At 38.3% G+C, this 576,716-nt stretch overlaps 2 long non-coding RNA genes and 1 other non-coding gene across 13 annotated transcripts; 2 read left to right on the top strand and 1 right to left on the bottom strand.

The window, feature by feature from the left end:
- Positions 1 to 12,159: 12,159 nt before the first annotated feature.
- On the top strand, positions 12,160 to 219,055 carry LOC129639603 (uncharacterized). 11 transcript variants are annotated; one of them, XR_008708492.1, is made up of 7 exons: positions 12,166 to 12,288; positions 25,113 to 25,227; positions 41,436 to 41,629; positions 42,061 to 42,156; positions 53,441 to 53,530; positions 198,577 to 198,935; positions 218,472 to 219,055. It is a non-coding gene; the product is annotated as an uncharacterized LOC129639603 (long non-coding RNA). The 11 variants fall into 11 exon arrangements; XR_008708494.1 differs by lacking the exons at positions 198,577 to 198,935; positions 218,472 to 219,055 and adding exons at positions 80,832 to 80,904; positions 83,668 to 84,982; XR_008708490.1 differs by lacking the exon at positions 218,472 to 219,055 and having other exon boundaries at positions 41,989 to 42,156; positions 198,577 to 200,453.
- Positions 219,056 to 271,927: 52,872 nt separating this feature from the next.
- On the top strand, positions 271,928 to 551,526 carry LOC129638947 (uncharacterized). Its single transcript, XR_008708102.1, has 5 exons — positions 271,928 to 272,103; positions 336,764 to 336,946; positions 416,254 to 416,344; positions 541,564 to 541,740; positions 550,915 to 551,526. It is a non-coding gene; the product is annotated as an uncharacterized LOC129638947 (long non-coding RNA).
- TRNAC-ACA (transfer RNA cysteine (anticodon ACA)) lies at positions 336,309 to 336,381 on the bottom strand. The gene has a single exon. It is a non-coding gene; the product is annotated as a tRNA-Cys (tRNA).
- Positions 551,527 to 576,716: the final 25,190 nt, after the last annotated feature.

Genomic DNA, 576,716 nt, shown 5'->3' with positions numbered 1-576,716 from the left:
TGCAGTGCAAGATAGATGCCATGTGAGCAATATAAATGAGGTGTCAGGGAGGAAAGCCTGACTTCTTCAGTAAGGGGTAATCAGGAAAATATTCTATTTGATCTAGACCCCAGAGTTCAGTTGGCAAAGTGGAAAGAAGAGCCTAGGAGGAGAGAATGCAGTAATTAAAATCATAGAAACAAGAAAGCACAAGGTATTGGCATAAGTAGTAAGTAGGAATTTTTGATTACAGTTTATAGTTCATATTGGGGATTAATGAAAATAAGACAAAAAGGTAATCAAAGAAAGCAAAAATAAACAAATGGGACCTGATTAAACTTAAAAGCTTCTGCACAACAAAGGAAACTATATGCAAGGTGAAAAGACAGCCTTCAGAATGGGAGAAAATAATAGCAAATGAAGCAACTGACAAACAACTAGTATCAAAAATATACGAGCAACTCCTGCAGCTCAATTCCAGAAAAATAAACGACCCAATCAAAAAATGGGCCAAAGAACTAAACAGACATTTCTCCAAAGAAGACATACAGATGGCTAACAAACACATGGAAAGATGCTCAACATCACTCATTATCAGAGAAATGCAAATCAAAACCACAATGAGGTACCATTTCACACCAGTCAGAATGGCTGTGATCCAAAAGTCTACAAGCAATAAATGCTGGAGAGGGTGTGGAGAAAAGGGAACCCTCTTATACTGTTGGTGGGAATGCAAACTAGTACAGCCGCTATGGAGAACAGTGTGGAGATTCCTTAAAAAACTGGAAATAGAACTGCCTTATGACCCAGCAATCCCACTGCTGGGCATATACACTGAGGAAACCAGAATTGAAAGAGACACGTGTACCCCAATGTTCATCGCAGCACTGTTTATAATAGCCAGGGCAAGGAAGCAACCTAGATGTCCATCAGCAGATGAATGGATAGGAAAGCAGTGGTACATATACACAATGGAGTATTACTCAGCCATTAAAAAGAATACATTTGAATCAGTTCTAATGAGGTGGATGAAACTGGAGCCTATTATACAGAGTGAAGTAAGCCGGAAAGAAAAACACCAATACAGTATACTAACGCATATATATGGAATTTAGAAATGGTAATGATAACCCTGTATGCGAGAGAGCAAAAGAGACACAGATGTATAGAACAGTCTTTTGGACTCTGTGGGAGAGGGAGAGGGTGGGATGATTTGGGAGAATGGTATTGAAATATGTATAATATCATATAAGAAACAAATCGCCAGTCCAGGTTCGATGCAGGATACAGGATGCTTGGGGCTGGTGCATTGGGATGACCCAGAGGGATGGTATGGGGAGGGAGGTGGGAGGGCGGTTTGGGATGGGGAACACGTGTATACCTGTGGCGGATTCATGTTGATGTATGGCAAAACCTATACAATATTGTAAAGTAATTAGCCTCCAATTAAAACAAATAAATTTAAATTAAAAAAAGAAAAAAAAAAGGTAATCAAGGCTCTTCTATAGGGAACTTAAAAGCCAAGTAAAGTAGTCTACATTTTAATTTGTACTTGGTAAAGAGATATTAAAGTTTGAATGAGGTTATAGTACGATTAAACAAGTGGACATTTTCTAGATGATCCAGGGAGAAGATTCTGGAGGCAGTTTCACTAGATGTCTGAAACAATCTGGCCAAGAGAGGATTGGAACCTAAACTATGGCAATGACATTGAGAATGCCAAGGAAGAAAATTAAAAAAAAAATTAGACATAAATAGCAAACTTACAGGGTGAGGCAACTGACTGGATGTTGGGAGAGAAAAGTCATGAACAATCCACAGTCACTGAGCTTTTAAGTCTAGGTGACATAGTACTTTCAATGGAAATAAGAAATCATTAGTTTGATGGAAGATACAGTGAATTTAATTTGTTTAGTTTGAGGTTTCTGCAGAATCCAGGTAGAGCTGTCCAGTAGATTAGGCAGATATATAATTTTAGAGCTTGGAGGAATGATTGGATTTAGAAATAAGCATGATACTCATCATTATAAAAGTTATAAGTAAGCCAAGGGATTGGGGGAAACTCTTCAAGAAAGAGAAAATACAGAAAGATGATCCAAATCTTGGAAAAGGGAAACAGCCAGGGAGAAAGTGAAGGAGCAGTAATTGAGTTGAGTAGAATCAAGAGAATGAACAGAAGGCAATGAAGGACCATGTGGTTGGTTGAAACTGCCAAATGCAGAAGAGAAGGAAGTTTTCTAGTTGTTTTGAGATGAAAGATTGATGTGCTACAAACTAGTCCATGATAGCTAGAAGTGGAAATCTTTTATTTTTTTGACTATTGTGAAATACTTCCTCCTAGGAGTGTGTGATTTGTACTTAGAAATAACTCCATTATGATTGTAAAATAATACATGCTTTTTTATAAAAATTTGAGTAACCTCTGACTATAAGTGATTTAAATAAAAATTCCCCATAATGTTAACATTGGCATACATGCATTTGCCAGCATCTTTCATGAATCAACCGTGAGAACACAATTCTCTCAAGTATCTGCTTTTATCGATGTGCTAAAATCGTTTGATGAGTTTTTTATTTTTGTAGATGGTATTTTTAATGACTGAAGAGTACTCATTCTAGAGATGTATCAAAATGTATTACCTCATTCATAGACATTTGTTTCCAGATCATGTCCTTATCAAATAATAATTTTTAACAATTTTTTTTTCATTTTGGTTTATATCTTCAGGGATGAGTTTACTAGGGTATAAGTTAGGCATATCATTTTCAAGTCATTTGAAACATTTACCAAATGACTTTCCCTAAAAGTTATTGCAGTTTGCTCTTTCCTTTGTAGATAGGATATTCCATAGTTAATGAGCAAAGTGACTCCTGCATTAAAGGTTGTCTTTAGTTCTCCATCTCCCTGGGCTACCATTTTCCCACAAAACATTTTAACAAGCATAATTAAGAAATATTACCAATCAGTGCATATGGCAGTAGTATGTAACTTAATGTAGAATGATTTAGGTGCTCCTACACCACTCTTAAGTTTTTCAATCATAAATTGTAGACAACTAATCTAATTAAAAAAAATCCATACATCTTCCTGTCAAATGTTAAGGTCATTAACTAGTTTGCACCTGAAAAGGTCTGTAAAGCCTTTCAATGTGGATTATAGAAGCTATTTAAATTCACTTAACAAGAGCCAATGAAATCTACTCAGTCATATCTATCTTTTATTCATTTTTCTTTGCTCATCTCTAGATTTTCCATTCTCTAGAATCAGCTTCTCATGCTTGATGCCTATAAACATTTAATAATATATTATTTGATTAAAATATTAATTTTAACATTAAAAATAATGCCATCTTCTCTATAAAAAGGAGAAGTAATAATAAATATCCACATTCCTTTTAAAATATATTAAAAAACTCTGGAAGGATACAGAAGTGCTAAGAGTAGTTATCTGGGATATGGGTGAAGTAGTTTTGGGTAGATGATGGATGGACTGGGAAGGAATTTTGAGCCATGTCAATATCTTGCTTATTCAAGAAACTAAATTAAAAAAACAAGATCTTGATTTTATGAGTTTTAAAAAAGCAAAGAAACATGTTAAAAGAATATCTAGTACAGTATTATTTTTGTTGTTGTTCTATCGCTCAGTCATGCCTGACTCTTTGTGACCCCATGCCAGGCTCCCCTGTCCTTCACCATGTCCCACAGTTTGCTCAAACTTGTGTCCATTGAGTCAGTGATGCCATCCAACCATCTTGTCCTTTGTTGTCCCCTTCTCCTCCTGAACTCAATCTTTCCCAGCATCAGGATCTTTTCCAATGAGTCAGCTCTTTGCATTAGGTGGCCAAAGTATTGGAACTTCAGCTTCAGCATCAGTCCTTCCAATGAATATTCAGAGTTGATTTCCTTTAGGATTGACTGGTTTGATCTCCCTGCTGTCCAGGGGACTCTCAAGAGTCTTCTCCAGAACCACAGTTTGAATGCATCAGTTCTTTGGCACTCAACTTTCTTTATGGTGCAACTCTCACATCCATACATGATTACTGGAAAAACCATAGCTTTGACTGTATAGATCTTTGTTGGCAAAGTAATGTCACTGTTTTTTTTAATACACTGTCTATGTTTTCCATAGTTGTTCTTCCAAGGAGAAAGCATCTTTTAATTTTGTGGCTGTAGTCACCATCTACAGTGATTTTGGAGCCCAAGAAAAAATCTGTCACTGCTTACACTTTTTCCCCATCTATTAGCCATGAAGTGATGGACCAGATACCATGATCTTAGTTTTTAGAATGTTGAGCTTTAAGCCAGATTTTTCACTCTTCCTCTTTCACCCTCATCAAGATGTTCTTTAGATCCTCTTTGTTTTTGGCCATTAAAGTTGTATCATCTGCATATCTGAGGTTATTGATATTTCTCCCGGCATCCTTGATTTCAGCTTGTGCTTTATCCAGCCCAGCATTTCACATGATGTACTCTGCATGTAAGTTAAATAAGCAGGATGACAATATATAGCTTTGACATACTCCTTTCCCAATTTGGAACCAGTCCGTTGTTCCATATCTGGTTCTAACTGTTGCCTCTTGATCTGCATACAGGTTTCTCAGGAAGCAGGTCAGGTGGTCTGGTATTCCCATCTCTTTAATAATTTTCCACAGTTTGTTGTGATCCACACAGTCAGAGGCTTTAGTGTAGTCAATGAAGGAGAAGTAGATGGTTTTTTTTGAACTCTCTTGCTTTTTCTACGGATGTCTTTCTAAAATCCAGTTTGTACGTCTAGAAGTTCTCAGTTCACATACTGTTGGAGATTAGCTTGAAGGATTTTGAGCATTACCTTGCTAGCATGTGAAATGAGTGCCATTGTATGAATTACATGAGCAAAAAATTGAGAAAATCTAAATATTCATTAAATAGAGGAGGAAAAATAAAATTATAGAATTATTGTACATGTGTTTTCAGTTGCTTCAGTCTTGTCTGCCTCTTGGAGTCCCCATGTTGCCTGCCAGGCTCCTCAGTTCATGGGATTCTCCAGGCAAGAGTACTGGAGTGGGTTGCCTTGCCCTCCTCCAGGGGTTCTTTCCAACTCAGGGATCAAACCCAGGTCTCCTGTATTACAGGTAGATTCTTTACTGCTGAGCCACCAGGGTAATGACTTGAATGGATGATATGACTATCAGATTTCTAGCTTGGGTGGGTTCTGTTACCATTAACTAAGAAAGGGAGTAGAGGAGTTGTGGTTGTGATTTCAATTTTTTTTTTCAGTTCAGTGGACATATGTAGGAGGTGTTTGTGTAACATCTAAGTAGATATGTCTAGTAGACATTTGAATATATGATCCTGGGACTCAGAAGGAATTTCAAGATTGAATTTATAGATTTGTTAACACCAACATAAAAGAGATAGTTACAGTTATACACATAGGGTGATACTGAGGGAGGGAAGAGGGATTGAAGACATGTTTTATTGCTGAAGACATTACTTCCATGGAGCAAAGAAAACCATCAATATTATTTTGTAAAATTGTACATGATTTATAAAGTCACTGGTGTTTTTAATGTTCTTACTTATTTCTAGTTTATTTATTAGGTGTTTTGTGCGTTTTCATTATTCTGGGTTTAATATAAAGACAGTGATTTGTGATTAGTTAGTTCTGGCTGAGGGTTATACTATACTTTCTTGGGGTCCAGAGATCAAGATTTTGAAAGATTTAGCACTTGCAAAGTTAAATGTAAAACCGTAGTATCTTTGGGTTTGGGGCCAGTTATTCTGAAGGCAGGCTTCAAGGCAAGGGGAAAGACGTGGAGTAAAAAAGGGAATAGGCATTTTATTGTGCACTGTTGATGTTTCAGAAATTATGTTAGATATTTTATATATATTCCCCTATTTACCTATAACAATAGATCTATAGTACTAGTATTTTATCCATAGTTTACAGATGATATAACAGACTCAAAGAGGTTAAATGACTTACTCAAAGTCACTTTTGAAGAAATTTATAACAAAAGCTAGTGTTTTCTCAGCCCTGGTGTACATAAGAGTCATCTGTGGAACTTTAAAAGCAATACTCCAGGGCTCCCCAGGAGATTTTGATTTAGTATCTTCTTCATGTGGCCTTGGGCTGTGCAATTTTGCAGTGCTCCATGGGTGATTCTGTTGTGCGGTTCGGGTGGTGGTTAAGAGGTCTAGATTCAATCAGACTGTGGTATGAGTCTTGGCTCCAGTTACTGGCACTGGGATCTTGGGCTAATTAATCTCACTAAACCTCAGTATTTATTCATCTGTTAAATGAGGATTATAATAGACCTACCTTGTGCCAATGTTGCAGAAATTCAAAACACTGTGCTGAATGGTCTTCCATTTCCCCTCCAAATTCCTGTTCTTCCTAGCTTTATGTCCTGAGAGGCTGGCTTGCAGTGACTTCATCAATGGGCTGCGTTGCCTTCCAGTTTCTGGGTTGGTTCAGCCCGCAGGAGGTCAGAGGTCAGGAGGAGAGTATGGGTATTTATTCCCCCAGTTTCTTCTCTGATGATTTGTCATGAGTTGCCCTTTGCTGTGTTCTTCCACCTAAAGTCACAGCTCCTGTCAGATAGTCCTCTCCTAGAGCTACTGATATAGCTCTGTAATTTTCTGGATCCCAGAAAATGCCCTCTCCTCAGTGTCTCTTCAGCAAAGGTGGTAAAGGATTTGTGGCTACTGCTATCCCCAAAGCACTTCATCATCCTTTAACCTTGATCATCCTTTTGCAAATAGTCTCTTCATTAAACTCTTAATTATCCCATTTGAGTGTGCCATCTGTTTCCTACTTAGACCCTGACAGATACTACATACAAAGTGCTTAGCATAGTTCCCAGCACATATTAGATTCTAAATAAAAGTTTATCATTAAAGAAAAAGTTCTGTGTAATACATTCTTCAACTGTAGGTATGCATTTTGTTATTTCATTTGGAGTTTATGCTTCATTTGGTCCTTAAAGTTTAATTTCAGTAAAATCTGTTTAAACAGAATTCAAGTAACAAAGGCCTTCAATTAAGCAGGTATTCATTCTCTTTCTTTCTTTTTTTTTTTTTTTCCCCTACTGCATTTTGCTTTGCAGGAAAGGAGATAAGTGATTGGAAGAAAAACTTACATTTATGATTTTGTAAAAAGAGAACTTCATGGAGAATGTTCTAGGATGAGTGTACATTCAGCCAATATGAAATATTCCTGGGATTGCATCCTGGGTCTAGCTCTACTAAGTCTGATAATTTCTCCTAATTCATAGGGTTGCAGTGAGAATCCAATGAGACAAACTCTGTAAACTACATCTGATGAAATAAAGTATTGTATGTAACCCCTGAAACAAGAAACAAGTGATTCCTTTCTTTCACTCTCTTAGCCTTATACTAGGCTTTGATAGATTGATGGCCCCAAGTACCTGCTAGGTAACCAGTCATTATTCACATGTTCCAGTGGTTTCTCAACCTGATTTCTCCAGTGAGGAAAATGGGAAGCACATTTAAAAAATATTTTCAACAACACGCAAAACCCAAACTGGGTTTTTGTTTATTAGTTTCTGAAAACAATTCCAATAAGAGGATTTCCATGTTTTCTCAGAATTCTGTCTAAAACAGCTTTGCTTTGTTACTACTTAAGCTAATTGTTAAACTCCAAGCTCATATATATTTTTGCTTAGAATAGCAAAAATTTCAGATATGCCAGCCCTGTGTACCATTGTACCAAACTCTTTTATTAAACAACAAGAATTAGAAGGTTGCTGTATGCATACATGCTCAGTGGCCTCAGTTGTATCTGACTCTGTTATCTATGGACTGTAGTCGGACAGGCTCCTCTGTTCATGGGATTCTCCAGGCAAGAATACTGGAGTGGGTTGCCACATCCTCTTGCAGGTGATTTTCCCAACCCAGGGATCGAACCCATGTCTGCTATGTTTCCTACACTGCAGGCTAATTCTTTATCACTGAGCCACCAAGGAAGCCCAAAAGATTGCTGAGGTCTGATGAAATGGAGATAGGGCCGTAGACAGCAGATAGCACCATGTCCTTTGAATTTTTGTTTCCATTTTACCTATCAGTTATAAGACATTAATTAAAGGCCATTTTAAAGAGGTGGAGCTCTGTCCCTCTTTAGGGAATACATGTTAAAATAGAAAAAAAAAAAAACTATGTTTAAGGCCATTATTTTATATAAATACAACTGGGTTTCCCTGGTGGCTCAGACGGTAAGGAGCCCACCTCAATGTGGGAGACCTGGGTTTGATCTCTGAGTCGGGAAGATGCCCTGGAGAAGGGAATGGCTACCCACTCCAGTACTCTTGCCTGGAAAATCCCATGGACGGAGGAGCCTGGTGGGCTGCAGTCCATGGGGTCGATAAGAGTCAGACACAACTGAGCGACTTCACTTTACTTTTCACTTTCATGCATTGGAGAAGGAAATGGCAACCCACTCCAGTGTTCTTGCCTGGAGAATCCCAGGGATGGGGGAGCCTGGTGGGCTACCGTCTTTGGGGTCGCACAGAGTCGGACACAACTGAAGCGACTTAGCATAGCATAGCATAGCATGTAAATTTTAGGATTATTTTTTCTAATTCTGTGAAAAATGTCATGGATAATTTCATAGGGATTGCGTTAAATCTGTAGATTGCTTTGGGTAGTATGGCTATTTTAACAGTATTAATTCTTCCAATCTAGGAGCATGGGATATCTATTTTTTAAATTATAGAAGCTTCACTACACTATGTTTTATAACAGTAGAACATCAACCTTTATTGATGACTCCAGCCTGAAGAATAGGTCAAATTTGTAGGATGTGTAAATGAGCAAATTTGATAGTGATAGACAGTTTTTCTTCCTCTCTATAATATTGCACCAGAGTAATTGTTAGTCCTGTAAAATCTGATTTATGATTTTACATACAAACCACATGAATTAAGGAGGGTTATTTACTTTACAAGTCAAAAAGAGGATTATTTTACCAAATGATTCAAGAACTAAAAGAAATTCCTCTTAAGTCTATTTTTCCAAATACATTTATGTTTTTGTTAAGTGATTCACTGCTGGAAATCAAGCTGAAAGCCAAAGTGTTGGGAACCACTATCATTTGAAAGTCCTTTAGAAAAGAGATTGTGCAGAACAATGGGAAGTAGAATTGAATTGGCAAAAGTTTCATTTATTTATGTACTATTTGTAGCACAGGTCTAACCATAGACCCGTTCTTCTCTCCTAAGCACAGGGTTAGAGTCCAAGGCTCTCCCTTCTTCTCTAAACCTGAGTCAGGTTGGTGATTCTGAAGGACCAATCCCTTCATGGCTTATATTCCTGTTTGCATGAATATTCTATCTCCCTTTTGGGCAATTCGCATTGCACACTTTCATATTAAGAATTCCACTATGTTCTGCAAAACAGAAATCTCTTTAACCTTGCTGAGCCCACAGTTCCCAAACTTATTTTACCACATCATCTATTTTTTTTCCAGTATAATACTTTACTCATTGATGGTAGTTCTGCATCAAGGTAGTTGTGATTTTGGTTTGCTGTGAGAGCAGGTGATCTCAGAGTTTTACTCTGCATCTTGCATAGTCCCCCCACCCCACTGTTGCTGCTGCTGCTAAGTCGCTTCAGTCGTGTCTGACTCTGTGTGACCCCATGGACCACAGCCTACCAGGCTCCTCCGTCCATGGGATTTTCCAGGCAAGAGTACTGGAGTGGGGTGCCATTGTCTTCTCCGCCCACCCCACTGTAACACCTTAAAACACCTAGAAGAATTTGAAAGTTGCCCAAAGAGCTCTTGGTATGCTCTTTTCCAACGTTGTCACTGAAGTCTATAAAGGAAGTCTATATATTTTATAAATTTTATAGCCCCTGAGGACTTCAATATTTAAACTAGTCTTCCAAAGCTCCAAAGGCTCTTGATAAGACCACTTCCTCCTTCCAGAACTGGATTTAAGGGAGGCTCTAGTTTCCGTTTATTGTAGGGAAGCCCACCCTTCTCAAGGTGGCAATATTACCCACAGCAAGACTAAGGGTGCTTTATATTGTTTCTTGTGCTTAATGTAATAGCCTCCTTCAACACTGTCAGCCTACTGTAAATTGCCCAGGAAGACTATCCCCTAGAAAAAAGCTATAATTAGATCGAATTACCCACCTTCCCATAAGAGACTTGCTATAGAGTGAATATTTTTGTGTCCCGCCCCCACCCCTCCCACCCCCTGCCTCCAAATTCTTATGTTAAAACCTGATTCCCAGTGTGATAGTATGTGGAGTTGGGGGCTTTTAGAGGTGATTAGATCATAAGGTTGAAACCCTCATGAAAGGAATTAGTGTCCTTATGAAAGAGACCCAAAGAGGTCCCTCACCCTATTTGCCATGTGAGGTCAGAGTGAGAAGATGGCCATCTGTGAACTGGGAAATGGATCCTCACCAAATGCCACAACTGCAACTGCCTTGATCTTAGACTTCCCAGCCTACAGAACTATGAGAACTTAATGTTTTTTACACTACCCAGCCCATGATATCAGAGAAGGCAATGGCACCCCACTCCAGTACTCTTGCCTGGAGAATCCCATGGACGGAGGAGCCTGGTAGGCTGCAGTCCATGGGGTCGCTATGAGTTGGACACGACTGAGTGACTTCACTTTCACTTTTCACTTTCACTTTTCACTTTCATGCATTGGAGAAGAAAATGGCAACCCACTCCAGTGTTCTTGCCTGGAGAATCCCAGGGACAGAGGAGCCTGGTGGGCTGCCGTCTCTGGGGTCGCACAGAGTTGGACACGACTGAAGCGACTTGGCAGCAGCAGCAGCAGCCCATGATATTCTCTCATAGGGACCCAAAAGGACTAAAACAAGACTCAATCCCAGGACTAATCATTTCATACCTTATGTATTTATTTAGCTCACTTACTCTCAGATAGCCAAACCCCAGGGAATACCACATTTCCCAGATTCCCTTAAACTGACCCAATATCCCATTCCTCCCTAATTCCCTCAGCCATCCTAAGGAATTACTTGCATCTCATGGTCTGCTGTGAGCAATATCCCTAATGTTTGTATCTGCATCTATGAACAGCCTTTTTATTTTTGTCCTAAAGGAAACCTGGCTTTCCTTTAAGGTATAACTTGTCCTGAACCCCTTGCCAGTGGTAGCTGATTTTTATTTTCTCATATACCCCATTCCTCAGGTTTCTCCTCCTTCCTTTTCCAAAAACCTAACTTCTATTGAATCTCCAGCCATCAGATGAACTATTATTACCAAGCCTTTCGAGTTGGGCTCTAACAAGGGTCCTCCTGCCCAATGTCATTTAAGCCAGTAGAATAAGACTGAATTCATTTCAGAAACAAAGGAAAGGCTTATTAGCTGATAGAAGAATGGAGGGACTTCCCTGGCTGTCCAGTGGTTAGCACTTTGCCTTCCAATGCAGGGGTTGAGGGTTTGATCCCTGGATGGGGAGCTAGGATCCCACAGGCCTAATGGTCAAGAAACAAAAATATAGAACAGAGACAATATTGTAACAAATCCAATAAAGATTTTTAAAAAATGCATGCTCAGTCACCAAGTCATGTCTGACTCTGTGACCCCATGGACTGTAGCCCGCTAGATTCCTCTGTCCATGGGATTTTCCAGGCAAGAATACTAGGGTGAGTTGCCACTGGGCCACCTGGGAAGCCTGTTTTGAAAAATCATCCACATCCAAAAAAAAAAAAAAAACCCTAAAAAAATTTTCCTGTTATACAGAGTAAGTCAGAAAGGTGAGGGTGGGAACTGAGAGAGTAGGATTGAAACATATGCATGTACATTACCATTTGTAAAACAGATAGCTAATAGAAATCTGCTGTGTAGCACAGGTAGCTCAACCCAGTGCTCTGTGACAACCTAGAGGGGTAGGATGGGGGTGGGGTGGGAGGGAGGCACAAGAGGGAGGGCTATATGTATACTTTTGGCTGATTCATGTTGTTGTATAGCAGAAACCAAAACAACATTGTAAAGCGATTATCCTCCAATTAAAAATAAATTTAAAAGAAAGAATGGAGAGGTAAGAGTGCTGTGGGTGGGTCCGCTCTATAGGTTTTTTTGCGGGAGGGGGTGGAGTCTTTGTGGGGCAGGGCAGGTGTGCTGTATTTGGCTGCAGATCACAGCATGTGCACAGCATCTCTGCATTTGGCCTGCCGCTGCCGGGATCTTGAATTGAGGTAGGGCGCAGGGATTCTGTGGTAGGAAATCGGGTCTGAAGTGCCTGGTCTGAGTCCTCTGCTTGGGGCACCCTTGTGAGCGAGTGAAACTAGACTCAGCACAAAGGAAAAGGAAGAAAAGGAAAAGAGGTCAGATTTTATATTATTCGCCAAATTCTATCGTTATTTCTCAGGAATTGTTAGTGGGCTTTGCCAATGACAAATCCCTCCTGTCTTTTGTTCTGCTCCTCATTCTTGAGGGGTGCTGGGCATCTCAGGTCCTCTCCTGGGGTTCCTTCTTGATGATTTCAGGTACTGTCAGAACCCTGAGTAGAGGAACGGCCCTTCTTCCAGCTGCCTTGAGGTCTGTTTGGTGCCCTCCAGGCCTCGGCCCTAACTGTCCATATCCCCGAGCAGCCACTACCATTTGTCCACTACCATTTGTCTGAGCAGGCTCTGGGAGTTGGTGATGGACAGGGAAGCCTGGCGTGCTGCAGTCCATGGGGTCACAAAGAGTCAGACGCGACTGAACTGACTGACTGAACCTTATGGAGACAAAGGACACCAGAAAATGTAAGGTTCATGGCCCAAATATTAGCAAGAGAATGATGGTCACATGTCAAGTTTTCTTAAAAATGAAAATTTTCTTAAAAAGTTATCTCAGTGTTTGCCCTGTATATAAGCAAAAGTGTACTGCAGTGCTGAGGCTCACTGCTGCCGCCTGAATAGCCCTGGTCACACTTCTGTTGTTTTCCGGAAAAGAAGCTTTAGGTCAGAGAGAGGGTCACATGAGAGTCAATAGGGCTGTTGTCTCAGGTTGTCTCTCTGGAGATGGGGGCTCTGTGGGGCCTGTTCAATTGAGAGTGATGTGCCCACAGAGTGATCCCGGCAACTTCAGGGCAGAGTGGGTGGTTAGGGTCACCCAGCAGGGGTCTGTTCCCTTAAGGAGTGTGCTGAGCTTGTGATCCACTGGGTTTCCAGGTTTTTATGTGCACCTGGTCTAGCTGGAAGGGGTTTAGGACCAGGTCAGTGAGTGTGGGCTGCACGTGTTTACCATCTTCTGCCTTGGCATTTGTGATTTCTCCTAGTTTCTCCATTTCAAGGGGGTTAAGGTGTCCTTTCTCTTGGGCTTGGGGAATGGGTCTACCGTACATGAGTCCAGATGAACTTTAATTTAACTGTTAGGGCTAAACGCATGCAGAGCAGGACAGTAGGAAGCAGCTTAATTCAGTTTTGAGTTTTCTAACACAGTTAAGTGGAGAAGGTGATGGCACCCCACTCCAGTACTCTTGCCTGGAAAATCCCATGGACGGAGGAGCCTGGTGGGCTGCAGTCCATGGGGTCGCGAAGAGTCGGACACGACTGAGTGACTTCACTTTCACTTTTCACTTTCACGCATTGGAGAAGGAAATGTCAACCCACTCCAGTGTTCTTGCCTGGAGAATCCCAGGGACTGGGGAGCCTGGTGGGCTGCCGTCTGTGGGGTCGCACAGAGTCGGACACGACTGAAGCGACTTAGCAGCAGCAGCAACACGGTTAAGGACCTTTTAAAAGTCTGATTGGATCTCTCTACAGTCCCCAATGATTGGGGTCTCCAGGCTTAGTGCGAGATCCATTTTACGCCCAGGACACTTGTTATTCCCTTTATTGCTTAAGACACAAATGCTGGGCAATTATTGCTTTGTAGGGATCCTGGGAGTGCAAGCCTGGGGATTATTTCTTTTATTAATGTCTTAGCCACTGTGGCTAATGTTTCAGTTCTAGTAGAGAATGTTTCTATCTACCCAGAAAATGTGTCTGCTCACACCAAGATGCCGGGAGCCGGCATATTGCATATTGAGTGCATATTGCATATTGAGTGCATATTGCATATTGAGTGCAGCACTTTCCACAGCATCATCTTTCAGGATCTGGAATAGCTCAACTGGAATTCTATCACTGCCGGGAGCCAGCATGAGGAACTCCGCCCATGACAAAGGTCATGAGGAAGGAGGCTCGGCATACGCAAAGGCGGGATCCAGCCTCAGGAGTCCCCCTGGAAATTCTCGAGCATCTACCCCCCAAGCCAGAGTCTGCCTACTTTCTGCTTTGTGCTTTCACCTACACCTCTGACTTTACAGGGGGCTGTCCCCCACTACCTCTCTCTGAAAAAAGAGTTAGCTTACAGCTCCAGTTAATAATTCCTGGGTGTGACAGTGTTTCAACCTAAAAACTCCTTTGGAAATCCTCTAGCCTGCCTGAATAGGTTTTTCCGGCCACATGTGATTGTTCAGAGCCTCCCAACTGTGAGAGGCAGGAGATGTTCTAAACTGCCTAAACACAGATTCCTTTGAGTAGTTAAAAGATTGATTAGAAATTGTATTGGTGAAGGGTTTTTCACTTGTTGGGCCAATGTTTGCTGCTAAGTCTCCATACTCCTTACCTACTGTGTCCTTGGCAGTGTATTGATTGATATAATGGGTGTATAGAAATGTAAAATGCAGCTTTGTCCAATGCTTTTTTGGAGGCTGGTGCCTGACTTTGGAATAATCACCTTTAGAGAAAAATAAGTTTCTTAAAATGTTAACAGGCCTCCTGGCCAGAAGATGATGCCAATCACCTGAACTTTTGCATATGATAAGTTTGAAAGCCTTGCTTCGATTAGGACCAGGAACTGCTGTCCTTGCATGACTCCACCCCTTCCCCCATTATCCTCTATGCATAACTTAAGGTATAAAAACTACTTTGGAAAATAAAGTGCGGGCCTTGTTCACTGAAACTTGGTCTCCCCATGTCACTCTCTCTCCCAAATTCTGGCTGAGTCTCCATCTGGAGCGCGGAACCCACCATGCTTGCTAATTATGCCTGGGCTTCTAAGATCCGACCGGGGAGGCCTCAGTGTCTCCTCTCCTTCTGGAGAATGGAAGGATGCCTGCGGCCTACGTAAGTGGTGCAAACTTCTTGTCTTGAAGTTTTATTGGTCTCCCGTGTAAACCAAGCTACTCAGCCTCTTTTCTCCACTGAATTTTCCTACTGAGCTATCCTCATTCTATTACTCTTTGTATCCTTAATTAACGTGTAATTAAGCCGTTGTTTCCTGACCCTCGCCTATGCCGTCTCTCCTTCGAATACTCTGGATCAGCTGGGGCTGGACCCCGGCACCAAGACATAGCTGAAATTGCCTGGTACTCACATACACACTGGGTGTGACAGTGAAATCAGTCTGTCAGTCTTCTCCTGGATATGTCCGCCTGGTTCAAATGGATCTTATCTGGGGGCCTCTTGAGGTTCTGGTGTTGGAGTTGCTCATTGTGAAGTTGGAGCATGTCTCAACTGTCTGACTGATAAAGCGAAATAATATATAGGGCTTCCCTTCTGTAGCGAGTTCCATGATCTTCCCTGAGGGCACAACACTTGCAGTTTGGGGAAAGAAGTATTGCCCACGTTCATTAACTAGCTACTCGTGACCTTAGATCTCTATTAAAGCCCCATTTTGCGGCTTTGTCTAATTTTTCCTTTGTGTAGACATGGGAATGATCGGATGGATCTGGCCTTGAAGTTATGAGGGGTAGTTGCCAAGTTACTGGTCCTAGGACTGCCCTTCCGGCTGTTGTATGCGCCTTGTTTCCCTTTATTACCTCTTTATCCCCCTTTTGCTGACCCCTGTTGTGAATGACTACCACCCTTTGGGGAAGTTATATTGCTTCTAAGAGCTTCAATATCCTTAAGCCATGTTTCACTTGTGTATTTTCCACAGCAACCTTACCTCTTTCCTTCCAAATAGCCCTGTAGTGCATATGTAGCATGTGCATACTGGAAATCTGTGAAAACATTTAAGAACTTCCCTGTCCTGAGCTCTAATTTTTGGGTGAGGGCTCTCAGTTTCTCCTTTTGGGCAGAAGTCCCGGGGAGAAGGCTTCTTGCTTCTCTGATTTGGGTCTGCAAGGTTGCTGTGTGTCCTGCCAGCCTTTCCCTCTCTCTCACAAAACTGCTCTTTTTTGTGAACCATTCCTCCTGTTCAGGATTTGGGAGAGGCTCACTTCCTAGTTTGGGGTGATTGGAATAGATTGTGTCTATGATTTCTGTATAATCCTGCTCCAGGGGTCCCATTTCTGTGGGTAGCAGGGTGGAAAGATTTAGCTTGTGAGACGTTTGTATGGTAGCCTCTGGGTTGTCTAAAAGCATAGCTTGAACTTCAGTCAGCTCTCCATGTGATAGCTGTTCTGTTACCTTAGAACTTGCTATAGCCTGAACCTGGTATGGAGGCCATATAGTGATTGGCTGACCAAAGGTTAACTTTTCAACCTCCTGTAGCAGGGTTGTAGGAAAAGAGGACACCCTTTAGAGGTTTGATCTAATTGTTCAAGGAAATAAGCAATCACCCAAGTAAAGGGTGATGGTTTTTGAGCTAATATCCCAAGGGCAATTTGCTTTTTCTCATGAATATAAAGATCGGAGGGTTTAGCTAAAACTGGGAGGACTAAGAAGGAAGCCTGAAGTCTTGCTTTTTCAGCTCTTGAAAAACCCCTTCAATATTCTGAATTCCATTCAAAAAGGTCATCATTCTTTGCTTTCAACTTTTCACATAGAGGCCAGGCTACTATACCCTAGTTAGGGATCCAGATGTGGCAAAACCCGGCCACCCCTGAGAAAACCCCTAAGTTGCCTTCTAGTTTTAGGAGGGGCAAGCCTGTAAATGGCTTCTTTCCTTTCCTGGGGTAGGCTTCTCTGACTGTCTGTGAGAATAAAGCCTAGGTAGGTCATCTTTTAGGTGGGTCATCTTGTTGCTAAGCTGCTAAGTCACTTCAGTCATGTCCGACTCTGTGCGACCCCATAGACGGCAGCCCACCAGGCTCCTCCGTCCCTGGGAGTCTCCAGGCAAGAACACTGGAGTGGGTTGCCATTTCCTTCTCCAATGCATGAAAGCGAAAAGTGAAAGTGAAGTCGCTCAGTCGTGTCTGACTCTTAGCGACCCCATGGACTGCAACCTACCAGGCTCCCCCGTCCATGGGATTTTCCAGGCAAGAGTACTGGAGTGGGGTGCCATTGCCTTCTCCGCGTCATCTTAGTTTGTGATATTCGAGACTGTCTTGGATACCTTATATCTTTTATTGGCTAGGTGGTTCAGAGTGGTTACAATATTTTTGTCAGAGGCGTCCTTAGTGTGGCTGGTGATCAGAGTGTCATCTACATACTGGAGGAGGGTTCCCACTCAGTATTCCCCACTGGGTTTCTTTGGGGAAAAATGGAAGTATTACAGAATGAGTGTCATGGTTTAGTAAGGATCTGGTCAGTGAGGCCCTGTATCACAGGGGCAATGCTCAACAGTCTACTGACTGAGAGGGTACTGTTCTGTTGGGCCATGTACATGCGTGTTTTAGATGGACTGTCACAGGACTGGCTCTTACAGCTTGTCCCACCCATCTCTGGGCCCAGACTTAAGGATTTACTCCAGGAAGGTCAATTTGCTCTGTCCAGGGAGGTTTGAACTCCTCCATTAACATTGTCATCTTACGCCCTTTGTCTAAAGGGACGCGTCTCCACTTTGTCTCCCATTAGGTGGAGAGTGGCGCCCAGTTAATGTAAGATCGCTCTTCCTAGCAGGGGTACAGGGCATGTGGGGACACACAAGAAGGAATGGGTGAGCTTGTGTTCATCTAGTGTACATTTTAATGACTCTATGAATACCCATTCTTGGGCTTTCCTGATCCCCTCATAACTGTGCTACTCTTTTGACTGAGTTTGCCTGATCTGGTGTTCAGAACTAAGTGGCATGGATGTCTACTAAGAAATCCGCAGGCTTTCCTCCTTGTGTCCAATGTCAGTTGGGGCTCCCCAAGGGTCAGTTGTAATGTCAGTTTAGGAGTTTTCTGGTCCCATCATTCTTCATGTATTTGGACCACCTGCCTTTGAGGGTAGTCAACAGTATCTGTCATTTCTGGTCCCCCTTTCAGGGGCAGTGAGGGCATTCTCTCTTCCAGTATCCCTCTTGTTTTACATATGGTACACTGACTAGACCCTAGTTTCCTTGGCTTGCTATCCCTTGGTTGGGGCCAGGGGTCACTCACCAGAGTTCAGTGTCTCCATGGGCAGTTAGTTCAGATTTCTGTGCCCACTGTCATTGGAGGGCAACAGCTAGTAGGCAGGCTTGTCTCCTGGCCTTTTTATCCTCTGGCTCTTCCTCCTCTATACTTTAGTTATTAAAAGCAGGTAGGCAACCTCAACCAACGAAGAAGTAGGGGTATTTTGTTCTATTTCCAATTTCTAAAGTTTATGCCTAATGTTAGGGGCACTTTGAGAAACAAATTATGACCTCAGGATTTCATTCCCTTTCAAAGACTCAAGGTCAGTGGTAGTATAGATTTGGAGGCCTTCCCTGAGGTTTTCTAGGGATGCCAGAGGATTTTAAGTTGTTCCCTGATTGATGTTTTTCATCTTTATTCCAATTGACAGGTTTCTTTCCTGCTGCCTTCATTCCTTTTAGGATCATACCTTTATAATGGGTCAGCCTCTGTCTTCTCTATGATCTCAGTGGTTCCTGTTGGGCTTGTTATCTGGGACTATTTGATTCCCCAGTCTGAAATGAACATGAACTACCTTGTTTCTGTTCTCTTTGTCTGCATTCCTGTTAGGCTTTTGAAAACAGTGTGGCCTCTGGATGTCAGCCAGTGGGGTCATGGGTCTGAAAGATTCCCCAGATCAGATTTAGGAACTATTCTGAATCTTCCTTTCCTCAACCCCTTACTATGACTTTTCCATGTATACACATCAGAAGTGGTAAATGGGATGTGTACCTGGATAAGCCCTCCTCTACTGAGGACCCAGCTCAAAGGGAACACTTTTCTTCATGGGTTGTTGAACCCTGGTTAGTGATTAGTCCCATTTAGCATAGTTGCTAGACTGAGTTCTGGGGGAGGGGGCTGGTATAGAGGGAGCCCTTTGGGCCTGTGACCCAGATCAGAACATGAATGAAGAGGGTAGGGAGGGAGCAATAGGAGGAGGGTTGGGGAGGAGATCAAGAAGGCCCTCAAATGAACGATCACGAACTGATATTACCTCAGTGGGGGAGTGCCCACATTCCATTTGAAGACCTTTATTCTGCTATAAGGTCGTAAAAACTGGACATAGGGAATTTTATCCCATTTCTTTTGTCTCTGGCACAGCAGGTCCAGTTGTAGAAATGGAGTTGTAATTCTGAGACCCAATGCTGGGCCAACTTTCCCCATCTCTCAGCAGGTATTGGGGCCAGCCTGTATCATATATGAAGATTAAATATTTTGGGGTCATGGGGTGATACCTGAAAACTTCCAGTTCTACAGAATGCACAGTAATGGGCTGTCCTTGAGTATGGTGGACATTTGGTTTCCTGTAACTTACATGTTTTGTTTTGGATTTCTTTCAAACTACCAAGGGTGGTGGGATTGGAGTCATTTGTTGCAATGCAAATGTTACAAAATATGACCCAGATAAGATTTTCGGTTCAGGAAATTTAGAACAAGCACCAAATTGTTAATAGATTTTTTAAAAGACCAAAATAGGAAGCATGCAAATGGCATGGATTCTGGCCTGGTAGGCTGTAGTCCACGGGGTCGCTAAGAGTCGGACACGACTGAGCGACTTCACTTTCACTTTTCACTTTCATGCATTAGAGAAGGAAATGGCAACCCACTCCAGTGTTCTTGCCTGGAGAATCCCAGGGACGGGGGAGCCTGGTAGGCTGCCGTCTATGGGGTCGCACAGAGTCGGACACGACTGAAGCGACTTAGCAGCAGCAGCAGCAACCCTTGAATTTTCAATGCCAGTACTTGAGATAATTACTCCCGTCTCAGTTATATGAGTTTAGACAGGACTGCCAAGGGCTTCCCAGATGATGCTAGTGGTAAAGAAGCCACCTGCCAATGCAGGAGACATAAGAGACATGGGTTCTATCCCTGGGTTGGGAAGATCCCCTGGAGAAGGGCATGGCAAACCACTCCAGTATTCTTGCCTGGAGAATCTCATGGACAGAGGAGCCTGGTGGGCTAGTCCATGGGGTCAAAAACAGTTGGACATGACTGAAGTTACTTAGCATGCATGCATGCCATCAGGCCAGAAAAACTTAGCCATGTTACTCCTGACCTTCTTGGTCCATTAGGGAGGGTCACAGCTGTCTGAGGTGGGTATCTTCTCTTTGATCAAAGAATGGAAAGGTGGGAGCTTGAACCCTCGAGTATATTTCTCTCCCTGAGAGGCCATTGTTGGAGCTGCATTATAAGGTTCTTGTCAGCAGGGGAAGGGGACAGAGTTCTTGTGGGCCAGGAATAGCTATGCTGCTCATGGCATCCCAGATCAAAGTGCTAGGTACAGCATTTCTGCACCCTGTATGTCATTGCCATCTTGAAGTGTCATGCACAGTGCTTTTGCACATGGTCCACCAAGCTGAAGTGGTGAGCACAGCCATTTTGCACTAGGAACTCTGATCTGAAGTGCCTGGTGCAAGGCCTCTGCATGTGCCACCACATAATCAAGTGAAACTAGACGAAGCACAAATGAGAAAAGAAGGTGAGAGAGAAACAAAGTAGTTCAGTATTTTGCAACACTGAGATTTGCCACACACACATAAAAAATCACAGTTCTTCTGGCTGAATTAACTTTAAATTGAGATCTATAAATCTCATTTCCCTAACACACTTCTCAGGGAAACTTGTGCTCCCATTTTCCCAGAAAGTATTTTCACTAGTTCCCTTTATAAACCATCCATAGCTCCTTTACTACTCAACCTGACCTGCTAATCTTATTTCACTGAGAAAATAAAAGCAATCAGAATGAAGCTATTTCATCTTCCTACCTGAAATACCAGCCCATCTCTGATGTCCTTTTACAATAGGTAAACTGTCCCTGGTCTCATCTAAGGCTAGTCCTTTCCATATGTACTGGATCTCATCCCCTCTCAGTCTCTCTTCTCAACTATTTCACTCCAGCAGTTATCTTCCCTTTATCTTGCAAAATCAAATTTATCCCTCTCAAGGATCATTATCATCAACTACAAGCATGTAATTTTCTTCATCTTAAAAATTCTTTCATTGACCTGACATCTCTCTCTAGCTTTCCACCCTATCTTTTGCTTTCTTTTATAATAAAAATGCTATTTGGCAAATCTAACACAGTTATGTAAAGTTTAAAAATAAAATAAAATTAAAAAAAAAATGCTAAAAATAGACATTTGCACTCACACTCTCTATCTCCTGTTTTTTTTTTAAAATCAAACTTCAGTCAATCAGACTCTCATTCCCGTTCTTTAACTAAGATGGCTTTTGTTAACATCATGAATGACCATTATCTTTTTTAAGATGGTGGTCAAATATATTTCCTCATCTTAACTTGCCTCTCAATGTCATTGATACAGTTAATTCTTCTGCATCAAGTTGGGTCCTTAGAGGAGCAGATGTCAAGATGTGATTAAGGTACAAGGGAATTATTGAGAGCAGTACTTATGAATGATAAAAGGGAGAGAGCAGGAGAAGGTAGGGAAAGCGTCTGTGATAAAGGTCAGATACCTGTGAAAAGAGAGAAGGAAAAATGCATAAAGTAGGAAGAGGCTCAGAAGAGTCATTGAGCCACAGTTATACACCTGAAGAGTCCCACAACCTACAGTAGAACCCCATGCTGTGCTCAGTCATTGGTGAGCAAGTGTATAAAGGAAGCATGGCCTCACCACAAATAGCATGGGAGATACAGAAAGATGAAAGCTGGGGTTGCTGGCCAACCATCCCCCTACAAGGTAGATCTAAGTGTAGCATTAATATGGCCACATACACTTCTTTCCTTTTGAAATAACGTTCTTTGCTTGGTTCTTGGCATGCCACACTCTCTTGATTTTCAGCCTTCCTAGGACTTCTTGTTGAATCCTCCTTGTTTTTCTAAACTCTAATGACTAGATTATTTGCAGGGCTAAACCCTCTATTCTCTTCTTTATCCATGCATAGAACCTAGGGGAATTCATCCAGTGTGATGGATACTACATAGATTTATACCATAACCTACAACTCCATTGTTTGGCGTTTACAACATACAGTGTTTACAACTTATAATGTTTGGATATCTAAAAAATGCCTTAAGTAAATGAAAACACTAATTTGAAGAGATACATGCACCCCAATGTTCATAGCAATATTATTTACAATAACCAAGATATGGAAACAACCTTGCTGCTGCTGCTGCTAAGTCCCTTCAGTTGTGTCTGACTCTGTGCGACCCCATAGACGGCAGCCCACCAGGCTCCCCTGTCCCTGGGATTCTCCAGGCAAGAACACTGGAGTGGGTTGCTATTTCCTTCTCCAATGCATGAAAGTGAAAAGTGAAAGTGAAGTCGCTCAGTTGTGTCTGACTGGTAGCGACCCCATGGACTGCGGCCTACCAGGCTCCTCTGTCCATGGGATTTTCCAGGCAAGAGTACTGGAGTGGCTTGCCATTGCCTTCTCCGGGAAACAAACTTAGTCTCCACCAATAGATGAATGGATAAAGAAAATGTGGCATGCATGTACAATGGAATATTACTCAGCCATAAAAAGAATGAAATTTTGCCATTTGTAACAGCATAGATGGAGCTGTCTGGTATTATGCTTAGTGAAGGAAGTCAAGCAGAGAAGGACAAATACTGTATGTTTTCACATCTATGTGGAATTTAAAAAACAAAAAATGGTATGAATATACCTAAAGAGAAAGAGACCTACAGATACAGAGAGGAAAGTGGTGGTTGCCTGAGAGGAGAGAGGTGGAAGACAGGCAAAACAGGTAAGAGGGATTAAGAGGTACAAACTACTAGGTATAAAACAAGTAAGCTACAAGGATGTAATGTACAGCACAGGGAAGATAGCCAATATTTTATAATAGCTTTATATAGTATATAATCTATAAAAATACCACATTATTATGTTATGCACGTGAAACTAATATTATGTCAACTACATTTTAAATAAAAGCATGAATGAATAATTACCTCAAACTTAACATATCCAAGCAAGAACTGTTGATTTTCTAATGCCTCATATCTCACAAAACTTCTCCTTCCACAGTGCTACTTAACTCTGTAAAAGGCAACACAACTATTCATTAGTTGCTCAAGTCACAAGATTTGCAATCATATAAAAGTCTTCTCTGTCTCACATTGCAGTATTTAATTTATCATCAAAATTCTGTCAGCTTTCAGTTCGAAATTTGTTCTAGTATGATCATTTCTTCTTCCTCTACTGCTTAGTTCTAATATAATGCTTCAGGCTCTACCTTTTTACTCTCCTGATGGAATTCTATTGTTTTGTCCTGGTGTTTCTGGATTTCTGCCTCTTTGAATTCCTCTTCCCAAGTCTCTGATACTGATGCTTCAGTTGACATATCTTCTTGGCTCTCAATTCAAGCATCACCCCTGAACACTACTACTTTTTTAACCTTTTATGGCTCTGCATTGTACAGCTGGCAACTCACTGTATTCATTCAACCGATATTTATAGTGTCCCCATGTAAAGGAATAGTTCTAGGTAATAAGGATATAGCATCAACAAAATGGAAAATATCATAGCTTGCTATAGAACTGATATTCTAATAGAGGAAGACAGGCAATAAATGAATAAATATATAATTCATCATGTGGGAGTAAGAAATAGAAAAGTAAAAACAAGTATGAGGGTATCAGAAACACTGGGTAATGTGTACTGTTTTTATAAATGGTGCTGAGGGAAAAGTACCCTGTGAAGGTAACATTTGAGCAAAGTTGGAGGGAGAGAACCATGCAACTAGGGAAAGAGTATTCCAGGCAGAAAGAAGTGTACTACAAAAGCCCTAAAGTAGGAATGTTCCTGGTATGTTCAGTGAGGCTGGATTGGTTACATATTGTTGTGTAATGCTACCCCAATACCTAGTGACTTAAGACAGAAGTTATTCATTATATCACAGTGAGCACAGGTTTAACAAAATCTGGTTGTGATTTAACTGTGTATCTCTGGCTTGCAAGGCTGCAATCAAGGTGTCACCTCAGATGAATTTACCTCAAGGCTTGACTTGGGGAGGATCCACTTCCTAGCTTACACACATGGCTGCTGGAATGATTCAGTTCTTGCAGTGTGTTGGGTTGAAGTCCTCAGTTCTTTGTTGGCTATTGGCTTCCTCAGAGGCCCACCTTGGTCTCTTAACACATGGCCTTCTCCATAAGGAAGCTCACCATGTGGCAGTTGTCTTCTCTCTGATTTAGCAACAGAGGGAGCAAGATAGGGTGAATATGGGATCCAGTTTTTATAACCCAATCTCTGAAGTCACTTGCCATTACTTTTGTAATATCCTGTTTCTAGAGGTGGATCACTAAGTCCAGTCGACACTGAAGGGTAGAGGATTGCACAAGGCGGTGAACACCAGGAGACAAGGATTGTCGCATGCATGCTCAGTCATGTCCAACTCTTTGTAACCCCATGGACTGTAGCCCGCCAGGCTCCTCTGTCCATGGGATTTCCTAGGCAAGAATTATATTGGAGTGGGTTGCCACTTCCTCCTCCAGGGGATCTGCCTATCCCAAGGATAATTGGGGGCCATTAAAATAAGACTACTTACTACAGAGGTCATTGTGGCTGAAACAGAATGGTCAGTGGATATAGTGATAGGAAATGAAGTCAGAGAAGTTGAGGAAGGATCAGATCATGTGCATTCTCATGGGCCCTTGTATGTGTCTGAATTTAAAAGACTCATTCAGCTGCTTTTGGGAGAATGGGCTATATGAGATCAAGGTCTAAAGCAGGGAGTGCAGTTAGGTTGTTGTTATTCAGTTGCTAAGTTCTTTCCGACTCTTTGTGACCCTATGGACTGCAGCACACCAGGCTTTCCTGTCCTTCACCAACTCCTGGAGCTTGCCTAACTCATGTCCATTGAGTCAGTGATGCCATCTAAGCATCTCATCCTCGGTTGTCCCCTTCTCCTGCCTTCAATCTTTCCCAGTATCCGGGCCTTTTCCAATGAGCTGGCTCTTCCATTAGGTGGCCAAAGTATTGGAGCTTCAGAACTGAGCCGTGAGACACCTCATCTGGAAGTTGGGAAGAGGAAGTGAGGCCAGCAAAAGATACCAAGAATAAGCTGCCAATGAGGTAGAAGGTAAACTAAGAAAAGTTTCCTGAGAGAATATCATGTATTTACAGTACCATTTAATTCTTTTGGCTTCAGGCAGGAGTGTGTCTTGAGGATGTAAAGATAAAGGTGAAAAGATGGAACAGTTAAACTGATTTCCACCCAGCCTCCTTAGCAGAGCTTGAAAATGGTGTAACTCATCATGAGAAATGCTGGGCTGGAGGAAGCACAAGCTGGAATCAAGATTGCCAGGAGAAATATTAATAACATCAGATATGCAGATGACACCACCCTTATGGCAGAAAGTGAAGAACTAAAGAGCCTCTTGATGAAAGTGAGAGAGGAGAGTGAAAAAGTTGGCTTAAAGTTCTACATTCAGAAAACTAAGATCATGGCATCTGGTCCCATCACTTCATGGCAAATAGATGGGGAAACAATGGAAACAGTGTCAGACTTTATTTTTGGGGGCTCCAAATCACTGCAGATGGTGATTGCAGACATGAAATTAAAAGATGCTTACTCCTTGGAAGGAAAGTTATGACCAACCTAGATAGCACATTCAAAAGCAGAGACATTACTTTGCCAACAAAGATCCGTCTAGTCAAGGCTATGGTTTTTCCAGTAGTCATGTATGGATGTGAGAGTTGGACTATAAAGAAAGCTGAGAGCTTAAGAATTGTTGCTTTTGAACTGTGGTGTTGGAGAAGACTCTTGAGAGTTCCTTGGACTGCAAGGAGATCCAATCAGTCCTTCCTAAAGGAGATCAGTCCTGGGTGTTCATTGGAAGGACTGATGTTGAAGCTGAAACTCCAATACTTTGGCCACCTGATGTGAAGAGCTGACTCATTTGAAAAGACCCTGATGCTGGGAAAGATTGAGGGCAGGAGGAGAAGGGGATGGCAGAGGATGAGATCATTGGATGGCATCACCGACTCAGTGTACATGGGTTTGGGTGGACTCCGGGAGTTGGTGATGGACAGGGAGGCCTGGCATGCTGCAGTTCATGGGGTCGCAAAGAGTTGGACACGACTGAGTGACTGAACTGATACTGACTGAACTGATAGCCTGGATATTGGGATGAGAGAGACAGAGAATGTGTGTGCATATTCAGAGACATATATTCAGAATTTTAACACTCTATGGTTTGGTAGAGGGCCCACCATTATTGTTGCATGATTATATTCTTGTTGACCCAATTCACGTATCAGTGTCCTTTACCAAGGTCCTGGGGGCATTTGAGTTTGAGAGACACATAGTTGTAACCATTGAAGATATTTTATATTTGTGGATGTATTCCATTCAGTTCAGTTTAACAAAAACCAGAGACATATATGTTCCACTTCAATAAAAATATCAGCCAAGTCAGTTTCCTCAAAGTGATGAAATAATTTTTTTTTCTCTAGCAAAAGATCAATAAATTAATTATAACTGATATTTGTATAGCATTTCCCCCACATTATTTCATTTAAATTCTACTCTAATGATGTGATGTATTTATCATCATCATCTTGTAGATGAGGCAAATGAAGTTCTTATGGATGAGGTTAAATAAGCTTAAGCAGCTTATTTAATGTCATAGAGTAATGAGGGAGAGCTGGATCTTGAACCCAGTTTGTGATCAATTTTCCATCCTAGGTATAAGCAGTGATGGTGCTTGGAAGAAGGGTCAACCTCAGCAGGAGCTGTGACAACAGACTCTGAGAAGGGCTTTGGGAAGGTGCAGGCAAATCAACTACTATGTGTACTGCATAGATAAAACTGTTTGAATGTGAGGTTAAATAAAATAGTTCCTATGTACTAGACTGAAAGAAGCTATGCTTTATGCAGTTAGATAAATTCCTTCATTCCCACTGGTTTCTCTTGGAGGAGAATCAAATTCACTAACACCTGTGGCAACACCACACCTGTGTATTCAGTGGATCCTCTCCTTGGTGACATCCACTTTAGATACTCAGGGTTCAGTTTAGTTCAGTCACTCAGTCATGTCCGACTCTTTGTGACCCCACAGACTGCAGCATGGCAGGCTTCCTTGTCCATCGCCAACTCCTGGAGCTTGCTCAAATACATGTCCATCAAGTCGGTGATGCCATCCAACCATCTCATCCTCTTTTGTCCTCTTCTCCTCCTGCCCTCAATCTTTCTCAGCATCAGGATCTTTTCTAGTGAGTCAGTTCTTCACATCAGATGGCCAAAGTATTGGAGCTTCAGCTTTAGCATCAGTCCTAATGAATATTCAGGGTTGATTTCCTTTAGGATTGACTGGTTTGATCTCCTTGCAGTCCAAGGGACTCTCAAGAGTCCAGTTCAAAAGCATCAATTCTTTGGTCCTCAGCTTTATTTATGGCACAACTCTTACATTCATCCATGACTACTGGAAAAACCATAGCTTGACTAGACAGACTTTTGTCGCAAAGTAATGTCTCTACTTTTTAATATGCTGTCTAGGTTGGTCACTCAGAGAAGGCAATGGCACCCCACTCCAGTACTCTTGCCTGGAAAATCCCATGGACAGAGGAGCCTGGTAGGCTGCAGTCCATGGGGTCGCTATGAGTTGGATATGACTGAGCGACGTCACTTTCACTTTTCACTTTCATGCATTGGAGAAGGAAATGGCAACCCACTCCAGTGTTCTTGCCTGGAGAATCCCAGGGACGGGGGAGCCTGGTGGGCTGCTGTCCATTGGGTCACATAGAGTCGGACACGACTGAAGCGACTTAGCAGCAGCAGCTAGGTTGGTCATAACTTTTCTTCCAAGGAGCAAGCATCTTTTAATTTTATGGCTGCAGTCACCATCTCCAGTGATTTTAGAGCCCAAGAAAATAAAATCTGTCACTGTTTCCATTGTTTCCCCATTTATTTGCCATGAAGTGGTGGGACTGGATGCTTTGATTTTAGTTTTCTCAATGTTGAGTTTTAAGGCAGCTTTTTCACTCTCTTCTTTCACTTTTAAGAGGCCTTCAGTTCCTCTTTGCTGTCTGCCATAAGAGTGGTGTCATCTGCATATCTGAGGTTACTGATAGTTCTCCCAGCTATCTTGATTCCAGCTTGTGCTTCATCCAGCCCAACATTTCACATGATGTACTCTGCATAGAAATTAAATAAGCAGGTTGACAATACATAGCCTTGACATACTCCTTTCCCAATTTGGAACCAGTCTGTTGTTCCATGTCCGGTTCTACCTGTTGCTTCTTGACCTGCATACAGATTTCTCAGGAGGCAGGTAAGGTGGTCTGGTATTCCCATCTCTTGAAGAATTTTTCATAGTTTGTTGTGATCCACACAGTCAAAGGCTTTGGCGTAGTCAATAAAGCAGAAGTAGATGTTTTTTCTGAAACACTCTCTTGCTTTTTCGATGTTCCAATGGATGTTGGAATTATGATCTCTGGTTCCTCTGGCTAGTTCTCAGTTCACATACTGTTGAAGCCTCACTTGGAGAATTTTGAACATTACTTTGCTAGCATGTGAGATGAGTGCAATTTTGGAGTAGTTTGAATATTCTATATAATTGCCTTTCTTTGGGATTGGAATGAAAACTGACCTTTCCAGTCCTGTGGCCACTGCTGAGTTTTGAAAATTTGCTGGCATATTGAGTGCAGCACTTTCATGGCATCATCTTTTAGGACTTGAAATAGCTCAACTGGAATTCCATCACCTCCACTCGCTTTGTTAGTAGTGATGCTTCCTAAGGTCCAGTTGACTTTGTGTTCCAGGATGTCTGGCTCTAGGTGAGTGATCACATCATCATGGTTATCTGGGTCATGAAGATCTTTTTTGTATAGTTCTTCTGTGTATTCTTGCCATCTCTTCTTAACATCTTCTGCTTCTGTTAGGTTCATACCATTTCTGTCCTTTATTGTGCCCATCTTTGCATGAAATGTTCCCTTGGTATCTCTGTTTTGAAGAGATCTCTAGGCTTTCTCATTCTATTGTTTTCCTCTATTTCTTTGCATTGACCGCTGAGGAAGGCTTTCTTATCTCTCCTTGCTATTCTTTGGAACTCTGCCTTCAGATGGGTATATCTTTCCTTTTCTCCTTTGCCTTTTGCTTCTCTTCTTTTCTCAGCTATTTGTAAGGCCTCCTCAGACAACCATTTTGCCTTTTTGCATTTCTTTTTCTTGGGGATGGTCTTGATCACTGCCTCCTGTACAATGTCATGAACTTTGTCTATAGTTCTTCAGGCACTTTGTCTAGCAGATCTAATTCCCAGAATGTTTTGTTACTTCTACTGTATAATCAGAAGGGATTTGATTTAGGTCATACCTGAATGGCCTAGTAGTTTTCCCTACTTTCTTCAATTAAGTCTGAATTTTGCAATAAGGTGTTTATGATCTGAGCCACAGTCAACTCCCTGTCTTGTTTTTGCTAACTGTCTAGAGCTCCTCCATCTTTGGCCACAAAGAGTACAATCAATCTGATATTGGTATTGACCATCTGGTGATGTCCATGTGTAGTCTTGTCTTGTGTTGCTGGAAGAGGGTGTTTGCTATGACCAGTGCATTCTCTTGGCAAAACTCTGTTAGCCTTTGCCTTGCTTCATTTTGTACTCCAAGGCTAGCTTGCCTGTTATTCCCGGTATCTCTTGACTTCCTACTTTTGCATTCCAGTCCCTTAGAAGGAAAAGGACATCATTTTTGGGTGTTAGTTCTAGAAGGTCTTGTAGGTCATTATAGAACTGTTCAACTTTACGTTCTTCGGCATTAGTGGTTGGGGCATAGACTCAGGGCTGAAGCCCCCTGGAATATTCACAGGAAGACGTTATATATCGAGAGTCATATCCAGTTATCTCAGACTCATGTACGGAGAAGGCAATGGCACCCCACTCTAGTACTCTTGCCTGGAAAATCCCATGGACGGAGGAGCCTGGAAGGCTGCAGTCCATGGGGTCGCTGAGGGTCAGACACGACTGAGCAACTTCACTTTCACTTTTCACTTTCATGCATTGGAGAAGGAAATGGCAACCCACTCCAGTGTTCTTGCCTGGAGAATCCCAGGGATGGGGGAGCCTGGTGCGCTGCCATCTATGGGGTCACACAGAGTCAGACATGACTGAAGTGACTTAGCAGCAGCAGCAGACTCATGTAGCCAAATGCCATATATGTTTTATTCCCTGAAGCTGTGTCCCCCGACTTTGCTTTCTAGGAAATAAATTAAGAAGCCATAGTGACTACATTGGCATCCATGTCAACATCTTTCTTTTTGTCAGGCTTCAAGAAGAAGCTATTCTTGTTAAAGGGGATTTAAGTTGCAATGTGGCAAGGATGCTATTGCCGCTCACACTCCCTTTCTGTAATATTTCAAACTTTAGTGCCTTAGCTGGTTACAGAAATAAATCTTTAATGTTATTATTGCATTCATATTATTTCCTGTAGAGGTATCTGAAGCTTACCCTCTGCCCGATGATACAACATTTATTGGAATTCTCAAACCTATACTTATGTTTCTTTCTTTGACACGAACCGAAATTGAACAGTATCACATGTTGACAGTGTGGAGCTCAAATCCATCTTCTGTTTTGAACTAATATTCTATCTTGTTTACAGACTAATGTGTAGCTTGTTACCTGTCATCCCCAGACTTGTAGATTGAGTCATAAATTAATGGAAGAGTTACTAAGTATAGGCTAATGGTAAAGGATATATATATATATCCTTTACCATTATATATATATATATATATATATATATAATGGTTATATATATAATATATATATATATCAGATGTTTTAGTAGATTATTTGTTTCAAATGAAATTTTCTCTGAAACAATATTTTAAAAATATAAAAATGGAGCTTTGCTGGTTACAGCTCTCATTGGTGTGCATCCCAGAGACAGGTACCCTGAATCTCCCCCAGATTCTATGGTTGTCTTGGATTAACTCATTAGAACCTGCAAGACTTCTAGTGGTTTGAAAATCACAAGAGTATAGGATTAGCAGGAAGGCACACAGTGCTCCAGGGTAGGGCTCAGAAATTTATGCTTAAGAATGCAGCTGGGGGGAGGGATTAGCGGGAATGCTCTGAAATGGAAACATTTAAGTATTGAAGCAAAGTGTGGACCTGACTAGGAGTCAGATTCATATGGGCAATTAAACTTCCTACAGAGAAGGAATGTTAAAGTAAGTGGAACCTTCCAGATAAGGCAAACAGAGAGGGCAGACAAGCTAGAAAGGAGAAAAAAGCAAGTCCTTGGAAGGTTGGAAAGCAGAAGATTCCACAGAAGCTAGGAACATGTAGAACAAACAGGAGTGGGGTGGGAAGGAGGCAGATAGAGGGAGAGAGCCTGAGAGCTTAGATCTCAGGTTGAAAAATTACATAAATAAATAAGAGGTAGACTGCATGAAAGAAATATCCTGCTGGGAAAGCTGTTAAATGACTGAGAGTGTAAAAAAGCTGACCTATTATTTATGAAATTCGAATACACTATGGTGCCTATTAAAATGTCAAGTTCCACAAAGATCTGGGGAAAATATGCCTTTAGAGGAAAACTGTTTTCTGTGAGGGATCAGACAGGATAGGGTTAAATAAATAAAATATGCTGAGGAGAGTCTAATGTGGAGAGGAACCATCTGGCAAAATCTCCACTATGCCCACACTGCCGTCTTTCTCGGTGCCCTTCCCTAGGGGCCTTGGAACAGCTGTGTTGAGATACCAGACCCAGAGTTTTCACATTCATATCAAAAGTGAAACCCTAAATGTCTGCACTGCTGCTGATTAGAGAGAGCATTTGAGTGGTTCAATATTGAAAAGATTTGCGGCACATTGGACTCCTTTGCTTTGAAACACCCAACTTGTTATGAGTGTGTTTCCCAACGCTACTTGGCTCTGCTTTTATTTTCAAATCTCCTTGCTTTACTGTTGTATTGTTTCTATTGATGATGAATACAGAATTTCAAGGAATGCTTGAAATGCGTTTAGACATTCTATTGAGCCCATATTTCAGTGCTGCATAGTGTGTTGGAAACAGAAAAGGCTTTAGGGTCAGTAAGGCGTGTGTGCAAATCTGTCACATAGAGGGGCAAACTGCTTAACCTCTCCAGCCCATTTCATCAGCTGTAAAATGGGAATAGTTGCTTATCTTACATGGTGGCTGTGAACAATAACTTATGCATAGAAGGTAAACCACTCACTATGGTACCTGACCCATAGCCTTTACCCTGTAAATGTTAGGTCCTATTATTATTGTTATTATTATTCACTTCTCCCAGTGGAAACATAAGCTTCCTAGCTTGATGCACAGATTTGTGTGTATAAAACACATGCATGCCTGATTAGTGACAGCCATCTGATTATGGTGACGGAATTAAATTTATCCCTGAGTGATCTAAAATGCAAATACTCTATATGTTTCACCAACACCTAGAATTGTTCTTAGAACATTTTTCTCATCTTTTGTACTTTGCAAACTTCTAGAGACCTCAGGAATTATATTGATTTACCACCAGGCTTCCATGGGGCTCAGTGGCAAAGAATTTGCCTGCAATGCAGGAGATGGGGCCAACATGGGTTCAATTCCTGGGTCAGGAAGATCCACTAAGGAGGCAATGGCAATCCACTCCAGTATTCTTGCCTGGAAAATTCCATGGAGAGAGGGGCCTTTCAGGCTACAGTCCATGGGGTTGCAAAGAGTTGGACATGACTGAGTGACTCAGCACACCAGAAGGCCATTATGGGAAAGGGAAGGCAAGTGTGAAGTTCAGGGAACATGGGTCAGGGACCCTCATTCCTACCTCTGTTTCAATTGGGGAAACTTCATTTTTACCAAAAAGAAAAAAAAAAAAAAACCACACCAAAAAACCTGATACACACCAAGGCAAGAAAGTATTTCAAGGAGTAGGGAGTGATTGACCATTTTAAATCTTAGGAGCATGCAAATTAAGCATCGAAGGAAAATGTGGAGCTTTAAAAAGGTAGCAAAAAGAGTCAGATGTAACAACAATAACAGAGAAGGTAGGAATCCTTTGCAGAGGTGATTTTAAAGCTATGGTCCAAAGTGTTGGGGCAGCAGCCTCAGGGTCTGACCAACGGGATGTCATGAAACCATCTATCAGGAGCAATAGTTGTTTAGTCGCTAAGTTGTGTCTGAATCTTTTGCAACCCCATTGACTGTAGCCTGCCAGGCTCCTTTGTCCATAGGATTTCCCAGGCAAGATTACTGGAGTAGGTTGCCATTTCCTTCTCCAGGGTATCTCCCTGACCCAGGGCCATAGGTAGGCTCAAAAAATCAGGGATGGAAGAATAGCCTTCGTTGCTCCTGGAACCCTATTCTCCATGAGAACCAAGGCCTCTTACTTTATCTCAATTACCCATAGAAGGAAATTCAACCCTATGGAGTTTCTACAAGGTGTTAATTAAGGGAAAAAATCGAGTATAATGTGATGCCAGAGCAACAGGAGGATTAGGCAGAGTGGTGTAAGATTGGTAGCTGGTAAATTAGGTAGGTCAGTGATCAAGCAAGTTCTTGGACAGCAGCTAAATCATGCTATTGCAAGCCAGGGCTGGAAAGTAGCTAGGGCCAACAAGGTTATCAAGGCAGTGATAAAGAAGTGAAATTATCAAAGTGAGACAAAAAGGACCAAATTCTTGGACAAAGGGGATAGATGCCCAAAGAGCAGCCCAGTGGAGAATAGGGACAGAGATCAAAGTATTAGGTTGGACCCCACCATCCCTTAGAACCTCTGTAATTCTGACACGTTCTCATTCTGTCTAGAGAATGCACTATGAAGCATTGCCTTTGAAAACTTTTTCTTAGATGTGACCATGCCTTCAGGGATCATGCAGTGCATTGGAAAGAACAGGACAGGGTCTAAGCAACAAATTAAGAGATTTATAGCATTTTCCTTCCAGGCATCCAACGCTCCTTTCCCCAGATCTGCTGTCACATGCAAGGAATCTTACATACTTTGCCATAATGTCTGCTGTGCTAAACCAAGAGGATCTGATCTGACATTTTCAGTTTCAAATGACAACATTTCTAGGCTCAGTGAAAGGTCAGTGACCTTTTTAGAATATTTTAATTACACACAGTATGTTTGCTGGTATTTCTCAAGGGTGGTCTACTGACCAACTGTGCTGAACTCACTTGGAGGGCCATATTTAAACGTGGATTAACAGACTCTAGCTGATTCAGAATATTTGAGGGCAAGACCTGGGAATATGCAGTTTAACATACCTACTGGGTAATAACATGTGAAGTCATCCACTCAGCTTCTTCATTGGGGCGTCTTGAGATGTGATAAATATAAGTGGCTTAAATTGATGCCTTCCCTGGAGTGGATAGTATATATATGTGACATCCTAAAAATAGTTTATTTATAGATGCTTTTATACTTTTAAACAATTTTTGTATATTTCTGACTCCCAATTTTTACTTTTGTTTAAATATGTTCTGTATGCAGAGGTCAGTATGGTGGGATTATTTTTTAGGACTTTCTGCAATGAGAGATAAAATGAAGGAAATGCAGTCCAAATTTCTTTTCTTCCATAATCATGTTATCTGAAGTTTGGGGAAATATCTGGAAAACAGCATTAGAGTTAGGGAAAAAGACATTTAAATCACTGTTGTTGCTATTTAGTCATTAAGTTGTGTCCAAGTCATTGTTAACCCATGGACTGTCACCTGTCAGGCTCCCATGTCTGTGGGATTTTCCAGGCAAGAATGCTGAAGTGGGTTGCCATTTCCTTCTCTAGGAGATCGTCTCCACCCAGGGATTGAACCCAGGTCTCCTGCTTGGCAGGTGGATTCTTTACCATTGAGCCACCAGAGAAGTCAATTTAAATCATACCCAAGTACTAAATAATAAAAACATTGCCCTCTGGATGGCTAGGACTGATCCTACAGTGGTTGGGAAGAACAAAAACTGCCATTATCATGAAGGTGATTTAGGGATAGAAGTCTGACCTTTCTTCATTCTGTGAAAGTTACATTAAAGACCTGGTAAACTATGACACGGCTGAAGTGAAACATTATTATTATGTTCTGTAGGTTTTTTTCTCTAAAGAAATTTCTTGATCTTTTCATTTGCTTCTTCATGAAGTCTAATAGGCTAACAAAAAAGCACAGACATTACAAAATGCTAAACCCAGGTGGAGATAATGAAATGTTTCTAGAAAAACAAGCATTGTCCCCTACCCTGATGCTGACAAAAACCCATTTTACTTTGGTTCTATCCTTAGAGGGCTTCCCTGGTGGCTCCGATGGTAAAGAACCCATCTGCAATGCGAGACACCTGGTTTGATCCCAGGGTTGGGAAGTTCCCCTGGAGAAGGGAATGGCTACCTATTCCAGTATTCTTGCCTGGAGAACCCCATGGACAGAGGAGAAATATGAACAAGCCTCCCACTCCCCAGAAGCTGCTAGGGTGGGGTTTGGACCAACTGTCGGGGGTTAGGCTATTGTTTTAAAAAGGTATGCTGACAGAGTAACCAGTAAAGAATTATTTACTGAATGCCTTTAGTGTGCCCAATATTGTGGTTAATGCTATATTAAGATCACCTCAGTTTATTCCTTTCTGCATCTTTTAATTGAAAATCAAGTAATAAAGCAGACACTAGCTTTGCTTGTAAATCACCTAATCATACATTGGATAGGTTCAATGATTCAGTCAAATTGGACATTTAGCATTTATTAAAATGATCTCTGCTACTTTCTACTCACTGCGTTTGGTTAGTTGAAATCAACCAGTCAGCATTCTGAACTTGGTCAGCCTGATTTGTTCATGTAGACACAGCCTTTGTTATTCAATAAAGTAATGCTTAGCAAAATATTCTAAGCCACCCAACTTCAATTGAATTGCTTGAGTCACTCTCAACAAGTCAAACTGGAAACAGGAAAAAAAAATCTCTCCTTGGCTCATTCAACTCAAGGATTGAACACCCAGACAATATCAACCCTCATAAAATATAAGGCTAGATAAAGCACAGTGCAAGAGGATCATTTTGAGGACTGATCAAGTGTCGGAAGGTACTCTTTATTGCTATTGAGATTTCAAGGCAGGACAGAAGCTAATAGTCTCTTTGGTGGTTATCTTAGGGTAGGTTTGACTTCAGGGTCATAGATAAATAAAGATGATTATCATCCATATACCAAGACACCATACAGTCCCTCAACTCTGCAAATTCCCATATGCCCATCCAACAAGGTTTTATTACAGGTCAATAAATAAGAGGGAAGCAGAGTGATTGTAGCTGGTGCTCTGAGACGGAAGGAAAGGAACACAGCTGCATTTAATTGTGTCCTGACTTGTGTTTGGCTTCAGGTTTGCATTCAGTTAATCATAATTTGTTTCTTAAGCAAGTTTTAGGTTTCCCTTCATAACTGACTCTTAAATCTACCTCCTCAAATGGCTTTTCAGTGCTTAACGAGCTTACTACAGTGGTCTCCTGTGAGATAATAGCAATAAAATTAAAAGGAGGGAGTCATGAATCACAAGCTTTGTTCACAGGCCATGGTTTCCCCCAGCGTTAGCCTTAAGATGCTAATTAATGAGCACCTCATCAATCAGCTAGGTAGATATACTCGGCTGCTTGCTCAGCCCAGAGAAGGACCTAGCCTGACCTAGCCTAGTGCAACTGTTGTCCTCTGCCACTTTGGGTTAATGATCTAACTACTATGCTGGCCTCTTTATTTATTCTGGTGGAATAAGGAGGACAAATGACAAAATATGAATATAGGATGGTGAAAATGAGGTATAGAAAAGAACAAAAAGACTGTCCACTGCCAGGTTCAAGATTATGGTTGGTGGATAAGGTAGGAATGCTTGGAGAGTTTGGCAACTTGTGTGAATATGGCGGTTAGTCTACATGGCCTATTACCTTGGAACCCTTAGTCCTTAAGAATATGATCTTAAAAGAAAAATAGATGAAGGAGTGTGGCTTAATGTATTCAGCATTGTAGTTTCAACTCAGATCTTACTCACTGCTGCTGGAAATCCCAGAGGGTCGAGGTCCAGTTAGCAGTGGCCTTCTAGTGGGAATAATAAAGTGAGGAAGTAATTACTAATGCTTGTTTTGTAGACCTAGAACTGTGTTATACACAGGAGGGATCTGGGGAATAAAATAATAATAAGAAAGGTGAGATTCTTGTTCACACTTAGCTTCAGTATAATGGAGGGCAGTGGTGCCTTGTATTCATAGAGAACAATGCACAAATCATTGATTTTGAGAAACTTAAGGGACCTCAAAAAGCTTTTAACTCAACCTACATTCTGATATTTGAATATCCCTAAATCATATCAGTCAAGAGTTTGCTTATATCTGTTTGAATACTCATAGCAGTAGGCATCTAATGAATTCTGGAGGTCATCTACTTGGTATTCAGACAGCTGACTTTTAGAAGGTAGTTGCTTATGTTGGGCTCAAATCTGCTTTCCTGAAGTAGTCACCAAGTTATTTTCCTTGACATCACTCATCACAAGTATACTTCTTCTTCCACATGATGCTGAAAATTAATAGCTATGCATCACGGAAACTTCTCTGATTATTTTTTTTTTTTAAAAACATACCTTGTTCCTTTAACAGTTCTAGGATAATGGATAATCAAACACAAAACTTTGTGACACAGTCATTAATATAGAAGTCTGGAGGAAGAATAGTTGAATTGGGCTGGGTTGTCAAGAAAAATGAGGAGGTGGTTCTTGAATTACTTATTTACTTGTCTATTTTCAGTCTCTCCCACTAGAATGTAAACTTTATGATGACACAGATTCTGTATTATTTATCATTGTGTTCCCAGTACCTAAAATTGTGCTTTGTTAGTAATGGTAGCTCAGTAAAAATGGGATGATTTACAGAAAATAACTCAAGGAATGTCTCTTTGGCATATCTTAACAGAAGATAGCTGTTTCCCTGGTGGCTCAGACAGTAAAGCATCCGCCTGTAATGCAGGAGACCTGGGTTTGATCCCTGGGTTTGGAAGATCCCCTGGAGAAGGGAATGGCAACCCACTTCAGTATTCTTGCCTGAAGAATGCCATGGACAGAGGAATCTGGTGGGCTACAGTCCATGGGGTCACAGGGTCAGACATGACTGAGCAACTAACAGTTTCACTTTTCACCAAAGGATAACTTTGAAACCACTATGTAAAATGATACTTAGTGGGATGGACTTGCTGTATATAGTGAGTAACTGACTTTAGTACAAGAGCTGAAGTAGCCAAAGTCCCCTGGAAAGTGAACACTGACCTATATAGCCTGTAAACTAATGGCTGCAAACTTTGCCAAAAGGTCTTATCTGTTGGGAATTTCCAAGGGAGAATGACCAAGGCATTTATTACAGTTTTGATATTAATTTCAATTTTGTGTAGGTTCTTGTTGATTTGGAAATTACAAAGAGGCAAGAGCTAAAGATAGGGAGATCAGAGTTTGTTGCTCTAGCCACCCTACCAAGCTATGCTCTCCACCAAGCTCCCACTTCTTTGTAAAGGTAGTGTCGTGGTGTTCACCCAAAGATCACTTGAAACACACCTCTAATTGAATAAGTTGGGTTTAATACTCCTTGCAATGAGGGGGAAAACAAACCACTGGGAACCAAAGGGTGTCTCTGTGAGAGAGCATTACAAAGGACATATTCTAGGGTTTGGGCTTTAGTTGGGTGATTTGGAGCAGGGTCCAAAGAAGCAAGGAATCTCTTTGGTGGGTGCTGTCAGGAAGTGGGGACGGTACTGACAGTGGATACCTCAATAAATCTTATTTACAGAGAGGGAAGACTAGAGTGAGGGTAAAGCTGTAACTGAGAAGCAATGGCCACTTACATTAGCCAGGAGAGAAAGATATTAGGTATTTTGTGATTTGGGAAATGCTCTTTTTTTGTTTTTAGATGAAAATTAGGAAGTTTTTTTCTCGTTATTGTGGTCACAGAGTGACCTTGTCTTATGTGGCATTCTGTGAGCTTGTTTATACTCAACAGGAGAACAACATGTCCTGAGTCCTGAGCACCAGGCTGGATTCTAACAAGACTGACGCCTAAGTGTCAGATTTGTTCCTGGATATCAGGCTTGTTGTTACTTAGCAAAAAAGCATGATGGGCATAGGAGGTGGCTTCTACAATGGTGATTATTCCTCTTCTCCCAATTAACCATTCACCAGGCACTGACTCTGTACTCAACTAAGGGAGAGTCTTGCCCAGAGTATTGTGCCAATGTATAAGTTTGATCTTATTGATTAATTTTTGCGTTTCATGAGGGTGATACCCACAGGTGCTACTACAATATTTTTCCACAGTCTATCTGTGATCCTCAAGATGATTTTGAAGTGCATTCACAGAATGGCTCATTGTGGTCACTGCCCATTCACTGTTCCAATTTTCACTCTTCTCATTTTTGAATGAAAAGGATACAAATACTTTCCACTCTGCATGCTGGGGTTCCTCCCACTGAGCACAAACTAATTGCTGCATTTACCTATACAGCCTCTGATACTGCAGTTATAAAGACCATTAGTGCTTGCTAGGAATTCATTCTGCATAATATATTAGGCTATGTTCTACCTTTAGGTTCATTTGGGAACATCCTCTGCTTTGTTGCAGATAATTAATATCATTTGACCACCTGCAAAACATTCTAAACTGGCCAGTAGAAAGACAGAAAGAACAATTAATTTTTACTGGCGGTAGGTCTTCTGGGTAAGATTTGCTAGGTCTTGTACAATGCTGGAGTTTGGACAGTGATTAATTAAGAGAATATGAAATAGATCCGGTGGAACAGCCTCCTCCTGCTTCCCTAATGTTCCATGGGTTTAGCAGCTTTGGACAATTTCACTGTGTGCCCTTCCCATCGTGAATATGCTTTCCCAAACTAGGACTCTGTCTATGTTAACCATAGGGAATCTTTTGGTTCTTAGGCACAAAGTCTGAGATGTTTACATAAAGGCCTCACAAGCACAACTGAGCCTTAGGGAAATGTGTGACAGTGGAGGGAAGATGGATGAGGTGACAAGGTTGCTGGAAGTTGCAGACTGGGTCTAGGAAAGAAGAGATGATTTACATGCGAGTGCCCAGATTGATTCCATTGCAGCCCCAAACTGTTTCTCAGCCTTTTCCTTTCACCAGACCATGGTAATGAACCATGGGAAATATTGACTGGTTGGCTTGGCCATTTTTGATCCATCTAGCATACAATCAAAACAGGTTCAGAAAAAGATGATAAAATAGTACAGGTCTTTGATGCCTTCCCACTTGTCCTTTGGGTTCTATTTTCGTGTTTTGTGTATTTCTTCCCCATTGCTGAGTGCCCCCAGTGGCCCCTAAGGTGCTTCAGGACCACTCCCACACACATGCACACTGTTGCTGTTCTCAGAACCTAGATATTCTGTCTTCAGATTTTCCTTTTCCATTTCCCATTTACAAAGGGACCTCTTTTAAATCAATTGAAAACAACACAAATTAATCTATGTCTATACTGACAAGGAGTTACTGTGTTTGCCTTTCACGGCTATTTGCATTTTAGTGCATGTGACCCACTGTGCTTTATCCCAAAGGAATAACTCTAATGGAGAAGTTTCAGGAATCCTCTTAGGTTAGAGCTGGGAGTTATCTTTTGTTTGAGGGGCATCCTGATATTCCATATACCAAAGCATGTAGACTGTCATTGACTCCAGCTATAAGTGAAGCCAACTCATAGCATGTAAAGAAAACCTTTAAGGAGATTAGTATCATGGGCTTCCCTTAAAAGTCAACCAGCACAGGAACAATCAGGGAGAGTGATGGTTAATTTATGTGTCAACTTGACTGGGCCATGGAATACCCAGACATTTGGCCAAACATTATTCTGGGTGTCTCTGTGAGGATGTGATTAACGTTTGAATAAGTAGGCCAAGTAAAGCAGATTACCCTCCCTGATGTGGGTTGTTGCTGCTGCTGCTGCTGCTGCTTAGTCGCTTCAATCGTGTCCGACTCTGTGCGACCCCATAGACAGCAGCCCACCAGGCTCCCCTGTCCCTGGGATTCTCCAGGCAAGAACACTGGAGTGGGTTGCCATTTCCGTCTCCAATGCATGAAAGTAAAAAGTGAAAGTAAAATCGTTCAGTTGTGTCTGACTCTTAGCGACCCCATGGACTGCAGCCTACCAGGCTTCTCTGTCCATGGGATTTTCCAGGCAAGAATACTGGATTGGGGTGCCATTGCCTTCTCCTCTGATGTGGGTTAGCCTCATCCAATCAATTGCAGATCTGAATACAAAAAAAAAAAGGCCGGGTAAGAGGGCCTCTAAGCTGACTACTTGATGTGGAACATTGGTCTTTTCCAGCCTTTGAACTCACACTGAAACATTGGCCTTCCTTCGGTCTTGAGCCTGACAACTTTTACACTGGAACTTTTGTCACTCACTGTCCTGGTTCTCAAGCCGTTGGACTCAGACTGGAACTACACAATGGCTCTCCTAGATCTCCAGCTTATTGACTGCAGATCTTAGGATTTCTCAGCCTCCATGACTGCATGAGTGTGTGTATAAATTTTTAAATATTTGTTTTGTTTCTCTTGAGAATCCTATTGGTTCATAGTTTCTGTTTGGTTTTGTTTCTCTTGAGAATCCTGTCTAATACAGATAGTTAACTCTTTTCTTAAAAATGATTGTGTGTAATTAGAAGAATTAAGTAAAAAATTTGTTTTCAGGTTTTCCTCCCTGCCATCATTATTTCAACTTCGGGCTGAATGGACTAATCAATTTAGACAAATACTGATTTGGTCAAATTGCTGACTGGTTATAGTGCAAAAAACCAAGTAGTTCAGGCAAGCTGTGCATGTGCCTGTGTGTTTAGTCATGTCTGACTATTTTTTTTTTCCTACCCCATGGACTGTAGCCCGCCAGGCTCCTCTGTCCATGGGATTCTCCAGGCAAGAATACTGGAGTGAGTTGCCACTTCCTCTTCCAGGGGATCTTCCCAACCCAGAGATCGAACCCTCATCCCCTGTGTCTCCTGCATTGGCAGGCAGATTCTTTACCACTGAGCCATCTGGGAAGCCCTCAGGTAAGTTAGTCATTTTAATCGAACACTATTCACCTTAGTTCTTGTTAACTAGCTCAAACTTTCCTCAGTTCAAAACCATCCAAAGAAGTAATTTGAATTAATCTATCCCAGGTAGGAGCTATATAAGCTAGTTAAGAGAATTAAGGAAACTTTACCAGTGGGATCAAAGAGGCAGTCTTTTTGCTGCTGCTGCTGCTGCTGCTGCTAAGTTGCTTCAGTCGTGTCTGACTCTGTGTGACCCCATAGACGGCAGCCCACCAGGCTCCCCCGTCCCTGGGATTCTCCAGGCAAGAACACTGGAGTGGGTTGCCATTTCCTTCTCCAATGCATGAAAGTGAAAAGTGAAAGTGAGTTGCTCAGTCATGTCTGACTCTTCGCGACCCCATGGACTGCAGCCCACCAGGCTCCTCCGTCCATGGGATTTTCCAGGCAAGAGTACTGGAGTGGGGTGCCATTGCCTTCTCTGCAGTCTTTCTGACATGAGTGCAAATCAAGCAAAGCAGTCACAGTGGTTTGTCCATTTACACCCATTTTATCCAACCCTGGTTAAGTTTAGTCCACTTTTCATTTTGATTCATTTTGAATTATTTGATCATTTTGACTGAATTAACCAATCATATTTCATAGTTTCATAAAGAAACGTACTTAGAATGGGCTGCATTTTTCAGCTCTACTTAATTAGGGACCATGAACATAAAAAGGGGTCTATGAACCTCTAAGATGGTCAAGGGAAACTATTACATGATTGAACTAAATTGCTATTACAAAACTATTTAGTAACAACTATTACTAAACTATTCCATGATGAATTAAATGAAAGAACTGCATCACACTAAACTTGTTAGTTTCTTGAAGCTAACTAGATCTGTTTCATTCAGCTGTCCACACTAGAAAAGACCGTGCAGAATAGAATCAGCTCAGAAAAATGGTATTACACAGTCAGGCTGGTTTGTTGGTCATCCCTTACTGCCAGTATAAAACCAAATATTCAAAGCAACGTATCAGAAAAAGTAATAAAAGAGAAAAATGGTTACAACTTCCTACCTGATCTCAAAAGATTTTATTCATAAGAAGAGAATCCCATATCCTGAAGAAACATTAATTCAATTCATGTTCTACTCCTTTGAGGATTACAGTATAAATTCTTTCCCCATTGCCTGGCTTCTGCCCTGAATAAATTTCAAAGATTTTTTTCTTCCTCAAAGAAAAGCAAATTAAGATTTTTGCTTCTTCCTCAAAAGCTAACCATGTCACTGTAGATCTGAATTGTATCAGAATATGACTTGAATACTGTAGGTAGGCTGTAAAAAACCAAACCAAAACAAAAAAACCCAACTTTTCCCCCCAGGGTTTTGGGGTTAGTTAAGTAAAAGCTATTTGAAGCATAATATAGACAAGAAACAATTCAGAGGCAGAGTGTGCATATTCAGTTTGGCAGTTTTCTACTTTGAGAATTCCTGTGGTCACTGATTAAACCCAAGCTGATGTCTCTGCCATCCTGCTTTTTGTCCACCTGTATCTAAAAGAAAGAATGGTATACTACACTCTAGTGCCCTATTTTCCAACTGTGGGTCGCATAATGAGTTGTGAAATAAATTTAGTAGGAAAAGATGCAATTGTTTTCTTTCACTTTTCTTTCTTTTTTCAGTGAAATAGAGTAGAAAATATTAGAGTGTGTTTCCCACAGTAATGGTATTATTTTATGAAATTTTTATATCTATTATGGGATCATAATCTCTCTCTGTGTGTATATGTATGGATATCTACAATACCTATCATATACATGTTGTGTTTACGTGTGTGTGTGTGTCTGTTTGTACTGGGTCATATGTAAAATATATTGGGTTGGCCAAAAAGATTGTTTGGATCTTATGGAAAATCTCAAATGAACTTTTTGGCCAACCCAATATTTCTTACTGAGGCCTGTGGTTAAAAAAGTTTGAAAGACATGGCTCTAATGAAAGAAGCATTAATTTTACAGTCACACAAATCTGGATTCCTGAAGTGTACCCAGGGATGGAGGCAGAAGGAAGATTTGTAGGAGTGATACATGCAGGGAGAGAAATTATAATTCTAAATTGTATAGAATTAAATAATTCTGCAGAGAAGGCAATGGCACCCCACTCCAGTACTCTTGCCTGGAAAGTCCCATGGACGGAGGAGCCTGGTAGGCTGCAGTCCATGGGGTCGCTAAGAGTTGGACACGACTGAGAGACTTCACTTTCACTTTTCACTTTCATGCATTGGAGAAGGAAATGGCAGCCCACTCCAGTGTTCTTGCCTGGAGAATCCCAGGGATGGGGGAGCCTGGTGGGCTGCTGTCTATGGGGTCGCACAGAGTCAGACACGACTAAAGTGACTTAGCAGCAGCAAATAATTCTGAATTACTAGAATTGCTAGCTCATTTTTATTATGGTTTTAAAATTCTTTCCTGATGATGTACTTCCTTATTGCCCACACCCAGGATATAGTGCCTAATACATGATAGGTGCACAAAAAATAGTTTTTAGTAAACAACCCAAGATTTCTTTAGGGTTTTAAGCAATCAGGCCATAATTTGGGCTCATACTGACTTGTGGCCAACATAGACTTCCATTCTCTTTGTATGTGAGTCTCTGGAAAGTCTCCTCTCAGTTTGCCTTTGTTCACTTGATTTTTAAAATACATAGTTGACCCTTGAACAATGAGCAAGTTAGGGGCACTGACCCTCTGAGCAGCCATAAATCTGCATATAACTTATAAATGGCCTTCCCACACATGGTTCCTCTATATCTGTGATTCTTCCATATCCACAGTTCTGCATCCATGGATTCAGCTAACCATAGATTGTGTGGTACTGTAGTACTTATTGAGAAAAATCCATGTATAAATGGACCCGTACAGTTTAAACCCATATTGTTCATGGGTCAAATGTACATAATCTCCTTGAGTTTAACTCTTTTGATTTGGGATACTTGTTGTATCCTATTGAATCATTTGAATCTTGATTCTGTTTTACCTTTCTTTCCCAGTTTTATGAACCTAGGGCAGAAAGTAAAACAACAACATAAAATAAAAATGAGCATTCATCAATTGAAACATGTAAAATATCATGTATGGAATGAGATGCCAGTCCAGGTTCGATGCACGATACTGGATGCTTGGGGCTGGTGCACTGGGACGACCCAGAGGGATGGAATGGGGAGGGAGGAGGGAGGAGGGTTCAGGATGGGGAACACATGTATACCTGTGGCGGATTCATTTTGATATTTGGCAAATCTAATACAGTTATGTAAAGTTTAAAAATAAAATAAAATTAAAAGATTAAAAAAAAAAAAAATAAAAATGCATTGTAAATATAAACTTAAACACAAAAAAAAAAAAAAAAAATGAGCATTCATCAATTAAATTCCAACCAGAACCACAAGAAGCCCTTCATATCTTTATCCAAACTCAACTCAGGACTATAGAGCCAAACAAAATCAAAGAATGTTCTGCAAAAATCACATGCTTTATAAACCGAGTTTTCAGATATTTTGCATTTGGTTCATTAATTTTGTATTAATAATTCTGTTGGTTGCCTATATGGTATATTCTCAAAGATCTGAGGTGGCATTTTTTGCCCTATCAAGTTATCCCCAAAATGTGCACTTTCAGGTAAAAAGGATATGCCTGACTGTGTCGTTGTTGTTCAGTCACCAAGTCATGTCTGAGTCTGAAACCCCATGGACTGTAGCCTGCCAGGCTCCTCTGTCCATGGGATTCTCCAGGCAAGAATACTGGAGTAGGTAACCATTCCTTTCTCCAGGGGATCTTCATGACCCAGGGACTGAATCCAGGTCTCCTGCATTGCAGGCAGATTCTTTACCATCTGAGCCAACAGGGAAGCCCATGCGTGACTTAGCACAGAGTTAACTTTGCTACTAAGCAATCAACCCTAAGCACTATTGATGGAGGCCAAAAGGGCAAAAACATGGTTTGTGCATCACAGAGTGAATCCCAGAGTGAATCTAAACTTCTCACTTTCTGTTCTCTTCAGTCTTTCAGTTTAAAAAGCTCCATAGACCATTGTTCCTTCTTTTTTCTTTCACATCTGATCTGAGGAAAGAGTTTTCTCTTTCTTTGGAGTCAATCAGAACTAGGTTTAAATTCTGCTTCTTGATCATTTTCCTCAAGAGTAAAATATGTATTTTGTACTCAAAGTGTTAGTCGCTCAGTCATGTCCAACTCTTTGCGACCCCATGGACTGTAGCCTCTGTCCATGGGATTTTCCAGGCAAGAATACTGGAGTGGATTGCCATTCCCTTCTCCAGGGGATCTTCCCAACCCAGGAATTAAATCTAGGTCTCCCACAGTTTTTTCATCTTCTCTCACAATATCTTTCAAATGTGTTTCTTTCCTTTGCTACTGCTGCCATTTATTACCTCATACTCAAAATACTGAAGTAAGTCCCTAGATTAATGGGATTTTAACCTTTCTACTGTGACAACATACCAGAATATGACAGGCTCTTATCAGCTTATCAGTGAAGTGCTTCCCTGTTACAGCGATCATCATGTGGATGTTTATGGAAGAAAGAAAGTTATCAGATTCTAAAGGAGAAGGAGCAAATGAACAAACAAGCAAGCCCCCAGAAGTTCTAATTTACTCCCATAGACAGTTGTCTACATCTCACCTTGAGAATCATTGTCAACTTCCCTGACCAAAAAAATCCCCCAAGACTTGGTTCTGTCTACATATAACAGCAGGTGTACATATAATATTAGCTAATGATAACTAACACTCATATAGAACTTTACAGTATTAAAACTCTTTTATAAATATGGTCTTAATTCCCCAATAACATACCATATGGTGGGTTTTTTTTTTTTATCCCCACTTTACAGATGAGAAAATGGGCTCAGAAGAGTTATATAAGCTGACCTAGAGAGTATGTGGCAAAGTAGAATTCAAACGTAGGTCAGTCTGGCCACAGAATATTAATACATAGCCCGGGTCCTGGTAGATGTTGGCACTCTCTGGTTCCCAACATTTGCCTCCATGTCTGGTTTTTGGCTACTGTGCTCTCTAGTTTGATTAATACGGTTAGTTAACACATTTACTTCTTAGATCACATTGGTTGATCTGGGGCCCTCGTCTGGCATGGCTCTGGTTTCTGTTCAGGTCCCTGTATCATGCCGCTCCTACACACAGCCTGTGTCAGACTGTTCCTTCAGACTAAGGGTGGCCTTGCTCCTGTCCTCCTCCCAAGTCCTCAATCCTTCAAAGCCTCACTTGATGTGTGGCAGAACCAATACAATATTTTAAAGTAATTAGCCTCCAATTAAAATAAATAAATTTAAATTAAAAAAAAAGATTTATCCTGATGCTTTTCACATAAAAGTCAATAAAAAAAATGAACTGATATCACCTATCAGTGAATGCCTTCTGTCTCAAAGTGGATTGTTTTTAAGTATATTTCACCCTGGCTGAGATCCCACCTGATATTGATGTATGGAAGAAACCAACACACTATTGTAAAGCAATTATCCTCCAATTAAAAAAAAATTAGTAATTGTATATACTTTACTCTTTTTGTAATAGGGATCTGAAGAGATTACAGTGAAGGTAGATATGACAAATTCATAAAATTTCCAAAAAGTAAACATAGCAGACCAAGAGTCAAATAATGGAACTAATATTTGCATAGCTTTTTCCAGTTTATAAACATGTGTGATCTCACCAACCTCCCAACAAGCCGTCAGCAGACAGCACCAGCTTCAGAATTGTGCCATAAAACTTGGGCTAAGAAGAGCTACAGTTATGGAGAATCATGTGACTCCACTCAAATCTCCTACTCTTGTTGGGTTTCACCTGCATGTTTTATCAGTTACTAAAGAGCAACATTGTCTCCCACTACATTTCAGTAAGACTCCAGGAGAGCTAGAATGCGGGGCTTCAAATTGGCCCTGACATCTAATAGTTTTGTGACTTTGGGTGAGCTACACTCTTGATGTTTCAGAATTCTCACCTACTTCAGGTAGCTACTGTGAGGATTAAATGGGTTAACACATGCAAAGTGTTTGGAAAAATCTGTGGCACATAGTAAGTGTTATTTGCTTTTATAAAAATAAAAGCAAAAATCAGAGATCAGATCAGATCAGTCGCTCAGTCGTGTCCGACTCTTTGTGACCCCATGAATCACAGCACGCCAGGCTTCCCTGTCCATCACCAACTCCCGGAGTTCACTGAGACTCACGTCCATCGAGTCAGTGATGCCATCCAGCCATCTCATCCTCTGTTGTCCCCTTCTCCTCCTGCCCCCAATCCCTCCCAGCATCAGGGTCTTTTCCAATGAATCAACTCTTTGCATGAGGTGGCCAAAGTATTGGAGTTTCAGCTTTAGCATCATTCCAAAGCAAAAATAATCTCCCACAAAAACAAAACAAAACAAAAACAAAGCCTCACTTGGGTTTTAGTCTCCATGAAGTGTTTTCTGAACAAATCAACTCAGTTTCTTTCCCTTTCCTGACTCTGTTAAGCATTTGTTTGTACTGAGTAAGTAAGCATTTTTATCATGAATGTCTTTTCTAGTAATTGTTTCATGTGAGTTCATTGTCTATTCACTAGAGTGTAGATTTTTTGTTGATGAGCACTGTGTCTTTGTTTTTAAGATGATTTCATTTTATTTTTGGCTGCACTCGGTCTTAGTTGCTGCAGGCGTGCTTTCTCTAGTTGCCACGAAGGGGGCTACTCTCTAGTTGTGGGGCACAGGCTTCTCATTAGGATGGCTTCTTTGGTTGCAGAGCACAGGCTTAGTAGTTGTGGTGCACGGGCTTAGTTGCCTTGCAGCATGTGGGGTGTTCCCAGACCAGGGATTGAACCCGTGTCCCCTCCATTGGCAGGCGGACTCTCAACCAGTGGGCCACCAGGGGAGTCCAGCACTGTGACTTATACATTACTATACTTCTCATAATGTCTGGTACATTGGTAGATGCTCATACATACTTATGGACTGAGTGATTCCAAAGGGGACAACATTGATTAAAATAAAATGTAAATGACCATTTCTTGAATATATGGTCTGAAATGCTCCTCAATCATGAGAACCCCCATGGGAATCTTAAGGATTTTAGAATCTGTCCAGATATTCTTCTCCTTTTTTTTTTTTTTTTTTTTTTGGCTGCACTCATTGCATGCCATGTTGACAGACTTTAAGATGACATCTTGCTGCTGGAGCAGAGCCCAACGAGGGCTGACGATACAATAAATGTCATTTTCCCATTTTTCTACGACCTTTTTAGAAACTTCTATTGAGACATCTTGGAGCCTTTCTAATCTCCTGCTGCTGCTGCTGCTAAGTCACTTCAGTCGTGTCTGACTCTGTGCGACCCCATAGACAGCAGCCCACCAGGCTCCCCCATCCCTGGGATTCTCCAGGCAAGAACACTGGAGTGGGTTGCCATTTCCTTCTCCAATGCATGAAAGTGAAAAATGAAAGGGAAGTCACTCAGTCGTGTCCGACTCTTAGTGACCCCATGGACTGCAGCCTACCAGGCTCCTCCATCCATGGGATTTTCCAGGCAAGTATACTGGAGTGGGGTGCCATTGCCTTCTCCGTCTAATCTCCTAGATATCTGCAAACCATTTGCACCCATTCTCAATTCTATGCTGCTTCTTACAGTCTCGGTGCTTATCATAGTGGGAGACACATAGCAAGCACTTAATAAAAGTTTGCTGAATTCTGTTTTAATGTTTACATCTTTTGCTGTGTGAGGTAGTATAGGAGAATGGCTAAGAGCATACTCTAGTGTATAAGTTGGGTTCAAGTATCAGTTTTAGCACTCATTAATCGTATGACCTTAGGAAAGTCACTTTACCATTCTGTATCTCAGTGTCCTCACCTATAAAATGGGAATAGCAATACTAACTATATCCCAGGGTTTTTGTGTATATTAACTATAATAAACCTATATAATAAAATCCATATAGTAAATACAGTACCTAGAACATAGCAAGATTTTCTTGATATTAGCATTTTTCTTTTCTCTACAGCCTATATCTGTCTAATTTCACTGATTGTTTCTTCTGAAAAATGTGATCAGTGTTTATATATAGTATTTTATAATTGTGTTTCATGTAGGCTGTCTCTCACTGAGATATTTCCTCAGTGTGCTGAATCCTTAATATCTGTAATTACTATAGAATTAACTGCTGAAATGCACCCACAGATAGTAGTATGAATGTGCAGCTGAAAGTTGGGCCATTAAGAAAACAGTACGGAAAAAGTAATAAAGTTGAATTGATTTGCATTATTCATGCATCATTCTTAATGTTCTTAAACAGTTCCATTTATTGGGTTTAGTAAACTCAGAGCAAGGTTGATACATTGCCTGGATATTTTAGCGATTTTCCAACTTAAAACTAACTGTTCTCTAAATCTTCTTCTGCAGCTGCTAGTTGAAGCCACTCTAATATATTCATTGATGGGTATCAGACTAAATCATTTTTCCTGTCTGCAGCACCCAAAAAGAGTCCTGTAGTAAAAAAAGAGATTTTCTTATTTTTTGAGTGAGGCATTTGAGTGTTAGATACTATATATGTATTCACACTGCATCCTCCCTCCCAATTTTGAAGAGCTAATATGGTACTTTTCCATTTCTTCATTCAATACAAATCTAAGTGATTCTGTATGCTGGACAGCCAAAAAAAAAAAAGTGTACTTTAGCTATTGTTTGCACCTTCACAGTTGTTCTGAGAAAGCCTAGTGTGACAATGCAGATGACAGATCATACTACAGACTGTAACTTCTGGCTTCATGAAAAAAATTGGCCTGTAATTGGGCTCTATAATTTTATTTTACCACTGAGTATTAAAATTCCTGTTAGAATGGGCTAGGGGATGAGACTAGTTAATGCAAGTAAATGTGGGGCAGCATAAAATAATTGCTCAGCTCATGTACTTTGGAGCCAATATGACTAGAAAAACCCCTGCTCTTGCCATTACCTCTGCAGCCTCTGGCAAGTTATTTACCATCTTTGGGCAGTGTCTACATCTACATCTGTGAATGAGTAAATTTAAAGCATATGCAAGAGTACCTGGCACATAGTAAGTGTTCAGTAGATGCGTCTATTATTTCTCATGGTAAAATGGAGCTTTGTTGATGACAGAGAGTGTATATTGAGAACTTTCTGAGGAAGCTTCGGGCAAGCTCTTACTTCTCGGCAGGTGCTGAATTAGAATTTACCTAGAGGCACAGTCTGGTTGCACTATACCTATGCAATTGGAGAATCCAGTTTCTTAACTGAATGTGGTGGTTAAGATGACTCTGAAGAGGATTAGTTCCCTCTGTCTAGAGTTTCCATACGCTGACATTGGAAACACACTCTGAAAATCTCACCATAACTGTAAACACGAATGATAGCATAGTACAGTGGAAAGGGCATGGATCTGACTTTCATTCTAGAAATACCATATATTAGATAATCTGGTAACTCTTGCCCCACTCCTAGATGCAATGCTGGACATGCTGGCTCAAATTAACTTACTCACCAAATATTATTGAACACATTTCCCGTGTTCCAGGCAGTGTTCTAAGTGCTGCAGAAGTAAAACAAACAGATGCACATTCCTGACCTTGTGGAGTTTACATTTTGGCGAATAGAAGAAACATAGTTCTTAAGGCATAGTTGAGTCTTCAAGACAGAAAGATATTTCCAGGGGTTAAACACAAAGAGGAAACTATAAACTAGAGTGATACTCCTGAGTTAGCACTGATTTCCCTGGGGATGTTGGAAATTTGGATATTGGTAACCAAGGTCTGTGTTTTAACACCCATGCACAGTGTCAGAATTGAGACTGAGACCTCCATGTAAAACTAGGTCTCTTAAAGTGTTTTATGTCCATCAGCAGATGAATGGATAAGAAAGCTGTGGTACATATACACAATGGAGTACTACTCGGCCATTAAAAAGAACACATTTGAATCAGTTCTAATGAGGTGGATGAAACTGGAGCCTATTATACAGAGTGAAGTAAGCCAGAAAGAAAAACACCAATACAGTATACTAACGCATATATATGGAATTTAGAAAAATGGTAACAATAACCCTGTGTACGAGACAGCAAAAGAGACACTGATGTATAGAACAGTCTTATGGACTCTGTGGGAGAGGGAGAGGGTGGGAAGATTTGGGAGAATGGCATTGAAACATGTGTAATATCATGTATGAAACGAGTCGCCAGTCCAGGTTCAATGCACGATACTGGATGCTTGGGGCTGGTGCACTGGGACGACCCAGAGGGATGGTGTGGGGAGGGAGGAGGGAGGAGGGTTCAGGATGGGGAGCACATGTATACCTGTGGCAGATTCGTTTTGATGTTTGGCAAAACTAATACAGTGTTTGAGGTTTAAAAATAAAATTAAAAAAATAAATAAAGTGAATTAAAAAAAAAAGTGTTTTATGTGCAGTGAAAGTCTGTACTAGGAAAATTTTTCTCCTTAGGAGAAGATGGCAAGGGAGGTTGTCTCAGGCAAAGAAACAATGTTTTGGCAGAGGAAAATATCTTTTCTGAGAATTCGTAATCATGGGCTTGCCCTCAGGTGGCCTTGGAATTTGAATGTAGACCCTTTGCACAGTCCAGAAATGTACAAGTGAAAAGCAATTATACAAAGGGGCTGGCATTTGCTGGGAGATGCTCCATGTGAGAAATTCTACCACCACACCCAAATTCCAGCCAGAGGAGTAAGGACAGGGATAAGGCTGTCATGTCCTCTGTGATGCTAGAGCTGCCTGCCATAGGCATTTTGAATCCTGAGGCGGAAGCCTAAAGTTGAGAGTTATGGAACAATAAGGTAGATTTGTAATCAGAGTTCTTGACAATCCTGGAGCCACCATTCTGGCCCTTAATTTCCTACATTGAGAGAGAAATACGCTTCCATTTTGCTTATATTTTTTGTTATTTGCAGTTAATTCTAATACTATTTGATACAAATAGTGTGAATAAAACACATTTTCAATCAAACACCAACTTAGAGGTTATTTTTATTTAGAGTGGATCCATCACTCAGAGGCAAATCCATACTGACATTCTCATAAGAGTAATGATAATACTAGGATGTCAGTATATTAATGAATGATGAACAAAATGAGTGTTATAGATCAATATACTTGTTTTGGCATGACCAGAAATTCTCTGCCTTCAGGACAATTTACATGGGAAGCAAAATCATAATCAGAGTACCAATGTGTTAAATCACAATGAGAAATTTCACAGGAACTGAAATCTATGAAGTCTTTATGGCCAACATATTGTCTCCTTCTAGGCAGATGAATATGGAAAGTCAAATCACAACTGTGGGACCTTTAGCAAGGCATCTAAACATGAAACCTGATGAGCTTTGAATCAGGTCAAGGTGAGTTACATGAAATGCGTATTTAATCACATATAACTAAGATAGACTAAAGTATCTCAAGTAAAGAGAGATCTTGCAATGGGAATAATACACTTGTTTCAACTTTCTATATTCATTATCATAATAGAGATGGAGAGTCTTGCTAATGCAATTAGAATGCAAAACTCTTTGGCTAAGGTATTTTGTCCCCTGGACAGTGTTTGAATGGGCAGTGTCAAAGGTCAATATTTGTTCATCGATTATCATATTTCCCTTTCTGTCTGATCAGCTCCACTTCTTACAAATTATGCCTGTAGCCATATTAATAAACTTAATCAGGTTAAGGTCTAACCCTACTGGCCTATAAAAATTCAGTTTCTTGAAAATGATTTTGCTAATTATTTTTCTAATTTATTATGTGTTTTCTTATGAATTCTGAAGACAATCTTTATTGCCCTCATTTCCATGTTCTTGTGTGTATATGTGAGGGATGAAGTCCTCATTGTAGGCTCTTATATGAAGTATGTACTGCTGATCACCAGTGATTATTCAATTAAGATGCATTTTGGCTTAGCTTCATAAACTATGGAAAATACAGGTTGCACATACATTGTTCTTCCAATAGTGGGGAATGGATTTTCACTGAATCATCCACACATTTGTTGACAGATGTCTAGTGGCTCAGTTGCTAGGTGTGCATGGTACTTCAGCAGCCCAGACTAGTGGGGAAAGAGAAGCAGCTTGCGATATGGCAATGTCAAGGCCTAAGATGAATTACCCACCTGTAGACCTGCACTCTGGGACGGGACCCAAAAGTCAAGGTTATCTCAGGCAATGCAATTTGGCTCCATTGGTGGTCAGCATAATGATGATCTCTTTGGTGGAACTTGGCAATAGTACAGAAGTTAATGACACTTCGAGTCAGGAGACAAGGCTCTAGTTTGAGGCATCTTTCAGGGTTGAAGCAGGTCTTCAGGCTGTAGCTGAAAGTACTGAGATAAAATTCAGTACCTAAGTGAAAAAAGGTTGGCAATTGTTCAATGAGGAATCAGGATCCCACTTACATAAGCCTGAAGTTCACGTGGTGTCTGGGAAGTATTACTTAGCACCTACCTGCCCACCCTCAGGAGCAGGGATAGACTAGATGAATTGAAGGTTACACTTTAAACTTACATGCCATGATCTTCCTGAGAGTTTAGAGAATAGAATTAAGGAAGGGCTTTGAGAGTCCCAACATTATTCAGCTATTTCTGATAAGATGAACTCCCTGGTATGATTGGAATTATACGGAGAACATTGCTACTTTCTGAGAGTATCTTAAAGAAGTTTTTTTTTAGATGAAACTAATTTATAATGGGATTCAAAAAGCATAGATGAGCTTCAGATGACAGTGAGAAAAACAATTTTTTATATAATATGGTAACTTCTGATTAGAGATGTTCGGCTTCTATGGTGAGAGGAAATAGAGGTTTGAGTGGCCTAAAAGGTCGCGTATGTCTGGAGTTGGTTTAGGGAACTATTATCTCCATGGCTACAAGAGTATTCAGCAGCAGAATGCTAATAGTAAAGAGATAGTCTGAGATTTCTTTGCTCTTCAAATGTATTTCTTGAACTGAATCTAAATTGATCAAAAGCATTTTTTAACAAAATCCTTCTTCAGGTGTTGACTTTGATTACTATTTCTCTTTATTTAAAAATCATGAGTTCAACTGTCAGTTCTGTTTTTATGTCTACTAAATCAATATTTCTAACCTCCCTCTACTGGTTTTAAATCCCCCAAATATCTCTACTGTTCACTGAACATCTCTACTTGGATATCATATGGTACCCTCAAATTTCACAGATATAAAAGTGAACTACCTTCCTCCCTTTCCTTGCTGTATTTCCCATTTCTGAATATTATGTCAATGAATCACAGGCTCAGATTATCAGGGTCTTTTGTTTTGGACCATGTTGTGTGGCATGTGGGACCTTAGTTTTCCAACCAGGTATCAAATCTGCGCCTCCTGAAGTGGGAATTTGGAGTCTTAACCACTGAACTACCAGGGAAGTCCCAGACCACCAGAGTTTCTAATAGTTTTCCTTAAGTTACATAGCTGACAAATGGCAAAACTAGACCCAGAATCCAGATCTTCTGATTTCAAATCCTGAATGTTGTAGTGGATTGGACTAGATTTCAGATGATCAAATCCGTGAGTCTGACAATCAAGGCCCTTTACACTTCAGTCCTTAAGCTACCTTTCCAATATTACCTCCCACCACTTCCTATTCTCCTTTTAGTTTAACAATTTTTAAATGGGGTGTTCCATTTCCATGCCTTTGTTTGCACTATTCACATGGGATGTCTTCCCTCATACCTACAACCAATCTGGTTTGATCTTCATAGACCAGCACAAAAATAATCCTCTACCAACCATTTTCTAACTTACCTTGATTAGAAGTGCCCACTCCGTCCAGTGAATGTTCATAGCAACTTATCTATACATCACTCATGGCACTTATTACTTTTCACCTTGTATTGTTTATTCATCATTTACTGAGCACCCATCATGTGCCATCTTTAATTAAAATGTGGGCACACCTCAGTGAGCAGGCTGACTAATACCACTGGTTTTATGGGATTCATTGTCTAGTCAGGGAAGAAAGATGAGTTAAAAAAAAACTCAGGGAAGAAAGATAAGTTAAAAAACAATTGCCATAGACTATAGGGTCATGGAGTCATAAACAGCAGGTGGATGGATGCTAGAGGAGGTTGTCTTACCAGGACTAGGAATGGTAGGGACGATCAGGAAAGGCCTCTTGGATGACATGACACTGTAGCTTCTTTAGGACAGGGTCCTTGCTTGATTAGTGTTTTCCTGCAGAACCTCCAGTCGTGTGCTGTGTACTGAGGAGGCTCTCTATGGCATTGTAGTTTCTTTTGGGGGGGCTACTTCCTTATTTTAACATAGTCAGTTATACTTTCCAGTAGTTATGTATGGATGTGAGAGTTGGAACATAAAGAAGGCTGAGCATCAAAGAATTGATACTTTCAAACTGTGGAGCTAGAGAAGACTCTTGAAAGTCTCTTGGACAGCAAGGAGATCAAACCAGTCAATCCTAAAGGAAATAAACCCTAAATAGTCATGGGAAGGACTTGGGCTGAAGCTTCAATATTTGGTCACCTGATGTGAAGAGTCAACTCATTGGAAAAGACCCTGATGCTGGGAAAGATTTGAGGGCAGGAGAAGAAGGGGACAACAGAGGATGAGATGGTTGGATGGCATTACTGATTTAATGGACATGAGTTTGAGCAAACTCTGGGAGATAGTTAAGGACAGGGAAGCCTGATGTGCTGCAGCTCATGGCATCACAAAAAGTTGGACATGACTTAACGAGTGAATAACAAAGTTATACTTCATTCTTTCCCTGCTATTGGAAGTGCAGTTATGATTAAAACTTGACAATCCATGTCTAATGATAGATTGAAAACTCTGAGTTAAGGTCTTTCCTAAACAGGTTTTCCCCTTTCACATGTGTCCTACACTTAAATGGCAATGCATATGACCACATCAGTTCAGTTCAGTTGCTCAGTCATGTCTGATTCTTTGTGACCCCATTGACTGCAGAACTCCAGGCTTCCCTGTCCATCACCATCCCTTGTAGCTTGCTCAAACTCATGTCCATCAGGTCGGTGAAGCCATCCAACCATCTTATCCTCTGTCATTCCCTTCTCCTCCTACCCTCAATCTTTCCCAGCATCAGGATCTTTTCCACTGACTAAGTTCTTCGCATCAGGTGGTCAAAGTATTGGAGCTTCAGCTTCAGCATCAGTCCTTCCAATGAAGACTCAGGACTTATTTCCTTTAGGATGGACTGCTTGGATCTCCATGCAGTCCAAGGGACTCTCAAGAGTCTTCTCCAACACCACAGTTCAAAAGCATCAATTCTTCGGCACTCAGCTTTCTTTATACTCCAACTCTCACATCCTTACATGACTACTGGAAAAATCATAGCTTTGACTAGACAGACCTTTGTTGGCAAAATAATGTTTCTGCTTTTAATATGTTGTCTAGGTTGGTCATAACTTTTCTTCCAAGGAACAAGAATCTTTTAATTTCATGGCTTCAGTCACCATATGCAGTGATTTTGGAGCCCAAGAAAATAAAACCTTTCACTGTTTCCATTGTTTCCCCATCTATTTGCCATGAAGCGATGGGACTAGATGTCATGATCTTAGCTTTTTAAATGTTGAGCTTTAAGGCAGCTTTATCACTCTCCTCTTTTACTTTCATCAAGAGGCTCTTTAGTTCCTCTTCACTTTCTGCCAAAAGGGTGGTGTCATCTGCATATCTGAGGTTATTGATATTTCTCCTGGCAATCTTGATTCCATCTTGTGCTTCATCCAACCTGGCATTGTGCATGATTTACTCTGCATATAATTTAAATAAACGGGGTTACAGTATACAGCCTTGTTGTACTCCTTTCCCAATTTGAATGTCTGTATATAATCAGCTCATAGATATGAGCTGATTTCACACAAGATAAAAAAACTCCATGAGGGAAGTTATTATTGCTGTTTTGTTCAGATTTGTGTCTCCAGGGTCTAGCAGAGTGCATGGCACTTAGTAGCCAATCAGTACATATTTGCTTAATGAACGAATAAATTTCCTAAATAGCCAAAATTTAATATAATTTCCTACCATTTACATTGAAGAATTTGTTTTATTTCTCTGCACTGGAATAAAAAGTGATGAGTGATGGGGAAATATTTTATAAGGAGAAATGTTTCTTCATAAGGGAGAAACATTGTTTTACCATAAAAGACAAAAGACTTACAGATATATATGTGTATTTATAGGCTCCTAACAGGTCTCCCTGCTTCTACTCCTGCTGCTCTGAAGTTTATTCTCAGCACAGCAGCCAGAGTGACCCTTTTAAAAATGTTAACTAAATCACGTTGCTTTCTTCTTAAAGCTCTTGATACACTGAGAGTGAAACCAACTTCCTTACCATGACCTATATATAGAACCTTCCATAAGCCTACCCCTTCTTACCTCTCTTCCTTTTGCTCATTCTGCTACAGCCACACTGGCTTTGTTCCTGACCCTTGAAACTGCCATGCTATTTTCCTTCTGAGAACCTTGGGATGCTCTTTCTTCTACATGGAATTCTCTTGCCCTGGATATTTTGCACAATCTGCTCCCTCCTCAAAAAGCCCTTGGGCTTCCCTGGTGGCACAGTGGTGAAGAATCCACCGGCCAGTGCAGGAGACATGGGTTCAATCCCTGGGTCAAGAAATCCCCTAGAAAAGGAAATGGCAACCCACTCCAGGATTCTTGCCTGGAGAATTCCATAGACAGAGGAGCCTGGTGGGCTATAGTCCATGGAGTCACAAAGAGTGGGACATGACTGAGCCACTTAACAACCAACCTACAACCAAAGAGCCCTCTCCTGCCACCCCATCTAAAGTAAACCTCATCATCTCTGCCACTATATCCTGTTACCTGGTTCCATTTTTAATAGCAATTATCATTATCTGAAATATTTGTTTACTTTGGAGGAGTCAGTCTCCTCTACTGAAATATGAGCTCCATCAGGGTAGAGATTTTTATTTGTTTTTCTCATTGTATTTTCAGCATTTAGAGTCTGTACACACTCATTAAGTATATATTGAATTAATGGCTATTTTATTATTATTTACATCAAAAGACTATAAGATTTTAGTGGCAGGAACCACTCCTATGTTCCTTTACTATTTTATTCCCAGTGCCTTGAAGGGTACTTAGGACATAGTGAATGATACTCAATAGGCATGTGTTGAATTGAACATAGTTATGTCCATAGATCGGAGAAGGCAATGGCACCCCACTCCAGTACTCTTGCCTGGAGAATCCCATGGATGGAGGAGCCTGGTAGGCTGCAGTCCATGGGGTCGCTGAGAGCCAGACACGACTGAGCGACTTCACTTTCACTTTTCACTTTCATGCATTGGAGAAGGAAATGGAAACCCACTCCAGTGTTCTTGCCTGGAGAATCCCAGGGACAGGGGAGCCTGGTGGGCTGCCGTCTCTGGGGTCGCATAGAGTTGGACACGATTGAAGCGACTTAGCAGCAGCAGCAGCAGCATGCCCATAGATGATAAGGATTAAATGAACTCCTGATTTCTTTTTAATGTTGCTGAGTCCTTTCTGAAATGATGAACTCTCCAGAGAACCCCCAGAATTTTAAACACATTTTTTTTTACAAATCTTTAATCTCTAACTAATGTGCAAAATATGATTAATTCCTTTTTCTACCCCAGCTTTGCCATGCTGTTCAATTTCTCCAACCTAAAACTAGTCATTTACCAAGCCATTTACCTTTATATGCCCATTGACACTCTCCTAATAACTGACCTCATTGCTTTTTGTTTGGACTTTACATAACATTTCTCCCTGACTCCTGACTTTCTCATCTCCTAGCAGGAGATTCAACATATAGGATGCCAGGTTAAGCTTCTGAGAGTTCAGATTTGATTACTCCTTTTCTTCATTCAAAAAACTCTCCAAGGCTGTGTTATTATAAATACCATCTCTACCTTTCATGCCTTTCCTAAAGGAGACACAAGACAAATGCTCAAGTAAATGGTCTTTCATATTAGGTACTCTAAGATGAGCTGAGTCTCAAGTCAAAATAAATCACAAATGTTTGCTGAATACAAAGCTCCCTGAGGACAGGGAATGTCTGTCTAGTTCCCTATTAACACCCAATTCCTAGCAAAGTTTTTGGCATAGTAGATACAAAATTAAAATGTGATAAATACTGAATGACCTAGAGAAGAAGAAGATAATATTCCGTCTCATATGCTTCTTGAAGACAGGAATTTCTTTAAAAATTTGTCCTTGTGTCCCTCATAGCCCTACATAGTAGATACTTAAGAATTATTTGTTAAATTTAATGGAAAACTTAGTGTCCCATAAACAATGTCATTACTTGATACTGATTATCTTTGAATTCAGTTTGTACTGGACCAGTATCATTAACCAGATGTAGATCTGAGGCAAAACTATGTATTGTTATTTTACTGACAGATTCAGGGAGAATGGAGTCAAAAAAGGCCAAACTGAGGGCTTCCTGGAGACAATTAAAATATCCTCATAAAGAAGATTTCCTGGAAACTACTCAAAGTCCAAATAAAATTCTCAGGAAGATGATCAGTTCAAAGAAACATTAGTTTTTCCTGTTGCTAACAAGTGAATCATTTCAATCAGTTATTTGTGGAGGGAGTTGGAACAACTTCATCTGGTGGCTTCTGAACCCTGTAACTTGGTTCACTGTTGTGATACAATGAAGTAAGAAAGAGAGCCTCATTGTGGAAGGGGTCAAAACTTACATGTTATTGTTGTTCAGTTGCTAAGTCATGTCCGACTCTTTGCGACACCGTGAACTGCACCACACCAGGCTTCCCTGTCCTTCACTATCTCCCGAAGTTTGCTCAAACTCATGTCCATTGAGTCAGTGATGCTATCTAACCATCTCATCCTCTGTTGTCCCCTTCTCCTGCCTTCATTCTTTTTTTTACAATAATATAACAATATTGTATTAGTTTTGCCAAATATTGAAATGAATCTGCCACAGGTATACATGTGTTCCCCATCCTGAACCCTCCTCCCTCCTCCCTCCCCATACCATCCCTCTGGGTCGTCCCAGTGCACCAGCCCCAAGCATCCAGTATCGTGCATTGAACCTGGACTGGCGACTTGTTTCATACATGATATTATACATGTTTCAGTGCCATTCTCCCAAATCTTCCCACCCTTTCCCTCTCCACAGAGTCCATAAGACTGATCTATACATCAGTGTCTCTTTTGCTGTCTCGTACACAGGGTTATTGTTACCATTATCAGAGAAATGCAAATCAAAACCACTATGAGGTACCATTTCACCCCAGTCAGAATGGCTGCGATCCAAAAGTCTACAAGCAATAAATGCTGGAGAGGGTGTGGAGAAAAGGGAACCCTCTTACACTGTTGGTGGGAATGCAAACTAGTACAGCCACTATGGAGAACAGTGTGGAGATTCCTTAAAAAACTGGAAATAGAACTGCCTTATGATCCAGCAATCCCACTGCTGGGCATACACACTGAGGAAACCAGAAGGGAAAGAGACACGTGTACCCCAATGTTCATCGCAGCACTGTTTATAATAGCCAGGACATGGAAGCAACCTAGATGTCCAACAGCAGATGAATGGATAAGAGAGCTGTGGTACATATACACAATGGAGTATTACTCAGCCATTAAAAAGAATACATTTGAATCAGTTCTAATGAGGTGGACGAAACTGGAGCCTATTATACAGAGTGAAGTAAGCCAGAAAGAAAAACTCTTGCCTTCATTCTTTACCAGCATCAGGGTCTTTTCCAATGAGTCAGCTCATCACATCAAGTGGTATTGGAGCTTCAGCATCAGTCCTTTCCATGAATATTCAGGGTTGATTTCCTCTAGGATTGACTGGTTTGGTCTCCTTGCTATCCAAGGGACTCGCAAGAGTCTTCTCCAGCACCACAGTTCCAAAGCATCAATTCTTTGGCTCTCAGCCTTCTTTATGGTCAGCTCTCCCATCTGTACATGACTACTGGAAAAATTGGTGTTATTTGATGTTCTTCTTCTGTTGTCTCTTGTGTTTTGTACTTTTGCATTTATTCTTCTGTGGTACCCCATGCAAGGTGGCAGACCCTCCAAGGTCAGGGCCTTTCCTTATATGTTCTTTCCAAATCCCAACTCACATAGGTCCAGGTCCTTAGAATTTGATGCAGAAAAGACGTAAGTCAAAGGTGTTAAGTGGTTGTTTTGGATTCAAGTATGACACACTTGCATTTTAATGGGTTTCTAAAAGCAAAGATTTTACCCAATAGAAAACCGTCATCAGAGGAGTTTTAAGTGCTAAGGCAGGTTAGGACACACCAGGACACTGCAGAGTGCCCCCTCTGACCCTGAGGACCAAATGCGGTTATATGAGCCAAGAGTCTCAGGAGAAGAACTGACATGTTCACTGCTTGTTGGGTTATTTGGGGATATCTTTAAAGCACTTGGAACTCATCAAAGACAAGTACTATTACTTGGAGCTAGAGGAGGTAGCTTGAAAGCAATAAAGTAGAAATACCACTTTATCCAGCAGGTGGTAAACATATGGAACCTATTACCTTTGGAAATGAGGCAGGCTGAAAATAGAAAAAGGGTCAAGAAGGGCTGAGAAAAAGATTTGATTTTTAGATCCACAGGGAAAGGTATAGATGTAGTGGGTCTAGTTCTCAGCTTTGTTAGGGGGTGTCATAGTTAACATCTTAGAAAATTCCTATTTGACTGGGTGATAGAACCAAGAATGGCATTTCTTATATTCTCATCTTAATTCTCTTGGAAGCTTCAGTCCTTTGCTTTGTCTCCCCTTTACAATCTACCCTATTTTTTTTTTTCTCTTTGCGCCTTCCCCTTCCAAATCCAGAGGCATTTCAAATAGTATCTCTTTCTCAAAATTCTGAACACCTAGAGCTGCACTGTCTAATATGGTAGCCAATAGATACACATAGCTACTTAAATTTAAATTTTAATCAACTTAAATGGGACTAATATTTTAGTTCCTCACTTGCACTAGAAAAATTTCAAGTGCTCAATGTTCCCATGTGTCTAGTGGCTAAGCTATTATAGTTCAGATCACAGATACTGCCATTATTACAGAAACTTCCATCAGATAATATTGAACTGCATTTCCATTGTCCTCTCTCCCAAAGGCCCAGACATTAATAAGTTTGACAACAGAAACATTTTTTCATATGTACTATACCAGGTACTGCACTCAGCTCTTTACATATATAATCTAATTTAATACCTTCAACATTCTTATGAACTGGATACCATTATCATCTTCATTTTATAGATGATGAACCCAAGTCTCAGAGAGGTTAAATAACTTGTCCAAAGCAACACAGCTAGTAACTGGTAGATCTGGGTCTGGAAACCAAGCCTGACTTCAAAGACCATGCTTTTAACCACTCTACTAGACTGTCTCCCATCACTTTCCCATTATTCCTTCATCTTGTAACCATCCTTCAAATGACAAGGAGGAAATAACATTGCTTGTGCAAAGACCCTGACATCCATCATGTTGTGAGCTCCACACATTCAACTTGAATATCCCCTTTCTCTTACCTACTACTCAGCTGTCTCTTCTTACTCACTTCTCCATTTCTCCTCTCCAATCCTGAAAGATGCATATTGTAAGAAATGATGGGCATTACTGATTTGTTCTTTCAAAGCAAACCACACAAACATTGCTCTAGGTCCAACTGCTTTTCCTTCAGAATCCTCTATGAGCAAAATCCTCTGAGAGAAGACAGGTAAAATAGAAGTCTTCCTGATAACAAGTAGTTTCATTGTTTGAGAAAAGAAAATGTGGCTATTTTGTAAGAATAAAAGAACTCTAACCTCCTTCATCCCAACTCTATGATCTACTCAGTATCCTGCATAAAACTAGAGCAAAAATGTCTATTTCACATCATCTGTCTGTCTGTATTCATCCGTATGTCTCTATTTTCAGTACATCCTCAAACATTCAATTACTGCAAAATAGCTATTTCACTCACAGATTTATCTCAAGTGTTTCCTAAACTGGTATGCTATGGGATAGTATTATGCAAGACGTTAAAATGTATTCTATAGAGATAAAGTCTTCAGTGATCAAATGTGCTTGGGAACTCCTGGATTAAAAATTCTAAGCAGATTTCTTTAAGATGGGACTTCTCAAAGTCTTGATGTAAACTGAGTTAAGCCACTTTCTTGCTCAAAATCATTTAATCCCTACCATAGTTCACAAAGCTGTACATAAGCTGGCCCTGCCTTCCTTTGAGCATCATCTGGTACCCTTCTTGCCCTTAACACTCTGCTACAGCCACATCAGCTTCTTTGCTGTTTCTTGAACACATCAAACTTTCTTGTTGTTGTTAAGTCGCTAAGTCATGTCTGGCTCTTTTGCAACCCCATGGACTGTAGCTCACCAGGCTACCACTGAGTCACCATGGACTGTAGCCTGCCAGGCTCCTCTGTCCAGGGGATTCTCCAGGCAAGAATACTGGAGTGGGTTGTCATTTTCTTCTCCAGGGGATCTCCCCAACTGAGGAATTGAACCTGGGTCTCCTGCATTGCAGGCAGATTTTTTACCGAATGAGCCATGAGGGAAGCCCACTGAGCAAGCAGGGAAGCCCAAACATTTTCTAGTCTCAGGGAATTTCCAGTATTCACCCATCTCTGTTGCTAACTCTTCCCCTCCTATCCCAATGGAAGAGCCATAAGTTTCAGATCAAATATCACCTCCTTGGAGAGTCCTTCCCTCGTGGTTCTAAGGTAGTTCCAATACATCTTCTTGCCATGTTCAACCTCACCCCAATGTCTTATTAAAAAATATGTATTATTAAAGAATCTGCCTGCAAATGCAGGAGAAGCAGATTTGGTCCATGAGTCAGGAAGATCCCCTGGAGAAGGGAACGGCGACCCACTTCAGTATTCTTGCTTGAAAAATCCCATGGAGAGAGGAGCCTGGTGGATTACAGTCCATGGGGTTGCAAGAGAGTGGGACCCTACTTAGTGACTAAACAACAACAGCAGCAAGGTGATCTCATTTATTTATTCACTGAGTTGAATATTTTCTGTCTCCCCAGCTGAAATGTTAGCTTCCTGAGGGCAGGGACCATATCTGCTTATTCACCATTCTATATGCAGATCCTGCAAGAGTACCTGAATAAACAGTGGTGCTCAATAAACAGTTGTGAATAATGATGGAAATTGTAAATGTTGGAAATTACTTAAATTGATTGAAATCATAAATAATATTCACTTATATAAAAAACATTATAAAAATTTCCCCAAACTAGTTTGAGAGTTCAACTTCCTCCTCCCAAACACACTGTAGAAAATCAACTCTGATTTCATGTTCTACAGTACACATGTTGAAAAATGAAGATCTAAAATTTTTTGAGGATTTACTCTTTCAGTTTTGGGAGTTAACATTTTCCCATAAAATTGATAGGAACTTGAACAATTTTTGCCAAAAAGCCGACACAGTGCATATCCACAAATAAAAGCCAGCAATTTATTTCCTATCTTCCCACTTTTCCACCCCCCACCCAATCAAGTGCTCAAAGTTTTTCCACAGAAAGTTGGCAGAGAGATAAAAAGAAAAACAATAAAAGAGACAGCAATAAATAGCTTTTTCTGGGGGCGATCTGGTAACAGACCCTATTAGGGACAAAGAAATAAAAACAGAAGGGTCATTCTACTCTCTCGAAATGTCAGTGAAATGAAACAGCAGTGCAGAGCATCCCTACCTGGAGACACATAAGAGGGGACTGTAACTAACAGGAATAGCAAGCCAGCACACCAACAGTTTTAATTTCATCTTGTGAACAGAAGGTGGCTAGACAGATGCGTGGTCCAATGTGATAATTACCAGTGTCTGCTTGGAATATAAACTTTCTTGTCTTCTGCTTCATTTTCTTTCTCACTGAATGGGTTTAAAGAGCCATTTTTGAGATTTTAGTTAGGCTTTCTGCCTTTCTGCCAAGGACACTCATTAAATATTTAATGAAATTCTGGAAGTTGACTTTTTATTAGGATATGCAAGCAAACTATGCAGTCATAGGTCAGAGAGACACCATACTAATCCAATGAGAGGGGTCTCTGACCAAATGCAATTACTAAACTAATGGTAATCTGATTTGTTGTAAAAGGAGGACCTCCGAATCTAGAAATTTTAATCCTGTGATGTTGACATCAATCCTTAGTGGAAATCTCTAATAGATTCATAAAGAAATCAATTGCAAATGCTGAGAAAAGGCAGTGGTGATCATGGGGACTCTCAGCATGCCTTCACTGAAGGTTAAGTTATGCTTAGTTAATCCCATTTCATTTGTTGAACAGTAAGAACAGGAATATCACAGTGATGGTATGTGGGCTCTAGCACTAGACTTCAGATTTAAAATCATAGCTTTACCACTTATTAGATGTGGGTTCTCAGGCATTTGACATTATCTCTCAGTTCTCCAGTTTTCTGATCTATAAAATCAAAATAGAAGTAGCACTTATTTAATAGCATTGTTGAGAGGGCAGGATGTGTTTATACATGTAAAACTTTTGAAACAGTGTCTAAGGACATTAGAGCAGTATCTAATAATTGATCAATAAGTATTAGCTACTATTATTTGGGTGCTTGGAATGTGAGTTGTATGGAAATAGTATTAGTAGTTTCCATACATGGTTGAATAACTCTAATGCAAGCATCCTAATGAATTTATGTCAATCAGAAAGGAAATTTCTAGTGGTATTCCGTTCATCGTTTTTATCAATGAAATGACTGAATGTATAGATGGCATGCCAATTAACTATGTAAATATTAACATTTTTATAGTTTTAAATAGAGGGATGGGGTGAAAATAATAATAGCTCATTTAATATGTACAAATTTCAAGTCTTAACTCTTGGGTTTACAATCAACCATATAAATGTAGAGTGCTGAAGATGTGGTCCAACAGGAGTTTTAATGTGTAAATCCTAGAGGGTTATTTGACTATATGCTCAAGATGAATCAACACTGATCAGCCAGGCTAATAGAGCCTTAGTCTACATTGATAAATATGTACTACACAAAGTAGGAGTGGTTTGTTGGCCCAGTGAATCCTTTGGTAACATTTCGTTTTGATGTTCTACCTTACGAAGCATTTTGACCACTGGACAACATTTTTTGAGGGTAGGAACTATGTTTCAGTCAGTGGTATAACTCCAAGATGCAGCATAGTACTTAGAATGTAGTAGGTGTTGACAAAATATTTGATGAATAAAAATAAATAATGAAATTTAGTGGATCCATAAAATTTGACCAAGGCGATGAAGAGGCCATAAAGCTATGTGATATAAGGAACTGTTGAAAACACTGAAGCTACTATGCCTGGGAGTTCAAGATGAGGTATCTTCAGATATTGTTATGTTGAATAGATATTAGAGTTATCCTCTGTAGTCTGAAGTTACTTTTAGAACAGGTTCCAACTAAATCTGATAACATTTATGTGGCATTTATGGTTTATTGAGCTCTTTATCATATATTATTTCACATGATTTTTAATTTTATACCAGTCTGATGAGATAGTTATTGCAATAATTTTATCCCAATTTAATAGAAAGTAGTAATAGCTACTGGAGAAGGCAATGGCACCCCACTCCAGTACTCTTGCCTGGCAGCAGCAGCAGTAATAGCTACTTTCAGAGAAGGCGATGGCACCTCACTCCAGTACTCTTGCCTGGAAAATCCCATGGACAGAGGAGCCTGGTAGGCTGCAGTCCATGGGGTCACAAAGAGTCGGACATGACTGAGCGACTTCCCTTTCACTTTTCACTTTCATGCATTGGAGAAGGAAATGGCAACCCACTCCAGTGTTCTTGCATGGAGAATCCCAGGGACCGGGGAGCCTGGTAGGCTGCCATCTATGGGGTCACACAGAGTCAGACACGACTGAAGTGACTTAGTAGCAGCAGTAATAGCTAACACTTACACTGTGCTTACTGTATGTGAACCTCTTTGTACATATTAACTTATTTACATTTCACTACGTAAGTTTGTTTTCTTATTACCAGATATACCTTGCAAGTGACTGACCTGAGACATACAGGGGATAAGTAACATGTCCAACATCACACATCTAGCAACTAGTTGAGCCGAGTTTTAATCCCCCTCAGTCTGGGCTCCAGTGCATATTCTTAACTGTTAACACTGCACCAAATTTCGCATTAGCACCTTCTACAGAAAAGGCAACTGAGCTGCAGATAGATCAAGTAAGATTTGCTTAAGATCACCCAACTAGAAAGTAGAGGTCAGGAGCTAAAATTCTGACTTAAGATCTAGTGATCTTTTCACTATCCCTGGATGATTCTCATGTTGAATGAAATTTGGACTTTTGTAGAGACCTTCGGCTTTCCTTGTGGCTCAGCAGGTAAAGAATCTGCCTGCAGTGTGGGAGACCTGGGTTCCATCCCTGGGTTGGGAAGATTCCCTGGAGAAGGGAAAGGCTACTCACTCCAGTATTCTGGCCTGGAGAATTCCATGAACTGTATAGTCCATGGGGTTGCAAAGGGTTAGACATGACTGAGCGACTTTCACTTTATGGGCTTTCACATTATGGGAGTACAAGGTGATCTTTTTTGTTTTTTAAAGTGAGAGCCATTCAACAATGTGATCAGGTGCAGAGGCTGGAGACCTACTTGTGAGACAAGCTGTGGTGGGGATGCCTACATGGAGTGTGAAAGGCATTTCAGTGATCTTTAAGGTTTATTCCAACTCTAGATTTCATCAGTCTATGAACACAGTATTTTAGGAAGAGCAGATGAAGTCAGCCAAGGGGGAGAACAAGATGATGAGGGAAGGTCACCATCACAAGAAAGTTTTTCTCATAGTGGGGTACTCACGATATCTGTGTCAGAATAAGGCATTTGTCCCATTGCAGATTTCTAGGCTTCTCCTCAGATTTACTGAATCTATTTCTATTGAGTTCCTTAAGAAGCACTTCATCTTTACACTGTAGAACAAAAACAATCTAGTAGCTCTGCTATATGACCTATTCCACCAGAATTTCACAGTCCCCTTTTTCTAACCAAATTCAACTACTGCAAGGAAATCAGGATGCAGGTCCAAGTCATTGGTCCCTGCATGACATTACAGAGAAAGTCTTCCCCTGTTCCCTTTCCTCTTTACCATTCATTGCTTAAGACATTTGTTCATGTTCCTTTTGTGAACTTGGCTGCAGTGGTTTGGAGCTGCATCCCAGTCCAAACCACAGTCCAAATTCCACCCACCAGAGTTCTTTCTCCAGAGTCTTCTTCTCAGGCATGAGCCTGGGAATCATTGCTGCCTAATCAGCTTGTCATTTCTTAGTGCCGTGTATTCTTGTCTCTGACAAACATTCATTCTGAGGGGCATCCTGTAAAGCTCATGATGCCATCTTCATTGAACTCCTGTTTATAAGAAGAAAATGAGGGGCTATAGAAAACTTATTTTTAAATTGAATTTAAGTAGTTTTGCCACATTTTAAATGTCAGACGGAACTGTTCCACAGTATAAATCTGCCAAGTCTATGCAGGCGGCTGTTTTCAATAGGACTGTTCGTGCCCTATTGTACTAATCTTTTTTTAAACGCACACCTTGCTGGAAAAGGCCAAGAACACCCACACAGGAAGTGGGCACTGTTACTTTTTTCTTGCTCCAACTGGATAAATAGACTCTTATTCCGTGTGATGTGTTGTACTGTAAAGCGTTTCCCAATCGTTCTCTTTCCTTGATGGACAATGAGCCTCCCTGGGACACAGCAGGCACCAGCTCTGGTACTCTCCCACATGGCCATCCACTCCTCCAGCCATCTGCCTATCTGTCTGCTGCTTCTTGATCACCCCCCCCCCCTTTTCTCACATAGACTGTCTCCTCAATCCAAGAATGATCAAGAGTTACAGCAGTGGATGACTGTGGGAATGGTCTGAGGTACTAGAACTCCATGTTTTCAACCATGAATGCTAAAAATCTTCCTATTAGGTAGATTTTTTCACATTAACAAGGTACCATCTGGTTACCTTTGATAATTCGTAAAGTGCTTAGAATAGCATCTGCCCTTTAGTAAGGCAATATGCCTATTGGTTTAGAACTTAGAATCCAGAGTCAAATAATCTAGATTCTGCCTCCTCCATTTACAAGCTATGTAATTCCTCCAAAGTTCCTTAACTTCTGGGAGACTCAGTTTCCTCATCTGTAAAATGGAGCTAATAATACCTGTATCACAGTGTTGTTGTAAGACTGAAAAGACATGTTTGTCAAGTGCCTGGAAGAGTGTTTACCATATAGAAAATACTTACTGTATATTATTTTTAGTAACTATGTGTTCAGAGAAATGTTAGCTACAAGTGGCATTATTATTTATTATCTTTCAAACCCTAGGCCATCATTCTTCCAATTATGCTTACTGACTCTGCATCTATAAGACAAGCAACAAATATCTGGGGTATTTTAGTAGTAGTGTTAGTTGCTCAGTTGTGTCTGACTCATTGCAACCCCATGGACTGTAGCCTACCAGGCTCCTGTGTCCATGGGATTCTCCAGGCAAAAATACTGGAGTTGGTTGCCATTCCCTTCTCCATGGGATCTTCTCGACCCAGGTATTGAACCTGGGTCTCCTATATTGCAGGCAGATTTTTTACCATATGAGCTACAGGGAAGTCTGTTTTTGGTGGCACTTTTCCTCTGTATAAAAGATTATCTGGGAGAACAGAGAGAAGGCTTGACACAATCCTAGCCCTAAAAGAGCTTTCAGTGTACTTGGCTAGATAAGATATTTGCACCCATGATAAAACTAATACTGTTAAAATACTAGATAGGTGATACAGATGCAGTAAGATCTTGGAGCTCAGAGAAAGGGGATAACCCTTTGAGCTTGGCTGGTGGTTGAACTTTGACTTAAAAACTGAAAAAGCATAATCATGATGACGACATATCCTATTTATTGGAGCCCTACTGTGGGCTAGGTGCCTTTCATGCATTATCTTATTTAACCCATATGATATTCCTACAAGGTAGGCAACATTATCATCCTCACTTTTCAGGTTAGGGAACAGAGATTTAGAGAAATTAAGATACTTTGCCTAAAGGCACATGACTGTTAAACGGCACAGCCAGGATCTGAACCTTTGGCCTGTCACACTCCAGAACTCACTCTCCTTTCAATATACCTGACTTCCTCCTGTCATTAAAGACAAGTTGTTTCAGCCAGGCAGGCGGGGGAGATGATGCAAGCAAAAGTACATAGGAACTGATATTCAGGGACTATGAAGGGACACTTGACTGGTATGGGAAGTTTATGTGTAGCAAGAAACAGAGAAAATCCCAGAAAGCTACACTGGGGCCTGACTGTGAAGGGCCATGTAAATCATATAAGGAGCTCAGTCTCTGTCTTCCAGACATAAAGGAAAGGAAATGGGGATCAGTTTGCCATTAAGACCCTTCCTATGAGTGATCTCTGACTACACTTTTTTGATCAGGACTTTGGTTTGTTTCTTCCCTTTTATTAGAGAATGATATTAATAATGCCATTTGTTTAAAGTTTTCAGGTAGATTTTGTTTATTTATGGATCCTCTTGGAAACTGTGTACATGTACGTGTGGGAGGCAAAAGAAATTGAGACTTAACTTACCAAGGTATTTTTGTAATTCCCCAAGTATCCTTGTATCCAGTCTGGGAGCTGGTGGTCTCTGTCTCTCACTATGTGTTGGTGAGATGAAGAAAATATCACCATAGAAAACATTTTGATTTCTTCTGATTAGCCAAGAACCACAGGATCTTCTCTAGCATAGTGTTTAAAAACAGGAAAATGCCACATATATAACATAAGCAGCTCCTAACTTGCAAATGAGTTAACTCCCACAAGTTCATTTATCAAGAAAATTTTCATAACTTGGAATACACTGTACCTTGGAAACAATGCTATATAAAAGTGGTGCTTGATTTTTCTCTACAATGGAGATGTTTCTTTTGGATAATCTTATGTTCAATAGGAACTAGATAGCTGGTAGTAATTATACTTTCAAAGGTTTAAAAGGGGAAGCAGTCCGAAGATGTTGGCCTGGAAAATTGGTAAAGTTGTACACATTTCCATGCAGTACACTATTGTCCATTTATTTTTCAAACAAATTAAGACTTCAGAGAAACTCCTGATTTCCTAAGAATATGTCCAAATATTTAGAGGTATGTAGGTTAAAAACAGCTTCATCACATTAGTGTTGAGATAGATGTCTTTTTAAGGAATTTCTTTCTAGCTTATAAACATTCTAGAAGGACTTGCACTTTCCATAAAGTAGAGCAGGAGGGCACCGATAGTATAACTTGAAGGATGCTATTATTTCATTATTGTTGTTCATTTATTGTGTCCGACTCTTTGCAAACCCATCAACTGCAACATGCCAGAATTCCCTGTCCTTCACTATCTCCTGGAGTTTGCTCAAACTCATGTCCATTGAGTCAGTGATGCCATCCAACCATCTCTCTCTGTCACCCTCTTCTCCTCCTGCCCTCAATCTTTTGTAGCAACAGGGTCTTTTCCAGTGAGTCAGCTCTTCACATCAGGTGGCCAAAGTATTGGAGCTTCAGCATCAGTCCTTCTAATGAATATTCAGGGTTGATTTTCTTTAGAATTGACTGGTTTAATCTCTTGGCTGTCCAAGGGATCTCAGGAGTCTTCTGCAGCACCAGAGTTTGAAAGCATCAATTCTCTGGCATGCAGCCTTCTTTGTGGTCCAATTCTCACATCCATACATGACTACTGGGAAAGCCATAGCTTTGACTATATGGACCTTTGTTGGCAAAGTGATGTCTCTGCTCTATAATATGCTGTCTTGGTTTGTTATAGCTTTTCTTCCAAGGAGTAAGTGTCTTTTAATTTCATGGCTACAGTCACCATCTGCAGTGATTCTGGAGACCAAGAAAATAAATCCTGTCTTTGCTTCCACTTTTCCCCCATGTATTTGCCATGAAGTGATGGGATCAGATGCCATGATCTTAGTGTTTTGAATGTTGAGTTTTAAGCCACATTTTTCACTTTCCTCTTCACCTTCATCAAGAAGCTCTTTCATTCTTCTTCACTTTCTGCCATAAAGGTGGTGTCATCTGCATATCTGAGGTTATTGATGTTTCTCCTGACAATCTTGATTCCAGCTTGTGTTTCATCCAGTCTGGCATTTTGCATGATGTACTCTGCATATAAGTTAAATAAGCACGGTGACAATGTACAGCCTTGATGTACTCCTTTCCCAATTTGGAACCAATCTGTTGTTCCATGTTTGGTTCTAACTGCTGCTTCTTGACCTGCATACAGATTTCTCAGGAGACAGGTAAGGTGGTCTGGTATTCCCATCTCTTTAAGAATATTCCACGGTTTGTTGTGATACACACTGTCAAAGGCTTTCTTGTAGTCAATGAAGCAGATGTTTTTTCTGGAATTCCCTTGCTTTTTCCATGATCCAGTGGATGTTGGGAATTTGATCTCTGGTTCCCCTGCCTTTTGTATATTTCATTATATATTTCATTATATCCAAAATAATAATTTCACTGTTCTGCAAGAGAGCCAGAAATTCTACTATAACTATTTACTTTGTGCTCTGGCATTTTTTTTTTTCCTTCAGTAACTAAAGTGGGAATCCTTCTATATAGGGCAATTCATCAAGGTATTCCCAATAATCAACAACTCAGCATGTTTTATCAGGTAGAGTGTTCTGAGGGCACTGGCCAGGAAACAGGTACATTTGATGGTAGATATAGGGACTTGAGGGCTTCTCTGGTGGCTCAGATGGCAAAGAATCTGCCTGCAATGCGGGAGACATGAGTGCAATCCCTGGGTCAGGAAGATCCCCTGGAGGAGGGCATGGCAACCCACTCTAGTGTTCTTGCCTGAAAAATCCCCATGGACAGAGGAGCCTGGCGGGCTACAGTCCATGGGGTCACAAAGAGTTGGTCATGACTGGTGACTAGGCACACCACATAGGGATTTGAAAGCAATATTTTCAAGTTTGATATAAAGCCTAGATTAGAACAGGCTTGGGTGAGGTTTCAACAAGAAGTATGTGCCTAAAGGCACAAATTTCCTTATAACGGCACAGAATTTGCTCAAGATGAAGGAGGATAGTTTTTATAGTATGGAATAGGTGGCAGCAGGATAGAGGGTGGGTAGGAGGGACCAGAACTCCTGGTTGTGTTAGATTAAGTGGAACAAGCAAAAAGTTTCAGCTTGGAGGAACAAACTCTCTTAAGAAATATCAGGTTGACTGTGCTGATAGGCAAACTTAGTTAACCAAAGGCAGCAGTATCAGACAGCTCAGAGGTCAATACTTGTTAGGCTGGCTAGGACAGGAAGTGTAAAAGAGATCCATGTAGGCCCAGAGTCCAGAAAATTGGAAATGTTGGAAATAATAAGCAAGAAGCACTGAAGTAAGCACTTGTCTTAGGGGAGAACCCATACCACTTTGTTCTTTTTGCCAGTGAGTGTAACCTTGTTTTCATAAGTGTTAATTACATATAATAAATGTTTAAAAGCTTGTGGGTATACCTGCTTCTATGTGAGGCAGGGAAAAAGTGTCATCAACCTTGTCTATTCCAAATTCCACACATAACCTGCTGCTATTTGTCTATATTCATGTCTTAAAGGAACTGACTTGGGTCTCAGGCAAGAAAATCCCCTTATTCCAGGCAAGATTCATTAGGGAAGTTTCCCTGGAGCTGAGTCAAGAGGTGTCTTTTGAAGAATGAAACAGACATGGTGACAAGTCAAGGATGGAACAATCTAGTTTTATAGCACTTAAAAAACCCCTATCTGGCAAAGGTTAGAAGTAAGGGTACAAATGAAACTAATGAAAACCGTAGAAGTGCAAGTAAAATCTTAATATAGGCTGTATGATTAGATTTCGTGTCTGATTTTCAGTACAAGGATTTCTTCTGAAATGGTGCAGGATACTCTAGTACTCGAAGGCAACAAGCCAGACGAAGGAACTATTGGGAGAGCTGATGCCAAGTTTCCTGCCTTTGGATGATATTAAAGACTGTACTAGATAGCTTCTAAGATGCCCCCTCCCCATTCCCCAACTCTTGGTACTCACTTCCTGTGTAATCTTCTCCCTCTTAGTATAAGCTGAAATTATTTACTGTCTTCTAACAAACAGGACACACCAGAGGTAAAGGGATGTCACTTCCTAGACTGGATTATTAAAAAAATGGTAATTCTGTCTTGGGAGCTTCCTCTCTCTCTCTCTCTCTCTCTGTTTACTCACCCTGAGGGAAGACCACTGCCATGTCGTGAGTTGACCTATAGGAGAGGCCCAGGATGGAACTGAGGTAGACATCCAGTGAAGACTTAAGCTCTCTGACCTGAACCCTTGAGCCCTGTGACTTGAGCCCTTGAGACTGTGAGGAACTGAGTCCTGGCAGCAACCATATGAGTGAGCTCTGAAGTAGATCCTCCCTCATTTGAGCCTTCAGATGAGGTTGCAACCCTGACTGGCAGTTTGATTGTGACCTCATAAAATACCTCGAACCAGAGGCACCTAGCTAAGCTAGGTACAAACTCCTGACCTACAGAAACTGAGAGATAATAAGTGTTTATTATTTTAAGCTCCTGAGTTTTGGGGTAATTATTAATACAGTAAAATATAACTAATAAAGAGAACCTCTCATATTTTTGCTGTTCTATGTGTGAGTGAGTGAAGTCGCTCAGTCATGTCCGACTCTTTGTGACCCCATGAACTGTAGCCTATCAGGCTCCTCCGTCCATGGGATTTTCCAGGCAAGAGTGCTGGAGTGGGTTGCCATTTCCTTCTCCAGGGGATCTTCCCGACCCAGGTATCGAACCCAGGTCTCCCACATTGCAGGCAGTAAAATTCATTGTTTGATGTTCTGGTTATTCTCTGCTTTGCTATTAAGGAATTTGCCACTTTTTAGAGGATATTAACATTCACCAGTCCTCTAGAGTCTCTGGAGCCTTGCAAGGCTCTTCCAGTCATCTCCAGGAGGTATCCTGACAAGTAACAAGGAAATCTTGTTTGAGTACAGTAGTATAGTGAGGTCTATCCCAATCCTGGCTCTGTCATTTATTAGCAAAGTAACCTTGGATGAGTTACTCTGTGTTGCTATGTCTCAGTTGCCTCATCTGTTAAATAGGAATAATAATTATAGCTACTTCACTATGTTGATACAAGACTTTAAAAGAGTACCTGGCATAAAGTAAGTGTCACATAAACATTGGCTATGTAAAATACTCTTGTCTGTTTTCACTCTTCCACTCCCATGAACCCATTAGACTTGGAACTGATTGAGAACAAGATGATACCTCATTCTTCCTATACCCCAATACCTAGCACAGGCCCTGACACAAAGTAGGAGCTCACAAAAATAGAGCTGAAAGGAACTAAAGGTGAAATGGTATCTCTTACTACACAATGCTAAAGGTATAAGAATGTTGGTTAGAACACATCATTTTTCTTTTCTCTAACTCTGATTTGAGCCGATTTGGTTTTAAGATACTGCTTACTGAGCATAAGGTCTACCCAGTGAATTATAAAGACCTGGCTGTGTTTGTTCTTGAGCAGTTTGTTCCAGTTTGGAGCCCAGTCAGAAATCCCAGGGTGCCTGCTTAGGTGCTCAGCTCAGCTTCTGGCCCCAACAGCCAGGGCTGATGGTTCTATAACTGTATATACCTCACATTTGGTGAGCCTATACTCCAGCCTAATGGTTTCTCACATTACCTTTTTAATTCTCAAAACAACCCCATAACAATTATTTTCATTTTACTAATGAATGAACTAAGGTTCAGAAAAGTTAGCTGATATACTCAAGGTCACTTCCCTCATAGCTCAGTTGGTAAAGAATCTGCCTGCAATGCAGGATACCTGGGTTCGATTCCTGGGTCAGGAAGATCCCCTGGAGAAGCAAATGGCAACCCACTCCAGTATTCTTGCCTGGAAAATTCCATGGACAGAGGAGCCTGGCAGGCTACAGTCCATGGGGTTGCAAGAGTTGGGCACAACTTAGCGACTAAACCACCATACTCAAGGTCAGAGAGCTGAACCTAAGTATTCTGACTTCAAAGCTTATTCCATGAGTCAGAAAACTTGGCCTATGTATACCTTAATGCCTCTTTATAAGATCTATTGACCTCATAAATCGTGCCTACCTAGGATGGAATCCAGTAATGCATAGTATAAATGATAGATCCAGTACCTTTAGAGACTGTTCTAGAAGTTTAATTGATTCTGGAGGTGGGTCAGGAGCCAAGGACCCTAAGCAAGCAGAGACATGGCCCTATAAAAGTAATAAACTGATTCAGTGGATTAACGATGGCTCCTAAGAATCTAGGGCTGGGCAATCACTGGTTCTACTCACACTAGTTCAGAAGTCAGGCCAGAGCAATGATATGGAATCTCAACGCTGCCTTTTACTAGCTGTGTGACTTTGGACAAGTTACATAACATCTCTGATCTTCACATTTACCATTTATAAAATGATGATAATATTAACTACCTTGTATAGTTGTTATCAGGATTTCATAAGATAAACAATGCATGGAAAATGCTCATCACAATGCTTGACATTAAGCAATGACTTGGTAAATGATAGCAATAATAAGTATAACAAGTATCTAATAATAATAAGCTATTAATATTATAATAAGTACACAGACCCTTGAAGTACTACTATGAGATTTCTTAGCCTCAGTTTTAAAAAAAATGGATTTAGATATTTTAGAGGAAGCAGGAGATGGGATATGTGGTTTGGAGTCAGTTTCCTTGCATCTGCTCCTTTGCACTTAGTAGCTGTTGTGACCTTGAGCAACTTAACTACTTTGAATCTCATTATTCATCTGTCAAAATGGTCTATCAGTCAGTGTTCTCCAGAGAAACAGAACCGGTAGGATATATATATATTTCAAGGAATCGGTTCACTTGATTGTGGGGGCTGGCACGCCGGAAATCTGTAGAACAGGCTGGCAGGCTAGAAATTCAGGCAGGAGTTGATGCTGCAGTTTTGAGGCAGAATTTTTTCTTCTCTGGAAAAGCTCAGTTTTGCTTTTAAGGCCTTCCAACTGGTTGGATGAGGCACAGACCTCCTTAAACTGTTTGTGTTAACCACATCTAGAAAACACCTTTGCAGTAACACATAGATTAGCATCTGATTGACTACCTGGGTACTGTAACCTAGTCAGGTTAACACATAAAACTAAGCATCACAAGTGAGTAATGAGAGACGCTGTCTCATAGGTTTGTTGAAAGGTTTCAATGAAATAATTCATGTTGAGAAATCTGCACAATGCTTTGCGGCATAACCAGCACTCAAAACAGTATTACAGCAGTACAGCTTCTTTACACAGAGCTGTTGAAGGCAAGGACACTCAGCTGTGCTGCTGGGAGTGAGGGTAGAGTCTTGAGTTTCTGTGGGCCAATCTAATGTCTCATGGGGTAGTGTCTTGGGTTATGAGGGCAAGTTCACTTATAAATTCCTGGCTGTAAAAGCATATACAGACACTATCAATCTTCAGGCACAGAACAGGTGCCAGTCCTGAAGTGTCTAGAACTGGCCTGAGTCACATTGGCCTCAGCTAATCCAGCCTCAGCTAATGATCCAGCTAGTTGGCTGGGCTGGGAGAGAGCAGCAATGGAGGATGGGGTCTCCAAATCTGTGCAGCAGTAACATTGGCAAAGGCAGGCTCAGGGATTCTGGTGTGCTAACCTGGTTCCAAATAGGAAAAGGAGTATGTCAAGGCTGTATATTGTCACCCTGCTTATTTAACTTATATGCAGAGTACATCATGAGAAACATTGGACTGGAAGAAACACAAGCTGGAATCAAGATTGCCGGGAGAAATATCAATAACCTCAGATATGCAGATGACACCACCCTTATGGCAGAAAGTGAAGAGGAACTCAAAAGCCTCTTGATGAAAGTGAAAGTGGAGAGGGAAAAATTTGGCTTAAAACTCAACATTCAGAGAACAAAGATCATGGCATCCGGCCCCATCACTTCATGGGAAATAGATGGCAAAACAGTGGAAACAGTGTCAGACTTTATTTTTTTGGGCTCCAAAATCACTGCAGATGGTGACTGCAGCCATGAAATTAAAAGACGCTTACTCCTTGGAAGGAAAGTTATGCCCAACCTAGATAGCATATTCAAAAGCAGAGACATTACTTTGCCAACAAAGGTCCGTCTAGTCAAGGCTATGGTTTTTCCCGTGGTCATGTATGGATGTGAGAGTTGGACTGTGAAGAAGGCTGAGCGCCAAAGAATTGATGCTTTTGAACTGTGGTGTTGGAGAAGATTCTTGAGAGTCCATTGGACTGCAAAGAGATCCAACCAGTCCATTCTGAAGGAGATCAGCCCTGGGATTTCTTTGGAGGGAATGATGCTGAAGCTGCAACTCTAGTACTTTGGCCACCTCATGCAAAGAGTTGACTCATTGGAAAAGACTCTGATGCTGGGAGGGATTGGGGGCAGGAGGAGAAGGAGACGACAGAGGATGAGATGGCTGGATGGCATCACTGATTCGATGGATGTGAGTCTGAGTGAACTCCGGGAGTTGGTGATGGACAGGGAGGCCTGGTGTGCTGTGATTCATGGGGTCGTAAAGAGTAGGACATGACTGAGCGACTGAACTGAACTGAACTGAACCATCAGAGATGATGACCTCTGACAACCTTCCTGAAGCTATCTCCTTGGTCTGAGCCACCGTTCCCTCTCACCTGGACTAGACCAATAATCTTACTGGCCTCCTGGCTGTCCCCCATGCCCTACTCAATCTACTTTCCATATTATGTCCAGAATCGTGGTGTTAAAATATATCTCCTCCTATCAATTCTCAGCTCAAAAGCTGATGACTTCCCATCTCATTTTAGCAAAATCCAAAGTCCTGACAATGGACTGTGATTGGGCCTCTAGTTCCTTATCTCATCCTTTTGCTGCTCTCCCTTAGTTCACACCATTTTGGCCACAACAACCAGCTTGCTGTTCCTCAAACATTGGGTGGGCCAAAAAGTTCATTCAGGTTTTTCCAGGTTGGTTTTCATTTCAGTCACTCAGTCATGTCTGACTCTTTGTGACCCCATGGACTACAGCACCCCAGGCTTCCCTGTCCATCACCAACTCCCAGAGCTTCACCAATTCCCAGAGGCTGGTTTTGGCCAACCCCAATACATTAAGCACACATTCATGTAAAAAGGGGGGCAGTTATTGGAGCAAAAAATCAGACAGAACTTGATGATTGTAAAGAATAAACAAACAAAAACAGTTTTATTTTGGAGGAGTATCTGCAGCCAGGATCTCATACCAATTATGAGTTTCTTATATTCTCTCTGACTAGAGTACTAATTGACTCCAGAGGTTGGAAAAGCATTGCAGCCGAAGCATGGGACTAAATGATCCCAGGAGAGAAGATTGGAGGGCTCTGTGTACAAGGAGTTGGATAAGTGGTTATGTTGGTTAATTCACATCTTACCCTATTAGTCTGAGAACTGAGGCATCTTCCACAAGGTATCCATTTCCTATTTCAGATTATGACCTGTACTCTGGGTCCTTAGAATGCAGAAGGGATCTAGTGTATGAGAAGATCTGTACCTGAGAAAAGTTTATTTTCAGAGTCATTCTGTCCTTCTCTTTCCCTCTCCCCCTCCCCTATTCCATTAGATTTTTACATGTACATTACAACCAGTAGAACCTTAAGTACCAGAGGTTTTTTTTTTTTTTTTTGCAGGCTTTTATAATTATGGCAATGGTGACTTAAACAGTGAGAAAAATAGTCTATCCATTTTGGTAATACAGATATGGTGAGTTTGTGCTGACATTGCGGGTAGTCAGCAACTTTATGGCTTCCTGGAAATGTAGCCTCATTTGGTGATGGGAAATTCCGTTTTTCAAATAAAGGACAGCGTGCTATGAAAGTAGTTTCTGTCACCACCCATCAAAGCATGGCTCTCCAACCTAACCATGTCATTCAGAGGTGTGATATATTTGGGTGTGGGTCCTAACCTCTAAAAACACTATTATAAAAGGATACTTGTATGCTTTGAGGGGAAATGGGCTTCCCATGGCCTCCTCTGTTATTTATGGGCTTTCAGTAGAAGAGGCGAGGATGTTGTCATGATGTTTTATGAGACTGGTTAGCTTTATAGTGTGAAACTTGAGCTATGCTTTGGGGACCAAAATAATACCTTCGCTTCCTCCTGCCAACCCACACCAGAGAAAAAAGGAAGAAAGAAAGAAAGAAAAAAAAAGGAAAAAAATTACAACCCGAAACCAAACAAATTCGTGCCTGTGGTTTGGCCAGAAAGAGGATTTTTTTCAACAGAAATGATGATCCCAGTCAGAAGGCAGATGGGAAACTGGCAGCAAAGATCCAGATAGCAAAGCAATCATACAATTGAGACCAAGTAAAATAAGGACCCAAATATGAAGGAGACAAAAATATGTCTTTCCAAAGAGCTAGAATATGTCTACTAACCACTGACCACATTATTTTGGTCTTTGGAGTTTAATGCTAAGTGGCTTTAGTCATGTCTGACTTTTTGCAACCTCATGGACTGTAGCCTGCCAGGCTCCTCTGTCCATGGGATTTTCCAGGCAAGAATACTGGAGTAGGTTGCCATTTCCTACTCCAGGGGGTCTTCCTGACCCAAGGATTGAACCTGTGTCTCTTTATGACTGCTGAACTGGCAGGCGGGCTCTTTGCCAGTAGCACCACCCTGTAAGGGGCTATACAAAAGGCATGCGGCTCTGTCTTCATTGCTACCACCAGGTGCTAAGGTTGAACAAACCTTGTCCAGATGGAAAGACTCAGGATTTTATCTTACTTTGGGGATTTAGAATTGGGATAACAGCCTTTATACCATTTTCTTTGGCATTCATGGAACTCAGTTATCCTGAAAGTCAAGGGTTTCCTGACTGGTCCTCTCAGACTAAGAGCAGCATTGTAACAGACTGTTTTCTCTGGTTCCCTTGACTTGTGATTGGGTAGCTTACTGGCCCAGCACTGGCTGGGATGAAATCTGTAGTTCTTTGGGGCTGAATTTAATACTAAGCAAGTAAGTCTTGGAGTTCCTTCTCAGATTCCTCACATATAATTAGAGCCCTGAGAAGTCCAGAACTCATACTACAAATGGTTCTACTCAGTTCAATGAACAATTAGGGTTATAATTCCAAAAGCTTGTTCAGTTCAGTTCCATTATTTTATTTTATTTTTTTTTCCTTGCATATAAAATCACTTTTCAGGGTTGATATTTTTATTGTAAAAACAGAGAACTTGAGAAATTTTGAGTCCCCAGGGGCCATAGATGTCCTGTTCTACAATAGAGTTCTTTCTATTGCATTGCGAGGTCACCTCTGCTTGAACATCCTTTGTCATAAGTTTCTAACTATTTTTTTTCTCTTTTTTTAATTTTATTATTATTTTATTATTTTTTTTTAAATTTTATTTTATTTTTAAACTCTACATAATTGTATTAGTTTTGCCAAATATTTTACAGATATGAAAACTAAGGTTCAGAGAGAAAAAATGATTTATCTAAGATCAACTAACTGGATGTCTTCTGATTTCCAAGTGAAGTGTTCAGTATAGTATATCTCAGAAAATGATGTTCTAAGGTCTATACTTGGAAGTTACATTTGGAGACAATTGTATAGGGTAGAAGAATCTGCTGAGTTCTTCTGGTTGAGAATGAAAGGATTGCTATAGCTCAACCACCAGAATACTTTGCCTGGTGATTTGGCCTCTTGGGTATTTGCCCAACCAAATTTAGAGAGTCATGTACTCTAGAAAATTCTGGAAGCTTCCCTGTGAATGTTGCTGTTTATAGTTGGTAAATTATGAATCAGTGTTTAAATTCTGGTACTGACCCCATGCTGTATGGTGGATTAAGGTGAAGAAATGGAATGTTTCTCGAATGGTTTCTAGTGGTTGAGGTAAGACTGAATTAAGAACTAGGAAGGTTGATTTGCTTGAACAGAAGCAAATACATTCCTTATACTGATAGCAGACTATAAACATAAATGAATAGGATTTAATAAACCAGTTTTTACGTAGATCTCCTCTATCACATGGTACTGTGCTCCTCAGAAGTATTCCAACCAAATGTAGTTGCTCAATGTGGCTCTGTTGTCCTGACTGCTAACCTTTAGTTGGAATTTGGATTAGACCAGTGTTTTCAAAATGGGTCTTCCCTGGTGTCTCATTGGTAAAGAATCTGACTGCCAATGCAGGAGACTTGGGTTTGATCCATGGGTCAGGAAGATCCCTTGGAGGAGGAAATGTCAACCCAATCCAGGATTCTTGCCTGGGAAATCCCATGGACAGAGAAGCCTGGAGGGCTACAGTCCATGGGGTTGCAAAGTAAACATGTGTTTTCAAATCTTTTTAATCATTGGAATCACTGGATGGGGGTGGGAGGGTGTCTTTATTTAATTATAGCTAGAATTAAAATGCTTTTAGCATACTCATCCTTATGCCTTACCTCCAGGGATTCAGTCAGTAGGTGATTGGCATGACCTGGAAATCTGTATGTTAACTAGCTTTCCATGTGATTCTGATAATCTAGATCTGGAAACTGTTGGAGCAAGCTGTTTCTCTTTGTCCAGCTCTGCCTGTAAACCATTCCTCTGTGAAAAACCCGTGGAACAACAGACATGCTCTGCTTCAGAAAACCAAGGCCTGCAGATGCATAAAGGAGGGATAATTGACATAGGCAGAAGAATTCTTGGTTTAAGGAGAAGGACTCATGGTGGCAAACCATTAAATAAGAGGCTTTCCTACTGTTTTTAATTATTTATTTACAGAATTACATATAACTTGTTGCAGATAAACTAGAGGAGGAGGCAGAGAGCTTATGTTAGTGGATCATAGCACATTGAAGATCTAGGAGAGATGAATTTAAAACATTCCTGAAGTGATAGCAAATCCAAGGAGCAAATAGTGTTTGCTTGGTAAAAATTTGATTTTCTCACGCTCATCCCCTGGATATTTTCACAGGCATGTTGATTTGGCTAAGTGAGATTTCACCTCTGCTAAGCTGAACCCAGCCACCAGTTGAAACATGTCTGGGAGGCAAAACCACTGAGTTTGTATTCCTCTCCATAATTCAGTTCAGTTCAGCCGCTCAGTTGTGTCCGACTCTTTGCAACCCCATGAATCACAGCATGCCAGGCGTCCCTGTCCATCACCAACTCCTGGAGTTCACTCAGACTCACATCCATCGAGTCAGTGATGCCACCCAACCATCTCATCCTCTGTTGTCCCCTTCTCCTCCTGCCCCCAATCCCTCCCAGCATCAGGGTCTTTTCAAATGAGTCAACTCTTCACATGAGGTGGCCAAAGTACTGGAGTTTCAGCCTCAGCATCAGTCCTTCCAATGAACACCCAGGACTGATCTCCTTTAGGATGGACTGGTTGGATCTCCTTACAGTCCAAGGGACTCTCAAGAGTCTTTTCCAAAACCACATAATTAGCCACTCCTTTAACCATTTCTTCTCAGCCTTCCTGTAACTTGTGACAAAATAGGCATTCAAGTGCTCCTGAAATTCCCTCACCAATTGTGTGGAGTTCTAAAGTAATAAATCACCAGGGAGGGTCGGCTTTTAATTTGAGGTGTTGTGAACTGCTCTGAGAGAGTGCCGCTAGAAGAAGTACTGTTATACCAAGCTAAGGCCCTTGAGATAAAAGTCAGCAGGAGCCAGAAGGTCCTCCTCTTCACATGCAGGTTTGAACTGCTTCAATATGCCTGCTTACCTTGTTGATTCCATAGGTTTCACAAACACAGGTCCTGGGCCCTCAGGATTGGTAACCTGCTGGGGCACGCAATTCCTCTCTGCCTTCCTGGCCATGCCAGATCCATTGTAACCGTCCCTTCTCAGTGAAAAGCCTAGTTCTTTCAGTCCTGTCCTTAGTGAGTTAAAAAACTGGTGAGAGAAAAACACCAGTCTTGAGTGTTAATCAAGATAACCATAAGGCTTAATATGATACCCTGATGCGTTTACAAAATAAGAATTAGAGGTGATGGGTCTTTATGGTGGCACTTCAAATTCTATGGTAGTGGGCCAGGAAGATATATTTTGGAATGAAGTTTGCATTTTAAAATTAATATTTAATAATAAACTTTTAATTTTAGAATAGTTTTAGGTATACAGAAAAGTTACAAGAGTATTTACAGAGCTTCCCTCCACTCCATATCATATTGTTAGCTGGTATATTTAAAGCATTCAAAATGAAATTAAGGATTTGTGTAGTTAGATTATAGCTACAATCTTTGCAACTGTTTTCTAGTACATGTTTGCTATTTCTTTTTAATCTCTTTTTCTGCTTTTCCTGGTTTTAATTGAATATTTTTGTATGGTTTCATTTCATCTCCTTTCTTACCATATCACTTATACTTCTTTTTTTAAACATTTAAAATTATATTAATGATTTATTAGTAATTATCAGCCATGGCCACAAGGAGATCGTTTTCATATCCTCACTGTGAGAACCTGGTGACTTCCTGGAGTGAAATCCCACATACATGTGAGGAGCCTTCCTAAGACTGCAGCCCCCAGGAGTTTCTCATTTTCAAGGTAGTTTGCATTTAGCCTTCAGAAATTTGTCAAAATGATCATTTAAATGTCCCTGTAAGCTTGTGGATTTCGGTGGTTTTTGTTCCAGGTAGGTAAACTCAAGGACTATGTCACTCTGAATGTTACTGTCTGTCTAGATCATGGGTCCAAGAAAGGTTAATGACTTTTTTTTTTGTCCAGCTTTTTATTGTTTCAAGGACAGGAGTGACAATTTCCAAGCTCTTTGCATGATCTAACACTAGAACCCAAAGATTGCCTTTTTATGCCCCCAAATCATAGCCTCAACCTACCAGTGCACTCCATTACTTCTGTTCACTTTGAATAGGACTGATTCTGATGATTGTATCTCTGTGTATAGAATCGATTTATGCCCAAAATAAAAGAATGAAAGATAAGCAGTGTCTGGTAGAGCATTAATTGGCTCATTAACTGTAAGTACATAATTTTATTTTCATTATCCAGGATCAGGTTAAGAATAGGTAGAATCCTAGACTCAACCTTTTAGTGATGAATATTTGCTTTTTTTTTTTTTTTGCAATTAATGTAAGTAAATAGCTACCAAAAGGAGGCGGTAGTGAAACATAGGTTTCTTTAGGATGATTGCTGAAATATATGTGAGTGGACATAATAGTAGTCACCAAACTTCACTGGTAGATGTGGGTGGGTCTGGGGAAGGTAGGTTTACAGGACAAGATGTTCCCCTTTATGCTATGGGATTCCATCCTATATGGTGTCATCAGTGTTTTTGAAAATCTGATAAAAGACAAGGACCATTTTTTTCCCAGAAAATGTACATTCTTGTATCCTTTTGTATGCCAATCCACATTGTCTAGATAGAATCTTCCTTTAGATTTTAATTATTTGAAGAACTCATAATGGCCTTTGTCATCTTTAACCCACTTAGTTGCCCTGTAGAGCAATCTCTCACATTTCTCCTGCCTCCGCTGATGAGGGATCTTAGCCTTCTTGCTCAGAGAACTTCTGTCTAGGTCAGAGATTGGCAGAATTTGGCTAGCCAATTCTTTTCTTTTTAATGGTAAAGTTTTATTGGAATACTGACACACTTTTTAAAAGAATTAATTAATTTATTTTAATTGGAAGATAATTACTTTACACTACTGTGGTGGTTTTTGCTGTATATTGACATGAATCAGCCCAGAATACTGCCACACTTGTTTAGTATCTATGGCTGTTTTTTTTTAAATTTTTTTTTCTTATGGCTGCAGAGTTGCGTAGGCATGGAAAAACAAGAATATTTACTATCTGATCCTTTACAGGAAAAGTTTGCTGAGCCTGTTCTAGATGAAAAAGTCCAGAGAAGTACAGCTGATAAAAGTTAACACATAAAAAGTTACCCTGCCCAAAGATGTTTACATTTTAACAGGGATCAAAAATACTTTTCAATAGCATGGATTGAATCTTGGGGAAGGAATTCTCTTTCTGTGAGCAAATTCCTAGAATCAGGCCACTTACATGTGTGGTCAGCCATGCTAGTAAACAGAAAAGACTTTATCTGGCCAATTCCTATAATTCAAGAATTCCCAACCCGTACGAAATAGGTTCACACAAAACTTCATGGGAAGTTTTATCTTTTAGTATTATCTTGGGCTACCCTTCTTTGCCCCCTCAGCAACTGCTCTCAAAAAGCACTCCAGATTTCTGGAAAAAGAGAAGCTCTGAGGCTCTTCTCCTTAGGGTCTCAATATGGTGCCTGCCTAGTACAAATACTAGTCTTCTAGCGTTCTTTGCTTAGAAGAGCAGAGTAAGCAGCTGTAAACAGCTTTTTCTGCAAACATGAATGTTCAGTGGGCCAGCAGAGGAACAAACACAGAGTTCACACAATGGCATTTCTCTGCAGTTTAAAATTTACACAAGCTACTCACTAGTGTGAAAAGCTAAAGAAGCCAGTTGTGCTAATATCCACATGAAGGGTCCATCAGGGAAGAGTCTCTGACTGAGAAAGCTTTGAATGCAGGGTCCAGTTGGCCAGCCAGTGGTGCTAAGCACTCAGGCTTACTTGTCCTGTTTGTCTTTTTCAAGGTTCCAGGCCAGTCTCATTCAGGATTGGTTCTTACCTGAGGTGAAAGATATAAAGACAATTTATGGTTGTTCTTTTGTTGTTTGTGCTACTTTCCCCCCTAGATTCTATTTTATCCCTTGTGCCTCACCTTACTTCACTCCAGCCTTTACTTATTCCCTGTGAACTTACTCTGTGCTGTTTGCCTGGCCATTTTCCCAAATATTTTTATCCTCTTTGTGTGGAGATAACATGCTGTGGTAGAAGGACTTTGGATTTAGAGAGAACTAATTTATTAGCTAGTATCACCAAGGCAAGCCTTGGTGAGTCTCAGTTTCTTCATCTGTAATAGGAGACTACAATCCTGGTTATTAAGAAGATTCCTTGAGGTAATTTGTTAAAACTCTTAGCACAGCACCTGATACATTGTAGACACTCAGTAACACCAGTCCTCTTCGCTAGTGTCACATTCTTCTCAACAGGAGATTCTTTCTGTGCCTTACCTGGCCTCTGATTCATTTTTGTCCAGGCCCTTGTGATTTGTAGATGCTCTGCCTCCCTGGGCTCACAGTCTTGCTCTCCTTTGTTTCTTTGTCTGATGGAGCAGACCAACTCACTTTTATTGGATGGCTCACCATAATTCCCAGGGACCTGGAAAGCCAGTACCCAATAATACCTCCTCCAGTCATTTAGAAGTCTGGTAGAATCATTATGTGGTGATTTGCACGTAAATGGTGCTGTGTTTTATTTAGCCATGACAGAAAAAACTGTGTAAACAATAGTGTCTGCATGAATATGCATGTTGCTTAATGACACAATTATTTAATTTGCTCCTTTGCCAAGACTCACCTCACAGATGGTTCTAGGAAGGCCCTAGGAATTACACTCAAATCACCAAATACTCATTCTTTTTTTGCCAACTCATTCAGTCTTTCAAGATTTGTTAGACCTGAAAGACTTAGGGGCATATATAAGCAAATAGAGCTACCTCATATTGATTCATCTTTTAAATAAACAGTTGAAGAGCTAAACTATTCCAAATACCATGGCCTGGAATTCAGAAACATCCATATCATAGCCGCGTGTTGTTACATGTCTTATGTGATTTCCTCTCCCTACAATGGTTGTCCTTCTCTCTACCCCTACGTCCCACCTATACTATTGACCTAGGCTCCAGTTTTCACGTCCCTTTCTCACTTTGTCCCATGTTAGATAGAATTGTTGATCATAAGTCTTTACTCCCTTATAGTGGTAACATATAGTCACATCTTTGCAAGGACTTAGAACTCTGATCCTGACACGTCACCTGGGGATGATTAGTATTTCTTTTGATGGCCAAAGGAAAGTGGAAAGACCCTTTGCTTTCTCAACCATCCACGAAAAATCTTTTTCATTGCTCTCTATCTTTCCTGAAATATTCATTAGTAATTAACAAATCTTCTAACTGGAGACAGTGAAAGACTTAAAATGCATGCATGCTACATGAAGGGGAAAACACATAAAACAGTGTTGATTATCATTTCAAGTGACAAAAGTCAATCAGATGGACTTTGAACTAGGAATTTAAGCATATTTTATGTGTCAGGCTCTGAACTAGATATTCTCCAGTTGCTGTATTCCTTCTTTGAATCCTTGTAAGGACTCTGTAAGATAAATTTTATTATTTCCCACCCCCTCACCTTACATATGAAGCAACTGAAACCCAGAGAGGTTCAACTTATGTGCTCAAAGTTGCAGCTATTTAGTAGTACATCTATGACTGACTGCCAAGCTAAGCAAAGAGGCAAGTCCTTGAGAAGAGATTTAGTGTGGAAATGGAAGACACCCTGAAAATATACTTCCTGTGTTGCCACAGTGTCAGGTCTTTCTATACCTCCTCTCTCTCAACTTTCAGATTTTATGAGAATGTATATCTTATTTTGTTCCCCTATTGCTTAGCCCCAGGATAGAGGGAATTCAGATGGTGGTCAGATTTTCCAAGCAGTTGTTGAGAAAATGCCATTCTAGTATGCAGACCTGCCTTCTATCTCTCTTTTACCTTTACCGTATGTCTCTGTAGTTCTGTGAGGAGTGGAACAACCCCCAAGTGGGAAGCCATTTAGAACTACATCAACATAGACTCATCAGGTTTGGCTACTTTTCCAGGAACCTGAGATGGTACTTGGCATTCTTCTGTATCAGGTATTTCCAAAGAAAGGTCACTCCTCAGGCTGAGTGTAATGGTTTAGCTTTCAAACTGCTCAGAGGAGAAAGTGAAGTCACTCAGTCATGTGTGACTCTTTGTGACCCCATGGACTGTAGCCTACCAGGCTCCTCTGTCCATGGGATTTTCCAGGCAGGAGTACTGGAATGGGTTGCCATTTCCTTCTCCAAGGGATCTTCCTGACCCAGGGATTAAACCCAGGTCTCCTGCATTGCAGGCAGATGCTTTACCATCTGAGCCACCAGGGAAGCCCATGCAGCTCAGTCCACCTCAGACTTCTGCAACAGTCCACCATCTCCTACCCTTTGTAGACTTTGAACAGTGAGTAGAGACTGTTTTAGTGAAAAATTTAATCTAAGCCCTAGCCCCTAAATAGCAATTTGGGGGGAATTTAAGTTTTGAAAGTACTCTCAAGATAAAAATTTTGAGGGCTTCATTGTCCTCCACAATTTAGGATCTGTGGCATCAGGCCCAAGCCAAAACATTTTTCCTTCCCCCAAACTAGAAACTTCAACCAAACTGTGAACTTGCTAAGTAAAATAAAACATGCTCTTCTTTTAAAGACTAAGTTTTACCTCAAAATTATTTTATATTATAAGTAATTTTTAAAAATCTAAGTGCTTATCAGGACACACTTTATCAACCATTTTTTAAAGTACGAGTTTGGTTCTACTCTAGTGTTCTCTCAACTAACTCTGGGCTGAATGCGGGTTGTATATGCCTAAGAGATCTGCTTCAGCAGAGTCAGATTCCCTTCTTCATCAGTATCACCACCACCATTTAACAAGTGGAAAGGTAACTTATGTTTGTTGAAAATCTATGACATATTGAGAGCTGTGTTACTTTGTAAACATCATTTCTAATGCTATATACATGATGTATATGATGTCTAACTCTCAAGATAAGCTTCTTGAAGTGGAAACTATTGTTCTCATCTAACAAGGAAATTGAAGCTCATAGAAATTAAATATTTTCACCATGATAACCTAATTACTAAGTGACAGAACTGGGAATTTTTAAAAAACAACTTTGCATATTATAAAATGTATGATATACCCATTTTAAGTCTACAATTCAATAATTATTAGTATAAGTGTGCAGAATTGTGCATATATTACCATAATCCAATTTTAGAATATTTTTATTACTCTAAAAAGATCCCTCATACCCATTTGAAGTCATTCCCCAATCCCACCCACTACTCAGCAACTACTGATCTGCTTTCTGTCTCTCTAGAGAAAAGAAAATAATAAAGATTAGATCAAATTTAAATGAAATTTATAATAAAAACAATAGAAAAATCAACAAGCCTCAAAGTTGGTTCTTTAAAAAGATAAACAAAATTGAAAAAACTTTAGCTAGATTTACTAAGAAAAAGTAGAATACTTACATTATTAATATCAGGAAGGAATGTGGGGTCATTTCTACTCCTCTTGTAGAAATAAAATGATTATAAGACAATAGTAGGAATAATTGTATGTCAACAAATTTGATAACCTCAATGAAATGGAAAATTTTCTTATGACACACAAACTATCAAAACTGACATAAGTAGAAATCTGAATAGCATGATAACAAGTAAAGAGATTGAGTTAGTAATAAAAAACCTCCCAACAATAATAACAACAAAGCCCAGGACCAGATGGCTTTACTGCTGAATTCCACCGAACATTTAAAGAATTAACATCAATCATTCACAGACTTTCCAAAAACACAGAAAAAGGAACATTTTTAAACTAATTCTATGAGGCCAATATTATTCTGATACCAAATCCAGACAAAGATATTATGAGAAAAGAAAACTATAGAGCAATCTCTCTCCTGGATATGAATGCACAAATTTTCAACAAAATACTAGAAAACCAAATCTTAAGAATTACCTACCATGACCAAATAAAATTTATGCTAAATCTCTATTCTAAGAGTGCAAGGCGGGTTCAACATATAAAGTTCAATCAATATAATGCACTATATTGACAGAATGAAGGAAAAACACAACATGAGTATCTCATTAGATGCAGAAAAATCACTTGACAAAATCCAGTATCTCTTGATAATAAACCCAATAAACTAGAAATAGAAGGGAACTTCCTTAAAATGATAAAAAGCATCTATGAAATATCCACAATTAACATCATACATAGTGGAAAAAGATGGAAAGCCTTCCTGTTAATATCTGATTGTACCACGTGTATTCAACATTGTACTAGAAGTTCTAGCCAGGGCAGTTAGGCAAGAGAAAGAAATAAAAGGCATCCAGATCAGAAATGAAGTAAAACTATGTCTATTTGCAGTTGTTATGAACTTTTATATAGAAAATCTTAATGAAACCACAAAAAAAACCTTTTAGTACCCCAATGTTCATTGCAGCACTGTTTATAATAGCCAGGACATGGAAGCAACCTAGATGTCCATCAGCAGATGAATGGCTAAGAAAGCTGTGGTACATATACACAATGGAGTATTATTCAGCCATTAAAAAGAATACATTTGAATCAGTTCTAATGAGGTGGATGAAACTGGAGCCTATTATACAGAGTGAAGTAAGCCAGAAAGAAAAACACCAATACAGTATACTAACGCATATATATGGAATTTAGAAAGATGGTAACAATAACCCTGTGTATGAGACAGCAAAAGAGACACTGATGTATAGAACAGTCTTATGGACTCTGTGAGAGAGGGAGAGGGTGGGAAGATTTGGGAGAATGGCATTGAAACATGTAAAATATCATGTATGAAACGAGTTGCCAGTCCAGGTTCGATGCACGATACTGGATGCTTGGGGCTGGTGCACTGGGACGACCCAGAGGGATGGAATGGGGAGGGAGGAGGGAGGAGGGTTCAGGATGGGGAACACATGTATACCTGTGGCAGATTCATTTTGATATTTGGCAAAACTAATACAGTTATGTAAAGTTTAAAAATAAAATAAAATTAAAAAAAATAAGTTCAGCATGGTTGCATCTAAAAGAATAAAATACTTAGGAATAACTTCAATGAGGTATGTGCAAGACTGAAATATTGAAAACTACAAAACAACCATTCATGGATAGGAAGATGGCAACACTCTTCAAATTTATCCATAGGTTCAGTGCAATCCCTGTGAAATTTCCTATTGCCTCTTTTGTATGTAAATTGAGAAGTTTATCCTAAAATCCATACAAATCTTGGGATACAAAACTGTAAAAGCAATCATAAGAGAAAAAAACAAAGTGAGAGGATTCACATTTCTCAACTTCAATAATTAATATAGTAATCACAACTCTGTGGTCCTGGCATAAGATAAATATAATGGAATAGAATTGAGAAGTCAGAAATAAACTCATACATGGATAGTCAACTGATCTTTGACAAGACCTTCAAACCATACAGGGGAATAAGAATAGGCTTTTCAGTAAATGGTCCTGGGAAAACTGGGTGGTGTTGGTGGTTTAGTCACTAAGTCATGTCCGACTCTTGCAACCCCATGGACTGTAGCCTGCCAGGCTCCTCTGTCCACGAGATTCTCCAAGCAAGAATATTGGAGTGGGTTGCCGTTTCCTTCTCCAGGGAAAACTGGATATCCATATACAAAAGAATGAATTTAGAATCCTGTATTATACCATATAAAAATGAACTCAAACTGGGTCAAAAATCTAACCAATACAATATTGTAAAGTAATTAACCTCCAATTAAAATAAATAAATTTATATTAAACAAAACTCTTGGGAAGAAATATAGGTATAAATCTCCATGAGTTTTTATTAGTCAATGTTTTCTTAAACATGGCACCAAAAGCACAAGCAGCTAAAGAGAAATACATAAATATGACTTCACCAAAATTTAAAAAAGAATTGTACATCAAAGGACAGTATCAAGATAATAAAAAGGCAACTGGCAGAATGAAAATCATGTATCTGATAAGGATCTAGTATCCACAATATACAAAGAACTCAACAAAAAGACAAATCCAGTTTTAATGGAGAAAGCAATTGAATAGCTGCATCTCCAAAAAAGGTATGCTGCTGCTAAGTCGCTTCAGTCATGTCTGACTCTGTGCAACCCCATAGACGGAAGCCCACCAGGCTCCCCCGTCCCTGGGATTCTCCAGGCAAGAACACTGGAGTGGGTTGCCATTTCCTTCTCCAATGCATGAAAGTAAAAAGTGAAAGTGAAGTTGCTCAGTTGTGTCTGACTCTTCACGACCCCATGGACTACAGCCTACCAGGATCCATGGGATTTTCCAGGCAAGAGTACTGGAGTGGGGTGCCATTGCCTTCTCCTTCAAAGAAGGTATAGAAGTTGTCAACAAGCCCATAAAAAGACACTTAATATCATTAGTCGTCAGGGTAATGTAAAAAAAAAAAAAAAAAGCCTCAGTGAGATATGTCAGAGAGAGTCACACTAACATGACCAGATTTTTTTTTTTAAGGAAAATAACAGGTTTTGGTGAGGATGTGGAGAGATTGGAACCCTCACACATTGCTAGTGGAAATGTAAATTAGTGAGGGCATTATGGAAAACAGTGTAGTAGTTCCTGAAAATGTTAAATATAGAATTGCCATGTGGCTCAGAAATTCTGCTCCTAGGCATATACCTAGACAATTGAAAACTTGTTCAAACAAAAACCTGTATATGAATGGTCATAGCAGAATTATTCATAATAGCCCAAAGTATAAATGATCCAATTGTTTATACATGTAATCCATTTGATGGACTATTTATTCACCCATAAAAGAATGAAGTCCTAACACATGCCACAACATTAATGAACCTTTGTAAACATGCTGAATAAAAGAAGTCAGACACAAAAATCACATATGTGCTATGGTCTGAATATGTATAAATGAAGATCATGGCATCTGGTCCCATCACTTCATGGGAAATAGATGGGGAAACAGTGGAAACAGTGTCAGACTTTATTTTTTGGGGCTCCAAAATCACTGCAGATGGTGACTGCAGCCATGAAATTAAAAGATGCTTACTCCTTGGAAGAAAGGTTATGACCAACTTAGATAGCATATTGAAAAGCAGAGACACTACTTTGCCAACAAAGGTCCGTCTAGTCAAAGCTATGGTTTTTCCAGTGGTCATGTATGCTTGTGAGAGTTGGACTGTGAAGAAAGCTGAGAGCTGAAGAATTGATGCTTTTGAACTGTGGTGTTGGAGAAGACTCTTGAGAGTCCCTTGGACTGCAAGGAGATCCAACCAGTCCATTCTGAAGGAGAACAGCCCTGGGATTTCTTTGGAAGGACTGATGCTAAAGCTGAAACTCCAGTACTTTGGCCACCTCATGTAAAGAGTTGACACATTGTAAAAGACTGTGATGCTGGGAGGGATTGGGGGCAGGAGGAAAAGGGGACGACAGAGGATGAGATGGCTGGATGGGATCACCGACTCGATGGATGTGAGTTTGAATGAACTCCAGGAGTTGGTGATGGACAGGGAGGCCTGGTGTGCTGCGACTCATGGGGTCGCAAAGAGTCGGACACGACTGAGTGACTGAACTGAACTGAACTGAAAATTCATATGCTGAAATCCTAACCTCCAAAATGATGCCATTAGGACGTGGGGCCTTTGGGAGATGCTTACATCATGAGGGTGGAACTCTGCTGAATGGGATTAATGCTTTATAAGAGGTTCCAGAGGGACACCTGGTCCCTTTCCTCATGTGAGGACACAGCCAAAGTTGCTGCCTATGAGCCAGGAAGAGGGATGTCACCAGAATGTGACCATGGTCGTACCTTGATCTTGGATTTGCTAGTCCCCAGACCTTTTAGGGGTACATGTTTGTTGTTTATAAGCTACCCAGTCTGTGGTACTTTGGTATAGCAGCTTGAATGGACTAAGGCAGCATAATTCCATTTATATATAATATTCAGAATGGGTAAATCCATAGAGATGGAAAGCAAGTTAGTGGTTACCAGGGTTTGAGGGGGTGGGAAATTGAAAGCGAGAGCTTAATGGGTACAAAGTTTCTTTATAGGGTAATGAAAATGGTCTGAAATTGGATCTTGGTGGTGGTTGCACAATATTTTGAATATACTAAAAACACTGTGTTGTACACTTTAAAGTGATGAATTTTATGTGAATTTTATCTCAAGATTAAAAATGTTTAGAAAACCCTTTAGTTTTGGAAACTCCAACCTATTACCTCAAGAACAAATTCAAGCCTGTAGCAGGGAGGGGTTCCATGAGCAGAGGGTGAAGATCAGATGATGATGGCCTTGCCAGCTATGATGGGGGCCACCTGGAGGGACTTTTTAGTTTACATTACAAATGCTAGTGGGCCATAAAGAGAGTGAGATGCAGGAGTGTTGGAATGGTCACATCGTGGCCATCTCTGATTAATTGGTTGTGAAGCCCTGTAGGTTGCCCTGGCTGTAGATACCGTAGTTGTCACCCACCGTGTGTGGGCTGCTATAACTAAGTATTGTAGACTGGGTGGCTTATAAACAACAGAAATTTATTTTTCACAGTTCTGGAGGCTGGAAATCCAAAATCAGGGTGCCAGCATCGAGTTTGGTGAGAACCTTCTTCTAGGTTAGAGACTTCTGACTTACTGTTTCGGACAGCAGAGGGAAGAAACAAGCTTTACTGAGACTCTTAAAAGGACATTAATCCCATTCATGAAGGCTCCACTTTCATGAGTTCATCTAATTCCGATCACCTCCCCAAATGTGAAAGTGAAAGTTACTTGCTCAATAGTGTTGGACTCTTTGTGACACGTGGACTGCAGCCCGCCAGGCTCCTCTGTCCATGGGATTCTCCAGGCAAGAATACTGGAGTGGGTAGCCATGCTCTCCTCCAGGGGGTCTTCCCAACCCAGGGATTGAACCCAGGTCTTCTGCATCAAAGGCAGGCTCTTTACCGTCTGAGCCACCAGGGAAGCCCCACCTCTCAAAGGCCCCACCTTCTAATGCCATCACATTGTGAGCTAGGGTTTTAATATATAAATTTTGGGGTACACATCCAGTCCGTAACACTCACATATAAATTACTCCAATCTAAAGGAAATACTTGTTGTTTAGTTGCTCAGATGTGTCTGACTCTTCTGCAACCCCATGGACTATAGCCCTCCAGGCTCCTCTGTCCATGGGATTTCCCAGGTAAGAATACTAGAGTGGGTTGCCATTTCCTTCTCCAGGGAATTTTCCTGACCCAGGGATCGAACCTGTGTTTCCTGCATTGCAGGCAGATTCTTTACCCCTGGGAAGCCAAAGGAAATACTTATACCTAAATATTTTATGAGCTAAGATATGTCTATGGGCAGTTAGATTTATTCAATCTAGTCACCAAATATTTCTCAGATACCTCATGTATTTGTTGAGCATTAACTGTGTGTTTGACCACTGTACACAAACATTATATTCTTAATATATATTAACTTAATCCATTTAACCCATTAAGTAAATTTTAACATTCCCATTTTACAGATGGGGAGACTACAATGGAGAGAGGTTAAATAACTTGCCTAAGACTACACAGTGACTATGTGGCAGATCTGGGATATGAACTTGGATCTGTATGACCCCATACCTCTCACTCTTTAACACTGTACTATAATGGAAGGTTGGAGAAGGCAATGGCACCCCACTCCAGTACTCTTGCCTGGAAAATCCCATGGACGGAGGAGCCTGATAGGCTGCAGTCCATGGGGTCGCGAAGAGTCAGACACGACTGAGTGACTTCACTTTCACTTTTCACTTTCATGCATTGGAGGAGGAAATGGCAACCCATTCCAGTGTTCTTGCCTGGAGAATCTCAGGGACGGGGAAGCCTGGTGGGCTGCCGTCTCTGGGGTCGTACAGAGTCGGACATGACTGAAATGACTTAGCAGCAGCATAATGTAAGGTCGCTCATACTAGGGGAGTGCAGGGTGTGAACATTGGAGAGAAACAAGTCTAGCATGAATTCTGACTGTCATTACAGACAAATTGGTTAAATTTCTCACAATTCAGGTAATTGTTTAGATTTAATGAAAACAGGGACAGAGCTAACCAATTTTCTCTCTTTCACTGTTACAAAAATAAAATCTTTTATCTTTTATCATTTTCACAAATTCACCGTGCAATAAATTGGGCCTGTTGAAATCTCATAATATTGTTGGGATGGTGTTAGGCAATTACAGTATGTGTTCCAGTTTGTTTATTTGTTAGCTGTGAAAACCTGTTGATCATGTATTAAATTGAGGTGGATCTATAGCTTCTGACTTTAAAAAAGGGACATATTGTAAATGTGGTTGTTGACAGGATGACAGAATTTTAAGCTTTCACAATTAAAAAATGTCTACACATTCTGTGTAACATCCAATAATTAAATGTCTGGCAAGTGTCATTAAACAAAATTAACATACTAAAGGTGTTGGTTTGTAAATAATCAGGACAGGAAGACTGGATGATTGTATACACAACTGTGTTTACTTGAACAACTGCTAGTGGCTTAATGATGATGCAACCATCATTTCATTTACTCTCTTTTCAAAATTCTAAAATATATCTAACTTACTATTCTATAATAAAGCATTGTATGTATTTGCTGTTCTGCAAATAAATATGAATGCAGAGAGATAAGTTAGGATTAGATTATTTAACTGTCTGTGTATTTAACCTTATAAACTTTAATCCATGTCACCTCTTTCAAGATCCATACCAGAACATGCCTTCTCTTAGATAACTTCCCTTGCTACACTGCCATGCTTGGAACATACTTTTCACACCTATCATGCTATTTATAGAGTAGTACATTGCTTAAACTTAATACTGTTTTTAAACAATTTTTCTTGCTGTTTCAGGAATATTCATTTTCTCTCTCACTACTCACAAGATCCCCATCTCATTGACTTTTTTATAATCACAGAATGTTTAATGATAATTCCTTTAAAAAATTTTTCTTTTTACTTATTATTATTATTTTTTTTACTAATGATAATTCTTTACACATAGTAGGTGGTCAGTAAATATTCCTGGAATTGCAGTCTGCATTTCCAAGTTGCTAAGCTCATTTACTGTTAAACTATTAAAGGCCGTGGGGTCTGGAAATTTTGAGCACCACTTCCAGTGCTGCCTGAGAAGTCTGGGAATTGTTTTTGTTACCAGGAAAGAAATAAAAGTTCTTTATTTTTCCCCAAGTGATTAAGCAAGTACTTTAAGCACAGCCTTTCCAGCCTAAAAAGAGTCAGATCTCCTTTCCCCAACTACCAGGGTGTTTCTCACATCTTTGTTGTGGAAGGCCTTAATTCTTCTTTGTAGCTTTTTTTAGACTTATGCAAAAAGTAATATATCTCAGGAGAGAAATCTCAGAAAGTAGTACCTAGTTTATCTGGCATCTTTCACCCTGAGACCACTCCAGGTAGAGTTAGGTCCTCATTATCTGCACAGAGGGAAGAGGGGTTCTACTTCTGGCACAACAGTTAGAAGTTCTTTTGACCTGCTCCTCAGAGAAACTGGTGGATATTACTTTTTAAAAATGTAAGGATTCTGGAAATCATTCTAAGGACATACTGCAAATGAAGAAATGTGTTCTAAAATTGTGGTCATGGTGGCACAACTCTGAATATACTGAAAATCGTTGAGGAGTACACATTTAGATGTGAATTGAATTGCTTGTGAATTATATGTCAACAAAGTCTTAAAAAATAAGAAAATAGGAAGTGAAAGTCACTCAGTTGTGTTTGACTCTTTGCAACCCCATGGACTATACAGTCCATGGAATTCTCAAGGCCAGAATACTGGAGGGGGTAGCCTTTCCCTTCTCCAGGGGATCTTCCCAACCCAGGGATCGAACCCAGGTCTCCTACATTGCAGGTGTATACTTTACCAGCTGAGCCACCAGGGAAGCCCAAACATCATATTTGGGCTTATGAATAAATGTACAGTGTTCATATTTGGCCATGAAGAAAGAAGGAAACCAAACTTCATATTCTGTCTCCCAGAGTGCACCCAGAATAGTTTGCATGAAACAAAGGAGAATGTAAAAGTTATCTATTTCTTTAGAATAAATTTCCCCAAACTTAGCTGCTTAAAACAGCAAAGATTTCTTAACTCTCAGATTCTGAGGGCAGGAAACCTGGGCACAGCCTAGCTGGATACTTCTCAATCGAGGTCTCATGAGAGTCTAGCCAAGTCATTGGTGAAAGCAGTAGTAGTCAAGGCAAGTCTTAGCTTGGAGAATTTGCTTTGCTTAGCTGGAGAACTTGCTTCTAATCACACTCATGTAACTGTGTACTGGACTGAGAAGATCACCTTCCGTCTCATTCATGTCATGGTTGACAGGCTTTGGTTCCTTGTTACATGGATCTGAGTGTTATTGAAACATAGCAACTGATGGTGATGAGAGAGGGAGATGGGGAGAGAAGGAGGGGAAGGGGAAGGGAGGGAGAAGGAGAGACATGAGGGACAGAGAACTTCCTAGAGAGTGTCTAAGATGGAAGCCATGGTCCTTTTGTAGCCTTCCCTTGTGGCTCAGCTGGTAAAGAATCTGCTTGCAATGTGGGAGACCTGGGTTCAATTCCTGGGTTGGGAAGATCCCCTGGAGAAAGGAAAGGCAACCTACTCCAGTATTCTGGCCTAGAGAATTCCATGGACTGTATAGTCTATGGGGTGGCTAAGAGTTGGACACGACTGAGCGACTTTCACTTCACTTTGAAAGTAGACTCTCATGACTTCAGCTATATTCTACTAGTTACAAAGAGACAATCATTTCCCCCCACACTCAAGGGCAGGGAATCCCACAAGGGTGTGAATACCAGGAGTTAGGGATTATTGGGGGCCATCTCAGAGGCTGCCAGCCACAGAGAGTATTTCCCAGACTACATATTCTATCTTCTCTTTTCTGACTGTTTGTGGAGGATAATACATTTGCAGAAAAAGCCAAGAGTAAATATGTGACTAGGCTTGTACAGGAAACTATGGTAGCATTGAGGAGGTACTTTAATTCAGTGCTAGGAGAGACCTTCATGTGTAGTCAAAGAATTGGTCTTAGAATATGTGATATCTGTTGTTTGTTTTGAGGTGAAGAGATGCTCTGGCAAAGAGTCAGACACGACTGAGCGACTGAACTGAACTGAACTGATGCTCTGGCTAGAAGATATGGTATAGGAGGGAGAAAGGCATAGAGATACTACATCTTTAAGAACTGCAGGCAGTTGAGTAAAATTGGAAAAGAGGGTATGCACACACACGTTTGTGTGTGTGTGTGTGTGTGTGTGTGTGTGTGTGTTCAGGAAGATAATGTGTGAAAGGGCTAGATTGTGAAGGTCTATGTATAGAGTTGGAATTTTTTAATTGAAGATACTTGAGAGTCATGGTATAAAAAGGGAAGTCACTAGTTCTTATGAGAGCAGAGCAGAGTTAAAATCTGTTGATCATGCATTAAATTAAAGGGAAATTATACTTCTGACATTGAAAAAGAAAGAAATATAGACAATAATTTCTAATAACCATTCTTTAAACACAGCCCATATAGTCCTACATTTGTATCAATGCTTGCTTACTCTTTCTATGGCTTTCCTTGCTTCCCACCACCACTTTCTTCTTCTAAATACCTTGTTTTCAGAGACCAATTTAAGGAATACTTGCCTACAGGAGGGGGCTTCCTTGGTGGCTCAGAAAGTAAAGAATCTGCCTTCAGTGCAGGAGACTTGGGTTCAATCCCTGGTTTTGGAAGATCCTCTGGGGAAGGGAATGGCTACCCACTCCAGTATTCTTGCCTGGACAATTCCATTAACAGAGGAGCCTGGTGGGCTACAGTCCATGAGGTCACAAAGAATCAGACACGACTGAGAGACTCACACTTTGACTTTTCACCTCTAGGAGTTCTTCAGTCATTTTAGCCCATAAGATTACCTTTCCCTGAACTTCACTGCACTTGAACACTATACTTCTTTTATCCTTTAAATAGATAACCTGATGCATTTAGTTACTTCATGTACATTCATTGATTTTATGAATACTTATTGGGATATTTATTATGTGCATAGCCTTGTATAAAAAGCTGCAATGAAATCCAAATGTATATAATATGAAACAAGGTCCTTGTCCTCAAATAAGTCACAGTCTGGGAATGAAATACACACACTGGATTACCAGAAGTGCATACGAAAAATGCGAATTCCAGGGCCCACTCAAGACTCACTGAATAAAGGTCTCTGAGAATAAGGTCCCCAAGTCTAGATTTTAATGCCTATTGTGATTCTAAGAACAGTAAATTTGGGAACTAGTGGTCTGGTGAAAGAGACAGGAATGTGCATAAATATTTCCAAAACAAGGTAGAATACACTAAGTGCACACCACGTGAAACCTGTGCAAAACCCTTTTGGGAGTTGAGATCACTAGTAGCTGGAGCAGTGGAGGAATATTTCATGGACAAGGTAATATTTTAATTGTCAGTTATGAGGGATAGTCACTGATATATTCATTCTTTTGTTCTTTTATTGTTATTCCCTTGTCTTTGACATATAAGTCTTGACTTTAATTGAAAATACTCCCCCTTTAACAGGATAGCAAACACAAATTTTAAAATATGTGTTTCCGTGAGAAGCTTTTCCAAATTGGTCTTACAATCTTGATTCTCCATTTGCTAGTCTCTTCTGCTACAGCTTTTTAAATCCAGACTTGAAAAACCTAAACTGCATTTACTTCTTCATCCACTTATATATGCTGTTCACATTCACATTGTGCTTGTGGGAGGATGAGAGCTATATAAATCCAAGGTATTATTATTATTACGTTCTCTCACTGCTGTTCCCTTTTGGCCCTTTATTCTAGGCATTCAAGTTAGTTTGAATTCTGCTTAATCTTATCTTCAATTTAATTCTATTTTAATAAGACTGTCTATAAATAATAATAACAGTGAAATTTTTTTTGTAAGAAACAAGTCAGATATGTTTACTGCAGACCTCAGTAGACAAAGACCAGTGTTCCCCAAGGAGGGTCCTAAAGATACTCAAATTCAACATCTCTATTTAGGTACAGGTCTGCTGAGTGAATTTTGTGAAGTTCATAGGGTTGATTAGTGCTAGTAATTTTTTCCTGTACAGATGTTCATGCAGAGCTCTTTTATGGAAGCACAGAGGTACTGCTAATGAAGAGCTTAAAGAAAAACTGAATGTTAGCACACACAACACCATACAATTCCTTTCAAGAGATTGTATTGCCTTTGGCATCTCTTAGCAGGCATGCATCACCATCTCCTAATACTAAATCCTGTATCAATCAATATCCTTTCAAAAAAGCAGAAGCCTTTTGGGGTATTTTATGTATATAGAAAGGTACATGGAAAGAGTGATTCAGGGCATTAAAAGCTTTCATAATCCTTGGAAGGACCATGGTAAAGAATGTCATAGACTGCTTCAAGAACCATGGCTATGTGGGGATCCCAGGAAAGCCCCCACCAGTGCGATCAGCTGCCTGCTCACAATAGACATTACCTCAACTGCCTGCATTCTATTAGAAGCAGAAGCCTGCTGTATTGAGAAAGGTGGACAGAGCAAGCTTACTTTTTGTCTCTGCCTTTTTCACTATCCTCTGCTGTCACAGACATAGACAATTTTTTATTCTTATACCCTTAGGATAGTATACATTTTAAAATATGTGAACACGTGCTACAAAATGTAAAACATTTTTTCACTTAGTAAATTATGAGCATATTCCTGTCACTAAATATGATGCACTGTGATTTTAATGTCTGTATGGCGTTCTTTTGTATGGATATATCATAATTTATTAACCACTATATTATTTTCAACAACAAGGAGATAGTGTGAGAGCTCAGGCTGTAGAGGTACAATGCATCTGAATCCTGGATTTGATGCTCACTGGCTTTGTGATCTTGGCTAGTCACTTAACTTCTCTAACCCACATATTCTTCAGTTGTAAAACAGAACTGAAAACATTAACAACCACATGAGTTGTCAAGGAAATTAAAAGAGATCATATATACAAAGTGCTTTACACACTGCCTGCCATATTAAAAACTCTCAATAAATCTTGTGTATTTATTACTCTTATTATAAAATAAGAATTAAGAATATCTCATTTTCATAAATTCTAATGGTTCTTGTGCTGGGTCAAAGGCATATGCATTTTTTATTTTTTGTAGGGAGCAAATAATCCTATAACAGTTTTTTAACAGTATTACAAGATTTTGCCTCTTGCTTTTCTATTTGTTCCATATCTTCTTTAGGTATAGCAACTATTCCTATGTTTTCCATCCTTTATATAGAGCAACTTTAATTTGTTCTTGTTTTCCCATTTCCATTTACCTTGCATTATAGAGAAACTCTGCTTATCATGGTAGTTATCCACCCTACTGAATGCCACCTACTGAACTGCTGAAATGTACATGCATTTTTATTTGTATGCTTTCCTCACTCAGCTCTGCTCTGGGCATCTCAGGGGCCATCTTATCTTGACTTCTGCTGTATCTCCAGTTCTCAGAACACAGCCATCTTCTAAAACTTTTCAATGCACCAAGCTAAAATAATATATCATGATTTTACTCTCATATTTTCAGCTCAAATTTATGAGTTTTACTTAATTTCTTTTAATTCCATGCTTCTTTTTATCCTGTATGAAAATCTTGGGTCCTTATTTTGTTGTTGTTGTTATTCAGTCACTAAGTCGTGTCCAAATCTTTGCGAGCCCATGAACTGCAGCATGCTGGGCTTCTCTGTCCTTCACAATCTCCCTGAGCTTGTTCCATCGAATCAGTGATGCATGCCATCCAACCACCTCATCGTCTGTTGCCCCCTTCTGCTCTTGCCTTCAATCTTTCCCAGCATCAAGGTCTTTTCCAGTGAGCCATCTCTTCACATCAGGTTGCCAAAGTGTTGGAGCTTCAGCTTCAGCATCAGTCCTTCCAATGAGTATTTAGGGTTGATTTCCTTTAGGATTGACTTGTTTGATCTCCTTGCTGTCCAAGGGACTCTCAAGAGTCTTCTCCAATACCATGGTTCAAAAGGTCAATTCTTTGGTGCTAAGCCTTCTTTATGGTTCAACTCTCACATCCATATTGATTACTGGAAAATCCATAGCTTTGAATATATGTACCTTTGTCAGCAAGATGATGTCTCTGCTTTTTAATACACGCTCTAGGTTTGTCATAGCTATTCTTCCAAGGAGCAAGCATCTTTTAAATTCGTGGTTGTGATCACCATCCACATTGATTTTGAAGCCCAAGAAAATGAAATTTGATACTGTTTTCACATTTTCCCCATCGATTTGCCATGAAGTGATAGGATCAGATGCCATGATCTTCGTTTTTTGAATATTGAGCTTTAAGCCAGCATTTTCACTCTCCTCTTTCACCTTCATCAAGAGGCTCTTTAGTTCTTCTTCACTTTCTGCCGTTAGAGTGGTATCATCTGCCTATCTGAGGTTGTTGATATTTCTTTCAGCAATCTTGATTCCAGCTTGTGCTTTATCCAACTTAGCATCTTACATGATGTACTCTGCATATAAGTTAAATAGGCAGGGTGACAATATACAGCCTTGATGTACTCCTTTCCTGATTTGGAAAGTCTGTTGTTCCTTGTCCGGTTCTAACTGTTGCTTCTTGTCCTGCCTAAAGGTTTTTTCAGAAGACAGGCAATGTGGTCTGTTATTTCCATCTCATTAAGAATATTCCACAGTTTGTTGTGATCCACACAGTTAAAGGTTTTAGCATAGTCAGTGAAGCAGAAGTAGATATTTTTTGGAATTCTCTTGCTTTTTCTATAATCTATAAAAGTGGATGTTGGGAATTTGATCTCTGGTTCTGCTGCCTTTTCTAAAACCAGCTTGTACATCTGGAAGCTCTTGGTTCACATACTGTTGAAGCCTAGCTTGAAGAATTTTGAGCATAATCTTGCTGGCATGTGAAATGAGTGCAATTGAACAGTAAGTTGAACATTCTTTGGCATTGCCTTTCTTTAGGATTAGAATGAAAACTGACCTTTTCCAGTCCTGTGGCCATGGCTGAGTTTTCCAAATTTGCTGGCACAATGAGTGTAGCACTTTAGCAGCATCATCTTTTAAGATTTGAAAAGCTCAGCTGGAATTCCACCACCTTAATTAGGTCCTTATTACACTAATATAATTGCTTCTTTGGTGTGTATACCTTCAAAACAATATATTACTAATAAAGTGATTGCTGAAACTGATTGATATTGTTACTGACAAAGTAATGACTAAGAGCAATGTGAGAATCCTCTACAGACTAAAAAAATATTTGTCCTTAGAGCATATCCCATTAGGAACGTACAATGAAACTACAGATCTTGCTTAACTTATAATAGGGGTTACATTTTGATAAGCCCATTGCAAGTTGAAAATATCATAAACTGAATATGCATTTAGCCTACTTTAATGTTCTCAGAACACTTGAATTAGCCTATAGTTGGGCAAAATCATTTAACACAAAACCTATTTTATAATAAGGTGTTGAACTATCTCATATAATTTATTGAATACTGTGCTGAAAGTGAAAACCAGAATGGTTATGTGGGTACAGAATTATTCTAAATGTATCAGTTGTTTAACCTCGTGATCACATGGCTGACTGGGAGCTGCAGCTTACCCAGCATCATGAGAGAGTATCATATTGCATATTGCTAGCCTGGAAAAAGATCCAAATTCCAACTTTGAAGTACAGTTTCTACTGAATACATTTTGCTTTTGCACAACTGAAAAGTTGAAAAATTATAAGTTGAACCATTGTAAGTTGGGGACCATCTGCATTGTGTTTTAAAGTCCCTTGAAATAATGATTTTTGTAGTTATGCCAACAATTTGATAAATAATTAAGTTTGTTTCACTTTCTTAACAATTGCTTTTCACATTTAATTTTGTTTCATAGTTACATAAAATATTTACATTGTTCCAAAGTAAAAACAAAATAAGGTACAGTAAAAAAATGTCTAGGTTCTCTCCTTTTCCCTTTCTTGCTAGCCAGGAAAGTATCTCTATCTAGTTTTTTTTTTTTTTCTTTGCATAGTTCTATGGAAGTAATATGAAATAATGTTTAAGAGTAGATAATTTACATGCTACATGCTAAGTTGCTTCAGTCATGTCTGGCTCTGTGTGACCCTATGGACTGTAGCCTGCCAGACTCCTCTGTCCATGGGATTCTCCAGACGTGAATGCTAGAGTGGGTTGCCATTTCCTTCTCTAAGGGATCTTCCCGACCCAGGGATCGAACCTGGCTCCCCTGCATTGTAGACAGATTCTTTAACATCTGAGCCACCAGGGAAGTCCATAGATACTTTATTAAATGCCAAAGCAAAATCTTATAATACCATTAAAAATCTGTTATAGGATTATTGGTTTCCTTATGATTTTTTAACCAATTTCCTTTTAAAATCTAATTGATCTGTCATTTAATCAATCAGCAATAAGAGTCCAGTTTAAATTTCTTTGCATTTTATTCTACACAAATCAGATACTATTTTAAATTAACTTCTGTTTTGTATAGTAAATCTTTTTCAAAAGTATACTGTTCTTCCACCACTTGCTTCACTTTTCCCCCTTTCTTTTTGTTCTGGAGCAGAATTTCTTTGATCTTGTATTGGTTTTAAGTCCACTTCTTTCATTTTTGAATTGAGAAGAATTTATCTCATCTTAGCATATGTCAGTCATGTGGGTAAATTCCCTTTGCACTCTCTGTTTAGCTGTGTGCTGTTATGATCTTATCCTACCTTAACCTGAATGGCTAACATGTATAAGTTTAAATTAGCACTGTGGTACAATCAGCAGAAATCCATGATAAGGGAACTGAAATTATGGATAATCTCATTAGGCAGACCTGTTTGATCATTTCACTTGGAATTTGTGATGGGGCGTTTTAGTGCCTTTGTTCAAGTCCTGTCCTTACTTTAAAGGCAGTCTGTAAACTCTTTGCCGACAAATCTTTAAGTGAAGCTAAATATCAATGTTTGAGTAATCACCCAAGCTCTCTGAGACTGACTTTTACTCTTTTTCCATAATTACCATTAGAACACTTTCATGAAGCATCTGATTGCTCACAATTCTATACTAGATGGTTGAAAATGAAATGACTTCTGCCATATATTTAAATGGCTAAACACTAAATTTTACTGAATTAATAAAACCATTTAACTCCTTAGGCCTCAAAGTGATAATACAAGACTCTGATTGACCAAGTTATACTTATATTTATGATTTCTGCTTTAATAGTTATTTTCTCTGAAAAGCCCTTCATGAACATATGCCATTCAAATCAAATTATTGCCCCGTTATCAAACATATGGAGTAGGAAATGGCAACCCATTCCAGTATTCTTACCTGGAAAATTCCATGGACAGAAGAGCCTGGTGGGCTACAGTCTATAGGGTTGAAAAGAGTCAGACACAACTGAGCATGCCATCACACATCCATACACTTAAATACTCTAGGACTCCTTAACTGCAGTCAGAGTTGGTGGTTATCTATTTGATGATAATTTCTTTAATGTCTGTGTTGTTCACTAGACTATAAATGCCACCAGAACTAGAATTATGTTTTATCTATTTTATTTTCTATTTTAGGGCTCAGTGCCTAATGCAGCCCTGACACTCAATATATACTATTTGAAAAAAAAATGGATGAATATAAGATACAATATTAAATTACATTCCACAGACAAGTTGGAGATAAAAGTAAAGGGACAAATGTGAGGTGGAAGGTTTGGATTTGAGCTAGAAAGAAAGGGAGTTTGAAATCGTCATAGACCACCAGAATAAGAGTCAGAGGCATTCAGGTCTTGTCCCTGCTACTTAGCAGCTATGTGGCTTTATTAGAAACACCTTCCCTCTCTGATTCTACTTTGTACTTTTATAGAATGAATGGAGAAAATTAAGTAATATAACATTTTCTTATAATTCTAGTCACCCTTGATTTTCTTAACTTCAGTTTCCTCATCTCTAAAGTAATAATAGTACGTATCTCATAGAGTTATTATGAATTGTAAATGAGATAATGGTTTTTTGTTTGTTTTACTTCTTCTTTACTAAGCAGTTTTCAAAACTCATTGGATCCTCTTTGCCTTACTGTAGTAGTTTTATCTTTGGAAAGTTCCAACACATCATCAGACTTCCCCAGAAACTTTTAGAGCAGTGTCAGATAGAAGGCACCCTTTCGTGGCATTCCCCAGTTCTTTAGTAAGCTCTGATAGTATGTAGGAGAATCACACAGGGAAAAACTAATGTCCTTATTAAATAGTCCCCTTCTCTTAGTTTGACTACGAAATGGTATCCAGTACTGGTCTAATTTTAAATGGTGCTTTCTGATGTGTTTTTTCCCATTATCCCTTTAGTACAGATGCACTTGTTTCTTTTCATAGCCCAAATGTATTTCATTGGCTACTAAGTTATTTTTCCATGTTAACTAAAAATTCCCCCTTTTCCCATTAAGGCAATACATTTTCCCATTTTACTGTTGCAGGTGCTGGATATATTAGAATATTTAGCTGATGAAATTATGTCTTCTGCAGGCAGGAGAACAAGAAAACTCAGTGGGACAGAGTGGCTGTTTCTTTGCCTTTCTTGCTGAACCTCCATATTGGAAAGAAAACCATCTAAGAGAGCTGTATTTTCCCAGTTCTGTGCAGCCTGGTAGAACAACATGGAGGGTGTTTCCCTGGGCTCAAAGCCACCAGATGGGAGGGAAGCAGCTACAGTGAGGATAGACTACAAGGATAGACTACAAGGAGGTTAGACTACAAGCCCCACCCATTTCACAGATCAAACCTAAAGATCATGTGCTCATTCAACATGATGTAAGAAAGCCTTACTTGGTCCAAGAACTATCCTAAGGCAATATGTTAGTATTGAAATTCTAAAGCAGAAGAAAAACAAGCACTGGAGGCTCAGTGGTAAAGAATGCCCCTTGCAGTGCAGGAGCCACAGATGATGTGGGTTTGATCCCTAGGTAAGGAAGATCACCTGGAGAAGGAAATGGCAACCCACTCCAGTATTCTTGCCTTGGAAATCCCATGAACAGAGAAGCCTGGTAGGCTACCGTCCATAGGATTGCAAAGAATTGGACATGACTGAAGTGACTTAGCAGGCATGCAATCTGAGGAAACTTGACATCTCCAAGAAACTATGCAATTGGAATCTGGGGCTTAGCTGTGGGCATTGTATAGCAAGAACCAGCAGAGGCCAAGAGAAGGGAAAGTAAGTGCAAATTGGTGTCGGCAGAGACATCTTCATTATGAATTCAGGTGGAGTGGATATGGTTAGAAGCAACGACACATGGTATGCAAGGAAAGGCTGTGTATAGCTTTGTTCAAATCAACCATTTTGTTTCAATATGATTTTAAACATTCTTAAGAAAATAAATGGAATTCTGGCTCCTTTTAAGACAAGTAAAACTATAATAGATTGTTGAAAACTGCAAAGTCTCTGGTAGGAAGGGCAGTGAACTCTTCAAAAGAAAATACTTCACTGGTTAACAAAAGAAGGGCCCTGGGGAGGGGCTGAAAAAAAGTGGATGAGCTGGCATTTTATACAATTGTGGTTTGTCTAGTTACCTGTTTTTGTGGATTGGAATAACAACAAAGAAGAACCATGAAGAAAGAAATGTGATATGTGAGTCTGTTTTGGATCTTTGAAGATGCACTGAGGAACGATTTGAGGGGTTAAGGCCACTCAATGTGCATATATCAAGCACTTATGTGCCAAGACGGTGCTGGATGCCTTGTATACAATAATCTCATTTGAAGCTCTTAACAGTCCTATGCGGATAGCCTGCCTCTTGGACCTCTGCTATCAGATTCATTGTATTGCCATTCAGCTGAGGATTGCAGGCTCAGTAGCTGGGGGGAATCATTCATTCTTAGTGGGCTTGGCATTGCACATCAGACCTAGAGAAGATAGCACATTTGCAATGTATGTTCAGGCTGAGGAACAGTGAGAGGGGAGGCTGTAAATGTAAAATGGCACACACTTTGGAGTGCCAAGCATATGGGTTTCAGTTATTTTTTTTTCCTGATGCTAAATAATGGACTGTATATATTTACCTGGGAGTCAGTAAGCATAGTTGGCTTGTTAGGGCTCTTGTCATAGTTACTTTATTTTTTTCAGGGAAGAGAAAGCTTTATTTCCCCATATTTGATTCTGTACTTTTGGGAAAAGATTGGGAAATGGAGGATGAGCCTATGAAGCTCTTGGTGAAAGCATTTATAACTTGTTTTGCCAACACTCATTCATTTATGTTTTCACTCAACAAATATTAGCTGAGCACCTATCACATGCCAGGCATTATGTTAGTTGCTGGGTTTATGACAAACTTCAAGGCATAGTTCCTGACCTAAAGGATCTCAAAGGTTAATAACAATACAATAAGGTAAGTACTTATATGAGATAAGCAAAAGCAAGTCTAAGAGAGAGAAGAGGGGCTTAATTCGGTCTCAGGGTTTATTGGCATCTCAACCTTAAAGATAACAATCCCAATAATGAGGAAATATGGGCTCAATTTAGTTTTCTGTCATACCCTATTTCCTTTCTCAGCACTCCAGCTCCCCCAGCAATATGATTTGGAAGTCTAAGGTATTTCAAGAGCAAAGGCATTTGCTGGCACTAAGGTGCCAGAGGATCAGTTGGTCAGTAGCAGTGGAGGGAAGACCTTTAAGAAGGCTAAGTGCTGCATGTGCAAAGATAGTGTCAAAGAATTCTGCTCAGATATCTCATCTTCAGAGATGAATGCACTAGAGCCTCCAAAAAGTATTTAAGTCCTAGAGGTAACTTCTTATGGATGACGGATGTGGTGACAGATTGCATCCTGCTGAGAAAATCGGCATTGGCTTGTTGCCAGAGAGAACTTTTAAGATTTGTGGTATCATTTTGGCATACTGCAAAGGACATGAAGTTTGGACCTCAAGTGACTTCTCTATATCGTATGTCTTGTGCTCGTAATGGTGGCAAATCATAATTCAAATATTTTAGTCAAGGAAAGGAAGGAAGTCCACATGTATTGATTGCCAACTGTGAACTAGGCACTGTGCTGTTTTCACATGTAAACACAATCATCCTGGGAGGTGGGGGTCAATGGTCAGATTTTTACATATAAGGGTATGAGACTCAGGTTAAGTACCTCACTCAGGGTCACACAGCTATTCGGTGGCAGAGCCAAGATTCAAATTCAGCTCCAGATTCCAATTGGCAATGATAAACTCATATTCAAAGACAAGCAAATGTGTTTGAAGGGTGGACATATTTACATGCAGAAAATATTTGACTTCATTCTTCTGCTTTCCTTGGCTCTGAAGAAGGAGTTGTGTTCTGGGTAACAGCTTGTGGGTGCTTAGGGTTAATCACAGTATTACACAGCCATAAATTCCCTTTGCAGAGAGCTGTCTCGGTGGATTTGCCACTCTTGTCAATCCCTACTAGGCTCTAGCTAATCAGGTCATGAACACAGTAGCTGAGACCAGAGTCAAACAGAAACTTGTCAAACTGTTTTGACTGTCTTAACATGACTGAAGCACGTTCACAGTGAAAACATTTTGAGACTATTCACAACTGTTGGAGCACCACTTCAGTGTGGTTTCCAGCCCTCCTACTCCCATTCCCACACCTACACTTCCAACGTGTGTGGGGGCTGTTGTAGAGAGGCCGTGTTACTGGAGTGGAAAGGGTTTGAAAGAAAAGGCTGTGCATAAAAGTGACTAACTGACAGCCAATTAGGAGGTTTCTGCTGGGAGTCTGCCCTAGATTGACAGCAGAGCTGAAAATCTAGAGTAAGTTGACCCATCTGAAACATTCCCCAAATGGCCCTTGATATAAACATTTGGCAAAAAAAAAAAAAAAAAAAAAAAGCCCAAACCATGATACGTAGAAAGGTTGATCAGTTGGTTTTTGTTTTAAGTAGAAGAGAAAGGGCAGTGAAAAGGGATTTCATGATTTCTTGCCTCTGTTTTCATCATTCTCTTCCTAGCCATAGTATTTATTTGCTCTTGGGTAGCGGGAGACTACTGCTCCATGTTGCCTCCACATACATGCACAGACTTATTTAGAGCTTCTTCATATGGTGACAGGTTAATACCCACTTTAAATAAATGCTCATTTTCTGAAATTAGTTGCATCCCACAATGACTTGTGACTAAGACAGATTTTCTTCTCTATCTTATGAATCGTAATCCCATGACATTCATTCTGATCATCACGCTACCCTAGGAGCAGAGCAAGATGTTTGGAGGAAGCTAAGTGACTCTTTCAGAATAGAGAATGCATCAGTTTTAATAATAGAGATACCACTGGTGACTATGATGATGATGCCCTTAGCTCTAGCACCAATATAGTTCAGGCTGGCATTGCTTTTGAGAAGTTCCTTTAGAGAAGGAACCCCATAGCAGAGTTTCTCCATTATTTTCATTTCATGGCATAAATAATGATACTATTTTCTCATGGAGTGAAAGGAAAGGACTTCTCACAGCCAGAGTTGAAAAGTCCAGGGCTCTGGCTGCCCCAAGCCCTCCTGGTCTGCTGAGTGCTGTAGATGGTCAGTATCTCAGCACATCTGTAATCCCCTCACACAGGTTGAAAAGGCTCTTTGATGCAGACGACAGCTGGCAAAGGTCATTCTCCTGATTCAGACCCACAGAGTCATTTCTCCAGGCAGCCCAAATCTCCATGAATGCTAAAATCTCCTAGAGCTAATCTTTAGTAAGTTGAAAATGTCAATTTACTAAGCCCAGCTAATGTGGCTTGTGTCTTTTTTTTTCCCATGAAGTTCCATGTTAATTGGCATCTGGAAGGACTTTGAGAACCCTATGTAAATAATTTGCTATCCTAGTTACACAGAGATCATGCCCACAAGCTCCTCCTCCTGTCAGAAGGGTGAAGGGTCTAAGTTATTCTTCCAGGAACAGGATGAGTTTCTCCTGATTCAGCTATTCTTTCTCTGTCTACGGGAATCACAAGGCACTGAGCAGGATTGGTAGTACAATTTGTTACAAGAGAAAAACCAGCTAATCTTTGCTCATGTGTCTCCTCTGGCAAAAGCATCTTTTTCCTTTTGTCCATCATGGAGATAGGTACTCTAAACATAGGTCCCATCTCCTCCAAGAAACCTTCTCTAAGCACTCCTGTAGTATGTACACAGTATCATAGCATTTATCATACCATGCATGCTGTAGCCGTCTCTCACCAAGGCCTTCTACACTATGAGTTCCAAAGTAGCAGGGACTTCCGACTGGCTCAGGGGAAGAAGTTTGTTAGATAAAACTAAGACTGTATGAAGTGAGCCATATGGAGGTCAGGGTTCACATCTTTGGGCTTATTTACACTGCAGACCAACTCAAAATGAGAATACTAACTATCATGCAGCATGTGCTTCTCATATGTCAGAGAGCCATATGTATATTATGTCACAACCCCCTCCCCTTCCCCCAACAAGATGAGATGGGTGTACTAGTTCCATCTTCCGGGAAGCTTAAGATCAGGGATATTGAGTGACTTGCCAAACAGAAGTGGCCAAGCCAAGGTTTCAAACCCAGCTTTGGCAGACTCTAGATGTGTTGTTTTTATCCACTGAACCTCAGTACTTCTTGTGAATTGTCCAATCTTAATTGGTTTATTGGTATAGAGCAGACTCTTTTAATAGGTAAAGTTCTGTCATACATTTTTGTTTGGTATTTTGGGGGCCAGTGACATTTCTGAGGCTCTATGATTTTTAGAAGCTGCTTGGACTGTAGCCACTCTATGACTACAGCATTATCAAGTGAGATCAGCTTAGTCCAGTACTTTTGAAAAATGAGATTCCATAAATGGTGTAACCCAGAGACTCAAAAAGAAAAGACACACACAGCTAACTTCAAGCTAGAGCTCTAAACTATTATTACTATAAACTATTATTATCAGAATATTTCCATTTCCATCTCCTCTCAGGAGACTGCTTTAAGTGCAACATTCAGGATGTGTTATTGAAACATGGGTAATAGTTTTGAAAAACTACCTGCTGTTATCACTGTTATTATGCTGAGAATTATTAATGCTTAGTATAATGGTATCACTGTAAATTTGATGGATGAATTAATGATGGCAAGCCCATGATGACAGGCTGCCCTCTGTGCTTTATATACAGACACTGTTAATACATTTGTCTAAGGCTGCAATGAGTTAGGCCCCTTGGAATCCTAAGACTATCTCAACTAATGGCTTCTCCAAATTGTCAAATTATGTGACTGAATTACTTGATATTTATAGGCTGCTAATAGTGAGGTAGAAGTTTATGGGTTCAGTCCCTTGCCCACACCTTTCACTGGGTGGGTTCTGGAGCTCAGGTAGGTTTCTGAAGTCTACTCATTTATAGAGCACATGAGGTTTGGGTTTCCTTGATGAGAAGGATTGCAGAATTCATGGAAGTTCAGATTATATAAGACTCAATTCTACTAAAACCTACAAACACACACACAAACACAATTCTTACTGAGTTCATACTATATGTAAAACCCTACAGAAATGGTATGGACCTAAGAGAAGCAGAAGATATTAAGAAGAGATGGCAAGAATACACAGAAGAACTGTACAAAAAAGATCTTCACGACCCAGATAATCACGATGGTGTGATCACTGACCTAGAGCCAGACCTCCTGGAATGTGAAGTCAAGTAGGCCTTAGAAAGCATCACTACGAACAAAGCTAGTGGAGGTGATAGAATTCCAGTTGAGCTATTCCAAATCCTGAAAGATGATGCTGTGAAAGTGCTGCACTCAATATGCCAGCAAATTTGGAAAACTCAGCAGTGGCCACAGGACTGGAAAAGATCAGTTTTCATTCCAATCCCAAAGAAAGGCAATGCCAAAGAATGCTCGAACTACTGCACAACTGCACTCATCTCACACGCTAGTAAAGTAATGCTCAAAATTCTCCAAGCCAGGCTTCAGCAATATGTGAACTGTGAACTTCCTGATGTTCAAGCTGGTTTTAGAAAAGACGGAGGAACCAGAGATCAAATTGCCAACATCCACTGGATCATGGAAAAAGCAAGAGAGTTCCAGAAAAGCATCTATTTCTGGTTTATTGACTATGCCAAAGCCTTTGACTGTGTGGATCACAATAAACTGTGGAAAATTCTGAAAGAGATGGGCATACCAGACCACCTGATTTGCCTCTTGAGAAATTTGTATGCAGGTCAGGAAACAACAGTTAGAACTGGACATGGAACAACAGACTGGTTCCAAATAGGAAAAGGAGTACGTTGAGGCTGTATATTGTCACCCAGCTTATTTAACTTATATGCAGAGTACATCATGAGGAACGCTAGACTGGAAGAAACACAAGCTGGAATCAAGATTGCTGGGAGAAATATCAATAACCTCAGATATGCAGATGACACCACCCTTATGGCAGAAAGTGAAGAGGAACTAAAAAGCCTCTTGATGAAAGGGAAAGAGGAGAGTGAAAAAGTTGGCTTAAAGCTCAACATTCAGAAAACGAAGATCATGGCATCCAGTGCCATCACTTCATGGGAAATAGATGGGGAAAGAGTGGAAACAGTGTCAGACTTTATTTTTCTGGGCTCCAAAATCACTGCAGATGGTGACTGCAGTCATGAAATTAAAAGACACTTGCTCCTTGGAAGGAAAGTTATGACCAACCTAGATAGCATATTCAAAAGCAGAGACATTACTTTGCCAACAAAGGTTCATCTAGTCAAGGCTCTGGTTTTCCTGTGGTCATGTATGGATGTGAGAGTTGGACTGTGAAGAAGGCTGAGCGCCGAAGAATTGATGCTTTTGAACTGTGGTGTTGGAGAAGACTCTTGAGAGTCCCTTGGACTGCAAGGAGATCCTACCAGTCCATCCTAAGGGAAATCAGTCCTGAATGTTCATTGGAAGGACTGATGCTGAAGCTGAAACTCCAGTACTTTGGCCACCTCATGTGAAGAGTTGACTCATTTGAAAAGACCCTGATGCTGGGAAAGATTGAGTGCAGGAGGAGAAGGGGACGACAGAGGATGAGATGGCTGGATGGCATCACTGACTCGATGGACGTGAGTCTCAGTGAACTCCGGGAGTTGGTGATGGACAGGGAGGCCTGGCGTGCTGCGATTCATGGGGTCGCAAGGAGTCGGACACAACTGAGTGATTGATCTGATCTGATCTGATGTTGGATTCTATGGACAATTTATAGGTAAAAACAGAGCATTGTGTTTATCCTCAAATAACATAATCCAGTTCATGAGAAAGATCTGAATCTAAATAATGATAAGTTACACTATGGAAAGCTCCATAACAATGGTGAAAAATAGGTACTATTGGATTATAAGGAAAAGACAGGATTTTTCATTTAGGCCTTTTAAGATGGCCATGTGGTTGAGATAGAATATTAGAGGAGCTTAAAAGATGAGCTTGCTCAGTCGTGTCTAACTCTTTGCGATGGACCCTATGGACTGTAGCCCACCAGGCTCCTTTTGTCCATGGGATTCTCCAGGCAAGAATACTGGAGTGAGTTGCCATTTCCTCCTCCAGGGGATCTTCCCGACCCAGGGATTGAACCCACATCTCCTGTGTCTCCTGCATTAGCAGGCAAATTCTTTACCACTAGCACCACCTGGGAAGCCCATAATGTATGAGAGTGCTTTTGAAACATGGATGTCTCTGAAAGAAGGGGGACTTGTGCAGGACAGTCCAAGCAGAGAGGATGACTTAAGCATAAACTTCTGTGGTAAAGTTATATCAGCTTTGGGAAATGCCAAGGGGAATAATATTAAGTTTAGAATGGGGTTGAATTGGTAAAGGACTTTGAAGGCAAGATTGCTGAGTTAAGATATTTGAAATGTTAATTTTGTCACTGTTAAATCTATGTATTATCTGAGACCTGGGAGTGGCTTTATTATTAGGTCTATGAAACTGGGGTCAGCTGAAGGATGGAGTAGAGCAGTTTGAGGATGGAATCAGTGAGGCTTATGTGATAATTATTATTCTAGTTTGAACAAGAAATAATAAGGGATACAAAAGAAAGAGATTACTAGAGTTTTAAGCTCTGATGGCCTAGGAGAGTGGTAAGACAATTAATTGAAAACAAACAAAAACATAGGAGGAAGTATTGGTTTAGGGAGGAGAAAAGAAGAGATTGCCAGACTTGACATCCAGCAAGAAATAGAGATGAAGGACTCAAGCTCAGTTTAGGTTAAGGTCAGAGTCATAAATTTGGGGCTCATCCACACAGAATGAGCTCTTGTAGTTACAGGAGTAGATGTGATTGCCCAGCAAGAGTGGGCTCAGTGGGAAGTGGCGCGTGCCAGGACTAGAACATTGGCAAGTGCCTGCTGAAGGGGTTGGCAGAGAGGAGCTTCTAGTATAAGAGATATCTCTCTATGAAGCAGCAGCAACAGAATGCAATTTTACAGTGAACTAGAGGGGAGAAATATAAGACAGAGGAGCAGTCAATAATGAAAAAAATGTAGCAGACAGGGCAAGTAGGATGAAACTTGAGAAAAGAACATTAGAATTGACATTTTGGAAGTTATTGGTGACCTTTTAAAAAGTAGTTTTAGTTTAGAGGTAAGTCTCCAGCTGAAATCCCAGTGAAGGAAGAGAAAATGAGATCAAGAGGGACAGAATAGAGTGAGATAACCAATTGCCAGGAATACTCTCCCTATCTCCTTTAGTCCTCACAACAATCCTGGGAGATGTGTAATAGGAATCCCCTTTTGCTGAGGAAGAAAATGAATAGATAACACTGATAACACTGACATTTGTTGAACACCCCCTCTGTGCCAGGCACTGCACTAAGCATTTTACATGGTTTATTACATTTGGCGCTCAGAACATTTTTTGAGATTGATACTATTAGTAGCTCTTTGCAGATGAGAAACTGATATTTAGAGGGTTGGAATATTTGTGTAATATCTTTTTGTTAGTAAATGTTAGAGCTGGTATTCAAACCCAGTTTTTCTAGCACCAGAGCCTAATCTAAGATAATTTACCCAAGAAACAATGATAGTCTGATTAAACTACCAGTCTTCTTGTCAACTTAGCATGGCACATTTTCAGAACAGCCAAAACATATTAGGGCTAGGAGTATAGATCCATGAGACAGGGTTAAATTTTTCAAGGAATACACAGTCTGGTCTCATAAAGATTTTGGTGCCTACACGGAAGAAAAGACAGTAGCTCTTGAGTTATCAGCACTTTATCTGGGGGCAAAAAATAAAGAAAGACCTTTATACTTTCATGGTTTACCCAGGTTATGATGAAGAGAGCATACGTGAAGTCTATATTGTTTGGGTACAAATCGCAGTTCCAGTACTTCCTAGCTGAGTGCCCTTGGGTTGGATATTCGACCTCTCTTGTCTCAATTTCCTTAAATAGGGATAATAATAGCAGTCAACTCATAGGATTTTTGTAAGGGTTAAATGAATTAATAAATATAAGATCACTTAGAACAGCACCTGGCACAGGGAAAATGCTGATTAAGTGTTATGGATGTTTTGTGGGTCTGAGGGGTCCTGCCTTCCCATGTCTTGTAATGCTTCTATCAGACCACTTCTGAGTCTCTTCCTCTAAGAAAGGAGAATGAATTTTTTAGGCCTAATTTCATGTATATATTCATTAATTTATTGAGCAAACACACACTGAGTACCTATTTTGTACCAGCCACTATGTTAGTCGGGGCTTCCCAGGTACACTAGTGGTAAAGAATCCACTGACCAATGCAAGAGACATAAGAGACTTGGGTTTGATCCCTGAGTCAGGAAGATCCCCTGGAGGAGGAAATGGCAACCCACTCCAGTATTCTTGCCTGGAGAATTCCATGGACAGAGGAGCCTGGCGGGCGACAGTCTATGGTGTAACAAAGAGTCAGACATGACAGAGCATCTGAGCACTATGTTAGTTACTGCAAATGTAAAAGTGAAATGATAAATATGGTTCCTTATCTTATGGATCTCACCATTCTGATGGAAGAGAAGTGGGTAACTAAACAACATACAGTGATAGTCAGTGTTGTGGTCTGGGAAGCACAGTGTTCTGTGAAGCCATACAAGATGGTCAACAAGCCTGAGCCTGGGTGGTGAGGGAAGATGTCCCTGAAGAGGTGACTTCTAAACTGAGATCTGACCTCCAGATTCTCAATGGTAACTGGGTTGCTGCCAGATGCTATTTTTGATCTTCTGGGATTGACTCCGTAATGTCATTATTTCTCTCATCCAGTTTTCCTTGGGGTTGCTGAATCCAGAGAAGTCCCATACATTGAAAAGAGGATTCAGACACTGCCTATGGCCTCACAGCTAGTTCCACCTTGGCCTTTACCCTTCATTAGAAGACGTTAGGGAAATTTCTTGTGGAAGGAACCTGAACTCAGAGATAATAGTGTTTAGCTCTTATGACATGAAATGAGACTAGGCAGTGAATCAGACTTGCATGCCATGACCTTGTCCTGAGGGAGGCACCATCTATAACAGACAATGGGACCTTAGCTCACTCACAGTGATTAAAGATTCCTTTGATGTTTTCTTGGCAAAAATCACATCAGAAAATTGCATCCTGTCTGTCTAGCCTGCATATAGTGGCTTGGAATGGGAAACTGTTTTCCTTGTCTGGTTCATGATATTTAAAATTCCTGCCATCAGCCATAAGAGGCCTTGGACTAGTGGGGTAAGATCAGGATTTGAATCTTAGATCAGCCTCTTGGGCAGATCACTGATTTTCTCTGTGGTTCAGTTTCCCTGTTGCAAATTGCAAATAATAACACTATTACATCAGAGTACTGTTGTAGAATTAAAAAGATATAACATCTTTGTGCCTGGAACACATTGATGCTCAATAAATGATAGCTCAATTTCTACTCACTTTCTTTTGGATAATTGGTAACAGCCATTGCTACTGTACAAGTATATTATATACTACAGTGAACAAGTCATTTTCAGCCACAGACACACTAGCTCATACCAGGTGTTCAATTAATACTTGTTCATTTCTTATCTTGCTTTAATTTTCAGATTTTCTGACAAAAAGAAGTGGGTTAGAACATAAGGCAGAAGAGGTCCTAGTCTTGTCCACTCTGACCCTTCCCTTCTATTTTAAATCCCATTATATAGAGTCTAACAAACATTATGGAGAAGGCAATGGCACCCCACTCCAGTACTCTTGCCTGGAAAATCCCATGGACGGAGGAGCCTGGTGGGCTGCAGTCCGTGGGGTCACTAAGAGTCGGGCACGACTGAGTGACTTCCCTTTCACTTTTCACTTTCATGCATTGGAGAAGGAAATGGCAACCCACTCCAGTGTTCTTGCCTGGAGAATCCCAGGGACAGGGGAGCCTGGTGGGGTGCCATCTATGGGGTCGCACAGAGTTGGACACGACTGAAGAGACTTAGCAGCAGTAGCAGCAGCAACAAACATTAAGCACTCAGTATATATTCATTGAATGAATAAATGAATGAGTCAGAGATTGACAGGCAAGATGTAATGAGAATGGGAACTGGCTAGAGCATAATGTGGTGGCTGGTAATGCTATGGCTGTACTCAATGAGAGACATCAAATCACTGGGAGCTGCAAGTGCAGAAAGGGCTATAGAACTTACCAAAGATGCATGGCATGTGCTTCACCATTTTGTCCTGAGATTGGCTGAAATGAGAAGTAGGAACTTGAAATGATCCATTTGTGTCCCCAAGTGAACACCGGCTAATCCAGCTGACTGGCTTGGGACCATGTTGTAAATTCTTTTTCCAAAGGAATAGCTTTCTGAGGAAAAAAGGAACTTTTGAAAAATATGCAGTTGAAACCCTTTTACATTGCTGATGGGCAGTGCTAGTGGTGGTACATTAACTCTGGAAAACAATTTGGCATTATTTGGCAAAGCTGGACATGTGCATATACCCTACAGTCAAAATTCCATGCCTAAATGTATACCTTGGAGAAACTCTCGAACATGGATGTTAGTAAACATGCTCACAGCAACCTTGTTTGTAATAACAAAAAGGTAGAAATAACCAGAATGTGCATCTATGGAGAAAAGATGATAAACTTGGGGTATATGAATACAATGGAGTATAAACAGAAGTACAAATATTTCAATTAGAGCTATGCACATCAATGTGGATGAATCTTACAAGCCACAATGTTGAGTGAATAAAAGAATAGAATTTATGGAAAAATACAGTGTGATACCATCAAGCACAAAACAATATTTTATGTTGTTATAGATACATTTGTACACAGAGTAGTATAAAACATGCATGGAAATAGTAAACACCAAGTTTGTGATAGTGTTTACTTCTGGGGAGGGAGAGAGGGAATAGGAGCAGGAAGAGATGCACTACATGGGTGGCTTCATTTATATCTTTGATGCATTATTCATAAACCGAGTGGTGATAGGCGAACGTTTGAATTATTTGCTATGCCTCTTGCAGTTTTTAAATTAAGAAAACACACTGTTTAAAACTATACCCAGGACATTTTCTGGCAGTCTAGGAACCAGCATTTCTGTGCATGGCCTGTTTTCAGTGTGGTCCATGCTTTCAAAATATCAAGAAAAAGTGGGAGGTCCTACTGACCCTGGAACATTTTACAGTGCACACAACCAGGAGCTGTGATGATATGGTCTGAAGCAGAAAAATGGCTTCATTTGAGCAAGATTATTTTGGACAGCAAGGGCTCAACTTGTCCAGCCCATATTTCAACGGCCTTTGCATGATTCTAAGTACATTTCTGTTGGATTTGATTTGTGCTCATATGGAAATTGACCTGTTTTCTCACTGACAAAGAAAGTGAGAATAAATGAAAAATTTGTGAAATTAAATTTTCATCTAACTGGTTTCCATCAAGCCCAGCACTTCTTGTACCAAGATAAAATTGATTTCTAAGAAAAGTCAAGTTTATTTTGTATATTTCAACATTGCCTTAACACCCCCAATTCTTTGGAGTATTAAGTGCACTGTGGGACAGGACAGAATCCCATTCCTGGTGCACATACATCTGTATATTAAGGCAGCTTCATGAATGTTGAGAAGATCTTACTGTACTTGGTTTAGAGGACTCATTCTCTCATATAACAACATAAAGGGGGTCCCTTTTTAATTCCATAAGAAATTCATATAAAGCATTTGCAACTATGTTTAAGCTTGGCTTTTGGTCTATTGATCACTTCCACTGAACACCTAATGTTTGCAACTGTCACTAGTAATTCATTATAATTAGTTCCACCAAAGCAGCTTTCCATCATTAGAAATAACTTGCACATGAACATGGCCTAAATAAATATCTAAATTGCCTTCCAATTAAAATACACATTATGCATATTATGTCATTGGAGACTTTTCTCCTTATTTATTCATATAATAAATCATTAGAAAAATTCCTGTAGCACTGAGGTGGAACCTGGTGATTAATTACCTGTTGACAATGACAGATGCAAACAAGAGGAAGTGATGGGGTCTTTGCCTCTTGGAAGATTTTTCTGGTCTTTCTCATAACTGATTGAATTGGACATTCGGAATAATTGTGAGCTCAATTAGACAGGGCAACTGCTAATCTGAAGGCTGATCTTATATCATACTCATTTTATTTTCCTAACTTACAGAATGTCATCAAATGTCTGACTTGATGAGCCCAATTAACTTGATCATTAGTCCTCCCCTTCTGAAATAGAACCAAATCTATAGATACTTTGATGCTTTGCAGCATAGCTTTCAGTGGAATAATTATTTTTCCTTATTACTGATAACTTAGTGTGTGGGTGTGGGTTTGTGGGTGTGTGAATGGTAAGGGTGTTCATCAGTTTTACTCCTGATGTTATCGTCACAACAAAATTTATTTACAAGGGAATCATTGTGGGAGCCAGTAGATTAGTAATAAATGATCTTTGAAATAATTTTCTAGAACACTAGAGAGAATACAGAAGACCCTGGTGGGCTGCTGTCCATGGGGTTGCACAGAGTCAGACACGACTGAAGTGACTTAGCAGGCATGCATGCATTGGAAAAGGAAATGGCAACCCACTCTAGTATTCTTGCCTGGAGAATCCTGGGGACAGAGGAGCCTGGTGGTCTGCCATCTATGGGATCACACAGAGTCGGACACGACTGAAGCGACTTAGCAGCAGTAGCAAAAGACAGAATAAGAGAGGGGCTGAGAATCTTGTGGAAGGTTTTCCTGTTGAGCCTCAACCCAGCAGAATGTAAGCTCCTTGAGGTTCTAGATTTGTTTTATTCACCACTGTATCACCTATTCCTAATGGACTTCACATGGGAGGTGCTCAATAAATATTTGTTAAATGAGTCAAAGAATTAGGAATGCAGGAAAATTACCAAATGAGCAAATTTTGGGTCCAATAGATCCAGCATTCTCATTTGTAAAATATGTGGGGTGTACTAATTGCATATAAGTCCGGGATGAATACTGTTATAATTATTATAAGTGAGGCTACAAAACCCACTGAGGGGTGGTGGTCCTAAGATGGCAGAGGAATAGGATGGTGAGACCACTTTCTCCCCCACAAATTCATCAAAAGATCATTTGAATGCAGAGCAATTGCCACAAAACAACTTCTGAACACTGGTGGAGGATACCAGGCACCTAGAAAGGCAGCCCATTGTCTTCAAAAGGAGATGATTTATCATCACTGAGGTATGGATGGAGAAGTCTTGAGGCTACTGTAAGAATAAGACTGAAAACCAGAGGCAGGAGGCTTAAACCCGAAACTCGAGAACTCCAGAAAACTCCTGACTCCAGGGAATATTAATAGACAAGAGCTTATCCAAAAGCCTCCATACCTACACTGAAACCAAGCTCCACCCAAGGGACAACAAGTTTCAGAGCAAGACATACCAAGCTAATTCTCCAACAATGCAGGAACATAACCCTAAGCATTAAAATACAGGTGGCCAAAAGTCAAACCAAACCCACAGACACCTCAAAACTCATTACCAGACACTTCATTGCACTCCAGAGAGAAGAGATCCAGCTCCACCTATAAGAACACTGACACAAGCTTCCAACCAGGAAACCTTGACAAGCCATTTGTCCAACCCCACCCACAGGGAGGAACCTCCATAATAAAGAGGAACCACAAACTTCTAGCATACAGAAAGGCTACCCCAAACACAGCAATCTAAACAAGATGAAAAGGCAGAGAAATATTCAGCAGGTAAAGGAACATGATAAATGCCCACCAAACCAAACAAAAGAGGAGGAGATAGGGAGTCTACCTGAAAAAGAATTCAGAATAATGATAGTAAAAATGATCCGAAATCTTGAAAACAAAATGGAGTTACAGAAAAATAGTCTGGAGACAAGGACTGAGAAGATGCAAGAAATGCTTAATAAGGACCTAGAAGGAATAAAAAAGAGTCAATCAATAATGAATAATGCAATAGCTGAGATCAAAAGCACTCTGGAGAGAACTAACAGTAGAATAACTGAGGCAGAAGATAGGATAAGTGAGGTGGAAGATAGAATGTTGGAAATGAAACAGAGAGGAAAAAAGAAAAAAAGAATTAAAAGAAATGAGGACAACTTCAGAGACTTCTGGGACAATGTCAAACACCCCAACATTTGAATCATAGGAGTCCCAGAAGAAGAAGACAGAAAGAAAGGCCATGAGAAGATACTTGAGGAGATAGTAGTTGAAAACTTCCCTAAAATGGGGAAGGAAATAGCCACCCAAGTTCAAAAAACCCAGAGGGTCCCAAACAGGATAAACCCAAGGCAAAACACCCCAAGGCACATATTAATCAAATTAACAAAGATCAAACACAAAGAACAAATATTAAAAGCAGTAAGGGAAAAACAACAAATAACACACAAGGGAATTCCCATAAGGATAACAGCTGATCTTTCAATAGAAACTCTTCAAGCCAGAAGGAATGGCAGGACATACTTAAAGTGATGAAAGAGAAAAACCTACAACCCAGATTACTGTACCCAGCAAGGATCTCATGAAGGAGAAATCAAAAGCTTTACAGACAAGCAAAAGCTGAGAGAATTCAGCACCACCAAACCAGCTCTCCAACAAATGCTAAAGGATCTTCTCTAGACAGGAAACACAGAAAGGGTGTATAAACTTGAACCCAAAACAACAAAGTAAATGGCAACGGGATCATACTTATCAATAATTACCTTAAATGTAAATGGGTTGAATGCCCCAACCAAAAGACAAAGACTGGCTGAATGGATACAGAAACAAGACCCCTATAAATGCTGCCTACAAGAGACCTACCTCAAAACAAGGGACACATTCAGACTGAAAGTGAAGGGCCGAAAGATATTTCATGCAAATGGAGACCAAAAGAAAGCAGGAGTAGCAATACTCGTATCAGATAAAATAGACTTTGAAATAAAGGCTGTGAAAAGAGACAAAGAGGGACACTACATAATGATCAAAGGATCAATCCAAAAAGAAGATATAACAATTATAAATATATATGCACCCAACATAGGAGTATCACAATATGTAAGGCAAATGCTAACAAGTATGAAAGGGGAAATTAACAGTAACACAATAATAGTGGGAGACTTTAATACCCCATTCACACTTATGGATAGATCAACTAAACAGAAAATTAACAAGAAAACACAAACTTAAAGTGATACAATGGACCAGTTAGACCTAATTGATATCTACAGGACATTTTACCCCAAAACAATGAATTTCACCTTTATCTCAAGTGCACACGGAATCTTCTCCAGGATACATCATATCCTGGCCCATAAATCTAGCCTTGGTAAATTCAAAAAAATTGAAATCATTCCAAGCATCTTTTCTGATAACAACGCGGTAAGACTAGATGTCAACTACAGGAAAAAAATATTAAAAATACAAACATATGGAGGCTAAACAACACACTTCTGAATAACCAACGAATTACAGAAGAAATCAAAAAAGAAATCAAAATATGCATAGAAATGAATGACAATGAAAACACAACAACCCCAAACCTACGGGATTCAGTAAAAGCAGTGCTAAGGGGAAGGTTCATAGCAACACAAGCTTACCTCAATAAACAAGAGAAAAATCAAATAAATAACCTAACTCTACATCTAAAGCAACTAGAAAAAGAAGAAATGAAGAACCCCAGGGTAAGTAGAAGAAAGGAAATCATAAAAATTAGGGCAGAAATAAATGAAAAAGAAACAAAGGAGACCATAGCAAAAATCAACAAAGCTAAAAGCTGGTTCTTTGAGAAGATAAATAAAATAGACAAACCATTAGCCAGACTCATCAGGAAACATGACTTCAGACTATACTACAAAGCTACACTCATCAAGAGAGTATGGTACTGGCACAAAGACAGAAATATCGATCAATGGAACAAAATAGAAAGCCCAGAGATAAATCCACGTACCCATGGACACCTTATCTTTGACAAAAAAGGCAAAAATATACAATGGATAAAAGACAATCTCTTTAACAAGTGGTGCTGGGAAAACTGGACAACCACTTGTAAAAGAATCAAACTGGAACATTTTCTAACACTATACACAAAAATAAATTCAAAATGGATTAAAGATCTAAAAGTAAGACCAGAAACTATAAAACTCCTTAGAGGAAAACATAGGCAAAACACTCTCTGACATAAATCACAGCAGGATCTTCTATGACCCACCTCCCAGAGTAATGGAAATAAAAGCAAAAATAAACAAATGAAACCTAATTAAAATTAAAAGCTTTTGCACAACGAAGGAAACTATAAGCAAGGTGAAAAGACAGCCTTCAGAATGGGAGAAAATAATAGCAACCGAAGCAACTGACAAAGAATTAATCTCCAAAATATACAAGCAGCTTGTGCAGCTCAATTTCAGAAAAATAAACGACCCAATCAAAAAATGGGCCAAAGAACAAAACAGACATTTCTCCAAAGAAGACATACAGATGGCTAACAAACACATGAAAAGATGCTAAGCATCACTCATTATCAGAGAAATGCAAATCAAAACCACAATGATGCACCATCTCATGCCAGTCAGAATGGCTGTGATCCAAAAGTCTACAAACAATAAATGCTGGAGAGGGTGTGGAGAAAAGGGAACCCTCTTACACTGTTGGTGGGAATGCAAGCTAGTATAGCCACTATGGACAACAGTGTGGAGATTCCTTAAAAAACTAGAAATAGATCTGCCATATGACCCAGGAATCCCACTCTTGGGCATACACACCGAGGAAACCAGAATTGAAAGAGACACATGTACCCCAATGTTCATCGCAGCACTGTTTACAATAGCCAGGACATGGAAGCAACCTAGATGTCCATCAGCAGATGAATGGATAAGAAAGCTGCGGTACATATACACAATACTCAGCTATGAAGAAGAATGCATTTGAATCAGTTCTAATGAGGTGGATGAAACTGGAGCCTATTATACAGAGTGAAGTAAGCCAGAAAGAAAAACACAAATATAGTATACTAACGTATATATATGGAATTTAGAATGATGGTAACCATGACCTTATATGTGAGAAGGCAAAAGAGACACAGATGTAAGGAACAGACTTTTGGAATCTGTAGGAAAAGGCGAGGGTGGGATGATTTGAGAGAATAGCATTGAAACATGTATATTATCATATGTGAAACAGATCACCAGCCCAGGTTCGTTGCATGAGACAGGGTGCTCAGGGCTGGTGCACTGGGATGACCCTGAGGGATGGGATGGAGAGGGAGGTGGGAGAGGGTTCAGAATGGGAAACAAATGTACACCCATGGCTGATTCATGTCAATGTATGGCAAAAACCACTACAATATTGTAAAGTAATTAGCCTCCAATTAAAATAAATAAATAAATTAAAAAAAAAAACCCACTGGGACTTTAGAGGACTAGTGAGGGAGCAAAATAATCCAGGGAGAACATGATCAGGCCTGTGGAACTAAATCAGTTTAGTAATAGCTTCTAAAGAGTGAGCTAGCAGTTAATGTCATAAAGTCCCTAGTAGTGTAGGAAGTTCAGGCCTAATTAACATTTATTTCCAAGGAGGAGGGTCATCTAATATGATTAGATGGTATGTGGATGCTCATTAGCAGAAGTTTCCAAACAATGGTTATCTCTATATCGAGAAATATGGTAGCACTGTGATTATGCAAGGTCCATTTGGTCAAAAGCAAAACATGAAAATCATATCCCTGTCAGTAAAGGGTAATCACAGAGTCAGAGATTCAGGCTCTAAAGCCACCAGAGAGGTGTACTGACAACTGGAAACAGAAGCTGAATCCCAGTTATCTATACCAGCTAAACCTAGCAGGAAGGTGAAGCCCATGGAGTATGCCATAGTATGGATGGTGGGATGGTGTCAGGCTTAGGACAAGTAAAATGATTCAGTTGTCTCCACTGGCAGTAAGGCTCAAGGACTTAATGGACTCCAGTTTTAAAGACTTTCGGGATGTACAGCAGGGAGGCATGGAGAAAGCAAAGGCTGAAACGTCTTACTGGCAGAAAGAATTTAAAAATAGTCTCTGCCTCCTGAGGAAATGTTCCAACACAAGCCTTCATTTCATAAAGGGAATATGATACATAATAATGGCAGCAGCAATAGAAACAATAATAGTAACAACACAACAACAACAGTAACAGCAGCATTTGCTTCCATTTAATGAGTAATTACCATGTTCCAGGCCTGTTCTAGACTCTTTACATTTATCTCATTGAATTCTAACAAGAATTCTATGAGATAGATCCCAACATTGTCCTTATTTTAGCAGGTCATAAAAATTAAGCAACATGCCCAAATTCATTTAGTAGGGAATGATAGAGCTGGGATTTGAACCCAGAGAACTTGATTCCTAAACCCATTTTTGCTATTCATACATATTTTGTGTGTGTGTGTATGTGTGTGTAGAGAGAGAGAGATAGATATAGATATAAAATGCTGAGTAAATATTATGAGACAGACTTAATTCTTAAATTTACATAAGAACAAAAGGAAGTGGATTTCAGATGGTGATGCAACAAATGTGTATTGCACACCTACTGTGTGCCCAGCATTGTGTAGTATGCTGGGGATACATCGATGGACAAGACATGCACAATTGCTGTCTTCACAGAGCTTATAGTCTAGCATGGGGCCCTGAGAGTAGTTTCGGGTTACTTGTGACAAAGTAGAATTTAAAGAAGTCAGCTTCCAGGTTGAATTATTCATCTTTTAGATGCTTTGGAAAACTCTCTATGGAAGGGTAAAGTAGCATAGTGTTCAAGTGCATGGACTCGGGCTAGACTGAGTTCAAAGCGTTATCTGTTAGTGTCTTGACAAGAAATAAAAAATTATTCTAGATCTTTCCACTAAAAGGAATTTAACATAAAGGATTGGTTAAATGAGTAATAGACTTGTTAAGAAATCAAACATGAGACGGCAAGGTCACTAAGAGATTAGTAACAACAGAAAGCTGCTTCTACTTCTAGGGCTAGATGGGTAGTGGGAAGAGGTGGTATGACCAGAACCTTGAAGCCAGGCTGTCTGGTTGAAGTTAAAATCCAGGCAGAGGCTATTCAGATAGGCTAGGGACTATTTAGGGAAAGTTGTCTACCTGTATGTAAAGAAAACACAGCTGCTTCCAGAGATACTACAGGAAGAATGGGGGAAAAGAGACAGAGAGACCAAGAAAAGACAGAGAGACCAAGAGAGACTGGCTTTTCCCCACCTCCGTCCATACAAGCTTCTTTCTACTATCAGTTCCTCCCATTGCCCAAACCTGATCAGAAGCCAGAGGACTGGGGTACTTGGGAATGTTGTTGCCTGTGATGAAGAACATAACAGGGGAAGGGAAGGAGAGAAGTGAATTGGAAACAGTTAACGCCGACACAAGCCAAGCTCCATCATTTATTAACTGTGATTATGGGTAAATATCCCTGTACCTCAGTTTCTCCACCTATAAAATTTGGATTTTGAAATAGTATGCATTTGTGGGACATAAATAAGTTGATAGATATGAAGTGTTTGGAACAGTGCTTGGCAAAGACTAAGCCCACGAAAGGGCTTCCCAGGTGGTACTAGTAGTAAAGAACCCACCTGCCAACGCAGGAGACATAAGAGACATGGGTTTGATCCCTGGGTCAGGAAGATCCCCTGGAGGAGGGCATTGCAACCCACTGCAGTATTCTTGCCTGGAGACTCCCATGGACAGAGGAGCCTGGTGGGCTACAATCCATAGGGTCGCAAAGATTCGGACACGACTGAAGTGACTTAGCATGCATGCATGCAAGCCCACTAGAACTTCCTCTAATAAGATATAATATGATATAATAAGGTACTAATAAGACCTACTACTATTATTTTTATCATATACCATATTATACAACATTATGGTAAATAAAGACCTTAGTTACAGGACCTCGTAATTCAGTTGTCTCAGTTAGCTGTAAATGGATGAGTTTGTTCTGATCCATGTCATCCCTATGTAAAAGCCATCCTCATAAACCTAAGCAATGTTCAGCTTGGAATTTAAGGAAGCTCATGAATCACTAGATAAGCCCAGCCCCTGCCATCATTCTCAGCAAGAAACATTTAACATAACCTGCTGTGTTGAGTTAGAATGGCTTCATCAGATGAAAATAAGAAGCACAAGAAAACATTACTTTCAGTTTACCCCGCAGACAACTGCCCTCTGCCCTTTTTGACAAATACATACATTAGCCCATAATCCTCCTTTAAAATTGCATCTTCAAAGTTTTGGAATCAGAGATGAAAGCTGGTGGTAAAAGCGAGAATGCAAATAACATGGAGATAGGAGCAAAAACAGTAATTCATAGAAATGAGAGAGAGAGTTCACTTGGTTTATAGATATCTAAAAAATTATAGCAGATCATTTAAGGGTGAAAAGGATATAAAATGTTCAATCAATGAAGTCAGTTATTAGAGTAATGGGTCCTTCTGCATAAAAATGGAGAAACATATCAAGTGGCATATGAATGACAAGAGGGAAAGAAAGCTCCAGGCGACAGAACACTGTTTAATGCTTTAATGCTGTGAGGGACCCAGTGCTTCTGTTGCTTTTTGGCACTGGCAGGGAGACAGATTGGTAGCAGTCTAGCAGGTATTTTCTGTCTCTAATTTTCTTATGGTGAGCCCATTGGATTATTAAATTGGGAGAAAATGCCAAGATCTTTGAAATAAACGATTGTTCATTGGGACCTGACAAGTGGATTTCTGCAAATATATTTTAAAATGTTTGCTCTTTACCATAAGTGAAGATAAAATTCTGGCCATGGTGAGTATTTTGATTTGTCTTTGCAATTGGGTGGCATTGGTAAGAGCAGCACTTTGCTGACAAGGTGAACAGTGGTGCTGGGCCAGTCAGCCCATCAGGTGAAGCCCTTAGCTCTACTGTGGCATTCATGATTAGGATATTTCAGACTGAGACTTCTGAGGACATGAATTATGCAATGAATCACTCTGCCTGTTCTGGTTTGACTCTCTTGTTTATTAGATTGTATTTCGCATATCGATCTTTCATGGACTAGACAGTGGGCCTCATGAGAGTAGGGATGGATCTGTCCTTCTTACTGTTGTATCCCTAGTGTTCAGGTGGGGCCTGATCAATGCTAGGCTCATGGAGATTGTTTGTTGAATGAATGAATGAAAGTTTCTAGCTAACTAAGACATTTCTGTAATTGTTACTGAGAAACAACGGGAAAAAATCTGTCAGAAAATTTTCAAGGATATTGTTGTCTCAAAGGGTTCAGTTCAGTTCGGTCATTCAGGTGTGTCCAACTCTTTGGGACCCCATGGACTGCAGCACACCAGGCTTCACTGTCCATCACCAACTCCCAGAGTTTACTCAAACTCATGTCCATTGAGTCGATGATGCTATCCAACAATCTCATCCTCATCTTCCCCTTCTCCTCTCGCCTTCAATCTTTCCCAGCATCAGGGTCTTTTCCAATGATTCAGTTCTTCACATCAGATGGCCAAAGTTATTGGGGTTTCAGCTTCAGCATCAGTCCTTCCAATGAATAGTCAGGACTGATTTCCTTAAGGATGGACTGGTTCAATATCCTTGCAGTCCAAGGGACTCTTGAGAATCTCCAACACCACAGTTCAAGAGCATCAATTCTTCGGCACTCAGCTTTCTTCACAGTCCAACTCTCACATCCATACGTGACTACTGGAAAAACCATAGCCTTGACTAGATGGACCTTTGTTGGCAAAGTAATGTCTCTGCTTTTTAATATGCTGTCTAGATTTGTCACAACTTTTCTTCCAAGGAGCAAGCATCTTTCAATTTCATGGCTATAGTCACCATCTTCAGTGATTTTGGAACCTAAAAAAATAAAGTCAATCACTGTTTCCACTGTTTCCCCATCTAGTTTGCCTATTTGCCATGAAGTGATGGGACCAGATGGCATGATCTTAGTTTTCTGAATGTTGAGTTTTAAGCCAAGTTTTTCACTCTCCTCTTTCACTTTCATCAAGATGCTTTTTAGTTCTTCTTTACTTTCTGCCATAAGGGTAGTGCCATCTGCATATCTGAGGTTATTGATATTTCTCCTGGAAATCTTGATTCCAGCTTGTGCTTCATCCAGCCCAGTGTTTCTCATGATATACTTTGCATATAATTTAAATAAGCAGAGTGACAATATACAGCCTTGACGTACTCCTTTCCTGATTTGGAACCAGTCTGTTGTTCCATGTCCATTTCTAACTGTTGCTTCTTGACCTGCATATAGATTTCTCAGAAGGTGGGTCAGGTGGTCTGGTATTCCCATCTCTTGAAGAATTTTCCACAGTTTATTGTGATCCACACAGTCAAAGGCTTTGGCATAGTCAATAAAGCAAAAGTAGATGTTTTTCTGGAACTCTCTTGCTTTTTTGATGACCCAATGGATGTTGGCAATTTGATCTCTGGTTCCTCTGCCTTTTCTAAATCCAACTTGAACATCTGGATGTTCACCGTTCACGAACTGTTGAAGCCTGGCTTGGGAATTTTGAGCATTACTTTACTAGCGTGTGAAATGAGTGCAATAGTGTGGTAGTTTGAACATTCTGTGGCATTGCCTTTCTTTGGAATTGGAATGAAAAGTGATCCAGTCCTGTGGTGACTGCTGAGTTTTCCAAATGTGCTGGCATATTGAGTGCAGCACTTTCACAGCATCATCTTTTAGGATTTGAAATAGCTCAACTGGAATTCCATCACCTCCACTAGCTTTGTTTGTAGTGATGCTTCCTAAGGCCCACTTGACTTTGCATTCTAGAATGTCTGGCTGTTGGTGAGTGATCACACCATCGTGATTATCTGGCTCATGAAGATCTTTTTTCGGACAGTTCTGTGTATTCTTGCCACCTCTTCTTAATATCTTCTGCTTCTATTAGGTCCATACCATTTCTGTCTTTTACTGTGCCCATCTTTGCATGAAATGTTCCCTTCGTATCTCTAATGTTCTTGAAGAGATCTCTGGTTTTTCCCATTCTATTATTTTCCTCTATTTCCTTGCATTGATCACTGAGGAAGCCTTTCTTTTCTCTCCTTGCTGTTCTTTGGAACTCTGCATTCAAATGGGTATATCTTTCTTTTTCTTCTTTGCCGTTCTCTTCTCTTCTCTTCTTTTCTCAGCTATTTGTAAGGCCTCCTCAGAAAACCATTTTGCCTTTTTGCATTTCTTTTTCTTGGGAATGGTCTTGATCCCTGTCTCCTGTACAATGTCATGAACCTCCATCCACAGTTCTTCAGGCACTCTATCAGAATAATCCTTTGAATCTATTTGTCACTTCTAGTGTATAATCATAAAGGATTTGATTTAGGTCATACCTGAATGGTCTAGTGGTTTTCCCTACTTTTTTTCAATTTAAGTTTGAATTTGGCAATAAGGAGTTCATGATCTGAGCCACAGTCAGCTCCCAGTCTTGTTTTTGCTGACTGTATAGAGCTTCTTCATCTTTGGTCACAAAGAGTATAATCAATCTGATATCGGTATTGACCATCTGGTGATATCCATGTGTAGTCTTCTCTTGTGTTGTTGGAAGAGGGTGTTTGCTATGATGAGTGTGTTCTCTTGGCAAAACTCTATTAGCCTTTGCCCTGCTTCATTCTGTACTCAAAGGTCAAATTTGCCTGTTACTCCAGGTGTTTCTTAACTTCCTGCTTTTGCATTCCAGTTCCCTATAATGAAAAGGACATCTTTTTTGGGTGTTAGTTCTGGAAGTTCTTCTAGGTCTTCATAGAACTGATCAACTTCAGCTTCTTCAGCATTACTGGTTGGGGCATAGACTTGGATTACTGTGATATTGAATGGTTTGCCTTGGAAATGAACAGAGGCCATTCTGTCATTTTTGAGACTGCACCCAAGGACTGCATTTGGGACTCTTTTGTTGACTATGAGGGCTACTCCACTTCTTCTAAGGGATTCTTGCCCACAGTAGTAGATATAGTGGTCATCTGAGTTAAATTCACCCATTCCAGTCCATTTTAGTTCACTGATTCCTAAAATGTTGATGTTTACTCTTGCCTTCTCCTGTTTGACCACTTCCAATTTGCTTTGATTCATGGACCTAACATTCTAGGTTCCTTTGCAATATTCCTCTTTACAGCATCAGACTTTACTTCCATCACCAGTCACATCCACAACTGGGTGTTTTTGTTGCTTTGGCTCCATTCCTTCATTCTTTCTGGAGTTAGTTCTACACTGATCTCCAGTAACATATTGGGCACCTACCGATCTGGGGAGGTCATCTTTCAGTGTCCTGTTTTTGCCTTTTCATACTGTTCATGGAATTCTCAAGGCAAGAATACTGAAGTGGTTTGCCATTCCCTTCTCCAGTGGACCACGTTTTGTCAGAACTCTCCACCACGACCCATCCATCTTGGGTGGCCCTACATGGCATGGCTCATAGTTTCATTGAGTTAGACAAGGCTATGGTTCATGTGATCAGATTGATTAGTTTTCTGTGATTGTGGTTTTAAGTCTGTCTGCCCTCTAGTGGAGAAGGATTAGAGGCTTTGGGAGCTTCCTGATGGGAGAGACTGACTGAGGGGGAAACTGGGTCTTGGTCTCAAAGAGTAGGAAAATATTATATTCTTGGTGGGAGGCTGACTGTAGAGAATCCTAATTGATTCCAGGTGTATTTGTTATATGACAATATGTCAGGATAGTTCTGCTTTGGTCGATGTGACTATGTTGACGGCTGCTTCCTCAGGTTTTCTTGAAGGGAACTTCTCACTTCATCACTGTTAAGAGCTAAATTGGATCCAGAGTTAGGCAACAGGATCTACTGCTTATTGCTTTACCATATATATGATCTTTGAAGTTGACTTAACAGTCAACAGATTGTTAGTTGTGGTTCATGCCTTTTGAAGGTTGATGACAGTCTCTATTGGTTTAGTATAGTTTTTCCAAACTGTATTGTCTAAAGCATTAGTTACATAAGATACTTTAAGAGTGAGAAAAATGTTCTATGGTCAAGTAATCTTGTGTGATGCTGTATATTATTGTCCTATCTTAGTATGTATATTAATTACCATAGTAAAAGCTATGAGAAGTTCACACAGTAAAGAACCCCATTTATTTTTAACTCAATTTCTCCAATTGAGTTAAGCAGAGACGTCTTTTCCCTTTTATTAACATTCCTACAAGATTATTATTCTATTGAATAGACATTAGGAAAATTCAGTAGAATTAAAAGAGAACTGACATACCTATCAAAAGATTCAAGTTACTCCCTGGCTTTCCTACATAATAACTATGGGACATGGGTGTTATTCTCATTTTCAAAAAGATGCCACATGTCCTCAGGTCTAAGACAAAAGTTTGATTTCATAGATTAAAGTTTTTGAAATCAGAAAAGGTCTCATGATTCATCTAAGATGACATTTATTTTTTGGTGAGAAAAGTTATAATTAAATTGGTAGTTCATCTTATAATTTATGATATCTTATAGACAAAGAAATATGGCAAAATCTCCCTGCCAGCTTCTCAGGGTTATTATAAAAATCAAATGAGTCAATGCATAAGAAACAGCACATACAATTCCATAATAATGAATTATTATTTTCACTGGTTGGTCTGGGTTAAATGGGAGGGGCAGATTATCAGGATAACCATGCCTGTTACTATTATTTCCTCGGGGCAGGGGGACAGAAACATGCCAAATCTATAAATTATAACTGATTTATTTTCATTTTCATTTGGTTGCTTAAAGTCTGCATGCATGCTCATTCATGTCTGACTCTTTGTAACCCTATGGACTGTAGCCCACCAGCCTCCTCTGTCCATGGGATTCTTCAGGCAAGAATACTGGAATGGGTTGCTATTTCCTCCTCCAGGGGATTTTCCTGACCCAGGGACTGAACCCGTGTCTCCTATGTCTCCTGCATTGCAGGTGGATTCTTTACCTCTGAGCCATCTGGGAAGCCCCTTGGTTGCTTGACTTTATTTAAATAATAACTCTGCTTTATGTACACAGTCATGGCCTTGATTACAAAACAAACATAAAACAATTTTTAATGTTCAGTAACAATTTCTGGCTAAACAAATAATTGGAAAATGTGTTATAACTTTATTTGCTGTTAAGAGGAATTTGGAATGAAGTGGGTGCTTCTTGGAACCTGTCAGAGGAATTATTTTCTCAGCAAGCATTTACAGAACTTTTGTGCCCACTTCTGCATTGAGAGATGTGAAAAATACAGTTAGTAGACATTAAGTGGATGTTTTAGAATGACTTTTGGTTAGATGCTCTGATAGGTACTAACTATAATAATATGGATGAATGAAGGCAGATCACTACCCTGGAGCAGCTCATAGACTAATGAAGAATACAAATGGATAACCAGATAACTGTCACATTATAAGTATTTACAAAGCATGATTGAGGGACCAAAGAACTGGTTACTATGAACTAACCCAGCTTCGTGGAGTATGATGGGACTTGACGTTTCACAAGTTGGTGGAATATGGGCTGAGTATTGAGGGATCAGTAAGATTTTGGCAGAAAGCATGGAAAATGGTTAAGGTATTAAAAAAATCATATATGCAGAAGCACAGTTGGATGAAATTTCATGTGTGACCTGTGGTCTCTATAAAATGGGTTTATCTGATATGAACATTTCAGGGAGTCATAGCAAAAGATGAGACTGGAAACGAGCCCAGTGACTGTGAAGGGTCATTGTATGCTATGGTAACATTTTTGGCCGGTATAGTGAAGGTGATGGGAAGCCATATGTGGGTTTTGAATCGGTGACTAACAAGATCAATCCTGTATTTTTTTTTAAAAACTCTGCTTGCAGCCTGGGACATGGATTAAAAAGCAGAAAAACTATTTAGGAGTCTGTTGTAATAATCTGGTCAAGAGATGATGGTAGTGGGGCTGGGAAGATAATGATACATTTGAGAAAGAATTCTAAGGTAGAAGCTGTAGAATTTAGAAATTAAGCAGATGTGGGTGGAATAGAGGGAGAAGGAAGAATCAAAGAGTAAAGTCTGTGCTTTTGAGCTTGAGAGACTGAGTAGATGGTGATGTCATAGTTTATAACAGGAAATTTAGAAGGGAGAATGTGCTTAGAGAAAAGACAATTACTTTAGTGCCAGTGTTATTTTCAACAGTCAATAGGGCATATGGAAAAAAGATAATATTTCTGCCTGCCTAGAGCCTATTATTTGTTTAATATGACAGAATTATACATATCCTTCAAGTGGCTTCTTCTGTAGTCATGAAGTCTCCGCTGAGCCTGAGGAGAGAATTCCAGAGACGCCAGAGAAGACTTAATTAAAGAGGTGACATTAAAGGTGGAACTGGAAGAATGAGTAAGAATTCATGAGGTTCACAACAAAGATTCATAAGAAAGCCATTCTATGCAGGGATACAGGATTAACAAAAGCACAGAGCTGTGAAAGATCATAGAATGTCTGGGGATTGTAAGAACTTCAAAATTGGTAGTGTGTATGTGGTGAAAATGGTGGGAGAGAATATTTAAAATGAAGTTTCACGAGTATCAAAGGCAAAGACTTTACACTTTACTCTGTGGGAACTGATGGAAATTTAAAGCAGAAGAGTAACATCCACAGATCTCTATATATGTAATTGGCGATGAGGTGTGGTATTCAAAAGAAATCAGAAGGGTGGTCCATGATTCCCTTTGTAGTATCAGGTTAATGCTGTGGACCTTAGTGGCTTCTAATTAAGGTCTCCCATTAGTTCTGTGTCCAAGAGATTTGGCTCAATTGGGCATATTCCTGCTCTTATTTCAGGTTGCCAGCCATTTTTTTTGTATACAGAAACAGTTTTTGCCTCTGAAATAGGGCATCGAGTAGGCTTGAATTGATTCTGCTTAGCTCAGAATGCCACACATTGAGATTTCCCTTGTAAAAATTTTTGCTAAAAATCCCAGATTGTGTCTGATAGTGCTTTATATTTTATTAAAGCATACAGTTACAATAAACTCCAGTGATTGCCTGGTACATATCAAATATCTGGTTTAAAAGGCAGTTGGGAATCTATTCAACCCATCTGGCTATTTCAAGGTGGAAAATTTGTGTTCCTTGTGTGTGTTTTGTGTCTCTCTCTGTGTGTATACAGAGGAATAGGTTACTTTTTTTCCATATAGAGTTGTATTTTGAAGGCTCTTTCTGTTAATGCAGTGTTTCTTCAACTATAATCTTCGTTCCAAATGTAGATTCATGATCCCTGTCCCAAACCTATTGAATCAAAATGGGTAGGTTTAGAGCCCAATGATACACATCTTAAAAAGGTCTCCATATATTTCTAATGCTATTTAAAGTTTGAGAACCACTAAAATATGGAATCTATGGATTAATAAGATCATGCAGGAATATTTAATTTATAGATCTCCCAGACTCCATACTGCATGAAGTTACTTTTAAATACAGCAAACTAGGCTTCGTTCAAAATAACTCTTGGCATTCTGAAGCAGGAGAACCACACAGTGAATTACAAAGAGGACTCTAGCTGCCAGATGTCAGGGTGGTCAATCAGGACAATGAGATAAACTAAAAGTCATAATCAAGCCTGTATTTACTTACTGTAAAATTGCAAGCAAGAGGCAACAAGTGGAGCCAACTTTCTAGTGTTCCATTTTCCCCTATGGAAAGGCACCAGGCAAGAGTCAGTGGGATGAAGTGCAAATGAGGGTTAGATGAGGTTAGATGAAGATTAGAGCGGGTTATTGTTGAGAAGTGCTGAACAAAAGTTTCCTTCCTGTTTATGACCTGTGGACTGGAGATAAGGAGAGGAGGAGGGGCTAGGAGTGCAAAAGTAATGAGACAAAGCGCAGTGCTCCAGTCAAGACCCTTAATAAGAAGATCTCAGTGGAGATGTGGGAGAAGTGACTTCACTGAATGAATGCAAGTATGTATGTGAGCATGGCTGGCCCAAAGTGAGTGGCCTGAGTCTGTGACTGTAACTCTTTCTGGCAAACTGCAGTGCAGTGGCTGGGAATGAAGTCTAGTATGGGAAGAACAGCTTCTCCCCCCTGAGGTCTGCCAAGCAAAGCCTTGTAGTTGCCTATGGTCAGGCCTGAAAAAAATCAACATAACATGTTAGTTTGGAGTTGGACTCCTCAAGGATTTGACTGTGAACCAGGACATCAGAATACTATACCCAGTTTTACCAGTGATTCCATGAACAAGGTCAACTTTTCTGTTTTGGCCTCTTTCCTCATTTATCAAAATAAGGAGGCTCTACTGTAATAATCTCATGCTCAGCCTATGAGGCTCCATACATCTCTGTTGTTTGTAGTTTCATTGTTGAGAGAAGGTGGTTGATGTCCAAGGGTGACAGTACCTGGACTGTACCCGCTGCCACAAAATCAGCTCTTATGTAAACTGGGGAAAATAGTTAATGACCACTAGGGAGCCTCTTAGTACTCAGCTTGAGAATAGAAGTGTCTTCCTCATCTTAGAAAACTAGAGAGATTTTGAACAGCTTTCTGCTTTCTGGGGATTCTCTGTAGCAAATACTAGGTAAAGGTCAAAGGGAGTAGCAGCTCTCTTAAAGATGACTCATGGCATGAAGCTTCTCTCTCCCATCTGGCTTACTAGGCTCCAGCATTTATGATCTGAAGGAGAAGGGCCAGTTTGTTATGGTGGGAGGGGCTAATAGCATCTACAGATGGGGAGCTGTAATTACTAGGTCTTTTTTAGCAGTCTGAGGTGTGAGCATACAGGTGATTAACTACTCTAGAGCAGGTCTGTGGCTCATGCAACCTTGGATCCCCAGCCCAGAGAACAGACAATGTGGGGAAATATCTCTTGTTATAATTCATATTGTGATTATCATTATCCAATGAATAGCGAATGCTTACTCCATTTCAGGTACTTTAAATATATGCTCTTTTAAAATTTAATCCTCACAAGCTACCCTATGAGGTAAACACTATTATTATTCTCATTCATTTTATGAATGAGAAAGCTGAGTTTCAAAGAGACTGCATGGCCTATTCAGGGTTATATTGCTAATAACTGGTTGAATCAGGATTGGAATCTGACATGTCTGACTTCAGAAACTATACCCTCAGCCACCACCCTCTGATACCTCTCTTTTTGTCAGGTTAATTAAACCACGGCTGGCCACATCCTTGGGTGAAGTAGATCAATACCTAGGTAGTATAATTTGAGGATTGTTAAAATATTCTGCCAAGTCAACCATTCATGTTCCTTTGTATGTTAGACTTTAAAGATGCATTCCTATATAGTTGGACAAAAATATGTAATAGTCTAGAGAAACAAATTGCCAAGGCCAATGTGTCTGTACACTTATTAATATAATCTTTTTCCCATCAAATACTATGCTTATTGAATAGTAGTCTCAATAAGACTATCTTAATAGGTCAATAACCTCGGATATGCAGATGACACCACCCTTATGGCAGAAAGTGAAGAGGAACTAAAAAGCCTCTTGATAAAAGTGAAAGAGGAGAGTGAAAAAGTTGGCTTAAAGCTCAACATTCAGAAAACTAAGATCATGGCATCTGGTCCCATCACTTCATGGGAAATAGATGGGAAAACAGTGGCTGACTTTATTTTTCTGGGCTCCAAAATCACTTCAGATGGTGATTGCAGCCATGAAATTAAAAGACACTTACTCCTTGGAAGGAAAGTTATGACCAACCTAGACAGCATATTGAAAAACAGAGACATTACTTTGCCAACAAAGGTCCATGTAGTCAAGACTACGGTTTTTCCAGTGGTCATGTATGGATGTGAGAGTTGGACTGTGAAGAAGGCTGAGCGCCGAAGAATTGATGCTTTTGAACTGTGGTGTTGGAGAAGACTCTTGAGAGGCCCTTGAACTGCAAGGAGATCCAACCAGTCCATCCTAAAGGAGATCATTCCTGGGTGTTCATTGGAAGGACTGATGCTGAAACTGAAACTCCAATACTTTGGCCACCTCATGCGAAGAGTTGACTCATTGGAAAATACCCTGATGCTGGGAGGGATTGGGGGCAGGAGGAGAAGGGGACGACAGAGGATGAGATGGCTGGATGGCATCACTGACCTGATGGACATGAGTATGGGTAAGCTTCGGGATTTGGTGATGGACAGGGAGGACTGGCGTGCTGTGATTCATAGGGTTGCAAAGAGTTGGACATAACTGAGCGACTGAATTGAACTGAATAGGTCGAGAATGTAAGATTCAGAGAGGAATTTGAAATCCAACCATTGAAAGAGCTTAATAACACACAAGGGTACAGTACTAGAGGAGTTGGCTACTTTTGTTTTAGAAAGATATTCATTGTAATTCATCATATAAGTGAATGTGATTGTCAAGATCAAGAATCTGTACTCCTGGGTGCTGAGTGTTTTGGGGACAGAACGGGCCTTTGGTGGTATATGTATACCATAGAACAGAAGGAGACTTAGATAAATGTTTTGCCTATCCGTGTCTCTTTATTTGTGTGTATTCTCAGTCATAATAGAGGAAACTATGGTAGCTTAAACAAGTTTCTGCTCGTGGGCTAAGTCATGATATCTTTGGGAGTTTATTGTTAGTACGTCAGTATCATTTGAGAGAGACGTCAAGTGCCATCAGTTCCTTGAAAGAAAGTGTTAGTCACTCAGTCAGATCCAACTCTTTGTGACCCCACGGACTGTAGCCTGCCAGGCTCCTCTGTCCATGGAATTCTCCAGGCAGGAATACTGGAGTGGGTTGCCATTCCCTTCTCCAGCGGGTCTTCCCAAAAAAGGGATTGAAACCGGGTCTCCTGCATTGCAGACAGATTCTTTACCATCTGAGCCACCAGGGTATGTCATCAATTCCTTAGTTGTAATTTACCCACAAATGTGAAGTCTGAGGAAGTGTCAGTCATATAATTTTATTCAAAGGTTAGATCTGAAACATGAATGTATCTTCTGGAATGTGATGGGATAGCAGGAGTGTAGGCAAAGCTGATGCTTGGGTTTTGGGTAACTGAAGGAGATGGTATTTCCATCTCCTGGGGGAGAGGCAGAGGTGGGCAAGAGGGTCAAATGGATTTTACCACCCTTCAGTCCACACACTGACTCTGAGCACCTCCATCTCAACAGGGCCAAAATTTCTGAGCTGCCAACAGATGTTGTTTGTTTAGTATTGATTATTTCCCTCCTGAGCTCACTGATACTTGCATCCTAAACAGTGAGACAAGTGACCATAATTGAATGCTCAGGATCCAGAACAAAGTTCAAAGAAAGTTCACTAAATAAACCTAAAACCTTGTAGTGAAAAGAGAAAATGCTTTGGAATGTCTTTCTAACTTCAGAAACGCAGAATAGCATTTTGCTCCACATGGGAATTAATTGGTTGATAGATTCACTTTACAAAAGATTCTATCCAGTTGTTCTTAAATAAAAACTCTAGCAATTCAGAAATATGAATGCTTCCAGAAAATTGAAAGGCACTGTGGTGCAGTGGAAAGAGCATGGACACAGACAGCCTTGGGCAAGATACTTAACATCTCAGTGCCTCGGTTTCAGTTTTCTCATCTATAAAATGAGGATAACAGCATTTGCCCAGCTTCATAGTTATTGTGGGGCTTCAGGATAATAAAATATGTAAAGTGCCTAATATAGTTCCTGGCGTATGTTGTTGTTGCTGTTGTTCCACTGCTAAGTTGTGTCTGACTCTTTGCAACCCCATGGACTGAAGCATGCCAGGCTCCTCTGTCCTCCACTATCTCTCAGAGTTTGTTCAAGTTCATGTCCATTGAGTTGGTCATGCTATGTAACCATCCCATCCTCTGCCACCCACTTCTCCTCTTGCCTTCAATCTTTCCCAGCATCAGGGCTTTAGCCAATATGTTGGCTCGTTGCATCTGGCGGCCAAAGTACTGGGGCTTCAGCATCAGCATCAGTATCAACCCTTCCAATGAATAGTCAGGGTTGATTTCCTTTAGGATTGACTGGTTTGATCTCTGTGCTGTCCAAGGGACTCTCAAGCAGCACAGTTTGAAAACATCATTTCTTTGGCACTTCTGACATATAATAGATGTTTAAAAATGCTAGTTCCAGTGTTCCCCTTGTGTTGAAGAGTGATGCTGGAGTAGAAAAGGGAGGCTAAAATATAGAAGGACAGAAGCCACAGCTCATGAAAATCAATCCTACTGAAGATAAAGCCATACTGAAATCATGATGCAATTCTGTAGACAAAGTTTATATAATCTCTACAAATGGTTTGTTCACAGTGTCTCAGGGAGCAAATTTATAGCTGTGCCTGGAAGAAAGAGATAGCCATCAAAAGATGATGGCAGTATGTATGGGACACCCAGTCCAGTTGGCATTGGCCCTGTTGTCACTATCAATATGGCAGGAGGCTCTTCAGCACACTCCTACTATACCAGAACCATCCCTGTTTACAAAGATAGCGGCTGCTTACTTGGGCAAGATTTTCAATGTGGGCTGTCAATAGTAATCAGGGAAAAATTCCCACTTAAATAGCAGCATAACATTGCAGCTATTCAAACAGACAAAAATAAACAGTCTTTAGTGTTGGAGAGGATGTAGGGAAAATGCACTTGTATACACTGCTGGTGGGAATGCAAATAGGCACAACCCTTTGGAAGATGGTTTTGTGGTTTCTCTAAAATATTGAAATGGGCCTTTACATCAGCTGAGCAATTCTGCTTCTATGTATATATCCCAGAGAAATATCCCCATATGCATTTGGAGACATGATCAAAGGATGGTTATTGTAGATTTAGTTGTAATACCCTGACTGCTCATCTGTTGGGAAATGGTTAAACATTATAGCACATTCGCATGATCAAATATTATGCAACCATTTAAAAATGATGTGTATTGGATGCAAGAATATGGAAGTATCATTGATTCATTGTTGAAATTTAAAAGTAAGTTTCAGTACAGTGTTTATAGCATAATATCAAATTAATTTTGTAAAATTTTAGAGGTGGTATGTACCTAGATTTATATAGGAAAATATCTGGAAAGATAAGAGTTGCCCCTGGGTAGTTGGGATGGGAGTGCTGTTGGTTGAGCGGAGTCTTGAAATGTTACTTTCCCTGTTTATTTGTTAGATGTCTGCATTGTTTGAAATTCTTTAGATGAACGTGTTGCAGTCTTTTAAATAAATCATGAAATAATAAAACAAATATATGTGACAGATTGGCTAAGTCATTTCTAGTCCATGATTGCTTGGTTTGCATTTTCTCAGAGTTTTCAAATAATGATAATGATAGTAGCTAACATTTGTTACATGCTTACTATGCGCCTGGCAATGATCTAAGTGCTTTACATATATTAACTCATATCATCTTCACAAGATCCTTGTGAGGTTGTTGTAGTCTGTTTGGGCTGCTGTAATAAAAGTACAACATACTGGGTGGCTTATAAATAGTAGACATTTATTTCTCACGGTTCTGGAGGCTGAGAAGTCCAGGAGCAATACACCAGCAGATTCAGTGTCTAGTGAGGGCCTACTTCCTGGTTCATAGACAGCTATCTTCTTGTTCTCTCCTCATAGGGTGGAAGGAGAGAGGAGGCTCTCTAGAGTCCCTTTTATAAGGGCAGTAATCCTATTCACGAGGGCTCCCCCGTCATGACCTAATCACCTGCCAAAGGCCCCACCTCCTAATATCATCACAGTGGGGATTAGGATTTTAACATATAAATTTGAGGGGAGGGGACATAAACATTTATTCTTATAGCAAAGGTAGAAATGATATCATCCCCATTTTACAGATCAGGAAACTGAGGCTCAGAGACATTAGAAACCTTATTGAATCTCCTACATCTCGTGATTAATGGAGCTGGACTTTGAAGTCAGAAACTTGCTTCAGAGCCAGCATGCTTAAACACTATTCCATAGTGCCACTCAGATGAAAGACATCAGTGACGTAGTCCATGTTCTCAAAATGTTTAGAGACTGACTGGGGTGATATACACACGCTCTCTGGGTATTATTTCTGTCTTTTCTGTGTCTCTCACACACAGATACATAAACACATATAGGTTCGGAAATACACATGAAATAATATAATACAAATGAGCACTATAGAGAATGAATGCTATAGGAGGTATTAATATCTAGGAGAAAGTGTTCATTGTAGGCTCTAGGACTCAGAGAGAAGCACTTGGAGTTGAACCTGTAGCTCACCTTCTCACCTGATTCTTCTGTGGTCAAGAACATGTTCAGTGGTGCAGTTGGTACGGATACTTTAACAACTTATGACTAAGAATAAAACAAAACCTGGAAACCAACCCAGACCCTCGTGTATATGTTACTCTGCAAAGCTGGGCTTGGGCATTGCAGCAGCCTTGAACCCAACTATGGTAACATAAGTGGTTCTGTTGGCCTATGCTACAGGAGAGCCACTGTAGGTATTTTGTGCCTCAGCCCCATCTCTCTCTTTTAATATGGAGTAAGTCCAATCTAACAGAGAAGGCAATGGCAAGCCACTCTAGTACTCTTGCCTAGAAAATCCCACGGATGGAGGAGCCTGGTGGGCTACAGTCCATGGGGTCTCTACAAGTTGGTCGCGACTGAGTGACTTCATTTTCACTTTTCACTTTCACGCAATGGAGAAGGAAATGGAAACCCACTCCAGTGTTCTTGCTTGGAGAATCCCAGGGATGGCAGAGCCTGGTGGGCTGCTGTCTATGGGGTCACACAGAGTTGGACATGACTGAAGCGACTTAGCAGCAGCAGCAGTCCAATCTAAAGTTATATGAAGCCACAACTGGAAGGGCCTTTCTATGCTCTCTCTCCACTTTTTTTTTTAATAGATGAAAAACTGAAGCCCAGAAAACTTAACTAACTTGATCAAGGGTCACACTGCCATTTTGGTGGCCAAAATAATGCATATGTGGTTGGATGTTACTTTTCTTTAAAGTAAAATACATCACCTTGCTAAAGGGGTCCCTCTGCCTTGTGATTTTGGTAAAGGATTTAGAGGCTTTCATGTAGGGTTTGCTTTCTCCCTCCCTCTCTCTCTAAACACACACATATACCCACACATACATGTACAATAATTTCACTTCCTGATGCTTGTGTTTGTGTTTTTCTGTTAATTACCACTTTCCCTCCACATAAGTTATTGGAGGAATTTAGTCAGCCTTTTTCCTCCTGAATACGGGTGGGGAGGAGAAAATGTTCGATCTGCCCAGACTTGACTTTTCAAAGGGTATCACTGTCATGGCCAGAGGATGAATGATGGCACTCCTAATAGAATCTTGAGAACAGGCCCCAGTTTTCAGGGATGGCATTTCACGTGCTTGCTTGGAGGATGATGAGTTAGTACCTCGCTGACATGATCAATTATGTGGGGCCAGGGTTAGGATTACATAACAGACCTGCCTGCAGGAAAAACCTTATAAAACAAAGGGGTGGAAAAAATGTGCTGTGCAATTGCATAATAATCTTGTGAAAAACAAAATGGCTTATTCATTTTAATAAAAACACTGGGAAAAAATGATGAGTCTTCACTCTGTCTAATCAATTGTAGGGCTTCACAATAAAAGCGAAGCTGCTTACTCCCCACAAATAAGCACAAAATCAATCTTCAAAAGCAACATATTTTATTGCACCTATTCTTGGCTCTTCAACCCCCGCCCCCCATTTATAAATGGTTATTTTTTTTTTCCTCAGTTAGGTGGAGACGGGGTGGGGAAAAGCAGGACTCATAGGTATCGATAGCTTTCTGAGCTAAGTGTCATGGGGCTGTTTTCAAAGTCCTTCCCAGTTCAATAGTAACATCAGTTAATTTGAGGATTAAGTTGCAGGTTGAGTCATGTGTAGTAGAAGCACACAACAGGGTGTATCAGAGAAGAGTCTTACTTAATTCAACTCTGCTCTAGATAAGCTCTGACACTGGACAATATGGCAAGATCCATGCTTGTGTCTAGGCCCAACCAGGCTCATCATTCCTTAATTCTCTTCTGAGATATTTCCTACCAGCCTGCACATAAAATCTGGTGCTTAAGCTTCCTTTCCCATCCACATCCAAACATCCAGGAGTCTTGGTTTCTTCTTCCTTTATGCTGAAATACACATCTGCTTTTAGCCTACGTCCTCTGATTCTATAGATCTTAAAAGGTGATTTCTCCCAGGAAGCATTTCTTAGCACTCCTCCATAACTCCCTGCCTTTCAGTATAGATTTAGGTACTTCTCTTCAGTGTTACCTACACACACACACACACACACATTCACACACCCATCCCTTGCTTTACCTATCATTGTCTACTTACGTGGCTTTCTTATCCCCTTCATAGAATGCTCAAAGATAGGGGCCAGGTACATGTTGGATCTGTATCTGTATTAGGCAATACTGTGGTTGACACAGAGAATGGGCTCAGTCAGTAATTCTGGAATCAAAATAAATGCTGTGGCTTACCTGATGTCATGAGATGAGAGGGAGCAGCAATGAATTAATCAGATAAACATCCCTATTAGAATGGATTTCAAGAACTGGCAATGTTGGAGGCGCCTAAAAAACAGGAAATATGGAGGCTGTGAATTGCAGCAACTCTGCAAACAGGGGCACAGAGCTTGATTCTGTGACCTAGACGTTTTCCTTCAGTTAGTGTCCTTGGGGCTAACCACTGCCAGGATTATTTCCTCAGAGAGATGTCTTCATCAAGTCATATTTATAACCTATTCCCCCAAGTTGAATTGGATTTCATGGGTGGTTTACCTAGTCCAGGGACTCTCAGTAACATTCAGGTAACACTCTGTGCCCGTGGTGAACACCAAGGAGCACCTGTCTCAATTGATACAGCTGCTCATTTGCTGAGCAGGGAGCCAGGTGGTTCTAGGCCAGAACATGCTGGTGTTATTATGGAGAAATAGTTTTGTTTCAGTAGAAACTTGACTAGTCAAGGTGAAGTTAAAGAATAAGAACTTTTCTAAGAGGAAAAACACTAGTGCAAATGGAGAGGAAGGGTAGGATGTGTGTGTGTGTGTGTGTGTGTGTGTGTATGTGTGTGTGTGTGTGTAAAAGAGAGAGAGGGAGTGAGGGAGGGGGAGAAACTATTTGATTCTTATAACTTAGACTCTTGTCTAAAAATAAGAGCAAACATTTATAGAATTTATGCCAAGCATTCTACTCAGCACCTTACATTAAGCATCTTATTGAATTCTCATAACTTTTTCAGGCAGTATTATCATGGACCCTATTTTATATATGAAAATAGTAAGGCTTGGGTAAATGAAATAATTTGCTAATATTTACAGAATTGGTAAGTGGTAGAGCTGGGAAATTAAACTTCATTTGTTTGATTCTAAAGCTCATGTTCTTCCCTCTAATGAAAAGTACAACTTACATGCAGTAAAAGATACAAATCCAAAGGATACGCTGGGTAGTATTTTACCTATGTACATACTTACGTGATCATTACCCAGGTCAAGATATAGAACATTTCCATCCTCTCAGAAAGTTCTTTTATGCCTTTTTCAAGTTAACACCAGCAAACCCCGCCCCTGCCCCCCAGCAAGGTAACCACTGTTCCAACTTCTATCACAGTATATCTGTGATTTTTAAAGTGTGGACCCAGGACTAACAGCTTCAGAATCACCTGGGAACTTGCTCAAAATGCAAATTCTTAGGCACCACCCTAAACCCGCTGAATCAGAAACCCTGATTTTAACAAGCTTTTCAGGTGATTTTGTTGTACATTGAAGTTTGGAACTGCCACATGGAGCAGGTTTTCATGTTTTAGAAATTCATGTATATAAAAATAGAATTATATAGTATGTATTCTTTTGTGTCTGGCATTTTTTTCTCTTAGCAAAATATCTGCAAAATTTATTCATATTGTTTTGTGTCTCAGTAATTCCTTCATTTGAAATTGCTGATTAGTATTTCATTGTATGAATATACAATGGTATTTATTTTGATAGTTTGTTCATTTGTCTAAGTCGAATTTATGGAATCACAAAAATTAAGCTGCAGCTTAAGCAAGAGTAAAGCAGGTTGTTTTTTCATGTGATACAATTTCAGAAAAGCAATGCTGGTGTCCCAACCAAATCTCTTATTTGCTTCCTAATGTTGGGAATTTATTTAATTGGAAGCTAAGACTTTTTTTTTTAATTCCACAATAACCACTAAAACTCAAAAAGCACATTTATGCTCCAAGAATAAAAGAAAATAGACAGACTAAAAATCATACTGAAGTGCTAATGATCTATGCTTTCTTTCCAGAAGACTTAAGGGCATAGATGCCAACTATATCACATGTAAGCTATCACTTGCTATTAATAATCTAAGCCCATGACAGACATTACTCATCAATCATGCTACATTTAAGGGTTGATTCTCAGTGCAATCTCAGGATCCTTCTCAACAAATTATCCCAGACAGCAACTATGAATCCATCATGGCTGACTTGCCACCTCTGGCCTAATTCATGTGTGTGTGTGTGTGTGTGTGAGTTTGTGATAGTGTTTAGGACTAAAGAGTGGAAGAAGACACCATGGAAGGGATGAATGGCTCAGGAAGAAGAACCAAAGTCAGATTTTCTTTTCTGTGACATATTCTCATTAAAGCATTAGAAAGCCCATTAGGTGGCTAGGTTATAGTAAATTCTTAGCTAACTGAAATGGTGTGAAATCAGCATAACAACACCAACACAATTACAACAGCAACTACTACTACTATTATTTTTACTGAGAGCTATGTATTGGGCCTTGTGGTAAATGATCTATATGCACTGTTTTATTTAATTCTCAGAACCCTGCTAAACCATTATTATTGTCTCCATTTTAGATGTTAAGCTGGGGCTTAGGGAGGTGCCCAAATTCATATGACAGCTGAGATTCAAACCCAGGAGTTCTGACTCCATATCCCCTGTTCGTTGGAAACTAATACTCCATACTGACTCTGAGAGTATTCAATTTAAGGCTACTTAGAACCACTTTTTCTCCCAACTCTTGTCAAAAAAAAAAGTCTGTGTTCACTTTCCTGCCTTAATCAGAATATAGTCATCATTAACGATCTCAGGATTATTATCAGGGGTTACCATCAGGGTACATTTACAACTAGAGCGGTCAGCGGCACCGGTGTAGATTAGAAGAGTAGGCATGTGAAATACACCCCCACCCAGGTGTCTGCTTCTCTTTAGTTCTAAACACCATTATGATTGCACACATGCTTGTGTGTGCACACAGAAATTAGGGCATTCTTTAGAAATTAGCTTTTCAACTATAGGTAAATGAATAAATTTGTTTCATTTATCAGACACGTACCATTTGCTAGGCTTTAAGTTCATGAGGGCAAGGACCTTTCTTGCTCACTGCTGTATTCCCATTATCAGGCACTTGCAAAAGAATGTGCTCAATCAGTATTTGTTGAATGAATGTAAGGATGGATGAATAAATGCATGCATGAATGCTAGGCATTGTACCAAGCTCTGGGATATGAGTGTCACTTCTAATTTTGGTCATTTGCCTCAAAGGAAGAAGTTAGTACAGAGATCTCATTAGTTCGATAAAAGTTATATGCTTCTGACTCCTAGGCTTCTGGAATTTCCATACATAATATGTAAGGAAAATTCAAAGTTTGGTCTTCTCAGTTATATTTGGTATTTTTTTCCCAATAATTTAATGGTTAAGACTTTATTTCCAATTGACAGAAGCTTGCTTCTTAAAAAAAAAATAAAGCTGAATATATTGGTACTGTCAGGAGAAGGTAAACTTTGTGTCCACAGTGATTTCTACATTGAGTGCTGCATTTTTAAAAACGCAAAATAATGAAAGAAGGAACAGAACTCCCCGCTATCCTTTGCACAGTTAAAATGCATTACATGGTAAGTTAGTCTTTTGCAAAAATAAGTCAGTGTGGGTTCAGTATTGAGCAAAATGCTTCAGTGGTTTTTGTAAAATTGAAAGTAGCATCTTTCTAATCTAGTGAAAGTGAACATTCAAAAATGTCTCATTTTTTACCTAAAATTATGCACCGGACCTGGGACTATGGCAAGTGACTTACCCAAGTATACTGCCACGGCAGCTCAGGTATCCTGTCTCTCTGTCTCACAACAAAGCCATACAAATGGCACACTTATAGAGTTGAAGTGGTGCCCATGTCACCTCAGCATCAAGCACAGTTGGATTCTATTGAGTGGGAGCCAGAAGGCTTGCATTATCTCCAAGAATAGTGCCTGCTCATCACTCACTTCGAGCCACCTCTTACGCACAGGTGGGTGAAGCAAGCCATTTTTCCTTATAGAGTAAAAGGAATAATGACCATTCTTCTTTGCTATCACTTTCAGCCCCAAAGTGATTAAGGTCAAAAATAGCAAGACAAACTTCTTCTTGGGGTCTATGTAGCCATTCTATGGCCCTGTTCTAAGAAATGTTACCGGTGACATTTCTTAGAACAGGGCTTAGAACAAAAACAAATGTTTTTGGTTCTTGGTTTATTTTTGCCATTGTATGGGCAGTGGTTGGTGTGGTGGCAAGTTATGGAGATATTTAGTGATACAGCCTTACAGGTGATTTTTTTTTGGAGATGGTGACAGTATACAATTCTTTTCACCAAATCTAGATTTATTAGTTTCCTATCACTGCTGTAATAAAATACCATAAACTTAGATACTCAAGTCCACACAAATGTATTCTTTTATATTCTGGATGTAAGATGTCTTGGGCTTCTCAGGTGGCACTTGTGGTAAAGAACCTGCCTGTCAGTTCAGGAGCTGCAGGAGACTTGAGTTCGATTCCTGGATTGGAAAGATTCCCTGGAAGAGAAAATGGCAACCTACTCCAGTATTTTGCCCTCGAGAATCCTATGGACAGAGGAACCTGGCGGGCCATAGTCTATGGGGTTGCAGAGTCAGACACGACTGAAGCAACTTGGCAAGAAGTCTTAAAATCAAGGTGTCTATGGCGCTGTGTTCTTTTTGAAGGCTCTAGGGGAGAATCCATTTCCTTCTCTTTTTCAGCTTGTAGAGGCCACCCACATTCCTGGGCTTATGCCCCTCTTCTCTGTCTTCAAAGCGTATCACTTTGACCTCTGCTTCCATTACTACATCTCTTTTTTTCTGCCTTTGACTCTCTTGCTTTCCTCTTATAAAGACCCCTGTAGTTATATTGGGCCCACCTAAATAATGCAGGATAATCTCTCCATCTTAGGATCTTCAATTTAATTACATCTGAAAAATCCCCTTTGCTATGTAAGGTAACACATCTATAGGTTCCAGAGATTAGAACATGGATATTTTTGTGTGCTCAGTCACTTCAGTCATGTCCAACTCTTTGCAACCCCATGGACTGTGGCCCGCCAGGTTCCTCTGTCCATGGGATTCTCAGGGGCAAAATACTGGAGTGGAGTGGATTGCCATTTCCTTCTCCAGGGGATCATCCTGACCCAGGGATCAAACTCACATCTCCTGCATTGGCAGGTGGATTCTTTACCACTGAACTACCAGAGAAGCCCAATAGTGCTCATAGACGTTATTAAACTTGCCCAACCTTATATAGCTAAGAAGTGGTACAGCCAGGACTCAAATTCAGGTATCACTTACTCTAAAGCCCATGCAGTTTCTTGTTTCCCACTCTGCCTCTTCAGTTTTGCTAAGTTCACTTTCTTCATTTCCTGGCCCCTGGGTGTACCTAAACTTTGACCAGAAATGTCTCAACTGGGTGCCTTTGGTCACATGTAGCTAGATCTGGGCAATTTCATCATTACCACTGCAAGTACAGCTCACTTAACTCCAGAAGCATTTATTAAGCATCAACGTATGCCCCTACCCTGTGCAAAGTCCATGCCTCACTGATGGTGATGACTCATTTGGGCCATATTGATATTGTCAGGGAATTAGACTGTAGCTGTATCATTTCATGGTTATCTCTCAGGATAAAAGGGAGCAGATACCTCAAACAGTTCCCTGAAATGGTCATACCTTGCTAGTAGGAAATTGCCAAGTTTGCCAAGCTCCTTTAACTTGGAAATCTATCTACCTCTAAGAGATGAGAGATGATTTTCTGCATTTTTTTAACCAATCAAAAGATAGTCCTTGAGATAAGCAGTGTCCCTGGGCCTGTGGTGGTGGATGACTGTGGATAATAGAAGGCTGGTTAATGCAAAAGTAACATGACTATATTTGAAATGTCCCTTATATTTCCTTTAATAGTATGTGGCTTCATCTTTTCAGGGACAGAGGAAGGTCAGACCCAAAGCTGATAGTCATGGTGACATTAATCTGACTGTGTTATTGGCCCATGAATACTTTATTCTTTTAGAGACCCCCAACCCAGTTCTTTTTTTTTTTTTTTTCTTTTCCTTATAGTCATACCACATAGCTTGCAGGATCTTAGTTCCTTGACCAGGGATCAAACCCAGGTCCCCAGCAGTGGAAGCACAGAATCCTAATCACATGGGAAGCCCCACAATCCCAGTTCTTTAACCATCCCATCTCAGTTTTCCTGAAACCCCTCCCCCACCACCATTTCATACACCAAATCACTCAGATGCTTTATCTATTCTCTAAGCTCAAACTGATTGCTTCTGTGTCCCATTTCCCAATGATGCTCTATTCCTTATAGATTATAATAATTGTGTACCAATTTATTAAATATATAGCATTGTTACTCTTTCTAGCTAATAACTTTCATTGTTGCGAGTGGGGGGAGGGATGAGGTAGACAGAGAGAAGGAGAGAAAGAGCATGTTAGATTTTCAAAGCTTTCACTCCATTCCTGGAAAAAATTTTCCCTTTCCTCCCAAATCTAATTTTCTTCTAGAATTCATTCACTTTTTTTCATCTTCCAAGTACCAAGCAGTCTCAGTAACTCTTTTTCTCCCTGTTCATTAAAAGCTACTTTGTCCTATTGATTCTTTTTTTTAATGGTCTTTTTATTTTATTTTATTTTTTAACTTTATAATATTGTATTGGTTTTGCCATATATCAACATGAATCCACCACAGGTATACACGTGTTCCCCATCCTGAACCCTCCTCCCTCCTCCCTCTCCATACCATCCCTCTGAGTTGTCCCACTGTACCAGCCCCAAGCATCCAGTATCGTGCATCAAACCTGGACTGGTGACTCATTTCATGTATGATATTATACATGTTTCAATGTGGGAGAGGGAGAGGGTGGGATGATATGGGAGAATGGCATTGAAACATGTCCTATTGATTCTTTGATTCAGTTTTACACTTTTTAAAACTTTAATATATGCCAGGCACTGTGCCAAGTTCTAGAGAAACAAAATCAGACAAACCCCGTAACCAGAAGGAGTTTTTAGGTTAGGAAGAAATTGACATGTTAACAGAGTGTTTTGGTATACTATAGTATGGACAAATATGCGTAAAATAGAGTTCATGAAGAGCTTACTCTTCATTTTGATGGATGAATAGAAGTTAATTGGACAAAATAATTGAGAGGTTTCATTTCCTTAATGATGTCTTTAGCTTGCCAACTACCTTTTCCAGGTTTATGGCCCTACCCTGGTCCAGACTATCAACTCAATCTCAAACAGTTTACTGAAACAGTCTCCCAGCCAGTCTTCATGTTTCCTTTCTGGTATCCTAACTTCTTTGCTATCCACTGACTCTCCTCCATCTTACACCTTGCTAACAGATTAATCTTTATTTATTTGCAAAAATAAGTCTTTCTTTCCCAGCACCTCTCCCAGCTCTGAAATCTTCATTGACTTTCTACTCTTTTCAAGATAAAATCTTGGGTTATTCACTGGCATTCAGTGCTCTCTACATTCCAGTCCTCATCTATGGGCCCAACTCCATCACCTATATTTTCTGGCACATAACCTACTCCTTACTCAAATGTGTGTGTAATTTCTCAAGCTTCCAGACATGTTCTCACCTCTGTATTTTGATCACATATATCTTGTTCAGAATGCCTTCCTCTAATACCCAGGCAGATATAAGCCTTATTCCTCCTTCAAAAACTAGCTCAAGCCTCATACCCTCTATAGAATGTACCTGGTCCACCTGATCCATCTATGATCACAGCTTTATCCAGTAGGCTTCTGTCATTTAGCATTTAGCATATGTAATCTTCCACTGCACTTACTTTCCATGTACAATTCCAGTCTTTCTGGTTAATAATCCCCTTTAAACAGAGAGTACCTCTTATATCCCTTCATATCTCTGCTGTTTAAATAGCTCAGAAGATTTTTTTTTATGATGATGGTAATGAGTCAGCTGTGTTGTCCATACAGGTGAGATATGTGGAAAAGAACTCTTGGAATTCCTCATTTCACACCATGTAGTGTGGGACACTCAGATTGCTTACATGAAGGGCCAAGGTAAAAGCTTTCTTGGAGATAAATTAAGCCAGAGGTACAAACCCCAAATCACTGCATATGGTGGCTGCAACCATGAAATTAAAAGATTCTTGCTCCCTGGAAGAAAAGCTATGATAAAACTAGACAACATATTAAAAAGCAGAGATATTACTTTGCCAACAAAGGTCCATATAGTCAAAGCTATGGTTTTTCCAGTAGTCATGTACGGACGTGATAGTTGAACCATAAAGAAGACTGAACACTGAAGAATTTATGCTTTTGAACGGTGGTATTGGAGAAGACTCTTGTGAGGCCCTAGGACTGCAAAGAGATCAAACCAGTCAATCCTAAAGGAAATCAACCCTGAATATTCATTGGAAAGACTGATGCTGAAGCTGAAGCTCCAATGTTTTGGGTACCTGATGTGAAGAGCTGACTCATTAGAAAAGACCCTGATGTTGAGAAAGGTTGAAGGCAGGAGGAGAAGGGGACAACAGAGGACGAGATGGTTGGATGGCATTACCGACTCAGTGGACATGAGTTTGAGCAAGCTCTGGGAGATGGTGAAGGACAGCAAAGTCTGGACTGCTGCAGTCCATGGGGTTGCAAAGAGTTGGATATGACTAAGCTACTAAACAACAACACAAATCCAAAATCTTGCAGGGGCAAGGGAGGAAACATAATCAGGGTGGAGATGAGTCCATATTTATTTTTTTTTTAACAAATATTTATACAGTGCTTTCTGTGTGAGCATTATTTTAAATGCTTTACAAATATTAAGCTATTTAATTCTCACTACAACCCTACTAGTACTATTCCTACTTTTAGATGAGACCGGCAAGGGACAGAGAGGTTAAGTCATTTTTCCCAAAGTCACATAATTTATGTGGCAGACCTTGAATTTCAACTCAAGTACTCTGACTCTCAGGATTTCTATTCTTAACCATTGCATGATGTTGATTTTCCTAAAAGATACCAGTGTGATCAGTGGTGAGCTGGAGTGAGTATAATGAACCAAAAAACATTTAAATTTATTCTAAAGAAAATTGTGAACCAGAAAAAACATGCCTGTGGGCTAGGTCAACCAGAGTGCTACGAGTTTACAACTCCTGGATTGAGTCCAATAATGACAGGAAAAAGTGTATTTGTAATGTCCCATATTCTGAGACAGCAAAAAGCATCCCTTATTATGTCCTCTTTGCCTTGACATCAGCTCATATACCTGTTATGGGAATTTGTCAAAGAAAAGGAAATATCAGCATTTGCTGTCATCACTTTATATGTTTAGGTTTGCAGATTCAACTTTCAAGAGATTTATGAACTTCTCAAAGGAACTAATGGGCCCTCTGCATTTGCTCCCATAGCACTATGCTTATACGTTTACCAAGTTGTTTATCAAATGTCACATTTTCTCCTATTTTAAATACAGAATTTTCTACTTTTTCTTAGCACAAAAGATTCTTTCTTTCTGTCCAGATACTTACTTGTAGATTTTAAGAGCTTCCAACAGTTTTAATGGGCTTCCCTGGTGGCTCAGTAATAAAGCATCCACCTGCCAATGCAAGAGACATGGGTTCAAACCCTGGGTGGGGAAGATCCCTTGGAGAAGGAAATGGCGACCCACTCCAGTATTCTTGCCTGGAGAATCCCATGGACAGAGGAGCATGGTGGGCTACACTCCATAAAGTCTCAAAAGAGTGAGACACGACATGACTTAGCAACTAAACAACAACAGCTTTAATGTGTGTTAATTTAAAATATATTTAGCAAGTCCCCACCAGTTTCTAACTTTTATAATTTCCCATAATAGGACACCATCTTTTCTATTGTCCCTAGATACAAGGTCAGACTCCTACCAGTCCAAGACTGTCAAAAGCAACATAATCTGAATCTTTGAAAATTTTGATAGGTTTATTTGAATATTTATTTTGTTCATATTTGAAAGAATAAATGTAAATATGTGGTATATATGGGAAATTTTAGAAAGTTTAAAGAAAAACATAGCAAGTAGAAAATTACAGTCACAAACTCAAATCTTTTTATAAGAATATAACATTCTTGATTTCTCTACTGAAATTCACCTAGCTTTTAACTTGCATGTCAACTTTCTGCAGTAGACTTAATCCTACACTATAAAGTATCTTAAGTATTTCTCATTTCAAATTCAGTCCTTTCTGAGTCTTCTCACTCAACTCTTCCTTCTTCCAAATTGTCATTTCCTTTGGGTGTGAGAGTCAGCTCTCTATTCTTATCGTCCTTGGCTGAAGTGTATGTAGCTTGTCTAGACTGGTCTTATATATCCGCTTATGTTGCATTCAGCCCCGATGTGCTTACTTGCGTAATTCCCTTAATGTGGGCAATGCACAGTAATGATTTGGAGGTAGGACGAGTGGGGGAATCTGAAGCCTGGCCATAATCTCAGACTGACTGAACTCCATTTATAGCTCATGTAGACAAGTCCACTTGCTGAGACTCAGTCAAGTTCACTAGCTTCAGACTTGACTGTCCCATCTGCATCTTGTTACTCAGTTCCCTGTCCCTGTGCTATGATGACACCCTGGCAGACATACCATTTCTCAATTGTTAGTCATTTTCCATGCTCTATTAGACACACAGAAACCCTTTCTATTTCCTACACTTACCTCAGAAGCCAAGGAAGATTTCAGAGGAAGTGGCAATGGGTCAAATTCCTCTCTTCATAAACATACTTCACTACCATTTCTACTCCAGTGCAGCCACTGTATTGGTCACCTGGGGGCAATCTTAGAGGCCACCTCCTCCAAAAGATGCAGTTGATAAGCGGAGAATATTTAGAATTCAAAGACTAGAGATCTCTTCAAGAAAATTAGAGATACCAAGGGAACATTTCATGCAAAAATGGGCACAGTAAAGGACAGAAATGGTATAGATGTAACAGAAGCAGAAGATATTAAGGAGAGGTGGCAAGAATACACTGAAGAACTATACAAAATGGTCTTCATGACCTAGAGAACCATGATGATGTGAGCACTCACCTAAAGCCAGACATCCTAGAATGCAAAATCAAGTGGGCCTTAGGAAGCACCACTACAAACAAAGCTTGTGAAAGTGATGAAATTCCAGTTGAGCTATTTCAAATCCTAAAAGATGATGCTGTGAAAGTGCTGCACTCAATATGCCAGCAAATTTGGAAAAGTCAACAGTGGCCACAGAACCAGAAAAGTTCAGTTTTCATTCCAATCCCAAAGAAAGGCAATGCCAAAGACTGTTCAAACTTCCACACAATTGTGCTCATCTCACATGCTAGCAAAGTAATGCTCAAAATTCTCCAAGCCATGCTTCAACACTTGGTGAACTGTGAACTTCCAGATGTTCAAGCTGGATTTAGAAAAGGCAGAGGAACAGAGATAAAATTGCCAACATCTGTTGGATCATCAAAAAATCAAGAGAGTTCCATAAAAACATATATTTCTGCTTTATTGACTATGCCAAAGCCGTTGACTGTGGGGATCACAACAAACTGTGGAAAATTTTTCAAGAGATAGGAATACCAGGCCACCTGACCTGCCTCCTGAGAAATCTGTGTGCAGGTCAAGAAGCAACAGTTAGAACTGGACATGGAACAACAGACTGGTTCTAAATCAGGTAAGAAATATGCCAAAGATGAATATTGTCACTCTGCTTATTTAACTTATATGCAGAGTACATCATGTAAAATGCTGGGTTGGATGAAGCACAAGCTGGAATCAAGATTGCTGGGAGAAATATCAATAACCTCAGATATGCAGATGACACCACCCTTATGGCAGAAAGCAAAGAAGAACTAAAGACCCTCTTGATGAAAGTGAAACAGGAGAGTGAAAAAGCTGGCTTGAAACTCAACACTCAAAAAACGAAGATCATGGCATCTGGTCCATCACTTCATGGCAAATAGATGGAGAAACAATGGAAGCAGTGACAGACTTTATTTTTTAAGGGGCTCCCAAATCACTGAAGATGGTGACTGTAGCCATGAAATTAAAAGATGCTTGTTCCTTGTAAGAAGAACTATGACCATCCTAGACAGCATATTAAAAAGTAGAGACATTACTTTGCCAACAAAGGGCTGTCTAGTCAAAGCTATGGTTTTTCCAATAGTCATGTATGGATGTGAGAGTTGGAGTATAAAGAAAGCTGAGTGCCAAAGAATTGATGCTTTTGAACTGTGGTGTTGGAGAAGACTCTTGAGAGTCCCTTGGACTGCATGGAGATTGAACCAGTCCTGACTATTCATTGGAAGGACTCATGCTGAAGCTGAAACTCCAATACTTTGGCCACCTGATTCAAAGAACTGACTCATTTGGGGAAGATTTGGGAGAATGGCATTGAAACATGTGTAATATCATGTATGAAACGAGTTGCCAGTCCAGGTTCAATGCATGATACTGGATGCTTGGGGCTGGTGCACTGGGACGACCCAGAGGGATGGTGTGGGGAGGGAGGAGGGAGGAGGGTTCAGGATGGGGAGCACATGTATACCTGTGGCGGATTCGTTTTGATGTTTGGCAAAACTAATACAGTGTTTCAAGTTTAAAAATAAAATAAAATAAAATAGAAAAGAAAAAAAATGAAAAGACCCTGTTGCTGGGAAGGAGGAGGGCAGGAGGAGAGGAGAGGCCAGGCAGGAGGAGAAGGGGACGCCAAAGGATAAGATGGTTGGATGACATCACCAACTCAATGGACATGAGTTTGAGTAAACTCTGAGTGTTGGTGATGAACTGGGAAGCCTGGCATGCTTCAGTCCATGGTGTTGCAAAGAGTCAGACACAACTCAGTGACTGAACTGAACTGAACTGAATCTCTTTGAATTTTTTTCTTTAAATCTTCATCCGCATTTCAGTGGATTTTGATCTGGGTAGAGGATCAGGAAGCACTGTACCACATGAGCAGCTGGAGTCTTCCTCTCCAAATGTCTCTCCCAGTACAGAAAGGATTCTTCGCTCCTGTTTTTGTGGGTGGAAAATTGCTCTGATGTCATTACAAATTCTTCTCTACTGGATGGTTTATGATATCAACCCTGGGTCCTCTAGTCTTTGCTCTTGTTATGAAAAGGCAAAGTTTTAGAGTTTGAAAATATTATTATTATTTTTTTCCTCTCAGGTGCCTCACTCTAGCAAATCAAAGTTTCTTTGACTTTTAAAGTGTCTTCCTAGTTAAAGAATGGTTTTGGTCACTGCCTCTTGTACAATGTTACCTCTGTCCACATTTCTTCAGAGCACTTTACACTTTTATTTTGATACTCAACTGTAAAACATATTGGCTCATTATGTTGGCTCATTTTTTGTTCTCCCATCCCCAGGATAATAAGATTCAATGCCGATATCTAATTTTAATTGCAGAATGTACTGTAGGATAAAAAGGAATTATCAAGAAGGAAAACAAGCATCAATTAATAGTTTAAAACACTGTGCTTTATAAGGAAATAAAAATCACTTGTAATCCCTGGAAAACATTGATAATATTTTAGTGCCTTTCCTCTTGCTCTTTTTTATGCATAGAAAATATGTAATATGTATTTATGTGTAAATGTGCTCTATGGTATGCTCCTGGCTTTGGGACTCATATGATATCTTTAGATATTCTCTGCCGAGCTGATGATCAAGTATAAATTTTCTGGCTGAGTTATTGCCTTTTTGCCATATCTCCCCAGAGCTGTGTAGACCATTTCTTATCGTGGGGATGAGAGTAAACATTCCCCTCCTGGTAGCAGTTATTATCTTGTGACCCACAAAAGTGAACATCATAGAAATTTGGCAGACGAGTTGAAACTACAGTTTGCTCAAGGCCTCTGGTGGTTAGTCCAAACTATCCAGGGGGTAGTGGTAGACAGTACATGCTACATTAATAGGTGAGACCTTGATTTTTCTCTCTCGTCCTGCTTACTGACTGAGATTGTGTTGGCCCCACTTTCAGGTGGTTTGGGGATGTTTTTTTCCTCTAGCTATGAGAAAGGCAATACCTTTTCTTTCCCTCTTTTCCTCAGTTCATTTGTCCTTTTAACTTTGTTCCTTCTTGCTGAAGTCCCCACTTCTTTGTTTCTTCCGAGTCTGTTAGTCTTCTGTTAGGTATTTGCAAGTCCCAGGTCACTGTAAATCTCTGTCTCTCTCCTTGTAAATTATTTGTCTCCAACGTGGGTTGTCAGTGAGAACTGTTCTGCTGGGTAGAGAGAGAGAGAGTGGTGAGTGATGAGTCCTAAAACTGGAGGAGGGAAGGGGGGAGGAAGAATGTCAGGGTGATCCTCCACACTGGGTTGCAATCTGCTATTTGATATTTTTATATTCTTGGGAGAGCAAAATAAAAATTAAAAAAAGCACATCTTACAGAGGGAGAATTTTTTTCCTTCCCAAATCCTTCATTGGATCTACATAGGAGGGGAGTTGCTCCCTTGCCGCATAACTGGTCTTGTAGTAAAAACCATTCATCCCTTTCTCAATTTAGATTGCATTACAAAGCTTTTTTCCGTTAACTGGACACTCAAAGGCATGACTGAGTTATCCTTTCTTTTTTCTTACAATCATACAGTAAGCATTTTATGGTGAAGTTTTTTAAAACATAGTTTAAAGATATCAGCATATTGCTCCATTATGTGTAGGTACCATAATGTGCTTAATTATTACTCTAATGTTTAATATTTAGGTTGTGTCTATGTTTTGGTATTATAAAATTTACAAGGATAAACTATAATGCTAAGTTTTGTACACATGTCTATTTCCCTAGGATGATGTCCTCAGAAATAAAATTAGAAGCTAAAAGATAGAGCTCAGTTTTTCTAATATTTTAAATTGAAAGTAATTGTGATTTTAAATTATAAAAGTAATAAAAACCAGGCACTTAAAAATAAAGTGTATAAAATAGAACCTGTAACTCATTTATGACATCTCACCCCTTAGAGATCATAAGTTTTTTCAGATTAATGTACATTTTTAGTATTAACAATTAGTGCTCTTTTTATTATTGTCTATTGCTAACCTGAAAGATCAACCATTTTAAAGTCTCACTAGCAGTTGATAAAAGGGCCAATTTCACTGTATACTCATCAACTGTTAAGTATTCTGTTTATCAATATTCACATTTGATGAGCAAATTGATTTTGAGTGGTTTTTACATTAACAATACCAAGTATATGTATTGCATACACATACATATTACAAATATGTTCTCTACTTTGTAATTAAAATTTGAAGTGTTTTATTATACCGTTTTTACATTTCTATATAGTCATATTTATCAACCTTTTCCTTTATGATTTATTTTTTCTTTTATATTTAAAAACTGTCCCTTCTTCCATGAGCAGATAAATATTCACTTGTATTTTCTCACCATAATTTAAGGTTTAAATTTCTTAATATACTTTAAATTATGATATATTTCAAACATGAGAAAAATGCTCTAATTTAATATAACAAGCACCAATGAATAAACCATTCAGATTTAACAGATGCTAGCATTTTGTCATGCTTAACTATTTTTTGTAAAGAGAAGCAGTTACAGCTATAGCTAAAGACCCTCCTTCATATTTTTCATCTCCCTACCTCTGCTGAAATTTTTGCATATAATTGTCCTGCATGATTTTGTATTTTTCTACATTTATTTACAACTATACATACTATGAAATATTGTTTAGTGGGATTTAAAATTTGACCTGAATAGAATCATTTCCAACTGACTTTCATCATACAACATTATACTTTTAGGATTTACCCAGATGGATGCCTATATTTCTAGGTTACACATTTTTACTACTTTATGATATACAGTTGCATAAAATTAGAGTTCTTTTTGTAAATTGCCTGTTCACATCACTTATGCATTTTTATTGCATTGTTGGCCTTTTAAAAATTATGGATTTGTTGGGATTCTCTATATATTCTTGACCCATATCCTTTGTGTATTATACATGTAGTAAATATCTATTCCAGATCTAACATTTCTTTTAAGTTTATGAGATTTTATGACATACACAGGTTTTTAATTTTCATGTACCGTATTTATGAACTGGGTCTTCCCTAGTGGCTCAGATGGTAAAGACTCTACCTGCAGTGAGAGACCTGTGTTCGATCCCTGGATCAGCAAAATCTCCTGGAGAAGGGAATGACTATTCACCCCAGTATTCTTGCCTTGAGAATTCCATGGACAGAGGAGCCTGGTGGGCTACAGTCCATGGGGTTGCAAAAAGTTGGACACGACTGAGCAACTCACACTTCATATTTATCAATTGTTGACTTTAAGGCTTGTATTATTTTATATTTTGTTCAAAAAATAATATACTAATTCAGTGATGTGAAAATATTTTCCATGCTCTATAAAATTTTTAAGTTTCTATTTTCAAATTTAGATACTCGATTTACATGGAATTATTTTTCTGTATGATGTGGGTAGGATTTTCATTGACTTATTCCAAATAAATAACAAGCTGTCACAGCTCCAATTTTTGAATAGGGCATTCTGCCCACACTGAGTAGTAATGCAATTTCTGTCATATATTAGGTTGGTGCAAACATAATTGTGGTTTCAGACCATGAATTTTAAATCATTACAACTAGGCTCAAATGCATCTTTATTAGTCAAAATAGGGACCATTACAATCAACATATTTTTGCCAATGAGAAATAAGTTTACTCCCATAGCATAAACATCCGTGCTTTGGAATTCTATGAACCCTGGAAAGCATTTTCTGTCTCCTCCTGGTTTGGAAGTGTTTTCTCTGCAGCAAGTTTTTGAGATGCTTGAAGAAATGATAATTGGTTGTCAAGAGGTCGGGTGAATATGGTGGATGAGGCAAAACTTCATAGCCCAATTCATTCATCTGTTGAAGCATTGGTTTGTGCCATGTGTGGTTGGGAGAAGAATTGGGCCCTTTCTGTTGACCAATGCTGGCTGCAGGTGCTGCAGTTTTTGGTGCATCTCAGAGATTTGCTGAGCATACTTCTCAGATGTAATGGTTTTGCTGGGATTCAGAAAGCTGTAGTGGATCAAACAGTGACCATGATTTTTTTTTGATGCAAATTTGGCTTTGGGAAGTGCTTTGAAACTTCTCGGTCCAACCACTGAGCAGGTTATAGCTAGTTGTCATATAAAGTCCACTTTTTGTCACACGTCACAATCTGATTGAGAAATGGTTCATTGTTGCATAGAGTGAGAGAAGCTGACACTTCAAAATGATGATATTTTTGATTTGCTGTCAGCTCATGAGAGACCCCCTGATTGAGCCTTTTCACCTTTCCAATTTGCTTCAGATGCCAAGTGACTGTAGAATGGTCTATGTTGAGTTCTTCAACAACTTCTTGCATAATTGTAAGAGGATCAGCTTTGATGATGACTCTCAGTTGGTCATTGTCAACTTCCAATGGCTGGCCACTGCACTCCTCATGTTCAAGGCTCTTGTCTTTGCAAAACTTCTTGAATTACCACTGCAGTGTATATTCGTTATCAATTCTGGGGCCAAATGCATTGTTGATGTTGCGAGTTGTCTCTGCTGCTTTATGACCCATTTTGAACTCAAATAAGAAAATAGCTTGAATTTTCTTTTTGTCTAACATCATTTCCATAGTCTAAAATAAATATAAAATAAATATCAAGTAATAAGTCATTAGCAAAATAACATAAATGAGAAATGCACATTAAAATGATGTACAACATAACCACATTTATTAAGAATGTAATCCAATATCAAATGACAAATTTCAATGATTCAAAAACTGAAATTACTTTTGTACCAACCTAAAGACGAGAGTGAAAAAGTTGGCTTAAAGCTCAACATTCAGAAAACTAAGATCATGGCATCTCGTCCCATCACTTCATGGCAGATAGATGGGGAAACAATGGAAACAGTGTCAGACTTTATTTTTTTGGGCTCCAAAATCACTGCAGATGGTGACTGCAGCCACGAAATTAAAAGACGCTTACTCCTTGGAAGGAAAGTCATCACCAACCTAGATAGCATATTGAAAAGCAGAGACATTACTTTGCCAACAAAGGTCTGTCTAGTCCAGGCTATGGTTTTTCCTGTGGTCATGTATGGATGCGAGAGTTGGACTGTGAAGAAAGCTGAGCACCAAAGAATTGATGCTTTTGAACTGTTGTGTTGGAGAAGACTCTGAGAGTCTCTTGGATTGCAAGGAGATCCAACCAGTCCATCCTAAAGCAGATCAGCCCTGGGTGTTCTTTGGAAGGAATGATGCTAAAGCTGAAACTCCAGTACTTTGGCCACCTCATGCGAAGAGTTGACTCATTGGAAAAGACTCTGATGCTGGGAGGGATTGGGGGCAGGAGGAGAAGGGGACGACAGAGGATGAGATGGCTGGATGGCATCACTGACTCGATGGACGTGAGTCTGAGCGAACTCTGGGAGTTGGTGATGGACAGGGAGGCCTGGCGTGCTACAATTCATGGGGTCGCAGGGTTGGACACAACTGAGTGACTGTACTGAACTGAACTGAATATCAGTTTGCCATATAGATATTAATATCAGTCTTTTCTAGTTGGACGACAGAGGATGAGATGGTTGGATGGCATCACTGACTCAATGAGCATGAATTTGAGCAAGCTCTGGGAGATGGTGAAGGACAGAGAAGCCTGGTATGCTGCAGTCTATGGGGTCACAGAGTTGGACGTGACTTAGAGACTGAACAATAATATTCTGTTCCACTATTTTATTTGTGTATCCTTGATTCAACAACCACTGTGTTCATTACTATAGCTTGATGATGACTCTTGACATATGGTAACAAAAGTTCTCTCTCTTTTTAAAAATCATTCTTTGATGTTTTCTTGATTTTCTTTTAGGCCTTTGTTGTCATCAAATGAATTTCAGAATCATCCTGTCCATTTCTGTGAAATATCCTTTTGGAACTTAACTTGGAATTCCACTGACTTTATTGATTAACTTGGGAACAAAATTGTGACCTTTAAAATATTTTCTCCCAACTAATGAGCATGATACAACTCTCTATCTTTAATAGCATTGTTTCCCGTGAATGATAGCATTTGAAGTTCTTCATGATCAGTCTGAAGCTTTTAATTTCTTTTCCTTGTCTGTTTATATTTCCTTGTCTTTTTGAACCAGATAAGAATTTTGTTACAAGCTTAATAGAAGCTTAGGTTCATTCTTACCATTTTCTCAACTTTAAAGGAATACTGTATTTTCATTAATTTCCCAGTAACTAACATGTGTGCTGTTGGTTTGGACTTGTTAAGGAAGATCCCATATATTTGTAGTTTGCTAAAAGTTGTTTCATTCTTGAGTGGGCTTTGTATTTTCTTAAAAAATTCTATATCTACATTATATGTTTTTCCCCCTTTGATCTGTTAAAATGATGATTAATAGTGCTAGATTTTCTAGTATTGAAAGATCTCTGATTCCTGGATTAAGCCACACCTTGTTATCATGTACTTTTAATACATGTTTGATGTGGTTTGCCAATAGTTTATTTAAAATTTGTGCACCTATATTATAAATGAGATTGAGTTTTTTCTAGTACTGTCCAAGTTGGGATTTTACATTATGTTTATATTTGCCTCAAACAGTGACTTAGGGAAATTTACTTATTTATTGTTTTATTTACTAGTTCAGTGATTCCTAGGTGTACATTTGGATTACTTGGGGAATTACTGTTTTTTTTGTGTGTGTATAGAATAATGATGCTCAGGAGTTTGTGCTTATAACAATAAATCAGGATCTCTGGAGGTGAAGAATTCAGGTATGCTCCCCAGGTAATCTTAATGTGAAACCATGTTTAAGAACCAAAGCTCTAGAAAAATTAGTATATAACAACTGTTTTTAAAGGGCATCAGAAAGAAAATATTTGTTCTGTGAAATTTAGGTAAAAATTGTCTGTGAAATGAAAATCAAATGAATTGCCTTTATGATTTTATGTGTATATTTAAAATTTTGTATTCAGTTTCTTTACCTGTTATATACATATATCCAAGTTTTACTCTCTTATTTCTTAAGTCAGTTTGGTAATTATTTTTCAGAAAATTCATTTTATACATTTTCAAATTTATTGGCATAAAATTGGTCTTGGAATTTCCATATGAATTTTTTGTTTCCAGTATATCTCTAATTATATCCCAGCTTCTCATTCCTTATATTTTTAGCATGCCTTTTCTCTCTCTTTTTTAAATGATTATATTTGCTACATGGTTTCCATATTTTACTAGTCTTTCCAAAAACTGAGCCTTTGATTTGTTGATCCTCTCTTCTGTTTTGTTTATTTATCATTTTAATTGGGATATAGTTTATTTACAATGTTGTGTTAGTTTCAGGTATACAGCAAAGTGAATCAGTTATACATATACATATCCATTCTTTTTTAGATCCTTTTCCTATGTAGTCCATTACAGAGTATTGAGTAGATTTCCCTGTGCTATATAGTAGGCTCTTATTAGTTATCTATTTTATATATAGTAATGTGTATATGTCAATCCCAATCTCCCAATTTATCCATCTGCCCCCTTATCCCCTGGTAACCATAAATCTGTTTTCTACATCTATTAACCTACTTCTTTTTGTAACTAAGTTCACTTATACCCTTCTTTAGATTACACATAAAAGTGGTATCATATGATATTTGTCTTTCTGTGTCTGACTTCACTCAGTATGATAATCTCTAGGTCCATCTATGTTGCTGAAAATGGCATTATTTTGTCCTTTTTTACGACTGAGTAATATTCCATTGCGTATATGTACCACATCTTCTTCATCTGTTCCTCTGTTGATGGATCTTTAGGCTGCTTCCATGCCCTGGCTATTGTAAATGGCTGCAGTGAATATTGGGCTGCATGGACCTTTTTGAACTATGGTTTTCTCTGGGTATATGCTAGGAGTGGGATTGCTGGATCATATGGTAGTTCTTTTTTCAGTTTTTTAAGGAACTCCCATACTATTCTCTATTCTCTATAGTGGCTATACCAATTTACAGTCCTATCGACAGTATAGGAAGGTTCTCTTTTCTCCACACCCTTTCCAACAATTATTGTTTGTAGATTTTTTGATGATGGCCATTCTAATTATGAAAGGTTGTTGCTAAACCATGAAAGATGCCAGGATTCTTGGCCTGCGGAGAAGAAGGATTCAATCCAGGGCCAGAGACGAGGCTTGATCACTCAGAGCTTTTATGTAATAAAGTTTTATTAAAGTATAAAAGAGATAGAGAAAGCTCCTGACATAGACATCAGAAGGGGGCAGAAATAGTACCCCCCTGCTAGTCTTTAGCTGGATGTTATATAGCTACTAGCAGTCTGCTACGGAGAAGGCAATGGCACCCCACTCCAGTACTCTTGCCTGGAAAATCCCATGGACAGAGGAGCCTGGTAGGCTGCAGTCCATGGGGTTGCTAAGAGTGCAACACGACTGAGCAACTTCACCTTCACTTTTCACTTTCATGCATTGGAGAAGGAAATGGCAACCCACTCCAGCATTCTTGCCTGGAGAATCCCAGGGACAGGGGAGCCTGGTGGGCTGCCGTCTGTGGGGTTGCACAGAGTCGGACACGACTGAAGTGACTTAGCAGCAGCCGCAGCAGTCTGCTAGTTAAAGGAAGGAAATGTTCAAAACTCAGAGAATGGCACCAGGCCCCTCACCCACAGCATGCATTTTGAGATAGTATTGGCACCAGGTGAGTCATCCTGGGCCATAAAACAATTGACAAGAATCTTGAAGAAAGGCAGATTTCTATACAAATATATAGTTTCATTAACATAGATTAGGAGAAGGATGTATGAGTATAACATACTGGTTTGTCAAGTCAGTTCTGAGCCTTTAGGGGGAACTGAGTTGAAGACAGAGACAGGGGTAAATGCATAGTACATTAACATAGCTTAAGTGAAACATTTCTATAAGAAAAATGCATTGATTAGCTCAAGGTTTGAGAAAAGTTAAGTTCAGGTGGAACCAGGTGTCATTATGGCAACACAGAATTTTAAGAGAAACCTCTTTTTAAATTTGTTTAGAGAAGGGGGAAAAAATGTAACACTAGTTTGTTTCCTCCTGCCTCTTAACAGAGAGAGAAAAAATGTCTGACACTTGCAGCCTATTTCCTCCATTTGGAGACCCCCTGGCCTTCCTGCCTGCTACCCTCTCAACTAGTGTGAGGTGCTATGTGATTTTAGTTTTAATTTGTTTTTCTCTAAGTATTAGAAGAAATAATAGAGTGATGGAATAAAACTACAATAATAGTAATAATCAGATAATACTTTTTACTAATAAAACTAATAACAAAGGGTCAGACACAGCTTAGCAATGAAAAACAACAACAATAATAATTAGTGATGTTAAACATCTTTTCATATGTTTTGTGGCCATCTGTGTATCTTTGAAGATATGTCTATTTAGATACTTGGCCCATTTATGGATTTTGTTGTTTGCTTTTTTGATGTTGAGCTGCATGAGCTGTTTGTATATTTTGGAGATCAATCCTTTTTCAGTTACTTCATTTGCAAATATTTTCTCCAAATCTGAGGCTTGTCTTTTTGTTTTATTTGTTCTTCCCTTTGCTCTACAAAAGCTTTTAAGTTTAATTAGATTTCATTTGTTTATTTTCATTACTCTAGGAAGTGGGTCAAAAAAGATCTTGCTGAGATTTATGCCAAAGAGTGTTCTGCCTGTCTTTTTCTAAGAGTTTTATAGTATGTGGCCTTACATTTAGGTTTTTAATCCATTTTGAATTTATTTTTGTGTATGGTGTTATGGAGTGTTCTAATTTCATTCTTTTACATGTAACTATCCAGTTTTCCCACCACCATATTGAAGAGACTGTCTTTTCTCCATTGTATGTTCTTGCCTCCTTTCTCATAGAATAGTTGACCATAGGTGCATGGGTTTATCTCTGGACTTTCTGTCCTTTTCCACTGATCTATATTTCTGTTTTTGTACCAGTACAATATGGGGTTTTGATAGCTTTGTAGTATAGTCTGAATTCAGAGCCTAATTGCTCCAACTCTGTTTTCCTTTCTCCATATTGCTTCAGCTATTTGTGGTCTTTGTGTTTCCATATAAGTTTTCATCTCATCTTTTGTGAATATATTCTTTTATGTACTTCACTAAAGTTGCACATGTTTGTTATATATATTTGACATTACTGTTTATTTCTAAAATTTGTTACTATTTTGAGTTCCTGTCTTCTAGATTAAAAAAATAAGTCTAAGCAGGATATTCAGACACTTCCCTGGTGGTCCAGCAGTTAAGACTTGGCACTTCCCCTGCAGGGGGCATGAGTTCAATCCCTGATCAGGTAACTAAGATCCCACATGCCATGTATTGTTGCCAAAAATTTTTGTAAAACTTTAAAAATAAATTTTAAAAAAAGATAGTCGCATGGCAAAACCCATTAATAGTACAAAAATACATGCAATGAGAAGTATAGCTTCTTCATGTGCCATATCTCTAGTCTTCTAGTGTGATTTTAAAATTCAATTTTCTTCCTTATATAAAATGAGACATCTTACTAATTTTGGCTTAAGCACACAAGATCTTGTTCATTCTATGCTGTAAGAACTTGAATAGTAGGTATTCTGGAGCTAGTGTGACTCAGAGAAGCAATCATGGGTCCAGGCTTCTTTTATTTTTCTACCTTTCTGCATGAAGCATGTAGATATGCATTTTTATACCTGTCAACTCATGATATTAAACCTCCAGCCTCAAGTTCATGTTCTAGGCAAGATCAAAGAGAAAAGAACATGGCAGTCAACTAAGTCTGTCCCCTTAAAAAATTTTTCTTGTAAGCAACATCTAGCAAATTTTACTTATATCTAGTTTGCCAGAATTAGGCCCTTATGTTTAGCCAAAACTGAAGGGAGCTCTAGGAAAGTGTATGCTCTCTACTGGATACATTGCTTCCCCAAATAAAAATGTACTTTTGCTCATAGGAAAGAAATAGAGATAAGATATCTATAGGCAGCTAGTAGTGCTTGCCGCCTCCTATCACCTGCCACTGTTAACAGTTTTAGGGTTTGTTCACTAATTTTATGTATATAAGGACTTATTTCTTCTATAGTTCAAACTATTGTTTACCTTGAATTTCTCATGACTACTCCATTTCCTGAGTTCTTGCATGTTAAACATGGTTTTCAGTTACCTTTATATTTGAAAAATAGCTTACATGGGCATAACATTCTTGAGTCACATTCCCTTTCTCTGAGGATTCTCTCAATATTGTTCTACTAGATTTTAGTAGGAAGCTTGAGACAAGCCTAAATTCTTATTCCCATTTATAAGTTATTACTTTGTGTGGATGTCTATTGGATTCTTTCTTTGATTTTGAAGATAGGTGCTTTTTATAACTAAATTATTAAGTGGGTGGACTTTATGAATATAATAATCAATTTTATTTATTTAAAGCCCTGTCTTTTTCAGGCATTAATAAAACATTTTAATATATAAAAAAACTCAATCTAATCTAAATAAAAACTTTTACATTCAATTTATTTTCTACCACCAGCTTAGGCCCCTACTATATTTGGAAATTTGAATTGGAAAAAGGGTCACTCTCAACCTTTTGGATGGGGTAGAGAGAAAGGATAAAATGTTTAAATCAATCAGTTAGTCACTTAATCAACCTCACACATTAAATGCCAACAGCCCCTAACCCTATCCAGTTATTGTGACACTCTAAAAAACCATTGCACATTTACCTGTATCCTTTGGCAGTGAGTATTTTCAACATTCAGCAATATCTAGAGACATTTTTTATTATCCTAACTGGGGAGGCCAAGGATGCTGGTAAACATCCTAGAGTGCACAGGACAGTCCCCACAACAAGGAATTATGTGGTCTGAAGTATTAGTAGTATTGAGATTAAAAAACTCTGCTCTAGGGAGTGGAGGATTGTACCACACCCAGTTGAGAATCCCTGGAAGATTGACTGGCTAGCAATGAAGCCTATGTATTATAGGTTTTCTGTGTAATTGTATTGCAGAGCTGACTGCCAATAACCTTTTCCCCCAACCCCATCTGTGTCTGTGCATTTCCTCATTTAGCCCTCATTCTTCTGCCATTCCACAGGTTTAAGAGAGCTCAGGGAAATATTGGCTATCTTTAAGAAACTGTGGATTTGGACTATAAGGTGCTCAAACAGTAAAGAATCTGCCTGCAATGTGGGAGACCTGGGTTCGATCCCTGGGTTGGGAAGATCTGCTGGAGAAGGGCATGGCAATCCACTCCACTATTCTTGCCTGGAAAATTCCATGGACAGAGGAGCCTGGTGTTCTATAGTCCATGGTGTCACAAAGAGTCAGATACGACTGAGTGACTACCAATAAAACACATAAAGTGGTATATTTAGTTTTATAGAATGTTCCATGTTACCAAAGATCTACTGTGACTTGTGTTCTACTTTTGGTTTTCCCATTCAACCAGGTTGCATGTTCTCTGCACTGGACAATCTTATTCATATATTGTGACCTAAGGCTGCATTTGCATTTTACTTTTATTGAGAATGTAATTTTTTTTCTATTTTCCATCCTTATTATTTTTCAGTTGGTTTTATAGGAGAGCATCAGAGTCACCTTTGCTTTGACATTTGTAACCTGAAGTTATTTATACCTAATTGTTAAATTTTTTCTTTTATATTTGAAATGATTGTTTTTTCTGCAGTCTACTTCTAAATGGCTATTTCTGGTAGAAAAAAATATTTACTTTATATATTTAGTTTGAAACTAGTTATCTTATTAAACCACCTTAAGGGTTCTATTAATTTTTCAGTGGAATATCACTGTTTTTCTAGGTGGGCAGTGAGGAAATACTGAGAATTTGGTACTTCTTTTTGAACTATTAAAATATCTTTTATTGTGCTTCTTGAGTTGGCCAAAACTTTTAGAGGTGCATCAAATAATTGGGACAGTAAAGGACATCCTTTTCTTAACCCTAAGAATTCCACTTAGTGTTTATTATTCCACTTAGTGTTTATTCCACTTAATGTTTATTATTCATTCTTTCTTTCTTTCATTAATTATTTTTAGTTACCTACAATATAATAGCATTTCAGTAGCTGCTGTGCATACAGTGATGATTAAAAAATAGTCTCTACATTCATGGAGGAAACAGTATTAAGGTGATATAGATATTACACAAATAAATTTATATTAACAAATTCTGAGATGATCTAATTTAAAGTAGATGTTAGGAAAATCAACTCTGAATAAGAAATATTTAAGCTGAGTGTTTAAAAATAAATAAGAATTAATTTTTCTTTTAAAAAAGCATTCCAAATAAAAGGAATCAAGGCCTTGAGATATGTTATTTGAAGAACTGAAAGAAAGGTGGTAAGGCTGAATCTTCTTGGATAGGAAAGCTGGCTGGCCAAAGATTTGGTTGGAGAGGTTTTTAGTGGTTGGTAATTCATGGCCTTATTAAGGCTTTTGTACTTTCTTTTTAGTTAATGAGATATAAGTAGTACTATTTACAGAAATGGGGAACATTGGGAAAGAAGTAGATTTCTTTTGGTGTGGTGGGAAGATTGAGTCTAGTTCTAGACATGTTGAGTACAATACACCTTTGAGAAATCAAATGCTGAGTAACATGTAAATATTCTATATACATTTGGAGCCCAGAAGATAGCTTATAACAACAGAAAAAAAGAATCTAAGAAGGAAGAGCCACAAGTTGGAAGGAAACTAGGGAGTTTCAAATGTAGACAGTGGTCAATTCAGCCAAATATCAATGCAAAATATCAAGGAAGATGGGAACTGAAAAGTGTCTACTAGATTTAGCAATATGGAAGTCAATAGGGACTACTTAAGCAAAAGCTATTTTGTAGTGATGAAGATTGAAGTCATGGAAAAGTGAATGGGAAGTGAGGAAGTGGAGTGAGTGTGCAGATAGCTCTTTGGGGAAGACTGATTTTGTTGAGAATAGACAGAGATCAATAACAGAAAAAAATATGGGATCAAGAAAGAATTTTATCTTAGATGTGAGTAAATAAAGCATCTTTGAACACTGATTATAAAGGTCGAGGTGGGAAGCAGAGTACATGCACAGCAGCTAGTCTTTGTAAGCACGAGAATTACTTTTCCATAATTAATCCAGTGCCTTAGACTGCCCAACTGCACTACCAGGTTCCATTATAACTAAAAGAGAAGATGAACACAGATGCAAGATGGAATAATGCCTGTTTGAAGGCTATTTTCTATATGAGATACGAGGCAAGATTATCCTTTTCTAAGAGAGACAGGTTAACAGTGGGAGAAGGTGAGTTTGGTGTGTTAGAAGGAAAAACAAAAGCTAATCCTTGCAAAAGAGAGAGAGAAACTTAGAGAAACATAGATATTTGCAGTGTTTAATGTTAAGTTTATCATAAATTTATAAGCAATGCCCAATTTTCTTGGCTCTGGCATTTTCTCTATCTTTTAGCTGTAGTCACAGATCATGGGAGTGTTATGCTTCTTCTAGTGTTGAATTTTACAGGTGGTATAAATGAAGAAGGGAAAGAAAAGAGCATTGGTGGCATTTTCAAAAGGCTGATCATACATCGACCCTGGACTGGGGATTCGTTTCCTATACACCCGTGGCGGATTCATGTTGATGTATGGCAAAACCAATACAATATTGTAAAGTAAAAAAAAAATAATAATAATAATAAAAAGAGAGAAAAAAAGAGTAGAACAGAAAAAAAAAAAGGCTGATCATAATGCTGAGCCATCAGATATATCAATGAATAGGGAGAAAGTTAAGTAGGAGGGAACAGAGAGAGAAAGAGAGAGAGGGAAATAAAATGAAGGGGTCAGTGGAGATTTTAATGAAATAAAAGACCTATTTCTACCAGTTGTATGAATAAGTGAACTGGAAAGACAGGAAGTTGTGTTGAAGAGTAGGATGTCTGAATTAGTGATTTCAAGGAAGATGCAGATTCTTGTGAAAATGAGGTCGGTCTAAACTTTGATTGGAAATGGTGGCTGATATAGACTGGAGAGGACTATGTTTCTTGTTCTCTAGCAAAGGGAAAGTAGGAGCCCCCCAAAGTGTCCTTATATGGTTGTGAAAAATGCCTTTGGCAATTTGCATTTTGCCTGCTAGTAATTTTACACTTGCTTTAAGGTGGGGGTGGGGGGTGGGGGCGGGTAGCAAGTACTTTGGTTCCTAGGTTCCTGGACCAAGTACCTTCTGCAGGGTACTTCAGATTACACAGAAAGTTGCCCCCATTTATAATTATCTATGAAAACCTTGACATGATGAGTCATCTGTCTGACTTCCTACTTTGGGTCCTTTGAAGTCTATGTCCCAAATCTTTATGTTCCTTCCTGTCTTCTTGATCTTTTGTTCCCTGAATTGGCCTGTTTTGCAAAAACTGAAAAACAGAAGCAAAAATTCTTGTTTTTTAAAAAATATCTTTCATGACATGTAAAATTTCAGTATTGAAAATGGTTCATGCAGAATTTCCAGGAGTTCAGTTTCTTCCTTTGCTTAGCATAACCAAGCCCACTGCAGACTGGTGGGTGTTCTGGCAACAAAGTATAGGATTAGACATTCAGAGACATTTTTTAGAGCCAGCAAAGCAAGTCACAGATCTTGAACTATTCCTGAAATCTTGTTTCACAAGCACACAGTGCCAACGCCCTCGCCTACCATTTCATTAATTTTATTAATTTTCCCTTGATGCTAAAACTTATTAATTTTCCCAACTGAGGCTATAGTAGACCTCTTCTGCACTTTTTCCTGAGCGTATCCTTAAAAGAAACGATGGCAGGAAGATTCAGGGTGCATGATTCTGCATGCCTTAGCTTCAGTAAGTCCCAGTTCATGTCATGTCTCTGGCTCAATCTATTCCCTTCCCCTGTGATTCTGCCCACATACACAGAAAACCCAGTCCCCTGTCTGATCTTTCTGATACTTTAACTTTCTCCTACTACATTTATATATACAGTTGTCACGTTTATGCAGTCATTCCCATATCATCCTTCAATGGCTGGTTTAGTTGATTTCATGTCAAACCAATCTCTCTCACTTGGAATCTGCTCAAGGCCAGGGTCCATGTTGTCTACGGGTGTGCCCTATGCAACGCAATACATTTCATGCAAAAATGGGAATTAAGGACAGAAACGGTATGGACCTAACAGAAGCAGAAGATATTAAGGAGAGGTGGCAAGAATACACAGAAGAACCATACAAAAAAGATCTTAATGACCCAGATAACCATGATGGTGTGATCACTCACCTTGAGCCAGACATCCTGGAGTGTGAATTCAAGTAGGCCTTAGGAAGCATCACTACAAACAAATTGAGTGGAGTTGATAGAATTCCAGCTGTGCTATTTCAAATCCTAAAAGATGATGTTGTGAAAGTGCTGCACTCAATATGCCAGCAAATTTGGAAAACTCAGCAGTGGCCACAGGACCAGAAAAGGTCAGTTTTCATTCCAATTCCAAAGAAAGGCAATGCCAAAGAATGTTCAAACTACTGCACAATTGCACTTATCTCACACGCTAGCAAAATAATGCTCAAAATTCTCCAAGTGAGGCTTTAACAGTACATGAACTGAGAACTTCCAGATGTTTGAGCTGGGTTTAGAAAAGGCAGAGGAACCAGAGATCAAATTGCCAACATCCGTTGGATCATAGAAAAAGCAAGAGAATTCCAGAAAAAAAAACATCTGCTTCATTGACTATGCTAAAGCCTTTGACTGTGTGGATCACAAGAAACCGGAAAATTCTTCAAGAGATGGGAATACCAGACCAACTCACCTGACATCTGAGAAATCTGTATGCAGGTCAAGAAGCAACAGTTAGAACTGGACATGGAACAACAGAATGGTTCCCAATTAGGAAAGGAGTATGCCAAGGATGTATATTGTTACCCTGCTTATTTAACATATTCAGAGTACATCATGAGAAATGCCAGGCTGGATGAAGCATAAGCTGGAATCAAGATGGCCAGGAGAAATATTAATAACCTCAGATATGCAGTTGATAACACCCTATTGCAGAAAGCAAAGAGGAACTAAAGAGCCTCTTGATGAAAGTGAAAGAGGAGAATGAAAAAGTTGGCTTAAATCTCAGCATTCAAAAAAACTAAGATCATGGCATCCAGTACCATTACTTCACGGCAAATAGATGGGGAAACAATGGAACCAGTGACAGACTATTTTCGTGGGCTCCAAAATCACTGCAGATAGTTTCTGCAGTCATGAAATTAAAAGATTCTTGCTCCTTAGAAGAAAAGCTATGGCCAACCTAGACAGCATATTAAAAAGCAGAGACATTACTTTGCCAACAAAGTTCCGTATAGTCAAAGCTATGGTTTTTCCAGTAGACATGTATGGATGTGAGAGTTAGACCATAAAGACAACTAAGTGCTGAAGAATTGATGCTTTTGAACTGTGGTGTTGGAGAAGAGTCCTGAGAGTCCCTTCAACAGCAATGAGATCAAACCTAAAGGTCAATCCTAAAGGAAATCAGTTCTGACTATTCATTGGAAGGACTGATGCTGAAGCTGAAGCTCCAATACTTTGGCCACCTGACGTGAAGAACTGATTCACTGGAAAATACCCTGATGCTGGGAAAGATTGAAGGAGGGAGGAGAAGGGAATGACAGAGGATGAGATGGTAGGATGGCATCACTGACTTGATGGACATGAGTTTGAGCAAGCTCTAGGAGTTGGTGATGGACAGGGAAGCCTGGTGTGCTGCAGTCCATGAGGTCACAAAGTGTCAGACATGGCTGAGCAATTGAACTGAACTGAATGCAATACAAACTGGAGGCAAACTGAATAATACCTTCATTATCTCATGTTCCTATAAATATGCCCTCCACTTTGAGGATAAAGAATCAAATTATTAGAAAATGAGTTCACATCAAAGATTTAGGCAAACTCACAAATATAAAGCCCTCCATAGTCCATTTCAGGCTCAGTTCACAGTAAGCCCAATTCAACACCACGTTCCTTTCCCTTTGTGCTCTGAGCAACAGTAGTTGATGGAGAACGTAGTCAGGTTCTCACTTTCTCACTTGGGAAACTTTGGCTTCATACTGGCCCTTTGCTTAAACTTTTGTGCTATTCAATTGCACTGTCCTGGCCCTTAAAAAACACACAAAAGCCTTATTCTTCTCCCATGAAACGTTTTTTGTAAACTCTAATGCATAGAGTAAATGATACCATCAGTTCAAAGGTTGTCCACATAGAGGACAGGGACTGTTGGCCTCATCTATGCATTCCCTGCATATCACCTAGACAGGGCTTAATGAATTTGACTTGTTTCAACCAATGTTTATTGAGTACTTACTGGGTGCCAGATATAGTTTTAAGGCTTTGGACATAAGAATAAATAATAAAAGCAAGATTCTTGCCCTCACTAAGCTCATAGACTAATAAGGGAGACAGATGAGCAACCAATTACAATGCAGTATGGTAAGTACTTTAATAAGGAAAAAGAGTGCTTTAGGGAAACAGAAGACAGACATTTGATCTAGTCAGGGAGAGGCAGTGGGTCATGGAAGTCTTGCAGGAAAAAATTTTACAAACTCTATGATTCTATCCCAGTCTAAATAAGGCTTCTCCAATAAAACTGTGTGACTTTAAGGATGTCATATAACCTTTATGTCAGTTTTCTCATCTGTAAAACTAGGCCAATAACACCCTCTCTGAATGAATCAAGTGAAAAGAGGGATGTAAAAGGGCTTTGTAAATTTAATGTCAATTTGTTTTCTGTTATTACTAAAAGTAATTACCTGGACTGTTAAGAATATAATGAATGCATATCTCAGGCTCTGTAGTCAGGTATTTATGGACTCAAGGCCTGCTTCTGCCAATAAATGACTTTGGGCAAGTTACTTAATCTTGCTAAGCCTCATTTTTATTATTTATAAAATTGGGACCTTATAGGAGTTCTGTGAAGATTAAATGAAATAATGTGTGTAAGTTGTCATATATTAATCACTCAATGATTTTTGGATAATATTGATAATGATGATGCTTATGATGGTGATGATGATGATATCAAGAAAAAAGTATAATGCTTGGCACATCTAAGTTATTATAATTATTAATTGAGAGAGGATATAGATATTACTTTGGTATCATTAATTTGTCTGTGGCCAGAGGCTATATCCTTAACCCCAGCTGTCTATAATTTATTACTTTCTCATAGTCAATAAGGGAACAGGAATCCTCAAAGTCTTTGCCTTTTTTTTTCTCTTATTATACCTGCTAAGCAATTGCCAACATTCGCATAGCTTCTGTCATCATTTTTCTGTGTATTAGTGATAAGTTTTCATCTTTAACTCCTATTTTTCTGCCTATGGTAGTGGTTCCTATTCATTAAAGTACCTAGAAAGCTTATAAAACCCTCAGTGCCAAGATTGTACACAGTACTAATTAAATAATAATAACCAAACAACATTTTTAAGAGCTGCTTCAAGTAATTACAATATGCAACAAAGTTTGGGAACCACAGACCAAAGTTCAGGTCCACAGTTACAACTTTCTATTAGAAATCTGGGTGACTCATTAAGCTTTGCAAACTCAGTTTGTTCAAAATTTAAGCCATTATCTGTCCCCTCCCCAATCTGCTGTGGAATCTGCTATGGAATCTACAAAATTCCACATTTCTCTATGTTACACAGGCCTCAAATTTATGAGTTATCAATCAGTTGCATATCTATTATAGACTGTGTTTCTCATATAGGAATCATTTTGATCTCTCCCTTTCAATTCCCAGTATTACCAGGCTCACTTGGGGGCCTGTTACATATCACTTCGGTAATCACAAGATATTAGAATCACAAATTTTAGGATTTAGGTTATAAAAGTCAGTACATACAACAAACACTTGAAAGCTATGTTAGGAACATATCACTTTGGAAACTAATATCATGTTATAATCCAGTGCAGCCAATAGTTGCTCTACGGTTGAAATGACCGACCTCTTTTGAGCACTAGAGAAAGTAGTTGGTTTGACTGTAGGAGTAATGCTATGCCCAAATAAATGCATATATTTTACAATAATTATAGAATCATACTCAGCATGGTGAGATGCTCACAATAAGAGTCCCAGAAGAAATCAGGGAGCTGCTAAGGAAAGGGCTTATTCATGTTTCCATCCCATGATCACTCCAGAGTCTAAATTTCTTGAGTAACATGGTTGGCAAAAAAATTCACAAATTTTAAAAAATGTTATTTTCCTATTTCTATTGAATGTACATCATTTAACATGTTAGGTTAAAAGTGTGCGTGTGCATGTGTATCTGTGTGTGTGTGACATGCCTCCACTTTGCATGCACGCTAAGTCACTTCAGTCGTGTCTGACTCTTTGCGACCCCATGGCCTATAGCCTGCCAGGCTCCTCTGTCCATGGGATTCTCCAGGCAAGAATACTGGAGTGGGTTGCGATTTCCTTCTCCAGGGGATCTTCCTGACCCAGGGATTGAACTTGTGTTTCTTGTGTCTCCTGCATTGGCAGACGGGTTCTTTACCACTAGCGCCACCTGGGAAGTCTCCACTATAGTTTACAGTAATCCCCCCTCTTCTAACACATACACTTTTCTTCTCACTTCTAATTCATTATATATGCTGCTTCCAGGTTAATCTTCCTAAAGCACAGTGTTATCATGTGACTTTGCAGTTTAAAAATCATCAGTGATTCCTCATAAGGTACTGAATTGTGTCAGAACTCCTCAGGCTGTCATTCAAGACCCTTTGGGATGTGGCTCCAAGTCTGCCTTTGTAGTCTTGTTGACTACTACTCCCCTTCATGGATCATATGCCCCAGGCAACCTAAAGTATTTACTTTCATTTTGCCACATTGATACTTTTGCTCATGCTTTTTATTCTCTTTGCCTGAAACATTTCACTGCCATCCCATCTAGACCTGATGAAATACTGTTTTTCCTTCAAGACCCAGTTTGAATGGAAATTTGGAAAGTTTTTGGAGTTCTTTCCTGTTGCTCCAGTATATATAAATTGAATTGTCTTTTCCTGGAGAAGTACGAGTGTATGTTCTTCAATGACTCCATGTTACTGACTATGCCTAGAACTGTGTGTCACATATAATAGACATCCAGTGAATAAATGAGAAATTCAAGCATAATTCAACACAAATAACTTCAGTTCCTCTTCCTCTCTCTTCCTGACCCTTGCCACTTATTCATTTTACAGTGTCTCTCAGTGTTAACAACCATGTTAGTAGTTCCTTTAGGAGATGACTCAGATTTTTAGAATAAACGGAAACCCAAAGCACAGCAATTATATGAAGCATTGGGGGTAGGGTGGGAGAGAAACTAATTAAAGTTAATTTAATTACAGAATAAGAAAGAGCATGGCTTAAATGCCACCATTAGGCCCAAATGTGCTGAATCATTTTGAAGGAATTCTAAGCCATGGGCAGACATTCTTCCTTTACCTTGCCCCGTGGGAATGGTCATGTTCATGTGCGTAAAGGACTATAATAAATGTACTATTTTACTCCTGAGAGTAAATGGGAGAAGAAAGAAATGCATCCTGACACATTCATCTTCCAGTTTGGAACTCTGGGGTGCTTTCGCATGCCATTTGCAAATGTGCATTGATACTTCTTCACCCAAACTGCCTCAAGCACCAAAACTACTGGGACAGGGTGAAATATCCAGCCACCTGGGAAGATTCCAGATGCTCTGATGGATGTAAAATGCTCCGTGAGTGTCCTATCTCTGTGTCATGAGTAGAATTTGCTGCATTGTTGTTATGCTGAGTAGAAGTAGAAAAGTCAAAATAAGGTCTGAGAGAGAGAGGTAAACAAAACCTGGCCTATGAAAAAAAAGTAAATTCAGGGGTTTTATCAGAGTCATATACCACATTAGGGATAGAAACCATCATGGCAAAGCATGTGGATAAATACACAGGCGTTATAAAGAGATGAATTTAGGACCAGGAGTTTTAGGCTTTTCTGCTGTGATTTGGGAGAATGGCATTGAAACATGTAAAATATCATGTATGAAACGAGTTACCAGTCCAGGTTCGATGCACGATACTGGATGCTTGGGGCTAGTGCACTGGGACGACCCAGAGGGATGGAATGGGGAGGGAGGAGGGAGGAGGGTTCAGGGTGGGGAACACATGTATACCTGTGGCGGATTCATTTTGATATTTGGCAAAACTAATACAATTATGTAAAGTTTAAAAATAAAATAAAATTAAAAAAAAAAAAAGCCTTGAAGGTATGGCTCTCAAGACTTAGAAGTGTTTTTCTTCAATAGAAGGAAAAAGGAAAATGATGTAAAGGAAACCTGTAGGGCAATAACTATAGCATCTCTGTAACCTAACGGTGTCTTTAAACAGCTTGAATCTTGGCTAATAGAGATGTGCTAAAGGTTCTAATGTGGGAAGTGGCTTTAAAGGCATAGCTATCATGATGTTAAAAAAGCAGACTATTTTTTTTTTTGATGGATAGACAAATGAACCAGTGTTGGAGTGTTTTTTGTTTTTTTTTTTTTTTTGTCACTATGTTGAAGTGTTGGCATTGGGTATAGGTAATTGCAACCACAGCAGAGCAGTTTTATCAGTCAATCTATAGTTTGACTGAAGCTGGTTACCTTAATTGTTAGAGTATTATGATAGTTAGATACGCAATATATATCCAGTCTCCACATAAACTTTACTGTTTACTCTGGTCACAGATTTCAGCCCTACTCTTGACCAGTGTCTGGACAAATCTATTGATGATCATAACAGAGAATAGTTTAGAGAACATGAGAAGGTTCACTATGTCACATTCTTAAAACCTCAGAAATATCTTAATATATATGACTTAACAGATAGCAGAGTCTTTATGAGTTAGGACAGGCTAAGTATGTTGCAGTCACAGGCAGGATCCCAAGTATCAGTGGCTTAATGCAACAAAAGTTTATTTCTTGTTTTCACAGAGTCTACTGTGGGTCCTAGATGAGTCCTATAGATAGCTGTTCCTCATATGATGGCTCTTGAATCCAAGGTGCTTTGGTCTTTGGGCCTTGCCATATCAAGGCATTCTTCATGGTGCTGTGCCAGGGAAAGAGAGGTGCTGAAGGCTTGCACATGAGTATTTAATTGCCCCAAACCAGAAGCAATAGAGGATTACTGCTCATATTTTATTTTCACATGGCTCCACCCTAACTGAATAAAAGCTGACAAATGCAGTCTTTCCCTTCTCTATTCAGAAAGGAAAGATAACTAGATATTGGTGAACAGTGTAGCCAACACCTGTATTGTCCCATTTAACATCCCTGGAGCACATTCAATTTCAGCACAGCTGTAGTGGACAGTTCATCCCTTCTCATGCACTCCACAGTGCCTCTCTGCTTGTGCATCTCAGCACTGTCTCCAGATTTTTAGAAAGCTACTCAACTCATACAAAGGTGCATCCTGGGAAAGTGATAGTGTTAAAGCACTTGAAACTGATGCTGCTGCTAAGTCGCTTCAGTCTGTCTGACTCTGTGCGACCCCATAGACGGCAGCCCACCAGGCTCCACCATCCCTGGGATTCTCCAGGCAAGAACACTGGCGTGGGTTGCCATTTCCTTCTGCAATACATGAAAGTGAAAAGTGAAAGTGAAGTCACTCAGTCGTGTCCGACTCTTCACGACCCCATGGACTGCAGCCTACCATGCTCCTCCGCCCATGGGATTTTCCAGGCAAGAGTACTGGAGTGGGGTGCCATTGCCTTCTCCAAAAGCACTTGAAACTAAACCTCAACAAATATAAGATAGGAGGTCAGTGGATAAATGTTCCAGCTATCCAATATTCCGTTGTGGTTCAGCTGGTAAAGAATCAGCCTGTAGCATGGGAGACCTGTGTTCAATTCCTGGATTTGGAAGATACTCTGCATAAAGGAAAGACTACACACTCCAGTTTTCTGGCCTGGAGAATTCCAAGGACCAGTCCATGGGGCCTCAAAGAGTCAGACACAACTCAGCGACTTTCACTATTACAGTATCCAATATTTCAGAGGGAAAATTTCTGAAGTGCTTTCTAAATGATTTCCCACAAAGTCTCCACAAAGTATTGTTACTTGTCCTTCCTAGGATTACTTCCCACATAAACTATCTGTACTCTTGTTCTTGTTTCAGGATCCCCTATCAGGAGAGGCCAAACTAATCAACTAGGAATGTCACAAAGCCAATACTTTACAGAATGGGTTGGGAGCCAGGAGGCTTGTGTTGCTGGCCGAGTCCACCATTCACTAACTTCATGACCTTTGGCATATCAGTTCTTATGACAGCCTCACCTTTATTTTCATCTTTAAGATGAATTGTTTAGGCTTGAAAATCTTCAATACCATTTCCAAATATGATGCCCATAATTCTGTGATTAAACTCTGACTCTGTTTAGGGTTATTAAGACAATCATAGAGATCAGCAATTCTTCATCATCAAAGAAGAGGAAAGGGGAAATTATTTTAAATATTAGCCAGAGGGTTTCCAGTTAGATCCAAGAAAATCAATTATGTAAAGTTTAAAAAAAAAAAGAATTCGTTATTGGTAATTTTTAAGATCAGGATTACTGCATTTATTTGGAATAGTACCTAACTAGGTGACTCTTACATGACCTCCTACTTTTGATTATATAAGATATTTTGGTTGTGGTGAAAATCATTCACTAGCAGATATGATGATTTGGTTGCCCTTAATGGCCTCTCTATCCCTATTTTTTTGAGAAAATCAAAGGGATAAATATCAATAAATAAATGTATATCAAGGACTTGGTTGAAATAGCAGTTTTCCATGGGATGTCCACACTTACTTACTTTTCCTACAGTAATAACCTTAGCTGACATTCAATAAACACTGTATGCCAGATATTTGGCTAAATAGGAAGGAGAGAAAAGAAAGCCTTCCTCAGTGATCAATGCAAAGAAATAGAGGAAAACAATAGAAAGGGAAAGACTAGAGATCTATTAAAGAAAAGTAGAGATACCAAGGGAACATTTCATGCAAAGATGGGCACAATAAAGGACGGAAATGGTATGGACCTAACTTAAGCAGAAGATATTAAGAAGAGGTGGCAAAAATATACAGAAGAACTATACAAAAAAGATCTTCATGACCCAGATAATCATGATGGTGTGATCACTGACCTAGAGCCAGACATCCTGGAATGTGAAGTCAAGTGGGCCTTAGGAAGCATCACTACGAACAAAGCTAGTGGAGGTGATGGAATTCCAGTTGAGCTATTTCAAATCCTGGAAGATGATGCTGTGAAAGTGCTGCACTCAATATGCCAGCAAATTTGGGAAATTCAGCAGAGGCCACGGGACTGGAAAAGGTCAGTTTTCATTCCAATCCCAAAGAAAGGCAATGCCACAGAATGTTCAAATTACCACATGATTACACTCATCTCACATGCTAGAAAAGTAAAGCTCAAAATTCTCCAAGCCAGACTTCAGCAGTACATGAACTGTGAACTTCAAGATGTTCAAGTTGGATTTGCAAAGGCAGAGGAACCAGAGATCAAATTGCCAACATCCATTAGATCATCAAAAAAGCAAGAGAATTCCAGAAAAGCATCTACTTCTGCTTTATTGACTATGCCAAAGCCTTTGACTGTGTGGATCACAACAAACTGTGGAAAATTCTCAAAGAGATGGGAACACCAGACCATCTGACCTGCCTCTTGAGAAATCTGCATGCAGGTCAAGAAGCAACAGTTAGAATTAGACATGGAACAACAGACTGGTTCCAAATTGGGAAAGGAGTACGTTAAGGCTGTATATTGTCATCCTGCTTATTTAACTTACATGCAGAGTACATCATGCAAAGTGCTGGGCTGGATGAAACACAAGCTGGAATCAAGATTGCCAGGAGAAACATCAATAACCTCAGATATGCAGATGACACCACTGTTACGGCAGAAAGTGAAGAAGAACTAAAGAGCCTCTTGATGAAAGTGAAAGTGGAGAGTGAAAAAGTTGGCTTAAAATTCATCATTCAGAAAACTTAGATCATGGCATCTGGTCCCATCACTTCATGGGAAATAGATGGGGAAACAGTGGAAACAGTGTCACACTTTATTTTTTTGGGCTCCAAAATCACTGCAGATGGTGACTGCACCCATGAAATTAAAAGATGCTTGCTCCTTGGAAGAAAAGTTGCGACCAACCTAGACAGCACATTAAAAAGCAGAGCATTACTTTGCCAACAAAGGGCTGTCTAGTCAAAGCTATGTTTTTTCCAGTAGTCATGTATGGATGTGAGAGTTGGACTATAAAGAAAGCTGAATGTTGAAGAATTGATGCTTTTGAACTGTGGTTTTGGAGAAGACTGTTGAGAGTCTCTTGGGCTGCAAGGAGATCCATTCTGTCTGTCCTAAAGGAAATCAGTCCTGAGTATACATCGGAAGGACTGATGCTGAAGTTGAAACTCCAATACTTTGGCCACCTGATCAGAAGAACTGACTCATTGGAAAAGACCCTGATGCTGGGAAAGATTGAAGGTGGGAGGAGAAGGGGATGACAGAGGATGAGATAGATGGATGGTATCACTGACTTGATGGACATGAGTTTGAGTAAACTCCAGGAATTGGTGATGGAGAGGGAAGCCTAGCCTGCTGCAGTCCTTGGGGTCACAAAGAGTCAGACACTGCTTAGTGACTGAACTGAACTGAATAAAAATTATCTTATTTAGTGTTTATAGGATAGATGAAATTTATACTGATATAAAACATATTTTGCTGGTGAGGAAGCTAAAGCTCAAGGAGGTAAAGTTTGTCTTCCCAGGATTACATAGCCATAGTGAGTGGCATGGCAATGACTCAAAATCAAGTGTGTCTGATTTTATTGCTTGAATATATTACCACACCATGTTGCCAATCTAGAGTATTTATTGATGCTCCCAGTATAAAATTTGAGGTCCTACACAACCATCATCATCATCCTCAAGAAAAAGAACAAAGAAATAAAAAATTATTTTCAAACAAATTACTACTTAATAAGGCAAGAACTTACTAATGCAAAAAAGCAAAATGGCTGTCTGAGGAGGCCTTACAAATAGCTGTGAAAAGAAGAGAAGCAAAAAGCAAAGGAGAAAAGGAAAGATATAAGCATCTGATAGTAGATTTCCAAGAATAGCAAGGAGAGATAAGAAAGCCTTCCTCAGAGATCAATGCAAAGAAATAAAGGAAAACAACAGAATGGGAAAGGCTAGAGATCTCTTCAAGAAAATTAGAGATACCAAGGGAACATTTCATGCAAAGATGGGCTCAATAAAGGACAGAAATGGTATGGACCGAACAGAAGCAGAAGATACTAAGAGGTGGCAAGAATACACAGAAGAACTGTACAAAAAAGATCTTCACGACCCAGATAATCACGATGGTGTGATCACTGACCTAGAGCCAGACATCCTGGAATGTGAAGTCAAGTGGGCCTTAGAAAGCATCACTACGAACAAAGCTAGTGGAGGTGATGGAATTCCAGTTGAGCTATTCCAAATCCTGAAAGATGATGCTGTGAAAGTGCTGCACTCAATATGCCAGCAAATTCAGAAAACTCAGCAGTGGCCACAGGACTGGAAAAGATCAGTTTTCATTCCAATCCCAAAGAAAGGCAATGCCAAAGAATGCTCAAACTACTGCACAATTGCACTCATCTCACACACTAGTAAAGTAATGCTCAAAATTCTCCAAGCCAGGCTTCAGCAATATGTGAACCGTGAATTTCCAGAAGTTCAAACTGGTTTTAGAAAAGGCAGAGGAACCAGAGATCAAATTGCCAACATCCGCTGGATGGTCGAGAAAGCAAGAGAGTTCCAGAAAAAACATGTATTCCTGCTTTATTGACTATGCCAAAGCCTTTGACTGTGTGGATCATAATGAACTGTGGAAAATTCTGAAAGAGATGGGACTACCAGAACACTTGATCTGTCTCTTGAGAAAACTATATGCAGGTCAGGAAACAACAGTTAAAACTGGACATGAAACAACCAACTGGTTCCAAATAGGAAAAGGAGTACGTCAAGGCTGTATATTGTCAACATGCTTATTTAACTTATATGCAAAGCACATCATGAGAAACGCTGGGCTGGAAGAAGCACAAGCTGGAATCAAGATTGTTGGGAGAAGCATCAATAACCTCACATATGCAGATGATACCACCCTTATGGCAGAAAGTGAAGAGGAACTAAAAAGCCTCTTGATGAAAGTGAAAGAGGAGAGTGAAAAAGTTGGCTTAAAGCTCAACATTCAGAAAACGAAGATCATGGCATGTGGTCCCATCACTTCATGGGAAATCGAGGGGAAACAGTGGAAACAGTGTCACACTTTATTTTCTTGGGCTCCAAAATCACTGCAGATGGTGATTGCAGCCATGAAATTAAAAGACACTTACTCCTTGGAAGGAAAGTTATGTCCAACCTAGATAGCATATTCAAAAACAGACATTACTTTGCCAGCAAAGGTCTGTCTAGTCAAGGCTATGGTTTTTCCTGTGGTCATGTATGGATGTGAGAGTTGGAATGTGAAGAAAGTGGAGTGCTGAAGAATTGATGCTTTTGAACTGTGGTGTTGGAGAAGACTCTTGAGAATCCCTTGGACTGCAAGGAGATCCAACCAGTCCATCCTTAAAGGAGATGAGTCCTGGGCGTTCATTGGAAGGACTGATGCTGAAGCTGAAACTCCAATACTTTGGCCACCTCATGAGAAGAGTTGACTCATTGGAAAAGACCCTGATGCTGGGAGGGATTGGGGGCAGGAGGAGAACAGGAAGACAGAGGATGAGTTGGGTGAATGGCATCACTGACTTGATGGACATGAGTTTGGGTAAATCAGAGAGTTGATGATGGACAGGGAGGCTTGGTGTGCTGCGATTCATGGGGTTGCAAAGAGTTGGACAAGACTGAGTGACTGAACTGAAGGCAAGAACATGCACTTGTGAATTTAGGAAAGTCTTCTGGTAACTCAGTTGCTCATGCGTTTGCCTGCAATTCGGGAGACCTCGGTTCGATCCCTGGGTCAGGAAGATCCCCTGGAGGATGAAATAGCAACCCACTACAGTATTCTTGCCTGGAGAATTCTACGGATAGAGGAACCTGGTGGGCTACCGTCCATGGGGTCACAAAGAGTTGGGCACGACTGAGTGATTAACTGTTTTCAGGATAATTAGGAGAAATGAAGGGAATTTCTATTCCTTACTCATAGCCTTCTGATTAGTTGTAGGATCACTCTACTGAAATGCATGTATAATAGTTTAACATTTTAATGGCTTAGAGTTGGGGTTAACTGTGGGAAATTCTTCCCATGCTTTTAAGAAATCATTCTCCCAAATTCATACAGTGATTTAGTTTTTCAGTACATATATGTTCATGTTCCGATCCAGTTCTTAGCCCTATCCATTAGTTTCCATAAATACTGAAAAGGAAAAACATTATTCTTTGTTTACCTTTATGAAATATAAAAATATAAATGGACACAGTAAACAAAGTTCACTGAATGTATTTGCTTCCATGGTTTCATACCTTTCAACTATAGAATGGGCTAATGTTTGTATCTTCTTTGTATCCTGTATTCTGGAAAGAAGGAAACATGCTGAATGGGTAATGAGGAAGAGTGGTTGGATGAAGTTAAAGGGAAGTCTGCCTTCTCTGGTCTCAAAGAGATTTATATGCATAAAAAACTACCTTTTTATGAATTCCTCCTGAAGGATGTGTGAATGTATCATTTCTAAATCAGAAACAGGCTAGTTGTGTGTGCCTTTGTTTTGAATATTATTGAGAAGGCATTGCATTTTGAGCTTGTTTAGAGATCACAAGAGAGAACTGGTTAAGATGTTTGTGCAAATATTTTGAATAGTGTAAACTGATGCGTATAACTATTAGCCAGGGTTATACCTCTGTTGGTAAGAACAATTTTCTTCTCTTTTTGCATATTATGTACATAAGAAAGGTTCCAGATTTTGGTGGAATAGAAAATGTCTCTTCAACTTTTAAAGAGCATCTCCTTTATAGAAGTATTGAATCAGAAGCATAGAAGAAAGAAAAAAAAAAAAAAAAAAAAACATGGCAAAGACAGTCACCTTTCATGGCCAGTAAAATTGGAACCTTTTATCTTTTTATGGTCAATTTACATTTAAATGGAGAGACCCTTTAGTGCTGATGGAGGTGATGGGGGGAAATGGTATCTGCATCATGAATAATAAAAATCAGGGGGAAATGTCAGCTTTTCAGCCTACTGGCACATTTTGTTGCTATGACAACAGAATGCAAAGTGTTCTCTTAAAGGGAAACATGACGATTTGTTGGGGATTAAAGCAAAACTCACTCAACATAATATATTTAAATATAATTTAAATTCATAAATACCAAGGGTATACTGAAAAAGACTTAAAGTGCTCTGATTTTTGAGGAGATGTAATTATGAGAAGAGTCATGCTGAAGGTAGTGAGGAAAAGCATTAAGATGAAACTTTTCTGTCCCTCCAATTCCTCTTAGAACCCAAAAAACCACAGCCATTAGTAGGCCCATCTGGTGTGGAGCCAGAAATTGGCACCAAATGGAGGTAGATCCTTTTAGTTCTCAGACATTTAAGCAGCCTGTGTTTTAACATTCTCACCGCATATATAATTTTTTTATCTGAGCCCATGTTAATTATTTTTTAAACCATTAAACCTGGCTTGAACTCAACTAAACCAAACATTAAAATTTTCCATGTTGCAGAGTGGCACCTGCCTACCTATTAAAAGAGGTAATGCTGAGAAATGGTTATGGAAATTCCCCCATTTGAAATTCTGTAACTGGGGCGGTCTTAAGATGGTGGAGGAATAGGATGGGGAAACCACTTTCTCCCCCACAAATTCATCAAAAGAACATTTAAATGCTGAGTAAATCCCACAAAACAACTTCTGAATGCCGGCAGAGGACATCAGGCACCCGGAAAAGCAGCCCAGTGTCTTCGAAAGGAGGTAGGAAAAAATATAAAAGACAAAAAAAGAGACAAAAGAGGGAGGGACGGAGCTGCATCCCGGGAAGGGAGTCTTAAAAAAATAGAGAAGTTTCCAAACACCAGGAAACACTCTCACTGCCAAGTCTGTGGCGAGCCTTGGAACCACAGAGGGCAACGTAACTGGGAGGAAAAATAAACAAATAATTAAAACCTACAGATTACGTGCTCAATGGTAACTCCCCCAGTGAAGAAGCAGCACAGATCCCTGCACCCGCCACTAGCAAGCAGGGGCTGCGCAGGGAGGCGCGGGCTGCATTGCGTAGCATAAGGACCGGGCCTGAATGCCACAAGGGCAGTCTGAGGGAACTAACTTGGGCTAGCAAACCAGACTGTGGGATAGCTACCATAAGAAAAGCCCTAACCTAAGACACCACCAGGCCCGCTCACAGAACAAAGGACTGAACAGAGCTAGTTGGCTGCAGACCATTCCCCTCTGGTGACAGGCAGCCAGAGCCAGAAGGGGGCAATCACAGCCCCAGAGATACATTATCTACCAAACTACAAGCAGGCTTCTTTGCTAACTGAGACTTCTTGGGGTTCTGGACGATCAACATCCGCCTGAGAAGCTGCACTTGTCGTACACCAAGAAAACCAAGCGGCAGGGACGGGGGAGGTGATAAGTCGCAGTGACCACGCTCACCAAACACCTCATCACCTGAGCTGCTCGGATCTGGGAAGGGCACAAAATGCAGGCCCAACAGAGTCTGCGCCTCTGAGGACTACCTGAGTGCCTGAACCTAAGCGGCTTAGACCTGGGAGGTGCATGCAGCCCAGGGCCGGCCTCAGACGGTTCCTGGAGGAGCAACCTAGAGCCTGAGCAGTGTGGGCAGGGAGGGCACATGCGCTGTGAGCGGGGGCCGGCCCAGTGTGGCTGAGACACTGCGAGCACACGCCAGTGTTATTTGTTTGCAGCGTCCCTCCCTCCCCACAGTGCAACTGAACAAGTGAGCCTAAAAATGTGTCCACACCATCCCTTGTGTCAGGGTGGAAATCAGACACTGAAGAAACCAGCAAACAGAAGAAGCTAAAACAGAGGGAACTGCCTTGGAAGTGACAGATGCAGTAGATTAAAACCCTGTAGTTAGTACCAACTACGTAGGAAGGGGCCTATAGAGCTTGAGAAATATAATCCAGACCAAGGAATTATCTGAAAATGAACTGACTCCGCACTGCCCACAACAACACCAGAGAAAATCCTAGATATATTTTTACTATCATTCTTTTTTTTAAATATTTTTAATTTTTAAGTCCTCTATTACTCCTTTAATTTTCATTTTTATAACCTATTACTTTGCAAAAAAAAAAAAAAAAGAGAACTTATTTTTTTAAAGCAAACTCCACATATATATATGGAGGGAGGAGATAGAGGCGACCTGGTAGAGAAAAAGGAGAGTCCAAAGGGGGAGAGATAAGTCAGGCCAGTGATCTTGCTCCCAAGTAAAAAATGAGTAATGAAGATTGGGTTCTTAAAGGTACAAAATTGATAACAAATACCAAAAAGCAAGGATTAAAAATCTAGAGTAGAGGTTGGATTTTCAAAAATACAATATTAAAGAAAAGAAAAAAAAAGTCACAAAAATTATTAAATATATATATTTTAAATATATATATATATATAGATATAGATATAGATATATATAAGCTCTATACAGTCAGCAAAAATAAGACCGGGAGCTGACTGTGACTTTTTTCCATTTCTTTTCCATGGGGATGGTCTTGATCCTTGTCTCCTGTACAATATCACGAACCTCTGTCCATAGTTCATCAAGTATTCTATCAGATCTAGTCCCTTAATCTATTTCTCACTTCCACTGTATAATCATAAGGGATTTGATTTAGGTCATACCTGAATAGTCTAGTGGTTTTCCCTACTTTCTTCAATTTAAGTCTGAATTTGGCAATAATGAGTTCAGATCTGAGCCACAGTCAGCTCCCGGTCTTATTTTTGCTGATTGTATAGAGCTTCTCTATCTTTGGTTGCAAAGAATATAATCAGTCTGATTTCAGTGTTGACCATCTGGTGATGTCCAATACAGTATAAACCACCCTTATGGCAGAAAGTGAAGAGGAACTAAAAAGCCTCTTAATTAGAGTGAAAGAGGAGAGTGAAAAAGTTGGCTTAAAGCTCAACATTCAGAAAACGAAGATCATGGCATCTGGTCCCATCACTTCATGGGAAATCGATGGGGAAACAGGGGAAACAGTGTCAGACTTTATTTTTCTGGGCTCTAAAATCACTGCAGATGGTGATTGCAGCCATGAAATTAAAAGACGCTTACTCCTTGGAAGAAAAGTTATGTCCAACCTAGATAGCATATTGAAAAGCAGAGACATTACTTTGCCAACAAAGGTCCGTCTAGTCAAGGCTATGGTTTTTCCAGTGGTCATGTATACATGGGACAGTTGGACTGTGAAGAAAGCTGAGCGCTGAAGAATTGATGCTTTTGAACTGTGGTGTTGGAGAAGACTCTTGAGAGTCCCTTGGACTGCAAGGAGATCCAACCAGTCCATTCTAAAGGAGATCAGCCCTGGGTATTCTTTGGAAGGAATGATGCTAAAACTGAAACTCCAGTACTTTGGCCACTTCATGCGAAGAGTTAACCCATTGGAAAAGACTCTGATGCTGGGAGGGATTGGGGGCAGGAGGAAAAGGGGACGACAGAGGATGAGATGGCTGGATGGCATCACCGACTTGATGGATGTGAGTTTGAGTGAACTCTGGGAGATGGTGATGGACAGGGAGGCCTGGCATGCTGCGATTCATGGGGTTGCAAAGAGTTGGACACAACTGAGCAATTTAACTGAACTGAACGCATATATATGGACTTTAGAAAGATGGTAATGATAACCCTGTATGCTAGATAGCAAAAGAGACACAGATGTATAGAACAGTCTTTTGGACTCTGTGGGAGAGGGAGAGGGTGGGATGATTTGGGAGAATGGCATTGAAACATGTATAATATCATATAAGAAACGAATTGCCAGTCCAGGTTTGATGCAGGATACAGGATGCTTGGGGCTGATGCACTGGGATGACCCAGAGGGATGGTACGGGGAGGGAGGAGGGAGAGGGGTTCAGGATGGGGAAGATGTGTATGCCCGTGGTGGATTCATGTTGATGTGTGGCAGAACCAATACAATATTGTAAAGTAATTAGCCTCCAATTAAAATAAATAAATTTAAATTTAAAAAATAAAATAAAATTCTGTAACTGTAGGAAATAAGAATTTCCCAGTGGTGGAGAATATATTCTATTGATTTAGATTAGCCTAGGTGGGGTTCTGATGTTTGATTTTATCAGTATCAGCTCAAAATTGTCCTTGGAGAGCTATTGCTTCCATACCCAGGTAAGATGCTTGTAGCCATGGCAGGTATCACTTAATTGATCATGGAGCTCTTTTATGCCAAGCCTGGAAGCAGTTTTTGGCATCCTTCTCAGCATAGTGCTTTAGGCAAGCAGCAGCCACTATCTATTTTTTGGAATTAGCACAAGAGATGAAACCATTTCGCTAACTATCACTCCTATATTGCATTCTGGGTTTGGGGATGAAAAAAGTCAGCTCAGGTCTTCCTTCTTTCATTAAGTTTCCCTGGTTGCTCCAGTCCACACTTCTTTCTTCTTCCTTGGAAAAACCTTTTTACCTTTATAGTTAGTGTCAAATATTGTATCCTTTAGTTGTGCCATGGATCTTAATTCTCTCCCCAAATATGTATTTGAGAGCCTTTTCCAAGTGACAGTTATGACAGAACTTTTATCAACACTGTAATTCATGCCTCTTTCTACATTGGCCATGGCACTAGAGTGTCAAAATTATTTGTCTGATTTTCTATCCATAGCTATAGAGGTTGCTGACTATTAGAGAAGGGGCAAAATAAAGGGCCAAGTGAGGCATTTTTGTTTGTTTCATTTTGTTGATTTTTTTTTAAATTTGGCTCAGTGCCTATAATCAAAATAAAAGGTAGTTAAGATTTTTCTTTGATGTCCTATAGCAACCCATTATCCCATTCCAATATGTGGGACTCTGTTATCTTATCACAGAAGAAAAGTATATGATGAATTGTGATAAGGAATTTCATATGTTATTCTTCTGGAAATGTTTTAATTTCTAAATGGATATCTGCATGCTATATCACTTCACTTGTATCCTACTCTTTGCAACTCTCTGGACTATAGCCCACCAGGCTCCTTTGTTCATGGAATTCTCCAGGCAAGAATACTGGAGTGGGTTGCCATTTCCTTCTCCAGGGGATCTTCCCAACCCAGGGATCCAACCTGGCTCTCCCACATTGCAGGCAGATTCTTTACCGACTGAGCCACCAGGGAAGCCCTTAGAAGGGGTAATATTTAACCCAAAGACTATATTTTCAGTGGAAGAATTCGAGGCACTATGATATGGGGGAAATATGAACAATAAGATATTTGGGGGAGAAGAATGGCTCATATCATGGCATTTGAATAACCATCTACTCTAACTATACATAAGGCTACTATTGCTAAGTGAATGGTAACTGTGTTCATTTGTTTTAGTCCTTGTTGGCATAATGCCATCAGCAGCCCTGTGGGTTGCTCACCTGCATTTGGTTTTTGAGTGCTTTGGTATATGCTAATCCAATGGGAAAGTTGCTATTAAATTGACACTGATCACATTAAAATAGCCATGGGAACAAATTCATTACCCCGATTTGCTGCTAGCCATCACATGTTAATCTAGAAAAATAAAACTGTATGTTGGATCATCAGACTGCAGAAGTTCTGCTTCTTGGCTTTTCTTCAAATGCCATCAGTCCTAAGCAAAATTTCAAAATAGTTTGAGGGAGCTCTAGATTTCCCCAAAATTCTTTTCTCTTTTTAGAGACACATACATGGTTCCCAGGGGTTCGAATGCTTGCTCCTCTTTCTTAACAAACCATTTTTAACTGTTATAATACAAAATACAAGGATACAGGGCTTCCCTGGTGGCTCAGTGGTAAAGAATCTGCCTGCCAATGCAGGATACATGAGTTCAATCCCAGAGCTGGGAAGATCCCACATGCCGCAGAGCAACTAAGATTGTGCGGCACAACTATTGAGTCTGTGAACTGCACCTATTGAGCCCATGTGCTGCAACTACTGAAGCCCATGCACCTGGAGTCTGTGATTAACAAGAGAAGCCACTACAATAAGAAGCCTGTGCATGGTCACTAGAGAAAAGCCTGAACAGCAACAAAGACCTAGCACAGCCAAAAATAAATAAACAAATAAAATAATAGAAAAGGATACATTCATAAGGGCAGATGTTTAGCATTCCTCCATGAATTGAAGTGATATTCTTTGCTTTTATCTTTTAAAAAATTGTATTCATTAACCATCAAAACTTTCCCAATGACCATTAATCTTAGGTAATATAAGCCTACAGTGTTGAGGAACAGCATGATATGAAGAAAGTTATATAGACTTTGGAATTAGACCAACCTGCCTTTGCTGCTGCTGCTAAGTCGCTTCAGTTGTGTCTGACTCTGTGCGACCCCATAGACGGCAGCCCACCAGGCTCCCCTGTCCCTGGGATTCTCCAGGCAAGAACACTGGAGTGGGTTGCCATTTCCTTCTCCAGTGCATAAAAATCCAGTTAATTCACTAGTTATTTCATTTTTTTGCAACTCAATCGAAGCACTGTCTAGTACAGGGGCTGACGTTAGTCCTTACCCAAGCAGTAGTCTAGAAACAAATACAACTATATTTTGTATCCTGCAGTAGTTCAAATGCTGTAAATTGTATGTTGTGATTGAATACAAAATACATCAAACGAGGTTGTTTTTGTAACCTCATTTTCTTTATGTGTAAAATGGGAGCAATAACCAACATCACAAGTTTGTTTTGAGAATGAAATGATAAATATGTATAAAGTGTTTGGCACAGTGAATATTTTAATTTTCTCCCTCTCTCTTTTCATCTTCATCACGTGAGTAATTTTAACTATTTCTGCAAGTATGATCTAGGAAAGGAATAGTTCATAAACCCTATGTGTTTTCACTAACACATTGTTAATTCTTAAAAGGAAGTTTTTACATTATTGGAAAACTGAAAGAGCAGAATTTTGTATGAGCTGTCATGTGTATATAAAAAGTCATCTTTTTTTGTGCTATTAGATTTCAAGCCTCAAAGCCCAATAAGTTGTTATGACCTTGCCAGCAATAGCTCAAACTCCTGCTATTAAATGTGGGATGCCTCACATACCATTCCAAAATATTGGCTTTAGCAACGAATGAATTATTAAACGTCAAATTGTTATTTCCCGTGACAGTTTCCAAATGGACTGGGTCTGCACTAACAAGTAGTGAAATGTGCCTCCAGCCGCCTTGCAGCTGTGGAAGAAACGGATTGCAACTCCAGTGGACTCATTTTACCTGGCAGCAGAGCACTGGAAGGCTCGCCCATCTGTCAACACACATTTCTCTTCCAATCTCCTTGAGCCCCTTCTTGAGTTCTTTCTTGTTTGAAGAGAAAAGCCAGAGCTATTCAAAGTGGTGGCTTTTTATAAGGGCATTTCAAGTACAGTCAGCGCTAGAAAGTTTACTTACGTGGTGTTCGTGTTGTGGATTATACTCATTTGACTCTATTCTCTTTGCTTGCTAGTATTCTCTTCATTGCTTCACCCACCAAGTAAGTATATTGAAAAATAACAGATTCATTAATTAAATATAAACCAAACAGGCTCTAATAACTCAAAGCAAAGAAAAAGCCAATTAGAAAGTTCTTTAGCCTGAGTTCTGTTTGTACTTCAAATGAAAAGGAAAATAATTTCTAAAATCAAGTTAAATTATTTATTATATGTGTTGATAAATAAGTTTTACAGGAGCATAGGTCCACTCTCTGAAACGTGTAACATTATCACTTACTCATGGCTTTCAAATGGCATGAGTAATGGCTGACATCTCATTAAATATAAGCAAATGCTTGTCCAGACCATTCTTGTTAACTGGGACTACCTGGGATGAAACTGTCACTTGTTCACTGTTATAAACATTAGCCCTCTAAGCCCACTGTATCTGTAGGCAGAAACATTCATCAGTGATGATTGAAATATTTCCTTATTAATGCACTTCTCCCGCTATTTCTGGGTAGGAAGTGAGCTAGGAGATTTAGTTCAAGTACCATTTGGTGCTGATGTACCATTGTGCAGATTTTAAGATTACTTCAACTGGTTGAGTAGAAGCAGCTTACTCAGTATAATTGCAGCTTCTCAGCTATCATCCAAGAACCTGAGGGAAAGTAAGACAGAAAGAAAGGGAGAAAGAAAATCAGTGCTTAAGAAGATGGTATTATGCCTTGGCTTACTAAGGTTTTGTGTCTTTGACTAGCCATACATAATCTGCTGAAAGCGTATTCAAAGATATACCACTTTGCTGAAGTAGCTTAGAGAAAGGAAATACATGCCAGGCAAGAGTACTGGAGTGGGTTGCCATTGCCTTCTCTGAGGAAATATATGGGAATGCTGTTAATCATCCTGAATGTTAAAAGGCACAGGTAGCAGAGTTTTTTTGTCAATGAATTTGTCTATCATTCTCTATTATCACTAATGTCTGTACAGATTTTCTTACTTCCCTTCTGTAACTTTTTTTTTTATTGAAATATGGTTGATTTACAATGTTGTGTTAATTACTGCTGTACAACAAAGTGATTTACTTATACATATTTATACATCCTTTTTAATATTCTTTTCCATTGTGGTTTATTGCAGGATATTGAATATATTTGCCTGTGGTACATAGTAAGACCTTGTTGATACAGTCCATATATAATAGCTTGCTAACCCCAACCATATACTCTCTTCCTCCCCACTCCCCCCATGGCAACCACCAGTCTGTTCACTATGTCTGTGATCCTGTTTCATAGATAGATTCATTTGTGTCATATTTTAGGTTCCACATATAAGTGAAATCATATGGTATTTGTCTTTCTTTTTCTGATTTAGTTAACTTAGTATGATAATCTCTAGTTGCATCCATGTTTCTGCAAATGGCATTATTTCATTCTTTTAATGGCTGAGTAATATTCCATTCTGTATATGTATCACATCTTCTTTATCCATTCATCTATTGATGGATATAAAGGTTGTTCCCATGTCTTGGCTACTGTGAATAGTGCTGCTATGAGCGTAGAGTTGCATGTATCTTTTTGAATTATAGTTTTGTTCCGATATATAACCAGGAATGGGGTTGCAGGATCATATAGTAATTCTATTTTTAGCTTTCTGAGGAACCTCTATACTGTTTTCCACAGTGGCTTGTAGGAGGGTTGTACATTGTAGGAGGATTACCTTTTCTCCATATATTCTCCACCATTTGTTATTTGTAGACTTATTAATGCTGACCATTCTGACTGGCGTGAGGTGGTATCTCATTATAGTTTTGATTTGTTGAGCATCTTTTCATGTGCCTATTAGCATATCTTTTTTAGAGAAAAGTCTATTTAGGTCTTCTGCCCATTTTGGAGTAGAGTTGTTTATTTGTTTTGTTGTTGAGTTGTATGAGCTGTTTTTATATTTTGGAAATTAAGACCTCATTGCTCTCATCATTTACAGACATTTTCTCTCATTCTATAGGTTCTCTTTTCATTTTGTATGTATGTGTGTTTGTTGTTCAGTAATGTCTGACTCTTTGCAACCTCATGGACTATAACCTACCAGGCTCCTCTCTCCATGGGATTCTCCAGGCAAGAATTGTGGAGAGGGTGCCATTCCCTTCTCCAGGGGATCTTCTTGACCCAGAGATTGAACCCAGGTCTCCTCCATTGCAGGCAGATTTTTTACTGTCTGAGCTGGTGGATGACTATGGGCAGCAGGTGCTTTGGGAGACATTCAATTGTATAGATGCCTACTTTTGTAGGCTCAAGAAGTACTTAGATACTTGTTATTTATTTTCACCACTCATTCTTTCTTTCTTTAGCTACTTCTAGTCATTGGCCTTATAGTTAATGAAGCATATCATAAATATTAAGGAAAGTAGGCTGACTAGGATGACTGAAAATACTCACACAAATCTACAGGGCTTGAAATCACAATAATTAAAAAATAAATGGGACTTTACAGAGGTGGCATACATCTCCATCAAGGATAGGTATTTCTTTTTCAAAACAAAATTTGTGTTTTTATTTTTTTGATGTTCAGATGAAACAATAACTAAATGCTAAAAGCTAGGTAGAGATAATTTTTTCTTTCTTTCTTTTTTGTTTTTTTTTTTAAAAAAAAACGTTTTATTTTGTATTGGGCTATAGCCGATTAATGATGATGTGATAGTTTCAGGTGAACAACAAAGGGACTCAGCCATATGTATACATGTATCCATTCTACCACAAACCCCCCTCCCATCCAGATTGCCACATAACATTGAGCACAGTTCCATATGCTATACAGTAGGTCATTGTTGGTTATTTGTTTTAAATATAGCAGTGTGTACATGACCAAGGGATATGTATTTCTGATATCTAAATTTTGTTTTTTTGTTTTTTTATTTTTGAATGACATCAGCAAAAGTGGTAGAATGAAGACCTCCAAAAATTCTCTCCTCCATAAAATCAATAGAAACACTGACAAAAACGGTGCAAATCAACTTTTATTAAACTCTAGGAACTATTCAAAGGCAAGTGGTGATTCAGTAAGCATTTATTCAATAAAATGGCTGAATCTGCAAGAGAACAATGAATTTTGAAAAGTGAATGTGTTAGTAGCTCATTCCATGTCTGACTCTTTGCGACCCAATGGACTTTAGCCTGCCAGGCTCCTCTGTTCATGGGATTCTCCAGGCAAGAATACTGGAGTTGGTAGCCATTTCCTTCTCCAGGGGATCTTCCTGACCCAGGGATCAAACCTGCATCTCCTGCCTTACAGTTGGATCTTTACTATCTGAACCACCAAGGAATTTTATTTTAATTTGTCCTATTCTCATCCCATCTTTTCCAACTCTGTGGTAGCTTTGAAAACCAATGTCTTGCAATTACAGTGAAAACTAGCAGCTTAATTGCCTATGTAGCATAATAAGATCAGAGCTCCTCCAAATCCTCATTTCCAATGAAATGACTTTATTTCAATTGTTTGGTGACTCTTTGGATGACACTACTCACTAGGCTGACTTTGATCTGACTCAGACTCAAACCTCTCCCTATGAAAACAGTCTATTTCCCAGGCATGTTTATGAAAATAATCAGAAGCAATTTTTGAGCATCATGGCTGGCTGAGGTAGTGGATAACAGTTGGATCAAAAATGTGCATGTGTGCCAAGCTGTTTCAGTTGTTTCTGACTCTCTGTGAACCTATGGACTATAGCCCACCAGGCTCCTCTGTCCATGGGATTCTCCAGGCAAGAATATTGGCATGGTTTGCCATGCCCTTCTGCAGGGGATCTTCCTGACCCAGGGATTGAACCCGTGTCTCTTACATCTACTTGCAATGGCAGGCAAGTTCTTTACCACTAGTGCCTCAAAAAGCTTAAATGGAAAAATTGAGAAATGAGATATCTTACAGTGAGGTTTTGAAAACCTCTGACATATTCTTGGGAATCTAGAAGTTCACAAGCATGTGTAGGGTTGTTAATGTTAACATGCCTAGGAAAGAAGTGAGAAGGCCCTAATCTCTCACCTGGCTAATCTCAAGGCTCTACATAAGCAGAAAGTGAAGGCTAAGGTGAATTTTATGGATGAATTTTAGAAATGAGGCCAAATATGCACACAGAGGCCCTCAACAAAGACTAAGAGACAGGCTTTTAAAGATATCTCTGTATACTCATTATTTGACCACATTGATAGCCAGGCAGAAATATCAGTAGCCACATATGAAAAAGAATATTAAATTTACAGATCTAATTCAGAAAATTCAAAGTAAAATAAATAATAGCAACAAAACAGCTAAAACAACAAAACCCTTGGGAAGGTACAAAATCTAATTTCGAGTTGTCACATTGTAATATTCAAAATGTCCAGTTTTCAACAAAAATTACAAGACATTCAAGGAAACAAGAAAAGAATAGCCTGTACACAGGGAATAAAGCAGTCAATAGAAACTATCAAATCTTGGAATTACTGCAGAAACATTTTAAATCAGCAATTTAAAATATGTTCAAAGGATTACAAGAAATCATGTTTAAAGGATAAAGGAAGATATGAAAGCAATATCTCACCAAATAGAGAACACCAATAAGGAGATATAAATTAGGAAAAAAGAGAACCTAACAGAATTTTCAGAGTTGAAATGTAACAAAAGCTGAAATAAGAAATTCACTATAGAAGCTCAATTGCGTATTTGAGAAGACAGAAGAAGCCATTGGATTTATCCAGTCAGAAGAATAGAAAGAAATGCTAATGAATACAAATAAAGAGTGCCTAAGTGACCTGTGGGACACCATAAAGTATACTAGCCATGCATAATAAGTCTAAATGGAGATGAGAGAATGGAAAGTATAGGAAGAATATTTGAAAGAAAAATCACCGAAAGCTTCCCAAATGTGAGGCGAAACATTAATATATACATCCAAGGAGCTCAATGAACTTACAGAAGAATAAACTCAGAGACCCATACCTAGACATAGCATAATCATACTGTCAAAAGGCAGAGACAGAATCTTGACAGCATCGATAGAAACAAGTTAATCCATAAAGAGGACCCTCAGTAAAGTTAATAACTAACTTTTATTATAAACCATGTACATCAGGAGGCAGTGGGATAATACATTTTCAAAGGGCCCAAACTAAGAAACTATAACTGAAAGTTTTATGTTAAGCAAAACAGTCCTTCAAAACTAAAGAATTTAATACATTCTCAGGTAAACAAAACAGAATTCTTGGCTGGAAAACCTAGTCTATAAGAAATACTATTGTAAGTCCTTTATGCTGAAATAAAGTGGCACTAGAGAGTAACTCAAATCTACATGAATACCAGTAGAAAGGGTAAATATAAGTGATAATATGATGGATTTTTTTTAGACCTCGCTTTTTCTTCTAATTTAACATACAACTATGTAAAGAAACAATTGTAAATCTGTGTTAATGGATTCACAATGCATAAAGATATAATTTGTATGACAATAACCATACAAAGGATAGAAGTAAAGTTTTTCTATACAATTGATATTAAGTTGGTATTAATTTGACCTAGGTTGGTATTATTAACATGCTAATTATAATTCCTAGAAAAACCACTAAGTAAGAAAGCAAAAAATGTATATACTTGAAGAAGGAAATTAAAATTGCATACTAGAAAATATCTATTCATCACAAAAGATGGTGATAGAGGAAAAGAGAAATAAAAGTTAACAAATAAAAGACATATAGAAAACAAGTAGCAAAATGGAAAATGTAAATGCTAACTCATCAGTACATCATACTCATTACATGTGTGTGTGTGTGTGTGTGTGTGTTCAGTCATGTCCAACTCTTTGTGACCCCTTGAATTTTAATCTGCCAGGCTCTTCTGTCTGTGGAATTTCCCAGGCAAGAATACTGGAGTGGGTTGTTATTGTCTGCTCCAGGGGATCTTTCTCACCCAGAGATTGAATCCAGGTATCTTGCATCTCCTGCACAGAGTGGATTTTTTACCACTAGCGCCACCTGGGAAGCCCCCTAAAGTACATACTCATTCCATAAATATGGATTAAAACTTCAACTGAAAGATAGACATTGAAAGAATGGGCAAAAAACATGATTCAACCATATGCTCTCTAGGAAAAATACACTTTAGATTCCAAAACACCCCCCCAACAAAAAAAAGAATTGAAAAACATGCACCATGCAAACATTAACCAGAAGAGAGCAGGAGTGACAAAATGGACTTTAGAAAAAAGCTGTTAATAGAAATAATGGAGAATATTTTAGAGTGATAAAAGCATCCATAAAAAGATATAACAATTATAAACATGTAGGCACCTAACAGCAAAGCACTCAAATACATGAAACAAAACTAGCGAGAACTGAAGGGAAAAATAGATCATTTATAATACTTGGGGATTTCAGTGCCCCACTTTCAATAATGGATAGGACAGTGAGGCAGATCAAAAGCAAATAGAAGTCTTGTATGACACAATGAACTAAGCAGTCCTAAACAGACTTCTAAAGATCACTCTGCCTAACAAAAACAGAATTTACAATCAAGTGCATATGGAACATACTTTTATTATTACTATTATTATTATTATTGACCACACCACGTGGTTTATGGGATCCTAGTTTCCTGAACAGGGATAAAACCTGGCCCCTCGGCAGCCAAGGCTTTGAGTCCTAACCACTAAACAGGGAATTCCCCTGCACATGGAATATTCTTGAAGACAGACCACATGTTAAGGAATTAAATCATATGAGCCATGTTCTTCAAAAGCAAAGGAATGAAATTAGAACTCAATAAAAGAAATATGGTAAATTCACAAATGTGTGTAAATTTTTAAAAATACACTCATAAATAACCAATGGTTAAAGAAGAAAATCACAAGGAAAATAGGGCAACACTGAAATAAATGAAAATGAAAACACAGCATATCAAAACTCATAAGATGTGATGAAAGCAGTGCTTAGAGGGCAATTTATAGTTGTAAACACATATTCAAAAAAGAATGGTAAGATATGAAATCAATAGCATAGTTTTACAATTTAAGGAGCTAAAATATGAGCAAAATAAACTCAAAGCAAAAGGAAGAAAATAATAATGATTATAACAGAAATAAGTGAAATAGAGAATAGAAAAAAATAGAGAAATCAGCAACACTGAAAATTCCTTTTTTTGAAAAGATCAACAATATTGACAAAACATTAGCAGCACCAATCAATAATAAAAAAGAGAAGACTTGAACTACTGAAAAAAGAAATGAAAGGACGTTACTATGGAACTTACAGAAAAATTTTAGAAGTAATATAGGGAAATACCACGAAAATTTGTATAGTAAATTTAATAACTTAGATGAATTTGACAAATTCTTGGATTCAAATTACTGAACCTGATACAAGAATAAATAGAAAATTCTAATAAACATATAACAAGAGATTGAATCAGTAATTAAAGAATTTACTATGAAGAAAATCTCAGGATCACTTGAGTTTATATACAAATTTTACCAAACATATGTTCTTATCAGGTCTTTTCTCAGCATGCATCTTGTCCTGCCTATGCATCTGGCTTTCTCAATTTCTTGGTTTTTGTAAGAGGTTTTCAAAACCCTTATTCTTCAATGTATCTCTCTCTAGGTTTTATTCCCAGACTTTCTGTGTGTCTACAATTTACCCCAACTCTAATATTTTGCCTCAGGTATCCATAGAGTGAAAATGAGATAAAATCCATTTTGTTTGCTCATGTTGCTAAATGACCATTTTCAGGGATCTCTTTGTCAGTTTTTATAGTATTGCGAATTTGTAGGAAAGGAAGAAACCTGGGGAAAAGAAAAATTGTGAAGGTAATAACACTTGATGACAATTCAGTGGAAGTAGCAGTGGCTTGTTCTTTTGCCCTTCAAAAGAATTTGAAGGGTATTTGAGAAATACCCTCTACTGAGCCTCTTTTCTATGCTGAGAAAGTTCTGAGTTAGACAAAACAAAGGCACGTCAGCCCTTCAGGAGTTCCCAGACGCACCAAAACGTAAGAACACAGTCCTCTTAGGGCAAGTTCTATTCTGTTTTCTCCAGAATCAGGGACATATATAGGGAATTAGTAATGCTGTCTTCAGAATTGTTGTCAGATTGGAGAGGAACGTGGAATGAGGGTATGTTAAAAAGCCACAGTGCTCTCCTGCTATGTTTAAGTCATCTTTTTCTAGATCCAGCATTTGCTTATATGCTGTAAACCTTGAACTAATTTGAAAAGTTCCCATGGAAATTCACTTTGAGAGTTCGTTTGCTTATTTTTCTGTTTCTGTAGAAGGATAGGCCTTTGGAGTTCCCTATTCTCCATTTTCTTTGATTCATGAGTTTATTTTTTAACCTTTAGTAGATTAATTCTTCATAATCAAAAAAGAAGAAATGACTGTTTGTCCACCAACAATGTAATACTTTCCTTATCCATGGAGTATAGTAAAAGGAATGAAGCAGGAAAGAAGACAAAATACTCTTCTGGTGATCATACCACATGAAAATAGAAAAAAAGAGGGAGGGACTAGTATTCTAACACTGGGCTATAGAATATATTTTAGTGACAATTTCATCACTAGGCATCTAGTTTTTTTAGCCAACATGTCAACCTCTATTACTAGGTGTCTGATAGCCAAATGTTGACAGTCTTCTGTTCTGAAGAAAGATAATTCTGGTGATCTTTATGATGAACAAATAAGAACCTGGTAAACCAGAGAGGTTTAGTGGGTCACCCAAAGCCACAGAGTTAAGAAAATACAGTTCTGTGAATTTAATTCAGGATTCTGACTCTAAAAAATGTTACTGTAGTACATTACCATGTTGATTTTTTTTAGAATGGTAAACATTTAGTCATTAATTTACAGGCTTAAAAAAGAATAAGTATTTCCTGTTGACTTCAGACATTGAGTAAAAGAATGAAAAATTAATTGATGAATTTGCAAATCATATGACCTTGTTGAAGACATAAGACAAACTTGAGTATAAGCTATAACTGTAGTAGATATTGGTACTTGTACTCATTCTACTTTGCTTACTGTGTCTGCATTTTTATTCATCATCCTTTCCCCTTGATGTACTTTGAGAGGAAGAAGTTGACTGCCAGCTTTATGAGTAGCTTAGCATATTTCATTATCCTGGCTTGGCCCAGTCATTGGTTCTGGGCTTGACATGTCATCTAAGTGGGCTATTCAGGATGAATCTCCATATTCTTTCTTGGAATACTAAGCAGAAACACTTTTTTTTTTTCTCTTGAGTGGCAATGTATGTGAATTGAAAATCTCTAGTAGTACAGCAGTATTCCAGCAATGATGGGAAACAGCTTTAGTGTCACATTGAGACTATGGAAGCAGAAGGAAATCAGGTGCCTCAAGACATTACTGATACACCAAAGCAGACAATCCTTTTGTCTCTGCCTTTTCTCTGGACTTAAAGATCCGTTAGATAACAAATACTTCTAATATTCTAGAAGACTGTGGCTTTTCAGTTGCTTATAACAGAATGTGTAAACTGATGCAGAAATTTCCAGAAAATAAAGGGAGAAATTGATAATTCTGTATATGTAGGACTGAAAATTAGAAGCATCCTGCTTGGTTATACAACCTGTATAAAGTCAAACTGCTTGCAACCTGAGGATTCGTATGATTTTTCATGCCGTAGAACACTTGTCTAACATCCAACCCATCTTTACTGAAGCTCCTCAGAATATTCTAAACAGCGTTTTAGTTTTAACAATCAGTAAAACCTTTAACGTCCTCTCCAGCCATCTACACACACACACACACACACACACACACCATTCATCTCAGCAAGACAGATGACCATAATCCCCTCCACATTCCTTCATAAATACCTCAAGCTTTTAACTAGGAGAAGCTTGCTTTAAGTCTTTTCCCTAATATCTACCCTGATTTCCTCTTTTATGTTTATACTTTTCTCTTCCATAAGAAATTCTCAGCTCATTTAATCAGTTTGATAAACTAATCAATCTGGTTTTACTCCATTCATTCATTAACCTGATCTGTACCACAGTGGCCTAGGAGTCTAGCTAACAAAAAATAGTCCTCCTTAATTGAAAGAAGCCTTGAATAATTCTTTGTCTTTCTTCTTCTCTGTTATATTTATAAAATAGAAGTGTTAGAATTTTAAAACTTTAAGAAGGGCCTTAAATCTTGATCTAGAGATCTCTTTTGTCTTTTTATACAGTTCATGAGGTTCTCATGGCCGATATACTGGGGTGGTTTGCCACTCCCTCTTCCAGCAGATCATGTTTTGTCAGAACTCTCTGCTATGACCTGTCTATCTTGGGTGGCCCTGCACAGCATGGCTCATAGCTTCATTGAGTTATGCAAGCCCCTTTACCATGACAAGGCAATGTTCCATGAAGGGAGAAAGAATACACGGAAGAACTGTATAAAAAAGATCTTAATGAACCGGATTACTATGATAGTGTGGTTAGTTACCCAGGGGCAGACATTCTGGGGTGTGGAGTCAAGTGCGCCTTAAGAAGCACTTCTGTTAATAAAGCTAGCAGATACGATGAAATTCCAGTAGACCTATTCAAATCCCTAAAGGAGGATGCCATCAAGGTTTTTCATTCATCATGTCAGCAAATCTGGAAGACCCAGCAGTGGGCACAGGACTGGAAAAGGTCAGTACTTATCCCAATTCCCAAGAAGGGTAGTACCAAAGAATGTGCTAACCACCAGACAGTTGCACTGATCTCCCATGCTAGTAAGGTCATACTTAAAATTTTTCATGCTAGGCTTCAGTATTATGCAAGAATGTCCAGATGTCCAAGCTGGGTTTAAAAAAGGAAGAGGAACTAGACATCAAATTGCCCACATCCACTGGACTATAGAGAAAGCAAGGGAATTTCAGAATAACTAATCTATTTCTGTTTCATTGACTATGCTAAAGCCTTTAACTGTGTGGATCATGACAAACTGTGGAAAGCTCTTGGAGAGATGGGAACACCAGATCATCTTACCCGTCTCCTGAGAAACCTGTATGTGGGTCAAGAATCAAGAGTTAGAAACCTGTATGGAACAACTGATTGGCTCAAGATTGAGAAAGGAGTACAACAGGGCTGTCTGCTGTCACCCTGTTTGTTTAACTTATATGCTGAGCACATCATGAGAAATGCTGGGCTGGATGAGTTACAGGCTGGAATCAAGGTAGGTGTGAGAAACATCAAAACCTCAGATACGCAGATGATACCATTCTAATGGCAGAAATTGAAGAGGAACTAAAGAGCTTCTTGATGAGGGTGAAGGAGGAGAGTAAAAAAGCAGGCTTAAGATTAAATATTAAAAAAAAAACACTAAGATCACGACATCTGGTCTCATTACTGAATGGCAAATAGAAGGGGAAAAAGTGGAAGTAGTGACAGATTTCCTCTTCTTGGGCTCCAAAATCACTGCAGACGTTGACTGCATCCATGAAATATGATGATTTCTTCTTGGCAAGAAAGCGATGACAAACCTAAACAGTATGTTGAAAAGCAGAGGCATTACTCTGCTGACAAAGGTCTGTATAGTCAAGGCAATAGTCTTCCCAGTTGGTCATGTACAGTTGTGAGAGTTGGACCAGAAACAAGGCAGAATACCAAAGAATTGATGCCTCTGAACTGTGGTGTTGAAGACTTCTGAAAGTCCCTTGGACAGTAAGGAGATCAAACCAGTCAATCTTAAGGGAGATCAATTCACTGAAGGACTGATGATGAACCTGAAGCTCCAGTATTTTGGTCATCTAATGTGAATAGATGACTCATTGGAAAAGTCCCTGATGCTGGGAAAGATTGAGGACAGAAGGAGAAGGGGGCCTCAGAGGATGAGAAAGCTGGATGACATCACCTATGCAATGAACATGAACTTGGGCAAACTCTGGGAGATGGTGAGGGACAGGGAAGCCTAGCATGCTGCAGTCTATGGGGTCACAAAGAGTTGGACACGACTGCGTGACTGAACAACAAGAGATCTCTGTAAGAAAATTGAAAATACTAAGGGAATATTTCATGCAAAAATAGGCACAATAAAGGACAAAAATGGCAAGAACCTAACAGAAGCAGAAGAGATTAAGAAAAGGTGGCAAGAATACACAGAAGATCCATAGGAGAAAAAAAAAAATCTTAATGACCCAGATAACCAGGATGGTGTGGTCACTCATCTAGAGCCAGATATCCAGGAGTGTGAAGTCAAGTGGGCCTTAGAAAGCATTACTATTAACAAAGCTAGTGGAGATGATGGAATTCTAGCTGAGCTATTTTGAATCCTAAAAGGTGATGCTGTTCAAGTGCTGCACTCATTATGCCAGCAAATTTGGAAAACTCAGCAGTGCAAAAAGGTCAGTTTTCATTCCAATCCCAAAGAAAGGCAATGCCAAAGAATGTTCAAATTATCATACAATTGCTTTAACATTTCGTGGGCCCTGAAATTCCAGATGTTCAAGTTGGTTTTAGAAAAGGCAGAGGAACCAGAGATTAAATTGCCAACATCCATTGGGTCATCGAAAAAGCAAGAGAGTTCCAGAAAAACATCTACTTCTGCTTTATTGACTACGCCAAAGCTTTTGACTGTATGGATCACAACAAACCGTGGAAAATTCTCCAAGTGATGGGAATACCAGACCACCTCACCTGCCTCCTGAGAAATCTGTATGCAACAGTTAGAACTGGACATGGAACAACAGACTGGTTCCAAATCGGGAAAGGAGTACGTCAAGGCTGTATATTGTCATCCTGCTTATTTAACTTATAGGCAGAGTACATCATGTGAAATGCCGGGCTGGATAAAGCACAAGCTGGAATCAAGATTGCCGGGAGAAATATCAATAACCTCAGATATGCAGATGACACCACCCTATGGCAGAAAGTGAAGAAGAACTGAAGAGCCTCTTGATGAAAGTGAAAGAGGAGAGTGAAAAAGTTGTCTTAGAACTCAACATTCAGAAAACTAACATCATGGCATCTGGTCCCATCACTTCATGGCAAACAGATGGGGAAACAATGGAAACCATGGCAGAGTTTATTTTTGAGGCTCCAAAATCACTGCAGATGGTGACTGCAGCCATGAAATTAAAAGACGCTTACTCCTTGGAAGAAAGCTGTGACCAACCTAGATAGCATATTTAAAAGCAGAGACATTGCTTTGCCAACAAAGGTCCATCTAGTCAAAGCTATGTTTTTTCCAGTAGTTATGTATGGATGTGAGAGTTGGACAGAAAAGAAAGCTGAGTGTTGAAGAATTGATGCTTTTGAACTGTGGTGTTTGAGAAGACTCTTGAGAGTCCCTTGGACTGCAAGGAGATCCATCCAATCTATCCTAAAGGCAATTGATTCTGAATATTCATTGGAAGGACTGATCCTGAAGCTGAAATTCCAATCCTTTGGCCACCTGATGCAAAGAACTGGCTCGTTGGGAAAGACCCTGATATACGGAAAGATTGAAGGCGGGAGAATAAGGGGATGACAGAGGGTGAGATGGTTGGATGGCATCACTGACTCAATGGACATGAGTTTGAGTAAACTCTGGGAGTTGGTGATGGACAGGGAAGCCTGGCATGCTTCAGTCCATGGTGTTGCAAAGAGTTGGACATGACTGAGCAACTGAACTGAACTGCACTTATTTCACATTCCATCAAGATTATGCTCAACATCCTTCAACCTAGACTTCAGCAATACATGGATCAAAAACTTCCAGATGTACAACTTGTATTTAGAAAGGGCAGAGGAACCATAGATCACTTTGCCAACATATGCTGGATGATAGAAAAATCAAGGGAATTCAAAAAAAAAAAAAAACTACTTCTGCTTTATCAACTAAGCTAAACCCTTTGACTGTGTGGATCACAACAAACTGTGGAATATTCTTTTTTTTTTCCCCATCTTGTATACTTGTAGTATTTTTCCCTTTCAAAATATATTTATTTTTTAATTGAAAGATAATTGCTTTACATATTTTTTTGTTTTCTGCCAAATATAAACATGAATCAGTCACAGCTATACAGATGTCCCCTCCCTCTTGAACCACCCTCCCATCTCTCTCCCCATCCCACCCCTGTAAGCTGTTACAGAGCCCCTGTTTGAGCTCCCTGAGTCATACAGCAAATTCCCATTGGTTACCTATTTTAAATACGGTAATGTAAGTTTCCATGATGTTCTCTACATACATCTCACCCTCTCCTTCTCCCCTGCCATGTTCATAAGTCTATTCTCTATGTCTATTTCTCCATTGCTACCTGCAAATAAATTCATCAGTACCATCTTCCTAGGTTCCCTATATGTGTTAGTATATGATATAAATCTTTCTCTTTCTGGCTTACTTCACTCTGTATAATAGGCTCTAGGTTCATCCACCTCATTAGAACTGACTCAACTGTGTCCCTTTTTATGTCTGAGTAATATTCCATTGTATATATGTACCACAGCTTCTTTATCCATTCATCTGTCAATAGACATCTAGGCTACTGTTTGCTATTGTAAATAGTGCTGCAATGAACATTGGGGTACATGTTGGGATATTCTTAATGAGATGGGAATACCAGATCACATTACCTGCCTCCTGAGACACCTGTATGCAGGATAAGAAGCAGCAGTTAGAACTGGAAATGGAACAATGACTGGTTCAAAATTGGGGAAGGAGTACATCAAGGCTGTGTATTGTCACCCAGCTTATTTAACTTATATGCAGAGTACATCATTAGAAGTGTTAGGCTGGATGAATCACCAGCTGGAATCAAGACTGCTGTGAGAACTATAAATAACTTCAGATATGCAGATGACATCACCCTTATGACAGAAAGTGAAGAAGAACTAAAGAGCCTCTTGATGAGGGTGAAAGACGAGAGGGAAAAATCCTACTTAAAACTCAACATTCAAAAAACTAAGATCATGGCATCTGGTCCCATCACTTCGTGGCAAATAGATGGGGAAAATGTGGAAAGAGTGTCAGATTTCATTTTCTTGGGCTCCAAAATCACTGCAGATGGTGACTGCGGCCACAAATTTAAAAGACACTTGCCCCTTGGAAGAATAGTTATGGCAAACCTAGATGGTGTATTAAAAAGCAGAGATATTACTTTGCCAGATCTAGGAAAAGGCTGAATGACATCAGCACAGTCGTAGACTAGGAAGTGCCATGCCTTCATTTCCCCACAGAAACATTAAAGAAAACAAGATAAATAAAAGAAACCACCAAAGATGGCTAAAATAACCTTATAGGAAATCTGGAAAGCAGTCAAAGGTCTACAGCAACAGAGGGGAAGGGAATAATAAAAAGTAGAGTAAAAATAAATACTTAATTAAAAAATAGAGAAATAAACAAAACCAAGAGTTGATTCTTTGGAAAGATTGGCAAAATTGAAAATCTTTAATAAATTATTTTTAAATAGATACTTGATATATTATTTTTTTTAAAAAATTTAGCTAGATTGACTAAGAATAAAGAGAGAAGACATTACTAAAATTAGAAATTAGGGGCATTACTACTGATTCTACAAAAATAAAAAGGATGAGAAGTACTATGAACAGTTGTACTCCAACAAATTGGATAATTTTGATGAAATGGGCAATTCTTAGAAACACATAATATACAAAGACCGAATTATGAAGGAATCAAAAAATCTAAACATACCTATAACTTGTAAGATTGATCAAAACCTCCAAACAAAGGCTTGCCCTTGACCAGATGGATTCATTTTTTAATTCTACCAAAAATTTAAAAAATAATTATATATTTCTGAAACTCTTTCACACAATTAAATAAGTGAGAAGACTTTCTCACCCATTCTATGAGGCTAATAGTATCCTGACTATCAAAATCAGAGACACTACAAGAAAATTACAGACTACTTACAACCCCTTTTGAACATTGATGGAAGAATCCTCAACAAACTACTAATAAACTAAATTCAGCAGTATATTAAGAAGATTATACAGTAAGACAAGTAAGATTTATTCCTAGAATACATGGATGGTGCAAACATATGAAAATCAGTCAATATAACATTAACAGAAAGAAGAAAAATCATTTTGTGCAACCTGAGGGTTTGTTGATGGATGGATGGATAAACTAAATGTATATATCAATGAATACAATGGGCTTTCTGGGTAGCTCAGATGGTAAAGAATTCACCTGCAATGCAGGAGACCTGAGTTTGATCCCTGGGTCAGAAATATCCCCTGGAGAAGGGAATTGCAACCCACTCCAGTGTTCTTGCCTGGAGAATTCCATGGACAAAGGAGCCTGGTGGGGTACAGTTCATGGTGTTGCAAAGAGTCGGACTCAGCTGATAGACTAACACTTTCACTTTCATATGGTGCAGTATTATTTAGTCTTTAAAAGGAAGGAAATTATGATACATACTACAATGTGGATGAGCCTTGAGAACATTATGCCAAGTGAAATTAGACAGTCATGAAAGGGTAAACATTGTATGATTTCTCTTATATGAGGTACCTAGAATAGTTAAGATCTTCCCTGGTAGCTCAGCTGGTAAAGAATTCACCTGCATTGCAGGAGACCCCAGTTCGATTCCTAGGTCAGGAAGATCCCCTGGCAAAGGGATAAGCTACCTACGCCAGTAATTGTGGGCTTCCCTGGTGGCTCAGATGGTAAAGAATCTGCCTGCAATGTAGGAGACTTGGGTTCTATCATTGGGTTAGGAAGATCTCCCAGAGGAAGGCCTGACAACCCACTCCAGTATTCTTGCCTGGAGAATCCCCATGGACAGAGGAACCTGGCAGGTTACAGTCCATGGGGCTGCAAAGAGTTGGACACAACTGAGTGCTAAGCAGAGCACAGAGTCAAGTATAGATACAAAAAATATAATTACTGTTACTTGGAGAAGGGGGAAGAGAAAATGAGGGAGATAGTTTTTAATAGATTTGGAGCTTCTGTTTGGGAAGATGAACATTTTTTGGAGGTTGATGGTGTTGGTGATTGTGCAACAATGTGAATGTATTTAATATCTCTGAAGGGTATACTTAAAATGATTAAAACAGTAAATGTTATGGTTAAAAGAAAAAGGGATGAAATTCTGTTATATGTTACAACATGGATGGATCTTGAATACATTTTGCTGAGTGAAATAAGCCAAACACAAAAGACCAAATATTGTATGATACCACTTAGGTACCTAGATTAATAAAATTCAGAGACAGAAAGAAGAGTAGTGGTTACTAGGGCCTGGGTAGAGGGAGAATGGAGTTATTGTTTAATGGGTAAGGAGTTTCCATCTGGGATGTTCAAAATGTTCTGGATATGGATTGTGGTATTGGTTCCACAACCATGTGAAGGTACTTAATTTCACTGAAGGCTAAACTAAAAAATGGTTAAAATGGTAAATTACATGTTATTTATATTTTACCACAGTAAAAAAAAAAAATCTAGGCAAGGTTAGTTCTATTTGCCACCTGAGGTTTCTCAATTAGAAATAAAGTAACTGGTGTTTTGTGGTCCACCCCTTAGATTAGAAGCTGTAGTAAAAAGAAAGGGAAATTGTGATTGATCCAGCCTGGTTCACCAAACACCCCTGTGTCCATGTTGAGTGGGATAATGAGACTAAATTGAATGTTCCACTAGAAACTGGGGAGACGCAATTCCTCCAAAGTAAGGTTAAGGTTAGACTACCAGAATATGAAAAGGGATGCTTGAATATAAAAAAAAAAATTAATGGTTAGTTTCTCTTTTTCTTTTCTAGCCGCTGATTTCTGGTTTCTGTCTATATTTTGTTTTTTACTCTATATCTTGCATTTCTTTCTTAAGCCAGCTGCATGCTGGCTCAGATTTGAAGCTCAGTTCCTTTTCTTAGATTTTCATACAGATAATGCTTATATAGGGTCTTTGTACCAAAATTTTCTGAAGGGTTGTAGGGATGAGGTGCATCTCATTGAAGCAATGCAAGGGATTTTCAATTGAATTACTGATAATCCTTTTCTTAAGAGTTCCTTAGCTATTTCAAATAAGCTAGAGCTTCAGCCTCCCACCTCGTTTCTTGTTCCTTCTACTTACCCTGTTCTCTTAAGCTGTTCACCTTTTCCTCCCAAGAATAAATATATTATGAATATTAAAAAAAAAGAATATTTTCCATTTTCTGATATAGAACAATTTAGGACTCTTAAAAATTGAAATATAGTTGATTTAGATTCTTTTCAGATTCTTTTCCATTATAGATTATTATAAAATATTGAATGTAGTTTTCTGTGCTATACAGTGGTTCCTTGTTTATTTTATGTAACGTATGCTATGCTATGCTAAGTCACTTCAGTCGTGTCCGACTCTGTGCGACCCCATAGACGGCAGCCCACCAGGCTCCCCCATCCCTGGGATTCTCCGGGCAAGAACACTGGAGTGGGTTGCCATTTCCTTCTCCAATGCATGAAAGTGAAAAGTGAAAGTGAAGTTGCTCAGTCGTGTCCGACTCTTAGCGACCCCATGGATTGCAGCCTAACAGGCTCCTCTGTCCATGGGATTTTCCAAGCAAGAGTACTGGAGTGGGGTGCCATTGCCTTCTCCATATATAGAGTATAGCATTCTTTTTTTTAATTTTATTTTATTTTTTATTTTTTTCCCATATATAAGACTTTATTTATTCTACATCTTCCTTTCACAGATCTATGCATAAATACTTTTTTTTAAATTTTATTTTATTTTTAAACTTTACATAATTGTATTAGTTTTGCCAACTTTACAATATTGTATTGGTTTTGCCATATATCAAAATGAATCCGCCACAGGTATACATGTATTCCCCATCCTGAACCCTCCTCCCTCCTCCCTCCCTATACCATCCCTCTGGGTCGTCCCAGTGCACCAGCCCCAAGCATCCAGTATCGTGCATTGAACCTGGACTGGCGACTCGTTTCATATATGATATTATACATGTTTCAATGCCATTCTCCAAATCATCCCACCCTCTCCCTCTCCCACAGAGTCCAAAAGACTGTTCTATACATCAGTGTCTCTTTTGCTGTCTCGTATACAGGGTTATTGTTACCATCTTTCTAAATTCCATATATATGCGTTAGTATACTGTATTGGTGTTTTTCTTTCTGGCTTACTTCACTCTGTATAATAGGCTCCAGTTTCATCCACCTCATTAGAACTGAGTCAAATGTATTCTTTTTAATGGCTGAGTAATACTCCATTGTGTATATGTACTGTCACTAGGTGTAGGCCTATTTTAGATTTATCCCTTCACACCCAAATAGCCTTTTGAAGTGCTTCTGCCTCTGGGTTAGATTAAATATTTAAAAAAAATCTGTATAGTAATTTTTAAACACTTTACTATGATAAATGTTTTTATATATTATAGAAAAAATGATTATTGGGCAGAAGGTTATAATATCATCTGTGATACATTTGTCTTTTCCCTAGCAGCAGGAGGCCTTAATCCTTACTTCTCTATGGGAAGCCCATGAAATTCTCTGGTACCAAGCTCTGCCTTGTAACATCTTACTAAATTGCATGCATAGTAGCCACAGAGAAATGGCCTCAAAAGTTTTTGATCTGTAAATTCAAACCTATAAAAGGACAACAAATGTTAGAAATTCTGTGAGGGCCTCTGAAATACTAAAAACCTGCATTGCTGTTATGTTCCTAGAATCCTGTGCTTTAACTTCTGCGGATATACATCTCAGCTTATATTCCTGGAATTGGCTAATGTCCAAATGCAATCAGAAGAGTAATTGAGCATACCTATCTTCATCATTCTGTACCCAGATATAATGGCTTGTCTGAATTAGTGCCTGTTAGCTCATCATAGAAGCATAGATTAGACTCAGAATATTATAGCTCAAGAGGACATTAGGGATTATCCAATACAACTGTTTTCAATTTTATCTGAGGAAACTGAGGCCCAGAGAATTTCAGGGCCTCCTTATTCATTCTCTTCGTACTGAATTGGTTGTAAAATCTAGGTCTCCTGACTCTTGGTCTATTGCTTTTCTAGTTATACTAGCTAAGAGATGGCTTCCTCTAAAGCTAGTTTTGCTCAGAATCCTGATTCAAACATTTTAGATGTCTTTGGACATTTTTCTTCACTGTTGCAACCAACATATTTTTAAGGGCTAATAATTTTTTTTATATCAATGGAACTAAGATACACTATGAAAATGTTAACAGTATTAAAGTCTGTCATTCCGCTATTTTGTCTTAAAGCAAGCAGCTGAGCCTGTGGGAGCAACTTGGGGTAATAAAGGTTAATCGTTGGGAGTTTAAGGGTGCTTATTCTTAATTGGTGAGTGATTAAAGATGCTCAAGGTTAATAGCTCTATTCTCAAAGCCAGTTATTCTGTTTATAGGAGCATTCCCTTGTGCCATTGGCCACGCCTATCAGTTCCAGCCCCAGCCAATAGGATAACAAATTTAAGAACATAACCTTAAGGGGAATTAAGAGTGAGATGACTACCTTAACTATGGTTGTGACTTAATTTTCTTTCAGAATAGTTTGATCATCTTCAAAGTGCTCCATTCTTTCCCTCGTTTGCAACCAGATTGTTTTGGTTTTGTCATATACATGCAACCCCACATGGTATTTTTTTCAAAGGCCCATAAAACTGATAATGTAAATTAAACTTATCACTTAGTTTCAAGGCCAGTTGGTGATTTTAAAAACTATTTGGTTAAGCATTTCAAAGATTAGTGCAATCAAAACTGATTTGCCATTATGGGACATTAGCTAGTGACTAAGGCATGTTCAATTTATAGGGTAAAGACCTTAAAAATATTCAAATTGGAGGGGCCTTAGAGATTCTTTACTCATTTTAAAGATGGTGAACTGAAGGGATCTGGAGAGATTGAAATATCTGCCCATGTTCACCCACCCCATCTAAGGACCCTGGTCTTTGATGTATAGCAACCATTTAGCTGCAGTACTCTTGCCTGGAAAACCCCATGGACGGAGGAGCCTGGTAGGCTGCAGTCCATGGGGTTGCGAAGAGTTGGACATGACTGAGCAACTCACTTTCACTTTTCACTTTCATGCATTGGAGAAGGAGATGGCAACCCACTCCAGTGTTCTTGGCTGGAGAATCCCAGGGACAGCGGAGCCTGGTGGGCTGCCGTCTATGGGGTCACACAGAGTCAGACACGACTGAAGCGACTTAGCAGCAGCAGCAGCAGCCCACAAATTTTTTCTGAGCCAAATATTATGGTTTCAATGTAACATGTGTATAAAAAACTTTTCTAGGAGAAAGACAGTAAGTTAGGCTTATATTTATTTGATAAGCTTGTGTTTTTAAAGGCTGCAAAACACAAAATGACTTATAACTGAAAATAAATACCATTAATATGAAAAATGTAAGAAATTTACACATACACTTGAATTGGCTATCCTCATCAAATCCCAATTGATTTGTTATTACTAATGAATTAATCTTTGGTAAATCCTTCTATAGAGATCAGACATTAATAACTTCACAGATTATTTTATAGGTGGACATAGAAATTGTTTACTCATTGACAAATTTGAAAATCTCATCACTGAAAATAGTTTGGGGGTGTGTTAGCAATTGTCATTTATCTTTTTTTGTCAATAACAACTTGTTCACACAGCAAATGAAAATTGAGTCCAAAGATTGATTTATTTAAATTCACTCAGTGGGTAAATTCATTTCCACATGCCAATTTCCTTCTTTTAATTCTCTTACCTTGTTGTGTCTTGTAAAAGGAAAAGAGAGAAAATGTATTGCATTCCTAATGCCACATTTTGGTAATGCATTTAATTAATGGAAAGAGATTTGTCATTTTATTCTGATTATCTAGAAGGTTTAAGCAACATGAGATTTATGCAAAGCATGTAATTGGTGGCATGACCCAGAGAGGTCTGTTGGAAAATGCTGTCAGTGGCTCTTGGCAGGACGCTCCGTGGTCAGCTCAGGGCTCTCACTCTGTGGATGTGTGTGAGCATTTCCTGTAGGCTGAAGTCATAACTCACAGGTATGCTTTCACACTATTCCTTATTAAGTAGGAAATTACAATAGAAAAACTCAAGTGCTATTTAAAAACCAAAGCCATTAGTTTTTGGTTAATTGTGATGAAATAATGATCGCTGTGAGTAATTTCCCATTTCCTAATCTCCGCAGTCTTGCTCAATCCTCAGATTTGTTCCTGAAGGAATAATTATCACCACTAATAAGGCCAGTAAAGAATCAAAAACTGTTAATAGCCAGGATTTCAAAATACCAAATTTGCTTCCTTTGTTTTCCTGATTATTTGACTTGCACTTGACTCAAACTTGTTCTCTAAGAAGCTTCTTGAGAAAAGGAGCTCTCTATATTTTGAAAATTAATCATAAGGAAAATCAAAATGGGGGAAAGGTACTCTTTTCTGCTATAAATATGAGTCTAGCAGCTACCTCTAGTCAGTTTAATGTCATGCTTATTTAAAAATATAGGAGTATGGTTGTTCATTTGTTTATTTTTGCTTTTATTTCCCTTGCCTGAGGAGGCAGATAAAAAAAAAATGGTAAGACAAATGTTGAAGAGTGCACTGCCTATGTTATCTTGTATGACTTTTATGGTTTCAGGTCTTATATTTAGGTCTTGAATACATTATGATTTAAATTTTATATATAGTGTGAGAAAATGTCCTTGTTTCATTCTTTCATAAGTAGCTGTCCAGTTTTCCTGACACCATTTATTGACTTAGAAGCTTTAGCACAGTGAAAGAAGCCATCAACAAAACAAAAAAGCAACCTGCTGAATGGGAGAAGTTACTTGCAAATGATTTGTCCAATTAAGGGTTACTATCCAAACTATATAAAGTTCCCATACAACTTAATATCAGAAAAATTAAACCAACAAAACAAGCAACCAAATTAAGAAATAGGCAGAGGACCTGAATAGACATTTTCCCCAAAAGACATATAAATGGGTACCAGGCACATGAAAAGATGCTTACCATCACTAATCATCAGAGAAATGCAAATCAAAGACACAATGAGATACACCTCACATCCACTAGGATGGATATCATCAAAAACACAAGAAATAAGAAGTGTTGGTGAGGATTTGAAGAAAAAGGAACCCTGGTGCACTGTTAGTGAGAATGTCAATTGGCAGAACCACTATGAAAAACATTATGGAAGTTTCTTAAAAAATAAAAAAAAAATAGAAATACCATATGCTCCAGCAATTCCTTTCCTGGATATTTACCCAAAGAGAACAAAGACACTATTTCAAAAAGATACATGCACCATAATGGTCATAGTAGCATTATTTACAGTTGCCAAGATATGAAAACAACCTGTGTCCATCAACAGATGAATGGATAAAGATCTCTCTCTCTCTCTCACACACACACTCACACACTCACATCCAAAGGAATATTAGCCATAATAAAGAATGAAATTTTGCCATTTGTTAAAACATGAATGGACCTGGAAGCTGTAAGGCATGTTGAATAAAAGACAAACATTGGATCTTTTCACTTACATGAGGAATATGCAAAATTAAACAAAACAGGAACAGACTCATGGGTAGAGAACAAACTAGTGGTTACCATAGGGTAGAGGGATAGAGGGAGTGGCAAAATAGGGATAAGGGATTAAGAGGTGCAGATTACTAGTTATAAAATAAATGTTATAAGGATGTACATCATAGGGAATATAGTTGATATTTTATAATAACTTTGGAGTGTAATCTATAAAAAATATCAAATTATCATGTTGTACACCTGAAACTAACATAATGTTATGATTATAAGTCAACTATATGCAAATAAAAAATAAAAACAGGAGTAAACTCTAAATGGAAATTATTTTAAATATGGTTTTTTTTGTTAGTTTGTTTTGAAATTTTGAAATAGAATCAGTAATACGTTTGGAAGAAGCTGGACTAAATAACTTTTATGCTTTCTCTTAACTGTAGGATGTTAGATTTTAAAAAATCATATTTTTTGACTCTGTCTATAATTCACATTAAAATTGCTATCTAACAGGTTCTAGGTCATATTGGCTTAGGATGTATGATTCTGAAAGGATGCCCAATGATTCCTAACCTTATTAGGTTTACATTTTGTAGGTAACTTCTATGTTTTCATCTAAAAGACTGAGATGCAGGATTCCATCCATCATAGCACACTGTTGGAAGTCATATTTTGGACAGGTCTTGCCCTGGGACTTCTCTGCAGCACTTGGACAATTTATATCCCCTGGACCAGAAATCCAAGAATCTTAAAATCTCTGATTTTTTTATATGAAACTTCCTTTAGTCCAAAATTTGATAAAAAGTAAATCAGTAAAATATAGTGAATATATGTTAAGGTGTTGAGAAGTGGATTAAGTAAAATTAAATCATAAATCAGGAACAATGAACAATAAAAATAATTTACCTCTTATTCCCTTGAAATGTCTCAAAACAGTTGATATGTACAGTTATTAAATACATGTTGGAAGAAAGTCTTACTTCACTAGTGCCCCATGAGATCTTCTATTTGAATTATAATCTAATCACATATAGGAAGTAACTTTGAGCTTCTCTGATAACTCTCATTAAAAACAGAAATATTTCATTGACTCTGCCATGAAATTAAAAGACGCTTACTCCTTGGAAGGAAAGTTATGACCAACCTAGATAGCACATTCAAAAGCAGAGACATTACTTTGTCAACAAAGGTCTGTCTAGTCAAGGCTATGGTTTTTCCTGTGGTCATGTATGGATGTGAGAGTCGGACCGTGAAGAAGGCTGAGCACCGAAGAATTGATGCTTTTGAACTGTGGTGTTGGAGAAGACTCTTGAGAGTGCCTTGGACTGCAAGGAGATCCAACCAGTCCATTCTGAAGGAGATCAGCCCTGGAATTTCTTTGGAAGGAATGATGCTAAAGCTGAAACTCCAGTACTTTGGCCACCTCATGCGAAGAGTTGACTCACTGGAAAAGACTGTGATGCTGGGAGGGATTGGGGGCAGGAGGAGAAGGGGACGACAGAGGATGAGATGGCTGTATGGCATCACTGACTCGATAGACTTGAGTCTGAGTGAACTCCGGGTGTTGGTGATGGACAGGGAGGCCTGGCATGCTGCAATTCATGGGGTCACAAAGAGTCAGACACGACTGAGCGACTGAACTGAACTGAACTGAACTGAACCAGTAATTTTGGCTTATAGATACCTACTGCCATTTCAATGTGTAATAATTAAAATTTTTTATGAAACTTCCTCAGAGAATTTGAGGATCTTCATCTGTAAACCAAGAAGTAAAACAGACATCCTCATGATGGTTATGTGTAACCATCAGGAAGATTATATCAATATCATTGAGTATAGCAGCCTGGGTTTAACTGCTTTTTTATTTTTCTTGAAAAATGTAACATTCTTATTAGTATCTTTCATTTCTTATTTTTTGTTATAAAGTGGTACAGAAAAATACTTCTCAATTATTAGAAAAACCAATTGTTAAATTATAATGATAAATGACATTTGACACTGGGCCTTCGTGATAGAAATATTATGGTGGGGACTCAAGTGGAATGGAGAGTTCACATTCCATTTAAAAGTAGAAGCAAGCAGGACTATGAGTAGATTTATGTAAGCTCTTCCAAAAAGTTTCAAGAGAGCCAGAAATCCAGATTTTCATATGACATCTCCTGATTTTAAAATACTGGCAACTAATACAAAAATATTTTTAAAACACTGTACAGGCCAATTAAAACCCATCTGTGGGTCAGTTTTGTTTCAAGATTTCTTTAGGTATTCTGAATGAGTATAGCAGAACAAATTTGAGGGCATATATTGGAAACATCTAAAACAACTTGTAAGCAGGCCATACCAGTTATAATCCCTAGTGTCTGGTCTTGCTTCTAGCCAGTCCCTAGACCTGGCTCACCTGTTTGAAATGCTCACCTGTTCTTGAATAAAAGAAAGGGCACGTTTTTTGAAAAGGGGAAAGAAGCCCTAGGGAAACTTCTATTCACTAATACTTGTCACCATGGTAGCTGCTATTTGTTGAGCACATATTGTTGACCAGGGGATCTTTCAGACATTATTTATTCCTCACAGGAACTTTACAGTATAAATATTACCTCCACTTGCTGGGGTGCCCTACAAACACAGGGTAGAACTTCACTCAAAATTTTGTCTAGATGTAGAGACTGATAATCACACACACAACCCAAGAGGTTATTAAAAGGTTTATTAGTCACATAATAAGGTTTCTGGGAACAACAAGGCAGGCTCTCCAAGCTGGTTTGAAAATCGCTTGAGATAACAGAAGAAGGAGACTGACTTGAGATGTTATTTTTAAATTTTAAAAATTTATTTATTTTTGGCTGTGCTGGATCTTCATTACTATATGGGCTTTCTCTAATTGCATTGAGCAGGGCTACTCTCTAGTTGCGGTGCATGGGCTTCTCATGGCAATTGCTTTTCTTGTTGCTGAGCATGATCTCTAGAGCACACAGGCTTCAGTAGTTGCAACGCTTATGTTTCCTGGGCTCTAGAGCCCAGGCTCAATAGTTGTAGCACATGTGGCTGCTCCTCAGCATGTGGGATCTTCCCAGTGTGTGTATTAGTTGCTCAGTCATATCTGACTCTTTGTGACCCCATAGACTGTAGCCATGGAGACTGTAACCAGGCACCTCTGTCCATGGAATTCTCCAGGCAAGAATACTGGAGTGGGTTGCCATCCTCTTCTCCAGGGATCTTCCCAACCCAGGGATCAAACCCAGGTCTCCTGCACTGCAGGCAGATTCTTTACTGTCTAAGCCACCAGGGAAGCCCAGGGATCTTCCCAGACCAGGGATCAAAACCATATGTCCTGCATTGTCAGGCAGATTCTTCACCACTGAGCCACCAGGGAAGCCCTGGCTCAGGATTTTTATTGTGGTTAGGGGTGGGCTCATGGGAGGATTTCTACTCATAGGCAGGGGCTTGTATAAGGCATTAAAGGAGGGACCAAAATTTACTTTCTTGTTAGCTTTTCTAGATATGGGACAGAAGGGGAAAAGGGAAGGGTGAGGCCTCAAAGCTGTCCACACTCAAACTTCCAAAAAATAGAGTCAGATTTTTTACTAAAATGTTTTATAGATGAAGACCTAGAGACTCAGAGAGTTTATGGCTTTGGCCAAGATTGTATGGTAAAGATTTAAACTCAGGTCTAGTTCCCAAGTCACCAATTTCTCTTGCTACAAAGCTGGCATACTGACTTAAAATGTAAATAATTAGTTGCTTTCACTTAAGGTTATGGTTTCTCAGATAAAGAAATTAGGTCTGAATTCACCATATATTGATATAACTGACTAGAGCTGAACAGGAACTACCCCAAAATAAAAATAAATAAATAAACTTAATTAAAATAAATAAATAAATAATACTTCAAAAAAAAATCCTTGCCAGATAATTCTAACATCTGGTTCTTCTTGATATTGATAAGCTCAGTTTCTTTCCTCACTCAGTTTATGCTTTTCTTGGTTCGTGGTATGAGGGGTCATTTTCTATTGTATCTTGGACATTTTGACTATATAATAGAAGACTCTGGGTAATATTTGAATCTCTTATTGTATCAGGCAGTCACTCTGTTTAGTTTTAGCACACAGGTCCAATTCTACTTTTTTTTTAATTTTTATTATTATTATTATTTTACTTTGCAATATTGTATTGGTTTTGCCATACATCAACATGCATCCGCCACGGGTATACACGTGTTCCCCATCCTGAACCCCCCTCCCACCTCCCTCCCCATACCATCCCTCTGGGTCATCCCAGTGCACCAGCCCCAAGCATCCTGTATCCTGTATCAAACCTGGACTGGCAATTCATTTCTTATATGATATTATACATGTTTTAATGCCATTCTCCCAAATCATCCCACCCCAATAGAGTCCAAAAGACTGTTCTATACATCTGTGTCTCTTTTGCTGTCTCGCATACAGGGTTGTCATTACCATCTTTCTAAATTCCATATATATGCATTAGTATACTGTATTGGTGTTTTTCGTTCTGGCTTACTTCACTCTGTATAATAGGCTCCAGTTTCATCCACCTCATTAGAACTGAGTCAAATGTATTCTTTTTAATGGCTGAATAATACTCCATTGTGTATATGTACCAAAAATTTCTTATCCATTCTTATGCTGATGGACATCTAGGTTGCTTCCATGTCCTGGCTATTATAAACAGTGCTGCAATGAACATTGGGGTACATGTGTCTCTTTTAATTCTGGTTTCCTCGGTGTGTATGCCCAACAGCGGGATTGCTGGGTCATATGACAGTTCTATTTCCAGTTTTTTAAGGAATGTCCACACTGTTCTCCATAATGGGTGTACTAGTTTGCATTCCCACCAACAGTGTAAGAGGGTTCCATTTTCTCCACACCCTCTCCAGCATTTATTGCTTGTAGACTTTTGGATTCAGCCATTCTGACTGGCATGAAATGGTACCTCATTGTGGTTTTGATTTGCATTTCTCTGATAATGAGTGGTGTTGAGCATCTTTTCATGTGTTTGTTAGCCATCTGTATGTCTTCTTTGGAGAAATGTCTATTTAGTTCTTTGGCCCATTTATTGATTGAGTCGTTTATTTTTCTGGAATTGAGCTGTAGGAGTTGCTTGTATATTTTTGAGATTAGTTGTTTGTCAGTTGCTTTATTTGCTATTATTTTCTCCCATTCTGAAGGCTGTCTTTTTACCTTGCTTATAGTTTCTTTTGTTTTGCAGAAGCTTTTGATTTTAATTAGATCTCATTTGTTTATTTTTGCTTTTATTTCCAATATTCTGGGAGGTGGGTCATAGAGGATCCTGCTGTGATGTATGTCAGAGAGTGTTTGCCTATGTTCTCCTCTAAGAGTTGTATAGTTTCTGGTCTTATGTTTAGATCTTTAATCCATTTTGAGTTTATTTTTGTGTATGGTGTTAGAAAGTGTTCTAGTTTCATTCTTTTACAAGTGGTTGACCAGTTTTCCCAGCACCACTAGTTAAAGAGATTGCCTTTTCTCCCTTTTGTATTCTTGCCTCCTTTGTCAAAGATAAGGTGTCCATAGGTGCGTGGGTTTATCTCTGGACTTCCTATTTTGTTCCATTGATCTATATTTCTGTCTTTGTGCCAGTATCATAGTGTCTTGATGACTGTGGCTTTGTAGTAGAACCTGAAGTCAGGCAGGTTGATGCCTCTAGTTCCATTCTTCTTTCTCAAGATTGCTTTGGCTATTTGAGGTTTTCTGTATTTCCATACAAATTGTGAAATTATTTGTTCTAGCTCTGTGAAAAATACCGTTGGTAGCTTGATAGGGATTGCATTCAATCTCTCACCACTACTATTCAACATAGTTTTGGAAGTTTTGGCCAGAGCAATCAGAGCAGAAAAAGAAATAAAAGGAATCCAAATTGGAAAAGAAGAAGTAAAACTCTCACTGTTTGCAGATGACATGATCCTCTACATAGAAAACCCTAAAGACTCCACCAGAAAATTACTAGAGCTAATCAATGAATATAGTAAAGTTGCAGGATATAAAATCAACACACAGAAATCCCTTGCATTCCTATACACTAATAATGAGAAAATAGAGAAATTAAGGAAACAATTCCATTCACCATTGCAACGGAAAGAATACAATACTTAGGAATATAGCTACCTAAAGAAACTAAAGACCTATATATAGAAAACTATAAAACACTGGTGAAAGAAATTAAAGAGGACACTAATAGATGGAGAAATATACCATGTTCATGGATCGGAAGAATCAATATAGTGAAAATGAGTATACTATCCAAAGCAATCTATAGATTCAATGCAATCCCTATTCTACTTTTGAGGGCTGTACATCCAATGACAATTTAATTTTCTGACACTTTATAGTGAATTTGTCCAGGCGGCTCAGTGGTAAAGAATCTGCCTGTGATGCAGGAGATGCAGGTTTGATTCCTGGGTCAGGAAGATCCTCTGGAGGAGGGCATGGCAATCCACTCCAGGATTCTTGTCTGAAAAATCCCATGGACAGAGGAGACTGGTGAGCTACAGTGCATGGGGTCACAAAGAGTCAGACACAGCTGAGCAACTGAGCATGCACCTTTGGTTTGTTTAGTCTGATTTCACTGGGGCTCACACTGATCCCTGTTGATATTGTCTGAGAGGGCAGAAAGTGCCTCTCTAGGTGGGTGAAGGGAGTATCCAGCCTGCAGGGATAAAGAGACCTTCAGTAGTAAAGAATCTGCCTGCAATGCAGGAGATGTGGGTTCAATCCCTGGGTCGGGAAGATCCCATGGAGAAGGAAATGGCAATCTACTTCAATATTCTTGCCTGGAGAATCCCATTGACAGAGGGGGCTGGCAGGTTACAGTCCATGAGGTCACAAAGAGTCGGATATGTCTTAGTGACTAACACTTTCACTTCCACTTTTCACGGGTGGATGGTAGTCTTAGGCCTCTCAGGAACCAGGACTGCTTCATGAGCTAGTCCACTTATTATGGTGGGGTTTCCACTGCCAGTGCCACCTGGCTGTCCAGTGTTTTTCTGTAGTAGAATGAATTCTCTGGTCCACAGGGAAAAAACTACTGCCAGCTGGGTGGTGGTGTAGCAGAATCCCTCTGCTAGTGCTGCCGAGCTGCCTGGTATCTCTGTAGAGAGGAGGGGAGTATGTGGCCTGGTAGGTAGGAGAGTGCTTCCCCTGGATGCTTGTGGGGCTCCTCATCTATCCCCCTCCTGGTGCAAGTGGAAGTGCCTATGTTGTTAGGACCACAGTTCCATCCAAGCCTCCTCTCAAATATTCATTACCCCAAAGTCCCAATATGATCTGGATCCAGCCTACATTTTCACTTTTGTTGATCATCATTGTCCACCCCCCCTGTATATTCAGTTACTCAAATCCATCATGCTCTTCCTACTTGACTCCAGGACTATATACAAGCTGCTCCCTTTGTAACATTGTCCTCTCACTATACTACTTCACCTGAAAAAATGATTTATTCTTCATATCACAGCTTATGTCAGTTCCTCTGTTGAGTCTTCTCTTACCCTCCTTTTTCACCCAAGATATCAAGTATACCTGTTATGTACTCTTTGTTATAGCTCTGTACTGTTCTCTTTTTGTCTCTTACCCCATTTTAATATTTTTATTTAATTTCAAATCTAGAAAAAAGTTGCAATGATTCATACTTTACTCATATTGACCAATTAATTTACATTTTGCTCTGTTTACCTTACCAGTCCCCCCTCATATTTCAGATTATGTTGCGGATGTTGTTCCCCTTTACCCATAAATTCTTTAGTATGTATTTCTTAAGAACTACACATTATTTTACATAGTGACGTGAAAGTTGCTCAGTTGTGTCTGATCCTTTGTGATCCCTTGGACTATATAGTCCATGGAATTCTCCAGGCCAGAGTACTAGAGTGTAGCCACGCCCTCCTCCAGGGAATCTTCCCAACCCAGGGATTGAACCCAGGTCTCCTGCATTGCAGGTGGATTCTTTACCAGCTGAACCGCCAGGGAAGCCCTATTTTACATAACTGCAGTATAATTAAAAGTATCAGGAAATTTAACTTTGATAAAATTCTATTATCTAGTTCAGAGTCCATAATCAAAATTTGTCAGTAATTTCTATAATGTTATTGTATTAATAGTTATTTTTCACAGCCCAGAATCTATCCCAAGGTCACACATTGCATTTAGGTGCCCTGTCTCTTTAGGCTGCTTTAATTGGGAACACTTCCTCAGTCCTTGTCTTTCTTGACCTTGATCTGTTTTATGAGTACAGGCCAGTTACATTGTAAAATGTGCAGCTATTTGGGTTTGCTAATGTTTTCTCGTGATTTTGTTGTTTAGTCACAATTAGATTCCACTTATACATAGGTAATGGTTGCCACTTTCCTATCCCCATAGTATCCTTGGGAAGAATTTACTTATGACCTCTTGTAAGAACCAACCATATCTTCTTTATTGTTGGAAGCCCCCCATCCCACTATTTAAAATGGTGGCCCATTAACAACATCCAACCTCTAATGAATCAGTGCTAGGCCCCTGGAATTTCTCTCTGTGCTGTACTTAGTCATTCAATTGTGACCAACTCTTTGCAACCCTATGGACTGCCCACAGGATCCTCATGGGATTTCCCAGGCAAGAATACTGGAGTGGTTGCCATTTCCTTCTCCAGGGGATCTTCCTGACCCAGGGATTGAACCCACATCTCCTGTGTTTCCTGAATTGCAAGCGGGTTCTTTAGCTACTGAGCCATCTTCTCACTTCCTTATCCTATGCTAAAAGGATGAATATGTATGAAGGAACATTCATTGAGAATTTACTGTGAATCTTTATATCAGCCAGGTGAGATAGGGATTATTGTTGAATTTTACACACAAGAAAGTGAAAATTTTAGAACTGGAATTTAAAGCCAAGTTTTTATTTAAGCATTCACTTCCTTTCAGCAGAGGTTGGATTCCTATAAACATCTCACAGTCTTGAGTCACATGAGTGGTGCCAAACTCATTCCACCTCCCTGTACTCTGACTCCTTACAACCAAGGGGGCACACTATAAATTTAGACCTTCATATGTGCACCTCAGAAGTGTTGTAAAGTTGCAACTTTGTGCTTATGGCTTCATTTGCAGAAAAATCATGTGTTTCAAAGTAGAGATTATGGTTCCATTTCTCTTTCTCAAAGAAGGCACTAGTTAGCCTGAGAAGATATTAGGTAGGTAACACATTTTATAAATTCAATGGATTCTGTCTCTGAACATTCAACTGTTTTTGTTTCTTAAATTTTTAACTTCACATAGAAGCTGAACATAGAGTAGAGCACTGGCTTTGGTCAAAGAGATGGCAGACACCCAGTCAAGAAACTCCTCTGCTTCAATAAAACCAAAATGAATAGCAGTTCATTTTAAGAGGCGGGCACAAGACAATAAAAGACCAATCAAGCAACTTGATAAAGACCTTTCTTAAGAGGTTACAGAGGGCATTGTGACTGGAGTCACTCTGTTTGTTTGACAGCCATTATCAATATTATAATTTATCACATTTTTTTGGAAACTCAGACCTAGCAATAGATTTTCTTAGTAAACTAAAAAAAAAAAAGTTTGAAGTCCATTTTATAGATGACAAGGCAGAGGCCCAGAGTAGTCAAGTAACTTTCCAAAGGCTACTTATGAAACTTAGGATTTAGTCTTAGTAAAGGGAAAGACACTCATTTGTGTCTGACTCTGCAACCCCATGGGCTATACAGTCCATGGAATTCTCCAGGCCAGAATACTGGAGTGGGTAGCTTTTCCCTTCTCCAGGAGATCTTCCCAACCCAGGGATCAAACCCAGGTCTCTCACATTGCAGGCAGATTCTTTACCAGCTCAGCCACAAGGGAAGCCCAGGATTTAGTCTTACCTAAGAATTAAACTGCCTACCATAAATCCCAACAAAATATGTCCACACTTTTGAATATTTATTTACTTATTTATTTTTGTAGCCAGATTGTTTTTAGCAGTCTGCTTTATGTTTAATTTAAATCTACTGTTCTTGATTTCAAAAAGTGAAATTCTCCCTGCATAGAACAAAGCCCTGATTCTTTTTCTTTAAATATCCACAAATAATTCTGATGATTTCAATTTTTAAATTTTTAATTATTTTGAAAGAAAACGTAGAATGGTAGTGTTTTCAAGGAACATTTGTGATTATATAACAGCCTCAAAATTTATAGATGAGATCCAGACAAATAAAGTGATGTTCCACACATCACATTTAGTGCCAGAGAAGCCTAAGTAAATGTCAACCCATCACGTCCAACAGTATCTTGTGGGGCCTGCATATGCAGTCCACTAACAGACAGAAAGTAAAGTTAATACTAGATGGCCACAATTATAGAATGGTAGCTGGAAAATGGTGGACATTCTTTTTCTCTTCCCAGCTGGTCAAATTTTAGCTCTATATGAGTACTGAGATTGGCTTATCTCTTTAGTCTTCCTCCCTTTTTCCTGTCCCTCTGCCTTTTCCATCCAGGTCAAGAGTAGGAAGTACATTACTCAGTACTTCATTATGGGATGGCTCCTCTGTGGCTAGTGTGGGAAGCATTTGGTTCTCTCAGATTCTTGCCAGTGGTGCATCAGGAAAACAAGCAAATCCCTGTCTTACTAAGATAGCTTTCTTTTCACATGGAAAAGACTAAATGCCCTTTTATATATAAAAAGGCTCTTTTAAATATCTTTGTATAGTACTATGGGATTATGTCTATGATGAAATGTCAAATAAAAAAAAAACAAGGTGGAGAAAAAGTCTTATATTTTAAAAAATAATGATATAACCAGAGATCCCTGAACACTGACAAAATATCTGATAAAATTATTACTTTCTGAGGGACAAGAGTGTTTTAGTTATGTTTTTTTAAAAAGATTGGTTTTTTTTGAGATTCATAATGAAATATTTACTCATTAAACTATCTGATGTGTGGGATTTTCCACAAAATAATCCAGGGCATGTTTTGGGGGAAGTGAGTGGGGCAAAGGTTAAATGAGGTTGTCCATGAATTGATAATTATTGAAAATAGATGGATAAGAAAATTACTAGAGCTAATCAAAGAATATAGTAAAGTTGCAGGATATAAAATCAACACACAGAAATCCCTTACATTCCTATATACTAACAATGAGAAAACAGAAAGAGAAATTAAGGAAACAATTCCATTCACCATTGCAACAACAAAAAAAATAAAGTACTTAGGAATATATCTACCTAAAGAAACAAGAGACCTATATATAGAAAACTATAAAACACTGATGAAAGAAATCAGAGGACATAAATAGATGGAGAAATATACCATGTACATGGATCAGAAGAATCAATATAGTGAAAATGAGTATACTACCCAAAGCAATCTATAGAGTCAATGCAATCCCTATCAAGCTAACAACGGTATTTTTCATAGAACTAGAACAAATAATTTCACAATGTGTATGGAAATACAGAAAAAAAAAAACCTCAAAGAGCCAAAGCAATCTTGAGAAAGAAAAAAATCAACTGGAGGAATCAACCTGCATGACTTCAGGCTATACTACATAGCTACAGTTATCAAGATAGTACAGTACTGGCACAAAGACAGAAATATAGATCAACGGAACAAAATAGAAAGCCCCGAGATTGATAGGTCCATGCACCTATGGACACCTTATCTTTGACAAAGGAGGCAAGAATATACAATGGAGAAAAGACAATTTCTTTAAGAAGTGGTGCTGGGAAAACTGGTCAACCACTTGTAAAAGAACGAATCTAGAATGCTTTCTAACACCATACACAAAAATAAACTCAAAATGGATTAAAGATCTAAACCTAAGACTAGAAACTATAAAACTCCTAGAGGGAAACATAGGCACTCTCTGACATAAATTGCAGCAGGATCCTCTATGACCCACCTCCCAGAGTAATGGAAATAAAGGCAAAAATAAACAAATGGGACCTAATTAAACTTAAAAGCTTTTGCAGAATGAAGGAAACTATAAGCTAAGTGAAAAGACAGCCTTCATAATGGGAGAAAATAATAGCAAATGAAGCAACTGACAAAGAATTAATCTCTAAAATATACAAGCAGATCCTGCAGCTCAATTCCAGAAAAATAAATGACCCAATCAAAAAATGGGCCAAAGAACCAAACAGACATTTCTCCAAAGAAGACTTACAGATGGCAAACAAAAACATGAAAAGATGCTCAACATCACTCATTATCAGAGAAATGCAAATGAAAACCACAATGAGGTACCATCTCATGCCAGTTAGAATGGCTACTAGTACAAACAATAAATGCTGGATGGGGTGTGGAGAAAAGGGAACCCTCTTACACTGTTGGTGGGAATGCAAACTAGTACAGCCACTATGGAGAACAGTGTGAAAATTGCTTTAAAAACTAGAAATAAAATTGTCATATGACCTAGCAATCTGACTGCTGGGCATACACACTGAGGAAACCAGATCTGAAAGAGACACGTGTACTCCAATGTTCATTGCAGCACTGTTTATAATAACCAGGACATGGAAGCAACCTAGATGTCCATCAGCATAAGAATGGATAAGAAAATTTTGGTACATATACACAATGGAATATTACTCAGCCATTAAAAAGAATACACTGAATCAGTTCTAATGAGGTGGATGAAACTGGAGCCTATTATACAGTGTGAAGTAAGCCAGAAAGAAAAACACCAATGCAGTATACTAATGCATATATATGGAATTTAGAAAGATGGTAATGATAACCCTATATGCGAGACAGCTAAAAGAGACACAGATGTATAGAACAGTCTTTTGGACTCTGTGGGAGAAGGTGAGGGTGGGACAATCTGAGAGAATAGCATTGAAACATGTATATTATCATATGTGAAACAGATCACCAGCCCAGGTTTGATACATGAGACAGGGTGCTCGGGTGTAGTGCACTGGGATGACCCAGAGGGATGGGATGGGGAGGGAGGAGGGAGGGGGTTTCAGGATGGGGAATACATGTACACTCATGGCTGATTCATGTCAATGTATGGCAAAAACCACTACAATACTGTAATAAGCCTCCAATTAAAATAAATAAATTTTAGAAAGATAAATATTAATAAATAAATAGTTTTTTTTAAAAGAAAGTGGATGGGTACGTGGAGGTTTATTATAGTATTCTATGTTCATGAGATTTAATATTTTCCATAATAAGTTGAAGAATTCTTATTAGTACACTTAATGGAGAAAGCAGGAATTCACATTCCTTGAGTTCTCAAGGGCTTAGAGAGGGAGAAGTAAAGAGGGTGATGGGAATCCCATTCTGCAGTATCATAAATATTATTTATCTATGTATCTATTAATTTTTAAATTGAGATGTAATTGACATGTAACATTACATTAGTTTCAGGTTCAATATTTATGTATGTTATAAAATGATCACCATAGTAAGTCTAGTTAACATTCATCACCACACATTGTTCCAGTTTTTTTCTTATGAGAACTTTTAAGATCTAATCTCTTAGCAACTGTCAAATATAGAGCACAGTATTATTAACTATAGTCACCATGATGTACATTACATCCCCATGACTTATTTTGTAACTGGAGGCTTGCACCTTTTGACCCCCTCCATCCATTTTGCTCCCCACCACTCGAAATCATCAACCTGTTCTCTGTTATCTATAACTTCAGTTGTTGTTGTTGTTGCTTTAGATTTCACAAATAAGTAAAATCCTAGAGTATTTGTCTTTCTACTTATTTCACTTGCCATAATGCTCTCAAGGTTCACCCAGGTCATCAAAAATATCACTGTTTTTAAACCAGAGTTATTTTTTTTCTTTTTACATTGGTTTCTTCTTCCCTTTACCTGAATGAGTTGAGCCTCATCCAGTGAGGCTTTGAACCCTCTTTTATTATTTCTCCTGGAATGAAAACAATCAACTTTCCCATTCCCAGATCATCTCTGGGCTCTATTTAGATATGGCTTAACAAATGTCTCCAAAATTACTCATCTAAATATTTCTGCTTACTATGCTATCTACCAGTGTTTCCTCTCTGATTCCTTCATGGTTCTTACCACCAGATATACTGATGCTTTTCCTAAAACCTATGTCTGCACCTTACCTTCAGAAGGCACTGCTCCACTTCTTCGCCATCATCTCTAGCCTATATTATCCACTCTCTCAAAATAATATTACTAATATCTTCTATTTATTGAGTGATCATTATATACCTGAAACTTTAAGTGCTTTACAAATGTTATCTTGTTTAACCTTTATAATAACTCTCTGAAATAGGCATTAGTATTGTTTCCACTTTATACACAAGGAAACAGAGAAATCAAGTATATGGGTTTAGCCCATACAATTGTTAAGTGTCAGAACTAAGATCTGAATACAAGAGCCTGTACTATATACTGCTGCTGCTAAGTTGCTTCAGTCGTGTTTGACTCTGCGACCCCATAGACGGCAGCCCACCAGGCTACCCCGTCCCTGGGATTCTCCAGGCAAGAACACTGGAGTGGGTTGCCATTTCCTTCACCAGTGCATGAAAGTGAAAAGTTAAAGCAGAGTCGCTCAGTCGTGTCCAACTCTTAGTGACCCCATGGACTGCAGACTACCAGGCTCCTCCGCCCATGGGATTTATACTGCCTCCTACTTATTGCAGGCTTTGTTATCAATGAGGGTGTAGCCCTAAGATGCACAGAACAAACACTACTATTTTCAGTTTTTGAATAAGGTGGTGATTTTCCCTGTAAGCCATATAGAACAGTAAGCCTAAACAAGAGTCTCCAGTCCAGGAGAGGTATTTTAATCTTCCAGAATGCTTAGTGGAGTTCATAGAAATTTCCTGGTACACTGAATCTACCAATAAATGGCAGCTATGATTACCACTGGTTTTTTAAAATAATAATGATGATGATAGAGAAGTACTGAATACAATGAATGATTGAAAGGAAAGGCATTATTTGATAGAGCTTCAGAAAAGGTGAGCTGAGAAACCAAAGTCTGACTATGATGTGTAGGCTTGTTTGGTTTTTTTAATCAGTTTCTTTTTGTTCATTTTCACTGAGATGAGAGGTGTAGGAAGATTGATGATGCTTATGCTGCTCTGGGAGTCTCTCAACAGAAATGCTTAAAATGCAGCAGTGAGAAAAGTCCCAGGTGTCAGGGTCACTGAGTCCTGGGCTACAAACAGCTGGCTCAATGCATCTTCACAAGAATTCCTGATGGGCCCATTCTGAAATGACAGTGAATATGCTCTGTAGCACCAATTGCTTTGCCTGAGTTTAGTCAACTCTTCTCCTCAATGGACTGAATTTCATTAAAAAAATTTTTTTTAAGTTTTTTGAGTATACATAGTGAGAAGTATGGAGAAGGCAATGGCACCCCACTCCAGTACTCTTGCGTGGAAAATCCCATGGACGGAGGAGCCTGGTAGGCTCTCGACCATGGGGTCGCGAAGAGTCGGACACGATTGAGAGACTTCACTTTCACTTTTCCCTTTCATGCATTGGAGAAGGAAATGGAAACCCACTCCAGTGTTCTTGCCTGGAGAATCCCAGGGACGGGGGAGCCTGGTGGGCCGCCGTCTATGGGGTCGCACAGAGTCGGACACGACTGAATCGACTTAGCAGCAGCAGCAGCAGCAGTGACAAGTAACCACCTTTTCTGCCTCTCTCTTTTCTGTAGGTTTTAGTAAACTTTTATTAAGTGCTTTTTCAGTGCCAAGTCTCATTCTATGGAGCTACCAATATGACATTTGAGCTCTAGCTGGCACAAACATGAAAAGCTCCTAATCTGTCTCAAGTTACCTAGGGCCTGAAATTCCTACTATTAAGATTAATCAATTGAGTTTAATTAACACTTATTGACTGTCAGGTATATATAAGACTATGGTAAATGCTGAATAAGAATATGACATTGCTCTCTCCTCATGAAGTTCATAGTCTGGTGGAGAATGCGTACATGGACAATTAAGGACATTACAACATGCGCATTACTCTACTCATAATATATACTAAGTATGGTGATACAAGAGAAGGAGTCTAAGTCACTCTGCTTAGGAAAGTTAAAGGAAAGAAAGATCACATTTGAGAAGGAATATGAAAGATAAATGAGTGTGTATTAGATGGAAAATAACAAAGAGGGAAGAGTAGGGGAAACAGAATCAGAAAAGGTTTGCATATGTTAATTCAATAATAGCTCCATCTGAGTGTGAAGTGCATTTTATGGCATGCCAAAAAATGAAAGGATCTGAAGGAAGGGGTTGGGAGAATTTGAATATTTATTGAATGCTGCTTATTTGTCTAAGCAGCACTGTGCTAAATATTTTACAAATATTTTATCCTAACAAGTATATGGAACAGAAATTATTGTTACCTCATACAGCAATGACTGTGAATTGCTCACCAAATATTCATATTTGTTGCTGTATAGTTGCTCAGTTGGGTCTAACTCTTTGCAACCTCATGGACTGTAGCATACCAGGCTTCCCTGTCCTTCACTATCTTGAGTTTACTCAAAGTCATGTTCATTGAGTCAGTGATGCCATCCAACCATCTCATCCTCTGTTGCCACCTTCTCCTCCTGCCCTCAATCTTTCCTTGCATCAGGGTCTTTTCCAATGAGAACCCCTTGAACAGTATGAAATATTCATATATGCCTCTATATTATCTAGCCCGTCTTTCGATAGATTTGAGCCATGAGATTGCATTTTGGCTAATGAGATATGGGCTAAAAATTTGTAAGCTATTTCCTGTATTAATGGGATTCTTCAGCTCTCTCTTTGCCTTCTGTGTCACCCAGAGGCCATGTGTTCCAGATAATATTACTTCATTTATCTTGAGCATAATATGAATAAGAAATAAACTGTTATTATGTTACATCTCTAAGATTGGAGGGTTAAAATTTTACTATAGCATAGGCCATTCCAGGAGTCACCAAGATATCACCAGTGGGTCAAAAATGACCTGCCACCTGTTTTTGTAAATAAAATCTTATTGGAACACAGTCACACCCAAACATTTATATATCGACCTTATGACTACTTACATGCTAGAGTTGAATAGTAGCCACAGTGATTATACGGTCTGCAAAGTCTAAAATATTTGCTACCTAGCCCTTTACAAAAACAATACAAAAAAACTTTGCTGACCTCTGTCCTATTTTACAAACAAGGAAAGGAAAACACATTAGTCAGTCATGTTGCTGGCATTTGAACCTAGTTCTGATTTTGATGCTATATCCTGTTATCTGCTTTTATTGCCATTGGTTCTTGACCTCCACTTGGTTCAGTACTTCAGTGATTATAATTCTCCTGTTCATCTACCCATACCACACACCAAATGGATTGACAACCTATTCTGGAAACACTGTTCCGGTCAATATTGTCATGCTTCTGAGTAACATCTTACATTACTTATCCCCTAATACCTAAATTTTCCTATGAGACTTACCTTATCACTAAGGGACTGGCAATGAGGAATGGAAGAATCAAGCCTAACTCCTAGAACTAAGATTTGCAACTGAATGGAAGCAAGATAAATAGGTTGAGAGCTGATGTAGGGATGGGTTAGGGGACTGAAATGAGAGTGAAATCTAATATTAAACCTGTTGAGTGTAAGGTTTCCCTGGGAAAATACAGGTGAAGATATTCTGCAGACAGATGCATGAATGTGAAGCTCAGGAAAGAGGTCTGGGTAGTAGATAAAATAGAGTGTATAATATCCTTTCTTATTTAAGTGTTACTATGGTTAGTGTTAGAGCCTTTTTTATCTATAATTTTATTTATGTTTGGCTGTGCTGTCTTTGTTGCTGCATGGGTTTTTCTCTAGTTGCAGGGAGTGGGGGCTACTCTCTAGTTGTGGTGGCACTGTCTTATCGGGGTGCTTTCTCTCATTGAAGAGCATGGGCTCTAGAGTGTGTGGCATTCAGTAGTTTTGACACACGAGCTCAGAGGTTGTGGCTCCCAAGCTCTAGAGCACAGCCTCAAAAGTTGTAGGGCATGGGCTTAATTGCTCCATGGCATGTGGGATCTTCCTGGACCAGGGCTTGAACCCATGTCCCCTGCATTGGCAGGCAGATTTTTTACCACTGAGCCACCAGGGAAGCCCAGTGTTAAAGTTTTAAGATGGCTTGCCCAGGTCAGGGCTCAATCCAAACCAGGTTTGTGTTCATTCTGTGATTATATAAAAGCAAAGTTAATGGACACAGCTGTGACCTTACCCTTTTAAGCAACAGACCTATGTATCCCTATAACATAGCACGCGATGTCTTTATGGCAGAACCAGAGTGTTTCATGTTTCCAGGTCATATGAAACTCTATTTGGAAAAAAAAAAAAAAAAAAAGAAACTCTATTTGGGACTGGGGAGCTTCCTCTCAGAAAAATAACCAAAGCCTTTACTGTTAATCCAAGATTTCATAGGAACTAGTAGCAGCCTCAGTATCTCAAGGCCATAGTTTTTTTTCCTGAGAGAAACAATGGTATGAATTATTCAGTGTGCCACAGGAAGGCTATAAATTATTTGAGTATTGCACAGTGTAATGGTAGTTGAATCTAGGATTGCTAATGCAGTAGAGTAAGTAATCTTCAAGATATGCAAAAGTGGAGCTTCTCCCCTTTCTGCCACCCGCTTTCTACCAGGAGAGGGGCTGTAGGCCAAGTACCTGACTTCAGACTTAACTCATGTCAAAAATATTTGATCTTCTCACTACCCTCTCCAGAGAAACCTCATTTAAGAAATCAAGAATAATAACAAAACAATAAAATCAAATATTAAAAATCCAATAACAATGTAATGTGTTTTCTTTTCTTCATAGTTTACTCCTTCTCATGGCCCTTCCACACTTGTTTAGTTGCTAAGTTGTGTCTGACTCTTTGTGACCTGAGGGGCTGCAGCACGCCAGGCTCCTCTGTCCTTCACTATCTTCTGGAGTTTGCTCAAGTTCATGTCCATCCACACTAATTCATTGCAAGTAAGTAATCTGAGGAAAAAATGAATACCTAATATATTGACTTGGTCAGAAGCATCATCTCCTTTGAAAACCCATATATCACATCAGAATCCACTTTATGGGCACGAGTCCTGTGCAGTCAACCAGGCTCTATGCTCAGAAGAATCCCAGTGTTGACTTAGCGCTTTGCTGTCACTGTCTTGAATTTTTAAAATAATTTTTGAAAAAGGGTCTCACGTTTTAATTTTGCACTGGGGACCTGCTAATGATGTAGCTCCTTTTGTCTTACACTTGACTTTGGTTTCCTAATATACAGTCCTTTAAATATATCCAGGCCAAAAATGCTGTGAAAATGCTTGAAAAAATTTTGTGCCTCAGTATGTATGGTAATAAGTGGGATGTTTTTGTTAATATGCTTACCGGCATATATCTGGGCTGTTTCTGCATCCTCCAGTTTTGAGCTATGACAAGATGATGTTTGGCTAATTTCTAAGATTTTGATAGGAATAGTGACAAATAAAACCTAGATATCCATATATAGAAGGGTGCTTAGTCCCTCTCAATAATATTGACCAAGGAAAGGTCCATTCTGCATAGATGGTTGGTCTCTGTTCAGCTGGTTTAAGGCAACACTGCTGATTGTGTCTTCTTACATTTAGTCTCTTTTGGACCTCCCTTAGGGATTCCTCTACCTCTCTCTCACCGGCAGGCACTATTAGCTACTCTATAGGAAAGTTTACAGTTAAGAATGAATGCATGCATGCTAAGTCACTTCAGTTGTGTCTGACTCTCTGTGACCTCATGGACAGCAGCCCTGCAGGCTCCTCTGTCCACGGGATTCTCCAGGCAAGAATATTGGAGTGGGTTGCCACCTCCCTCTCCAACAGTTAAGAATGCTTTCACTTTATTATACTCCTCTATATTATCTCCCTCTTTAGGCAACATGACCACCTTTGCTAGAATTTAAGCTAACTGTTGCTTCATCTTGGGCTCTTCTGCCTCTGATATCTTCTCTTAGTCATGAGAAAAGAATGTTATTGTCTGAAGCATAGTTAAGGGAGGTAGGGGCAGGGGACGAAATTTCTAGAGGGTCCTTTAAAATAAAACATCTCTGGATTTTCCTTTTGAATCCATGAAAAACCATTATTTCAGGCTTCAGATGTTTGTGTACATTTATGATTCTTTCTAAACCAACCAAGCCATATACCCCTGAAGCCTAGCACCATCCGTGCCCTAAAGAGACGTTGTCAGTCGCTGGATTTTCTCTACCCTTATCTCCTTTTCTGAATACAATTTTCTTTCTTTTTTTTTTTTCCTCTTAGTGACCTTTTGTAACCTTCTTTTGATGTCATGGAGAGCAAAAATCTAGATATGGGACAAGGTAATGGTGTAGATGTTCACTGTGACTTGGCAAACTTTCCCCCTGTCGGTTGGAGACTCAGGCAGGAGGCATGAGAAATGTACTGTCACTGGCAGAAATGCTCCCTGAAATGAGGCATTAGTTTGAATCCCAATTTAAAATTAAAAAAGGATGGAGAGGAGGAGGCCCATCCATTGCCCCCACCCCTCATCTTTATTCACCTGCTTAATGACTCAGGCTGTTCCTAGGCATCAAAAGAGCAAACTGTATCATTTCCCCAGCTTCAAAAATGGAAACGCCTGCATTTAAATTACACCAACATGCTCCAAAGCCTCTTTAATTGAAAGTATGTGATGGGATCTAATGTAACATTTATTTTTCTACAATTGACATGAGAGGAAGAGGTGTGGGGTTTAAGAAATATTTTATTTAAAGACAGAGTTGAAGAGGTTGTGGGAGTGATTGCCAGCTTGTCAGCTGACTCATTGATGCCTGGAGAGAAATCTTTGTCATGAGCCAATCTGAATCTCAACATGAGCCAGGACACTTTACTGAAGGTTTTGTCCCTCCCCTGTCCCCACTCCCCCTACCCCCATATCCTCTCTCCCTGGCAGTTATTATCTCCATTAACAAAAAAAATCAGTGCTCAATACCTATTAGAAACACTCACTACAAAATTAATCCAATAAAAGGCCTACATTGAGGTCTTATTTATTAACAGACATGTCTTTCCAGCCTACATACAAGTAAAATATGTGTGCTTGCAGGAATTACTGGTATTATGGGTACAAAATGCTGGCATTCAAAAAGAAGCCACCAAGGGTGTGGGGCAAGCATCCTGTTTATCTTACTGAGTTTGGCTGTGCATAGCCCTCTGTGTTGGGGAAAAATAATTTTGTAAACCAGCTTAATTTTGGGTGGGGGAGGAAAGAGATATTCTTACTTCCAAGGGAGGTAGTAGGTTGGCTTACTGCGATTATCTGCAGTATCAAAAAGATTCAGGGAAATACTCTCGGGTTAACTGTCTCCGCATAATCACAGCTATTATGAAAGGATATTGCATCATTATATATTAGAACTCAGTAATTGCTCTGTTGGGTTTAGGCAAGGCACAAGGAGGACGAGGGACCAGTGCATGCACAGGTCAGTTCAGTTAAGTTGCTCAGTCATGTCCAACTCTTTGTGAACCCATGAAACGCAGCACTCCAGGCCTCTCTATCCATCACCAACTGCCAGAGTCTACCCAAACCCATGTCCATTGAGTCAGTAATGCTATCCAACCATCTGATCCTCTGTCATCCTCTTTTCCTCCCACCTTCAATCTTTCCCAGCATCAGGGTCTTTTCAAATGAGTCAGCTCTTCACATCAAGTGGCCAAAGTATTGAAGTTTCAGCTTTAACATCAGTCCTTCCAATGAACACCCAGGACTGATCTCCTTTAGGGTGGACTGGTTAGATCTGTTTGCAGTCCAAGGGACTCTCAAGAGTCTTCTCCAACACCATGGTTCAACAGCATCAATTCTTTGGTACTCAGCTTTCCTTATAGTCCAACTATCACATCCATACCTGACTAGTGGAAAAGCCATAGCCTTGACTAGGCGGACCTTTGTTGGCAAAGTAATGTCTCTACTTTTGAATATGCTATCTAGGTTGGTCATAACTTTCCTTCCAAGGAGTAAGCGTCTTTTAATTTCATGGCTGCAATCACCATCTGCAGTGATTTTGGAGCCCCCAAAAATAAAGTCAGCCACTGTTTCCCCATCTATTTGCCATGAAGTGATGGGACCAGATGCCATGATCTTAGTTTTCTGAATGTTGAGCTTTAAGCCAACTTTTTCACTCTCCTCTTTCACTTTCATCAAGAGGCTTTTTAGTTCCTCTTCACTTTCTGTCATAAGGGTGGTGTCATCTGCATATCTGAGGTTATTGATATTTCTCCCAGCAATCTTGATTCCAGCTTGTGCTTCCTCCAGTCCAGCGTTTCTCATGATGTACTCTGCATATAAGTTAAATATGCAGGGTGACAATATACAGCCTTGATGTACTCCTTTTCCTATTTGGAACCAGTCTATTGTTCCATGTCCAGTTCTAACTGTTGCTTCCTGACCTGCATACAGGTTTCTCAAGGTAGGTCAGGTGGTCTGATATTCCCATCTCAGTAAGAATTTTCCAGAGTATGTTGTGATCCACACAGTCAAAGTCTTTGGCATAGTCAATAAAGCAGAAGTAGATTTTTTTTAGGCACTTTCTTGCTTTTTAACTAATCAAAGGTATTGTTTTTCCAGTGGTCATGTATGGATGTGAGCTTTGGACTATAAAGAATGCTTAGTGCTGATGAATTGATGTTTTTGAACTGTGATGTTGTAGAAGACTCTTGAGAGTCTTGAAATCAGTCATGAATATTCATTGGAAGGACTGATGCTGAAGCTGAAACTCCAATACTTTGGCCACCTGATGTGAAGAGCTGACTCATTTGAAAAGACCCTGATGCTGGGAAGGATTGAAGGCAGGAGGAGAAGGGGACGACAGAGGATGAGATGGTTGGATGGCATCACAGACTCAGTGGACATGAGTTTGAGTAAATTCCAGAAACTGGCAATGGACAGGGAGGCCTGGTATGCTGTAGTCCATGGGGTCACAAAGAGTCGGACACGACTGAGTGGTTGAACTGAACTGTATAACTAAGACTAGGAGTGAAGAATCAAAAAACCTTCTTTTTTCCCTTTGTGTTCTTCTATATTGCTTAAATTTTTATTCCTAAGGGCATATACAGTTCCAGGATGCCTTATATATAATTCAGAACGCGACTAACTGTGAGGAAAGATTTTTCACGATTTTTCATATCATTTAGTAATTGTGAAAATGAAGGTGTTTAGTGGCTCAGCTGTGTCTGTCTGTTTGTGATGCTGTAGACTGTACCCCACAAGTCTCCTCTGTCCATGGGATTCTCCAGGCAAGAATACTGGAGTGGGTATCCATGTCCTTCTCCAGGGGATATTTCTGACTTGGGGATCAAATCCAGGAATCCTGTATTGCAGGTGGATTCTTTACCATCTGAGCCACTAGGGAAACCCCATTTAGTCATTAAGCCTGATTTAATTTGAAAAAAAATTGTTTATTATTCAGCAAAGTCTGAACTGATGTAAAGCTGTTTTTTTGTGTTCATTAGTGCAATGTAGTCATATTCATTGATTTTGCTTTGGAATTATTACTGTGTTTGATTAGGGTGCACTGTTCTATACCCCTTTGGATATGCTAAATACCATACAATGTATGGCACTGTATTATCCTTCTAAATCCTGAAATTTTTTGAGATTTTGAAACATATATGTCCTTTAGCATTTTAGATATGGTATTGTTGCCTGTAATGTTTTATTGTAATACAAAAGAAGAATGATACAGCCCAGAAACCTTACATAGTACTTTAGCATGTTCTAATTATAACAGTTCCCAGTTAATCACCTCCCACAGTCTAGATATCATACTTTTATTAATGCAGCCTAAGAAAAATTATTTGTTTTGGTGTTTGTACCACATCTACTGAATCATTTTTATTTTGTTAAATGCTGAGGGCTCCTTTAATAAGAGCTACTCTTGCTAAGCCATGTTCCAAAGAGTAATATTAAAGATGAATGTGTGTTTACTAAAGGGTTGTTAGAAATAACAAGCTCCCTGGTGCATTTAAGTATCATTCAATCAAGCAAGATATGATAGCCAAACACTTTTCAGTGACATGGTTACTGCACTGTTACCACCTAAATATCGTGCATTATGCATTGTACACTATCAAATTAAATATGCTTTATTTTGAATCCTGAATCTGGTGCTTCTTATGGAAGTCAAGAAACACCTGGAGTAACAGGCAAATTTGGCCTTGGAATACGGAATGAAGCAGGGCAAAGACTAATAGAGTTTTGCCAAGAAAATGCACTGATCATAACAAACACCCTCTTCCAACAACACAAGAGAAGACTCTACACATGGACATCACCAGATGGTCAACACAGAAATCAGATTGATTATATTCTTTGCAGCCAAAGATGGAGAAGCTCTATACAGTCAGCAAAAACAAGACCAGGAGCTGACTGTGGCTCAGACCATGAACTCCTTATTGCCAAATTCAGACATAAATTGAAGAAAGTAGGGAAAACCACTAGACCATACAGGTGTGACCTAAATCAAATCCCTTATGATTATACAGTGGAAGTGAGAAATAGATTTAAGGGCCTAGATCTGATAGACAGAGTGCCTGATGAACTATGGAATGAGGTTCGTGACATTGTACAGGAAACAGGGATCAAGACCATCCCCGTGGAAAAGAAATGCAAAAAATCAAAATGGCTGTCTGAGGAGGCCTTATAAATAGCTGTGAAAAGAAGAGAAGTGAAAAGCAAAGGAGAAAAGGAAAGATATAAGCATCTGAATACAGGGTTCCAAAGAATAGCAAGAAGAGATGAGAAAGCCTTCTTCAGTGATCAATGCAAAGAAATAGAGGAAAACAATAGAATGCGAAAGACTAGAGATCTCTTCAATAAAATTAGAGATACCAAGGGAACATTTCATGCAAAGATGGGCACAATAAAGGACAGAAATGGTATGGACCTAACAGAAGCAGAAGATATTAAGAAGAGGTGGCAAGAATACACAGAAGAATTCTACAAAAAAGATCTTCACGACCCACATAATCACGATGGTGTGATCACTCACCTAGAGCCAGACATCCTGGAATATGAAGTCAAGTGGGCCTTAGAAAGCATCACTACGAACAAAGCTAGTGGAGGTGATGGAATTCCAGTTGAGCTATTCCAAATCCTGAAAGATGATGCTGTGAAAGTGCTGCACTCAATATGCCAGCAAATTTGGAATACTCAGCAGTGGCCACAGGACTGGAAAAGGTCAGTTTTCATTCCAATCCCAAAGAAAGGTAATGCCAAAGAATACTCAAACTACCACACAATTGCACTCATCTCACACGCTAGTAAAGTAATGCTTAAAATTCTCCAAGCCGGGCTACAGCAATATGTGAACCATGAACTTCCTGATGTTCAAGCTGGTTTTAGAAAAGGCAGAGGAACCAGAGATCAAATTGCCAACATCTGCTGGATCATGGAAAAAGCAAGAGAGTTCCAGAAAAACATCTATTTCTGCTTTATTGACTATGCTAAAGCCTTTGACTGTGTGGCTCACAATAAACTGTGGAAAATTCTGAAAGAGATGGGAATACCAGACCACCTGATCTGCCTCTTGAGAAATTTGTATGCAGGTCAGGAAGCAACAGTTAGAACTGGACATGGAACAACAGACTGGTTCCAAATAGGAAATGGAGTACGTCAAGGCTGTATATGGTCACCCTGCTTATTTAACTTATATGCAGAGTACATCCTGAGAAACGCTGGGCTGGAAGAAATACAAACTGGAATCAAGATTGCCGGGAGAAATATCAATAACCTCAGATATGCAGATGACACCACCCTTATGGCAGAAAGTGAAGAGGAACTAAAAAGCCTCTTGATGAGAGTGAAAGAGGAGAGTGAAAAAGTTGGCTTAAAGCTCAACATTCAGAAAACGAAGATCATGGCATCCGGTCCCATCACTTCATGGGAAATAGATGGGGAAACAGTGGAAACAGTGTCAGACTTTATTTTTCTGGTCTCCAAAATTACTGAAGATGGTGACTGCAGCCATGAAATTAAAAGACGCTTACTCCTTGGAAGGAAAGTTATGACCAACTTAGATAGCATATTCAAAAGCAGAGACATTACTTTGCCAACAAAGGTTCATCTAGTCAAGGCTATGGTTTTCCCTGTGGTCATGTATGGATGTGAGAGTCAGACCGTGAAGAAGGCTGAGTGCCGAAGAATTGATGCTTTTGAACTGTGTTGTTGGAGAAGACTCTTGAGAGTCCCTTGGACTGCAAGGAGATGCAACCAGTCCATTCTGAAGGAGATCAGCCCTGGGTGTTCTTTGGAAGGAATGATGCTGAGGCTGAAACTCCAGTACTTTGGCCACCTCATGAGAAGAGTTGACTCATTGGAAAAGACTCTGATGCTGGGAGGGACTGGGGGCAGGAGGAGAAGGGGACGGCAGAGGATGAGATGGCTGGATGGCATCACTGACTCGATGGACATGAGTCTGGGTGAACTCCGGGAGTTGGTGATGGACAGGGAGGCCTGGTGTGCTGCGATTCATGGGTTCGAGAAGAGTCGGACATGACTGAGCAACTGAACTGAACTGAGCTGAAAGTAGTTTAATGACTTTGAGCTCATTTTCTTCATCTATAAAATGGGCTTTTTAATACTAAATATAACAAAGAATTGTTCTATATCCCTGGCCTGCAGTAGATAACACGAAAAGATAGGTATTACTATCGTCCTTAATAATAATAACAACATAAAATAGTGGTTCCCAAACTTTGTTGCACATTAGAGTCAGATGGGAAGGTTTTAAAATTCCTATGTCTGGTGGAGTCTTTAGGGTTTTCTATGTAGAGGATCATGTCATCTGCAAACAGTGAGAGCTTTACTTCTTCTTTTCCAATTTGGATTCCTTTTATTTCTTTTTCTGCTCTGATTGCTGTGGCCAAAACTTCCAAAACTATGTTGAATAGTAATGGTGAAAGTGGGCACCCTTGTCTTGTTCTTGACTTTAGAGGAAATGCTTTCAATTTTTCACCATTGAGAATAATGTTTGCTGTGGGTTTGTCATATATAGCTTTTATTATGTTGAGGTATGTTCCTTCTATTCCTGCTTTCTGGAGAGTTTTTATCATAAATGGATGTTGAATTTTGTCAAAGGCTTTCTCTGCATCTATTGAGATAATCATATGGTTTTTATTTTTCAATTTGTTAATGTGGTGTATTACATTGATTGATTTGCGGATATTGAAGAATCCTTGCATCCCTGGGATAAAGCCCATTTGGTCATGGTGTATGATCTTTTTAATGTGTTGTTGGATTCTGATTGCTAGAATTTTGTTAAGGATTTTTGCATCTATGTTCATCAGTGATATTGGCCTGTAGTTTTCTTTTTTTGTGGGATCTTTGTCAGGTTTTGGTATTAGGGTGATGGTGGCCTCATAGAATGAGTTTGGAAGTTTACCATCCTCTGCAATTTTCTGGAAGAGTTTGAGCAGGATAGGTGTTAGCTCTTCTCTAAATTTTGGTAGAATTCAGCTGTGAAGCCGTCTGGACCTGGGCTTTTGTTTGCTGGAAGATTTCTGATTACAGTTTCAATTTCCGTGCTTGTGATGGGTCTGTTAAGATTTTCTATTTCTTCCTGGTCGAGTTTTGGAAAGTTGTACTTTTCTAAGAATTTGTCCATTTCTTCCACATTGTCCATTTTATTGGCATATAATTGTTGATAATACTCTCTTATGATCCTTTGTATTTCTGTGTTGTCTGTTGTGATCTCTCCATTTTCATTTCTAATCAATGACTATAGTAAAGTTGCAGGATACAAAATCAACACACAGAAATCACTTGCATTCCTATACACTAATAATGAGAAAACAGAAAGAGAAATTAAGGAAACAATTCCATTCACCATTGCAACGGAAAGAATAAAATACTTAGGAATATATCTACCTAAAGAAACTAAAGACCTATATATAGAAAACTATAAAACACTGGTGAAAGAAATCAAAGAGGACACTAACAGATGGAGAAATATACCATGTTCATGGATTGGAAGAATCAATACAGTGAAAATGAGTATACTACCCAAAGCAATCTATAGATTCAATGCAATCCCTATCAAGCCACCAACAGCATTCTTCACAGAACTAGAACAAATAATTTCACAATTTGTATGGAAATACAAAAAACCTCGAATAGCCAAAGCAATCTTGACAAAGAAGAATGGAACTGGAGGAATCAACCTACCTGACTTCAGGCTCTACTACAAAGCCACAGTTATCAAGACAGTATGGTACTGGCACAAAGACAGAAATATAGATCAATGGAGCAAAATAGAAAGCCCAGAGATAAATCCACGTACATATGGACACCTTATCTTTGACAAAGGAGGCAAGAATATACAATGGATTAAAGACAATCTCTTTAACAAGTGGTGCTGGGAAATCTGGTCAACCACTTGTAAAAGAATGAAACTAGAACACTTTCTAACACCATACACAAAAATAAACTCAAAATGGATTAAAGATCTCAACGTAAGACCAGAAAATATAAAACTCCTAGAGGAGAACATAGGCAAAACACTCTCTGACATACATCATAGCAGGATCCTCTATGACCCACCTCCCAGAATATTGGAAATAAAAGCAAAAATAAACAAATGGGACCTAATTAACCTTAAAAGCTTCTGCACATCAAAGGAAACTATTAGCAAGGTGAAAAGACAGCCTTCAGAATGGGAGAAGATAATAGCAAACGAAGCAACTGACAAACAGCTAATCTCGAGAATATACAAGCAACTCCTACAGCTCAACTCCAGAAAAATAAATGACCCAATCAAAAAATGGGCCAAAGAACTAAATAAACATTTCTCCAAAGAAGACATACAGATGGCTAACAAACACATGAAAAGATGCTCAACATCAGTCATTATCAGAGAAATGCAAATCAAAACCACTATGAGGTACCATTTCACACCAGTCAGAATGGCTGCGATCCAAAAGTCTACAAGTAATAAATGCTGGAGAGGGTGTGGAGAAAAGGGAACCCTCTTACACTGTTGGTGGGAATGCAAACTAGTACAGCCGCTATGGAGAACAGTGTGGAGATTCCTTAAAAAACTGGAAATAGACCTGCCTTATGATCCAGCAATCCCACTGCTGGGCATACACACTGAGGAAACCAGAAGGGAAAGAGACACGTGTACCCCAATGTTCATCGCAGCACTGTTTATAATAGCCAGGACATGGAAGCAACCTAGATGTCCATCAGCAGATGAATGGATAAGAAAGCTGTGGTACGTATACACAATGGAGTATTACTCAGCCATTAAAAAGAATACATTTGACTCAGTTCTAATGAGGTGGATGAAACTGGAGCCTACTATAGAGAGTGAAGTAAGCCAGAAAGAAAAACACCAATACAGTGTACTAACGCATATATATGGAATTTAGAAAGATGGTAACAATAACCCTGTGTACGAGAAAGCAAAAGAGACACTGATGTATAGAACAGTCTTATGGACTCTGTGGGAGAGGGAGAGGGTGGGAAGATTTGGGAGAATGGCATTGAAACATGTAAAATATCATGTATGAAACGAGTTGCCAGTCCAGGTTCGATGCACGATACTGGATGCTTGGGGCTGGTGCACTTGGACGACCCAGAGGGATGGAATGGGGAGGGAGGAGGGAGGAGGGTTCAGGATGGGGAGCACATGTATACCTGTGGTGGATTCATTTTGATATTTGGCAAAACTAATACAATTATGTAAAGTTTAAAAATAAAATAAAATTGAAGATCAATTTAAAAAAATAAAAATAAAAAAATAAAATTCCTATGTCCAAGTTGTATCCCATATCAATGAAATCATTATAGCTGGAGTTGGGAGTCAGGTGATTCCAGTGTGAAGCAAAGTTTGGGAATCACTGACCTAAAGTAAAAAGCCTTTAGCGTTGCCATCATAAGATAATTCGTTTTTGCCATGTTAATATAATTGGCATTTGAAGTTACTAGGCTCTCTTAATGGAGAAGGCAATGGCACTCCACTCCAGTACTTTGCCTGGAAAATCCCATGGATGGAGGAGCCTGGTAGGCTGCAGTCCATGGGGTCGCTAAGAGTTGGACACGACTGAGTGACTTCACTTTCACTTTTCACTTTCATGCACTGGAGAAGGAAATGGCAGCCCACTCCAGTGTTCTTGCCTGGAGAATCCCAGGGACAGGGGAGCCTGGTGGCTGCCGTCTATGGGGTCACACAGAGTCGGACATGACTGAACTGACTTAGCAGCAGTAGCAGCAGCAGGCTCTCTTAATAGCCTTTTCCAATCCCAGCACAGTCAGATTCTTGTTATTTCTTATGTAGTTACCTACATGTTTTTTGGAAATCCATTTTGTCTCAAGAAGCTTATCCTTGCAAAAATGGTGAGCTCATTTTCATTATAAAGTGATTCTCATATTAAGTTTCTTCATGTATTTTGTTATCTTTGTTTTTGGAAGGTTGGGTATTTTAGGCAGTGTATTATAGTAAGTCTGGAAAATTGCTGTACTCTCCCATTTGGGAAACTTGTATTTATTGTTATTTTATTCTTTATGGGGTTAGTGACTTGGATAGACCATTTGAATGAAATCTAATTTCCCAGCAATATGAAGCCTTTGATGTTGTTTCTCAGAAGGTTGGGGATCCATGCATTCACCCCTTCTTTATCCATGGCATCCACTAATATATTTTCTATTTCTTTAATTTGTTCATATTAGAATGAAATCACACAGTATATATGGGAGAAGAAAATGGCAACCCTCTCCAGTATTCTTGTCTGGAGAATCCCATGGACCCAGGAGCCTGTTGGACTAAAGTCCATGGGGTCGCAAAAGACTGGGACACGACTGAGCAACTAACACACTCACACAAATATAGTCTTTGGGATTGGGATCCCCACTCATCTAAGCACTTCTCTCTTAAGAATGATTCACAATTCACTCCTTTTTAATGCAGAGTAGTATTCTGAATATACCACAGTTTGTGTAAACGGTAACCAATTGGATGTCATTTGCGTTACTACTAGTTTGAGGCTATTATGAATAAAGATTCTATAAATATTTGTATACAGGTTTTTGTATGAATACAAGCCATCTTTTATCTGGGATAAATGCCCAGGAGTAGAATTGGTAGGCTGTATGTTAGTTTCATGTTTAGATTTTTAAGAAACTGTAAAAGCTATTTTCCAGAGTGAACATGTCATTCTAAATACATTTCTACCAATAGTGGATCCAGTTTCTCTATACCCTTGTCAGCATTTGATGTTATATCTTTTTTAAATTTTATCCATTCTTTATAGGTGTGTAGTGGTCATGTTCGGAGAAGGCAATGGCAACCCACTCCAGTACTCTTGCCTGGAAAATCCCATGGATGGAGGAGCCTAGTAGGCTGCAGTCCATGGGGTTGCTAAGAGTCGGACACGACTGAGCAACTTCACTTTCACTTTCATAGATGTTCAATTATTCTAGCACCATTTGTTGAAGAGCTTAAATTGCCTCCATTGAAATGCTTTTTCACTTTTGTCAAAATTTGGACATATTTGTTTGAATATATTTCTGTGTCTATTATATTCTACGGTCAATACCAGAGTCTTGATTACTACAGCTACATTGTAAGTCCTGAGATCCGATAGACTGATTCCTCCTACTCTATTCTTTTAGCCATTCTACTTCTTTTCACTTTCTATATAAAGTTTAGAATTGTTTAGTCTGTACCTACAAAAATTCTTACTGGAATTATGATAAGAATGGCATCGAACCTATTTATCAATTTGGGAAGAATTGACATCTTTAAGTATGTTGAGTCTTCTGATCCACAAACACAGTTTTTATCTTCATTTATTTAGATACTCTTTTATTGCTTTTATCAGCATTGTGTAGTTTTCAGAATACAAGTCCAGTAGATATTTTGTTAGATTTACACCTAAGTATTTTTTTTTCTATTTTTTTAAACTTTTTATTTTGTTTTGGAGTATAGCTGATTAACAATGTTGTGATGGTTTTAGCTGAGCAGAAAAGGGACTCAGCCATACATACACATAATATTTTTCATTTTAGTGCAATTATAAATGATATTACATTTTAATTTTGATGTCCACACATTTATTGCTAGTATATTGAAATAAAATTCATTTCTGTATGTTGATTTTGAATCTCCAGCCTTACTGAACTCACTAATTAAATCTGGAAGTATTTTAAAAATAGTCATTGGGGTTTTCTGTCTAGATAAACTGTCATCAGTAAATAGGGATTGTTTTTTTTCTTTTCTGATCTATGTGCATTTTATTTCTTTTTCTTGCCTTGTTGCGTGTCTACAATTTCTAGTACTGTTTTGAATAAGAGTGATGAAGGCTAATAGCCTTACCTTATTCTGTCTTAGAAGGAAAGTAATCCATCATTTACCATTAAGCATAATGTTAGCTGTAGGTTTTTCATAGGTGTTTTTTTATCAGATTGAGGAAATTTTATCTCTATTGCTCTTTGCTGTTTTTTTTTTAATCATGAACGTATATTGAATTTTCTCATATGCTTTTTTCCACATTGATTGATATGATCATGTGGTTTTTCTTCTTTAGGTTGTTAATATTGTGGAATAGATTGACTTTGAATATTGAACTAGTCTTGCACCACTGGTTGCATCCCTGGTCTCTGTTGAGAAATATTCTGTCATTTGAATTCATTATAGGTAAGGTGTCATTTTTCTCTGGCTGTTTTCCAGATTTTTTCTTAGTTTTTGCTTTCCGATTTTAATATGATCTGCTTTGGTGTACATTTTTTTGGATTTATACTAATTGTTGGTCAGCTTCTTAAATTTGTGGGGTTTTATCTCTTGGTAAATTTTCCAGGTTTTTGGTCATTATTTCTTGAGTAATTTTTAATCTTATCTTTCTCCTCCTCTTCTCATGGGACTTTGATAATGGAAATGCTAGGTCTTTTTTAAAAAAAAATAGTTTCCCAGATCTGTGAGGCTCTGTTCACTTTAAAAAAAAAATTTTGTTGTTATTCTACTTTCCAATTCATTCTTTATTTTGTCTCTTCCATTTGCTATAGAGCCCATCCACTGAGCTTGTTATTTCATTTTTCACTTCTAAAACTTCCATTAGGTTCTGCTTTATATTTTTTATTGCTTACCGATACTTTCTATTTCTTTACTGAGACTCTTCATTTTCTAAAATATTTTTATTAGAGTATATAATTGATTTACAACATTGTATTAGTTTCTACTGTACAGCAAAGTGAATTAGTTATACATATATATATATATATATATATCTCCACTCTATTTTTAGATTATTTAACCATGTAGGTCATTACAGAGTATTAAGTAAACTCTCCATTTTTTTTTATCCACTTCAAACATATTTGTAATTATTTGACAAAACATTTTTGTTAGGGCTGCTTTAGAATCTTTCTCAGAGAATTCTAACACTTCTGTCATTTCAGTATTTATATCTATTAATTATCTTTTTTTCATTCATCTCAATATTCTTGGTTCTTGGTATTTTGGGTGATTTTTATTGAAATATAGGTATTGGAGAACACAGTATTTAAATTTTTTTATTTTTTTAAAAAGCACTAACAAATGAACTTTATGAAATTCTGAGGTTTAGAAATATCACATTATTTTATTTTTTAATTTTTAACTCAATTATAGTTGATTTGCAATATGCCAATCTCTGTTGTACAGCAGAGTGACTCAGTTATAAAAATCAGTTCAGTTCAGTCACTCAGTGATGTCTGATTCTTTGCGACCCCATGAATTGCAGCATGCCAGGCCTCCCTGTCCATCACCAACCTTTGGAGTTCACTCAAACTCAAGTCCATCGAGTCAGTGATGCCATCCAGCCATCTCATCCTCTGTCATCCCCTTCTTCTCCTGCCTCCAATCCCTCCCAGCATCAGAGTCTTTTCCAATGAGTCAACTCTTCGCATGAGGTGGCCAAAGTACTGGAGTTGCAGCTTTAGCATCATTCCTTCCAAAGAACACCCAGGACTGATCTCCTTCAGAATGGACTGGTTGGATCTCCTTGCAGTCCAAGGGACTCTCAAGATCTTCTCCAACACCACAGTTCAAATGCGTCAATTCTTCGGCGCTCAGCTTTATTCACAGTCCAACTCTCACATCCATACATGACCAGTGGAAAAACCATAGCCTTGACTAGACGGACCTTTGTTGGCAAAGTAATGTCTCTGCTTTTCAATATGGTATCTAAGTGGGTCATAACTTTCCCTCCAAGGAGTAAGCGTCTTTTAATTTCATGGCTGCAATCACCATCTGCAGTGATTTTGGAGCCCCCAAAAATAAAGTCTGACACTGTTTCCACTGTTTCCCCATCTGTTTCCCATGAAGTGATGGGACCAGATGCCATGATCTTCGTTTTCTGAACATTGAGCTTTAAGCCAACATTTTCACTCTCCTCTTTCACTTTCATCAAGAGGCTTTTTAGTTCCTCTTCACTTTCTGCCATAAGAGTGGTGTCATCTGCATATCTGAGGTTATTGATATTTCTCCCAGCAATCTTGATTCCAGCTTGTGCTTCTTCCAGTCCAGCATTTCTCATGATGTACTCTGGATATAAGTTAAATAAGTAGGGTGACAATATACAACCTTGACGTACTCCTTTTCCTATTTGGAACCAGTCTGTTGTTCCATGTCCAGTTCTAACTGTTGCTTCCTGACCTGCATACAGGTTTCTCAAGAGGCAGGTCAGGTGGTCTGGTATTCCCATCTATTTCAGAATTTTTCACAGTTTATTGTGATTCACACAGTCAAAGGCTTTGGCAAAGTCAATAAAGCAGAAATAGATGTTTTTCTGGAACTCTCTTGCTTTTTCCATGATCCAGTGGATGTTGGCAATTTGATCTCTGGTTCCTCTGCCTTTTCTAAAACCAGCTTGAACATCTGGAAGTTCACGGTTCATGTATTGCTGAAACCTGGCTTGGAGAATTTTGAGCATTACTTTACTAGCGTGTGAGATGAGTGCAATTGTGCGGTAGTTTGAACATTCTTTGGCATTGCCTTTCTTTGGGATTGGAATGAAAACTAACCTTTCCAGTCCTGTGGCCACTGCTGAGTATTCCAAATTTGCTGGCATATTGAGTGCAGCACTTTCACAGCATCATCTTTCAGGATTTGAAATAGCTCAACTGGAATTCTGTCACCTCCACTAGCTTTGTTCATAATGATGCTTTCTAAGGCCCACTTGACTTCATATTCCAGGATGTCTGGCTCTAGGTGAGTGATCACACCATCGTGATTGTCTTGGTCATGAAGATCTTTTTTGTACAGTTCTTCTGGGTATTCTTGCCACCTCTTCTTAATATCTTCTGCTTCTGTTAGGTCCATACCATTTCTGTCCTTTATCGAGCCCATCTTTGCATGAAATGTTACCTTGGTATCTCTAATTTTATTGAAGAGATCTCTAGTCTTCCCCATTCAATTGTTTTCCTCTATTTCTTTGCATTGATCGCTGAGGAAGACTTTCTTAACTCTTCTTGCTATTCTTTGGAACTCTGCATTCAGATGCTTATATCTTTCCTTTGCTCCTTTGCTTTTCACTTCTCTTCTTTTTACAGCTATTTGTAAGGCCTCCTCAGACAGCCATTTTGATTTTTTGCATTTCTTTTCCATGGGGATGGTCTTGATCCCTGTCTCCTGTACAATGTCACGAACCTCTGTCCATAGTTCATCAGGCACTCTATCTATCATATCTAGTCCTTTAAATCTATTTCTCACTTCCACTGTATAATCATAAGGGATTTGATTTAGGTCACACCTGTATGGTCTAGTGGTTTTCCCTACTTTCTTCAATTTAAGTCTGAATCTGGCAATAAGGAGCTCATGATCTGAGCCACAGTCAGCTCCTGGTCTTGTTTTTGCTGACTGTATAAAGTGTCTCCATCTTTTGCTGCAAAGAATATAATCAATCTGATTTTGGTGTTGACCATTTGGTGATGTCCATGTGTAGAGTCTTGTCTTGTGTTGTTGGAAGAGGGTGTTTGCTATGACCAGTGCGTTCTCTTGGCAAAACTCTATTAATCTTTGCCCTGCTTCATTCTGTATTCCAAGGCTAAATTTGCCTGTTACTCCAGGTGTTTCTTGACTTCCTACTTTTGCATTCCAGTCCCCTATAATGAAAAGGACATATTTTTGGGGTGTTAGTTGTAAAAGGTCTTGTAGGTTTTCATAGAACCATTCAACTTCAGCTTCTTCCATGTTACTGGTTGGGGCATAGACTTGGATTACTGTGATATTGAATGGTTTGCCTTGGAAACAAACAGAGATCATTCTGTCGTTTTTGAGATTGCATCCAAGTACTGCATTTCAGACTCTTCTGTTGACCAAGATGGTACTCCATTTCTTCTAAGGGATTCCTGCCCACAGTAGTAGATAAAATGGTCATCTGAGTTAAATTCACCCATTCCAGTCCATTTTAGTTCACTGATTCCTAGAATATGTTATACACATATAGGCATTCTTTTTTATATTCTTTTGCTTTAATTGGATTTTTCTGATACTGTTCTGGCATAGGACAAGTAGGTGCCACCTTATTACCATAAAATGTAGTTACAAGTCCAGATTCCCCACTTGAAACTCAAGGAGGGATCTTTCTTGGTTTTCTACTAACACTGTTAAGGGGGGAATTACTAGGCTTCCACTCAAATTTTGCTGATGTTAGTAGAGATGTGACCACAGTTTACTCTGTGGTATTTGGCTAGAGTAGAGTGGTTATTGCCTGGCAGTTTTCCATCTAGGCCACTCCTTTCCTGGTCCTTTGGCTAGAGAGAGGAGGCTTTTGGTGGAGAGGGATGATCCTTTTTATTTGTGCCTGTTGGCACTGTGTCTTGCTGGTTTCTTCAAGTCCATATCAGGACCTATGAATCAAAAATCATATCCAGGGAACTCTACAGCTCTTTTTTTTTACTTGTGTTCTGAGATAACTAGCTGGTCTGTCTTCTTTATCCCACCTTTTATAGACTTCTTGTGCTTTTTAAAAATATAATAAATGTCTGAGGTTTTTAGTTGTAGTTAATGGAAAAAAACAGAGGAATGTTTGTCTATTCCACAGTTCTGAACATAAAACTGGCTCAGCAATTTTACTCCTAGGTATTTGCACAAGATAAACAAAAACTTGTTTACCCAAAGTATTATCATGAATCTTCACAGCAGCCTTATTCATAAATGGCTGGAACCTATCAAATGTCCATCAATGGGAAGGGTAAATAGATTGCAATATATTCATAATATTGAATATTAGTTTAAAATTAAAAGATCTGCCTGGTAATATCAAATGTGAAAAAAAGTACAGGGAAAGAGGGACATTTAGATATATTTGTGGAAATATAAATTATTACAATTGCTTAGGAAACATAGAATAAAGTTACATTTGAATAACATTTAAAACATGGATTTTCATTTCTCAATGCCCTGAAAAATCTCTTGTAAATGTATACAAGGTGAGGTGTATAAGAATGTTTATTATAGCACTGCTAGTAACACAAATATTTGGAAAAGATCTAAAATATTTATCAGTAGGGGATTAGATGAATCATGCCATATTGAGTAATAATATCTAATTATTTTTTGAATTGAAGTTTAAAAAGTCATCATTGAGTGAAAAAGTTAGTTGAAGAGTTACATGTGCAAATTATACTAGTTGCATAAACTTTAAATCACACAAAACAATTATATAACTAGTCTTATGGACACAAATGTATGTAATACATGTATAAAGTCTTGAATGAAAAAAATACACCTGAAATTTATGTGACTGACTTTATTCTGAGAGGAACAGTTTAAAGGAACACCAACATAAAAGAGCTCTTCTTTTAAGAAGATATATTCCAATTTTAAGATTCATAGGCATTTTCTATGTTATTCTCCGTAATGTTTTTGCTTTTCATAATTAAAAAGAGAATGAGTTAGGAAATTATAACTAAATATGGCTTTCCAAAAAGAGGAAAACACATTTGCAAGAATGATGAAGCAGACTTGGGAAACTAAGGAGTTTGTTAATGCTGGGTGAAGGGCACATAAGCCTTGAGTCAGAGATAAAGGACAAATCATGAAGGGCCTTGCATGTCATGCTTATGGACATGTAGATTTTTCTTGAAGGCAAAAGGGAACGAATGAAGGCTTTGAAGAACGGGAATTACATGAATGCATACACGGAGCAAATCTATATTTCTGTACTATAGTGTTAGGGATGTGGAAAGGGAAGGGATTCAAAGAGAAGAGGCAAAACAGTCTATTTTCACAAATAACAGTAAATGCTAAAAGTAATGTCTGTTTGGCATGCAGAGTCTGTGAGGGCAGGAAACCTGTCATTTCTTTGTATATACCCCAGAGCAGAGCATTCATGTGAATGAATTGAAATTCAGTAGTTATAGTGCCTGGCTGCTGGGACAGTTTGTGGTTGGGCTCTTATTGTGGTAAATTCTATTTCGGAGACATGATTTTTCTTAATGGTAGGTTTAGATCTCTGTAGTACAAGCTATTTGCTAGATCTGGGATTTTTATTTGCTGACAGCCTGAATGTCCTGCTTGACTGGATTTATCATGATCAACTTTTTATGATCAATTATGAATTCTGATTGATTTCCCTGGTAGCTCAGATGGTAAAGAATATGCTTGCAATGCAGGAGAACTGGGTTCAATCCCTGGATCAGGAAGATGCCCTGGAGAAGGGAATGGCAATCCACTCCAGTATTCTTGCCTGAAGAATCCCATGGACAGAGGAGCCTGGTGAGCTACTGTCTACGGGGTGGCAAAGACTGGGACACGACTGAGCAGTTAACACTTACACTGTCACTTTAGTTAAAGAGACGATTTCTTAAAAGATCAGGCAGATCATTTGTTAGACTAAATGACATTATATTTTGACAAATAATTGAGCCAAATTAAGAATCACAATAGTCTGTCTTGGTAACATCAGTTCAGTTCAGTTCAGTCGCTCAGTTGTGTCTGACTCTTTGCGACACCATGAATTGCAGCACACCAGGCCTCCCTGTCCATCACCAACCTCCGGAGTTCACTCAAACTCAAATCTATCCAGTCGGTGATGCCATCCAGCCATCTCATCCTCTGTCGTCCACTTCTCCTCCTGCCCCCAATCCCTCCCAGCATCAGAGTCTTTTCCAATGAGTCAACTCTTCTCATGAGGTGGCCAAAGTACTGGAGTTGCAGCTTTAGCATCATTCCTTCCAAAGAACACCCAGGACGGATCTCCTTTAGAATGCACTGGTTGGATCTCCTTGCAGTCCAAGGGACTCTCAAGAGTCTTCTCCAACACCACAGTTCAAAAGCATCAATTCTTTGGTGCTCAGCTTTCTTCACAGTCTAACTCTCACATCTATACATGACCACATGAAAAACCATAGCCTTGACTAGACGGACCTTTGTTGGCAAAGTAATGTCTCTGCTTTTCAATATGCTATCTAGGTTGGTCATAACCTTCCTTCCAAGGAGTAAGCGTCTTTTAATTTCATGGCTGCAATCACCATCTGCAGTGATTTTGGAGCCCAAAAAATAAAGTCTGCCACTTTCCACTGTTTCCCCATCTATTTCCCATGAAGTGATGGGACCAGATGCCATGATCTTCGTTTTCTGAACTTTGAGCTTTAAGCCAACATTTTCACTCTCCTCTTTCACTTTCATCAAGAGGCTTTTTAGTTCCTCTTCACTTTCTGCCATAAGGGTGGTGTCATCTGCATATCTGAGGTTATTGATATTTCTCCTGGCAATCTTGATTCCAGCTTGTGCTTCTTCAGTACTCTGCATATAAGTTAAATATGCAGGGTGACAATATACAGCCTTGATGTACTCCTTTTCCTATTTGGAACCAGTCTGTTGTTCCATGTCTAGTTCTAACTGTTGCTTCCTGACCTGGATATAGGTTTCTTAAGAGGCAGGTCAGGTGGTCTGGTATTCTCATCTCTTTCAGAATTCCAGAGTTTATTGTGACCCACACAGTCAAAGGCTTTGGCATAGTCAATGAAGAAATAGATGTTTTTCTAGAACTCTCTTGCTTTTTTGATGAACCAGTGGATGTTGGCAGCTTGATCTCTGGTTCCTCTGCCTTTTCTAAAACCAGCTTGAACATCTGGAAGTTCATGGTTCAAGTATTGCTGAAGCCTGGCTTGAAGAATTTTGAGCATTACTTTACTAGCATATGAGATGAGTGCAATTGTGCGGTAATCTGAGCATTCTTTGGTATTGCCTTTCTTTGGGATTGGAATGAAAACTGACCTTTTCCAGTCCTGTGGCCACTGCTGAGTTTTCCAAATTTGCTGGCATATTGAGTGCAGCACTTTCACTGCATCATCTTTCAGGATTTGAAATAGCTCAACTGGTAACATGAATTAAAGTAAAGATTCATTGGGCAAACACAAACACTGTTGTTGTTGTTGTTGTTGTTTTTAGAACACCTGGCATAGAATCCTAAGGCATTTTTTAAGACTTGTTTTATATTAGAGTATAACTGATTAGCAATTTTGTGGTAGTTTCAGGTGAACATGAAGGGACCCAGCCACACATACACCTGTATCCATTCTCCCCCAAACTCCCCTCTCATCCAGGCTGCCAAAAAAACATTGAGCAGAGTTCCCTGTGCTATACGGTAGGATCTTGTTGGTTACCCATTTTAAATATAGCAGTGTGTGCCTGTCAAACAGACTTTTGTCTTACTCATATCCGGAATGATGTAGAAGTTTGTCTCTGGGAGATACAGGCCAAGCAATGTCAAATCCCACTCTATTCTCATTTATATTACATTTTCTCCATGTAGCTCTTAAGTTTTTTAAACTTGACCTAAAAATAGAAGAAAATCAGGTATAATACACTTTGAGATAAATCATACAAAATTTTTTTTTTGGATTTGTCTCCTATGGCAATAGAAATAAAAGGAAAAATAAGTGGGGCTTCCCTCATAGCTCAGTTGGTAAAGAATCTGCCTGCAATGCAGGAGACCTGGGTTCGATTCCTGGGTCGGGAAGATACCCTGGAGAAGGAACTGGCAACCCACTCCAGTATTCTTGCCTAGAAAATCCCCATGGACAGAGGAGGCTGGCAGGCTACAGTCTATGGGGTTGCAAGAGTTGGACACAACTTAGCGACTAAACCACCACCACCAATTAAACTTAAAAGATTTGTACAGCAAAGGAAATTATCCACAAAATGAAAAGACAACTTAGTGATTGGGAGAAAATATTTGCAAATGATACAACAAATGAGTTAGTATCTAAAATTTGTAACAGTTCATATAATTCAATATACAAAATACCCCCAAGGAACCCAACCCAATTTAAAAATGGACAGAAGACCTGAATAGACATTTTTCCAAAGAAGACATGCAGATAGCCAACAGGTACATGAAAAAATGCTCAGTACCACTAATTATTAGAGAAATGCAAATCAAAAGTACAGTAAGGTATCACCTCATACTGATCAGAATGGGTCATCAAAAAATCTATAAACAATTAATGCTGGAGAGGGTATAGAGGAAAGGAAACCCTCCTATGCTGTTGGTGGGAATGTAAGTGGAGAGCAGTATGACAGTTCCTTAAAAAACTAAAAACAGAACTACCATATGACCCAGGGATCCCACTCCTGGGCATATATCTGGACAAAACTATAATTCGAAAAGATACATGCACCCCTATGTTCACCACAATGAGATATCATCTCACACCTGTCAAGATGACTGTCATCAGAAAGTCTAAAAATGACAAATATTGGCAAGGATGTGGAGAAAAGAGAACACTTGGACACTGTTGGGATTGTAATTTGGTACAGCCATTGTGAAAAATGCTATGGAGATTCCTCAAAAAAACTAAAAATAGGACTTCTACTATACGATCCATCAATTCCACTGCTGGGTATATATTTGAAGAAAATGAAAACATTAATTAAAAAAGATATATTCATGCCAATGTTCAGAGCAGCATTATTTATACTAACCATGATACGGAAGCAACCTAAGGGCCCATCAGATGAACGGATAAAGATGTGGTATGTTTGTGTACACACACACACACACAATGGAATATCACTAAGCTATAAAAAGAATGAAATTCTGCCATTTGCAACAATGTGAATGAATAGAGAGCATTATGCTTGGGGAAATATGTAGATAGAGAAGACAAAATTCTTTTGTTATCATTTATATGTGAAATCTAAGAAATAAACAGTGTATATATAGAAATAGATGGAGAAGGCAATGGCAACCCACTCCAGTACTCTCGCCTGGAAAATCCCATGGACAGAGGAGCCTGGTAGGCTGCAGTCCATGGGGTCGCTAAGAGTTGGACACGACTGAGCGACTTCACTTTCACTTTTCACTTTCATGCATTGGAGAAGGAAATGGCAACCCATTCCAGTGTTCTTGCCTGGAGAATCCCAGGGGCAGGGGAGCCTGGTGGGCTGCCGTCTGTGGGGTCGCACAGAGTCGGACACGACTGAAGCGACGTAGTAGAAGTATATAGAAATAGAAACAAATAAATACAGAGAACAAACTAATGATTACCAATGGAGTAGGCAAAAGGGGGAGATGAGAGATAGGGATATGGGATTAAGAAATACAATCTACTTTGTTTAAATTCTAAAAAGTAAACAACAAGGGTATATCATATAGCACATAGCACAGGGAATTATAGCCATTATTTTTCAATAACTTTTTATTTATTTATTTTATATTATTTTTTAACAATAGATCCTTGTTGGTTATCTATTTTAAATATAGCAGTGTGTATATGTCAATCCCAAACTCCCAATCTATACTTTCCATCTCATCCTACCCCCCAGTTCACTAAGTTTGTGAGTTGGTCTGAAGGTTGTGTGTTATTGTTAATCTGTAATAACTTTAAATGGAGTATAATAAATAAAAATATTTTAAAAAATGAAAACAAATATTGAATCACTATGTTGTACACCTAAATCTAATATGGTACTGTAAATCAACCATACTTCAATTTTAAAAATAAGAATTTAAAAAATAATTTTAGATAGTAATTTTTAATTAATTAATTTTAATTGGAGGCTAATTACTTTACAATATTGTGGTTTTTGCCATACATCAACATGAATCAGCCATGGGTGTATGTATGTCCCACCATCCTGAACCCCCTCCCACTTCCCTCCCCATCCCATCCCTCTGGGTTTTTCCAGAGTAACAGCTTTGGGTGCCCTGCTTCATGCATCAAATTTACACTGGTCATCTATTTTACATATGGTAATATACATGTTTCAATGCCATTCTCTAATATTGCCCCACCCTTGCCTTCTCCCACATACTCCAAGAGTCTGTTCTTTATATCTGTGTCTCTTTTGCTGTCTTGCATTTAGGGTCATCGTTACCATCTTTCTAAATCCCATATATATGCATTAATATACTGTATTGGCGTTTCTCTTTCTGGCTTACTTCACTCTGTATAATAGGTTCTAGTTTCATCCACCTCATTAGAACTGACTCAAATGTATTCTTTTTTATAGCTGAGTAATATCCCATTGTGTACATGTACCACAACTTCCTTATCCATTCATCTGCCGATGGACATCTAGGTTGCTTCCATGTCCTGGCTATTGTAAACAGTGCTGTGATGAACATTGGGGTACACGTGTCTCTTTCAATTCTGGTTTCCTCGGAGTGCATGCCTAGCATTAGACAGTAATTTTTAAAAAGGGAAGAAGATCTCAGTTAAAATTATAACAGACTTTTATATATATTCCATATATGGAGAGTAAGTATGGGCTCGGTTATACCACAATAAGTTTCAAATAATATATGGAAACTGATTAGTTTATTTCTGCTGTCAGATCAATTAATGTTTGCTGAATTTGGGCCTAGACTCCAAAATTACCATGCGAAATTTGAGATACAGTCACTGTCCTTTCATTTAAATTCTTGACATATTTAAAATCAGAATAGTAGTCAAAATTTGAAAAATTATTGTGTAATTTAATATATATATGTATTTGTGCATATGTATGTATATATACATACACTCACAGATATACACATGTATATGTGTGTGTATGTGTGTGTGTATTTATGTGTATAATGTATGTTTTTATGTATATATTTACCTGATACATAGGAGTCATCTAATTAGCATTTAATCTTTTCTCATTTCCATCCTCAATGAGAACTTGGCAGATTCTTGAGGAGTCAGAAGTCAAACAACCAAACAGATAATTTTCTGTTCAGACAAACTTCTAAAATACAGATTAAAAAAATTTTAAGTCACAATCCATGCATTCAGATATAGTTATTTAAAAGATTTAGTTTGTCTTTTCCAAATTAAACAAAATGTGTGTGTCTGTGGGATAGATCATATTGCGCATACTATTTCATTGCTTGCTCTGTTTTACTTAATTATCTGTTGTTAATGCCTTTTCATATTATTAAATATTCTTTCTCAATGGGTAAATCATTTCCCATTCTTCCACAGACCTTTTGTATAATGTCTTCTACTCCATTGTTTGACAATATCAATATATTTTTCCTACTTTTTAACATTCCCTTTGTGTAACTACCATTCATTTTCCTTTTGATTTCCTAAATGAACTTTCACAAAGTAGAAAAATTTTCTACTGTGACCAGTTCCCTCTCCAAGACTGACTCTCACTATTGGAGACCTTTTATGGAGATACATTGCATTTAACTTGTGGAGTGACTCTGGCCACACTCAGGAAGTTAGTATTTAATATTTATAATACACATAGTCTGATCACAGTGGTGTGATCACTCACCTAGAGCCAGACATCCTGGAAGGCAAAGTCAAGTGGGCCTTAGGAAGCATCACTATGAATAAAGCTAATGGAGGTGATGGAATTCCAGTTGAGCTATTCCTAATCCTAAAAGATGATGCTGTGAAAGTGCTATGCTCAATATGCCAGCAAATTTGGAAGACTCACTGTTGGCCACAGGACTAGAAAAGGTCAGTTTTCATTCCAATCCCAAAGAAAGACAATGCCAAAGAATGTTCAAACTACCACACAGTTGCACTCATCTCATGTCCCCAAAAGTAATGCCCAAAATTCTCCAAGCCAGGCTTCAACAATTGGTGAACTGTGAACTTCTAGATGTTCAAGCTGCATTTAGAAAAGGCAGAGGAACAGAGATCAAATTGCCAACATCCATTGGATCATCGAAAAAGCAAGAGCGTTCCAGAAAAACATCTACTTCTGCTTTATTGACTAGGCCAAAGCCTTTGACTGTGTGGATCACAACAAACTGTGGAAAATTCTTCAAGAGATGGGAATACCAGATCACCTGCCCTGCCTCTTGAGAAATCTGTATGCAGGTCAGGAAGCAACAGTTAGAACTGAACATGGAACAACTGACTGGTTCCAAATCAGGAAAGGAGTACGTCAAGGCTGTATATTGTCACACTCTTATTTAACTTATATACAGAGTACATCATGCAAAATGGCAGGCTGGATGAAGCACAAGCTGGAATCAAGATTGCCGGGAGAAATATCAATAACCTCAGATATGCAGATGACACAATCCTTATGGCAGAAAGTGAAGAACTATAGAGCCTCTTGATGAAAGTGAAAGAAGAGAGTGAAAAAGTTGGCTTAAACCTCAACATTCAGAAAACTAAGATCATGGCATCTGGTCCCATCACTTTATGCAAATAGATAGGGAAACAATGGAAACAGTGGCAGACTTTATTTTCTTGGGCTCCAAAATCACTGCAGATGGTGACTGCAGCCATGGAATTAAAAGATGCTTACCCCTTGGAAGAAAAGCTCTGACCAACCTAGACAGCATATTAAAAAGCAGAGACATTACTTTTCCAACAAAGTTCCATCTAGTCAAAGCTATGGTTTTTCCAGTAGTCATGTATGAATGTGTGAGTTGGACTATAAAGAAAGCTCAGCCCTGATGAATTGATGCTTTTTAACCGTGGTTTTGGAGAAGACTCTTGAGAGTCCCTTGGACTGCAAGGATATTCAAGTCCCTTGGACTGCAAGGATATTCAACCAGTCCATCCTAAAGGAAATCAGTCCTGAATATTCATTGGAAGTACCTATGCTGAAGCTGAAACTCCAATACTTTGGCCACCTGATGCGAAGAGCTGACTCATTGGAAAAGACCCTGATGCTGGGAAAGATTGAAGGTGGGAGGAAAAGGGGACGACAGAGGATGAGATGGTTGGATGGTATCACCGACTTAATGGACCTGAATTTGAGTAAGCTCCAGGCATTGGTGACAGACAGGGAAGCCTGGGGTGCTGCAGTCCTTGGGGTCACAAAGAGGTGGACACGACTGAGCAACTGAACTGAATACACAGGGTATCTAATACTAATAAAAAATCTATCATTGAGTACCTACAATATTCTAGGTAGTACACGAAGTGCTTTATATAGATTTAATCCTTGTAACAAATTTTATACATACTATTTATATACCTACTTTAAATATGAGGAAACAGAGGTCATGAAGTTAACTTACTCAAGGTCCCATAGCTAGTAAACAATATGTGAGAATTCTAGTATTCGTCACTTGTGGTTGTAGCTACTACACTCTTTTGCATGCTGCCTCAGTGAAGAGAAAGTCAAGAAATATGTATGCAGCTGAGAGCTGAGTGATTATACAATTTGTCTTTTTTCCTTCTCCTTTGGAGCAATACACATCCCACCTTTCAGCACTTGCCATGTTGCAATAATGCTCTCAAGCAGTAGTAAAATCTAGGTGAATTTCTAATTCCAATGTGGTTTAATTCCAATATTTGTGTATGTGTCTGTCTGGGGTCTCTCTCAGCTCTGATTTTCTTTGATTCTAAGAGGGCATGTAGAGTCTAGGTGCTTTAGATCAGCGTTCTTATTTCAGAAGTGAAATGACTCCTGGAAAATATCCACAGATGAAGAGTTTGTAAATCATTCCTCACAAGCTCATAATGTCAAAGGTGCTTACTTTTTTCATACAACTGTTTTATCATTGAAACAGTTCCTACAGCTGCAGCTCAAGTAAATTTTCTCTTCCCTCTCAGCTAGCTACTCTTTCTCCCATGTCCTCTCTTTCAGTCAATCTGTGAATGAATACTTCAATTTACTGTGGGAGATCACTGTGTAAAGTTATACTGTGGTTAACCTTTTTGTCAAGACAAAATCCAGTAATCAGAATAATTACTCCCAAATTGATGTTTTGAAATTTGATTTTTTTGGGGTAGATTGTCTTAAAGTAGGCCCATCTGCAGCCTGTGTTGAAGGTCCAGCTGTCAACCATAGAAAAGACAAAGGCAAGCTGGAAATGGAGGTGAATGCATTTGGACCTGAGTGTTTCCACCAGGGAATAAACAGCATATGTTGGCATTCCTTCTAGACACATCATTGAAGGGAAAAATATATTTATGAATATTCTCCTGGCACTTGAGGAAGATAGAATTGCGTTGATTCCCAAAATGAGTCTGAAATCAGCTCTTTTATTAAGTAAATGCAATGATTTTATTTGAGTATAAAATGTTCTTTCTAAGATACCTCTTGCTTTCCAGATCTACCAGAAAGAAGGCAAGAATCCTCTGCTGCTGCTGCTAAGTCGCTTCAGTCGTGTCCGACTCTGAGTGACCCCAGAGATGGCAGCCCACCAGGCTCCCACGTCCATGGGATTTGCCAGGCAAGAGTACTGGAGTGGGTTGCCATTACCTTCTCCGAAGAATCCTCTACCTAGGATAAAAGAGAGGGGCGATAATATATCTCAGCACCCATTCTTTCCAGGTCACTGTTTTGGCTAATTTTTATGGCAGCTCCCTCAAATAGGCTTCATTATCATCAGGGAAATTAGGCAAATTGCCTAAGGTCACAGAACTAGTCAGTGACCAAGATAGAGCTTGGCACAGAAGAGACTCAGAGAATGCATTAAAACAATACTAGTGTTACCGAACCAGGTTCATTTTGCGTAACGCATAGCAGGCAAAAGTGCTGAAACATTGAGGTTTGCAGAAAAGAGAGGGTTTATTCACAAGGCAGCCAATCATGAAGGTAAGAGGAAAATCTCAAATCTGCCTCTCAGAAGGTAGGGAGCTGGAGATGTTTATGGAATAAGGAATAAAGAAGCAAGGTGCTTTGTGGGGAGTATGGGGAAAGATGACTGGGAAAAGGTGCTTAACCATGTTTCTGCTCAGGCCCAACTAAGCTACAGGCCTCTACACATTCAAAGGGTAACCAAGCAGACACTCACAGATGCTCAGTTGGAGGGTTGGTGGTCCTTTCCAGGCTTAACCTGCTTAGCTCTAACTAGACACAGCTGATTTCAAGTTCCTAGGAAAGAACTTGAGCAAACATCTTATTGTTTACGCTGTGAGACTTTTGGAAGGCATGCATTCTTTTATGACACAATAAGACCTAGATTAATGATGGCAGGTTACAGTTCAAATGGAATTAACTAATGATTACCGACAGTTTCACTAGCAAACAATTACTGAGAGTTAACCATGTACTAGATACTGTGGTAGCATTTCAAAAAGATTAAAACCAGGTGATGAATATAGGTTGAAAGCTAAGTTTAACTAATAGAATATATGCAATGGTTGAGAATCCCCCACACCGCTCCTATAATTGTGATAAAAGCTAAAATCAATTTAGCTCTCCCTAAGTACCAGACCCTGAAGAAAGTATTTTGTATTCATTATCTCCTTCAATCTTCACAGTAATACTTTGAAGGAGCTTATAGTCTAGTGGGAGAAGCAGATAACAATCAAATAATCTCATAAATAAATTAAAATAGCAACTGTGACAAGTCTTCAAAATGGCTACAAGAATGTTTAATTATAGGAATTGTCCTAGTCATAAAGATCAAGGAAGACTACATTGAGGGAGTGAGAGTGGGCACCAGCATGTGGAAAACATTGTAGGGGAGGGTGCTTGGGGCTTCTGGAAAACTAATTTAATATATTAAATTTGTGGAATAAATGAAAGTAGGCCAGTGTGGTGGGAACAGAAAGCATAAGCATGAGCATGGTGTACGTTGAGGTTGGAAAGTTAAGAAAGGGCCAGGTCATGTGTCAAGTGTGTTAAGGATTTGGGGCCATGAAATGCCAGTGAAATATTTTAAAAGGGAGGATCAGCTGTGCAAAACACAAGCTTAAAAACACACAAGCAATCACTCTGGCTGATTGCTAGATATATTAGAGGAGAAAGAGTGGTTGCATGGAGACCACTTAGGAGATGATTATATTCAATCAGGTAAGGGGTGAACATGACAGCTTAGACCAACTGGTTGTGGTAGATGTGGAGTGAATTTGATTTGCTGCTGCTGCTGCTGCTGCTAAGTCGCTTCAGTCGTGTCCGACTCTGTGCGACCCCATAGACGGCAGCCCACCAGGCTCCCCCGTCCCTGGGATTCTCCAGGCAAGAACACTGGAGTGGGTTGCCATTTCCTTCTCCAATGCATGAAAATGAAAAGTGAAAGTGAAGTCGCTCAGTCGTGCCTGACTCTTAGCGACTCCATGGACTGCAGCCTACTAGGCTCCTCCGTCCATGGGATTTTCCAGGCAAGAGTACTGGAGTGGGTTGCCATTGCCTTTGGAATTTTATTTACTTGGGGGAAATTTAATTGGTTTCAAAGGATAAAATTTGGTGATATATTAAATTTGTGGAATAAATGTCAGTAATTACTCTGTTATGAGCTGTACCGTGTCCCCCAAATCCATAGGTTTAAGCCCTAAACCCCAAACTGACCATATTTGAAGGTAAGGCCACTTTAAGGAGTTAATTAAGGTTAATTGAAGTCATAAAGGTGGGGTCCTGATCCAATAGGACTGGTCTCATTATAAGAAAAGTTAGCACTACGATGGATGTGTGAACACAGAGGGCAAGCAGGCAAGGACACAGAGAGAGGTGGCCTCTGCAAGACAGGGTAAGTGGCTTCAGGAGAAACCAATGCTGCTGGCACCTTGATCGCAGGCTTCTAGCCTCCAGAACTGTGAGATATAAATATCTAAGTCAGCCAGCCTGTAGTATCAATATTTTGTTAGGGCAGCCTGAGTTGACTAGTACTCCTGGGTTTCTGGTTTGATCAACTGGTTAGGTACAAGACGATAGAAACTACAGTTCAGCCTTGAACAAACAACACAGGCATCAGGGGCACCAGCTCTCTGTATAGTGGAAAATCTGTGTATCACTTGTAATCCCTTTGTATATGAGGTTCTTCCATATCTGTGGTTTCGCACCACTGATTCAACCAACACCAGATCACATAGTTCTATAGCATTTACTGAAAAAAATCCCACATATACATGGACTCATGTTGCAAACCCATGTTGTTCAAGGGCCTACTGTACTAAGAAGGCACATGCCAGAAGAGGTTAAGCTCCTAGAAAAGATAAAGGAATTGAGATACAAGAATTTAAAATAATTTACCCATGTTTTCTAAACCAAAGTCTGGCTGATTCCAAACCCCATGTTCCTAACCAATATTTTAGTATAGGGTAACTAGAGCAGAATAAAAACGCAGTCTACTACGAGCCCTAGAAATTACTTATAATCTTAGTTTTTAAAAGCACATTTCCAGTTTAATTATAGTGAAAAGAAAAGGCACCTGGATATGTGCTACTGCCCTTGGTACCATCGCCCTAGAAACATGAACCCAGGCTTGCCCAGCTTCAGAGAGCGTAGCCCAGAAGCTGAATTTGGCTGTTTGTTTGTTTTTATTTATGGAGGTGGGGGTAGTCTGCCTTCTGCTTGATGATCTTCTCAGCATGGCTGCTAACCGTGGTTAACATGCTTGTGACCTCCCTTGAAGCATTCTTAACCCCTGAAAGCTGTACTCCAGAGACACAGCTGCCACATATTTTGAACTAGATTGATCGCACAAACGAGTATGGGAGAAGCTGTAGCTAATACTGTGTAATACGGAGCAGCTCTGTTAGGCTTGAACACTTCCTACTTTTTCAACCCTCTCCCTTCTCCCTCTCCTCCCCCCATCCCTCCCACGTGGGGAAAACAGAGCCCATGGCATCCAGAAGCTGTTTCATGCTCCTGTAGGAGAGGAGAAATAAGGGGGTAGATAACTGACAAGAAATAGAGATGAGGAGGCCTCAGTTACCTTATAAGGCAACTAAGTACATTCATATGACACCAAAAATATTTTTAAGGAAAATTTTAATATTTGATGTTTTTTAAAAAGCATTGAATTAGTCATCATGACAATCAGAACTTTGTTGGCCTTACTTCTGCTTATTTAATGATATAGTACTTTTTATTTGGACTTGCATGGAAGAGAAAGCAGCATAATCTTTCCAGTACATAGGGCTTCTAAAAGACTTACTTTAACTCTGTAAAGCAGTCATGAGGAAGGAGAGAAAGGACTGAAGAGGGTCCTTAGAGATTGAGGCTTTTTTCCATGGAGATTCTGTACCTAGGTGAAAGACATCACCACTTATTACCTGCCCATTTTTCTGTCTCCGTCTGCCACCACCACCTAAATGCTTGTGGTTAATTTTTCACCTTTGTGTCTCTGTGGTTTCACTGTGTGGAGAGTTTTCTCCGGGTGATCTGGTTATCGTCAGACCCCCAGGGACACTTATCTTAACTGAAGAGCTTTGCTTTTGCCCTTTATGAACTTGGCTTTCAGTTTCTTATTCACAGTTCTCTTTATTTTTAATCTCTGCTATCTGGCTACTAGGTTCGCCCCTCATTTTGAAATTCTTGTTGACTTTTGTTTCTAGTTGCCTTCTCTTTAGACTTGTCCAGTTTGGGTGGAACATTGGCTTAAGCCACGTATTACTAGGCCACCGTCAATTACTTGCATCTCGGTATACATGAATTGTTTTTAAGAAACAGTGAATACTGAACAGATATTTATTAATTGGAAGGAGTTTAACCTAGGAGAAATTTATTGGGAATGAAGTTCTAGGTGTGGCAGCCAGAAGAAAGAAAAGGTAATGAAAGTGGGGCTATTTGCCTAGTGAAAGGGTTTACTTTCATCTTTTTCTGTCAGTTCGTATTCATTTCTTTCTTACCATCTGTAAGTTCTTAATTATAGTCACTCTTTAAAGTGTATTGTGGTTTGGCCACTCATGCTTGCTTTTAGGACTGTTTTACCTATATGGATAGAGTCTGTCTCTCATACACACATAGTACAGAGTGTTATCTATTTCAAAACAGTCAACCTGTAGAGGAGAAAATACTTGACATTGGGATGTCTGACTTTCCATCTTTGTGTCAGTGTCTCTGATGCCTGGAACTCTCAAGCCAGCTCTTCCATCCTAGCTTCTTTATTTCCTGGGCTGTGCCCAAACTATAACCTTTCTATTTTATTTTTATTCTACAGCAAAATACCCTGCCCTCTCTATGGCCTGGTCTTGCCTTGCAGTAGATGATAGAAGCTAACCTGATACCACCACCAATGTCAATGGTGGTGGCTGAAGAGAACTTTCTGTGTTCTGCTGTGTGTGAACCATAGTTACATTTGGTTGTAAGATCTTCACTGCCTTCATGGGAAAAGTGATTTTAATGATGGCAATTCCATGAATATAGGTTTTGGCTGCTGTTTCAAAACTGCCGAGGTGTAACAATTGCCCAACTAGAGATACTGTTAGAAATTCTGAAGTGCTTGGAAACACAATTTTGAGGAGAAGAGAAAAGTAACTTCCGACTCATCTGTAGGTACCACCTATCTCTGTTACAAAGTGTTCAAATCTCCTCATGTCATGCCTCATCATGGAGAAACATGGCAGGTTTGTTGAGATACTTCTGGTATAAAATGCAAAGATACACAAAACACCTGACACACAGGCTGCCGTGTCCCGTTTTCACACCAGTGGTAGAGAATGCTTATAAATTATGATATTCTTTACCATTGAACCCATGAGGCACCTCAGAATTCTCACACTTATTCAACAGCCAGCCAGTATTAATAGAACAAAGTATGCCATTTCTAGTTCAGATGGTCTCTGAGAACTCTTCCAGCTATTCCCTAATAACTGCTTCTCAACTTTGGGTTGGAACTCATGAACATCATTTTATAACCAAAGAAGGTAGAGAAATGAAAAAAGAAAGTCTCTTCAGGGGTGCAGAGAAAATGAGAGAGCCCCGTAGTAATTTTTGCATATAACAAGCAGGCAGCTTCCTGAGTTGTGGTTGTGTTTACCATAAGCACATGTGATTACTGTAATTAGCATCATTCCTTTGAGTTAAGACACAGAAGACCCTAGGAAAGGAGAAATATGTTGTGGCAATGGAGTGATAATTGGTATTGCCCATCAGACTAGCCCTTTGAGACAACAGGAAAGAGAAGGAATGGCTTGGGACACCGGGTAATTGTGAAAGAAAGGCTCACAGTGGGTGACCAAGGATAGTATGAGATTATGCAACATTTTAGAGACAGCGAGTTGGGGCAGAGGAAGCAGGCTTGCACAGTGAGGTGTTCTCAAAGACAAGCTTATTTATACACCTGGCCATCCTATTGCCCTGTACTTCCGAGTGAATGGGAAGGGGTTATTTAGTGGCTATGCTTCCTTGTCAGAAAATAAAGAGGCTTAGAATGCTATTTGTTAGGGTTACATTGGCTGACAGGGTATTTTATGAGTCCTAAGCCATGAGCCCTTTCATTTCACAGTTTCAGTAAATCCTAGTGCCCACCCCAAGGAGCTTTGTGTCCACATGGAGTGGGGCAGAAAGAATGTGAAAGTAGCTGTGTTTGTATACTCTTTCACAAAGAGAGCCAGGCATGGGTGTCAGAGTCCATTTACATCTAAGAACATGTCACCAAAGGAAGTAAATGTAATCACTGTAATTTAGAGAGGGTCTAATTAACACATTTGTTAGATAACTATGGTGACTTTACAATTACATCCTAATTAATGAAGAATATCCTGTGTATTCATAGGGCGAATGTGACCAAAATTAAGTTGCTAATGAAAAAAGAGGCCCTCAGTTGCATCTGAATCTTGCCAATAAACAAACAGCCTGCCTCTGTACACCAGGGTAAAGCTACTGTGGCTTTCAGCTCATATCATCTTATTAAATGTCTTCCTCTAAGCCTGGAGAATATAAGACATATTTTCATACTAACCCCATGCCAAGGCAACAATATTATGTGTGTTATTAACAATACTTTACTATGGCAGTTTAAAGAACTATACCTACATTAAAATATGAGTAAATCAGAAACTTTACACCTATAAAGGCCATAATTGGGTTTCCTTTGAAAACTAATATTGTCTTGGTATCTGAATGTACTTGTTATTTGAAGATGGACTATTTTTATTATGATTGTCTACTGGGAAATGACCCATTTTTTTTTCAGCTAAAGTACAGAAGTGAATGTGAATAAATGTATTAAAAGAATGCAATTTATCCAGCTCAATTCATTTGAGGAGTGTAATATTTAAATAGAAAGGTCAAATGATTGACTATTTGGGGAAGGAAGGATAATCTAAAATAACGGTTAATATTTAATAGAACCTGTAGTAGTAACACATCCAAAGTTTCTATCCCTGAAGTGTCAAAATAAATTTCAGTCTCTGAAGTGTCTTACAGACTCCCAATGAGCACAATACCATGACTGTGTACTAAGTAATGCAGAAGAAAAAGCAGAGACTAGTGCTTTTATTCCCATTTTGTAGAAGCAGCAGCTGAGGAACAAAGACAGTAAAGGAACTATTGGAAAAATCACAGGAAACCAATGTAACAACCAGGTTTTAATATGGTAGACCATTTTCCTATGTAGTGTGTAAAGGGTTTCCTCTATAGTATGTAAAGTTAGGTTGTGGTAGCATGATCTACCACAATGGGAAAGTTGGGAAGGAGCATTTTTAAGTTGAGAAATGTAATCTGAGTTGTCTCCGTAACTCCCTGACATTCACCTGTTCTCCTCCTTCCAAGACTGCTATCATGAGATTGTGATATTATGGGGACTTGTCAAGAGGGAAGGACTTCCCGGGTAGTCACAGTTAATGGTAGAAGGAAACATATTTGAAAAGAGAATTAACAATTTCAGATAGCTTTATCCAAGACATTCATGAACACACTCTTGCTCACTAGCTCACTCTATTGCTCGCTTGCTCTCTCTCTATCCCTGGGCCTGATTAGGTTGGCCAGTGGAGTTTGAGTGGCATTTTCCCCAGGGAGAAATACATAGGTGGTTTGAATTTCGAGGACAGCCATGCAGGAAGCTCCACAGGGTTCTTTAATGAGCTGGCCACTCCAAGCCCACTGTGTAGATTCAGCTTTCATGGAGTGGCAGCTGTCTCCACTCTAGGCCAGAAGTGGGGAAGCTACAGACTGAAGCGGGTAACTAGCCCAACAAGTTTGGCCCAGAGTGAAAAAAGATAGGGATAGAATTTTGCGACTAGAGTGAGTGAGCCTTCTGGCTCACGTGTAGTGGCTTATTTTATGGCCTACTATAGAATGAGTGGCTGAAACCTCAGAGTTTAGCTTCACTGGCTCTACTTGTCCTCAGGTTGTTGCTTCCATCTTTTCAACTACTGTGAACTATTTTAAGGATGTGATTGTGTCCTTTGTTTTCACATCTTCATGCCTTTGCTCCTGCTTTTCCCCTTTTTTTCATTTTCCTACCTGATAAACTTTGTATTCCTCTGCTAAGATACAGCTAACAAAGAACTCTTCATTGTAGCCTCCCATGACTGTCCCCATGCAGAGTTAGTCACCCTCTTTCCAAAAACATGTTGCGCATTAGCTGGCTCAAATATTTGATCCAGTTAATCTGTTCATATACAACTTTCTCTGCTAGGTAGTGAATTCTTGAAGGGCAAGGGCCATGCCTTGTTTAGTTCTGTACCCCAGTTTATCATAGTCCAATTAATAACTGATAAAGTACCTTCTTATCCATATGCTGGACACTTTGCTAGGTGTTTGAGACTCAGCAGAGTCCCTGCCATTAAGTTTATATCCTAGTGGAGAAGGATAGATGATACATACATAAAACAAAGTAAATTCAGAGAGTAGTGTTATAAAATAAACATCTTAGCAGAAACTGTGGAAGTAGATGAGATCCTACGCCACTGTAGTAAGTAAAGACCAGAAAGTTTGGGACAGAATCCCTGGTAATTCCAACTTTTAAGACCAGTCAACAGATGAAGAGAGAGAATGCATAGTCAGTCAAGTAAAGGGGAAAGGGATGAGCATGGCAGTCCCTCCTTGTTTTCCTCCTTCTTCAACCTCAAATTACCATGCTGACTCTCATTCCTCTAAGGTTGAAATTGTAGAGGAAAGCACTTGTAAGGAACCAAAAAGGACTTACTTGACTAGTAATTATGTCATCTGATAGGAATGCTCTCTGTGAGTGACCAGTATCCAAAATGCTAATTCTTCTACTCTTTGGGTACATTTGTGATTTTCTCTGATATTCTCCAACTGGGGAGATCCAGTTATGGCTTTAGCAGGATACCTCCAGTATCCTAACTGAGGTCACCTTACATCTGGTAGGGAGCCTTCTTTAGTATTTAGCCTTTTACAGTATAGCTCACAGCTGGCTACCTTCTGTGGGGTTCACATAAGACCCAGAAGAAAATGCAGCCTTTCCCTGCCATTGGTGAAAAGGCATATCACTTTCGATGCAGTCCGTCCTCTTTGTACTCTACTAAGACTCTCTAGCCACAGTATTTTGACCTTACATATTTTCTAGGCCTACATCAGCAACAGTCCTTACAACACTCAAATTCAAGGTGATACATGTTAAACTCTTGATTGTACCTCACCATAATTTGGCTTGGGATGGTGGCAAGTGAGGAAGGACAGAGTACCACTCCTTCCTCTGTAGTGTAAACAATTTTTAATTATTGCCTTTGGTTCAAAGCTTATGTTTAACAATAAAATTTAATTGGGAAGAGTAGAAGATCAAATTGTCAGCCATTAGAAAGTAGGGAAAACCACTAGACCATTCAGGTATGACCTAAATCAAATCGTTTATGATTATACAGTGGAAGTGAGAAATAGATTTAAGGGACTAGATCTGATAGATAGAGTGCCTGAGGAACTACGGACGGAGGTTCATGACATTGTACAGGAGAAAGGAATCAAGACGATCCCCAAGGAAAGGAAATGCAAAAAAGCAAAATGTCTGCCTTGGGAGGCCTTACAAATAGCTTTGAAAATAAGAGAAGCAAAAAGCAAAGGAGAAAAGGAAAGATATAAGCATCTGAATGCAGAGTTCCAAAGAATAGCAAGAAGAGATAAGAAAGGCTTCCTCATCGATCAATGTAAAGAAATAGAGGAAAACAACAGAATGGGAAAGACTAGAGATCTCTTCAAGAAAATTAGAGATACCAAGGGAACATTTCATGCAAAGATGGGCTCGATAAAGGACAGAAATGGTATGGACCTAACAGAAGCAGAAGATATTAAGAAGAGGTGGCAAGAATACCCAGAAGAACTGTACAAAAAAGATCTTCATGACCAAGACAATCATGATGGTGTGATCACTCACCTAGAGCCAGACATCCTGGAATATGAAGTCAAATGGGCCTTAGAAAGCACCACTACGAACAAAGCTAGTGGAGGTGATGGAATTCCAGTTGAGCTATTTCAAATCCTAAAAGATGATGCTGTGAAAGTGCTGCACTTAATATGCCAGCAAATTTGGAAAACTCAGCAGTGGCCACAGGACTGGAGAAGGTCAGTTTTCATTCCAATCCCAAAGAAAGGCAATGCCAAAGAATGTTCAAACTACCGCACAATTGCACTCATCTCACACGCTAGTAAAGTAATGCTTAAAATTCTCCAAGCCTGGCTTCAGCAATATGTGGACCGTGAATTTCCAGATGTTCAAGCTGGTTTTAGAAAAGGCAGAGGAACCAGAGATCGAATTGCCAACATCTGCTGGATCATGGAAAAAGCAAGAGAGTTCCAGAAAAACATCTATTTCTGCTTTATTGACTATGACAAAGCCTTTGACTCACAATAAAGTGTAGAAAATTCTGAAAGAGATGGGAATACCAGACCATCTGACCTGCCTCTTGAGAAACCTATATGCAGGTCAGGAAGCAACAGTTAGAACTGGACATGGAACAAGAGACTGGTTCCAAATAGGAAAAGGAGTACATCAAGGCTGTATATTGTCACTGTGCATATTTAACTTATATCCAGAGTACATCATGAGAAATGCTGGCCTGGAAGAAGCACATGCTGGAATCAAGATTGCCGGGAAAAATATCAATAACCTCAGATATTCAGATGACACCACCCTTATGGCAGAAAATGAAGAGGAACTAAAAGGCATCTTGATGAAAGTGAAAGAGGAGAGTGAAAAAGTTGGCTTAAAACTCAACATTCAGAAAACGAAGATCATGGCATCCGGTCCCATCACTTCATGGGAAATAGATGGGGAAACAGTGGAAACAGTGTCAGACTTTATTTTTAAGGGCTCCAAAATCACTGCAGATGGTGATTGCAGCCATAAAATTAAAAGACACTTACTCTTTGGAAGAAAAGTTATGACCAGCATAGATAGCATATTCAAAAGCAGAGACACTACTTTGCCAACAAAGGTCCATCTAGTCAAAGCTATGGTTTTTCCAGTAGTCATGTATGGATGTGAGAGTTGGACTATAATGAAAGCTCAGTGCAGATGAATTCATGCTTTTGAACTGTGGTGTTGGAGAAGACTCTTGAGAGTCCCTTGGACTGCAAGGAGATCCAACCAGTCCATCCTAAAGGAGATCAGTCCTGAGTGTTCATTGGAAGGAATGATGTTGACGCTGAAACTCCAATACTTTGGCCACCTGATGTGAAGAACTGACTCATTTGAAAAGACCCTGATGCTGGGAAAGATTGAAGGTGGGAGGAGAAGGGGATGACAGAGGATGAGATGGTTGGATGGCATCACTGACTCAGTGGTCATGAGTTTGGTTAAACTCCGAGGGTTGGTGATGGACGGGGAGGCCTGGCATGATGCAGTCCATGGGGTCACAAAGACTTGGACATGACTGAGTGACTTAACTGATCAGATTTTCAAATGTGGACTTTTAGGTTTTTCCTTCTGGGTTTTTGGTCAAACTTAGGTCTTTCAGTTCATTCGCTCAGTCGTGTCCAACTCTTTGTGACTGCATGAACCTCAGCATGCCAGGCCTCCCTGTCCATCACCAACTCCTGAAGTTCACCCAAACCCATGTCCATTGTATTGGTTATGCCATCCAAGCATCTAATCCTCCGTCATCCCCTTCTCCTGCCCTCAATCTTTCCCAGCATCAGTGTCTTTTCAAATGAGTCAGTTCTTACTCTATGATTTAAAACAGTTCCCCCATGATTTTTTTTTCCTAGTGATTTTTATTACCTAATTTCATAAATATAAATCTTTGATCCACCTGGAATTTATTTTTTGATGGGATATGAAATAGGAATCCAACTTTAATTTTCAGACAGCTACCGAGTTGTTTCAACACCATTTGTTGACTCTTGTTGGAAAAAAAAATTTTTATTCTGTGCAATGATTGTTCTGCACCTTATTTAGCTGATTCACTGTTGCCATTGCCTGTTCTTCATTATTAGTGGAACATCGTCTATTTTACATAAAAGATCGCACAGGCACTGGGAATACCTCTGTAGTAGCAAAGAATGATGAAGATAGTTGGGATCTTAGAGTTCATCTAGTCTAACTCTATTTACATAGGGGGAATCTGAGTTGCAAAAAGCAGAACTTTCTTTAGGTTAAATAAGGTTGTTACTTACCTAATATTGGTGTTGATAATTTGTCATCACATTTATTAAGATGATTCATTTTTAAAGTTCTAATCTACAGAAAACCCAAACTGGTACATCAGGCTTAAAAGGGACAATCTGAGCTTGTAATGAAATGATTTTCCACACATACATGAAATTACCAGCTGAAAACAATCAAGGCAAAATCATATTGTCAATGAAAGGAGAAAATCTTTGACAGGCAAAAAAAGCTGCACTTGTTGAATACATTTTATCTGTGTATATATGGATGTCCTTCTTTACTACTTATTCCACGCCACAGATTATATAGCAGTTCCAGGTATATAGCCTGAAGGGAAAAGAACTAAAAAAAAAAAAAAAAAAAAAAGATGAGTTTGACTATTTTAGTGTAATTTGGAAAAAGAAAGCAAAACAATACCAAAAACAAGTAAACCAACTAAATGATAGTGACATTCAACTAAATCAAAAGTGTATGTACTTATTCAACAAACATTGAGTACTGACAGAACATCCCTTGGAGCTCAGCTAGTAAAGAATCCACCTGCAATGGGGGAGACCTGGGTTCAATCCCTGGGTTGGGAAGATCCCCTGGAGAAGGGAAAGGTTACCCACTCCAATATTTTGGCTGTGTGCCCAACAATAGTTAAGACTCTAGGGATATAGCAGCTAACCAGAGAGATAATGTCCTTGCTGTCTAGCAGGTGGAAAAAATATGTTAATAGATAGGAAAAAGGAAGGAACTTTTAATACTTTAGATTGAGCAGTCATAGTAGGTTTATATGAGAAGAGGAATTTTAATCTTGGACTGGAATGGCAACAAGGAACCAGTTCTGTGGAAATACGAGGCAGAGGATTATAGACAGAGGGAAGGAAATGTGCAAAGTTTATATGGTTGTAATATGCATGGGCATTTGAAAATGTAAAGAAATCTGTTGCGGTTGCGGTGTAGTGAATGAAGGGAGAGTGTTAAAATGAGGTTGAAGAAGTAGGTAGAAGTTAGGTCTGTAGGCCTTAAGTTATATGAAGCTTCTTTTTATTCTTTGTACAATGGTAATTGGAAACCATTGATGTGTTTTGAGTGAAAGAGTGCTATGTGAATTGCATTTTTAAAATATTACTTTTTATTTAATAGAGATTAGAATATTGGGAGCCAAAGATGGGAACAGAACAGTTAGGATCCAGTTACAGTAGTCCAAGTGAGTCATGGTGGTGGCTTGGACTGGATGGTAGACATTCAGACAAATGGTCAGACTCAGTTTATATTACAGTAAGCAAGACTTCAGGTCTGCCCATGCAGGAGGCCCAGATTTGACCCCTGGGTTGGGACAGTCCCCTGGAGGAGGGCATGGCAACCCATTCTAGTATTCTTGCCTGAAGAATCCCATGGACAGAGGAGCCTGGTGGGCTACGTTCCATGGGTCGCAAAGAGTCGGATATGCATGAAACAGCTAACACTTTCACAAGCAGGACTTGGTGATGAATTAAATGGTGAGATGTGTGAGAGGAGAGCGAAGTCAATAAAGGCTAGACTTTGCTCAAGGTAATGTCATTTCACTTGTATGGGGAATACTGAATACCGGGCATGGGGGGTTGGAAGGGAAGGAAATCGAGTGTTCAGTTTTGGAAATGTTAAATTTTAAGTGTCTATTACAAAGCTATAGTTGGATTTGAACACAAATCACTGTCCATCTCTCTCTCACCCCCTTGACTCTTTGAAACAGTTTTGAACTGCTATGTAGGCATTACTTTCAGTTAAGTATCATTCTTGCATACTCAAAATCTTGGATTTTCAAATAAAATAAAGTTCAATGTCTATAAATTTCACATGCTTCTTTATAATATGACTGATTTTATTAATATAAGGACAAATGCAGATCTTACAAGGGACATGAATTTGTCAAATGAAAAAGAGATTTATTAATGTAAACAGTAATAATGGTATCTATGTAAACTTAATTTTGCTACTGAGGTTGCTTTTAACTCTTCAGTGTTTAGAAGCCTCTACTTATAATCATCCACTAACCCTCTAAAACTTCCTCCTCATAAAAAAAAAATCAGTATATATTTGCAACTAGAAACTGAGTTGATATTGATTTAGCAAAAAAAGCTATCTATTGATTCTTATAAATTACTCAGTGTGTCCACAAATAAGGCCCAGTAGTCTTATATCAGATGTAGATAATATTGGCAATAGGTTGTTTCTAAGGCCATACCCTTTATAATCACAAATAGTTTTACCATTTTTGCTTACTTATCATTCAGTATAAAAACTCACTGCTTTTTTTCTTTTTGCTCTCGGTGGGACCATTCATAAAGTCTTACATGTTCCAATTATTATCTTCTGTAAGTCCTCCCAAGTAGAATGCTGAAAGCCTTAGATTGTCAAATTATGCAAAACATACTTTCTTTAGTCAAAATGGGATTCCCTGGTGGCTAAGATGGTAAAGAGCCTGCCCACAATGTGGGAGACCTGAGTTTAATCCCTGGGTTGGAAAGATCCCCTGGAGAAGAAAATGACAACCCACTCCAGTATTCTTGCCTGGAAAATCCCATGGACAAAAACTGGTGGTCTACAGTCCATAGGGTCGCAAAGAGTCTGACACGACTGAGCAACTTCCTTTCTTTCACCTAAGTCAAATAGCATACAAGGTGGAGGAAAAAATAGGTCTGAGCCTCTGTGGGTGACTGACTAGTTAAAGAATAGGAAATGAATAAGCTAATACCGTGGGTGTCTTAAGCATACTCTTGCATCGCATGCTATATTGTAGGGTTTTCTGTGTGTGTGTGTGTGTGTGTGTTCTTAATTAGTTTTAAGCCACATTAGAAGATGTTTTAAAGCCATGCTGTATCCCATCTTACTGATAATCTTATGAATAGCCTGAGGGAGTGCATCTGGCTCAGTTTTCAAATTGCAATCTCCTTAAATAGTGTAGCTTTCTCAAAATCTATCATGACTCTTCAGAGAAGATCCAGAGAAGTACATGGAGATGCTCCACAGCTGCCAAGGCTGAGGCACCTCACTTGCTAAGCCTTGGGAAGTACAGTAGGCACACCCACCTTTCAGTGAGAAACCTTTCAGGCTATGTGTTCCCTCAGACTACAGGCAAGGGGAAACTCTCAGAGCTATATTGAGAAAGGTTCAAGAATGGAACTATTAACAAGCAGTTGACACGTGTCTGCAAATAAAAGTTGATCATTTCACATTTCGTTTTGGCTTGTGAAGGGTATAATTTGGGATTAAAAATAAACATACTGGAACATACATCCTGATCACAAACATTCATATGCACAGCTGGAAACAGACGCTGCAATTTGAAAGTATAATTAAGACACCATCTCTATTTATAGAGTACAAGCATAGCAAATTCATTGTCTTTAAATATGAAGGTTCAGAAAGTGTTAGTGGGAGAAGAAATATTAACTATGAGTAAAATGGCATACAGCACATCAAGCAGTCCTTTCTGAATTTGGACGTAAAGAAAGCAACATAGAGGAACCTGAAGTGTGAATGAAAATCACACACAAAGAGAGAAAAACTAATATTCCCATGAAAGCCAAGAAAATACTCCTTAATCCTCTAAGACAACGATTGTTTCTTTGAGTTAAGTAAACATGTCTACTGAGATAGAGCATTAATGGGTAGGTATTTAAGACAAAACAGCTGTGGAAATGGAGCGGACAGTGTTTTCCTGCAAGTGAATCATTTGCAATGGTAATGAAGTCACTTTTCCCTGACAAACCACATTACTTAATAGTCATTAAGTGAAGAGTTCTTCCAAATACACATGGACAAGCCAATCGAAGTTGCTGATAGGAAAATCCTTACAAATGAACACATTGCTGCTTTACAGGAGAGTTAAAAGAATTTTAATTTCATATTCTTAAGCCCTGTATTGCAATATTAATAATCAGTTAAAGTAAATTTAAATGATTCACTGAATCAATTTACATTTCAAAATGCAGAAATTGCGTGGCTGAGCTGTGTGGATCAGATTATCATTGGGATTAGATTTTGGAACATGCCTGGAGGGGACAGTGCTGTGATTTGTGTGTGTGTGTGTGTTTTGTGTATGGTTTATAATACTTTTTTATTCAGTTGGCAGGCTTTCCTTGTCATGTTCTGTAGTCAGTTCATAAAAACTGAAGGAAAAAATCAATTACAGAGGTATTTCATAAGGAGACATTGGAGCTTTTTCACTTGTTTCTTTTGACAAATGGATATAATGGATTTATTTATAGCCTAGTCCTCTTCCAGGATGGGTTCCTGATCTTTGAATTTTCCTGTAAAGAAGGTCTTTTACTTATGTTTAGGTTTATGGGAAATGCTAAACAGTGTATTGGGTTGGCCAAAAAGTTTGTTTGGGTTTTCATACGATGGTACAGAAAACTGAATGAACTTTTTGGCCTACCCAATATATCTCCTTCCCTCACCTTTGATGGCACAAGGTTTTAGCTCAAAGACTGTTCCCTCTCTTATTAATGTGCCCAGTTTTGAGAGTACTACAGAGGTTTTATTTGAAAGTGTCCTTTTCTACACCCACATAAGCATTGTTTCAAGAGTTGTATGAAAAAAGCCATTGATATAGTCATTTATATTTCAATATATTCTTAGAGTCTTTCATGATTTAAGATAATTAGCTCAACTGATGTCCCACGTTTGCCTCCTGAATACCATAGCATTATGGGAAATGGAGTGTGGCAGAATTCTATTGCTTGCATTTACTTCTGATGTATTAAGATGATGTGTGTAAGGTGTTAGAGTGAAGAGTTGATGCTGACAGAGGCTGCACAGTCGACTTTAGGATGCATGTGAGTGAGCAGACTGTAGTTGCCCCACAAAGATTCTACTCAATTTCCAAGACTGAGTATATATCTTACACATTCCCTTATATAGCAAAATGGACTTTGTCATAGTTGTTACCTTTCAGTTGATTTTAAAATAGGGAGATTAGCATGGATTATCTGGGAGTAGATGGAACGGGACAATATAATCACATGAACCCTTAAAAGCAGAAGAAGAAGTCAGAAATACATGAGTCACAAGAACTTTTCTACACCCAGCACCATTGCTGGCTTTGAAGATGAAAGGAGCCATGGGCCAGGAAATATACATGAACTCTAGAAACTGAGAACAACCCCCAGCTGACAGCAAGCAAGGAAATCTGAATTCAGTCCTCTAGTTGCATGGAACTGAATTCTGCCAATAATATGGATGATTCTGGAAGCAGATTTCCCCTAGAGCCTCTAGGAAACTCACTGGCTAGCACCTTGATTTGGGCCTTGTAAGACCCTATGCCAAAAACCTGGCCAAACTTACGTTGCCTCGTGTCCTAGAGAATAGTCAGATAATTAGTGGTTGTTGTTTTAAGCCACATTAGTGGTACTTTATTATAGCAGTGATTAAAAAAACTAACATAAAGCTCTTAGTTGATGCTAGTAACATACAGAGTGGTTATTAATAGTCATAGAATCTACCCATGTCTTACTCTTTTGTCTGATATCTGGCAAATCCACTCCATGAGTCCAAAAAAGAGAATTCTTGCTCCTCTTGATACTTGATGATCATTTATATGGAGAGCTGTTACCTTGCTACCCCACTTACCCACGACCTCTGTACCAGATACTACAGTTACCAGGATGTGCTCCCACCCTTTCTTTCTGTTCATCAGTCTGGACCATAACAAATAAAACTGCTTTCTCATACAACTTAGACTAACATCTAGAATGTAATAAAAATATTCTAGTTCAATTTTTCTTTTCTATTTTTGTTTTGAAATATTTTACATTTATAGAAGAGTTGAAAATGGTATCATTAAAGAATCTTTTCAAATGGATCTTGATAGCTGATAAAAGGTTTGAGAATTGGGATCCATCATGCTCATATCATACAGCTATTGAATAGTGGTATCAGTAAGGTTTAAGTTGGCCTAGACATGGCTGGATGGAAAAGCCATTTCACTTTCCTAAATCAGTATATGTTACAATAGCAGTGGCAGCCTCACTTGTATGCTGTCATTTAGTGAGAAGAGCATTCAAGAATGGATCATGGAGGGGGAATAAAATACTTAAATTTCTTCCACAGAGTCCATAAGACTGTTCTATACATCAGTGTCTGTTTTGCTGTCTCGTACACAGGGTTATTGTTAGGGAGAGGGAGAGGGTGGGAAGATTTGGGAGAATGGCATTGAAACACGTAAAATATCATGTATGAAACGAGTCGCCAGTCCAGGTTCGATGCACGATACTGGATGCTTGGGGCTGGTGCACTGGGATGACCCAGAGGGATGGAATGGGGAGGGAGGAGGGAGGAGGGTTCAGGATGGGGAACACATGTATACCTGTGGTGGATTCATTTTGATATTTGGCAAAACTAATACAGTTATGTAAAGTTTAAAAATAAAATAAAATTAAAAAAAAATACTTAAATTTCTTAAAATTTAAATTAAAAAGTAAAACATATAAAGAATAAAAATGTACATACTTAATTCTCCTTAAGTTTTTGCCAAGTCACTTTATAGAAGAGATATAAACTGTTTGGTCATGTTTCTTTAATATTTTTCAAGTTGCCACTTCATAATACATTTGAGTTTCCATCATCTTAGTACTCTGAAAAAGTGCACTAAATTTCATTTGGTTGGATATGGAGATGCTAATGTGGAATAAACTAAAACAGAGGCCACACTTAGGTATTTGTAGACTAACTTTACCCATTCGACTCTTTTTTTTTTTTTTTCCCTAACTCTAAGAGCAACCCTGTTGCCTCTGGAAACTTCCTCATAGGCAGAGGCAAATAGATATGGGCCACAGTCTCTAAATAGGAACAGTTCTCCTCATCTTCATGATTCAGGGGCTTCCCTGATAGCTCAATTGGTAAAGAATCTGCCTGCAATGCAGGAGACCCCAGTTCAATTCCTGGGTTGGGAAGATTTGCTGGAGAAGGGATAGGCTACCCACTTCAGTATTCTTGGGCTTTCCTGGTGGCTCAGCTGGTAAAGAATCGCCTGCAATGCAGGAGACCTGGGTTTGATCCCTGGGTTGGGAAGATCCCCTGGAGAAGGGAAAGGCTACCCACTCCAGTATTCTGGCCTGGAGAATTCCATGGACTGCATAGTCCATGGGGTTGCAAAGAGTCAGACACGACTCAGTGACTTTCACTTCACTCATGATTCAGAGTAGGGATGTAAAGTTGGCAAAAAAAAAAAAAAAAAAAAATGGGTTTGGCTCTGGCCAAAGGAGGGGAAAGCAGGAAGTTGGGGAGTGGATGTGGAAAGGCAGTGGAGGAAAAGTAGTGGCAAGTTTCCAGTTTACACTAGAGAAGAGATTAGCTATATCCTTGAAAAAGTTGACTGCTGATTCAGCCAGAAGGATATGTTTGTTTTTAATCTGGGGCTTTTCATTGAAAAGCTCTCTTGGCTAAAAGATGAACTTGACCAATGTCCACAAATGGGGAAAAGTATTAGCAAATTAGGATCCATTAGGGTCTTGTTTATAGTTCTTTCGTGTAGAATAACCATTTCTATAGACTTTACTCATATACTATCTACCTTCCTTAGATCTATTATTCTTTGAAAATATTGATTAAGGTTAGATGTTCCTCAGGAAATGAAACTATACAATTCACTTGTGTTAGCAAAATCCACACTTTAAAAATTGATAGTCATGACCAGCTGTAATAGAGGAAAGGGGCATAAATTCAAACGAAGATATCATTACACTTGGTTCAGTTCAGTTCAGTCGCTTAGTCGTGTCCGACTCTTTGCGACCCCATGGACTGCAGGACGTCAGGCTTCAACTGCTGGAGCTTGCTCAAACTCATATCCATCAAGTCAGTATAGTAATTTAAACAGGACCCCAGTGAGTACAATCTATCAATAGCTTTGTCTTCCTTATTGATTTCTTTCTCAAGTCTGATCTATGCATCTAGATATGCCAGATTGCAAATGCTCAGTCTGATTTACTATTTTCCTCAAGATTTGAAAGCAGTTCCCTCACCTAGTCTCTTTAATCCCCCTATTTGTTAACTCAGCTTAACTAAATGGGATCCATGGGTGAGGGAGGAAGGAGAAATTTGAAGATCTAAAAATAAACAGAACTTTCTTCTTTGTCTGAATTGTACTTGAAATAAAAGTGTGGTGGAGGCTATTGGGGGCTATTAGGGAGGGCTGCAAGAGTGGTCTAAGAAAGATTTGGCTGTATGACACAATCTACAATTGTGCAGACTTGAAATTTGTCTGTCTTGTTTTCTTTTCTCCTGGAAGTGCTATGGAATAGCACATCATTGTTTGTGAATTTTCAGATTCTCAAATGGGTTTGAAGTACCTCCTAAGTACCTTAGTAAGTCCACTATTCTGTTTCTAGGGCTCTAGAATTTTCAGAAGTACTTAGGTTTCCTTGATGGTGAATTCCTGAGTTACTTCCTTGCTCTGGCACCTTCTCTGTTGTAGATCTATTTAGTATGGATAACTTTGCAGTTTTCTGTCTGGCTACAACCATGATGTCCCAAATCAGCCTACACATCTAGAATGCAAGGAGGGAGAATTGGACTTTGAATTCCAGTGAACGAAAAACAAATGTGAATGAAACAACTTCCTCAGTGGCAACATCACTGATAGAAAAGCAGATGAAATAGTGACAAAACAAAAACAGAAGCAGATTGTCCATAGACTGTGTTTAAATAGTATCCTCAGCCCCTGTGTGATGCTGTTTTCCCCGCTAATATCTACTTGAGAGAGATGTGCAATCATCATCAGCAGTGCAAACATTGGGGGTCAGGTCAATAGTGGGAAAAACAAACTGCTGGGTAATAAAAAGGTGAAAGGAAGGTCTATAGTCTATATGAATTTTTTTTTTAAAAAGGGGGGCAGAGCAAGAAAGAAACTCAACATTTCACATAGTGCTATGGAAATTAAAATACTGAGGTTAGAATGAGTTTTTATAAGTTGGGGAATCAGTATAAACCTAGGGCAAAAAACACAGGGAAAACCAGTGGACCTTGAAACAGCCAAAAAAAGTGCCAGAGACTATAGAGCCTTTGGGAGGCCTGGCCTGAGGCCAAGCCATGTTTGAGCAGTTTTCTTTTGTTCTCCTTCCTTCTTGAACTTTGTCCTCTGTCTCATCCTCCAAGGGGCTCTCTCTTTCTGATGACAGCTATCTAATCTAGTAAACAAATTCACAATGACAGATTAAAGATGTGATGAAAAGAACTTAGGCTTTGGTGTCAGACAGAACTGGGCTCATCACAATTCTGCCTTTTCCTTAGTTCATTTCTTTATATATGTGGTCTTGGATAGCTTTCTTAAAATATCTTACTTGGTGTGGCTTCTTTTCCTCAGCTTTCTTTAAAAGTGAAGTATAACTGATTTACAATGTTGTGTTTGTTTCTGGTGCACAGCAAAGTGATTGAGTATGTGTGTGTGTATATATATATATATATATATATATATATATAAAATACTCAATATATAAAAATACTCTATATATATAAATACTCTCTATATATAAATACTCTATAAATGCTCTATATATATATATACTCTATATATAAATATAAATTTATATATATATATACACACACATGCTGTGCTGTGCTTAGTCACTCAGTCATGTCCAACTCTTTGAGACCCCGTGGACTGTAGCCCAGCAGATTCCTCTGTCTATGGGGATTCTCCAGGCAAGAATACTGGAATGGGTAGCCTATCCTTTTTCCAGGGGATCTTTCCAACCCAGGAATCAAACCAGGGTCTCCTGAATTGCAGGCAGACTCTACCAGCTGAGTTACCAGGGAAGCCATAATAAGATACATATAATAGTGATTCTTTTTCTTTATTATTTATTACAAGTTATTGCCCTATGCTATGTAGTAGGTACTTGCTGTTTAGTTTTTTATTTAATATATACAGTATTTTGTATCCACTAATCTCAAACTCCTAATTTATTCCTCCCCCTCCTCTTTCCCCTTTGGCAACCATAAATTTAAGTACATTTGTGTCATTTTTTCAATTTAATAAATGAGATACCATGATATTTGTCTTTCTCTTTCTGGCATACTTAGTATGACAACCTCTAGGTCCATCCATGTTGCTGCAAATGGTATTATATTATTCTTCTTTATGGCTAAGTAACATTCCATTATATACTTCTACCACATCTTCTTTATTCATTCCTCTTGTCAATGGATATTTAGGTTACTTCCATTTCTTGGCTATTGTAAATAGTGCTTCAGTGAAAATTGGGTGCACAGCTCTTTTCAAATTACAGTGCTCTCCATATATATATATATATATATATATATATATATATATATATGCATGCCCTGGAGTGGGATTGTTGGATCATATAGTATAACTCTATTCTGGTTTTTTTTTTTTTTTTTAAGAAACCTCTGTATTCTCTTCCATAGTAGCTGCACCAATTTACATTCCCATAAACAGTATAGGAGGGTTTCCTTTTCTCCACACTCTTTCTAACATATGTTATTTATAGACTTTTAAATGATGACCATTCTGACCAGGGTGAGGTGGTATCTCATTGTAATTTTGATTTGTATTTCTCTAATAATTAGCAATGTTGAGTATCTTTTCATGTGCCTGTTGGCCATCTGTGTGACTTCTTTGGAGAAATGTCTATTTAGGTTTTCTGCCTATTTTTTAATTGAGTTGTTTGAGAGTTGTTGTTATTGAGTTATATGAGCTGTTTGTATATTTTAGAAATTAAACCCTTGTCCGTCACATCATTTGCAAATATTTTCTCACAGGCTTTATGATATCTTTTCATTTTGTTTATGGTTTCCTTTGCTATGCAAAAGCTTATAAGTTTGGTTATGCCCCATTTGTTTATTTTTGGTTTATTTCTTTTTTTTAAATTTTATTTTATTTAACTTTACAATATTGTATTGGTTTTGCCATATATCAAAATGAATCTGCCACAGGTATACATGTGTTGCTTTGGGAAACTGACCTAAGAAAACATTGCTGTGATTTATGTCAGAGAATGTTTTCTTCTGGAACTTTTATAGTTTCTTGCCATATATTTAAATCTTTTTGAGTCATTTTAAGTTTATTTTGGTGTATGGTGAGAGGGTGTGTTCTAACTTCATTGATTTACATGTAGCTGTCCAGGTTTCCCAGCACTACTTGAAGAGACTGTCTTTTCTCCATTGTATAATTTTGTCTCCTTTATGGAAAATTAATTGACTGTAAGAGTTTATTTCTGAGCTCTGTACTCTGTTCCATTGATCCATATGTCTGCTTTTGTGCCAATACCATACTGTATTGATTATTGTCACTATGTAATATTGTCTGAAGTCTGGGAGGGTTATGCCTCCATCTTTGTTTTTTTCCCCTCAGGATGCTTTTTCAATTCTGGGTCTTTCATGGTCCCATATAAATTTTAAGATAACTTGCTCTAGTTCTGTGAAAAAATGTCAGGGTTAATTTGATAGAGTACATGCGAGTGTGTGCTCAGTCATGTCCAGCTCTTTGCAACTGCATGGACTCCCACCAGGCTCCTCTGTCCATGGAATTTTCTAGGCAAGAATATTTGAGTGGGTTGCCATTTCCTCCTCCAGGGGATCTTCCCTACCCAGGGATCAAACCCACGTCTCTTAGATCTCCTGCATTGGCAGGCAGATTTTTTAACCACTGTGCCACTTAAGAGAGTACTACTAATGTGATAGGGATCACATTAAGTCTGTAGATTGCTTTGAGTAGAATGGCCATTTTAACAATATTGATTCTTCATATCCATAAACACAGTATATCTTTTCATTTGGGTCATTTTCCTGCCCCAGCCATGGAAACACCAGTAATGTGCTTGGATATTCCACAGATGCTGAGTTTACAAAGCTGCCTGCAGTGCAGAAACTCGTGGGTCACACAGTGACTGGGACTTGGCTCAGATTTTAATCCTGTTTCTAAACTTGTGCAGCCCCTGGGATTGGCACGGATTTCAGCCCTACCTCTGCGCATGGGCAGGCTTGCAGGCTCACAGAGTTTTAAACTTGCTGTGAGCAGGCCAATCATGAGACTGCTATGGCAGTCTCTGCCTTCAATGCCTGCCCCTGCCTTCAAATATTAATACACACATTAACAGAGAGGCTTCCATGGCTGACCCAGGCTCCTTCTTGTGCACACCCCTCTCCCCCTGCCTGGTTGCAGCTTGGTCCACACACCAGCCCCATTCAGGATGTCTCTGCTCTTCCAGCCCCAGTCCTCTTCCAGGCTCTGTCCTCTGAAACCAGAGTTGCAGCACCCATCCCTGGCGTGTACCAGCAGATGTACCAGGGGGTCAACCTGGACCCTCTGTACTGGTATATCTATGCTTTTCCTGCCACAGTCCAGCTGCTGCACTCTCCTCTGAGTCTCCGAAGCTCCCTTCTGTCCTGGCTGATCTCCCAGCTGGTGAAGGGGGTTTCCTGGGTGAAAGAACCTTTCCTTCTCCATAGCTCCTTCCCAGGGGCACAGGGCCCATCTTGATTCCTTTTTTTTTTTTTTCTTTCATGCTACCCAGTTACATGATGTCCTTTTTTGCAATTTTGGTTGCATGTGACCTTCTGCCAGTGTTTAGTAGGTATCCTTTGTAGATGTATCCTTATTGGAATATAATTGCTTTGCAATATTGTCTTGGTTTTTGCTGTACATTAGTGTGAATCAGCTATAGGTATACATATATCCCCTCCCTCAGGTGGCCCAGTGATAAAGAATCTGCCTGCCAAGCTGCAGGAATCAGGAAGATCTGCTGGAGTGAGATGGCAACCCACTCCAGTATTCTTGCCTGGAGAATCCCATGGACAGAGGAACCTGGAGGACTACAGTCCATGGGGTTGCAAAAGAGTCAGACACAACTGAAGTGACCGAGCATGCAATATATCCCTTCCCTCTTGAGGCTCCTCCCTCCTCCACATCCCACTCCTCTAAGTCATCACAAGAGCACTGAGCTGGACTCCCTGTGTTTAACAGCAGCTTCCCACTAGCTATCTATTTTACACATGATACTGTATATATGCCAGTGCTACTCTGCCAATTATTCCCACTGTCCCCTTCCCGCTCTGTGTCCACAAGTTCATTCTCTATGTCTGTGTCTCTATTCCTGCCCTGCAAATAGATTCATCAGTACAATTTTCATAGCTTCCAGGATGTGAGGTCTGCATCCTCCTATTCTTCCATCTTGATCTCAGTTGATGTGTTTTTTAAAATGAGAATAACCATGTTTACCACATGGTGTTGCTCTGAAAGTAAAAGTAATATCTATAAAGCACCTAGAAGAGTACTGTGGATACAGTAGGTGCTTAATAAATGGAACAGCACTTTTGTACTCAATATATTCTTCTCAAGGTTATAGTTTCATAGAATATTTAATTCATTACAACAAAGGAATATCAAGTAGATTTCAAGGGCTAGGGATGACCCTATTATGTTATTATCATTCCTAACATTTGTTTGTACAATGTGTTGGGTTTCTTATTAAGGCTGTAATAAACAATTTCATTTATTCACAATAATCCTAGAAAATAAATACTACTACTATTTCCATTCTATGAAAGACGAAATGAAGCACAATGAGGTTATAAGTAATTTGACCAAGGTCACAGAGCTAGAAAATTGAATGGCCAGGGCTCTAATATTCTACTCAAATATAGTGATTGTAAGAGACTCTATGCTACTTATACAGACTCTCTTGCAAAGGGTCACCAAGGTACTATGTGTTTACATTTGGGAAATGACTGCTGTATTTCTGTTCAGATGATCTAGTTAACAAATTGAGATGTCAAGGGTTAAAGCTCATAATGATAAAAGAAAAATCTACCATCTCTTGAGTACCTACCACATGCCAGGCACCATGCTATGAACTCTATATACATGATCATATTTAATACAGCAAATACGTAGTATGATTTTTAATCTCATTATTATTTTGCAGATGAAAGCACAGAATTATAAAGAAGTCAAATAACTCGCTCAGGATATATGGTTAAAAGTTGTTGTACTAGGATGCAAACCCCACTAGGCTGTGTCAAGGATTGTGTGTCTTTCCAGCATATGTTTGTGCAGGCAAGAACAAGGATGCTTCCTCCTCCTCTGGGCACAACTGGCTCAGTTGGGAAGTTCAAAACCAATTTTCAAGGCCATTTTCCATCAGGGTTAACTTGTTCTAATCGGTGAGGGTATTCACTTAAGTGTAGCACTTTGACAGTAATGGCTTTTAATGTTTCTAAAGGTAGAAAGGAATTTCCTGAAGGCTTCTCTCCTTTCTTTTCTTCCCTTTTATTTTTGTATGAGTCACACTGCTGGTTAGTTTCACTGAGAACCAACTACAATGTGTGTACGTGTACATGTTCAATCATGTCCGACTCATTGTGACCCTGTGGAATGTGGCCTGCCAAGCTCCTCTGGCCATGGAATTTTCCAGGCAAGAGTACTGGAGCAGGTTGTCATTTCCTTTTCCAGGGAATCTTCCCAATCCAGGAATCGAACCCAGGTCTTTTGCATCTCCTGCATTGCCAGGCGTGTTCTTGACCAATGTACCACCTAGAAAGCCCTAATTACAATGTGAGTCCATCTCTAATGATAATAAAATAGTACAATGATTTACAGGGAAAGATTTGGGTTCTACATTTCTTTTTGATTTTAGAAGTGTGTTTATTGAAGTTTTAAATACAATTTTAAGTAGCTGTAATAAACATATATATCACTTCAGATTTCTTCATCTCATGAGTTCGTATCGTTCATAGGGACTGAGGAAGAACATGATGCTTGAAACTGTGTTAGGCATTACACATTACAACTGTGAGGGGAATACATTGTGTCCAACCCTTACAAAGCTTGCTGTTTGGCAATAAGACGTACCTGATTCTACTCCTTATTCACTCATTCATCAGGCATTTATTGAGCATGTGCTATGTTCCAGGCATCCTGTTAGGCACTGTAAATAAAAACAAATAGTAATTCATGTGTATTGAGCACTTGCTATGTGCTTGTGTTTATCACTCAGTTGTGTCTGACTCTTTGCAAATGCATAGACTGTAGCCTGCCAGGCTCTTCTGTTCATGGAATTCTCCAGGCAAGAATACTGCAGTGGGTAGCCATTCCTTTCTCCAGGCCATTTTTCGGACTCAGGGATCAAACTCTGGTCTCCTGCATTGTAGATGATTCTTTACCATTACAGCCACCAGGGAATCCCTAACCCTCTTTTAAGTACATTGCATGTATTAACTGTTAATCACATCAGCAACCATTTGAGATAGCCATTTTTATTATTATCTCATTTTATAAATCAATTTAGTCCCTCAGTTGCATCCGACATTTTGTGATCCCATGGACTGCAGCACACCAGGCTTCCCTGTCCATCACCAACACCCAGAGCTTACTCAAACTCATGTCCATCAAGTCAGTGATGCCATCCAACCACTTCATCCTCTGTCAACCCCTTCTCCCGCTTCAATCTTTCCTAGCATCAGGGTCTTTTCCAATGAGTCAGTTCTTCACATCAGGTGGCCAAAGTATTGGAGTTTTAGCTTTAGCATCAGTCCTTCCAAGAATATTCAGTACTAATTGCCTTTAGGATTGACTGGTTTGATCTCCTTGCAGTCTGAGGGTCTCTCAAGAGTCTTCTCCAACACCACAGTTCAAAAGCATTGATTCTTTAGCACTCAGCTTTCTTTATGGTCCAACTTTCACATCCATCTATGACTACTGGAAAAACCATAGCTTTGACTAGATGGACCTTTGTTGGCAAGACAATGTCTCTGCTTTTTAATATGCAGTCCAGGTTGTTCATAGCTTTTCTTCCAAGGAGCAAGCATCTTTTAATTTGATGGCTAGAGTCACCATCTGCAGTGATTTTGGAGCCCCCCAAAATAAAGTCTCTCACTGTTTCCATTGTTCCCCCATCTATTTGCCATGAAGTAATGGGATTGGATTCCATGATCTTAGTTTTCTGAATGTTGAGCTTTAAGCCAACTTTTTCCACTCTCCTCTTTCACTTTCATCAAGAGGCTCTTTAGTTCTTCTCTGCTTTCTGCCATAAGGGTGGTGTCATCTGCATATGTGAGGTTATTGATATTTCTCCCAGCAATCTTGATTCCAGCTTCTGCTTCATCCAGCCCGTCATTCACATGATGTTTTCTGCATATAAGTTAAATAAGCAGGGTGACAATATACAGCCTTGACATGCTTCTTTTCCAATTTGGAACCAGTCTGTTGTTCCATGTCTAGTTCTAGCTGTTGCTTCTTGACCTGCATACAGACTTCTCAGGACGCAGATGAGGTGGTCTTGTATTCCCATCTCTTTCAGAATTTCCCACAATTTGTTGTGATCCACACAGTCAAATGTTTTGGCGTAGTCAATAAAGCAGAAGTAGGTGTTTTTCTGGAACTCTCTTGCTTTTTAGATGATCCAACAGATGTTGGCAATTTGATCTCTGGTTCCTCAGCTCAGTTCAGTTCAGTTGCTCAGTCGTGTCCGACTCTTTGCGACCCCATGAATGGCAGCACGCCAGGCCTCCCTGTCCATCACCATCTCCTGGAGTTCACTCAAACTCACGTCCATTGAGTTGGTGATGCCATCCAGCCATCTCATCCTCTGTCGTCCCCTTTTCCGCCTGCCCCCAATCCCTCCCAGCATCAGAGTCTTTTCCAATGAGTTAACTCTTCGCCTGAGGTCCTCTGCCCTTTCTAAATCCAGCTTGAACATCTAGAAGTTCATGATTCACCTACTGTTGAAACCTGGCTTGGAGAATTTGGGACATTACTTTACTAGTGTGTGAGATGAGTGTAGTTGCCCAGTAGTTTGAACATTCTTGGGCATTGCCTTTCTTTGGGGTTGGAATGAAAACTGACCTTTTCCAGTCCTGTGGCCACTGCTGAGTATTCCAAATTTGCTGGCATATTGAGTGCAGCACTTTCACAACATAATCTTTTAGGATTTGAAATAGCTCAACTGGAATTCCATCACCTCCACTAGCTTTGTTCGTAGTGATGCTTCCTAAGGCCCACTTGACTTTGCATTCTAGGATGGCTGCCTTTAGGTGAGTGATCACACCATTGTGATTATCTGGGTCATGAAGATCTTTTTTGTACAGTTCTTCTGTGTATTCTTGCCACCTCTTCTTAATATATACTGCTCCTGTTATGTCCATACAATTTCTGTCCTTTATTGTGCCCATCTTTACATGAAATATTCCCTTGGTATCTCTATTTTTTTTTGAAGAGATCTCTAGTCTTTCCCATTTTGTTGTTTTCCTCTATTTCTTTGAATTGATCATTGAGGAAGGCTCTCTTATCTCTCCTTGCTATTCTTTGGAACTCTGCATTCAAATGAATATCTTTCCTTTTCTCCTTTGCCTTTCACTTCTTTTCTCAGCTATTTGTAAGGCCTACTCAGACAACCATTTTGCCTTTTTGCATTTCTTTTTCTTAGGGATGGTCTTGATCCCTGTCTCCTGTACAATGTCATGAACCTCTGTCCATAGTTTTTCAGGCACTCTGTTTATCAGATCTAATCTCTTGAATCTATTTGTCACTGCCACTGTAAGGGATTTGATTTAGATCATACCTGAATGGTCTAGTGGTTTTCCCTATTTTATTCAATTTAAGTCTGAAGTTTGTAACCAGGAGTTCATAATCTGAGTCACAGTCAGCTCCTAGTCTTGTTTTTGCTAACTGTATAGAACTCCCCCATCCTTGACTACAAAGAATATAATCAATCTGATTTTGCTATTGACCATCTGGTGATGTTCATGTGTAGAGTCTTCTCTTGTGTTGTTGGAAGAGAGTATTTGCTATGACCAGTGGATTTTCTTGACAAGACTCTGTTAGCCTTTGCCCTGCTTCATTTTATACTCTGAGGCCAAATTTGCCTGTTACTCCAGGTATCTCTTGATTCCTACTTTTACATTCCAGTCCCCTATAATGAAAAGGACATCTTTTTTGGGTGTTAGTTCTAGAAAGTCTTGTGGATCTTCATAGAACTGTTCAACTTCAGCTTCTTCAGCACTGTTGATTGGGGCATAGACTTGCATTACTGTGGTATTGAATGGTTTGCCTTGGAAATGAACAGAGATCATTCTGTCATTTTTGAGATTGCGTCCAAGTACTGCATTTTGGACTCTTGTGTTTATCATGAGGGCTACTCCATTTCTTCTAAGGGGTTCTTGCCCACAGTGGTAGATATAATGGTCATCTGAATTAAATTCACCCATTCCAGTCCATTTTAGTTAGCTGATACCTAGAATGTCGATGTTCACTCTTGCCATCTCTTGTTTGACCACTTCCAATTTGCCTTGATTCATGGACCTGACATTTCAGTTTACTATGCAGTGTTGTTGTTTACAGCATCAGACTTTACTTCCATCACCAGTCACAACCACAACTGGGTGTTGTTTTTGCTTTGGCTCCATCTCTTCATTCTTTCTGGAGTTAGTCCTCCACTCTTCTGTAGCATATTGGGTACCTACCAACTTGGGGGGTTCATCTTTCAGTGCACTATCCTTATGCCTTTTCATACTGTTCATGGAGTTCTCAAGGCAAGAATACTGAAGTGGTTTGCCATTCTTTTCTCCAGTGGACCACATTTTTTCAGAACTCTCTGACAAAACGGTGGAGAGTTCTCACAAAATGTGATCCACTTTGTAAATGAAAAAACTGAAATACTGACAGGTCAAATAATCTGCCCATGGTCAAACTGGTGGAACCAGGCAGTTATTTCAGAGCTGTACTTACAGCTACTGTGTTAAACTGCTTATAATAGGGAATGAAAAACATTCTCTGAATTTAAGGAGTTCATAATTTGGCAAAATAGACTAGAAGTTTAAATCAATCAGTTGCAATACATTGTGATATGGGCTTTATAGGATGTCATAAACATATATTATAGAGCTACCTGACATAGTTGAGAGAGTTTTGAAAAGAGCATCTAAGCTGAGACTTAAAGGATGAGTGTTAACTATTAATATCAAGGTAAAGGGAGAAACAGGATGCGTGAGTAGGTGAAGAGGACATGGAGGGAGTGGAGGTTTTCTAGGAATAGTGTTTCAAGCAGAGGGTACAATGTATGACGAAGCTGTAATATATTTAGTGTTGTTGGGGAAAGGTATTAGTTGAGGCTGGAAAATCAGTCAGGTCTCAGATCATGCAGGTTTATTTCAATCATATTAAGAAATTTGGATTTATCCAAATCCAAAATGCTATATGAATTCACTGAACAATTTAAGCAATGGTAATTTACATTTTTTTTCATTTTTACACTTTTAGATGATTGGTTGAGTAATAGTGTGGAGAATGGAATGATGGGCAGGAGGGTCTATTAGAAAGTTGTTTTCACAAATCAATAGCTGAATATATGATGTATACCTGAACAGTTACCCTTTTTTTTTTCATGGAAATTTTCTGTGATAAGTTACCCAAACTTTTTGGCTTCTGTGGCCCTGACTTTTTCTATCCCCAGATGTGCTGCAACCAGCATGATAGATAAAATTTTCACTAAATATCTAATGTTAGTCATTGCTTCAGAAGGGAAGAATAACAAGTGAGTTCATCATTGTGGTTAGTTCTATTTATGTTTTTAATTTAGAAAAATGGGAATTAAATAAAAATACCTTATGTTTGGTTAAGGATGATAAAGTTAAACACTTTGTGGGGGGTGGGCATTAGTCTCATTATACAGAATGTTCCTAAGGGATAACTGAGTATGAAACACCTTAGTATAAGACAGAGCTAGCACCAAAGTCTTGTTATCTCCTTGTTTTTTATCCACTGCCTCTAGATAAGATGTGTGTTGATTACGTTTGTTCACAGGTGGAAATGCTGAATAAGCTAAAGGCATTGCTGCTGCTGCAAAGTCACTTCAGTCGTGTCTGACTCTGTGCGACCCCACAGATGGCAGCCACCAGGCTCCCCTGTCCCTGGGATTCTCCAGGCAAGAACACTGGAGTGGGTTGCCATTTCCTTCTCCAATGCATGAAAAGGAAAAGTGAAAGTGAAGTTGATCAGTCATGTCCAACTCTTAGCGACCTCATGGACTGCAGTCTATCAGGCTCCTCCAGCCATGGGATTCTCCAGGCAAGAGTACTGGAGTGGGTTGCCAGTGCCTTCTCCGAAAGGCATTGAGTCAATGCCAAAGAATTCTCAAACTACTGCACAATTGCATTCATCTCACACGCTAGTAAAGTAGTGCTCAAAATTCTCCAAGCCAGGCTCAGCAATATGTGAACCATGGACTTCCAGATGTTCAAGGTGGCAGAGGAACAAGAGATCAAATTGCCAACATCTGCTAGATCATCAAAAAAGCAAGTGAGTTCCAGAAAAACATCTATTTCTGCTTTATTGACTATGCCAAAGCCTTTGACTGTGTGGATCACAATAAACTGTGGAAAATTCTGAAGGAGATGGGAATACCAGACCACCTGACCTGCCTCTTGAGAAACCTTTATGCAGGTCAGGAAGCAACAGTTAGAACTGGACATGGAACAACAGACTGGTTCCAAATAGGAAAAGGAGTATGTCAAGGCTGTATATTGTCACCCTGCTTATTTCACTTATATGCAGAGTACATCATGAGAAATGCTGGCTGGAAGAAGCACAAGCTGGAATCAAGATTGCCAGGAGAAATATCAATAACCTCAGATATGCAGATGACACCACCCTTAAGGCAGAAAGTGAAGAAGAACTAAAGAGCCTCTTGATGAAAGTGAAAGAGGAGAGTGAAAAAGTTGGCTTAAAGCTCAACATTCAGAAAATGAAGATCATGGCATCTGGTCCCATCACTTCATGGGAAATAGATGGGTAAACAGTGGCTGACTTTATTTTTCTGGGCTCCAAAATGACTGCAGATGGTGACTGCAGCCATCAAATTAAAAGACGCTTACTCTTTGGAAGGAAAGTTATGACCAACCTAGACAGCATATTAAAAAGCAGAGACATTACTTTGTCAACAAAGGTCCATCTAGTCAAGGCTATGGTTTTTCCAGTAGTCATGTATGGATGTGAGAGTTGGACTGTGAAGAAAGGTGAGTGCCGAAGAATTGATGCTTTTGAACTGTGGTGTTGGAGAAGACTCTTGAGAGTCCCTTGGACTGCAAGGAGATCCAACCAGTCCATCCTAAAGGAGATCAGTCTTGAGTGTTCATTGGAAAGACTGATGTTGAGGCTGAAACTCCAATACTTTGGCCACCTGATGCGAAGAGCTGACTCATTGGAAAAGACCTTGATGCTGGGAAAGATTGAGGGCAGGAGGAGAAGGGGACAACAGAGGATGATATGGTTGGATTGCAGCACCGACTCAATGGACATGAGTTTAGGTGAACTTTGGGAGTTGGTGATCGACAGGGAGGCCTGGTGCTGTGGTTCATATGGGGTCCGGAAGAATCAGAAATGACTGAACTGAACTGATTTCTTAGAAAGGCAAAATATAGAATTCATGTAACTCTGTAAGAGAACTGCTTGATTTACACATCCCAGGGCAAATATTGTACCTTGAATAAATATATAGTTGAACAATGGCATGTTTCATATGTCCCCAAATGGTATATGAAAGTTATGAAAAAAGGAAATTGGGTTGCATTATATCCACTTGGCTGAATAGAGGTCAATAGAGACCTTAACCACTGTTCACAGCACTTCAAGTGTTCTTACCAAGTTGTTGGAGGCTCTGTGCTGAAGGAGTGTTTTGTGTATGAGTAGAACAACATACTGGCTGGGAAGACTGTATACCTAAACTCAAGCTATGCCAGAGTTTACCATCTTAGTAAACACATAGAGACATACTTTACAACTTCAACTTGCTGCTCTTAGTATTAGCAATAAAACATCTGAGGAATAGAAAGAAAAATTGAGTGAGGGGTTATGATATATTTATTTTGACCTAAGACTTCAGAGAGCAGAGTCAGCTAATCTAATGTGTACTACTTACCCATAAAGACTTACTAAGCATAAATTTGGCCACTACTTGTGTCTTCCAAGTGGCAGTACTGAAGCTCTATGAGGATAAGATATCCTTTAAGGACCAATGGACTCACCCATATTGCTTTGAGTCTAAATGAAGCTTTGTGTCATTTATGCCTTCAGCAACTTATCAGCACTATACCACCTGCCAGAAGAGCAGTGACAAAGGTATAGAAGTAGACTATTCTTTCAAAGAATAATAAATTTAACTGTGGGTCAGCATATTCCCTGTACAGCTCTTCTTTCTCCCTCTTTTGCATCCCACAAAGAGGTTAGCACTTCTTTTTTTCTGTGATATGTCTAGGAAGCAACAGGGTATAATGGACAGATCATAGGATGAGGAGTCCTGCCTCTGCTGTGTGTGAGACATTTGGAAGTCACTCAATTTTTCAGAGCCCCAATGTCCAGTTTTCTTATGTGTAAAATAGTAATAGATATTGCTCCATGGAGTTATTGAAACAAATATTTGTGAAAGCACCTTGAAAATGCTAAGTAACTATTGTCACTCAGATTCTCCGGGACTCAGATTTCCCATCTGGAAAAGGAATGTGTTGGAAAAAGGTGACTTCTAAATGTTACAACACCGACATGTGGTCAAACTAAATATCATAAAATCATTCTGTTTTATAAAAAAGGTTGACTCAGATTATTTGACACTCAAGAAAGTGATAATATATGCTGATAGCCCATAGCTCTAGGGGAAAGTAGACCACAAGTAAAGAGAAAGTGATCAAATCTCTGTAAGTAGATGCAGACAAGTGACTTACATATTTCAGGGCGATAGGGATAGAGGTAATGAAACTGAGAACAAATAAAGAAACAAAACAGAGAATCTCCTCCTTTGCAAGAGTTTGCTATAAAAATGAAGCAGGTACAAACCAGGAAGAAAGGGGTAAAAAACCCTCTGATGCTAGGGAGATAATAGTTATTTATCAGCTTCTACTATAGTAACAGAGGCTCAAATAGCTGGCAGGATATTGAACAGAAGTCAGTGGAGATGGATTCTGCCAGGCCAAGGGACCCTGGGGACAAACCTTTCAGCCACAACCTGAGTAGCACAATAGTGCAGCTATATGATGAACAACAACTCCAGTGGCATGGGAACTACCTGTTTATTGCCACTTTGGTGAGTGGCTAGGGATTCTTATCTGTCATAGAAACAGTCAACTTACACTGGGGTGGATAGTTTCATGCCTTGTCATTTGCTACAGGGATCTATTGATAGTGGAAGGAGATCTGCTTGATTCTAATCAAGAGAGTTTAAGTGAGCAGTGATGTAAAATGCATCCATTTAACTCATATTTACTGTGTACTTCCTATGTGCTTGTGCTGGGAGTATAGCACTGAATAAGCATCCTCTTCTCATGGAGTTTACTTTCTAGTTTGTTGGACATAACAAAATAAGTAATAAGTAAAATATATAGTACATTAGTTGCTGATAAGTGATATGGAGAAAAATCAGAGAATATGTGTAGGGTGGGTTGGAAGGTTTATTACTTTTACCTAGGGTGATGAGGATTGACCTGAGAAGGCTTCATTTGAGTTAAGACCTAAGGGAGCTGAGGAGATGAACTGTTCTGATATCTTGGTAATGAAATGTAGGCAATGAGAATAGGAAGTACAAAGGGACTTGAAGTAGGAGGGTAGTATGTATGTCCATAGAACCGTTCAACTTCCGCTTCTTCAGAGTTACTGGTTGGGGCATAGACTTGGATTACTGTGATATTGAATGGTTTGCCTTGGAAACGAACAGAGATCATTCTGTCATTTTTGAGATTGCATCCAAGTACTGCAATTCGGACTCTCTTCTTGACCATAATGGCCACTCCATTTCTTCTGAGGGATTCCTACCCGCAGTAGTAGATATAATGGTCATCTGAGTTAAATTCACCCATTCCAGTCCATTTCAGTTCACTGATTCCTAGAATGTTGACATTCACTCTTGCCATCTCTTGTTTGACCACTTCCAATTTGCCTTGATTCATGGACCTGACATTCCAGGTTCCTATGCAGTATTGCTCTTGACAGCATCGGACCTTGCTTCTATCACCAGTCACATCCACAGGTGGGTATTGTTTTTGCTTTGGCTCCATCCCTTCATTCTTTCTGGAGTTATTTCTCCACTGATCTCCAGTAGCATATTGGGCACCTACTGACCTGGGCAGTTTCTCTTTCAGTATCCTATAATTTTGCCTTTTCATACTGTTTATGGGGTTCTCAAGGCAAGAATACTGAAGTGGTTTGCCATTCCCTTCTCCAGTGGACCACATTCTATCAGATCTCTCCACCATGACCCGCCCATCTTGGGTGGTCCCACAGGCATGGCTTAGTTTCATTGAGTTAGACAAGGCTGTGGTCCTAGTGTGATTAGATTGACTAGTTTTCTGTGAGTATGGTTTCAGTGTGTTTGCCCTCTGATGTCCTCTTGCAACACCTACCATCTTACTTGGGTATCAAGTATATCAACTAATACTGTGATATTACTTCAATATCACAGTAATCCAAGTCTATGCCCCAACCAGTAACGCTGAAAAAGCTAAAACTGAATGGTTCTATGAAGACCTACAAGACCTTTTAGAACTAACACCCAAAAAAGATGTCCTTTTCATTATAGGGGACTGGAATGCAAAAGTAGGAAGTCAAGAAACACCTGGAGTAACAGGCAAATTTGGCCTTGGAATACGGAATGAAGCAGGGCAAAGACTAATAGAGGTTTGCCAAGAAAATGCACTGGTCATAACAAACACCCTCTTCCAACAACACAAGAGAAGACTCTATACATGGATCACCAGATGGTCAACACTGAAATCAGATTGATTATATTCTTTGAAGCCAAACATGGAGAAGCTCTATACAGTTAGCAAAAACAAGACCAGGAGCTGACTGTGGCTCAGACCATGAACTCCTTATTGCCAAATTCAGACGTAAATTGAAGAAAGTAGGGAAAACCACTAGACCATTCAGGTATGACTTAAATCAAATCCCTTATGATTATACAGTGGAAGTGAGAAATAGATTTAAGGGCCTAGATCTGATAGACAGAATGCCTGATGAACTATGGAATGAGGTTCATGAGATTGTACAGGAGACAGGGATCAAGACCATCCCCATGGAAAGGAAATGCAAAAAAAGCAAAATGGCTGTCTGAGGAGGCCTTACAAATAGCTGAGAAAAGAAGAGAAGCGAAAAGCAAAGGAGAAAATGAAAGACATAAACATCTGAATGCAGAGTTCCAAAGAATAGCAAGAAGAGATAAGAAAGCCTTCTTCAGCGATCAATGCAAAGAAATAGAGGAAAACAACAGAATGGGAAAGACTAGGGATTGCTTCAAGAAAATCAGAGATACCAAAGGAACATTTCATGCAAACATGGGCTCGATAAAGGACAGAAATGGTATGGACCTAACAGAAGCAGAAGATATTAAGAAGAGGTGGCAAGAATACACAGAAGAACTGTACAAAAAAGATCTTCACGACCCAGATAATCACGATGGTGTGATCACTGACCTAGAGCCAGGCATTCTGGAATGTGAAGTCAAGTGGGCCTTAGAAAGCATCACTACGAACAAAGCTAGTGGAGGTGATGGAATTCCAGTTGAGCTATTCCAAATCCTGAAAGATGATGCTGTGAAAGTGCTGCACTCAATATGCCAGCAAATTTGGAAAACTCAGCAGTGGCCACAGAACTGGAAAAGGTCAGTTTTCATTCCAATCCTAAAGAAAGGCAATGCCAAAGAATGCTCAAACTACCGCACAATTGCACTCATCTCACATGCTAGTAAAGTAATGCTCAAAATTCTCCAAGCCAGACTTCAGCAATATGTGAACCGTGAACTTCCTGATGTTCAAGCTGGTTTTAGAAAAGAGAGAGGAACCAGAGATCAAATTGCCAACATCTGCTGGATCATGGAAAAAGCAAGAGAGTTCCAGAAAAGCATCTATTTCTGCTTTATTGACTATGCCAAAGCCTTTGACAGTGTGGATCACAATAAACTGTGGAAAATTCTGAAAGAGATGGGAATACCAGACCACCTGATCTGCCTCTTGAGAAATTTGTATGCAGGTCAGGAAGCAACAGTTAGAACTGGCCATGGAACAACAGACTAGTTCCAAATAGGAAAAGGAGTTCGTCAAGGCTGTATATTGTCACCCTGTTTATTTAACTTATATGCAGAGTACATCATGAGAAACGCTGGACTGAAAAACACAACCTGGAATCAAGATTGCTGGGAGAAATATCAATAACCTCAGATATGCAGATGACACCACCCTTATGGCAGAAAGTGAAGAGGAACTAAAAAGCCTCTTGATGAAAGTGAAAGTTCAGAGTGAAAAAGTTGGCTTAAAGCTCAACATTCAGAAAACGAAGATCATGGCATCTGGTCCCATCACTTCATGGGAAATAGATGGGGAAACAGTGGAAACAGTGTCAGACTTTCTTTTTCTGGGCTCCAAAATCACTGCAGATGGTGACTGCAGCCATGAAATTAAAAGACGCTTACTCCTTGGAAGGAAAGTTATGACCAACATAGATAGCATATTCAAAAGCAGAGACATTACTTTGCCAACAAAGGTTCGTCTAGTCAAGGCTATGGTTTTTCCTGTGGTCATGTATGGATGTGAGGGTTGGACTGTGAAGAAGGCTGAGTGCCAAAGAATTGATGCTTTTAAACTGTGGTGTTGGAGAAGACTCTTGAGAGTCCCTTGGACTGCAAGGAGATCCAACCAGTCCATTCTGAAGGAGATCAGCCCTGGGATTTCTTTGGAAGGAATGATGCTAAAGCTGAAACTCCAGTACTTTGGCCACCTCATGAGAAGAGTTGACTCATTGGAAAAGACTCTGATGCTGGGAGGGATTGGGGGCAAGAGGAGAAGGGGACGACAGAGGATGAGATGGCTGGATGGCATCACTGACTCGATGGATATGAGTCTGAGTGAACTCCGGGAGTTGGTGATGGACAGGGAGGCCTGGCGTGCTGTGATTCATGGGGTCGCAAAGAGTCGGACACGACTGAGCTACTGATCTCCTCTGATCTCTGATGTATGTCTAGGGAACAGTGAGGAGGTCAGTGTGGTTGTAGAAGAGCAGGCAAGGCAGGCAATATAGGAAAAAATATCAAAGGTCGAATTAAGTATCCTCAAAGGACATTGTGAGGATATTGGCCTTTAATATGGATAAGATAAGAGGGTCAATAACTGAGATAGGAAAGTGTATGAGGAACAGGTTTTGTGGGGATGATCATGACTTCAGTTTTGGATGCATTCAGTATTAAATTCAAATAGAGATGTTAGGTAAACATTCATTTATATAGGTCTGGTTTTAGGGAAGAAGTCTAGGCTAGAGATGTAAATTTGTGAATCATTAGCATATAGTCTGAATGAGATCATCAAAGGAGAAAAATATTTATAGAAAAGATAAAAGGTACATGGACTAGTGCTTGGGGCAATGTAACATTAAGGGGTCAGAAAAATAAAGTACACAATAGGTAAGTAAATATAACTTGTTCTAACAAGCACATTCTAAATGTCTTAAGAAAACAAAAATTTATATCTTTAAGTAAATTCTAAAGGAGTGCTATTGATTTGACTGATTGGAGTGGGGCAGCTTTTCCTCAGTGACCTAACTCATGTTTCTATTACCCTTAATTGTCTGTCTTCCCAGGTGGTCACAATTACAGAATTAAATGTCATCATATTTCATCAGACTGGTAAAATAGGAATGAATTTTTGAGGACTGTAAGTGGGAGAACTTTATAGGCTAGGTTTGAAATATGAGAATATATCTTGTACTCACTTCCTATTAGCAGTCATGTGCCTATAATGAGCTGTGCAGGGGGCCGGGGGAACAGGGAATGTACTGGAATTATGTACCAAAGATGTAGAGGAAATGGGTTTAGTGAACATCTTGCTGGTCTCTGCCACAAGGAAAAACTGTCAAAGGGAACTGAACACGAGTGGTCACTGAAATAGGAGAATGTGGTATTAGAAACAAAGTAAAAAATAATATATTATAGATGGCCAACAAACACATGAAAAGATGCTCAACATCACTAATTATTAGAGAAAAGCAAATCAAAACTACAATGAGGTACCACCTCACACCACTCAGAATGGCCATCATTAAAAAGTCTAGAAACAATAAGTTCTGGAGAGGGTATGGAGAAAAAGAAACTCTTCTACACCGTTGGTGGGAATATAAATTTGTGCAGCCACTATGGAGATTCCTTAAAACACTAAAATAGAGCTACCATATGATCCTGCAATCCCACTCTTGGGTATGTATCTGGAGAAAACTCTAATTCAAAAAGATACATGCATACCCCAATTTTCATAGCAGCACAATTTATAATAACCAATATATGGAAGCAATCTAAATGTCCATTGACAGATGAATATATATATATATATATACACACACTTATGCACATATATATGTATATACACACATATACATATATACAATGCAATATTACTCAGCCACAAAAAAGAATGAAGTAATTCCATTTACAGCAACATGGATAGACCTAGGGATTATCATTCTAAGTGGAATAAATCGGACAGAGGAAAACATATCATGCATTATTTATATGTGGAACCTAAAATATGTAAATGGACTTATTTACAAAACAGAAACAGACTCAGACATAGAAAAGAAACTTTTGGTTACCAAAGGGTAAAGGGAAGGGAGGGATAAATTAGGAGTTTGGAATTAGTAGGTACTATATATAAAATAGATAAATAGCAAGGACCACCCAGGGATTGAACCCAGGTCTCCCACATTGTAGACAGATGCTTTACCATCTGAGCCCCCAGGGAAGTCCCTACATATAGCACAAGGGACTTTCAATATCTTATAATCTGTAATGAAAAAGAAATATATAAAACTGAATCACTTTGCTGTACACCAGAAAAAAAAAGCACAACATTGTAAATCAACTATACTTTTATAAAACATTTTTTCCCTGAAATAGAATGATAGATTGGGTAAAATAATACATAAAAATTAACCTTTGGATTTAGTGAGGCATAATTCAATGGGAACCTTATTAAGATCAGTTTTGGCAAAGTAAAGATGGAGAAAGTCCAACTGAACTAGATTCTAGAGAGAATGAAAAGAGAGAGTGTGCATGGACAATTATTTTGCAAAGTCTCTTGGTACTTTCAACCAAAAGTGCCCACCTGTATCTTAGAATTGTACACAGGTATCTATACTGCAGAAAGATAGTAGAGATGAATATTGTGAAGAGTTTTCTTGGCTCTTCCTGGACAAGACAGTGTCCAATTAGACCTTCAAATATGAGTTAAAACTTGTGTCAGGAGAGTGATGTCACCAAGATAGTGAAATAGGAGACCCCAGGGTCTGTCACTGGAGTTCTAAAAGAAGAGAAGGACAAAGAGATAGAAAGATTATTTAAAGAAATAATGGCTGCTTCCATGTCCTGGCTATTATAAACAGTGCTGTGATGAACATTGGGGTACACGTGTCTCTTTCCCTTCTGGTTTCCTCAGTGTGTATGCCCAGCAGTGGGATTGCTGGATCATAAGGCAGTTCTATTTCCAGTTTTTTAAGGAATCTCCACACTGTTCTCCATAGTGGCTGTACTAGTTTGCATTCCCACCAACAGTGTAAGAGGGTTCCCTTTTCTCCACACCCTCTCCAGCATTTATTACTTGTAGACTTTTGGATCGCAGCCATTCTGACTGGTGTGAAATGGTACCTCATAGTGGTTTTGATTTGCATTTCTCTGATAATGAGTGATGTTGAGCATCTTTTCATGTGTTTGTTAGCCATCTGTATGTCTTCTTTGGAGAAATGTCTATTTAGTTCTTTGGCCCATTTTTTGATTGGGTCATTTATTTTTCTGGAGTTGAGCTGTAGGAGTTGCTTGTATATTCTCGAGATTAGTTGTTTGTCAGTTGCTTCATTTGCTATTATTCTCTCCTATTCTGAAGGCTGTCTTTTCACTTTGCTAATAGTTTCCTTTGATGTGCAGAAGCTTTTAAGTTTAATTAGGTCCCATTTGTTTATTTTTGCTTTTATTTCCAATATTCTGGGAGGTGGGTCATAGAGGATCCTGCTGTGATGTATGTCAGAGAGTGTTTTGCCTATGTTCTCCTCTAGGAGTTTTATAGTTTCTGGTCTTACGTTGAGATCTTTAATCCATTTTGAGGTTATTTTTGTGTATGGTGTTAGAAAGTGTTCTAGTTTCATTCTTTTACAAGTGGTTGACCAGATTTCCCAGCACCACTTGTTAAAGAGATTGTCTTTAATCCATTGTATATTCTTGCCTCCTTTGTCAAAGATAAGGTGTCCATATGTGCATGGATTTATCTCTGGGCTTTCTATTTTGTTCCATTGATCTATATTTCTGTCTTTGTGCCAGTACCATACTGTCTTGATAACTGTGGCTTTGTAGTAGAGCCTGAAGTCTGGTAGGTTGATTCCTCCAGTTCCATTCTTCTTTGTCAAGATCGCTTTGGCTATTCGAGGTTTTTTGTATTTCCATACAAATTGTGAAATTATTTGTTTAGCTCTGTGAAGAATACTGTTGGTAGCTTGATAGGGATTGCATTGAATCTATAAATTGCTTTGGGTAGTATACTCATTTTCACTATATTGATTCTTCCAATCCATGAACATGGTATATTTCTCCATCTATTAGTGTCCTCTTTGATTTCTTTCACCAGTGTTTTATAGTTTTCTATATATAGGTCTTTAGTTTCTTTAGGTAGATATATTCCTAAGTATTTTATTCTTTCCGTTGCCAGAAAGAAAAACACCAATACAGTATATTAATGCATATATATGGAATTTAGAAAGATGGTAACAATAACCCTGTGTACGAGACAGCAAAAGAGACACTGATGTATAGAACAGTCTTATGGACTCTGTGGGAGAGGGAGAGGGTGGGAAGATTTGGGAGAATGGCATTGAAACATGTAAAATATCATGTATGAAATGAGTTGCCAGTCCAGGTTCGATGCACGATACTGGATGCTTGGGGCTGGTGCACTGGGATGACCCAGAGGGATGGTATGGGGAGGGAGGAGGGAGGAGGGTTCAGGATGGGGAACACATGTATACCTGTGGTGTATTCATTTTGATATTTGGCAAAACTAATACAATTTTGTAAAGTTTAAAAATAAAATAAAATTTAAAAAAATAAATAAAATGTCAGAACCTTGAAAAAAAAAAGAATAGCTACTCAGGTGTTAATATATATTTATGTAAATCAATAAATTCAGTCCTTAAAAAACAAACAAACAAAAAGAAATAATGGCTGAGAACTTCTCAAAACTGAGGAGAGATTTGAACATCTAAGTTTACAAAGCTAATATGTCACCACAAAATATTAATCCCAATTCATCTTCTCCAAGATGATCATAATAAAACTATGTAAAATAAAAAACAAGGAGAATTATAAAAGCAGCAAGAAAAAAATTCTCTTATACAAGGGAAACCCCATAAGGTTATCAGTAGATTTCTCAGCAGAGACCTTTCAGACTAGCAGAAAATGGGATGATCTTTTCCAAGTGCTGAAAGAAAGTGCCATCCAAGAGTACTTTACCCAGCAAAGTTGTCCTTCAGAAATGAAGGTTAGATAAAGATATTCCCAAACAGAAGTTGAGGGAATTTATCACCACTAGGCTTGCCTTAAAATGCTGTAAGAAGTTCAAGCTGAAACTAAAGGACACTAACTAGTAACATTAAAACATATGAAAATAAACAACACACCAGTAAAGGCAAATATATATTCAGATTCAGAATAATCTAATCTGATGGTCTATTATCCAATTAACTCTTATCAAGGATGAAGGACAAAAGTATCAGAAATAGCTATAGCTATAATATGTTAATGGATACACAATATAAAAAGATGTAAATTGTGAGATCAAAAATATAAAAGTGGGAGGGGGGAATAAAAGGGTAGACTTTTGTATGCAGTCAAAGTTAAAGTTGTTATTAGGTAAAAATACACATATTTATGAGAAGTTTCAAAATCAGCCTCAGGATAACCACAGAACAAAAATCTATAGTAAATGCACCCAAGATAGAGCAGAATCAAAGTCTACCACTACAGATCAGATCAGATCAGTTGCTCAGTCGAGTCTGACTCTTTGCGACCCCATGAATTGCAGCACGCCAGGCCTCCCTGTCCATCACCAACTCCCGGAGTTCACTGAGACGCACGTCCATCGAGTCAGTGATGCCATCCAGCCATCTCATCCTCTGTCGTCCCCTTCTCCTCTTGCCCCCAATCCCTCCCAGCATCAGAGACTTTTCCAATGAGTCAACTCTTCTCATGAGGTGGCCAAAGTACTGGAGTTTCAGCTTTAGCATCATTCCTTCCAAAGAAATCCCAGGGCTGATCTCCTTCAGAATGGACTGGTTGGATCTCCTTGCAGTCCAAGGGACTCTCAAGAGTCTTCTCCAACACCACAGTTCAAAAGCATCTCCAAAGAAATCCCAGGGCTGATCTTCTTCAGAATGGACTGGTTGGATCTCCTTGCAGTCCAAGGCACTCTCACGAGTCTTCTCCAACACCACAGTTCAAAAGCATCAATTCTTCGGCACTCAGCCTTTTTCACAGTCCAATTCTCACATCTATACATGACCACATGAAAAACCATAGCCTTGACTAGACGGACCTTTGTTGACAAGGTAATGTCTCTGCTTTTGAACATGCTATCTAGGTTGGTCATAACTTTCCTTCCAAGGTGTAAGCGTCTTTTAATTTGATGGCTGCAGTCACCATCTGTACTGATTTTGGAGCCCAGAAAAATAAAGTCTGACACTGTTTCCACTGTTTCCCCATCTATTTCCCATGAAGTGATGGGACCAGATGCCATGATCTTCGTTTTCTGAATGTTGAGCTTTAAGCCTACTTTTTCACTCTGAACTTTCACTTTCATCAAGAGGCTTTTTAGTTCCTCTTCACTTTCTGCCATAAGGGTGGTGTCATCTGCATATCTGAGGTTATTGATATTTCTCCCGGCAATCTTGATTCCAGCTTGTGTTTCTTTCAGTCCAGCGTTTCTCATGATGTACTCTGCATATAAGTTAAATAAACAGGGTGACAATATACAGCCTTGACGAACTCCTTTTCCTATTTGGAATTAGTCTGTTGTTTCATGTCCAGTTCTAACTGTTGCTTCCTGACCTGCATACAAATTTCTCAAGAGGCAGATCAGGTGGTCTGGTATTCCCATCTCTTTCAGAATATTCTACAGTTTATTGTGATCCACACAGTCAAAGGCTTTGGCATAGTCAATAAAGCAGAAATAGATGCTTTTCTGGAACTCTCTTGCTTTTTCCATGATCCAGAGGATGTTGGCAATTTGATCTCTGCCTGGTTCCTCTGCCTTTTCTAAAACCAGCTTGAACATCAGGAAGTTCATGGTTCACATATTGCTGAAGCCTGGCTTGGAGAATTTTGAGCATTACTTTACTAGCGTGTGAGATGAGTGCAATTGTGCGGTAGTTTGAGCATTCTATGGCATTACCTTTCTTTGGGACTGGAATGAAAACTGACCTTTTCCAGTCCTGTGGCCACTGCTGAGTTTTCCAAATTTACTGGCATATTGAGTGCAGCACTTTCACTGCATCATCTTTCAGGATTTGGAATAGCTCAACTGGAATTCCATCACCTCCACTAGCTTTGTTCGTAGTGATGCTTTCTAGGGCCCACTTGACTTCACATTCCAGGATGTCTGGCTCTAGGTCAGTGATCAAACCATCGTGATTATCTGGGTCGTGAAGATCTTTTTTGTACAGTTCTTCTGTGTATTCTTGCCACCTCTTCTTAATATCTTCTGCTTCTGTTAGGTCCATACCATTTCTGTCCTTTATGGAGCCCATCTTTGCATGAAGTGTTCCTTTGGTATCTCTGATTTTCTTGAAGCAATCCCTAGTCTTTCCCATTCTGTTGTTTTCCTCTATTTCTTTGCATTGATCACTGAAGAAGGCTTTCTTATCTTGTCTTGCTATTCTTTGGAACTCTGCATTCAGATGTTTATATCTTTATTTTTCTCCTTTGCTTTTTGTTTCTCTTCTTTTCTCAGCTATTTGTAAGGCCTCCCCAGACAGCCATTTTGCGTTTTTGCATTTCCTTTCCATGGGGATGGTCTTGATCCCTGTCTCTTGTACAGTGTCACGAACTTCATTCCATAGTTCATCAGGCACTCTATCAGAGCTGGGCCCTTAAATCTATTTCTCACTTCCACTATATAATCATAAGGGATTTGATTTAGGTCATACCTGAATGGTCTAGTGGTTTTCCCTACTTTCTTCAATTTACATCTGAATTTGGCAATAAGGAGTTCATGGTCTGAGCCACAGTCAGCTCCTGGTCTTGTTTTTGCTGACTGTATAGAGCTTCTCCATGTTTGGCTGCAAAGAATATAATCAATCTGATTTCAGTATTGACCATCTGGTGATGTCCATGTATAGAGGAAATAATCAATTCACAATATAAGAGCAGCAAGAGAGGAAGATAACAACAAAGGAACTATAAAACAACCAGAAAATAATTAACAAGATTGCAACAGTAAGTCTTTGCCTAGGAATAATTATTTTCAATGCAAATGGGTATTTTTCATTTTAAAGCCATAGAGTGCCTTAATAGATAAAAAAAAAAAGTCACAAAAATCCGAGACCTTACTATATGTTGAGTATAAGAGACTCGCTTCAGCTTCAAGGACCCATACAGAACAAAGTAAGGAATGGAGGAAATGGGAAAAACAGTTTAAGATTTTACTGAAAATCACAATAATAAAAGCTAATACCTAAGGACAGTGTGAAGAGTCAAGTGAGTCTCAGGGTACTCAATAATGGCAATGGAAGTTGGTGGATGTGGAACTTTAGCACCAAACTTACAAACTGCTTGCTTTTGCTCCAAATCAATAACCGGGCCCAGAAGCCTCTTTACAAAGCCTAAAAAGCGCATTAGGAGAAAGAATTTAGAATATTTTAAAAAATCCAAACAAGAATCAAGGTTTAGTTAAGAAATATCAGTGTAGCTTATTACAAATTAATACTGACAAATCACCTTGTACATACATTTAAAAATTATTTTAATATTGCCCCAGTCATATTTTTCCTTAAGGAGTGTGAAACCTAGACATCAGATTGTTTTATCTTTTAGGGAAATGATTTCTTTTTCACACCTCTCACTTATGCACCTCTGAGGAAAGTGAAAGAGTAGGCTGTATTACTCTGTCAGAAATTATCATCACCAATTAGCAGAAGCTACCCAAATTTGAGTCATCAGGATTAAGAGGATAAAATAATCTCTAGAGAAGACAAATGGCAAATATTTGAAACTTATAGTACGACTTCCCTTTTCCTTCAGCCCTGGACATGATAAATAAATCATGGGATTCTTTCTGGCTGAGCCTGGAAATAGCCTTAGATTTCTTCTTTGCAGTACCACAGGTGGCCACCACAATACAATTGAAATTGGCATATGAAAAGAAGCTAGGTGGTAGCCCAGCTCTCACAGGTGTTCTTTGTGAAAACCAGCCTTACGAAAAACTTCACAGAAGTTCTTTCTCTTTGAAACTGAAGGGAACAATACATGTCTTCAAAACGTTCCCATTTCAAAGACATTTGGACATGATGGATAACTAGAAAAAGGTTTTGTGATTACTGTGTTTCCTGGTATCATTTCTCTTAGCATCCTCCTTAACTCATTGGTAAATATATTTCATTTCAAAATAGAAGTCCATATGTATTGCAAGAGTAGAGCTAAAATATTATACAGTAGATATGCATTATTCAAAATGTTCTAAAGATATTCCTTTAAATGGATATCAATAAACAGTTCTTGTTTTTTCACTTCACTTACAGTATTTATTGACCAAATTCTGGTTACTATCATGGAACATTAAAAAAATTGATGATAACTGCCTATAATAATTTTTTATCACTTGTAACCCTCAAGGTTTTAGTGCTTTCTTAGAAACTTATTATTTACACACACACACACACACACACACACACACACACACTTATCTATTTCAGGCATGGAACAAAAAAAAACCCAGCATAGCATGCAGCACAGTTTCCCATCAACATTCCTGATGGGCATCACTTGCAGTTCATACCTTCCATTTAGTAGCTCATTAGCTTTCTAGAAAACCAGTTCCATATTCTCTGGAGAACATACTGGAGTACACTGAACAGTTAAGACTTTTTTGCTTCTTTTCTTTTTTGTGATATTTACAAACAGTATTTTTTTTCTCTGCAGACTCATTTTAATCTATTTTGCATTAGATAGAACTTTTTTTTCCATCAAAGGTAGCCCAAATCAAAATGAGTCAATCTTTTAAATATAGTTTTATTTATTTATTTTGGTTGTGCTGGATCTTTGTTGTTGTGCAGGTTTTTCTCTAGTTGCAGTGCATGGATTTCTTATTGTGGTGACTTCTCTTGTTGTGGAGCAGAAGCTCTAGGTGTGTGGGCCTCAGTAATTGCAATTCCTGGGCTCTAGAGCACAGGCTCAGTAGTTGTGATGCACGGACTTAGTTGCTCTATGGCATGTGGGATTTTCCCAGACCAGGATTCGAACCATGTCTCCTGCATTGGCTCATGGATTCGTTACCACTGAGCCACCAGGGAAGCCCCTAAATGGGTGAGTCTTAGTTTAAACTTCTAAACTCTTTCCTTTCCACCCCTCACATTTTTCACTCCACTCAGCCCTCATCCCATCACACATTCTTTCCTGTTCCAGATATTGTGTGTTCCCATATTATTCTCTGGCTACCTGGGCTCTTTGGGGCTCTTTATTCAAAGCTGATCTGTCTCTTCCCCCTTTTCATGTTCTTTTTCCCATTAAAAATGAATCTGTCCAAGGGCCCATTCTTTAAGATAGTGGAAGGATACTGAAGCTAACTGATTATATCAATTTATAATATGGAGTTACTCTCTTTCGTGCAGTACTCTTCCAATGACTAAACTAAATAAGGATACAAAAGGTGTTAGATCAGACTGGTGGAAGCAAAAACTGGGGGCAAGGAGCTTTGCAGTACTACTTCTATGGCTCTAGTTAAGAGTGTACCTATGTCATGTCTGTTGAGAAGACTTTGGTAGCACACGGTGATTATCAAACTTGAATAGGCCTCGATATAATTAATGCAAAATTTCCACAGAGAAATTACTAGGAACGCTGAGTGATATAGAGAAGTTAGAAGATCTGAGTACTAGTTCAGGTTGTGCCACTTACTTGCCATCACACTCAGGAGCTTGGTTTCTTCATCTGCCTTCCTCAGGCAGCTTTTAAAAGTTTAAGCTAATATAATATAGATAAAGTCAATTTGAAAATGGTCAAGAGCTGATCAATAAATATGTAATTATCATTATTGTGTGCAGCATTCATTTTATGACCTCTTATGCTTTTAATAAAGCTCCAAACACAAATGTACATTTTCTTCCTAGAATTTATGGGTAACTTGTCTGGATTAGATCATTTCTCACCTGTTTTCTTCCTAAAGAAAATATTATTGTCAACAGGCACACACGGACTGATACAAGGATTGTGTTCAATGATGTGAAAGCTTGACATGAGGATTTGAAATTTATGACCAAGACTCAGTGTTTTCTGTGGCTGTTTGTGTTCCAACTCCCAGGACATTCAAAAGCTCTCTGCTATGCTGCTGCTAAGTCACTTCAGTTGTGTCCGACTCGGTGCGACCCCATAGACGGCAGCCCACCAGGCTCCCCCATCCCTGGGATTCTCCAGGCAAGAACACTGGAGTGGGTTGCCATCTCCCTCTACAATGCATCAAAGTGAAAAGTGAAAGTGAAGTCACTCAGTCGTGTCCGACTCTTAGCAACCTCATGGACTGCAGCCCACCAGGCTCCTCCATCCATGGGATTCTCCAGGCAAGAGTACTGGAGTGGGGTGCCATTGCCTTCTCCCCTGCTATACTGAGCTTCAAATAAGCACTAAAATCACATGGGGCCAGTCTGCTGGGCAGGCCTCTGTGTACTGCACATTTCCAGAACTTGTGCCCTTTTCCATGCCAGCTCATCTTCAGGGTAATTTGTTGAAACTGAATATGTCCTTGGAATCCCATCTCTTACTAGATTGATGGTATTCAGTAGGCAGGGAGAGACTCTTTGCTGGATAGTGACATACATACAATGTCAAGTATTCCCATAAAACAGGTTGAGAAAGAAGAGAGAAAGGGCAAACAAATCCAGGTTCAGATTGAAACTAAGAAGGCAGTATTTTGTGGTAGTTAAGTTAATGGGCTTTGGGAATCAGCTCTACTTGTCTTGTTGAACTCAAGTTCATGTGCTGGATGCACAGTGAGGCCAAACAAACTGAGATGTTGGAGTTTGAACAGAGAAAAATTTATTGCAAGGGACATGCAAGATGAATAGGCAGCTTGGGCTCAAGAGACCCAAATTCCCTGATGGCTTTCAGGGAGGAGTTTTTATAGGCAAAATTTGGGAGGAGGACTGCAGGTTGTATAACCTTCCACAGATTGGTTGGTAGTGAGGTACCAGGATGGGGTTCTAGGAATCTCAATAATCAGCCTTCTGGTTTCAACCAGTCTGGGGTCCTTGTGCTCGTGCTCAGCCTGAAGTTACCATCCTCCAGCTGGGCAGGGGTCTTAGTTCCTGTAGAAGAACTCAGAGATATGTACCAGATTGTTAAGAATAACCTTTGAAGAGGAACTAGGGCTTGCTCTTTCACAGCGCTATTGTTTCTTTATGTGTTCTCTCACTTTCCTGGTTAGTAATTGTTTGAGTCTTTTCTCAGTAACTCAGGGAAGGTCTAGGAGGATGCACACCTTTTTCTTACAAACAAGAAATGAGAACACATGCCTGGGAAGGCCCTAAAGGGTTCTGCTAAGTTTCAGCTCTCTCCCTTTTTTTGGACATTTCTCAATCTCAAGGGGAGCAGGTGTTAGACAAGAAAGGGAATAACATTTTAGATAGAGAGGCTAATCATAAACTTGGCAGAGAAACTTGGTTTTGAAGCCAAATTTGGCCTGTGTACCCCAACAGCAAATTAAATCTCAGAGACAATTTTCGGGTGAAGTAGAAAAGGATAGATTTTCTGCTTTACTAGGCAAAGGGCGCCACAGTGGGCTAATGCCCTCAAAACTGTTTGCCCTGACCTGGCGAGGGTAGTGAGAAGTTTTATGGTAATGGTTCAAAGAGAGTGTGATCAACTCGTGGACATTCTTCTGATTGGTTGGTGGTGAGGTAAGTGGGAGTCAGCATCATACACTGTGTGGTTCCAGCTGGTCTGGACAGCAGACAGTTAACTTCTCCCACCCGGTAGGGGTTTCAGTATCTACAGATTCTGCATCTTCAGAAGAGCTCAAAGATACTGTTGTGCACACTCCTTGATGTGGAACCAGGACTTTGCTCCAAGACTACACTATTGTTGCTTGACTGTTTCTCTCTCGTCTCCACATCCCCTCCCTTCCCTGCTGCTGCTGCTGCAGCTGCTAAGTCGCTTCAGTTGTGTCCGACTCTGTGCGACCCCATAGACGGCAGCCCACCTGGCTCCCCCGTCCCTCTGATTCTCCAGGCAAGAACACTGGATTGGGTTGCCATTTCCTTCTTCAATGCATGAAAGGAAAAGTGAAAGTGAAGTCGCTCAGTTGTGTCTGACTCTTAGTGACCCCACGGACTGCAGCCTTCCAGGCTCCTCCGCCCATGGGATTTTCCAGGCAAGAGTACTGGAGTGGGGTGCCATTGCCTTCTCCACCTCCCTTCCCTAATAAATAACTATTTGAACCTGCCCCTTGGAACTCAGGGAAGGTCATGGAGGCGGAATGAAGCCCATTTCCTGTCATCAATAAATGGGGAACACAGAAAGGCTTTTGCACCCAGGAGCCCTACAGGGTCCTGCCTGGTATCAGTTTTAGGGGGACTTGGTTTCATCACTTGGATTTTAATGAATCCTGGGTGTGATACAACTAGCAACCTAAGGCAAATTACTTAACCTCTTAGGTTTCTCATCCAGAAGTGAGATAACCAACAGTATTTTCCTAGTCATTTCTGTATGTGTAAGAATTAAGTGAGACAAAGAATACAAAGTACTCAGCACCGTGCCTGTCACATAAACATAGGTGGCATTTTATAGTGCCTATTCAATAATTAACATGTTTAACAAGTATTTATTGTGTGTCTACTATATGCTAGACCTTGCTTTAAGCATTAAATACATTAGTGAAGAAAAATCAAGCAAATAAAAATAAAACACTGAAGTCTCTGGCCTTATGACACTTGCATTCTAGTGGGGAAGGCAGAAAGATGGTAAGAAGAGAAATGGAGAATAATACAGCAGAATAAAGGAGCCCTAATGATTGAAAGGGTGGGTGGATATTACTATTTTTATAGAGATCAAGATTAAAATGCATTTTAAGTGGCATTTGAATAGAAATCCTTGTGAAGTACTCACATGTCCAGAGAAGAAGCATTCCAGACAAGGGAAACAACAGATGAAAAGGTCACGAGGAGCCAACCTGTTTGGCATAGTTCAAGAAACAACATGGAAGCCATTGTGGTTGATTGAGATGGAGAGAGGCAAGAGATGAGGCAGAGAGATAACAGTGAAGGAGACTATGTGATAGGCCTTCAATGCCACTGAGATGAGTTAGAGGGATTTTAAGTAGGAACACAAGATAATCTGATGTACATTTTAACAGAATCACTGACTATTTTGGAGAATAGATTATAAAGGCAAGAGTGGCAGCAAGGATATCAGTTAAGAGGCTATGGCAGTAACTCTTGTATGAGGTGATAGTGGCTACGACCAGAGTGGTAGCAGTGGAAATGTTAGGAAGTGGCCAGATTCTACAGAGCAGAACACATGGTCTGATTTGGTTAAAAGCTTAGCTGTCGTGTAAAAGTGAGCATTCTATGTGGTCTAGCTCAATTCATTAGAGTTTTCTGCAGAGGAGTTTGTGGCCAAAGTCCCAGCAAATGTGACTGTGCCTTCCATTGTCACAGTTCCTTGTTGCATGTAACTATTTTAGGGAGGGCTTGACAGTGGTCTGGGTTAAAGTTCTGAACATCTCAAGTTCCTTTAACTATATCATTAAGTAGAACACTGAGTGCCAACATAATTTCGCATTGCTAGCACTCTTCTCTGTTGTCCAGGCTCCAGGGGTTTGTTCTCTCTGCCTCATTTTTCTCCTACCAGTTTTGTCTTACCTATCCCTTTGCTAAAAAACATGAAGTGGTGAGTGGGAGTCAAACCGAGTGAGAGGTGGTTCTTAGTAGAAAATTGACATTGGGCAAGTCATTCTCCCTCTATGGATTCAAGTTTCTTATCTGTAAAAGGAGTGGGTTGAATTTATCAGCATTAAGATCTCTTGCAACTCTCAAGTTTTATGATTCATTCAATGATTCACTCATAATCAGACCTTCATCAACATGTGTGTGTATGTGTGCATCTGACATTTTAATATTTATTATCTCATCTTTAAATAATTTCAAAATTTCATAGGTGAAGGAAAACAGTGTATGGAGATTTTAAGGAATTGCCACAACATCACTTATTGAGGTAGTGAAAGAGTTGGTTCTAGGTACAAGTTCTGCCATGGCATCTCAAAAGAGGCACTAATCCAGTTATTTTCAAACGCATAATTACTATTCACTGCTTGTCTGATACATTTTATTAGAAGATGGAGATCTTTTCCTTAAAATGTGAATAAGTGGCAGCAAGCTATTGCAAGCAATATATAAAATATTCTGTTTATGCCACAGTCTTCCATAGCTAATTTAGGTAGAAAATGCCCACACCCAAATAATTCATCTGTAATTTTCCTGAACATTGGCACACCATTTTCCCCAAATCAGGGCCACTTTTAGTATATTTGGAAACTGAGCTCTTTTCTTCCTTCCTACAATTGCTAACCCTCTGCAGTTTTTCTAGCTCTTCCAGATGGAAATCAGAGTTAAATATTAATGTACATGATATTATTGTCAACCTGACTATGGCCCAACGGCTGGCTGTGTCAATGGCTGAGAGGGGGCTAGCAGAGGTTCTATTGCTGGTTATGCCCTGCTGCCTAATAATTACATGTAAAGGTTGAAGAGTAAACACATATTTTAAACATCTATGTTGAAATGGGGCTCTACTCAGTCTCATGGGATATATTTAAGCTCTGTATGGGAGAGAATGTTTTTACTAAGAGTGGCTGGCTTTCTAGGTGATTAATCCAATGTGTAACTGAGAAAGCAGCTGATGGGATCAGTGTAATCTGAGGTACAGTGAAGCTGGCATTATGAGTGGTCTACTCTTTAATATAGTAATAAATATGTCTGGGTAAGTTCTCTTTTATGAGGTCCTAGTTTCTTGTTATGGGAACTCAAAATAGAAAAAGAAGGTGGTGTAGCCAAAATTCAGCTTTTATATACCAGTATGGAATTAAATCTCGGAAACAGAGTTTTGGGTGAAGTAGAAAAGAACAGCCTAATTGCTTTGCCATGCAAAGGGAGACACAGAAGGTTAATGTCAAAACTGTGTGTCCCAACCCTGGACAGGGAGTTGTGAGGAGTTTTATTTTCAGGGTTATTGAATAAGAATCAGGGCGCCTTCTGGGCCTATATTCCTCCAACCCAGGGAACCTTTGGTTGTGACTAGCTTCTGAACTGTGGTCTTCTCTCTGGGGCTTCCCTGGTGGTTCAGATAGTAAAGAATCTGCCTGCAATGCAGGAGTGCCAGGTTCGATCTCTGCATTGGGAAGATCCCTTAGAGGAAGAAATGGCAACACACTCCAGTATTCTTGTCTGGAAAATCCCTCTGGGAAGAATGCTTCATCAAGTAGTTAACACCTTCCATTTCCTGTGGGTTTTAGTTCTGCAAAAGAGCTGAAAGTTATCATTATGTATATCTCTAGAGGAGGAACCAGAACCCTGCCCCAAGGCTCCACTATTGTTTCTTGATTGTCCTTCCCTTCTCTAATTAGCAACTGTTTGAACCTGCCATTTGGATCTCAGGGAAGGTCCTGGAGGCCAGATGAAGCTTATTTCATTCAAAAAAAGAAATGGGAGACACATAAAAACTTTTTTGCCCAGAAGCCCCATAGGGTCCTGCTCAGTTTCAGTGACAGGACACAGGGAGTATATACCTATAGGAGGAATGAGTTCTATTCCAAAGACAGGAGCCTGTGTATTCCAAAGTCCAAAGATAAAAGGGATTTCCCATTACTCAATCCTGGTTAGTATTCAGTGTAAGGGACCTGGACCTGCCACTGTCCCTAATTCTGTTCTCATTCCCTTAGTGACTAGCTCTTCATTAGAAATCACATATGCTAACATGAAGACCCTTTCAGATAACGTAATACTGTGAACCCAATTCTAATGCATCATTCTGTTTAAAATCATTCAGTGACTATAGACAGTTTTAGAGAGAGTGCAGACTCTTTAACATGGTCCAGAATGCCTTTTCTAACTTGATTCCTCTTTACCTTTCCATCCTCAGATATCTGTCATTATTACATTATGTCATGCCTTTCCTTAGCTGTGGTGAACTACTTTCGGCACTTCAGTGAACCATGTGTTCTAGTACGTCTGAGCCTTTACATTTTTCCTTTGTTAAGGATGCCTCTCCCAACTTTCTCCACTCTACCTGCTTCTTTATCCACTAAAATATAACTTAGATGTCACTTCCCCAAGGAGCCTTCCATGAGTATCCTCTGAAGAGTTAGGTTCCTTGACTCTGCTTCCTTGTAGGACTTATTTCTCTATTATGATGTTTAATAGTCTTTTTACTTGGTTTTCTTCAGTTACTATGTCAGTTCCTCAAGGAGAAGAGCCAAAGTCTGTTCATGTCTGAATCTTCATATCCTAGTAATTCCTATCATATGGTTTGTTCTCAATAAATTTCTTATGGATGACTGAATATTGCATCTATGGCTCTTCAAGCATAACAGGATGGAGATTTCAGATATTGTGACAGAATAATGAGAGCAATCTTTCAGTCAGTGTGTGTGTGTGTGTGTGTGTGTGAGAGACATGATGCCTTTGTATTTGCATGTGATATAAGCTGCTTATGTATACAGATATGGCTGAGTGGCTGATACATAGAAACTTTTCTAAACAGTGTGTTCCAAGGGCTATAGTATTTTCACTTTCTATAGCATATTTCCTCACGTCAGGTGAGTGTATGCTCCTCAGTTCTGTCTCATCACTACAAAGATTTGGAGTGACGGACATTAAAGCCCTCGACATGTCACAGCTCTCGGGTCTTGGACAGACCGTGTTATAGCTCTCAGGTCTCAAATGGACCATGTTATAGCTCTTAGACAAATCAGTGTTATAGCTCCGTGTTACAGCTCTATTTTATTTAGATAATAGCAGGAAAATCCATCCTCGAGGCATGAGGGCGTATTGACCCAAAGACTCGAAGAGAAGAATGTCCCAGCGTGCGGGGGTGGGGGGGTGGGGGTGGGGAGAGAAAGCCCTTTGGCTCCTCTTTTTATATGTTTTTCCCTCCCCCTGGGCCTGCCCTATGCAAATTGGGCTAGCCAGAAGTGCTGCTTGTTCTACCTGAAGTCTTCTGGTCCTCGGACCTTCCTTTGTTCTATTTTCACGGGCTTTTCCCTTCCTTGTCTTTTAGCCACCACCATTTTGGACTCCTGTTTCCTATTCTAACTACCTAACACTCAAACATGGACCCTGAAGAAGGTGGTGTAATAGGAAGTTGGCAGTAAATGTTTTGCCAAGGCAGGAAGATAGGAAAAAGAGGAAGTGGCAGTGGTTTCACATTTTAGTGGTCCATCTTAGTCTCTGCCACCAAGTATATATGTGCCTGGGAGCAAAGTATTTATCTGCCCTAGGTCTTCATTGCCTCATTGATTAAAAAAAAAAAAAGTGTTTTAAGCAATGAAATCCTTTGTAAGCCCAAGGGCCACCTCTTTAGTAAATTTGACTTGACACTCTAGAAGACAGGGATGAAGCAGAGGATCTCTTGGAACCTTTAAGTTTTTCTAAATCTTCTGATCTATAATTCAAAAAGGTGGTTACATTATTTTTTACATTTAAAAAAGTTACATAAGTAATATATTTTCATTGACCAAAATTATAAAACACAAATAGCCAAAAGAAGATTTTAAAAAATCACCAATAATTCCACAAGCCAGAATCACATGAATTTTTAAGTATTACCACACTGGATATCTTAAATGATGCCAAAATGGTTAAAAACTGAAAACCCCTTAAATGTTGCTGTTCAACTATTTCCTTTTGAATGCAGTTTTAAATAAATCAAATCATTTGGGTGGTTAGTCAACCTTGCTGTTGGATAGCCACATTAGACATTTGTAATATCTGGAACTAAATAATACATAACAATAGTGATAAAATCAGTCACTTCAGACTTGGATATTTTTAAAAAATGTTGTTTTGCTTTAAGTGCTGGAGTTGATGCCCTTCTCTCTTATTGTATTCAGCCATCATTACCCTCCTTTGACAAGAGTTCTCTAGTGATTTGTGCTCCCTCCAGTTACAGGGACTGTGCCTCCCCTCATTATCTCCTTACCCTGACTTTCCATGATACAAAATGTCCGTTTAAATGATAGGGATACATTAAACAAAAATCCATGGATGTTCTCAAGGCCAGATCACTGGTGTCTAATTGATTACATAGTCAAACACTGAACTGATTATCCTGGTTTGGTGAAGTCTTTCTCATGCCACATCTCCTGGTTTGGAATCTGAGAGCTGACTTAGCTTATGCTGCAGCTCTCACTGACATTTCTGGTTGAAAGTGCATCATACCCAGGTCCTTGTGACAAATTGTCAGCCAGTGCCCCCAAAGTGGTCTCAGTAGACAGAGATGCTATGAGCTTCTTCAAGTAACAGGAAGCACTGACAGGAGGAAACAATCAGGTGTCATTTCCAGCCTATAGCCTAGATGATTTCTCTATTTCAGCTCCAATTACATAGAGGATCACTGCTGGCTGCATTATGTATTCACCCAAAATCTTCTCTGAAACTTTAAGATAGCTTGGAATGTGGGTGAAACCAGTTAGATTCAGGCCCTAGGACATGTATAAAAAGCAGCATAGCAGAGTTCTGGGCTGGAGCGTCAAGAAACCTGAGTTAAAGTCTATGTTTATAGCTTTCTGTTTGTGTTACCTTAGACTAATTACTAAATCTCTCCCTTCTCAGTTTTCCTTTATGTAATGAATGTCATAAAAGTTTTTTTCTATGTCTTACAAATGTAAATTTCAAAATCAAAGTGAAATAATGTATATGAAATGGACTTTTTTCCAAAAAAAGATAATCATAAAGCACTGTACAAAGGTGCTCTGAGTTATGGAATAATAAAACCCTTCCTATTGGTCTCCAACAATCCACAAGCCCAATCCCACTTCAATCTGTAGCCAATTGATTTAAAACAATCTGGCTATCAGCCCAGAGTGCAAATGAAAAGATCAGACCAGAGGTTTATGCTGGGCTTTCCCCTAGACCGTGTTTTATGAGACTGATTTCTCTAAGGAGGACTTAATCCCCCAAAGGTGAAGTTGATTAATTTTCTTCTACCAGGTCTCTCCTCCTTCCCCTCACTGTATCTGTTTCTCCACTAGGCACTTATCCTGAGTGTATCTCAGAAAAAAAAAATTTCCTAAGAACTGTGCATTCTTTCTGGTTCACAAAAATAATTTATCCTGCATTATCATTTTTATCCTCAAATTATTAATCAAGGCAAAGATGTAGATCTATTTATCTAGATAGATAGATAGATACCTCTGTGTATACACACACACACACACACACACACACCCCTCTCTTGATTCTATATACCCATATATATAGTCTTGATTATATATATATATATATACACATACATACACACATACTTGATTATATATATATGTGTGTGTATATATATATATATGTATATATATATATGTATATATACATACACACATGTGTATGTATTTTATATACATACACACACAGTTCATGCCAATGTGGGAATGTTAAGTCGCTTCAGTCATGTCCGACTCTTAATAACCCACCAGGCTCCTCTGTCCATGGGATTCTCCAGGCAAGAATACTGGAGTGAGTTGCCATTTCCTCCTCCACAGAAGTTCCAGTTGGAGATGCTGGGTATTGAACATGGGGCCTCACACATGCTAAGCATGAGCTCTACCACTGAGCTACACCCTCAAAGGGGACACTGTGGCTGCATAGGCTGAGAATAGACTCCCTCAATCCATCTTCTTTTATTCTGTGGCATTTTAACTAAAAAACTAATATTTAAAATTTTTGTTTGCAAAGCTCCAAGTACTATCTGTCAGATGTAGTCCCTTGCAAGGTACAATTCCACATTGACCAGGACACACAAAATCTACTCCATAAGGCTCCAAAGGCAGCTTCTGGTCACATCTGAACTGCTTTAGAAGTAGTTTCCCCACCCTCTCCCACTCTGTGTACTGCTCAGTCTCACCTCAGCAGTGAGTGGGGTCCCTCCCAAAGGGCTTTATTCATCTCCCCTGCCTCAGGTATTCAGTAGACCCACTCTGTAGTATCTAAGCTCCTGCTGACCCCGGAGAAATCCAACCAAGTTCCTGCTTCCTCAGGGATCATGTTATATCAGAGGTAGCACTCTAGAGCACAGCAAGCTATTTTGTTTATCCTCTCAATATAGCCCACAGTGTGTGCTTTAAATAAACTTTTTATTTTAGAATAGCTTTCAACTTACAGAAAAATTGTTAATACAGTACTGAGAGTTCTCATATATCCCACGCCCAGTATCCCTTAATTGTTAACATCTTACATTAGTATAGTATGTTTATCATTACTCATAAAACCAACACTGATGCATTATTATTAACTAAAGTCCTTAAATTTCTTAGATTTTATCTAATGTCCCTTTTCTCAAGACAGGCTCCTATCCAGGATCTCACATTGCATTTAGTCATCAGGTCTCCTTAAGGTCTTCTTTGTTGTGACAGTTTCTCAGACTTTTCTTGCTTTTGGTGACCTGCCCAGTTTTGAGGAATATCAGTCAGGTATTTTGTAGAATTTGTTTAATTGGCATTTGTCCATTTTTATTCTTATGATTAGCATGAAGTCATATGTTTTGGTGATAAAACAGAGGAAAATTGCTATTCTTATCAGATCATATCAAGGGTACATATTATCAACATACTTTATGACTGTTGATGTCAACCTTGATCAGCTGGGTGAAGTACCATTTGTCAGGTTTCTTCATTGTGAGGTTTTTCTCCTTTCTCTGCCCCTTTCCATTCTATACTCTGAGGAAGGAAGTCACTATGTGCAACCCACACTTGAGTGGGGAATTATGTTTCATCACCTTGGAAAAGAGTATATGCTGAAATCATTTCAAATTTTGAGTGTACATTTTGTCCATTCTTCTCACTTACTTGTCTATTCAATAATTTATATCAGAATAGACTCATGGATATCTATTTTAATACTTATTTTTATCAAATTTTTGCTCAAATTCTTTCAGCTTTAGCCATCGGACACTGCTACAACTTGGCTGTGTCCCTTTGACACATTACCATCATTATGGGATTATTATTATCATCTTCATCGTCCTCCTCCTTCTCTTCATCCTCCTCAGCATTCCCTTAGTTTCTAGCACTAGAATATGCTCCAGGTTTGTTTTCTGTATTTCTTGCCCCAGTCCTGTAATCAGTTGTCAGCCCAAGGAGCTTTAGTTCTTTTTATTACAGAATGGTATTGAAAATTAATGACTTAGTATATGAAGAGATGGGCTTCCCAAATGGCTCAGCAGGTAAAGAACCCACCTGCTAATGCAGGAGACACAGGAGACATGAGTTCAATCCTGGGTCAGGAAGGTCCCCTGGAGGAGGAAATGGGAACCCACTCCAGTATTCTTGCCTGGAGAATCCCATGGACAGAGGAGCCTGGTGGGCTGCAGTCCATGGGGTTGCAAAGAGTTGGACATGACTGAGTGAATAAGCATATACCAAGAGATGATACCACACCATATATAAAAATGGAACTCTGACCTGTCCCAACAAGCCCCCCAAAACAACGCATTATCTATAGTAACCAGCCCAGAAGCCAGCCTATCTACAAGTTAGACTTGTAGGAAGTCAGACCACTATCTCTAGAAACCAGCTCAGGAAGCCATAATAACCCCTGTAAAGATGGGCTGAAAAATGGCCAGGGCTCAGTTAATAACTGACAGCTTCTGTAATTTTTTTCCATGTTGCCAGCTTAGAAACATCCAGAGAGAACAAACTGTGGTTATGCACAGTTAACTAATCACATGTACTTCTGGTTAGGCTGCCTGTATATATCTTCCCCGTGACAACAGCCTCCAGTTAGGGCACAGCTGAAGCTTTCCCTTTTTCTACTATAAATCATTCCTACTCCTCTGCCCGCCTTTGAGCCTCTGCCAAAAGGCAAGTGATGGGGTTGACTCCCTAGCAAGCTCTAAATAAATAACCTCTGCCAGTTCTCATTTGATTGGTCTTTACTTACTTCCATGGAAACCAAAGTCTTAATGCTAGCTATGCTCGTTGCTACTGGGGTTAATTGCTTATAGGTCCTCTTTGCTACCATTGCAAGGAAATAAATGTGTGTACACCATGCTGTATATATAAACATAAGTATAAATATTTCTATGTGTACTTTTCTTTATCTGTATTAAACTACATGTGATTTCATATCGATATCTCTAACTCTAATTCATTACCACATACATCATTCTAGCCTCTTCCTATTGCTTATCTGGAAACTCCTACAACAGTGAGGAACCTAGTTCTTGCTACCCACCATCCTTTTACCTAATCATTCAATCTGCAGTATAACACTATCAAAATTGCTAGTCTTTACTCACAGGGGATAAAGCTATACTGAGTAGAGTACAGTGGTCATATACAGTTCCCTTTGCTTTTTTTAAAAAATTTTAATTGGAGGCTAATTACTTTACAATATTGTAGTCGTTTTTGCCATATATTGACATGGATCAGCCATCGGTGTACATGTGTTCCCCATCCTGAACCCCCTCCCACCCCCCTCTCCATCCCATCCCTCAGGGTCAGCCCAGTGCACCAGCCCTTAGCACCCTGTCTCATGCATCGATCCTGGACTGGTGATCTGTTTCACATATGATAATATACATGCTTCAATGCTATTCTCTCAAATCATCCCATCCTTGTCTTCTCCCACGGAGTCCAAAAGACTGTTCTATACATCTGTGTCTCTTTTTCTGTCTCACATACAGGGTCATCGTTACCATCTTTCTAAATTCCATATATATGCATTAGTATACTGTATTGGTGTTTTTCTTTCTGGCTTACTTCACTCTGTATAATAGGCTCCAATATCATCCACCTCATTAGAACTGATTCAAATGCATTCTTTTTAATAGCTGAGTAATATTCCATTGTGTATTATGTACCACAGCTTTCTTATCCATTCATCTGCCAGTGGACATCTATGTTGCTTCCATGTCCTGGTGATTATAAACACTGCTGTGATGAGCATTGGAGTACACGTGTCTCTTTCAATTCTGATTTCCTTGGTGTATATGCCCAGCAGTGGGATTGCTAGGTCATATGGCAGTTCTATTTCTAGTTTTTAAGGAATCTCCACACTGTTTTCCATAGTGGCTGTACTAGATTGCATTCCCACCAAGAGTGTAAGAGGGTTCCCTTTTTCCACACCCTCTCGAGCATTTATTGCTTGTAGACTTCTGGATAGCAGCCATTCTGACTGGCATGAGATAGTACCTCACTGTGGTTGTGATTTGCAATTCTCTGATAATGAGTGATGTTGAGCATCTTTTCATGCATTTGTTAGCCATCTGTAGGTCTTCTTAGGAGAAATATCTGTTTAGTTCTTTGGCCCATTTTTTGACTGGGTCTTTTATTTTTCTGGAATTGAGCTGCAGGAGTTGCCTGTATATTTTTGAGATTAATTCTTTGTCCGTTGCTTTGGTTGCTATTATTTTCCCTCATTCTGCAGGCTGTCTTTTCACCTTGCTTATAGTTTCCTTCATTGTGCAAAAGCTTTTAAGTTTAATTAGGTCCCATTTGCTTATTTTTGCTTTTACTTCCATTACTCTGGGAGGTGGGTCATAGAGGATCCTGCTGTGATTTATGTCAGAGAGTGTTTTGCCTGTTTTCCTCTAGGAGTTTTATAGTTTCTGGTCTTAAACTTTTAGATCTTTAATCCATTTTGAGTTTATTTTTGTGTATGGTGTTAGAAAGTGTTCTGGTTTCATTCTTTTACAAGTGGTTGACTAGTTTTCCCAGCACCACTTGTTAAAGAGATTGTCTTTTCTCCATTGTATATTCTTGCCTCCTTTGTCAAAGATAAGGTGTCCATAGGTGTGTGGATTTGTCTCTGGGCTTTCTATTTTGTTCCAGTGATCTATATTTCTGTCTTTGTGCCAGTAACATACTGTCTTGATGACTGTAGGTTTGCAGTATAGTCTGAAGTCAGGCAGGTTGATTCCTCCAGTTCCATTCTTCTTTCTCAAGATTGCTTTGGCTATTTGAGTTTTTTTTTGTATTTCCATACAAATTGTGAAATTATTTGTTCTAGTTCTCTGAAAAATACCATTGGTAGCCTGATACAGATTGCATTGAATCTATAGATTGCTTTGGGTAATATACTCATTTTCACTATATTGATTCTTCCAATCCATGAATATGGTATATTTCTCCATCTATTTGTGTCTTCACCCAGAAAGGTTTGCTGAGTTACATGGAGAAGAGAAGAGGAAGGAGAGAGATAGAGGTGACCAGGAGGAGAAAAGGGGGAATCAAAAGGGGTGAGAGCAATCTAGCCAGTAATCAAATCCCTATGTGCTCTCCACAGCCTGGAACACCCAGAAAGGTTAATGGAGTTGCATAGAGAAGAGAAGAGTGAGGTAGAGATAGAGGTAACCAGGAGGAGAAGGGGGGGTGGTCAAAAGGAGTTAGAGACAGATCTAGCCAGTAATCAGTTCCCTAAGTGTTCTCCACAGCCCAGAATACCCAAAGAGATTAACAGAGTTGCGTAGAGAAGAGAAGGGGGAGGGAGGAGATAGAGGTGACCTAGGGGAGAAAAAGGAGAGTCAGAAGGGGGAGAGGGCAATCAAGCCCGTAATCACACTCCTAAGTAAAAATGGGCACTGCAGATTTAATTCTTAAAGGTACAAAACTGATAACAAATACCCAAAAGCAAAGATTAAAAATCTAGCATAGAGGTGGACTCTCAAAAATACAATATTAAGAAAACAAAACAAAATCACAAAAATTATAAAAATATATATGAAGTTTGCTTTAAAAATAGGGTCTTTTTTTTGCAAGGTAATAGTAGGTTATAAAATGAAAATTAAAGGAGTAATAGAGGACTTAAAATTTAAAAAAAGATTTAAATGATAATAGTAAAAATATATCTAGGACTTTCTCTGGAGCTGTTGCTGGCAGTGTGGGGGTCAGTTTAGTTTCAGATAGTTCCTTGTTCCAGCTTATACTTCTCAAGATCTATAGGCCCCTTCCAATGTAGTCGATGCTAACTACAAGGTTTTAATCTGTTGCACCTGTCACTTCCAAAGTGGTTCCCTCTGTTTATTTTGGCTTCTTCTGTTTGCAAGTCTCTTCAGTGTCTAATTTCCACCCTGACACAAGGGGGCAAAGGTGGTCACTTATTTAGGCTCACTTGTTCAATGCTGCTGTGGGGAGGGAGGAACACTGCAAACAAATACCACTGGCATGTGTGGGGAGTGCTCACAGTGTCTTGGCCACACTGGATTTGCCCCTGCTCATGGTGTGTGTGCTTTCTTAGTCTACACTGCTCAGGCTCCAGGTTGCTCTGCAGGGGAACTGTCTAAAGCGGGCCCTGGGTTGTGTGCATTTCCCAGGTCTAAGCCGCTCAGGTTCAGGTTCTCAGGTACTCCACAAAGGTGCAGACTCAGTTGGGCCTGCGTTTTGTGCCCTTTCCAGGTCTGAGCAGCTTAGGCGACCAGGTGCTTGGTGAGCGCACACTCCCCAGGTGCGGTGTGTCTTATTGCCTCCCCAGTCCCAGCCACTAGGTTTCCTGAGTGTGCAGCAAGGGCGCCATCTCAGGTGTGCTGTGTGTCTCTTCTGGGGAGCTAATCTCTGGCTGTGACCCTCCTGGTGGATGTCAACCATCTAGGATCCCATGAAGACTTGGTTAGCAACTGGGAGCCTGCTCACAGTTTGGTAGAGGATGCCGTCTCTGGGGCCGAGATTGCCGCTTTCCGACTCTGGCTGTTGCCCGCCTACCTCCCTGCCTCTGGTGGGGGATGGGCCGGTCCGCTGCCGGCTAGCTCTCCTCTGGTATTCGCTCAGTCCTTTGTTCTGTGAGTGGCCTGGCAATGCCTTAGGTTAGGGCTTTTTGTGGGAAATTTCTCTGTTTCTCTCTCTTTTTCTTCTCTCTCTCTGGCTATCCCACAGTTTGGGTTGCTATCTCACGTTAGCTCCCTCAGATTGCTCTCAGGGCATTCAGGCCTGGTCCTTACCCTAAGCAATGCAGCCCATGCCTCCCTGTTCAGCCCCCACTTGCTGGTGGCGGATGCAAGTGTCTGGGCTACTTCTCCACCCAGACTGGGTGGAGTCTGGGCTACTACTCCAATAATGGAGTTGCCATTAGGCATGTAATCTGTGGGTTTTATTTATTTATTTATTTATTTTTCCTCCCGGTTATATTGCCCTCTGAGATTCCAAAACTCCCCACAGACCTGCCAGTGAAAGGGTTTCCTGATGTTTGGAAACCTCTTCTTTTACAACTCCCTCCTGGGAAGGATCTCCATCCCTAACTCTTTTGTCTCTCTTTTTATCTTTTATATTTTTTCCTACCTCCATTCAAAGACAATAGGCTGCCTTTCTGGGTGCCTGGTGTCCTCTGCCAGCATTCAGAAGTTGTTTTGTGGAGTTTGCTCAGCATTCAAATGTTCTTTCAATGAATTTGTGGGGGAGAAAGTTTTCTCCCCATCCTATTCCTCTGCCATCTTAGGACCGCCTCCCCCCTTTGCTTTTAGTCTTACATACTTTACTCATTTTCAAAGTAACTTAGGTTAGCACTTTGCCCCCCCACCCCCTTCAGTGAAGTTATATCATATTTATAATACAGTTAGATTCTCTGATCAGAGTGTGAGTCCTTCCTTGTATTCTTACCCTCTTAAATTCTTTTTAAGATTTGTCTACATTAAGGTTCACTTTTTGTGTTGTAAAATTCTATGGGTTTTGACAAATGCATAGTGTCATATATCTACCATTAAAAGACTATTCAGAATAGTTTTACCATGTTATTGACTGTCATTCCTGCATAAACCCCTGAGGACCACTGATGTGTTCACTGTCCAGAATGTCATTCAAATGAAGTTAAACAGTATGAGCCTCTTCAGACAGGCTTCTTTCACTTGGCAATATACATTTAATGCCCATTCATATTGTTGTGTGGATTGATAGTACATTCCTGCTTATCACTAAGTAGAATTTCATTGTATGGGCCCATGGGATTTTCCAGGCAAGAGTACTGGAGTGGGTTGCCATTTCCTTCTCCAGAGGATCTTCCTGACCCAGGGATCGAACCTGGGTCTCCTGCATTGTAGGCAGACGCTTTACCATCTGAGCCACCAGGAAAGTCACAGTTTGCTTATTATTTACCTATTGGAGCACATCTTGGTTTCTGTCAGAATTTGGTAATTACTAATAAACCTGCTGGAAACATTCGTGTAGAGGTTTTCTCTGGATATAAGTTTTCAAATCAGGTGAGTAATACCTAGGGATATTATTTCTGAATCGAATGATAAGTTTATGTTTGGTTTTGTAGGAAACTGCCAAGTTTTTCCAGTTTCTTGGTTTTCCAAAGCTACCATATTCTACAGCATTCTCATTAGCAATATCACAGAGTTCCCCTGGCTCATGTAGAATGTACAAATTTGTATGCTTTGCAAATTATATAGCAAAAGGGAGATTATATGGATGTCTAACCTAATAACATGATGTCTCCTCTTATAAACAGACTCTTTTCAAGCTGATAGCTGAAGAGGAAGCCAGAGGTTCCAAGTACATGTTACTGCTGGTTTTGAAATGGAGAGGAGCATGTGAGAGGATCACCATCCCATGCGAGGCTTCAAGAAAATGGAAACTTTAGTCCACAACCATAAGGGACAGGATTCTGTTAACAATCTAAATGAGCCTGGAGGTGAGTTTTTCCCCATACATCTGAGGAAAGAGCCCATTCAGATCAATACACCTTGATTTCAGCCTTGTGAGACCCAGAATAGAGAACCTGGTCAAATCTGCCTGAACCTCTCACATACAGAACGGGGCTATAAAATGAAAGTTGTTTTTAGCCTATAAATTTGTGATAATTTATAGCCAGCAATAGAAAACTAATATAGCAGGTTGTCACTGGAGGCCCTGTTTAATAAATAAGAGAATGAATCATGAACAAGGAGTGTAAGGATACCAATTTTGAAGAACAAAGATGAAAGCAGTATTTGCCATGGCTAATTTGACTCCACCCTTTCCTCCTTCTAAGCAGGGAGCAAAATGTGGCTACTTACATTTGCTTGGTTACTGGCATTTGATTATTTTACACTAACTTTCCCTCTTTTACTTTCTGCTAGTCACATATACTCAGTCTAGCACATTGACTTATTCCCTAAAAGAAAGATATAAGTCATGTTTGACTCTTTGCAATCCCATGGACTGTAGCCCACCAGGCTCCTCTGTCCATGGAATTCTCCAGGCAGGAACACTGGAGTTGGTAGCTGTTCCCTTCCAGGGGATCTTGCTGACCCAGGGATCAAACCTGGATCTTCTGCATTGCAGGCAGGTTGTTTACCATCTGAGCCATTAAGGAAGCCCTGTTTGCATATCATATGTAGCCTATCATATGATTTGTTTTATCCCAGAGCGACAAGTTTGGGGAGAGAATCTAAAGCCATCCCTCCTGGTAAAGAGAACACTGTGGAGAGGAAGAAACAAATGAACAACCCCTGAAACACTGCAATATGTGGATAGCCATTTATTCCATTTATTCTAGTCCTGCCGAGTTGGCAAAGTCAAAGAAAACCATTTCCCCTAGCTGGCATCACTAAACCAGTTTGAGCTCCTAAAATCAAATGAGAAGAAAGGCACAGAGAGCCAGAATGAGCCATTCAAACAAACTAAGCTGATTTTGACAGGTTCCCTGGTAACAAATCCAACTATGGTTATAAATGGGTCACTATAGCCTCCAGCTGTATTTTTTGTTATGTAAGCTTCCTGGAAAAGAGGATTAAACCATATTTAAGATAAACATTTGCTTTTGTATAGTGAATTTAGCACTGTTGTTTAAAGTGCTTTGGAATTGAATTGTGCAGGTGCTAAAATTCTAATTGCCTGTTTTTCCTGACATTCATCTTAGAATTGCTCAAAGAAAGACATTATCTTTGACTCTTTCACATAAAATATAATGACCACTGTGAAAGGAATGGAATGGATAGGAAAGAATCACAAGTAAAATGAAGGCCTTTAGAAGTCATGGACTCAAGCCATCTATTGGTGAGAATGATACATCATTTTTCAAATGAGTCCACTTGAGTTTGCTGATGATTTGGAGGAGAAACTTGTACCTGATTTATAGTAATAGAAATAGAAAACCAGAAGATGTACTTATGTGGGAAGCCAGGAATTCAGTGTTTCAATTGAAGATATAGATTTGGTTCATCTATATAGTTGCAAAACCAGGATTCCCTGGTGGCTCAGATGGTAAAGAATCTGCCTGCAATGCAGGAGACCCAGGTTCAATCTCTGGGTTGGGAAGATATATCCCCTGGAGAAGGGAATGGCAACCCATTCCAATATTTTTGCCTGGAAAATCCCATGGACAGAGGAACCTAGCGGGCTATAGTTCATGGGGTTGCAAAGTGGTCATACATGACCAAGCAACTAACACTTTCTTTCACTATGTAGTTGTAAAACTTGGATGTTTTTAAGGAAATTAAATTTGTATGAGTCAACCAGGAGACTAAATGCTCAATTCTGACTTCATATTTTGTTTGACTCTTGAGAGTGTTGTGATCTGTAGAAGCTGTGTATGTATTTCTTATTTTACTTATTTTTACTTGCATGATTGCTTAATTAACCTATGGCCTAACACCAAGGAAAAGTACAAACAACTACTCAAAATGATGTCTTCATAATCCTCAGGGCTCTGCTATTATTTTTATAATAGTAACATTGAGTTTATTCAAGACTTTTAAATTGACTTGGCATTGTTGTTCTACCATTGTTTGGATCACAAAAATATCCACTGATATACCCCTTCTTTGATGACATTCTAAAGCTGCTTGGGCTGTTATATACAAAAATGACATGAGGTACAAAAATGACAGATTCACTTTGAAAAATCAGAGGCCTGAGATAATAAAAATACTTTCAGTTGTGATGCTCTTATTCATTTAACATCTATTTACATGAAAGGGAATGGGAAATGGAGTGGAAGACTCTCCCTCTAGAACCTGATGGAAAAAGATCATGTTCCCACTAGCAGCCATCTTGAAGGAAAAAATTGAGTTTCAGCATCTGTAGCATGAATAAGACAGAGAAAAGGACTATAAGTCAATTCAACAAGTAGAAACTTTACTCTCCTAACTAGATGCTGTGTTGGGTATAAAAGCCAAACATTGCCACAGTGTGTCCACCAAAGAGTGTCCACAGTCTTTTTGGAAATGTGACATAGATTTTAAAGACAGAAATAAAAACACACCTCTCTGTATAGTCAAGTGCCACCGTGTGTGATCAGTACTTGGGGCTGGTCTGGAAAGACAGAGGATGACATGATCAAGAGTAGGGAAAAAAAAAAGAGTAGGAACACTTTAAGGCCAAGTTGAAGTTTGAGAAATCTGTATGCAGGTCAGGAAGCAACAGATAGAACTGGACATGGAACAACAGGCTGGTTCCAAATAGGGAAAGAAATATGTCAAGGCTGTATATTGTCACCCTGCTTATTTAACTTATATGCAGAGTACATCATGCAAAATGGCAGGATGAATGAAGCACAAGCTGGGATCAAGATTGCCAGGAGAAATATTGATAACCTCAGATATGCAGATGACACCACCCTTATGGCAGAAAGTGAAGAAGAACTAAAGAGACTCTTAATGAAAATGAAAGAAGAGAGTGAAAAAGTTGACTTTAAGCTCAACATTCAGAAAACTAAGATCATGGCATCTGGTGCCATCACTTCATGGTAATGGGGAAACAGTGACAGGCTTTATTTTGGGGGGCTCCAAAATCACTGCAGATGGTTATCGCAGCCATGAAACTAAAAGATGCTTGCTCCTTGGAAGAAAAGTTATGACCAACCTAGACAGCATATTAAAAAGCAGAGACATTACTTTGCCAACAAAGGTCCATCTAGTCAAAGCTATGGTTTTTCCAGTAGTCATGTATGGATGTGAGAGTTGGACTATAAAGAATGCTGAGCATCGAAGAACTGATGCTTTTGAAATGTGATGTTGGAGAAGACTCTTGGAGAAGACTCTTGAAGAGTCTGGGTAGACTCTTGAGAGTTGGATCAAGGAGATCCAACCAGTCCATCCTAAAGGAAATCAGTCCTGAATATCCATTGGAAGGACTGATGCTGAAGCTGAAATTCCAATACTTTAGCCACCTGATGAGAATAACTGACTCGTTAGAAGAGACCCTGATGCTGGGAAAGATTGAAAGCAGGAGGAGAAGGGGACGACAGAGGATGAGATGGTTGGATGGCATCACCGACTTAATGGACATGAGTTTGAGTAAACTGTGGGAGTTGGTGATGGACAGGGAGGCCTAACGTGCTGCAGTCCATGGGATCGTAAAGAGTCGGACACGACTGAATGACTGAAGTGAACTGAAGTTTGAGATAAGTTAGAAAACAGAGCCAGATTTGGAAGTTTATGTGTTCTCCAGTATAAGAGACTCTGGCTGTTTGATTTTATTTCCACTATTTAGAAGTGGTTCCAGCAGGAGACATAAGAGATGTGGGTTCAATCTCTGTGTCAAAAAGATCCCCTGGAGGAGAGCATGGCAACCCACTCCAGTATTCTTGCCTGGAGAATCCCCATGGACAGAGGAGTCTGGCGGGCTACAGTCCATGGGGTTACAGAGACCAGCACACAACTGGAGCAACTTAGCATGCATGCATAGCACAAGTGACAGAAAAACAGATTAACAGTGGTTTTGACCATAAGAACATTTAGTGTTCTCTAAATCAGAAATCCTGAGGAAGTTGATGATAGGATTAATTCAACAGAACAAATGATGTCAGGGCACTGGACAGGCATCTCTGGAATTCTTTTTTGTCCTTCCCTTGTGGTCATTAGGTGACTGAAATAGCTCTAAGTAGCATGTCCTTATATGAGAATGTTCAAAGCAGAAAGGAACACATGGAAACAAAAGGCTGGATTTTGCTAAAGCTAAAATATGCCCAGTCAGGAGATGAATCATGATAGATCTAAGCTTGCTAATAAATTCTAGAGGAGGAAAATCTTTTCTTGAAGCTCCCAGCAGACTCTCTTGTGTATTCTATTAGTCAGAATTGCATCATATGTCCCCAACTAGTCCATTCACTGGGAAAGGGGAACTGGATTGCCGTAACTGACTTAGACCTATTGTAATTTATTTCCTGGGCCTAGGAAAATTTTAGCAAACAAAATATATTAGAAAGAAGTCGAGTAATTGACTATGGGATTTAAAAAAAATTATCTGCCACAGCCCCAAAGCTGAATCTGATATTGAACATGCTTTGCAACGGAATCTAGTAGATGGTATTTTTGTGGTTCCCTCTCTTTTTCCTCTTCTCCTTCTTCCTTTTCTCTTTTACTTTTATATTCATGCATACACACACAATGATAAACACATCACCCTTAAACATATCCAAAACTTGTATTTAAATAAGTCTGCTGGGCTCCCTTTCCATATGCCTTTGAATGTTAGGTAGTATTCACATTTTATGAAATTGCCCAATTAAAGTCTTCCATCATTCACAAATTTCAAACTCAGATCCTTGAAAATGAAAGGTATTGAGTAGTTATACCAACTTCTAATCAACCATGAATCAAATGCAGACAAAGTTATTCTTCCTGTCTATGGAACCCCAATCTTCATTTCATCCCCATCAAATATTAGGTCAGCAGTTAACAAAACATTGTGACTTAATATTTTTACCACTGAGAAAGCAGTGTGATTTAGGTTTACTGTGGTATCAAACTACAAAAGAAGTCACATTGAATCATATTTTAAGACATCTGACTATAAACCTGGCTATAAATTACTTTTTTCTTCCTAAAGAACTTGTTCCCCAAGAGTCTAAATGTTCAGACACAATAAGTGTAAATAAACAACCAGAATCAACACAGAGAGGTTTAGACAAAATGCTTTTCTTCTATTGGAAGGCTGAGGAAGGCTGAAACACTAGAGTGCGTATTATGACCTCATATTTTATTCATGATGCAGTCTCAGCTCAAACTTCTGAGACAGGTGGAGTTACTCTACTTTCTATACCATAGCCTCATTTACTCAAGTTGTAAATGTGAATTCCTATAACATTTCTGGCCTTTTTCACTGCGGACTTTGTTTTGGTGATAGGATAATGAGATATTTTCCTCTTTAAGACAGGAAAACTTTACCATTCACACCAATTTCTGTATTAATTTGCAAGACAAAATTTTCTGTGAGTGCTGGAACACTAAATTTAGCTTAACACATATATTTAAATCTATTGAGCCAGATTTTTTTCTTTGGTTTAATTGCAGATCCTTATGCAACTGTCTCTTTTATTTTAGAGTAATAATTTTGATATTTAAATCATAGAATATTAGAATACAGATAACCTAGTTCATTTCCCTCATTTTTCAGATGGGAAAAAATATTCTGAAGCTAAAAGAGGTTAAATCACACAGTTAATTAGTGGCAGAGTTAGTGAACCAGCTTATCTGACTTCTGAGTCCATAATTTTTATGCCATATGTGATGTCTCATGAACAGTAGCTTTTTCTGCTGTATTAAAGTAGCGGTATTAATAAATACATTGGCATCACATAACTGTGTTAAGATCTTGCTTTCCCTAGCCCTGATTAGATACAGAAAGTAAATTCATCTAGTCAAGCCCTCAGCCAGCCCAGAGAAAGAAAGAACACACAGCATAATTATGAATATGGAGACTGGAATAAAACCAGAGCAGGTTTTGAATTGTGGCTCTGCAAAATACTTACTGCAAATAAGAGCAAGTTACACCTGGGTCTCTCTTTCTTTGTCTGTAAAATGGGAATAAAATTCTCTTCATTGGATTGTTGCTTAAAGAAGTAAATTCACATAGAATATTTAGAGTCTGGAAAGTTCCCAATAGATGCTAATTCATAACTTTTTATCTCATTTGCTGAGCCAAACATAATCAGAACAGCAGGTTCTGCTCTGGTTAGGGTTCAATAGTAATACTGGTAAGTCTGGTCTAGAATCAGTTTTGCTGGCAAAGAAGTAATAAGGAATGTTTAAAACTTGTTTTTTTTTTATTTTTGTATTATTTTGTCTTAAATGTAATATTGGCTCTTCTCTTATACTTTTCTTCTTTTTTAAAATTGGAAAGAAAATGAGTTTGCTGTTGTTCAGTTGCTAAACCATATCTGACTCTCTGCGACCCCATGGACTGCAGCGTGCCAGGCCTCCCTGTCCTTCACTATTTCCCAGAGTTTGCTCAAACTCATGTCCATTGAGTCGGTATTGCCATCCAACCATCTCATCCTGTGCCATCCTCTTCTCCTCTTGCCCTCAATCTTTACAGCATCAGGGTTTTTTTTTTTTTTTTTTTTTCCCCAATGAGTCGCCTCTTTGCATCAGGTAGCCAAAGTATTGGAGTTTCAGCTTTAGCATCAGTCCTTCCAATAAATATTCAGGACTGATTTCCTTTAGGATTGACTGGTTGGATCTCCTTGCAGTTCAAGTGACTCTCAAGAGTCTTCTCCAACATCACAGTTCAAAAGCATCAATTCTTTGGCACTCAGCTTTCTTTATAGTCCACCTCTCACATCCATACATGACTATTGGAAAAACCATACCTTTGCCTATATGGACCTTTGTCTGCAAAGTGATGTCTCTGCTTTTTAATATGTTGTCTAGGTTTGTCATAGCTTTTCTTCCAAGGAGCAAGCGTCTTTTAATTTCAAGGCTGCAGTCACCATCCACAGTAAGAGAATGTTTGCAACTTGATTTTCTTTTATATTTTTTCTTTTATCTTAAATGTGATATTACCTCTTCTCTTATGCTTTTCGTCTTTTTAAAAATTAGAGATAAAATGAATATTAGAATTTATTAGGAGAAGAAATCTTATAGGAGACAAAGATTAATAGGTACTGGACAAAGATAATCTGACTATTTGTAGCTCAGCTGGTAAAGAATCCACCTGCAATGCAGGAGACCCAGGTTCAATTCCTGGGTCGGGAAGATCCACTGGTGGAGGGATAGGCTACCCACTCCAGTATTCTGGCCTGGAGAATTCCAAGGACTGTATAGTCCATGGGGTCACAAAGAGTCAGACATGACTGAGCAACTTTCAATTTCAGCATACTTTCACTTTCAGGGAGGTGAAAGTCTTTATATGTTTAGAGAATCTGTGAAAAGTGCTGTAAGAAATATAAAAGACGTAATGAATATAAAGTTCCCTTCCAGATATTTTAGCTCGTGCCCCAAACTCCAGAATTGTGTTTGTATATAAAATGTTACCACTAGTAACATATAGGCATTTTCTTAAAAAATGAACACTTGACTTAATGACTGACTTACACTATCATGTCAACTCAGAAGAAATTAAGAGCAATGTGCAAATGTGTGCTAGCACTGGCAGAAGAGGCTTAATTAGTGAGGTAGAAGTTGAGCTGGGTGTTGAAAGATGAGTAGAATTTGAAGAGGCAGTGAGGAGGAGGGAGTGCATCTCTGGGGGAGGAAATAGCATAAGTAACATCATGGAGAAAATTTTTAGTGTATGTTGGCAGCAGTGAGGAAAGGAGTGGGAGAGAAATAGGATGAGGATAAATTATTAATGGAGCTACAAGATTCCCAGTGCCTGTTCCTGCAGAGAGGTGAAGAGAGTCTAGTCTAATCCACATGACTGGGGCAGCAAGACAGTAACAGAGAAAACGTTCTGCCTAGGGGAAAGATAATACAATTGTCCAGAATGCTTCCTGGGCTGTGATTCTGGAACTGTAGCATGGACAACAGTGGGTGGTCAGGGTCACAAAAGTCTGCTATTCAGGGCAAGAGATTCGCACTGCAATGTTGTTTCCAACATTTACAGTGTTCTTCAATATTTTTGCTTCCTGAGTAAAAAAGGGAGAAAATGTAAGTTCTCAAATTCCCACAGAAAAGTAGGTTCTGTTCCAGCCTGAGGGGAAAAGTGGTCCTTGGGGCTGAGAGGCCCATGCACTACCTACTATACAGTTCTTTACTTCCAAATTTATTGAGGTATAACTGACATATAACATTGTATAAATTTAAGGTGTACAATGTGATGATTTGATACATGTGTATTTTGTGAAATCATGACCACAATAAGGTCACTTAACACATCCTTCTTCACAATGCTTTCAAAGATGGAAGTGGGGATCTATGTGCTCTCGAGAGTGTAGGGATACAACCTGGAGGATCCATGGTTGACATTACTCATTTCAGACTATAACAGAGGTGTTGTCAACAGAGATGCTACAAAGTGGCATTGACCCCAGTGGTGGGGAAGATTCAATCCCTGTGGTTCTGCCACTATTGTTTTATTGTAGCTGCCTTCTCTCCTTTTACATCCACACAGGGAAAGCTAATTAGCCACTTAATGTACAGTTTGCTACTTTGGGAGTAAAAAAATCAAATCAGGTCAGTGTTTTTTTAATCAGTTAAATACCAGCAATCCAGAATTTCTTCCAAAACATCCTGGGAAGGAAACACTTCCACATAGCTGGAGTAATCACTTACAGCTTGCACCAGTGGGTCCATGCTGAAAGTATGTAAGAAATTCATGGCAAATCCAGGCCCTCACCTTTTTATCAGGTTCCCCATTCAGTGCTCAGTGCCTCAGATTTAGTACCTGCTCCCCATTCTGACCTCTGTTGTCAGAACAGCCGTGCATGAGTTCTTGGTTCCCATGGTCCTGACACTGGCCTATTTCTTCTCAGAGTGCTGACACTGTTATTAATAACTTTGTCCTCTCTTAACATTTGCAGAGTGATTATCATGTGTCAGTCATGGTGCTAATTTCTTTATGAGCATTATAAAATATAATTCTCACAAAACACTGTGGGATGGATACTGATAGTGTGCCCCCATATTTTTTTTTAATAGATGAGAAAACCAACCCATAGAGAAGGTAAGAACCTTGCCCCAAGTTCGACAATGATAAGAGTGAACATTTTACTCTAGGCAGTTTGACCATCACACTGATAACAACTATAGTAAAAGAATTGGCAGCTTAAGGAAGTTCTGATATTTCATCATTTCCAAGCTTCTAGAAGAGAGTAGTAAAAGAATTGTGGTAAATTAACCAGAGCCACCAAGAACAGGCCAGATTAGGTTTTAGGCACATTTCTGTGAATTTTGGCAATAACTCATGCTGTATTCATTTTTTAAAAAACGTCCACCAGAGACTTATGGACTATAGTCAGGAGGGGCTGGAGAAGGATGAATTAGAAAGAAGACAGAGGGAGCTGCTCCTCACTCTGCCCAGAGGGAAATGGTTGTTCAAGCAACAGTGGGCAAATGGAGGTTGTTCAAAACAAGTGCATTCCATTTTCTTTTCCCTTAGGACTAATGTAGTATTGACTGGTTGCTTCAAATTCATCATTTGGTGAGTCAATAATATTGATTGATCTGTGGCTGGGTGCAACACATTATGCTAAGTAATGTGAGGTGACACAAAAGATATCAAGAATGTAAATGTGCTCTCCTGGGGCTGCTAGTAAAAAGCATGAACTGAAACTTGTGGACGGAAGATAATACAGCACATACTAGGGCATAAGCATACAACAGAAAGACATCATAGTGGTGGAGGACAAAGATTCTCAGGGCTGTGCATCAAGATGGCTTAGAATCACCGCCAACACCTATCTTGCAGTGAGATGTTTTGAATTTTTATCAGTATGCTCAGGAGAAGGTTTGGGGCATGCCCTTTGTATGCTCATTGAGTGATATCCATAAAGCGTAGTTTCTCAAATCCGTGCACCCGATTAACGTGTCAAACTATTGGCACATATAATATGCCAGTTTTCTACTCAGATCTACTGACCAGAAAATTTTCAGGTACTCAGGGCCTGGAAATCTCTATTCCTAATAAGAATTATCTTGAGAAAAATAATGCTAATATACTGCTTGTCTTAGCCCATTCAGAGTGCTATAACAAAACCACCATAGACTGGCTAGTTTGAACCAAAAACATTTATTTCTCAGTTCTGTAGGCTGGGAAGTCCAAGATCAAGGGGCTGGCAGATTCAGTGTCTGGAGAGAGCCTGCTTACTGGTTTATAGATGCTCTTTTCTCACTGTGTCCTCAGATGGAGGAAAGGACCACAGAGCTCTGTGGGGTCTCTCTTAAAAGGGCACTAATCCCATTCATGAGGGCTCTGCTCTCATGACCCAGTCACCTCTCAAAGACCCCACCTCCTAAAATGCCATCACACTGGGGATAAGAATTTCAGCATATAAATTTTGTGATGACACAAACATTGTTTGTGACACTATGGATATCATTTACAATAGGGCAATGGCATGGGGAATCAAATGAGACATAAAATGTGAAATTGAAAGACTATTGTTTATTTTTATATAAAGTCTTCTGTGTGACAAGCATCATGCTAGATGCTTTAATTGTATTATTAAGTTACTTACTCTCTACAGCATTCATGTGAGTTTCAGATGCTTCTTAATCCAAGCAATGTAGTTTTGAAGAATATACGCCAACATTGGCTACTTTCAGGTGATGAGATATAAATAATCTTTTTCCTTATACTTTATGCATTCCACTCCCTTTTCCTTTTACAAAGATCATGTGTTATTTTTTCATCAGAAAAATTTCCAAGTCCATAAAAATTATTATAAATTTTTCAATTAAACCTGGCAGTCCACATTCATAGTACTAGCGAATCCATAAAATGTTCTTTGAGTATTTTGAGATTAAGAAATAGTTGAAGATGATTGGGCTAGATATTAAACACCCCTATCAAAATGTTGCCATGTAGCATTTCTCTGTTTTTATGGAAATATCCTCCATTTGCTTTGGAAATCACAGAGAATGAAATCTGGATAGAAATGTTTATAAGGGGACAAATGATGAAAATTCAAGAGTGTGGGACATATTTAGTTCCAATACTGCACTAAGGAACCACACTAATTATGAGCACATTATTAAGTTCTTTGGCATACCACAAGGTAGCGTAGCTATATGGAAGCAAAGATAGGGGACTCTGCAATGATATGTTACCGATTTCACAATTTTGCTCTAGCCTGGTTGGATTTGGTACACCCCAAACTCCAAAGTATTAACATGAGATGGTCACCAGCTGGGTATATACTCTAAATGTGAAGATGCTCTAAATCCCGCCTGAAGTCTATAATGCATCCACAATCCATCACACTGAAGATCTGGCACTTGTCCAACATACACCATTTTACTTCCCTCAAAACATAGCAATTCAATAGTGGCATCATTAGCATAAGTAGAAGCAGCAGCCAGTAAAGTGCCTTGATTATTATCAACATAATGGATTACATATCCTGAATGATACTTATGTAAGTCTACTTCCCTGCTTTCTGTCCTCACTCCTATTCTTGCTTAAGAGGACAGTTTTGTTTTTGTTTTTTTTTTTTTAATCTGTTTTCTTCTTCCTTTCAGCTGCTATTCTAAATCACCATGGAAATGAATGAATGGTCAAAAACAAATGCAAACTAAGGTGGTTAATGATTCAAAAAGGCATCTGAAGTGAGACTAGCTCAAGCCCTAGTTTATTTTTAAATTGTAGTTTAAGAAAATAATTAAAATCAGGAGGAAAAAAATATGCTTAAAGATGTATTCCCAAAAGAGGCAAAAGGAGAGGCTAAAATGTGCTTAGGATTTGTTTTATTTGTATTATTCACTTCAGTTCTTCAGATGAAGGCTGTGTGATACCCCCAAAATACAATGCTTGAGAACCCATGGAAATATAGTACACATTTGTTCTGACCACCCACGGGCCACTTAGTATTCATCTATTTTTTTTAATAGCAATTTGTTTTCCATTTGGAAAATTACCTGCCTTTCATTGTATGCAGTATGGATCAAGTAGTCAATGAAAGTATTATGCCCTCAGAATAAGAATTCTGAGGAATATTGAGGAAAGAACTGTCTAAGAGAACAAAAGGACTGATTGAAATTTGTGGGATGAGATTCAGACTTATATTACTTCAAATATCAGAAGAGATATAACCTTATTTTGTGTTCCAGATTGGATGATACAGGGCACACACACACATACAAAAAACAACCAAGAACAAAAAGAAACCAGGAACAAAAAGAAAATGAAAGGAAATATACCAATTGTCAGTGCTTATCTCCAGGTGATGAGATTAGTGACAGTTAGTATTTTCTTCTTTATAAAAGTGATGAGTGCTTATTATACTATTTGAAATCATATTAAACATTTCAATATATTTGTTTAAAAATACCTCAGTACATGTGCTGTCCTAGTTTGGGAAGTCAGACAAGTCTTGGTCTGGTGAGATGGCACCCTTCATCCCAAAGTCATCACCCCAAACAGCCTGAAGGCTTCAAGAATAGGTCTGTTTCTTGTTTCAGGACCATGAGTTAATCATTGTTCCCACCACCTAAGATTAGAAATTTTCAGCATACATAATTCATATGAATGTACAACCCAGCATAAATACCTCATGAGAAACATTGATATGTTCTGAGCCAAATCACAAGAAAAATCATAATTCTCAGCTTTCTTAGTGCAAGTATACATCTTCTCCATTGTCATTGCTTCTGTCAATTTGAATCTGAGCCCAGGAATCTTTTTTTTTTTCTCTCTCTCTCTTCTTTCTCATGTTTTCTGACCTTGTCCTTGGTCTTTGTTTCTGGCAGCATGGACACCAGATCAATTTATTCTATTGCTTCTATGATCTTTCTTGCCTGATCAGACTTATAAAAAGTTCCCTTAGATCTTTACAACTCTGTCTCCTGTTGTGAGCAGCCCACACAATCCAACTGATGGCTCATTCTCTATGCATTTGCAGCACACGTCTTTTGCACAGACTGGTACAAACTACAGGACTGGTTTGCATGTTAATGACAGCATCATTTTCTCTCTAAAATTTCATGGCCCTCTCATACAAATCTGAATATAATTAAGAGCACATTTTAATTGTAGCATATTGGACACTGAAGTTATCGAGGGTCACTCCATAGTTCACAGTCACTTCTGAGAGTCCGGTGGGAAGATGAAAATCTATTTTTGAAGTGGTCTTTTTTTTGCAAATTGGTAAAGTTTAGAATATAAGTACTTGAATTATGATCCCCTCCCCCCCTGCCCAGGAAACATAGATCGGCACTGATTAGAAATGCTATATGGCAAGAATCAAAATCTGGGAGGTTTTTGCTTGAGTTATTGATACAGAGTAAATTTTGTCCAGATACAAAATAATGATTCCACACATGTATATACTACTTTTAACTGTATATTTGTCTGGGATCTTTGAGATGAAGGCACTTAATCTAGCTCCTCTGTAATATCTACCTTTAAGACTCTTGGCTATACTAATCTTAGTCTTTTCTGACATCTTTTATCACTTTCAGTCTATTTCAAATAATCAGTTCCTAAACGAGGACTCTATTGCATTACCCTTAATGTATTCCATCTTTCTCTAAGTAGATTTTAAGCCTTAGGAGGAATAACTGGCCTCAGTCTTTGGATCTAATTAAAGTGGTATTCACTCTTTCAGGTGAATACCACAGTGGGCATGACAGATAACATTCCTGCTTTCATGGGCCTTACATCTAGTGGAAAAGAAAGGAAACAAACAGTAAACAGCTTAATAAGGAAGATAATTTCAGTAAGTTATGAGTGCTATGAAGAAAAGAAACGGGATTATGTTAGAGATTGATTTGTAGAGAGTACAAGGGCCCTGTGGTAGTCTGTACAATAAATATTTAGGGAGCATAGTGTGAAAGGGGTAGGTGGGAAATTAAGTTAGGGAAGTAGGCAAGAGCAGATCATGAGCGCCTTTCTTTTGTACAGTGTTAAGAATCTGAATTTCATTCCGATTATGATGCGAAGCCACTACATTGTTTTAAGCAAGGATGTGGCCTGATCTCTTTCAAGAACATAACTCAGACTGCTGTATAAGATAGAATATGAATGAGAATTGAGGAAATCTGTTATGGGTTACTGAGTGCCTGAATCCTAAGTGAAAAGAGATGGTGGCTTGGATTAAGATTGTAGAAATTGAGATAGAGAAGAGTGGTTCGATTTTGGATATATTTTGGAGGGAGACTTTTAAGGATTTTTTGATGGATTTTATTGGTGGTGATTATGGCCTGAAGAGTTCAAAAGAATCCATGATTGAAAGATGTATTTCTATATTTATACTATAAAAATTTAAATGATGAATTTAATACGATCAGCAAAGCAATTCTTGCTCACATTTCTCTGCATACTCCAGAGAAGACTTGTATTTGTGGTCATCATATATAGAGAACAGTAACAAATTTAAAGAGTCACTTTACACCAGTATTTAGAAGAGGCAGGATGGATGATGTAGTGTCATGAGTTATGGTATAACCAGCATTAAATAAATGGCATTAGGAAACTGCAGAAGCAAGAGGTCTGTATTACTTTATAATAAACTGGTTGTGAAGGGCCATGTTACTGTGACTAATACCAGTATTTGTGTGTGTGTGTGTGTGTGTGTGTGGTGAGAAATATAAAGTTATCCAGGAATGGCACATTTAATAATAAAATAGACAAAGAGATTGTTTGGGGACCTGAGCAGAGAGAAATAGTTCCTGGACATGACTAAGATGCTTCATCTGCATTGTATTATTTTTTTTTTTTTTGGTATAATAAACACATACAAAAGTATATCTTCTTTATCCATGACTTTAAATATTTTTTACCCAATATTCTAAATCTTCTTCATAAACCTCTATGGGCCCACTGATTTTATGTTTTAAAATTATGTTGATTATGTAGTCAGGGGCCTCACACAAAATATTTACCCAGGCTCCCTTACCTCACAACCTAGGAATTGCCCTGATTGTGTTTATCCAGGCACCCAAATTATATTAATGTTTCTTTCCTCATACAAAGAATCCATATTTCTTCTCTCACACACAGATACACATGGTAATTTTCTTTTAATCTAGCATCATCAACAGAGGTATTCTAAACATGTTAATTTTAAAAACCTTACATGTATACCTGTGGCGGATTCATGGTGATATATGGCAAAACCAATACAATATTGTAAAGTTAAAAAATAGAAAAAATAAAAACCTTAGATTTGTATTGTAAGAACTGAAATGTTTAGAAAGGCAGCAAGAAATGAAATATATTTTATGTAAATTCACATCCAAGGTAATAAAATCAACATAATATAAAAAATTTGCTTGATGACTGAAGAAACAGATCAATATAACCATTAAATATCAGGACATGCACATCATGCCCTTGGTATTTATTGAGATAGGTCATCCATACTCCAAAGAGCTCCACATTTCAGTATTTTAAATTGCTTGGATATAGTCTTAGAAGTTTTATCCTCTTGTTTGCTACAAGAATGTATGTCAGTTTTCATTGTGATATGTCAGCCTGAAATGACAACTTTCTTTGCTTGCTTGTAGCTTCTGATTTGCTGCTTCTAATCTTCTATAGATTGGCGAATGAGATGAGCTTATTTTTTTTTAATACAAAGATACATTGACATCTATATATCAATCTAGATGTATTCATATATGAATCTGAGCAAAGGATGAAATACTTATTATATGGGCCAAAATACTTGGGCTTTACTTAATTTTAATTCATGGGATTTATGTGAACTACTTCGGAGAAGGCAATGGCACCCCACTCCAGTACTCTTGCCTGGAAAATCCCATGGACAGAGGAGCCTGGTGGGCTACAGTCCATGGGGTCGCTACGAGTCAGACACTACTGAGCGACTTCACTTTCACTTTTCACTTTCATGCATTGGAGAAGGAAAAGGCAAGCCACTCCAGTGTTCTGGCCTGGAGAATCCCAGGGACGGGGGGGCCTGGTGGGCTGCCGTCTATGGGGTCGCACAGAGTCGGACACGACTGAAGTGACTTAGTAGCAGCAGCAGCAGCATGTGAATTACTTCAGGTTTATTTCTTTTTTTTTTGGTTTGTTTGTTTCTCTATTTCTAGGTTCCAGGTTGAAGTTGCTGGAAGTCTAATGTTCTTGTGTGTGTTGAGAATAAGTTTTATATTTTGTATACTTCTATCTTATTATTTTATAAATGCCAGGCTTGACTTAATATCTTTAACCGAGGAGAATAATTACTAAATTCATCAATTAGGATCATATTTAAACCTCTGATGTTGACATTCTTCCTGTTTGTTTGAACTGGTGTGCCCCTTAATTCATTAGTCTTTAGTGTTTGTCAATAAAAGAAAAACAGTGCTTGAATTTTGCCAATGTATATGAACTGCATAGCCTAACAGGGTCCCAACCCAAGTCAATAGTTTAATTGAATGAAAGGTTCTCTGGAAGGCTTGTGGCTTTATGTAAAAGCAATAGAATTCTAAGCCTATCTATTTAGTGTGTTTACTAATAGCAGTTAATTATTTTACAATGAAGCTCAGTTGGTCTTTTGGATGTGTACTTGATACCTTGGGTCTCCCTCCTTATTAAACTCTCAGAGTCTTGAAGAATGCCTATTATTTTGGCTTTCTTAATCTACTGGTACTATATAACAGTACCCCCAACAATCCTCTAACATCCTTTACATAATTATTGAAGTTCTCTTTTTCCTTCGAAAAATTTGAATTCAGGATGGACTCACTCTACCCAGTGGATTCTCCCCTGTGTCCCTTGTTCTATGAGTTATTCCCTGTGACAGATATTATTGAACTATAAATCTTTGGAAAATCGCAGCAGTCATATCATTCTTTAATTCCCTTTCCTTTAAAAAAATGACCTTAGTAACCTTTCTAGCCTATAGGAGAATACCTATCAAAGGAGGTCTTAGGAGTCTCTTAAGTTTTCAGGTCAGCAGTATGCTTTATTTATTTACTTATTTATTTATTTTTATTTGGCTGTGCTGGATCTTAGTTGCAGCATGTGGGATCTAGTTCCCCAACCATGGATCGAACCTGTGCCCCCTGAATTGGGAGCACAGAGTCCTAACCACTGGACCATGCAGGAATCTCAGCAGTATGCTTTTGAAGAAAAGAACTCTGCTAGAACTCAGGCAACCTGGATTATTCTTTAGATTTTTTGGCAGCTCATTCGTTGACCTTGACTAAGGCACTGAAGGCCTCAGGGGGTATATCTCCTGATTAATGTATACTCTCCCATTTTATTTCCCTAATTATGTTGAAATGTACTCATTGGAAGAATCTCTCCATTGGTTCATGTTCTATTTATTATACAGTGGAGCTGGAATAATGAAAATGAGATAACTTTCCTAGAAGTAAAGAAGGAAGGAAGCACAGCTTGAATACTATGTGCTATAGACTGAATGTTTATCCTCCACCAAAATTCATATGTTGAAACCTAATCCCCAGTGTGATGACATTAGTAGATGGGACTTTTTGGAGGTTATTAAACCACGAGAATTGGATTAGTACCTTATAAAAGAGACCCAGAGACCTCCCTCACACCTCCTGCCACATGAGAACATAGCAATAAGATGCTGTCTGAAGCAGGAAGCGGGCTCTCACCACACAGAAAATCTGCCAGTGCCATGATCTTGGTCTTCCCAGCCTACAGAGCTGTGAGAAATAAATTTCTGTTGTTTATAAGCCACCAATCTGGTATTTTTGTTATGGCAGCCCAAATGAACTGAGATACCACAGATGCATAGGTAGCCCTCCATCACCCCTAAGCCTTTGTTACCAGACAGGACATGCAGTGGCTGCTCTGGGTATACTTATCAAATATAAGTGCCCAGCGTTTTGAACATGATTGCTACCCTGCTTAGAGCTAGCTCACTTGCTTGCTCTCTCACACTCTTCCCTTCCTTTCTCTCTCTCTCTTTCAGTCTCAGTCTCTCTCTGCCTAGGCAGGATAAATTACCCTTGAGTTAAGAGAAGGTTGTGAAAGATGGGACATGTGTGGATTCTACATGTAAGAGACAAGGGTTCCCTTCTGGCATTTCACCAAGACTGTCACCAGCTAAGTCTCTGTTATGGACTGAGTGTTTGTGTGCCCCAATTTATATGTTGAAGCCATAACCAGCAATATGATGATATCAGGGATGGGACCTTTGGGAGGTGATTAGGTTTAGATGAGGTCTTGAGAGTTGGGACCCCATAATGAAATCAGTGTCCTTATAAGAAGGGGAAGAGATATCAGAGCTCCTTTTATCCACACACATGCACCAAGGAAAGACTGTGTGAATACACAGTGAGAAAGTAGCTGTCTGCAAGTCATAAAGAGGGCTCTCACCAGAGCCTGACTGTGCTGGTACCCTGATCTCAGACTTCCAGCCTCCCAAGCTGTGAGAAAATAAATACCTGTCATTTAAGCTACCTAGTAACTGGTGGCTCAGATGGTAAAGAATCTGCCTGCAATGTGGGAGACCTTGGTTCAATCCCTGGGTCAGGAATATCCCCTGGGGAAGAGAATGGCAACCCACTCCAGTATTCTTGCCTGGAGAATCCCATGAGCAGAGGGGCCTGGTGGGCTACAGCCCATGAGGCCGCAAAGAGTTGGACACAACTGAGCTACTACCACACACACACACACACACACGCAACTGCATTTTGTTATAGAAAACCAAGATAAGACAATCTAAAACAAAAATCCATGAAAATGGGTAAAATTGCCTCGGAGTTATTAATGCATTGTTTCACCTGTCACTGAAAATGTCCAAGTCTCACTATTTGATTTTTTTTAATTAAAAAAATCCACTTTAGCCAGTCACATGTGCATATGATCTGAAAGCCTCAGCACTGCAATCTGGTGTTGAGGAACATGTATGACTTCTTTGGTCAAAATGGCAAGACCAGGGAAATGTAACAATTTTGAGGGGAAGTGAAAACCTCCATGCTACTCTATGTATGTGCTATGAGTTTTCATTGAAATCCCCCTTTTTGCCTACTATTTAATGCAAATAACTAACTCCCTTCTTTCAAATGTCCCCTCCTCCTACACTCCCATGCTGCCTCAGTCCCAATGCCCCCTGTAGTTTATAGAGGTGGTGTCATCTGCTTTAGAACATCTGAATAACTTGCCCTGTTGCTGAATAAATTTGTTCACCATTTAGATCCCACAGCTATCTACAACCTTAGTCATAGTGCTTACTTTGTTAGTAATCTTTATTAATATTTCATCAGTCATTTTCTTTCTGAAGGGATGAGGTTTGCACTTTTCCTGCCATGCTGGGATGGAATGATAAAGGCAGAAAAGCTGACTGATTTACATAAAGATTGCAAACTATTATTCTCCTAGTAATTTTAAAGTGCACACACTGCATAGCTGCATACCACTTTCTCATGCAATCACATCTCTGCCTGTTGAGGCTGACATGCATGAAATCCATAATTGGAGTTGGTTTTCTAAAGAAGGAAATCACTTCTTACAGGAGAGGTAAGGAGTACTATCTTTTAAGACTGTTTTTCAAGGGGAGTCAATGGAGTCATCCTTTAAAGAATTCTGTTCAGATATCCATTCCACTAAAACAAGCATAGACTCAGGTCAGGTGTACTTCCTCCAGCTCCCTCTCACATCCACTTCACTACTACCTTTCCACTGTTAATTAGACTTCTTAAAGCTTCTATGTCTCCTTTACCTGATGTCTGCTGCTGCTGCTGCTGCTAAGTCTCTTCAGTCGTGTCCGACTCTGTGCGACCCCATAGACAGCAGCCCACAAGGCTCCCCTGTCCCTGGGATTCTCCAGGCAAGAACACTGGAGTGGCTTGCCATTTTCTTCTCCAATGCATTAAAGTGAAAAGTGAAAGTGAAGTTGCTCAGTCATGTCCGACTCTTAGCGACCCCATGGACTGTAGCCCACCTGGCTCCTCCGTCCATGGGATTTTTCAGGCAAGAGTACTGGAATGGGGTGCCATTGCTTTCTCCAACCTTGATGTCTAGGCCTACTAAAAAATGTATCATCTACTCAAACTTCAAATCTTACTTTCTCAATGATTATAGTTCTCAAAGCATTTTTTTTCCCAACTCACATTGTTTTGGGTTTGGTCTCATGCCTCTTTTTATACTAAGAGTTTTTGACATGCTAACTCCATCAAGCTACAAGCCATATTCTAAAAATCAAGAATGACCATACATCTCAGTTTTCTCAGGATAGCTCTTGTTTGTGTGTCCTGTGTTAGTCACTCAGTCGTGTTTGACTGTTTGCAACCCTGTGGACTGTAGCCCTCAAGGCTCCTCTGTCCGTGGGATTCTCCAGGCAAGAACACTGGAATTGGTTTCCATTCCTTTCTCCTGGGTATCTTCCTGACCCAGGGATCAAACCCGGGTCTCTCACATTGGAGGCAGATTCTTTACTGTCTGATCCATCAGGGAGCACTTGCTATTTCATTATAATTTAACTGAGACCCTCTTTTCCCTCAGAAGTATTCTGTATTCAACTGTAAATTATATGGTCACTTTATCAACATTCCATTGATTCCCATACCTTAAAATCTATACTAGGCAGGAAGCTAAGTGCTCAATAAGTATCTGTTAAATGTAATCAACCTCCTTTCCTTGTAACTATATTAATATTATTTATTGCCGATGTTATCGCTGAAGCTGCCTTTATACATATTACTACTTCAGTTCCAACATCTCTGGTGAGGGATATTATCAATGTATGTCAAATGTTCAAGGAGAAACTGACTACATGTTTGATAATTGAGTTTTGTAAAGTTAGATCTCAACCTTCCTTTGTGTCCTGAATTGAAATATAGGCAGTTGTCAGCTACTAATATTCATTAAAGGAAACAAATATGGATAAGACAAAGTACATTATTCAAAACCATATAGTAAGTTATTGTGTTTGACTGAAGTTTTCCCTTATACCCATCATATTTAATCTGATGCTCTTATTTTCCTTTCCCTGAGCTCACACATATTGTTCCACTCAATAATCATTGTACATGGCAATATCAAGTAAAAGTGGTGGGGTCTTGAGAGAAGGAAGCAAACTAGATTTCTTCTCAATTCAGAGCTTAGATGTACTCTAATTAGTTCCTGAGCTCCCTCGAAATTTAAGGCTGTACTTAGATAGAACCTGCAGCCAATCAGAAGTACTTGGAAGCCTATGAAACAATTTTTGCCCAACCACCCCTCCTGTTAGACATATAATGAAGCTGTTTCTGAGAGGTGAGGCATCCTATTGTCACTAGTTGTCCAATCCCTGTGAAGCCCCTCGGTCCTGAACAGTTTTCAGTCTGTTTAGTGATGCACTCTAGGACCCTTCTCCCCCAGAGTCAGCTCTCGATTAATCTTTCTAGTCTTATCTTTCAATATACTCCTTTTAGCCATTCACTTCAGCCATGCAGCATGATCACTAAATACGCTTTCAACTCCTAAACAGTTAAGTGTGTGTGCTATTCTCCCTCTTCTATTAATAAAATATCTTCCTTTCTTGTTCTCCAAACTCTCTTTATCTGAATTCTAAATACTAAATACTTTTTTTAGATTTCACTCAAATATCATTTCCTGCATAGTCTTCCTTTCTAAAAGCAGTATTTCATTCCTCTGAACTCCCCAAACACTTTAACATCCCCCTCTTTTATGGTTTTTTATCACCTTGTACCTTGTGTTATGTATTTGTACATACATTTTTAAACTGAAGTATAGTTGATTTAAAATATCTTAGTTTCAGATACATAATAGAATGATTTGATATTTTAGATTATGCGCAATAGAAAGCTATTACACTGTTATTGACTATTCCCTGTGTTGTACACTACATCTCTGTGCCTTAGTGATTTTATAACTAGTAGTTTGTGCCTCTTAATCTCCTTCACTTATTTTGCCTATTCCCCCACACTCCCCCAGCATGGCAGCCACTAGTCTGTTTACTGTGTCTGTGAGTCCTTTTCTGTCTTATGTGATCATTTATTTTGTCTTTTAGATTCCACTAGTCATTTTCATTTAAAGCTATTACAAAATAATGGCTCTAATCCCCTGTGCTGTGTAATACATCCTTGTTGCTTATCTGTTTTATGTGTATTAGTTTGTGTCTCTTAGTCCCCCACCCCTGTTTTGTCCCTTCCCTCTTCCCTGTACCCTCTGGTAACCACTAGTTTGTTTTTTATATATGTGACTCTATCTGTTTGCTGTATACATTTATTGATATTATTTTTTAGATTCCACATATAAGTGACATCATGAAGTATTTGTCTTTCTCTAGAAGGATAACACCTTCTAGGTCCATCCATGTTGCTGCAAATGTCAAGATTTCACTCTTTTTTTATGTTCAAATAATATTCCATTATATATATATATATATATATATATATATATATATATACACACACACACACACACATACATATATGCCTACACACACATGTATATATGCATATCAGATTGTCTTTTTCCCACATCTTTATATATTCATCTGTCACTGGACACTTAGGTTGATTTCATTTCTTGGTTGTAAATAATGCTTCAGTGAACATTGGGGTGTGTATATCTTTTCAGATTAGTGTTTTCAATTTATTCAGATAAATACTCAGAAGTGGTATTGCTGTATTGTGTGGTAGTTCAATTTTTAATTTCTTGAGGACCCTCCATACTCATTTTCATTGTGGCTCTACCAAGTTGCATTCTCAGCAACAGTGCACAAACATTTCTTTTCCTCCACATCCTTACAATGTTGATGAAGATGTAAAGTACTTAATTGCAGGGATAACACCTTTGTATCATCCTTAAGGTCTAGATGGCAAATATTAGAAACTTAGTTAATTGTTAATGAATGGTTTACTGTCTCCAACTCAGCATAGTCAGGATATCAGAGTTGCTGTTTTCCCAATGCCTAACATGGCTACGTCCATCCATCTTATGATTGCCTAGGTATCTGTTGGTATTCATTAATGTTCTTAGATAGTTCAAGTGAAATGACTCAAAACGAACCTGTCATCTGGTCTACACATTGACAAAACAGACACAGTTCTGATCTGGGCACAGAAGTTTTGTGCCAAATTGATAAATAACTCAAGTTCTCATTGCTAGAACCCTTGTTTTGCTTTATATTCTCTAATGTTTCATTAGATTGAATGCTTTTCATGAAGTATAATTATACATATTTTATCATAATAAAAAGGTTTGAATGACATTTAATTCTTAAATCATAATTATATTCTCCCTCTATGAATTATGAGAGCTATGATGGCCTTTGATACCAGGGTCATGTTATTGCAATTTGAATTTTGTCTATAATTCATATTTTATGACATGTATAGAACATTATTAATATCATGTGATCAGTATCATAATAAATATCTCTTATACTAATTGAAATACCATTATCTGAATGACTCTCCAGAGCTTTTCATTATAAAATTTAAAAACATTTTTAACTTAATTTTTTCTGTTTTGGAAACTCTTTCATAGTATCAGTGAACACATTTTTTATCATACAACATTATACTTCTTAGCCTAAAAAGCAGATTTAAATGCTATATAAATAAGTCAAATTTGACTTTGTCATGTTCTGCATGATAATAAATGGTATAGAAAAGTATGTTTTCCTAAGTGAAGGTAATCAGATAATCTTAAAGTCAGAGAATCTCAAGGTTGAAATTAAAAATTTGGGTTATCCAATCTACCTTGTGACTTAAAGCAAGAATCTAAGTGATCCTGACAGGTGACTATATAGTTTCTGTCTCAAGTTGAGACAGAAATTTGTTTCTCATAATTTAAGGAACTTTGGAGTGAAATTTGTTTCTCTAACTTCAATTTCAGTACTATCTTATTTTTGTTTTGGGGTGACAGAAATTGCCTCTTGTCTAAGACAGTCTTTGACTATTTGAAAATGAATTTCCCTCTTAATTTTGTCCTGATTGGCATCATTGGCTCTTTTAACCGTTTTAGGTACCCCCCCCCAAAAAAATAGATTTACTCCTAACTACTCTGGTAAACATTTTCTGAGTGCTTTCTAATTTGTCAGTAGTCTTTAAAATACAGAATCCAGAACCAAATGCAATTTAATCTTTGTTGACCAGCCATTACAGAAATGTGTCAGACTATTGTGAGCATGAATAAGACCCTATGTTTCTGTTACTGTAGTTGCCTGGATAGCTAGTTCACATTTTCACATAAGTCCCTATCCACTTTGATTTGCTTTGGACTATTACAAAATTACTTTTTCTGAATACCTAAAAATAGTGTGAGCAATGGATGCTATTCAATGTAGCTTGTAAGTGCAGAACATATACAAAGGAAACTATGTAATCTAAATATATTTATTTAACTTGTTTATTTTATATTGGAGTATAGTTGATTTACAATTTTGTCTTAGTTTCAGGTGTATAGCAAAGTGATTCAGTTATACATACATATATCCATTCCTTTTCAAATTCTTTCCCCATGTAGGTTATTATAGAATGAATAGAGTTCCCTGTGCTATACAGTAGATCATTGTTGGTTATCTATTTTATATATTGTTGCTGTTTGGTTCAGTCACTAAGTCAAGTCCGATTATTTGCAACTCCATGGACTGCAGCACAGTAGGCTTCCCTGTCTCTCACTATCTTCCGGAGTTTGCCCTGGTCCATGTCCGTTGAATCGGTGATGCCATCCAACCATCTCATACTCTGCCACCATCTTCTTCTTTTGCCTTCAGGCTTTCCCAGCATCAGGATCTTTTCCAATGAGTTTGCTCTTCGCTTCAGGTGGCCAACTAATAGAGCTTCGGCTTCAGCATTAGTCCTTCCAATGAGTATTCAGGGTTAATTTCCTTTAGGAAATAAATATTTTATATATAGTAGTGTGTATATGTCAATCCTTGTCTCCCAGTTTATCCCTCCCTCACATTCCCTTTTGGTAACCTAAGTTTGTTTTCTAAGTCCATGTGTCTGTTTATGTTGTATAGATAAGTTATTTTGTAACATTGCTTTAGATTCCACGTGTAAGTGATATCATAGGTTATTTGTCTTTCTCTGACTTACTTCACTTATTATGATAATTTCTAAGTCCATCCGTGTTGCTGAAAATGGCATAATGTCATTCTTTTTTATGATTAACATTCCACTGAATATATGTACTATATCTTCTTTATACATTACCCTGTTGATGGACGTTTACTTTGCTTCCACATCCTGGAAATTGTAGATAGTGCTGCAGTGAACATTGGGGAGCATGTATCTTTTCAAATTATGGTTTTCTTCTGATATATGCCAGGAATAGTGTTGCTGGATCATATGGTAGTTTTATTTTCAGTTTTCTAACTCCATACTATTTTCCATAGTGGTTGTACCAATTTACATTCCCACCAATTGTGTAGAAGAGTTAGCTTTTCTCCACATTCTCTCCAGCATTTATTGTTTATAGACTTTTTGATGATGGCCATTCTGATTGGTGTGTGGTGATACCTCACTGTCATTTTGATTGGCTTTTCTCTAATAATTAACGATGTTGAACATCTATGCATGTTCTTCTTGGCCATCTGTATGTCTTCTTTGGAGAAATGGCTATTTAGATTTTCTCCCCATTTTCTGATGGGGTTGTTGTTGCTGTTTTGAGCTACATGTGCTGTTTGTATAATGTATTTTGGAGATTAATCTCTTGCGGGTCACTTCATTTGTAGATAATTTCTCCCATTCTGTGGGTTGTCTTTTCCTTTTGTTTATAGTTTCCTTTGCTGTGCAAAAGCTTTCAAGTTTAATTAGGCCCAATTTGTTTATTTTTGTTTTATTTTCATTACTCTGAAGGTGGGTCAAAAAAGATCTTTTTGTCAGAGTGTTTTTCCTATGTTTTCCTCTAAGAGTTATACAGTGTGTGGCCTTACATTTAATTCCTTGTTCCAATTAGAGTTTATTTTTGTGTATGGTAGTAGGTAGTGTTCTAATTTCATTCTTTTACACATAGCTGTGCAGTTTTCCCAGCACCACTTATTGAAGAGACTGTCTTTTCTCCATTGTATATTCTTGCCTCCTTTATCTTTATCTCCTTTATTTATCTTTATCAAAGATAATGTGACCATCAGTGCATGGGTATATAATGTTATTTTATATACATTATAATTATTGATTTTTGGTATATTTCCTTCTACTTTTGATATTTAATTCTTAATTCTTTTTAAATTAATTTATTTTTTATTGAAGGATAATTGCTTTACAGAATTTTGTTGTTTTCTGTCAAACCTGAACATGAATCAGCCATAGGTATACATGTATCGCCTCCCTTCCATCTACATCCTGGTGCTCAATGTGATGGTATTAGGAGGATGGGGCCTTTGGGAGGTCCTTGGGTCATGAGAGTAGAGACTTCATGAATGGGATTAACATTCTTATGTAAGAGACTCCAGAGAGACCCCTCACTCTTTTCCTCTGGTGAGGATACAATAAGAAATCTGCATCCTGGAAATAGGCTCTCTGACCATGCTGGCACCCTGATTTTGGACTTCCAACCTCTAGAACCATAAGCAATAAAGGTATATTGGGTATAAGCTACTCAGTCTGTGTATTTTGTCATAGCAGCCTGAATGGACTAAGACATGTATGAATATTTCTATGTTCTGATTTTTTACTTAGCATTATATCAAGAATGTTTCCATGACCTTAAAATATTTCAAAAGTGGTAAGCATATGTCTTTTATTTGCAGCAATATGTTAGGGTCACTGAAAAAACTTTTAAAAAACAAGTTTTAATGATTGTTAGCATCTTCCATCACATTAAATAGACAATCAATGCTAGGTGAGAAAAACAGAATATAAGATTTTATGTATGTATAATTATAGTTTTGTTAAAAAAAAAAACATATAAAGCTATGAGTTAAAAGTCAGTACATCAGCGTGTTAATATTGGCTGTTTCTACATGGAATGTTTGTCCACGATATTTGATTGTTCCTCTGTACCTTTGAACATTCTTTAAAAATTAGAATAACAGTTATTTATTTGCATATTTTAAAAGCACTGTAATTAAACATCTTTACACATACAATTTTTCCTAATTATTATTATTTTCAGAAGAGACTCCTAAATGTAGATTGGAGTATGATGTAATAAATACAAGTAGTGCCTGTCAAACTGCACTGTTTGAGTTCTGGCTGAACATTTTATAATGTTTGGGAATTTTTGGATCTCATATGTCATTCAGTATATGATAAGATTCTATGTTTGGATCATCTGCAAATCTGATCTGCATAATAAACAAAAACCTCATTTAATCACTGTTTAAAAGGAGAAGTTTGATCAAGACAGTTTAGAGGTTAGGGTTTCAAGCTCTGAGCCCAGTGGAAAGGCTATCAGGGACTATGACATTTTTTGGTCAATAAGAATTGGAGGATTTACTCTTGCCATGAGATAAAACATTATGGATAAGGTTAATTAGTTTTGATCATCTAGCTCCCCCATATTAAAGGTCCTACTATATGATCCCTCTGGTGGTATACACAGAAGACCTCATTATAGCATTTTAGGAACTTATCTGGCTGTAGAGTATGACTCATTTTCAGGAATCATTTATGGAACTTTGTCCTAAATCTGGATGATCATTCAAATTATATAGATAAATATTTAAAAATACAGATTTCAGGTTTCACTGCCTAATGATCATTGGTCAGTGTGCTTGAGGTAGAATACAGACATATATACTTCCTAAGAGTTTGCTCTGTGACCATGATTACCAGTCATGCTTGGCAATTAGTGAACTAGACAACTTAAGCAATTGACTAAACTAGTACACAGACTCGGAGAAGGCAATGGCACCCCACTCCAGTACTCTTGCCTGGAAAATCCCATGGACGGAGGAGCCTGGTGGGCTGCAGTCCATGGGGTTGCTAAGATCGGGCACGACTGAGCGACTTCACTTTAACTTTTCACTTTCATGCATTGGAGAAGGAAATGGCAACCCACTCCATTGTTCTTGCCTGGAGAATCCCAGGGACGGGAGCCTCGTGGGCTGCCGTCTATGGGGTCACCCAGAGTCAGACACAATTGAAGCGACTTAGCAGCAGCAGTAGCAGCAGCAGTACACACACTTACCCGTGAGTGTCCAGGAGCCTCTGGCAGAGGCTTGGGTCAGCGATGACCTGCTGTAGGGCTAGGGGCACTAAGTGTAGCAGTGCCTGCATGGGAACTTTTGAGGGAGGTTAACCTTCACCATACTTTAGCGTCAGGTCAAACAACAGGGAGGGAACACAGCTCTACCTTTCAACATAAAATTGGGTTAAAGACTTACTGAGCATGGCCCAGCCCATCAGAACAAGACCCAGTTTCCCCCTCAGTCAGTCTCTCCCATCAGGAAGCATCCATAAGCCTCTTACCCTTTTCCATAAGAGGGAAGACAGACTGAAAACCACAAACACAGAAAACTAACCAATCTGATCACATGGACCACAGCCTTGTCTAACTCAATGAAACTATGAACCATGCCATGTAGGGCCACCCAAGACAGGTCATGATGGAGAGTTCTGATAAAATGTGGTCCACTGGAGAAGAGAATGGCAAACCACTTCAGTATTCTTGCCTTGAGAACCCCATGAACAGTATGAAAAGGCAAAAAGAGGACACTGAAAGATGAACTCCCCAGGTCTGTAGGTGCCTGATATGCTACTGGAGATTAGTGGAGAACTAACTCCAGAAAGAATGAAGAGATGGAGCCAAAGCAACAACACCACCCAGTTGTGGATGTGACTGGTAATGGAAGTAAAGTCTGAGGCTGTAAAGAACAATATTGCATAGGAACCTGGAATATGAGGTCCATGGATCAAGGCAAATTGGAAGTGGTCAAACAGGAGATGGCAAGAGTGAATATCGACAGTTTAGGAATCAGCAAACTAAAATGGACTGGAATGGGTGAATTTAACTCAGATGAACATTATATCTACTACTGTGGGCAAGACTCCCTTAGAAGAAATGGAGTAGCCATCATAGTCAAAAAGAGTCCAAAATGCAGTTCTTGGTTACAGTTTCAAAAGTGACAGAATGATCTCTGTTTGTTTCCAAGGCAAACCATTCAATATCACGGTGATCCAAGCCTATGCCCCAACCAGTAACACTGAAGAAGCTGAAGTTGATCAGTTCTGTGAAGACCTACAAGACCTTCTAGAGCTAATACCCCAAAAAGATGTCCTTTTCATTATCGGGGACTGGAATGCAAAAGTAGGAAGTCAAGAAATACCTGGAATAATGGGAAAATTTGGCCTTGGAGTACAGAATGAAGCAGGGCAAAGTCTAACAGAGTTTTGCCAAGAGAACACACTGGTCATAGCAAACACCCTCTTTCAACAACACAAGAGAAGACTCTACAAATGGACATCACCAGATGGTCAATACTGAAATCAGATTGATTATATTCTTTGCAGCCAAAGATAGAGAAGTTCTATACAGTCAGCAAAAACAAGACCGGGAGCTGACTGTGGCTCAGATCACGAACTCCTTATTGCCAAATTCAGACTTAAATTGAAGAAAGTAGGGAAAACCACTAGACCACTCAGGTATGACCTAAATCAAATCCCTTATGGCTATACAGTTGAAGTGACAAATAGATTTAAGGGATTAGATCTGATAGACAGAGTGTCTGAAGAACTCTGGACAGAGGTCCATGACACTGAACAGGAGGCAGGGATCAAGATCATTTCCAAGAAAAAGAAATGCAAAAAGGCAAAATGGTTGTCTGAGGAATCCTTACAAACAGCTATGAAAAGAAGAGAAGTGAAATGCAAAGGAGAAAAAGAAAGATATGCCAATCTGAATGCAGAGTTCCAAAGAATAGCATGGAGAGATAAGAAAGCCTTCCTCAGTGATCAATGCAAAGAAATAGAAGAAAACAATAGAATGGGAAAGACTAGAGATATCTTCAAGAAAATTAGAGTTACAAAGGGAATATTTCATGCAAAGATGGGCACAATAAAGGACAGAATTGGTATGGACCTAACAGAAGCAGAAGATGTTAAGAAGTGGTGTCAAGAATACACAGAAGAACTGTACAAAAAATATCTTCATGACCCAGATAATCACGATGGTGTAATCACTGACCTAGAGCCAGACATCCTGGAATGTGAAGTCAAGTGGGCCTTAGGGAGCATCACCACGAACAAAGCTAGTGGAAGTGATGGAATTCCAGTTGAGCTATTTCAAATCCTAAAAGATGCTGCTGTGAAAGTGCTGCACTCAATATGCCAGCAAATTTGGAAAACTCAGCAGTGGCCACAGGACTGGAAAAAGTCAGTTTTCATTCCAATCCCAAAGAAAGGCAATGCCAAAAAAAAAAAAAATGCTCAAACTACCATGCAATGGCACTCATCCCACGTGCTAGAAAAGTAATGCTCAAAATTCTCCAAGCCAGTCTGAACAGTACATGAATGGTGAACTTCCATATGTGCAAGCTGGATTTAAAAAAGGCAGAGGAACCAAAGATCAAATAGAAAACATCTGTGGGATCATCAAAAAAGCAAGAGTTCCAGAAAAACATTGATTTCTGCTTTATTGACTATGCCAAAGCCATGACTGTATGGATCACAACAAACTGTGGAAAATTCTTCACTAAATCAGAATACCAGACCACCTGACCTACCTCCTGAGAAATTTGAATGCATGTCAAGAAGCAACAGTTCGAACTGGATATGGAACAACAGACTGGTTCCAAATTGGGAAAGGAGTATGTCAAGGCTGTGTATTGTCACCCAGCTTATTTAACTTCTATGCAGAGTACATCATGAGAAATGCTGAACTGGATGAAGCACAAGCTGGAATCAAGATTGTTGGGAGAAATAACAATAACCTCAGATATGCAGATGACACCACCCTTATGGCAGAAAGTGAAGAAGAACTAAAGACCCCTTGATGAAAGTGAAAGAGGAGAGTGAAAACTTTGGCTTAAAGCTCAACATTCAGAAAACTAAGATCATGGCATCTGACCCATCACTTCATGGCAAATAGATGGGGAAGCATTGGAAACAGTGACAGACTATTTAGTGGGCTGCAAACTCAGAATGGATTAAAGATCTAAATGTATGACCAGAAACTATAAAACTCCTAGAGGAAAACATAGGAAAAACACTCTCTGACATAAATCATAGCAGGATCCTCTATGACTCACCACGGGTAATGAAAATAAAAGCAAAAATAAACAAATGGGACCTAATTAAAAGCTTTTGCACAATGAAGGAAACTATAAGCAAGGTGAAAAGACAACCTTCAGAATGGGAGAATATAACAGCAACTGAAGCAACTGACAAAGAATTAATCTCCAAAATATACAAGCAGCTCGTGCAGCTCAATTCCAGAAAAATAAATAACCCAGTCAAAAATGGGCCAAATAACTAAACAGATATTTCTCCTAAGAAGACATACAGATGGCTAACAAATGCATGAAAAGATGCTCAACATCACTCATTTTCAGAGAAATGCAAATCAAAAGCACAATGTGGTACCATCTTATGCCAGTCAGAATGGCTGCTATCCAAAAGTCTACAAGCAATAAATGCTGGAGAGGCTGTGTAGAAAAGGGAATCCTCTTACACTGTTGGTCAGAATGCAAACTAGTACAGCCACTATGGAGAACGGTGTGGAGATTCCTTAAAAAACTGGAAATAGAACTGCCATACGACCCAGCAATCCCACTGCTGGGCATATACACCAAGGAAACCAGAATTGAAAGAGACACGTGTACCACAATATTCATCGCAGCACTGTTTGCAATAACTAGGACATAGAAGCAACCTAGATGTCCATTGGCAGATGAATGGATAAGAAAGCTTTGGTACATAAACACTATGGAATATTACTCAGCTTTTAAAAAGAATGCATTTGAATCAGTTCTAATGAGGTGGATCCACTGGAGAAGGGAATGGCAAACCACTTCAGTATTCTTGCCTTGAGAACCCCATGAACAGTATGAAAAGGCAAAATGATAGGATACTGAAAGAGGAACTCCCCAGGTCAGTAGGTGCCCAATATGCTACTGGAGATCAGTGGAGAAATAACTCGAGAAAGAATGAAGGGATGGAGCCAAAGCAAAAAGAATACCCAGCTGTGGATGTGACTGGTGATAGAAGCAATTACCCACCTCGGTAATTGGTCTGATGCTGTAAAGAGCAATATTGCATAGGAACCTGGAATGTCAGGTCCATGAATCAAGACAAATTGGAAGTGATCAAACAAGAGATGGCAAGAGTGAATGTTGACATTCTAGGAATCAGCGAACTAAAATGGACTGGAATGGGTGAATTTAACTCAGATGACCATTATATCTACTACTGCGGGCAGGAATCCCTAAGAAGAAATGGAGTAGCCATCATGGTCAACAAAAGAGTCCGAAATGCAGTACTTGGATGCAATCTCAAAAATGACAGAATGATCTCTGTTCATTTCCAAGGCAAACCCTTCAATATCACAGTAATCCAAGTCTATGTCCCAACCAGCAATGATGAAGAAGCTGAAGTTGAATGGTTCTATGAAGACCTACAAGACCTTTTAGAACTAACACCCAAAAAAGATGTCCTTTTCAGTATAGGGGACTGGAATGCAAAAATAGGAAGTCAGGAAACACCTGGAGTAACAGGCAAATTTGGCCTTGGAATACAGACTGAAGCAGGGCAAAGACTAATATAGTTTTGCCAAGAAAATGCACTGGTCATAACAAACACCCTCTTCTAACAACACAAGAGAAGACTCTACACATGGACATCACCAGATGGTCAACACTGAAATCAGATTGATTATATTCTTTGCAGCCAAAGATGGAGAAGCTCTATACAGTCAGGAAAAATAAGACCAGGAGCTGACTGTGGCTCAGATCATGAACTCCTTATTGCCAAATTCAGATGTAAATTGAAGAAAGTAGGGAAAACCACTAGACCATTCAGGTATGACCTAAATCAAATCTCTTATGATTATACAGTGGAGTGAGAAATAGATTTAAGGGCCTAGATCTGATAGATAGAGTGCTTGATGAACTATGGAATCAGGTTCATGACATTGTACAGGAGACAGGGATCAAGACCATCCCCATGGAAAAGAAATACAAAAAAGCAAAATGGCTGTCTGGGGAGGCCTTACAAATAGCTGTGAAAAGAAGAGAAGCAAAAAGCAAAGGAGAAAAAGAAAGATATAAGCATCTGAATGCAGAGTTCCAAAGAATACCAAGAAGAGATAAGAAAGCCTTCCTCATCAATCAATGCAAAGAAATAGAGGAAAACAACAGAATGGGAAAAACTAGAGATCACTTCAAGAAAATTAGAGATACTAAGGGAACACTTCATGCAAAGATGGGCTCGATAAAGGACAGAAATGGTATGGACCTAACAGAAGCAGAAGATATTAAGAAGAGGTGGCAAGAATACACAGAAGAACTGTACAAAAAAGATCTCCACGACCCAGATAGTCACGATGGTGTGATCACTGACCTAGAGCCAGACATCCTGGAATGTGAAGTCAAGTGGGCCTTAGAAAGCATCACTACGAACAAAGCTAGTGGAGGTGATGGAATTCCAGTTAAGCTATTCCAAATCCTGAAAGATGATGCAGTGAAAGTGCTGCACTCAATATGCCAGCAAATTTGGAAAACTCAGCAGTGGCCACAGGACTGGAAAAGGTCAGTTTTCATTCCGATCCCAAAGAAAGGCAATGCCAAAGAATGCTCAAACTACTGCACAATTGCACTCATCTCACACGCTAGTAAAGTAATGCTCAAAATTCTCCAAGGCAGGCTTCAGCAATATGTGAACCATGAACTTCCTGATGTTCAAGCTGGTTCTAGAAAAGGCAGAGGAACCAGAGATCAAATTGTCAACATCTGCTGGATCATGGAAAAAGCAAGAGAGTTCCAGAAAAACATCTATTTCTGCTTTATTGACTATGCCAAAGCCTTTGACTGTGTGGCTCACAATAAACTGTGGAAAATTCTGAAAGAGATGGGAATACCAGACCACCTGATCTGCCTTTTGAGAAATTTTTATGCAGGTCAGGAAGCAACAGTTAGAACTGGACATGGAACATCAGACTCGTTCCAAATAGGAAAAGGAGTTCGTCAAGGCTGTATATTGTCACCCTGCTTATTTAACTTATATGCAGTGTACATCATGAGAAACCCTGGACTGGAAGAAACACAAGCTGGAATCAAGATTGCTGGGAGAAATATCAATAACCTCAGATATGCAGATGACACCACCCTTATGGCAGAAAGTGAAGAGGAACTAAAAAGCCTCTTGATGAAAGTGAAAGTTCAGAGTGAAAAAGTTGGCTTAAAGCTCAACATTCAGAAAACAAAGATCATGGCATCCGGTCCCATCACTTTCTGGGAAATAGATGGGGAAACAGTGAAAACAGTGTCAGACTTTATTTTTCTGGGCTCCAAAATCAGTACAGATGGTGACTGCAGCCATGAAATTAAAAGACGCTTACTCCTTGGAAGGAAAGTTATGACCAACCTAGATAGCATATTCAAAAGCAGAGTCATTACTTTGCCAACAAAGGTCCATCTAGTCAAGGCTATGGTTTTTCCTGTGGTCATGTATGGATGTGAGAGTTGGACTGTGAAGAAGGCTGAGTGCCAAAGAATTGATGCTTTTGAACTGTGGTGTTGGAGAAGACTCTTGAGAGTCCCTTGGACTGCAAGGAGATCCAAGCAGTCCATTCTGAAGGAGATCAGCCCTGGGATTTCTTTGGAAGGAATGATGCTAAAGCTGAAACTCCAGTACTTTGGCCACCTCATGCAAAGAGTTGACTCACTGGAAAAGACTCTGATGCTGGGAGGGATTGGGGGCAGGAGGAGAAGGGGACGACAGAGGATGAGATGGCTGGATGTCATCACTGACTCGATGGACGTGAATCTGAGTGAACTCCGGGAGTTGGTGATGGACAGGGAGGCCTGGCGTGCTGCAATTAATGGGGTTGCAAAGAGTCGGACACGACTGAGCGACTGAACTGAACTGAACTGAATGAGGTTGATAATACTGGAGCCTCTTATACAGAATGAAGTAAGTCAGAAAGAAAAACACTAATACAGTAAATTAATGCATATATATGAAATTTAGAAAGATGGTAACGATGACCCTATATACAAGGCAGCAAAAGTGACACAGATGTAAAGAACAGACTTTTGGACTCTGTGGTCGACGGTGAGGGTGGGTTTATTTGAGAGAGTAGCTTGGAAACATGTATATTATCATATGTGAAGTAGATCACCAGTCAATGTTCGGTGCATGAGACAGGGTGCTCAGGGCTGGTGCAATGGGCTGACCCTGAGGGATGGGATGGGGAGGAAGGTTGGAGGGGGGTTCAGGATGGGGAACACATGTATACCCATGACTGATTCATGTTGATGTATGGCAAAAATGACTACAATATTGTAAAGCAATTAGCCTCCAATTAAAATAAATAAATTTTAAAAAATGAGATGTTTGGTTGGCATCACTGACTCAATGGACATGAGCTTGAGTAAACTCTATGAGTTGATGATGGACAGGGAGGCTTGGTGTACTGCAGTCAATGGGTTCGCAAAGAGTAGGACACGACTGAGTGACTGAAATTAACTGAAGCTTGTAATGGACTGATGAAGAGATACAAGCAAAAGCATAATCAGGGTGTGATGGAAATAGTTAAGGAAAGTTTATTGCAAGAAATGAATCAGGAAGCAAATTTACAAAAGTAGTTTATTTACCATTTTCCCTGTGTATTAGACCTAGGCTCTTTTTCAAAAGGCATTCAAATTTCCATAGAAATATAAATGTAAATATGTGTATATATATATATATAGCCAACTTCCATAGGTTACATAGTTCATTAAATTAAGATGAACAAATTGCAATAAAAATTCCAGGCCATAAAAAGGCCATCAACTAATACAGATATTGATTTTCTTTTTCTTTTTGTACTATTCATTTATTTAAGAAATATCTCAGCCTACTAGACCCCAAACTCCCACTGTTTTATGTGCTTGGGCCAAACCAGCAGACAAATCAGGCAAAGATCTTCACCCTCATGATGTTCATTCTAGAGGAGGAGATAAAAATAAACAACTTCAGTAAGTTAATTCATATATCATTGATGTTTAATGGCTAAGTTATGTCCAATTCTTTTGAGACACCCATGGACTGTAGCCTGCCTGGCTCCTCTGTCCATGGGATTTCCCAGACAAGAATACTAGAATGGGTTGCCATTTCCTTCTCCAGGGGATCTTCCCAACCCAGGGATTGAACCCATGCCTCTTGCATTGAAGACAGATTCTTTAACACTAAGCCACCTGAGAAGCCCACACTTAATGTTAACAGGTATCCGGAGTGTATGGAAAGGAGTCAATATTAAACAGGGTGGTCAAGGAGGCCTCCTTTTGAAGGTGAAATTTGAGTGTCGATTTAAGGAAGTTAACCAACAGATATCTTGGGGAGAAAATGTTCTAGAAGGAGGATATAACCAATACAAAAGCCTTAAAGTGGCATTGTACTTAGTATGTTTGAGGAATATAGTGAAGAGGCCGGTGTGGCTGAGATAAAGTGAGTGATGACAGAAGAGTAGAAGATGAGGTCAGAGAGGTAATGGAGATGTCAGATTGTGTAAGTCCTGTAAGGACATTGGCTTTTATTTTAAATGAAATCTGGAGCTCAGCTCCCAGTCCATGGCAAAGACTAATCTGATTTCTGACTCAATAATTTCACCTTTTCCAGCATAGAACTGCATGTGTGTATGTATATACAAAACAATATGTATGTGAATATATATTTATAGTTGTATAGAAATATCTATACATATACAATTTTGTGTCTAATTTCTCATAATTATTGATGTAAAATAATGCTTTTTAGATTCTTCTGTGCTACTGTGTGTTCATTCTTCTTTATTGTTAAATAATTCTCACAGTTTTTCTTTAGCTGATTACCAGTTGTCGAAGATTTGGATTGTTTCCAGTTTTTAGTTATTATGAAGCTGCTATGAACATTTGTGTAGAGGTCATTGTGTTGGATGCGTTTATATTTCTGTTGGGTAAATTGCTAGGATTGAAGCAGCAGGGTCATATGATATGTTTAATTTTGGAAGAAAGTGCCAAAATCCTATCTAAAATTCATGTATAATTTCCATCCTTAGTAATGTATAAGAGCTCAATTTGTTCTTCATCCTTGTCAGCTCTTGGTGTTTACAGTTTTTAAATATTAGATAAGCTGTTAAGTGTGTAATGCTTATAACTTACTTTTCTTTAATTGTTTGTGATATTCACCATCTTTTCGTATGTTTACATGCTATCTGTACCTCTTCTTTCATGAATTATCTGTTCAAATTTTTCTCATTTTAAATTGTTATTTGCCTCATTATTGTTGAGTTGTAGGTGTTCTTTTTATATTTTGAATATAAGTCCTTAATCTGATATGTATTTGAAAATATTTTCTCCTTGTCTGAGGCTTGCCTTTTCATTTTTACAAAGTTGCCTTTTGAAGAGCAGCATTTTTAAATTTTGATTATTGCTAACAGAATTTTTTATAGTTTGATTTCTCGTGCATTATCTATGAAACATGTAGTCAAGATTAGAAATATTTTTCTAAGCTTTCTTTTAAATTTATAGTTTTATGTTTTATATTTAGTTTATAATATACTTTTATTTAAATTTTATATATGCTGTGATCAAGGCTCTATTATTTATTTATTGATGCATAAATTTTCCAATGCTATGTTTTAAACAGACTATTCTTTCTCCATTGAATTATCTTTTTTTATTTATTTTTTTAAATTTTATTTTATTTTATTTATTTTTATTATTTTTTATTTTTATTTATTTATTTATTTATTTTTAATTTTATTTTATTTTTAAACTTTACATAATTGTATTAATTATCTTGGTACATTTGTCAAAAAATCTATTGAACATATATGTGTGTGTGTCTATTTCTAGATTTTCTATCCTGTTCTATAGATCCATATATCTCTACTTTTCTCAGTGTCACATGGACTTACTAATGATAGTCTCTAGGTTGTAAGAGTTCTTGAATTAGTTCTTTTTCAAAGTTGTTTGGGCTTTAACAGGTTCTTTGATTTTCTGTATAAAGTTTGTAATTAGTGTCATAATTTTTAATGGAAAAAGTGTATTGGAATTTTGATTGGTTATACTTGCATTCTAGAGATCCATTTGAGAAGAATTGACATCTTAACATATTTTTTCCTAATCTATGACTTCAGTGTTTATCTCCACTAATATAGGACTTTATATTTCTCACAGAAATGTTTTGGATATTTTAACATCTAAGCATTGCACTTATCTTATTAGAGTATTTATTTATTTATAAATGGTCATCTGAGTTAAATTCACCCATTCCAGTCCATTTTAATTCGCTGATTCCTAGAATATCAACATTCACTCTTGCCATCTCCTGTTTGACCACTTCCAATTTGCCTTGATTCATGGACCTAACATTCCAGGTTCCTATGCAATATTGCTTTTTACAGCATTGGACCTTGCTTCTATCATCAGTCACATCCACAACTGGGTATTCTTTTTTGCTTTGGCTCCATCCCTTCATTCTTTCTCGAGTTATTTCTCCACTGATCTCCAGTAGCATATTGGGCACCTACTGACCTGGGGAGTTCCTCTTTCAGTATCCTATCATTTTGCCTTTTCATACTGTTCATGGGGTTCTCAAGGCAAGAGTACTGAAGTGGTTTGCCATTCCTTTCTCCAGTGGACCACATTCTGTCAGACCTCTCCACCATGACCCGCCTGTCTTGGGTGGCCCCACAGGGCATGGGTTAGTTTCATTGAGATAGACAAGGTTGTAGTCCTAGTGTGATTAGATTGACTAAAGTGAAGAGGAACTAAAAAGCCTCTTGATGAAAGTGAAAGAGGAGAGTGAAAAAGTTGACTTAAAGCTCAACATTCAGAAAACTAAGATCATGGCATCTGGTCCCATCACTTCATGGGAAATAGATGGGGAAACAGTGGAAACAGTGTCAGACTTTATTTTTCGAGGCTCCAAAATCACTGCAGATGGTGAATGCAGCCATGAAATTAAAAGACGCTTACTCCTTGGAAGAAAAGTTATGACCAACCTAGATAGCATATTGAAAAACAGAGACATTACTTTGCCAACAAAGGTCCGTCTAGTCAAGGCTATGGTTTTTCCAGTGGTCATGTATGCATGGGAGAGTTGGACTGTGAAGAAAGCTGAATGCTGAAGAATTGATGTGAAGAAAGCTGAATGCCGAAGAATTGATGCTTTTGAACTGTGGTGTTGGAGAAGACTCTTGAGAGTCCCTTGGACTGCAAGGAGATCCAACCAGTCCATTCTAAAGGAGATCTGCCCTGGGTGTTCTTTGGAAGGACTGATGCTAAAGCTGAAACTCCAGTACTTTGGCCACCTCATGTGAAGAGTTAATTCATTGGAAAAGCCTCTGAAGCTGGGAGGGATTGGAGGCAGGAGGAAAAGTGGATGACAGAGGATGAGATGGCTGGATGGCATCACTGACTCGATGGACGTGAGTCTGAGTGAACTCCGGGAGATGGTGATGGATAGGGAGGCCTGGCGTGCTGCGATTCATGGGGTCACAAAGAGTTGGACACGACTGAGAGACTGAACTGAACTGATTTATAAACATTTCATAGTTTGCTAGTATTATAAATGTATACTGTTTTCTTCATTTTCATTTACAGCTTTCATTGCTGGTATAGAGAACTTAAATTGATTTTGGTACATTGACCTTGCATCCTACAGTTTCAAAATCTTTCCTCTCAGATATGATAGCTTTTGTTGGAAGACTTTGTCATTTTCTAAATAAATAATCATGTCATCTGAGATTAAAGGCAGTTTAATTTCTTATTTTCAAATATAGACGTCTTTTATATCCCTTTTTTCCTACCTGATTGCATGGGTTAGGATCTACAGTATAATGTCAGGTACAAGTGGTGAGAGTCTTGTTTCTGATCTGAAGGACAAAACTTTCAGTCTTTTTCCATGAAGTTCAATCTTGCTTGGAAAATCCCATGGACGGAGGAGCCTGGTAGGCTGCAATCCATGGGGTCGCTAAGAGTCGGACACGACTGAGCGACTTCACTTTCACATTTCACTTTCATGCATTGAAGAAGGAAATGGCAGCCCACTCCAGTGTTCTTGCCTGGAGAATCCCAGGGATGGGGGAACCTGGTGGGCTGCTGTCTATGGGGTCACACAGAGTCGGACACGACTGAAGTGACTTAGCATAGCATAGCATAGCATACATGCCTTTTTAAAGGCTGAGAACATTTCTATACTTTCCTAGTTTTCTGAAAATTTTTGAATAGATATTCAGTTTTGTCCATTTTTTTTTCTACAGCTACTGAAATTATCATATATACTTTTTATTTTTGCTTATTGATATCTGAATCATGTAGAAAGATTTTCTTTCTTTTCTTTTTTTTTTGGTCCAACTTCTTATTTTGTATTGGGGTATAGCCGATTAACAACTAATGTAGTGGTAGTTTCAGGTGGACAGTGAAGGGACTCAACCATACATATACATGTATCCATTCTCCCCCAAACGCCCCTCCCATCCAGGCTGCCACCCAACATCGAGCAGCGTTCCCTGTGCTGTACAGTAGGTCCTTGTTGGTTATCCATTTTAATTATAGCAGTGTGTACATATCCATCCTTAATTCCCTAACTATCTCTTCCTCCCATCCTTCCCCGCTGGTAACCATAAGTTTGTTTTCTAAGCTTGTGAGTCTGTTTCTGTTTTCTAAGTAATTTCACTTGTTGATTTTCCAGTATTGAAGCAACCTGGTATTCATGTACTATATCCTAATTGGTCATTTTTATATACATATATACCTTGGATATATTGCAACCTTGATTCCAGACAACTGCAATAAAGCTAATATAACAATAAAGCAACTTTGGTTTGCCAGTGCATATAAAAGTTCTGTTTTTACTGTTCTAAACCTTATTAAGTGTGCAATAACATTGTATCTTAAAAACTATGTACAAATCTTAATTTAAAATATTTTATTGCTAAAAATTCTAACCTTCGGCATGTCATAATCTTTTTGCTGATGGAGGATCTTGCCTTGGTGTACATGGCTGCTGACTGGTCAGGGTGGTGGCTGCTGAAGTTTGGGGTGGCTGTGGCAATATCTTAAAATAAGCCAACAATGAAGTTTTCCATATCAACTGACTCTTCCTTTCACAAATGTTTCCTCTGTCACATGCAATACTGTTTGACAGCATTTTACACATAGTAGATTGATAGCATTTTACCATGATAGAATTTTACTTCTTTTAATATTAGAATCAGTTCTCTCAGATATTGTTGCTGCTTTATTACCTAAGTTTACGTACTGCTCTAAATCCTTTATTTTCATTCTCACAGTCTTCACCAGGAGCAGATTCCATCTCAAAACCCCCTTCCTTTGCTTATTCATAAGAAGCAACTTCCTGTCCATTCAAGTTGTGTTGTGAGACTGCAGCAATTTCAGTTACATCTTCAGTCTCCACTTCTAATTCTAGTTCTCTTGCTCTTTCTGTCACATCTGAAATGACTTACTCCATGGAAGTCTTGAACCCCTCAATGTCATCCATAAGGGTTGGAAACAATTTCTTCCAAACTCCTGTGAATGTTGGTATTTTGAACTCTTCCCATAAATCATGAATGTTCTTAATGACATCTAGAATGATGGAACCTTTCCAGAAGATATTCAATTTACTTTTCCCAGTTCTATCAGAGGAATCATTATCTAAGGCAGCTATAGCCTCATGAAAAATATTTCTTAAATAATATGTGTTGGAAGTTGACTTGATCCATGGGCTACAGAATGGATGTTGTGTTAGCAGGCGTGAACACAGAATTAGTTATATTGTACATCTCCATCAGAGCACTTGGGTGACATGTGCATTGTCAATGAGCAGTAATATTTTGAAAGGAATCTTTTCCTCTGAGCAGCAAGTCTCAATGATGGGCTTAAACTATTCAGTAAACCATGTTATAAACAGATTGTGCTATCATCTGGGCTTTGTTATTCCATTTATAGAGCACAGGCAAAGTCAATTTAAAATAATTACGAAGGGCACTGGGATTTTCAGAATTGTAAATAAGCCACTGGCTTCATTGTCAAACCATCAGCTGCATTAGTACCTTACTAGAGAGTCAGCCCGGAGAAGGCAACGGCACCCCACTCCAGTACTCTTGCCTGGAAAATCCCATGGATGGAGGAGCCTGGTGGGCTGCAGTCCATGGGGTCGCTAAGAGTCGGACACGACTCAGTGACTTCACTTTCACTTTTCACTTTCACGCATTGGAGAAGGAAATGGCAACCCTCGCCAGTGTTCTTGCCTGGAGAATCCCAGGGACGGGGGAGCCTGGTGGGCTGGCGTCTATGGGGTCGCACAGAGTCGGACATGACTGAAGCGACTTAGCAGCAGCAGCAGCAGCAGCAACAGAGAGTCAGCCTGCCCTTTGAAGCATTAAAGCCAGCATGGACTTCTCTGTAGTTATGTGGCTATGGAAGTCCTGGCTGGCGTTTTCTTCTAATACAAGACCACTTAATCTGCAATGGAAATCTTTTGTTTAGTGTGCTCACCTTCATTATTTTAGCTAGATGGTCTAGATAACTTGCTGCTTCACCTTGCACTGTGATGGAGATAGCTTCTTTCCTTAAACCTCATGAAACAACCTCTGCTAGCTTCAAACTTTCTTCTGCAGCTTCTTCATCTTTCTCAGCCTTCACAGGGTTGAAGAGAGTTAGGGCCTTCCTCTGGATTGAACTTTGGTTGTTGTGGCTGAAGTAACTTAGCACGCACACTTATATGCTGCTGAATTTGATTTGTTAATATATTGTTAAGTATTTTTTGCATCAAAATTCATAAGGGATGTTGATGTCTAGCTACCTTTTCTTGAAACATCTTTGTCACATTTGATATCAGAGTATTTTGGGCTTCATAAAATGATTTGGAAATGTTACTCTATCTCAATTTTGTATAAGAATTATTTTCATATCAGAGGTGATTTTTCCTCAAATGTTGTCTAATAGAATTTGCCAATGAAGTCATTTAGGCCTGGAATTCTCTCTGTGCAAAAGATTTTAAGTAAAAATTTTATTTTTACTAAATATGTTTGTTCAGGTAATCATCTTCTCCTTCAGTGACTTTTGATAATTTGTGACTTAACAGGATTATTTCCATCTTATTTAAATTATTAAATTAACTTGCATAGAGTTTTTCTTAATATTTACTTATTATGCTTTTAATTCCTAGAGCATGTGTAGTGATGTCTGCTTTTTGTTTTCTGATATTGGTACTTTCTCTTTGTTCTTTCTTTTGCCTACATCACTTTTGGTTAGAATTGTACCTTTTAAAATAATCAACATTTAGTTTCATTGATTTTCTCTATTTTAAATTTTATTTATTTCTGCCCTTACCTTCCTTATTTTCTTCATTCAACATGCCTGATGTTGAATTATTCTTCTTTTCATAATTTCTTAAGGGAGAATGTTAGCTTGTTCATTTTAAGCCTTCTTTACTAACACAGCATTTAATTCTATAAGTTTATTTTTAGTAATGCTTTAGCTGTGTCCCACAAATTTTAATATGTTGTGATTTATTTCCATTTAATTCTAAAAACATTCTAGCATCTCTTGTGTTTCCACTTTGACCATGAGTTATTTTATTTTTGTCTTTCTTGCTAGAGGTTTGTCAATTTTATTGATCTTTTGAAAGAACCAGCTCTTTCTCTTTGACTTTATTGCTTTCATCCTTTTAATTTCATTTATTCTACTCTTATCTTTATTATTTCCTTCATTCTTATTGCTTTGATATTATTTTGCTCTTGCTTTTCTAGATTCTTTGGGTGGGATTATATTACTATACTATTTATTTGAGATGTTTTATTTTTTTCCAATATATGAATTTAGTGCTATAAATTTTCCTCTCAGGCTGGCTTCAGCTCTTCCCCACAAAATTTATTTTCATGTAGTTCGATGTAGTTTCTCTTTACTTTTCTTGAGCCTTCCTTTTTGACCCTTGTGTTACTTATAAGTGTGTAGTTTAGTTTCCAAGTATTGGGCAATTTTCTTGCTATCCTCCCCACAAAAAAATCTGTACCCATTAAGCGATAACTGTCCATTTCCTTCCCCCTTCCCTCTTAGCTCGTGGTAAGCTCAAATTTACTTTTTGTCTCTATGAATTTTCTGATCCTAGACATATCATGAAACTGGAATCATATGATATTTTTCCTTTTGTGTCTGAGTAATTTCATTTATCATAATATTTTCATGATTCAACCAAGTTAATAGCTTGTATCAGAGCTTCAATCCTTTTTATGGCTGAATAATAGTCAATTGTATGTAAATAGTATATTTTTGGTTATCCATTCATCTGCACATTTGAATTCTTTCTATCTTTTGGCTATTATGAATAATGCTGCAATGTACATTGGCATACAAATATCACTTTGGTTTCTGTTTGAATTATTTTGGGTATTCACTTAGGAATGGAAATGCTGACTCATATGATGATTTTGTTTAAGTTTTTGAGGAACCACCAAACCACTTCACAGTTTTGTTTGTTTGTTTGTTGTTTTTTAACATTCACTCTTCTAATATAGAAGGGTTCCAATTTCTTCACTTCCTCGGCAGCATTTATTATTTCTGTTTTCCTTGTACTAAAGCTATCCTATTAGGTATGTTGTGGTATCTCATTGGGTTTTTTATTTGCATTTACCTAATGACTAATGATGTGCCGCTTTTCATGTATTTTCAGTACATTTGGATATCTTCTTCAGAGAAATGTCTATTCAAATCCTTTGACCATTTTTTAAACTGGGTTGTTTGTCGTTTTTTTGTTGAGTTGTGAGAGTCCTTTATATAGTATCAATATCAAATGTAGGAGTTTCAAATATTTCTTCCATTTTATAGGTTGTATTTTCACTTTTCTTGATAATGTCCTTTGATGCACAACAGTTTTAATTTTTGTTGGCTGTGACACATGTGGGACCCTAGTCCCCTGGCAAGAGATCAAACCCATGCCCTCTGCATTGGAAGAGTGGAGTCTTAACCACTGGATCACCAGGGAAGTCCAAAAGTTTAAAATTTTTGTAAAGTCTATTTTATCTATTTTATTACTCATGCTTTTAGTGTCAGAGCTAAGAATCCAAGGTCATGAAAATTTACTCCAAAATTTTCTCTAAGAGTTGTATGGTTTAGGTCTTATATTTGTGAATATGGCCCATCTTGATTTAATTTTATATATTTTGTGAGTTAGGGATCCAACTTTAATTTTTGCTTGTGGAAATCCAGTTATCCTAGCACTATGTGTTGAAAAGACTATTCTTTCTCTGCTGGATGGACTTGGAACCCTTATCAAAAATCAGTTGGCTACAGGTATATTAGGTTTATTTATTGACTCAATTCTGTTCTAATGGTTTGTATTCTTATGCTAGCATAGAACCATTTTGATTGCTACAGTTTTGTAATAAATTTTAAAATCAGGAAGTTTGAGTCCTCCATTTTTCTTTTTGCAAATTGTTCCAGTTATTAGGACCCCTTGTAATTCTGCATGAATTTTAGGATCACCTTTTCTGGAAAAGAAAAAAAAATCTGCTAGAATTTTGAGAGGGCTAGTGTTCAACCTGTAGATTACTTGGGATAGTACTGGAATGTTAACAATATTTTCAATCCACGAACACAGGATATCTTCCATTGAATTAGGTCTTCTTTAATTTCTTTTAGCTGTGTTTTGTAGTTTCAGCGTATATGTCTTTCACTTCTTTTGTTAAATTTGTTCCTGGGTATTTTATGCTTTTAGATGCTATAATGAAGGAAATTACCTTCTAAACTACATCTTAATATTATTTGTTGATAGTATATAGAAACAAACCTGATTTTGGGGTGTTGATTTTGGAACTTGCAAATTTGTGCACTATTTCATTAACTCTAGTGTCAATTATCTGGGGTTTTCTATATTAAAGTCTGTGTCACCTGGACATATAGTTTTACTTCTTTTCTACCTTTTTTTTTCTTTATCTCTAATTGCTCTAAAAATTCCAGCATAATGACTAATTGTAGTGGTAAAAGTGGGCATCCATATCTTGTTTCTGATCTTTGGGAGAAGGCTTTCAATCTTTTATCACTGAGTATGTTATTACTTGTGTTTTTTCCATAAATGCTATTTATCATATTGAGGAAGTACCTTTCTATTAGTGATTTTCTGAGAGATCCTATTACTGAACAATGTTGAATTTTGTCAAATGCCTTTGGTATATCAATTGATGATACAATGTCTTTCTTTTTTTTTTTTTTTTTTTTTGCTTCAATCTGTTATTTGGTGTACGAATTGATTTCCTTATGTCGAACCACTCTTGCTTTCCTGGAATCAATTCCACTTCTTAATAATTTGATTTGCTAGTATTTTGTTGAGGATTTTGCATCTGTATTCATGAGGGATATTGGTCTGTAATTATCTTTCCTGTGATATATTTGTCTGACTTTGATAACATGTTAATAATGACTTCATAGAATGAATTAGGAAGTTTTCCTCCTCTTCTGTTGTTTTAAAGAATTTAGTTCTTCCTTAAAAATTTGGTAGAATGTTTCAGTAAAACTATCTGGTTCAGGTCTGTTCTTTGTTGGGAAATTTTTTTAATATAGATTCATTCTCTTTAATTATTATGTGTCTATTCATATTTTATATTTTTTATTGAGTTATTTAGATAATTTGAGTGTTTCTAGAAATTCATCCATCTCATCTAGATTATCTAATTTCTCTACATACATTTGTTCTTAGTATTCTTTTATAATTTTCTTCTTTCATTTTTGATTTTGCTTATTCCTGTCTTTTCTCTATTTTTCTTTGCTAATGTACTGAAGTATATATCAACTCTATTGACCTTTTCAAAGAACTAAATTTTGGTTTTGTTGATTCTATTTTTTTTTTTCTGTTCTCTATATCATTTCTATATTCTTCATTATTTTCTACCTCTTCTACTTTTGAATTGCATTTGCTCTTATTTTTATAGGTCCTTAAGGTGTAAATTTAGAATATTGATTTGGGGTCTTTCTTCTTTTAAAAAAATATTTATTTATTTTTGGCTGTGCTGAGTCTGTGTTGCTACACGAGCTTTTCTCGAGTCGTGGTGAGTGGAGGCTACTCTTTAGTTGCAGCATGCCAGCTTTACATTGCGGTGGTTTCTCTTGTTGTGGAACACAGTCTATAGGGTGTGTGGATTTCAATAGTTGAGGTACATGGGCTCAATGGTTGTGGCTCCTGGGCTTTAGACCAGAGGCTCACCTAGTTGTGGTGCACAAGCTTAGTTGCTCCGTGGGATGTGAGATCCTCCCAGAACAGGGATCTAACCCCTGTCTCCTGCATTGGCAGGCGGAGTCTTTACCACTGAGCCACCAGGGAAGCCACTCTTCTTTTTTAATGTAAGCATTTAGAGCTCTAAAACTTCCTCTGAGTGATGCTTTTGCTAAATCCTTATATGCTATGTTTTATTTTTATTCATCTCAAAATAATTTCTATTTTATTTGTAATTTTTCCTTGACCTATTTTTTGTTTAAGAGTGTGGTGTTTAATTTCCATATATTTTGAATATCCAGTTTTCCTTCTGTTGTTGATTTTTTATTTCATTTCATTGTAGTCAGGGTAGACACTTTACATGATTTCAATATTTCAAAATTTATTAAGACTTGTTTTGTGACCTAACAGTCTCCTGGAGAATGTCTCATACACATTTGATAAATTGTGTAGTCTACTGATATTGGGTAGAGTGTGCTATATATGTTTGGTCTAATTGGTTTGTAGTATTGTTGAAGTTCTTTATTTTCTAATTGATCTTCTGTGTGGTTGTTCTGTCCATTATTGAGAATGTGGTACTGAATTCTCAACTATCATTGTAGAACTATATAGCTCCCTATAATTATGTTAGTTTTATCACATTTAAGTACTTGTTCTTTGGTGCATCTGTTTACAGTTGCCATGTTTTTTTTGGTAAATTAAATCTTTTATCAATATGTAATAAACTTTTTTGTCTCTCATAATAGTTTCTACTTAAAATCAATTTTGTCTAACATTAGTAAAGCCTCTTTAGATTTCTTTTGATTACTGTTTGCATGGCAATTATTTTTCCCCTCCTTTCTTTTCAGTCCACTTGTGTCTTTGGGTTTAAAGTGAGTTTCTTGTACACAGGATATAGTTTAATAATGTTTCTCATCCATTCTGCCAATCTCTGCCTTTTACATGGATTGTTTTATCTTTTCGTATTTAAAATAATTATTAACAAGAAAAGACATGCTTCCATAATTTTGTTATTTTTCTATGAAACATTTACATATTTTGTTCAATTCATCTATTACTGACTTATTTTGTGATTTTTTTCCCTAGTGTACTATTTTGATCTTTTCTAATTTCTTTTTTTGTATTGTTTTTTTTCTTTTTTCCCGTAGTGGTTACCGTATGTATTACAATTAACATTTTAGCATTTTTTAAATTCAATTTTTATTTTGTATTGGGATATAGTTGATTTACACTGTTTTGTTAGTTTCAGGTGTACAACAAATTGATTCAATTATACATATACATGTATCAGTTCTTTTCCAGACTCATTTCCCATAAAGGTTCTTACAGAATATTGAACAGAATTCTTTGTACTATATAGTAGGTGCTTGTTGACTATGTATTTTATATGTAGTGACATGTATGTGTTAATTCCAACCTAATTTATCCCTCCCCCCACATTTCTACTTTGGTAAACATATTTTTGAAGTCTGTACTAGATCTGATAGACAGAGTGCCAGATGAACTATGGACAGAAATTCGTGACATTGTATAGGAGACAGGAATCAAGACCATCCCCAAGAAAAAGAAGTGCATAAAAGCAAAATGACTGTCTGAGGAGGCCTTACAAATAAGCAAAAAGCAAAGGACAAAAGGGAAGCAAAAAGCAAAGGAGAAAAGGACAGATGTACCCATTTGAATGTAGAGTTCCAAAAAACCACAAGGAGGGATAAGAAAGCCTTCCTCAGCAATCAATGCAAAGAAATAGAGGAAAACAACTAATACAATTATGTAAAGTTTAAAAATAAAATTAAAAAAAAATAAACAACAACAACAACAAAAACAACTGAATGGGAAAGACTAGAGATCTCTTCAAGAAAATTAGAGATACCAAGGGAACATTTTATGCAAAGATGCGCTCAATAAAGGACAGAAATGGTAGGGACCTAAAAGAAGCAGAAGATATTAAGAAGAGATGGCAAGAATACACAGAAGACCTGTACAAAAATGATCCTCATGACCCAGCTAATCACGATGCTGTAATCACTCACCTAGAGCCAGACATCCTAGAATGTGAAGTCAAGTGGGCCTTAGGAAGCATCACTATGACAAAGCTAGTGGAGATGATGGAGTTCCAGTTGAGCTATTTCAAATCCTAAAAGATGATGTTGTGAAAGTGCTGCACTCAATATGCCAGCAAATTTGGAAAACTCAGTAGTGGCCACAGGACTGGAAAAGATCAGTTTTCATTCCAATCCCAAAGAAAGGCAATGCCAAAGAATGCTCAAACTACCACACAATTATACTCATCTCACATGCTAGTGGAGAAGGCAATGGCAACCCACTCCAGTACTCTTGCCTAGAAAACCCCATGGGTGGAGGAGCCTGGTGGGCTGCAGTCCATGGGGTCGCTAAGAGTTGGGCATGACTGAGCAACTTCACTTTCACTTTTCATGTTCATGCATTGGAGAAGGAAATGGCAAACCACTCCAGTGTTCTTGCCTGGGGAATCCCAGGGAAGGGGGAGCCTGGTGGGATGCCGTCTATGGGGTCGCACAGAGTCAGACATGACTGAGGCGACTTAGCAGCAGCAGCAGCACACGCTAGTAAAGTAATGATCAAAATTCTCCAAGCCAGGCTTCAGCAATATGTGAACCGTGAACTTCCTGATGTTCAAGCTGGTTTTAGAAAAGGCAGAGGAACCAGAGATCAAATTGCCAACATCTGCTGGATCATCAAAAAATGAAGAGAGTTCCAGAAAAACATCTATTTCTGCTTTATTGACTATGCCAAAGCCTCTGACTGTGTGGATCACAATAAACTGTGGAAAATTCTGAAAGAGATGGGAATACCAGACCACCTGACCTGCCTCTTGAGAAACCTGTATGCAGGTCAGGAAGCAACAGTTAGAACTGGACATGGAACAACAGACTGGTTCCAAATAGGAAAAGGAGTACATCAAGGCTGTATATTGTCACCCTGCTTATTTAACTTATATGCAGAGTACATCATGAGAAATGCTGGGCTGGAGGAAGCACAAGCTGGAATCAAGATTCCTGGGAGAAATATCAATAATCTCAGATATGCAGATGACACCACCCTTATGGCAGAAAGTGAAGAAGAACTAAAGAGCCTCTTGATGAAAGTGAAAGAGGAGAGTGAAAAAGTTGGCTTAAAGCTCAACATTCAGAAAATGAAGATCATGGCATCCAGTGCCATCACTTCATGGGAAATAGATGGGGAAACAGTGGAAACAGTGGCTGACTTTCTTTTTCTGGGCTCCAAAATCACTGCAGATGATGATTACAGCCATGAATTTAAAAGACACTTACTCCTTGGAAGCAAATTTATGACCAACCTAGACAGCATATTAAAAAGCAGAGACATTACCTTGTCAACAAAGGTCCGTCTAGTCAAGGCTATGGTTTTTCCAGTGGTCATGTACGGATGCGAGAATTGGACTGTAAAGAAACCTGAGTGCCGAAGATTTGATGCTTTTGAACTGTGGTGTTGGAGAAGACTCTTGAGAGTCCTTTGAACTGCAAGGAGATCCTACCTGTCCATTCTAAAGGAGATCAGGCCTGAGTGTTCATTGGAAGGACTTATGTTGAAGCTGAAACTCCAATACTTTGGCCACTGATGCGAATAACTGACTCATTTGAAAAGACCCTGATGCTGGAAAAGATTGATGGCTGGAGGAAAAAGGGACAACAGAGGATGAGATTGTTGGATGGCATCTCCAAATCAATGGAAATGAGTTTGGGTGAACTCCAGAAGTTGGTGATGGACAGGGAGGCCTGGCGTGCTGCAGTTTATGGGGTTGCAAAGAGTTGGACATGACTGAACAATTGAACTGAACTGAATGGTCACTTTAGTTTTTTAAGGAAGCTCCAATATGTTCTCCCTAGTGGTTATACCAATTTACATCTTCACCAACAGTGTATGAAAGGTCCCTTTTCTCTACACCCTCTCTAGCATTTAATTTTTATACCTTTTTTTGATGGCCATTCTGACTGGTGTGTGGTGATACCTCATTGTAGTTTGATTTGCATTTCTTTAATAATTAGCGATGTTGAGCATCTTTTCTTGAGTTTGCTGCTCATCTGTATGTTTTCTTCAGAGAAATATCTATGTCTTCTGCCCATTTTTTGATTGGATTGTTTTGTTTGTCTTTTGATATTGAGCTGCATGAGCTGTTTGTATACTTTGGAGATTAATCCTTGGTGTTTGCTTCCTTTACAAGTATTTTCTCCCATTCTGTAAGTTGTTTTTTTGTTTTGTTTATCATTTCCTTTGCTGTGCAAACAATTTTTAGCTTAATTAGGTCCCCCACATTTTATTTTTCATTATTCTAGGAGTTGATCAACAAAGATATCGCTGTGATTTATATTAAAGACTGTTCTACCGATGTTATCTTCTAAGAGTTTTATAGTATCTGGTCTTACATTTAGATCTTTAATCCATTTTGAGTTTATTTTTGTATATGGTGTTAGAGAATGTCCCAATTTCATTCTTCTAGCTGTCCAGTTTTCCAAACACCACTTATTGAAGAAACTGTCTTCTCCATTGTATATTCTTGCCTCCATTGTTGTAGGTTAATTGGCCAAAGGTACATGGGTTTATTTCTGGGCTTTCTATCCTGTTCCATTGATCCATATTTCTGTTTTTATGCCACTGATATACTGTTTTGACTACTGTAATTTTGTAGTATAGTCTGAAGTCATTGAGCCTGATTCCTCCAGTTCCATTTTTGTTTCTCAGGATTGCTTTGGTTATTTTGGGTCTTTTGTGTTTCTATACAAGTTTAAATTTTATTTGTTCTAGTTTTGAGAAAAATGTTCCTGGTAATTTGATATATATTCCATTGAATCTGTAGATTGCCTTGTATCTGTAGATAGTCATTTTGACAATATTGATTCTTTCAATCCAAGAACACAGAATATCTTTCTATTTGTTTATGTCATCTTCAGTTTCTTTCATCAACATCTCATAGCTTTGAGAGTACAGGTCTTTTGTATCCTTAGGTAGTTTTTATTCCTAAGTATTTTATTCTTTGGATGTGATGGTAAATGGTTAGTATAGATGATCCAAGATCTCAGAGAGAATGCAGGAGGCACAGATTGAGCAAGTACAAGAAATGTATATCAAAGAGCAAGAAGATTTACAGAACAAAGAAAGATGAACAATATGATAACTGAAATGAAATATATACTGGAAGAAATCAATAGAATAAACAAGGAAGAAGAACAAATAAGTGAGCTGGAAGATAGTTTGGTGAAAATCACTGCTATGAAACAGAATAAAGAAAAAAGAATGAAAAGAAATGAGGAGAGTCTAGCAGACCTCTGGGATGGTTCTGGGAGGGACTTGGGGCAGGAGGAGAAGGGGACGACAGAGGATGAGATGGCTGGATGGCATCACCGACTCAATAGACATGAGTTTGAGTGAACTCCGGGAGTTGGTGATGGACAGGGAGGCCTGCCATGCTGTGATTCATGGGGTTGCAAAGAGTTGAATACGACTGAGCAACTGAACTGAACTGAACTGAACGTTTTCATTATAGGGGGTCCCAGAAGGTGAAGAGGGAGAGAGAAAGGGTCTGAGAAGAATTTTGAAGAGATAATAGCTGAGAACTTCCATAACATGTGAAAGAAAACAATCACCCAGGTCCAGGAAGTGCAGAGTCCTATACAGGATAAACCCAGGGAGGATCATGCCAAGACACAAGTTAATCAAATTTACAAAATTAAAATACCAAGATAAAATATTAAAAGCAACAAGGAAAGAGCAACAAATAACATATGAGGGAATCTCCATATAGTATCAGCTGATTCTCTTTAGCAGAAACTGTATAGGCGAGAAGAGAGTGGCATGATATATTTAAAGTGATCAAAGGGAAAAACCTACAACCAAGAATACTCTACCCAGCAAGCCTCTCATTCAGATTCAAAGGAGAAATCACAAGCTTTACAGACAAGCAAAAGTAAGATAATTCAGTGCCACCAAAGCAGCTTTACAACAAATGCCAAAGAAATGTCTCTAGATGGAAAAGGAAAGGCCACAACTAGAAACAAGACAATTACAAATGGTAAGGCTAACAGGTAAGGCAAACATACAGTAAAGGTAGAAATCATTTATACACAAAGAAGATATCAAAACCAGCAATCATAAAAAGAGGAAGGAACATCTTAGCTTTATAACAATAAAATCTGAATTAATACCAGCTTTGATTCAATAATATACATCTACTGTTTTACACCTCCTTACCTCCCTTTATGTTGTTATCACAAATTACATTTTTATCCCTTGCATGATTTTTAGCATAGCTTTATAATTATTGTTTTGTACATTTTACTTTGAAATCATATAGGAAAATATAAAGAGTACCAACCAAATATGCTATATTACTTTTATATTTGACTGTGCAGCTATGTTTAGTATTATACTATTATATTTTTTCATATGTCTTTTTGTTTATGTCTAATGTCCTTTCGTGTAAGTCTTTGACATTTTTAAAGCAGGTCTACTAGTGACAAACTCCTACACTTAAGTTTATCTGATAATGTCTTAGTTTCTATTTTATTTATGAATGAAAAATTTTTAAAAATAACCTGTCTGGTAGTTCCAACTTGGGTGTTATCTTTGAATCACATTCTATCATTTGCATTATTTCTTGACAGAAGGTTGAATGTTTTCTATTTATGGGCATTGTTTTTAGGAATGGTAAACAACTATATAAATATCTTTTATTATCAGAAATGGACATTTCATTTTTTATCTAAAGCTGTTTGGTGGGATGTAGGGGGGAATGGAATAGCTCAACCGGAATTCTATCACCTCCACTAGCTTTGTTCGTAGAGATGCTTTCTAAGGCCCACTTGACTTCACATTCCAGGATGTCTGGCTCTAGGTCAGTGATCACAACATCGTGTTTATCTGGGTTGTGAAGATCTTTGTTGTACGGTTCTTCTGTGTATTCTTGCCATCTCTTCTTAATATCTTCTGCTTCTGTTAGGTCCATACCATTTCTGTCCTTTATCGAGCCCATCTTTGCATGAAATGTTCCTTTAGTATCTCTGATTTTCTTGAAGAGATCTCTAGTCTTTCCCATTCTGTTGTTTTCCTCTATGTCTTTGCATTGATCGCTGAAGAAGGCTTTCTTATCTCTTCTTGCTGTTCTTTGGAACTCTGCATTCAGATGTTTATATCTTTATTTTTCTCCTTTGCTTTTCGCTTCTCTTCTTTTCACAGCTACTTGTAAGGCCTCCCCAGACAGCCATTTTGCTTTTTTGCATTTCTTTTCCATGGGGATGGTCTTGATCCCTGTCTCCTGTACAATGCCATGAACCTCATTCCATAGTTCATCAGGCACTCTATCTATCAGATCTAGGCCCTTAAATCTATTTCTCACTTCCACTGTATAATCATATGAACAAAGCTAGTGGAGGTGATAGAATTCCAGTTGAGCTATTCCAAATCCTGAAAGATCATACTGTGAAAGTGCTGCACTCAAATGCCAGCAAATTTGGAAAACTCAGCAGTGGCCACAGGACTGGAAAAGGTCAGTTTTCATTCCAGTCCCAAAGAAAGGCAATGCCAAAGAATGCTCAAACAACCGCACAATTGCACTCATCTCACACACTAGTAAAGTAATGCTCAAAATTCTCCAAGCCAGGCTTCAGCAATACGTGAACCGTGAACTTCCAGATGTTCAAGCTGGTTTTAGAAAAGGCAGAGGAACCAGAGATCAAATTGCCAACATCCGTTGGATCATGGAAAAAGCAATAGAGTTCCAGAAAAACATCTATTTCTGCTTTATTGACTATGCCTAACCCTTTGACTGTGTGGATCACAATAAACTGTGCAAAATTCTGAAAGAGATGGGAATACCAGACCACCTGATCTGCCTCTTGAGAAATTTTTATGCAGGTCAGGAAGCAACAGTTAGAACTGGACATGGAGCAACAGACTGGTTCCAAACAGGAAAAGGAGTATGTCAAGGCTGTATATTGTCACCCTGTTTATTTACCTTATATGCAGAGTACAACATGAGAAATGCTGGACTGGAAGAAGCACAACCTGGAATCAAGATTTCCAGGAGAAATATCAATAATCTCAGATATGCAGATGACACCACCCTTATGGCAGAAAGTGAAGAGGAACTAAAAAGCCTCTTGATGAAAGTGAAAGAGGAGAGTGAAAAAGTTGGCTTAAAGCTCAACATTCAGAAAACGAAGATCATGGCATCTGGTCCCATCACTTCATGGGAAATAGATGGGGAAACAGGGGACACAGTGTCAGATTTTATTTTTTGGGGCTCTAAAATCACTGCAGATGGTATTGCAGCCATGAAATTAAAAGACACTTACTCCTCGGAAGGAAATTTTTAACCAACCTAGATAGCATATTCAAAAGCAGAGACATTACTTTGCCAACAAAGGTCTGTCTAGTCAAGGCTATGGTTTTCCCTGTGGTCATGTATGGATGTGAGAGTTGGACTGTGAAGAAGGCTGAGTGCCAAAGAATTGATGCTTAAGAACTGTGGTGTTGGAGAAGACTCTTGCGAGTCCCTTGGCCTGCAAGGAGATCCAACCAGTCCATTCTGAAGGAGATCAGCCCTGGGATTTCTTTGGAAGGAATGATGCTAAAGCTGAAACTCCAGTACTTTGGCCACCTCATGCGAAGAGTTGACTCATTGGAAAAGTCTCTGATGCTGGGAGGGATTGGGGGCAGGAGGAGAAGGGGACGACAGAGGATGAGATGGCTGGATGGCATCACTGACTCGATGGACGTGGGTCTCAGTGAACTCCAGGAGTTGCTGATAGACAGGGAGGCCTGGTGTGCTGCGATTCATGGGGTTGCAAAGAGTCGGACATGACTGAGCGACTGATCTGATCTGATCTGATCTGATCTGATAGGGGAATGGGATTCCCAGGTGGCTCAGTGGAAAAGAATTCACCTGCAAATGCAGGAGACACATGAGATGTTTTGAGCCCTGGGTCACGCGTGCATGCCTATAGGGGAACAGCTCTGTGCTAGTGCACTGATGGTCTTGCACTTATTTACATAGGCCTCATTGCCAGGGTTTAACTACAGAACTGCTCTAGTTCTTTGCCAGATGCTCTGTGAGTCTTTTGAAACATGAGAGCAAGAAAACCCTTGTGAATAGCTGCTACTAGGCAATTTCCCACTTGCCTCCCTATCTTTTTAGGAGGTTGTTCTGAGACTGTTTTTCATCGACTCCCAGATTGTAATGAGGTATTAAGCTTTCAGTCTTGCCCTCTTCAGGAACAGCTACTATATAAATATAGTATATAAGACAAATTATGTTTGCCATGGCACAGGCTATATCTCATCATTTGTTTTGCAGTCATCTGAACTTTTTGTATTATGATTTTACTGTAACAAGGAAGACAGGGAGCTGGCAGCTTTGACTGCTCTTCAGTTGCTGCATGTAAGTAATAAATTATCTGAATCTAACAAGGGTCATATCTCTTCATTGAAAAAATAAACTTTTCTTGATAATATGTTGGGTCAATATAGTCAGGAATTGAGCTACATTTGGCTTACTTGTTTCTGTCTTTACGTTCAGCAAATCATAGGCATCAAATAACAGTGTACTTCTTGTACCTTGTGTTAAAAGTGAGGACTGGACTTCTGGAGGATTTTCCTCAATGTTCGTGCTCTACCCTCTGTTCCAAAGAAAAGAACTCTCTCCAAGCACTTTTCCCTCCACCTGTAAAAGGAAGCTGGAAGTCTTTTGTTGCTCATTAGTCAATTCTAGTCTTTTCATGGGACAGGGCTTTCTCTGAATTCTCTAGCTCTGGCCCAAGTCCTTAGCATGACCTGAGCATCTCGACTTTGGGAGTCCAAGTTCCTCAGCACTGCTTCCCCACCTGCTTGTGTCAGCTAAACTCTGCTTTATATCTGTGGAAGATTTTGAGTAGGAAAGAATTTCTTCCCCTCTGTCTTGTTTTGGTATAAGATCCTGGATACTGGACCCTCAGGGGCATAAAGCTTTTGTTCATTTCATTTCCCAGAAATAGCATATCTTTTCCTGTGTTCTTGAAGTAGAAATGTTTCCTACCCTTACTTTAGAGAAAGAGTGTTTAGTGGCTATGTTTCTTTCAAAGGAATTGGTCTTTGCTTAAACCCTTTAAACAGGAGTGTTTCTCTGCCCCTCCCAAGTGGCTTTGGGATTTTGGTTTTTATGGGAAAAAGTCCAAGGAAGGAGATGCTGTTTCATGTAGTTCCCAAATGGAATTCAGTTATCTCTTGTATGCCTGTACCACAGAGAGAATGTTCTCTCAGGTCTCCTGCCTTAAGACTTCAGCTCTTTGACAGGCTCAAAAACCATTATTATGTCGTAATTATTCAGCCTTTCCTCAGTATTATTCTCTTGAGATTTTTGTTGTTTTATTTTTTGCACACTAAACAAAAGTGAAGCCCCCATTGGAGAGCTTTGAACAGAGGGGTGACATGATTTGAATTATATTTTAAATAGACAACTCAGGCTGCTACACTGAGTATAAGATAAAGTAGATCAAAGTTGGAAGCCCGGAACACTGTTAAGATGCTACAACATTACTCTTATTTGTCTCAGATCTTCTTATTAGTCAGTATACAAAGAAGAATCTGATGAATGACATAGTTCACATTATGAGACTAGAGATTATATAAGAATCTTTCAAAAAATATGGATTATCATGCTGTTAAGTTTTAAAAGAACCCTCATGTGGGGCCCAAAGAAGGCAGTGGCACCCCACTCCAGTACTCTTGCCTGGAAAATCCCAAGGATGGAGGAACCTGGTAGGCTGCAGTCCATGGGGTAACTAAGAGTCGGACACGACTGAGAGACTTCACTTTCACTTTTCACTTTAATGCACTGGAGAAGGAAATGGCAACCCACTCCAGTGTTCTTGCCTGGAGAATCCCAGGGACGGGGGAGCCTGGTGGGCTGTCGTCTCTGGGGTCGCACAGAGTCGGACACGACTGAAGCGACTTAGCAGCAGCAGCAGCAGCAGCATGTGGGGCCCAATATAAAGATGAATGAATAATATAATAAGCTATGTCTTTGGGGGACAATTATATAAAGAATGTAGAAGGATCTTCCTATTATTATATTTAAAAAATAAAAATCCTTGATTAAGGTTGTGTTCATAAAATTAAAATTAATCTCAGTGAAGGTGATTGTGTATGACCAATGCTTGTATAGTTACCATGTTTCTGTTTCAAGTTTTTTCCCATAGTTCACCTTAGAGTACTGTTTCAGTTAATTTGTTTTCAGTTAGAAGTAAAAACAACCATAAGAATAGCATAGGTCTCACTGGTTTAAAAATAAAGATGCATTATCTACACATATCTTAAATTCTTGAGATAGGTTATGCTTCAAGCAAGGATTGATCTTGCAGGTCAACAGCAAGGGCTATCCCTTTTATTTCTGACTCTTTACTTTTCATTCCATGATGTCACCTTCATCCTAAAACTAACTTGTTCTATATCTAAAGATTATTGCCTATAGCTCCTTGGTTTATAAGCTTCTTAGTTCATATTTAGGGTGTGAGAGAGAACTTCTTTATATGTATCTCCCATTGAAGTACGAGGAAATTTTCTTTTTCAGAAACCCTCAGCAAGTGTTTCTTCAAATATAAATAGTTCAGTGTTTTCATATGTTCATCACTGGGCCAAAAATAATATCTCTAGAGGGAGAGGATACACTAATTGGCTTAAGTCAATTCAGGTCCTCTTAAAGATGTATCTAGAAGTACAGTCAGCCCAACTCAAATCTTGTGACTGCAAAATCCCTGTTAGGATGGGAGAATGAAAGCAATGGAGCAAATAGCAAATGACCAGTACAAGTCTGTAGAGGAAAGGAAGGACTGAACAGTACCTCTCTATAACTTTACTGAAAATTACTTCTCTCAACTGGATGATACATAATTTGGAGGTCATACATTAAAAAAATGAGAACTGACAGGTTATTATTCTGTATTTCTGATTGGAAATAGATTCATTTACTTTAGAGACTTTAGGCATATGTAAGAGCATTGACTTTCTTATGACATATAAAAGCCTATGTGAAAATTCCCCTTCCAGATGGCGGTGCATCAGATTTCCCTGTAGAGAAATAATTCCCAAAATGTATACCATATCCAGATTATCTGTAATATTTAGACAAAAATATTCAAGATTATGAACTGCTTGCAAGACACAGGTCAAGATTAGAAGAAGTAGTAAGGTACATATGAGGAAGGAGGAAGGGTAAAGAGTACAGTGGGAAAGAAAATGATGGCTGGTATATTAGGGAAACCTGGGGAATAAATGATGATATAAGAGCAGGTTCACATCTGTGAATTTTCTTTTCTCATATTAATATTTCATTCCATATTGTCATATGCTTTTTGAGTGGCAGAACTTCAAAATAAATACATGGAAATCATTATGCTCAATTCAAACAACTGAAAAGATGAAATATCCTTAGTACCCACAATAAGATTAATGTGCTTGTGTCTTAGATCAGAGAAGGATTCAGAATTATACACATAATACAAATATGAATGGATTTGTTTTCTTAGAAAATACAGCTATGTTCTTTCTTTTTCTTATTATTTATCTTCTTGTTTTCCTTCTTATTTTCCTGGAAGAGGGATGAAGTTAAAAACTTCTAGAACCTATATCCTAGAGCCATTTGTTGGCTTCTAGGAATAAAAACAGAAAATTAAATAGGAGAAAAAGCAAAAGCATCTGGGATTCCTCCATTTAATAAGTTCCATGGAAAAAAAATCAGGGAGAAATAGGGTATGTAGTGGAAAATCAATCAAGAGCTTAGCCCCATCATATACCCCAGTCCACACTCTATAATTCAGCTTGGCAAATAGAATTTATCATGGACTTGTCATTTTCAGAAACTACTTGGCCTGCAACAAAGCTGCTATCACATATAGGCAGAATAAGAACTGAATATGAAGGGTGGCAGGGAATCTTTCTAGTAACCCTCCCAAGTCCCCCAGTCCACACATCAATATATGAAATACCATATTTAGAGATTTATAAATGCACAATTTATGGCACAAATTCAGGCATGATAGAGTTATTTCATATTAGTGAGAGATACCAGGTTCAGATATTTCCTTGCAGCTACAACTGATGGGTCTCATTTTTAGGGAATTTCAAATACCAACATTCAAGCTCGCCAAAGAAAGAATTTAAGGACACAGATTTATTTTTGTATAATGCTTGAATCTGAAACCTCAGATTTCTTCTATTAGCAACTCCTTTGCTGCATTTAAGTTTACAAAACATTAACTGCTTGAAGTCGTGGCACAGAACAGCATGGTGAGCATTCAGAAATTATGATACAAATTTTAGAATAAGATGAAAGGAGTACCCAGCATCTCAAGTTAATTAATATCAGAGCTCTCATCAATAGGGGTTCCAATGGAATCTGAATCCAAAATAACCTGGGAAGGAAGAAAGAGGAGTCCTCTCCTTTTTTTAGCTGGATGCTTTTTCCAATCAGATTGCTTTCTTGGTTAGAGCCATTTGCACCCATGAATCCCTTCACCACTGTCCTAATCTCAAGGGCCCCAAACTAAGATTTTTGTAGATGAGACTTGTGTCGTGTCTATGGTCTCCTGGATATTTTATGTTCTTTAAAAGATATATCTGTTAAATAGTCATTAATGTGTGGCCAGGGCACTGAAGTTAAGCAGTTGGCTGGCTCCTGTAATTATGAGCTAGAGAGAATTTGATGTCTGTTTCAAACTCTTGGGAAAAGAGGTGCCTTGGGAATTCTTTCAAGGGCTCAGGCAAATGATTAGCATGTATCTGAAGTCCCTTCCCCAGTGGAGCTACATGTTTTCATCTGAAAATAGCAGGTCAATTTCTTACTAATAAATGTATACCTACAAGCAGTACTTTTGATAATCTTCCTTCCTGCCTAGACTCAAATAACGTCATTTTATATTTTGGTCAATTTTCTATAGACCAGAAGAAAATTGAAATGCTTTGCCTCTTATTTTCAGAGCACTTCCATTTCATATTACAGTTTAAATCTTCTGTTTCTTTTCTCCCCCTCCGACAACCTTTTTTTGTTAAGGAGCTCTCTTTCTCTGAATTCTCCCTTCACCCCATTTCCCTCCTCCTTCTTCAATAGAAAGCTAAATGAAGATATTTCAAAGTGCTCTCTAAAGAGGCAGGGAGTGGATTACTCTAGAATAAGGGAATTAATCCAGAGAGTTGAGCACTCTGGCATTCAAAATCCATGTTGTACTCTACAGCAGGCAGTATTATTTAAATCAAATTGTTATCTAAAATAACATGAAGAAAATATAATGCAAAAAAATTATACCATGAAAACATTTGAAATTGCCTTTCCAAAGACATAAGAGCATTTTATTTTCTGAAACATAACACTGATTGGCTGCCATAGGAGCTCTGGAAGCTAAGCAATTAGAACACTCTGGGCTAATGTTCTTGGGTCTGGATAACTGAAATAGAGGAGAAAGCAATGTAGCGTTATCTTTTAAAACAGCTTAAACATCTGATTCCCTAAATGTCAAAAGATTATTGACTTAATAAAAACTTGTCAAGACTTAATATTAATATTTAGGCATTCTACAAGCAAATAATTGAATGCATATTATCACTACTAGAGCTATTCCTTCAAAATATGTTTAAAAGCTGTATATGAATTTTTTAAAGCATGCATTAAAAATATTGATGTTTTAGAGTGTCAGTATGAACCTGAATGCTGTCATTTAAATTCAAGGCAAACCCTCGAACCTCTATATTGAGTGACTTTCTCATTTGGAGTGCAGGAAGGCACTGAAGAGTAAGGCACTTCAAACCAGCTGATTCTTTTTAGCTTTTAAAGAAGTCTGGCCCCCAGAACTCCCATCTTCATTTATAGAGAGCCTCTGATTTTGTCTCCTTTTAGAAAGAGCGCAATAGAAAATAGTATACGTGTGGCCCCACGCACCATTCTCCCTAGTAGAAATACATACTAGGGACATAGGCTCAATGAGATAGAAGTAAGAGGTCTGGCAATTAAACAGACTGACAACCTTGTAGGGTTAGGGATATGGTGGGGCAGAAGTAAGGGGTAGGTTTTTTCTTTCCACCTCCCGTCCTCCTTACAGAAAATAAAACGCTAAGAGACAGAAGTAAGAGGTCTGGCAATTAAACAGACTGACAACCTTGTAGGGTTAGGGATATGGTGGGGCAGAAGTAAGGGGTAGGTTTTTTCTTTCCACCTCCCGTCCTCCTTACAGAAAATAAAACGCTAAGTCAACAGATGTAGGCATCTGCCTAAGCATAGGATTTGGACAGAATCTATGATCCTTCCAGGAGAAACATGGGGACCATCATTTCTAGCCTCATAATTTTCCAGGTGGGAAAACGGAGATTTAGAGAGATAAAGGGACTTGTCCAAGGTTTCCCATAAAGCATCAGAAACAGGGCTAGGATTTAAGTCTCTGCACATCCCCCCCACCCCAAGGCTCACAACCTGATCTATAGCCTTTCAGTTCAGTTCAGTTCTGTCGCACAGTCATGTCCGACTCTTTGCGACCCCAGGAATCGCAGCACACCAGGCCTCCCTGTCCATCACCAACTCCTGGAGATGACATAGACTCACATCCATCGAGTCGGTGATGCCATGCAGCCATCTCATCCTCTGTCGTCCCCTTTTCCTCCTGCCTTCAATCCCTCCCAGCATCAGGGTATTTTCCAGTGAGTCAACTCTTCACATGAGGTGGCCAAAATATTGGAGTTTCAGCCTCAGCATCAGTCCTTCCAATGAACACCTAGGACTAGTCTCCTTTAGGATGGACTGGTTGGATCTCCTTGCAGTCCAAGGGACTCTCAAGAGTCTTCTCCAACACCACAGTTCAAAAGCATCAATTCTTTGGCGCTCAGCTTTCTTCACAGTCCAACTCTCACATCCATACATGACTACTGGAAAAACCATAGCCTTGACTAGACGGACCTTTGTTGGCAAAGTAATGTCTCTGCTTTTGAATATGCTATCTAGGTTGGTCATAACTTTTCTTCCAAGGAGTCAGCATCTTTTAATTTCATGGCTGCAGTCACCATCTGCAGTGACTTTGGAGCCCCCCCAAAATAAAGTCTGACACTGTTTCCACTGTTTCCCCATTTATTTCCCATGAAGTAATGGGACCAGATGCCATGATCTTCATTTTCTGAATGTTGTAGCCTTTAGGATTCTATAAATAGGACTCAATCCTGCCTAGGTAAAGGAAAATGTCCAACAAGTCCAAAATAGACATTGTTGGTCTTCTGCTATGGCTCACATTCTTTGCAGTTTTGCACTGAGTCACCAAAGCCATCTCTTGGGTCTCAAAGGCCAAACCATTAATGTACATCTGTTTTTTGTTGACAGACCCCGTTCAGTGTCAAGAACACTGGAATGGCTGTGGGGATGATGCTGACCTAGACAACATATTTCTAATCGAGCGTAAAGTGGAAAAACCAGGTTAACAGCTTGTGGATGAATCCATTTGCCTGTTTAGATAGCAAAATGGGCATTCTTCCATATGGAGGATGTAGGATAAAGTGGTAAGTGGAAAAGTTTTTCCCAAGTTGCTGTTACAGGCCCTGCACACTCAAAATGAGTGCTTTAAATACAGCAACAATATGGCACTATTGTACGGTAAAAATCATCTTAGTAGGAGATGCAAGCCCTATTTTAAAATACACCCTAAATAGTCCATTTACTCCAACAAATGGCAGCTGATTGGGCTGTGCTGTAATTGGCTACAGCATTGAAGAGCTGCTTTGCCTATTATTTAAATTTCCAGTGAAGAAATAGCTAGTTCCTTCGTCTCTACTCGACTCATTTTTCTTTCAGGACCACAGATGTGTCTTGGCCATAGCACAGTTCCAGAGAAGGAAATAAGTGAGGGAGTTTAGGAAAGGCAGCGTTGCTGCAGCATTCGCAGTCATGACAACCAAGCCGCCTCTGCAAATGGTTTAGGCCCACCTTCTCTCCAGGCATCTGCTTAGCAGCTCAAGGAACTTAGCTGACAGTGGGAATAATTTGCAAACTACAGCCCTGCACTGTCAGGCTAGATAAACACCCTCTTCCTCCCCATTCTCCTTGCCCAGGTGGCCATTGCGGGTGGCCTGAGGTAGGATGTATGCAAATTAAATGAAGTCAGCTATCTCAGAACACCTGTTCAGTGACTGGCTTTGTATTGGCCTTTGTGGGAAGGTATAATCCCATAATTACATGGGGGAAAGTTAGAAAGGCAAAGTTATAATACAATTCAAATAGCAAGTTCTATTTTCTCTGTTATAGTTCACAGGCATCAGAGATTAGATATATCCAAAATGATCTTCCTTCCCACACCTATTCCTCTTCCTCTTGTCCTCACATATGGAGAAATGAACCTGCCATTGAGCTATTTTCCCATATGCGAAACCAAGATGTGTTGTCTTGTCCCCTTTTCTCATTTCCCCATCCAACTTCCTTACTATGGAGTTTAACTTGATTCCTAAATATCAAATATATCCCCTCACTTTCATTCCTACTAACACAATTTTCAGTCAGTTCAGTTGCTTAGTCATGTCCAACTCTTTGCGACCCCATGAATTGTAGAACGCCAGACCTCCCTGTCCATCACCAACTCCTGGAGTGTACCCAAACTCATGTGCATTGAGTCGGTGATGCCATGCAGCCATCTCATCCTCTTGTCATCCTCTTTTCCTCCTGCCCTCAATCCTTCCCAGCATCAGGGTATTTTCCAGTGAGTCAACTGTTTGCATGAGGTGGCCAAAGTATTGGAGTTTCAGCCTCAGCATCAGTCCTTCCAATGAACACCTAGGACTGGTCTCCTTTAGGATGGACTGGTTGGATCTCCTTGCAGTCCAAGGGGACTCGCAAGAGTCTTCTCCAGCACCACAGTTCAAAAGCATCAATTCTTCGGTGCTCAGCTTTCTTCACAGTTCAACTCTCACATCCATACATGACCACTAGAAAAACCATAGCCTTGACTAGATGGACTTTTGTTGGCAAAGTAATGTCTCTGCTTTTGAATATGCTATCTAGGTTGGTCATAACTTTCCTTCCAAGGAGTAAGTGTCTTTTAATTTCAGGGCTGCAGTCACCATCTGCAGTGATTTTGGAGCCCAGAAAAATAAAGTCTGACACTGTTTCCACTGTTTCCCCACCTATTTCCCATGAAGTGATGGGACCGGATGCAATGATCTTCGTTTTCTGAATGTTGAGCTTTAAGCCAACTTTTTCACTCTCCACTTTCACTTTCATCAAGAGGCTTTTTAGTTCCTCTTCACTTTGTGTCATAAGGGTGGTGTCATCTGCATATCTGAAGTTATTGATATTTCTCCCGGCAATCTTGATTCCAGCTTGTGCTTCATCCAGCCCAGCGTTTCTCATGATGTACTCTACATATAAGTTAAATATGCAGGGTGACCATATATAGCCTTGACGTACTCCTTTTCCTATTTGGAACCAGTCTGTTCCATGTCCAGTTCTAACTGTTGCTTCCTGACCTGCATATAGGTTTCCCAAGAGGCAGGTCAGGTAGTCTGGTATTCCCATCTCTTTCAGAATTTTCCACAGTTTATTGTGATCCACACAGTCAAAGGCTTTGGCATAGTCAATAAAGCAAAAATAGATGTTTTTCTGGAACTCTTGCTTTTTCGATGATCCAGCGGATGTTGGCAATTTGATCTCTGGTTCTTCTGCCTTTTCTAAAACCAGCTTGAACATCTGGAGGTTCATGATTCACATATTGCTGAAGCCTGGCTTGGAGAATTTTGAGCATTACTTTACTAGCGTGTGAGATGAGTGCAATTGTGCAGTAGTTTGAGCATTCTTTGACATTGCCTTTCTTTGGGATTGGAATGAAAACTGACCTTTTCCAGTCCTGTGGCCACTGCTGAGTTTTCCAAATTTGCTGGCATATTGAGTGCAGCACTTTCACAGCAGCATCTTTTAGGATTTGAAATAGCTCAACTGGAATTCCATCACCTCCACTAGCTTTGTTCGTAGTGGTGCTTTCTAAGGCCCACTAGACTTCACATTCCAGGATGTCTGGCTCTAGGTGAGTGATCACACCATCATGATTATCTGGGTCATGAAGATCTTTTTTGTACAGTTCTTCTGTGTATTCTTGCCATCTCTTCTTAATATCTTCTGTTTCTGTTAGCTTCATACCATTTCTGTCCTTTATCGAGCCCATCTTTGTATGAAATGTTCCCTTGGTATCTCTAATTTTCTTGAAGAGATCTCTAGGTCGTGGTGGAGAGGTCTGACTGAATGTGGTCCACTGTAGAAAAGGGAATGGCAAACCACTTCAGTATTCTTGCCTTGAGAACCCCATGAACAGTATGAAAAGGCAAAATGATAGGATACTGAAAGAGGAACTCCCCAGGTCGGTAGCTGCCCAGTATGCTACAGGAGATCAGTGGAGAAATAACTCCAGAAAGAATGAAGGGATGGAGCCAAAGCAAGAACAATACCCAGTTGTGGATGTGACTGGTGATAGAAGCAAGGTCCGATGCTGTGAAGAGGAATATTGCATAGGTACCTGGAATGTTAGGTCGATGAATCAAGGCAAATTGGAAGTGGCCAAACAGGAGATGGTAAGAGTGAATGTCAACATTTTAGGAATCAGTGAACTAAAACAGACTGGAATGGGTGAATTTAACTCAGATGGCCATTATATCTATTACTTTGTGCAGGAATCCCTTAGAAGAAATGGAGTAGCCATCATGGTCAATGAAAGAGTCCGAAATGCAGTACTTGGATGCAATCTCAAAAACAACAGAATGATCTCTGTTCATTTCCAAGGAAAACCATTCAGTATCATGGTGATCCAAGCCTATGCCCCAACCAGTAACACTGAAGAATCTGAAGTTGAACAGTTCCATGAAGACCTACAAGACCTTTTAGAACTAACACCCAAAAAAGATGTCCTTTTCATTATAGGGGACTGGAATGCAAAAGTAGGAAGTCAAGAAACACCTGGAATAACAGGAAAATTTGGCCTTGGAGTATAGAATGAAGCAGCGCAAAAGCTAATAGAGTTTTGCCACGAGAATACACTTGTCATAACAAGCACCCTCTTCTAACAACACAAGAGAAGACTCTACATATGGACATCACCAGATGGTAAACACTGAAATCAGATTGATTATATTCTTTGCAGCCAAAGATGGAGAAGCTCTATACAGTCAGGAAAAATAAGACCGGGAGCTGAGTGTGGCTCAGATCTGAACTCCTTATTGCCAAATTCAGACTTAAATTGAAGAAAGTAGGGAAAACCACTAGACCATTCAGGTATGACCTAAATCAATTATACAGTGGAAGTGAGAAATAGATTTAAGGGACTGGATCTGATAGACAGAGTACCTGTTGAACTATGGATGGAGGTTCATGACATTGTACAGGAGACAGGGATCAAGACCATCCCCATGGAAAAGAAATGCAAAAAAGCAAAATGGCTCTCTGAGGAGCCCTTACAAATAGTAGTGAGAAGAAGAGAAGTGAAAAGCAAAGGAGAAAAGGAGAATTAAATCCATTTGAATGCAGAGTTCCGAAGAATACCAAGGAGAGATATGAAAGCCCTCCTCAGCGATCAATGCAAAGAAATAGAGGAAAACAACACAATTTTAGTTATTACTAATTTTTCAGTAATGATAGGACAATGGCCTCCAATTACACTCCTTGCTGCTGTTCTTCTCTCCCTAATTCACTTTTCTCACTGTTTCCAAACTGAACTTTTTATAAAACATGATCTAAAATTTGATCTGATCATTTCTCTACTTGAAATCCTTCAGTGATGACCTATAACTTTCAGGGAAAATATAAGCTTTGAGTACAGCATATAAATCACACTGTGACCTGACTTTTGCCTATCTCATTAAAATATCCATCATGTTTCATGTATTATTATAAATAATTCTTATCTATCAAAAAGATCTCTAATCAATTAATGTAGACTCTAAAAGTAACAAAATATATATTTGAAAATATTCTATTTGGGGTTGTTTAGTGATACAGATAGGTCTTCCTTTCTGAATTCCTTTCTGTTGTTGTTTAGCTTCTATGCTGTGTCTAACTCTTTGCAACCCCATGGTTGCATGTAGGCCAGAATATGACCTACATTGGTTAATGATTCATGTGCACTAGAAAAGAAGTATATGCCATTGCTGCTTTGTCAGTTTTTCTCTAAAAAAAACAACTTGATTGAGAGTTCTGTTCCGTTCAGTCTCTCAGTCATGTCCGACTCTTTGTAACTTCATGGACTGCAGCATGCCAGGCTTCCCTGTCCATCACCAACTCCCAAAGCTTGATCAAACTCAAGTCCATCGAGTCAGAGATGCCATCCAACTGTCTCATCCTCTGTTGCCCCCTTCTCCTCCTGCTTTTAGTCTTTCCCAGCATCAGGGTCTTTTCCAATGAGTTGGCTCTTTGCATCAGGTGGCCAAAGTATTGGAATTTCAGCTTCAGCATCAGTCCTTCCAAAGAATATTCAGGACTGATTTCCTTTATGATTGACTGATTTCATCTCCTTGCAGTCCAAGGGACCCTAAAGAGTCTTCTCCAACACCATAGTTCAAAAGGCTGTTGAATTACCTAGAAATAACAGAATCTGGTGGGTCTGAAAGATTAGTACCCTAACAAGTTGATAAGATGTGCCCTCTTAGAGGAGAGAATTCTAGAAGTTCAGCTAGATGAATTCACAGAGGTGACTTGTCTGAAACTTCTATTCTCCATCTCCCTTTCCCCTTGGATTTACCATGGTACATTTTCCTTCTGGTAAACTGAACATATTGGCAGTGTATTTAGTTCAATGTATATTAATTGAAGACCTACTCTGTTCTAGGCTTTGGACTAAACCTGTGGATAAAACAGGAAGTCAAAGAGCCATGGCAATTATATTCTGGTGTGCACGGATGGGAGTTGGACGGGACAAATGTTAATCAAATTTTCACAAAAGTTGAATGTAAAATTTTAATAGTGACCAGTGACATGTGCTTCAAAATAAATTATCAATAGCAGAGGATGCTACTCAGAGTAGTCAGGGAAATCTCTGAGAAGACATCAGATAAACTGAGACCAGTTAGATTTTAAAAAGCCAGTAATGCAAAGAGTTGAGAGATGAACATGTCAGTGATATATGGAGAGACTTTGCAAGTCCCTGAAATATATTGGATGCTTGTTGTTCTAAGAATGGAGGAGTTTTTAATGTGGCTGGAACTTGACAAGTAGGAGGGTGAGAGGCTGAGTAAGTGTAGTAGTGGGAGAGGTGAAATTAATTTGGGTAGGTAAATAAGGGCCAGAACATGCAGGGACCTAAAGATGAAGAGGAGAAATTTAGGTTTCTTTGAAATAGAAATGACTAGTCTTCGAATGATTGCAATCATGAGAGCACAATAAGGTAAGTTCAAAAACTATCCGTGACTACAGAGCAAATGGAGCAGTGAGACCAGTTCAGAAACTATCACAGTAGTAGTTAAGATGAAAAATGATAGTGTCCTAGATTAGAATGATAGTGGTGGAGGAGAGCCATGGATAAATTCTGGATATATTTTGGAGTAAAAACCCTGATGCTGTGAAAGATTGAGGGCAGGAGGAGAAATGGGCAACAGAGGATGAGATGGTTGTATGGCATCACCAACTCAATGGACATAAGTTTGAGCAAATTCAGGGATATGGTGAAGGACAGGGAACCCTGGCATACTGCAGTCCATGGGTTCACTAAGAGTCAGACACACCTTAGCAACTGAACAACAAAAACAAAAATCCCCTTGACTTACTAATGGACTGCTGCTGCTGCTGCTGCTACTGCTAAGTTGCTTCAGTCATGTCCGACACTGTGCGACCCCAGAGATGGAAGCCCACCAGGCTCCCCTGTCCCTGGGATTCTCCAGGCCAGAACACTGGAGTGGGTTGCCATTTCCTTCTCCAATGCATGAAAGTGAAAAGTGAAAGTGATGTTGCTCAGTCGTTTCCGACCCCATGGACTGCAGCCCACCAGGCTCCTCCGTCCATGGGATTTTCCAGGCAAGAGTACTGGAGTGGGGTGCCATTGCCTTCTCCGTACTAATGGACTAGATGTTTGGTAATAATCTATGGCACTCAGATTTCTGGTATTAGCAATTGCATAGTAGTGGCAGGGACAGGTTGTAGGGAGGTAAATATCAAGAGTGGCGCTTTGAACTTATTTCTGTTACATAATCCAGGAAGTTGCTCTATTTGTGGCTAATGATGTGGGAATGTTACCTGGCCCTTTCCAGATTCTTGGACAAGAATACCGTGGAAATGAATATTGCTTCCACAAGACTCTTAGGCAAGCAAAGCTTTCTATTAGAAGAGTTTGTGCACCAGGGAGAAGGCAGAAAAAAGTGCCAGCTCTCTAGTAGAAGGGGCAAGTTGCTTTTCCAACAAAAGGGAGGGTTTGTCTCATGATCACTGATAATTTCCAGAAATCAGCAAACTTCTTTGATCAACAGCAGATGGCTCCATGATGGCTGTCAGGAAGTGCTTCTGTGACAGAAAAAGAATGCATGACAATTTTATGCAAGAAAACACAGGAACAGATGAGGTTAAAATTTATAGTTGAGCTGCTTGGCTTGTAGCAACTAAGTATACTCATTAGTGTAACAGAGTGTGCCTGCATGCTCAGTCACTTTAGTCGTGTCTGACTCTTTGTGATCCCATGGACTGTAGCCTGCCGGGCTCCTCTGTCCATGGGATTTCTCAGGCAAGAATACTGGAGAGGGTTCCATTTCCTACTCCAGGGATCTTCCCAATCCAGGAATCTAACCTGGATCTCCAGTGTCTCCTGCATTGCAGGTGGGTTCATTACCACTTGAGCCACCTGGAGTTAAAGTTATTATTATTATTATTTTTTAATTCGTGCAAGCCTGGTTTTTGTCTCTGGGACTCAGGTCCCTGGGGCCTTTGATTTTTTAATTTGCAAGGCCTGTTTTGCCCAAGGCCATTCCCTGGTCCTTTTCCAGAATGGCTGTGCTCTTATTTTCCTGTCTCAAGAAGAATGGACTGTAGGGGACCAAGAGAAATAATAGTTCAAGTGCGAAGCTGTGACAGTAGCTTAAGGGAGAGGGAATATTTGGCTTGGGTTAGTATAACTCAGTAATAGATTTCAAAATAACTTTAATTTGACAGTAAAGTTTGAAAGTCACCTTAAGTTGTCTTTTATTGTAGGTACCATCCCCAGTGGCAATTAGGTATTTGATTTGAGGCCTGTGAGTTCCCTTGACTTCCCACCACCCCCCCCACTCCCCACCTTTGTGCATGGACAGGAAGCCTTGGTAATTTGACTTGGTAATTGGGTGCTATCAGGGATCATTGGTATGTATCTCTAGTATTATCTCATTGTTGAAAAGTCACTGCACAGGTATCTAGTCAAACTTCCCAGCAGATACTATCCTTTATGAACCCCTGGATTCCTAGCTTAAACCGAAATAAGGTGTATCTCCAGAAAAAACATACTTTACAAGATGAATCAATGTAGGAGACATAAGAGATCCAGGTTTGATCCCTGGGTCATGAAGATCCCCTGGAGGAGGGCATGGCAACCCAGTCCAGTATTCTTGCCTGAGAAATTCCATGGACAGAAGATCTCTGGCAGGCTACAGTCCTTGGGGTCTCAAGCGTCAGACACGACTTGGCAACTAAACTACCAACCTTAAGAAAAATGAAGCTGGATTATTTTTTCCCTGAATCTTTATGCAAACTACCACTTTTGGATAAAATAAAAGCAATATGGGGGAAAACAAAGGTGAAAGGAGAGTAAGCTTGAAATATAGTACTAACACATGTTAACAATTGATACCTGCTAAGAAAAATGTGGCCCAGTGGTTTTCTAAGACATACTAGACTGTGTGGAGAGATGAGCATATATGAGAATTTCCCAAGCCCAACTTCTTAATGTCGTAGCAGATTTATCTCATTATATTAGACGTTATTTTGTGTGATGATTCTGTAGTTGAACTACATGTGTTTTTGTTTGTATATGTGTGAGTTACAAAAGGCATCTTGTCTGATATTTTTGCAAAGTCATTTTCTAGACTACACATCAGCTATTTTGTCACCAGCTGGGTTGTCTTTTGCTTGATAGTAAGGGTCTTGAAAAGGCAAGTGAGTGCATTTCAAGTTTTCTTATTAGTTCCAATGCCAGTTGTGAATCATCTCATCAAGGCTTTGGACTTTAATAGCCCAATTTTCAGAGAAGGCAATGGCACCCCACTCCAGTACTCTTGCCTGGAAAATCCCATGGATGGAGGAGCCTGGTAGGCTGCAGTCCATGGGGTCTCTAGGAGCCAGACACGACTGAGCGACTTCACTTTCACTTTTCACTTTCATGCATTGGAGAAGGAAATGGCAACCCACTCCAGTGTTCTGGCCTGGAGAATCCCAGGGACAGGGGAGCCTGGTGGGCTGCTGTCTATGGGGTCGCACAGAGTTGGACACGACTGAAGCGTCTTAGCAGCAGCAGCAGCAGCCCAATTTTAGTGCTTGTTCACACTTCAGTACCCAAGTATCACCAGTGACATTATTACAGTGCACGTTTATTAAACTATGTTTTACATCACATTGAGTAATTCTCTTATGGAAACTTCCTCTGAATATTCTTAAATTTTGATTTGAGCTTCAGAATTTTGATCAATAGATAAGTAATAATCTCTCTTTTCTGTTTATGAGAATTAAATATCAGAAATTGCAGGATGCATTAGCAAGCAAGAGCCCCTATTCAGTAGTGACTATTCTGTCCATTATCTCCACAAGGGTTTTATTTCGTTTGCATATTATTTCATTATAAATACATCATGTATGTTTCATTAAATAGCACATATATTTTACCTTATTTCTGAAGGAAAGTTGTCAGCTGTATTACTCATTTAGATAAACATTAGAAAATATTCAGTTAGATAGCCAGATCTTTTGCCTACCTGACATCTACCATCTAGTTAGGTAGAAATGTCAGGAAAATGTCAGACTGCATATAAAGTGTTGTTTTAGTTGCTCAGTTGTGTCCAACTCTTCACAACCTCATAGACTGAAACCTGCCAGGCTCCTCTGTCTATGGGATTTCCCAGGGAAGAATACTGGAGTGGGTTGCCATTTCCTTCTCCAGGGGATCTACCTGACCCCAGGATTGAACCCACATCTCCTGCCTTGCAGGTGGATTCTTTACCACTGAGCCACCTGAGAAGCCCATAGAAAGGGTGCTACTGGTTAATTGAATATTCTGGTGATCTGATGGTTAGAAATATGAACAAAAGTGTGTTTTACCTGTTTTTAGTGAATATTTTTCAAAAGTATCAAAGTCTGTTGTATTCCTTTAGTAAGTAAAGTCTCATAACCACTAAATCTTTGTTGATTAAGGATCTTGCAGGACAAGAGGCTCATATTCTAGAAATTCTGGCTTAAACAAGGCATGCAACATGATCTTTAATTTTACAATGTGCCTCTTTTCTTCTAAAAGAAGAGACATTTACCTAAGCGGCTCAGTTGTTAGAGTTCTTATTAATTGAAATAATACTGTAATGTTTTGTTCAACTATAGGGGTTAAAAATATGGATTCTTAACTAAGTCAATTCCTTGACCTGCTGCATCCTAGATGTGATGTCGTGTATCTATCTTAACCCTTGGGCCCCTCATTTTCTGTTTTCTCTTCTGTCAAATGAGAATGATAACAGTACCTAATGCTCAAAGGTGTTGTGGAGATCAAATGGATCATTACACATGTAGTGCTTAGGTCAGTATGGGTAGATAGTAAATGGTCAAATAATTTTATTTGTAATAATTGCCCCAGCTGTTTGCCATTTTATGCACGTAAACATAGTTCTAGGGTTAGGGGTGTTGCCAAAGGATCCTCTTATCTACTCATTTTTTGGTAATTTTTTTTTAAAAGTCCCTTAAGACATCTCATACTACTCCATATGGTATCTCCTGAACTTGCTAGTGAACAGAAAAAATCTGTCTTCCTTCCTTCCTCCCTCCCTCCCATCCTTCCTTCCTCCTGATAAAGTGAAAGATAACCTCAAGGATGGAACACCTGTGTGTGTCAGGAAACTCAACATTAGACTCAGGAAAAGTCACTTATTTGCAGCAGAAATAGTACAGCAAATATATTTCTATGCAAGTGTAATAATGTTCAAGTCTGGGCTCTACCTGGTGGCTCAGACAGTAAAGAATTGCCCTACAATGTGGGAGACCTGGGTTCTATCCCTGGATTGGGAAGATCCCCTGGAGAAGGAAATGGCAACCCACTCCAGTACTCTTGCCTAGAAGATTTCATGGACAGAGGAGCCTGGTGGGCTAGAGTCCATGGGATCACAAAGAATCAGACATGACTGAGCGACTTCACTTTCCTTTTCTTTCTGGGCTGCACTCATAGGAGAAAAAGAGGTGTTTTGGGGCAAAGAGTTATAGGGAAGAAACAGAATCTTAAGAGCAAAGACAGCTTTGAGCATAGATAGAATGAACATGTCTAAATAGAGTAAGTCTAAAGTAAAAAAAAAAAATGCTCTCATCTATATTCTCCCCTGCCTAACCTCATATATTACAAAAATCTGCTATGTTTTATTTTCCCACTCTCTAACTCTAAACAAGTATTTGATTCTCTGGGAAAAGTTATTTAAATATTAGATACTTGTTTGTTAATCTATGGCACTCACAGAGTCCAGAAGAGATGAAGCACTGGATGGAAAAATTTCCCTGGCGGGGCGGGGCGGGGGGTGGGGATTAGCATGTGTTGACTGTTCACTATGGCTCATGACTTTGTCTCAACTCATGAACTTCACATACAACTCCCCGAATCATTATCTCTATATTATAATGAAGAAATTGAGGCCCAGATAAATCAAGTATATCACCCAAAACCACATTGCCATTAAGTCAAAGAAGAGAGTTGAACCTAAGATAACCTGAGATTTTTTTCCATGTCTGAATTGGGACGAAGTATCTAAGAGCATTGCAGATGGGTAAATGAAGCAAATAATGGAGTGGAGATAAACCCAAGGAGGAAAATAAATCCTCCAGTATTATATCCATAGCTCCAATATCATTAAAATTAGTTCATGGATGTCATTCAGTGTTACATATGTAAGAGGAGACAGAGTATCAGAGTATCTAGTCTGTTCAGGTAACGTTCATTGAGCTGTTACCAGGCAATGTGCTTAAAGCTAAGAATAAAAAGATAAATAGGTCTATTTCCATGCCACAATTACATAATCTTGATTACTGTAGGTTTATAAAACATCTGGAAATTAGGTAATGTTATTTTGTTCTTTTTCAAATTGGTTTGTTATCCTATATCTTTCATGTTTCTGTATAAAGTTGAGAATGAGTTTGTCAGTTTCTTGTTGGGATTTTGATTTTGATCACACTGAATTTACACATTGATTTGAGGAGAATTGACATTTTAACAATGTTAAGTCATCCATTCATTCACATCTTCTTTATCTCAGCAATGTTTTGTACTTTTACGTGTACAATAATTCCATGTCAAATCTATACCTAATTATTTCATGTGTTTAGTGTTATTACAAATAGGACGTTTCCAGTTTCACTTTCCTATTTTTAATCATTAGTATACAGAAATATAGTTGACTTTTTAATATTGATCTTGTATCCTACAAATATACTAAACTCACTTATTAGTTCTAGAAGCTTTCGTGTAGGACACAAAGGTTGTCTGCATTGATGATCATGTTATATGAGAATGAGGATAATTTTACTTCTTGCTTTGCAGTCTTTATCTTTTTCATTGTATGCTCTAGAACATTCAATACACTGTTGAATAGAAGTGTTGTAAGCCAACATATTTGCTGTATTCCTAGTCTTAAATGAAAAGCATTCAGTCTTTCACAAATAAGTGTGATGGATGTTAGCTGCATGTTTTCGTAGGTGATCTTTATTAGGTTGAAGAAGTTCCCATTTATTCTTGGTTTTGTTGAGAGTATTTTATCAGGAGTAGATGGTTTTTGACAAATTTTGTTTATGGGTGTATTGAGGTAATCATGTTTTTTCCCTGTTAATATAGTGAATTATACTGATTGGTTTTGAATGTTAAGCCAACCTAGCATTATTGTACTAACTGTACTGTACAAGGTTCTCTAGAGTATGTCATGTTACTCTTTTAAAATATTTTTTCATCAAATTTACTAACTTAAAAAATATTTTTGCATTTGTATTCATGAGGATTATTGGTCTATAGTTTTCTGGTAATGTTTTTACCTGATTTTGGTTTTAGGGTATTTCTGGCTTCATAGAATGAGTTGGGAGATATTTTTTCCTCTTTTATTACTTGGAAGAGTTTCTATAAAACTGATGTTATATCTTTTAAAAATATTTGGTAGAATTCACAACTGAAGCCATGTAGGGCTTGGGATTTTTCTTGTCAGAAGATTTTTAACTATAAATTCAATTTCATTAATAGATATGAGGCTATTCAGATTTTCTATTTTTTTCATGAGTTATCATTTCTGGCTTTTATTTTTCAAGGAATTCATCCATTTTATCTAAAATTTAAAGTTTATTGCCATATAGTTCTTCATAATATTTTCTTATTATTTTACTATCTGCAAAATCTATAGTCATGTCACCTCTCTCATTACTGGTTATTTGTGTTCTTTCTTTTTTCTGATTACTTTGCTAGATGGTTATCAGTTTTATTGATCTCAAAACATCCAAGTTCAGTTTCATGGATTTTCTTCATTTCTGTTTTCTAATTCATTGATTTCTTTATCTTTATTTTCTTTGGTTTACTTGGGGGTTAATTTGCTCTTTTTTGTTGTTGTTAGGTTAAGGTGGAATCTAATATCATTGATTTGGGATCTTTTCTGTTATATGTGTTTAATGCTAAATTTTTTCCTCTGAATATTGTTTTGTCTTTTATAGAATATTTGTACCTTATACAAATACATTTTTCTGGTCATTAGTTGGGGATCTGAAAAGGTCCTTCTCAAGTGGCATGCATACAGTAGTTTTGCAAAGGGAACACAAAACCACAGGCTAAATACTAGAAATATTTTTAATCTTTGATTTTATTAATAATAATTTTAAAAAATATTTTAAAATTATAAGAAATTGAAATGTCATGTAGATATAAAGCCACTTTGTTCCTGTTCATCCAGATTCACTAGAGGTTCAATTTCATTGTTCTTTATTTCCTTAAATACTTGGCTGAAAATTTGTGACAAGCACTGAACTATATACTCTAATATATATGGAGAGAGAGAAAGAGAGAGTAGTTTTAGAGCCCAGGAGAGGAAGTATGCATGGAACAACCAGAGAAGACTTCACAGGGTGATAATATGAGATATGTATTGGAGGATTAATAGGAGTTCACTGAGGCTAAATAGTATAAAGATGCATTTTGCTGGAAAAGCTTTGAGAGAATTTTTATCACCTCAGAGGATCACTGCAACCTGTGGGAGAATTTAGGTTTATAATCAGGACTAATGTAGATTAAAGCCAATGAGGCAGAATAATCCCTGCTCTAAGCTTAAGAATATGGAGTAATAACAGAACTGTGGAGGAAATGTGGCGAGATTCTACTTAATATGTCATCATTGAAATCCCTTACTTAAACCTGTGCCTCAGGACTTATACATGGCTCCTAATTTGTGAAGCATCACATTGTATCTGATTTTTTAGAGAGTGCTGAACTTGACTGAAATTGTCCTCGCTGAAAGATGTTAGGAGTAGAAAAGTTGATGAAAGTAATTATAAATGCTATGTCTTCACTTCAACAGAAAACACTAATATCCATTCAAATAGTCATATATATATATAGTCTGAATTCCAGCTTGGTATGTTCTATATTTTTTAAAAGATTGTCTAAATTTCCCCTCACAATGTCCAGAAAAATAACAGTTTTCATGGTAACACACAATGCATTTGAGAAGGTAGATGACTGATAAATACTTGGGCTGACAGAACCATTTTCTTTCATCTTCAACTGGACTGAGAAATAACAATAGAAGTAAAACCTTGTAATACATGGTAATTTCTTTGAAAGAGGCAAAGTATTTAGGCCAAGATTTTTAATCGGTTACAGAGGTAGGGATAAGAAATATGAGAACACAGATCAAGAATAGTGAGTGATCTATGATTGGCTCATGGATTTCTTTTTTTCAGTTTTACAAATCAGCTTTATGGAAATTGGCAAGATACAATCTTTTTACCCCAAGCCTTCAATGGAAAGTTTAGCAATTGAAACTTGATATAATATGTGCTATCTTAATGGATTATGGTCTATGAAGTTTCTGAAGTTTGAGCCATTTAAAGTACTTCTGGATTTTCCACCAGGCCTCACCCCCTGCACCACTAGCAGTAGCTACTGCTTTGTCGGAAGAGCTTTGAGTCCCCTTTGGGAGGTTTTTGTTGGAAGTTATATTAAAAGGATCCCTATGCATTGGAGAAGGAAATGGCAACCCATTCCAGTACTCTTGCCTAGAAAATCCCATGGATGGAGGAGCCTGGTGTCCATGGGATCGCAAAGAGTCAGACACGACTGAGCGACTTCACTATGCATTGCAAATTACTCAGCAAAGTAAAGAAGTGACACTCTTGTGATTTCTATTCTAGAATATGCACCACCAATATTTACTGTGGCAGAGGATTCTGTGTAAAAGATATATTTTGATAGGTGATGGCTGTGAGAGACTCAATGAGAAACTTTCATTGTTCCCCAAATGACCTCCAACCTGCTTAATAACAATTTGCTTTCTATGTTACTAGACCCTGTCGTCTTTAGGTAAACAGCTCTATACTCACTGGAGCGAAGTCGAAGAAAAAAATAGAGACTATTAAACAATTTTCTAGGCTAAGTAGGAAAGTCAATATAGTAGCTGGTATAGTTAGACATTTCTGGTTCTGCATGGAATATTTCATAAGTTTGTTGCTTTGGGTTTTCTCTAGGTTTGCATCCAAGCTGTGAGGGAAGAGGAAAATACATGCTGATCAATGATTTGTCTGTAGACTTCAAGCCATATCTGCGGAACTTTTTTAAGTAAGTAATTTCCAGAATTCAGTTTCAAAGATAACTGAATTCTTTTTTGTGTTAATACACTTTGGTTTACTTTGTGTGCTGCTTTGTTATTATGAAAGAAAACTATCCTATTGGTATAGAGTTCCTTTTACTGTGCTAGCTTCTGAAGTTTGGAGAAGGGTTTATTGCTTTTTCTAGACAACAGTAAAATTCTACTATCTTGCTTCTACCTGCAAAATTGTAGAAAAAAATTACTACACATAGACATTCAGGCTATGAAAGTCAGCCAGACCTTAGCAAGATATATATGCCCATCAGGACAATCCATTGGTTTTTCAAGACAAGGAGATTCACTCACTCTCATCTTCTTTTGAAGAGGGAAAAGAAAATAACTCACTTAGCCAGTTTTGCACACAAAGGAGAAAACTTTCCACCAGTCCAATCACTTTGAAATGAGAAATAACTCTTGTTACCCATGGATGACACATGTCAAATCCAAAAGAATTTGAAGAGAATACTAAGGTCCCTAGGATTGGCATTTTAGGGGAATGCACAAGTCTAGGGGTAGAAGGAAGAGGAAAAGAAACACAGTAGAAACAGTTGGAGAATATGTGTGAAAGGTTGTCTATAATAATAAGAACTATATGATAGAGTTGTTATGAAGATTAAATGGGTTAATATATTTCAAGTGTTTATAACAGTTTCTGGTACATAGAATACTTTTTTTAAAAGTTTGCCCTCAGTAGTATTAATATATTTAATGCTGTGTTAAGTGTTGGGGAATAAGAAGAGATAAGAAATCAATACTGCCTTTAAGGAATTGAGAGACTGCAGAAGAAGTTAGAAAAGCAAACAGAAGGGGGTGGGACTAAACCTACCTGATGGCCCAGGAAGTCTTCACAGAGGAGTTAATATTTTGAAATAAGCCTTAAAGGGTTAGGATTTTGCCAGTAGGGAAAAAGATTTAAAGGTGTTTGAACTTAAGGAGACAGAATGAGAAGAGGCACAGACATGCCAGTGAATGGTTAAAAGTTCTAAAGTGTATGGCTCATATTCAGGCTACTGAAGAGAGAGGATCTGATTATTTGACAGATTCACTAGTCCCTGTCCAATATATAATGCTTCTATTGAATAGTTTCTGTGCCCAATAAGGTATCTTTCCCTTTTGTCCAAGGACAAATTGATTTCTGATCTGTTCTAAATGGTTTGTTCAGTGTGGTTAAGGTCAGAAGACAAAAAGCCTGGCAAATTGTATGTAAAGTATCACTTTTTATGTGTCACTTTGGGTATGGTTGGTATTTACAGCATCATGGCCTATCTATTGCACATATCCCTATAGCTGGAGTCCCTGATGTCTTCCCCCACATCCTGTGTCTTGTTTGCGTCAACCTTGGCAGCTCTGACTATGGTGAGAATAACTATGGTTATTGATCTTAATAACCTCAACCCACCAGCTTGTGGCGGCCAGGATTTGTTTGTTATCTATATGCTTTACATTCCTTGTCTTGCACTGGAATTGCCCTGGGGGAGTCATACTTATTCTTTGCCCTCTAGTAACTCACTCAAGTTTACTGAGTATGAAATAATGCACCAGAATCATGGCATTGCTGTCTACCATCTTTGTTTTATTTGCTATACAGCTGCTGTGACTTACTGTTTATATTAGGCAATGGCACCCCACTCTAGTACTCTTGCCTGGAAAATCCCATGGCTGGAGGAGCCTTGTAGGCTGCAGTCCATGGGGTCTCTAGGAGTCAGACAGGACTGAGAGACTTCACTTTCACTTTTCACTTTCATGTATTGGAGAAGGAAATGGCAACTCACTCCAGTATTTTTGCCTGGAGAATCCCAGGGACAGGGGAGCCTGGTGGGCTGCTGGCTATGGGGTCGCACAGAGTCGGACACGACTGAAGCAATTTAGCAGCAGCAACAGCAGCAATACCAAACCTTAACCAAATCAGAGCCGGTTCTCCCATCTTCTTATGCCTAATGTGCACTCATATGAACCAAGTTCCCTTCCCATAGTTCTTATACCACTAAACTACAGATGCCCCCACCTTCTCTAATGACAAAAATGGTAAAGTTCCAGCTGGCTATGTGGTTTAGGTCATCTGAATTATTATCACAGAAGAGCTATAGTCAGATTAATCTATTTTCCTAAGAAATGCTAAAGAAATAGTCATAAGTCATATTAAAAAGGGTATGTACACTAATCATTATTAGAAAAAAATAAGTGAAATGATTATGACTTGCATTCAACAAATGCTAGCAGTTTTTCAATACTTTGCTCTATAGTATCTTTTAATATGACATGTGCCAAAGACGCACAATACAATACAGCATAGGATTATCCAAGGGTCGCATGTTTGAATTATAATACTTATTCCTGCTAATCCAATTGACTTTGAAACGTTTAGTTTTTGATGCCTTATACCACAGTCTGTAGCTAAAAAACAGAATTATTTCTCAATTTGGCCCCAATTGTTGATCTAATCAGAATTTATTCTATGAGAAACAACTCAGGCCCTAGTACTCTTGTTTACCTGTCTTTGAAGCACATAAATCTGTAAAACCTCTGCTAAAAACATCCTTCCTCCCACCCCACCAACAGTTTTTAGCACACAGCAAATTTTATAGAATTTAGCTGTATCTCTTGCAAGTCACTAAACATGTTTGCAGTCAAACCTGCTTTTGCTGAGATGGCTTTTGTCAGTTGTACATGATGATGTCAGCATGTATGACTTTAGAGTTGAGCTCTCAAGTCTTTGATAAATGATCTCGAAACACGACTGATGTTACATTACAGTATGTCTTAAAACACTGATATTTTATTCATTAAATCTTTAAATGATTTTATTTGATCATATTTGCAACCTAGTTCTGAAAATTTGGAAATTTTATAATTCAAATAATAGTAATGATGTAATGACGAAACAATCTGGCTGAACCTGAAACAACTTTCAGATCAGCTTGAAATCATGTTAAAATTGAAGTTGTCAAAAAATCTAGAGATCACTTAATGTCCTCAGTTCTTTCATATGTAGTTCTTTGATGCATAACTGATAGATCTGGTTTCTCTTGCACAAATAACCTATTAGAATAAAAGAGGATGAAAAGAAAAACCTTGACATCTGCATTTAATTCTAAGTTGTGAATAAGAAAAACTCTATTTAATCCCAGTTTGCAGATTTAGTATTCACTTTTAGATGCAATGTTAAACTTAAATCGCCTTCACACTTCAATTCCTGTGCCTCTGTGGCCACTTTTTTTTTCTTTCTTTCTTTGTATTTCTACCTCGAACTCTTTGCTCCAGCCTAACTACTTTGCTGTCAGTTCCTTGGACACGTTATACTCACTGGTGCCTCAGGGCCTTCAATTCCTCAGGGAGGCCTTCCCTGGCCTCAAAACTGGGTTAGAACCAGTGTAGACCCTGTATTTCCTGTTTGTGATATTCTCCACACCTATTTTATTTATTTAGTGTCTATCTTCTTCACTAAAGTCTGTGAAGACAGAACTTATATTTAACTTGTTCAGTACTGTATCCTCGGTACTTGGTCTATAGTTACTATGTTTCTGGTAGGGCTTACCTCTTCAGACACTTATCAGTGCTTTCTTGAGGAGTTACATATGACACACATTCTATGAATTTCTATTTGCTTATAGTTGGCCCTGTAAACGTCATATTTTTGCCATAAGAATTATTTCATCTTCCCAACCAGACTGGAGGATCATTGCTAGGTAGAATAATGTCATTTTCCATGTCACCCTGGCGAGCACTCTACTCTGACTCTATTGAAAATAAGTGGTGCATAAAGATACCCATAAGCATGGATACAGTAATCCCCTCTTATCCATCCTCAGTGGATACCTGAAACCTCAAATACTATTGAACCCTATGTATCTGTTTTTTCTATAATGCATACTTATAACAAAATTTAATTTATAAATTAAACACAGTAAGAGATGAACAACAATAACTATTAAAATAGATCAATTATAATATACTGTAACAAAGCTTATGTAAGTGTGGTCTCTCTGTGTCAAAATATCTTGTTGTACATGCTTAAACATTTTTTTCCATGTTAACAAAGCATTTATCATGCACTATGGACATAACTTTTGCAGTTTGAATTATGATAGCAAAACTAGCAAGAATTTATTTTCCTTCTTCACAATTTCTTGGATAGAAAATTTGTTATTACTGTAGATCTTAGCTACTTCCCCTTTTGACTCAGCTGGTAAAGAATCCACCTGCAATGCGGGAGACCTGGGTTCAGTCCCTGGGTTGGGAAGATCCCCTGGAGAAGGGAAATTCTCTCCACACCACTCCAGTATTCTGGCCTGAAGAATTCCATGGCCTGTACTCTCCATGGGGTCACAAAAGTCAAACTCAACTGAGGGACTTTCACTTTCACTTAGGCACTTCAGAATATGATTTTTTCCTTTCCTTATCAACTAAAGAACTTTCATCATTTCACTTAAAGAAAGCACTTTATAGCTTCTCTTGGACATATCTGAATTGCCAGCCTCACCCCGAGACCACTATTAAGTAAAATAAGGGTGACTTGAATACAAGCACTGTGATACCATGACACTTGATCTCATAGGGGAGATGAATAACAAGTGAATAATGGGCAGGATACACTGGATGAAGAGATAATTGACATCCAGGCAAGATGGAACAGGGCAGCATGAGATTTCAGCACACTACACAGAATGGCATACAATTTAAAACTTATGAATTGTTTATTTATGGTATTTTCCATTTAATATTTTCAAACCATGATTGACTACAGGTAACTGAAACCACAGAAAGCGAAACAATGGATTAGGGATGACTATTATATTTCCAGGTATGGAGATAGGCATCTTATTTTCTTGTCCAAGCTGCACTGAGTCTTATTCTGGATTGAAGTAGGTTTGATTATTTTTCCTGCACCTTGTAAATCAAGCATTCAAAATTACAAGACAGAGTAAATATGTTTAATTTTAAGAAACAAACTGGATTTTATTTATAACATATATATGTAGGCACATGCTAACTTTTTTGAAAATTATTCCTGCTTATAAACACTTGAAATGATGAGAGGTAAACTGATTTTACATCTGTTGCTTCACAATCATATAGAACATTGTAATCATTGGGTTTATTTCCTTCTGAACTATCAGAAATCAGACTTATGCAAACTCCATAGGATGATGTTTAAGAATGCATTTAGTATCTTATTAAGATTCAGGCATATATTAACCATATATTAACATGCACGGATACACACACAGAGACACACAGAAACACGCACTAATATATTAATCTTGCCTGTCCTGGCCCTATTGGAATAACAGTTCCTGAAAAACAGAGTTAATAGGCAAATGTTTAGGTTGATGGTACTCTATTTTCAGGTAAATATTAAGCATAAACCTTTTCTCATTGACACCTTCTTAGGACTCAATCTAGAACTACAGTGGCAAACTTGGTACTTTTTACATAGTTGGTACCTGGTAATATTTTCTTTAATTTATGAAATTAGTAATGCTGTACAACCATGAAGATTTGCCTTCTATTTCAGCATAGTACTCTGGGTCTGAAATTTTTATGATCATTTGGGTAGCAATAAATTGGCTTAACTGTATAGAGATATTATACACTTGTTTTAGATAAAAATGATTTTCTCTGCTACAATTTCTCTCACTTTCTTCTGGTTATTTGGTTACTTCTGTAAATTAGTTTCAATTTGAAAATTGGTGTAGTTTTAAGTCATGGTCATGTGACTATTACTTCTTAGGTATCTAAGGAATTATGCTTTTCTATTGTTCTTTTCATTTGCTCAAGATCTAGAAGATTGCTCTGTGAAGAACAGGCTTCCACTAAAGCAATGGCTCTTAAAGTGTATTGTGCATAATGATGTGGGGTATGGTTCAAGAATTTCACATTTCACAAATTCCCTTCCTCAGGTGATTTTGATGTGAATGTCCAACAAAACATCCTTTTCAGAAATACTGCAATAAAATATATTGCCTGGCTGATGACAGAGAAAGTCAATTACACAATGGCATGGCAAGCCCACAAAATATAGGTTGGTTTTTTTTTTATAAACAACAAATTAAGGTGTGTTAAAAGGTACAAAAATGCATCCTAGTGAAGACAAATGGGACCGGTTAGGAAAGGGAATGTTTGAGGACTTACTCTGTTGTCAACAATTTTCCCTCAATAATAGCACAATTATCTGCTCATGATCCTTCAGCAATGGTGACACATAAAAAGAAAGGCAAAAAATCTTTTAAAGCATAAGGTAGTTCTTGCCATCATGCTAGAGCAAAGCAGTATGGGATAAATCAAGACTCATTGAAGAGACTCCCTAAAATTTTCCACTTGGACTGAATTTGTTTGTTCCAGACCACTTAACCAAGTTTATGGACTAAAGAAAATACCCAAGAGCTATGTCTGGGAGTTTTGCAGAGTTTCAACTTGGTTTTTAAAATGGTGGTGGGGGTGAGGAGGTAAGGGAACTTGGGTTGACAGCAAGGCCATGTGTGCATAATGGATTAATTCCAAGATGTGCTTCCTCATTGTTTACTCATAGAAGTATGCATTCATTTGGCTTGAATTGTATCTGAGTAGAAGAGACACAATCCTGAAAAAAGACACCTGTTTAAGAATTTGTTCTGACAAAGGTTCATATAGTCAAAGCTATGGTTTTTTCAGTAGTCATGTATGGATTTGAGAGTTGGACTGTAAAGAAAGCTGAGCACCAAAGAATTGATGCTTTTGAACTGTGGTGTTAGAGAAGACTCTTGAGAGTGCCTTGGACTGCAAAGAGATCAAACCAGTCAATCCTAAAGGAAATCAGTCCTGAATATTCCTTGGAAAGACTGATGCTGAAGCTGTAATATTTTGGCCACCTGATGCAAAGAACTGACTCATTGAAAAAGACCCTGATGCTGGGAAAGATTGAATGCAAGAGGAGAAGGGGAAGACAGAGGATAACATGGTTGGATGGCATCACCGAGTCTGTGGACATGAATTTGAGCAAGCTCTGTGAATTGGTGATGAGCAGGGAAGCCTGGCATGCTGCAGTCCATGGGGTCACAAAGAGTCAGACATGACTGAGCAACTGAACTGAACTGAAGAATTTGCTCAACCACTTTAACTTTAATGGGATATGGGATCTGTGATATTCTGGGTAACTTTTGACAGCAGATTTTAGACACAAATATGATGGGGCAACACAAATATTTATCTGACATAAAACAGCATCAGGAATTTGGTTATAGAAAAAAATTTCAAAGTGGCATTAGAACAACTTGTATTATAGGCAATGAAATGCTCTAATTGAACTCTAATTCTGTGAGACCCAAACCAACAACTAAAAATTACAATAATCATTTGAACTATGTTATTTTGATAACTTGTAAGCATCATCCTTTCTCCCCCACTCTGCTCTTGGCTCTGGCACAGGGATGGGATGTACTGGATCACTGTTTATTGCAAGACATGAAATCATAAGTTGTAAATCCTCCCTTAGAAGAAATACTTCAGGAGAACTGTGTTCTCATTCAGGCTCTGCCACTTCTAGATCAGTCTGGCCTTTCATTTCACCTACTAGGCTTTGGTTTCCTCATCTATCAAATGTAGATAATCCCTCTTTACCTTTTCACAGCACTTTATATAAAATATTGTATATCAGTTATCTCTGTAGATGTTCACAACAGTTCCATGAGATAGATCAGATGGAGTCTGTACCACAGGAAAGAAATATTGCAAGAAAAGGCACAGTAAGCTTAACGTAAGTCTTGCATTTAGACATGAATTTACATCATACTATCATGCAACTTATACTACAATTTATATTGTAGGCATGAGAATAGGTGAACTATTATCAGAGAGGAAAATATCTTGTTTAAGATATTTTGGTAACTCAGAGATAGCGTTTGGAATTTTTTCTTCCATCATAAAATGTGTCAGTAAAAGATATATTTCTTCTTCAGGAGCAATTTCTTGAAATAAAACAGGGAGGACTATCCAGCTGAATGAAAAAATTGTTACTGTTAGGCTCCAGAGCTGTTCTTTCCAACATGGTAGCCAGTAGCCACATGTGACTATTTAAATTAATTAAAGTTAGCAATTCAGTTCTTCTATCAAACTAGCCATATTTCAGGTGTTAGTAAACCACACATAGCTAATGACTACCACATTGGATAACACAGAGATAAAACATTTTTTATAATCACAGAAAGTTCTAGGATAGCACTGCTGTGAAGTAATAGCTAACCAAAAGTGATTGGAACAAAACATTTATCCTAATTGTTGTTTTCCTTTGGAAAATTTTCAAAGTTTATGCCTTTAAATATTCCTCCTTTTCCTTCTCCTCCATCTTATCAACATCTGACTTCACCCCTACTCTGTTACCATCATGTCCTAGAGCTTAATAGTCTTAGTAGATGTTGCAGAAACACAATCAATTCATGAAAGGCAGGAAACCCAAACCATTTATTATGCTTCTTAAATCCTCAAAGAAAAATTCAATTGAAGATCAGTGTTTTGCCTGTTTTTTTAATCTAGAGGAATTTCCTGGAAGGATAGAGGAGTGAACTTTTTCCTCTTGCCCTCTAGCTTCTTATCTAGCAAATGATCAACATAATTGCTAAAATCCTTACTGCTAGGATTCTTTTTAAATTTCACTGTTTAATTTTTTGTATTAAGATGTTACTTTTTTAGAGCAGTTTTAGATTCACAGCAAAATCGAGAAGGCAAAAAAATTTCCTGTATACTTCCTGTCCCCACACATGCATAACCTCCCTCATTATTAACACCCACCACCAGTGGGGTACATTTGTTATAGCTGATTATTCTACATGGACACATAATCATCTAAAGTCTATATTTACATTACAGTTCACTATATACTGTGGGTTTGGAGAAATGTATAATGACATGTATCCATCATTATGGTTTCATTACACTGCCCTGAAAAATCTTCTGTTCTCCATCCATTCGTTTCTCCCCTCCTTCTACCCTTGGTAACCACCTATGCTTTTACTGTCTTCATAGTTTTGCCTTTTCCAAAGGGCTTCCCTCATAGCTCAGTTGGTAAACAATCCACCTGCAATGCAGAAGACCCTGTTTGATTCCTGGGTTGGGAAGATCCACTGGAGAAGGGATAGGCTACGTACTCCAGTATTCTTGGGCTTCCCTTGTGGCTTAGCTGGTAAAGCTGGAGACCTGGGTTTGATCTCTGGGTTGGGAAGATCCCCTGGAGAAGGGCAAGGCTACCCATTCCAATATTCTGGCCTGGAGAGTTCCATGGACTGTATAGTCCATGGGGTTGCAAAAGGTTGGACATGACTGAGTGGCTGTCACTTTATGGGAATATAAGGTGAGCTTTTTTTTTTTCAAAAGTGAGAGCCATTCAAAAATGTGAGAAATGAGATGTTGCTTCACATCCTCACCAGCATTTGGTGTTGTCAGTGTTCCAGACATTAGTGTTAATGGAGTCAGATCCCCCAAATCTTTTCTTTAGTTTTTGCTGTTGCTTTTGTTAATGAAATCCTTTCCTATTCTGCAATTGTAAAGATATTTTTGTATTTTGCCATGTAAAAGATTTTTACTTTTATGTTTAATTTTTAAATCCATTTAGAACAGTTTTTTGTGTGAAATGTGAAAAAGGAATCCATTATCATTTTAAAAAAAATATGGATACCAACTTCCAGAGCACCAACTATTGAATAGTTCATCTTTTGCTCACATATCTCAGTGCTGAATCTGTCATACATTGCATTTCCTTATAATATATGTCTAATTTGCTGGTTTGTCTATTTTTGCACCAAAGAAGCCATGATATCTATTAGGGAAGTCTCTAGAGTTAATTAATTAATTAATTAATTTTTGAAGTATAGTTGATTTACAATATTTATAATATATATAGTAAATCAATATATATTAGATTCAGGTGTACATCATAATGATTTAGTTTTTTTTTCCCACAGATTATAGTCCATTAAAAGTTATGACATTATAATGGCATAATAGTTACAATCCCTTGTGCTATATAATATATTCTTGTTGCTTATCTATTTTATGTGTAGTAGTTGGTATCTCTTAACCCAATAACCCTATCTTTCCTGTTTCCCCTTTTCTCTACCCATTGGTAACCACTAGTTTGTTTTCTATATCTGGAAGTCTGTATCTGTTTTGCTACATACGTTCATTGGGAGTATTTTTTAAGGTATATTTTTTATATTCCTCATATAAGTGATACATCATATTTGTCTTTCTCTGTCAAACATTTCACTATGCATAATATTCTCTAGGTTCATCCATATTTATGCAAATGCCAAGAATTTCATTTTTATGGCTGAGTTATTTTCCTGTGGGGGGGGTGTGTGTGGTGAGTGTGTGAGTGTGAGTGACACTTCTTCTTTATCCATTTATGTGTTGATAGGCACTTAGATTGCTTTCATATGTTAGCTGTTGTAAATAGTGCTGCTATGAACAATGGGGCGCATGTATCTTTTTGATATTATGTTTTTGCTTTTCTAGATAAATATCCAGGAGTGTAATTGATGTATAAAAGAGTAGTTCTATTTCTAGTTTTTTGAGGACCCTCCATACTGCTTTCCATTCTCAACAACAGTGTAAAAGTTGCCCTTTGTTCAACAGCTTTGCCATTTGTTTGTTATTTGTAGACTTTTTGATGATAGCCATTCTGACCAATGTAAGGTGACATCTCATTTTGGTTTTGATTTGCACTTCTCTAATAATTAGTGATGCTGAGATTTTTTTCATGTTGCTATTATTCACCTGTATGTCTTTTTATTGGAAAAATTTCTATTCCGGTCTTCTGTCCATTTTTTGATAGGGTTAGTTTTGATATTGTTTTGTTTTATCAAAATATTTGACAAAATGTTTGTCAAATCATTTGCAAATATTTTCTGTCATTCTGTAGGTTGTCTTTTTGTTTTGCTGATGGTTTCTTTTGCTCTGCAAATCTTTTATAAAACTGATTGAGTCCCATTTGTCCATGATTGCTTTTATTCCTTTTGCCTTGGGGGACTGATCCAAGAAAAATGTTCCTACAATTTATATCAAAGAGTGTTCTGTGTTCTCTTAAAAGACTTTTATGTTTCCACATTTTACATTTAGGTTCTGTAAATGATTTTCATTTTATTTCTGTATATGGTATGAGAGAATGCTCTAATTTCATGGTTTTATATGTGACTGTCCGTTTTCCTAGCATCACTTGAAGAGACTATCTTTATTTATTCCATTGTATATTCTTGCCTACTTTCTTGCAGATACCCATAGGTTCATGGGTTTATTCCTGGGCTCTCTATTCTATGCCATTGATATTTGTGTCTGTTTTTGTACCAGTAATATTCTGTTTTCATTACTGTAACTTTACAGAATACTATGAAATCTGAGAGTTTTATACTTTCAGCTTTCTTCTTTTTCTCTAGATTGCTTTGGCAATTTAGAGTCTTTTGTGGTTCCATGTGAATTTTAGGGTTATTTGTTTTACTTATGTGAAAAATGTCATGTGTATTTTGATAGGGATTGCATTAAATCTGTAGATTGCTTTGGGTAGTATGGCAATTTTATATGGCGATTTTAACAATACGAATTCTTCCAATTCCAAAGCATGGGATACCTTTCCATTTCTCTGATTCATGTTCAGTTAACTTCATTAATGTTTTAGTTTTCCGAAGACAGTTCTTTAACTTCCTTGGTTAAGTTTATGCCTAGGTATTTTATTCTTTTTGATGCTATTAATACTTTAAGCAGGATATTTTTGATTTCTCTCTCTGATAGTTCATTATTAGTGTATAGAAAAGCAAGAGATTTCTATATATTAGTTTCGTGTCCTGAGAATGTGCTGAATTCATTCATTAGTTCTAATGGTTTTTGGATGGAGAATTCAGGATTTTCTATTTAAAGTATCATGTCATCTGCAAATAGTGACAGTTTTACCTCTTTCCTTCAAATTTGTATACCTTTCACTTATTTTTCTTATTTGTGACTAGGACTTCCAATACTGCGTTAAATAGGAGTGGCAAGTGGGGGAGGGGCGAGGGGAACATCCTTGTCTTCTTCCTAAATTTAGAGAAAAGGCTTTCAGCTTTTCACAGTTGAATATGATGCTGACTGTGGATTTGTTGTAAACAACTTTTATTATGTTGAGATTTGTTCTCTCTATACCCGCTTTGATGAGAGTTTTCATCATGAATGGATGTTGAATTTGTCAAGTGCTTTTTCTGCATCTATTGAGATGATCATGTGAATTATATTGTTCCCATGGTTAATGCAGTGTATCACATTGATTGATTTGGAATGTTGAATCATACTTGTGACTCTGGAATACATCCAAATTCATTGTGATGTATGATTTTTTTACATATTGTTAGATTCACTTTCCTAGTATTTTGTTGAGAATTCCTATACCTATCTTCATCAAAAATATTGGCCTGTAATTTTCTCAGTTTTTTTATATTATCTTTGGTTTTGTTTTCAGGTTAATGGTAAGCTTGTGAGAATGGCATTGAAACATGTAAAATATCATGTATGAAACGAGTTGCCAGTCCAGGTTCGATGCACGGTACTGGATGCTTGGGGCTGGTGCACTGGGACGACCCAGAAGGATGGTATGGGGAGGGAGGAGGGAGGAGGGTTCAGGATGGGGAACACATGTATACCTGTGGTAGATTCATTTTGATATTTGGCAAAACTAATACAATTATGTAAAGTTTAAAAATAAAATAAAATTAAAAAAAAAGAAAAAAAATGGTAAGCTTGTTGAATGAATTTGGGAGTACTCCATTCTCTTCAATTTATAAAAATAGTTTGAGACATTTATGTATTCTTCTGTATGTGTTTTGTAGAATTTTTCTGTGAAGGCATCTAGTCCTGGACTTTTATTTGCTTGGAGTTTTATTTTATTACAAGTTCAATTTCACTTCTACTGATATGTCTATTAAATTGTTTCTTATTTATTCAGTCTTGGCAGGTTGTATGTTTCTAGAAATTTGTTTCTTCTAGGTTGTACAATTTGTTGATGTAATGCTATTCATAGTTTTCTGTAATGATTTTTTTGTATCTCTGTGGTATTGGTTGTTATTTCTCTTTTTTCATTTCTTATTTTGTTTATTTGGGTTCTCTCTGTTTTCTTCTTGATAAAAAACCTGGCTAAAGGTTTATCAATTTTGTTTATCTTTTCAGAAAAACAACTCTTGGTTTCATTGATCTTTCCTACTGTTTTTTATCTCTTTTATTTATTTCCTCTCTGATTGTTGTTATTTCCTTCCTTCTGCTGACTTTGGGCTTTTCCTGGTCTTCTTTTCATAATTCTTTTAGGTGGTAGGTTTGGTTGTCCATTTGAGATTTTTCTTGTTTCTTGAGGAAGGCCGTATTGTTACAAACTTCCCTCTTAGAACTGCTTTTGCTACATCCCTAGGTTTTGGAGGGTTAGGTTTCCATTTTCCTTTGCCTGGTGGTATTTCCTGATTTCCTCTTTGATTTCATTATTGACTCAGTTTTTCAATAGCACATTGGTTAGCATCCACGTGTTTGTGCTATTCCCATTTTTCTTTAATTTTTTTTAAGTATTTAAAAAAATTTTAAATTGAAGGATAATTGCTTTACAGAATTTTGAGGTTTTATGTCATATATTAACAAGAATCACCCATAGGTACACTCATGTTCTCTCCCTCCCAGACCTCCCTCCCATCTCCCTCCCATCCTACCCTTCAGCCTGTCACAGAGCCCCTGTTTAAGTTCCCTGGGTCATACAGCAAATTCCCATTGGCTATCTATTTTGCATATGGTATTGTAAATTTCTATGTTACTCTTTCCATACATCTCCCCTTATCCCTCCTCTCCTCCCACCATGTCCATAGGTCTGTTCTCTATGTCTGTTTCTCCATTGCTGCCCTGAAAGTAAATTCATCAATGCCATCTCTTCAGATTACATATATATGTGTCATATTTATATTTCTCTTTCTGACTTACTTCACTCTGTATAATACGCTCTAGTTTTGTCCACCTCATTAGGACAGATTCAAATGTGTTCTTTTTTATGGCTGAGTAGTATTCCATTGTATATATGTACCACAGCTTCTTTATCCATTCATCTGTCGATGGACATCTAAGTTGCTTCCATGTTCTCACTATTGTAAATAGTGTTGCAATGAACATTGGTGTACATGTGTCTTTTTTCATTTTGATTTCCTCAGGATATATGCCTAGGAGTGGGATTGCTGGGTCAAATGGTCATTTTATTCCTAGCTTTTTAAGGAGTCTTCATACTGTCTTCCATGGTGGCTGTATCAGTTTACATTCCCACCAGTAATGCAAGAGCATTCTCTTTTCTCCATGCCCTCTCCAGCATTTGTTGTTTGTAGACTTTTTGATGGTGGCCATTCTGACCAGTGTGAGGTGGTATCTCATTGTAGTTTTGATTTGCATTTCTCTAATAATGAGTGATGTTGAGCATCTTTCCATGTGCTTGTTAGCCATCTGTATGTCTTCTTTGGAGAAATGTCTCTTCAGGTCCCTTTCCCACTTTTTGATTGAGTTGTTTGCTTTTCTGGTATTGAGTTGTATGAGCTGCTTGTATATTTTGGAAATTAATTCTTTATCAGTTGTTTCCTTTGCTGTTATTTTCTCCCATTCTGAGGGTCGTCTTTTCACCTTGTTTGCAGTTTCCTTTGCTGTACAAAAGGTTTTAAGTTTAATTAGGTCCCACTTGTTTATTTTTGTTTTTACTTCCATTACTCTAGGAGGTGGGTCATAGAAGATCTTGCTTTGATTTATGTCATCAAGTGTTCTGCCTGTGTTCTTCTCTAAGAGCTTATTAGTTTCTGGTCTTACATTTAGGTCTTTAATCCATTTTGAGTTTATCTTTGTGTATGGCATTAGGTAGTGATCTAATTTCATTCTTTTGCATGTAGCTGTCCAGTTTTCCCAGAACCACTTATTGAAGAGGCTGTCTTTGCCGAATTGTATATTTTTGCCTCCTTTGTCAAAAATAAAGTACCCATAGGTGTGTGGGTTTATCTCTGGGTTCTCTATCTTGTTCCATCAGTCTATATTTCTGTTTTTGTGCCAGTACTGTTGTGGTCAGAAAAATGCTTGGTGTAATTTCTCCCCTCTTAAATTTGTTGAGGCTTGTTTTGTGGCCCAGTACTTGATTTATCCTGGAGAGCTCTCCTGTGTGCACTTGGAAAGAATGTGTGTTCTGTTGTTTTTGGATATCGTGATCTGTATATACCTCTCAGGTGCAACTGGTCTATTGTGTCATTTAAGACCACTGCTGCCTTATTGATTTTCTGTCTGGATGTTCTGTCCTTTCATGCAGTGGAGGGTTAAAAGCCCCTATTATTATTGTATTATTCTGCATTTCTCCCTTTATGTCTGTTAGTATTTGTTTTATATTTTAGCTTCTCCTATATTGGGTACATGTATATTAACAACTTATTGACTGGAAACATATTAATCTGTCTTTTGTTACCTGCTCATTATTGACTGGAGATGTTTCAATATTCACTTACATAACAAATTGCTGGCCACAGATATTAGTTTCTGCAAAAATCCCCCAGTCAGTAATGTATAAACAGGTATAATATCCTCTTCTGGTATTGATCTCTTTATCATTATATAGTGCCTATCTTTGTCTTTTGTTATCTTTATTTTAAAGTCTATTTTGTTTCATATGAGTATTGCTACTCCTGCTTTCTTATTGTTTCCATTTATATGAAATATCTTTTTCATCCTCTTACTTTCAGTCTGTGTGTGTCTTAACTCTGAAGTGAGTCTCTTGTAGGTGGATCTTGGTTTTCTATCCAATCAGCCATCATATGTCTTTTGATTGAAGAATTTAGTCCATTGACATTTAAAGTAATTATTGATAGGCATACACATATCGCCATTTTATTGCTTCTTTTCTGTATTCTTTGTATTTCTTCTGTTTAATTCTTCTTTGTTCTTTCCTCTCTTGTGGTTTGTTGGTTTTCTTTAGTATTATGCTTGTGTTCCTTTCTTTTTCAGCTTTTGTGTATTTATTTTAGGCTTTTTACTTGTGTTTACCATAATGTTCATTTGTTGATGCATAATTATATGTACTCATTTTAAACTGATAGCCACTTAAAGCCAAAAGCATTCTAAAATTTCATTTTTTACCCCCCTCTTCCATATTTTGTGTTATTGATGTTGTATGTTACATCTTTGTGTTTATTCCTTAACCATTTTATTTATAGTTTCTTTTTCAATTTGTCTTTTAATTTTTGTGGAGCTTTATTAGGGTGGATCCTCAGTCTTTACTATTACATTTGTCTTGTCTAGCAGGATTTTCCCCATTTCTATTTCTTACTTCTTTTCCACTTAGAGGAGATTCTTTAACATTTCCTTTATAGTAGATTTAGTATTGATCAACTCTTTTAGTTTTTGCTTCTCTGAAAAGTTATTTATCTATTCTTTGACTCTAAATGATAGTCTTAATCAGTAGAGTATCCTAGCACATTTTTCTCTTTCAGCACTTTGAATATAACATGCCAGTCCCTTCTGACTTCTGCAGAAAAATCATCTAATAACTTTATGGGGGTTCCCTTATATGTGACTCTGTTTTTCTCTTGCTCCCTTTACAATTCCACTTTAAATTTAGCCATTTTCATTATGATATGTTTTTGTGTGGGTGTGTTTGTGTTCATCTTGTTTGGGACTCTCTATGCTTTGTGTTGGCTTCCCAGGTGGCACTAGTAGTAAAGAACCTGCCTGTCAATGCAGGAGATGTAAGAGATGCAGGTTTGATCCCTGGGTTGGGAAGATCCCCTGAAGGAGGGCATGGCAACCCACTCCAGTATTCATGCCTGGAGAATCCCATGGACAGAGGAGACTGGTGGGCTATAGTCCATAGGATCACAAAGAGTTGGACCCGACTGAAGTGAACTAGCATGCATACACGTGCTTTTTGTACCTGGATATGTGTTTCCTTTTTCAAGTTTGGGAAGTTTTCATTTATCATTTCCTCAAATACATTTTCAATCTCTTCTCTCTTTCTCCTTCTGAGACCCATATAATGTAAATGTTGTTATGCTTATTGTTGTTCCAGAGATCTCATAAACTGTTCTCATTTCTTAAACTTGTTTTTCTTTTTGCTCTTCTGATTGAATGATTTCAATCACTTATGTGTTCTCCAAGATCACTTATGTGGTCTTCTGTACCATTTAGTCTTGTAGTCATTACTATGAGTGTGTTTTTTTCACTACTGAATTATTAATTTCTGATTGGATCTTTTTTATTTTCTAGTTTCTTGTAAAAATTCTCCTCGTGTTCATCTCTTCTTTTCCCCAGTTCAGTTAACATTCTTATTACTAATGCTTTGAATACTTAGTCTGATAAATTATTTTTCATTATTTATTTTTTCAAATTTTTTTTCTCTTGCTATTTTGAGACCAATTCTTCTGCCTTTCATTTGCTTAGCTTTCTCTGCTTCTATGAATTTAGGTGAAACAGTTACCTATTGTGGTCTTGAAGGGTTTCTGTCATGTTGGTACTTCTCTATATAGACTGTGTTTCCAATGCCTTTAGTGGGAGAGCATATTTGATGTTGATGCAAGTTGTATTTCTCAGCTTCTGTGAATTTAGGTGAAACAGTTACCTATTGTGGTCTTGAAGGGTTTCTGTCATGTTGGTACTTCTCTATATAGACTGTGTTTCCAATGCCTTTAGTGGGAGAGCATATTTGATGTCGATGCAAGTCATATCTTTTCTCAGGGTCTGCTTGCAGGTATCACCATGACAGGGGATATCGCTAGAGATGAAGGGAAAGAGCTGTTGCTGTGTTTGAGGTGGGACAGCCTCTCTGTTCAGTGGTTGTCACCACCCAATTAGGGGCTGGGTCTGATCCCCAGTTGCTGGAACAGAAGCCCTGAGGGTCAGACTCAAGCTAGCTCTCTTCCCTTTAAGTGTGTGTTTTCCCCTCTCTCCACACAAGGATCCTTGCTCCAGAGAAGGGGAATGCTGAAGCAAGGCAATACCATGTGGACTCTCAGCTCCTTTCAGTAGCAGACAAATATCTGAGCCATCTCTGAACTTTGATACACTACTTTGCAGGTTCCAGCAATTGTTTCCCTCACTTCACTCAGATCACTTTTCCTTCCTTCCTACTGGATTATGTGTGGATCTTTCTTACAATCCTTGTTGTACAGTGTTCATTCTGCCAGTTTCCAGTTAGTTTTGAGTGAAAATTGTTCCACTTGTACATATATTTTTTATACATTTGTGACAGGAGGCAATTTCCATATCTTGCCACTCCACCATCTTGACCAATTTCTGCTCCTATGATTCTTAACATATGAAGTTCAATGACTGTTACATGGGAAGGGGGAAAATATTATTTACTGAGTAAGAAGTAGATCTAATGACTTCTAAGAATTCTTCCAACTCTAAGATTCTAGAAGAAACTTTACTTTTTTTCTCACCATTTAAATTCTGTTTTATCTTTGTGTCTACTGAATCCGATTTTTTTCAATCTAAAAACAAACAATTGAAGGTGCAGTTTGGCAAATCTGGTCAAATAGTTTCTGAAGCCTGCTCTTTATAGAATTAATGAAGATGACTTTTAAGGCCATAGATTTTATTTTGAACTATAAAAAATAAAAGGAGCTATAGAGAAAGAGATAGAGGGTGAGGGAAACCAAAACATAGTTATATGAGAACTGATAATAAACGCATGTTAAATCTGAGGCTATATCCCAAAACACAATTGTTTGTTGTTGATGTTACAGCAAGGGATAGGGGGATGGGGAGGATAAAACCAATGATCACAATTGTGAAGTTGAAAGTTTTAGAAATGGCCTCTGACCGGAGTATCCACCTGGAAAATTGGAGTATTTAGCTGACAGTTAGGATGAAAAACATGGCATAATTTCACCTCTCGTGACAGTAAATAATAAAGATGATACAACATTTAAAAAATTCCGAAGTAGTAGGAGCATGGCAACCCATGAAGGCTGCTTGGAAAATCTTTCTCATATTACTATTTCTACAAGCATCTCCAGTAGAGTAGAAATAGTACTAATGAGGGGGCAAGGGACCTAGATTCGACACACAGTTTTGCCATTAATTAAATGATTGACCTTGGTCTGGTCACTTCCCTTTTTTGGGACTACTTCAGATTTGTAAAAGGATGGTTTCCAAATCATGGATCACATGATCTCTTAAGTTTCTACTACCATTGCCATTATTTAATTTGTTGAGCAACACCATGACAATAACGACTGCTAAGTCACTTCAGTCGTGTCCGACTCTGTGCGACCCCATAGACGGCAGCCCACCAGGCTCCGCCGTCCCTGGGATTCTCCAGGCAAGAACACTGGAGTGGGTTGCCATTTCCTTCTCCAATGCATGAAAGTGAAAAGTGAAAGTGAAGTCGCTCAGTTGTGTCTGACTCTTCAGCAACCCCATGGACTGCAGCCTACCAGGCTCCTCCGCCCATGGGATTTTCCAGGCAAGAGTACTGGAGTGGGGTGCCATTGCCTTCTCCAGACAATAATGACAGCTGCTATCTATTGTATACATCATGCACTGTTCTGAATGGCTTAATATGAATTTAACACTCATTTAGTGCTCATAACCCAGTGAGGTAGGAGCTATTATAACCACTTTGTTTTAGGCAAAAATCTGAGAGCTCAGGGATATTAGATAACTTGTCCAAGTTTATCAGCTGAAAGAGCCAGGATTTCAACTCCAAACCGTGTGATTGCATAGATCATGTTTATAAGTAGTACATTAGCTTTCCCAGTCAATATGTTCTGGTAATATAAATTTCAGTAGAAAATGAATCCATAAAGAAAATGAAATTTTTTGTATTTTCTCCTTATTTGTGGAATCTCTCCAAAAACCTTCCAAAACTTCGAAGGTCTTTGATATCATAATTACTATTTATTATTTTCTTTCTTTTATTGAAAGCACTGTGCTACACGCTTTACATTTATTTTCATTCTCATCCAACCCTATGAAATTAGGACAATTATTATCCCCATTTTATAGATGAAAAAACTGAGGCACCACATTTGGTAATCTAATTGAGTTCACACAGATGAGTATTGACAGGTAAATTCAAACCCAGCTTTACCTGAATTCAAACAAAACTCCTTTCTATTGCTTTCAAATTCTATATTCTCAGATTTAAATGTAGGAAATGAAAGAGAAGAATCCTTTCAAGATGCACATGCATGTGTGCGTGCGCACACACACACACACACACACACACACATGCCTTAATTACTTATGCAGCTATTTGGATGATGTAAAGATGCTTGAAATTCTAAAACATCTGGCACTGAAACCAAAAGGAAATGAGGATGGATGGGAAAAACCATATTTTAGATCACTAAGTGGGTTTATGTTGAACTCATAGCACTGTGCACACTTTAATTTGGTCGATTGTTTTTCTACTTGCAAAACTATAGAACAGTTGGCGTATATTTGCCTAACTTTGGCTTCTCATGAAGAATTAAAAATTTCTGTTAGTGTCTGTCAGTTGAAATCAAGTCTTGGTCTTACCTAGTCGGGGAACCTAGCCCATCAAACACTTAGGGAACATAGGAACAAGGAAATATCAATAGCTTTATGTTATACTGGGAAAACAATAGAGTCTTAGTAAGAAATGAGGCACATTAGTGCTAATAAGAAGAGGACTAATAAGTATTAGTAAGAATAGTGTCCTAATAATAGAATGTTAGTAAGAAATTAAAGACTCCAACAACTTCCCTACAACGGAACTACATAATCTAAAAATGTATTTGAACTGAGACTTTTTTTGATATCAACTTACCTATTTTAGACAGAATAGAGGTACAATGGTAATGAGGGATGTATTACATAGATTTCTATTAATTGAGTTCTATTAACTCATAAATATCTATAAAAACTGAAGCCACCATTGACTCTCTCTCACTCTCTCTCTCTCTACACACACACACACACACACACACAAACATATATATATATATATATATATATAATGAACTAAAAATCTTGGATAAAGGAATAATGATACTTTTCATCAATATTTTGGTGCTCCAGTGATTTTGTATTGCATTTTATCAATTATGAATATTTAATCGACCTAAACACTCTCACCTGTTTTTCCCCACATTGTTGGAATTCCTCCATTGTCTGATATCAAATGTAGTTTGCAGAGACTTCCCTTGTCTAGAAGTATACACAATATCTGCTAGTCCAATGACCACACTGACCTTCACAAGCAGACTTTTAACCTCTTTTATGACAATTGTTCTGCAATCGAGTCCATACTTTTGTGTAATAACCAAGTATTATCCTTTATCATGGTTGCAAGCCCTAATTGAAACTATGCTTGTTTTCAATAAATGATCTCATACTTTACAGCTCTATCCCTTAGAATTAGGTTGCATTAAGGCAAAATTAGCATATGACAAAGAAATGCAGGTATGTGATGTTTTGTAGGATCATTGCACTGTAGAGGGCCTTAGAGCATCTTGATCTATGAAGGCAGGTGCCTACTCCTTGGGCATGTAAACCTGACCTTCTTTATGGTTCAGTAGCTAAGTCCTTTTGCAAAATTGTGGTTCATAGTAGAAAATTAGTTGGGGAAAGGAGGGGCAGACATTTTAAATCCAAATCTAAATCCTACCAGACTTTATACAGTGAAAAATTACTTGTCTTTGTAGACCCTTAAAGATGGAAGGGACATTTGGAACCAGTTTAATTTTTTTCCTTTATGGGTGATAAAAATAAGGGCCATAAAGGAGAAATGACTTGACCAAGGCCACATAGCTCATTAGTGGTAGAACTGGGACTTAAACTAGGTTGACATTCTTCTACAGACCAGATATACTAAATTTTAAATTACAGATACATTAAATTTCAAGCTACAGTTGAAATATCAAGTATACATTCAGATTGAGAAGATGTTCCAACCATAGAAACTTCACATTGTTGGCTTTATTTTAAGAAAAATTCCATAGGCCATAGGCCACTAAGACTTTTTCTGTACTGTGTTCAACGAGAATGAATTAGGTTTCAGTAGAAGTGGTGTAAGTGGTAAGTTTTCACCTCACAGTTGATCACATTAAAAACAGAGACCATTTGGTGCCTTTTTGAATGTCTGCCAAAAATTTACTGTGTGTCTCAGATACAGATTCTTTCGTTGATGTGCACAAAGAACTTAGCCCCCAAGGAGTCCTGTAGAATTGGTTAAATCTCAGAGATGGTTTATTTCTTTGATGAAATTGACTAGTTCCTATACTTTTAAATATCATTTGATTTCATTTTTCCCCAAATCAGTTTGTTCCTATTGAATGAACTGACAAACTTGGATTTTATTTAATTTTGTTCCTGTTCTCTTTTTAAAAATTCTTTTGCATATAAATACTTAATTCCTAAATGCCAATTTAGGAAATAGATTTAAAATTGCCTAAATTTAGTGAACTGAGAAGATTTCTAAATGGGATGAATTGAAGAAAAATAGTGTTATGAAACAGTTGTCCTTTGATTTTTCTCCTTTTTAATCTCAAGCATGAAAAATATCAGTAAAAGGTCAATCTGAACAAGATCTCCATTAAAACCTTGGACCTTTATTCTCTCTGTTCTGATCCTCTCCAAAACACTGTAAATAGATTCAATTGAAAGTACACTGGTGCAGAGAAGGGGAACTACAGAGTCACAACAACTCAGGATATAAAAAGAAACAGGTTATTCATCTTGAGTATGACCATTCAGGTGCATTTTAGACATTAAATTTTTGAGACTTTTTTTGATAAATACCTCTTGAAATCTGAATAATTCCCTAAATCCTCTCACAATTAGCAACTTGAATCACATGAAATGGCAGCTTACTTTAGGGAATCCATAGATAGTTCAGTCTTATTTTGGTTCAGGGAACATCAATAATATATAGGCTTTTGCTCTAATTTAAACAGTTCCATTGGGTTTAAAATAAAGCAATTCACAGTTTCATACTTCATTTTTTAAAAACTAACAAAAATAGAGTGCAGGCTGGGAATAGAACAAATCATCTATATAGTTCATACTGGATTGGGTGTTAGAGTTGGTTCAAAATTGCTTATTCTTAACAATTAGCTTATTATCTTATGCAATTAAGGGTTCTAGAATAGAATAGTGCTTACATATATAAGGTGGACTTGTAATCCCTACCATCATCATCCAATGTTTTGGTTCCTCATCCCCATTCTCAAGAAGTCTATGGGGTACTATCAAACCTGTATATTAGCAGATCACAAAAGCGGCTTAAGCAAAAACACAAAGACCAAACATGAAGGGAGCACAGAGCTGACTTACTCAGTCTAAAGGGAGAAATTAGGCTAAACAAAACCAGATAAGATTCCCTTGGACTTAAAACCCTAAAAACAATGCCATCCATTGCTAATATTCTTGCCTATCCTTTTGTTTCATATTCCAGCATTTGGTTTAACTACAGAACAGTATACCATTTGGGAATACAGCCTTAAGAAAACTTTTGCTTTATCTAGCCTTATAAAGAGGAGAATTCAGGAAATCATCTAGATTATTTGTGATATAAAATAGACCTTTTTGCCTTAAATATTGAAATAGTCAAGGTCATTGCTATTCACCTAATTTTTTCTGGAGAAGTTGCTGGTGTAGAAATAAAGTCTTATAAAGGGTTTATAAAACCATCAGTTTCAATCAAAAGCTTTTATGATCTATTCAAGACAATTTAAAAGAATATCCTTTCTATAAGAACACCTGCAATGCACTTTGGAGATTAATGTTAGAGAGTAGAGATTTCAGGAAATCCCAGCTGCAATATGAGGTGATTCAATGTGTGTCAGCAAAGCAAAATGGAAAATCTAGATTTTAAAAATGAAGCATTGATGCCATAGATTACTACATTTAAGGCAAGAATGCAATTATAGCACCCATTCATTTAAGGAAAATTTTATTTCAAATGCTTCACCCAAAACAGTCTGCACTCCTCCTCTCCCTTTTGAAATGATATCTATGAGCTTTGGACTTGTTGAATCTCAGATTAGTTTGCCTTTTATGATGAGCATTCAAAAAATGTTTGTTGACCTGAAGTATAGTTTAAGGAAATTTTCAAACAATTTTATATGTGAAACAAATGAGACTTTGTGTATAAGTCAGATATGTTGATGCATTTATATCTACACAGCAATTGCAAATAACTACTCAATCCAAGAAATGAAAATTAACTAGCAAAGCCTTGACAGCTCCAAGGATGTAGACATCAATAATACGTTTTAGCATATTAGCACTAACTCATTTTAAGCCAGTCCAATTTAGTTGTAGGGAAAACAATTTAGGATGTTCATAATTACTGTAGAAGGCTATCCTCTGACTTATGATGAGGAGTAACAAAGATAATTCATTCAGAGTGGACAGATAGCTATGACTGAAGTAATCCACAGTGCTACATTTGCACTAAGTAATTGCTCGCAGAAAGTTTTGATAGCAAACAGACATACATAAATGTATGCAATGCCTGTAGGTTGGAATGGTTGTGAGAATAGTGCATGAACCTAGCTGTGTTAATATACATTAAATCTGGCAACATATAGTTGAAACCTAAAATAAAGTAGCTTAACCATGACACAGTTCAGTTATTTATCATGGAATAAAAGTGCTGAGTTTGGTAGTTAAGGGCTGTTATAGCAGTTCCGTGGTTTTCAAAGACCCAGACTTGTCTAGCTATTTGGTGTTTGGTTCCTATGGTATGTCCTTCATCCTTATGGTTCAAGAGGGCTACTTGTGCTTTAGTCATAATCTGGACTTCCTTGGTGGCTCAGATGGTAAGGCATCTGCCTACAATGCAGGAGACCCGGCTTCAATCCCTGGATTGGGAAGATCTCCTGGAGAAGGAAATGTCAACCCACTCCAGTATTCTTGCCTGGAATATCCCATGGATGGAGGAACCTGGTAGGCTACAGTCCATGGGGTCACAAGAGTCGGACATGACTTCACTTTCACAGGTTTAAAGCAATAGGATGGAGGAAGAAAGAAAGAGAACCATGTGTTCTATCACTTATAGAGTGACATTTGAAAGTCCCATGTCACATTTCCATTTACCCGTCATTGCTGAGAACTTAATCACATGCCGCTCTCAAGTGCAAGAAAGGCTGGAAAGTATAGTCTTTCAGTTGGATGTCAGTGTGTCCCTCTGAAAATGAAGATTGTGTTAATTTCAATGGAATAGGAGAGTGCATAATTAATTGGTAGATAATTAGCAATTTCTAAGATGCTTACTTTGGGGACAATAAACAATTTAAAGAACAATGAGCAAGTTAAAGTTTTCAGGTAGGAAGCAATTTGTTCTTTTTTAAAAAAATATTTCTCAGAGCATGAAATTGTTTCATAGTTTGGCATCTTTTGCTGATGACAAGATATATCTATATCTCCTATTGACAACACATCTCTTAATAGATCTCCTTATTCCATGAGAGTGAAGCATCACATTGCTTAGGGAGAGTTGAATACATGTCACTATTTCCAGTAGGGAAGAATTCTGAATATAGTGGGCTGGTGACTTGACTCCTGATATCAACATAAGTCTTGCTTAACAGAAATTTTACATATCTGTCCACTAGAGCATGACTCCTGAGGATAATATAGCCTATTTCCAGAATAGTTTCAATTAGATTTTATATATTGTTGTTCAGTCGCTAAGTCATGTCCAACTCTTTGTGACCACATGGACTGCAGCATGCTGGGCTTCCCTGTCCATCACCATTTCCCAGAGTTTTCTCAAACTCGTGTCCATTGAGTTGGTGATGCAATCCAACCATCTAATTCTCTGTCTTCCCCTTCTCCACCTGCCTTCAATCTTTCTGAGCATCTGGGTCTTTTCCAGTGAGTCAGCTCTTCACATCAGGTGGCCAAAGTGTTGGAGCTTCAGCATCAGTCCTTCCAATAAATATTCAGGGAGGATTTCCTTTAGGATTGACTGATTTGATCTCCTTGCTGTCAAAAGGGACTCTCAAGAGTCTTCTCCCGCACTATCAAACTATCAAAATTGATAGTTTGAAACCATCAATTCTTCGGCACTTATCCTTCTTATGGTCCAATTCTCACATCTGTAAATGACTACTGGAAAAACCATAGCTTTGACTATATGGACCTTTGTTGACAAAGTGATGTTTCTGCCTTTTTAATACACTACCTGGGTTTGTCATAGCTTTTCTTCCAAGGAGCAAGCATCTTTTAATTTCATGGCTGCAGTCACTGTCCTTGGTGATTTTGGAGCCCAAGAAAATAAAGTCGAAAATAAAGTCTGTCACTATTTCCGTTTTTCCCCCAGATTATATATATATAATATAAATTGTTATATATACAATATATAAATTGTTTATATTTTTATAAATTTTATATGTATAACTTATTAGAAAAATAAGCATCTTCTCTAAGTGAGAGAAATTATTATCTTAGCTAGAGGAAGAGAAAATTGAGAAGATAGTGACTATATAACACAGAGCCCTTTTACAAATAGCTGCCTTCTGCTTCTCTTTACATTTTTCCCTCCTCAGCATTCTTTGTCACATTCACTTTCTCCAGGCTTGCACAGGGCTTGGCCCTTTCTGTTTTAGTGCTAAGAGAAACAAGATCAGTGGAGTGCAGTACATGGCATACTTGGAAAGGTGGTAAATATTTAATAGATGATATAGTAAATAATGTATATAATTTACTAAGAAACAATGTAAATATTTTATGGACTTCAGTGCAGCTGTTGGGTTGGAATTAAACCTGGGAGGCTGGAGAAAAGCAGTAGTTCAAAAATGTCCTCTTCTGCTAAAAGCACTTGCTGTCTCTAGTCCACAACCTGGAATGAGTGCTTTGATACTCTTGAATAGTGACGGGGAGTGGGTGGTGATGTGGATAATTCAAAAGAGTGAGTAACCCAAATTGGAATGAAATTTTGAATTTTTGCAAGGTGGCTTCCTTTCCTAATTTTATTATTCTTAGGATAAGATTAACAAAAAGGTCTTTATCCTCCCATGGACTCATGGACTAGGGAAAGCTGTCCCATGAAGTATCTGTCTCAGATAATTCATTCACTGTTAGAAAATACAGGGGTAGCTGTGCAGTTCTTTCTTCTCTCTGAACTCCCTTGGGAATCAAACAATCCCTGTATAGGAACTCATGTCCCTCTCTGATCTGCTTTAAAAATGGTGGAAGGACTAAGCAAAATCCGGGAGTAGGGCTATCAAAAGGTCCAAGTTGAAACTATAGTTGTTTACATATTTTTAGTCTTCTGCTATATATATGTTATGTCCACAACAGTGTAATAAATGTGATAGAAAATATAAATTGTCTATAAGAAATGTTTTCTTAACTAAGGAAGCTACATTTGGAGAGATGCCAATGCATAAGAAAAGAGTCAACAAAAAGTCCACCAAAACTTTTCAAACTAATAAATGAATTCAGTAAATTTGTAGGTTTCAAAATCAATATACAGAAATCTGTTGTATTTCTATACACTAGCAATGAAGTATTAGAAAGGAAATTAAGAATATAATCCTATTTAGAATTGCATCAAAATGAATAAAATATCTAGGGTTAAACTTAACCAAGAAAGTGAAAGACCATGCTTTAAAAACCGCAAGTCGTCGATGAAAGAAATTGAAGAATACACAAATAAATGGAGAGATATTCTATGCTCACAGATTAGAAAAATTAATGTTAAAAAAGTCCACACTCCCCAAAGCGTTATACAGATTCAATACAATCCTTATCAAAATCCCATTGGCATTTTTCACATAAATATAACAATTTTAAGATTGTTTGTATGGAATCATAAATATCCCCAAATAGCCAAAGACATCTTGAGAAAGAAGAACAAAGCTGCAGGTATTACTATTCCTGACTTTAAAGTATATTATGGAGCTATACTACTCAAAGTAGCTATACTACTTCAGTATGGGACTGAAACTAAAAAAGAAGATATATAGATCAATGGAACAGAATAGGTAATCCCTAAATCCACTCATATATGGTCAATTAATTTATGACGAAGGAACAAAGAATATACAATGGCAAAAGAGAGCTTCTTCAAAAAATGGTGTTGGAAAAACTGCACAGTCATATGCAAAATAATGAAACTGGACCATTACTTTATGCCATACACAAAAATTAACTCAAAACAATTTGAAGACTTGAATGTAAGACCTGATACCATAAAACTTCTAGGAGAAAACATAAGCCTCAAGCTCCTTGACATCAGTCTTGGCAATGATTATTTTTTTGATTTAACACTAAAAACAAAGGCAACAAAAGCAAAAATGAACAAACAGGACTACATCAAACTAAAGAGCATATGTACAACAAAGGAAACCATTTATAAAATGAAAAGCCTACCTATTGAATGAGAAAATATTTGTAAACTGTGTATCTGGTAAGGGTTAATATTCAAAATGTATTAAAAAACTCATACAACTTAAGAGCAAAAAGACAATCATCCTGATTAAGAAAATGAGCAGCAGATCTGAATAGACATTTGCCCAAAGACACAGAGATGGCCAACAGATACATGAAAAGATGTTCAACATTACTAATCAAGAAATGCAAGCCAAAACACTATGGCATTCACTTCACACCTGTTAGAATGGCTATAATAATAAAGACAAGAAATAACAAGTGTTGACTAGGATATGAAGAAAAGAAAACCCTCATGCACTGTTGTGAAATTGTTAATCGGTGTGGCCACAGTGGAAAATAGTATAGGAGGTCCTCAAAAATTAAAAATAGAACTACCATATGATCCAACAGTTCCACTTCTGGGTAATTACCTGAAGAAAACAAAAGCACTAATTTGAAAATATATATGTACCCCCATGTTCAGTGCATCATTATTCACAATAGCCAAGGTATGGAAACAGTCTAAGTGTCCTAGGTGAAGTCCTAGAACTGGGATTGATAGTTTTAATGATAAACACATATATGTTTTTGGTAGATAGAATGTGGAGGCATAGGTATGAGTCTTTATTACCCCACAGCATCACTATCAGAATGTGTTGTCACACATTTTTTATATATATATATATATATATTTAATTTTATAAGAGTTTTCAACTTAGAGAAGAAATTGAAAATGATACTTAAAATGCACATTATCTGCACTTCCAGTTTCCCTAATTATTAATGTCTCACATATGATCAATTTCTTAAAATTAATAAACAATATTGGAACACTATTATCAAAAAATGTCCACATTTTACTCAAATATCATTAATTTTTTTACTTAATGTCAATTTTTCTATTTCGGGATCCCATCCATGATAATACAGTACATTTTTTTTAATACAGTACATTTTGTCATCATGCCACTCAAGCTCCTGTAGACTGTGACAGTTTCTCATACTTTGCTTGTTTTTGATGATCTTGACAGTTTTGAAGAGTACTGGTCAAATATTTTATAGTTTGTCCCTCTGTTGAGATTTTCTGATGTTTTCCCTCTGATTAGATTGGGGTAACAGTATTTGGGGAAGAAGAACACAAAAGTAAAAGTGCCTTCTTATAGCATCATATCAATAGAAGATACTATCAACATGATCTATGACTACTGATATTGAACTTGATCACCTGACTAAGGTAGTGCTTATCAGTTTTGTCTACTATAAAGTTACTCTTTTTTTTCTCCTTTTCCATGCTATATTGTTTGGAAGGCTGTCTCTATGCATAGATTACATTTAAGGAGTAGGGAGTTGTGTTTCAGTTCCTTAAAGGCAAAAGTGAAAAGTGAAACTGATGGTCACTCAGTTGTGTCTGACTCTTTGCAACCCCATGGACTATACAGTCCATGGAATTCTCCAGGCCAGAATACTGGAGTGGGTAGCCTTTCCCTTCTCCAGGGGATCTTTCCAACCCAGGGATTCAACCCAAGTCTCCCACACTGCAGGCAGATTCTTTACCAGCTGAGCTATCTGCATAAGTTACTAGGATGACTTCTGCACATGTGATATTTCTGTTTTTTCCCTTTATTTATTTATTACATTTTAAATTTTATTGAAGTATTGATATAGTTGATTTATAATGTGTAATTTCTGTTAATAGCAAAGTGATTCAATTATGCATATACAAATTCTTTTTCATATTCTTTTCCATTATGGTTTATCACAGGATACTGAATATAGTTCTCTGTGCTACATAGTAGGGCTTTGTTGTTTATCCATCCTGTATATAATAGTTTGCATCTGTTAATCCAAAACTCCCAGTCCACCCCTCCCCCAAACCCCACCCTACTTAACAACCACCATTCTGTTCTCTGTGTCTGTGAGTCTGTTTCATATATATATATATACATACATACATACATATATACACATATACATATACTCATTTTTGTTGTATTTTGGATTCCACATATAAGTTATATCATATGGCATTTGTCTGTCTCTTTCTGACTAATTTCACTTAGCATAATAATTTCTAGGTCCATCCCTGTTGCTGCAAATGGCATTATTTCATTTCTTTTTATGGCTGAGTAATATTCTATTGTATAAATATACCACATCTTCTTTATCTATTTCTCTTTTGATGAATATTTGGGTTGTTTCCATGTCTTGGCTTTGTAAATAGTGCTGCTATGAATACTGTGGTGAATGTATCTTTTTGAATTGTACTGTTCTCTGGATATATGTCCAGGAGTGGGATTGCTAGATCATGTGCTGTGCTGTGCTTAGTTGCTCAGTCCATGTCTGATTCTTTGTGACCCTATGGCCTGTAGCCCACCAGGTTCCTCTGTCCATGTGGATTCTCCAGGTAAGAATACTGGAGTGGGTTGCCATGCCTTCCTCCAGGGGATCTTCCCAATCCAGGGATCAAACCCAGGTTTCCCACATGGCAGGCAGATTCTTTACTGTCTGAGCCACCAGGGAAGCTTAAAAATACTGGAGTTGGTAGCCTACCCCTTCTCCAGGGCAACTTTCCAAGCTGGGAATTGAACTGGGGTCTCCTGCACTGCAGGTGGATTCTTTACTAGCTGAGCTGCTTGGGAAGCCCCGCTAGATCATATGGCAAAACTACTTTTAGTTTTGGAAGAACCTCCATACTGTTCTCCATAGTGGCTGAACAAATTTACATTTCCACCAACAGTATAGGATGGTTCCCTTTCCTCCACACCCTCCATCAGTAACTTGTTTATAGACTTTATAACGATGGCCATTCTGACAGATATGAAGTGGTATATCATTGTGCTTTTGATTTGCATTTCTCTAATAATAAGTGATGATGTATTTGCTCCATATTTATAATGATATAGATTGTGGATATTTGTTTCATAAGTACTTTGGATTATATCATAATACTGCCTTATTTTATTAGTCAAATTTTTCCTGTTTTGGCCATATGGAGGTCTTTCCATTGGCTCTTGTGTACGTCCTTTTGGGCACAGTCTCATATGTATATGTGTATTTATTTTAGCCATGTCCTTACTTTTAGGCACATTTTACCACCCTCATCTGTTATATTCACTGTCCTAGTCCTGGAATCAGCCATCTCTTCAAGAACCCCTGCTTCCTTTAATTGGAGCCAAGATCTGGATGCTAAGTATGCTCCTTGCTACTAGGCCCTCTTAGTGGACAAAATTAGAAAATATATGTATGTATACTAACACAAATATTTATTCATATCATCCATCTATAGTTATACTAAGTAAGCTAAGCACAAGTTTATACTTATAGCACCGACTCTAATTCATTGTCACATAGATCATACTAGTCTCCCATTGCTTATCTGTAGCTTCCCACTGCAACAATGAGAAATTTAGTTTCTACCATTCATCATCTACTTACTGAATTGATTACAGTATGTGAATATTACTATCAGAATTGTTGGGCTTCCCTGGTGGCTCAGACGGTAAAGAATCTGTGTGCAATGCAGGAGACCTGGGTTCAATCCCTGGGTTGGGAAGATCCCCTGGAGAAGGGAATGGTAACCCACTCCAGTATTCTTGCCTGGAAAATTCCATGGACAGAGGAGCCTGGCAGGCTACAGTCCATGGGGTCGGAAAGAGTTGGACTCGGCTGAGTGATTAACACTTTCATCAGAATTGTTAACCTGTACTCCCATGGGAAATAACTTTACCAACTAAAATATACTGCTTGTATATAGTGTTTATGTACACTTTCTTTTAGTCTTGCCTGAAATACATTCTACTTGTTCATGGTATATAATTATCTTTATTCATTATTGGATTTGATTGGCTAATATTTTGTTGAGTTTTGTAACTCTGATCATAGCAGATGCTAGCCTATGATTTTCCTTTCTTATAATGTGTTTAGTCTGGTTTTGGTATTAAAGTAATACTGGCCTTTTGTAACTGAAGTTTGTTTTCTATGTGTGTGAATCCATTTGTGTTTCATATATAGTTAATTTGTATTATTTTTTAGATTCCACATATAAATGCTGTCATATAATTTGTCTTACTCTGACTTACTTCACTAAGTGTAAGATTTTCTAAATCCATAAATGTTGCTACAAAAGGCAATATTTCCAGTCTTTTTTATGGCTGAGTAGTACTCTATTATAGATATCTCTCTCTCTCTCTCTCTCTCTCTCTATATATATATATATATATATATATATATATATATATATATATATATATATCTTCTTTATCCATTTAGCCACATCTTCTTTATCCGTTCTTCTGTTGATTGACATTTAGGTTGCTTCCATTTTTTGTTATTGTCAAGAGTGCCGCTATGAACATTGAGGTGCATGTATCTTTTCAAATTAAGAGTTTTCATCTTTTCTGGATATATACCCAAGAGTAGGATTGTTGGATCATATGTTAGCTCTATTTTTAGTTTTTTTTAAGATGCCTCCATGCTATTCTACATAATGGTTATACCAATTGACATTCCCACCTACAATGTAGGAAGGTTCTCTTTTCTCTACATCCTCTCCAGCATTTATTATTTGTATACTTTTTGGTGATGGTCTTTCTGACTGGTGTGAAGTGATCCCTCATTGTGGTTTTGATTTACATTTCTCTAATAGGTAGCAATATTGAACATCTTTTCATGTGCCTTTTGGCCATCTGTATGTCTTCTTTGCAGAGAAGGCAATGGCACCCCACTCCAGTACTCTTGCCTGGAAAATCCCATGGATGGAGGAGCCTGGTGGGCTCCAGTCCATGGGGTCGCTAAGAGTCGGGCACGACTGAGCGACTTCACTTTCACTTTTCACCTTCATGCATTGGAGAAGGAAATGGCAACCCACTCCAGTATTCTTGCCTGGCGAATCCCAGGGACAGAGGAGCCTGGTAGGCTGCCGTCTATGGGGTCATACAGAGTTGGACACGACTGAAGCGACTTAGCAGCAGCAACATGTCTTCTTTGAAGAAATGTCTATATTAGTCTTGTACTAATTTTTGGATTGGGTTGTTTTTTTGACATTGAGTTATATGAGCTGTTTATATATATTAACAGCTTGGCAGTTGCATCATTTGCTATTATTTTCTTCCATTCCATAGGTTGTCTTTTTGTTTTGTTGATAGTTTTGTTTGCTGTGTAAAAAACTTTTAATTTTGATTAGTCCCATTTGTTTATTTTTGCTTTTACTTTTTTGCCTTGGGATACCGACCTAAGAATATCTTGCTAAAATTTATATCAGAGAATGATTAGTTTGTGTTCTCTTCTAAGAATTTTATGTTGTCATGTCTTATATTTAGGTATTGAAACCATTTTTAGTTTATTTTTTATAAATGATGTGAGGGAGTATTCTAATTTCATTGATTTACATGTAGCTGTTCAGCTTTCCCAGCACCAATTATTGAAGAGATGTCTTTTCTCTATTGTATATTTTTATCTCCTTCATTGTAGATTAATTGACTGTAGGTGTTTAGGTGATACTTTGTATCTTTTAAAGAATTCATCTATTTCATCTAAATGATCAAATTTATGATCATGGAGTTATTCATAGTATTTTTTTATTATCCTTTTAATGTCCATGGGATCAATGGTGATAACCTTTTTTAAAGTTTTAACTATAACTATTCCTTTTTATTCTTAGTTAGCTTGGCTAGAATTTTATCAATTTTATTGATTTAAAAAAACTGAGTTTGGTTTCATTCTTTTTTATTGTTTTCCTATTTTCAATTTAATTTTATTGCTGCTCTAATTTTTATAATTTTGTTTTCCTGCTTTCTTTGGGTTTAAATTGCTTTTGTTCTCTAGTTTTCTAAGGTGGGATATTGGGCTTTTCAGTTGAGATATTTTTATTTTCTAATATATTCTTTTAATGCTACAAATTTTCCTCTAAGCCTTGTTGGTGTAGTGGTCAAGTGTTGCAGAAGGACAACCTTCTCTTTTGATTCATTCTCAGTATTTTATTGAGCAGTTATCTCTTCATCAAGTGTTTTTTCAGTGGTATTGCTTTCTCCTACATTGCCCTTTGGTGAGAAAATCTTTTCCTTAGGAAAGCAGGACTTTGTTATGGAGATTTTTTGTTTCTCTGGATGATCACTCTTCTCCTCCCTGAGCCAGAGCCAGGAAAGGATCTCTTCAGGACCTTCACTCTCTGAGAAGTAGAGGGGGTGTGGTTTCCCTAGAGGAAAAGTTCATTAATTTCTAAGGGGTCAATAAAACTGTGCCTTAAAAAAAAAAAAAGACTGTGCCTTAAGGAGATTTTTAGCCTCTAGAACTATTTGCTTATATTTAAATGCAATTCTTTTCAATAAATAAACAGCATAAATTGTACTATACAATTCACTTTGTTGAATTGGGCAGATGCAGAATTGTGGATACAGAGTGCCAGCCATGTATAATGTTACTCACCAGTATTTGCACAGTAAGTTGGCACCCCTTAACCCCTACATTGTTCAAGAGTCAACTATAATACTTTCCAAAATAAATTTATTTTATTTTCTTCATGTTCACTTTAGTCTTATGCTTGTGATAAGGGTGCATTAATCTTCTGAAGTTTTAGAGTATCATCATAAAGAACTCCAGCTTTGGAGTCAAATAGACCTGATTTGAGTTCAGTTTTTGCCTCCCATAGATATGTAATGCTGTAGAAGCTACTTTGCCTCTCTTAGCTTTCATTACTAAATGGTAATATATATGGTAATATTTATATATGTATTATTATATGTATTACCATAATATATTCTAAATGGTACTCCTGGGGAGGAAGAAATTTTCCTCTACTCTTCTAGATTCTTCTGGCTCATCTAATAATTAAATTGACATAAGGCAGTTAACAGAGAAAAATCACAGAAAAGGCTAATAACATGGATATATGAGAGAGACCCAGGAAAACTGATAACTCATCCACATGTCTGAAACCCTCACTTTTAAAATACCATCTTCATCTAAACACTAAAGGACAAAAGAGGATTAGGGGTGGTTAGAGGTTTGGGACCTCAAAAAGAGGAAGGCAATTCACATGGAGATGGAGAAGCAAATGCCTGGTAAACAAATGTTTGCTAGGCCTGAAGAGAAGGGCCTCTGATCTCTAGGTCCTATTGCTGCCCAGCATACCTGGCACATATTCTTGGTGCAAATCTCTAGTGATAGTTCTATTCTAGGAACAGGCCCACTATCTAAATTCTTCTAGGCACTTAGGGGAAAGGTAGAATTTTATACCTGACTCTTTGGGCCCTGGATTGCTTTCAGCTCCAAATAATCCACATGCAAATAGAGATTTTGAGGTGGTATGTTTCATTCCCTTAGAGTAATAACAATATTTGCTCCAAAATTGTTTTATTGCTTTAAAAGGTAATGTAATAATAACTTAGCACAATCCTGAACCTGTATTAAGCCTTTTCCTCAATAATATTACATAAATAATGTCTTGACTCTTTATCCTGGTGTTCCAGATCCTTTTCGCCCATCATTCCTCATATAACTACAGTATGCTCCAGTCACATTGAACTGTTCATCATTTCCTAAGACTTAAAGCTTTATGCATTTCTATCTTTTATATCCTTTGTCTCACCTTGGATATCTTCTACCTACAGTCTCCAGACACTGAAATACTGTTCATCCTTCAAAATCTGGGTCAAATGCCTTACTCCTTATTAACACTTCTCTGATTATGTGGTCTGAAAATCATATTTTATCATTAAAAATCTATATTACATCTCCTGTTGTCCCACTTTTGATTACATATGAGAAAAATTTATAGAATCACAAGAACCTAAATGCTTCATTTTTATATATACTTTTACATGAAATTAGTAAAGGCTCAATAAACACTTTCTTATGAATAGAATCGACATCATCTAATGATTTAGTTACACATCTTTGACTAGTCTGTAGGGATCTAGAATTGTTGTCTTTATTCATTCTTTTGGCTTAAAGAACAGAAAATGTAAATAAACAACAAATTTTCCTCAGAAGCTCTCTAGTTGATAGTGAATGTGGCATAGAAAAGGAACACTTTTATAGACAACATGAAAGATCAAAAACACAAGGAACTGAGAGAAGTTTTTGAAGACTGGAATGAGAAATCCTAGAGAGACATGAACTTTGTTGTTGTAACTGTTTTTAGTTACTAAGTCCCGTCTGACTCTCTGGTCATGGACTGTAGCCCACCAGGCTCCTCTGTTCATGGGGTTTCCCAGGCAAGAATAATGGAGTGGGCTGTCATTTCCTTTTCCAGGGGATCTTCCCAACCCAGGGATCAACTGCATCTGCTGCTTGGCAGGCAGATTCTTTACCACTGAGCCACCTGGGAAGCCCATCAGATATGAGCTACTATGTACCAAAGGGAAGACTTGAGTGTCCATTAAAAAGGTAGAGTTATACTGACATGTAAATCTTATTTATAACTTCTGCAGAGGCTCACTACCAGACAGAATAGGGGTTTATGCACTCCATTTTTGCTGAGACTCCAAGTATCATTAAATTATACAGATGCCATATCTGACATTTTCAGAAAATTTAAATATTTGTCTTCTGACCATACATGCTTTGGAAGCTTCTATTGAGTGAGCACAGTATTCTTTCTTTCAGTGAGCTGGGGAGGCCTTAGTCACATGGCTGACTCACAGCTTTCATTTATAGATTTTTGTTTATCCCAGTCTCTTTTCCCCCAGTGTATTTGGCAAATGCTAGCTTTTGATGATAGGAAAGATCAGTTGAGAAAACATATTTGACTCAGTTAAGTCATCTCTTCAATTGAGAAACTGAGCATACTACAGATAGCACTTTAGTAACATCATTTTTAGCTACATGGAATCTTGTCTTAAGTAGCTTGTTTCTTCAAACAGAAAGATGAGGGAGAAGGAATAACGTTGTTCCCAAATCACAAGATCACAAGCAGTTTGAGTAAATCTTTTTATTCATATTTTACCTTTAGAGAACATATTCATTTTAAAAGAACCCAATCTGATTTAGACCAGCCTGAATATAAAATTCAGCAGCAGTTACATAGCCTACATTCTCAAGAGATCTCAGTACTAAGTTGATTACAAACAGCTGCAACATTTAATTGTCATTGAAATGTTATTCAAAGCACAATTAAACTCAAAGTGTCCATATGTATACCTTTGTTCTGTATCTCTTGCACAACTCATAAGCTGATACTAACTGACATTTAAGCCCTGTGTGCCAGGTACTTGAATCACACTACTCAAAACACTGGGAAGTCATTGAGTAGGTTAAGTACCATTAAGCTTTCATTAGGATCTATACTAGAGGGACAAAAGACACTTGAGCTTGGTTCTTAGACATGTCAGTTGTGGGGTGTGTAAATAGCAGTTATATAAGCATAATCTTGAGTCTAAAGGGCATTTTCCCCAAACAAACTTAGTGAGTAGTGGTTAATCTAGCTATGCATGCTACATTTGTTAATGAAGACACTAATATTCAGTGGCTTGAAAATTTTTAATGAGAAGAGTCTTCTCTGTAGAACATAGTCCTTGATAAAAGGAATGTAAAGAGGATGTTCTTTTGGCCTGAGTGTAAGGAGATACTCCCATTTTCCTGGGAGATTTGTCAGGAAAGACTTCCTGGGAAAGAGAATAGTTCTTTTCTTAGAATACGAACGTGGGCTTGCATTTGCCCATAGGCTTATCTTTTTTCATCTGAGTGATATGTAGCAGGTCACTAACCTAACTGTTTTGCTTTCAAACTAGAGGGGTTGTTAGATGTTTTAGTGCTAGTGATCAATATGGGTTCAATAGAAATTAAGGAAAGCTTGTAATATTCTCTAAATAAATAAATATCCAAACTCCATAATAGCAACCTTTAATAAGTGCTAGGGAGTAAACAGAGACTTTTATCAGAGAATGATGTAGGGGCATTGTTTCCAATGGTTGTGAAGGGGCTCTGTGTAGACATGACATATGAATCGAGACCACAATGACAAGAAGAAGCAGTCCTGTAAATAACTTGTTTAAAAAAAAAAAAAAAAACCTGAAAGAAGATATAGAGCAAGGGCCAAAGCCCTGAGGAATTTTTCTCTTAGGAATTTAAAGAAGGCCATTGTATGCAGGACATAATGAATGAGGGAGGGAGTGGTGCTAAGTAAAACTGGAGACTTAGGGGCAAAATCATTCAATGTTTGTAGGTCATGGTAAGGAGTTTACGTTTTATTCTTAGTGAATTTCAAAGCCATTGAAGATTTATATTGCTATATTAAAAAAGATCACCATGGCTACTTTGTATACAAAGTATACAAATGGATTGTTCTGGGCTGGTGGGAATAGAAATGGGAGACTCATTTGACTATCATGGCAACCCAGACAAGAGATGAGCCTGTACTAAAGTGTGAAAGTGGGTATGGAGAAAAGTAGATGGATTCAGAAATATTTTGGAGGTTGTATTACCAGGATTTTCTGGTAGTTTATATGTATGTACATGTATCTGTATGTATGTGTGTGGATTATGATAAAAAGGATAGAAACAAAGATGACTCCAAATTTTCTGATTTAAGTAAGTAATTGAACACTGATTTTTCTGAGACAAATAAGTCTGGGAAAGGAACAAGTTTGGGGGGATATCAAAAGTTTAGTGTTAACGTCCTCTTTGAGATATCTGTGAGACATAGATATTAAAATAAGGTATTCTATGTATCTGTCTTGAACCCAGGAGAGATATATAGGCTTGGAGATACATATTTATGAACTAATTTCCATATAATTAGTAATTTATACTATGCAAATTATTCAAAACATTTAAAGAGAATGTAGATAGGAAAGAGAAGAAAACCCGGAACATGTCTTAAGGAACTGACATGACAGAGGTCTAGCAGAGAAGGAGGAGCCAAACAGAAGTGTTGCTAGTGAGATGGTAGAAAATCAGACATATATATGGTGAAAACTACCATTTGGTCCTTCCTTATAACAAATTTTACCATTCTTTATAAGAAGGAAAGAATGGCAAATTTTGCTGATTGTTGCTGAGAGGTTATGAAGACAGAATGTTGTTTATTGCTTTGTTCAGCATAAAAGCCTTCAGCTACCTTGATAAGGGCATTTCCAGTGAAATGATGGGGATGGAAATCAGCTAGAAACAGGTCGAAGAGTAAATAAAGAACATCTGCTTTAAAAAGCTCCACAAGTTTATTCTGTGATACAGTCTTCCTTCATCAAATAGCAAAGATAACATGCAGACAGAAATGAAAAACATAATCGTGCTTGACAGTAAAATAAATATCCTCATGAGCAGAAATGGAATAGAAACACAAAGTAGAGTGAGGTAACTCCACAGACCTGTGAGAGCTGGGCTCCTGCAGGATGATGAAACATTAAATCCTGGAGATTAGAAATGGATAGCACAGCCAGTCATTCTGCCTATAGCCAAGAGCTGAAGTGGGGCCCCTCGCACTTGAAAAGATGCTAAGAAGCTTACAGTTGACATTCTACTTGGGAATATAAGAAGCTGTGGATCTAGGAAATGGATAAAGACCAAGACATGAACCAAAATCTCCACTGGTATATTCATGGAATTTGAAAAATTTCCAATATCACTACAACACTGGGAATTAAAAAAAAATATTATAAGAAGGATTCTGCATTGAAGGTCCAGTGGGCATGTGGAGGCATGAGATGTGTAGCAAGAGAGAGGGGGACATAGAAAGGGACTTTCTAGAGCTTCAGTCCAGTTCAGTTCAGTTCAGTCACTCAGTTGTGTCCAACTCTTTGTGACCCCATGAATCGCAGCACCCCAGGCCTCCCTGTCCATCACCAACTCTTGGAGTTCACTCAAATTCACGTCCATCGAGTCGGTGGTGCCATCCAGCCATCTCATCCTCTGTCATCCCCTTCTCCTCCTGCCCTCAATCCCTCCCAGCATCAGAGTCTTTTCCAATGAGTCAACTCTTTGCATGAGGTGGCCAAAGTATTGGAGTTTCAGCTTTAGCATCAGTCCTTCCTTCCAATGAACACCTAGGACTGATCTCCTTTAGGATGGACTGGTTGGATCTCCTTGCAGTCCAAGGGACTCTCAAGAGTCTTCTCCAACACCACAGTTCAAAAGCATCAATTCTTTGGTGCTCAGCTTTCTTCACAGTCTAACTTTCACATCCATACATGACCACTGGAAAAACAATAGCCTTGACTAGACGCATGTTGATTGTACCTCAGTTCATTTTCACATGTATAAAATATACAACAAAATAGCAATGACAGAGAAGTTAATTTTTCTCTTTGCAAGTGGGGAGACCAACAGGTAAAGTAATTACAAAAACCCCACTATTCTATCTCCGTTCTTATATGCAGTATGCAGTATATATTTATTGAATTGTTACTATGCACCTTCTTGTTGTTCAGTCACTCAGTCTTGTCCAACTTTTGCAACCCTATGACTGCATCACACCAGGCTTCCCTGTCCTTCATTATCTCCTGGAGTTTGCTCAAACTCATGTCCATTGAGTCAATGATGCCATCCAACCACCTCATTTTCTGTTGCTCTCTGCTTCTTCTCCTGCACCTAGTGCTCCATTAGATGTTTCAGGAAGCAGAAAAATATAGCTCAAATGACTCTGCCCTAAAACAGATTTTATAGTTGAATAAAGACTGAAACAGGAATGAATCTATTGCAATTTCTATCCTCTTGGTTACAGAGTTTACGGTTATTCTTCTAAGGTGGCCCAAGGATGAAGGAATATAATATGTTTCCCTCATAACATTCACCTGTTTAAAAAAAAAATCCTCCTGGCAGTGGTCCCTCTGAAAATTTGATAGGAAAAAAGTAATTTAAATTATTCAAATATTATTTAGCTATAACAAGTAACATTATCACAAGGAAAACACATTTTAGTCATATGAAGACAGATGACAGTTTCCAAATTCATTAAGTGTAAACATTTAGGACACATGTGGGCACTTGTCTGAAGCTATCAGCAAGTATTTTGTTCCTTGTAATCAGTAATTGAAAGTAAGTTTTGAAAGGTAAAAATAGCATAACTGTCATAGAGCAAACTAACTAGAATCTGTCCTGAAATTAAAGTTGTAACTTCTTTCTTTTAAAAAACATTTTTGTTAGAAATAGCTTTACCATTTTGTGTTTAAAAAATGCAAATACCAATGACTTTACAACCTTGCAGGGCAAAATCTAAGGTTGTCATTTTCTTCTTCACAATAGTTAACAGGCCAATAATTTAATACCACTATTCTATGTTAAACAGAAATTTTCCCTAACCCCCAAATACAAGCTTTGACTCTTTCCTAGAATCAGATTATTTAGGTTAAAATCTTTGCTCTATCATTTAACTAGCTTTGTGACCTTATGAAGATTACTAAACCTATTTAGGTTTATTTTTCTTCTGTAAAATAAGAATAATAAAAGTACCTTTTTCAGACAGTTGTTGAAGATGAAATATAAAGTACTTAGCACAGTGTCTGGAAAGTGCTGAGAACTCAGTAAATATTATCAGTAATTGTTATTATGTTAATTTATGCATGAAAATCTATCATTTTCCAAACTATTAAGCTCTTTTAGGGAAAGAATATTATCTCCTATTTTGTTTTTTTCCTTCTGTACAAATAACAAAATACATAACATTATTATAACAATTGCCTTAAACAAGATTAAGTGCTACAAAGTGCATTATCTTACATGAAAATTACAGCAATTCTGTGAGGACATGTTTTTCATATCCTTGTAATAAAGGGTAAAATTAGTGTGGGGCTTTACAAAAATTTGAAATCAGATTGCTCTCTGAGAGATATGACTATTAAAAAACACATTATGGACCAGAGACTAAAAATGAAGTCACTTTATAGAAACCTTTGTTCTTAGGTCAAAGAAAGACTTAATGAAAGATATTAACTGTAGTAAACATTAGTGTTTTGTGGACAGAGCTCATCAGTCTGTTTTACTTCAATGCCACCAAATATTGAAATCATTCAACTAACCACACATTCTCCAAAAGGCTTCTGATTAGATTTTCACTCCCTTAATAATGTCTCTAGAAAGATAATGTACTGAACATGCTCAGGCTCATATAAACATCTGGTTCTTTTAGCAGTGCTGTATAAAAAATGATGCCAATTTGTTAAACTGCCATCCATCTCTTGAGAACTTCATAGTATCAGTGAGTCTTGGGCAGTGGGCTGCTTCCGTTTATCTATTGGATTGGCCAAAAAGTTTGTTCAGGTATTTACATCAGATGTTATGACAACCCTGAATGAACTTTTTGGCCAACCCCATACTTGTCTTCTGAGGTTTCCTCCTGGTGATTCCTTTAACTTTTCACATGTTTCCTTCCAATTTCCATATTATATGCATGATAAAATTGTGACCCAAAGAGCTTTTGATTTCTCAAAAATCCAGATAATTAATGGTAGAACTTAAATTAGAACCCAGGTGACTCTTAACTCTTATTTGGAGGATTTATTCAGTTTTCCATGTCTAAGACTTTGGTGCTCAGTTTTGGAGACTATCTTGACACATTGTAAATCCTTTCAATTTCTCAAGTATATATTGTTATTGATGAAACCAACTTGAATTGATTAGGTGACTTGCCCAAGTACACAAAGCATTAATATTAGATTAGGAATTAGAATCTAGGACACCAGACTCAAGATTTGAACCCTTTTTTTTTTGTACTGTGATACGCCATTCCAGCTTTAGGATGACACTTTCACTAGATAGAATAACTGTATTTTGAAAGCATGTGGTTTATTTTGGGGGTTATTTGGAAGCATCCTACTCTAGTACAGGATATCTTTCAACCCTGAATGCAATCATAGAAAGGTGGACAACTAAAGCACTGGTTAGAGAAATCTGCTAGAATACCTACAGCAAAGGAATTCAAAGAAAAAAATAATATCATGGCAACCAGTCTCATCACTTCATGGCAAATAGATGGGGAAACAATGGAAACAGTGACAGACTTTATTTTCATGGGCTCCAAAATCACTACAGATGGTGACTGCAGCCATGAAATTAAAACACACTTGCTCCTTGGAAGAAAAGCTATGACCAACCTAGACAGCATACTAAAAAAGCAGAGACATTACTTTGCTAACAAAGGTCCATCTAGTCAAAGCTATGATTTTTCCAGTAGTCATGTATGGATGTGAGAGTTGGACTGTAAAGAAAGCTGGGCACTGAAGAAGTGTTGGAGAAGACTCTTGAGAGTCCCTTGGACTGCAAGGAAATCAAACCAGTCAATCCTAAGGAAATCAGACCTGAATATTCATTGGAAGGGCTGATGCTGAAGCTCCAATACTTTGGCCAGCTGATGCAAAGAACTGACTCATTAGAAAAGACCTGTGGTGGATTCATGTTGATATATGGCAAAACCAATACAATGTTGTAAAATTAAAAAATAAAATAAAATATATATAAAAAAAGAAAAGACCCTGAAAGGTGGAGGGCAGGAGGAGAAGGGGACGACAGAGGATGAGATGGTTGGATGGCATCACATGACTCTATGGATATGAGTTTAAGCAAGCTCTGGGAGTTGGTGATGGACTTGGAAACCTGCCTTGCTGCAGTCCACAGGGTAGCAAAGAGTTGGACACAACTGAGCGACTGAAATGAAATAAAGAGGAAGGAGCACTGGAAAGAAAAACAATAGCAAAGAAGCAAAAGTTTTTAATAAAATTTATAATTAGAATGGCCTATGTTTATTAAGTGCTAAATTCTGCCCATGCATTATCTCACATGCATCTGAGTTAGTACTTACTTGTTTTTGTAATCACAAAATTATTATTACATAAATCATCCATAAAAAGGACTGTAAGGATTATATATAGGACAGCAAGTGAAAATTTTTCAGTTTGTAAAGGCTGAGTATGATTCAGATGTTTGTTTAAAATCTGTAGAATCAAGACAAAGAGTGCTAGAACTGGAGGGTTCTTTTGATTGGAAAGAGGTACATTTAGGACAAAGCAGGGAATCCTACTTTACAAAAGATATACAATTATGGAAGTTATTTCAAAGTGACTAAAATTGAAATAACATTGAGATAATACTTGAACTAATCACCTCATTAGATTATAAGTGAGCATGTGTTTTTAGGACTCTGCAGGTAACAAATTGCTGCTCATGTGAAAGAGTTGGCAGATATGTGTTATTCCCTTTTTTATGATAGATACTCCTTTCTATTGAGCTGAGGTCAAGCTTTACAATCCTTCACCTCTTGGTGTTATAGTTAGCCACTATATCATGTGAGGAATTGTGTTCTATTATTAATTTATACAGTGAGTTCTTCCAAGGCAAGGAGTATGTTTTAGTTTTGCCTGAAATGTGGTTCTCAAATCATTTGCTCAGTGAAAATATTTGGTTCAAATACCATTGAAATAATTGGAGTCTTAAATCTCTTCAACTGCTATTTTCTTGTCCACCATTCTATACATGATACCTTTTCTTTCTTCGTTAAAAACAAACAAACAAACAAAAAAAAAACAAAAAAAAAACCAAACCTGAAGCAAATCACAATGAAGTTAAATAATTTCCTGCTCCCATATCCTAGAAATTTATTTATATCCATACTTGCCATCTAATCATTTCTTCCAATCTAAGAAGAAGAGGTGATCTTTCTGTTTATCGCCTCTTCCTTTGGTCTTATTTTTATCCCTTCCTATCTTTTCCATGATAGTAACCTTGATCCTTTAGTTATTTTCTCTGCTTTGTGTGTTTACAACCTCTTCTTTTTTGTTTACTCTCTTTTGAAAATTTATAACTGTGCTCAAAGTCTCTCATTAAAACAAAGCACATTAAAACCTCAAACCTTTACCAATATTTTTCCTGCACTGGTTATTGCTGTTTCACTTCTTCATAAACAAGATCCTCATTATAATACTGTACAATATGCTTTCTGCAAGTGGGATGGATAAATGGTTCCAGAAGGTACATGGACCCATTGGAATGAGGGAAAATTTTTTATGAGTATGTGTGCATGTGCATCTTTCTGGCAAGGAAGTCCATAGCCTTTATGAGATTCTCAAGGGCTCTCATTTATTTTTCACCTTACCACAATCAGGCTTTTGCTTGCAATCAGGCTTTTGCCCCTCTGACACCACTGAAACCTTCATCACGAAGGTCAATGGGTTCCCATTTCCTTCTTCAGTAAAGGCCACCGGTGACCTGTATTTGACTTATTCCTTTCAATTACTTTATTTGAGCTCGTGGCACTCTATTCAGTACATTCTTATTTTTGAAACACTATCCATTTGTATTTTCAAATAATTTTTTTTCCATCCTGTTTCTGCTGATATTATTATAACTCCTCAATATATTTTTCAGGTTTTTGTTTTTGGTGCTTATTTGTAGCTGGTCCTTCTTGGGTTACCTGTAAGACAGACCCAAGCCATTTCCCCTCATTCAGAGCCCCACCTACACCCCCTTGTTAAAGTGTGTCATCCCACAGCCCCTGATAAATGAGGTACAGGTTATGTGATTCCAACACAGTGACCTCAGCTGACTGAATCAGGGTTGAAAGTGAAAGTCGCTCAGTCGTGTCTGACTCTTTGCCACCCCATGGACTATACAGTCCATCGAATTCTCCAGGCCAGAATAGTGGAATGGGTAGCCTTTCCCTTCTCCAGGTGATCTTCCCAACTCAGGGATCGATCCCAGGTCTCCAACGTTGCAGGCAGATTCTTTTCCAGCTTAGCCACCAGGGAAGCTCAAGAATACTGGAGTGGGTAGCCTATTCCTTCTCCAGTGGATCTTCCTGACCAGGAATCAAACCAGCGTTCCCTGCATTACAGGCAGATTCTTTACCATCTGAGCTACCAGGGAAGCCCATATGGGTAAATGTAAGCCAATTAAAACCTCTTTTCTTGAGAATGAATAGCTTTTCAAATCATAGTTACATGTATAAAGAATAGTGTGCACACCCTCAGTGTTTACGTGATGAATTTTCACATTCATGTAATGGAACATTAGCAACAACCCAAAAGGTGTCTTTTTACCCACTGCCAGTCACAGTTCATTGCCACTCCTCCAAAGATAAGTGCCATTTCAATTTCTAACATTACAGATTGGTTTTGTTTATTTTCGAATTTTCTATAACTAAATAAATACCTCTTTGGTGTTTGCCCTGTTTCACTTAATATTATGTTGTTCTGTAACTGAACTTCTTTAATTTTCGTTGATACATAGTTGTTCTACTCTATGATAAATATGCCAAAGTGTATCCATTCTGCTGTTGACTTTTGTGTTGCTTCCAGTTTGGAGCTATAATGAAGACTGCTTCTCTGGACATTCAGGTACATATCTATTTGTACACATACATACACAATTCAATTTTATACATATTTAGGAGTATAATTATGGGGCTATCTATTTGTTCAGGTTTAAGAGATGTTGATAAAGAGTTTTCCAGAGTAGATGCAGTCCCATCAGCATTCATTACAGCTGAATTTTTAGTTGGTCCATACCATTACTAACACTTTATATTGCCAGATGGTTTCATTTTATCCTTTCTTCTGTAAGCCTAATGGTATTGATCAGTATGGTTTTAAATTTCTCTGATTACAAATAAATTAATCTTTTCATTTGTCCATCATTTTGTACAAGTTTTTGTTTCTCATTTTTCTATTGACTTATCTTTTATTCCATAAAGACTTATGGAATTCTTTTAATATTCTAGGTATGAGTTCTTTGTTGATTATACATATTACAACTGTCTTCTCCCTTTGTGTGGTTTGACTTTTCCCTTTCTTTACTGTACATTTTAATTAATGTGAGTCTTCAATTTTAATGTAGTTCAGTTAATCAAATTTTAATTTTTTAGAGACAATTAATGTCCTCTTTATGAGCCCTTTCTTGTTCCCAAATCATGAAGATATTCTCCTATGACAACTTCCAAAAATTCAATTATTTTACCTTAGTAAAATAATCTTCAATCAACCTGGGGTTGACTTTTGCATGTAATATGAAGTAAGAGTCATTTAATTTTTTTCACATGGCTATCTAATAATCTCACACCATTTATTCCAAAGACCATCATTTCCCCATGGTCTCTTATGTCACTTTTGTCATTAAACAAGTACCCTGATGAGTGAAAGATTATTTCTGGATTTCCCTTCTGTTCCATTTGTCATTGGTGCTTACACCACAGTGTCTAAGAGACTATAAGCTTATGCTGCTGCTGCTGCTAAGTCGCTTCAGTCGTGTCCGACTCTGTGTGACCCCATAGACGGCAGCCCACCAGTCTCCCCCGTCCCTGGGATTCTCCAGGCAAGAACACTGGAGTGGGTTGCCATTTCCCTCTCCAATGTATGAAAGTGAAAAGTGAAAGTAAAGTCGCTCAGTCGTGTCCAACTCTTAGCGACCTCATGGACTGCAACCTACCAGGCTCCTCCGTCCATGGGATTTTCCAGGCAAGAGTACTGGAGTGGGGTGCCATTGCCTTCTCCGATAAGCTTATAATAAGCCTTAATATTTTGTAATTTGATTCTATCATCTTTATTCTTTTTTATGATTTTCTTGCCTATATACTTTGCATTTCCATAAATAATTTAGAATGAGAGTGTCAAATTCCACCAGAATTCTACTGTAGTTTTTATAAAGAAAGCATTGAAGCTGTATATGAATTTTGGAAGAATTAATATCTTTACAATATAGAGTATATTCAAATTCATGAATATAATTTGTTGCTCCACTTATTGTTTTTAAGTTTTTTCCTCAATGATGTTTTAGAGTTTTCTGTGCAGAGGTCTTTATCATTTTTATTGGACTTATTCTTAGTTATTTGGTTCCTTGATATTATCATAAATGGTATTGTTTTAAAATTGTTGTTTTCTCATTACCTGTTGCTGTTATATAAAAACCAGTAGGTTTTTCTTGTATTGATAATGTATCTTAAAGATTTTGCCAAATTCACTGATTAAATCTGGTACTTACTTGTAAATTTCTTTGGATTCTTTTGTGTATGTACTCATGTTTTCTGCAAGTAGTGTTAGTTTTATTTCTTCCCATTTTGGCCTCTACAGCTTTTGTTTCTCAATGCCTTACTGCATTGGCTAAGAACTTTAGTACAATTTTGAATGGAGGTATTTATATCTGGTTTTCTTGCATCATTGCTGATCTCAACAGGAGAGCTTTGGACATTTAAAAATTAAGTATAATGTGTAGTGTAAGTTTCTGTAATATTCTTATCAGATTAATACAGTTCCTTACTATTTCACTTTGCTAATGGACATTACTAAACATTGAATTTTATCAATTACTTTTTAAATGCATCTTTTGAGATACATTTTTGATTTCTGTTTGTGTGAGAAGTGACTGATTCTTTTTTAAAATTTATTTAAAAAAATTTTTTTACAGTAGGACCTTGTTGACTATCTGTTTTAAATATAGCAGTGTGTACATATCCATCCCAAACTCCCAATATATTCCTTTACCCTACCCTTCCCTCTGGTAACCATAAGTTCATTTTCAATGTCTGTGAGTCTGTTTCTGTTTTATAAATAGGTTCATTTGTATCATTTTTAAAGATTCCACATATAAGAGATATAATATGATATTTGTCTTTCTCTGACTTTGTTTAATATGATAATATCTAGGTCCATCCATATTGCTGCAAACAGCATTATTTCGTTCTTTTTAATGGCTGAGTAATATTCCATTGTATGTATGTACCACATCTTCTTTATTCATTCATCTGTTGGTGAGAATGTAAATTGGTCCAGCCACTATCGAAAACTGTATGGAGTTTCCTTAAAATAAACTCTTAATAAACTAAAAATAGAGCTATCATATGATCCAGCAATCCCACTCCTGGGCATATATCCAGAGAAAAACATGGTTTGAAAAGATATACACATCCCAGTGTTCGTTGCAGTACTGGTTACAATAGCCAAATGAATATTTGATTCATTTTGGATGTTAACTCAACTTTATATTTTTGTAATAGATGCAAATAGATGACATATTACACTTTTTATATATCCCTAGATTCAGTTTGATAATATTTTGAGTTTTGCGAACACACAAATAAAAAAGGTAGGCTTGTAATTTTATTTACCTGTGGTATCTTTTTCATATTCTATAACAAAGTTAAACTGGTCTCCTAAAATGAAGTGAGTAGTAATCCCTTTTTTTCTCTTCTAACAGTTTGTGTAACATTAACTTTATAATTCCTGTGAGCCTAGAATTGTTTTCATAAAAAGGTTTTAAAATCTGGATTCAATTTATTTATTTTAGTTGTATATTCAGAACATTTATTTATTCTTCTGTTGGTTTATTTAAATGGTGTTTTCCCAGGAATTTGTCTCTTTCATTTGCATTTACCAATTTTGGGTTTAATTTAGAACAATGATTTTTAAGAAAAAATGGGAAGCCAAGACAAGTAAAAATGTAAAGCAATGCTATTTAATGTGTTATAATGCTGCTCATTAATTCTAAACAAACCATCAAGAGGCACAGAAAATTGTTTCCAAGATTGTTCACGTATGCAGGACATTTCTAGAAGTGCTTCAAGGAGAAAGTGCAGCTTATTTTATGGAAGGGTAAAAGGAGAACAATTTTTCTGCACAGAACCTCTCAATTACTATTGTTCAAGGATTTTGTATGGAGAGGAACTACTTGTAGTTTGAAATTACATGATCTGACTCCTGTGCAATAAGCCAGATCCTCTGTTGAAAAGTTTGATATTTCATCCAAAATATATAAGTGGAGAGTGTTTCAACACAGATAATATTTGAAACCAGAGGGACACAAAACAATGTTATTGTGAGACTGATAAAGTGCCCATAGTTTCTTCTCAGTATTTTAATAAGAATAGATAATATTTGTATTTTAATTGGAGTATATAATTCACTTAAATTTAATGTAAGTACTAGTATATTTGGATTTATTTATCTTATTACTGCTGGTTTTCTAATGGTAAAAAAAAGCATTTTGAATTAATCATTTCATTATTTCATTTTACTCTTTTATTAAAGTACAGCTTATACATTCTTTTCCTATTTTTTTAATGGTACCCAGGAGATTACAGTATGCATCCTTAGCTTACTTTAGTATAATATGTTAGTATATTTACTATTTTCGAGATAATGAAAGGATCTTAGAGCATTATAAATTAGTTTTCCTCGTGTGCTATTTGGTGTACTTTAATGCATATATATTATATATGCTGTATATATGCCACATATAACATATGTATCATACATGCCATATATAACATAATATATATCTTATAATCAATATCTATTTATATTTGCCCACATATTTACTCTTATCTTTGCTTTTTATTACTTCTTGTTTTTCCACACTTAGGAATAATATTTTTTTTCTGCTTGAAGAGCTCACTTTAACATTTCCTTTAGCCCAGGTCTGCTGATGTGTTCTCTTGGTTTTATTAGTCTGAAAATTAATTGTCTTCATTCACAAAGGATATTTTCCTCAGGTGTAGAATTCTGGATTGGAAGTTATTTTCTTTAGTCAATTTGAAAATAACATCTATGATTAATATTTGTGTTGAGCATTCAGTTATAATTTAAAAACTATTTTTAATATTTTATTATTTATTTTGATGTTTTCATTTTACGTTATTTCAATTTTTTGGTAACTTTTAGTTTCTTTGAAAGAAAGCCTAAATATTTATTTCATATAAACCAATATATATGGGGCTTCCCCAGTGGCTCAGAGGTAAAGAATCCACCTGCAATGCAGGAGACCCTGGTTCAATTCCTGGGTCAGAAAGGTCTGCTGGAGAATGGATAGGCTACCCACTCCAGTATTCTTGGGCTTCCCTGGTGGCTCGGCTGGTAAAGAATCTGCCTGCAATGTGGGAGACCTGGGTTCGATCCCTGGGTTGGGAAGATCCCCTGGAGATCTTAGTTTCTTTGAAGGAAAGCCTAAATATTTCACATAAAGCAATATATATTTACATATTTAGAAAAGAAAAGGAACAGTGAAATCACAATCAATATAACAAAATATAGGAGAAGGGAAAAAGAAAACCAGTAAGCAAATATAAAAATAAATGTATCTATTCTCCCATCTATACATCTGTATATCTATTCACCATCTATATTATTATCCTTTTAAAAGACTTGGGCACAGACTTTACTTCCAAAAGTACAGCTATGTGGTGATGGAAAGAAACACAACTAAATACAAAAATATGAAAATAACTGACATTTCAGAAATAAGTACACACATGCCAAGAAAATAGTAACAATAAAATCAGTTGTCACCATGTTAATATGAAGCAAGCTGGAATTTAAAATATATTTAAGGAGGAAAGAGACCTTCTTCATATTGATAAATGCTACACCAGGCCTGTATAATTGTGATCTCTATATATCGTTTAACAAACCTTTTTGGTATAGAAAGCAAAAAACAATAGAAATGAAAAATAGACAAATCCACATTTGAATTGTAAGCCAATATATAGAGTTCTTTGAATAGTTTAACTAAAAAGTATTTTTTATATTTATATAAACTGTATACCTGTGGTGGATTCATTTTGATATTTGGCAAAACTAATACAATTATGTAAAGTTTAAAAATAAAATACAATTTTAAAAAAATAAATAAACTGTATGCTCAAAGGAAAATTGAATATTCTATTCATACCTTTGATACACTGCTGAAACTTTTGCATGTAATCTAGCCACAAGATTTGCAACTTTTTTGCTCAAAGCAGAAGTCAGGCAGGACACATTTGTAGATCATGATGCAATAAAATTAGAAATGAACCCAAAGCTATCTATATACTTGGGATATTTAAAAAAATCTATACTCTCAATTCTAAATGTTTTGTATTAAAGATGCAAGCAAACTACATTTACTATATAGAAGGAAACAGCAGTGAACACACAGCCTACTCAACCTGGAGGGGGAATGTCAGCTCCCCTGACTACTCTCACTGATGTACATCCACAAGTCAGTACTAACTGAGAAATTTTTTAGTTGTTATTTCTTCAACTACTGCTTGTGCTTCATCTCTCTTTAATCTATATCTGATGTAAGCAATATAAATGATTGATTTTTTTCACTCTTTTTCATGTGTATTTCAAGCTTTTCTCCATGCTTTTGTTCTCCATGTCTCAGTCTATATATTGTCTTATGTGCTATCTTCAAGTTAATCTAATTATATCTTCAGTTGTGTTGAATCTATTAAACCTATTCATTGATATTTAATTTTATTGTATTTTTTTTCAGTTTTGAATTTCCTATTCCTGTATTTTTCATGTTTGCAGAGAATTGCAAATAATTTCAGTCGTTTTTTTTTAAGATTTTTAATTGGAGGATAATTGCTTTACAGTATTGTGTTGGCCTCTGCCATACAACAACATAGATCAACCACAAGTACACATATGTTCCCTCCCTCCTGAACCTTCCCCCAATCCTCCACCCCATTCCACCCCTCTAGGTCATCACAGAGCACCATGTTGAGCTCCTTCCCACTAGCTATCTATTTTACACATATATGTCAGTGCTATTCCCTCAGTTCATCTCACCCTCTCCTTCCCCTGCTGTGTCCAAAGTCTGTTCTCTGTGTCTGTGTCTCTATTCCTGCCCTGCCAATAGGTTCATCAGTACCATTTTTCTAGATTCCATATATATGCACTGCTGCTGCTGCTGCTGCTGCTAAGTCGCTTCAGTCGTGTCCGACTCTGTGCGACCCCATAGACGGCAGCCCACCAGGCTCTCCCGTCCCTGGGATTCTCCAGGCAAGAACACTGGAGTGGGTTGCCATTTCCTTCCCCAATGCATGAAAGTGAAAAGTGAAAGTGAAATCGCTCAGTCGTGTCTGACTCTTAGCGACCCCATGGACTGCAGCCCACCAGGGTCCTCCGTCCATGGGATTTTCCAGGCAAGAGTACTGGAGTGGGGTGCCATTACCTTCTCCGTATATATATATATATATATGCATTAATATATGATATTTGTTTTTCTGACTTACTTCCCTCTGTATAACAGGCTCTAGGTTCATTCACCTTACTAAACTGACTCAAATGTGTTCCTTTTTATGGCTGAGTAATATTCTATTGTATATGTGAACCACAGCTTCTTTATCCTTTCATCTGCTGATGGACATCTAGGTTGCTTCCATGTCCTAGCTATTATAAATAATGCTGCAATGAACATTGGGGTACATTTGTCTTTTTCGATTTTGGTTTTCTTAGGGCATATGTTCAGTATTGGGATTTCTGGGTCACATGGTAGTTGTATTCCTAGTTTTTCAAGGAGTCTCCATACTGTTCATAGTGGTTGTATCAATTTACATTGCCAACTTTCAGTCTTTATACTTAATTTCTTGGATATTTTAATCAAAAATTTAAAACAGTGATTGGCAAACTTTTATTTTAGAGGGCTGTATATTAAATCTTTTCAACTTCGATGGGCATACAATCTCTGTTGCAGTTACTTAGCTGTGCCATTTTAGCATGAAAATGACTATAGACACTATGCAAACAAATGAGCACAGATATTTTCCAATAAAATGTATTTACAAAATCAGACAGCAGACTAGATTTATTCTATAGGCCACAGTGTCTGGAAACATAATTTAAAGCCTGTTTGTGATAGTTTCAATATCATATCTGGATCATCTGTCAGTCTGTTTCTATTGTTTTCTATTGTATTTGGTCATTTTATTATAAATTTTAGAACTTTTTATTTTGATAGATAATTAGACACTGTATATACTTGTTTGTAAACATCCTTTGGGATTCTACTTGATAGTATCTTGCACAAGAAATGACTTACACTTGCTTCTCACAGGCATTTGAGGGTAAATCAGCTTAATCCACTCAGGGATGGGGGTAATTAAAACTTATCTTCTAGTCTTTGTGAACATTAGCCTTTGTTGTAGATTATCCTTTAATGTAATGTGCATTTATCAGGGTCTCGTTTGAAAGCCTGAAGTGTTTTCTATCGTTCTTCCTCTTTGGTGATCCCTGGACTCCAATGCTTGCCCTGCAACCCCAAAACATACCTGAAATGTCTGATCAGCTTCTCAGTTGATTAGCTGCCACTTTCAAATCAGCAAATCAGTAGAAAAGCATATGGACATGTTGGATTCTCCTCTGTGGACTTTCTTGTTCTCTAGAAGCTTAGTTATGCAAGTGATCATGGCCTTGGTATCTCTCCATTGTTTTCAAACAAATATTTCTATATGTAAATATGTGTGTGTGTGTGTTTCATCTGTCAGTCACAGCAGGAAGTTTGATCTGAAACAAGCCAATGAGGCATTGCTTTAAGTTGAAACTTGAGTTTTTGTTGGATACTTGAATTTGGAAGTGATCTAAATTCAGTATTTGGGTACTGTATATATTCCATGTATGTGTGAAAGCAGAAAATTCAGGAGATATGAATGAATCCTGGGAGAGCAGATATAAGAAACCGTAGTTCCTAATAGCTTTTCAGTTATCATCCCTTATGATGTTTGGCTAAATTTTTGTCTGTGCCTGTGCGCTCAGTCGTTTAGTTGTGTCTGACTCTGTGACCCCATGGACTGTAACCCAGTAGGCTCCTTTGTTCATGGGATTTCCCAGGCAAGAATACTAGAGCAGGTTTCCTTTTCCTTCTCCAGGGCATCTTCCCGGCCCAAGGGTTGAACCCACATCTCCTGCATCTCTTGTATTGGCAGGTGGATTCTTTACCACTGAGCTACCTGGGAAGCCTCTTTTTAGTCCTTAGTTCTGCATTATCTCTGTATCCTTATAACAAAAACCTCTCCCCTTCTTGTTAACTTTGAGAGGGACCCTGTCTTTGCAATCAAATTGGCACTAACACATTTCTCCTGAAATGTTGAATTTTGGCAGGGTTTGATCATTACCACACTTTTTTCTTTATCCAAATGTTCTTCCTGAGTATTCAGTCCCATGCTGTCAATTGCCAAAATGCTTATGACTAATAATCTTTATATCCAGTCAAGGCATATATCCTAAGCTTCAGCTGCCTATTCCTTTTCTGCTTCCCGATGCTCCACAGTTATCTCAAACTCAAAACATCTAAAGTCTTGTCATCCTCTCTTTTGCTCTGTCTATAATGAACATCTCACAGATGACTGAACATAAACATACTTTTTCAATAACTTATGCCTTTGCTCATATTGCTTCATCTACCTGTAACATGCTGTCTTTCACTTCTGTTCATGTTCTACTGAAGTCATTCAACATGCATCTTCCAGATCAGTTCCTCTATGTTGACATTCTGTTATATTTCATTACATACCATAGAATTTATATCATCTCCATTCCATTTTGTTCTCTATCAAGCAATTTTTTTCTTTTTTTTTCTATCAAGCAATTTTTAATACATTATTATGCTTATATGGTTATATTTATGGAAGATGCCCTGGATTGACTAGAATGGGGATATGGTAGTCATGTATGTGGAGTTAAATAGTATATTTATCTGTTTAATTATTGAATTTTAAGTCAGCTTTTTTACTCTGTTCTGCCACCTTCATTGAGAGGCTCTTTAGTTCCCCTTCACTTTCTGCCATAACGGTGGTGTCATCTGCATATCTGAGGTTATTGATATTTCTTCCAGCAATCTTGATTCCAGCTTGTGCTTCATCCAGCCTGGCATTTTGCATGATGTACCCTGCATATAAGTTAAATAAGCAGGGTGACAATATACAGCCCTGATGTATTCCTTTCCCAATTTGGAACCAGTCCATTGTTCCATGTCCTGTTCTAACTGTTGCTTCCTGACCCGCATACAGTTTTCTCAGGAGGCAGTAAGGTAGTCTGGTGTTCCCATCTCTTGAAGAATTTTCCACAGTTCGTCATGATCCACACAGTCAAAGGCTTCAGAGTAGTCAATGAAGCAGAAGTAGATATTTTTCTGGAATTATCTTGCTTTCTCTATAGCCCAACAGATATTGACAGTGTTGTCTCTGGTTCCTCTGCCTTTTCTAAATCCAGGTTGTGATCTGGAAGTTCTCAGTTCATGTACTGCTGAAGCCTAGCTTGCAGGATTTTGAGCATAATCTTGCTAGCATGTAAAATGTGTGTAATTGTACATTAATTTGAACATTCTTTGGCATTGCCTTTCTTTGGGATTGGAATGAAAACTGACCTTTTCCTGTCCTGTGACCACTGCTGAATTTTCCAAATTTGCTGACATATTGAGTGCAGCACTTTAAAAGATGATGAGTGCAGCAGCATCTTTTAGGGTTTTAAATAGCACAGCTGGAATTCCATCACCGCTACTAGCTTTGTTTCTAGTGATGCTTCCTAAGGCCCACTTGACTTCACACTCCAGGTTAACTGGCTCTAGGGGAGTGACCACACCATCATGGTTATCCCAGTCAATCAGAAGATGGTGAGTGAACATTGACATTTTAGGAATCAATGAACTAAAACTGTGATCATAGTTTAGGGCAAATTATGAGCTCTAGAAAAACCTGAGGAGTAGTGGGATTTATAATTTAGAATATATTGTTGGCAAGAACACAAGCATTGGCCGGGACTGACTCGGATATACAAATAGTCCCTCCCATGGATTTTTCTGAGATACTAGAGAACAGAATGAATTTTAGAGTGATTTGTCCCAAAATTAAAGAAGGATGAGTTAGTAAGATAACACATTGCATTCATTTTGCTGGCCTTATTTTGTACTCTTAAGCTGAGAAATGATTATAATTTTAAGGTTGCATATATAACATTCCTCTTCCAAAGAGTCATTTTCTTGAGAGTTTGGAACATGTCTAAATCAGTTTTGCATTATCCATGCCCAAAATGATTTCTGATATGTAGAGGGTGCTAACAATGATTGAATGAAAAATGAATGGATGAATGTTGGGACGTTGAATGAATTAAAGGATGACAAATACACAAGGATTATACAAGAGGTATATTCTCTATGTATGGATATATAAGCTCATCCTATTCCCACATCATAGGCTTCCCAAAAGACGTCACAGAAACATGAAAACGATTTCAAAGAGAGGATGATTTTTTTAGTGAGAGTCACCTATAACATGTCATATCACAGCCTTTTTATGCCAGAGAAGGAGAGGGCACATGGATTGACTATATGCTCATGCACAAGCAACTGTCAAAGAGACAACTTGAGCTATTTGCAAATTAAATTCCATAGTTACTGATGACAGTTTGTCTTAGTTGGTTAAAAATACCATTTCAAAACCTAAAATGTCTTCATTGTGCCTGAGGGTGCCACATTATTGATGACTGTGTTTTTCTCTTCTTTCTCTCACAAATCATCTCATTCTGTAATTTAAAAAAAAACTAAAACAGATTTCAATCAAGTACATCAACTTGTATGAAGCTACTTCAAGGACTTAACAGTGATATTAAATAACATAGCTTGATTCTTTTGCAAGAGCTTTATTTCAACCAAAAAGCATATTACAGGCTCCAAGTGAAGGTCAAGATGTAATAAATATGCTTCTTCCATCAAGTTGATTTTCCTGCTTCCTAATTTCCAGAGAGGATTAATATCAAACACTTTCATGCTAAAATACTAGTGTTTCAGTTGGCAGTTTGAAAGTCACTTATTTACATAAAGTTCACTCCTAGCATATCCATTCAGCTCTGCCTCCCAACCTCCAAAACATACATGTGAAGCTGTAATTAAAACTGATGCATCTGTTTAATTCCTAAACTAGATTGTGAGCAAAGTGAGGGCAAGGATTATCTTATTAATTAGACTGTCACCATAATGCAAGCAAAGTTACTGCTGTACTATGAGTGCTCAAGAGATGTTTTTTAAAAAAGTATTATAAAATTAGGAAACAGTAAAGGATCTTGGGTTTTGGAGCAACACTGTCCCGAGTTCTAATCCTAAATGTGCCACTTTCTATATATTTTATTTTAGATGTGTCATTAAAAATTGTTAGGTCTCAGAATCTTACTGAAATAAGGATAGGCATTTCACATTCTTCCAACTCAATTGCAAAATGTATATAATGAATGTAAAACAACTAGAATACACCCTGGAAAACACATTCTAATTATTGATCATCACTCACTACAGTACTCTTGCATGGCAAATTCCATGGGCAGAAGCGGGCTACAGTCCATGGGATTACAAAGAGTCAGATGTGACTGAACGACTAACACTGTACTTGGGTGATCTAGAAATACTTCATTGAGAAGGGAGTTTTACCATTGAATAAAGGAGGAACAAGAATCTATCAAGCTAAAAAAATCAGGAAAAATGTTTTAAAATGATGGGAATAATTTCTACTTAAAAAATCCAAATACATTTATTTCCTTTTTCTTAAAAAAATGTGTAACAACAAATGTGTTTATTACTTCATGATGGGTTAAGCAAATTACAAAAGCAGTGGTTCTTAGACCAAAGAAATTACAAACTTGTTCAGACAATGAACACATAGAATGATTACACAGAAAATGAGACAATACATGATTAATTTGTGAAAACTGGTTGCTAAAGCAACAAATTAAGAAAAGGTAAGATCAGGATTAGAACAGCTGCCTCATTGGAAATAAGTCCCTGATGCTGGGAAGGATTGAGGGAAGAAGAAGAGTCCATCGGAGGATAAGATGGCTGGATGGCATCACTGATCCAATGGACATGAACTTGGGCAAACACTGGGAGATGGTGAAGGACAGAGAGCCCTGGTATGCTACAGTCCATGGGTTTGCAGAGTGAGACACGACTGGGTGACTGAACAACATCAGGATGGGCTAATGTAGTAAGGAAAATGCTTCATAAATGTGGTTGGACTTAAACCATAATTGTAGGGTGGATTTAAATATGAAGAAAAAAAAGAATAGTGTGTTCTCAGCAGAGGAAACAATAATGAATAAAAGAAAAGCTTCTCCAATTTGCACAAGATACTGTTAAGCCAGTAGTGGCAAATTGCCTTGCTAGAAACAAAATATTCAGATTGAGAAACAATAGGAGATATGGTTGAATAAGTAGGACGATATTTTCCTAAAATCTCAAATAAGGTTATAAATGTATAATGAATTCTGACATAGCCTAGAGACAGCTAAAAAGAGAAAAGAGGAATCAATTAGGATCAATAGTAGACAGCAGAAAGTCATGAGACAGTTATTGGACAAATAATTGGGTCAAAGGAAAAAGAACAGTGGATTGTGGAGTACCAACAGGTTTGCTGAGAAGGAATCAGAATGGAATAATGGTGAGGTTAATTTCATATGAGATTAAGTATATAATTGATTGAAAGTTGAAACAATTATATAAATCTAAGAGTTTAAAACAAATATTTTGAAAGATACGTCTTATTTTGATGAAAATAAAATCTCTTTAGTAGTTCTGTAAAATCCCTTGGACTTAACTGATACCCATGTCAAATAGTTCTTCTAATCAACTTTTGTAACTGCAAGTCTGCAAATCCTTCTTTCTAATATTTGTTTGCTTCAAATTTTTCTGTTTTTACTCATTCTAAAATTTCTCCCTTGGCATTCACAATCCTTCACATAGTTTCAACTCTCCAGAGTGAATCCATCTTTACGTATTAATAGTTTTGGATCTCAAATTTTGTCTCCAGACTTAAAATCTCTCTTGTGCCATCAGCTCTCTTTTCCCATTGCCTGCTGAACATTTCCATATAAATATCTGTAGGGTGGTTTAGTCGCTAAGTCATGTCTGACTCTTTGCAACCCCATGGACTGTAGCCCCCCAGGATCCTCTGTTCATGGGATTTCCCAGGCAAGAATACTGGAGTGAGTTGCCATTTGCTTCTCCAGAGGATCTTCCTGATCCAGGAATTGAACCCAGATCTCCTGCATTGCAGGCAAATTCTTTACCAACTGAGCTACGAGAGAAGCCTACTGGAATCAATTTAACATGTAAAAAGTGACCTCACAATTTTCTCTGCCAGATGTCCTCAGCTACTTCCCTATCCAGATAACACTAATAGTCACATCCTTGTTTTATTAGAAAAGCCTGAGCATTTGAGGAAGCAGTTGCCTCTTCCAGCTTTTCCAGACTCACTTCAGCAAGGAAACACTGTCACCTGTCAGCATGGCTAACTCTGGATGGGTGAGCCACGTGGTAGCATCTGTAGGCAGGAGCAGCTTGTTTTCTGGTACTATCAGGAGAAGCTCATGTTCTGAGGTTAGGAGGGGTCACTGGCTGGGCTCTTTGGCTGGGCGGTGCCAATGATTGTTCTCCACAATTGATCAGGGCTTCAGAATGTGCTGCCTGGCCAGGTAGTCCCACTGGTTGGACTGCATTGTGGCTGTTCTTCAGGGTTGGCCATACCACTAGAGGGGATCTCAAGTTCCATGGCTGGATGATGCCTCAGTCTGGGTCTCATGATTGGGTGTGGCCATAGGCTGTTTTCCACAGCTGGGTGGGACTGCAGACTGGGCTTCGTGATTGGGCGAGCCACTGGCTATGCAGCACAGTTGGGCTAGATTGTTGGCTGGCCTACCTGGTCAGGAGGGGCCAGAGGCTACACTCACGTTAGGCAGTGGTGTTTGCTTACTCAAGCTGGGCCATATTATTATGGGCTCTCTGGCTGGGCCAGACTGCTGGGTACCCAAGCCAGGAAGAACTAATGATCACTGTGCTTCCTAGCCAAATGGAACCATTGGCTTAACACTGTGAGTGAGCTGAGCTCTCTGGTCTTGTGTGGCTACCATCAGGAACCTGGTCTGCCAAGATCCCTGCACTGGTTGCTTGAGCCCTGTCCCTTTCTTTATTTCTACTTGACCCCTGGCCATCTAGTCCTACTGATTACTCTGTGCTGTGAAACCAAAGTGGTCTCCCAGGAGGTGCCCCAAATAGTTGGAGAAGCTGGATGTGTGCCTCAGGTTCTCTTTTCACCACTGGTAAAACCATAGACCGAAGGGAAGTTTCTCTCTGTGGCTCTGTGTTGGCCTGGGGAAGGGGTTACATGGTCAAAGTGAAACTGCTCCTCTTATCTTCTAATGCAGCTTTTCTGGGTTTCTTTGGTTGCTGTTACTTATTTTTTTTTTTTTTTCATGTGGCACAAGGGGATGATTCACCTTCACCCATGGATTCTGGGATTTTCACAAAGGTGTTCTTATCTGCGGATAGTTGCTAGGCTTTCTGTGAAGGGAAATAATGCCAAGGACTTCCTATTCTGCCATCTTCCTGATATTACTCCAGAAAGATTTTGGTAGAAATTGGCAACTAGAATAAAAAAAAAAATTGTAGAGAAGTCAACAAAACAGCAAAAATTATTCTGACAACTAAAACTAGAGGACTCCCCCTAACTGCTTCCCAAAGTAAAGCTAAATTAATTGAGGCAGCATGGTATTGATATAAGACCAGATATATAGCTGAATGGAAAAAAAAATAGAGTTCCAAAATAGAACTACACACTCTATGGCCAATTGATTTGCAACAAAGGAAATTCAGTGAGGTAAGGGAAAGTCTTCAACAAATGGTGCTGGAATATTCGAACATTCACTTGAATAATCATGAACCTTGACCATTACCTCATACATACACAAATACACAAATGTTAACATAAAAAGATCATGTGAAAGCAAAAATTTTAAGGCTTCTTGAAAAAAAAATGGGAGAAAATCTTCATTAGTTGAGATTAAGTAAATATTTCTGAGAAGGCACAAAAAGCAATTTCAAAAGAAAATAATTATAAACTGGAATTCATCAAAACTATAAACTGCTGTGCTTTGCAAGATGTTAAAGAAATGAAAATATGAGCCATGGGGACAAAATATTTACAAAACATCTGATAAAAGATTTACACTCAGAAGGTATAAGAAACTCACTTCATATAAGATACAAATACCAACTTTTAAAAACAGAAAATTATTTGGACACTTTATAAAATATAGAAGAATGTCTAAAAAGAAGAACGTCAAAGAAGCACATAAAACATGCTTATTATTAATCCTTAGGTATCTCTACACTTATTGTGCTTTCACAATATCTTTGGTGAAATGTCTCTTCAAGACTATTGTTCACTTATTGCCTTTTATATTATTTAATATAGAACTTTTTATATATTCTGAATAAAGTCCTTTTTGAGATACATATTTTATCACTGTATCATGACTATACATTTACATTATTATATCATTTTTATAAGCAAAATTTTTGTTGAAATGTAATTTATTATAGATTTTTCAGTTAGTCCTTTTTATTAACCCCAAGGCAGTAAAGATATTCTATATTATCTCCTAAAAGTTTTCTAGTTTTAGACGTTGTGTTTAGATTTATATGTGTGAATGTGCACTTAGTCATGTCCAACTCTTTGGACCTTGTGGACTGTAGCCCACCAGGCTTCACTGTCCATGGAATTTTCCAGGCAAGAATATTGCAGTGGGTTGCCATATCATACTCCAAGGGGATCTTCCCAACCCAGGGATCAAACCTATGTCTCTTTGTGTCTCCTGCATTGACAGGCAGATTCTTTACCACTGCTCCACCTGGGAAGCCCTATTTAGATTTATGAAAATGTTAGTCACTCAGTCATTGTGACCCCATGAACTGTAGCCCATCAGGCTCCTCTGTACATGGAATTCTCCAAGCAAGAATATTTTAGAGTGGATTGCCGTTTCTTTCTCCAGGTTGGGATCTTCCCAACCCTGGGATTGAACTTGGGTCTCCTGCATTGCAGGTAGATTCTTTACCATCTGAGACACCAGGGAAACCCATTTAGATTTATAAAAATAATCAGATTTAAAAACCACTTTTATTTAAAGTTTATATATAGTATAAGAAAGAGTTCAATGTTTCACATATACAGTATTCTACTACCATAAATTGTTCTATCAATCAAGGTGTCTATCTTTATACCAATATCACTCTATTTTGATTACTGTAATTTTGTAAGTTTTGAAGTTCCAAGTTTAAGTAATCCAACCTTATACTTTGCTAAGAGTTTTGGGAATTCTATGCTTTTTGCATTTTCAAACACATTTTGTTCAGTTGCAAGGTCATATCTAACTCTTTGCAACCCCCATGGAATGCAGCACACCAGGCTTCCCTGTCCTTCACTACTATCTCCTGGAGTTTGTGCAAATTCATGTCCATTGAGTTGGTGATGCTATCTAATCATCTCATTCTCTGCTGCCCCCTTCTCCTCCTGCCTTCTATCTTTCCCAGCATCAGGGTATTTTCCAATGACTTGGCTCTTTGCATCAAGTGGCCAAAGTATAGGAGTTTCAGCTTCAGCATCAGTCCTTTCCATGAATAATCAGAGTTGATTTCCTTTAGGATTGACTGGTTTGATCTCAAATGCATTTTGAAATCAATTTATTTTTAAAATAAATTGTGTGGGTATTATGATGCACTTCTTAATTTGCTTCTATGGATTGATTTGTGAAAAATGACAGCTTAAAAAATATTTAATCTTCCAATCCATGAGCATGATCTAGCCCTTAATTTATATCAGATCTCCTATAATTTTCTCTGAATTTTCAGTATAGAAGTCTTGCATGTCTTTCACTTTATTTAGTCCTACATATTTCATGCCTTTGATTCTATTGGAAAATGTATTTTTTAATTATCTAATTTTCCAGTTTGGAATATTACCACTATTTCTCTTTTTTTAAGATTATTTGTACTGTTATTACAAAAGTACATTCAGTTATTTTATACATGGTAAGTGAATAGTAAACTTTATGAGAAGTTGAATGTCTGAAAATGACTTCATTTCTCATGGTTAATTTATGATTCAGTATAGCATTGCTAAAGATGTAAACATGCTATAATATCTGCTGCAATCCATTTTTACACAGAGGAATCATATGCTGATCTAATTGTTTCTTTGCAGCAGAATATTTTTTTCTCCTTAAGAAATTTTTAGGATCACTTCTTTGCACTTAGTCTACTGTATTCACTGTAAAAAAACAGAAACAATATTGTGTTTATGTATGTTTTTATTTCATCCATACTTTTTTGCATTCAGTGGATCTTTCCAATTTGAAGGCACATGTCTACCTTCAAATCTGTTCATTTTTCTTTAATTCTTTGTTATTTCTTCTTTTTTATTATCCTCCTATGACACCCTTACTAGATATTGAACCTCCTGACTTTATTCTAAGTATATATTATCTCTACTCTCATATGCTCTATCTCTTTGCATACTTTCATTTTTATTCTGGGAAACACCCTTGACTCCATCTTTCATACCCCCTTTTTTTTAATATGCTTAATTTTAAAGTATTCTGAGTTATTCCTTGATTCTTCTTTAACACACTGTGTTATGTGTGCAATATCTTCTTGAAACTTTTACTGTATTTATAATTGTGTGTGTATGTTTGGGGCAACTTCACATATTTTCATTTTCCCTATGGTCAGTAATTTCACTTGTTTACTTTGGCTCTCTTTCGTGCCACTAGAATTTTTTTAACCATATAGTATTTCTTTGTTGCCAATTCATATTTAGGAATAAGGGAACAGGTTTTCTTATATAAGTAACTGAATAGGTTTCCTTTGCATGTGTGGAGTCTGCTTTTGCCTAACAGGTTTCTCCAATGGGAGAGCTAATGCCAAGCTCTTTTAATATCAGCAGATCATGTCAACTGACAGGATTTATTTTACTGTGTGTGTGTATGAATCTAGCAGGCAGAACACACAGATTTAATATCTCAAACACTAAGGCAAGGACAGGAAGGTTGTTTTATATGAGTTGTCTACACCAGTGCTAGGAGCTTTAGTTTTCCAAAGGTAAAAGTTATTTATAGATTAAATCTCCAGTTATATTCTGAGAGTTTATATATAGCATACAAAGGAAATTGTGGCATAAGTTAATTCTCACTGATTTTCTGTTGATAAAACTTCAATAATTTACCATTACTTATGGCCTCTAGCTAATCTTTCTTAATTTTCACAATACTGTATTTATTTTTGGACCATCTTTGTGGTTTTGCCTCCAAGGAATAAACAAACCCACCTCTATTTTGTCTTTTGGCAGTTTTTAGGTTGGACACTCTTTTTGATATGATCTAAGTGATTTATATTTTAAATTTTTTGAAATTCATTAAGATCTTCTGTCCAATGATATCTAAAAATATTAAGAGATCTCACACATGTTTTCATTAACAATCTTTTTTCCCCTCTAATTTCAATGAGTCTTCAGAAAAAAATAAGAGATATGTGCTTAGTCCACCATCTTGTATCAGTAGCCTGCATGTAAATAATATCATACAGTATTTGTTCCTCTCTGACTGGCTTATTATACTTAGTATAATGTCCCCTAGGTCACAAATCCCAGGATTTTTTCCTTCTTTTAAAGTCTGAATAATATTCAATTGTGTGTACATATATCACATTTTCTTTATCCATTCATCTGTCCATAGACATTTTGGTTGTTTCCATATCTTCGCTATTCTGAATAGTGCTGTAGTAAATATGGGAATAGGCACGTGTCTTTGAGACAGTAATTTCGTTTCTTTGGATATATATCCAAAAGTGAGATTGCTGGACCATATGGTAGTTCTATTATATGGTAGTTCTATTTTTAAATATTTGACTAACCTCTATAATTGTTTTCCATATGGTAGTTCTATTTTTAAATATTTGACTCACCTCTATAATTGTTTTCCATAATTACTGTACCAATATACAAAAGATGATGCTGTGAAAGTGATGCACTCAATATGCCAGCAAATTTGGAAAACTCAGCAGTGGCCACAGGACTGGAAAAGGTCAGTTTTCATTCCAGTCTATAAGAAAGGCAATGGCAAAGAATGCTCAAACTACCCACAATTGCACTCATCTCATACACTAGTAAAGTAATGCTCAAAATTCTCCTAGCCAGGCTTCAGGAAAATGTGAACCATGAACTGCCAGATGTTCAAGCTGGTTTTAGAAAAGGCAGAGGAACCAGAGATCAAACTGCCAACATCCGTTGGATCATCGAAAAAGCAAGAGAGTTCCAGAAAAACATCTATTTCTGCTTTATTGACTATACCAAAGCCTTTGACTGTGTGGATCACAATAAACTGTGGGAAATTCTGAAAGAGATGGGAATACCAGACCACCTGACCTGCCTCTTGAGAAACCTGTATGCAGGTCAGGAAGCAACAGTTAGAACTGGACATGGAACAACAGACTGGTTCCAGATAGGAAAAGGAGTTCGTCAAGGCTGTATTGTCACCCTGCTTATTTAGCTTATATGCAGAGTACATCATGCGAAACACTGGGCTGGATGAAACACAAGCTGGAAACAAGATTGCCGGGAGAAATATCAATAACCTCCAATATGCAGATGACACCACCCTTATGGTAGAAAGTGAAGAGGAACTAAAAAGCCTCTTGATGAAAGTGAAAGAGGAGAGTGAAAAAGTTGGCTTAAAGCTCAACATTCAGAAAACGAAGATCATGGCATCTGGACCCATCACTTTATGGGAAATAGATGGTGAAAGAGTGGAAACAGTGGAAACAGTGGCTGACTTTATTTTTGGGGCCAAAGGGCAATGCCAGAGAGGCTTTTCCCTATGCTTTCTTCTGCAAATTTTATACTTTCAGGTTTTATGCTTGTCTTTAATCCATTTTAGTTGATTTTTGTTTACCATATAAGATATAGGTCAAAGGCTAGTGTATTTTTTAACTGTTGTAAGTTTCTTTTTATTTTTTTTTTAAATCCGTAGTGACACATTTAATTCTCATGACAGCCCATTAGGGGTAGCTACTGTTACTGTCACCATTTTATATATGAGTAAACTAAGACACAGAGAAGTCAAATAACTTTCCCAAGGACTCACAGTGAAATTGTAGTAATGGGGCTAGATCCCATGATCTTAGTTTTGTTTTGTTTTGTTTTGTTTTTTAATATTTAGTCTTAAGCTGACTTGTTCACTTGCCTCCTTCACCCTCATCAAGAGGCTCTTTAGTTCCTCTTCCTTTTCTGCCATTAGAGTGATATCATCCACGTATCTGAGGTTGTTGATGTTTTCCTGCCTATCTTGATTCTAGTTTCTAACTCATCCAGCCCAGCATTTCTCATGATGTGCTCAATGTACAGGTTAAACAAACAGGGTAACAGTAAGCAGCCCTGTCATACTCCTTTATTTATCTTGAACCAATTGTTTGTATACCTAAGTAAAATTAAATGAGCAAAGGATATAACCAACTAATTTACCGAATTATATTAAAAGTTTATAAAGTATAAATGTGCTTGTTCAATCTTTTCAATAATCAAATAATTGCAAAATGAATCACCAAATGTACAACATTTTGCTTCTGAAATGATAATGGATTAAAAATTGGTAATAATATTAGTGGAAATGAACACTCTCATATACTGCTTATAAAAGTAAAAATCATTACAACATTTCTGGAAAGCAGTTTTTAGCTCTCAGATCCATATACCTTTTGACACGTATCTTGCATACCATTTAAAAATAGGAAATATTTATATATAAAATGTTAATGGTAGCACAATGATAAAAATTGGAGATAATTCAAAATACCAAAACATCATTCATTTACTCATTCATAAATTCAGTCACAATTATTTGTTTAGTAGCTACAACATGCCAGATACTGTCTGAAACCCAGGGTATACAGTAGAAATGAGACACACAAAATCGTATCTTTCAAAGAGTTTGCAATTTATTGGAGGGAGACAATAAACAAAAGAAAAAACACACAAAAAAGAGAAAAGCAAACCAAGTCCTGATAAGTCTATAAAGAAGAAAACATGAGTTGATGGAGAGAAACTAGGGACTACTTTATATGGTTAGGTGATGGCATTTAAATTGAGATCTGAGGGAAGAGTTTCTATGTTGAAATAAAAGTCCAAGACAGAAAAAGACTTAAAATTTATGAACAACAGAAAGACACCTGGTTCTATGCAATCGACTAAAAAGAGAGGAAGATTTACATTGGACCTTGCAACACCTCTAAGGAATGTGAACTTTATTCTAAATGTGTTGAGAAGCTATTGAAAGAACTTGAAGAGAATATAGCAAACTGATTACATTTTAAAAGCTCACTTTGGCTACTTCTTGGAGAATAGTTTGCAGGGAAAAAAATAAGAAGCAGAATAATTATTTTGAAAACTTATTACAGTTGTCTAGATGAAAATTAATGCCTTAGAACAGGGCAGTAATGTAGACTAATGGAAGTGAAGAGATTCCAGATGTATTTTGCAAATAGATGTTAGGAAGCAAGTTGGCAACTTCACAGAATGGTGTTTTTAGGTTGACAAAGTTGAAGCAGTGTTGGAGAAGACTCTTGAGAGTCCCTCGAACTGCAAGGAGATCAAACCAGTCAATCCTAAAGGAGATTAACCCTGAGTATTCATTGGAAGGACTGATGCTGAAGCTGAAGCACTTTGCCCAATGCAAAAAGTGAAAGTGAAAGTCACTCAGTTGTGTCTGATTCTTTGCAACCCCACGGACTATGCAGTCCATGGAATTCTCAAGGCCAGAATACTGGAGTGGGTAGCCTTTCCCTTCTCCAGGGGATCTTCCCAACCCAGGAATTGAACCCAGGTCTCTTGCATTGCAGGCAGATTCTTTACCAGCTGAACCACAAGGGAAGCCCAAGAATACTGGAGTGGGTAGCCTATCCCTTCTTCAGTGGATCTTCCTGACTCAGGAATTGTCAGGGTCTCCTGCATTGAAGGTGGACTGTACCAGCTGAGCTATCAGGGAAGCCCAGTTTGGTCAATACTTTGTCCAATACTTTAGCCACCTGATGCAAAGAGCTGACTCATTGGAAAAGACCCTGATGCTGGGAAAGATAGAAGGCAGCAGGAGAAGGGGATGACAGGATGAGGTGACTGGATGGTATCACTGACTCAATGAACATGAGTTTGAGAAACTCTGGGAAATAGTGAAGGACAGGGAAGCCTGGCGTGCTGCAGTCCATGTGACTACAAAGAGTCAGACACAACTGAGTGACTGAACAATAAGATACTATTCTATATGGCAACAGTAGAGGTCACTAAGGTTCTTCCTTTGTGTCTCAGAAGGTAAGGAATCTGCCTGCAGTGCAGGAGTCTTGGGTTTGATACCTGGGTTGGGAAGATCCCCTGGAGAAGGGAATGGCAACTCCCTCCAGTATTCTTGCCTGGAGAATCCCATGGACAGGGGAGCATGGCAGGCTATAGTCCATGGGGTTGCAAAGAGTTGAACATGACTAAGCAACTAATACTACTACTTTTTTCAAAGTGATTATGACAATAGAAATGCCTTGGTAGGAGTTATGGCCTGGTTGAGGAAAAAATGCTATATGAGAAAGAATGATGGTTAAGTGCATTGTGGTACCCTTATAGGCTGCTGATATTTAAAATTAAGTCACTCAGTCATGTCTGACTCTTTGCAACCCCATGTACTGTAGCCTACCAGGATCCTCCAGCCATGGGATTTTCCAGGCAAGAATACTGGAGTGGGTTGCCATTTCCTCCTCCAGGAGATCTTCCCGATCCAGGGATTGAACTGAAGTCTCCTGCATTATAGGCAGACGCTTTACCATCTGAGCCACCAGGGAAGTCTTATGGTAGCTCTATTTCAAAAGCTGATATTTAACCTGGTAAATATTTTCGAAGACTATTTTATACGGTGAATATTTTCAAAGAGTATTTAATGTTTTTTAATCACGCTCAAAATAAACTTTTAAGAAAAAAGCAGGATTAAAAGGTGTAAATAGATCTTAATTTTGCAAATAAATGAGCATAATGGTTCCATGATATTTAAGAAAATATTGAAAATCCACTATTATAACTTTTCCATAAATATACTTAAAACTATGAATAGACAATATCGTAGCTATATTGGGATAAAAATAATGGTTTCTGGTAGACTAATCCAAAAGATAAAATAAATTTTATTCCCAACCAATTATATGCAATGGCTATTCAAGGTTTCTTGAGAATCATTCAAACAGTGACAAACATCATATATCTAAATTGGTGGGATGATTTGGGAGAATGGCATTGAAACATGTATAATATCATAAGAAATGAATCACCAGTCCAGGTTCGATGCAGGATACAGGATGCTTGGGGCTGGTGCACTGGGATGACCCAGAGGGATGGTACGGGGAGGGAGGTTGGAGGGGGATTCAGGATGGGGAGCACGTGTACACCCGTGGCAGATTCATGTTGATGTATGGCAAAACCAATGCAATATTGTAAAGTAATTAGCCTCCAATTAAAATAAATAAATTTAAAATAAAAATAAATAAATAAATTGTTCAAATCTTCTTTTGTGTCTTTTGGATACTTTCCTTCAAAAACGTTGTTTCATAATTTTTCTTGGTATATGTATTTTGTATTAATACTGTGTACAAGACACTTATTTAAAAAATTATATTAGAGTATAGTTGATTATTAATGTGTTAATTTCAGGTATATAGCAAAGTGATTCAGTTATGCATGTATCTGTTTTTTTCAAATTATTTTCCTTTTTAGATTATTACAGAATATTGAGCAGAGTTCCCTGTAGTATACAGTGGGACCTTGTTGGTCATTTATTTTACATATAGCAGTGTGTACATGTCGATCCCAAACTTCCGATCTATCCCTCCCCCACTCTCCCCCCTGGTAACCATAAGTTCATTCTTTAAGTGTGTGAGTCTTTTTCTGTTTTGTAAATAAGTTCATTTGCATCTCTTTTTTATATTCTGCATATAAGTGATATAATATGATATTTGTCTTTATTTTTTTGGCCTACTTCACTTAGTATGATAATCTCCATGTCCATCCATGTTGCTGCTAGTGGCATTATTTACTTCTGTTAAATAGATGAATATTATTCCATTGTATATATGTACAACATCTTCTTTATCCACTTATCCTTTGATTTACTTATGGAAGTCCCTTAAAAAACTAAAAATAGAGCTACCATATATCCAGCAATCCCACTCCTGGACATGTATCTGGAGAAAAACTTGGTTCAAAAGGATGCATACACCCCGGTGTTCATTGCAGCACTGTTTACAACAGCCAAAACATGAAAGGAACCTAAAAAACATTTACTTTTGATTAAGTACAGCCTGTGGAATATTTCTTTCAAAGATCATACATTCGGTACTGTATCAGAAAGTTATGCCAAACCTCAGCTCATCTAAAATTCTCCCTATGTTTTATTTTTTGAGGCCTTCTATATTTATGTGTTGTTACATTTATGTCTGTGATCCATTTATCCTTCAGTATCGTGGTGACGGTTCTGAGTCTTTTGCCTCTCTATATCAACTTAAGAATCAGTTTGTCAATATCCATAAAATAACTTGTCAATATCTTTATTGGAATTGTATTGAATCAATAGGTAAAGTTGGAAAAAAACTGACATTTTGACACTACTGATCCTTTATCCATGAACATGGAATATCTCCATATTAGTTCTTCAATTTGTTTCATCAGTTTTATAGTTTTTCTCATATATATCTTGTACATTCTTTCATTAGTTTCATACTTAGGTATTTCACTTTGGAGGGGAGGTTAATGTAAATGGTATTGTGTTTTAATTTCAAATTCCATCATTGCTGATATTTAAGGAAACAATTGAATTTTGTATACTGCAACTTTGCTATATTGTTTATTAGTTCCAGGATTTTTTTTTTTTTGCCTTCTGCATAAACAGCAATGTCATCTATAAAGTTTTATTTCTTTCTTCCAAATGTGTATGCTTTTTATTTGCTTTTCTCATTGGATTAGCTAGCCTTCTAGTATGATGTTGAAAACAGGAGGTGAGAGGGGACATACTTACCTTGTTTCTTTTTTTTTTTTTTTTTTTGCCTTCTTTCTGATCTTAGAAAGATTCAAGTTTCACACTGTCAAGTATGTTATCAGCTATAGAATTTTTGTAGATTTTTTAAAATCAATGTAAGGCGATTCCCCTCTATTTATAGTTTACTGAGATTATTTTTATCATGAGTGGATATTGGATTTTATCAAATGTTTTTCTGCATCTATTGATATAAGCACATAACTTTTCATTAGAATGTTAATATGATGTACTTAGATTCACTTCAGTTCAGTCACTCAATTGTGTCCAACTCTTTGTGACTCCATGCACACCAGGCTTCCCTGTCCATCACCAAACTCCCGGAGCTTGCTCAAATTCATGTCCATTGAGTTGGTGATGCCATCCAAACATCTCATTCTCTGTCATCCTCTCTCCTCCTGCCTTCAATCTTTCCCAGACTCAGGGTATGTTCTAATGACTCAGTTCTACACATCATGTGGCCAAAGTATTGGAGTTCCAGCTTCACCATCAGTGCTTCCAATGAATATTCAGACTGATTTCCTTTAGGATTGACTGGTTTATCTCCTTGCAGTCCAAGAGACACTTGAGTCTTCTCCAGCACCACAGTTCAAAAGCATCAATTCTTCAATGCTCAGCTTACTTTATGGTCCAACTCTCACATCCATACATGACTGCTGGGAAAACCATAGCTTTGACTATATGGTCAGTAAAGTAATGTCTCTGCTTTCTAATATTCTGTCTAGGTTGGTCATAACTTTTCTTCCAAGGAGCAAGTGTCATTTAATTTCATGGCTGAGGTCACTATCTGGAGTGATTTTGGAGCCCAAAAAATAAAGTCTATCACTGTTTCCATTGTTTCCCCATCTTTTGCCATGAAGTGATGGGACAAGGTACAATGATCTTCATTTTTTGAATGTTGAGTTTTAAGCCAGGTTTTTCACTCTCCTCTTTCACTTTTATCAAGAGGCTCTTAGTTCCTCTTCACTTTCTGCCATAATGGTGGTGTCACTTGCATATCTGAATTTATTGATATTTCTCCTGGCAATCTTGATTCTAGTTTGTGCCTCATCCAGTCTGGCATTCACATGATGTACTCAGCATAGAAGTTAACTAAGCAGGGTGACAATATACAGTCTTGACGTACTCCTGTCCCAATTTGGAACCAGTCCGTTGTTCTATGTCTGCTTCTAACTATTGCTTCTTGACCTGCTCACAGATTTCTCAGGAGGCAGGTAAGGTGGTCTGGTATTCACATCTCTTGAAGAATTTTCCATAGTTTGTTGTGATCCACAGAAGGCTTTAACATAGTCAATAAAGCAGAAGTAGATGCTTTTCTGAAATTCTCTTTCATTTTCTATGATCCAACAGATGTTGGCAATTTGATCTCTGGTTCCTCTGCCTTTCGTAAATCCAGCTTGAACATCTGGAAGTTTACTGTTCATGTACTGTTGAAGTTTGGAGAATTTTGAGCCTTATTTGCTAGTGTGTGAGAAGAGTGCAACTGTGCAATAGTTTCAAGATTCTTTGGCATTGCCTTTCTTTGGGATTGGAATGAAAACTGACTTTTTCCAGTCCTATGGTCACTGCTGTGTTCTCCAAATTTGCTGGCATATTGAGTGCTGCACTTTCACAGCATCATCTTTTAGGATTTGAAATAGCTCAACTGGAATTCCATCAACTCCCCTAGCTTTGTTCATAGTGATGCTTCCTAAGGCCTACTTGACTTTGCACTCCAGGATGTCTGGTTTTAGGTGAGTGATCACACCATCGTGATTATATGGGTCATGAAGATCTTTTTTTATACTTCTTCTGTGTGTTCTTGCCACCTCTTCTTAATATCTTCTTAGTCCGATATGTCCATACAATTTCTGTCCTTTCCTGTGCCCATATTTTCATGAAATGTTCCCTTGGTATCTCTAATTTTCTTGAAGAGATCTCTAGTCTTTCCCATTCTATTATTGTCCTCTATTTCTTTGCATTGATCGCTGAGGAAGGCTTTCTTTTCTCCCCTTGCTATTCTTTGGAACTCTGCATTCAAATAGGTGTATCTCTCCTTTTCAACTGTCCTTTTCACTTCTTTTCTATTTGTAAGGCCTCCTTATACAACCATTTTGTCTTTTTGCATTTCTTTTTCTTGGGGATGGTCTTGATCCCTGCCTCCTGTACAATGCCACAAACCTCCATCCATAGTTCTTCAGGCACCCTGTCTATCAGATCTAATCCCTCCAATCAATTTTTCACTTCCATTGTATAATCGTAAGGGATTTGATTTAGGTCATACCTGAATGGTCTAATGGTTTTCTTTTTACTTTCCTCATTTGAAGTCTTAATTTTTCAGTAAGTAGTTCATGATCTGAGAGCCACAGTCAGCTCCCAGTCTTGTTTTTGCTGACTGTATAGAGCTTCTCCATCTTTGGCTGCAAAGAATATAATCAGTCTGATTTCGGTATTGATCATCTGGTGATGTTCATGTGTAGAGTTGTCTCTTGTGTTGTTGGAAGAGGGTGTTTGCTATGACCAGTGCATTCTCTTAACAAAACTCTGTTAGCCTTTGCCCTGCTTCATTTTGTACTCCAAGCCCAAACTTGCCTGTTACTCCAGATATCTCTTGGCTTCCTATTTTTGTATTTCAGTCCCCTATAATGAAAAGGACATCTTTTGGGGATGTTAGTTCCAGAAGTTCTTGTACCTCTTCATAGAACCACTCAACTTCAGCTTCTTCAGTATTATTCAATGGGGCACGGACTTGGATTACTGTGATATTGAAAGGTTTGCCTTGCAAATGAACAGAGATCATTCTGTCATTTTTGAGACTGCATCCAAGAACTGCATTTCAGACTCTTTTCTTGACTATGAGGGCTGCTCCATTTCTTCTAAGGGATTCTTGCACACAGTAGTTGATATAATGGTCATCTGAATTAAATTTGCCCATTCTGGTCCATTTTATTTCACTGATTCCTAAAATGTCAATGTTCACTCTTGCTATCTCCTGTTTAACCACTTCCAATTTACCTTGATTTATGGACCTAACATTCCAGGTTCCTATGAGATATTGTTCTTTACAGCATCAGACTTTACTTCCATCACCAGTGACATCCACAACTGGGCATTGTTTTTGCTTTGGCTCAGCCTCTTCATTCTTTTCTGGAGCTATTTCTTCACTCTTCTCCAGTAGCATATTGGGTACCTATCGATCTGGGGAGTTCATCTTTCAGTGTCCTATCTTTTTGCATTTTCATTAATTTATATTAATTGCTTTCAAATGTTGAATCAACCTTGCATGCCTGAGATAAGTCTCACTTGGTCTTCAAATACAATTTTTTAATGCATTGTTAGATATGATGTGCTAATTTTTAAGTGACTGTTCACCTCTGTTCTTGAGAGATCCTGGTCTATAGATTTCTTATGTCTTTTTCTGATTTTGGTATTGGGCTAATCTTGGCCTCATAGAATGAGTTAGGAATTATTCCCTGCTGCCTTCCATCTTCTGGAAAACGTTGTATGGAATTGGTATAATTTCTTCTCTGAAGGTTTTGATAGAATTCACCAGTGAACCTACATTGTCCTATTCCTTTCTGTTTGGGAAAGTAATTATTGATTCAGTTTATTTAATATAGATCTGTTCAGATTGTCTATTTCTTTTTGTATGAATTGTGCCAGATTGTGTCTTTGAGGAAATCAGTCCATTTCATCTAGGTTACCAAATTTGTGGGCATAGACTTGTTCATAACTTTCCTTTATATGTAATTTGCTCTTCTCTTTTTAGTTTCTAAGGTGGAAGCTTAGATAATTGATTTTAGATCTTTCTTTTTTTCTAATATATTCACTCAATGCTATATATCTCCCCCTGTAAGCACTACTTTCACTGTATCTCACAAATTCAGATAAATTCTGTTTCCATTTTCAATTGCTTCAAACTATTTTACTTTTCTTAAAATATGTTTTGTGACTCCTGTGTTACGTAGAAGTGATTTAAGCTCCAAGTATTTTGGGCTTTCCCAACCATCTTTTTATTATTGATTTCCTTAATCATTGGTCTGAGAGAAGACATTGTATGACTTCTATTCTTTTAAATATTCTGAGGTATATTTAACAGCCTAGAATGTGGTATATCATGGTAAATATTGCTATGAGTTGAGAAAAATATGTATTCTGCTATTGTTATAGTACTCTGTAGATGCCAATTATATCCAGTTAATTGATGATGTTTTTGAATTCAGCTATATTCTTACTCAACATTCAGAAAACTAAGATCATGGCATCTGGTCCTATCACTTCATGGGAAATAGATGGGGAAACAGTGAAAACAGTGTCAGACTTTATTTTTGGGGGGCTCCAAAGTCACTGCAGATGGTGATTGCAGCCATGAAATTAAAAGATGCTTGCTTACTCCTTGGAAGGAAAGTTATGACCAACCTAGATAGCATATTCAAAAGCAGAGACATTACTTTGCCAACAAAGGTCCGTCTAGTTAAGGCTATGGTTTTTCCAGTGGTCATGTATGGATGTGAGAGTTGAACTGTGAAGAAAGCTGAACACCGAAGAATTGATGCTTTTGAAGTGTGGTGTTGGAGAAGACTCTTGAGAGTCCCTTGGACTGCAAGGAGATCCAACCAGTCCATTCTAAAGGAGATCAGTCCTGGGTGTTCATTGGAAGGACTGATGCTAAAGCTGAAACTCCAATACTTTGGCCACCTCATGCGAAGAGTTGACTCATTGGAAAAGACTCTGATGCTGGGAGGGATTGGGGGCAAGAGGAGAAGGGGACAACAGAGGATGAGATGGCTGGATGGCATTACTGACTCGATGGACATGAGTCTGAGTGAACTCTGGGAGTTGGTGTTGGACAGGGAGGCCTGGCGTGCTGCGATTCATGGGATCACAAAGAGTCAGACACGACTGAGTGACTGAACTGAACTGAACTGAATGTTTTTACTAATATTCTATCTGCTTCATCTTTCCATTTCTGATAGAGGGATGTACAGTTTCCAACTATAATAGAGAATTTATTTATTTCTCCCAGTTCTATAAATTTTTGTCTCAAGTATTTTGATATCTGCTATTACACACATACATGTTAAAGGATTGTTTTGTCTTCACAGAGAAATGACTTATTTATCATTATGTAATGTCCCTCTTTAACCCTAATAAACTTGTGCTGTCTGAAATTAATAGAGCCACTTCTACTTTCTTTGGATTAGTTTTAGCATACTCATCATCCATTTGCTATCAATTTGGATGTGTTTTTAAATTTAAAGTTTCTTGTAGACAGCATATAGTTGGATCTTGTTTTTTCTTTATCATCTCTAACACTCTATTTCCTATGTGTATATTTAGAGTCTTGATGTTCAGAGTGAAGTAATGTGATTGCCTTAGAATAACAAAATAATCCTAAACTTCCCTTTCCATGCCTTGTATCATTACTGTCAATCATTTCATATATAGTGTAGAAGCATATACCATGCTGCTGCTGCTGCTAAGTCGCTTCAGTCGTGTCCGACTCTGTGCGACCCCAGAGACGGCAGCCCACCAGGCTCCCCCGTCCCTGGGATTCCCCAGGCAAGAACACTGGAGTGGGTTGCCATTTCCTTCTCCAATGCATGAAAGTGAAGAGTGAAAGTGAAGTCGCTCAGTCATGTCTGACTCTTCGCGACCCCATGGACTGCAGCCTACCAGGCTCCTGCATCCATGGGATTTTCCAGGCAAGAGTACTGGAGTGGGGTGCCATTGCCTTCTCCAATCATATACCATAAGCACATATAAATACATTTTTGCTATTATTATTTTGAACAAACTGTCATCTATCAAATCAATTATGAATGAAAAAAAAGTTTTCATTTTACTTTAATTTCCTTCTCTGATGCTCTTTCTTAATTAATGCCGAAGTTTCAGACCTATATCATTTTGTTTTCTCTAAAATTTTTTTGAACATTTCTTGCAAGGCAGGTGTACTGGCAACAAATTCCCTCAATTTTTGTTTGCTTGAGAATGTCTTGATTTCTCTTTGACTTTTGAAGCATAATTTCATGCAGTACAGAATTCTAGGTCAGTGTTGTTTTTCTTCTCTCAACACTTTCACTATTTTACTCAAGTCTCTTCTTACTTGCATGATTTCTGAGTACAAGTCAGATATAATTGTTACCTTTGCTCCTTTATAGGCTTTTCCCCCCATGTGGCATCTTTTGGAATTTTTTTCTTTTTCTTTGAATGTCTGAAGTTTGAATATGCCTTGGTGTAGTTTTGTAAACATTTTTTCCTACTTGATGTTTTTTGAGTTTCCTGATACTTTGGTTTGATATCTGACATTAAATTCAGGAAATTCTCATTCATAATTGTTTCAAATATATCTTCTGTTCTTTTCTCTCTTCTCCTTCAGGTATTTCCATTACATGTAGGTTACAGCTTTATTGCTGCTGCTAAGTCCCTTCAGTTGTGTTCGACTCTATGCGACCCCATAGACGGCAGCCCACCAGGCTCCCCCGTCCCTGGGATTATCCAGGCAAGAACACTGGAGTGGGTTGCCATTTCCTTCTCCAATGTGTGAAAGTGAAAAGTGAAAGTGAAGTCGCTCAGTCATGTCCGACTCTTAGCGACCCCATGGACTGCAGTCCACCAGGCTCCTCCATCCGTGGGATTTTTCCAGGCAAGAGTACTTGAGTGGGGTGCCATTGCTTTGGGTTACATGTGCTTTAATTTGCTTCCTGGGGGTCCCAGAGGCTGCTCTCCAGATGGAGGCGCTAGGCTGGTCTGTCCTGCAGCGGGCCCCCCACGCCAGCCCTGCAGACCCTCGGGAAGGGCTGTGTCCTCCTCCAGGCCGCCCGTGCCCTCCACAAGCTCCTCGTAGGTGATCTTTATTAGGTGTCCCCATATTATTAGATATTCTGTTCTGTTTATTTCAGTCTTTTTCCTCCTTTTCAGTTTTGAAATTTTTTATTAAGATATCCTCAAGCTCAGAGATTATTTCTTCATAGCTATTAGCAGCTATATTCAGTCTACTAATAAGCCCATCAAAGACATTCTTCAGTTTGGTTAACGTGCATTTTTGTCTCTACCATATCTTTTTTGGTTCTTAGAATTGCCATGATGCTAATTACTTTGTCCATTTGTTCTTGCATGTTGTGTATTTTATTCATTAGATCCTGCAGCATATTAATCACAGCCCTGCTATATCTGATTTTAGTCCCAAGGCTTGCTCTGTCCTTTTAAAGTGTGTTTTTTTGCCTTTTAGTCTGACTTGAAATTGTTTTCTTTATATCTGAACATGTTTTAGATTGAAAGAACTGCTGTAAATAGGCATTACTATTGTGGTGGTAAGGTATGGTGGAGGGGGAAGTGTTCTATATCCTATTTTAGGTCTCAGTCTTTTAGTGAGCCTGTTCCTCTGCACTGTGAACTTCACACATGATTCTCAGGTTTCTCCCTTTCTTTTAATTGAGATGGGATGACTGGAAAATGCATGTGTGTGTTGAGTATTTCCCTTCCCCCATGTGGAAGGCTAGTGCTGGCTGGAGTTTGGGTATTTTCCTTCCCCTACGTCAATTAAGTTAAAATCCCAGTAAGTTAAGTTCTGGTTATATAGTTTCTTCTGAAGACAGAACTTATATAGAGAACAGAACACTGCATTGTGTTTTAAAATGGTTCCTTTCCCCCTTTTCCTGACAGAAATCTGAGGGGATTTTTCACTGATATTTGCTTCAAGAACCTGATTAAGCTCCTAGAGGTAAAACTCATAAAAGTGTGCTCCTCCTCCAATGACTGGATTTTCTTAGAGTTTTTTTTTCCTCAGACTTGCCTACACAGGGCCTCCAGCAATTTTTCAATTATAGTTCATGTTTTCCTACCCCAGCACTTGTTCCCACAGGGACCTCTGCTTGTGGGTTTTGCACTGGCAAGTGTGATTCTCTGGGTTTTCCTGTTGTCTCTCGAAGTTTGGGCGCCATGATTTGTTCTGTGACCTTACTTCACTTATAGATCTAAGAGGAGTTGTTGATTTTTCAATTTGTTCAGCTTTTTACTTGTTAGGAAGAATTGGGCTACTTCCAAGTTCCTTATATATCAAAATTGAAACCAGATGTCTTATTGATTTTTTTCTACATTTATTTCAGTATTGAATAGTGAGCATAGAAGACTTCCTTTTTTGTTCTTTTAATTCATGTAATAATCATGGAAATAAAACAGTTTTTAAGAGCAAAGAATACAGAAATTATTTGAATATTAAAGCAATAAAAATAAATCAAAAGAAAAATGAAATGTTAATTAAACAGTATGTCCCTTCCATGCAGTCTCATGTTTGTGTACCTGGAATGTTCATGTGAAAAAATGGAAGGAAAGAGTCATTTATTTGCATTAAACATATATTTTGAAAAATCTTAAATTCTTTTACTATGCTTGAAAGGATGAATTATGGGTGGAATAGCTTTGTAAAACTTAGGTTAAAATATTAAGCAGGCTTCCACAGGAAAGCAATGGGACAAAACTTGCAGTAACTTTTGTTGTTGTTTACATTTTACCCTAGTTATAAACAGGTACAAATGTAAATGGATGTTCATGGCAGTCCTGGCACAAATGTGAATAATGAGCAGTTCATCTAAATTTGGAAATAAATTTCATGGATGATGTTTTTCATATAAGAAAGTAAATAATTTAACTCATTAATTATTTATTGACTGATTGGCCTCCAGTTCTAAGCCCGCCCCTTTACTAAGTTCAAAACTTGAAATGGGTGAGTTTATCTCTCTGAGAAAAATTTTCTTCAATTTTGAAGTAAGGGGATCAGGTTTTATGCCTGCCTTTTTGGTATTTAATAAGAATCAACTATGTGGCAAGCAGTGTGCTAGAAGCCATTTCACAAATTTCAGTTAATCTTGTCTATAACTAAGTGAGGTAGGGTTTATCATCATCATTTTACAAGCAAGGCAACAGATATTTTGTGTTAAGTACTTTAAGTTCTCCTAGTTTTTATCTAAAAGACTACTAGTAAACAACTCTAAAACTTTCTTTGAATAAATAAACTCAAAAAGATGTTAGAGTTTGTGCTCAACCAGTCCTATCACACTACTAGAGTATATGGTTCTTGCTACTCTAACCTGCTCTTCTAGCTGATTATCAATTTTACCACTTCCTGTAGGTAAACAATATTGGTGAAAATATCACCCAGATTTAATATTTAAATTATTAAATAAAATCAAAATGATTAAATTCAAATTATAAAATCATTAGTTAAGCTTTCGCTTTTCTAGTATGAAGTCTTATCAGGCAGAGATTACTGAAGAAAAGACAGAAGGAATGTTCCCTCCGTGAAAATCTTTAATAATTCACTTCAAAATAAATCCCAGTTTGTTGGAAAATCTGAATTTATTGAAAGAGATCCTTTGGAAAATTGAGATATTTTTCTGCAGATGATCTGAAGTTAATTAGATGTTCAAAGAAGAAAACCAAAGGAAAATTTTTGAAACATGTTTCCCTGTAGCAACATAGTAGCAAGGTAATAGAAGAAAATTCATTGCTTTCAGTTGGGTAGATGACTAAAAGCAATTTGGATTGTAGAAAGAACTCAGTGTCTTAAATAGCAGGATACATTTTTCTATAACTTTCAAGGCTGGATTATTTTGGGTAAAAAAAAAAAACCACAAACATTGGGGTGGTTTATTATATCATTAGGATGCTAATATTGTATTTTTCAGAAAAGTAGTGATCATGTCTTAAATAGGAATTTTTCATATAGATGTCCTTCACAAAAACGTTGTTTCTGAGAACCTGTATTACATAATGTTAAATGCAGTTTGTAACATAGTTTTAGGTGATTATAAATCTTCATTATTTTCCTCATGAAAGATAGGTTCTCACAGTCTGCTTATATTGGAATTTCATTTTTTAATCAAAGAAAATATATACTTACAAAAAAATATTTCCCCTAAGCTAGAGTTTTGGTCATAGGAGAAAAATTCCAGTTACAAAAACATTGAATATTCAAGAGCAAATGAAAGTCTATATAACTGTAGACTGATGCGTCTCAACTTTGACTACACATTGGAACCACATAGAGCATTTTAAAAAATTCCAATGCTCAAAATGCATATAAAGCAAATTAATCCAGTATCTCTGGGGGAGGGAGCCAGTCCTCAGTACTTTTTAAAGCTCCCTCTCTGTTATGTGTAGGTAGCCAAGTTCCAGAATAGCTGCTGTAGGCAATTATGATCAGCCTCATTTATTTCCTCTAGGGCCTAACTCCCACCATTGTAACACATTAGTCACTTAGGGGAGTTCACTATTCCTGAGGGCTGCATTGTCTCAGTTTCAAGAGTCAGTTTAAAAAATAAATTGGGAGAATTTTTTTGAAGGCCTGTAAACTGCTACTAATTTCTTGATTCTGTGTTGGATATAACAGAACTTGGAAAATTCATATAACAGATTTCCAGCTTGCAATGTGATTAAAGAAACAAGACATACACATCATAATGGTGAAGAATAAATGAAAGCAGTTTGTAGGGATGTCCCAATTGGTTATCACTTATTAGGGAGAAAGTAAGTACACAGAAAAAGCAAGAGATTCTTGTGGCATTTTGCAGCTAAAGCTTTCACATACAAGGTGAAATCTCAGTTAGATATTGCTTGGAGGACAGATGTAGTCTGCTTAAATAATAATCAGGACAACAAAGCTTTTCCCAAGCAGTTTGTGCATATAGTCTAACAGATTTGTTTGGTACATCTCTGTTGCCATAAGCATCTGTACTCATAAAGATTTTAGAGTTTCCAAAGCCACTTCAAAAGCAGGAATATTACTGACTTTTTCCCTCAAGATGACTGTTGATAGGTGCTATGGTAGTGATGTCTGTATTCTATTATATTGGTGATTGGATAAGCACAGCTTGAGGCTCCCATGTCTGTTGGGTTTGCTCTTCTGTGAGGGGTATGTGACTCTTACATTACTAAAGTGTAGTGGTGACTTGGATTTAGATAGTTAGGCTTCTTTTTCAGGAAAATAAAAATACCCTGCTCCCCAAATTTCAGTAGCTTATATATGCCTCTTCTCTTGATATGTATTGTTCTCAGTCACTCAGTTGTGACAAAATCTTTGCAACCTCATGGACTATAGTGCTCCAGGCTCCCCTGTCCATGGAATTTTCCAGTTAAGAATACTGGAGTGGGTTGCCATGCCCTCCTCCAGGGAATCTTCCTGACCCAGAGATTGAACCCACATTTCCAGCATTGGCAGGCAGATTCTTTACCACTATGCCAGCATTTACCAATTATTTGCAAAAATTACTTATTTTGGAAGAATGTAGTAAAGATGGAAACTCTCTGGGGGTTGTAAGCAATTTTGAATATAAATACCTTGTTATAAGATATTCTTCTCACTCATGTTTTGAGCTATAAATGAGACTAATTCCCAATTCTGATGTAATAGATAATGTTCTGAAAATTAAATTCTAAAAAAGAAGTTAAATAAGTGGAAATCTCTTAGGGATGCAGTTTTACGTGAGGGACCATCTATCCATAAAGAAGATAAGCATCACTCTCAGTGTCTGTCCTCACACATCTTAGCCCCTAAGATGTGTCTGACTTTTTGCGACCCCATAGACCCCTGGCTCCTCTGCCCGTGGGATTTGCCAAGCAAAATACTGGAATGGGTTGCAATGTCCTCTTCTGGGGGATCTTCTGACCCAGGGATTTAACCCCTGAATTGGCAGGCTGATTCTTTACCACTGAGCCATCTTGGAAGCTGTCCCCACCAGCACATATCCTGAATATTCTGACTTAAGGGAAGAATTCCAGCATGGATAGGTAGCATAGATGCCAACAATGTTTTGTTCCAAATGATCCTCAAGGATACCTGTGGCGGATTCATTTTGATATTTGGCAAAACTAATACAATTATGTAAAGTTTAAAAATAAAATAAAATTAAAAAAAATTAAAAAAAAAAAAAGAATTGACATAGATGACTTAAGACCAGGTGAAATCTGGAGATAAAGGAAAAATCAATCTCATTTTGTACTTGCCTGTCTGTTTCCTGTGTTCTTCCCTGCCTTTTGATGCTGCCTCAAGCTATGTATACTCAAAAACCAAAGTGATGACAGAATTGAGTCATTAGTATCATTAGCACTTGTCATTAATCAGCCTAGAGAACAAAGTTAGCCCTGATCTCTTTGGATAGCACCTCAGTGGTTTTGGAAAACATGAAGGCAGAGCTTAGGAAAAAGTTCACATAATTAACCATGAGGGTAAATGCAGTCATTGTCAAAGAGGAACAGTATAAAATCTGAAGATAAACATGCATGAAAATCATAGGAAAGGATAAGAAAGAACTGATAATATTTATAAAGAAGATATATTTTCAAATCTAAAATTTATATGCATTAAACAGCATTTCCTTTTTTCACCATTTATCCAGCTCCTGGGAATAATTAGTTGACTATTTGATTCTATTAATTTAACTATATTAGATACCTCATATGAATAAAATTATATAGTATTTTCATTTTGTGACCGGCCTATTTCACTTACCAAAATTCCCTTCAGCTTTATCCATGTTATTGCATGTAGCAGGATATCCTTCATTTCTAAAGCTACGTAATATTTTACAGCATATGTATACAATGTTTGCTTTTCCATTATCTATCAATGGACATTTGGGTTGCTCCTACCTGTTTGCTATTGGAAATACTATCCAATAGCATCATGAATAGAAGTGGCATGATTGCTTTGTTCCTGGTCTTAGAGGAAAAGTATTTAGTCTTTCACTATTGAGTCTGTGCAGCACTGGGGTGACATTGAGGAGATACTCCATGTCTAAGGGCAAAGGAAAAGCCCCATCAAGGTGGTAGGAGGGGTGAAATCACGTTTAGAATGAAACCCCATACCTGCCAGAGATGCTCAGAGGGCTCAAACAAACCTTGTGTGCACCAGGACCCAGAGATCCCAAAGAGACAGACAGAATTGTACTTGAGTGTCCCCTGCAAAGGTATGGGTCAGCAGTGGACTGCTGCAGGGGCTCTGGGTACAGTAGACCTGGGCATGGCATAAGCCCTCTTGGAGGAGGTTGCCATTAATCCCACTATAGAGCAGCCAGAATTTATACAGGACTGGGAAACAGACTATTGGAGGGCACAAACAAAACCTTGTGTGCACTAGGACCCAGGAGAAAGAAGCAGTGACCCCACAAGAGACTGACCCAGACTTGCCGGTGAGTGTCCAGGAGTCCCTGGCAGAGGTGTGGGTTGGCGGTGGCCTGCTGCAGGGTTGGGGGCACTGTGTGGAAGACTGCAGGCATGGGACCTTTTGAAGGAGGTCGCCATTATCTTCATTACCTCCACCATAATTTGGCCTCAGGTCAAATAACAGGGAGGGAACACAGCCCCACCCTTCAACAGAAAATAGAGTTAAAGATTTACTGAGCTTGGCCCAGCCCATCAGAACAAGACCCAGTTTCCCCTTCAGTCAGTCTGGCCCATCAGGAAGTCTCCATAAGCCTCTTATCCTTCTCCATCAAGGGCAGAGAGACTGAAAACCATAATCACAGAAAACTAACCAATCTGATCACATGGACCACAGCCTTGTCTAACTCAGTGAAACTATGTGCCATGCTGTGTAGGGCCACCCAAGATGGACGGGTCATAGTGGAGAGTTTTGACAAAACGTGGTCCACTGGAGAAGAGAACGGTAAACCACTTCAGGATTCTTGCCTTGAGAACCCCATGAACAGTATGAAAAGGCAAAAAGATAGGACACTGAAAGATGAACTCCCCAGGTTGGTAGGTGCCAAACATGCTACTGGAGATCAGTGGAAAAATAACTCCAGAAAGAATGAAGAGACAGAACCAAAGCAAAACAACACCCAGTTTTGGATGTGACTGGTGATGGAAATAAAGTCTGATGCTGTAAAGAGAAATATTGCATAGGAACCTGGAATATTAGGTCCATGAATCAAGGCAAATTGGAAGTGGTCAAACAGGAGGTGGCAAGAGTGAACATTGACATTTTAGGAATCAGCGTAATAAAATGGACTGGAATGGGTGAATTTAACTCAGATAACCAGTATATCTACTACTGTGGGCTCTTAGAAGAAATGGAATAGCCATCATAGTCAACAAGAGTCTGAAATGCAATACTTGGATGCAATCTCAAAAACTACAGAATGATCTCTGTTCATTTCCAAGGCAAACCATTCAATATCACAGTAACCCAAGTCTATGCCCTAATGAGTAATGCTGAAAAAGCTGAAGTTGAACGGTTCTATGATGACCTACAAGACCTTCTAGAACTACCACCCAAAAAAGATGTCCTTTTCATCACAGGGAACTAGAAAGCAAAAGTACAAAGTCAAGAAATACCTGGAGTAACAGGCAAATTTTGCCTTGGAGTACAGAATGAAGCAGGTCAAAGACTAACAGAGATTTTCCAAGAGAATGCACTAGTTATAGCAAACACCCTCTTCCAACAACACAAGAGAATCTATACATAGACATCACCAGTTGGTGAATACTGACATCAGATTGATTATATTCTTTGCAGCTGAAGATGGAGAAGCTCAATACAGTCATCAAAAACAAGACCGGGAGCTGACTGTGGCTCAGATCATGAACTCCTTATTGTCAAATTAAGACTTAAATCGAAGAAAGTAGGGAAAACCACTAGACCATTTAGGTATGACCTAAATCAAGTTACTTACAACTATACAGTGGAAGTGACAAATAGATTCATGGGATTAGATCTGATAGACAGAGTGCCTGAAGAACTATGGATGGAGGTTCATGACATTGTACAGAAGATAGGGATCAAGACCATCCTCAAGGAAAAGAAATGCAAAAAGGCAAAATGGCTGTCTGAGGAGGCCTTACATATAGCTGTGAAAAGAAAAGAAGTGAAAGGCAAAGGAGAAAAGGAAAGATATACCCATTTGAATGCAGAGTTCCAAAAAATAGCAAGGAGAGATAAGAAAGCCTTCTTCAGCGATCATTGCAAAGAAATAGAGGAAAACAATAGAATGGGAAAGACTAGAGATCTCTTCAAGAAAATTAGAGATACTAAGGGAATATTTCATACAAAGATGGGCACAATAAAGGACAGAAATGGTATGGACCTAACAGAAGCAGAAGATATTAAGAAGAGGTGGCAAGAATACACAGAACTATACAGAAAAGATCTTCATGACCCAGATAATCATGATGGTTTGATCACTCACCTAGAACCAGACATCCTGGAATGTAAACTCAAATGGACCTTGGGAAACATCAGTACGAACAAAGCTAGTGGAGTTGAGGGAATTCCAGTTGAGCTATTTCAAATCCTCAAAGATGATGCTGTGAAAGTGCTGCACTCAATATGTCAGCAAATTTGGAGAACTCAGCAGTGGCCACAGGACTGGAAAAGGTCAGTTTTCATTCCAATCCCAAAGAAAGGCAATGCAAAAGAATGATCAAACTGCCACACAATGGCACTCATCTCACATGCTAGCAAAGTCATGCTCAAAATTCCCCAAGCCAGGCTTCAACAGTACGTGAAGCATGAATTTCCAGATCTTCAACCTGGATTTACAAAAGGCAGAGGAACCAGAGATCAAATTGCCAACATCTGTTGGATCATTGAAAAAGCCAAAGAATTCCAGAAACATCTACTTCTGCTTTATTGACTATGCCAAAGACTTTGACTGTGTGGATCACAACAAACTGGAAAATTCTGAAAAAGATGGCAATATCAGACCACCTCACCTGCCTCCTGAGAAATCTGTATGCAGATCAAGAAGCAACAGTTTGAACTGGAGTTGGAACAACAGACTAGTTCCAAATGGGGAAAGGAGTACATCAAGGCTGTATATTGTCACCATGCTTATTTAACTTACATGCAGAGTACATCATGTGAAACGCTGGGCTGGATGAAGCGCAAGCTGGAAGCAAGATTGCTGGGAGAAATATAAAACCTCAGATATGCAGATGGCACCACCCTTATGGCAGAAAGCAAAGAAGAACTAAAGAGCCTCTTGATGAAACCTTTTGAAAGAGGAGAGTGAAAAAGTTGTCTTAAAGCTCAACATTCAGAAAACTAAGATCATGGCATCCTGTCCCATCACTTCTTGGCAATAGATGGGAAAACAATGGAAACAGTGAGAGACTTAATTTTCTTGGCGTCCAAAATCACTGTAGATGGTGACTGCAGTCATGAAATTAAGACGCTTGCTCCTTGGAAGGAAAGTTATGACAAACCTAGATAGCATATTCAAAAGCAGAGGCATTACTTTGCCAACAAAGGTCTGTCTAGTCAAAGCTTTGGTTTTTCCAGTAGTCATGTATGGATGTGAGAGCTGGACTATAAAGAAAGCTGAGTGCTGAAGAATTGATGCTTTTGAACTGTGGTGTTGGAGAAGACTCTTGAGAGTCCTTTGGACTGCGAGGAGATCAAACCAGTCCTTCCTAAAGGAAGTCAGTCCTGAATATTCATTGGAATGACTGATCCTGAAGCTGAAACTGCAATACTTTGGCCACCTAATGTGAAGAGTTGACTCACTTGAAAAGACCCTGATGCTCAGAAAAATTGAAGGTAGGAGGAGAAGGGGATGAAAGAGGATGAGATGGTTGGATGGCTTCACCGAATCGATGGACATGAGTTTGGGTAAGCTTCAGGAGTTGGTTTTGGACAGGGAAGCCTGACCTGCTGCAGTCTATGGGGTCACAAAGAGTCTGAGCGACTGAACTGAACTAATTGAGTATAAAGTTTGTTATGGACTTTTCATAAATGCCCTTTATTATGCTAAAGTAGTTTATGCCTTTTTCTTTTTTTTCCTTTTTCTGATTTGCTCAGTGTTTTTACTATTAAAATGTTTTGAATTATTTAAAATACTTTTTCTTCCCCAATTGACACTATCATTTTGTTTTGGCCTTTATTTTCTTAATGTGGTATATTATATTGATTTTCATATGTTAAACCAGCCTTGTATTTCAAAACAAATCCCATTTGATCATGGTACATAATCTGTTTAATGTGCCGTACAACTTAGTTTGCTAGTGTTTTGTTGAAGATTTCTGCTTTAGAATGCATCAGTGTAGATGTAACTAGAGTGTAACTTCACCTTTTTATAGTCTCTTTGTCTGGTTTTGATATTATATATATATATATATATATATATATATATGAAAATTGTAGAGACTGGTTTTTCTGGTTTTGATATTATATATATATATTTATTTATTTATTTATTAATCTATCTAAGTTTTGTCAATTTTTTTCACCTTTTCAAAAAACCAACTCTTATTTTTGCTGATTTTTGTCTATTGTTTTTTCTATTCTCTATTTCATTGGTCTCTCCTCTAACATTATTTACCTCCTGCTAGCTTTGGTTTAGTTTCTTCTTTTTCTACTTTGTTAAGTTGTAAATTTACTTGTTGAACTGAGATCTTTCTTCTTTTTAAATGTACACACTTACATGTCTAAGTATTCTTAGCACTGCTTTCACTGCAACTAGCAAGTTTTGGAATGCTTTGCTTTCATTTTCACTTTCCCCAAAATACTTTCTAATTTCCCTTTTGACTTCTTATTGAGCTACTGGAATTTCAAGAGTATACTTTATAATTTCCACATAATTGCAGATTTTCCAGTCTTTTTTGCCCTGTGGACTTAATCCACCCCCCGCCCCCCACACCAATTCATATGTTGAAACCCTTGCCCTCAATGTGCTGGTATTTAGACATGGGACCTTTGGAAGATAATTAGGTTTAGATTAATTCATGAGGATGAGACCCTTATTATGGGATCAGTGCCCTCATAAGAGGTAACAGGAAGCTTGCTCTCTTTCTCTCTGCCATGTAAGGACAAAAAGAGTAGGTGGCCATTCTGGTAAAACCCAGAATGAGTACTCTCATTAGAACTTGACTTTGCTGGCAGTCTGATCTTGTTATATGCACCCTTCAGAACTGTTATAAAAGAAATTTTGCTTTTTAAAGCCACTCTGTCTATAGAATTTGTTGTGGCAGTCAACCAAACTAACACAGATTTTGATACCAAGAGTGGAGTGGTGCCATAATATACTTAAACACATGGAGGCAGTTTTGGACTGGGTAATGGGTAGAGGATGGAAGAGTTTTGAAGTCTGTGCTAGAAATATGGACATTAAGGGTGATTCTTGTAAGGTATTAGATAGAAATGAGGATCGTGTTATTGGCATTTGGAAGAAAGGTGATCCTTGTTATAAAATGGCAAACAATTTGGCTTAATTGTGTTCAAGTGTTTGTGGAAGACAGAATTGGCAAGCTTTGAAATTGGATATTTAGCTGAGGATATATTTGATTCCTCTTGAATGTTTATAGTAAAATGCAAAAGGAGAAAGGTGAATTGAGAAAGGAATTGGTAAGAAAAACGTAAGCAGAACTTGAAGATCTGGAAAATTTTTCTGCCTCTTCATACTGTAAAAAATGAGAAATCATATTCTGGAGAGAACACCAAGGGTTAGACTGGACTATTGCTGAGTAAAGAACTTAAGAAATCATCTGAACAGAACCACTGACCTTTTGAACTGAAGGGGATGGAGATAGAATGAATTGAAGCAAAGTGTCAGTCTTCTTGGATTGGATAGGATGGAATAATAGAACTATTCAGCTGTGTACATGTACTAATTTTTAAGAAGATAGAAGAATACTCCTATGGATGATTCAGGGACCATCAGTACCATTGCTTCAGTTTGAACAGGCCTCTGGCTTGAGTCTTGGGAGTGAGACTGTAAGGCAGAGTCAGGAAGGCAGGACCACCAGTGAAGCTTTGATGGCAGGACTACCCAACAAGACTCTAATCTGGAAGCACTTTAGAGTGCAAGATCCCTTTCCAGAGTTGTGGAAGTGATGCTGCCACCCTGCTGGACTTAGAAGTTGGAAAATCAAGCTAAAGAGGATTATTCTTGAGCCTTACAATATAATGGAATTTACTTTGCTAAGTTTTGACTTGCTTGAAATCCTACACACCTTTCTTTCTTCCAAATTCTCTCTGAGATAAGAATGTTTATCATATGCTTATCCTTCCATTGTATTTTGGAAGCCCATAATCTGTCTCATTTCACAGGTTCATACCTGCATAGGAATATTGCTATAGTATAAATCATACCTGAAGTTTCATCCATACCTGGTTTGATGATAGTTACATGATAGATTGACTTTAGACTTTTGAGTTGATACTGGAACAATTTAAGAGTTTTTTGCTTGTTTGTTTTTTGGCTGTAAGAGTTTATTTATTTATTTATTTATTTATTTATTTTTTGGCTATTGAGATGGAATAAGAAAAGTGTTCCAAGGCCTCATTTCAGTGTGTCTGTGTGGAAGTTTCCCCACACAAGCAAATAATTCTCAGATGCCAAAATGATGTCTGAGAAATCAAGTCAATTTTAACCCTATCTATGCAGAGATAGAACCGGATTCCACAGATAAAGGACTTAAGTCCCAAGACCACACTCCACTGTACAAGCCAGTCACCAGCCCAGGTTGGTACTTGTACTTCTAACCAAACAGCTACACAACCCCTTTTTGAGTTCAATTAATTTGCTAGAATGTCTCACAGAATTCAGCAAAACCTATTTACTCACCAGACTGCCAATTTATTATAAAAATGTATCAAAGCAAACCTGAATATTCATTAGAAAGACTGATGCTGAAGTTCCAATACTTTGGCCACCTGATGTGAAGAGCTGACTCATTGGGAAAGACCCTGATGCTGGGAAAGATTGAAGGCAGGCAGAGACGGAGATGACAGAGGATGAGATGGTTGGATAGTGTCATCGACTCAATGCACATGAGTTTGAATAAACTCTTGGGGAGAGTGAAGGACAGGGAAGACTGGTGTGCTGCAGTTCATGGGGTTGCAAAGAGTCAGACGTGACTGAGCAACTGAACAACATATTAAATGACATGAATCAATAGCCAGATGACCAGATAAATAGGGTGAGGTCCTAAACAGAAAAGCTCTGTCCTTATGAAGTTTGGGGTCTGACAGTGTGGTATGCAGAAGCATTCTGATTCCCTCACATAGAAACTCTCTGAACAGGGCCAAAATGCTGTCTTTTTATGTTTTTAAGGAGGGTTCATTACATAGTCATGACTGACTAAATCATTGGCCAATAACAACTGATTCAACCTCAAGGCCTTCTTCCCTCCTGGAAAATCAGGGGGTGGGACTGAAAATTCTAACCTTCTAATCACATAGTTGGTTCTCCTGGCAACCATTCTCCATTCTTTGGTTCAGTTCAGTCGCTCGGTCATGTCCGACTCTTTGCGATCCCATGGACTGCAGCATGCCAGGCCTCCCTGTCCATCACCAACTCCCAGAGTTTACTGAAACTCATGTCCATTGAGTAGGTGATGCCATCCAACCATCTCATCCTCTGTCGTCCCCTTCTCCTCCTGTCTTCAATCTTTCCCAGCATCAGGGTCTTTTCCAGTAAGTCAGTTCTTCACATCAGGTGGCCAAAGTATTAGAATTTCAGCTTCAACATCAGTTGTTGCAATGAACATTCAGGACTGATTTCCTTCAGGATGGACTGGTTGGATCTCCTTGCAGTCCAAGGGACTCTCAAGAGTCTTCTCCAACACCACAGTTCAAAAGCATCAATTCTTTGGCGCTCAGCCTTCTTCACAGTCCAACTCTCACATCTATACATGACCACAGGAAAAACCATAGCCTTGACTACTTTGTTGGCAAAGTAATGTCTCTGTTTTTCAATATGCTATCTAGGTTGGTCATAACTTCCTTCCAAGGAGTAAGTGTCTTTTAATTTCATGGCTTCAGTCACCATCTGCAGTGATTTTGGAGCCCAAGAAAATAAAGTCAGTCACTGTTTCTACTGTTTATCCATCTATTTGCCATGAAATGATGGGACCAGATGCCATGATTTTAGTTTTCTGAATGTTGAGCTTTAAGCCAACTTTTTCACTCTCCTCTTATTTAACTTATATGCAGAGTACTTCTCCTCTCTGTGCTTATTTAACTTATATGCAGAGTACATCATGAGAAACACTGGGCTGGATGAAGCACAAGCTGGAATCAAGATTGCTGGGAGAAATATCAATAACCTCAGATATGCAGATGACACCACCCCCATCCTTAGGTGGGGTCTAAAAGCCACCTTATTAATGTAACAAAAGACATCTATATGGTTCTAATCACTTAAGAAATTGCAAGGATTTTAGAATCTCTGTGCCTGAAACAGGGATGAAGACCAAAAATATAGTTCTTATTTTAAATCAGAATATCACAGAATGAAGACATTTTGCATGCAAGAAGGTCATGAATTTTGTGGGCCAGGGTTGGAATACTATAGACTAAATAGTGTCTCCCCCAAAGTTGTATCTGAATTCCTAACCACCAATGTGTTTGTATTCGGAGATGAGGCCTTGGGGAAATCATTAGGTATAGATAAAATAACAAGAGTAGGTTATTCATGGTGGGACTAATGCCCTTCTAGAGAGAGACAGCTGGAGAAGGTGATGCCATCCCACTCCAGTACTCTTGCCTGGAAAATCCCATGGATGGAGAAGCCTGGTAGGCTGCAGTCCATAGGGTCGCGAAGAGTCGAACACGACTGAGCAACTTCACTTTCACTTTTCACTTTCATGCATTGGAGAAGGAAATGGCAACCCACTCCAGTTTTCTTGCCTGGAGAATCCCAGGGATGGTGGAGCCTGATGGGCTGCCGTCTATGGGGTCGCACAGAGTCAGACACGACTGAAGTGACTTAGCAGCAGCAGCAGCAGAGGGAGACAGCAGAGAGCTTTTTCTCTGTGTGTGTCTTGTGAGGACTCATCTAGAAAGAGTCCATCTGTGAGTCAGGAAGTGGCTACTGACCAGAATCTTCAAGGCTAGCTCTGTGATCTCAAAATTCCAGCCACCAGAACTGTGATAAAATGAATTTTTGCTATTAGTATATAGTATTATTATGGGAGTCCTGACTAATATGCCTTGTGCTATTGATTTCTAGTTTCATTCCACTGTGATTGGAAAAGATACTCATTGATTTCAGTAATCACAAATTATTTGACCTGTTTTTTGGCCTAATGTGTTGTCTATCCTGGAGAACGTTCCATGTGCAATTGTGAAAAATGTTTAAATTCTGTTTTATTTTTCTCTGTTGATTCATATCACCATGTGTTGTCATTTCCTTAGTCCAGTATAACTTTGTTCGTAATTACCTGTCTCTTTTATGCTATTATCAAAGATATTATATTCATATAAATTATGTACTCAGTAATGCAATTATATACAATTGTTTTATACAGTTAATGTTTAAATTGATTGAGAGAAGGAAGAAGAAGGATATATATAATTTTATTGTCTTATTTTTCCCTAAATAATGACCTGTAATGACACTCATTTTTTTCCAATGGATTTGAATTGCTGTCTAATGTTTCTTTCAGCCTGAAGTGGGTTTGCCAGCAAAAAACAAACAAACAACTGTCAATTTTCGTTTATCTAGGATCAACTTTACCTCCTCTTAATTTTTGAAAGATGGTTTTGCTAGATATATGGTTCTTGGTTGAGAGTTAATTTTTCTCTTAGTACATTGAATGTAATCTCACTGACTTCTAGCCCCCATATTTTTAAAATGAAAAGTTGGCTATTAATATTTTATGTTTTCTTAGTAGGTAAAGTGTCATTTTCCCCCCTGCTGCTTCCAAGATTTTCTCTTTCTTTTAAAGTCTATTTTGTCTGAGTATTGCTACTTCTGCTTTCTTGTAGCTTCCATTTACAGGAAATATCCTTTTCCATCCCCTCACTTTCAGTCTGTGTGTATCTTTAGGTCTGAAATGAGGCTCTTGTACATAGCAGATAGGTGGATCTTTTTTTTTTTTTTTTTTTTAAATCGAGTCAGCCACCATCTGTCTTTTGATTGGAGCATTTAGTTCATTGGCATTTAAAATAATTGATAGGTATGTACTCCAGTATTCTTGGGATTCCCTTGTGGCTCAACTGGTAAAGAATACACCTGGAATGTGGGAGACCTGGGTTCGATTCCTGGGTTGGGAAGATCCTCTGGAGAAGGGAAAGGCTACCCACTCCAGTATTCCGGCCTGGAGAATTCCATGGACTGTATAGTCCATGGGGTTGCAAAGAGTTGGACATGACTGAGTGACTTTCAATTTCATGTACTTATTGCCATTTTATGATTTGTTTTCTGATTATTTCTGTCATTCTTCTCTGCTTGTTTCTACATTTGTTTTTTACTTTTGTGGTTGGATGATTTTCTTTTATAGTATGCTTATGTTTGTTTCTTTTGAGCTTTTGTGTTTCTATTGGAGGTTTTTGTTGTGTGTTTACCATGGGTTCATATATGTTGAACCAAAATTACTTCAACTTGTTTTAAACTAGTTGTGATTTAAGTTCAAATACATTCTAAATGATCACGTTTTTAACTCTTTTCTCCCACATTTTGTGTTTTTGATGTCATATTTTACATTTCAAGCTTACTCCTTAACTGTTTATTGTAGTTTTATTTGCTTTTACAGTTTATTTATTTTTTTGTCTTTTAATCTTTATATTGACTGAAGTGCTTGATCCTTAATCCTTACTATACATTTGGTTTTCCTAGTTGAATTTTTCCTTTCCTAAAGATTCTCACTTCTTTTACATTTATAGAAGGCTCTCTTTAACATTTCTTTCAGCATAGGCTTAGTATTGATGAATTCTTTAAGTTTTTGTTTCTCTGAGAAGTTATTCTGTTTCTATTCTAAATGATATTTCTGGGTAAAGTATCCTAGATTGTAGGTATTTCCCTTTTAGTGCTTTGAATATATCATGTGATATATATATATATATATATATATATATATATATATATATATATATCACTCCCTTCTGGCCTAAAAAGTTTCTGCCAAAAAGTCAACTGATAGTCTTATGGAGATTTACTTGTGTATGACTCTTTGTATTTCTCCTGCTGCCTTCTAAATTCTGTCTTTAAAATTTTCCATTTTCATTATGTGTTTTGGTCTGGGTCTGTATAGGTTCATCCTGTTTTCAATCCTCCATGCTTCTGTTTCTTTCTTCAGGTTTGGGTACTTTGTAGCTACAATTTCCTCAAATACATTTTTAACCCCTTCTTTCTCATTTACTTCTGGTAGCTTTATAATATGAATGTTGATATTCTTAATGTTCTCATCTCACAAAGTAATGCTCGAAATCCTCAAAGCCAGGCTTCAGCAATACGTGAACTGTGAACTTCCAGATGTTCAAGCTGGTTTTAGAAAAGGCAGAGGAACCAGAGATCAAACTGCCAACATCCACTGGATCATCGAAAAAGCAAGAGAGTTCCAGAAAAACATCTATTTCTGTTTTGTTGACTATGCCAAAGCCTTTGACTGTGTGGATCACAATAAACTGTGGAAAATTCTGGAAGAGATGAGAATACCAGACGACCTGACCTGCCTCTTGAGAAACCTGTATGCAGGTCAGGAAGCAACAGTTAGAACTGGACATGGAACAACAGATTGGATCCAAATAGGAAAAGGAGTATGTCAAGGCTGTATATTGTCACCCTGCTTATTTAACTTATATGCAGAGTACATCATGAGAAATGCTGGTCTGGAAGAAGTACAAGGTGGAATCAAGATTGCTGGGAGAAATATCAATAACCTCAGATATGCAGATGACACCACCCTTATGGCAGAAAGTGAAGAAGAACTAAAGAGCCTCTTGATGAAAGTGAAAAAGGAGAGTGAAAAAGTTGTCTTAAAGCTCAACATTCAGAAAACTAAGATCATGGCATCTGGTCCCATCACTTCTTGGGAAATAGATGGGGAAACAGTGGAAACAGTGTCAGACTTTATTTTTAAGGGCTCCAAAATCACTGCAGATGGTGATTGCAGCCATGAAATTAAAAGACAGTTACGCCTTGGAAGGAAAGTTATGACCAACCTAGATAGCATGTTGAAAAGCAGAGACATTACTTTGTCAACAAAGGTCTGTCTAGTCAAGGCTATGTTTTTTCCAGTGGTCATGTATGGATGTGAGAGTTGGACTATAAAGAAAGCTGAGCGCCAAAGAATTGATGCTTTTGAACTGTGGTGTTGGAGAAGACTCTTGAGAATCCCTTGGGCTGCAAGGAGATGGTTGGATGGCATCACCGACTCAATGGACATAAGTTTGGGTGGACTCCAGGAGTTGGTGATGGACAGGGAGGCCTGGTGTGCTGCAGTTCTTGGGGTCGCAAAGAGTTGGACACGACTGAGCAACTGAACTGAACTGAATGTTCTTAAAATCTCTTTAAATGTTTTAATATTTTTAAATTTGTATTTATTTTTGCCACCTACTGGGTGATTTCCATTATTCTATCTCCGGATAATGTATATATTCTTCTATATCAATTTGTCTGCTATTTTTTCCTTATAGGATGTTTTATATTTCAGGTATTGAATTTTTCCTTTCTTATTGGATCTTTTTATTAAGGAATTCATTCTGTACATCAAGGAAAATGACAACACAATTAGTCTATATCCCTTAGACTTGGAATCTGAAAAAGAGTACGTGAGTGCTCGTGCTAAGTTGCTTCAGTTGTGTCTGACTCTTTGCGACCCTGTGGACTGTGGCTCACCATGTTCCTCTGTCCATGGGATTCTCCAGGCAAGAATCTGGCGTGGGTTGCCATTTCCTTCTTTTAAATTTAAAAAGTACAAGTTTAAAGAGTACAAATAAATGTAAATAGCAAAAAAGAAACAAACTCCTAGATGCAGAAAACAAACTAGCTGTTACCAATGAGGAGAAGCATGAAGGAAGGGGTGTAAGCACAGGGAATTACAGCCATTATCTTTCAATAACTTTTAATAGAATACAAACTGTAAAAAATATTGAATCACTATGCTCTATATCTGAAACAAACATATTATTGTAAATCCACTATACTTCAGTAAAAAAAAAGCCAAGATTTTCTCTTTGTTTTATATATCTTGATAATGACTTATGAGGGTAGATGTCTTTGTTTTTATTCTGCTTATAATTTGTTGATCTTCTTGGATGTGTACATTTAAAATCAAATTTAGGAAAATTTTAAGAATTCAGTCCTTCCAATGAATATTCAGGGCTGATTTTCTTTAGGATTGACTGGTTAGATCTTTTTGAAGTCCAAGGGACTCTCAAGAGTCATTTCCAATACCATAATTCAAAAGCATCAATTCTTTGATGCTCAGCTTTCTTTATGGTCCAACTCTCACATCTGTACATGACTACTGGATAAACCATAGCTTTGACTATACTGACCTTTGTTGGCAAAATGATATCTCTGTTTATTAGGAAAACTGTCTAGATTTCTCATAGCTTTCCTACCAAGGAACAGAATCTTTTAATTTTGTGGTTGCAGTCACTATCCACAGTGATTTGGGAGCCCAAGAAAAGACAATCTGTTACTGCTTCCACTTTTTTCCCCTTCTATTTGTCATGAAATGGTGGGACCAGATGCCATGATCTTCGTTTTTTGAATGTTGAGTTTTAAGCCATAGAGTAAAAAAAACAAAACAAAACAAAACAAAACTCATGCTACCATTCCAGAGTGCACTCTTCTCAATGTTATTTTGTGCTTTCCTCATATGAGAATTATTATTTATCATATTTGTTTCACCACCATTTTTATACTTGTGACTTGAACATTCATACTGATTCTTCTCTAATCTGTAGTTGTTTATCTCTGTTTTCTTTATTTGTAAGATATTCATTATTATTATTATTATTATTATATAAAACACATCTGCAAATATTTTCTCTGAATTTGTCATTCATTTTTCCATATGGATTTTTTATTTTTTTTATTTTTTTTTCAGATATTGAAATTTTAATGTTATATAATTTTTATGTACAATGAAATATGATTATCCTTTTTACATGACTAGTATTATTTCTTTTTTTTTGGTTTAAATATTTTATTTTATTTTATTTATTTATTTTTTTATTATTATCATATGGATTTTTTAGAACAATAATATTTTTGCTTTCTGTATCACTGATCCTGTTCATGATGCCAATTGTATCACTGTTCACACTGTTTGCCAAACCCAGGGTGCACAAGGCATAAGCTAAGAGGCTGGAAGAAGACTCGAGGAGCTGTAGGAACTGCAGACACATTTATTCTCTCCTGGCTGGCATGGCAGCCATAACACAGCCTCTCTCCTGGCTGGCACAGTGACAATAACAAAACCTCTCTCCTGGCTGCCACAACAGGTATAACATAACCATAACACAGCCATAACATAGCCATAACTTAACTTCATATAACATGACTTTGAAGGTCTTCCAGTGTAGCCCCAATGAAACAGCAACCAGGGCTTTCATGGTGCAGCTCATACAGGCATAGTGCACACAGTAGCCCCTGTCCAAGCGAGTTCCTTGTGATGCACATGTGCAGTGCTATAAATGATCTCAGCTGTTACATAGTCATTATTTACAAAACATGGGGCGAGAGAGCCTGAACACGCCACCTTGGCTAATTAGCTCTGTCCCCACAATTGCATATAGAAAGAACAGTCAGAAGATTCCTTTGTGTTTCTTTGCTTTTGTATCTCAAGGAGTCCTTCCCTAACCTGTTCACAATCTTTAAAATCAATGTTGTTTCTGTATTTTTTCAATCTCTAACTTATTATTTCAAGTCTAGGTGTTCTGTTCATTTGAAATGCATATGTGTATTTGCTTTTCTCCCTATAAATTTATAGCAGTAGGCCCAGCAATAGTTACTGACAAGTTCCTTTGTACCTTTTATACTCCCTTTCCAGACGTATGTTGATCTGTTTATGGAATCTCTTACTATGTTCTGTTATCTAAGTCATTATTATATCACTCTCTTTAACAACTTGATGCAGTCTGTTTTCACCGGAGAAGGCAATGGCACCCCACTCCAGTACTCTTGCCTGGAGAATCCCATGGACAGAAGAGGCTGGTAGGCTGCAGTCCATGGGGTTGCTAAGAGTCGGACACAACTGAGTGACTTCACTTTTCACTTTTCACTTTCATGCATTGGAGAAGAAAATGGCAACCCACTCCAGTGTTCTTGCCTGGAGAATCCCGGGGACAGGGGAGCCTGGTGGGCTGCCATCTATAAGGTCGCACAGAGTCGGACACGACTGAAGCGACTTAGCAGCAGCAGCAGCAGTCTGTTTTCACAGGTAATTTCTTCCTTCTTAATTCCCTTCCTCCTTCTTAGCTATTTTCATTTAAATTATCTTTCACATACACTGTATAAACTGTGTACAATATTGTGTCTTCTTAACCAGAATCAGGCACTTGTTTTCATTTATTTTGGTATAAGTTAAAATTCCTAATATATTTTATGTATTTGTTAGAATTGGAAATGGGATCATTGGATCATTTTCATGACATTTTAAAAATGGTTACTGACATTATAAAGCAATATTATTAATTTTTACATGTAGATTTTTATTTGGATAACTACTTGATCTCCTTCTAGGTCTAATTTTTTTTTTTCAGTTTGTTTACTTGAATGCTCTAAAGAAACAGTTGTATTGATTATAAATAATTATTTTATGTCTTTCTAATATTTATAAAGTTTAGCCTATACAGTGAGTCAAGAAAAATATATGTAGAATATAAATGTGCTTGAACTATATTTGGTTATTAGGATTTTATCAATTTAGAATATGAGGTGGTGGCTATACTTGTTGTTATATAATCAGCAGAATGTTGAAATACAGGTAACTTTATGTTCCATAGTGTTTTAATAATATTCACCTCTAAGAAAGTCTGAAACTGTTATATTTTTACTGGCTAATCATCAACTCAATTACTTCTATGGTCTATTTTCTGTCTTCTTGTGTGTGTATGTACCTTTATATCTCTATATATACTTCTTTAAATTTTTAAACTCAAATATATTGGTATAAATTGCATATAATATTTTAATATGCTCTATATGCATAAGTATATTTCCCTTCTCCTCCCTAATATTAATTTTATCCTCTCTCTACTTTTCTTAGAGCTTTAACTGTTTACTGGACTTTTAAAAGCAACTTATGGTACATAGAATTATCATACCACCCAGTAGTTCCACTATTGGATATATATTCCAAAGAACTGAAAGTAGGAACACAGTTTTACAGTTGTGTTCATAACAGTATTATTCATAGACAAAGAATAGTGGTTGTCAGGGCCTGGGGGAGGAGGCAATAAGGAGTTGTTGTTTAAGGGGTACAAAATTTCAGCCTGGGAAGGTGGTGGTGATGATTGTACAACACTGTGAATGTACTTAATGCCACTGTGGTGCACATTATGAACACTGTGCATCTTGGTTGTTATTTCATCTTATTCCATTTTATTATTGTTTCAATTTGTAATGGTTTATTTTGTTTTTCTGTTTCTACCTACTTTAAATGGATACTTTTGTCATTTCTTCAGTTTTCTTTTTTTTAATATATTTTTAAGGAATTGGGTGGTGTCAGGTCTTAATTGTGTCATGTTGGATTTTTTCCATGGGGCCCATGGGTTTTCTGGTTGTGTCATGTGAGCTCAGTAGTTGTGGATCGTGGGCTCCAGAGTGCATTGGCTTCAGGGGTAGCTCAGTGTTCATGATGTGCAGGTTTAGTTGCTCCATGGTATGTGGGGTCCTAGTTCCCCAAACAGGGATCCAACCCATATCCCCCGCATTACAAGACAGATTATTTACCACTGGTCCACCAGGGAAGTCTCTCATCTATTTTCAATGTTTCTTCTAATAAATTAATTTATGGCTTTTGGTTTTCTTTTGAGTACAGCTTTATTGAGTCTCAGAGTTTACTCTCAATTGAATAAAAAATTAAATATATTATTCTATAATAGATAACATACAAATAGGTGATGTGATAAATAAATCTCAGTGTTTCCTTAGACACAATAGAACTTTATTTTTTATTTACTTAACCCTCAATGTGGGTTGATATTCTTAGGTGTCAGGTGGCCTTCTTCTATGACTTACTCCTAAAATTCAGTGTTCCATATAGCTGTTGTGTTGCCCTTCTCTTGGCAAAAATGTGAATGGTTTCTCCAGAATTTTTGTACAGTATGATCCCAATTCAACATATATTACTTGAGCACCTGTCATGTGAAGAGAAAATATTCTACACTCTATTTGAAGGTGAAATGATACAGCCTCTCCCTTTATTTATTTCAAAGTATGTATCTGAGTTTCTCTTTTGAATTTTGGAATTTATTATGGTTTTAAGCAGGCTATGTGATATCTTTACATGAATCTCAGTTACTTAATATGAAAATTAAGGATGGTACTAATACTTACCCTAGGGTTTTAGGAACACTTAGCTCAAGGTCTACCTCAATATGCGTTTATTATTTTATTTATTGTAATTGTAATGTTTGTATAAGCATATATGTGTTAGTCGCTCAGTCGTGTCCAACTCTTTGTGATCCCATGGACTGTAGCCTGCCAGGCTCCTTTGTCCATGAAATTCTCCAGGCAAGAATACTGGAGTGGGCTGTCATTTCCTTATATATAAGCATATATACCTATTGAAAATTTCATTTATAATTTTTAAAGAAAGATTTATAACTAGTAACTGTTTTTAGATACTCAGAGTATTCAAGTTAATCAAAGTTACCCAATCTTTAACTAAAAGGTAAACTTCTAGTTTTAAAATTCTGAGGTCACTCTGGATTAAATCCCAAATCTAGTTCATAAAGTATATTGTATATTCTTCCCAAGAGAATCAAAAACTAGACATTAGGTAATGAAAGGTAAGGAAGAAGAAATAAATCCACTCAATCACTTGCAACTGAAACATCAATCAAGTGAAAGGTATAGTTACAAAGTATATAGTCTTCTCTGCCCTCTCTGCTCAATTAAGATGCAGGATGGGAGGGAGGGAGAGCCTGATGACAAGACCATCAAAATAAAAGAGAAGGAAGCCAAGGATTTGGGTGAGAGATCTGACAGAAACAAATATTACAAAGTTTCTTTTGCAAGAAAACTTGGAAACTCATTTCCTGGCTGGGAAGAATTGTGGTTCTACGTTTGAGTAATTGCCTGCTTTAAGACAGGCAATTTCAGCTTTATTCTTAGGGAAGATGTTTTGGTAGAAGTCCATTAAGCACTGTCATGTATTTGTTTTCACTCTACTGGCATTGTGTATTTGCTCTTTGCTCCCTTACAAAATCCCCTCCGGGCTTGTATTGCTTCAGTTATTAACTTCATGCTGTCATTTGAAGTTTCTTTACTTCAATATATTTGGCCCTTAACTCACATTATTTTTATACAAAAGATATTTCTATAATCTAAGTGAAGTGAATAACTGAAGTAAATTCAAGTTCTGAATCACATCCATACCAGCTAAACTCTAAGGAGCAAATATGTGTCATGGACAAGATCAGCTACTTAATTTGTGGGTGCCAGTATAATGCATAGCCCTTTATTAAAAAGTTAGGAGTTTCATGATGGTGACATGAGAGCATTAAACTAATTAGGGAGTCCTTCTGATGTCATGATACTGTATGATATAGGCTGCACACCCCCACACTCCTGAAACCATCCTTTATCATGGATGTTCTTCAGTGAACTCTTCATTTGCTTTCAAATACGATAAGCCTGTGTACTCACCTCTTCCCCAGGCCCCAAATTTCTTATGTTGCATAGAAAACCACAATACACAGGCTTATTTTAAAATGGTTATATGGTAGAGATGGTCAATTGTTGTCCCAAACACACCACCCTTTTTCCCTTAACAAGACAAATTTTGGTCATTAGCTGGGCATTGTCCATCTGAAAAATGATGACACATTTCAGACTCCCTTGCTGTCAAGTATGGTCATATGATTAACTTCTGGCAAATAGGATGTAAACAAAAGTTCTACATGTGATTTTCAGTAAGTATCATTTAAGGGAGGGGACAGATCCTTCCTCAGTTCCATACTCCTTTCTATTGACTAGAATGAGAATGGAATGGCTAGTTCAGTTCAGTCACTCAGTCATGTCTGACTCTTTGTGACCCCATGGACTACAGCACACCAGGCTTCCCTGTCCATCACCAACTCCCAAAGCTTACTCAAACTCATGTTCATTGAGTCGGTGATGCCATCCAACCATCTCATCCTCTGTCATCCCCTTCTCCTCCTGCCTTCAATCTTTCCCAGCATCAGTATTTTTTCCAATGAGTGAGTTCTTCGCATCAGGTGGCCAAAGTATTGGAGTTTCAACTTCAGTATCAGTCCTTCCAATGAATATTCAGGACTGATTGACTTTGGGATTGACTGGTTGGATCTCCTTGCAGTCCAAGGGACTCTCAAGAGTCTTCTCCAACACCACAGTTCAAAAGCATCAATTATTTGGCGTTCAGCTTTCTTTATAATCCAACTCACACATCCATACATGACTACTGGAAAAACCATAACTGACTAGATGGACCTTTGCTGGTAAAGTAATGTTTCTGTTTTTCAATATGCTGTCTAGGTTGGTCATAGCTTTTCTTCCAAGGAGCAAGAATCTTTTAATTTCATGGCGACAGTCACCATCTGCAGTGATTCTGGAGTCCCCAAAAATAAAGTCTCTCACTGTTTCCATTGTTTCCCATCTATTTCCCATGAAGTAATGGGACCATATGCCATGATCTTAGTTTTCTGAATGTTGAGTTTTAAGCCAACTTTTTCACTCTCTTCTTTCAGTTTCATCAAGAGGCTCTTTAGTTCTTTGCCTTCTGCCCTAAGGGTGGTGTCATCTGCATATCTGAGGTTATTGCTATTTCTCCCGGCAATCTTGATTCCAGCTTGTGTTTCATCCAGTCCACCATTTCTCATGATGTACTCTGCATATAAGTTAAATAAGCAGGGTGACAATATACAGCCTTGATGTACTCCCTTCCTGATTTGGAACCAGTCTGTTGGTCCACGTCCATTTCTAACTGTTGCTTCTTGACCTGTATACAGATTTCTCAGGAGGCAGGTCAGGTGGTCTGGTATTCCCATAGATTTTCAGAATTTTCCACAGTTTGTTGTGATCCACACAGTCAAAGGCTTTGGCGTAGTCAATAAAGCAGAAACAGATGTTTTTCTGGAACTCTCTTGCTTTTTTGATGATCCAACAAATGTTGGCAAATTGATCTCTGGTTCCTCTGCCTTTTCTAAATCCAGCTTGAACATCTGGAAGTTCATGGTTCATGTATGTTGAAGCCTGGCTTGGAAGATTTTGAGCATTACTTTGCAAGCATGTGAGATGAGTGCTACTGTGTGATAGTTTGAACATTCTTTGGCATTGCCTGTCTTTGGGATTGGCTGAAAACTGACCTTTCCCAGTCCTGTGACCACTGCTGAGTTTTCCAAATTTGCTGACATATTGAGTGCAGCACTTTCACAGCATCATCTTTTAGGATTTGAAAAAGCTCAACTGGAATTCCATCACCTGCACTAGCTTTGTTCATAGTAATTCCAGAAAGAATGAAGAGATGGAGCCAAAGCAAATACATCACCCAGCTGTGGATGTGACTGGTGATGGAAGTAATATCCAATGCTGTAAAGAACAATATTGCATAGGAACCTGGAATGTTAGGTTCATGAATCAAGGTAAATTGGTAGTGATCAAACAGGAGATGGCAAGACTGAACATTGACATTTTAGGAATCAGTGAACTAAAATGGACTGGAATGGATGAATTTAACTCAGATTAACTCTACTACTGTGGGCAAGAATCCCTTAGAAGAAATGGAGTAGCCATTATAGTCAACAAAGGAGCCTGGAATGGCTAGAGTTGAGACAAACTTATTGCACATATGTTATATTTTTTAGCTATTTTTTGCCTGATTAAAATGCAAATTTTCCTTAAATACTTCACTGTTGTGAACATTGGTGAAATAAGCATTTTGAGCCTATATTCTTTGTACTTATCCTTGTCTTGAGTAGATATTGAGAAATAGAATTTCTACATGATAGAATATGCATATTCCCATGGAAAATTTGTCTTTAAAGGGGATGTATCAAATTATGTTCCCATCAACAGTTTATTCATTTGAAAAAATATTCAATTTTATGATATTTCAGGTACTAGTTTTGCTAAAGAGAAGACTGAAATATGTTTATGATTAAGTTTTTATTTTAATAGGGAAAGTATATAATAAGCAAATCAATATATAATTAGTATTATATTAAGTAGTAATAAATAGTGATATAATATGGATAGCAGTGATGGGGATTAATATTATACAAAGTGTTTAGAGAAGACCTACTTTAGGAAATGACATTTGCGCCAGAGACCAAATAAGAACAAAAAAGATATCATTCTTGACAAAGGAAACAGAAGATACATAGACCCTGAGACTGAGACAAGCTTGGCTTGTTCTAGAAAGAGAAAATCCAGTGTTTTTGAGACATAATCTGCAACGATAAGAGTAGTATTAGATGAAGTTGAGAAAGGAGACAGGCTATAGATTCCATAGGACCATGAAAACCAGAAGAAAGGGTTTGACTTTTTTTTCCTAAATAAAATTAAGTCATTCAAAGATTTTAAGGAAGGGGAGTGATGTTGATGTGTTTTTAAAAATGATTGCTTTGGATCCTAAATAGTGAATGACTTGTTGAGATATAAGAGAAGCAAATAGGATACTTGTCGCTAGGATGTTATGTAGCCCACACCCTGGTCAGATATGTTGATAATTTAGCCTAGGGTGGATATAATGAAGATGAAGAGAAGTGGACAAATTTGGAAATTTTTAAAGATATAGTATAGACAGTTTTTTTTTTTTTTACCTTCTGACTGCACCTTGCAGCATGTGGGAATCTAGTTCCCTGACCAGAAATCAAACCAGAGCCCTCAACAGTGCAAGTATGGAGTCCCAATCACTGGACCACCAGGGAATTCCCTAGACAGGTTTTAGAAATGGGTCAGATATCATAATCTGTTTCTTCTACTTTTGCTAAATGTTTTAGATGATCAAATTATATAATCTTTTGCCAATTGATGGATTAAAAATTGTATCTCTTGACCTGGAAATTTCATTTCCCTGATTACTGATAAAGCTGAGCATTCTTTTATGACAATTTTCATCCTCTATAAATATCGACTACCTGTGTTATTTGCATGTCTCCTCAGTTGGTAGTTTGTAAGTTTTTCTTGATAAGAATTTTTTGGTTCATTATGCATGTCTCAAATACTTTCTTCAGGTCCATCACTTGTCTTTTTAAACTTATTGTTATTTTTTTGTTAAAAATAAGGTCTTAAATTTAATATAATTAGATTCATCAGTCTCTGACTCATCTTATTTAGAAATACTTTCTCTAATTAAAGGAGATAAACCTGTCATATGCATTTAACTCATTTTATGAATTTTTAAATATTTGAGTCTTTAACCTATTTGTAGTTTAAGTTTTTGAATACTTTAACCTATCTGTATTTTAAGTTTTTGAATACTTGGTCTTAGAAATAAACATAATTTGTCCCATATGGATAGTTTTCCCAGTACCACTGTATTGATTTAAAGTCACATTTATTACAAATTCAACTTTCATGTATTTTGACAAATAAATGTCTATTACTGATCTCTTTTTTGTTTGATTGATAAATTTGACAAGTCCTGTACAAATACCAAAATGTTTTAATTAAGATAAGTTTATAATGCAGAAATTATAATTTATAATAATACCTGATCGTGCATTGACTTAGCAGATTCTGGAGGCAATTGATTATATTTGAATCTGAATTTTCAATTACTCACTGAATGCATTGGGAAAGTTATTTTTCCTATGCCTCAGCTTTTTCAAGTGTAAAGTGGAGATAATGAACCTCCCTCCTAGGGTTCCTGTGAGGATTAAATTAGCTTTATAGAAACAGATAAATATTTAGCTATGACCTAATAAAACAACATTATTCAGAAGATAAGAAGGACAGATTGATGCTCTAAATTGAAAGGAACAAGTAAAATTATCTCTGTCAATGACATGATCTTATATGTAGAAAATCTTAAAGACTTCATGTGTTTGCACAGACATATGATTAATAAATTGATTCAGTAAAGTTGCAGGATACAAAATCAACACATAAAAAATCATTTGTATTTCTATACACCAGCAATAATCTATCTGAAAACAAAATTAAGAAAACAATCAAATCTATAGTAGCATAAAAAGGAATAAAATACTTAGGAGTAAATTTAACCAAGGAAGTGAAAGACTTGTACACTGACACCATAAAACACAAATGAAAGAAATGAAAGCAGACACAAAGAGATGGAAAGACACCTCATGTCCAAGAACTGGAAAAATTAATATTGTTAAAAGTCATACTACCCAAGGTGATATAAATATTAAGTTCAATCCCCATCAAAATTCCAATGGCACTTCTTATATAAATAGAAAAAAAATTCTAAAATTCATATGGAATCACAAAAGACTTTAAACAGTAAAAGCAATTTTGAGCAAGAAAACAAAGTTGGAGTCACCACACACCTTGCTTTTAAAATATATTACAAATCTACAGTAATCAAAACAATGTGGTGAAGTGAAGTGAAGTTGCTTAGTCATGCCCAACTCTTTGTGACCCCATGAACTATAGCCTGTCAGGCTCCTCTGTCCATGGGATTTTCCAGGCAAAGAATACTGGAGTGGGTTGCCATTTCCTTCCCCCAAGCAATGTGGTACTAACATAAAAATAGGCATCAAGACCAATTTAACTGAATCCAGAGCCTCGATATAAACCTACCTATGTAGAGTGAACTGGTCTTTGAAAAGTGCCAAGTATATACCATGGGGAAAAGATAGTCTTTTCAACAAATTATGTTGGGAAAGCTGGATAATCACATGCAAAAGAGTGGAACTGGCACTTATTTTATACCGTACATTGAAAATAACTCGATATAGATTAAAGATTTAAACAGAAGACCTGAAACTGTAAAACTTCTAGAAGAAAACAGGGGAAAAGATTCTTGACATTTATCTTGGCAATAATTTCTTGGATATGACACTAAAAGCACAGCAACAAGAGGAAAAGGAAAGTGGAACTTCCTTGAACTGAAGAGCTTCTGCACAGAAAAAAAGAAAAAAGAAAAGGCAGGCCTACAGAATGGGAGAACATATTTACAAACCACATATCAGAAAAAGGGTTAATATATAAGATATATAAGGAATTAATTTAAATCAATAACAATAATAACCTGATAAAATATAGGCAAAGAAACTGAATAGACATTTCTCCAAAGAAGACACCCAAATGGCCAACAGGTGTATGAAAAGATAGGCAATATCAGTAATCATCAGGGAACTGAAAATCAAAACCACAGTGAGATATCATCTCTTATCAATTAGCATGGCTAAGCAGAAGATAAAATCTTATCAACAGAATAAAATATAAAAGTGTTGGTAAGGATGCAGAGATAAGGGAACCCTTGTACCCTATTGGTGGGAATACAAAATGGTGCAGATGCTATGGAAAAAGATATGAAAGTTCCTTAAGAAACAAACTACCACATGATCCACCAATATCATTTCTGTGTATGCTGCTGCTGCTGCTAAGTCATGTCAGTCGTGTCTGACTCTGTGCGACCCCATAGATGGCAGCCCAACAGGCTCCTCTGTCCCTGGGATTCTCCAGGCAAGAATACTAGAGTGGGTTGCCATTTCCTTCTCCAATGCATGAAAGTGAAAAGTGAAAGTGAAGTCGCCCAGTCGTGTCCGACTCTTAGCGACCCCATGGACTGTAGCCTACCAGGCTCCTCCATCCATGGGATTCTCCAGGCAAGAGTACTGGAGTGGGTTGCCATTGCCTTCTCCAATTTCTGTGTATAGGAACATATAAAAGAAGGAAACCCTGCCATTTGTGAAAACATGGATGAACCTGGAGACCATTATAATAAGTGAAATAAGCCAGACACAGAATTACAATACTATATGATACCACTTATATGAAGAATCTAAAATAGCCATACTCATTGAAGCAGAGAGTAGGATGGTGGTTGTCAGGTTATGGTGGGAGGAGGATATAGAGGTGTATTAGTCACAAGGTATGAAACTTTTTATATAAGATGAACAAGTCTGAGAGATATACTATACACTATAATTCTTAGACTATATTGTATACTTAAACTTTTGCTAAGAGAGTAGATCTTATTAATACATTGTGTTCTTACCACACAAAATAATAAAGAAGGTGGGAGGAACCTCTGAAGGTGATATATATCCTTATAGTATAGACTGGTGAGAATTTCATGGATGTATGCTGCTGCTAAGTTGCTTCAGTCGTGTCCAACTCTGTGCAACCCCATAGATGGCAGCCCACCAGGCTCCGCTGTCCCTGGGATTCTCCAGGCAAGAACACTGGAATGGGGTGCCATTGCCTTCTCCATCATGGATGTATATTTATCTCCAAATGCATCAAGTTGTATACATTAAATATGTACACATTTGTGTATGTCAATCACACCATAATAAATTGTTTTTTGTTTTTTAAAGAACAGATTGAGTTCCATAAGCAGCAACAGATTTAGGAAAAACTCAGAATGAGATTGAAAATTTATCCATATTGAAGCATTTTGCAGGACTAAGAAAACCAGAAGCTGATGTAAACATATAGGACCAATTCTAATTTTACTCTTTCTTCACACTCAAAATTCAGATAGAAAGCATGGTTAGATGATTTTTTTTGTGTATTATTTATTTATTTATGGTTATACTGGGTCTTCATTGCTGCATGTGGGCCTTCTCTAGTTGCAGCAAGTGGGGGCTACTCTTCATTGTGATGCATGGGCTTCTCATTGCACTGGCTTCTCTTGTTGTGGAGCACAGGCTCCAACTACATGGACTTTAGTAGCTGCACCACGTGGGGTTAGTAGCTGCAGTTCAGAGATCCTAGAGTGTGAGCTCAGTAGTTGTGACCCACAGGCTTAGTTGCTCTGCAGCATGTAGAATCTTCCTGGACCAGGGATTGAAGTCATTTCTCCTGCACTGGCAGGCAGATTCTTATCTATTACACCACCAGGGAATTCCCAGATGATGTTTTATACAGGCTTCCCTGTCCTTCACTATCTCCTGAAGTTTGCTCAAACTCATGTCCATTCATTGAATCGGTGATGCCATCCAACCATCTTATCCTCTGTTGTCCCCTTCTCCTCCTGCCCACAATCTTTCCCAGTATCAGGGTCTTTTCCAATGAGTCGGCTCTTCACATCAGATAGCCAAACTGTTGGAGCTTCAGCTTCAGCTTCAGTCCTTCCAATGAATATTCAGGGTTGATTTCCTTTAGGATTGACTGGTTTGATCTCCTTGTTGTCCAAGGGACTCTCAGGAGTCTTCTCCAGCACTACAGTTCAAAAGCATCAATTCTTTGGCACTCTGCCTTCTTTACAGTCCAGCTCTCACATCCATACATGACTACTGGAAAAACCATAGCTTTGACTTTATGGACCTTTGTTGGCAACGTGATGTCTTTGCTTTTTAATATGCTGTCTAGGTTTGTCAAGTGGTGCTAGTGGTAAAGAACTCACCTGCCAATGCAGGTTAGATGTAAGAGGCGCCAGTTTGATCCCTGGGTCAGCAATATTCCCTGGAGAAGAGAATGGTAATCCACTCCAGTATTCTTGCCTGGAGAATCCCATGGACAGAGTAACCTGGCGGGCTACAATCCATAGGGTCACATAGAGTGGGACATGACTGAAGTGACTTAGCAAAGCATGGCATGGCACAGCTTTGTCATAACTTTTCTTCCAAGGAGCAAGTGTCTTTTAATTTCTTCATAATTGGCTTGTTATGAAGATAAAGAAGCTTATAGGTATGGATTCCTGTCATAAATCAGCCTCTGCTTAGCACATGGAACTCTGCTCAATGTTATGTGGCAGCCTTGATGGGAGGGGAGTTTGGGGGAAAATGGATATATGTATACGTATTTCTGAGTCCCTTTGCTGTTCACCTGAAACTATCACAACATTGTTAATCAGCTATGCATGCATGCATGCTGTCAGTTCAGTCGTGTTTGACTCTGTGACCCTCTGAACTGTAGCCCACCAGGCTCCTCTGTCAATAGGATTCTTCAGGCAAGAATACTGGAGTGGGTTGCCATTTCCTCCTCCAGGGGATCTTCTTGACGCCCAGTACAAAATAAAAAGTTAAAAAACATTTAAACAAATATGTATAACATCACTTTACTATTAATATTAGCATAGTGTGTATATGCTCAGTCGTGTCCAACTCTTTGTAACCCCATGGATTGTAGCCTTCCAGGCTCTTCTGTCTATGGAATTTTCCAGTCAAGATTACTAGAGTGGTTTGCCATTTTCTACTCCAGGGAATCTTCCTCACCCAGGGATCAAACCCAGGTCTACTGTGTCACCTGCATTGGCAGGCAGATTCTTTAACACTGAGCCACCTGGGAAGCCAATATTAGTATAAGATGACAAAAATTTAAATCTTTTTGTTCTGTGTAATCAGATGTCTGTGGTCATTAACAGATCATAGCAATTGTACTTGAAAGTTGTTGATACAATGTGGCAGTTATGCAAAAGTGGAATAGAAAACTCATATCCTTTATGGTTGGTTCACAGAACCTAAAAGCTGGACAGCATGCAGCCTCTAAGTTGCAAAGCCCTGAGCCAGGTATAAAACTCTTCTGCTAGATCAGAAAGAGTTTATCACTATCTGTGGATCACTTTTCTCATGTATTATCAATTATGCTCATATTTCAGGAAGATAAATAGTCAGCGGTTTAAAAAAGGAGTTCTTTAACTTTGTAGTGTTGGAATCACCATTAGAGTATATACTGATCTGACACATTTTTCAGCAGGCATTGATAGTCAGAAAATCTGGGCTCTGTTCACAGCTATCATTTAGTTTAGCTAAATCATGTAGAACCAAAAACAAAAACAAAAACAAAAACCAACACCCCAAATACCACACTATGTGGTAGCTTTTTTTTTTTTTTTGCGTTACTCATCTTTAAACCAAATATATTAGTGTTGTATGAATATGAACAGATTATTGCTGTTGTTTTGTGTACAAATACTGATTCATTATTTTAATGTCATACCAACAGATCAAATAAGCACAACAAATGAATCTGAAAACATTCAGTTCAATGGCCACTTCTTGAGTGTTTCATATTGCCAGATACCAACATATACTTTGAAGATCAATTATGTTGCTATTTGACCTTCAGGTCATCATTATTGATTGATGTGTAGTACTATTCTAAAGTATGTATACACTAAATTTTACTTACTTCTCCAAATAATGGAAACCTAAGTTGCAAATTATTGCGCTTCCACAAGGAGTGCAGTGATGTGTATCTTTACATGAGATCTTTTATGAGGAAGTGCATAGATTAGTCTTGGATATTAATCTGAGAGTGGGATTCATTGATAAACTTTGTGTATGCTTATGTTTACTAATTCAATTTACTCAGCAGAATATTGGTATCAGTCTATGTCCCTCAAGTTGGGTATGAGGTTTAATATTTTTTTCATTTGCTACTATTTGGTTTACTCAAACTTTCTGGCACTCATCCATTACTATCATAGCACTTTAAACCAGTGTACATTGCTATTTAAATTTGTAATTTTCTGCTGACAAATGGAGTTGAAATCAACTTTTACATGTCTGTTAACCATTCATTGTGAAAGTGTTAATCGCTCAGTTGTGTCCAACTCTGAGACTCCATGGACTATAGCCTGCCAGGCTCCTCTGTCCATGGAATTCTCCAGGTGAGACTACTGGGGAGAGTTGCCATTCCCTTCTCCAGAGGATCTTCCCAACCCAGGGATCAAACCTGAGTATCCCACACTGCAGGCAGATTCTTTACTGTCTGAAGCTGCAGGGAAGCTTTTATGACTTGCTTATGTATATTTTTTCCCAAGGTATTTGTTGTATAATATAAATATTTATTATTGATTTACAACAGTTGATTGTATATGCTATGCTATGCTATGCTAAGTCACTTTAGTCGTGTCCGACTCTGTGTGACCCCATAGACGGCAGCCACCAGGCTCCCCCATCCCTGAGATTCTCCAGGCAAGAACACTGGAGTGGGTTGCCATTTCCTTCTCCAATGCATGAAAGTGAAAAGTGAAAGCGAAGTCACTCAGTCATGTCTGACTCCTAGCGACCCCATGGACTGCAGCCCGCCAGGCTCCTCCATCCATGGGACTCTCCAGGCAAGAGTACTGGAGTGGGGTGCCATTGCCTTCTCCGTGATTGTATATATCAGACACATAATAATACCTTGTAAGCTTTTACCATCAAAAAGTTATCTTCCCAATTTTTTAATAGAAGTTATTTTTAGAGCTGTTTTGGCTCACAGTAGTACTGAGCATAAGATACAGAGATTTTCCATATACCCCCTGCTACCACAAATGCATACCTTTTCCTATTATGAACATTCCCCACAGGAATGGTACATTTGTTACAACTGATGAATGTACATTGACAAATCACTGTCACTCAAAGTCAGTAGTTCATGTTAGGGCTTATTCTTGGTATTGTGTATTATATGGGTTCAGATAAGTGTATAATGGCATGTATCTACCATATAGTATCATACAGAGTAGTTTCACTGCCCTAAGAATCCTTTGTGCTTCACCTATTCATCCCTTACTCCCAGGTAGTCTTTGGCAACCATTTGTTGTTGTTCAGTCATGTCCAACTCTTTGCGGCCCCACAGATTGCATGCAGACAGCATGCTTCCCTGTCTTCACCATCTCCCGGAGATTGTTCAAACTCAAGTCCATCAAGTCAGTGATGCCATCCAACCATCTCACCCTCTGTCATTCTCTTCTCCTTGTGCCTTCAATCTTTCCCAGCATCAAGGTCTTTCCCGATGAGTTGGCTCTTTGCATCAGGTGGCCAAAGTATTGGAGCAACCATAGATCTTTCTATTGTCTCCATAGTTTTGACTTTTCCAAAATGAATTATACAGTATGTAGCCTTTTAAGACTTGGCTTCTTTCACTTAGTAATGTGTATTTAAAGTTCCTCTACATTTTTTCATGTCTTGGTAGATCATTTCTTTTTAGCACTTAACAATATTCCAAGTTTTGGCAATTATGAAAAAAGCTGCTATAGATAATCACTTGCAGATCTTTTGTGGACATAAGTTTTCAGCTCCTTTGGGTAGATATGAAGGAGCATGATTGCTAGATGGTACAGTAAGAGTGTGTTTAGTTTTATTAAAAAAACACCAAACACTTCCAAAGTGGCTGTGCCATTTCACAATCTCACCAGAAATGAATGAGAGTTCCTAGTGTTTCACAATTTCAAAAAAAAAAAAAAAAAAAATACTCTGGACTTCAGTCATTCTAATAGGTGTGGTAGCTCACTGTTATTTTAATTTGCATTTTTCTTGATGATATCCTCTGAAGCACCTTTTCATATGCTTATTGGTCATCTGTATGTCTTCTTTGATGAAATGTCTATTAAGGTCTGGCCCATTTATTAATTAGGTTGTTTTATTTAAAAATTAATTTATTTTAATTGGAGACTAATTACTTTAAAATATTGTAATGGCTTTTGCCATACATTGACATGGATCAGCCATGGGTGTGCATGTGTTCCACGTCCCTCAGGGTCATCCCAGTGCTCCGGCCCTGAAAACGTGTCTCATGCATCAAACCTGGACTGGAGATCTACTTCACATATTGTAATATACATGTTTCGATGCTGTTCTCTTAAATCAACCCACCCTTGCCTTCTACCACAGAGTCCAAAAGTTTGTTCTTTACATCTGTGTCTCTTTTGCTGTCTTGCATATAGGGTCATCATTACCATCTTTCTAAATTCCATATAAATGCGTTAGTATACTGTATTGGTGTTTTTCTTTCTGGCTTACTTCACTCTGTATAATAGGCTCCAGTTTCATCCACCTCATCAGAACTGATTCAAATGCATTGTTTTTTAATAGCTGAGTAATATTCCATTGTGTATATGTACCAAAGCTTTCTTATCCATTCATCTGCCAATGGACATCTAGGTTGCTTCCATGTCCTGGCTATTGTAAACAGTGTTGTGATGAAGATTGGGTTACACGTGTCTCTTTCAATTCTGGTTTCCTTGATGTATACGCCCAGCAGTGGGATTGCTGGGTCGTATGGCAGTTCTCTTTCCAGTTTTGTAAGGAATCTTCACACTGTTCTCCATAGTGGCTGTACTAGTTTGCATTCCCACCAACAGTGTAAGAGGGTTCCCTTTTCTCCACACCCTCTCCAGCATTTATTGCTTGTAGACTTTGGATAGCAGCCATCCTGACAGGCGTGAGATGGTACCTTGTTGTGGTTTTGATTTGCATTTCTCTGACAATGAGTAATGTTGAGCACCTTTTCATGTGTTTGTTAGCCATCTGTATATGTATTCTTTGGAGAAATGTCTGTTTAGTTCTTTGGCCCATTTATTGATTGGGTCCTTTATTTTTCTGGAATTGAACTACAGGAGCTGCTTGTATATTTTGGGGATTAATTCTTTGTCAGTTGCTTCATTTGCTATTATTTTCTCCCATTCTGAAGGTTGTCTTTAGACCTTGCTTATAGTTTCCTTTGTTGTGCAAAAGCTTTTAAGTTTAATTAGGTCCCATTTGTTTATTTTTGCTTTTATTTCCATTATTCTGGGAGGTGGGTCATAGAGGATCCTGCTGTGATTTATGTCAGAGAGTGTTTTGCCTATGTTTTCCTTTAGGAGTTTTATAATTTCTGGTCTTACTTTTATATCTTTTATCCATTTTGAGTTTATTTTTGTGTATGGTGTTAGAAAATGTTCTAGTTTCATTCTTTTTACAAGTGGTTGACCAGTTTTCCCAGCACCACTTGTTAAAGAGATTGTCTTTTCTCCATTGTATATTCTTGCCTCCTTTGTCAAAGATAAAGTGTCCACAGGTGCGTGGATTTATCTCTGGGCTTTCTATTTTGTTCCATTGATCTATATTTCTGTCTTTGTGTGTACCATACAGTCTTGATGACTGTGGCTTTGTAATAGAGCCTGAAGTCAGGGAGGTTGATTCCTCCAGTTCCATTCTTCTTTCTCAAGATTGCTTTGCCTATTCGAGGTTTTTTGTATTTCCATACAAATTGTGAAATTATTTGTTCTAGCTCTGTGAAAAATACCATTGGTAGCTTGATAGAGATTGCATTGAATCTATAGATTGCTTTGGGTAGTATACTCATTTTCACTATATTGATTCTTCTGATCCATGAACACAGTATATTTATCCATCTATTAGTGTCCTCTTTGATTTCTTTCATAAGTGTTTTATAGTTTTCTATATATAGGTCTTTTGTTTCTTTAGGTAGATACATTCTTAAGTATTTTATTCTTTTCGTTGCAATGGCAAATGGAATTGTTTCCTTAATTTCTCTTTCTGTTTTCTCATTGTTACTGTATAGGAATGCAAGGGATTTCTATGTGTTAATTTTATATCTTGCAACTTTACTGTATTCATTGATTAGCATTAGTAATTACCTGGTGGAGTCTTTAGGGTTTTCTATGTAGAGGATCATGTCACCTGCAAACAGTGAGAGTTTTACTTCTTCTTTTCCAATCTGGATTCCTTTTATTCCTTTTTCTTCTCTGATTGCTATGGCTAAAACTTACAAAACTATGTTGAATAGTAGTGGTGAGAGTGGGCACCCTTATCCTGTTCCTGACTTTAGGGGAAATGTATTCAATTTTTCACCATTGAGGATAATGTTTGCTCTGGGTTATCATATATGGCTTTTATTATGTTGAGATATGTTCCTTTTATGCCTGCTTTCTGGAGGGGTTTTTTTTTTTTAATCATAAATGGATGTTGAATTTTGTCAAAGGCTTTCTCTGTATCTTTTGAGATAATCATATGGTTTTTATCTTTCAATTTGTTAATGTGGTGTATCACTTTGATTGATTTGCAAATATTGAAGAATCCTTGCATCCCTGGGATAAAGCCCACTTAGTCATGATGTATGATCTTTTTAATATGTTGTTGGATTCTGTTTGCTAGAATTTTGTTGAGGATTTTTGCATCTATGTTCATCAGTGATATTGGCCTATTATTTCTTTTTATGTGGCATCTTTGTCTGGTTTTGGTATTTGGGTGATGGTGGCCTCATAGAATGAGTTTGGCAACTTACCTTCCTCTGCAATTTTCTGGAAGACTTTGAGTAGGATAGGTGTTAGCTGTTCTCTAAATTTTTGGTAGAATTCAGCTGTGAAGCCATCTGGTCCTGTGATTTTGTTTGTTTGGAGATTTCTGATTACAGTTTCAAGTTCTGTGCTTGTGATGGGTCTCTTAAGATTTTCTATTTATTTCTGGTTCAGTTTTGGAAGGTTATATTTTTCTAAGAATTTGTCCATTTCTTCCAAGTTGTCCCTTTTTTTGGCATATAGTTGCTGATAGTAGTCTCTTATGATCCTTTGTATTTCTGTGTTGTCTGTTGTGATTTCTCCTTTTTCATTTCTAATTCTGTTGATTTGATTCTTCTCCCTTTTTTCTTGATAAGTCTTGCTAATGGTTTGTCCATTTTATTTATCTTCTCAAAAACCAGCTTTTAGTTTTGTTGATTGTTCCTATAGTCTCCTTTGTTTCTTTTTCATTTATTTCTGGCCTAATTTTTATGATTTCTTTCCTTCTACTCACCCTGGGCTTCTTCATTTCTTCTTCTTCTTTTTTTTTTTTTTTTCTAGTTGCTTTAGGTATAGAGTTAAGTTATTTATTTGATTTTTCTCTTGTTTCTTGAGGTAAACTTGTATTGCTATGAACCTTCCCCTTAGCACTGCTTTTACTGAATCCCATATGTTTTGGGTTGTCGTGTTTTCATTGTCATTTATTTCTATGCATATTTTGATTTCTTTTTTATTTCTTCTGTGATTTGTTGGTTATTCATAAGCATGTGGTTTAGTCTCCATGTGTTTGTATTTTTAATAGTTTTTTTCCCTGTAGTTGACATCTAACCTTACCGCATTGTGATCAGAAAGATGCTTGAAATGATTTCAATTTTTTTGAATTTACCAAGGCTAGATTTATGGCCCAGGATGTGATCTATTCTGGAGAAGGTTCCGTGTGTACTTGAGAAATAGGTGAAATTCATTGTTTTGTGGTGAAATGTCTATACATATCAATTAGGTCTAACTGGTCCATTGCATCATTTAAAATTTGTGCTTCCCTGCTAATTTTATGTTTAGTTGATCTATCCATAGCTGTGAGTGGGGTATTAAAATCTCCCACTATTATTGTGTTACTGCTAATTTCCCGTTTCATACTTGTTAGCATTTGCCTTACATATTGTGGTGCTCCTTGTTGGGTGCATATATATTTACAATTGTTATATCTTCTCTTGGATTGATCCTTGGATCATTATGTAGTGTCCTTTGTCTCTTTTCGTGACTTTATTTCAAAGTCTGTTTTATCTGATATGAGTACTGCTACTCGTGCTTTCTTTTGGTCTCCATTTGCATGAAATATCTTTTTCCAGCCCTTCACTTATAATCTGTTTGTGTTCCTTGTTTTGAGTTGGGTCTCTTGTAGACAGCATATATAGGGGTCTTGTTTTTGTATCCATTCAGCCAGTCTTTGTCTTTTGATTGGGGCATTCAACCCGTTTACATTTAAGGTAATTATTGATAAGTATTATCCCATTTCCATTTACTTTGTTGTTTTGGGTTCAAGTTTGTCAACCTTTTCTGTGTTTCCTGTGTAGAGAAGTTCCTTTAGCATCTGTTGAAGAGCTGGTTTGGTGGTGCTGAATTCTGTCAGCTTTTGCTTGTCTATAAAGCTTTTGATTCCTCCTTCATATTTGAATGAGATCCTTGCTGTGTATAGTAATCTGGGTTGTAGGTTTTTCTCTTTCATCACTTTAATAGGTCCTGCCATTCCTTTTGGAGAAGGCAATGGCACCCAACTCCAGTACTCTTGCCTGGAAAATCCCATGGACGGAGGAGCCTGGTAGGCTGCAGTCCATGGGGTCGCACAGAGTCAGACACGACTGAAGCGACTTAGCAGCAGCAGCCATTCCTTTCTGTCCTGAAGAGTTTCTATTGAAAGATCAACTGTTATCCTTATGGGAATCCCCTTGTGTGTTATTTGTTGCTTTTACCTTGCTGTTTTTAATATTTGCTCTTTGTGTTTGATCTTTGTTAATTTGATTAATATGTGTCTTGGGGTGTTTTGCCTTGGGTTTATCCTGTTTGGGACTCTCTGGGTTTTTGGACTTGGGTGGCTATTTCCCTCCCCATTTTAGGGACATTTTCAACTATTATCTCCTCAAGTATTTTTTCATGGTCTTTCTTTTTGTCTTCTTCTGGGACTGCTATGATTCAAATGTTGGGGCATTTAACATTGTCCTAGAGGTCTCTGAGGTTGTCCTCATTTCTTTTGTTTCTTTTTTCCTCTCTGCTTCATTTATTTCCACCATTCTATTTTCCACCTCACTTATTCTGTCTTCTGCCTCAGTTATTCTACTGTTGGTTCCCTCCAGAGTGCTTTTGATCTCAGTTATTGCCTTATTCATAATTTATTGACTCTTTTTTATTTCTTCTAGGTCCTTGTTAAACATTTCTTGCATCCTCTCAATCCTTGTCTCCAGTCTATTTATCTGTAATTCCATTTTGTTTTCAAGGTTTTAGATCATCTTTACTATCATTATTCTGAATTATTTTTCAGGTAGACTCCCTATCCCCTCCTCTTTTGTTTGGTTTGGCAGGCATTATCATGCTCATTTACCTGCTGAATATTTATCTTCCTCTTCATTTTGTTTAGATTGCTTTGTTTGGGGTGGAGTTTCTGTATACTGGAAATTTGTGTTTCCTCTTTATTGTGGAGGTTCCTCTTTATTGTGGAAGTTCCTCCCTGTGGGTGGGTTTGTATGAGTGGCTTGTCAAGGTTTCCTGGTTAGGGAAGCTTGTGTCAGTGTTCTGGTTGGTGGAGCTGGATCTCTTGTCTCTGGAATGCAATGAAGTGTCCAGTAGTGAGTTTTGAGGTGTCTATGGGTTTGGTGTGACTTTTGTCCGCTTGTGTATTAATGCTCAGGGTTATTTTCCTGTGTTTCTGGAGAATTAGCATGGTATATATTGCTCTGAAACTTGTTGGCTCTTGGGTGGAGCTTGGTTTCAGTGTAGGTATGGAGGCTTTTGGATGAGCTCTTGTCGATTTATGTTCCCTGGAGTCAGGAGTTTTCTGGTGTTCTCAAGCTTTGGATTTAAGCCTCCTGCAGAGGCTTAAATCTTTCAGTCTTATTCTTACAGTAACTTCTAGACCTCTCCATCCATAAAGCACTGATGATAAAACATCTAGGTTAATGGTGAAGATTCTCCACAGTGAGGGACACCCAGAGAGGTTCACAGAGTTACATGGAGAAGAGAAAAGGAAGGAGAGAGACAGAGATGCCCAGGAGGAGAAGAGGGGGGATGAAAAGGGGAGAGAGCAATCTAGCCAGTAATCAATTTTCTATGTGTTCTCCACAGTCTGGAACACCCACAGAGGTTCACGGACTTACATAGCAAAGAGAAGAGGAAGGAAGGAGATAGAGATGACCAGGAAGAGAAGAGAAAAGTAAAAAAAAAAAAAAAGAGTGAAGTCAAAAGGAGAGAGACCAATCTAGCTAGTAATCAGTTCCCTAAGTGTTCTCCACAGCCCAGAGATTCATAGAGTTAAGTAGGGAAGAGAAGGGGGAGGGAGGAGATAGAGGTGATCTGGGGGAGAAAAAGGAGAGTCAAAAGGGGAGAGGGCAATCAAGCCAGTAATCACACCCCTAAGTAAAGATGGGTACTGAAAATTAGATTCTTAAATGTACAAAATTGACAACAAATACCAAAAAGCAAAGATTAAAATTCTAGAGTAGAGGTTAGACTCTCAAAAATACAATATTAAAAATGCAAAATAAAATCCCCCAAATAATTAAAAAAATATATGTGAAATTTGCTTTAAAAATAGGGTCTTTTTTTTTTTTTTTTGTAAGATGGAGCACCAAGAATTAATGCTTCTGTGGTGTTAGAGAAAACTCTTGAGAGTCCCTTGGACTGCAAGGAGTTCCAACCAGTCTTTCCTAAAGGAGATCAGTCTTGAGTGTTCATTGGAAGGACTGATGTTGAAGCTGAAACTCCAATACTTTGGCCACCTGATGCAGAGAGCTGACTCATTTGAAAAGACCCTGATGCTGGGAAAGATTGAGGGCAGAGGGAGAAGGGGAAGACAGAGGATGAGATGGTTGGATGGCATCACTGAGTCAATGGACATGAGTTTGGGTAAACCCTGGGAGTTGGTGATGGACAGAGAGCCCTGGTGTGCTGTGATCCATGGGGTCACAAAGAGTCAGATACGACTGAGCAACTGAACTGAGTAGGTTATAAAAATGAAAATTAAAGGAGTAATAAAGAACTTAAAAATAAAAAAAAATTATTATAGTAAAATATATCTAGGCATTTCTCTGGAGCTATTGAGGGGGTCAGTTCAGTTTCAGATAGTTCCTTGTTCCAGCTTACACTTTTTCTCAAGGTCTATAGGCCCCTTTCAATGATTAGTCAATGGTAACTACAGGGTTTCAATCTTTTGCAGCTGTCACCCCCAGAGTAGTTCCCTGTACTTTGTTTTTGGCTTCTGCTGTTTGCAAGTGTCTTCAGTGTCTAATTTCTGCCCTGAAGCAAGGGGGCAAAGGTGGTCACTTATTTAGGCTCACTTGTTCAGTTGTGCTGTGGGGAGGGAGGAGCCTTGCAAACAAATATCACTGGCATGTGTATGTGGGGAGTGCTCATAGTGTATGGACCACACTGGGTTTGCCCCAGCTCACAGTGTGTGTGCTTTCCCAGTCTACACTGCTCAGGTTCAAAGTTGCTCTGCAGGGGAACTGTCCAAAATGGCCCCTGGGTTTTGTGCATTTCCCAGGTCTAAGCTGCTCAGGTTCAGGTTCTTGGGTATTCCACAAAGGGACAGAGTCAGTTGGGCATGCGTTTTGTGTCCTTCCCAGATCCGAGCAGCTCAGGCAACCAGGTGCTTGGCAAGTGCACTGTCCCAGGTGGTCTGTGCATCTTATCACTTCCCAGGTCCCAGCTGCTCATTTTCTTGGGTGCACAGCAAGAGTGCCATCTCAGATGTGCTGTGTGTCTCCTCTGGAGAGTTGATCTCTGGCTGTGACCCTCCTGGCAGATGTCAACCTTCCAGGGTCCCAGGAAGACTTGGTTAGCAACTGGGGAGCCTGCTCACAGTTTGGTGGAGGATGCCATCTCTGGGGCCGAGACTGCCCCTTGCCTTTCGGCTGTGGCTGTTGCCCGCCTGCCTCTCTGCCTCCCATGAGGGGATGGGCCAGTCCGCAGCCAGCTAGCTCTCCTCTGGTATTAGCTCAATCCTTTGTTCTGTGAGCAGGCCTGGCTATGCCTTGCTGCTGCTGCTAAGTACTTCAGTCGTGTGCGACTCTGTGCAACCCCATAGATGGCAGCCCACCAGGCTCCCCTGTCCCTGGGATTCTCCAGGCAAGAACACTGGAGTGGGTTGCCATTTCCTTCTCCAATGGCTATGCCTTAGGTTAGAACTTTTTGCAGAAATGTTCTCTCTCTCTCTCTTTTTCCCTCTCTCTGGCTATCCTACAGTTTGGGTTTCTATCTCACATTAGCTCCCTCAGATTGTCCTCAGGGCACTCAGGCCTGGTCCTTACCCTAAACATGCAACCCGCGCCTCCCTGTTCAGCCCCCACTTGCTGGTGGCAGACGTGAGTGTCTGGGCTACTTCTCCACAGGGAGTTGCAGTTAGGCATGTATTCCGTGGGGTTCCCCCCCCCCCCAGTTATGTTGCCCTCTGAGATTCTAAAACTCCCCACAGACCCACCAGTGAGAGTGTTTCCTGGTATTTGGAAACCTCTCCTTCACAACTGCCTCCCTGGATGGGTCTCCATCCCTAACTCTTTTGTCTCTCTTTTTGTCTCTTATATTTTGTCCTACCTCCTTTTGAAGAGAATGGGCTGCCTTTCTGGGTGCCTGGTGTCCTCTGCCAGCATTCGGAAGTTGTTTTGTGGAAGTTGCTCAGCATTCAAATGGTCTTTTGATGAATTTGTGTGGGAGAAAGTGGTCTCCCTGTCCTATTCCTCCGCCATCTTAGGACTGCCCCCAATCAGGTTGTTTTCTTACTGTTAAGTTCTTTCTGTGTTGTGGATGGGTCCTTTGTCAATGTATCTTTGCAAATATTTTCTCCCAGTCTGTGGACTAATTTCTTGTTCTCTGGACAGTGTCTTTTGCAGAACAGAATTATTAAATTTCAATACACTGGCTCTTTGTTTCTTTCATAGAGTATAACTTGGTGTTGTATATTAGAGTCATCATCAAATCTCAGGTCATCTAGAATTTATCCTATGTTATATTCTAGAAATTTTATACTTTTGCACTTTATATTTAGGTCTGTTATTCATTTGGAGTTAATATTTGCAAAAGATGTAAAATCTATGCCTAAATTCCTTTTTTGCATATGGCTGTTTAGTTATTTCAGCCTCACTTATTGAAAAGACTATCTTTTCTCCAGTGCAATGCCTTTACTCCTTTCTTGAGATCAATTGAGCATATTTATGAGTCTATTTTTGAGTTTTCTTCATTGATCTATATGTCTATTCTTTCACTAATAACACATTATCTTTTTTAAACTGAAATATAGTTAATTTACAATATTGTGTTAGTTTCAAGTATATAGCATATTGTTTCACTATTTTTGTAATGTATACTCTGTTACAGGTTATTACAAGATATTGGGTATAATTCCCTGTAATAAACAGTAATACTTTGTTGTGTATACATTTCATGTGTAATAGTGTGTATCTGTTAATCCTATACCCGTGATTTGTCCCTTTCCCATTCTCTCTACTCGGTGGTAACCTCAAGTTTGTTTTCTTTATCTGTGAGTCTGCCATAATGTTTTGATTACTGTAGCTTTATAGTAAGCCTTGAAGTCAGGTAGTGTTATTCTTCAAACTTAGTTTTTCTCCTTCAATATTATATTGTCTATTCTGGGTCTTTTGCCACTACACATAAATTTTAGAGTCTGTTTGTCAATATCCAAAATGACAATATGCTCTTATTTTCATTGAGATTGCATTGAATCTAAAGATCAAGGTGGGAAGAACTGATATCCTGATGATAATGAGGCTTCTTATCCATGAACATAGAATATTTCTCTGTTTTTATAGTTCTTTGATTCCTTTCATTAGAGTTTTATAGTTTTCCTTATATAGGTCTTATATATTTTTAGACTTATACTTAAGTATTTAAATTTCTGGATACTAACATAAATGGTATTATTTTTAAATTTCAAATTCTACTTGTTCATTGCTAGCATAAAGGAAAGCAATTGTCTATTTTATATTAACTTGTGTCATGGAACCTGTATGCTGCTGCTGCTGCTAAGTTGCTTCAGTCATGTCCGACTCTGTGTGACCCCATAGGTGGCAGCCCACCAGGCTCTGCTGTCCCTGGGATTCTCCAGGCAAGAACACTGGAGTAGGTTGCCATTTCCTTCTCCAATGCATGAAAGTGAAAGTGAAGTCCCTCAGTCGTGTCCAACTTTTCGTGACCCCATGGACTGCAGCCTACCAGGCTCCTCCATCCATGGGATTCTCCAGGTAAGAATACTGGAGTGGGTTGCCATTGCCTTCTCGGGAACCTGTATAAGGTTGTTGTTAGTTTAGTAGGTTTTTTGTGTTTTCTCTCTTTTTTTTTTAATTTTATTTTATTTTTAAATTTTACATAATTGTATTAGTTTTGCCAAATATCAAAATGAATCCGATCATGTCATCTGTAAAAACAAAAAAAAACCTTTATTTCTTCCTTTATAATTAGAACATATCATTTCCTTTTCTTTTTATTGCATTAGCTAGAAGCTGGATTTAATTTGGTTTGCTTGTTTTTAGTTATCCTAAAGTAGAAGTTTAGACGATTGATTTTCAGTCTTTATTCTTTTCTAACAGATACATTTCATGTTAAAAGTTTCCCCAAAACTACTGCTTTTGCTGCACATAATATTCAGGGTGATCTTTAGGATTGACTAGCTTGATCTCTTTGCAGTCCAAGGGACTCTCAAGTGTCTTCTCTAGCACCACAATTCAAAGGCGTCAGTTCTTTGGCACTCAGCCTTCTTTATCGTCCAAATCTGCATCCATACATGACTACTGGAAAAACCATAACTTTGACTACACAGACCTTTGTTGGCAATGTGATGTCTCTGCTTATTAATATGCTGTCATAAACCTTTGTCATAACTTTCCTTCCAAGGAGCAAGCATCTTTTAATTTCATGGCTGCAGTCACTCTGTGCAGTGATGTTGGAGCCCAAGAAAACAAAATCTGGTACTGTTCCTAACTTTTCCCCATCTGTTTTCTATGATTGATGGAACCAGCTGCCATGATCATAGCTTTTGAATGCTGAGTTTTAAGTCAGTTTTTTCACTTTCTTCTCTCACCCTCAAGAGGCTCTTTAGTTCCTCTTCATTTTATGCCATTAGAGTAGTATCATCTGCATATCTGAGGTTATTGATATTTTTCCCAGCAATCTTGATTCCAGCCTGTAATTGATCCAGCCTGGCATTTCACATGATGTAATCTGCATAGAAGTTAAATAAGCAGGGTGACAATATACAGACTTTCCCAATTTTGAACCAGTCTTTTGTTCCATGTAAGGTTCTAACTGTTGATTCTTGACCTACATACAGGTTTCTCAGGAGACAGGTAAGGTGGTCTGGTATTCCTGTTTCTTTAAGAATTTTCTACAGATTATTGTGATATATACAATCAAAGACTTTTGCATAGTCAATGAAGCAGGTGTTTTTCTGGCATCCCCTTGCTTTTTCTATGATCAACATATGTGGGCAATTTGATCTCTGGTTCCTCTGCCTTTTCTAAATCCAGCTTGTACATCTGAAATTTCTTAGTTCACATAGTGTTGACGCCTAGCTTTAAGGTATTGAACATTACCTTACTAGCATGTTAAATGAGAACAATTGTGTGGCAGTTTGAACATTCTTTGGCATTGCCTTTCTTTGGGATTGGAATGAAAACTGGCAGTTTAGTTCAAAATATCCTAAAATTTGTCTTGAGATTCCTTCTTTGACCCACATGTTATTTCTAAGTGTTTCATTTTTTACTCTCCAAGTTTTGGGGGGTTTTCTCACTATCCTTCTATTGTTGAATTTCCTCATTTTTTTCACCTATTAATTTCCTCTGACAAGTTCCTTACTAAAATTAAAAAAAATTTTTTTATGGTTAGTTAGATTATAATTTTGCTTTATGATATCTCAGTTTTGTATCTTGTTAAAGAAGTTAATCTTAAAGACAATATATATATATTTCTAAAGTGTTTCTGCTCCATTTTATACTTTTCTCAATTGGAACTTGAATACATCTGGATATCACCTTTGAATATAGTTTGTGTTATTTTCTCATGACATTTTTATAACATTATTGAATTATAATGGGCACACAGTCAACTGCATATGTTTAAAATGAGTCTATGTATCCATCTATTATCTATCATCTGTATGAACTTCCCTTTTTATTTCACCACAGTCATGATAGTCAACCCATATGTGAACCCTGAAAGTTTCTTTAAATCCTTTTGTAACTCCTATCTCCTGCATGTGTGCATACTAAATCACTTCAGTCCTGTCCAACTGTGACCCTATTGACTGTAGCCCACCAGGCTCCTTGTCCATGCAACTCTCCATGCAAGAATGCTGAAGTGGTTTTCCTGTCTCCTTCCCCTTCTCATTTCTTACCTTCTCAGACTAACACTGATATGCTTTCTGTCACTATAGGTTAGTTTATAGAATTTTATATAAATGAAATCATATATTTTATACCATTTTTGGTCTGGCTTCTTTAGTGTAATTCATTTGTGATTCATGTATCACTAGTTCATTCTTCTTTATTGTGGAGTATTATTCCTTTATATGATATATTCCATTATATGTTTTTTTTTAATTTTATTTTATTTTTAAACTTTACATAATTGTATTAGTTTTGCCAAATATCAAAATGAATCCACCACAGGTATACATGTGTTACCCATTTTTTCATTTTTATCCATTCATGAACATGTGCATTGCTTTGCACTTGATTATTATAAATAAAGCTGCTATGGACATTTGAACATGTTTATATGGACACATGCTTCATTTGGAATATATGCCATATGTAAATGCCTTGTAGTAGAATGCTTAGATAATAGGATAGATGTATGTTTAACTTTTTGTTTTGTTTTAATTTATTTATTTTTTAATTGAAGGATAATTGCTTTACAGAATTTTGTTGGTTTCTGCCAAACATCAATATGAATCAGCCGTAGATATACATATGTCCCCTCACTCTTGAACCTCCCTCCCATCCCACCCCTCTAGGTTGTTACAGAGCCCCTGTTTGAGTTCCCTGAGTCATACAGCAAATTCCCCTTGGCTATCTACTTTACATATGGTATTGTAAGTTTCCATGTTACTCTCTCCAAGAAACCCTGTATGTGTTTTCCAAGGTGGTTGTTGTTTACTTTCTCATGAACAGTATATGAGAACTCTGTTTAGTTGGCATCCTGCTTAACAGAGGGTATTATCAGTCTTTTCTTTTTTTTTTTTAATTTTATTTTATTTTTAAACTTTACATAATTGTATTAGTTTTGCCAAATATCAAAATGAATCTGCCACAGGTATACATGTGTTCCCCATCCTGAACCCTCCTCCCTCCTCCCTCCCCATACCATCCCTCTGGGTCATCCCAGTGCACTAGCCCCAAGCATCCAGTATCGTGCAGCGAACCTGGACTGGCAACTCGTTTCATACATGATATTTTACATGTTTCAATGCCATTCTCCCAAATCTTCCCACCCTCTCCCTCTCCCACAGAGTCCATAAGACTGTTCTATACATCAGTGTCTCTTTTGCTGTCTCGTACACAGGGTTATTGTTACCATCTTTCTAAATTCCATATATATGCATTAGTATACTGTATTGGTGTTTTTCTTTCTGGCTTACTTCACACTGTATAATAGGCTCCAGTTTCATCCACCTCATTAGAACTGATTCAAATCTATCCTTTTTAATGGCTGAGTAATACTCCATTGTGTATATGTACCACAGCTTTCTTATCCATTCATCTGCTGATGGACATCTAGGTTGCTTCCATGTCCTGGCTATTATAAACAGTGCTGCGATGAACATTGGGGTACACGTGTCTCTTTGCCTTCTGGTTTCCTCAGTGTGTATGCCCAGCAGTGGGATTGCTGGATCATAAGGCGGTTCTATTTCCAGTTTTTTAAGGAATCTCCACACTGTTCTCCATAGTGGCTGTACTAGTTTGCATTCCCACCAACAGTGTAAGAGGGTTCCCTTTTCTCCACACCCTCTCCAGCATTTATTACTTGTAGACTTTTGGATTGCAGCCATTCTGATTGGTGTGAAATGGTACCTCATAGTGGTTTTGATGTGCATTTCTCTGATAATGAGTGATGTTGAGCATCTTTTCATGTGTTTGTTAGCCATCTGTATGTCTTCTTTGGAGAAATGTCTATTTAGTTCTTTGGCCCATTTTTTGATTGGGTCATTTATTTTTCTGGAGCTGAGCTGTAGGAGTTCTTGTATATTCTCGAGATTAGTTGTTTGTCAGTTGCTTCATTTGCTATTATCTTCTCCCATTCTGAAGGCTGTCTTTTCACCTTGCTAATAGTTTCCTTTGATGTGCAGAAGCTTTTAAGGTTAATTAGGTCCCATTTGTTTATTTTTGCTTTTATTTCCAATATTCTGGGAGGTGGGTCATAGAGGATCCTGCTGTGATGTATGTCAGAGAGTGTTTTGCCTATGTTCTCCTCTAGGAGTTTTATAGTTTCTGGTCTTACATTGAGATCTTTAATCCATTTTGAGTTTATTTTTGTGTATGGTGTTAGAAAGTGTTCTAGTTTCATTCTTTTACAAGTGGTTGACCAGAGTTCCCAGCACCACTTGTTAAAGAGATTGTCTTTAATCCATTGTATATTCTTGCCTCCTTCGTCAAAGATAAGGTGTCCATATGTGCGTGTATTTATCTCTGGGCTTTCTATTTTGTTCCATTGATCTATATTTCTATCTTTGTGCCAGTACCATACTGTCTTAATAACTGTGGCTTTGTAGTAGAGCCTGAAGTCAGGTAGGTTGATTCCTCCAGTTCCATTCTCCTTTCTCAAGATCTCTTTGGCTATTCGAGGTTTTTTGTATTTCCATACAAATTGTGAAATTATTTGTTCTAGCTCTGTGAAGAATACTGTTGGTAGCTTGATAGGGATTGCATTGAATCTATAAATTTCTTTGGGTAGTATACTCATTTTCACTATATTGATTCTTTCAATCCATGAACATGGTATATTTCTCCATCTGTTAGTGTCCTCTTTGATTTCTTTCACCAGTCTTTTCAATTTTAGCCATTTTAATAGGTGTTTACAGCTATCTCACTGTGGTTTTAGTTTGCATTTCCTAATGACTAGTGACATTTCATATGCTTATTTGTCATCCAGATGTCTTCTTTTCAGAAGATTCTATTCTAATCTTTTGTCCTTTTATTTACTGAGTTGTGGTTTTCTGAAGACTCCACACATGGACATCACCAGATGGTCAACACCAAAATCAGATTGATTATATTCTTTGCATCCAAAGATAGAGAAGCTCTATACAGTCAGCAAAAACAAGACTGGGAGCTGACTGTGGCTCAGATCATCAATTCCGTATTGCCAGATTCAGACTTAAATTAAAGAAAGTAGGGAAAACCACTAGCCATTCAGGTATGACCTAAATCAAATTCCTTATGATTATACAGTGGAAGTGAGAAATAGATGTAAGGGACTAGATCTGATACATAGAGTGCCTGATGAACTATGGACGGAGGTTCGTGACATTGTACAGGAGACAGGGATCAAGACCATCCCCATGGAAAAGAAATGCAAAAAAGCAAAATGGCTGTCTGGGGAGGCCTTCCAATAGCTGTGAAAGGAAGAGAAGTGAAAAGCAAAGGAGAAAAGGAAAGATATAAGCATCTGAATGAAGACTTCCAAAGAATAGCAAGGAGAGATGAGAAAGCTTTCCTCAGCGATCAATGCAAATAAATAGAGGAAAACAACAGAATGGGAAAGACTAGAGGTCTCTTCAAGAAAATTAGAGATAGCAAGGGAACATTTCATGCAAAGATGGGCTCGATAAAGGACAGAAATGGTATGGACCTAACAGAAGCAGAAGATATTAAGAAGAGGTGACAAGAATACACAGAAGAACTGTAGAAAAAATATCTTCACGACCAAGATAAACACGATGTTGTGATCACTGACCTAGAGCCAGACATCCTGGAATGTGAAGTCAAGTGGGCCTTAGAAAGCATCACTACAAACAAAGCTAGTGGAGGTGATGGAATTCCAGTTCAGCTAATTCAAATCCTGGAAGATGATGCTGTGAAAGTGGTTCACTCAATATGCCAGCAAATTTGGAAAACTCAGCAGTGGCCACAGGACTGGAAAAGGTCAGTTTTCATTCCCATCCCAAAGAAAGGCAATGATAAAGAATGCTCAAACTACTGAACAATTGCACTCATCTTACACGCTAGTGGAGAAGGCAATGGCACCCCACTCCAGTACTCTTGCCTGGAAAATCCCATGGACGGAGGAGCCTGGTAGGCTGCAGTCCATGGGGTTGCTAAGAGTCAGACACGACTGAGTGACTTCACTTTCACTTTTCACTTTTCATGCATTGGAGAAGGAAATGGCAACCCACTCCAGTGTTCTTGCCTGGAGAATCCCAGGGACGGCGGAGCCTGGTGGGCTGCCGTCTATGGGGTTGCACAGAGTCAGACACAACTGAAGTGACTTAGCACACGCTAGTAAAGTAATGCTCAAAATTCTCCAAGCCAGGCTTCAGCAATACATGAAGAGTGAACTTCCAGATGTTCAAGCTGGCTTTAGAAAAGGCAGAGGAACCAGAGATCAAATTACCAACATCTGCTGGATCATCAAAAAAGCAAGAGAGTTCCAGAAAAACATCTATCACAATAAACTGTGAAAAATTCTGAAAGAGATGGGAATACCAGACCACCTGACCTGCCTCTTGAGAAATGTGTATGCAGGTCAGGAAGCAACAGTTAGAACTGGACATGGATCAACAGACTGGTTCCAAATAGGAAAAGGAGTAAGTCAAGGCTGTATATTGTCACCCTGATTATTTAACTTATATGCAGAGTTATAGGTATATTTTCCAGAATAAGACTTCTAAATTTTAATGAACAATTTTTGATTTTTCTTAAATAATTTGTGCTTTAGATATCATGTTTAAGAAATCTTTACCTGAGAACTACTAAAATTTTCTTCTATAATTTTTCTAAAAACATTATAATTTAAATTTTTACATTTACATCTATAATTCGCTTAGTTAATTTTTGTATATGATATGGGTTATATATAGAAATTTGTTTTTGTGCATTGTTATTCAGGTGTTCTAGCAGCATTTGTTGAAATGAGTCTTTCCACTGAATTGTCTAAGTATCTTTGTCAAAAATTAATTCAGTATATATGAAGTGAAGTGAAAGTCACTCAGTCGTGTCCGACTCTTTGTGACCCCATGGACTATACCATCTATGGAATTCTACAGGCCAGAATACTGGAGTGGGTAGCCTTTCCCTTCTCTAGGAAATCTTCCCAACCCAGGGGTCGAACCCAGGTCTCCTGCATTGCAGGCGGATTCTTTACCAGCTGACCAACAAGGGGAAGCCCACAGTATATGTGTGTCTGTCTCTGTACTCTGTTCCACTGGTCCTTTTGTTGATATTTAATTAAGTATCACACTACATTGGTTACTATAGCTTTATAGTAAATCTTTAAATGATGTAATGTTATTTCTCAAACTTTTCTTTTTCACGACTCTTTTTTCACTATTCTAGTTCCTTGCATTTCTGTATACATTTTAAAATCAGCTTCTCATTATTTTACAATTAAATCCTGTTGATAGTTTGTGTGGAATTATAATGAATATATAGATAGATTGGAGAGAATTAACATCTTAACAATATTAAGTCTTACAAACCATAAACAAGGTGTATACCTCCATTTATTTAAGCATTCTTTATCTCAACAATGTTTTTCACATTTTAGTATACATGTATTTCACATCTTTTATCAGATTCATCACTAAATGTTTACTTTTAGACAGTTGTAAATGGTATGTTTTAAATTTTAATAGCCACTTGTTCTTTGCTAGTATACAAAAATCAAATAATTTTTTATATGACCTTTTATCCTTCATTCTTGCTAAGATCCAATAGCTTTTCTGTAAATTCTATTGATTTTTTACATAACTGATCATGTCACCTAGAAATACAGTTTTATTTTCTTTTTCAAGTGTATGACATTTCTTTTTTATGTTTAATTGCACTGTCTAGAACCTCCAGTACAATGTGAAATAGAAGTGTTGAAAACAGGTGTCCTTGTATTATTCCTGAACTCAGGGGGAAAACTTTCTAATTTTCACCATTAAATATGATATTAAATGAGAGGTTTTCATTACAGGGCCTTTATCAGGTTGAGAAAGTTCCCTTCTATTCCTAATTTGCTTTAAGTTTTTATCTGGAATGGCCATTATATTCTGTCAGTATCTTTTCTGCATCTGTTGAGAATATTCATACAGGGTTTTTGTTTATTAATGTGTTGAATTATTTTGATTTATATTTGAGTGTTAAACCAACCCACCATTCTTATAATAAACTCCCATGCATTCAGGATGTATAATCCTTTTAGCATATTGCTGTATAGACATTTTGGTTGGTGATTTTATTCCTTTAGCTCTTCTGAATATGTCATGTCACTGTGTTCTGGCATTTTTTTTCTGTTGAAAATTCACAGTAAGTCATGAAACCTAGCAAGTTTGCTCTCAGAGAGCTTTGGTATAACTATTGAGCCAACTAAATTATGGGATGAATATAGGAGGAGGTCTGAGCAAGAATGCTACATATTCCCATTCACTATTCTTATCCAAGATTTGTTATTTTTTCTTGCATAAACACTTCTCAATGGGCTTCTCAGGTGGCTCAGTGGTAAAGAATCTGCCTGCCAACGCAGGAGACCAGGATTTTATTCCTGGGTTGGGAAGATCCCCTGGAGAAGGAAATGGCAACCCACTCCAGTCTTTGTGCCTGGGAAATCCCATGGATAGTGGAGCCTAGTGGCCTCAGTTCATGAGGTCACAAAGAGTCAGACACAACTGAGTGACTAAACAACAACACTTCTTAATTTGTTTTATGTTTTTGTTGATGACTTACAGAGCTCAGCAGTGATTGTTTCCCATGATTTTATCCAGTTTAATTGATTTTTTTTTTGTGGGGAGAATTTGTCAAGCTTTTAAACCACCATATTGAAAGTACTGCCTCCCTATAGACTAATTTTATCCTTGCAACGATGACAAGGCATCTAATTATCTGCCTAAGGATATGTGGGAGAGAAAAAGAGGACGTACATTAAAAAGCAAAATTAAACAAAACTCCTATCTTTTACCCACGAATCCAGCCTCAACTATTATAAACTACTTCTCACCCTGCTACCTCTCCCCAGCTTGGAACACAGTTAACTTCTATCACGCTACAGATTTGTCACAGGTGGTATTAATTTAACAGATTTATTAAACAACCTCTGATATTCTGAGGTGTTGTTGGTTGGTTGGTTTTGGAGTTTCTATGTTTATTTCTTGGTGTGAAGACAACAATTGATGGTAGTTTACCATTCTGTCAGAAATCTGATTTTTTGCTATTTCCTTATAGCTTCAAGCCTAATGCTGCTGCTGCTGCGTCACTTCAGTCGTGTCCAACTCTGTGTGACCCCAGAGATGGCAGCCCACCAGGCTCCCCCGTCCCTGGGATTCCCCAGGCAAGAACACTGGAGTGGGTTGCCATTTCCTTCCTGGATGATTATACCTATATTTCATTCAAGTTTCATGTTTTCTATTTCTTCTACTTCAATCTACATTAACTACTGCCAGAAATTGCTCATGCCAAAATCATTCTTTTCAGATTTCATTGTTGAAAAAAGTTTTGAATGGAGGAGACTTAAATTTTTGGTGGATCATTTTAGGTTCCTTATCATGTAACGATTGCTGCAGGAAAACTTACCTTGACTAATTACTTCCCCTTGTTTGGTTCTACAGACTAGGCATTATTATATCCATTTAATATGCTAACTTGCATCTCAAGGAATAAAGGAACAAGAAGAAATTTTATATTCTGTGTTACAGAAGTTGATCAGTTCAGTTGCTCAGTCGTGTCTATTTGTGACCCCATGGATTGCACCAGGCTTCCCTGTTCATCACCAATTCCTGAAGCCTACTCAAACTCATGTCCATCTTGTCAGTGATACCATACAACCATCTCATCCTCTGTCACCCCCTTCTCCTCCTGCCCTCAATCTTTCCCAGCATCAGGGTCTTTTCCAGTGAGTCAGTTCTTCACATCAGGTGGCCAAAGTATTGGAGTTTCAGCTTCAACATCAGTCCTTCCAATGAATATTCAGGACTGATTTCCTTTAGGATGGGCTGGTTGGATCTCCTTGCTGTCCAAGGGACTCTCAAGAATCTTCTCCAACACCACAGTTCAAAAGCATCAATTCTTCACTGCTCAGCTTTCTTCACAGTCCAACTCTCACATCCATACATGACTACTGGAAAAACCATAGCTTTGACTAGATGGACCTTTGTTGGTAAAGTAATGTCTCTGCTTTTTAATATGCTGTCTAGATAGGTCATAGCTTTTCTTCCAAGGAGCAAGCTTATTTTAATTTCATGGCTGCCATCAGCATCTGCAGTGATTTTGGAACCCCCAAAATAAAGTCTGTCACTGTTTCCATTGTTTCCCCATCTATTTGATAATAAGCGATGCTATGATCTTAGTTTTCTGAATGCTGAGTTTTAAGCTAGATAAGGTTTGTGTACCTTGTTTCCAAATTTTCCAAAAGAATGGGATATACTTGGCATTATTAAGGGGACGATTCATAAGGCTGTAGATCAAAATATTCTCTCTTTTAGAGTTTTTGCCAAACACTAATATGAGATTGCTGAGGATAAATATATTCCTATTAGGATAAAATACTTGATCCTAACTGATAACACTTTCTCCTGACTCTCTTCACATTGATTTCTGCTTATTTCATACAACAAACTTTATGCTTTTCCAACTTAGGGACTTTGCAGATATTCCCTTGGCCTGGAACACATTTCATCCTTCTTTATAGTGCAGAGAGTTGACAGTGATACTCTCCCATTTGTCTTCAGTGCAATGCAGTTAATGAATTATGAAATAAAATATTCAGGCTAAAGATAATACTAATAATGCAAACATAACTGAAATACAGAAAAATGACAATTTTCCTATGGCTAATAAAACCTCTCCATCAGTCAATTATGATAAAAAATAATGAAGATCTAATCAGCTTTTATAAGTCATCTAAAACTTTTGAAATTGTCAATAAGATTTTTTTTAAAATGAATGTATCCACTACTATTAGATAACCTTGTGCTAAATATAATAATGTAGATGTCCTAAATGTATATTAATTAATGTTAGTAGGAGGATACCACATTTAGGAAGACATTTAAAGACTAAGCAAACAGAGCACAAAGACATAATACTACAGTTTTTTTCAGTTAATTTCCATGTGCTATTTAATCTAGCAATCTATATTATATCTCAAACGAAAATAATGCTTAAATATAGAAAATGGTGGCAATATTATCCCCAAATAATTGAGATATTGTAGTTAGATGATATTAACAACAAAACATTTTACTACAATAACCCTATTTAAGGAATCAATGATTTATTATGAATAACTTTGATAATATATTTGAAAAATATGGTAATTTTATTGGAATATATACATTACTCAAATTTATTTTAAAACACATAGAAAATGTAATTAATAATAAAATACCTTTTATAATAATGCCACAGAATGTAGAGTACCTGGAAAAAATCCAGCAAAAGAGTGTTTATGATTTCTAAAGGAAACCTTATTAAATAGTCTTAAGAATAGATTTAGCAATCCAAATGTTAGTACAAAGATATGCTATGCTTGCATAGAAAAAGCATTAGTATAGTAAACATGGGCTTACCTGCTGGCTCAGCATTAAAGAATCTGCTTGCCATGCAGGAGACCACCTGCAATTCAGGAATTGTGGGTTTCATCCCTGGGTGGGGAAGATTCCCTGGAGAAGGAAATAGCAACCTACTCAGTATTCTTGTCTGGGAAATCCCAAAGACTGGACCATGGGGTCACAAGAGTTAGATACAACTTAGTCACTAAACTACCACCGCCATAGTAAACATCATATTTCCCTAAAACTGAGCTACATATTCGGTTCGTTTGAATGAAAATACCAACAGGCTTTGTTCCTTCTTGTTGTTCAGTTGCTAAGTCGTGTCTGACTCTTTGTGACTCCGTGGACTACAGTACTGCATAGCTTCCCTGTCCTTCAGTATCCCCCAGAGTTTGCTCAAACATATGTTCATTGAGTCGGTGATACCATCCAACCATCTCATCCTCTGTCACTATCTTTTCCTCTAGCCCTCAATCTATCCCAGAATCAGGGTCTTTACCAATGAGTTGGCTCTTCACATCAGTTCTTTGGTGCTCAGCTTTCTTTATGGTCCAACACTCACATCCATACATGACTACTGGAAAAACCATAGCTTTGATTATATGGACAGACCTTTATCAGCAAAGTGATATCTCTGCTTTTTAATATGCTCTCTGAGTTTGTCATAGTTTTTCTTCCAATGAGAAAGTGTCTTTTAATTTCATGGATGCAGTCACCATCTGTAGTGATTTTGGAGCCCAAGGAAATAAAATCTGCCACTGTTTCCATTTTTTCCCCATCTATATGCCATGAAGTGATGGGACTGGATGCTATGATCTTTGTTTTTTGCATGTTGAGTTTTAACTCACCTTTTTCACCCATCTCTTTCACCTTCATCAAGAGGCTCTTTAGTTCCACTTTGCCTCCTGCCATTAGGGTAGTATCATCTGCATATATGAGGCTGTTCATATTTCTCCCAGCAATCTTGATTCCAACTTGTGATTCATCCAGGAAGGCATTTCACATGATGTACTCTGCATCAAAGTCAAATAAGCCATATTTGTTCCTTCAGTTCAGTCGCTCATTCATGTCCGACTCTTTGTGACCCCATGGACTGCAGCATGCCAGGCTTCCCTGTCCATCCTTAGAATTCAATAATTCTGAAACTTCTAAATAAGAATAATGAGTCAAGGAAACAAGGAAAGGACACTTGCCTTATTAGATATCATAACTTAATATGAAACTATTGTGATTAAGAATGTGTGATATTTGTAAGCTCCATAAAAACAGTTTGCTTATATATTAACTGATACATTCTCAGTGCTTAGAAAAAAAAAGGATTGGCCCGTAGGACAGACTCAATATTGACTTCATAAAGGAATATAGGAATTTTAATAATGTAATTGAAAAGTTTGAAATAAAAATATTCAGATATATAAATTCCTGAAAAAACTATGTGATATTTGGTATAGATAAAAAAAGTAGACTAGGAAAGAGAACTTGGAAACAGATTCGTGTATTTCATACAGTTATATGACATAAGTAAACAGAAAAAATCTCACAGAATTTAATACAGCACAATGATCTTTTTATAAACTTTAAAACAATTAGAATTGTATAATATTTCACATGTACGTCTATAGTACTTTTATGGAATACACAATACAGACATATAGTCACAAACACATGTGTATGCAAATACATATACACACAAGGACAGCTCTTGCTTTGCAAAGATCTGATATGCTTGTATTTTGGTTACTCACGGTTTAAATACCACCAGCTCCAAACAACACAATTTAAATTTGTTACCATGTTATATTAACTATGAGTAATTGCATAAAGTATAAACGTCATTGCTAGCTCTTCATTCCACAAAGTGAAAGTAATTCCACAGATCAGTATGTAAATAAGATGCACATTATGATCAGTTATTAATCATGCCATATCTAAGTTTTTTGTTGATTTGTCTCTATATATCTGGTCATGCATTTCATGCACAGAGAGCAAAATGTGTGGTTGTGCTATACCTCCCTCTCCCAATGATAAACCCATGTAAAATGTTATAAAAATGTATAATCCAGCTGGGGCTGGTCCACTGGGACAACCCAGAGGGAGGGTATGGGGAGGGAGGAGGGAAGAGGGTTCAGGATGAGAAACACAGGTATACCTGTGGCGGATTCATTTTGATATTTGGCAAAACTAATACAATTATGTAAAGTTTAAAAATAAAATAAAATTAAAAAAATAAAAATAAAATAAAATTTAAAAAATAATAATAAATTAAAAAAAATTGAATTTAGATTAAAAAAAAATGTATAATCCAAAATGGGAATTGGCTAACAAAAGTGAGTATACAGAAAAGAAACAAAAGTGATAAAACTAGAAGTTAAATTGAATGTGATTAGATTTGAAAATGGTGACTGCAATGATAGGAAGTAAGACATCCTGACAAGAAGAAAGAGCAAGTAATAGGCACGCTGTTTGGCTGAAACTAACTTAAGATTTCGTCTAATACAGAGATTTCTCAAATACCCCTACTCTTCAAAGAGACTAGAAAAATGTGAAATATATGGTAGATGTTTAACACAATAAATAGTTATTAAGGTAAACATTGTGGACTACAAAAATTTTTCTCACTGCTTCTTCTTAATTCACACTGTTCTCTAGAATTTCGCTTAACTTTCTAAAAATATTTATTAAGCTCTTTCTATTCCAGGCACCATTTTAGGAATTACATGCAAAGGTAAAAGTAAACAAAGAAATCTTTGACCTTATGGAGATCATACTCTACTGGGAATACACAAATAATAAATGATATAAACAAGTAAATGATATAGTATACCATAAGGTGACAAGTGCCATGGGAAGAAATATTCAACATGGAAGAAAGAACAATAGTATTGAAGGATAGAGTGCAATTTCAAATAGACAGTTAGGGCTTATATTACTGACGTCATTTTTCAACAAAGGATGTGATGGAAAAACTCAGGTAGGACTCATGAGACAACTCAATGAGAAAACTCAATGAGAAAACTCAAAGGGACAAACATTCCAGGGAGAAGAAACAGCGACTGTAAAGGCCCTGAAGTGGGAATGTGTGTGGCATTTTCTAGGAACAGCAAGGAGGCCAATGTATATGGGAAAGAGAAAATAGGGGAGGAAGGGAGAGTTACCAGTGAGGTTAAAAAAACTAAAAGAGACTCAGATTGTTTAGAAATTTGCAGTTCATTGAAAGGACTTTGACTTTTACTACAAGTGAGATGGCAAGTTTCAGGGAGCAAGAAATTTTCCTCTACCCTTCTAGATTGTTCTAGCTGGTCTAGGAATTGAATTGACATAAGACAAGTTAACAGGAGAAAATTACACAAAAGATTAATAGCATGGATACATGGGAGAGACCCAGGAAAACATTCATTCAAATGGCTGAAACCCTCACCTTAAATACCATCTTGATCCAAAGACAAAAGAGGATGTTGGGGATGGTATTCAGCATGTCAGAGGGGAAGAAGAGAATTCACATGGAGTTAGAAAAACGTTTGGTAAAATGTTTGTGAAAAATGTTTGGTAAAATATTTGTGAAAAATGTTTGTAAAATGTTTGCAAATGTTTGGTAAACAGATGTTTTCTGGGCCTGCAGAGAAAATGGGACAGAGAGAGGAATTTTAACAAATTTTGCTAGGAACCTGTCCACCACACCTAGTTCATAGTATGTTCATCATAGTTCATCTATGGTGATAACACTTCCTGGAACAGGTCCTCTATCTACATTCATTTAGGCAGTTAGTGGGGAAAGTTCTTTCTTAGTTGTTTGGGCCTTGAAATTTATCAGCATAAATTAATCATCATGCCAAAGAGACACATCTCAGGGTGGCAAATTTGCTCCCCTGTAGAAGTCAGTGGTTAAATTTGAGCAAAAGAGTAACATGATCTAAATATTTTAACCCAGTTGCTCTGGCTTCTATACTGAGAACAAATCTGGTTGTTAAACAGTGGGATAAAGTAGAAGCAGGGCACAAGTTAATAGGTGATTTTAATAATCCAGGCAATACATGATGGTGACTTGGTAGCAGTGAAAGAGAGTAATAAGTGTTCAGCTTATGGATATACTTTTAATGTAAAACTTAGAAGGTTTCCTTAGAAGGTTTCTCATGGTGGGGCATGAGATTAAAAGTGATACAAACATAACTTCAAGGATTCTAGCCTTGTATATCTGGAAGGATGGCATTAACTGAAATAGAGAAAGACTGTAAGAAACAAATTTGGAGTTGGGGAAAATCAGGGGCTCAGTTTTGTGATCTAGAACACAAACCTAATCATGTCACATCACAGCTAAAATCTTTCCCTGATGCTAGAATTAAATTTAAACACCTCAAGATAGTATACAAAGTTCTGAATGATGTGAATCTAGTCTACATTGTTGGGCTCCATCATTCACAATTAGCTTACAAAATCATTTGCATTTTCCCTAGTAACAAAGAGTTTTACAACCACTTGCCCTCACTGGAGTGAATTTTCTCCCCTCTTATACATCCTTAAGATGTAGATAAATCATAATACCCTCTGTGAAACTTTCCCCAATTCCTTCAGGCAAAGTGAATCAATTTTTCTTCCCTTCTGCTATAACATTGTGATCCTATGTTTATAATAGCACATGTTTCATTATTTGGGTCTCATTCAACTGTGAGCTTCATGAGGACAAGATCATCACTTATTCACATCTGTACCCTGTAGATCTTAGAATGAAAATATAACATTTGTTGTTGTTTAGTCGCTAAATGGTGTCTCTCTCTTTTGCTACCCCATGGACTGTAGCCTACCAGGCTCCTCTGTCCATGGGATTTCCCAGAGAAGAATACTGGAGTGGGTAGCCATTTCCTTCTCCAGAGGATTTTCCCAGCCTAGGGATCAAACCCACGTCTCCTGCATTGGCAGGCAGATTCTTTACCACTGAGCCACCAGGGAAATGCAAAATGTAGGACAGCTGCACCTAAAATATTTGTTTAATGTTGAATGAAGATATAAATGAATGGTAAAACATACTTGAAGATTATTTGGAATCATATTTTCAAGTGATTTTTATAATTCAGAAATTTATATATGTTATGAAGTCAAGCAGGAGATGCTAAGGTTTAAATAGAATAACCAGATAGAATTGAAGAATACATTGTAAAGATATGTGAAAAAAATTAAAAGCTTTCAACATCATCCCCTTTCTTGAAAAATTTCTTATAAATTCAGAGTACAACTTGTACTTATTATAGTTAGGACCATAAGAGAAAGAACAGGTTTACAATTCTGCTTCAAAGACAGATTTTTGCCCAAGTCATGATGCAAAAAAGTTGATCAGCTAAAAAATAAATATCATCTTGCCTTCAGTTCTCCACAAGATGTTTATGAATTAGTCTTCATCTTCATAAGTAGGTGAATTGTTTCAGGAAATCTAAAGGTTTGTGTGTTTAGATTCAGGCCAGACACATTCTGCAGGCTGATGGCTCAATGTGACAGGGATGCTAACATTTGTTGATGACAGATATATTAAAGCTAAGATGCTTAAATATGCCAAGGCTTGTATCTATGTGTCACATTTAATGTCTCAGTATAAATTCCTATATATGTTTCTTACTTTTAGCTTATTTAGGAATTTTATGAGATGAACTGTGTTTCTCCACCAATTTATAGGGGAAGTTCTAATCCCCCAGTACTTTAGAATGTGACTGTATTTAGAGACAGTGCTGTTAAAGAAGTGATTAAGGTTAAATAAGGTTATTTGGGTGGGCCCTAATCCAATATAATTGGTCTCCTTATGAGGAGATTAGAACATACACATGCTCAAAGGGAAGACCATATGAAAACAAAGAGAATAGACAGCCATTTACAAATCAAGAAGAGAGGCCTCAGGATTAAACCACATTGATGATATATCAATCTTGGACTGTCAGAAAATAAATTTCTGTTCTTTCAGATACCCAGTCTTAGCAAACTAATACAGGGAGATTGATTCTAAGTCTGAATCATAGATAATATAGATAGTTGCATATTTTCATTAAATTTTGATGTAGATAGACATTTTGGAAACATAGTAGTAACTGATATGCATACTGTTTGGGAGGGTTGAATCTTAGGCTGTTGCTGTTTCAGTTCACAGTTCTATATACTTTCATAGAAATTAAATGGAACTGGGCATCTGACACAGTGAATGGCAAACTTTAGTGTACATCAGAAACACCTGGAAGATGTTAAAAGTATGAATTCTAAAATACACTCTAAATATGGAATGGCACGCAGACTTCTACATTTTAACAAAGTTACCAGTTAGATGCTGGTGGTCCAAGGATTAAAAGCATGGTTAGAGAAACTCTTATCTAGGATTTTACTGAAATAAAAAGGATAGAAAAGTTGAAAGATACGTCATAGTTTATAGAGCTGTCCAATGTAAGAGTGTGTGCTCATAGAAGAGCCAACTTTTAGTACTTCTTCTCAATTTTCAGTGATGTCACACTGGTAGCTTGAATTTGGCCATAGTAGCTATATTTACACAATAGAAATAGGAACATTCTACAGATAGAGGCTCCTTTTCCACCAAAGAACTGATTTCTAACACAATATTGGAAGTAGGTGGTGGCTGTCTTTTGAGTCACTGTTCACTGGTTTTTGTCCCTAATCTCTATGTGCCCAGCTTCCCTGGTGGCTCAGCTGGTAAAGAATCTGCCTGCAATGCAGGAGACTTGAGTTTGATCCCTGGGTTGGGAAGTTCCCATGGAGAAAGGAATAGCTACCCACTCCAGTATTCTGGCCTGGGAAATTCCATGGACTGTATAATCCATGGGGTGGCAAAGAGTGAGACACGACTGAGCAACTTTCACTTTCTTTCTTTTTTAGGTGTCCAAGGTCTTTGAAGTGAAAATCTGATAACCTATTTTATACTTTGAGTAGGTCATTTACTCAGGCTTGATGTTATGACATCATTTATAAAATATTGGTGAATTGACCTATGTAGATTTTTCAAATGTTGACACATTTGATTATATAACATAAGAAAAATAACATTAGTTAAAATTACCATGAAACTTACATTGGGAACATGTCAAGCTCATAATCAGTTCAGTTCAGTTCAGTTCAGTTACTCAGTTGTGTCCCACTGTTTGCAACCCCATGGACTGCAGCACGCCAAGCCTCCCTGTCCATAACCAACTCCCGGAGTTTACTCAAACTCATGTCCATTGAGTCAGTGATGCCATCCAACTGTCTCATCCTCTGTCGTCCCCTTCTCCTCCCACCTTCAAACTTTCCCAGCATCAGTGTCTTTTCAAATGAGTCAGCCTTCGCATCAGATGGCCAAAGTATTGGAGTTTCAGCTTCAACATCAGTCCTTCCAATGAACATTCAGGACTGATTTCCTTTAGGATGGACTGGTTGGAACTCCTTGCAGTCCAAGGGACTCTCAAGAGTCTTCTTCAGAACCACAATTGAAAAGCATCAATTCTTTGCTGATCAGCCTTCTTTATGGTCCAACTCTCACATCCATACATGACTACTGGAAAAACCTTGACTTGATGGAACTTTGTTGGTAAAGTAATGTCTCTGCTTTTTAATATGCTGTCTAGGTTGGTCATAACTTTTCTTCTAAGGAATAAGCAACTTTTTATTTCATGTCTGCAATCACTATCTGCAGTGATTGTGGAGCCCTAAAAAATAAAGTTTGTCACTGTTTCCACTGTTTCCCCATCTATTTCCCAAGAAGTGATGGGACCGGATGCCATGATCTTTGTTTTCTAAATGTTGAGCTTTAAGCCAACTTTTTCACTCTCTTCTTTCACTTTCATCAAGAGGCTCTTTTGTTCTTCTTCACTTTCTGCCATAAGGGTGGTGTTATCCGTATATCGGAGGTTATTGATATTTCTCCCAGCAATCTTGATTCCAGCTTGTGCTTCATCCAGCCCTGCATTTTGCATGATGTACTCTGCATGGAAGTTAAATAAGCAGGGTGACAATATACAGCCTTGACATACTCCTTTCCCTATTTGGAACCAGTCTGTTGTTCCATGTCCAGTTCTAACTGTCATTTTCTGACTTGAATACAGATTTTTCAAGAGACGGGTCAGGTGGTCTGGTATTCCCATCTCTTTCAGAATTTTCCACAGTTTATTGTGATCCACACAGTCAAAGGCTTTGGCATGGCAGATTGAATTTCCCTAAATTGTAATTTTCTCCTAAAATTTCAAATTTTATCACTGGCTGCAAATGCTATGTTGTTTTCCTTGAGATAAAACAATGTTTACTTTTCCCTGCTATGATTATTCTAGAAGCACATATTGAGATAAGGTTTTTGTCAGCCTGAGTCTCAGAGTAACCATGATGACAGAGCTCTGCTGCCAATTCTCAATGGACAAGTGAGATAGAATCAAGCTATTTAAAAATTATGGTAAAAATACACATAACATAAAATTTATAGTTAATGACATCTAGTACATTTATACTATTATGCAATCATCACAAATCTCTAGTTGCAAAATGTTTTCATTACCTCAAAGGAACCCCTAAACCCATCAAACAGTCACTCCCCATTGTTCTCAGTCTCAAAGTTCTGGAAACCACTGATCTGCTTTCTGTTTTTAGGGATTTGCTTACCTGGATAGTTTATATAAATTGAATCATACAGTAAGTGGCATTTTTTGTCTAGCTTATTTCACTTAACAAAATGTTTTCCAGGTTCATCCATACTATAGGCACATATCTGTACTTTAGTCCTTTTTGTGGTTGAAAAGTATTCCATTTATGTATGTATCACATTTATTCATTCATCAGTTGATAAACATTTGATTTATTTCTGCCTTTTAGCTATTGTGAATAGTACTGTTATTAACATTTGTGTACAAGTATTTGTTTGAATATCTGCTTTCAAGCATTCTGTGTATACACAGGATTGAAATTGCTATGTTATATATTATATATATACTTAACATTTTGAGGAAAAATCCAACTTTTTTCCACAATATAGCATCATGGGAAATGTATTACTGTTCCAATTTTTCTATATCCTCACCAATACTTGCTATTTTTCATTTTTTTAATTACTGCAGACAACCTACTGGATGGGAAATAGGATTTAATTGTGGTTTTGATTTGTATTTCCCCAGTAGCTACTAATGTTGAGCATCTTTTCATGTGTTTGCTGATCATTTGTATATTTTCTTTGGAGAAATAGTTTTTTGCCTATTTTTAGTCAGTTTGTGTGCTTTTTACTATGATGCTGTTGGAATTCTTTATAATATTCTGGATAGTAAATCTTTCTGACATATAATTTGAAAATATTTTTCTTATTATATAGGTTTTATTTTCAATTTATTGATGCTATCTTTTGACACTAAACATTTTACAATTTTGTTTAAATCCAACTTTTTTCTTTTGTTAAACATAATTTGTAGGCATACTTAAAAATCCATTCTCAAATATATGTAAATAAAGATTTAATCCTATGTTTTCTTCTTAAGGTTCTATAATTTCACCTATTATCTTTAAGTCTTTGTTCCATTTTGAATTAATTTTTGTGTATGGTGTGAGTCAAGTAACCAACATCATTATCTGTAGATTGTTTTGGGGATCATTGCCATCTTGATAATATTAAATCTTCCAATCCATTAACTGAATTTCTTTCTGTTTATTTAGGTCTATTTGTTTTCCTTCAGCAACATTTTGGAATTTTTGGTGTATAGGTCTTGCATATCCTTGGCTAAATTTATTCCTAAATACTTTATTCTCTATGATCACATTATGATTTGAATTGTTTTCTTAATTTCTGTTTTGGATACTGTACATTGCTAGAGTATGGAAATACAACTGATTCTCACATTTATCTTGTACCTGAGAACTTTGCTGAATTTGATTAGTAGTAGTTCTAACAGGTTTTTGTGGATTATTTTAAGATTTCCTATGGAGAGAGTGCTGTTATCTACAAACATAGTTTTACTTCTTCCTTTCCAATATGAATGATTTTTTTTTTCTTTTTCTCACCTAATTGCTCTGGCTAGAATTTTTAGTACTGTTTTGAATAGCAATAGTGAAAGTAAGCACCCTTGTCTTGTTCTGAGCATGATGTTACCTGGGGATTTTTCATAAATGTCCTTTCTCATTTAAGAAAGTTCCCTTCTTTTCCTAGTTTACTCAGTGTTTTATCATGAAATAATGTTAAATTTTGTCAACTACTCTTCCTGTATCAATTAAGATGGTCATGTGGTCTTTTCCCTTCATTTGATTAATGTATATTACATTCTTTGATTTTTCATATGTTGAATCAGTCTGCATTTCTGGGATGATAAATTCCACTTGATCATCATAATTTGGTATTATTTTTGTTTGAGGCTCATTTCATCTATTGATAAGGGATATTGGCCTATGGTTTTATTTCTGGTGATATCTTTGTATTTTCTTTTGGAGTTAGTTGGTAGTTTGTATTTTGGAATTTGTGCATTTCATCTAGATTGTCTAATTTATTCATGTACAATTGTTCATAACATTCATGCCTACATACCATTCAGAATGTGGTCCTGCCATCCAAGCAGCACCTCAAAATTCCCCAATTCCCACTCAATGGCTTGGTGTTCTGGATCACTTTTGGCACATAATTATTAAATCTTCTGGGAAGCAGGCATCAATATTAAGTTGGAAGTGCAACATATTTATGGGGAGAGGAGGTAAATACTGTAAAAAATATAGTGGAGAAAGATCAGGAGAATTAAGGGGAAGTTTCCCTACCACAATTCAGATCTAACACCAATGAAAAAGAGAAAGGAAAGGAAGAATAGGGTAGGAAGAGTCTCATATTTGTTGTATTTCTGACAGAGTGTTGCCAGCCCAATGATGAGATCCATTTTAAAGATTCTCCATACAACAGTCATGTACTGGCCAAAATCTGAACCCTTTCTTCACCTCTTTGCTCAGTCGATGGCTGGATAGTGCTTCATGTACGTAGCTTCAGCTCAAAACTTTGGCATATATTGGAAATTGCCAGCTAATAGAACATCTTTTGCCTGGTGCCCACTTTATGGGAGATCTGAAAGGTACATCTCTATAGCTGACAGAATGAATGACCTTAACATAAGAATATCACAGGCCATTTATTTGTAGGATGCCCTCCCCTAACCGGGGCTTCACTAGCATTTCTTAATGGCTCAATTCAGCATATCCATCCTTGGCAGGAGGGCTCAGAAGTAATGTTGAGTCCTTCTGACTACATCCTATGTGGTGATGAATAATTTTAATTTGTCCCATTACTAATGTGAACAACAGACTGGTTCCAAATAGGAAAAGGAGTACGTCAAGGCTGTATATTGTCACCCTGCTTATTTAACTTATATGCAGAGTACATCATGAGAAACGCTGGGCTGGAAGAAGCACAAGCTGGAATAAAGACTGCCGTGAGAAATATCAATAACCTTATGGCAGAAAGTGAAGAGGAACTAAAAAGCCTCTTGATGAAAGTGAAAGAGGAGAGTGAAAAAGTTGGCTTAAAGCTCAACATTCAGAAAACTAAGATCATGGCATCTGGTCCCATCACTTCATGGGAAACAGACAGGGAAACAGTGGAAACAGTGTCAGACTTTATTTTTGGGGGGCTCCACGATCACTGCAGATAGTGATTACAGCCATGAAACTAAAAGACGCTTACTCCTTGGAAGGAAAGTTATGACCAACCTAGATAGTATATTGAAAAGGAGAGATATTACTTTGCCAACAAAGGTCTGTCTAGTCAAGGCTATGGTTTTTCCAGTTGTCATGTATGGATGTGATATTTGGACTGTGAAGAAAGCTGAGTGCCGAAGAATTGATGCTTTTGAACTGTGATGTTGGAGAAGACTCTTGAGAGTCCCTTGGACTGCAAGGAGATCCAACCAGTTCATCCTAAAGGAGTCCTGGGTGTTCATTGGAAGGACTGATGCTGAAGCTGAAACTCCAGTACTTGGGCCACCTCATGTGAAGAGTTACTCATTGGAAAAGACCCTGATGCTAGGAGGGATTTGGGGCAGGAGGAGAAGGGGACGACAGAGGATGAGATGGCTGGATGGCATCACTGACTCGATGGACATGAGTTTGAGTGAACTCCAGGAGTTGGTGATGGGCAGGGAGGCCTGGCGTGCTGCAGTTCATGGGGTCACAAAGAGTCGGACACGACTGAGTGACTGAACTGAACTGAACTGAATGTGCATTTTGATCATTTGATTAAGATGATATCTGCCAAGATGTTCTACTCTAAAATTATTCTTTATCTCACTGGAATTAATAGTCATTTTATGGGGAGGTACTTTGAAATTATTTACATAACCTGCTTATCAGCAAATTTCAACTTATTCATTTACATTTAAATGAAATCATGGTTTCCTATTTTATTCCATTACTACTCTTATTTACTTCAATATTCAAATTGCCTCCAGTTTGGCCAGTGGGGACCTATTCAATCTAATTTCTATGTCTTTTTGGTATAATCTCATTATTCTGTGAGTACTTCTTTTGTTTCTGGTGCAAGAAGATGTTCCAGGTACATTTGTACCTTCTGTAGCCAATGAACCAGCTGTTCCTCTAAGAAGCCTTAAATTCTTTCTTTTTAATTTTTTTAATTGAAGTATAATTGCTTTAAATGTTTAATTCTTTTAGTAAAAGACACTACATGGAAGATCTGGGAATGAAGTGTGCTCACTGTTATTAGGTGTTGCTGTCCCCTGGCTCTCTTAGTATTCAGAACTGTGGAATATATGGATATACACACATGTAATACATATATATATATATATATACACACACACACACAAACACAACATATAATTTATGTATATATAATGTATATATATTATATATACATATATACACATATATATACATATATACACATATATGTGTATATATGTATATATATACATTATATGTGTGTCTATATATACACATTATATATGTATATATAATGTGTATATATAGACACACATATAATGTATATATATTATATATATATACACATATATATATTTGTCTATATGTACCACCAATTCCATGGAGAAGAAAATAGCAGCCCACTCCTGTATTTTTGCCTGGAAAATTCTATGGACATAGGAGCCTGGTGGGGTACAGTCCACAGGGCCACAAAGGGTCAGACACAACTGAGCGTGCACGCACATCACCAATTCCAATCCAACATCAGAGAGTTCATCAAAATTCTCTGACTCCCCATATTTTTAAGTATTTCCTCCAGTGGTGAGAAGCTTGGCTTTCATTATCCTTAAAATATTTACTTATTTGATTTGTTACTTGTAGTAACCAGTCTCTCTTTTCTTCCCCTTTCGTTTACCCTATCCAAATATCATGCTCACCCTATTGTAGTTGTCTCCTCAAGACAGGCAGATCCTACACTTTCATTCTTCCTCACAGTGCCCTGGCTCTGATGTCTCAAATTAAAGCACTCCCTCCTGTGCTGCCCCTCCCCCAACTGGCCATGGACATTCTTATCCTGTGTGGTCCCCATAACCCATACTGGGGCACTCTCATCCTGCCAGTCTCATGTGCTACACATTGTCAACCCTATGTATGAATACCATCCTTAACTGTTTCTGGTTCTAGCACTGTACATCTGGCTGCTCCACCTCATGGAAACCCTCCTCACCATTCTTAGACTCTAACTCTCCATGGCCCATCTCATCTCACTTGGGCTATCGCTAAATGCTAAGTCACTCCTCAATAGGGGTATCCTGTTCATTTAATTCATGATCTGATGCCCAGCACTGGTCTACCATGTACCCCATGACACAAACTACCAACATCTATGCCTATCCTGCTCTGCCCATGTAGTAGCTTTAAATCTGAATTGTTAATGGAAAGAAAGAGAAGTGTAGAGAAAGGAAGGGAACAGAAAAGAATAGAGGGGAGTGAAGGGAAAGGAAGGAAGGGAAAGAGAAAGAAGTCTCCCCATTATTATTCAGTGAATTGGTAATTGAAATTTTTACTTACCCATTGATCAAAAAATCACACATTTTATTGAGTGAGTTGTTGGTGTTTTAGACATGGATTCACATTTTATACTGATGCTTGTAGATAGCTGGAGGTTGTATAACTTCTGGTCTCTGAAATTTATGATAAATACATGAATATCCTTTATGTACTTGAAAAGAATATTTATTCCCTTAGTCAAAATTTTACATATACAGTGTAAATAATTATATTTTTCAATACCTCTATATTTTAATTCTTAATGTCATATTTTAATTTTAAAATATGTATTTAAATCATCCTCTATTGTTATGCCACTTCATCTTTAGATTTTTTAAATAGTGTTTTAATACATGTATTTTGATCCTTCATTAATAAACAATGACCCTTTGTCTTATTTAATGCTTCTTATAATAAACCCTACTTTCTATGACATTAATATTATGATGTCTTTTTTAGTTGTGAATTTTAAGCATTTTGAGGCACTTTGTTTTAGGTATTGTTCTTGTGCAGTACAATTTTTTAATACCTATTTGAGTCTCTATATTTTAATAGGGAGGTTCAACTATCTACAATCACTGTCACAAATTATATTTTCAAGTTTGCTTTTAAAACTTTTTGTTTTTGAATTTAGTTAAATATATTTTCTACTCTTCTGTTTTCTTTGTTACTATGCTGACAAAGGAATTGTTTTTCTCTAATTGTAAGCTTAATTATGTAAAAGACTTATATTCTGCTTTAATTGAGCAAGGGACTTCCCTGGTGGCTCTGATGGTAAAGAATCTGCCTGCAATGCAGGAGACACAGGTTCGATCCCTGAGTCAGGAAGATATCCTGGAGAAGGGTATGGCTACCCCACTCCAGTATTCTTGCCTGAATACAAAGAAGCCTGGTGGGTTATAGTCCATGGGGTCACAGAGAGTTGGACATGGCTGAGCAACTAGCATTTTCACTTTTAATTGAGCATAGAGTGTTTGAATTCAATTATTCTGTTTTTTCTTTTAAGAGAAATTTAAGTCCAAGTAAGTTTTCAAAACCTTACCTATCAATGTCAAAAATTAAACAGTATCTATGTATTCCTATTTCATAGGATAAAAAAATTAGCTTTTATTAATATTTTTCTTCTTTTTCCACTTTTAATCTATTATTGCTATATTAGTTTTTCAGCATCTCTTAAGAATTTTGGTCATGAGAATTTAATTGACTAATCATGCTTACAGCTATTGGTTTTACACAGTTCTTCAGCTTTGCATTTTTGTTTATTTCCAGAATTTTCATGATTCTTTTTTGTTCCCAGCTTTATTGACATATAATTAACATATAACATTGTATGATATAAGTTTAAGGTATATATTGTGATTATTTGAAACATGTATGTATTACAAAATGTTTACCACAATAAGATTAATTAACACATCTTTCACCTCACAGAATTATTGTGTATTGTTTTGTTATGATGAGAACATCAAAGAGCTCCTCTCATAGAAACTTTCAAGTATACAGTACATTATTAACTACAGTCACCATGCTGTACATTAAATCTCGGGAAGTTACTTATTTTATAATTCAAATGTTTTACCCTTTAACCAAAATCTCCTTATTCTGCCACTCCTAAGGGCCTAGCAACCACTCTTCTACATTGTTTCCAGTAATTAGATGTTTTTAGATTCCACATATAAGTAAAAACATATATATTTATTTTCTTCAATCTGATTTATATTACATACCATAATGCTCTCTAGGTCTATCTATGTTTGTGACAAAACAGGATTTCATTTTCTTTTACTGATGAATAATGATTCATTGTGTGTATATGTGTATATATCTGCTTGGCCAAAAAGTTCATTCAGGGTTTTCCATGACATCTTATACAAAAAGCTAAACAAACTTTTTGGCCATCTATACGTGTGTGTGTGTGTGTGTGTGTGTGTGTGTGTGTGTGTATGTGTGTGTATGTGTGTGTTGTTTTAATTTTGAATCCTGCCACCTTACTGAATTAGTTCATTAGGTCTGAGGATTTTTTGGTGGAGTATTTTAGATGTTCTATATAAAAGATGATGTCATGAGCAGAGCCAATTTTATTTCTTCCTTCCCAATTTTGATGACTTTTATTTACTTTTCTTTCCTAATTGCTCTGGCTTGCACTTTTGGTACAATGTTGAGTAAGAGTGGTGAAAGTAAGCACCTTTGTCTTGTTTCTGATCTTAGAGGGATTTCACCATTGAGTATGATGTTAGCTGTGGGTTTGTCACATATGGCCTTTATTATGTTGAGATATATCCTTCTATACCCAATTTTGTTGAGAGCTTTTTATCATAAAGGGATATTGAATTTTGTCAAATGCTTTATTTTATATATATCTTGCTCTCTATGGTATATCTTTTTTTTCAGAGAAGAGTAAGTTGGAGAATATGTTTCACGTATAAAAGTAGAAAGTTTACCAAAAATACCAAAAGTTTACTCAGTTGATGAGGTATAAACAGTTTTATACCTCAGATGAGGTATAAACTTATAAATAAGTTTTTGATATAAACTTATCAAAATTCTGCCTCTCATTTCATTCTATTGTTGCATTTAAAATCTGCAAAACTGTTTGAGATCAACCTGACTTCCTTCATTATAAGTAACTTCACTCTTCCCTTACCTGAGTATTTATATATTTTTTCTTCATCTAAAATTTTCTAGCATAATGACAGGTGCACATCACGTATCAATTTATAGAGCCAGATATTTCTTGATCAAGTATCATTTAACATTTGTCATTTTTATTTGCCATGGTTTTTTTCCTCATAATATTTTTCTGTAAGTTGTAGCTTCTTTCCCCATCTTCTATATTTACTGTTCTTTTTGTTAACATTTTCATTCCTTTTCCTTTGAGTTCTGAGAGAGGCTCATATTTGTCCTCCACCTCACTTGTTATTTTTTCCATCATATTGATACTACTCAATGATTTCAATATTGTTTCAAATTCTGCTATAGCATTATTGGTGTCTTATCTCCCTTGAGGTTTATGCAGGCATATTTTATAACCTTTGTATTAGCCTTTAATAAGATAATGTCATATTTTACCACAAGGTGTGCATGGAGTTCATTTTTTCTGATGTTTTATTGATGGAAAGAAACTGATATTGTCCAAAGCATGCTTCTTTTTTTAAATTGCATTTTTATTAAAAAATTCATTTTATTTGTCAAAGACTATTTCATTTGCCTTGTTTTATGATCCAGAATTGTTTGTCTCCATCCTTTATTAGTTAACGAGGCTTGTACAGGTTCTTCCTTTTTAGACAATGAATGCTTGGGGCTGGTGCACTGGGACGACCCAGAGGGATGGAATAGGGAGGGAGGAGGGAGGAGGGTTCAGGATGGGGAACACATGTATACCTGTGGCAGATTCATTTGGATATTTGGCAAAACTAATACAGTTATGTAAAGTTTAAAAATAAAATAAAATAAATAAAATAAAAATTTATTATAATGCTTGTATAATGCTATTTTTTTTAATTTTATTTTATTTTTAAACTTTACATAACTGTATTAGATTTGCCAAATATCAAAATGAATCCGCCACAGGTATACATGTGTTCCCCATCCTGAACCCTCCTCCCTCCCCATACCATCCCTCTGGGTCGTCCCAGTGCACCAGCCCCAAGCATCCAGTATCGTGCATCGAACCTGGACTGGCAACTCATTTCATACATGATATTTTACATGTTTCAATGCCATTCTCCCAAATCATCCCACCCTCTCCCTCTCCCACAGAGTCCATTAGACTGTTCTATACATCAGTGTCTCTTTTGCTGTCTCGTACACAGGGTTATTGTTACCATCTTTCTAAATTCCATATATATGCATTAGTATACTGTATTGGTGTTTTTCTTTCTGGCTTACTTCACTCTGTATAATAGGCTCCAGTTTCATCCACCTCATTAGAACTGATTCAAATGTATTCTTTTTTAATGGCTGAATAATACTCCATTGTGTATATGTACCACAGCTTTCTTATCCATTCATCTGCTGATGGACATCTAGGTTGCTTCCATGTCCTGGCTATTATAAACAGTGCTGCGATGAACATTGGGGTACTCGTGTCTCTTTCCCTTCTGGTTTTCTCAGTGCATATGCCCAGCAGTGGGATTGCTGGATCATAAGGCAGGTCTATTTCCAGTTTTTAAGGAATCTCCACACTGTTCTCCATAGTGGCTGTACTAGTTTGCATTCCCACCAACAGTGTAAGAGGGTTCCCTTTTCTCCACACCCTCTCCAGCATTTATTACTTGTAGACTTTTGGATCGCAGCCATTCTGACTGGTGTGAAATGGTACCTCATAGTGGTTTTGATTTGCATTTCTCTGATAATGAGTGATGTTGAGCATCTTTTCATGTGTTTGTTAGCCATCTGGATGTCTTCTTTGGAGAAATGTCTATTTAGTTCTTTGGCCCATTTTTTGATTGGGTCATTTATTTTTCTGGAGTTGAGCTGTAGGAGTTGCTTGTATATTCTCGAGATTAGTTGTTTGTCATTTGCTTCATTTGCTATTATCTTCTCCCATTCTGAAGGCTGTCTTTTCACCTTGCTAATAGTTTCCTTTGATGTGCAGAAGCTTTTAAGGTTAATTAGGTCCCATTTGTTTATTTTTGCTTTTATTTTCAATATTCTGGGAGGTGGGTCATAGAGGATCCTGCTGTGATGTATGTCAGAAAGTGTTTTGCCTATGTTCTCCTCTAGGAGTTTTATAGTTTCTGGTCTTACATTGAGATCTTTAATCCATTTTGAGTTTATTTTTGTGTATGGTGTTAGAAAGTGTTCTAGTTTCATTATTTTACAAGTGGTTGACCAGAGTTCCCAGCACCACTTGTTAAAGAGATTGTCTTTAATCCATTGTATATTCTTGTCTCCTTTGTCAAAGATAAGGTGTCCATATGTGCGTGGATTTATCTCTGGGCTTTCTATTTTGTTCCATTGATCTATATTTCTGTCTTTGTGCCAGTACCATACTGTATTGATAACTGTGGCTTTGCAGTAGAGCCTGAAGTCAGGTAGGTTGATTCCTCCAGTTCCATTCTTCTTTCTCAAGATCGCTTTGGCTATTCGAGGTTTTTTGTTTTTCCATACAAATTGTGAAATTATTTGTTCTAGCTCTGTGAAGAATGCTGTTGGTAGCTTGATAGGGATTGCATTGAATCTATAGATTGCTTTGGGTAGTATACTCATTTTCACTACATTGATTCTTCCAATCCATGAACATGGTATATTTCTCCATCTGTTAGTGTCCTCTTTGATTTCTTTCACCAGTGTTTTATAGTTTTCTATATATAGGTCTTTAGATTCTTTAGGTAGATATATTCCTAAGTATTTTATTCTTTCCGTTGCAATGGTGAATGGAATTGTTTCCTTAATTTCTCTTTCTGTTTTCTCATTATTAGTGTATAGGAATGCAAGGGATTTCTGTGTGTTGATTTTATATCCTGCAACTTTACTATAGTCATTGATTAGTTCTAGTAATTTTCTGGTGGAGTCTTTAGGGTTTTCTATGTAGAGGATCATGTCATCTGCAAACAGTGAGAGCTTTACTTCTTCTTTTCCAATTTGGATTCCTTTTATTTCTTTTTCTGTTCTGATTGCTGTGGCCAAAACTTCCAAAACTATGTTGAATAGTAATGGTGAAAGTGGGCACCCTTGTCTTGTTCCTGACTTTAGAGGAAATGCTTTCAGTTTTTCACCATTGAGGATAATGTTTGCTGTAGGTTTGTCATATATAGCTTTGGTTATGTTGAGGTATGTTCCTTCTATTCCTGCTTTCTGGAGAGTTTTTATCATAAATGGATGTTGAATTTTGTCAAAGGCTTTCTCTGCATCTATTGAGATAATCATATGGTTTTTATTTTTCAATTTGTTAATGTGGTGTATTACATTGATTGATTTGCGGATATTGAAGAATCCTTGCATCCCTGGGATAAAGCCCACTTGGTCATGGTGTATGATCTTTTTAATGTGTTGTTGGATTCTGATTGCTAGAATTTTGTTAAGGATTTTTGCATCTATGTTCATCAGTGATATTGGCCTGTAGTTTTCTTTTTTTGTGGGATCTTTGTCAGGTTTTGGTATTAGGGTGATGGTGGCCTCATAGAATGAGTTTGGAAGTTTACCATCCTCTGCAATTTTCTGGAAGAGTTTGAGCAGGATAGGTGTTAGCTCGTCTCTAAATTTTTCGTAGAATTCAGCTGTGAAGCCGTCTGGACCTGGGCTTTTGTTTGCTGGAAGATTTTTTATTACAGTTTCAATTTCCGTGCTTGTGATGGGTCTGTTAAGATTTTCTATTTCTTCCTGATCGAGTTTTGGAAAGTTGTACTTTTCTAAGAATTTGTCCATTTCTTCCTCGTTGTCCATTTTATTGGCATATAATTGTTGATAGTAGTCTCTTATGATCCTTTGTATTTCTGTGTTGTCTGTTGTGATCTCTCCATTTTCATTTCTAATTTTATTGATTTGATTTTTCTCCCTTTGTTTCTTGATGAGTCTGGCTAATGGTTTGTCAATTTTATTTATCCTTTCAAAGAACCAGCTTTTGGTTTTGTTGATTTTTGCTATGGTCTCTTTTGTTTCTTTTGCATTTATTTCTGCTCTAATTTTTAAGATTTCTTTCCTTCTACTAACCCTGGGGTTCTTCATTTCTTCCTTTTCTAGTTGCTTTAGGTGTAGAGTTAGGTTATTTATTTGACTTTTTTCTTGTTTCTTGAGGTGTGCCTGTATTGCTATGAACTTTCCCCTTAGGACTGCTTTTGCCGTGTCCCACAGGTTTTGGGTTGTTGTGTTTTCATTTTCATTCGTGTCTATGCAAATTTTGATTTCTTTTTTGATTTCTTCTGGGATTTGTTGGTTATTCAGCAGCGTGTTGTTCAGCCTCCATATGTTGGATTTTTTAATAGTTTTTCTCCTGTAATTGAGATCTAATCTTACTGCATTGTGGTCAGAAAAGATGCTTGGAATGATTTCTATTTTTTTGAATTTACCAAGGCTAGCTTTATGGCCCAGGATGTGATCTATCCTGGAGAAGGTTCCATGTGCGCTTGAGAAGAAGGTGAAATTCATTGTTTTGGGATGAAATGTCCTATAGATATCAATTAGGTCTAACTGGTCTATTGTATCGTTTAAAGTTTGTGTTTCCTTGTTAATTTTCTGTTTAGTTGATCTATCCATAGGTGTGAGTGGGGTATTAAAGTCTCCCACTATTATTGTGTTATTGTTAATTTCTTCTTTCATACTTGTTAGCATTTGTCTTACATACTGCGGTGCTCCCGTGTTGGGTGCATATATATTTATAATTGTTATATCTTCTTCTTGGATTGATCCTTTGATCATTATGTAGTGACCATCTTTGTCTCTTTTCACAGTCTTTGTTTTAAAGTCTATTTTATCTGATATGAGTATTGCTACTCCTGCTTTCTTTTGGTCCCTATTCGCATGGAAAATCTTTTTCCAGCCCTTCACTTTCAGTCTGTATGTGTCCCCTGTTTTGAGGTGGGTCTCTTGTAGACAACAAGAAGACAAAAAGAAAGACCATGAGAAAATACTTGAGGAGATAATAGTTGAAAACTTCCCTAAAATGGGGAAGGAAATAATCACCCAAGTCCAAGAAACCCAGAGAGTCCCAAACAGGATAAACCCAAGGCGAAACACCCCAAGACACATAGTAATCAAATTAACAAAGATCAAACACAAAGAACAAATATTAAAAGCAGCAAGGGAAAAACAACAAATAACACACAAGGGAATTCCCATAAGGATAACAGCTGATCTTTCAATAGAAACTCTTCAAGCCAGGAGGGAATGGCAAGACATACTTAAAATGATGAAAGAAAATAACCTACAGCCCAGATTATTGTACCCAGCAAGGATCTCATTCAAGTATGAAGGAGAAATCAAAAGCTTTTCAGACAAGCAAAAGCTGAGAGAATTCTGCACCACCAAACCAGCTCTCCAACAAATACTAAAGGATATTCTCTAGACAGGAAACACAAAAATTGTGTATAAATTCGAACCTAAAACAATAAAGTAAATGGCAACGGGGTCATACTTATCAGTAATTACCTTAAACGTAAATGGGTTGAATGCCCCAACCAAAAGACAAAGACTGGCTGAATGTATAATGCTATTTTAATCTTTATCTCAAATTTTACTCCAAAGGACTTGTGATGGAAGTTCATTCCATCATCAAAACAATCTGAGGGAATTGAAGTAGCTATGATTGAATGTGCAGAGTAACTCTGCACGGTTCTTCATTGTTCTTTTTTTCTGTAATTGAGACAACTTCTCTTAGGCAAAACACATCTAGGTTTTTGCCCTGGTCATCTTTATTCTATGTTCATGGCATAAAGCATGTCTGATCTTCTTCCTGGTGTGAATTCAGGCCTTATCATGGAAGAACTTACCATGTCATAAAAACCTCTGATCAATTTTAGTTTGATGTGGCTATCTTTGAATTGTTGCTTTCAAATAGTATTGTGGTAAAGGGAATTAAAAATGGAATACCTACAGAAGTTGCTCAGAAAAAAATTGGAGGGGTTATTTTAGCATATCCTCTATATACTTCAATGTAACATATTTACATACATGTACTGAGAATGCCATTATTTGATGTATAAAAAAAGGAGGGGTGTAGGAAAGAACAATGTATGAAGCTTAGTTACAAGATTAAAATCAGAACATTATATTCTGATTGGTGAATTGGTCATATCAGTAATGAATCGAGACTTCATTTAGGGCTGTGTTACATTTTTCTTTTATCACAGATATAGTTTTAATTTACTTCCATGGGACTGAAATGTACCAAATCAATCCCATCTCTTTAAAGGAGGTCTCGAATAACAGATCCTGAATTACAGACAGTTTACAATTTATTTAAAATGCTCCTTATATCTCAAAATACTGCTGCAAGATGTAGTAAGAGCATACTCAGTTTAATTTGGGGTATGGATACATTTTCTATAGAGGCATTATGGATTCACAGATCCATACTATCCATTCTAATGAATCTCCCATTTCAGTGCAAAGTTTTGCCCTTCATGGCTAATGAAGTGGAAAGCTGAGACTATCTGTGGCAGAATAGCATTCTCCAATTTGTTATCTCATGAGGAAAAGCCATTTTTTCCTAATCCTGAAAATATTTTTCATGATGTGACAGCAATTAGGGATATTTTTGGCCAGTACAATAAGCAAGTAAACCAACCCATAAAACTAGGCTGTGGTATGAACATGTAGGTCAATCTTTCCACTTGATTTTGATTAACACTGTCATCAAAGGCATATAAATCACTCATTTCCATCAAAGTCATGGTTATTCTGTGCCATTCAAATTCTACTGAATAAAAGAAAACTTTTGGTGATTTCATTGTGGATTTAGAGGAACCCAAAGGGGATTTCAGATTTTTTTTTCCTAATAATTCTTCCAATTTCCTTTAAAATTATTTAAGAAAGCATTTTTTTTTGCCCTATAGAATTTTCACATTCTGAATTTTGTTAATTGCA

This window comes from Bubalus kerabau, chromosome X (genome assembly GCF_029407905.1).
Source record: "Bubalus kerabau isolate K-KA32 ecotype Philippines breed swamp buffalo chromosome X, PCC_UOA_SB_1v2, whole genome shotgun sequence".
NCBI lineage: Eukaryota > Metazoa > Chordata > Mammalia > Artiodactyla > Bovidae > Bubalus > Bubalus kerabau.
This window is presented reverse-complemented; position numbering and strand designations above follow the sequence as displayed.